Genomic DNA, 547,886 nt, shown 5'->3' with positions numbered 1-547,886 from the left:
TTCCGTCTCATCCGGGGCGGCGGGCGAGCGTGCGCCCCCGTGTGCGCGTGCGCGGCGCTGCGAGCTCGTCCGCGTGCGCCTCTCGCCCGAGACTCCCCGCCGGGAGGAACCTTCTCCGCGGCCACGCTCCTCCGGGCGGGGTTGCGGCCGGATCGGGGGCTCCCCCGCCCCCGGCTGCGCGCTGAGGTTCCGGAACATTCCCGCTCGGACTGGGCGCCGAAGGCCCCGGGGCTGCCCCGGGCGGCCTGCCGCTCACGCCCCCGTGCACAGCCTGCGTCCTCGCGCGGCCGCACGCAGCTTCCCGGGCCCGTCCCTGGCGCAGTGGGCGTAGGGCTCAGGCTGAGGGCCGCCGCGCGGTACCGGTGGGCCCACCCCGCGCCGGCCGCCTGACCTGTCTGGTCCTGCAGCAGGGGGCCGTGGAGGGCACCCACTTCCCGGGGCAGCGATGCCGGGGCGCGAGCTGATGCGCGTCCCAGGGTGAGAACCAGGCCTGCTCGTGTGCGCCCGGCTCGGCCCGCGTGTTGTTGCCAAGGGCAGGCTAACCCTTGGGCTCAGACCCGTGTTCTGTAACGCTCGGCGTTCTTGGGGGACCAGCTGGGTATTGTAAAGCCATTCCCGTCTGGATCCGAGCGTGCCCCGAAGGGAGAGGAGTCTCCTGCACTGCCCCTGCCCACCGTCCTGCTCGCAGGGCTCACCTGTCCCTCCAGCCGCAGGCATTTGTAGGAAATGCATGTCCTCTAGCTCCACCGTACAGATTGAGGCCCCTAGCACTGTCGCCCCTGCCCTGGCTCTCCTCATTGAAAGGGTGTCTAAGTGAAATGTCTGTCAACTTTAAAGTGCTTTAATGAGCATAGGTAACACGGAGCACTTACTGTGTATCAAGCACCACGCTAAAGCTTTTGCATGTATCTCATAAAATTCTCAGCAGCAGTATGAAGCAAGTAACTTCTTAACCCCACTTTAGGCATTTAGAAATATAGGCACGCAAGGGTGATGTAACTAGACCCAGGTCAAACTTAGTAGAAACAAAATATGGGCCCAGACTATATGAAGGCTGAGGCCACACTTGGTGCAGCCTCGGGGTCTCCTACCACACAGTTTATTTTTTCATCCTCACCTGAGGACATTTTTCCATTTTTTGTACAGATAGAGTGGGAGGGAGGGAGGGTGAGAGAGAGAGAGAGAGAGACATCGATGTGAAAGGGACACATCGAGTGGCTGCCACCCGCACGACCAACCAGGGCCAGGGACAAACTGCAACCGAGGTACGTGCCCTTAGCGGGAACGGAACCCGGGTCTCTCCGGACCACAGGTGGACGCTCTAACCGCTGAGCCAAACCGGCCAGGGCTTACCACACAGTTTAAAGTATTGATGTTATTGAGTGGACTTCCTTATAAAACAATAGAGTCCCCTTTGTCACCTTATCCCGAGACCTCACTATTTCTTATCTACTTTCCAGCCCCGACAAAAGGTAAGGATGGTTTGAACACAACCTTTTCTGTGATACCTGGCTTTTAATATTTTCTAACCTTAGACTTCTCCATAACCTATTCTTCCAAAAAGAAACCTCACAGGTATTAATACAAGTTACATGGTTAGTGTAGACTAATTGGACCCTTCGTTAAAAAGAGCAGCATACTAGCCCTGGCCAGTTTGGCTCAGTGATTAGAGTGTTGGCTGGCAGACCTAAGCGGTTCAGGTTCGATTTCCAGTCAAGGGCATATACATGGGTTGCAGGTTTGATCCCTGGTCCCTGTTGGAGTTGTACAGGAGGCAACCAATTCATGTGTCTCTCTCACATCAATGTTTCTATCTCTCCCTCCCTCCCTTCCACTCTATCTAAAAATCAATGGGAAAATATCCTCTGGTGAGAATTAACAACAAAAACTACTATAAATAACTAGAAGTAAGTAAGGTATTTCTGGACCATGGAAAGTGAGTTACAGGGTTTCCAAAATGGTCCCTATTTCAACTCCCTCGTGTTATCGACCATGTACTGTTTGGGAATGAGAAAATATGGACCGGGAAGTGATATGCCAAGCTGAAGACAGGACTGACATCAGCTTTTAGCATTTTCTCTTGAAGCTCCACAGTTTTTCCCTAATTCCCATGGATGAGTGAGGATCTGACTTTTCTCCCTTACTCCCTCTAACCTGACAAGTTTCATAAGGAAGTTAGCATGCTTGCAATGCCTCCACACCCCTAGGCTCCCAATCTGGTGGGTACCAGCTCATTCCATTTCTTCTGAAAGGGAGAGAGAGGGCAGCTACTCTGATTTGCCCCCTTTGACATTTCTTTATAGAGCACAGCCCCAGAATGCTGGTGGGGTCATTAAAAGTCAGTAATAAAATCACAAGGAATGCTGCTGCAAAATCAGTGTCTTCCTACTGTAACCACAAACTTAACTTCACCAAAAAGATGTTTAAATTTTATACAATGCATACTCGGCATTTAGAAATATAAAACATCACTGCAGTATTTAATGTGTTAATTTTTAAAAGTATTCTGATACTTAGGAATAAGCTAACCAAGACTTATTTTCAGTGAAAGATCTGTACACTAAAAACTGTAAAACATTGTTGAAAGATATTAAAGCAGACACAAATAAATGGAAAGATATCCCGTGTTCATGGATTAAAAGAATTAGTATTGTTAAGATACCCATACTACCCAAAAATCTACAGATCCAATGCAATTCCTATCAAAATCCCAATGGTATATTTTACATAAATGGAAAAAAGTCATAAAATTCATATGGAACCGCAAAAGACCCTGAAGCGCCAAAGCAATTTTGAGTGAGAAGAATAAAGCTGGAGGCATCACACTTCTGATTTCAAACTATATTACAAAGCCATAGTAATCAAAACAGCATGGTACTGGCATAAAAATAGACCTATAGACCAATGGAACAGAATAGAGAGCCCAGGAATAAACTCATGCATGCAAAGATCATGTCAACTGATCTTTGACAAGGTTGTCAAGAATACACAATGGATAGTCTCTTCAACAAATGGTGTTGGGAAAACTGGACAGCCACATGCAAAAGAATGAAACTGGCCCTGACTGGTTTGGCTCAGCAGTTAGAGCATCAGCCTGCAGACCAAAGGGTCTCGGGTTTGATTCCTGGTCAAGGGCACATGACTGAGTCTCTTTCACATTGATGTTTCTCACTCTCTCTCTCTCTCTCCCTCCCTTCCACTCTATCTAAAAACAACAACAACAAACTTCACTTTAGGCCCTGGCTGGGTAGCTCAGGTGGTCAGAGCATCGTCCCGATATGCTAAGGTTTCGGGTTTGATCCCTAGTCATGGCACATATAAGAATCAACCAAATAAGTGGAACAACAAATCAATGTCTCTCTCTCTCTCTCTCTCTCTCCCTCTCCCTCTCCCTCTCCCTCTCTCTCTCTCTCTCAAAATCAGTCAATTGAGAAAATAAAAATGAAACTGGACCTTTTTCTTATACCACAGAAAAAAATAAACTCAAAATGGATTAAAAACTTACACATAAGACCTGAAACCACAAAATTCCTGGGCGAGGGTGGGGAGGAGGCAGGACAGGGAATGGGAAAAGCTTCTTCACATTGGCCTGGAAAACAATGTTTTGGATATGACACCAGGAGCATAGGGCAGCAAAAGCAAAAATAGAAAAGTGGGACTGCATCAAACTCAAAATCTTCCGCACAGCAGTGGAAATAATCAACACAATGAAAAGGCAACCTACAGAATGGGAGGAAATATTTGCACACCATATATCTGATAAGGGATTAATATCCAAAATATATGAAGAACTCAAACAATTGGCTAGCTAAATAAATAAATAACCTGATTTTAAAATGGGCAAAAGAACTGGATTTCTCCAAAGAAGGTAAAGGTGCTCAACATCACTAATCATCTGGGAAACACAAATTAAACCGCAATAATATATCATCTCACACCTGTTAGGGGAGCCATTACCAAAAAGTCAAGAAATATAAGTGTTGGGGAGGATGTGAAGAAAAGGAGCCCTCGTGCATTGTTGCTGGAAATGTAAATTAGTACAACCGCAATATTTTTAATTTTTAAAAAGTTAAAAATCCAACTACCTTATGATCCAGCAATTCCACTTCTAGTTACATATCCAAAAGAGCTGGACTCCAGATCTCAAAGTGGTCATCTGCACTCCCATGTTCATTGAAGCAGTATTCATAACGGCCAAGATATGAAAGCTATGTAAATGTTCACGGGTGAATAAAGAAAATCAATTATAAAAATGTGGCACAACAGAATATTATTCAGCCTTTAAAAAGAAGGCAACCTTGCCATTTGTGACAACATGGATAAACCTGGAGGACATTGTGTAAGTGAAATGAGCCAGATACAGAAGGACACTTATATAACATACATATTATGCTTATATATGACATATATGTATATGTATGTATATACATATATCCACTTATATGAGGCGTCTCAAGTAGTCAAACTCACAGAAGCAGGAAGTAGAATGAGTGGTGGTTGGCAGGAGCTAGAGGAAGAGGAAATGGGGAGGTGTTGGTCGCAGAGTACAAAGTCTCAGTGATACGTGAAGAAAATTACTCTGTAACTTCAGCTCTCCAAAACATTCGATATGGTTATGTTTAAAATTTGATTAACCAGAAATCTGGATTCATTTTCAAGTGTCTTTTCATGAGAGGGACTAAAGAAAAAATAAGAAAGGAAGTCAAAATCGAGTCCTATTCCGGAAAAGCAACCTCAGTGTATGCCCTGGGCCGGTTGAATCACCTTTACCTTCTTATTTTATATTGTTGTACAATGAGACTTGATCTTCAGCTCGCACAAGATCCTAAATTCTCAAAGGTAGCTGTCATTTTTTTATTCCTGAACCTAATGTTTTGAGCACCCACTATGAGCCAGGAACTGTTCTAAGCGCTTTGCACGCATTGACATTCAATCCCCATGCCAAAATAGGTGTAATCCCTTCCCCCGCTTTCCCGATGAGGAAAATGAGGCTTCAGAGATCATCAGTAACTTCCCCTCAGAGCCTTGATGCCTAACCTTAATCCCACGCAGCACCCCAGTGCTTATCAGCCAGAGCAAACTGAGTCACTGTCCGTTCATCCACAAACTTGGGTGGCGGTCCTACTGTGCACTCTCTGCTTTGTGACCTCAGCGCTACACCCAGCACCCAAAGAAGTAGGCCTCCCTTGAGCAACCACACTGTGCTGTGCACGCTCTTCTGCCTTATGCATGCACAGGTCTCCTCTCCATAGAAAGAGCCTCCTTTCAGCCCCTGGGCCCTCTCCGCTCGTCGGTCTTACAGCCACGGTTCTCCAGGCATCAGATCCCACCGTATCTCCTCCCAGCCTTTGCCGTCTGTGCATAGCCGAGCCCTCTCCCTGGTCCCCTGTTCACCCACCAAGCATGATGGTCAAGGACCCCTCGGCAGTGTTGAGGGTCTCTTCTTTGACATCCATGACCCTGTATTCTTGGGGCTCTCCTTTGCCTCCTGGGTCCTTTCCCAGCTGTTTTTCCCTCCTGTCCCTGGACGTGGCTGTTCTTTAAAGCGAAGCAGAGTCCTAGCAGCAGGATTTAAGGCAGGACCTTCAGGTCGCCAAGTCCCATCCAAGTGCATTGGAGTTTGGCTCTCAAGAACTTTGAGTTGACCTTTCCTGCCAGGGTCCGGTCCACCACAAGAGGACCATGGGAAGCGTCAAGTGTATAAAGCAAGTGCTCTGTAGATATGAAATCTGATACACAAGGAAAGAAGGTAAATTATTTATCCCAGGCCGTGCACTTCTGGGCGGGCACAGCTCTGAGAAAAACACCTTTGTTTACCAGGTGCTTTGCCCTATCCATGGCTACGATGCCAGCTTTATTGTTGCTAATGAATAAATCCACCGGGAGGGAGAGCCTCCGGTATTCTAATAGGTCAGTTCTAAAGGTCACTGGGAAGAGGTAGGGTAAACACAAATGATCACTCCACTTATGTAACTTTGTGTCTGCAGGCAACCCTCAAAAAGTGAAAAAAAATGGGACTGTTTTCAATTAATGGAGAAAATGGCCCCATAGTGGAACCAAGTCACACTTTAAGCTGTGGTCATCACCGTCATCAGCCTGTCACCTCCTCCCTGGTGACAGTGAGTCTCCACCTCCTGAAGCGCACTCTGCTGAGACCTGGGATTGTTCCGTGGCGGATGGCTCCCGGTCCTGGGCCTGCAATCCTCTTTCTCCGTGTGGCCGCTCAGGAGGTATCTCTGCTTCTTAGTCCCTGACCCAGACCCAAGATACAACATTTCAAACCTATCTTGTTTTTAAATGTTTGTCCAGTAACCCCCTACAGGCACCCTTTTGGCCAGTTGATGTGCCTTTGATCCTTTTGGTCTCCTCAGTAAGCCTTAGATGCTCCCCAAGCGGATGCTCACCCAGCTCGCTGTCTGCCCGCAGGTGCTGCGGCCGTCCTGCGGGATGAGATACTGCAGGTGCCATATACTAGGTCAGGCATTTGGGGAGCTCTCTACACGTGTTCCTCTCTTTTAATCCACCGACTTCCAAATTATCTTTCTAGTTTTGATCAATTAAGAGTTTTTTTGGGGGGGGTGTAGGACTCAAATTTGGGCTCTACTTCTAAGAAAAAATAAAAAGGCCCAGGAAACTTTGCCTAATGGGGCATTCCTTACCCTCACCCCTGCCTGTTTGTAGGAGACGCTCTCCTTACACTGTATCATCTTTAGGGAAGGGATGCCTAATAGATTTTGCAACTTCATAACTTTGTGAAGACAATACTCCCTGCACCTGCACGTACGGAAGGAGTTGGTCGTTCTTTCAACATTATTATCAAGTGTCCCCATCAGCCTATTGCAGGCCCACAAGTGTTTCTGATGTTAAATGTCAATAATGCTGGAGGTATTGAAGACTTTCGTGTTTTTTCTCCACAAGGGCAAAATCCAGAAGAACACGCGTGGCGGGATTTTAGGCTCCGTGCAAGGAACAAAGGCCATTGGCTGGAGGGGGTTCGGGTGGATGAAACAGTATCTGCAGGGGGCTTCCTGGGAGGGCGCACCCCGCAGAACAAACCAGGAGGGCGCTCAAGGGGGGGCCGAGGGGTGCACCCCCAGGCCCAGATGGGTTCAAAGGGACAAGCACGCAGGCAGGGACAAGCCCTGAGGCATTGCAAAGGCCACGGACAGAATAGGGGCTAGTGGAGATCGAAGGGAAGGTTAGGAGATAGAGTCTGTAGCATTCGGTGACTGGATGGTGGACGGGCAGCCAGGGAAGCAAACGTCAGCGGCGGCTTCTAGGTTTCTTCTCAAGAAACTGAGTTTAGTTTGTTCTGCTCACACCATAGGCGGTTTTCCAGTCCAAGGGATGAGTAGGTTCATTCTCCAATGTCTCATCTCCACATGTTTTAATAGCAAGATTATAATTTTCTGGAGAAGATTGCTCTAAATAATCTCCCTATTCGGTACTTGAACCAAAAGACGGAAGGCAGAAGTCCTGAAGTGTGTGCGGAGTCCACCACCCACATGGTCTAGACACCCAAGGAAGGAATGTTGAAAGGTGAGGGTCATGATACCACTGGTCAACGCTTCCCAGTAAGGTCAGCAGACAAGACAAGTATCTCAAAGTCCAGGCCTCTGGGCGGGTTCTCCCCCTCCACGCTGCTGAGTCTCTGCCGATTCCCACTGGGAAAATGCCCTCATTATAATCAGACAGGGTTGAACAGACATTTAGTAAAAGGAGCAAAGCCCACAGGCCCTACATTACACCCAGTAGTTCCTCACCCCATTGACTCAGGGCGAGTTTGCCTTACCCAGTCGGAGTTGTGGCCTTGATCTGAACGTCATTGGACGATCCTTTCACTAGGGAAGGGATGACAGGTAGGTAAGAGAGTGTAGGAGGCAGAGGGGACTCCAATCAGAAACTACATGATCTTTTTCATGGAGACAGTCTCCCGTAGGAAACCAAACTCCTCCAAAGTAGCTATGAGGAGGATTTTATACTTTAGAATGTATCAGATCAGGACGTAATATTTTATCATTGGATAGTATCTATTTTTTCAAATGGCCCATATTTTTAAAAATAAACATAATGACAATAGCAGCTACCTATGCTGCAAGAAAGATTCCTTACATGCAATTAAAACTACAAGATAATTGGGAGCTATTAAGTTATACGCCCCACAGTAAACCTCCTTGAACTTTCAGCCTACTGAAACAGTAGGAGAATATGCAGGAAATATCTTGGGAATTTAGCTCCCAACTTGAATAAAGAAGTCCACAGCCGACCTTAACATTAAATACCTCACCACCAGGAAAGCTTTAATAACGATGTGGCCCCACGCCCCTCTATAAAACCATCGCCAATGGAACTCGTGGTTTTTGTGACAGTGAATCATTCCATGCAGTGCTATTATTCACTGATGCCTAAAAGGGTTAACTTTAGCAGCGATCAATTATTTACAGATCCTTTTGTTACCTTCTTTTCCTCTCTGCTCCAAAATGTCCTGGGCCCCCGTGAGATGGCCTTTAGACCTGAGAGTGACACTGTCTCCTCAATCCATCGGCCATGCGCCCGGCTGACACGAGAGAGCAGCCGATGGCAGAATCCCCTCCCGTTACCAAGGGCTCGGTGGTGAGAAATGACAAGCCCCCGCAGCGTGGCAGGGCAGTTTGTCTGTGGGTGAGGAAGACCGGCTTCTGACGCAGAAAGCAGAGCCGCTGACCTGGGCTCCAGCGGCAGGCCCGCGGTTAAGGGCCACAGAGGTGACATGCTGGGACCTGCGGCCTTTCCCTCCCCACCTCCTGCCGCTCACCTGGACCCCGTGATCCGCATCATCTCTCTGCGGCTGAAGGCGCTTTCTGAAGATGCAAAGCTATTCAGTCTGCCCACAGTTCCCATACATCGGCTCCGCATTGCCCTCAGGGTAAAGTCCAAAGTCCTCACGGGGATTCTGAGCACGGCCTTTCTTGTTCTGTAGGGGCCCCTGTGGGCCTCCACCCCTCCAGCCACCTCAGCACATCATGCCACCCTGTGTGCCCATCCCTGAGCTCCACACTAGATTCCCTCCTGCCCTTTGTCCTTTGCCCTCTGCCTGGAGCACACTCCACTTCCTTCGCCTAGACTACTGCTAGTTGCCCCCCAACACACTCCTGTAATTTTTAATTGATTTTTAGAAAGAGAGGAAGACGGAGAGAGAGAGAAACATCGATGTGAGATGGAAACATTGATCTGCTGCCTCCTGCCCACTCCCTACCAGGGATCGAACCCAAAACCCAGGCATATGCCCTGCCGGGGAATCGAACCTGCAACCTTTCAATGCACGGGGTGATGCCCAACCAACTGAGCCACACTGGCCAGGGTCGCACCCCTGTATTTTTGAATTATGAGATATACAGACAGAGATCGCATGAAGCATGCATGGAGAATTTAAAGACTAAATGATTTAACATGCATCCCAGAATTCCACATCCTCTTCCGGGCCTCTCCGGAGAGCCCCACCCCCTCCGCACTGTCCTTGTTTTTTCTAGTCTTTCCCCCGAGGTAGCACTGCCTAAGCAGCAGCTGCTTTCCATCTGCTTCTGGAATGTCTCGCTTTCCCTCAGCGTTGTGTCCGTGAGACCCGTCTCAGTTACTGAGTGTGGCTGCACCTCATTTATTTTATAGCTGATACTACCCCCTTGTCCAGGTAAACCACAATCCGTCTGCTCTGCTGATGAAGGTAGCTTGCTTCCTCTGTGGGTAGCTGTTACAGTAGCACTGCCGTGAAGTCCTTGTACATGTGGACCCATGCGTATGTGTACATGTGCAGAGTTCCTCGCAGGGCTGTACCTGGGGGCGGACTGCTACCTCCCAGAGTAGACGCACCTGCCACTTTCCTAGACAATCCGGGTTTCCAAAGTCCCCGTCGGCCCTTCCTTCAGCAGTGTATGGGAATTGGCTCACACCTCTTCTTCGCTCGGGTATCAGTTTTGACCACTACCCTGCAGAAAACCTACCCACCTTGAGAGTCTGCTTCCAACGCGCCTTGCTTGCACTGCTTCAGCACCTGCACTTACTCCATCACCGCACGAATTGCACCTTGTTGCACGCACATGACAGACGTGAAAGATGCTGCTCGGAGCCCCAGCTGCGGTCCCTCCGGATCCACTGCTCCATCAGTGCTGAGACCACACATCCACCAGGCTGCCCCGCTCCAGGGCTGAGCCAGTGGAGATACCCCAGACATGACCTCTGATCAATATCTCCCTCTCTGAGCCAAAACTAACTCAAAATCAATCATAGACCTACATGTAAAAACACAAAACTATAAAACGTCTAGATCTTCATGACCCTGAGTTAAATAAGGATTACTTAGTTACAAGACCAGAAGCAAAGTTTATTTAAAAAAATATTGATAGTCCTGGCCAGTTTGGCTCAGCGGTTAGAGAGTCAGCCTGCAGACCAAATAGTCTCGGGTTCAATTCTGATCAAGGGCCCGTACCTTAGTTGCGCTTAGGTCCCTGGCTCTGGTTGGGGTTGTGGGGGAGGCAACCAATCGATGTCTCTCTCACATCGATGTTTTTCTCTCTCTCCCACTCTGTCTGAAATTAAATGGAAAAGTATCCTCGGGTGAGGATTAAAAATATATATATATTGATAAATTAGACTTGATCAAAATCAAGAACTTCTACTCTTGAAAAGACACAGTTAAGAAACAGGTCACAGATCACAAGACAATGTTTACAAATCACCTGTCTGATAAAGGATTTATGTCCAGAACATATAGAGAAACTTGAAACTCAAAAGTCAGTAGCAGTTGCCACAGTCCTTAACTTCCCTCTTTGGGGACACTGAAGGTCCTCGTGTGTTACCCCTGGGGGACGGTGGGTTTCTGAGCACAGACACCTTATCCCCTTCTCCTGGTGTCTGCAGAGAGCAGCCCTGGTCTGGTACGAAGTAAGTGCTCAACCAGTTTGCCCTGTGAGTGGAAGATTTTTCTCTGAGCTTAATTTTTTCCATTTGAAAAATGAGGATATTAATAATACATGATGTTAGGGTTTCCAAGAATCTTCCTTAGAACAAAGGCTGGTCCTGCTTCCATTCATCATAATAGCAATCAGTTTTATTTACTGAACACTTAGTATATGTACCAAACACTGACCAGGCACTTTGCATATATAATCATCATCTCTTATCCCTACAGCTCTAGGAATAGGGTGAGTGTATTCCCGTTTAATAGATGCGTAAAGACTTGAAGAAACTGCCTCAGATCAACAGCAAGCAGAGCCAGGACTTGAACCGCAAGCCTATAACCCTTCCACTACCGAACTGACGTCTCTGGGGGAAGAACAGCATGGTTGTCATTAACAGGCCTCCTATGGATACCTGGCTGTGCAATTATGGTGCAAAGGTTGATCTAGAAAGTTGAGCTAGTGAAACTCAGCCTCTGATACATTGCTCGGCACATGGTAATTGCATGGTTAATATATAACTGTTGAATAAAATAATGAACTGGTCACTTAATGAAAAGCCCACAGGTGATATTAGTAATTTATGTAATAAACCAAGAGACTGCTTAAAAAAAAGAGTCAATAGTAAGAACAAAATCTAATTTTTTTAAATAGGCAAAATATATGAACAGACACTTCATCAAAGATGATGACTAATAAGCACATGAAAAGATGCTCAACATCATTAGTTATTAGGAAAATGACTAATAAGTACATGAAAAGATGCTCAACATCATTAGTTATTAGGAAAATGCAAATTAAGGTCACAATGACATGCCACTATCTACCTACTGAAGCGGCTAAAATTAAAAAGATAAGACCAAATGTTGGTGAGGAGAGGGAGCAGCTGAATCTCTCCTACATTGCTGATGGGAATATAAAATGGTGCAATTATTTTGGCAATGTCTTAAAATGTTCTAGATAGACCTACCATATGACCCAGCCATTCCACTTCTTTGCATTTCCCTAAGATAAGTGAAAACAAGTGTCCACACAAAGACTTGTGCACAATGCTCACAGCAGTTTTATTTGTAATAGGCAAGAACCGGAAACAACTCAAATGACCATTAACAGATAAATGGTAGTATGCCCATACAATGGAATACTATTCAGCAGTTAAAAGGAGTGAACTACTGCCCTGGCCACTTTGGCTTAGCAGTTGGAGCATTGGCCCGAGGACCAAAGAGTCTCAGGTTTGATTCCAGACAAGAGCATGTACCTTGGTTGCAGCTTGGTTGGGGTCATGCAGGAGGCAGCCAGTCAATGTGTCTCTCTCACGTTGATGTTTTCCTCTCTCTCCCTCCCTCCCACTCTATCTGAAGATAAATGGAAAAATATCCTCAGGTGAGAATTTAAATAAATAAATAAATAAACAAACAAATAAAAATAAAAGGAGTGAATTACTAATATATTCAACAACATAGATGAATCTCAGTAATGCTGAATGAAAAGAAAATAGACAAAAAAGACTATATACCAAATGATCCCATTTATATAAAAGTCTAGAAAATCCAAACTATAATGACAGAAATCAAATCTGTGGTTGCTTGGGTGGAAGGGAAGAAAGAGGTTACAAAGGAGTATGATGACATTTGGAGTGGGGTGCAGGCATATTTATCATCTTGGTTAGGGTAATAGTTTCATGGCTGTATACATATGTCAAAACTTAAATTGTTTACTTCAGACACGTACAATTTGAATTATACCTCAAAAAACTGTACACAATATAAATCATTTACATCATTATTATGCCCTGAGGAAAATCATATTAGGTCATTGTTCTGATATACTTATACCCTCATTGTTGCCCATTTCCCTTTCCCCAAATTTCTGGATAAGAGTTCAAGCTCGCACTCACCTCTGGTATTCAAACCAATTAAGAAAAAAAAAAGTCTATGTGGAAAGAATGTTAAGTTCTAGGAGATGAAAAGATGAGTAAGAAGTAGTCTGTGTCTTTAAGAAGTTATAATCTAGGTAGAGAGAGAAAATAAACATATGTTTAAAATATGCCTAACAGGATTTAAGTATCAATTCTAAAAACAAAGGAAAGGAAAATGTATCAAGACTGTGATTAAATGCTTAATGAAGAGTTCAGAAAACAGTTCCCGAAGAGAGCTTACTTCGGGCTGGGATGGTTTGGGGAAGTTCCATGTAGAGTGTGGGATTTGAGCTGGAATGTGAAGAATGGATAACATTTAGATAAATGGGAGGAGGAAGGAGAATAAACACAAGTTGTTTTGGTGGGGTCGAAGATTGATGACATTAAGGAACTAAGTTTGACAGGAAGAAAGTTTCTGTGAAAGAATCCCAGGATTTAACTCGAGAGAGTAGGGCCGGAGTTGGAGGGTACGGAGTGCCAGGCGGAGTGTTAGCTCCCAGCCGTGGTCTCCTCTTGGCGTGGAGATCTTGGGAGGTGGTGGGACCTATCTCTGCAGACATTCAGAAGTATACGAGCACACATGAGGAATGTGGAAAGGAGGTAACTTTCCTGAGAGGACAGATGCCTCTGAGTCGTGAGTCCTGAATCACTGGTCAGATTCACGGGCTTTGAAAGCATCGGCGGAGGTGACACTGGGTATCTGTCTGAGGGACGCCGGTTCTCCTTGGAGATGGTGCCTGACTCCCACTCCGGAGTCAACATGGGCAGATTTCCCCCTACTGCCCCCCATGTTCATTCAGGGAGTAGAAGACGATGCAGGTGTAGCCATCAGACTCTCTCCATGATTCTGAACGTGGAGCGAATGAGTCAGTGACATGAGGAATAGCTGGAGGCCATTTGTCACGTTCACCAGACCCGTCCGGCTCTGTGGCTCGGGCTCTGCTTCCTGCTCCCCCACCTTCCGGGTACGCCTGGCTCCTGGCCAGCACTCTGGTCTCTGGTCAGTTCTGTGATTCCCCACATATCATTCTAATACATTTCATTTTTGTCTGCAACATTAGAGTGTGTTTCTGTCGCTCGAAGGCAAGAATCCTGACTGAACGCTGAATCTCAGAGTTTCGGTTTCCTACATGCACCCCTGGCCTCGGGTCAGCCCCTGGGCCACGGGGAGCAAGTCGACCCCCTCTTCCACGCGAGCTCTGTGTTTCCGAAGACAGCTCTCGGGCCAGTGCTGACCCTGCCCTCCCCCAGGCTCAGTGTCCCCATGTCCTTCCGGGCTCTTCTCACAGGGGCTGGGCTGCGTCTCCAGCCTGGACACGCTTCCCATTCAGACCTCTGCAGCCCAACACGTTTTTGTTGAGTGAGTGAATCTCACCGATTGAAAGTTTGGCTTTGGGTTATACCACCTTTACTTTTTAGGAAACAGGCATTCATTTTTGTTTTTCCATACAAAGACTATGTTACGGTTCGGGTACTGGTTCAGCTCCTAAAACGAAAGTCAAAATAACGGTGACTTAATACGACAGCTCATTCCTCTACATGGAAGGTCTGGATGTAAGCAGGGCGGGCCCGGCCTCCTTCCAGCATGTGGCTCTCCACGTGCAACGCTGGCCCCTCCCCGGTGGTCCAGCACGCACGTTCCAGGTTCCAGCATCACGTTCACATCCCAGGAGCAGTAAGGAAAAAGAGGAGGAAAGTCTTGGGGCACTCCTTTTAAGGGGTGTTCTAGAAGTCGTACCCAACACCTCCACTCATTGTCCATGGATCAGAACTTAACCCCACGGCTTTGAGATGAGAAGTGCCCGAAGGAACAGGGGGGCATTGCCTTCCAGAGGGACTGGAGAACGTTGGTTTCGCCGGCAGAGGGTGGTGAACTAGCAGTATGTACAGTGCAACTCGGATATCTTCCCATAAACTACCCTCAGTGCAAGGAGATGCTACCCAAGTCACAAACGGCTACTTGGCTGTAATTCTCTTATACTCATTGGTGGGTATTTTGCAAGTGACTATCAGGCCAGAGTTACTCTACGAGTTGAGTTTTAGGTAAATTCTAGTTTATGAACTTGCCAGATGTCCACCTTGGCCCAATCCCTGTACTTGTCCAACCCATGGTAGAGGCCCGGTCCACTGTGGAAAGTTCCTCTAACTGAGACAACCAAGCACCTGTTTCTCTTGAGAACAAACCCCACACGTTTGCTTCGCACAATGAGTTTAATAGATTTGTATGCATATTAGATAGTGTTCTTTGGGTTGTAGACAATAGACACAGAGACGGTTTGTTTAGAAGAGAGGGATGAATTATTACAAGGGCCCCAGATGTCTCCCAGGGCTCCAGGCGATGTGCTGCTGACTGGGCCTCTGGAACGGACTGGAATCAGGGAGCTCCCCATCTTTAGTTTCTGTTTCTTTGCCCATCAGCTTAACTCTTCTCTCTCTGAAAGGACTCTTCTCCTCTGCTCTCCAGTCTGCCCAGTAGACAGTGGCTATTCCTGGCTCCTGGGTCTGCACATGACCCTTCTAACCACCTAGAGTCCAAGGCTCTTCTTCTACCAGCCTTGCTTGGGTTAGTGGTCCACCCTTGGGCCAATCAGCCAAATCTAAAGGGTGGGTCAAGATTTGGAGGGTTATGGGGGGTGGGGGGTCAGCAAAAGGAAAGCTAGACGGATATCCCAGCCGGCATCTCCTCCACCGTGTGCGTGTGGACATTTGTCATGTGAGGAACAGAATCTAGAAATGCAGCTGGGGGATCCATGGAACACGATGTGTTGGGTTTGGGGACAAACCTGTGACATCCAAAGGCTCTTTAGCAAGTCATTTGAGATTGTCAACATCTGAAAAGGCTTTTATGTGCAGAGGGTCACCTAGAGTCACTTGTTTTAATGAATACTCCAGGTGTTAAAGTTGTGATATTTTTTATAACTTTTTTTTTTTTTGGTATGTGCCCCTAGCAGGAACCGAACCCGGGACTCTCTGGTCCGCAGGCTGATGCTCCAACTGCTGAGCCAAACCGGCCAGGGCCAGTTGTGATATTTTTTAAAAACTTTATTTTTTAGCCCTGGCCGGTTTGGCTCAGTGGTTAGAGCGTCCGCCTGCGGTCTGGAGAGGCCCGGGTTCGGTTCCCGCTAAGGGCATGTACCTCAGTTGCAGTTTGTCCCCGGCCCTGGTTGGTCGTGCGGGTGGCAGCCACTCGATGTGTCCCTTTCACATCGATGTTTCCCTCTCTCTCTCTTCCTCTCTCTCCCTCCCACTCTGTCTGTACAAAAAGTGGAAAAATGTCCTCGGATGAGGATTAAAAAAAAAAAAACTTTATTTTTTAGAGCAGTTTGGGGGTCACTGTGGAACTGAGCAGAAAGCACAGAGATCTGCCCTTCACCCCTGCTCCCACACAGACACTGCCTCCATCACGATCGACATCCACTCTGGTGGGACATTTGTTAAAACTGATGAACCTACATTGACACGTCCTCACCCAGAGTCCAGTGTCCACTCGGGCTCATTGCTGGTGCCGTACACTCTATGGGTTTGAACAAAGGTGTGATGACATGTACCCACTGTGACAGTATCATGCAGAGTATTGTCACTTCTCTCAAAATCCTCTGCGCTCTGCCTATTTATCCTTCCCTCTTCCCAGACCCTTGGCAATCATTGGTCTTTTTACTGATTCCATAATTTTGCCTTTTCCAGAATGTCATATAATTGGAATAATACAACAGGTAGCCTACTTAGATGCAACACCAAAGGCAGAGTTTGGGAAAGAAAAAACAACCCGGTTAAAAAGTGGGCCAAAGACACACAGACTCCTCACCGTAGAAGAAACGCACACGGCAAAGCACTTGGGAAGGCGCTCCCCGGGGGTCATTAGGAACTGCGGGGTTAAAACCACAGCGAGCCCTGGCCAGTGTGCTCAGTGGTTAGAGCATCAGCCCGCAAACCAATGAGTCGTGGGTTTGATTCCGGTCAAGGGCATGTACCTCGGTTGCGGTTCGTCACCAGCCCCAGTCGGGGTCGTGCAGGAGCCAACCAGTCGATGTGTCCCTCTCATGTCGATGTCTCTCTCTCTCTCTCTCCCTCCCACTCTATCTGAGGATAAATAGAAACATATCCTCAGGTGAGGATTAAAAAAAAACACCACAGTGAGCTACAGCACACACTGCTGTCACCGTCACAGCCCAGATCTCTGCCGCCCCGAGCGCCGACCGGGGTGCAGAGCAGCAGGAGTCCTCGGTCCTCGTCCGCGGGAACGCGAAACGGAACAGCCCCTTTGAAACACACTTCGAGCCCTGGCCGGTTTGGCTCAGCGGTTAGAGCGTCGGCCTGCGGTCCTGAGAGACCCGGGGTTCGGTTCCCGCTAAGGGCACGTACCTCGGTTGCAGTTTGTCCCCGGCCCTGGTCGGTTGTGTGGGTGGCAGCCACTCGATGTGTTCCTTTCACATCGATGTTTCTCTCTCTCTCTCTCTCTTTCTCTCTCTCTCTCTCCCTCCCACTCTACCTGAACAAAAAATGGAAAAATGTCCTCGGGTGAGGATAAAAAAAAAAAAAATGAAACACAGTTCGATGGTTTCTCACAAAACTAAACATGCTCTTCCCGTCTGAGGCAGCAGTCATGGTCCTTGCTGTTTACCCGAAGGAGGTGAACACGTATGCCCAACGGGACCCTGCGCGCGGCTGTTTATGGCGGCTCCATTCACAGGTGCCAGCACGTGGAAGCAGCCAAGGTGCCCTTCAGCAGGGAACGGGGAGAAACCGACGCTCATCCACACAGCGGCACAGGACTCCGCAGCGGACACAGATGAGCCCGCGAGCCAGGAGACGTATGGAGAACATTAAATTCATGTCGCTAAGCAAAACAAGCCCATCTAAACAGTTTAGTATTTTAGCCCTGGCTGGTTTGGCTCAGCGGTTAGAGCGTCGGCCTGCGGTCCGGAGAGACCCGGGTTCGGTTCCCGCTAAGGGCACGTACCTCGGTTGCAGTTTGTCCCCAGCCCTGGTTGGGTCGTGTGGGTGGCAGCCACTCGATGTGTCGCTTTCACGTCGATGTTTCTCTCTCTCTCTCTCCCACTCACTCTATCTGAACAAAATATCGAAAAATGTCCTCGGGTGAGGATAAAAAAATAAAAATAAAAAAATAAATAAAAAGTTTAGTATTTTAAAACCCAGGTTTTTCATCAGCCTTTATGTTTAGCTCACAAGTCTTATTCTGATTTATGTCTAGTCATTTTTATAGAGAAATATTAATCGCTTTTATTTTTCCTGATTAATGTTGAATTGACTCGTTTAACATAGGAAGTCTTTCTAAATACTTAACTTTATTTAGAAACATTTAATTCCCTAAAACATTTTAAGTACATTTAAAATGAAAATATATCTGGTTCTCCAAGACACTTCAAACACCATACATGGCAAACTTACGAACCTGACAAGTGAAAGAATTCTAAGCCTTTCAGCAAGTGTTGAAATTTAATAAATCGAGTGAGTGACGTTTCTCAAGATTCATGATGGATGACTACCAACTATTTTCTAGTGTTCATTCCCCCCTTTCCCCTTAGTTCAAACCCCCGAGTTTTCGCTGGACACAGGTCCACCTGCAATAGACTGATTTTGCAGGAGCTGTGCCCTTGGGACTAAGCTTAGACCAACGGGACAGGAGCAGGCATGTGTGCTACAACCAGGTCATGGCCTTTAGGACACGGGCCCTGGACTCCCTCCCTCCCACGTTGCCTGGATGTGGTGGTGAGCCAACCTCAGCCATGCCATGCAGACAGCAGCCTCAGCCATGGCAGACCCAGGAGAGAAGACACCAGTTCCCACGGAAACCTCACACGGCACAGCTGCTCAGCACACAGCTCTGGACCACGCGCTGCTTGACTGGTACACGAGAGCGAAATGAACGTCTGTAATCTTCGGGCCACTGTATTCTGGAGTTAGATGTGTCTCAGGCCCCAATAATCAACATTCAAAGACTATCTGCAAACTTAGTTCATCATATCCTTGAACGTTTCAAATTAAAACCGAGTCTAATATGCCAGGTTCTGCTGTGTTAGGTTTTCTTCAATGTTTCACGTTCTTGAACACACAGCCTACGATGATGAAATGCCCGTTCCTAACCTTACCACAAGAGGAACGCCATATTTCATGGCATCTAAGATGTCTTTGGTTATGAGATACATTATTTTAATATCAGGAAGAAAAATACCACCATTTATAATTGTATGATGTCACTGATTGAAGAATGCATTCCAATTGCCAAGATGTTAAATTAATAAAATATAGTCCAGCTGGTGTGGCTCAGTGGTGGAGCATCGACCCATGCACTAAGAGGTCGCCGGTTTGATTCCTGATCAGGGCACATGCCCAGGTTGTGGGCCCGATCCCCAGTGGGGGGCATGCAGGAGGCGGCCAATTGATGTTCTCTCATCAATGTTTCTCTCTCTCTCTCCCTCTCATTTCCTCTCTCTCTAAAATCAATAAAGGAAAAGCCCTGGCCAGTTTGGCTCAGCGGTTGGAGCATGGGCCTATGGACCAGAGAGTCGCAGGTTCGGTTCCCACTAGGAGCACATACCAAAAAACATAAAATAAAATAAAGGAAAAAAATAATTTTTTTAATCAATAAAATATAGCAATACTCTGGTTTCGATTCATCTCATCGTCTATTCTGATCTCTATATTTTCCTGGGTGTACAGAGTCACTGACCCAACTGAGAGATGGAGACATGTGTCTCAGGCCAACTGAATCTAGTGGCCGAAGATTCAGGACCTTCTAGTAGTTACAGGTTCAAGCTCTAGGTGGAGAAGTGGCGGCTGGGCTGAAGGTGGTGCTTGGTACCCCCAGCACGATTCTGCCTGAACAGCGAGTGCAGGGATTGGAACACTAGCATTGGAAGCTGTCTGCTCGTCAAGAGAAGATTCTGTGCCCCACCTTTCACCCGTAAGTTAGTTCCGTGACATTGCGTCATGTGTTTTCTGGGCGGCTTTCAAGCTCCTCCTTTAGCCTTTTTTGATTGAAGCCTCTTTCAATGCTTTTCACCTCATTTGGGTAGGCAGACCCTGTGAATACGCGCAGTCTCACACACACACTCACACACACACACACACACACACACACACACACAGCAGGCGCCGCTCTCTCTTGGCTGGAAGATGAGGGTTCACTGAATGCTGCCTGCAATACCCTTTCCATCGCTGATATTTCCGCCTATCTCGGTGACCATCACTTTGCAACTATGACCATGATAAAGCAAGAATGGGGATGTGTTCGAGGACTCGAGGGTCCATTCTAGGTTCCGGGAACAGGATGCGTGGCCGGAGCTCCTGAGGAAATAGATGTGACATTTCTGGTTTCTCTGGGATGTCATGGAACTGCCTGTGCCCTGCTTACATAGCGTCTGACCCTGCCTCCCTGCCCCCCACCCCACCTCATGTCTCTGGAGACAAGCACTGCCCATGGTGGAAGATGCTAGCCCATAGCCCGAGTGTCCTGAGGACACGCCTGCTGGGTCCAAGGGTCACCAACACTGACCATCATCTCTGGTTTAGAGAGGGAGTCTCACCTGGGAGCCACCTTGGAAGGAGCATCCACCCCGAAGCCAAGACAGTGTGACCAGGAAGCACAAACCCTTGGCTCTCAGGGGGCAGCTGTCCAGAGAGGTGTGGCCAGGGCAGATCTCACCAAAGGCGGCGTTTCGGGGACAGTAGAGGTAGGTGGTTAAGGATGTGGCGCTAAAGCCAGACCGTCTGGATCCAAACCCAGGTCCCACTGCTTAATGGCTGTGCGGTCTTGACCAAGTCACTGAATTCTCAGGTTCCCCATCAGTAACATAATCATACCTCAGGCGTGGGGCTGTGGCCAGGATCACATGACGGTCCTGGCAAGCATGGGCAGACCGGCCTGCTGGGCGGGAGGTGCCTTGCAGCCCTTCACAGACGCAGCTCAGGAATTTGGTCTCACCTCGGGCACTAACATCGCCGCGTGTATTTACTCATGTGTGTTGATTTCTCTCTCTGAATCCGATCATCTGGTCTGGCTCTACCTACCCAGTGGACCAGCCACTCCATTGCGGTCCTGATTTGCCCTGGGACACCCCTTCTCCCTTCGGACCGAAGTGATGCATCGTATGCAGGAGACCGCACCCCTCCCGGCCGAGCGGGAGGGGGTCCATGACTGGCTCCCGGTGGAGCAGCCGCTGCTGTTCTGGCCACACTGCACCCCTTCTGCCTCTGCCAGGAGACTCGGCGGGGAGAGTCGGCGAGGCCTGGCGACTAGGTGGTCCCCGAGGCGAGGAGGAGGGGTCCACGGTGACTCCTGGGCCCTTCTCTTCACCGGGTGGACACGGGGACGTTCAGAGAGATGATGTGAGCGAAATCACAATTTTTGTTTGGGGCACAAGAAACAAAACCCCCGGGTGTGAGCTGGCATCCTGATGAAGAGTGTGGCACTCAAACCGAGCTGCCCAGGTTCTCCCACTGGGCGACGTCAGGCAAGCCCCTGTCTAAAGATGAGGGACGGTGTAGACCCCGGTCACAGGGCTGCTGTGACAATGAAACACGTCTGTACACGACAAGCATCGGGAACAGCGCCCGGCTCGGCACGTGGCCCTTGGACATAGGTGCCTGGGACGCCAGCAGAAGGCCCCGCCCTGAGCAGGGCCCGGCCCCTGACAGCTCCTGGCCGCGGGTGCTCAATAAGTACTTGTTGGCAGGACGAGGTAGGGCTTTTGTCTAGAGAGAGGGCTGCGATGTGGACCTGTGGGTCCCTGCGTGGGGGACACCTGTAGCCTTGGGCTTGGTTGAGTCCTAGGGAGAGAACAGAGGGAAAGGGGGCCTGGAAAATACACATTCTAGGGGGAATTCGGAGACAGTGCAACCCTCTGGATAAACACTTCCATCCGAGCCTGGGGGGAGAAGGCAGCATTCTCCTTTCCTGGGGCCACGTAAAACAGTGTGACATTGTAACCCCGGTGGTGCGTGTCTCCCCAGTATGTCATCCTGCAGCGTGAACTGTGACACGTGCTGGCTGTCCGTTCCGCCGCCGAGCCCCACTCTGCATGCGCCGCACCCTCCCTCTCCGCCCCCGCTCTCAGCGGCACCCCCATGGGTACTGGACACAGGCCCCTGAACTCTGGCAGGAAGGCCACCCTGCCATGGCTGGCGAGTGTCCCGGGGCCAGCCATCTGCCAGCTTGCTGCCGCTGGGTGTCCCCGAGGGGACACCCCCACAATACCATCCCCGTCTTGAATGACGTTATTCCCCTTTGGCCTGGAAGTCCTCCCCTGGCGGGCCATGCCCTGCCGAGTGGCCATGCCCTGAGCCTTCCCCAGGGCCCTGCTGACCAGGGTCAGCGGCGGCTGCGGGGACAGGCCCCGGGAGCCCTCCCACAGCTTGCTCCGCTCGGCTCGCCGTGCGCTGAGCTTCAACACCTGATTTCACCGGTTTTTGTACATTTTATTTATTTATTTTTAATCCTCACCCAAGGATATTTTTCTATTTATCTTCAGATAGAATAGGAGGGAGGGAGGGAGGGAGAGAAACATTGATGTGAGAGAGACACGCCAACTGGTTGCCTCCCGCACGATCCCGGCCAGGGCCAGGGACAAACCACAGCTGAGGCATATGCCCTTGACCAGAACTGAACCCACAACTCTTTGGTCCGCCGGCCAACACTCTAACTGCTGAGACAGACGGGCCAGGGCTATAGATTTTTGTACATTTTAAATGCCAACAACCCGGAACAGAACCCTGCCTGTCCCCCCACCCTCCAGGGAGGGGTTCCCAGTGGAGGGTCTGGCCTGCTTCAGGGTCCTCCCAGATGAACAGGAAAACCCAGGCCACAGCGGATGAGGGGAGGAAACAGAAACAGCTGCTTCTGGAAACCCTGAGAACAGAGGTCACTGTCCAATTAGGGTTCAGGGTTAAAAATGTATTAATGCATGTTCCACTGTAAGATCACTATAACCTCATTATAGAAAACTTGAGAAACAGAAAAAAAAGCTCATAATCGCACAAACCAAGCATGGCCACAGTTGATGCCTGAGAGGCATCTTTCCAGACTCCCTACATGTGTGTGTTTTTACTGACACAGTTTTCATCATACTGTGCATATCGTTTGGTGATCCCCACCCCCCACCCCCACCCCCGCTACCTAATCAGCAGAGTTTCCATGTTCTCAACGAATCTTTGTAACTATTACTAAAACCTATTGTGTTTTCTCCCACCCGAGGAAATGCCGTGGCTGACGGGATTGTTCTGGACATTTCGGTGCACATTTTTTCACTCTCCGTCCGTGTCGCCCGGAGGATCGTCTGTGCGTCGGATTTTTCTGCGTTTGGGAATGCGCCCTTGAGTTGGCCTCCCAAGCCGAACGTGGGGACTCATTCACAGCGCCTTAGGTCCGTTGGCACCGTTTTCCCAAAGGGGGCACCAGCTGTGCAGAGCAGGCCTCAGATTAGAATCAGAACGAGGGGTGGGGGGGAAACTGAGACCCAAAGAGCAAGGACTCTGTGTTCTCGGTGCTCAGGAAACTGCAACAAAGTTTCCCAGGGCCCAGGCAAGAGATCAGAGGATCTAGGAAGAAGCACGGGGGGGTGACTGGGAAGGCCTGGCTTCTGTGGGAATCGGTGCCAAAGAAAGCGTGTAATGTGTCTAGACATGTAATCACCCACGTCCAGGTGGTGTGCACCCGGCCCTCCCCCTGCCTCCCCACTCCAGACTGCTGACTGTTCAAGGGCTTGACAGCAGAGGCAGGGGGAGAGCTGCCGGGGGTGCAGGTGAAGGCCAGGACCCCAGGGCACGACATTTCACGGAGAAGCTCTCCTCTCCTGGGAGGTGGCGTGGAAAGTTACTGAAGGGCAGACACCGCCCCTCCGACGGCTCCCGGAAGCCGCCCCCCTGCACCTCGCCAGGGCATATCAAGAGGGAGTTCCACCCCCCACTGCCTGCTTGGTTCCAGGCTGCTGCTGGAGCCCGAGGCTCCCACCTCTTCTGTCCTGGACTTTATCCTTCCGACCTGCAGTCTATGGGACAGTCAGGGTCCCGTGGCTGTGACACTGCTGCCATTAACGCGGTTCTGGCTCCACCCCCTTGCTGGCCGGCGTGGGTGGCCTCTCTGCTCCGTCCTCCCACGTGCCGGGACCACTGCGGGCCACCTGGGGGGCTCCCTCCCCGTGCTCTCAGCTCATGCTCGTGGCCTCCACACCCCCCAGACGCAGCGGCATCCGTATCCTCGGTTCCTGGGTTCCAGACCTCTCTCCTGGGATCCAGGCCTACGTTGCAGCCCACTATTGGACATCTTTTCCAGAATGTTCCAATGCGGTTCAGGCTCAGGAGTGCGGCTGAACCCAGTGCGTCCCCTGTGGGTCACACCTCTTCCAGTCCCATGTCTTGTGAGCGGCACCGCCCGACACCCAGGCCTCATGCCAGAGATTGGCGGTGACACTTGACCTTACTCCGTACCTCCCATCCGGTCAGTCATCTAGTAGATCTCAAATCCACCCCTTCCTCCTGACCCACCTCGAACGGGGGCCTTAAATTCATCCCCGCAGCCTCTCCTCATTGACTTGAGTTTTCCTTGGTCTAGCCGGTGGCTCCAGACGGGGCCTTCCCAAATGTCAATCTGCCCAGGCTCCTTCCCTATTGAAAACTGGAACTAGTCCTGGAGCAAGGAATGTCGCAGGGTGACATTCCAAATGCAGTCATTCATTCACTCACTCCACCCTCCGACAGGCACGCGCACAGCGGTACCCTTGGGGAGTAGAGGACACGGTGATAGGACAGTCAGGGGGATTCCGCCATCTGGGAGCCGCTCTGTTCGTACACACCCTGCTTAACCTCCCGAGCATCCCCGCTGGCACATACCGTCATCCCACAACCTTCAGGTCCCCCAAAGCACCCTACTCCCCTGCCTTTGACAAGCCGTTACCCATTTCTTTAGATAATTATGTCCTTCCTAACTCAGCTGCGCTCCCAGCTCCTCCTAAAGGCTTTCCCCAGCACCCCACCCCACCGCGCTCAGATTTCCCTCCCGTTCTCTGTGCCACCACCCCTGTGACCTCTACAACTGTGTTTACTACAGGGTGGTGCCAATGTTTGCTTGCCAGTATTCACGCGCGCACACACACACACACGACTTATCAGCTCCTGAAATAAGAATAACTTTGATCAATCATGCCCAACAATGCATAGTACATAGTACATAGTACAACAATGCATAGGCAGCATTTGATAAATAAACTATATGAAGATGACATACATCATTCTTGGTATTGTCATATTTAATGTTAATTTATAATTCATCATAAATGCAAGTAACTATCTTGGCCACTTTGGGTGCGACGTTCAGCAAACGTGTGAGACAGCAGCGTTCAGTCCATCTGCTCAGTGCCTGCTGCACAGACTTTTGCTGAGTGCCCACTGTGTGCCAGGCATCGGTGTGGCCCTGGGGGTGTGACCGTGAGAAGTCCGAGTCCCTCTCCTCACGGAGCGTGTCTGCTAGTGGAAAGGTAGACCGTAAACACAACGGCAGACAGACGTCTTCGCGGGTGACAGACACACAAGAAAACTGGGAGAAGGCCCCGGGGGGCAGCGGACGGGAAGGGCCCTCCGGTCAGCTAGGGGGTGTGAGCAGGTCTGACTTTATCTCGGCTTCCTCCTCTGTGAGTCAGGAGCCCTGTGAGCAGCTCCAGTATTGGGATACTTGGAGAATTGCATGAGAAAACACGGATGAAGCAGTGACATTTCATAAAAAGTGTCCTATTGTAGGGCTGGAAGCCAAGGAGAGAGGCGACTCGATTCCCACTCGGACAGGAGCGCTCAGCTGCAGGTGGAGAGTGGGTTGCTCAGGGGGCGTTTGATGGAAGGATGGAGCTTCTGACTTTGTGTTTCTGGAAGCAGATGAGTCATGAGTCCTTGTGATTTCCAGACACTCACCTGGAAGGCAAGCTTGGAAGACTGTCTCCCGGGCACGAAAGCAGGTCTGTGCCTGACGGGATGTGTGAGAACATGCCTGCGCTTCATGCATCAAGTTCTTCTGAGACTCACCCTGGGGCAGTCATTCACATCCGGTTCTTCGGGTGGACATGCTTCTCCTTTCCGCTGTTCCTTGACTGTCTTTGGGGGTTTCATTTCCATCACTTGTCTATTTCATTCCTTAATGTTTCAGCAACAATGTTTCATCAGCTCCTAGAAGCTGCTCTGCCACCGTTTACTTTGAAGTTTTAAAGATTTGATGAACTAGTCTGGCTGGTGTGGCTCAGTGGTTGAGCGTTGACCCTGCACCAAGAGGCTGCCAGTCTAATTCCCAGTCAGGACACATGCCCAAGTTGTGGGCCTGATCCCCACTGGGGGCATGCAGGAGGTGGCCAACTAATGTTCTCTCATCAATGTTTCTGTCTCTCTCTCCCTCTCACTTCCTCTCTCTCTAAAAATCAATAAAAAATTATTTAAAAAAAAGATTTGATGAACTAAATAAATAAGAACACATACAATTCTTAGATTAGGTAACTAAACACTCAGAAATGGACACAGTTCTCATAAACACGATCTACCTGTCATCTATTATTGGTGAAGTTTTTGAATGTTATTAAGGTGAGATTTTCATGCTGTCATGAAATGCCCACTCGATGCTAATAATACTTTCAAAAACTCCCCAGTGTCACTGTGCATAAATCTACTTTCTTCAGAACTGCTACTCAGCATCTCAGCATGCCATAAGTTATATGTATCTCAGTGTATTTCATCATTCTGCTGTTTTCTTTTTGTAACTGTGTGTGTGTGTGTGTGTGTGAGAGAGAGAGAGAGAGAGAGAGAAAGAGGGAGAGAGAGCCCAACTACATACAGACAGAAAGAAAAAAAAAAACAAAATGTATAGCTCAATGGTTTGTCCCAAAGTGAACATCCATATAACCAGTTCAAGAAATGGAATATTACCAGTACCCTGAAGTCTCCTTTATATCTCAATCACCATCCCTCTTTGATAAAAGTAGCCACTTCCTGATTTTTATGCAAGTCACTTCCTTGATTTAAAAAATAAAGTTTTTGCCCTGGACGGTTTGGCTCAGCAGTTAGAGTGTCGGCCTGCAGTCTAGAGAGACCCGGGTTCGGTTCCCGCTAAGGGCACGTACCTCGGTTGCAGTTTGTCCCCAGCCCTGGTTGGTCGTGTGGGTGGCAGCCACTTAATGTGTCCCTTTCATGTCGATGTTTCTCTCTTTCTCTTCCTCTCTCTCCCTCCCACTCTATCTGAACAAAAAAATGAAAAAATGTCCTTGGGTGAGGATAAAAAAAAAATAAATAAGAATACAGTTTTACCACCAAAGCGTGTATCCCTAAACTCTATAGTTTAGTTTTACTTGCTTTTTGAATTTCACAGAATCTTGTAGTCTGCATTCACTTGCATTGGGTTCTTTCCTTCAACATGATATTTGTGATATCAATCCTGTTTCATGCAGCTGAAGTTCATTCGTTTTCTTTGCTTACCTTATTTTATTTTACAAATGTGTCACACTTTACTTATCCACCCTACTGCTGATGGACATTTGGGCCGTCTAAGGTTTGAGGTAGTTGGAAATTTTCCTTGGACATTCTTGCACAATCATTTCCATTGGGCATAGAAAGAGGAGTGGAATTGTAAGGTCATAATGCATGTGTATCTTCAACTTCAGTAGGTGATGCTAGGCTGGTTCTCAAAATGGCTATAGCAGTTTATGCTCTGACCAGCTGTGTGAGGGGTCCCTTTACTTTCCATCACCGACACTTGGTATCATCAGTCTTTCTGATTGCAGCCATTGTTACAGATGCGTTAGATCTAGTGGCGGTTTTAACGTGTACTTCTCCGACTTCCAGGGTTATTGGCCATTTGGATACCTCCTTTGTGAAAGGCTTGTCCTTTTTCCTACTGGGGGATCTTTTTCTTATTGGTTTGTAAGAGGGTTTTTGTTTCTGTGTTTTAATTCTGATTAGCTGCGCGCCTTTTTACTCTTTTAATGGTGTCTTTTGTGAACAACAATTGTTAATTTTAATGAAGTACAATTTACCGATCTTTATTTTAATGGTTAATATATTTTTGCCTTGTGTAAGAAGGCTTTTCTTATTCCAAAGTAGGAAAATATTGGGTACTATCAACTAGAAGCTCTATTTTACCTTTCACATTTAGGTCTATCATTTACCTGGAATTGAATTTTATGGATGGTGTGAGATACGGGCGGGGCTTTTATCTTTCCCCCCACAAGACTGCAGTATACAATTGTCCCAGCACCGTTTATTAAAGAGAACAGTGTCAAATTCCAAGGGTCCAAATATGCATGAATCTGGTTCTAGATTACTCTTTTTTTTTTTTTTTTTTTTATCATCCTCACCCGAGGACCTTCTTCCATTTTTTGTTCAGGTAGAGTGGGAGGGAGAGAGAGGAACAGAGAAAGAAAGAAACATCGATGTGAAAGGGACACATCGAGTGGTCGCCACCCACACAACCAACCAGGGCCGGGGACAAACTGCAACTGAGGTACATGCCCTTAGCGGGAACTGAACCCCAGTCTCTCCGGACCGCAGGCCGACGCTCCAACCGCTGAGCCAAATCGGCCAGGGCTAGATTACTCTTTTTTATTCCACTGAAATATTGGTCTGTCCAACCATGAATACACATGATCTTAATCACTGCATTTTTATGATAACTCAGTATATAGGGAAGCAAATTCTTCTGCCTTATTGTCTTTCTTAAGAGCGCTTTGCTCCTCTTGTCCCTTTGCATTTCTTTCTCTTTTTTTAATTTTTTTTTTTAATCCTCACCTGAGGACATGTTTCTGTTTATCTTCTGATAGAGTGGGAGAGAGGGAGGGAGAGAGAGAGAGAAACATCCATGTGAGAGAGACACATTGACTGGGTGCTTCCTGCACGACCCCAACCAGGGCTGGTGGTGAACTGCAACCGAGGTACACGCCCTTGGCCAGAACTGAACCAGCGACTCTTTGGTCCACGGGCCAACTCTAACTGCTGAGTCAAATCGGCCAGGGCCCCCTTTGCATTTCTATACCTGTAGGTTCTTTTGCATATTTTACACATACCGTGATATCGCCTATGAATAATGAGAGTTTTCTATTTTCTTTCCAATTCACATAGCTTTGATTTCCTTGCCTTGCTTTTTATCATTGGCTAACAACCTGATACAGTGTTGAATAGGAATAAGAGTGGACACGTATGTCTTATTCTCATTTTCAAAGGAAAACCCTTCCACATTTCACCAATAAATATGATGTTTGCTATAGGGTTGTTGTTGTTTTTCCTAGCTAACTTTTATGAGGTGGAAGACATTCTCTTCCCTTCCCAATGTCTAAGAACACTTTTTACGGATGATAAATTTAATAAAAAAAAAATCTTTCTGAGATCTCTTATCCTTTGAGATGACATGGAGGGACCTGGAAAGTATTATCCTAAGCGAAACAAGCCAAACAGAGAAAGACAGGTATCATACGATCTCACTTATTTGTGGAATATAATGAACATAACAGTCTGAGGAGTGGGGTAGTCCCAGAGACGTGGAAGTGGGGTACAGACTGACAATCCCCAGGACAGGGGGTGGTAGGGGAGAGATAAACCACAGAACTTATACGCATGTACGCATGAATAATGGACATGGACAACAAAGCTGGGGACAGGGCGGGGGAGCGGGGGAGGGGGGAATCAGTGGTGGGAAAAGGAGAAACATCTGTAACAAAAATAAATAAATTAATTAATTAAAGAAAAATACAGTTAGAAAACAAAATTTGCATGTGGAATCTTTGCTCTATTAATCTATATTATATAAATCATAGTATTAAAAATGTGTTAAAATTGTAAAAAAAAATCTTTCTGGGATATGACTATGGGATGTTCATAGTTTTTTATTTGTGAATGTGGCACATTATATTGATTTCTTTTCTCATGTGATTGTTAGAACAAATTTAACCTGATTATGATACTGTCTTGTATATAACGCTGGACTTGGTTGGCCAGTGTTTATTTAGGAGTTTTGCTTGTGAGTTCTAGAGTGTGATGGACATGAAGTTTCCCCTCTTGTAATGTCCTTGTCGAGTGTTGGCTTGGAGGACGTACTTTCTTCATACGACGAGTTTTGGAGAATTCCTCCTCTATTTCCTGGGCCTGTGTGTAAAGAGAGGTATTGTTCCTTCTCTAAATGTTTGTTCGGATTCACTGTTGAGGGCTTCAGTGACTAGATTTATCTTTGAGAAAAGATTTTGAATAATAGATTCCATTTTTCTCATTTTTATTCAGGTAATCTGGTTTGCCGGAGTCTATTTAGAAGCGTGAAATTTTTAGGAACGTCCCATTTCGTTTTTGGCATAAAGTTGTTTTATAAGCCCCTCTGTATTTTTGATGCCTGCAGGACGGTTGGGGTGTCCCTCTGTGACTTTCTCACTCTTTGGTCAACTTGAAATATGGTTGGGCCAGAATCTTGACTGTCACAAAAACGCCTTTTCCTCGGGTGCTTCTCTAGTTGGCAAAGCCAGATTTCACTCCTTTTTAAAATGACACTCATTTCTCAGGCCTCCATACAAATGTCACATTCACTGTGTAGAATTTGATGACTTGCTCATTCTCCACTGATGTCTTTCTTCCCTGAACATCTATATACTTTTACCTCTATATCCCAATTTGTTCTTCATTCCACACGTTGTCTGTTGTATTGTTTTGTGCCCTCTCGTCAAACTCTGTCCTGAAGATAAGGACAAAGACATTTTCAAATTCCCCATAGCGCTCAGATGGTGAGAGAGATACAGAAGGGCCCGGTTTAAAAAAAAAAAAAAACTGACTGAGAGATGACTGATCATTTCCATAATCCGTATAGACTCCACACTACAGCAATGTCGCAAAAAGGACTTAAGAAAAAGTTTTATTGATAAAGTAGTAAAGTAACCTCCTAAGACAGGGAAAATAAAAGCTCTCCTACAACTCTCCACATAGCAGCTGTCGGCTAATAAAAAGCATCAGCCTTTTCCGACGGTCTCCATTGTCATTTCCATGGTCATAAAAATGAAGGTCCGGATGCAATAAGCTTACTCATATAAGCTAAGCCACAAAGTTACAGTTCATTTAAAAAAAAAACAGAATAAGGAAATAAGGGAAATGAGACTAAAATAGGGAAGAAAACTAACTGGAACTATGAAAAGCCCCAACCTTTTACTATAAACCCTGAGGACGATTGTCCAGAAGTGATGTGGTGTGGAGCCAATGCAGGTGCTACCTACAGGGGGCGCTGTACAACCCCCGTGCACGCGGGGCCCTGGGCAGGGAAACCTAGAGCCACGGGGGAGGGAAAACTATAGAGACGCTGGAAATAGCACAGAAGACATGAGGGGCTGCCCCGGACACTCCAGTGTTCATCCCTGTCTGTCTTTTCGGGCTTGATGGTGTTTCTCTTTCTCTCGGTGATGGAGGCCGCGAAGTCCAGGGTCCAGACCCCCTCGGGGTCTGAGGGAGGCGCTCGTCCTGGGTCACAGGCCGTGGTTTCCGGCTGAGCCCTCACTGGTGGAAGGGGAAGGAAGTGCTCTGGGGTGTCTTCTGAGGATGCTAATCCGGTCCAAGGACCCGCCCTCATGGCCTCATCTCCTCCCAAAGGCTCCACCTCCGAACACCATACGTGAGGGTTAGGTTTGCATGTAGGAATTGGGGGTGGGGGGGGGGTTGGACACAAACATTCAGTCTGCAGCAATCCTCATTAATATTTGTGACGATTTTACATCCATAAAACAAGCTACTATGAAAATGGAGAAGATACATTGGAAGTTAAAAAAAAGTACATAGGTCTGGTGGGTGTGGCTCAGTGGTTGAGCATCGACCCTGCACCAAGAGGTCGCAGCTTCTATTCCCGGTCAGGACACATGCCCAGGTTGTGGGCCCGATCCCCAGTGGGGGGCATGCAGGAGGCGGCCAATTGATGTTCTCTCTCATCAGTGTTTCTCTCTCTCCGTTCCTCTTTCTCTAAAATCAATAAAGGGAAAAATAAATAAAATAAATAAAAAGTACATCAAAATAACTTCAGTGGGGATGCTGAATAGCAAAAATAATGCTTCCAAAACTCAGTACATGAATAACTTTTTAAAAAATTCTCCAAAAATGAAAACCAAAGAAATGGACATTTTAAGGCTATGATATGAAATCTGATGTAAGAGAGTCAGACACTTAAGTGAGATCCAGTACACAATAATTCACTTGGAAGAGAACCCATAATCTAATAAATAATAAAAGAAAAATTTTCTGTGCTAAAGAAAGACTTGGATCTTTCCATCAAAAGGACCCCCAAACTCTGGGCAGAAATACTAAAGACAGTTAAGTTAATCTGCCCTAATGACATTTCTTTTCCTCAGCTTTACTAAGGTGTAGTGAGCAAATAAAAATTATATGTATTTAAAGTACAATGTGATGATTTAATACATGTATATAGTGTGAAATGAGAACACAATCAAGCAAATGGACACATCCATCACCTCACCTTTCCTGTGTGTTTATTTTTGGTGAGCACACTTAAGATGTACTCTCTTAGCAAATGTCAAGTATGCAATACAGTTTCATTAACTATATTAAATGTTGTTAACCATTCTGCACCCCCAGACCTCATCCGTCTCACAACGGAAACTTTGTACCCTTTGATCAACATCTCCCCTCCCCCCACCTGCCAGCCCCTGTTAACCACTGACTCTCTGTTTCTGAGAACTCAACTTTTAAAAATTCCACATGTAAGTGAATCACACAGTGTTTGTCTCTTTGTGGCTGTCTTACTTCACTTAGCACAGCGCCCTCCAGGTCGGTCCATGTTGTCACAAAGATGAAGGGAAAACCCTACACTCCTTCCAAACAAAAATGAAGACTGTGCATTGAGGGCTGACATGAGAATTCCCATCTGCAGTTTTCAAATGCTCAGAGTGGGACAACACCGACCGAATTCTGAGCAATTCTAGAACTCTGTTCTCAGCCAAAGTACGAATCATGGGATCATAAAAAGAAGACGGCTTTGGACATACAAAGATGCAAATTACAGACCACCCCATATTCTTTCTGAAGAAGTGACTTGAAAGTCTGTAATCCAATAAAAATTGATCTGTATAAGGATAATAAGAAAGGCCAGGTTTTTGTATATACTAATTATAAAAGGTAAGATTCACTGAACTCTTACGATAGGTCAAGCATGATAATCAAGGGAAGAGGCTTTTAGAAGGCAGGAAAATAGAGCATTCTCATTGCTTTACCCCTGCTGCGAAAATTACTTAAGAATATACTCTAACCAAATAATGAAGAAGAATCAGAAATAACAAGAAGGATATCCAGAAAAAGAGCCTACTATGTAACAGTAATAATAATAGTCAATATTTACTGAAGGCTCACACTGATTCAAATACTACTCTAAACAACTTTACATGTAATATTTCATTTAACATTTCCAGTATCTCCATGGGTATGAACAATTGCGATCCCCATTGTACAGATGAAGAGACTGAACGTCAGACTAAGTTGTCTAAGGTCACACTGCCAGAGGGTGGCAGAGCTGGTCTCCAGACCCAGGAGATAGACATCGGAGCCAGGGCTCTTGCCCCTCTATCTACTTGGTGGTGAACAATACTATCCACTCAGTTATTCCAGGTGCTAGGAGACAGGAGTAAACAAAACAAAGCGCCTATCCTTATCACTTCCCCACTCTTGTGGGTACGAGGTCAACAACCCTGTGTGCCATGAAGAAATACAATGGAGAGAGAAGAGAGTGAGTGGGGGAAGGTGAGGTGGCTGGAGGGGGCCTCTGAGGAGACACTGGAGCAAAGACCCAAACGAGGCGAGTGAGTCTGTTGCGAGGACCTGTGGGGCAAGTGTTCCAAACGCCACCAAGGCAGAGGTGGTCGTGGAAAACTCTAGAAACGATGAGCAGGCAAGTGTGGCTGGGGTCAAGTGAATGGAAGGAGAATAGCAGGAGGGGGAGGGGCGAGTGGCAAGGAACCAGGTCACCTAAGGTCCGCAGACCCTGGAAGGACTTCAGATTACACCGCAGGGCGGTGGGAAGCAATGGAAAGGACCCGCTGTCTTTGCTTTGGAGACAAGACGGTAGGGAAGAAAGAGTTCGAGAAGCGAGACAGCGGAGAGTCTGTGGCGATGATCTGGAGAAATGCCATCTTGCCTTGGACCAGGAGGACATCAGCAGAGGAACTGGGCGTTTACTTTGAAGAGAGAATCCAATCGAGTTGACTGTTGGATTGAATTTGAGTCTGAGACAAAGACAGGATTCAAGTTTTGATTCTAACGTTTGTTTGACCTGAGTCTCTGGGTTCGTAGGGTGCCTTCCGCAGAGGTGGAGAACACCAGAGGAAGACCAAGTCGGGAGGCGGGGGGATGAAGAGTTAGGTTTTACACATGTTAACTTTGGGGTGCTTATTGAACATCCCAGGGAGATGTCAAATGGGCAGATGGAGATTAGGTGAGAGGTCAGGATTGGAGAGGCAGTTTGAGAATTATCTGTGGAAGGTGAGTTTGAAGACATGGGACTGGATGAGACCGCCTACAATGTAAGGTAAGTGAACACAGAAGAGGTCAGAGGACCAGTCTTGAGGCACTTCGATATTTAGGCGTGAGGACGAGGAGAGAATCAAGGGAAAGAGAGTGAGGGGGAGGGTCCAGAGGTAGCGGGGGAGTGCATGGGGCCACGGCCTCGGAAGGACAGCGGCTTTAAGAAAGCAACACAAAAATCACAGAGAGTGCAGGTATATCATCTAATTTCAAACTGCTTAAAGGAGACTTAAAATAGAAGACAAGGTTTTTTTAAAATCCCCAAACAGTCTGAGAGAGTTTGAAGGGGTAATTAAAAGCTTATAAAAAAAAAATGAGACGTGCCTGGCCGGCGTGGCTCAGTGGACTAAGCGTTGTCCCATGGCCTGAGAGGTCCCGGTTCGATTCCCGGTCAGGGCACATGCCGGGTTGTGCGCTCGATCCCCAGTGGGGGGCGTGCAGGGGCAGCTGATCCATGTTTCTCCTTCACATCGATGTTTCTCTCTCTCTCTAAAGAATCAATAAAAATATATATTGCCCTGGCTGGTTTTGCTCAGTGGTTAGAGCATCGACCCGCCGACCAGAGTCATGGGTTTAATTCCAGTCAAGGGCACGTACCTTGGTTGTGGTTTGTTCCTGGTTCTGGTCGGGGTCATGTGGGAGGCAACCAGTTGATGTGTCTCTCTCATGTAGACGTTTCTCTCTCTCTCTCTCTCTCACTCTCTCTCTCTCTCTCTTCCTTCCACTCCCTCTAAAAAGCAATGGAAAATATATCCTCAGGTGAAAATTTAAAAATAGAAAAGACTTGTTAAAGATTTAGAAACATATGATGAGGGTGTGGAGAAAAGGGAGCCCTCATGCACTGCTGTGGGAATGCAGACTGGTGCGGCCACGTGGAAAGCAGTGTGGAGTGAACGCGAACATTTAAACTGGAACTGCCTATGGCCCCGTGATTCTGCTTCTGGGAGTGCGTCTGAAGAACCCGAAACATGACGATGAAAGAACACATGCGCCCCGTGGTATTCACGGCGGCGTCATTTCCGGGAGCCGAGATTTGAAAGCAGCCCGATGCCCATCAGTAGATGAGTGGACAAAACAGCTATGGTACATTCACACAATGGAATATTACTTGGCCCTAAAAAGAAGGAAATATCACCCTTTGCCAGAGCATGGATGGACCTGGAGAGCATTATGCTAAGTGAAATAAGCCAGTCAGAGAAAGACAAGTGCCCTATGACCTCACTCATATGTGGAATCTAATGAACAAACGGAACAAACAAGCAAAATAGAGACACACTCACAGATACAGAGAGCAGGCTGACGGCTGGGGCGGGGGGGGGAGGGGAAGAGGTGCTGGGGGAAGGGATTAAGCCAAAAAGAATAAAAAGATAAAAACACTTAAAAAAAAATTAAAATTAAGAACATAGAATAAAGTTTCCCTCCCACCACTTTTTAAAAATTACTTTTTTAGTTTTTAAATTGAAATATAATTTACATACCATTAAATTCACCTTTTAAAAGTGTACAATTTAGCCCAGCCAGTGTGGCTCAGTGGATTGAGCATCGTCCCACGGACTGAGAGGTCCCGGTTTGAATCCTGGTTGGACCACCTGCCTGGGTTCAGGTTTGATCCCCAGTGGGGGGCGGTGCGGGAGGCAGCTGATCCATGTTTCTCTCTCACATCAATGTTTCTATCTCTCTCTCCCTTCCTCTCACTCTAAGAATTCAATAAAAACATATTTAAAAATAAATAAATAAAAGTGTACAGCTTAGTATGTTTTAGTACAGTCACAAAGTTGTGCCACCATTACCACTATCTTATTTTAATCACCACTAAAGAACCTCCAGACCCATTGGCAACCACATCCCACTTTTCCTCCCCTCAGCCCCTGGCAACCACAAATCTACTTTTTATCTCTATGGGTTTGTCTATTTCAGACATTTCATATTAATGGAATCACACAATTTGTGGTCTTGGATGTCCAACTTCTTTCACTTAGCCTGTTTTTAAGGTTCATCCATGTTGTAGCATGAATAAGTACTTCATTCCTTTTAACAACTGAGTAATAGTCCATTGTATGGATATACCACAGTGTGTCTATCTCTTCATCAGTTGATGGACATTTGGGATGTTTTCAGTTTCTGGATACTCTGAATACTGCTGCTATGAGCATTTCTGCACAATTCTTCTGGGAAGATTTCTCTTGAGTGTGTATCAGGGAGGGGCTTTTCTGGGTCATATGGAAACTCTATACTGTATTTGACTTTTTGAGGTACTGTTAAACTTTTCCAGAGCAACTGCACACGTTTATATTCAGTAATGTGTGTGGGGTTCAGTTTTTCCACATCCCTGTCAGGATTGGTTGTCTGTCTTTGATTCTAGGCATTCTAGAGGGTGTGAAGTAGGCCCTCGTTGTGGTTTTGATTTGCATTTTCCTAACGACTAATGATAGTCAGCATTTTATCATGTGCTTATTAGTTATTTGTATATCTTCATTGGAAAAATGTCTATTCAGTTCTTTGTCCCTTTTTAAATTGGGTTGTCTTTTATTGTTGACTTGTAATAGTTCTTTATATATTCTGGATATTAGACTTTTATCAGAAGTATGATTTCCAAATATTTTCCCCCATTCTGTGGTTTGTCTTCTTACTTTTTTGATAATGTACTTTGAAGCACAGATTTTTAAAATGTTAATGAGATCCAATTTATCTTTTTTATTTTCTTTAGTTGCTTGTGGTTTTGATGTCATCTCTAAAAAACTGTTGCCTGCTCCAAGGTTATAAAGATTTACACATATGGCTGGCCAGTGTGGCTCAGTGGTTGAGCGTCGACCCATGCACCAAGAGGTCGCTGGTTCAGTTCCCGGTCAGGGCACATGTCCAGGTTGTGGGCCAAATCCCCAGTGGGGGGCATGCAGGAGGCGGCCAATCAGTGTTCTCTCTCATCGATGTTTCCATCTCTCGCTCCCTCTCCCTTTCTCTCTCTCTCTAATTAATAAAGAAAAAAGTTTAAAAAAAAATTTACACCTATGTTTTCCTCAAAGACTCATAGTTTTAACTCTTACATGTAGGTCTTTGATCCATTTTGAGTTAAATTTTGAATATGGTGTGAGGTAGGGGTCCAACATCATTCTTCTACACACATGGATATCCAATTTCCCAGTACCATCTGTTGAAAAGATTATTTTTTTCCCATTTGAATTGTTTTTACAGTCTTCCTGAAAATCAATCGCCCACAGATGTATCGGTTTATTTCCAGATTCTCAATTCTATTCCATCGTCCATATGTCTGCCTTAGGCCAGCGTCACACAATCCTGATCACTGCAGCTGGAGCTCTGAAATTGGGAAATGTGATTCCTCCAACTATTTTTCTTCTTGAAGTTGTTTGGGCTGTTACAGCTCTCTTGCATTTCCATAGGAATTTTAGGATCAGTTTGCCAATTTCTGCAAAAGAGCAGCAGCTGGGATTTTGATAAGGATTGTGTTGAACCTGAAAATCAATTTGGGAAGTATTGCCACCTTCCAAACCACAGACACCGGATGTCTTTCCATGTGAGCAGGTCTCCTTTAGTTCTTTCACCAGTGGACAAATCTTGTACTTTTTGGTTACATTTGTTCCTAAGTATTTTATGGGTGCTATTGTCAGTGGAATTGTGTTCTTAGTTTCATTTTGTTCATTGCTGGTGTCTAGAGATACAGTTCACTTTCATATATTGGTATTGTATATGTTGGTATTGTATATTTGTGGGTTCCTTGGGATTTTCCATATGTAAGACTTTCTTCCTCTTTGTTTCTTTAGCCATGGTGTCCTTGTAGCATATTTAACATAAACCATTTACTTGGGTGAACTGGGCATCTCTGCTTCCTCTACTGACTGCTTTCCCCTCTCTATGAGGCATGCTTTTTTGTTTCTTTGCATGTCTCCTAATCGTTTGTTGAAGACTAGACATTTCAAATAATACAATGTAGCAACTCTGGAGATCAGATCCCATCCCATGTTGTTGTTGCTGCTTGTTGCTACTATATGTTTATCTGTTTGTGTATTGCCTTTTCTGAGCTAATTATGCAAAGCATATATTCTTGGTTGTATGAGGCCACTCAAGTCTCTGATCTGTTAGCTTGGTGGTCAGTGATTCAGCAGAGACTTCCTTCGATAACTGGAACCGATAAGGCTCCCAGTCTTTGCCCAGAATCTCTCCATTGTGTTTTGAGACACATCCTCACATTCAGCCAAGCACATTAAAACCTCACTGTATCCCCGGATGAGAGCCAGGGCCTTCTCAGGTCTTTCCTAGACACATACATAGCCCTGGACATGTACGCAGCCCTACGTATTTGCACAGCCTTCTCAATTCCCGGGAATGCCCTAGAGATTTCCAAAGCCTCCTATGGACGCCTGGCCCCAGCTTTTCCTTTGAGGCGTTTGGTTAGCCTATTGTTTGGCAGCTGTGGTGCTCAGTAATTGCTCCTGATTCTTTTCAGTGCACACCCTGGGCAAACATCTTTGTACTAGATGAGCCCGAATCAGATCAAATCAAGGCAGCCTTGCAAGCAGGTCTTCCCAGGAACCACCAGGCAGATCAGATAACGACAAGTCTTGAAGAACGGGGCTTTGCAGGAGCTCCGGGCTCACTCTGCCCCTCCAGTGGCCACCAAGCTGCCGCCGCTGCAGGATGTAGGGTTTCAAGGCTGCAGCGGTGCTGGGGAGGAGGGTTCGGGGATGTGGCAAGTTAAACGACACAAAGCTCATTGTTCTTACCCACGTTAGGCTATTTTTCTTGAATAAATGCTCCCCACATTGCTGCAAGCCGTTGGTTAATTTCCAGAGTTCTGAAAATGTTGATTCTGACATTCTTTTGCCAGTGTTCTTGTTGCTTTTATGGAAGAGAGAATTCGGGAGGTTTGAAAGGCCTCATTTCACTGTGTTTGTTGACATCCTAAGCTATCATTTTGAGGGGGACTTTCAAACCCCTCAAAGAGCTCTGAGTATAGCAGCCACTAGCCACGCGTGACTGTTACATCCTCAAGTGTGGCTCGTGCACATGCAGATGTGCAGAGGACGCATGATGCGTTCTGGGGTTCGAAGAACACAACAAAGAGAGAGGAAATATCTGACTGTCTTTCCCTTTGAATATATGTTGCAATGACAATAGTTTTACCATATTGGATCAAATAACATCATTAAAATGAATTTCACTTTTTTGAACTTTCTAATGTGTGTGGCAATCAGAATCTAAGAGGATCTGCAATCAGTCATGCCCCTGTGATCACTAGATTTTAAATGATTTATATGGCTCTCATTATATTTGTATTGGACAGTGCTTGTCTGGAAGGAAGACAAGTAGAAAGAAAATTATTAGTCTGGTAAAATAAAACAAAATCCACTAAAAATGAGAAGGAAACGGCAAGAAAGAAGCGTAAGCAGGAAATATCAAACAAGATGGGAGGACTAGACCATCTGTGTGTGTCAGACACAGTGTAACTCTGCAGATCTGAGGGGCATGACCCTGGACTGGCCCCTGGGAAACAGAATCCGAGGTGGCGGTCCGCGGCCAGAGTGGCCCTGGGAAAGTCCCCTGGGAAGCACCTGTGAAGGCATGCCAGCCTCTGGACCTGGCAGGCTTTCCAGGTGAAGGCTGAGCCTTAGACCCTCCACCAGCTGGCCCCTGGAACAGCTGTCCCTTTGGAGAAGGTATCGCTTTGGCCAAGGCAGTTCCTGGGGTTCACTGGGAAGCAGGATCTGGGGAGCTGTCCTCCCACCCACCAGAGAAGCTGTTGGCTGCACAGTGAGCGCAAAGGAGAAGGTTACAGGTACGAGGGTTCATATGCTAAGCATTAAAGTACAAGTTTATACACAGGCATTAGAAAGGTTAGCAAAGATACACATCCAGTCGCTAACGGCACCTCTTGGGGAGGGCACAGGGGAGGGTGGCAGGGGCTGGAGAGGAGGAAAGATGTACTTGCAGACACTTTCCTGTTTGTGACCGTGACCGTACCTTCCGTGGCAGGGGGTCCACGCTGGAACTCACCGAGCGCTTCCAGCACGCGCGAGCCTTAGGGTGATCAGCGGCCGCCCGGGACCCAATGCTCCGAAGGGGAACTGCTTTCTGAATTGGCCTTCGACGTTTCCCAAGACTCCACAAACAGACAACAGCCCTGGCAGTTCTGGTACTGGAGGGAGTGATCCCACCTCCTCTGAACTCCCGCCGGCCAGGTGCCGTCCCACAAACCTCATCTTTCTTAAGGCCGCGTGTCTGCTCATTTTATCTGGTGGAATTCCCCCAGGGCCTTTCTCAGGACCAAAACCCACCCACCCACCCACCAGCCAGCAGACACTCCTTCTGGTCCTCGTCCACGGAGTATCTTCTCCAAGCTCAGTTTTCTGTCACCTGCACAGAGACACCGTGAGGGCCCCTTTTGTCCAAAAAGAACCACGGAGACTTCCCACGAGAGTAGGCATCTCCCACACCTGTGCGGGGGGGGAGGGGGTAATTGTCCCGTCAGCAGGGGTGACTTATCTAACCAGCTGCATAGCAGCAGGTGTCGGCCAGTTAGGATGGACACAGGCCTCAGGGAGGTTAGGACATGTCCAGACCATGGTTATTGGGCACCAGCGTGAGGGTAGTTCAGTGTCTTAAAGGACCGACACGGACCTGCCGAGTAGGGGCCCTGACCACAGGTGAGGTGCACGGGGGTGGGGGATCCAACGCAGCCTAACGATCCTTCCCACTCGAGGACATGTCAGGTGGATACAAAGACACATCACAAAGTCACTCAACTCTGACTCGCCGCTTCTTTCCCATGATCCGACCCGAGTCACCAGCAGGTTGGTGGCAGCGCTTGGCTTCAGCAAAGCAGAGGAGGACAATAAAGGGCCAACAGCCTCCCCCTGATGGAAAGTCCTGTGTGCTGCCGTCTCCAAACACCGGGAGTGGGAGGCAGGAAGGGGAGGGTGGGTTTTCTATTACACTTTAAAATGCCACCGGACTTGGGGTAAATTGAAACATTGTTTTAAGGAATTGTAGGTATTTCCAGGCAGGAGAAATATGAGATCAGTTTGATCACGGTAATGTTGACTTTAATTGTAACTCGTGTTCCTTGGGCAGAAACCTAAAACCACCCGGACAAACGGATGTTCTAAACCACCTAACTGTGGGCAGAGCCCTGAAGGTCTGGGACACGCGCTGCTTCTTAAGTAAATGTGAAGGATTGTACAGGCTGTCCAGTGCCTCCCACCTTTGCCAGTAGGCCCTTTTATAGGTCAAATCAGGTGACAAGTGTCTCCAGGGTCCCACCGTCCCCCTGAGTCCTGCCCCCCCTCCCCTCTGGGACTCATCCTCCTCCCTGAGTAACCACCTCTTCCCTGGGTACCACCCCCTCTCCGGGTGTTCATCTCCCCACTGGGTTTCATTTCCTGCCAAAGACAAGTACTCATTCATGTTGCCAGAATGAATGTTGCCTCCCAACAATAATCACCGGGTCTATGTGGTCCGACAGAGACCAAGCACGACCCTTCCTAAGGCCTCCTCGGCCCTCACCACCACCCAGGGAGGAACCGAGAGTGGCATCCTCCGTTCCACAGGTGAGGAGTGGGGACTCACTCAGCAAGAGCAGACGACTCCATCCGCAGCCTCGTCTGACCATGACCCCCTGGGTTTCTGTGTTGCTGGATTTTGTTTTGTTTTGTTTTCATTTAGAAAGTCTTCTCATATCTGATGGAAAAGTACTTAATTTTAACATCTATTTTTCAGATTTTTTTCTTTTTTTCTTTTTTTTTTTTTTTTATCCTCACCCGAGGACATTTTTCCATTTTTTGTTCAGGTAGAGTGGGAGGCAGAGAGAGGAACAGAGAGAGAGAGAGAAACATCGACGTGAAAGGGACACATCGAGTGGCTGCCACCCGCACGACCGACCAGGGCCGGGGACAAACTGCAACCGAGGTACGTGCCCTTAGCGGGAACCGAACCCGGGTCTCTCTGGACCGCAGGCCGACGCTCTAACCGCTGAGCCAAACCGGCCAGGGCCAGATTTTTTTCTTAAATGGTCTCATATGTTTATTCTTCCAGGTATCTAGAAAACCAAAACCATTTAGAATCATATGGTCCAGTTGCGAGGAAGATGCCACTTACAATTTTTTATTACAAAGGTAATTTATAGTTGTAATAACAAGTCAAAAATGCAAAAGACATAAAGACCATGGTAATCAATTCTCTCTCTTTTCACCCCATTTCATCCAATGACACAGTATTGCTTAAGGTTTAGTGTGTGACTGAATACACCACTCTTTTTTTTTTTAATTCATTGATTTGAGAGAGAGGAGAAAAACATTGATATGTTATTCCACTTACTAATGCATTCATTGGTTGATTCTTGTATGTGCCCAGACCAGGGAATGAACCCACAACCCTGACGTATCAGGACAATGCTCTAACCCACTGAGCTACCTGGCCAGGGCCAAATATACATTCCTTATGCTTACATAAACACGCAAATATATACACACATTCATGGTTTTTTCTTTTCATTGTAAAAGAATGAATATTGCATCAGATAAATGACATTGCTCTGAAATTTATTTTTTTATTCAAGCGTAAATCATAGAAATCTTTCCTGATCAATAAATACAAATCCTACTCACAGCTCAGTTTTGAAAGTTAGCTCTCCCGTCTGCCACTTTCTCACGCTGTGGCTCACAGGGCTGGGCTGTCCTGGGTCTGTTACAGAAAGTTCCACTTGTTCCTCAGAGACAAGCAACCCCCTTCCATCCTTTTAGCTCCGAACAACATGTTTACATAAGCACTATTTTTCAGTTTTGAGACGTTATCTGCTTACTTCCCAGCATGGAAGACGGGGTTCACCTCCCTCACTTCCGTTCTTATCACGCTCACCTCCCCACATGCCTTCTCAATATAATTCCATCCGAATGAGGGCTGCGCACCCCTGGCCCTTTCCACACCGCTGTGCCCCGCTGCATGGGGCTCCCTGGGGTGTCGACCTCCCCACTAGGGGACAGGATGTTCGGGTGCCCACTCAGCTCGCCCATTCCATGGCCCAGGGTGCAAGTCAGGGCGCCCAGCTTGGAGAGAGATGGGAAATGCGGGTACCTGGGGAGAGTCACCCCTCGGCTTCCCCACCTACCTTCGGGGGTGAGAAGATAAAGATGCTGGAGGTCCAGCTGTGTTGTCATGGCTGGAACGACACGTCGGGTGTGGTTCAGAGTTCAGTCGAGGGCGCCCTGGGGGAGGCGCCCTGGGGGAGGCGCCCTGGGGGAGTCGTACCCACACCCTGGCGGCCCTGCCCATGCCCTGGGGGAGTCGTACCCACACCCTGGCGGCCCTGTCCATGCCCTGGGGGAGTCGTACCCACACCCTGGCGGCCCTGTCCATGCCCTGGGGGAGTCGTACCCACACCCTGGCGGCCCTGCCCATGCCCTGGGGGAGTCGTACCCACACCCTGGCGGCCCTGCCCATGCCCTGGGGGAGTCGTACCCACACCCTGGCGGCCCTGCCCATGCCCTGGGGGAGTCGTACCCACACCCTGGCGGCCCTGTCCATGCCCTGGGGGAGTCATACCCACACCCTGGCGGCCCTGTCCATGCCAAGGGGGAGATGTACCCACACCCTGGCGGCCCTGCCCATGCCCTGGGGGAGTCGTACCCACACCCTGGTGGCCCTGTCCATGCCCTGGGGGAGTCGTACCCACACCCTGGCGGCCCTGTCCATGCCAAGGGGGAGATGTACCCACACCCTGGCGGCCCTGCCCATGCCCTGGGGGAGTCGTACCCACACCCTGGCGGCCCTGCCCATGCCCTGGGGGAGTCGTACCCACACCCTGGCGGCCCTGCCCATGCCAAGGGGCGTCGCTGAGCAGCTCCACCTCCCAGTCCGCACTCCGCGGGGCCGCCCCGCGCCGCAGGCCAGGCCCCACGTGCCCGGAGGCCTGGCGTCTGTGCCCGCACGCCACCACATGCTCACTCTCGTGCCGGAGCCGCCAGGCTGCTCGGCGGGGAGAGCGTCAGCACCACCACATGCACCCCCTGGGCCTGGCAGGTGCCCCATTCAGCCACTGCCCAGGACCATCCCTGACTGGGACCAGGCATCACATGGGCCCCGCCTCACTGGTATTATTACACAAGACTCTCCTTGGCCCCCCAGGGTCACAGCGACAGGCAGGGTCTTGAGTTCCCCTCATTCTCTAAGCAGCCACAGACCACAGAAGAATACCAGGGTTTATGAGGTGTGGACTCAGCCATGCCCCGGGCTACACCAGACTGTGAGGCCGGCCCGCACGGAAGCCGTGCGCTTGGGGTCGTCACGCTGTGCAAGGTGCTCTTGCCGGGCACTCGGGATGCAGAGATGGGGCAAGTGTTTTTCACAAGCCGGTGGACCCTTTTTTAAAAAATTCATGATCTGAACAAGTTAGAGAATCTCAGGGAATAAACTAGCTGACCCCAGATTCCAGATCCTCTCTCAGGGGTCACAACTTAGCTCCCCAAGATCGCATCTGAAAAACAACCACCTCTTTGTTCTTGAACGTAACTTCAGAAGGTTCTGGAATCTTGAGGTCAGGGTTGGACGTAGCCCTTGCAAGTTTCCTTTAAGTGAAAAAACAAAAGCAAAAGTAACAATACAGTTCTTCCATCCTCCCCCCCAAAATAACCCTGCCAGATCCCCCGCCCTGGTCCCTTTTCTTTGAGTGTTTTATCAACTACAGCCAGGGCGGCACCTGGGCCACTGGTGTTTTCCTAATCAGAGGAGCCAGAAAACTGCACTGCGTGAAGGAGAAGGTGGTTGACTGCCCCACGGGAACGGCATTCGGACGTCTTGCTTTCTACATCATTCTGAGGCTTGCTCCCCAGGTTGTCCGGGCCCCGGGGTTGGGACTCACACCCACAGAGGAAGGGGAGTACGTGCTGAAGGGGAGACAGAGGATGGCCATTAGGCAGGTGGGTCACTTCTTTCCAAGAAAGGAAAAACATCAGGCATCAGTCTGTCCTGGAGCTCATGCTGAGGGCTCTGGAAGTGATCAGGGTCTGGAATAATCCAGAAGGAATCCAGGAGTTGACTCCCACCCATCCCTTAGCCTTTGGGGTGAAGGGCCCAGTCTTCTTGTTTGGTTTCTGAGGACCAGGTGTCATCCTTTGTTGGTAGACTTGTAAAATGGTACAATCCAGGGAAAACAAAGCATCTTATAAGGTTCAACACACACCTACTCTATGCCCCCAAAATTCCATTCCTAGGTACATTTACCCAAGAGCAGCAATTTTCAACCTTGCCCTGCAAGAATTTTTAAAACATGCAATACCTGACTATTTAGCCAGGGGCACTGACCTCTTTGTCCTTAGACTGTCAAATAAAAAAATGATAGTAGCCAACACAACAATAGCCATCCAGTGTGAAGAAATCAAAATTATACTTTTGTGTGTCTGATCAACAAAGAATATAATGTCTTTTGGTGAGCCCCAGAATTTTGGTCATTACTTTCTGGGTGCCATGAGATGAAACAGGTTGACATTGCTGCCCGAGAGAATGAAAACATATGTCCACAAAGACCTGTGGAAGAATGTTCCTAGCTGCTTTATTCAGAATAACCCCCAACAGTAAACAACCCAAATGCATCAAGAACTGAATGAATAACCAAACGGAGTCTATTCACACAACGGAGCTGTATCAGCTCCCTGTTTCCCCTGTCCAAATCACCTCGAACCCATTGGCTTAAAACAACACGAATCGCTTCTCTTACAGTTCTGGGGGCCAGAAGTCCGGGATCAGTGTCCCTGAGCTGACATCAGGTGTGGGCAGGGCTGGTTCCTTCGGAAATTTCCAGGAGAGAAGGTTTCCTTCCCTTTCCAGGGCCTTGTGGGCTCCGACATGCCTTTTCAAAGTGCTCGCTATCACCTGTGGTCAAGCTGCCTTCTCTGGGCAACTCCCCCTCCTCCCGCTTACCTGTGATTACATTCAGGCCCCCCCACCTGGGTAATCAAAGCTCATTTTGCCACCTCTAAATCGGATTCATAATCACACCTGCAAAGCCCACTTTGCAACATAAAATCAGATCAGTTTCCAGGGATTCAGACCTGGATGTTTTTGAGGCCGCTATTCAGTCTCCTGCAGAAATAGTCTACCTGGGAATGAAAAGGAACGAGCTGATACAGCACAGGTGAATCTTAAAAACATCAGCCGGGCGAAAGAAGCCAGAGCCCGAATAAGAACACCTGTGCGACTGCATGTCTATAGGATGCCGTCATACAGAGCACGCAAGACTCGTCCGTGCTGATACAGTGGCTGCCTGGGGACTGACCGGACACACGGGCACTTTCGGGTGGCGAAGGTGTTCTGTGCTTGATTGGAGAGTTCATTCCTGGATGTACACATCGATCAAAACTCAAGGGACTGTACACTTCACATCTGTGCATTTAATTGTATCGACATTGTTCCTCAGTGAAAGCAGAGCATCAAGGAGAGGTAGATAGCAACAAGAAATGAAGCAAGGGGGGAGGGGAGGGCAGGGAGAGAAAAACAAAGCCCAGTCTATCCCAGGACCACTTTCCTCCTCCGTTATCCCAGGACCAGCTCCCTGGCGTGGAAAGATTTGGACACTGGGGGGCGGGCCCACAATCCAACCCGCCTGAGCTCAGCTGTGCTCAGCCCTTCAGCATTTAAGGCCCCTTAAGCGTTCGGCTGCCTTTGGTGAATTCGCAAGACGAGACAGCCAGTGAGAACCCTAAATCACACCGAAGCTCTCTCCCACAGGAAGTGAGAAAGGAACCGTGGTTTGTCCATATCCCTTGTCTTCCCTTTCCCGGCTGCCCTCTAAAACCTGTGTGCTCTCAGGAGGGTGGTTGCCATGGCAGAGGGTCCTCTGTCCGCTGCCCGTTTCCATTCAACACCGTCCGCGGCCTGGTCCCGTTCGGTCGGGAGAGGCTTCCTAAGCATCCCTTCGGAGCCCTGGGTACGATTTCACCGAGGGACTGGTCCACCCCGACTCACGCGGCCTCGCTCCTCTCTCGGGACGTGTGGGCCACCCCACCTGTCCTCCTGCGGAGACGGAACCGCGCTGGCCGGCTCTGTTCTGCTGATTTCAGGAGCGGTGCTGAAATAAGACATCGGGGAGGAGGCAGCAAAGAAACCACTCGCACCGAACGCAGAGCTCCAGGGCCCTCCGGCGTCATCCGGTGACAGTGAAAACCTGCGTTTCACAGACAAGGAAACGGAGGCCAGAGCACATGAGCAGTGACCTGCCCGACGTCACGCCGCGGCCACGGCACAGGGTCGAGACTCGAACCCCGGGCTCCTGACCCAGGGCGGTGCCGTGCAACTCAGACAACATGAGCACAGGCTGCAGGGATACACCCTCTGCTTTGCCTACACCGAGCGCCGGCAGGGACACGGCTCACCTGTCTGGCCTTGGCATCCGCTGTCTCCCAGGTCACCTGTGAGAGACGGAAGTGACGGTGCGAGGGAGGTTGGCCGGAGCCTGAGCTGGCACAGCACGCGGATTTCAGCCGCCCTCTGGTTCATCTGCAGAGAGAAACACGTCACCTGGCAAGTGGAGAGAAGATGCTGTTGGCATCTGTGTGTCTGGGAGGGGCCCTGAGCCCCGGCAGCTAAAATGAAAGCGGTTGGCCCTCCGTCATCCGTCCTCATAACAGGAAACCCTGTAGCTCGGACAAAACAGAAACTCATGGAAAAATAACTTGCGAGTGCTTTTCATAATTTTCTGGCTTCGGATTCACCCTCTTAATGATGTTCAGCATAACTCCTCAGTCAGAAAGGAGGGGGGGCTGGATCTGTAAGGTGCTGGGAGGAGGAGGAGGGGGCAGGCTGTGTACAATGTGCCCCTTGTGTGCCAGGAGTAAACAAGGCACTTGACAGCTCCTCCCTCGGGGACATTTATTCCCAATACGCAGGAATCCGAGGCTCAGCTGGGTTAACTTTCCCAAGGTCACCCAATTACAGTATCAGTCAAAATTCCATTCCAGCACTCACTGAAGCTGAAACCCACGTGTTTTCAACTCCGCCAGGGAAGTCAGATCAAATTGTAGTCAACGAGTATTTGTTTATGTGCCCTCTAGGTATCAGATCCTCTTTGCTAGGTGACAAGGGTATAAACATCGACAGACGGACCACTCCTGGGTGGTGCACCGTCTGGCAGGTGAAGACAGAAGCAAATCACACACAGCGAGTTCTACACACATACGTGCTGAGTGAGGGGTTGGTGAGGAGCTCTCTCATCTGTACGGTCAGCCAGTGACGACCTGCTTAAAAAGCCCATCAGAGCCCTGGCCAGTTTGGCTCAGCGGTTAGAGTGTCGGCCCGCAGACCAGAGTGTCCCGGGTTCGGTTCCCGTTAAGGGCACGTACCTCGGTTGCAGTTCGTCCCCCGCCCCAGTTGGGGTCGTGTAGGTGGCAACCACTCCATGTGTCTCTCTCACATGGATGTTTCTCTCTCTCCCTCCCACTCTATGTGAAGAAAAATGGAATAATATCATCCTCGTGTGGGGATTAAAAAAAAGAAAGAAATCTAGAGAAAGCACAGCCTAGGGCTAATTATATGGGCTGCTTAATGATGTCATCAAGGACCCAGGTTCTTTGCATCCCCCCTTTTCGTCCTCAGCATGTCAGATTAATTGCCTCGTGGTTTCCCCATGGCTGCTGTAATCCCAGCCATCACACACTGAGGTACCAGTTTCATTCTGCCCAGGTGCCCAGAAAGACTTCATTTCCCAGCTTCCCTTGCTGTCTGTTGAGGGCGTATGGCTGGATTCAGCCATGGGGGTGTAGACCAAAGGGGTGAGCCTAGCCCCAGGCGCAGTGGTGCACCCTCTCACTTCTCCTTACAAGGAATCGATGTGGCAGCAGCATCACAACTAGAAGGAACCTGGATCCCTGGGTCAGCACTTGGGGAGAGCCACTGACTCACTGAACAAAACAGAAATGTGTGTGAGGTCAGGCCACTGAGATCCTGGGCTGGTGCGTTGCAGCAGTTGGCACTGATCACCCTAATCCCCATTCAGACTTGGTGACACCCAGCGGGAGAGAGGGGCTCAGTCATCAAGGAAAAGAGGGTGGGTGGGAGAGGCCGTCACAGGCTTGACCCCACTCCCGCCTGGCCCTTCCGTGGTGCCCAGCAACCCTGCCTTTCCCTGCAGCATCTCATCTTGCCCAGTGGCTACCTCCAGCTTGTCCTCACTCCTCCAGCCTCCGAGTGGCCCTGCCCTGCCCACCCTCCGGACCACCTTGTGCTCTGGCCCCCAGAATGCTGTTGGGCAGACACACCTGGCCTCCTGCAGCCAAACCTCCGGACCTGTCTGTGCCTGCACTTTCCGAAGCTCTGGAAGAGGGGCCTTCTACCTCTTCCAGCTTCTGGGGGCTCCAGCAACCCTCCGCTCTGGCTTGCAGCACCATCACTCCAATCTCCGCCTCCATCCTCGGTGACCTTCCCTGTGTGTCTCCGTGTACACATCTCCCTCTTGTTGAAGTCATGGCACGAGGGCCCATCCTGCAGTCTGTTAAGACCTCATCTTACCCTGATGATATCTGCAAAGACCCTACTTCCATACAAGGTCCCACTCCTGGTTCTGGAGGTTAGGGCTTCAACAGATGTTGGGGGCGGGGCACAATTCAAAGCCAGAACACGTGGATGTCTAGGCGCTCCTGCCGTCCTGGAGATGCCAGCTTCTCCTGCTCCTGGGCTCTCCAAGGTCTTTCTTATTTCCCTCTCCATCCTCTCTCCCTCTGCCCACCTCCTCTCGTGGGCATCTCTCAGCCTGACCTTATTGCAGCCCGCATGGAGAGCTCACGCGTGTCCACGGCGAGTGGTTTCCCACAGCGTTCTCTCACCCACGGCCTCACTGAGATCGGTAGGAGTTATCCTCCCCGTTCAGCCGGCGCTCACCAAGATTCAGTCTCTGGCTCCGGCCAGTCCCACCTCGGGGCTCCAGAAGCAACGTGCTTTCCAGAAAGTCCCTGCTGCCTTCTTTTTTTATTTTTATTTTTTTATCCTCACCCGAGGACATTATTATTATTATTTTTATTTTTGCATTTATCTTCAGATAGGGCGGGAGGTAGGAGGGAGGAAGAGAGGGAAACATCGACGTGAGAGAGACACATCGACTGGCTGCCACCCACACAACCCCAACCGGGGCCGGGGACAAACTGCAACCGAGGTACATGCCCTTAGCTGGAACCGAACCCGGGTCTCTCTGGACCGCAGGCTGACGCTCTAACCGCTGAGCCAAACCGGCCAGGGCCCCACTGCCTTCTTGAATCATGTTTTGAAAAACACAAACCAGCAACTTGAGTGCATTCACCGCCCTCCGACACCAAATATGAATTTGTATCATGGAAAGCCCTCTGCTCCTCCCCGCGTTCCCACAGCCCGTCGCCCAGAAGGCTCTCACCCAAGGCTGACGCCAACCTGTAAACCCGGCGCTAAACCCTCCTTAATACAGCCGCTGCCCGCTGGCCTGTGTCCTCACACTGTCCCAGAGGTCACCCCCTCTCTCCACGTACACATTTAGCAGATCCATTTGGACAACCACAGAGCGGGGGTCCCAGGGAGACAGGCAGGACAACCACAGAGCGGGGGTCCCGGGGAGACAGGCAGGACAACCACAGAGCGGGGGTCCCGGGGAGACAGGCAGGACAACCACAGAGCGGGGGTCCCGGGGAGACAGGCAGGACAACCACAGAGCGGGGGTCCCGGGGAGACAGGCAGGACAACCACAGAGCAGGGGTCCCGGAGAGACAGGCAGAACAATCACAGAGCGGGGGTCCCGGGGAGACAGGCAGGACAACCACAGAGCAGGGGTCCCGGGGAGACAGGCAGGACAACCACAGAGCAGGGGTCCCGGGGAGACAGGCAGGACAACCACAGAGCGGGGGTCCCGGGGAGACAGGCAGGACAACCACAGAGCGGGGGTCCCGGGGAGACAGGCAGGGCGTGTCTACCAGATTCCGTGACCAGGATGTCACAGGGAACCTGAAGAGAAGCTTCCCTGCAGCAGGGAGGGGTCCCAGCCCGGAGCTCACGCTGGGGCAGAGCGGAGACCCAGGACAACCTTGCAAACACTCTGACCGCAGGGAAGCTCTTGGCTCTGGCCCCGTGTGGGTTAAAGCACATGGGACACACAAAGGCTGAAGCGAATGGCCAGCAGGAGTCAGCTACAACAATTAGCATCCTCTCCCCGCGGCCTGATCCCCGCTGATAAAACTCCGCTCAATTTGGACAGGAGGAACGGAGAAGAAGGCCAGGAAAGTCACCGTCGAACAAAAATCTCCACCACGTGAGAGGGCTGGCCCGATGCGCCGCGCAGAGTCACAGGGTCGCAGGGCGGAGAAGGGCAGCTGAGCTCCTGAAGGTCAGGGAGGGGACCAAGTGCGGGCGGGGTTGGACCGGTCCTGGTAGTTTTCCACTTGCCCTCTTTGGTTCTTTGTCACTTGGCCCCATACAAACACCCACTTTGGGAACTTGAACACTGGCAGATGCCACCCACCAACCCAATGGCATGCGGGGAAGAGGGTCAGAAGTTCACATGCTTTGTCTTCTTGGGTTTCTCTCTGCGCAAGCTCCTCCGAACAGGCCAAATAGCTGCGCAGCTGGTTCCCGTCCATCTCCGGCTGGAGGGGGCGGGGGGGGGGGCTATCAGGGGGGGCGCTCTCTGGTACAGTTTGCAGGGAGAGTAGGCACGGACCACAGAAGTGAGCGTGGACGCCTTCACGTGAACTCCTTTGTGGCTGAAGAGCTGCAAAGGGTCAACACTTATCTTTGCTGGGAGAAAATGGCTTTGTCAGGAAACTGGAAAACTCCTGAGTGTGAACACGTAGGGGGAAGAGCCAAGCCCCTAATTCTAGTGTCTCCGGACCAGGGTTGGGACTGCGTGCCTTCACCTCCATCCCGGCTGCCCTCCAGGGGTGCAGCCCAAATCCTGGCCCCCTAGCTTTCGAGGAGGAAAAGTCCTGTCCCTTCCTCTCCATGAGTCTGCTTCAGATCCGTCCGGCAGCCGGACCCCTTTGCAAAAACACCTGTCGTGACAGGACCTGTGCCGAGCAGCACAGAACCCAGAGAGAAGAGAAAAACTTTGTGATAGTTTTTCCTGTGGGTTCCTGAAAGGGAGGGGCATTTTCATTTGAAAAAGCCATAAAATTGGCTCACGGTGCCCTCCCCTCCGATGAGAGAAGACGGGCACCGAACCAAATTAGATCGGGAGACGAACCACGAGGGTCCTCCACGGACTCTTCCCCGAAATGTCTTTTTCCAGAAACTTTTAAACAACCGTAAGAGCAAAATGTTTTAAATGATGAGTGGCTTTTCAGGAGGGCAGCCTTTTGCCGCGGTCATGATGGACAAGAACACATGAAAGAGAAGGAACCGAACCGGACCCCCGGAATCACCTTCGCGGCCAGCCGGAGCTTCCTCCAGAGGGCGTCGCTGAACGGGTGATGGCTTCGCTCACCCTCGGGAGGCAGGGAGGGCGCTGCGTGGGGGCCTCGGAGTTCGTGCTGGGTCCAAACCCAGACGGACTCATTCCCCGGTGTGTGCTGAGCCGCTCCTCTGCTCCTCTGCGCTGAGACGCCTCATCTGTGCAAGGGGAGTGACGATCCCGCCTCTTGCATCACGGCTGTCCAGGTCAGAGGGACACGAAACGCTGAGGTGCGCGGGCTTGGCGGGGTGCCCGCTGCCCCTGCGGCACCTGTCGAACGGGAGCGCCCGTCGTTATTTCCACGCGGAGCACCCGGAAAAACGATTCCTTGGCGGGCATTGCACGCCGTGTCCTCAAGTGTGCAGGACAGAAGCCAAAGCCAACAGCTCGAGGGGTTCCCGTCCGGGGCGTGTCTCCCGTGGACTCAAAACCCGAGTGAACAATACCTGCAAAATCACCTCGCAAACGTCCGTGGCGTCGGGTCCCACGGCGCGGGGATGGGGGGAAAGTGCTGCAGGCTGGATGTCGTCCTCCCCAAATCCATACGTTGAAGTCCTGCCCCACGGTGGGCTTGTATTTGGAGATGGGGCTTTCAGGAGGTAATGAAGGTTAAAGGGGGTCGTAAAATCGGGTCTGAATCTGATAAGATTGGTGGTCTTCCAAGAAGGAGAGAATGAGGTCTCCCCTAAGGGCGAGGTCCGTGAAAGGCCCGAGGACGCTGAGGAGGAGGCCACCTGCGAGCCAGGAAGAGGACCCTCCCCCGGAGCAGAACTGCCAGCACCTTGACCCCAATTGGACTCCCCAGACTCCGGAACTGAGAGACGAATTTCTGTTGTTTAAACTCCGGGTCCTTGCCAGGGGAGCCCAAAATGACTGAGTGGAGGGACGTCGCTTTTTTCTTCTCTCCACCAGCAAGTTGAAAATGTGCCTTAATGAACAGAAAACTCCTTTCTTGAATAGCCCTGTCCTGGTCTTGAGAGATGGCCAAGCGTGCACACAATTTATAATGGTTTTATCTGGAGTTGAAACATAAATAGATCAAGTCCCGTCTTTTAGGGAAAGGCACTTTCACCTGGGAAAGAGACGCCCCTCCCACTGGAGAGCGGGGTGTGTACTGGGGATTATATTTGGGGGCACGAGTCAGCCGGTAGCAGGGCTGAGGACGAAAGCTACTTCGGGATGTCTGGTAAGAAACCCGCAGGAAACCGGAAGGTGTGGTTTTCTCCTGACACCTTTCTGCAAATGAGTCACACGTCTAAAGACCGATGTTATCATCAGTTATTGAAATTATAGTTTCCCCAGGGGAATGGGCTGTGTCCCAAGAGAGAGAGAAATGTAGGCAGAGAACAAGTAAATCCTGAAACATTCCAGTAGTTTCTGCGGAGACCAGTCAGACGGCCTTGGTTCTGCCTCCTGGCCTCTGAGCTCTGAGCTCTAAGCCAAGTGTGCACGGCCCTCTGATCCCTAAATGGGTAGTCCAAGGTGCCGGGCTAGGATTCAGGAGATTCAGGTTCAAATCCACAAGGTCATCAACCATCCATGAAGGACCCGCTACCCCTTATGGTCAAGTAGTCAGGAGCAGAGACGAGCCGGACGCACTACCAGGGCCAGTCCTGACTACCAGGGCCAGGTGACCTTGGACAAGCGGGGCAGACCCCGATGCCTGAGTTTCCCGAGGCCGATGGGACGGCCGAGAACAGAGCCTACAGGTCATCGTGAGTCCCAGGTGTGTTCGCAGGTGTCACTCCTATACCTGGGCTGTAGGGTCTGTCTCGGGTGCTTTCACAGGGTGTGTGACCCTTCGCAAAGCACGGAACTTGCATCGCTTCGGTGGGAATAAGCGTGTAGGGCGGGTGGGAGAAATGACTGCCAGGGATTATTTTCCTACTAACGAGGGCCAGTTCCTTTTTCCTCTGACTTCCATGGCCTCCTGGCCAACCACCACTTAGTTATTCACCACGGAGAGTCCTTCTCAGCCCCGACCACTGACACACCCCGATCGCGCTTGTAGGCGAGAGAGGTCACTGCGTCCTCCCCACGTGGACTTCCTCTCTGACCCTCTGCGGTCAGGGCCTTACGCCCACAGCCGAGTGGAAACTGAAATAATGATCTGGATTGAGGTTGGCAAACATTTTCTTTGTAGGGCCAGAGAGTACATACCTTTGGCTTTGTGGACCAGCTACTGAACTCTGACAGGCTGCGAAAGTAGCCTCGGACGATCAGTAAATGAACAAACATGGCTGTGCTCCAATAAAACTTTATTAACAAACACAGGCAGAGGGCCAGAGTAGGCCTTGGGCGGTCCTTTGCTGACCCCTGGTCTAGACCACCCGTGCGCCCCGCACATGGCGAGGACGGGCCCAGGGGCTGGGGAAGTGGCCGCACGCGCAGTGGCGCCCACGCCGTGTATGTCGGGATCTGTAGGTGTCTGTGTCTCACGCCGAAGAGACCATGTGAAGACGCCACTCCACAGGAGCAAGCCTGTGTGGCACATGCTGCTGACAGTCTGAGCGAGCCAGACACTGAGAGCTGGCCTCTGTGTGTGGCAGCAGGCAGTCTCCGGGGGACGGGGGACAGGGGGACAGGGCCTGACTGGAGGGACTGCAGGAGGGACAGGAGGCAGGAGGGGCCAACAAGGGAAGCACCGAGGGGAGGTGGGACGTGGAGGGAATTCCATCGGGGGAGGGTTTTGCTGTGGTCTCCAGATGAGAACATTGGAGCATGTGTCCCAGGGCAGGATCCAGAGGGGAGGGACAGTGGACATGACGACAGGGGACAGGTGAGAAGCAGCTCTGGAGGGATGTCCTCGAGAGGCACAGGACCCCGGCCTGGTGCAGGTGAGGCCGGCCTCTGCAGGGAGCGGACGCAGCTGCCCGTAACGGGAGGAAGGCCGTGCAAAGGCACAGCGCGCCCTGAGCAGCCGTCTCAGAGGGCAGGGTGCGTGGATCAGGGGCATGGCCCCCGCTTGCCGGCAGTTCTGAGGTCCCTCGTGAGGGGTCACCAGCCAGCAGGGTTGCGTTCTCTGGCTATTGCCCTGTGGGAAGAATTTTCCACTGGGACTCTGGCTCGGCCTTTGACCAGACAACAGAGTGTGTCCCTTCAGCTTGAATGTCTACTCAGCAGTCAGCTAAGTCCGACGGGACGCCCTCGGCGGCGTGCATCCCGGCCCAGCTTTTCCGTTCACTGTCCAGCTCCTTCGGGGGCTGCACGCTGGCTGGGGCAGCTCCCCTGGAGTGACCTGTGGACAGCAACACCCAGCAGGCAGGGGGGAGTGAATGGCTCTTCCTCGGACGCCCCACTTGGCATCAGGGAACCTTGACTGCATGTGACAGCCAACCAGAAGCTGTGTAACATTCAGAGCCTGAGACACGATGCTGCCCGACATGACACTGCCCCGTCTGCAGTGGGGCAACCAGACTGTGCCATCTCTTCAGGCCTTACTGTGTGAGGCACTGTGCTAACGCACTCCAAATCATTCTTCCAGGTAGCCCCTGACACAGCCCGGTGTTGGAACTGTCGCCGGGTCCGCTTTACAGGTGAAACATCCGGATTGAGAAAGACAAGGCCATGTGTCCAAAGTCAGGTAGCAGAATATAACACTGGATCTGTGAGACCTCCAAGTCTGGACTCTACGCGAAGGCAGAAAATAGCTCTGATTCAGTTAGACTGTAAGTGACAGACGCTCCCAAAACACCAACTTCAACAGACGAGGAGGGTGTTCTTTCCCATATCGAAAAGCCTGGTGACAAGCCATTCAGGACGAGGCTCCCAACACCCTCTCGAACAGACATTTCTTCTGGCTTCTGCATCCCTGTCCCTAGCTGTGCCTTGTGCACCGTGGTCACCTCATGGTTACAAAATGGCAGCTGTGCCTCCAACATGTAATAAGCATTCCAGGCAGAAGAAAGCGAAGGACAGAGGACAGAAGCTGCATGCCAACTTATTCCTCCCACGCCACCTTTTTTTTTCCTCCCGTGTCCTCCTTCAAAGGTTTCCTGGAAGCACCGCCCCCACGGCTGCTTAAATCTCACTGGAGGAAACTGCCACAGGGCCACCTCTGGCTAAAAATGGAGAATTTGCCACCCTAAAGAAACACGATGTTTTGACTCAGAACCTCCCCCTGCCCCCTAACCTCTGACGCCCAGTGATCTGTTGACTGTTGACTCCGTAGCTTTTGTCTTTTCCAGAACGTCAGAAAGTCAGAATCACACCGAGTGTAGCCTCCACAGATGGATTCATTTTGCTTAGAAATGTCCTTCTGTGGCTCCGTGGCTCGTTTCTTTTCGTCATGGAACAATATTCCACCGTGTGGATGGAGCAGGGCTTACTTACCCATTCACCTGCTGAAGGGCGTCTTGGCTGCTCCCGCATGTTGGCCGTCATGGATGAAGCTGCTGCCAACATCCGCGTGCAGGTGTATGTGTGGGCATCAGTTTCAGCTCCTTTGGGTGACCACCGAGGAGCACGGTAGCTGGTTCATATGAGAAGAGAATGTCCGGTTTTCTAGGGAATGGTCACCGTGACCACAGCGGCTGCCCCATGCTGCAGTCCACCAGCAATGAATGAGAGTCCCTGCTTCTCCACATCCTCGCCAGCACTTGGTGGTGTCCGTTTTTAATTTAATGCTTTAGTATTTTATTTTTCTATTTTATCCTCACCCGAGGACATTTTTGCATTTATTTTCAGATAGAGCAGGAGGAAGAAAGGGAGGAAGAGGGAGAAACATCAATGTGAGAGAGACACATCGACTGGCTGCCACCCACACGACCCCAACCAGGGCCGGGGACAAACTGCAATGAATTACATGCCCTTAGCGGGAACCGAGCCTGGGACTCTCTGGTCCGTGGGCCGATGCTCTAACCCCTGAGCCAAACTGGCCAGAGCTGCTTTAGTATTTTTTAAATTCATTCATCCAATAAGCATCTGACGTGCTCCTAATTCATGTCATACACATGCGAGCTGGTTTCTTACGGGCTCAGAGTTCGGAATATCTTTAGGTTTAACCTGGAAAGTTTTGGAAAGTCCTGCACCGTTGTGATCAAGGGGCCGTGAACTTTGCTGGCATCTGAGTCACCTGGAAAGTTGTGGAAGCACAGCCTGCGGCGGGGGGGGGGGGGCTCACCTCGGGGGTGTCTGAGTCAGTAGGTCTGGGATGGGACCCAAGAATTTGCATTTCTAACAAGTTTCCTAGAGATGCTGCTGCCGCAGCTGCTGGTTCAGGGACCACGCTTTGAGAAGCACTGTTCTAGATGCTTCTCTGGTCAAAGACAAGCATCGAATGGGACAGCCGCACCCTTCATATAAGGCTCGATTGAAGGCTCCTGGGGTCCACCTCACCCACGCTTTGTCTGCTTCTACAAGGTCTCCAAGCTCCCTGAAGAGGCTCAGTTTAAGTCCTGTTTTTCTTCCACAACTGGAAACCATCTGCTAGGCACCCGGTCAGGGTCAGGGGGAACAGTTGTGGTGGGTCCCCCAACACGAGGGTCCCTTCTGGAACATCAAGCAGACGTCCCTGTCGGAGGCTGTGCTAATGCATTTGGATGAGTATGAATCCGGGGGTCCTCACCTCCCAGTGCTAGGGCCCGTGCTGAGCCGCCCAATGTCAGGGGACCACAGGACCCTGAGCATCCACCGTTTACTTCTCAAAAGCAATGATATCAGCAGGACAGACCCGACTGAGCCCAGGAGCCAGCCTGTTCCACAGCCCCGTCCCTGGCTCCGCCTTGACAACCTGGATTCATTGCAGCCTTTTCTGCTAAGAATCAACGGACACTCTGAAGACCATGCTGCCCCGAGAGGGACACCCCCACTGTCCTTCCTGTTGTGCTTGCCAGCAACTGCTGTGCCCAGCTGGGCCAGACGGCATGCCAGGCATTCCAGTATGCCTCTAAAAGTGGGTCCCAGGAGCACCCCCCATGGACAGATGAGGAAACCAAGCGTCAGCGCAGCTGCCAAAGGTGCTCCAGGTCACACAGCTAGTAGGTGGCAGAGCCAGAATGCAGCCTCAGCCCAGGCTGGCATTGCAGACCCTTCCGCGGAGGGGCGAAGAAGAGCAGAGCCACCGAGATATAGGCCTTGGCGGGGGGAGGTGACATCTAGGATCAAGAACAAAGATTCCTCTGACCGCTGTCCCCAGAGGGAAGTCCCCTTCCTCCTTCCAGCCGTCCTGGACCTCTATTCCACACCACGGGCAGCTGCCTCTCGGGTCACAGAACAATAGCATGACTTTCACCTCCTTTGTTTTGTCTGGAACAGTCTTGCCCAAGGTTGGCACTGGGAACAGGTGCATGCTTAGGAAATGGATGCTTTAGAAATGGTCGGACTGAGCACACCTAGATCTTGGTGTCTCCAACTATTCTCTAGGGTAAGGATCCAGGGTTCCTTGGAGAAACGGCGGACCCTAGGGCTGGAGCAGAGAATATACAAGAAGAACCTGGGACACAGTAGTTCCAGAAAGTAAAAGAGTGCTCCCTACCAAAAAAAAAGGGGTTGGGGGGTTGAGGGGGGATGGAGTATGTCAAAGGGTCACGGGAACCAGCGGCAAGAACTCCATCAACCAAAGCTGGAAAAAAATTTGTGCAAGAAAATATAGTATTGGGTTATAATCCAAATAATAAAATCAACATCCATGAGTTTATAATAATACAAATAGTCAAGTAAATCAGCAGAGAAAAATAGACCAGTCTCCAGTGCAGAAGACCCGTAATAACGCACGTAGAATTCCACGTGGAGGAAGTGGACCTAACGTCTCACTCCCGATGTGTGGGCTACACAGAGCAACTTCCTTCCTTCAGGATGATACGGAAAGAGAGGGACAAGGTGACTTCACAGGGGAAACACCTGACAAGTGCCGTCTCGGCCAGGTGAGTGGGGTCAACGTTGGCAGTGACAGACCCTGATGACAGTACGTATAAGACTCAGTGAAAGTAGCACTTGCCCTTGGCATGCCTCCTCCCCTAAACCCATGACCCCAGCTAATCAGGAGAAAATGCATCAGACAAACCCCAGGGACGGTCTACAAAATGGCCAACCAGTACTCCTCACATTTGTCAGTCATCAAAACCAAGGTAGCCTGTCACAGGCGAGCGTAGCCTCAAGAGGCAGGACTTTCGTGGTGTCCTGGGTGCGTTCCTGGAACAGAACACAGACATTAGGAAAAAATGAGGAAATCGGGATAAAGTATGGACTTTAATTAACAGTAACGTATCATATTGGCTTATTAATTGAAACAGTTACCACACTCATGTAAGATGTTACTATTGAAAAAATTGGGGGTGTGGTATAGAAACCACTGTCTGCAATTTTTCTGTAAATCTAAAACTATTTTAAAATTTGAGTTTATTTTTTTTACAGCCAGATCATGTCATTGAGTGAATTTCCGTATTGGTTGGTGTGTATTTGGGCAGGAGGAATCACTACAGAAAATGGAAACAAAGCTATTTTTAGTTCTCAACATGAATTGTCTTTCTGTCAAGGATGCCTTTTATAGATGGACTGTTACTCTAATAGAGTGCTATCTCTTCACCTGGCCAGTGTGGCTCAGTGTTTGAGCCTTGACCCATGCACCAAGAGGTCGCCAGTTCAATTCCTGGTCAGGGCACATGCCCAGGTTATGGGCCCAAACCCCAGTGGGGGGCATGCAGGAGGCAGCCAATCGATGTTCTGTCTCATCGATGTTTCTATCTCTCTCTTTCTCTCCCTTCCTCTCTCTCTAAAATCAATAAAGAAAAAATATTTTTTTAAAAAAGAGTGCTATATTTTCTTTACCATATTAGGTCAATAGTACGTTAGTTACAGCCACCCAAAGGCATAGACTTTTCCTTGGAAGGAATGAGTATAGCTTCATAAAGAGTCTGCATTCCAGTTTCACAAGCCCATTTCAAAGGAGACTTTCTAATAGGTGAGGTCCCCTTCTAGTGGTTCTTATGGGACTCAGTTCCATTCCTAGCAGAAATTTCTAACAGAACCACAACTCTGCCCCAGGCAGACTCAGTAGGTAGATGGCCCAGCACGGTGGTTTCTGACAAAGTCTGCATTGGCCCATTCTGTATTTTGATCATCATAGCTTATCACACTCCAGAAAATAAACACTTTGGCTGGAAAGATACCCTCCAGCAGGGGTCAAGGAGATGGGCCTGAGTTCCCATCGTTCAGTGAATTCCATATTTGCCCAAAATAAGTCATCAGTCCTACCATTTCCCAAGGGGGCATTGTGCTGGTCAAACCCATCCCTCCTCTTCCTCTGCTCTGATCACAGGGGAACCAGCCCCTGTAGACTGTGTTTCCCAGGCTTCAAGATGAGCCAAGCTAAGGAGCAGCATTGGCAGGAGATCGGGGAGAGAGAATAAGGAAGAAGGCAGGTTATCTCTCTCCTTCTCTCTCTGCCTCACGAGGTGTCTCAGAAGCCACTGTATCTCCTGCATTGCCCAGCTCCCATATGCCCCCCAGGGATGCTAGGTGACCCTGCTCCTCACTCTAGCTACACTCCTCTTCCCTTTGACTCTCTCACCAAGAGGAGTAGCGGCTTCCTGCTATAGCCGATTTCTGGATCCCTTCATTCTCCCCTTGTTTGGCTTCTCAGAGCTTTCTTCACCTGCTTAACCAATCCCCTGTAACAAATACCTTCTATTTAAAATACCTAAAGTGGATTTTGATTTCCTGATTAAACTTTAAGACCTGATGTTTTTCTTTCTCATCCTGATCAAGAAAACACACACACACACACACACACGCACACACATACATTTTGAAAGGCTTTTGCATCCTTGCACTTTTGTCCTATCATATGATGACATGCAGTGTTTGCATTCGGAACATGGGAGCTGACATGTACTGTTTATTGGAACGAGGGGGATAGAGTAAAGAGGTGGTAGAGGACCTGGGAAAATGACCGAGAAAAGCATGGCTGGACTTCATATGACCTCCTGGCTGAAAAACTCCAGCAAAAGTTATTAAATATATCTCCTCTAAAACTTACAAGCTTTTGGCTACAGTCTTTCAAGAGTCCCCATGGTCACACAGTGAAGGAAGAAACATTCTTTGTCCACTGTGAGGTCTCAGGGGGGTCATGCTGGTTTTTCTAGGTTAACTAAATGAGAGCCTCCTTGAAGACTAAAAAGATCCTATTGTTCACAGAGTACTGGGGCTTACTTTAATTTCGGTGCCTTCATGTGGTTACTAGGTACAGTGTCTTAGGGTATTTCAGAGAGTTCAAGTGCTTTTGCACGAATTAAGGACTATTTGGTTGAAGGTCCACTTGTTTTTTGGGGGGTGAGGGTATCCTTGCTGTCGAATGCAATAGACTTTGCTTAAGTTAACCAGATAGTTTCAAATTAAAAAGTTTAAAACTAAAAAGTTCACTATCCTGAACGAAGCAGTTTAGATCCCCTCACATGGATCTGAAATTGGTCAGTGCTCTCTTTGAGTCTGTGCTTCGTGGATCTGACATCAGTGTCCTTCCCATGACGAGCATCCTGCTAGGCCTGTGGATAGAGCCGATTCCGAGAGCATGGGCTTGAAGAACCAAGCATCTCGGACCGGAGTGACCACGTGTACACGACTCAGTGCAGGAATACACAGGTCCACGTGTATCCCGTCGTGTGAGATCACAAACAGTGAGTTCCACTGAATTGCTGTATCATTTAAAAACTGCTTCAGCAAAATGAGAACGTCAACAAAATAGTTTTATTGTTTTTTCTTTTGCTTTTATCAACATGTTGTAATCACGTCTATTGAAGGTCACATTCTTCCCAGAAGACACACAGAAACAACTTCTTAGAAGCATTGTTTTTGGGCAGATGATGGCCCATGGGGGCAAAAGGACAAGATAACACATATCAATCAGCAGAATCAAAGGCTTAAAGGAGCCCCTGCCTCTGGGGCTCCCAACTCTCCCTAAAACAGACGTGCAATTCACATGGCCGTAAGCCGGAGGAAACCAGTTTTATTCCCTGCTTCCACAATGGGCTGTGCTGGTCTGAACATGAAGGAAGGATTTTTTTTACAACAAATGGCTCCCAAACGTTGGGGTATCGCAGGATTGCCTGGGAGGTTGGTCCAAGGCAAGTCCTTGGCTCTGGCTCTCACATACTTGGTAGGCAATCAGGAGCCCAAAGTTTCCCATTGGAAAAGACCCCCGATTCTGATGCAGGAGGGCGGAGTCTCCAGACCACCTTTTGAGAAATGCTAGACAAGAAACGTGTCTACTCAGAAGACACAGCCCCAACCCTTGAACAGGATATATTTTTCCCTTACAGCCAGTGTCATAGGTGCCCCCAGTGCCACCTTAGCTGCTTGAGGGCAGGTACAGGGCTGGGGCAGAACATTCCTCCCGTGGGCTGTGCCTGGGGGCTCCCTGATGTGTGAGCTTCTGTGAGGCTCGTGTGGGGACACCGGACGCACCCTGAGCACCTTCCTTCCCTGGGCTCTTTTCCAAGGGAGGGAAGAAGGGTCATCTGAAGGGCAGATGGCTGGCCTTCCGGAACCAGAGTCCCTGGGGAGACCGGCAAGCATTTCTCAGAGCGTGGTGCTCTGCCCAGACCCGGAGGTGGTCTGCTCGCTGCGGCCGGCACCAGGCCGGATGGTCTGGGCCCAGTGTGGACGGGGTTTCTGGAAGGCCAAACAGGAGCACCTGTGATGGAGACTGGCCAAATCCTGCCAGGAATGTCCAGTTCCTTCCCCGGGAAGAGCGGCAGTGTTTAATGAAAAAACATAGCTCTGAACATTGAGACACTCGGTGTATTTATCTATAGTCATTCAAACTGGAACAAAGCCCCAGGAGATGCAGACACTGTCGTCAACACTTCACCCTCTTCCCGTGTTCACTTACTCTACATGCCCCCGAAGCCGCCCTCCCAGGACAGGCCACGCGGTGCCTCTGCCAGGCCACTGCGCCCTCCTTCTTGTGCAGACTGATGCCTGGCGGGGGGAGGGGTGTGGGGTGGGCAGTTCAACAAAACCTTCACACACAGCGTCCGGCTGGGACTTCCACCGCGCAGATCCCCGAGCGCGCAGATCCCCGAGCGGACGGGCCTTGTATTTTGCTACATGAAAGGGCTGGTTCATCTCGTCCCTGGATCACTTTCGAACCTGATTGCAGTGGAAACATTCTTGGGAAGAAGTCCTGTCTTGTTCGTTCGCCTTTTGTAGTGCCACTGGTCACCCCACTGGTCGGACTCGGGCCGCAATCCGCTCTCCTGCGCCGGGACCAGGCCAGCTCCCGACCACCTCGGGGAGGTGCCCACACAGGGTTTCCTGAGCTCCGGGCGACTCAGCCCTCTGCAGAGTCCGGTTCAAGGGGAGACCACAGTGCAAGCCCCTCCTGTGGATGGAAACGGCCTGTTTCCCTGGGTCCTGCAGGCAGGGAACCACCTCTCACCAAATGCACGTGTCCCGGAGGCCACAGAGTCCATCTGTCCGCGTCCCGGAGGCCGCGGGGTCCGTCGGTCCCATCCCGGAGGCCGCGGAGTCCGTCTGTCTGCATCCCGGAGGCCGCGGGGTCCGTCTGTCCGCGTCCCGGAGGCTGCGGAGTCCATCTGTCCGGTGCGGTTCTGCTGGTGAGCAGCTGGCAGGGTTTCCTCGGGAACCACGTGGAAACATGGCTCTGGGAACTGCAGGACGTGCGCTCTCACAATCAAACCCACGGTTTCCTGTTCACAAAACAGAGTCCTGAGACCCCGCAAGGCCTGGGTGCTCGCTCCCCCTTCTGACCCCTCCTGCCTGGGGGCCCCGAGGGGCAGAAGCAGACCCACCCTGGAGAGACTCGTGGATGACACCCTGCGGGACTTGGGGTAATTCAGTGAGACAAGGAAAATAAAGGGGACCGCGAGGATGCTCTTTCCTTTTTGTCTTTTTCCCACGAAGGGGGGGGGGACCGGGGGTGTGAGAGAAGAGTAGTTGTTCACTTGGTACTTGCAAAACGTGTTGGTCAGCCCGGCCGGTGTGGCTCAGCGGATGAGCGTCATCCCGGGAATGAGAGGTCCCTGTTCGATTCCCGGTCAGGGCACATGCCCAGGTGGTGGGCTCGATCCCCAGGAGGGGGCGTGCAGGAGGCGGCCCATCGATGTTCTCTCTCACATGGATGTTTCCATCTCTCTCTCCTTCCTCTCTCTAAAAACTCGATAAAAACATTTTTTTTTAAAGTGTTGGCAGTGCCAATGGTAAGGAGTCCTCCTTCCAGCCCACAACTTGGTGACATGTCTGTCACCCGAGACGTGCTCGTCTTGATCCCAGAGCACGGTTCAGAGCGGGCCTCCACACAGCCGCTCTGATGGGTGTCAGGGAGCCGTTCTCTCCGCAGACGAACATGGCATGGTGTTCCCCCAAGCGACTCACGTCACCGGAGCCTTCCTGGCATCTATTTCTAATGCAAATGGAAGGCAACCTTTGATATAGTCGTTTTAGAGTTCCATGCATGGGACCCAAGCGGTCTGCGATACTTCTGAAAGTGTGTGAGTAATTACGTGTACTGTGTACAGAGTCAAGTTTCCAAAGAGCACCCCGTAGCTAAAATTCCAAGAAAAATATCATGTGAGCCATATATGTAATGTAGGATGTTCTAGTAGCCACACTGAAAAGTAATTACTTCTAACAACATTTTATTTAACCCCCAAATTATTACTGGAACGTCTCGTTTGAAAACATTGTCATCTAATCAACATACAAAGTGTCGGTGATACAGTTTACATCCTTTCCCTCGTTTTCACTGTGTTCACATGCTAGTCTAGGTCCCACGCAGACAGCCTGCTGCAGGTGCTCACTGGCCACACGCGGCCAGTGGCTTCCGTACTGCCCATCACGTGTCTGCAGGGTTTCCGATTTTCACATCCCGTGGACAACACGCCCTCACAACATGACAGTACACAGCAAGAGAGTCTCACTGAAAACTGCGGACCCGGGTCTCGGTGGTCCCGGCAACAATGCACAGGTCTCCTGAGCTCCAAAGGGTTCTCAGATCAGCAGACCCTCACGGCCCAAAGCCAAATGGCTAGAGGTTGGGGGTTAGGAACTTGAACTGGACCTTGGGACTCCAAATCCTCGGGTCCAGCTGAGAAAGGGGTGGCTGCCTCTCTGTCATCACGCCGCCGCAACTCTCGCGTGTGCCTCCCACCCAGGATAAGGTCCAAGAGGACAGGAACCGCCAGGCGCCCTGACCCAGCACCGAACACAGCGCCCCCGCATGGAGCAGACCCAGGGCCCCACTTGGTGAAATTAAAATTCAGCTCCATCAAAAGGGTGACCCACATCAGACACCCTCCCAGTCGTCCCCCAAATCACTCCATCTTTGGGACCTTTGAGCGAAGCCAAAACCACAGAAGCTACCTACACGCCAGAGTTGCCTTGCCGATCCTTTGACACCCCTCATTTCCCAGCACACCAAATATATCCTAGGGTGTCCTTCCAGACAAGTAACCTTCACCACGGCCCCGTTAGCGTGCCCACCTCGCACTTTCTAACAGAAATTTCGTCTCTCGTGGAAAATGTACCTTGGAAGTTGGTTCAGTCTGACTTGGGATTTGGATGGCAACCTTCACCACCCAAGACCACCCGAAGGAGCCCAGGGACCACCCATGAGGCTGGTGACGCTATGGCACAAGGGAAGCACCTCTTTGCCCCTCCAGCTTGGCAGCAGCGTCGAGCTGAATCATGCAGACCCGTGAGTGGCACAATCCCTGACAAGTGATGTCAGGGGCTGCCTGGGAACCTCGCTAGAGACACAGCCCTGTTCCCAGCCCCCCGGGCGCACTCTCCAGTGGGGCCCTGGCTCTAGCTATGCCCCTGTCATCACCGCATTCCCCAGTGAAAGTCTCCTGCCTTCCTGTGTGGCAGCTGGCCTCCGGCATCTGGGTTACTGTGCCAGGGTTCCATGGGGAGCCTGGGCCAGGTGCTGAGAGCTGCTATCTCCCTGCAGGTGTTAGGATGTCGGAACAAGGCAGAGATCCAGGACAAATGCTCTCTGCCCCATGCCCTCGTCCGCCATTCCTTGCCAGCTTCCCACTGGGCACCAAAGGGAAATTTAGAGCAAGAATACAAGCAAGAGCTCATTCTGGACTTTGACGAGCTCCACAGGTCTGATTGGCGACCACGGCATAGCTCAGGACCACACATACTCCCACACATGCAAGCTGAGGTCCAGCTGACCCCCCATTGTTTCTGTCCGGTGCCTCTTGCCTTTGTAATGCTTCCCTGTGAATTTGCCCTTCTGGAGAACACCCAAAGTCATGGCCACATTTTGGTTGAAATGATCATTTTTCAAAGCTTTGTGAAATGAGCTCCATGCAGCAAAAGGTTTAGGATTCGTTCAGTTACCCACCCAGTGCCTGCTGCTCATGCCCGGCAAAGCTCTGGGCACGGAGGTGTTCCGGTGATGAGACCAGAGAGTCTCTTCAGGTTGTATGGTCTGGGGGAGGGGAGGCAGGGGAAATGAAGGGACAGAAAGCAAATCAATAAATATCATCACTCTAGTGGTCATAAATGCTATTAAAACCCCAGATGGGGCAGAGATGGGGGCAACCACTCAGAAGGGGATCCGAGAAGGTCTTTTGGCAGAGGTGACACTGAGGCTGCGCGTGGATGACCCTGAGGCTGTGCATCACAACTGAGGCTGCGCATAACTGACCCTGAGGCTGTGCGTGGCTGACACCGAGGCTGTGCGTGGCTGACCCTGAGGCTGTGCGTGGCTGACCCTGAGGCTGTGCGTGGCTGACCCTGAGGTGCGTGGCTGACAACAGGCAGCAGCAGCAGGGAGGTCTGGGGAAGAGTGTGTTGGGCAGAAGGAATGCCGAGCAGGAATGAGCTTGGAGCACTGGGAAGGGCCATGTGGCTGCAGGGTGGAGGCCACAGAGGGACTAGTGAGGAATGACGCTGGGGGTCACTCAGGACCCAAGAGGAAAGCGGAAGTCGTGGTGGCCGCCCTGCCACCGCCTCATCTCGAGCATGCGCACACACAGAATACCCAGAACTCAAGGCCAAGACAGGGCCGGTGACGAAAGGGGATTCCGGCCAAGGAGATGGGAGGGTTCCACAGAGACGCAGCGGGCCATGGCTGGGGCTCCAGGCAGAACACATCTCGAGGGGGGTCCCCAGCTCACTTGAGTTTCTCAGCTGCTGCAGATAGCTCTAGTACCAAACGACTATTCACAATGTCCCCTGCCTATGGAGGGTGCACTTAATGTCTTCTACACCTGACGCCCTGGCCATGGGGTACAAAGACACCTTTCCAGAAACGGCACATCGGCATCCATGTAGTTAACGGCGGCAGGAAGACATCCGATTTCTTTGACGCGGGAAGTTTAGAAGGTGCTGGAAACCTCGAGAGAAAGACCTTACTTCCTGGTTGGAGACTAAGAGACAGATGCTGGAAGGAGCCCACCTTGCAAAGCCTCCCGAAATCTGCAGGGACCAGAGCCGCACAGGACCTCACACACCATCCAGCCCAGCATCTCCTGGGCAGCAGCGCCGGTACCGCGGGAGCCTGCTGGGAGTGCAGTCTCCGGCCTCACGTTCTCATGGACCACAGTCTGCATTTCCACCAGGTCACCAACCGATTGGTGTGCATATTTCAGTTTGAGCGACAGAATCACCAACATAGTTTATTAAAGTACCATGCCAATGCCGGGGCCCCACCCCAGGGATTGTTGCCATTGGTCTGGGGTGAGCCCAGACAGTGTTTATATTATTGTCCTTTTCTTAAGGTCCCTGAAGAGCCCCAAAATACATACAACAAAAATAGATAGAAATACATAGGAAAACTGATCAATCCACTGTCATCGAAGGAGATATTAAGCATTAATTACTGACTGGTCTCAAGCATTGAAAGCTCAGGCAAACAAAACCAGCACCCAGTGAACCAGTCTGAGCTGTTGGCCAATACAGAATTTTGTACCCAGCAGTAGGAAAATGCTCAGCCTTCTCACAGGTGCATGAAACCTTTTTAAACTCTTCTGGTACATAATGGAGGTTTTGGTTGGGTTTCTAGACACCCAGATACCCACTTCCTGGCTTCTCTTGCCTCTTCGGTGTGGCCATGTGACTAACAGCCAGTGGGCGAGATGCGAAAGGAGGGGATTTGCACAACTCCTGGACCACGACTTTAATGAGCACCTTCTGCCTGGCCAGGAAATGGTTGCGTCATCTTAGGTCACTCAAACGGGGGTGATATCCTGGAGATGGCAAGGCCCTAGGACAGGAGCCTGGGCCCCCGGCCCGAAGGGTGGCTTAGACGGCTCATTCTCAGCTTAGTTCCTAAGAAATAAAGAACATTGTATCTCACTTAAATCTCTTCTGTGAGTCAAGTGAGTCTCTCTTAGTTTCGCCCCTCGTGACCCCAAGCACAGAGTGGGCATGAAGCTGAACACCACCCAGGCAGTGTACCCCGCATGGACCCCACAGAGAGAAGCCGAGGACAAGGAGGACGGTGGGAACCTAGACCTCTTGCAGCAAAAACCTACGACGCCAGTGGAACTCGTGAAAGAGAACTGACTCTGGTCCGAACCTCCTGCCATCGGTTCCGGGCACCGGGCACTTCGCAGTGCCTGGGGCCACAGCGAAGGGAGAGCAGAGATGAAGAGGCACCAGGGGAGGGGACACGTCCGGCTCCTGTGAAGGACACGATGGCAGCTGGGGCAGGAGGGTGGCCGTCACCTACAGGAGGCCAGCTCCCATGCAAAAGCACATTTGTTTGAATAAGGGTCGGAGGGAGCCACGCTCCTTTGTGAAGACAACTCGTTTCCGAAGGAACCGAGGACCTGGGAGGCAGGTGGCCAGCACAGGCCACGGGGAAAAGCCCTGTATCACCAGTCACTGCAGACAGGCGGACAGATGGAAGAACAGGAGACGGGAGTGACGCAGGAGCGTGTTCTGTGGGGGCCTCCGCAGATCCATGGAGCCCCGTCCCCACGGAGCCGAAGCTGAGCCGTGCCTCTGGGGAGCCCGGCAGCCCCGCAGCCATGCAGGAGGCCGCACAGGGCGGAGAAGTACCCACCTCGGGTGGCTGCTCCAAGGACTCTTTCCAGGTGTTCCCTCCGCAGGCCGCTCTGCCCCACCCCCACCAGGGAAGAGCTGGGCTGGAGACAAGCATGCTGCCAGGTCCAAGCTGGGGTTCGTGACACCCTCTCTTCTGGAAGCCTCTCCAAGCACCGAGACCATCTCCACCTTGTCCCCGTCTTCTGTGACGCAAGTCACCTAGTGCTGCCATGCTCCAAACCCTTCCAGAACATTCTTACGCCACCCTCCCCTAAGCCCCATCTCCGCACACCACGAAGGTCCGCCAGGCCCACCGCGTGTGGGGAAAGCAGTTCGCTTCGAGCCCTGAAAAGCCCAGAGTGGCTCCACCTTCCGGGGCTCATCACAGTCTCAGATGGAACCCCAGAACGCAAAGGAGCCTCCGGGCAGGGCCCCAACCGGGAAGGCATCCAGAGGCCCCGTGGAACGTGGCACGTGCGGACTTGGTATTTCCACTCCGCATCCCGGGAACGAAGGCCCAGGAACAGGGCGGGCAGGAGCCGGCTTTCTGTTGGAGGGGCCTGACCCCTGCCAGGGCTGGGAGGCCGCGTCCAAGGGATACTCGAGTTCCCAGTTCACTGCCTCACAAGGCGTAAGACGTTACAACCAGAGTAAAACTATACTGAGAACTTCGTGTTGTTTGTGTCCTGCTTGGCCACCCCCAGGTCACCCTGCCCCTCGCGCGGCCCCTGGGACGTGCGGGCTTTTCCGTTTGCAAAGAAAAGGCACAGACGAGAAGAAAGGAGAGAGGAGAGAGGGCTGAGGCCTCGAAGCCACGGGCACCTGCACCTCCGTGTCCTCCCTCCCGGGGCAGACAATAAATGGCTGTAAAGAAAGTAGCAGCTAGTACTAATGTTCTTACTGACTAGGGTGACGTTTCACCTCTTCTTGTCAACCAGAATGGGCTGTGGACAAGGGATTTCTGAGTTATTCCAGTCATCACTGCCTTAGAGTTCATTTTCCCCCAAAAAATATTTTCATTTCACTTTTATTAGTGAAGTGCGCGCTCGAATTTCTTGGCAGACCTAAACTCAATCAGTATTTTTGTTGTGCTCTCTTTTCCCCGCCTCCCAGTCGTCTAAAACCCAGCAAAGAATGGTCCTGCCTGGCAAAGACCTTAATTAGCTCCCTAATAGGCATTCCCTGCTTTAGGACATGATCCTGAACAAACACAAAGAAATCATCAACTTCGAATGTAATGTTCATCGAGTCACTTCCTGAACCTGGCTGTGGCCCCCATCAAGTCTCCGATTAAATTCAAACCAGATTCCCCATCAGTTTCTCTGCCCTCAGCCCACCCCGGCCCCAGAACCCGCTTCTGTGTCCCCTCCCCCCATGGATGTCCTCCCTTCCCTCCTCCTGCACTTTCTCCTCCCGGCACTATCTCGAGAGCTCTCTTCATCCTGAAGACGGAGCCCTGCACCCCCTTTCTCTCCAGCAAGCCCCCCACACCCTCCCTGGCAGGGTTTGCTTCTTCCCACCGGAGCTCAGACATGCTGTCCTGGAAGGTCTGCGGCTCCACACTGGGCTTCGGACTCCCAGAGCGCAGAGACGGCTTGGTCGTCTTGCACGAACCCTGCCGTGGCAGGTGGTCATTTCGTGCTGCAGTGACGGCTGGACTGAATGACTGTACTCGTGAAACAGGCCCGCTTCCCCAGCACTGCATCTCCTCGCCTTTTCTCCCCTTCCATTCTCTTGGCTGGAAGAACCCGAGACCGCAGGCCTGCGGGGTGGGCCGGGCTGGGCTGCTGTCCCTTCTGTTCGCTGCTGCATCCCCAGCACCTAGGACCCTGCCTGGATGCTCCGTGCATATCCGGGGAGCACATGGAGCTTCAAACGCGCTCCTCACACTTCACCTCCTCTACCCACTCTCTCCACCCCCCACAGGACAGTCGCCGCCGCTCCCCGCTCCGGCTTCCACATCCTGCTGCGAGACTAAGTCAAACAGGACGGAAGACACAGAGGCCTGGGTGAGTCCGTCACTACGGGAGCCAGCGAAGGTGGGTCCCAGAAGGAAAAGGCACCATCTGTGAGTCCCTATTTGTCACACCCTCCTGCCTCCAGCAGGAATGTTGGGGCAAATATACTGGTTTGGAACTTGGGCGAATTCTTCCCGATGCCGTGCACTCCAGAAATTGACCTCGCCCTTGTTTTCACCCTCGGCACAAAAAAAACAACGAAGAAGAAAATGGGGCCTGCGTGGACACTCCATGCGTAATGACCAGTATGATTATTCCTCTGGCAACTATTCGAGTAGGAGGAAGAACAGGGTATTCTGCTCTGCTCAAGACTGTGGCGGAGAGAACTGCTGTTTCCAGCACTCACCCATCCCAGGTTTCCAGGAATTAGAACACAAGGAAATGCACTTCACGGTGAGACCCTGGGCCCCGCGTCCGGCCCCTGTGATGGTCCCTGGGTCCGCGCGGCCGCAGAGGCACTGGGAGCTGCCGCGTCCTGTGTGAGGCAGAGTCGCAAGGGCGCCGTGTGCTTGGCGGGGCACACGCTGGCCTGCTCACAGGCGGGGTCAGGCTGCGCCTCCGTGCCCAGTCCAGCGACCCCTCGGGACTGGCCTGTTGTTAATAAAGCCAGCCGCGGAGCGAACCCCCGCTCCTCCGCCCCCAGCCCCAGTGGGAACACAGTTGTTGTCTTGATCTTAGTCTTTTCATTCTCTTCTCCCTCTGTGCCGTTTCCGGAAGGTTCGCGCGGCCAGGGGCTTAGGCACAACCCAACAAGCCACAGCTTTTAGGAGAAAGTACCAGAGGTCATTGCACCGTAGGGTAACACGGCAATAAACAGCGCACACTTGGGGCGCAGTCTGATCCTGATGAAGCACCCCCATTTATTTTTTATTTTTTTTATTTTATTTTTATTTTTTTAGTCCTCACCCGAGGATATTTTTCCATTTTTTGTACAGATAGAGTGGGAGGGAGAGAGAGGAAGAGAGAGAGAGAGAGAAACATCAACATGAAGGGACACATCGAGTGGCTGCCACCCGCACGACCAACCAGGGCCGGGGACAAACTGCAATCGAGGTACGTGCCCTTAGCGGGAACCGAACCCGGGTCTCTCCGGACCGCAGGCCGACGCTCTAACCGTTGAGCCAAACTGGCCAGGGCGCACCCCCATTTTGAGTGCTCTCTGAGGACACAGGTAGAAAGGCTGACCTGACCTTTGCATCCAGAGACACAGGTCAATCTGATAAGACCTCGCAGCTAGGCCTGGAGCTGTGGGAGATGCCTTACGGCTGTTGTGACATTTCCAACAGTAACAAACGATAGTGGCTAGTGGTTCATGAGGTAGGCGTTACTGTATCCATTTTACAGATACCCAAGCTGAGGCTCAGACAGGTCGTACATGGCCAGGATGGAAACACAGCTGGGCCCAGACCAGAATCAAACCACTTCATTTGTGCTCACTTTGCTTTAGCGTGTTCAATGTTAGAACTTGTTAAGTGAGGCTATATCAACATTAAATGAGGCTGTGTCAATAATACATGGAGATTAGTATCGCATTCAACACAGCAGCCACGTATTTGAAACTTGAACTTGAGAAGTGGGAGGCCCGTCAGCCAGGGAAAGCCCCTTCCAAGCTCCTCGGCTCCCCAGGACTGGGACCCAGAGGCTGGGACCCAGGGGCTGAGCGATGCCCCGAAGCTGGCTGCGGCCACAGAGACCTGGTGGACACAGGAGCAGCCCTTCTCCCTGGCCTGCCTGTCTGCGCCCCATGTGTCCCCCGCTCCCCACAGGTTACTTGGGGTCTGTGGGCTTGGACTCCAGGCTTAGGACTGAGGTCATCTTAATGCCAGCAGCTCCTTGGAACCAGTCTTCTGTCCCCTGGAGAGGCCACAGAGCAGGCCCACCACCTGTCAGTCAGCAGGCCCGCCTCTCCCTGCCCGGGCCACCTGAAAGTGCCTTTGAGTGGAAAGAGGTAAGGGCGTTGCTTTAAACTTAGTGAGACGGTGGATGTGTTCAAAACGAAGAGCGAGCTGGCCCCTGTCCCTGATGACTCGTCCTAGCTGGGCGATCACCCACTTCCAGGGGCTTCTTTCCCTTTGTTTTAAATGCAGTGCACACATCCTGTTGTCTAAGCGTGGACCAAAGGCACCATCTTTTCTCCCAGAAAAATCCCCCCTGAGAGAAGTGCAGCCCCTCCTGGACACTCTAACTCCAGCAGCACCTCAGCCCCACTCTCACCCCCACCCCACCCGTTTGCAAACCCAGCAGCCTCTGCACAGCGCGCTTCTGCACGGGCGCAGGTGTGTCCTCCCGGGAGCCCCGCCCCAGCTGCTCAGGCTGGGAAACAGACCCGGGCTGGATCCCAGAAGAGCTGCGCAGGCTCACGTGGGCTGGTGACGCAGGACCCCGGCCAAGTCACTGAGGGCTCCTCTCCCAGCTCTCGAGTGGCTATGACGGATCTGCCCGTCCTATAAGGAAGCTCTTATAAGAAACAGGCAAGATAACACAGGGGAAAGACAAAGAGACCAGGAACACTGAGCTCCTCAGGTGTTTGCAGACTCCCCACTCCCCGCCTTTCCTGCAGCCTGTGGGGTGAGGGAGCAGCGGTGGAGGCTGGGGCTGGGCTCGGCTCCCCTGCGGAAGGACCCACGACCCAGGCAGGCCAGCCCGACCCGCTGGCCTTCCCTCCCAGGGTCAGAGGGTGCAGGCAGGAACCCAGAGGGCTTTGAGCCATGGGGGAGGGAAGGGTTCCTAACAGAGCCCCCAGGGAACTAGGAGTCCGGCGTGGCACCATCCCCTGGGCTTGCTTGCGTTATTGCTACCTTCCAAGGCTGGGGCAGAATTCTGTGGAATGAGAGTTTAGAGGAGGATCCGTTCTGTTGGTCTCAGGGACTGGATTTGAGCCCCGGCAGAGAGAAAAGATAGCAAGAGTGTCTGTTTCCGAGTAGATGGGGAGAGGCCAGGGTGATGGGTGAGAACGAGTGACCCTGGGTGCCGCAGTTCGTCCAGGCCGCCACAACGGACAGGCTGGGCGCTCGGAAACAGCAGAGATTTCTTCCTCACGGTCTTGGAGGCTGTGTGCACGGCCGGTGCCAGCAGGTTGGGTGAGGGCCGTCTCCCGGGCTGCAGACTGCTCTCTGTGTTCTCTCTCGCGTGGTCAGTGGGGCAGACAGCTCTCTGGCTGTCTTAGATAAGGGCACTAATCCCATTCATAGGGGCTCCACCCTCATGACCTATGCCCTCCCACAGGCCCCACCTCCACATACCATCACACTGGGCATGAGAGTTCCAACATGTGCATTTGGGGGAGCACACGAACATTCAGACCACAGCAAGGGCGACACAGATTTGGTGATGAAACCATGTCACCCCATTCTCTACAAGGACTGTGCAGCCATGACACACCCTGGGCTCAGGCTCCCAGTTGAAAGCCCTTTGCTCATAACTGTCACCCTCAATCAGAATTTAGTCTAGGCCGGTCTCAGATTTCAGCCCAGGCCTTCCTCGGCTGACACCTCCTTCCTGAACCCTTTCTAGATCCCCCAGACGTGAACCCCCATGAACACCCCACCCCTGCATTCCTGGCCCCGCCCACTGAGAGGCCCAGCATGGAGTCTGAAGGCCCAGGTTCTGATGCCAACCAACAGCATGACTTTTGCTTAAGTTGCTTCCTTGTTTGGACACGGGACAAGAGTTCTTGCCAGACCTGTCTCTCCAGGTTGTGAGTTGTGAGGCTCCCACGGATAACAGCACAGAAATACTTTGCCAGCTACGATGCTTCAGGCGACTGTCAAGTTCTATTATGACCAGACATGTTTCTTGAGGGCTCAAGGACAACGGGTGTTTGCTTACCTTTCATTCCTCACAATACTGAGCACCTCATCTACTCAGAATCCTGGGCATCTCGTTGGGTCCCCGAGGCATGTAGTCCACAAGCCCTACGTTTTGACTCGAGTCCAAAGCCCCAGAGGGCAGTGAGCCCCAGCAGGTGGGCACCTGTATACCTGGTATTATGGGCTAAACCATGTCACCCAAATTCATGTGCTGAAGTCCTAAATCCTAGGTCTTTAGAATGTGACCTTGTTTGGAAATAGGGTCTTTGCAGATGTAGTCGGTTAAGAGGAGATCATACTGGAGTAGGGTGGACCACTAATCCAATGTGACTGGTGTCCTTATCAGCAGGAAATCTGGACACAGACATGCACACAGGGAGACACCATGTGACAATGAAGACAGAGATTTGGGTGATGCAGCTACAAGCCAAGGAGCATCGAAGACGGTCCAGACCACCAGAAGCTGGGAGAGGAATGGGCGAGAGTCCCCCTGCCAGCCTCCGAAGAAACCACCCTGCCAACACCTTGATCTCAGACATCTGGCTCAAGAACTGTGACAGTCCATTTCTGTTGCCACGCAGTGTGTGGTGCTTTGTTACATAGCCCTGGCAAACTGATACTGCTGCAAATCTTACCCAGAGTCGCCATGTGGCCAACAAGTAACAGGTGTCTGGGCAAGGGGACCCTGGGCAATACCTATCCAGGCTGTTCCTAAGGCAGTGTGAGCTCTCCTGGAGAACTCCCTCCACAGTACAGGTGTGTGTGTGTGTGTGTGTGTGAGTGTGTGTGTGTGGTCTGTGAGTGTATGTGTGTGTGGTCTGTGAGTGTGTGTGTGTGTGGTCTGTGAGTGTGTGGTGTGTGTGTGTGTGGTCTGTGAGTGTGTGTATGTGTGGTCTGCGAGTGTGTGTGTGTGTGTGGTCTGCGAGTGTGTGTGGTGTGTGTGTGGTCTGTGAGTGTGTGTGTGGTGTGTGTGGTCTGTGTGTGTGTGGCGTGTGGTCTGTGAGTGTGTATGTGTGGTCTGTGTGTGTGTATGTGTGGTCTGCAAGTGTGCGTGTGTGTGGTCTGTGAGTGTGTGTGTGGTGTGTGTGTGTGGTCTATGAGTGTGTGTGTGTGGTCTGCGAGTGTGTGTGTGAGTGTGTGTGTGGTCTGTGAGTGTGTGTGGTCTGTGTGTGTGTGGTCTGTGAATGTGTGTGTGGTGTGTGGTCTGTGAGTGTGTGTGGTCTGTGTATGTGTGGTCTGTGAGTGTGTGTGGTGTGTGTGTGGTGTGTGGTCTGTGAGTGTGTGTGTGTGAGTGTGTGTGTGGTCTGTGAGTGTGTGTGGTCTGTGTATGTGTGGTCTGTGAGTGTGTGTGTGGTGTGTGTGTGTGGTGTGTGGTCTGTGAGTGTGTGTGGTCTGTGTATGTGTGGTCTGTGAGTGTGTGTGGTCTGTGTGTGTGGTCTGTGAATGTGTGTGTGGTGTGTGTGTGGTCTGTGAGTGTGTGTGTGGTCTGAGTGTGTGTGTGGTCTGTGAGTGTGTGTGTGTGTGTGGTCTGTGAGTGTGTGTGTGGTCTGTGAGTGTGTGTGGTCTGTGTGTGTGTGTGTGGTCTGTGTGTGTGTGGCATGTGGTCTGTGAGTGTGTGTGGTGTGTGTGTGTGTGTGTGGTCTATGTGTGTGTGGCGTGTGGTCTGTGAGTGTGTGTGTGTGTGTGTGTGCGTGTGTGTTTCTGGGGTGAACAGGATCAGGAGCAGGGGAGGCCCCGCAGCCAGTCCAAGCCCATAGACTAGCGGTTCTCAACCTGGGGATCGAACGACCCTTTCACAGGGGTCACCTAAGGCCATCAGAAAACACATCTTTCCCATGGTCTTAGGAACCAAGACACGCTCCTCTGCCCAGCTCCAGGCGGGTCCGCCCACACGCAGACACGCCCACACGCAGACACGCAGATCCGCCCACACACAGACACGCCCACACGCAGACACGCCCACACGCAGACACATAGACACGCCCACACGCAGCGTGAGGACCTGTGTTGAAGGTCCCGGCAGCGGGGAGGTTGAGAACCTCTGCCCTAGACCAAAGGCTTCTCCTGAGGCCACTCCTGCCCCTTGACCCGGCTTGCAGCCCGGGCCCCATCAAACCGAACTACTTCTCTTTATGTTCTTGTCAGCCCAGAGCAGAGAACTGAGGAAAAGAAACCTGTCTTCCTGAGTTCCTCTCCTTTCTTTGTCCTCTCCTCCTGTCCCTACACGTCAGTGCCAAATGTCACCTTGAGGATCGAGGTGAGCTGACATTTTCTTAGCCAGCGGTTCAGTTCCGGGCCATGCAGAAAAAACAGACATCTGCCTTTTGTTGTTGGCTTAAAAATAAAGTTGGCAAGACAAGCCCACACAATAAAAAGTACAACCCAAGACTGTCCGGACCCTTCCACTACGATGCCCTCCCCCTCCCCAGATGACGACCTCCACACGAGACTCAGCGGAATCCCGGCCAGGTGGGAAAGGATTTCCGTGGAAACGGGGCGCACACAGGTGGGGACCTGGGTGGCCCCGGCATGACCTCTGGCTGTGGGATCCGAGCCCGGAGGCCGACTCCTGCCCAGACCCGGCTCCCAGCAGAGCTTCCCAGGAATTCCCCGGAGATTATGCAGCCACACTGCCGAGCGGGGCTGCTCGTGCACCCGCATATTTTGAGCCTCCCCTCCGCCGACAGGACTGTTCGCTGGAATGACCTGGTGCCACCGGGCCAGGGACAACTTTGTTTGTGAAAACGTCATCTCCTGTAACAGCTCGTGAAGAACTAAACAGCAAACATGGAATGCACCCAGGCGCCAGAACCCTCTGCCGCCACATTCCTCCATCCAGGACGATTCTCGGCAGACGTGACCATCTCCTCACCCTTCGCGGGGCAGGCGCCCAGCCCGGGGGTGCCCTGGACCGGCCTCCCTTCCAGGACGGATGGCACTCTTCCAAGAACGCCCACCGGGAAGGGCAGAGGGGGTTGGTCATCACGGCCACTGTGGGATAAAATGCTGCCGTGTGAGGGCCAGCGCCCGGGTATGTGCGCCCACTGACGCCCCCACGGGACCCCATGTGAGAGGGGAGCAAACGAGACTCAGGGCCCCAGGTGGCCAAGGTCACCCCACCTGACTAGGGGATCTTTGACCCCACATTCTCCATCTCTCTAGAACACAGAGAGTAAACAGTGGGTGGACGGATAACCCGGTCCAGCTGGTCGCACACAAGTGAGTTACTGTGGGTTTTGTGTGACTTATTCTGGGTTCACAGTTGTGTGTCTGAATATAAAGTGGAGCGCCTCTTCTCCCCCGAGAGACGATGGACTAGTCTTTGTCAAGAGCAGCCCGAAGGCATCGGCAGGACCACTGCAGTCACGACAGGGGTTGCCAGAGATGCGGGGTAGGAGACAGAACACCTCCCAGCGCCCCTCCTGGCCCAAGGTGCCAGGGAAGAGGCAGCGGGAGGAGGGACTGGATTCATCAGGCCCGGGACCCACAGGGACTGTCCCCAAGCTGGCCAGAGCTGTTGTCTGCCTCCATGACTGCCCCAGCAGTTCCGGTCAACTGCACCCCAGTGTCCTCACTACCAGGGTCAGCACTGCGACCCCGCGAGAGGTCACAGAGGGCATCACAGTGGACGCGTTCTGGCTGCTCTCAGGGCCTCGGGCCATCGCAGGGACGAGCAGCTGGCTGGCGCAGGCCACCCCAGGCCTGACCCAGGAAGCGTTATTGCATTTAATAAATCAAGTGTTCAAACGTTACCCAGGAGACATTGAAATTCTCATCTATTGCTCGTGGGAATGCAGCGGTGCAGCCACGCATTGTACCTGGACACACACCCACGGACTGGAGGAGGTGTTCAGACCACCCCTGACCGGGCTGCCCTGTGGTGCTGTTCTCAGCAGCCGCAAGTGGGTGTGATGACCCGAACGCCCAGCGCAAAGGAGCCGCTGAGCAGAGCCCGGCGTCGCCACACGCGGCACCGCCATTTGGCCGGGAGAAGGAGTGAAGTATGACACCTGCTGCGACACGGACGAGCCTGACAACACGCCAAGTGAAAGGACCAGACACGAAAGGCCACACGCTGTAGGGTCCCATTTCTATGAACCGTCCAGACCAGGCAGACCCCTCGTGACAGAAAGCAGATTTGTGGTTGCCAGGGGCTGGAGTTGGGGGCGCAAAATGTTCAGTTGCTGCTCGAGGGCACAGGGCTTCTGTTTGGGGTGACAAGAATTCAGGCACTAGAATGTGCTCAATGCCACTGAACAGGACACTGAGAAATGGTTGCAATTACACAGTGCATGCCATGTCGTGTGTGCATTTTACCGAAACAGAAACCGAGGAGACTGAAAAATAAAGTTATCCGGCAACTTTCTGAATCCACAAGAGTTGATTTCCTGGAGAGAAACTTGATCCACAACAGACTCCACGCGTCGCGCCCGCTTGAGTCACCCTGCGACGTCGGATCCACCATCAGGAGCAGCTCACTTCCAGGCTCCGCGCGGAGACTCTGGGGCCGGGTGAGAAGACAGTCCCTGGGAACTGCGTCTGACACATGGTCCAGGGCTCCCCTCCGCTGGCGGGGACAAGGTCCCAGACGTCCCCTCGTCCTCACATCCGCACCGCGAGAGACACGGGGCCATGGTGCTTTCCTTCTGACGAAAGAAGAAACTGAAACTCATAAGGATGCGGGTGAGTCACCCAGCCCCGGGGGCCGGGGCCTCTCGGCGGGGGTCCAGTGCTCCCCCCAAGCTGTTCCCCGCCTCTTCACACAGCATCTCAGGCCTGCGCCTGGAGTCCCTGCCAGGGAACCCAAAGGCGGGGCCAGTCAGGGACGGGAAGGACTCAGGGTCCTAAAACCAATATAGAGAAATATATATTTTCTTGTTTTCCCCCCAAGATTAGTCACTTGGCCAAGTCCGTGCCAAAAAATCTCAAGAACCCGAGCGCTCTTAGTTCGAACCGTGTGACATCTGCCTGTGCAAGTGTAGTGGGTAGAATTTTGCCCCCAAAAGAGATGCTGAAGTCCTAACCTCAGTGTGGCCAGTGAGTGTGGCCTTAGTTGGAAATAGGGTCTTCGCAGGTTGCATCAAGTTAAAATGGGGTCACACTGGATTGGGGTGGGGCCTAACCCAACGATGATGTCCTTGTAAGAAGAGGGACGTTTGGACATGGAGACACAGGGAAGAAGGCTGTGACGACAGAGGCAGAGGTCGGAGGTCCGCAGCTGTGAGCCAGGAGCCCAAGGACCGCAGCCACTGTCAGAAGCTGGAGGGGCAGGAAGGGTCCTTTCCCAAAGCCTCCGCCAGGACCCGGCCCTGCAGATGCCTCGATTCAGACTCAGGCCTTCTAGAACCCTGAGAGAACAGAGACCTGTCCGGCCGGGGTGGCTCAGTGGTTGAGCGTCGACCCTGCACCAAGAGGTCGCCAGTTCGGTTCCCGGCCAGGACACATGCCCAGGCTGTGGGCCCGATCCCCAGCGGGGGGCGTGCAGGAGGCGGCCGATTGATGTTTCTATCTCTCTCCCTCTCACTTCCTCTCTTTCTAAAGTCAATACAGGAAAAATAAATAACATTTTAAAAAGAGAATAAATGGCCATTGTTCTGCGCCACCCAGTTTGCGATGCTTGCGGCAGCCCTAGGAAATGAGTACTGCGAGGGAAGCGTGGTTGACCGCCAGCCAGGTCACCGGGGTCCATCTACCGGGCGTGAGTGCAGGTCACTGACCCTGACCGTCCGCAGGGAGCCACGCTGGCCCAGGGCGTGAGGCCAGTGTCCTGCTTGCTGGGCCCCCAACTCGGTTCCTTACGGAGCAGGTGTCATCCTGGCCCCTGGACTCCCAGGGCAGGGACCCTTGACAGGCCTGTCCCAGCCTCAGTCCCTACAACTCCCCACACACACACACTCCCCAGGCCAGGAAAGCGGCCGCCTCCCACGCACAGGCCCCTCCCACGCACAGGCCCCTCCCGCCACCCTGTGCGGCACCTTCCACCTTCCTTCCTCCCTGCGCATCCGCACGCCTGGCATCCGTGCCCATGTTTGCTGGGCCGCCGTTTCTCTCTCCGTCATGGGGACTGGCTTTGCTGCTTTGCTCGCCGCTCTGTCTCCAGCAGCCGCACACAGTAGCTGCTCCATAAATACGGTGTCTGTGGAGTGAGGGAGTGTGAGCCCACAGTGCAGTCTGGCATCAGGGGGCAAGGGAGGGCCTGCCGGGGTGTCAGGGGGCGAGGGAGGGCCCGCCGGGCGTCAGGGGGCGAGGGAGGGCCCGCCGGGGTGGTGTCAGGGGGCAAGGGAGGGCCCGCCGGGGTGTCAGGGGGCAAGGGAGGGCCCGCCGGGGTGTCAGGGGGCGAGGGAGGGCCCGCCGGGGTGGTGTCAGGGGGCAAGGGAGGGCCCGCCGGGGCATCAGGGGGCGAGGGAGGGCCCGCCGGGGCGTCAGGGGGCGAGGGAGGGCCCGCCGGGGCGTCAGATCACCCCTTATGGCTCAGTGAATCCAGCTTCCTCGCAGACAGTGGGATCTCCTCAGACGCCTCCGAGGTAGCGGGTAAGGAACGGAGTCCTATGTGAGACACCGAGCGCATGGGGAACAGACCACGGAATGTGTGCTGACTGGCACACGTGGTCTCGGTGTTTGTGGAATGAGATAAAAATCCAAACCCAAGCTGTGTTTCCATTTCCTCCAGTCACGGCAGAGCCGCTGCTCTGGGGTCAGGATGCCAGGACTCCAACAGCAAGGCCACCGGTCACCTGTTGTGTGACCTTGGGCAAGTCACGTTTCCCCTCTGGACCTCCGTTTTCTTTCTGGTCCAGTAAAGGGACGCGGGTGGTGTCCCACGGGTCCCCTGGGCCATTTCGGCAACGTTGGAAAGTTGTCCTTCATTCTCCCTGCAAGGTTCCTGAGATTTGCAGCTCATGTCAAACTGCTAATTAATCTGATTCCTCTTGATCCTTCCGTGAGCTGGCGATGCCATGACAGTAGGAAAACAATTCTGCCGAGGAGTAAAACCACGATGACTCATGACTGTTCGCCCTGAATGTGACAGGGGAGGGGACACAGAAGAGCAGGAAATTCACTGGTTCTGGGGATGCGTTTCAACCCGAGCTGCGGTGCTCGTGACGACTCCTTCACTGTGACAAGCTGCCGTGTTTTCCATGAGAGTGAAGATGTGGTTCCTCAGGCACCCAGGGGACATGGGAATAATGGAGTCCCATCCTGTCCATAGACTGGAATAAACGCCGTCTGTACAGAGCCCCAGGGTGGGTCTCAGGGGAGGGCCCAGAGGAGAAGGTGTCCTGGGAGCATTCCTGAGACTGGGACACGAAGTGCCCGGATCGCGGGGGTGTGGGGGCCTCGGGCCCGTCCCCACAAGTTCACGGCTGATTCACGGTGCACTGGAGTGAAACAGGAACAGCGCAGGCAGGTCGCTGGCACCGCAAACCAGGGTGGGAGGAGGTGGCGGGGCTCACCCAGGGCGGCTGGAGGAAAGTTACCAAGTGGAGCCTGGGGCTCGAAAGTGTCCGCGTGCTTCCCAAAGAAGAGCCTGAGGCCACTTGGACCAAAAATAGATCTGTGTGAGTGCGTGAGTGTGTGAGTGTGTGAGTGCGTGAGTGTGTGAGTGTGTGAGTGCGTGAGTGTGTGCGTGAGTGTGTGTGTGAGACTGTGTGTGAGTGTGTGAGACTGTGCATCAGTGTGTCTGTGAGTGTGTGTGAGACTGTGCATGAGTATGTGTGTCTGTGTGAGTGTGTGAGTGTGTGTGAGACTACATGAGTGTGTGTGAGACTGTGCATCAGTGTGTGTGAGACTGTGCATCAGTGTGTGTGAGTGTATGTGTGAGTACACGTGTGAGTGTGTGAGACTGTGCATCAGTGTGTCTGTGAGTGTGTGTGAGACTGTGCATGAGTATGTGTCTGTGTGAGTGTGTGAGTGTGTGTGAGACTACATGAGTGTGTGTGAGACTGTGCATGAGTGTGTGTGAGACTGCATGAGTGTGTGTGAGTGTATGTGTGAGACTACACGTGTGAGTGTGAGACTGTGCATGAGTGTGTGTGAGTGTGTGTGTGTGAGACTGTGCGTGTGAGTATGTGTGAGACTGTGCATGAGTGAGTGTGTGTGAGTGTGTGAGACTGTATGAGTGAGTATGTGTGAGTGTGTGTGAGAGAGGGAGGGAGAGGCAAAGAGGGAAAGAAAGGGGGGACAGAGAGGTGGCAGGTTCTGGTCATTTAGCAGACAACACTGAGGCTCCCTGCAATTCCAATCCTCGCGCCCCCAGTCCCACTCATGTTCTGTGTTCTTGAGTGTCTGAGCATGGTGTGACGGGAACCCCCAGAAACTAATCTGCCTGCACCAAGCAGCTCAGGGCAGCCCCTGAACAGAAGAGATGTCAGGCCCACGAGCTTGGCCACCCCGAAAAGTACAAAACTGCTATCTTCCGAAGGGAGGGCTGTTGTAGTTACAGTCCTCTCTGGTCCCTGTGACTAACATGTGTCCCCATGGACTAGAGCCAGGGAACTCCGAGTGACCGAGGGAGGCGGTGTTTGCAGCCACGATCTTACCGAGGGGCCGAGCCGCCCAGGGGCCACCCCTCAGGTCGCAGAGCCCGGGGGAGGCAGAGGGACTCGGGCCCTCGGAGACTGGCCCTGGAACACAAGGCAGGCGGCCAGTGGCCTGCAGGAGGCTCCTTCCACCGAGGGCCAAATAAGGGGGTTTCACAGTGTCTGCGGATGGCGGGGGCCTGTCTGTCTGCACGGGGTCACCGGGCGGGAGGGGAGGCCACGGCAGATCACCGGGAGCAGCGCACAGGCCGTGTCCCTGGGTCCCTGCGGTCCACCCTGTGGGCATGCCCAGAAAGAACTGGGTGGCCCTAGCCGAAGACAACCAGACATGCAGAAAAACATGGCACCGTGAGAGCCCACAGACAGAAACACAGGGATTTCAGAGTGGAGTTACTAGAGACAGATTAAAACAGTCCTGGCTGCCACATTCAAATAATCAGCCGTTTTAACATTTCAACAAGGAACTGGAAACTATAAAAAGGGTCAGAGTTGAAATAAAAAAGGAACTTGAAAGAAACTTCCAGATATGAAAAAAAAACATTAGCTAAAAGTAAGGACCCAGTAGACGGTAGTAACTCAAACACGGCCGAAAGGATTCGCACACGCAGCTGAGGCAGCAGCGACTGTCCCGAATGTACGGAGGAGGCACGTGGTGGAGAAGACGGAGAGGGCGTGACAGCGTGCACCACAGTACACCTAACACACGCTTCACTAAAGTATCAGAAGAAGTAAAAAGATAGAAAGTTACAGACAAAACATTTGAACATAATAAACTAATCAGGGCTCTCATCCACAGAACCAGGACGACCAATGAATCCCAAACAGGACAATGGACAAGAAATCCTCATTTTCAGAAAGGGAAGGAAGGAGGGAGGGAGGGAGGGAGGAAAGAAGAAGGTAAGGAAGGAGAAAAGGGAGGAAGGAAAGAAGGAAGGACGCAAGGGAGGAAGGGGGAGGGAAGGGAGGGGGGAAGGGGGAAGGGAAGGAAGAAAGGGAGGGAGAGAGGAAGGAAGGAAGGAAGGAAGGAAGGAAGGAAGGAAGGAAGGAAGGAAGGAAGGAAGGAAGAAAGGAAGGGAGGAAGGAAGGAGGAAGGAAAAGGAGGAAGGAAGGAAAGGGAGGAAGGAAGAAGGAGGAAGGAAGGAAAGAAGGGAGGGGAAGGAGAGGGAGGGAGGGGAGGGGGCGGGGAGGAAGGAAGGGAGGGAGAAGGAGGAAAGGGAGGGAGGAGGGAGGAAAGGGAGGGAGGAGGGAGGAAAGGAAGGGAGGAGGAGGAAAGGGAGGAAGGAGGGAAGGGAGGGAGGGGAAGAAAAATCTCAAAGCAGCCTGAGGGAAGAGAGACAGCCTTTAGAGACCCAAAGATACAGTCCACTGACTTCCGAAAAGCCACAGAGGAGGCCAGAGAATGTAGAAGGATGTCTCCAATTTACCGAAAGGAAATCCTAGATCCTCTACCAATGAAAAATATCCTCCAAGAATAAAGGTGGAACGCAGACGTTTGGGGACAGGGAGGGGGGCAGGGGGCGGGGGACACGCGCACTGTGATGGGCAGATCAGCACGCAAAGGGAAAGGAAGCTGCCCCAGACACGAGGAGCAGGGCTGGGACTGCGGCTGAACGAGTGGCAAGGATCTTCACGTGGAGAAGCCACTGGACCTCATCCGATCAGCCGTGCATTCGGGACTACGGAAGCTGGGGCTCCCTGGGACGGGGAGATGGACCGTGAGGAGCCCCAGGTGGACCTCAGAGAAGGGACCAGCAGCCATCCTCCAGGGCAGCTGAAGGTGATCCGAGACCCGTGTGCTGATGGCTCACGACAGGCAGGCCATAGGCAGAAAGAGCAAACTGGGTTTCCAAATACGGGCCGGAGTGACGAGTCGCAAGGACATTGGCAACTGTGGGCACCGGTCTGCCACAGAGCTTATCTGCCATGATGCTGCCCAGTGTGCCCCAGGAGAACCTCGGGTGGGCTCGTTCGACACGGGAATCCGGGAAGAGCACCACACGCAGAGCGGGGCAGTCTGGAAGGTCGCACCGGTGGAGAGGACGCGCGGATACTGGGGCTCTGGAGGAACTGGGGCTCAGCTACAAGCCAGCTGGGTGGGAAGTCCGGGGCCCCGAGATCAAGGATTGCTCAAAGATCGCACGTGAGACTTGGGGGGCCTTCTACAGCGAAGAGAAGGACACAGAAAGGAGCATGGTAAACATGTTTGGACGGGGTGGGAGAATGCAGAGCCAGGATTTCTATCTCAGACTGTTAAATTGGCGACAAGACCTCAGAGTGGAGATGGCACGGCCGTAATCGGAGCCCAGAGATGAGGTTTAGGCCACAGACATAAATGCTGAAATTACAGTTGAACCTCAAACAATGCACAGGTTAGGGGCGCTCACCCCCACAGTCAAAAATGCTTATATAATTTTGACTGCCCCAAAATTTAACTACTAACAGCCTGCTGTTGACCAGAAGCCTTACTAATAACACAGTCGATGAATATATATTTTGTATGATATATGTATTATATACTCTATTCTTATGGCAAAGTAAGCTAGAGAAAAGAAAATGTATTAAAAGGGAAAGTACATTAACTGTATTTATTTAAAAAAAAAACAACAACAACAATGCACATATGAATGGACCCACGCAGCTCAAGCCCCTGTTCAAGGGCTGTGCTAACACATGATATACGGTATTTAAAGACGCTGATATGGATGAGACCCTCTAACAAGTAACAAAGCAACGTGTAATTTTAAAATAGAGAAAATAAAAGTCATCCCTAATGTGTCGACAGGGGCCATCATTTCTAATGAGACGTTTCAGGCTTCTGGAATTTTAATTATTTACACACGCGTGTATCGGATGGCAGGATCGTGTTACAGAGAAGCAGAAGCAGGGGTCTCGCCCACAGCTGCCTGGTCCTCCTGGCCTCTCTCCCCTCGCCTCTAGGACAGCGGCTGAGACTCTGACCCCATGGCCTCGCAAAGGGAAGTGATACAAAGTATCTCTTTCTGAGATTCCAAGGGATGTGGAAAGGACCAAAGTCGTCCCCAGATAATGGGCTTGCAGAACGCCCAGCGAACAGTACCCCGGTCCAAGGGAAGTTCCCCTGGAGCGAGAGGAGGAAGAAGACCAAGGGCAAGACGCGGACTTAGACGCTGTGGGTCCCCATGAGAAGGACCCCATCCCCGCCTCAGGCCAACTGCTGGACAAGCCCCCTTATGGAATCTGATGACAGGGGTATACTGGGCCTCTTTGCCCAGGTAGCACCCAACCAGGGGGCCCAGACCCCCGGGGAAACCACCAGGTGAAGGAGCCTTGGCCCCCCCGGTGGGCAGAGTGGTGACAGGATCCTGTGGCCAGGCGGGGGCAGGACACAGAGCCAATGGGCTACATGAGCTCAGGCCTGCAAACCTTGGCAGCCTGTGGGCCAACGACGTCAGCAAGAACCGTGGGCCCCACACACATCTTGGCGTGTTAAAGCCCCTGGAATGGCCTGGAAAACAGGCTCAAAATCAGAGTTACAATAAGCTTGAGAAGGAGAAAGACACTTCTGTGGGATATGAATAAACAAGCGATTGGCAGTGGGCTTTGCAGATTCTGGCAAAAGTGGGGAAACCGTCACCTGTTACTATTCACGGCGCAGCACCTCCCCGAGTGGTGCGTCTGGGAAACTCGGAGGGGGGGTGCTGCAGGCCCACCCAGAGCTGGTACACAGAGGGCAGGCCGGGAGAGAATACCAGCCAGGCCCGCTTCACGCCCCTCAGGCACCCGGCCTTGCTCACTGTTCAGCATCCAAGAAACACGTGTGGAATGGCTGAGTGGTAGGAACACAGTATTTGTTGAATAAACACACACATTATATATATGATCTATACAGTTTATTAAGCAACATAATGTGGTTGAGGAACAAAATAGAAAACTTTTAAAATGTATCTCCATCCCACTGCTCCGGGAAAGAAAGCCTCGTATTTCCGACGCTGCCCTCCAGTCCCTGTTCTGCACAAAGGTGGAGTCCAGGCGCCAGCACATTTGGGTTCCCGGGAAGCTTCTTCCTCTTGCAAGAAGCATTTGCAAGTACAGTCACTAGCCTCCTCGGGGCAGGCGTCTGGGGCTGGTGGCCCTGTCACCAGAGAAGGGCTGGGTGGTCCCTCATCAGCACCAATGCAGAGGGGCCACCGACTCCCGCCCCGCGGCCCTGCGTGGGGACAGCCTGCGGGCACTTGCCTCGGCCCGAGCGTCAGAGAGACCCCTTCGGGTCCTGGCACTGGTGCCACGTCCCTCCGTCGGCAGCCGGGCTCCTGGCCCTCTCTGAGCAGATGATCTGGGAGATACCATTCAGCTTAAATGTTTGATGATCTGAGCTTCTTTGATGGAGGGAGCTGGCTGTCAAGGGGATTGATTCCAAAGGTGCGTCAGTACTGAAGCCGACCCGTGAGGACGCCCTGGGCGCCCAGGACGGAAAGGGCACACTGGGAAAGCTCTCCCGGTCAGTGAGCCGGGCAGCGGCCAAATCCCCACCCCCAGGCCGTCGAAAAGAGGAGAAAGTCCTGGTGGGGGACGGGGCAGGGTGAGGGGTAGGGAGAAGCCAGCACAGAGCCTCCGCCAGAGGGTGGGTTTTCCCTGGGGGCAACTTCCATGGGTGACCCCGGCCTCTGGGTCCAACAACTCTGTCTCCTCCCTTCGTCTCTGCGGCCAAGGGGTGGCTACGGCGTCCACTGTCGTTAATCTCTGGGTTGTTTGTCTATTATTTGGCTTCTTTTTCTTTTTGTATCCTCACCTGAGGACATTTTTGCATTTATCTTCAGACAGAGTGGGAAGGAGAGGGGGGGGGAGAGAGAGAGAGAGATCGACGTGAGGGAGACACATCGAGTGGTTGCCACCCGCACAACCCCGACCAGGGCTGGGGACAAACTGCAACCAAGGTACGTGCCCTTAGTGGGAACTGAACCCGGGACTCTCTGGTCCGTGGGCCGACGCTCTAACCGCTGAGCCAAACCGACCAGGGCCGTTACTTGGCTTCTAAGTTCTCCCACCAATTCCCTGCATTACGTTTCCTCCGATTTAAATACTCAGAGGCCTCGTGTTTCCCAGCTGCACTTCACTGGGCCGGGACAAAGGGCTGCTGGACAATGCAGACCAGACTCGGCCGCTCCCCACGTCCCCTCCGCTCAGGCGGGGGCGCAGTGCCCCGCTCGCCCGGTCTGCCAGCCCATACCCAGCCTTCAAACTGATACCTCACAGCCCAGGAAACCTGGGCCCTGAGCACCCTGGGCTGGCTGGTCACCCTGCACCTCAGCAGGAGGGTTCTGGGGATGTCAGACTGTCCTCAGGACAAGTGCGTCCGCTGGGAGGGCGGGCGGGCGGGCGGGCTCCGGTTCTCGGGTCGCTGCAGCTCTCCGGGCCTGGGCCTGGGCCTGGGGCTCCCCCTACCCTGGGCGTCACCAGGAGCCGAGGGAGGGAAGTCTCCAGAAGCCCCTGGGAAATCAAGGGGAGCCACACGGAGGCCTCAGACTTCCCGAGGGACCGAGGGACTATCCGTGGCACTGAGGCTGTTAAGCAAATGACGAACGCACCCGGCTCCCAGGGCGTGTGTTCTCCGGCGCAGGAGAAAAGCCCAGGGGCAGTTTCTCATCTCCGGCTGGATGGGGGCCCGGTGTTCCTGGGGAGACCCTCTCTCTGGGCCTTGCCTGCCTGGAGCTACCTTCAGAGACCAGGGCCTGTGAGCTCACCCCCCACTGCTCCATGGTGGGAATTTGGTTTAATTAACTGGCCACTGTCCCCGGGGCCGGAGGAGGGCTGCACAGCCAGGCCCCTGACGCCGTCCCAGGATGCCAGGGAGTCGTCTCACTTCCCGGGATGAGAAAACTCTCCAGGGAACAGGGAGTAGCACAGACGAATGGCCCACTGGGCACAGGACCACGCTGTCTTCATGAAAACAAGGGACATCTGCGAGTCCTCCCGTCCTGTCTACTGTCACGACTGCACGGTGCTTGCCCCATCCGCTCAGGGATGAGGAAGACAATGTTTTTGCTGTGGTTCCAAGTGCCCTGAGACTTGATGGGTCCTTGGGAACCATGACTTTAAGTGAGGCGCCATTATACCAAAACCAACTAGCCTGGCTGGCGTGGCTCAGTGGTTGAGCATCGACCCTGCACCAAGAAGTTCCGGTTCGATTCCCAGTCAGGACACATGCCCCGGTTGTGGGCCTGATCCCCAGTGGGGGGCATGCAGGAGGCGGCCAATCGATGTTCTCTCTCATCGATGTTTCTATCTCTCTCTTTCTCTCCCTTCCTCTCTCTAAAATCAATGAAGAAAAACAAACAAAAAAAAACCAACAACTTGACCAGAGGCTAATCGCTATCGACGAGAGTAAGTTCCTACGGCATCTTTCTGCTCACGAAAGCACCACCAAACCTCTAAGGACCCAAAACACTCCTGATATTAAACATCGAAATAAATGTAAGCTAAACATACATTTAGAGAAGATTCATTAAAATAATAAGAGAATGATTTTCCAACCCAGTTTAGCATCTTGGGTGGCAGGAGCCTGTCCCCGCGAGTCAGGGTGCCAGGGGGCCCAACCTGGACAGGATGCCCCTCTGTGGCAGGGCCACTCACACACACCCACGCTCCCCTAGGACCCACCCCCCGGTGCGCAGCGTTGGCATGTGGAGGAAACCGGAGTCTGGGGAAACCCAAGCAGACATGCGGCAGGGCCAGCTCCACACAGACAGCAGCCCTGACCCGGGATCCTTGTATCAACATTGTAACCAAATGACATTCAGCAAAACGATGTTATTCTTATTCGAGGATCAAGCAGTTTGTGGTCATGTGTTAGAGCAGCAACACCAAGAAGACGGTGAGTAAGCAGAGAGGGTCCCGCCCCCTGGCCTCGCCACCCAGCGGGTGAGTGGGGCTGGAACTCACTCTGCCCTGTGCACGAAGCCTCCCGTTTCCCCTGTGACTCCACGATGCTCAGACACGCAGTTCCGGGCGCCCCCCGGGAGGGAGTTAGGGACACGAGCGTGTGGGTTGCAGGAGAGAGAGGCGTGAAAAGATGCATCACTGAATCGTATTCGCTCCTCTCCACCCAGAGAAACCTCGAGAGGCACCACACCAAACCTCGACTAGGACCAGTCATTTTTAAACGATGGCATTAAACTGCATTTGGGGCCTCGGTTTTCTCTGGTCGCGTTGCAGCCGTCATGTTGCGACAGAAAACCTCGCCGCACCCACGCGCTGACCCAGACAGTGGACTCACAGAAAGGTTCGGAGGAAGACAGCGGCACTGTCCCCTGGGGTCCTGCCAAAGAGCCAGGCGAGCGGGGCGGACAGCCTGCTCCCACGGGCCTGGAGGCTCCATGTGCGCCCCTCCTAAGGAGACGCAGGTGAGCGCACCGCTCATTAGTGGACACTCGTCACAGCTGAGGCCTCGTTCACCCCACGCGTGTTGAATTTTCTCTTACCTGTAGCTCCTCCGGAAACCCCAGACCGGTAGGCTGGGAAGCTGCCTCGTTTGACTGAGCGAGGAGTCCGAGGCCCGGGGAGCCTGGCAATGGCTCAGGGCCCCTCCTTCCACATCCGACGGGTCCCCGTTCCCCGAAGGGCTGAGGGAGGCCCCCTGACATGCTCAGAGTCCTCAGGGGAAGAACTACCCACACCTGTGCCTCCGTCATCTTCTGAGCAAGTACTTTATCGTGAGCGTCTGCACGCCACTGAGCTCGCCCATGTTTTTCTACATACGAAAACTCCACTATACCCTTCTCCCTTTGATACAGAAAACTTGACCTTCCCTGCTTCTGAAAGTCTCTATGTTTAGGTATAAATACGTGTCGGGTAGATGCGTGCCGCTTGGACGTGATCCCAGAGCACGATCTGAGAGGTCACAGCTGCATCGCGTGTCCCGGGTGGAGAAGAGAAAAACACAGGCACAAGACCCCGCCGAAGGGGACAGCCTGTCAAAGCTTCGTCTCGGGCCCTCGTTCCACCTTTGGACTTAGGCAAACGCACCGCGTAGCAAACCCTGGGAAACAGACGTTGTTGGAAAGGTCCCTGTGGCTGATTCAACGCCCTCGTTCCTTTCCAAGTCTACCCCCAAAGTTCTGCCGTGGCCTTATCAGCTCCCGTGAGGAGGAAACCGGCATTCTCTCGGCCGGCTACTCCTACCTGACCTCCCTCCCTCCGCCAGCCTTCCTGTTTCTTTAACTCAGTCTCCACCCCTGGTTTAAAAGCCACGAACACCTCTGTCGTTGCCAGGAATTTTCGCCAGCTGGAACCCCACTCCACTTGTTTTAATTGGGGGGGGGGCTGTCTGAAGCCCGCGTTGGGGCCCCCCGTGCAGAATCAAGGTGGACGTTCTCTCATGCCCCAGGCAGCCATCCCCCACGACACAGGTCCTGCCAGTGCCATTGCACCGCTGGGCTCACGAAGCCACGGCGACAGGGCTTGTGCCTTCCCCTTGGCAAGTCCTCACAGATGCCCAGCGCGTGCCAGGCAGAAGGTAGGAGTTCAAACAGCAGGACAGAAACTCTGCAGCCATCCACAAACTCCAGTTCCCTGAACCAGGGAGCTCTGCTGGGGGAAACGGGCTTATTTCTTCAATGGCACCTGCTGGCAGAGAACGGGGGGCCAGGCAAGCTGCAGGAGTCCCCACAGGCAAGGGAAGTCCCCAGTTACCTGAGCACACCATGGTTTCTCGTCACCAGCGACAGCTTGATGGCATTAGACACCTTCTAAAACTACGTCCGCACCTGTGCCTTTCTGTTTCAAGCTGTTCTCTTGGTACACTGATCAAATTTTGATGAGTGAAGAGTTCACTGTCTTTTTTTAGAGAGAGAGAGAAAAACATTGATGTGAGAGAGAAACATAGATTGGCCGCCTCCTGCACGCCCCCACTGGGCATCGAGCCTGCAACCCCGGCATGTGCCCTGACCAGGAATCGAACCAGCGACCTCTCGGCCCATGGGACAACGATCAATCAGTCCACTGAGCCACACCAGCCGGGCAGAAGTACACCACCTTAAATGCAGTTTGGTGCAGAGACTCCGGGTTCGCTTGGAGGACCCCTCTGGGCTGATGCACTGTTTCAAGTGCAGCAGCTCCTCTTTCTGGTTACATTGAGCAGCTAGTGACGATGCTGTGGCCAGACTCTGCCGGCCTGGGAGGATACTGGTCGTCTCTGACCTCAGGGGGCGCCCAGTCTAGCTGGGAGGACACATTTCAACGGGAGTCACAAGAGTGATGAGCTTACGGAGTGGCTATAAATAGCACGGGGACTAAAGCTAATCTGGAGGGCCAGCTGTGGCCGCTGTTACTGCCACGCAGCAAGGGGAAGCCAGGAACCGAACCAAAGAAAATGCAGGAAATGGGCCTGAAAAAAAATAATGATGGCCTGGTGGCCACACACAATGGTCACCAAGTTTTTTTCCAAGTTCCAATGAAGCATCCATTCATTTTTATTTTGTGAGATTCGGGCAGTAATAGCTGGGTAGACAAAGAATTTCCTGTAGATTAATACGAGGCTGGAAGGAGTTGATAGAGTTCGGGCGGCGATGGGGGCTGTTAATCCAAGCCAGTCATTCATTAACCCTCAGGAAGTCTACTGTGCCAAAGTCATTATTATTATTATAAACTAAACCCCAAGACCCAGAGGGGTGTATGACTACTTTTCTCTCCAGGATGCTCTCAATCTGAGTCAGGGAGCCAGGGAGCCTGAATCGTTTGCTAAATTCCCTCTGGTTTGTGGGGAGCCTGGCTTCGTGAATGCTTCGCTGCTGTGGGAATCCAGCAAAGAGACTTTTGAGAAGGAACTCTCACAGAGTGAGTTCTGGGAGGCTGCTCATTGTCCCCCAATTTCTGTTCTCCTCCAGTGCAACATTTTAGCAGGCAACATGGCCATCTGGCTAAAGACTACTTTTCCCAGCCTGCCTTGCAGCGGGCATGGTCATGTGACTAGGTGATGTTAGCAGAAGTGATGGGAGTCACGTCTTGACGCTGCACTCAAAGAATTGAGAGTATAATTCCCTCCCCAGCCCCAGTCCCTTCCCCCCTTTCTGCTTGGAAGGAGATGACAAGAAGGGGACCGTCTCCTTGGGCACAGAGATGGAAACATATTGAGGCTACAGAGCTGACCCTACAAGCCAGAAGGGGGGACCTCTGGACTGTTACATGATAGGAAAGAGATCAAGTTCCATCTTGCTTGTCACTGTACTTTGCAGTCTCTTTGTTACAGCAGCCCAGCCTGCTTCTGCCCTGTGGCCCCATCAGGCCCCTTCCCGCCGCCTACATCACAGTCTGGCACGTGAGGACAGCAGCTTTTATTCTGAGCACATATAATGTGAGGCATGTGCCAGGCCACGGGTGTTTTTTACACAGTATCTCATTTAATTCTCCCAAGAGCCCTATGTGGTTGGTATCACTGGCACCCGCACCTTTTTAGGGGGGGAAGGGAAGTCTTGTTCGGCTGGTGCAAAGCTAGTGGGAGAGAGTAAGCCAGACAGAGAGGGAGCAGGCCCGAAAAGTGGGACCCTGAGGGACAGCGCCGCGACCACACTCCTTCTCCATCTTAAAGACGGAGCGACCGAGGCACGAATACATCAGCACACTTGCTCCAGGTCCCGCCAGCAGTGGGGACAGGATGCAGCGTGTCTTGGATTTCTTCAAGCCCATACCCGAGAGGTGGAAGTCCACCTACTCCATGCTGCCTCCAACCTAGAGATCCCATGTTCGACCTAGAGATCCCATGTTCGACCTAGAGATCCCATGTTCGACCTAGAAATGACATGTTCGACCTAGAGATCCCATGTTCGACCTAGAGATCCCATGTTCGACCTAGAAATCACATGTTCGACCTAGAAGTCACATGTTCGACCTAGAGATCCCATGTTTGACCTAGAAATGACATGTTCGACCTAGAGATCCCATGTTCGACCTAGAGATCCCATGTTCGACCTAGAAGTCACATGTTCGACCTAGAGATCCCATGTTTGACCTAGAAATGACATGTTCGACCTAGAGATCCCATGTTCGACCTAGAAGTCACATGTTCGACCTAGAAATGACATGTTTGACCTAGAAATGACATGTTTGACCTAGAGATCACATGTTCAACCTAGAAATGACATATTTGACCTAGAGATCCCATGTTCGACCTAGAGATCCCATGTTTGACCTAGAGATCCCATGTTTGACCTAGAGATCCCATGTTCGACCTAGAAATCCCATGTTCGACCTAGAAATCCCATGTTTGACCTAGAAATAATATGTTCGCAAGAACATTTCTCTGAGGCCCAGGGAAACATGTCAGACATTCGCTCCTCGTGTGTGTGTGTGTGTGTGTGTGTGTGTGTGTGTGTGTGTGTGTTGGAGGATCGGTCCCCCTCCGCAGCTCTGCCTGGTAATTCAATAGTTCAGCAGCTCCGGGCTAATTGAATCCCTCTCGCGTTCCACTGTGGACAGAGACACGGGGGGCACGGGCTCCACACCTGCAGTCCCGGGGAGAGGCCTCGAGAGGCGGTCTCTGTGCGGTGGATGGTGCCGGGATGAGACATGGGCAGGAGGCAGTGCAGCCGACTGTCCCCCCGGCTGCTGGAGGAGTAAGGGTGGCCCAGTGGGACTTGAAGGGAGAGTAAATAAAAGAACACCTGCTGAGACCCTGTGCTGGTTTGTAACACACGTTGTTTTATCTCATTCTTACCCTCCGACGAAGAGGGGCCCGATTTCATCCCCACTTTACAGGCGAGAGACGGGAGTCCCTGAGCCCAGGCCGTGACCCCGTCCCCACACTCCTCGGCAGAGGCAGGGTTTGCTCCGAGGACAAGTTCTACAACTGCTCCCCAAATAAGAAATGAATGGATCCTCAGACTGGGGGCTTTTACGTCCCTCCAATCTTTTGACTGGACAATGGAAACCAGGAGAAAGGGGTTAGTGAAAGTCTTGATAAAAAAATCTAGCCCTGGCCAGTTTGGCTCAGTGGTTAGAGCGTCGGCCTGCGGTCCTGAGAGACCTGGGTTCGGTTCCCGCTAAGGGCATGTACCTCGGTTGCAGTTTGTCCCCGGCTCTGGTTGGTTGTGCGGGTGGCAGCCACTCGATGTGTCCCTTTCACGTCGATGTTTCTCTCTCTCTCTCTCTCTCTCTCTCTCTCTCTCTCTCTCTCTCTCTCCCTCCCACTCTACCTGAACAAAAAATGGAAAAATGTCCTCGGGTGAGGATAAAAAAAAAAAAAAAAAATATCTTAATAGCCCTGGTCAGTTTGGCTCAGCGGTTAGAGCATCGGCCTGCGGTCCAGAGAGACCCGGGTTCGGTTCCTGCTAAGGGCATGTACCTTGGTTGCAGTTTGTCCCCGGCCCTGGTTGGGTCTTGCGGGTGGCAGCCACTCGATGTGTCCCTTTCATGTCAATGTTTCTCTCTCTCTCTTCCTCTCTCTCCCTCCCACTCTATCTGAAGAAAAAATGGAAAAATGTCCTCCAGTAAAGATAAAAAAAAAAAGTCTTGATAAAAGTTTTAATAAAACTGCAGCATGTGTCTGTCTCAGAGAGAAAACGTCCCCTGTTAACGGTCATGGAAACAGAAGCCAAGTTGATGGCAATTGTTGTTTCCCTTCCCTGTCTCCCAGGGGAAGTCTCCCCACCAAGACCACGTGGGTCTGGGGATCCCGATCAAAAGGCTTTGCCCCCTAAGGAGGCGGTGACATGGCCCCGGCCTGGCCAGTCACACTAACCCATCCCTCCTGCCCACCTGGAGAACCAAGGGAGGGACATGTGACCCTGATTTCACGTGTCCCCGCAGCAAGGGGGAGCTCCTGCTCCCCAGTGGGCATCAGGCAGGAGAACACAGGGGTGCAGCCCGAGCCGGCGGCAGGGGAGAGGCGAGAGTTCTGACCCCCTTCATCCCGAGCCCACCCAGGTCTTTTATAGAGACAGAGGCAATCCGTCGATCCGTCCATCAGCACAGCCCCTTTCGCCCTCAGCTGGGCTGGGTTCGGATTCCTCTGCTCGCCAACCAGAGCGTCCTAAGCACCAGGGAGGGGTAGGTGAGCGCAAACAGCCAGCGCACAGTTAATTCCAATACTTAGAGTTCTCATTTCATGTTATATGCTTGCATGGTATTGTATAGAGATTTATTATTACTCATATTTACTATACATGTAAGGTAAGTTATATGTTTATATGTTATTTATCATATTACACACTTTATATTGTTATCTATAGGACAGTCATACTTTCAAAACTTAGAGTTCTACAAATTCTGAGAAAGTCAGGCACACCCCATTTTTTAATATTTATTATTTGTATAGAATTTTGGGGGTGACATTGGTTAAAGTCTACAGGTTTCAGGTGTACAACTCCATAATACATCATCTGCATATTGTTTGTGTGTTCACCACCCCAAGTCAAATCTTCCATCACCATGTATCCCCTCGTACCCTCTTCCACCTGCCCCGCCCCCTTTCCCTCTGGTCATCACCATGATCACTTTGAGGACTGCATCTCCCCGTTGTTCATCTTCTTACCCTCTGAAACCCCACTACGGTGGGCATGTTGGGACTTGCGGTCCTGCCTTACTTGTCTCCTCAGCCTCTCTCATACTTTCCTCCTATTCTTTCCAGGCTGCCCTTCTGTGAGGCTCCCTCTGTCTGCCATCCAGTTCCCTGATTCTCCTTCAGCTTAGCCTAATCCCGCCGCTGAGTTTTTCGTTCTAATGACTACACTTTCATTTTTATTATTATTAGATGCCTTTCTAAATCCGTCTCATTTTTTAAAATAATGTCTTGTTCTCTTTATACATTTCAATGTCTTCTTTTTGGTCTTTCATCACTTTAAATGTATTTATTTTATAGCCTGGCCGGTGTGGCTCAGTGCTTGAGCATTGACGCATGCACCAAGAGGTCATTGGTTCAATTCCCAGTCAGGGCACATGCCCAGGTTGTGGGCCTGATCCCCAGTGGGGGACATGCAGGAGGCGGCCAACTGATGTTCTCTCTCATCGATGTTTCTCTCTTGCTCTCCTGCAACCTTCCTCTCTCTATAAAATCAAGAAAGAAAAAATTTCTTTAATATATATATATATTTTATTTATTTATTTATTTATTTATTTATTTATTTATTTTACAGTCTGTTTAATATTTCTGTGAGCCCACATCGCTGGGCTCTCATGTGGCAGGCACATCGTTTGCTGACTCTTGCTCATGGTGACTGGGTCATGGTATGTTCTGTAATTTTGGTTTGTGAACTCATAGTTAGTACGCCTCTGTTTGGAGCCATCTTGGGCTGCCTGGACTGAGGGTATGTCCCTCCAGGGAGGCTTTTTTTTTTATCCTCACCCAAGGACATTTTTCCAATTTTTGTTCAGATAGAGTGGGGGAGAGCGAGAGAGAGAAAGAGAGAGAGAGAGAGAGAGAAACATCTACATGAAAGGGACACATCGAGTGGCTGCCACCCACAGAACCCAACCGGGGCCGGGGACAAACTGCAACCGAGGTACATGCCCTTAGCGGGACCCGAACCTGGGTCTCTCTGGACCGCAGGCCGACGCTCTACCTGCTGAGCCAAACTGGCCAGGGTTCCAGGAAGGCTTTTTATTTGCTTCTGACAGGCATTGCAGGGACATTAGAACCACTTTCATGTTCTCGGCTTTGGAATTCCCAGAGCAAATGGCTAATGTGCATTTGAACGCTGAACCTACGTGAGGAGTTTACAGCTGCTCCCACGGTCAGGAAATACCTCGGAGTCATGTAACGGACGCGGCGCGAGCGTTCTGCCGTGTCCACAGGTTGGAAGGTTCTCACCTGTATATGGATAAACGCTGCACGATCGGACATCGCCAGAGCTTCAACATAGTCCTAACAACAATCCCAGCAGGTGAGAAGGCCCCAGACAAACTTGAGGAAGCTGGAGGACTTTCTCTACCTGATCGGAAGGCTCGTTGTAAAGCTAAGTGATGGTACGCAACGTGGCATTATCACGAGGACAAAGAGACTAGTGGAACAGAATAGAGAATCCAGAAACTGGCCGATAACACACAGTCATTTGGTTTATGGTAAAGGATGAAGGAACGAATATTCCTTTTCATTAAGTGGCATTGGATCCATTGGATTCTAGATGGGAAAAGTTAGTATCAACCTCTGAAAACTCTATATTCATAATCAATGAATTCCAGATGTAGTGTAGATCTAAATGTGAAAGAAAGAAAAAACAATAAAGCTTCTAAAAGAAGTCATAGGGAAATAGCTTTATTACCTTGGAGTAAACAGATATTTCATTTTTAGGGGGGAGGGTGATGCACCCCAACTCCACAGGATGGAGCTCCTATGCTTGGGACCCTCCCAAGCCATTTCTTAAATAGATCACATAAAGCAATGACAATAAAGAAAAGTCTGATAATTGGACTTTATTAAAATAAAGGACATCAGTTCATCAGAAAACACCACTGAGCCCTGGCTGGTTGCTCAGTGGTTAGAGCATTGGCCCAAGGATCGAAGGGTCAAGGGTTCAATTCCCCGAAAAGGTCATGTACCTGGGTTGCAGTTTCCATCCCCAGCCCTGGTCAGGGCATGTGCAGGAGACAACCAATCAACGTGTCTCTCTCACGTCAGTGTTTCTCTCTCTCTCTCTCTCTCTCCCTCCCTTCCACTTTCTCTAAAAATCCTTGGAAAATATCCTCGGGTGAGGATTAACCAAAAGAAGAAAACACCACTGAGAGAGTAAAAACGCAAGCTGCAGAACAGGGAACGTACACCGGACAAAGATGTATATTTTAGGTATATAAAAACTACAGATTAGTAAGAAAAATGAACAAAATACTTAAGTATTTCACAAAAGCCTATTCCTAACTGCCAAAGTACAAATGAAAAACTGCTCACGCTCATTTGTCATCATGAAGCACAAATCCAACCAGAGTGGCTACACTGAGGCAGAGAGAAGACAGCATCAGTTGTTGGGGGGCGGGGTGCAGAGCAACTGGAACGCTCATAGCTGGGACTTTTACAGGGCCAACCACTTTGAGAAACCGCTTAGCAGCTTCCTCCCAATCCAAGCTTATGCATAAGATCCAATCCTTTTTCTATTAGGTATTTGTCCAACAGAAATATCTTAGGTTCGACCAAAACCGATGCACTAAGGATGTTCAACGCAGCACTATTCCCAATGTCCCCAAACTGGAAACCACACAGATGTTCCTGATGAACTTTCAAATCCAAGTGCTGCCGTCGTGGGCCTGGTGCCCTGGCTTGCAGAACCCTCTTCGTTTGGCCCCTGGAGGTTTCCTTTGCTTCCCCATGAGCTCAGATCTATTCTTTTTTTTTTTTTTTTTTTTTTTTTTTTTTTAATCCTCATCTAAGGACATTTTTCCATTTTTTGTTCAGACAGAGTGGCAGGGAGAGAGAGGAAAAGAGAGAGAGAGAAATATCAATGTGAAAGGGACACATCGAGTGGCCGCCACCCGCACGACCCAACCAGGGCTGGGGACAAACTGCAACCGAGGTACGTGCCCTCAGCGGGAACCGAACCCGGGTCTCTCTGGACCGCAGGCCGACGCTCCAACCGCTGAGCCAAACCGGCCAGAGTTCGGTTCTATTCTTAAAAGACTGCACGTGACGGTTTATCCAGAACATCCGTTTCCCGGCAGAAGGGTCTCCAGGTCACCTGGTTCATGGTCTGCCCCATCACCTTTCCATGTCCCCTTGAGATGTGACCAGTTCCTGCTCTGTTCTCACAGCCTGTGGACGTTTGACAATAGGGAGCAGGAGCGAGGAGAGAGGGAAAGAGAAAAACCAACGGGCCAGGGCGCCGAGTGGAGGGAGAACCTCTCCCTGCGTTGCCCCTGCGGAGAGGCAGAGGTGGTCTGCATTCCACGTCCTGGCTGGAGACCACCAGCCTGGCTGCTCCACCGGCCCACCCCGGTCCCTCGAGGTCCACAGCCGTTCTCAAGTCTCCATCACCCCACGGAGCAGCTTGTCACCCCTGTGGGGTCCCAGGACTGTGCTGGTTTGCCTGGGATCCGGGCTGCTGACCACTGACGACAGGACTGTGGCGTGGGAGAGTCACTCCCACTCGTTGTCCCGTCCTGGGATCCCAGGGGGGTTCCCCTTCAGGGTCACACCCCTCTGATAGAAGAACCAGTTTAACCACTGGGCACAGCTGTACTTCTTATGCCCTAATTTTCAAAGAGCCCCGTGCTATACCCGGGCCACCTGAAGGAAAGACGTGGTTGGCAGGATGGGAAAACGGTGCATCTGCCCGGGGAGCTGGGCTGGGCCCTGGACGCCGCGGTGGGAGCTTTCTGCAGACGGCCCTGGTCGAGTGGGAGCGCTTTCCTTCTGCCCCACTGCCCCACCCTGACAGTGGTTCTGCGGTACTCTGGGTGCTGGGCACTGTGCCCGGGGCTGCCCATGGATTACCTCATGCCCCTTCACCACCACCTCATACTCTTATCCCCATGTTTCTGGTGGAGAAACTGAGGCTGCAAGAGGGTCTGTGACTTGCTGGAAGTGGCACAGCCTAGTGAGTCTGCTCGTGTCCTTGACCGGGGTTCTAGATGTGATCTGACCCGGACTCCCAGTCACCTCTGATGCGAGCTGGGTCCTGCCTCCGAAGGACCCTCCCCCCTGCACTGTGTGGGGCCCTGATGGCGCTTCGGGGGTGGGGTAGGAGAAGGACTCAAAGAGAGCCTCCCTGGTAGGCTCTGCCAAGACCCTTCTTGTCTATCTCCTCCTCCTGGCCACCAGCCTCCCGGGCCCTCAAAGCCGGGGTCTCCCAAATGCATTGGCCTGTTTCCTTCCACTTCACTCTGCTCATGAGTCTTCTCTCCCAACTCTAACCCAGGGCAAACCGAGACCAATCCCTTGTTCCTCCGCCCACCTGGGCCCCACGACACGGTCGCCCCGGGCTGGAGCTGAGGGCTGTCCGCGTGCCTCTGGCTCCTGGGAACACCAGCCCGGAAGCCCCCCGCCCCCCGCTCTCCTTTGGGGGCAGCGGTTTCCCCGGGAGAGAAGTGCATGGATTCTTGCGGTGGGGGAGTGTTCTCCAAACGTGTAAGATCGCCGGTGTGGTAATAACTGGGCCTTGTAGCACCGACCACCTGCAGGGGCGGTGGTTTCAAACCTAGAATTAGGAAGTCACTTTCAGCCCAGCTGGTGGGGCTCAGCAGACGGAGCATCATCCTGAGCACCAAGAAGCCACAGGTTCGAGCCCGAGTAGGGGGCGTGCAGGAGGCAGCTGATTGATGTTTCTCTCTCGAATAGTTGTTTCTTTCATCTCCCTCTCCTATCCTCTCTCTCTAAAAATTCAATAAAAACATAAGTAAAAATAACATTTTTTTATCCTCATCCAAGGACATTTTTGCATTTATCTTCAGATAGAGCGGGAGAGAGTGAGAGGGAGGGAGAGAGAGAGAGAGAAACATCGATGTGAGAGAGACACATCAAGTGGCTGCCACCCACACGACCCCAACCAGGGCCGGGGACAAACCGCAACCGAGGTACATGCCCTTAGCGGGAACCGAACCAGGGTCTCTCTGGTCCGTGGGCCAACGCTCTAACTGCTGAGCCAAACCAGCTGGCCAGGACAATAAAAATAAATTTTTAAAAAAGAACGTCGCCTTCAGGTGAGGCACCACATACTTCCTATTGAGCATCCTGGCCCTGACGGGGCCTTGAAAGTCGCCCCTGCACTGGGGTCAGAGCAGACACAGCTGTCAGGAGAGCCGGACAAAAGACCGGGGGGCGGGAGCTGAGCTTACAACCTGCCCCTGTCCCTGAGGTCGTGGCACAGCCCGTGGCTCTGATTCTCCCCTGGAAGAAGGGGGATTCAAATTCTTTGTGGGGCTGAACCAGGTGACATCGTAAATAGTCTCCCAGCTGGGGATCACTTGTGACTCGCTCTGTCTTTGTAATATCTGCCCCGTAACGGACACCGCGGGCCAGACGCGTGAATGTGTTATCGCACTCAGTCCTCCCAATGACCGCAAGGAGGTTTTCACAAACATTCTTCTCAGACATGGGGAGAGAATCGGCCGAGATGCCAGAGCCCCTTGAGGAAGAGGAAGGACTTGGATCAAGGGCTGTCTGACCCCGAAGCTGATGTTCCTTCCTGCCCATCACTCTGCCTCTGGGATCTGACCAGCTCGCTCCGCCTGCTGCCCCTCCAAAGGAAGTCAAGGCACAGACACCGGTGCCCGGGTGGAGAACCCGCCCAGAAGATGAGCCCTTTCGGAACGGAGCTGCCGCAGAACAAAACGGCCTCAGTAGCAGCTGTGAGCAGCCGAGCCCACTGTCAACCCCGGGGCCCAGGCCCACCTAGAGATAGGCTCCCTTCTGTCCCCACACAAGTAAGAACTCCATCACCCAGGAGACCACAGAACAGGGGGCGAGAGACGTACACGGACAGAACAGAGTATCCACGAGATGCGCCGTGGGCAGAGGGAGACCATGATTTCGGGTGGACACTGCGGGAGAGCTGACGCGCGGGCTTTCACAGTGCGTCTCCACTCCTGGGAGGCGTGTGCCCAGTGGGTCTGTCTTCTCAGCGACGCCACTTGCCGTTTTGCAATAAGCAAGACAGTATTTGTGTTCCATGGGTTGCACAGTGGCGTTTTAGACACAGAACCACCTGACACCGCTCCCAGCTCCAATATGCAAATTACCTTGTTTCGTGGGGGAGGGGGAGGGGGAGGGGCTGGGGGGAGGTGAGCAGGCTGCTCACAGGCCGCATTCTGGTGCTGACATTGCTGGGCTTGATGGATGCTGCCAGCGCTGTTGCTTAGCAACCCAATACCCTTCAAGAAAATCCAGCAGTGTGGCTGGCCCGCAGCAGCAAGCAGGGCTGGCTGAGCATGGCGCTAGGCATGGACAGATGATCATGGTTTTATTCCAGTTAGTAATCATCATTCTTCCTGATTTCCTGTGGAGATCAGCATACCTGGAGGGTACCCAGACCCCCGCACTAGAGGGGGGCTGGAAAAAGCCCAGGGTGTTTCAGTTACCTCCAAATCGGCCTCGGGAAGTCGTGGAATTTTACTGGCTGGTCCCATGATGCTCTGTCAATCCCAGCCCTTTTGCAACAGAGAGGCAGATCTGGGAGGCGTGACTCACCCTCATGCCTCCGGTAACTGTTTGTCAGCCTGTCATGAGTCATGCTTTTCTTTTTTCTCAACCCTGAAACGCTTGACATTTTCAAACAGGGTTGGGGGAAGGTTTTTAAAAACCTTTCCAGTCCCTCTGGCTCTGTGTGCACGTGTGGGGTATGGGAAGGGGTGAGTACCGGCTGCATGAACAGGTGAACTGGAGTGAGAGAGGTCCCCCACGTCAGGCGCCCCGAGCCCGAGCCCGAGCCCATCAGGGTGAGGATGCAGTCGCTCGTGTCCTGGAGGAACAGACATGCCCCGGGGCTACATCCTAGGACGAGCCCTGGCGTCATCCTGCCTCCACCCAGCCTCTCCCAGCAGCCTGCACCCCCAACAAAGGAGCGTGCTCCCCGGCAGTGCATGGTGAGGTTTCGCGAACATCCTGCAGGCACGAGAAGGAACAAAGAAACCTGAGACTTCAGACGGAAAAGAGAAATGCAGTTGTGACACAGAAATTGTGCCGGACCAGAGGGAAGGCAGGACCCCTGGGCGGGGCCCTGATTCTGCCGTTCGCTGGGTGCGTGGTGAACTCTGCTTGTTCTCCACGGGCCCGCGTGATTCTCACCCTCTCCACGAAGCCCTTGAACCCTCAGATTTATTCTATGGGGGCTAAAAAACCTTAATACTTTTTCTCCCACCTTCCAAGTTCTCTGGCAGGGCTGATCATTGAATTCAGAGGACCAACTAACAGGAGAAAATCAAGTTGTTGACACATGGGCCCGGAAAATTCACATGAGCACGAAAATTCCAAGGACTATGAGGCCACATTGGGTGTATAAGACTTTTTGGACAAAAGAAAAAGGGGAGTGGGGGCAGGTGTTAGACTTCAGGAGTGAGAGTGGGCGATTTCCAGGGAGCTGAAGACTGGAGCCCACAGGGCAGGAACATTCTTACCAGGTGACTCAGAATCTCTGGGCCTGGGTGTCCAGCCGACAGGTCCTGTTCAAAGGCCTCTTATTGGCACACTTAATGCAAATTAGGTTAAGGCAAGGTCCTCGACTCTCCTTCCTGAAGCAGCTTTTCCTCGGTTTGAATCTCTTGGGCAGGAAAGGGACGAGGCCCTGCCCGTCCTATACCTCCAACCCTGGAATGTTGCGAACAGGGCAAGCCAACCTTTGGCCTGAGCCGAAGCAACCTTGTTTCCAAGGAACTGTTGCAAGGACAACAAGAAAGCGGTTACAATGAGCCCTGGAGGGAAGGCTGCGGGCTGCAAAGCAAAAACATTGTTTAGAATCAGCGTCACTGTGCTACCTTATCTGCGAGAATAGAAACGCCCCCCTCTGTGGATGTCATCATCGTGGTTCCCCTGCCCCGTCTCAAAAACACCCCTGGCCTTTGTTTGGGCTCTTGCCTGAATCACTGCCTCCCGATCAGCTGTTCTTATTGATCTCCATAAACGCTTGTTGCGTCTCATTTTGAAAGGCCTTTTATTTTAGGTTAGCGTTATCAAGCATTGCTGAAATACAATAAAATAATATAATATAATATAATAAAAACACAATACAATACAATACAATAAAATGTAGTGATTATCAAAAGTGTCCCCAAAGTCAGGGATCAAGACCAATTCTAGTCCAGCCAGTGTGGCTCAGTGGTTGAGTGTTGACCCTGCACCAGGAGGTCGCCGGTTCGATGCCCGGCCAGGGCACATGCCCAGGTTGTGGGCCCGATCCCCAGTGGGCGGCATGCAGGAGGCGGCCAGTTGATGTTCTCTCTCATCGATGTTTCTACCTCTCTCTCCCTCTCCCTTCCTCTCTCTCTAAATTTCAATAAAGAAAAAAACTTTTTCTTTTTTAAAAAGACCAATTCTACACATAGGTCAACTAGGGAAGGAGAAAATTTGAGCAGATGCAAAATACTTTCCCTATCAGGTTGGGGTAATGCCTAAATTTCCAAAACCTGTGATTCTTTGGATTAAGACGCTGAAGATCCTCACTAAAAAATGTCAGTGCAGCAACCACCATTCTCAACCCTGAGCGCTTCAGTTACACTTATTAAATCACTTACTAAATCCACTTACAGAGTGGCAGGGACATGAGACAGGTAATTACTTTTCACTCTTTATTATGAAAACGTTTGAACATCCAAAACCAGAGGCGACCGAATAACAGCCCCGATGTGCGCGCCGACCCGTTTCAACAATGACCACCCTGAGCCCATGATGCTTCGTCGACCGCCTCTCCAAACTGGCTCGTTTTGAAGTAAATCCAGAACCTCCTAGTATTTTATAGTACATGGCACTAAAATATAAACTTTTTAAAAACATTTCCATAATATCAGTATCATACCTAAAGTAAAAAATAAAGACAGAAACCCAGGAATTCCATAATATCATCAACTATCTGGTTGATGGTGTTCAAACGGCCCTGGAAGAACCGCCCGGTGTGGTGGAGTCACCTGAGACAGAATCCTGCAGGGGCTGGTTCAGAGCTGTCCCACCCGGGGGAAGATGGGGTTGTCATGGGAATTCCACCCCTCTCAGTTTTGTTTTCCAGGTTCACGACAGCCAAGAGCAATTCGCACACGGGAACGACCATGAACGTAAAAGCCAAAATAGGAATTGCCCTTCCTATCGCCCAATGACACTCACCAGCTTCCCAGCTTTCCGGAAACAACCGGTTTCCTTCTCCCGACCGAGGCGGGCCGTGGTCGGCCCCGCCAGCAGCCTCGCCGGGTCGCAGATAAGCCGGAGGCACCTGTCTGGGCTCCGCTTCGTGTGCAGCGGACGCAGTCGCAGGACCTACCCGTCAGGCTCCGAGGAGAACTAAGGAGATAACTAACGGCGTGAAGCACTTGGAAGCTCTTGGCACAGGAAACCCATGATGAACATGAACTGCGTGTTGCTGTCCCCAGTCTCCTTGGAAACCAAGGCGTGGGCAAGCCCGTGCTTGGTCTCCTAATGGCCTTGCCCTGGCCAGCTCCTCTGCTTGACAAAATACTAAATCTCAAATATGTTCAGCTAGAGGTCCTCAGAGTGTGCTTTGCAGACCACCTGCACCACAGTCCCCTCGAATGAGTCTTTACAATGGGGAGTGCTGAGCTCCAGCAAGTCTTAGGAACACTGACGTTTGAGAACTGCTGCCTACATGGTTGTGGAGGGACCTTCCCAGCCAAAGAGAAAACGGGGTGTCTGAGATAATGAAACAGTGAGGTGCCGTCGCAGAGGGACCCAGGACCTGAAATCAGAGGCCAGATCGGAACCTGGCCATCCATCACCTGTGAACGGAACTGGTAAATCTCCCCAGTGGGGCCACAGAAAGAACCAAATGGGAAAGAGGATGGGAAAATATTCCCCATCAGTCAATGAATACACAATGTTACTTAATTATATTTTTATCCCCATTCCAAGTACCTAAATATAGAATTCCTATTTGGTGCTTCCTGAAAAGCCCCTGTGATTTAACGATGTCCATGAGAAAGGACATCATTGATGAGCGTCTCATCCGTTCATTCATTAACAAGCATTCGCTGAACGTCAGCTCTTTGCCAGGTACTGTGCTGGCATAAACCAGGGGGAAAGCAGTCACACTCTCTGCCTTCCTGAGCACGTAGAAGGCTCTGAAATATCCAAGGACAAAGACGGGACAGGAGAAACTTCAGACCAAGATCACAAAATTCTGGAGCTAAAAAAGGACCTGACTAGATGCCTTCTGGGTCCCCGCAGAGCACAGGTGAGAAGACAGAGACCCAGAAGGGCGAAGCAGCTCCCCACGCCCGCCCCGTGAGGGGGCAGCTGGAAAGGCCCGTGTTCCTTGTTCTCAGAAATCTTCCCACCCGTCTCGTTCACCCTTTCCTGCACCGAGAAAAGCAAAGAAGCAAAACAAATCTTTGCTCTTTCCCCCGTCATCAGAATGAGTCATTCCAGCGATGGCAACAAAATTCTTCCCACTCAACGAAGTGCTATTAAGTTTTCATTTTGCAGTTAATTTGAAAGCAGGTTACAAAACAGCATGCAGTTTTATAAACAGTACCTTGGTGTGGAATACGTGTGCAGAGAAAAATGGCTGTGCAAGCAAAGATTATCTATAGGTGTTCCCTAGGGCAACGATTATGAGATTGTGGGTACTTTCTCTTTTCTTATGTTCCAGGAACTTCCTCAGAATTTTGTGAATCTTCTACAATGAACCCGAATTACTTCGGTAATACATAAAACGTTTACTTCAAAAGTAATGTTCAAGTCTCTGTTTTTAAGTGAGTGTTGCCTGTTTTGTTTTTCTAGTTTTATTGAGAAATAATTGATATACATCACTGTGTATGTTTAAGACAGACACCGTGACAGTTTGATTTGCATATAATGTGACATGATTGTCACAATTGGTGCAGCTGACATCCATCACCTCATATAGATACAAGAAAAAGAAAAGAAAGAAAAATGTTTCTCCTTGTGATGGGCACTCGGGGTGTACCCTCTCGACGGCTTTCCTGTACCACACAGCAGTGTCGCTCTGGTCGTCTAGTGCATCACACCCCCAGTTCCCATTTATCTCAGAACAGGAAGTCTCTGCCTTCGGACCACCTTCCTCCAAGAGTTTTCCCTTTTTGAGATTAAATCTAATCTCATGAGAGGTTTCTAGAATTTTTTTGGTCCAGACTACACCCCAAATTTAACTCAGTCTTTGTCTTCAATAGAAGAGATGAGGCAAGTCACCTGTTGCCACAACTCCGATGCCCTTTGGATTCATCCAGGCAAAGACTAGCTATTGTCTTGAATGGAATCAACTGGTCTACAAATATTTCCTGAGCCCGATCAAGTTCAAGGAACTGCACTGTGCCCTGTGCCCCAAGGTCAAAGATGCAGAAGACATAGCTTCAGAATCCAGGAAACTCAGGGTTTAGCCGAGGAGTGAAGGCACACACACACACAAAGCTGGGTAACGAAATGTGCACAAGGGCATGGTATTGTCAAGTACACGGTGTGCCGGGCCGGCAAGGACAGCTCATTTTGGGAGCCGGGGCAGATAGGAGACAGAGGGCGCGGGGGAGCTACTGAAGGTTTTTAGCTGGGAGTTGACGCAGAATCTGCTTCAGAAAGGCTCAGATCTGTGGACGGTCCCGTCGTATTTGAGCAGGGAGAGTCGGAGGAGAGGGGGAGGAGTGGTCGCTGGAGATGTCAGGTGGAGACGCTGGCTTTCAGGCAACTTGGAACATATCACTTCTACCGGGACTCGGCTCCTCGCCTGACAAATGACAGGGTCGGACCGGAATCTCTAAGGTCTGCTCCGGCTGTCAAATCCCTCAGTGCCACGGATCCAGGCGAGATGACGGAGGTCAGGCAGGGCACGTGGCCTTGGGGAGGACAGGGATGGTTTGACTCCAGCCAGCGCTGGCGGACGGAGTTGCCGAATCGTCTCCACTTCCAGCACGATTCCCTGGCACTCTTATTCTAACCCCCTGGAGGCTTGGCAGCAAACCTTTTTTATTTTTTTTTAACCAAAATAGTACTGATGTACCATAAAATCCACTCTTTTAAAGTATGTAATGTAGTGGGTCTGAGCATATTCTCAAAGTTGTGCAACCATCACTACTATCTAATTTCAGAATATTTCATCACCCCCAAAAAGACACCCTGTACCCATTATTGGTCACTCCCTACTTCCCCTCCCTCAGCCCTTGGCAACCACTAATCTGCTTTCTGGCTCTATGGATTTGCCTCTTAGTGGACATTTTGTTTTGCTTTTAAGTACACTCTCTCTCCTTCCTTTGAGCAGCTTCACACCGATCACCGGAGGAGGCGGGAGGAGGCCCAGTGGCTCCAGGGGCCTAGAGAAGCACCGGTCTCTTGCCTGCGTACAGTGAATTTTCAGCGAGTTGGCTCCGTCCCCTGTGGTGCCTGTCCTCCTCCACTGGGGCAGCTCCAGGACGATTTGGCCCATGTTCTCATTAGTCTCCACGTACTCATGGGCTCTTGGAGAGCTCTGTCCAGAACCGGCAGGGGACGCGGGGGCCCTCAAGGAGAAGAGGGAAGAATTTGTTCTGAGAAAGCCTTCACCAGCGTCTGCTTGTACTTTTTGTCTCTAGATCTCAGCAGACTGGTGATCAGACTTCCTCCTTTAAAAGGTAGCTTTGAAGCCCAGCCAGTATGGCTCAGTGGTTGAGCACTGACCCCTGCACCAAGAGGTCATTGGTCCGATTCCCAGTCAGGGCACATGCCCAGGCTGTGGGCCGGATCCCCAGTGGGGAGCGTGCAGGAGGCGGCCAATCTATGTTCTCTCTCATCGATGTTTCTATCTCTCTCCCTCTTCCTTTCTCTCTCTCTAAAATCAATAAAGAAACAATACTCTAAAAGGTAGCTTTGAAAACAGAGGCCCACGGCCGTCAGCCCCACAGAGAACCACGCCCACAGAGAGCGCAGCGACCACGGGGCCAGGCGCTGACAGCTCCCCCCGGGGGGGGGAACCTCCTGGGCAGTCGAGGGTACAGTGGACTCCAGCGCCTTTGGAGGCTTTCTCCGTTGCTTTGGAAAAGTCTTCTTCTTTGTCATTGAGCCTGGCAGCTGCTCCGAGTGTTTCTGCCACACGAAGCTGTGCCCACCCCCCTTGATCCACATGGATTAGCACTGTTTCTGGCCTGAACATTTCCTGCTCAGGGCCGGGCCCCTCAGCTGCTCCAGGCGACAGGCCAGGTCCTTCCAACCCTCGGGTCCTTGTCTGGGACTACCTGCAGCCACGCGTTGACCTGTTGGCTGGACTCTCAAGGACATGTCATATAAGTGGAATATGCGATCTGAGGCCTTTGTGACTGTCTTCTTTCGCCCAGCATACTGTTGTCAAGGTCCGTCCAGGTTGTAGCATGGACACCTACTTCATTCCTGTTTACGGCTGAGTAATAGTCCATCGTGTGGATACACTACGCGTTGTTTTCTGTTCGTCCACTGAGAGGCATTTGGGTTGTGTCCACTTTTCAGCTGTGCTCTGTGTCTTAGACTCTCATTTCCCGGAGAACAAGCTGCCCATGGACAACCACTGTTTGAATGTTAGAAGACGTGGAACTAGGGGGTGGGGAGAGCGTGGTCTTGGGAACAGCGGCGACACTGTCTTCATCGGCCGTGACCACTGTGGGGGTGCACACTGATACGTTTTTCCATAGACACTGCAGCAGTAACCAAAATATTTGTATCTCTAAAGAGCGTGGGACGGCAAGTGAAGAATTTTGAGCTTCAAAGCCCAGCCGTGGATTAAGAATGCCGAAGGCTTAGGGGATTATCCTGGGCTTTCAAGTCCTGCCAGTGAGCGGAACCGGGTCTGCAGACTCCCAGGCACAGTGGCAGCCACGTCGGAGCCCACGGGGGACCCGCCTTTCACTCTGTAAACAACCAGCTCGGACCCACGCATGCGGAGCCCCACAGCGTGCCTCCTTTTCCCACAGTCCAGGCCACTCGTGTGCTCACTGTCTCCTCATGCGGTGGGAAAACACGAACCACCGCTGCACTGTCAACCTCCATGTTGCGGTGGCAGGCCCAGGATGTCCCTGTCCTCCCCGAAAACAAGCTGAATCAGAAACAAGGCTGACGGCCCTGGCCGGTTTGGCTCAGCGGTGAGCACGTCAGCCCTCAGACCGGAGGCTCTCGGGTTCGATTCCTGGTCAAGGGCAGGTACCTGGGTTGCAGGTTTGATCCCTACCCTGGTCGGGGTTGTTTAGGAGGCAACCAATTGATCTCTCTGCCTTCCTCCCTCCCTCCCTCCCTCCCTTTCACTCTGTCTGAAAATCAATGGAAAAATATCCCCAGGTGAGGATTAACCAAAAAAATAAAATAAAAATAAGGTCAATAAAACATTTATCTGGCTGACGTGACGCGTCTGAGTCCGGGTCTTCCTAGAAGGGAGGGAAGGGGGGAAGCTCAGCTTCAGGTGCTCTCTTCCAGCCCTTCAATATGATCGTTAAATCATCAGACTGACCAGGAAAGAGTGGGAGACTCTTAGGCCGAGACTTTTATCACCAAGACAGATCACGCACTGAGCACCTACTTGGTGCCAGGAGGAGCGATGAGTCTCCTGGGCTCTCAGAATTTCACTGGAGAGAAAAAGACATGACCATTAAAAGCACCACAACCTGCCTGGGCTGAGGGAGGAGGAGTGAGGAGAGGCTGCTAGTGGCTGTGGAGACGTATTGGCCTGATGAGAATGTTCTGGAATGAGATAGTGGTGACAGGCGTGAATATAGGAAAGTGTATCTTTTCAAGGGGGACATGAATTCTAGGGTATATGAACTGTATCTCGATACAATTGTAAACAATGAAAATAATAACAGATCAGAGTGAAAAAAAAAATATGCCTGGGACTGGGTAGAGGATAGGTTTGATAGGTGTTCTTTCTTTCTTTTTTTTATCCTCATCCGAGGACATTTTTTTGATATTTTGTTCAGATAGAGTGAGAGGGAGAGAGAGAGAGAGAAACATCGACGTGAAAGGGACACATCGAGCGGCAACCAGGGCCGGGGACAAACTGCAACCGAGGTTCGAGCCCTTAGCGGGAACCGAACCCGGGTCTCTCCAGACCGCAGGCCAACGCTCTAACCGCTGAGCCAAACCAGCCAGGGTTAGGTTTTCTTTCAAAGGTGAGTTTTGCTACAGAGCATACACTGTAGTCAATTTCCCTGCATCCCTGTCACCAGCCAGACTGGCCGATGGCCTCTCTGTTCCCGCCATTCCCCCTGCCGGGCCTGGCTTTCTGGATCCCCAGGTCCCTGGTGCAGCAGACAGCAAAGGCCGGGCTCAGGGGAAGCTCTGTAACTGCCCTGCCCCAAGGGTGTGTGTTTCAGGAGGACGTGCCGGCTTACAGCGTGATTTGGAACTAGCTGCTGGCTGTGTCTTACGCATTTTATCAAGTGTTTTTAACTTTGTAACTAGCAGCACCATGAAGGGCACAGTTTTAAAAGGTTGAAGTTAAATAATAATTGCACATCAGGAAACATTCTGTGAAAAAAATTTGTGGATGTAAATGCTCTTGAATAAAATGCATACTATACCACTTTCGAAAGAAAGAAAGAAAGAAAGAAAGAAAGAAAGAAAGAAAGAAAGAGAGAGAGAGAGAGAGAGAGAGAGAGAGAGAGAGAAAGAAAGAAAGAAAGAAAGAAAGAAAGAAAGAAAGAAAGAAAGAAAGAAAGAAAGAAAGAAAGAAAGAAAGAAAGAAAGAAAGAAAGAAAGAAAGAAAGAAAGAAGAGCCCTGGCCGGTTTGGCTCAGCGGTTAGAGCATCGGCCCACAGACCAGAGAGTCCTGGGTTCAGTTCCCGCTAAGGGCACGTGCCTTGGCTGCAGTTTGTCCCCGGCCCCAGCTGGGGTCATGTGGGTGGCAGCCACTTGATGTGTCTCTCTCACATAGATGTTTCTCTCTCTCTTCCTCCCTCTCTCCCTTCCACTCTATCTGAAGATAAATGTAAAAAATAAATAAATAAAAATGTCCTCAGGTGAGGATTAAAAAAATAAAAATTTTAAAAAAGGAAGAAAAGGAAACATTGAACTGGCTGCCAAGTAGCAAGCTGCCGGGCATGGCCAGTGCTCTCGAGCCCCAGAAGCAGCTCCACACCTTCCAAATTTGTGCGACGGCCACCGGTGGAGTGTGGTGCTGGGTAACATAGGAGGTGAGCTCAGGGGCTTTGGGAACAAGCAACTGACTGGACATGTAGTCATGGGCATGTCAAACCTGTTTCCTCATCTGCAAACTGGGGATGATTTTGTCTATGGGTAAACCTATGGAGTTTGAGAGGGTTAAACAAATGAATGAATATAAAGTCCTTACATGAGAGCCAGGGGCACACTAACCACTCACTAAGTGATGGCTGCTGTCACCACTACATCCCCGCTGGTGCGGGTGCTCTCTGGCTGCCCTTAAGGAAGAAGGTGTTTGCACATGTCAGGACCTTCAAAGATGCTGGCAACCTGGCTGGGTATATTTTGACTGTCATTCCAATTAGACCTGTCACATTCTGAAATGAGACAGTGTAGCTAAGGATCATGGATCCAGGGACATCCTGGGGGACTTAGTAGAGATTCTACCGTGGGATCGACAAACCAGGTTTTCACATTCCGTCGTTTTTCATCATCTTTAGACTTGAAGCTATTAAGTTCAAGAGTCTACTCCCCACAGGTTCTCAAAGGGTGGTACCAAGTAGTCTGTGTCAGAACCACAGAGGAACGCTTGTCTGAAACAGGAAGTCCTCGGGCCCCACCCAGAACTACTCCACGGAGCCTCCAGGGAGGGCTCTGCATTTCCACAAGCCCCTCGAGGCCTCCTTTGCATCTGGAGAACCTCACAATGGACCCCAAAGACTGAGCTTCCGCAGCCCAAGAGCCGACAGCTGGCAGCGCCAGGCACACAGCGGGGGTTTAAGACATTTTCTCTTTTCTTTTAATTTTTTAAAATTTATTGATTGATTTGAGAGAGAGCACGAGGGAGGGAGAGAGGGAGAGACAGAGAGACAGAGAGACAGAGAGAGACCGATTTGTTATTCCACTTATTCATGCATTCATTGGTTGCTTCTTGTTTGTGCCCTGACCGGGATCGAACCTGAAACTTTGGTGTATCAGAATGATGCTCTAAACAACTGAGCAGGACATTTTTCTTAATAAATAGGGAAAAAAGACCAAATACTATTGATGGGAAACATTTAAAGCTAAACAAAAATCATGGATAGATGAGTGCTTGGATGGATGGATGGATGGATGGATGGATGGATGGATGGATGGATGGATGGATGGATGAGTGGATGGATGAGTGGATGGATGAGTGGATGGATGGATGAGTGGATGGATGGGTGGATGAGTGGATGAATGGATGGATGGATGGATGGATGGATGGATGGATGGATGGATGAGTGGATGGATGAGTGAATGGGTGGATGGATGGATGAGTGGATGAATGAGTGGATGGATGGATGAGTGGATGGATGAATGGATGGATGAGTGGAAGGATGAGTGGATGGATAGATGAGTGGATGGATGGATGGATGACTGGATGGATGGATGGGTGGATGAGTGGATGGATGGATGAGTGAATGGATGAGTGGATGAGTGGATGGATGGATAGATGGATGGATGAGTGGATGGATGGATGGATGGATGGATGAGTGGATGGATGGATGAGTGGATGGATGGATGGATGGATGGATGGATGAGTGGATGGATGAGTGAATGGGTGGATGGATGGATGAGTGGATGAATGAGTGGATGGATGGATGAGTGGATGGATGAATGGATGGATGAGTGGAAGGATGAGTGGATGGATAGATGAGTGGATGGATGGATGGATGAGTGGATGGATGGATGGGTGGATGAGTGGATGGATGGATGAGTGAATGGATGAGTGGATGAGTGGATGGATGGATAGATGGATGGATGAGTGGATGGATGGATGGATGGATGAGTGGATGGATGGATGAGTGGATGGATGGATGAGTGGATGGATGGATGGATGGGTGAGTGAGTGGATGGATGGATGAGTGGATGGATGGATGGATGGATGGATGGATGGATGGATGGATGGGTGGATGGATGGATGGATGGATGGATAGGTAAAGCAGTCATGTGTATCTGGTCTCCTTGCTCCTCCTCATTACGTTGCCCCTGAAAGGGATATTTAATAGTAACATTTATGGAGGAATTTTCCTCAGTATAAAAGCAGTATATGATTGATGCTTAAAACTTTAGAAAACACAGAAAAGCACCAAGGAAATACAAACAAAAATCACCTCTCAGAGGTCAACATTGTTGACATGATTGCACAGTTTCTTCCAGCCTTTTGTATGAAGTGTACAAATATGAGATATTTAACAAAACTATCATCATATTATAGACTGAATACTCTTTCGAGCCAGACTTTACATTTTTTTTCTTATTGACTTTAGAGAGAGAGGAAGGGAGAGGGAGAGATAAAAACATCGATGAGAGAGAACATTGATTAGCCATCTCCTGCATGCCCCCCAACTGGGGAACAGGCCCACAACCTGGGCATGTGCCCTGACCAGGAATTAAACCGGCAACCTCTTGGCGCCTGGGTCCACACTCAACCGCTGAGCCATACCGGCCAGGCATCAAGCTGGCTTTTTTAAACTTGGGAAATAAATTACAACTATTTTTCTCAGCTTAGCAAAGTGTTCCTTGCCATAATTTAAAATGGCAGCGTGGTATTTCCTCATCAATATGCTGTAATTTATTTAATCCCCATCCAGTCGTTAAGCATTCGAGCTCATGCAGATTTGAATTCACGTGTCTAGGGTGGACAGCTATAGTTCTTAAGTTCCACATTTGATTGCAACCAGTAGCCAGGATTGATGGCTACTACCCCTGAAAGACTACTTCTAGAATGTTCTCAGAAAACCTTTGGAGCAGGAACACAAATAAGAAAAATGTTTGTGTCTCAAGAACATCAGCAAGCCTGGGTTACATGGACTGAGGCACACAGCGCTGTCACCAAGCATGAGAGGAGAGAACACTGGGCCAATCTGAACCAGTGACACCTGGCGGCCCCGACGTCATTCCTGATGGACAACCACTTTGAGGACCACACAGTGATGCTCTGATCACTGCTGCAATGATTTCTTTTTTAAAAAAAATATGGTTTTATTGACTTTTTAGAGAGAGAGAAAGGGAGAGAGAAAGAGAAAGACATCAATCGGCTGCCTTCTGCACGCCCCCTATTGGGGATCAAGCCCCCAACCAGAAGATGTGCCCTGACTGGGAATCAAACTGGGACCTCTCAGTCCATGGGACGACGCTCAGTCCACTGAGCCACACTGGCTGGGCGGGAATGATTTCTTTTTATCATTTATTTCCCTTTCATTGTTGCAATCAGTTGCCAAGATAGGATGGGAGGAGCATACTCTCTTTGGGGCTCAGCTATAAAAGGAACTCCTACAAATTTATAGATTTAAAGATTAAAGGAAGCTCAGAGTTCATAGAACTATGTGCAATTTGGTTCATTTCATTTTTTTTAGACGAACACTCATGCATACCAATAGTCTCCTTGAATAGAGCAAAGGAAAGATTTTTTAAAGTTGAAGTTAAAAATTGATTCAGAGGCCCTGCCGGTTTGGCTCAGCGGTTGGAGCGTCGGCCTGCGGTCCAGAGAGACCCGGGTTCGGTTCCTACTAAGGGCACGTACCTCAGTTGTAATTTGTCCTCAGCCCTGGTTGGGTCGTGCGGGTGGCAGCCACTCTATGTGTCCCTTTCACGTCGATGTTTCTCTCTCTCTCTATCTCTATCTCTACCTCTAACTCTATCTCTATCTCTCCCTCCCACTCTATCTGAACAACAAAAAAAGGAAAAGTGTCCTCGGGTAAGGATAAAAAAAAAACAACTGATTCAGAGGAAATTTGGCAACAGCTCCTTGAAGACAGAGTCCGTTTTGCGGGGGCTCGGTCCCTGCAGCATCTATCATGTGTCTAGCGCACAGTGAGTGGGTTCAATGGGTTCGTGCCCGAGTGAATGACTTTGCGGATGGTCATCTACCCCATTTCAAGCCATACAAGGTAGAGGCTCTAGACTATTCTGTTTTCCTGCAGACTTGGCCTCAGTCTCCAAAAAACCACTAATAATGTCCTCACCGCTGAAAACTGAAAATAGCGTTTTCATCCAGCCTTGCGATCGTACGTAGGGAACATGTCGCAGCCTGATCCCCGGGGCGGGGGGCGGGGGGCGCTCAGCAAACCGAAAGGCTCAGTATTCCTTACCACTTCCTGTCGCCAGGGCCCTCTCCAAGGTCACACTGATTCGTTTGCTACAGAAACTGTGGCTGCCTTTAAACTCGGGCGTGGGAAAAGCCTCCTTCATCCCGACGTCACCTTGCCTGCTCTGTTCCAGCCTCTCTGCTCTGCTGGGCGGCCTGTGCCCGCCGGCTCCCCGTTGGCCTCGTCCATCTGCCCTGTACGAACCTGCAGCCCCCAAACAGCCCAGCCCGAGTGACAGGGGCCGCAAAGCCAGTGTTGCTCTCTGTGCTCCTTCACTGATAAAACACCGGAATGATGGCTCGGCCCCCAGACTCTCTCCCCGGTTTCTTGGTAGTGTACCCCACTGTGGGGTCCATCGCTCTGCTGGGCTTTGCTTTACCACCTCCAGCGAAATAAATAACTGTGTAGAGGAGAAAAATGCATCCTTTCCTTCTCTTTTTTTCCCTTTTTCTCACCAAATGTCTGTAATGCCTCTACTGTGCTCCCATTTTTATTTCTGTAATTTTTTCAGTGAACAGGGTTCAAGGCTGGCTGTCTACGGGTACATCCGGAGCGCTGGTTGTCCTGACATCACCAGCCTGCCTTCTCCGGTCAAGCCCCAGGTGACGCCACCCACGCCTGGCTCTGCCCCTGCAGCGAGCACCGGGAAAGGGGCTGGTTTAGACCCGACGCCCTTCCCAGTCCTCAGAGGATCAGCTGGAGCTCCGAGCCACCGCTGGGAAGGAGATTAAGCCAGAATCAAACGCCCACCAGGAGAATGACCCAGGCTTGCGCTCGCCTCGGCTCTTGTGGAGGAACCCCCGTCCTGAGTTGGAGAGACCGCTGGAGCTCATGCTGCTGGCTGGTGCCAGCACCCAGCTGACAGCCCTGCAGGCATCACCTCCCACCATCCCTACCCTCCCTAGCGCCATGCTCGGGGAGGAACCGGACACAGAGGTTAGGGGACTCGCCCAAGCCACACAGCTGGTGGGTGGCAGGGGCTGCAGAGCCCCGCTCATCTCTTCAGAGAAGACAGCCAGTGACCAGACCCCAGCCACGGAGGCCCGGTCACCAGGGCCACCAAGTAGAAGCCCTCCATCACACCGGAAAGGCTCCAGGCCACCCAGCACTGTGTGCACTGTTCTCAGGTTACAGTCAACACGTGTGTCTCCTCTGCAGGCAGAACAGGGCTCTGCACTTACATCTGCCCGGTCCCCCCCGCACAGGGCCCCGTGTACCGGCGTAGCGTTCCCCTGACCTGTCCCAAACCCAAACAGGGACTCAGATAAGGAAATCTGAGGTCGGCTCCGACCCAGGAGTCCTTTCCCACGGAGCCTGGGAGGCAGTGGCCAAAATGTGGTCCGTGGTCGTCCTGACCCAAACCTGGGTCGCCGCAGGAAGGGTGGGGGCTGAGGGAGTCAGCTGGGGGTTGAGTCTGTGTGACGACAACATACTCTACCTGTGGGCCCCGAAATTCCAGGAGCCGGACTGGAGCATGTCACAGAGAGCATCTGTTTGTCCATCACACAATATTCTCCCTGGCTTGTACGAACACGGAGGTTTGAACGGAGAAAGCTCTAGAAAGAAATGCGTCGGAGGCCCCGGCTGGGTTTACAACATGAGGCGATGGCTCCCCCTGGTGTCGAGATAATCCTTCAGAATGAGCTCAGGCAATGACCTTGGGCGCTGAGGAGGTGACCGCTTCAAGGTGAGCACGACCGCAGGCCTGGAGAAGGGGAGAGGCCAGTGCCGGGGAGAGGCCAGTGCCGCGGTGACCAGTTCCCACGGTGCCAGGTCCCTGCTGGCACCTTCGATGCTGTGGCCCCTCCCAAGGCAGCTTTCAGAACCTAAGGGTAAACAGTGGAAAGTCACGGAGTCCCCTTGCCCATTTGCTTCAACACTTTTTCTTGTTCAAAGCTCCATCCGTCCCAGTGCAGGGGGCCTCTGCTGATCGGCAGACCCGCCCCCAAACCCCTCAGCCAGGGAAATGCCACAAAGACCCGTGGGGAACGCTGCCGACGTCATCGCCCTGCTCTCAAGGTTAAATAGAAAAATAAACTACGTGTGAAGTTTTAAATTGGGGCCGCCAGCCTGTGGCCCAGGACAGGAAGTGGCTCTGGTCCCTTAGAGAGGATCGCAGGAGCGAACAGAACATCGGTGCAGAATGCATTGGAGATAAATGAATGCATGGATAATGCAAATTTCCCAGGTCCTTTCAGGTAACAGAGTGTAGGGAAAGGCTTGTTGCCACCCTCTAGCATCTGTAGTATGTATTCTGCAAAGTCAAATCAAACATCCTCTGGGAATGTGGGGAGGAATGTAAACTGGTACAGCTGCTATAGAAAGCAGCATGGAGGTGCCTAAAAAATTAAGAATACAGTTATCAGCCCTGCCAGTGTGGCCCAGTTGGTTGAGCATCATCCCATGCACCCAAGGTCACCCGTTCACTTCCCAGTCAGGGCACATGCCGGGGTTGCAGGCTCCCTCCTAGCTATGGGGTGCACAGGAGGCAGCCCATCAATGTCCGCTCTCACATCAATGTTTCTCTCCCTCTCCCTTCTCTGTCTAAAAATCGTTTTTTAAAAACAGTGTTAAAAAACTGAGACAAGCCCTGGCCGGTTTGGCTTAGTGGTTAGAGCGTCGTCCCACAGACCAGAGAGTCCCGGGTTTGGTTCCCGCTAAGGGCACATACCTTGGTTGCGGTTTGTTCCTGGCCCCAGTTGGGGTCGCGTGGGTGGCAGCTACTCTATGTGTCTCTCTGACATCGATGTTTCTCTCTCTCTTTCCCCCTCTCTCCCTCCCACTCTATCTGAAGATAAATGCAAAAATGTCCTCGGGTGAGGATTAAAAAAAACAAAAACTGAGACAAAGGCATAAAAAAGAAAGAAAGAAAAAAGGACAATGTCCTCCAGGCTGGTGGAAGCTGATCTTGGATGGACACTCGGAGGTCCTCATGGCACCAGTCAGCCCGAAACAGGTGCCCTTCATGTCAGACACCAGAGCGACGGGTCCCTCCTCTACGGGCGCAGGGGACCTGACAGCATCGGGGCATCCGTTTTCTCCTTACGTTTCTAACTGTGGCAGCAGCACATGTTCACTGTACACAGACACAGAGAGTAATCTGTAGTCTTCCTTCAGTGTCCTTAAGTATGTTTCTATGTCATTAAGCACGTGTTGCGATGCTCATTGCAATGGCTCCACAACGTGCCATTTTAAAACCCATTTTCTTACCCTCAAGCATTTGTTCTCAATTTTCCGCAGTTTCAGAGTGAGCGCAGCGAACATTTTGCACGTTGGCCTTCTCCCAGATCTCCGAGTTTTAGAAGGGTCCCTTCGGGGTCCAAAGGAAAGCCACGCTGCTTTTTAAAACGCGCCCTTGAGGGACCCCGACACCAGGCTCTGTTTGCCGCGCGGCTCCTCAGCAGAGACGGGAGGACAGCGAGAAATATTGTTTTGACTTGAAAGTCAGCCTAGAAGAGCGACGTCGAGATTCGACGCCCGGGTCTCGCTACAGCTGTGGCCTGGCCCGGGGCCTTGGGCAAGTCCCTTTGCCTCCGTCGGCCTTGGCTGTTAAAACAGCTCATTTTTAAACAATTTAAGTTTGTACCGAGGGAAGGCGCTATAAAACCAGAGTGCTGAGTCTTTTCCCTTCTTCTATGGGACAAAATTCTTTTCTTTCCCAATTCTTTATTTTTCCAAACGCTCTGTCCTGCCAGCTCACGGAGTCCGCGCCTGGGCCCCAGCTGTCGCGCGCGCGGTCCCTGCAGTGAGAGCCCCGCAGACACCCCAGATCTGAGCAGGTGGAAGAGATTTGACTCTTGTGTGCTCCTCTGACCGTCCAAATCACCAACATCACTGGCATCGAACTCCCGTGCCCAAACACTCACCCTGGGACTCAGAACTGTCATATCCTAGGTGAGCTCCCCTAAGACGATCTGAGGAGTTTCGCCACCTGGAAACTGGGGGCCAGACCGTCTACATCTTAGACTTATCCTGGGACTCAAAGGAAAACGCAACCAGATGTGCAACCAGCCAATAAACCCGAGAACTCAAACAGCCACAAACTCCTCTTCAGGCGATGTGCAAGGGGCTGGACTGGGGCAGGGTGAACGCAAAGGAGACACAGCGCATCGCCCTGCTGCTCTGCGACTGTGTTACCGAACCGAAGGGGTCGGTTCGCCCGCGGGATTCAGAGCACAGCCAAAGGCCAACAGGAGTTTGCAGCAGAGAAAGTAGAGGTTTATTCCCTGAGAAGACGGGCCACGCGGGAGTTACAGGCGAGCTGGTGCTCAAAGACCTGGCTCCCTGCCGGCTTCCAGGCGATGGGTTATAAGGGGGAAATCAATAATTATGGGGAGTCAGCGTCGTGTTCTCCACTGACTGGTCAGCACTGGGGTAGGGGGTAAAAGTTCATTTCATCTGGTCCCGACATCAGCCATGGCGCTGTCTGGTTTCCTGAGGATTTGGTGGGTGGGGTGGTTCCACCTCTCTGGGCCTGAAGCTGCAGCACAACTGAGGCCTAGATGTGATCGCTAGTTTGACCAAGACTCTGTCTCTGCGGTCAAGGGACCAGAGGCTTTGCTCCTAAGATCATCTGATGCTGACTAGAACCTCGTTGTCCTGAGTGCTTAATGATTCAGGGAGTGGGTGTGCAAGGGAGAGGGAGGTAGGTGAGGCAGGGTGCTCCTAGACTGGACAAGGCCAGTTTGAATCGAAAGGAAAGAAGGAGAAAAGGTCAGATTAAAGAAATGCAGTTTCTGTACCATTACAGTCAAACAGTTTACTTACAATTAATGATCAATGAAATAAAGAGTCTAGAGTTTTCCAAGTGTGCTTGGCCCAGAACTGTCGGTTTGCATCTGTGAACATGCACACATTTGGAATCACGGGTTGGGATCTGGTTTTACATAGAATATAAGGTCGGTGAAGGCACACACTTTGTCCGGCACCCTGATGTACCTTCAGGGCATAAAACAGCTGCCTCCACATAATAGGTGCTCAATAAAATGTGTTGCATGACGAATAATATACTTTCTGTTAGGCTCATTTGAACCCAGCCTCTGAAAAGTAGTTTGCAGAGTGGAGTGAAACATGGCTTTTTATGCACTGCTAGTGAAAATGTAAATTTGTTAAAACTTTTGAATAGCAGAATGGATCACAGACTTTTTAAATGCTCATACCCTGTCACCAAGTTGTGCCGGTTCTGGAAATCTATTTGGAAGTTATCAAGTATAAAGGGGGGGAAAAGTTGTGCCTAAAGATGCTCAGAAGATGCAGTATTGTTTAAAATGGCCAAAAACCAAAAACGAAACAGAAACCATCTGAATTATGTTCAAAAATCGTTGACTACAGTTACAGACTATCTACTTGATGGATTATTCTGCAGCCATTGAAACAATATTGTCAAACTCAGAAAGAGTTCAGCAGGCTTTGCTAGAAATAAATGATAGCAATTTAGTCAAGAGTCTTAGAAACAATTGGGCAAAAACCCAGAAGTGTTCCAAAGAAGAGGGAAACATTAAATATTCTTTAAAAAGCACATTCTTGAGAATTATCAGTCCTGCATTCTTAGCCCTAGGATGGTTACCAGTCAGATGGCAGGCAGGATGATGGATGCCAGGTGGCCCAGAGGATGGGCACCATGAGGTCTGGTCACATCCAGTGGTCTGGATAATAGATGTCAGGTGGGTGCATATGTGATCTGTTAGAGGTTAATTAGAGTATTGTCTGGAGGTCTGCTATATGTCCAGATGAATATCGAGGCACTGACACAAGACTGGAAAGTTCAAAACATTTAAGTTCCCAGGCTAATTAGAACAAGAATGGGGTCCTCCTCAGGCCTTAAACTTCATCGTGTTAGCAATTTTAGCAGCTTAGTTAAAGCAACTCCATTGGATATATTCCCTATTTTGATATATTTCCTCAGTGTTTATGAAAATTATATGCTCGTGTTGTAAGCATGTATTCACAAATCATATATAATTTAGTATCCTTTTTTCTCGTGTATTAAGGGAAAAGGCAAGATACTAAATTATATACAAATTGTGAATCTGTATATATAATAAAACAAATACAAAATAAAAAACGAATGTTACTGAGTGCCACTGTGTCAAGCAAATGTTCTAAATATTTTACATATATATATATTAACCTTTTTATTCTTCCTAATAACCTACATGGCAGGTGCTACTATATCTTATAGATAAGAAAACCAAATCATAGAGAAGTTATATAACTGGACCAAGGTCACCAAAAGGACTGGGATTCATGCCTGGCAGTTCAGGCTACTGCCTAAAAAAATACTAGGAGACAACACACCAAAATATTGACAATAGTTGCCTCTGGGTGGTGGGAAAGAGAGCAATTACATTCCTTCTACCTTTTTGCATTTTTACAAGTGTTTTTGTAGTGATGAGAAAATCCACACTTTAAAAGGATAAGTTAATGAATTAATCTGTGTTCCTATAATAGATCTGAGCGGAAAAAGACCTTTGAAGTGATCACAGGACCCCACTATTACAGCCAGGTAATTCCAATCCCGCACTCTGTGGGCCATTCTATTCTGTACAGAAGAGCACAGTAGAGTAAGCTCCATTTATGGGGCAATAGATTGAACATAGGTTGTTTCTATGAGGGTTAGTGTTGGGTCCTCGGTTTCAATGCCACACTTGCTCAAACCCCAGTTCTCCTATGTTGGGTCCGATTCTCGGATAATCACTCTGTCCTACCCAGAATCCAGAATCTAGCTCAGTCTCACACACCCACAGATCGTTCCTGTGCTCAGGTGGGATGGGGCGGTGGGGTGGGGGTGGTGATGAAGGGGCAGTCACGTCCCAGGTACCGGGCACGCAGTGTCTGCTTCTGGGGCTGTAAAGTTCGTTTCCTGTAGTGCATGTTTTAAAATACAGCGTGAGGAACTGCGCTTGAAACACACTTTGGCTGATTGGAAGAAGGGATAAATATTCTTTGATGCCGGTGATGAATGCAACCACTGCACCGGGTGTATCGAAGTGGAAAATGTAAAGCTTGGGACAATAAATCCATCCTACAGTAAGGGCCACTTGGTTACGCAAGGATTTCATTTCCAGATGCTCTCCCAGCCTGCCACCCCACCCCCAGCCCTGTAATTTACCGCCCACTTCTAAGGACTACAACTCCCAGCCCGAGCGAGATCCCTGCGCATGCGGCCTGACGACCGACGCCTACATTTCCCAGCGGGCCGAGCGGCTACGCTGACGCACGCATGCGCCCTCGCGTCTCTCTCCCAACTCGGGTTTGACCTACAGCCGCCCGGGAGAACATGGCCTCCCCCGCTGTGTCCGGGCTCTCCCGGCAGGTGAGCCCGACGTGCTGAGAGCCAGTGGGAGGGGTGGCTGTGCCAGACCCCTAGAGCCACGGCGCCAGGCCGCAGCTGGGGGAGCATGGCCGCCGTTCGGGGTGGTGGGGGCGACGCAGGGCGGCTCGTGCGGCCCCGCAGCCGCGCCCCAGGCGGCGCGGGCCGGGGGCGCGGGCCTGGCCTCGGCGTCCGCTGAGCACGGCTGCGGGGAGCAGCAGGCTTGAAGGCCCCAGGAGCTGGGCGCCGGGCTTCCCCGGATCGCGAGCCAGGACCCCCCCCCCCCCCCCGACTCTGTGTCCTTAGGATCAGACCTGTCGGGGGTCCTGGCGACGCTAAGGGATCTTTGCCAAGCACGTCTCAGGTTTTTATAAGGAAAACGCGACAGAAACGTTTCGGTGACCCGCGCTGGGATGCTCGGCCAGGAAGGGGTCGAGCTGAGATCCGAACCCACGGGGTCACACGGAGGACGGAGAACATTCCTGCTCGTTGCACCCCTGTAGGCGCATGATGTGCGTGTCAGGACCTCTGACAGCTCAGTAACTTCCAGGCGTGCTGCAAGGTTTTTCATCCTCACAGCCAGCTGTGTGGTAGAACACTCAGGAGCTGGGGCTACTGGAAGGTGACCTGTGCCCGGGCAGGTGGCTCTTAAAGACCGGGTGCCAACACCGCCCCTCCACAGACGAGACACCACCTCCCAGAACAGAGCCTGTTCTCCTCCTGGACTCTGCTGCCTACTCAAGGGCCAGTCCTTATTTTCAGAGAGTGTTTGGGTTCTGAGAAGGTACAGCTCTTGCAGATCATGGCTGGAATCCTGCTCAAGGGTGGTAACATAAATGCTAAAAATCTTTACATTTTTTTGAAACTTGTATTTCATCAAAATGAGTGTTTTGTCTATACACCGGAGTGCCAGACAAAGTGTGTCTTAGCAGAAGGGAAGGCAGTTTCCCAAGAAACTTGGGATGGTTCTCAGCAGGGAAATTTACAGCTCATCTCATGTAATCTATGTGATGATACAAAGACACAAGAAACTAACCACGTAAAAGTCGTATTTAAAATTACTTATTGGCTTCGATGCAGAAATTCCTCGAGTCACCTCGATTTGACCTGCTTTCTTTTGTTTTAAAGGTGCGATGCTTCAGCACGTCTGTGGCCAGGCCATTTGCCAAGCTGGTTCGGGTAGGTCAGCTTATTCTTGGTCATTCTGGGGCATTCTCGGGCAGAGACCAGCAGCAGTACCATTAGGGTGTGGACTTTCGCGTAGTTCCTGCCTGAACCTTTCCGCACGACTGTGGTTCCCAGAACATGCTGTGTGCATGGGACTAGGGAATGAATAAAGTTAAATGCCCATACATAAGCTTTAAAGAGGAGAATTCCTTAAACCTCAGAACAGTGATGGGAAGTAGCTGGTCTTCCCATCTCACAAAAGAGGAAACAGACTCTGGGAAGACTTGTCACAGGTTGTTCAGCTTGGTCCTGGAGCCGCACTGGAACTAAACCTCATTCAGAGCCTGAGCTTTTCCGCCACAGCCACAGTGCCACTGGGATCTGTAGTCCACACTGAGGGCAGTGTGCAGGAAACGCCAGTGGTTGATTCGCTTATTGTGAAAAGCAAGTCAAGCTTCAGGCACGTAGTAAATGGCTACAGGGTCCCACTGAAGTGAACTCTGATGGGGAGGCTCTGTAAGAGACATCCATAGTAGTACTGTGACATGTATGAAGTATGCTAGCATATGTTTCATAATCATCTGTTTTCATGACTCTAACATGGTCAAAACTGCCTCCTATCAGTGTATAAAAAACCCATACTTGAAACAGAATAGTATTGCATTCAGAGGAAGCAGAACTCATCTCAAAATGAACAGAGTTGATTCTAGATGGTTAAGCTGACAGGCACGTTAGATACGGTGTTTCCCAAGGCCCTCGTTACAGGGTGAGGAACTGGGACTCAAAGACCGAGCCACCTGGCCAAGGAAACACTGCTGATGTGTCTGAGTTCAGGATGGCTCTCTGGCAACACAGTTAAACTGTTTTATGCTACAAAGGATGTCTTTTTAAAATAGTCACTGTTTAATTCTGCTATTGACGGTATAATTTATCTGAACTGACTTGCCTTTTCCTTTCCTCCCCTGCCCCACCTTCCTTTAAAGCCACCTGTTCAGGTGTATGGTGTCGAAGGTCGCTATGCCACTGCCCTTTATTCTGCTGCATCTAAACAGAATAAACTGGAGCAGGTGGAAAAGGAATTGCTGAGAGTAGCAGTAAGTAGCTTTCCTGTTCATTGCTAAGTTCCCGTTGTATATTTCTTCCTCTAATTGTCTCATTATATGTCCCAATGAGGTGTAGCCTCAGAGAAGAACTGCAAAAGAACTATTTTCTGTAATCATGTTGATAGTAATAGTACTGGGTATTATTGTTCTCAGTCTATTGTGTAATAGGTACAAACAGACACATACAAGGATATTAATATTAGAAACCAAGATTTAAGCTAAGAGAAGAAATAGAAATATGAGCTGGTAATATAAGAAAAAAATTGCCATTTCAAAAGACATCTTTGAAAATCTGTGCTTTTATTCCCGGTATTTCCAAAGTAGTCTTTAGAATATATTATGATTTTGATTTACTGGGAATTTGTTTTCCTTATGAAGCCTTTTCTTGGTTTTAATTACTAATTTATTCCCAAAATGTGAGAGGACATGACTGAGAGAACACGCTGGGCAGCAGAATTGGTAAAGTGTGAGCTCCGCACAGATGCCAGGGAAAGGGCTTCCTTTTACTTTAACATGAAGAGAAGAGGAAATGAGCTGAGCTAGCGGAAGCCCGCCCTGTGCCTTAGCTGGGACTCCGCTGCGCTGCCCACTGCGCGGTCGCAGGTCTCCTTGCTTCCCGCCTTGGCCGCTGCAGCTGCCTCTGCCAGTGAGTCTGCTCGGGGACAGGGGGACACAGCCGGGTCCTCTCCGCAGACAGTCATGCTCTTTTTACATTTGTTTTACAAATGTTTTACAATTTTTAATCCACAGGTTTCTAAAGGTTGGTTTTTTTTTTAATCTCACTGTTTGGGGGAAGAAACCTCACAAGCTAGTTGTGTGGGTCATGCTGACGGTCTGGGTTGTGTGGTCAGCGCTCACGGCCCTCACAGCCACAGCCTGACTCGGAGCCACGCGGGGGAATGGTAGCAAGAGCCCACAGGTGGCACACAGGCATTTTTGGAGGTGACGAGTGTTGCCACTACTTGTCGTCAGTTCCCGTTCCAAACCTGAGCAGTGGTGTTCACAGCAGGGAGAACGACCTGGGTTGTGGGCCTCGGTGGCGTTTGACTAAGACTGGAAGTCAGTGACGCCTGGGGATGTCGGAAGGAGTCCGTGACCTAAGACTCTTTGTAAGTGAAAATGAGAGGAGAGTGTGATGCCACAGGTGTCACAAACTGTCCGTTGGACCACCCAGATTCCACGATGCTTTTCGCGTAGGTGAGCCAGCAGTTTTTCTGGGAGGATGGTGTTTGCCTGGGGCCACTCAGCCTGCCATTTCCCATCGATGGCAGCGGGTCCGAGACAGCGCTCAGGCCTGCGAGAGGTGCTGACAGTAACCGAGCGGCAGGCAGCGGCTTGTAATCAAAGATGGAAGCAGCCGGCGGTCACTGGATCCAGACATCTGTGCTTTAACAGAGTGGACACAGGGGCCGCTCTCATGGCGCCTGCACTCCTGGTTCTTGTCTGCTCTCCACCCAGACTGCTAGAGGCTGCTCCGCAAACCAGCGGCCCCTCGGGCTGAGGTGGTTCTCCGGAGCTCTGAGAGGTCGCACAGTCAGGAGTGGCCTGAGATAGAGGGGCCCCTCCAGGGTTGGGGGCACTTTTTAGGTCTGCACTTGAGTGTTGACATTGCTGGTGTCCTCTTAGTACATGAAAAACTGGGGTATTACCCATGTTAAATACATTAAAATATGCAATGAATCGGATCTTTGGGCTGCTTACTTTTTTTATATAGTCTCTCAAAAGGCAAAAATTAATTTTACGAAATGTCTTAAAGCCTACATTTTTTTTTTTTTCAAGAAATACTGTGTCCTGTGTAGAATCCTGGTGTGTATTCTGAACGGCAGAGAAATTATTTGATTGTAAACTTCTTTGTGCTTTGAGAGTGCTGATTTAATTCATGAAATACATGTTTCATAAGAAAGATGTGTATGGTGGCTAAGATCATTTATACTCTAAAGAGTTTAAGAAGTTATTTTTTGGAATTTTTAGCAAATCTTGAAGGAACCGAAAATGGCTGCTTCGATCCTGAACCCCTTTACAAAGCGTTCGATTAAAGTGAAAAGCCTGCACGACATGACCACGAAGGAGAAGTTCTCGCCCCTCACCTCCAACCTGATCAGTGAGTATCGGGCCTTTCTCACCAGGACTGTCCACAGCCAGGGCTGTGAGCATCAGCTGCCCTTGCAGCGAGACCCTCGGGCCTCACCCGGCCTGCACCTTCCCAGCTCCCAGCTGGGCTGTCTGCACGGAAGTTTGAGGAGCACTGTCTAAAGGTACTAAGATGTAAGGGTGTCTGATCTCATAGTATTTTAACCCATGGAGCCACCAGTGGGATCCACACCAACAGAATGCTTTGTAGCCTGGCTGTCCCTATGCCCTTAAGACATTTGCATTCTTTTGTTTATCAGGTTGCTTTTCAAACCCCATGGTCAATTCAGAATACAAGCTCCAAAGAAAGTGTATTCATGTTTTTATTTTTTAATATAGACTGTTAATTTGAAGATTTGTAGCCAAACGTTAAAATCTTTTACATAAATATGAAAATTAGATTGCACACTGTGATCAAAATATCAACTATTCAGAGAAGAACTAACACCTATCCTTCTCAAACTATTCCAACAAATTCAAGAGGAGTGAACACCCCAAGCTCATTTTATGAGGCCAGCATTATCCTTATTCCAAAACAAGATGGACACTACAGACAAAGAAAATTAGAGGCCAATATCCCTGAAGAACATAGATGTTAAAATCCTCAACAAAATATTAGCAAAGCAGATCCAGCAATACATTAAAAAGATCTTATACCATGACCAAGTGGGATTTATTCCAGGGATACAAGACTAGTACAATATTTGCAAATCAAACTCGGTATACCATATAAACAAAATGGAGGATCAAAACCACATGATCATATCAGTAGATGCAGAAGAGGCATTTGATAAAATCTAGCACCCATTTATGATAAAAACTCTCAGCAAAGTGAGAATAGAGGGAATATACCTCAACATAACAAAGGCCATAAGTGACAAGCCCACAGCCAACATTGTACCCAAAGGACAAAAACTGCAAGTGTTGCCCTGGCCGGTTTGGCTCAGCGGTTAGAGCGTCGGCCTGCGGTCCAGAGAGTCCCTGGTTTGGTTCCCGCTAAGGGCATGTACCTCAGTTGCAGTTTGTCCCCGGCCTTGGTTGGTCGTGCGGGTGGCGGCCACTCTATGTGTCCCTTTCGCGTCAATGTTTCTCTCTCACTCTCCCTCCCACTCTATCTGAACAGAAATGGAAAAACGTCCTCAGGTGAGGATAAAAAAAACAAACTGCAAGTATTTCCCTTAAGATCAGGAACCGCACAGAGACACTCACGTCACCTCTCTTACTCAGTGGAGTACAAGTCCTAGCCGTAGCAGTCAGAAAAGAAGGAAAAATAAAAAGTACCCAAATTGGAAAGGAAGAAGTAAAACTCACCATAAGTATGATATTGTATGCAGAGAACCCTGAAGACTCCACCAAAAAGCTATTAAGAACTGGTAAACAAGTGTAGAGAAGTAGCAGGATTCAAAGTATTTACCCAGAAATCAGTTGCATTTCTATACACCAATAATGAACTATCAGAAAGGGAAACTGAGAAAATAATTCCATTTACAGTTGCATTAAGAAAAATAAATATCTAGGAAAAAATTTAACCAAGGATGTAAAACACCTGTACTTAGAAAATTATAAGACGCCAAAGAAAGAAATTGAAGAAGATAACAAAAAGTGGAAGCATATACCACGTTCATGGATAAGAAGAATTAACATCATTAAAATGTTCATGCTACCCAAAGTAATCTATAGATTCAACACGATTCCTATCAAGATAACAATGGTATATTTCACAGAACTAGAACAAATATTCCAAAAATCTATATGGAACCACAAAGACAGACCCCAAATAATTAAAACAGCATGGTACTGGCATAAAACAGACACATAGATAAGTGGAACATAATAGAGAGCCCAGAAATAAACCCATGTCTTTATGGTCAATTAATATTTGACAAAAGAGACAAGAACATACAATGGGGCAAAGATAGTCTATTCAATAAATGGTGTTGGGAAAACTGGACAGCTACAAGCAAAAAAAATGAAACTAGACCACCTTACACCATACACAAGAATAAACTCAAATGGATTAAGACTTACATGTTAGACTCGAAACCGTAAATATCCTAGAAGAAAACACAGGCAGTAAAATCTCAGACATTTCTCATAGCCATATTTTTTTCTGATATATTTTCTCGGGCAAGGGAAATAAGAAATAAATGGGACTACATCAACATAAGACTTTGCACATCAAGGAGACCATCAACAAAATGAAAAGACAACCCACTGGATGGGAGAACATATTCACCAATGATAAAGGGTTAATATCCAAAATTTATAAAGAACTTACATAACCCCCCAAAAAATCAATTAAATGGGCAAAGGACCTGAATAGATACTCTTTCAAAGAGGACATACAAATGGCCAATAGACATGACAAGATGCTCAGTGTCACTAATCATCAGAGAGATGCAAATTAAAACCACAATGATATACTAACTCACACCTGTCAGAATGGCTGCCATCAGTAAATAAGTGTTGGTGAGGATGTGGAGAAAAGGGAGCCCTCATGCACTGTTGGTGGGAATGCAGACTGGTGCAGCCACTGTGGAAATCAGCATGGAGTTAACTCAAAAAATTTAAAATGGAACTGTTTTATGACCCAGCAATTCCACTTCTAAGAACATGTTTAAAGAAACCCGAAACACTAATTCAAAAGAAAATACGCAACCGTGCGTTCATAGCAGTATTATTTACAATAGCCAAGCTATGGAAGCAGACCAAGTGCCCATCAGTTGATAAGTGGACAAAAAGCTGTGGTACATTTACACTGTGGAATACAATGCAGCTGTAAAAAAAAAGAAGGAAATCTTACCTTTTGTGATGGCACGAATGGACCTGGCGATTATGCTAAGTGAAATAAGCCAGTCAGATAAAAACAAGTACCACACGATTTCACTTGTATGTGGAATCTAATGAACAAAGTAAGCTAGCAAACAAAATAATAGACTCAGACAGAGAACAGACAGACAGTGACAGCTGTCAGGGGAGGGGGTTTGGGGGTCTGCGTGAAAGGAGTGATGGGATTAAGCAAAAAAAGACACAACCACGTACATGTTGCAAATCGGTGTAAGACACACCCTTACTAATTTAAATGCATGTTGGTGCAGTCTTTAAAAAACAACATTGAATAACAATTACATCTTCTCCATTCACATTCTTAAAGAACATTAAATATATTGTAAGGCCACACATTTTGCTTTGGAGGTGAGTGTAATGCCTCAAGGATAACCCACTTTAAGTGAGTTCCTTCACTTTCCCAGATTTGCTCGCTGAGAATGGTCGCTTGACCAGTACCCCTGCTGTCATCTCTGCCTTTTCTACCATGATGAGCGTCCACCGTGGAGAAGTCCCATGCACAGTGACCACTGCGTCTGTAAGTGAGGGGCTGTGGCTGCTGCATTTCCCTTGGCATTTCATGCATCACATTTTGCAGAAAAAGTTAAAGGCTCAAATTGAGAAACTGGGACGGTGACTCGTTACGTGGGCGATTTGCCTTGTTCACCAGCTCCTGTGAGCCTCCGCTTGGAGGGTCCCGGTGTGTCCCGAGGGCCTCCGCAGCATTCGTGGGGACTGAGCTCGGGTAAAAGGGGTTGGGCAGTACTGGTTTATGCTCCACTACAGGTCTGAGTTATTTTGTTAGTTCACGGAAACTCATTTCCAGTCTGAGGGTGGTGAATGAGAAGGGGCAGCGAATGGGGAGGGGTGGTGAATGCGAAAGAGGGGTGGACAGGCCCTGATCTTGCTTACTTGCTGGAATGGGCTGTAGCAGTAGCCACCAGTTACTGAGACCTACCATGTGCTGGGTGCTTTCGTATTTTATTAATGTCAAAGGTCCACGCACAGTGGAAGCATAATTATCTCTCTGTTACAGGGAAAGTAAGTTGTCCTGGTCACAGTCAAGCCAGGATTTGAACACATCCTCTCTCAGCACCCCATGTTCCTTCAGCTCCACTCTCTCCCCAGCGTTCTTTTTCTCTGTCTTAAATGTGTGTTTTCCTGCTGTAGTTCCATATAGGAAAACTGTCTGGGGACCTCATTTATCAATAGAGCCTGGCAGATTTACTCAGAATCTGCAGCACTTGACCTCAAGATGAGCATTTCTAGTGTCTAAACGTTATTCTACATCTCCCAAAAAGCAGTTTCAGGGACATTTTATTGTATTAAATGATTTTAGAGAGAGAGAGAGAGACATCAACTTGTTGTTCCACTTGTCTATGCATTCATTGGTTAATTCTTGTATGTGCCCTGACGGAGGATTGAACCCACAACGTTGGCATATCGGGACGATGCTCTAACCTGGCCAGTTTCAGGGCATTTTAGCACTCGCCCACCCGAGAGTCATCAGAGCGCGATGGCCACGCTGTCCCCACGGCCAGGCACCAGTGCAGGCTGCTGTGCAGTGATCACCACCACGTGATTTTTAAGAAGTCCTTATTTTTATTTTTTATTATTATTTTTAATCCTCACCCAAGGATATTTTTCTTTTATCTTTAGAGAGAGTGGGAGGGAGGGAGAGAGAGAGAGAAAAACATCGACGCGAGAAGGACACATCGACTGGTTGCCTCTCACACAGCCCTGACCAGGGCCGGGCATGAACCACAGCCGAGGTACGTGCCCTGGACTGGAATCAAACCCATGACTGCTTGGTCCACAGGCCGACACTAACCACTGAGCCAAACAGGCCAGGGCAGGAGTGCTTATTTTTATAAAAGTTTTTTAGAGCCAACTAATACTAATGTTCTTGATGTAGAAACTCCTTGGTAAATGAGTTTCCATTCTTTAAAAAGAACATACACCTTGATTAGTGACCAAGGGCATAGACCAGAACAGACTGCTCTCGAATGCTGGCCACGTCCTCCCTTTCTGGTGGGCCTTGGGTTTCTTCACCACGCTGCACCTCAGTTCTTGCGCACTAAGTGGGAGTAACAGCTGCTGGCCTCCCGAGGTGCCAAGTAAAGGCATGGTGTACGGAAGGCTGGCACAGACGGTGCCGGGCCCTCAGTACCTGTCCACATGGGAGATGGGCATCTGGGCCCTCTGTCCTTAGAGTCTCAGCAAGTGATGCTTTGACTGAACACAGATAGATTTCACCACCCCACCCCCCAAACGATACTGATAGAGTTTGCAAAGATAAAAAGGGGTTTTGCTTCCAATGAACTCTTGGAAGAATGGGTGAGATTTGTAACAGGTGAACTATTCCATGCTCACCTAACTAGGAGTAAGAGTGGGCAAGAGGAGTGCGGATGTCGGGCTGCCTGCCCTGTGTGACAGCACAGAGTGTGCTGACTGCAGAGCCAGCCCCTGTCCAGGCTGCCCAGGGAGGCGTCCCGGCAGTGGGGAGGCGTCCCGGGCAGCAGGGAGGCGTCCCGGGCAGCAGGGAGGCGTCCCGGGGCAGCGGGGAGGCGTCCCGGGGCAGCGGGGAGGCGTCCCGGGCACGGGGAGGTGTGCCAGAGCGCTCGCCCGGCCTCAGCGATCATTAGGCTGCTGGATCATTGGGCTGCTCCTCTCCAAGGAAGCGGAAGCTCAGCCGTGCCCATAGCGCCGCCCAGAGGAGGCCTGCGCACTGCAGCATCACACCCCTCGGGTGGTTCCCCTGTCGTTTCTCAGTTGCACTGCTAGTACCGTGAGCGCTGGGAGGCGGGGTCTCCACATGCTCCCTCAGCCCGCACAGAGGGTCCAGATGGGCACAGGCCCGTGTTGGTGATGCCTGCCAGGTGTTCTTCCCTTGACGACAGGACTGTGCTGTTTTGCTTTATCTACATGTAAAAGATGGTTTTGTTCTTTTGTAGCCTTTAGATGACGCCAGTCTTTCTGAATTGAAAACGGTCCTGAATAGCTTCCTGAGTAAAGGCCAGGTGTTGAAACTGGAAGTTAAGGTGGGTTTTAACTATGTGGTGCGTTTCCTCGGGTTAATCTGACACTTAACATGGAAGTCAGCTGAGTGTCTGCCGCTTTGCCTGCAGTGGGGACTTCACGTTCCAGTCGCACGTCAGGCATCCGTGCAGTGTCCCTCGGCCCTTTACCTGGTGGGATCACGTCTACGTGACGTAGCACAGACTTCTCGGCGCACTGTTTGTCTTTCCATCTGATTAGTGAAATGTCGTGTTTTCACGTCTCCAATCTGTTTTCTTTCCTAGACCGACCCGTCCATCATGGGTGGAATGATTGTCCGTATTGGAGAGAAGTATGTCGACATGTCTGCAAAGACCAAGATTCAGAAGCTGAGCAAGGCCATGCGGGAGGTTTTCTGAAAGTGCCGATTTTCTGTCAGGGAAATTCTTAAACTTGGAGCAACAGTAAAATGCTTCCTGGACAGGACATGCTGTGTCTACTGCTTTTTCCAGGGTGATCCAGGGGGCCGGGTGTTTATATCGCCCTTTCAGGGTCTCCCTGGTGAAGGTCAGGGCCCCTTGGCTAGGGAATCCACTCTGTGTAGGTTCTTCTTAGGAGTTTATGGAGCCGTGTCCATTGGGAACAATAGTTGCCCTGTATTGAGGCCTCACGAAATGCCAGGCACTGCGGGCCCTTCATGCGTCACCTGTTTACTTGGCCTCGGCCCAGAGCCAAGGGGGGTGCGGTGCCAGCAACCAGGCCACTGTGGTCCTGGAGTTCTTGATGCGGGTCCCCATCTGCAGTCAAGGGTCCCGGAGGTGGTCTGTGGGCCCAGAACAGGCTGGCCAGCTGCCCGCACTCTGCTGCCCGTGATCCTTGGTGCCGCGCGGTGCCCCGTGGTCCGAGCCTGCGGGGGGGGAACTCCTGCAGCGCTGGGCCCCGTGGTCCGAGCCAGCGGGGGGGGGGCTCCTGCAGCGCTGGGCCCCGTGGTCCGAGCGAGCGGGTGGGGGGGGCTCCTGCAGCGCTGGGCCCCGTGGTCCGAGCCAGCGGGGGGGGGGGGGGGGGGCTCCTGCAGCGCTGGGCCCTGTGGTCCGAGCCAGCGGGGGGGGGCTCCTGCAGCGCTGGGCCCCGTGGTCCGAGCCAGCGGGTGGGGGGGCTCCTGCAGCGCTGGGCCCCGTGGTCCGAGCCAGCGCGGGGGGGGGGCTCCTGCAGCGCTGGGCCCCGTGGTCCGAGCCAGCGGGGGGGGGGGGCTCCTGCAGCACTGGGCCCCGTGGTCCGAGCCAGCGGGGGGGGGGGGGCTCCTGCAGCACTGGGCCCCGTGGTCCGAGCCAGCGGGGGGGGGGGGCTCCTGCAGCGCTGGGCCCCGTGGTCCGAGCCAGCGGGGGGGGGGGGGGCTCCTGCAGCGCTGGGCCCCGTGGTCCGAGCCAGCGGGGGGGGGGGCTCCTGCAGCGCTGGGCCCCGTGGTCCGAGCCAGCGAGAAGGGCCTCCTGCAGCGCTGGGCACTGCTGGGCGCTCATCCGATTACCGCAAGTGCTCATCACTGGGTTTGAGCCCCAAGTGGTTTGCCCTGAGTCTTGCCCTCCTAGCATCCTAGTGAGTATGGAGGCAGCAATGTTTTCTGTGAGGGGTTTTGTCGAGATTCCGGCCGAAAGGATGTCTCCATTCTGGAATCTAGAGTCTGAAAGCAGTTGTGCTGACCAGCTGCGGGTGGTGGCAGGGGGCAGAGCCGAGCCGTGCACCTGGCAAGAGGAGGGGCAGAACGGGCTCTGGCCTGTGTCCCCAGGAGCAGCTGCCCCAGGGAAGGGCCCGGTCGCCAGAAGTCGCTGCTCCGGCCAGAGCGCCCGTCGGGCCGCCAGTCAAGGCCTCTGACGATTAGTTCCCTGGGATTGCCTGGGAACAGCGACCTTCAACCAGAGTGCTGCAAGAAGTTTTAGAACATACAATACCTGGCTTGAGTCAGCAGCACTGACCTCTTTTCCCTTAGATTGTCAAATTTTTAAAAGGACAACGGCCAACACAATAGCCATCCGGGGTGAATAAATCGAAATTATTCCTCTATTTTTTGTCAGATCGGCAGAAAGTAGTTTTTGGCGTGCTGCCGAGTCTTAGCGATGAGCCTGCGCCGAGCGATGGGCAAGGCTGCCGCTGCCTGAGGAGTCTGCGCGGTGTGGCCACGGCGCTGGGACCCAGCCGGAGACCCCGCTCCCCGCCCAGGAGCCCCTCCCAGGCTGGCGACCTGGGGAGGGGGACCCTCCACAAACCGACACATCTCCAGTCCGATCATGAGCCCACCCTGCATCTCCTATCTCCAGAAAGTTCTGTCATCGGAGGTGTGACACCCCGAGGGAGCCCCATGAAGCAGGCTCAGCAGCTGTGCTTGGAGGGGACAAGGCCGTGCGAGGCGGTGTAGGCCGCGCCTCGACGCCACCCAGAGGGACGTGTAAGCCCGGCGGCTCCGACGGCCAAGCACCTCACCGCAAGCCTGGGGCTCCGACCGGGTCCGGGGAGTGGCAGTGCCCACCTGCGGGTGGGTGGGGGAGCGAGTCCGGAGCTTTGACCCGGGCTTCAGACAGGTCAGGTGTGCGTCAGTGGTGGTCCTACGGCTCGCTGGGCCGTCTGACCCCAAGGATGGATGGAGTGAACAGCATGTGACAGGCAGTGGCCACTCAACCAAGTCCAGCCAGTCTTGCCTGCAAAGTCTTCCTTCAAGGGCTTGTGCACAGCTGGCCCCTGGTAGCTCATGAGGGCGACTTGCCCCCCCCCCCAGCCCTCCAGGGAAGCTTCTCCCTGGTAAAATGCCCTCGGCCCTGGCGGACACCCTCGTCGCGGGGTCCTCTGCAGCTCACCATGTCTCAAGCTTCTGCCAGCCTGTGATACAGGTGGGCAGTCACCAGCCACGTGGTGGATGAGGAGGCCCGGATCTGCGCAGGGCCTCATGCTTGGACTGCTGGGGGGTCAGCGGGTGGTCAGCCAGGTCTTTCATTCCCCTCATTGTGCTTGTGACACCGTGTCACTGACCCACCTAGCACCTCACTGGAGCCAACAGGCGAAGCCAATCTCTGGTGAGTCCCCGCACCTCCTCCCACTTGCCCCTAGATGCTCCCAATTCACCCATCAACCCAGCTCAGCTCTTCCCTACGACTTCCCTCCTGTTGGCCTGGGGAAAATAAAAATAGAGTCTCCAGACAGCAGCTGTCTCAGGCACTGCTCGGTCACCCTCCAGGTATGTGACAGCAAACCTCCTTCCAGAGACCCCTGCCGCTCAGGCGTTCTGCAGGGCCCGGGGCACTCCCTGTCCTAGTGCTGCGACCGTGTGCCTTCCGTCCGCACCATGTCGCCTCCTCGCCGTCACGTTGGCTGAAACACTGGCTTCCTCCTCGCAAACCAGCCCCACAATCACCTAACAGAACAACTGAGACAGAGACACCACTTTGGGGCCTCTGGTACTCTCCTGGGAGCCAGGAGTGCCTAGCGGGCTACCTGGCCCCAAGCCGGTCACTAACGTGTAGCAAACATGGGGCCACCCGTAGAGAGCCCCTGTCCCAGCCCCCTCGCAGTGCCGATCACAGGCTAAGTCCCAGCTGACAGGGGAGGAGAGGGGCGTGGCCTCCCGGACTGACCTCCAGGACCCCGTCCTCTTCCTGGGGCCTTGCCCTCTGGCTGGATGCGGGAGGTGGCAGGAGCTGGGGCAGCCGCGTGCCAAGGTAAAAGCCGAGCGAGCTGGAGGCAGAGCCGCCCTGCCAGCCCTGGCTCTGGGCTGTTCACACGCGGGGGAAGTAACCCTCCGGCCGCCGGAGCCGCGGGATGTTGGCCGTAAGTCTTGGCAGCTGCGTCTGTTACCTGCCAACACTCGGTTCCCGCACTCACCTGCCTTCCTCGCTCGCCTCCTACTGTGCTCCCCTCGGGCGGGTGCACACGGTGAGCCCCCAAACCAGCAGCTCCGAAGATGTGGGGTGGGGGCCGACAGGCTCACCATCTTCGGGGAACCCTCTTACTTGTGGTACTTACCGCCCAAGCCTTCAGACTCAAGCTCAACACGCCTCCTGTTGCTTCAGCACATGGAACTGGGGGAAATGAGCCCGCAAACAGCGCCCCCCGGGGCATCGGAGGTGAATGCAGGGACCCGCACAGGGCTGCTCTTCACAGCGCTTCTGGCCACGGGGACCGCTCAAAGGCCTGAACATGTAAGCAGTCGGACTCGCTTAGATAATTACGGTAAACTAGGGTGCATTCGGACAGCGGGTACTCCGCGGTCCTTAAGTATGTACAGCTATGTTCTTCACAGCATGTAGCTATTCTTCCACAGCTGATTTTCTATGCATACACTGAGAGAGAGAGATCTGATTAAACAATGAAAATGTTAGAGATGATTTATATAAATTACGTGATTGAACGGTGCCTTCACCTGAGAAATGCTCGCGCGTATCAGCGGTTCAGTAACGGGAGCCCCGACGTGTGCACAGACACACGTGCAGAAAAGCGACAGGAATGATGTCGTCAAAGGTTCGCATTTAGTTTCGTGTGGAAGAACATCTCCGTTAAGTGGTTTTATTCTATTTGTGTTTCTCTGTGCTCGCTGAATTTTCTGCACTGTCGTCAGAGGGGAATAAATACTCTAGAATAAACCAGTGCCTTGAGTGCAGGGGCTACTAATCTGGGGTCAGGAGGTATCTTCGCAGGTTTTACCCCAGGGGCTCCTCCCACCCACTGAGCCGCCAGGGGAGCCTCCTCGGTCTGCGACAAGACTAGGTCTAGTTTGCAAAAGTGATTTATTATTTTCTTTTTGTCTAATGACATTTAACTTACTTTTTTAAGCTTCAAATAACAGCCAAGAAAAGGGCGTAAGATTTTTATGTTTGTCAAAAATAGGGCCTACTGGTTTAAAAAAGGCAAAGATATACTGTTTTAGGGTCAGTTTTTTAAACAATTCAACTAGTGTCCAAGCCAACGGAGAGTTTCAAGAACTTGACCCTATTTCGATAAAGTGGGGATGAAATCAGAGGAATTACCTGAAACCCAGAAGAACATGCTGTCGCGTACCCATGAAAACCGAGGGGATGATGCGTGTGGGGTTGCTAACGGAGCCCAGGCTCAAGGGAAGGTCTGACTGTGCGGAGCTGCGTGGTGGACAGCCAGACGGCCCTTCTGAGTGTCCGTGAGACATCCCGGCCCCTGGCTCCCCGCCCCCACGCCCCCCACGCCCCCGCATTTCCCAGGCAACCGGCAGGCAAGTCCTCCTGTTCTCGGTACCTGGACCAGGGACTCGATTACTGCTTCATGCTAACACTGGTCTGAGAGGGCAAGGGACAGTTACAGGGTCGCAGGTTTGCTTTCTAACGTCCAGTTTTGCATAACTGTCCTTCCACCACCGCGGCCTCGTGTGTGGGGCAGGAAGGAGGCAGGGGAGAAAGAACCAATACATACGCTGTCACAGGGCTGGCTTTTCTCTTTTTATTCGTGAGCCGTGTGACTTTAAACCGCACAGGTCGCGAAGACCGGTGCTTTGGAAGAGACTGTTCTCTTTAGTTTACGATACACAGGACGAGCAAGTTGTACCGATGTCCCTACTGGTTTAAAGAAAGAAAGGAGAAAAACGTGGTTACCGTCATCTGGACCGGTGAAGTTTCACATTTCATACATAATAAGGTGCCAAAGAAACACTCAAACAGCAAAACTAACCACAGCTTCTTTTAAACAAACAAAAGAAGAAGCCTAATGTTTGGGCCCCGCTTCATCCAATGTTAGACAAATACATAATTCTACAATTCATAATAGTGTCTAGTCATTTTCAGAATTCCATTGACATGACATATCAGACAATATAGTCTCCCTTTTATGGAAAATTAAACAGTACCATTATTTGGCAACAGAAGTATATTACAATCCACAGGACATCCCTCGGGGTCTGCTGATGCTACCCCTGGGCAGGGCTGTGAGGGGACACCTCGCCCCCAGCCCCGTGACCCGTCTGTCACTGGAACACAAGGGACTCACATCAGGATTGATACATTCTTCTCCCCATTCTGCTGGCTTGGCTTGTCCCCAGGCCTTTGGGAACAACCAGGGCACAGGGGGCAGTTGACTGACTGGCTAACTGATCCCATTGGCAGCCCTGTTGCTGTCCCCGCCAGGAGGGCACAGGGCTCAGGAAGACCGGCCTGGACCTGTTCTGGCGGAGGGATCAAAGCGCAGCCATCCTGGTGGCCAGCCTGAGGTGGCCTTCCCACGAGACACTTAATCAAGAAGCTCTCCAAATGGCTTCGTCTTTGGGAATAGAATCAGCTACACCCACATGGACAGCACTTCAGGGCGACTCGCAGATTGTTTATGTGACAGCAGACTCCAGGAAGCTTCTGGAGATCCCAGCCCCCCAGCCCCCTCAGGTCCAGGAAGCCCCTCGGACTCCAGCATTCACCAGTTTCAGCCCAGTACAAAGCCACTTCCTCTGCTGGTTGGCAGCATCAAGAAGCATGTAACTTGTGGAAAGACATGTTGAAAATGTGACGCTGTATGTCCTTTCAAGCCGTTGGCCCTAAACTTTCCACGAACAGTGGTCCGTACACAACGCCCCCACCTCACCAGAGCTGGCTGTCCTCCCGACGCGTCCTTTCCCACCTGCTAGCAGAGGCTCGGCCCCCAGGTCGCCGCCTCCTGAGATGATTCCCGAATGTGTCTCTCAAGGGTTTAGACATCGCGTTTCATGGGGTTTGCGTTCCCTTCCTCCCAGGTGGCCTGCAGGACATCCCAATGGCCAAGTAGAGGAGGTCTGTGCCCCAGAAACAGTCAGGAATGCTAACCCTTTCCTGGGAAGGGGGAGGAGGCCTCTCTGCCCTGAGGTCGCCATCAGGGACACAGGCACCAGGGGGCTGCTCTGGGATGCTGGGTTGGCAGGCCCGGGCACAGCTTCACCCAGAAACCCAAGCTTCACCGTTCAACTCAGCGGGCTGTGCAACAGGGGAGACAGGGAAGGTGCTGGGACGTTTCTCGGACAGTGCAGACACTGACAGGATGTCCTGCTCCGTCCAGATAGGGGACAGTGCAGAGTGACCGAGAAGTCAGGTCACCCAAGTAATCTGATCACGCATTTTCTACCCCTGCAATAGGTTTTAGGTTTTTTTCTATAGCTTTATGCACTTAAATTAGATACCTAAAATACTCTCATATACATACAGAAAAATAATCTCTCAATGAAAAAGCACACGTTACAATAACAAGTTAAATATTTTTGACTACAGAATCTGTTAGCTTTTGCCACATTTGACAGAGTCTCTTCCACACCATATGTACACCCCGTCATGGACAGTCCGCACACACACAGCAGCCAGAGCGTGGGACACCGTGTGCAGAGCAGCACTTCACGCTGTGGAGTGGAATTCTGCACGTGTCTTTGCTGGAGACTCAACAAGACCAGGAAACCAGGAGCGGAGGGCTGAGGATCAGACACAGGACGTTTCTGTGTCCAGTCTCTCGTCTGCATACACGTATTTACACAAATGGTGGCCACCTACCTATACATGTGAGGCTCCAAAGCCCACGTAGCTAAGGCAACACCCCATGAATCACATGAGTGCCAGCTCCCCTGTCTACGCAGGGCTGTGAAGGGGGCGGGGAGGGGCCAGCCAGGGACAGACCTCAGCTGGCCGGGGCTTCAGAGCACAAGATCTGAAGCTGGTTTCACAGTCCAAAGACACTTGGGCTATTGGCAATGTGTGTTTTAAATGCACATGTAAAAATAAATATCATTACAAAGATCTGGCTAGAATGTCTGCTCTCTAACAGGGAACATTTAGCAGATGACGCTAAGGATGTTGCTTGGGGCAACATTCATCGAAATGCCCATCACAGAACGAATGTGGATGCAGTGCTCTTTAAACGCCTCTGGGAACACGTTCTGAATTCTCAGGAGCTTGGAAGGTTGCGTAGAGACAAAGCTATATGTTGCTACTTTGTTTGAAGTGACGCAAATCCATGAGATGAATCTGCAATTTCTGTTGCACTTTGTCAACTTTTTTACTAGTGAATGAACTTTATGACCCCGGACAGAAAAGAGAAACAGAGGAAGGGTTATTGCTGTGTGTGTATAGAACTGAGACGGATTCGCAAAGAGCAAGCAGGGTTTTCAAAGGTTCTGGAGCGTCCAGCGCATGGAGTAGCTTGTGAAAGCAACAAGCCAGGGCAGCAGGATCAACGCCACAGTCCTCCGCCTCCGGGCGCTGTGGTCTTCCAGAACGTGAGGCGCCCCACGCAGTGGGCTCGCTCCTGTCTCCTGTCGCTGCCCTACTCAAACGCCATCGATGGGGTCCTGTGGGGAGAGCCCAGCTGGGACGTCAGAAGCAGGTGCCCCCACCCGTCATCTGTGGTCCATTTGGCCCAGCAGGGCAGGAGGTAGCTGGCTCCATGCACTGTCTCTCTCCAGGGAGCGGAGATGGAGGAGCCAGCATCAGGTCCCTGGGGAAGGGGTGCTGAGCACACCCCCACCCTCCCGTTACCCAGATGGTCAGTTTGAAGGCAGAGGTCTGTCCTACCTGGAAAGGGGGGAAAAGCCCCTGGTGGATGACTAAAGACCAAAAGGAAGAGTTTTATTTCAAACTAGTGGGTTTAATAGTCACAGCTCAAAGGCCTCATGCGCCTTGTGGTACGCCCTGGCCCGGGAGCCCAGGCAGACGGCTCGCTCTCCGGGCTCCGCGAGCATCTGTCAGCCAGGGGCCTGTCTGGTCCCTTCGGACTAGCTCAGACCATTTGCGCTTTTATGAGATAAAAGCAAAGTCTATCAGCCCAGTTCTCCACAACCTGCCAGGGAGACTTTACAAAGTCAGAAGACATCCCATGAAGCCCCACCCACTTCAAGAACCAATTGACACAGTGTGACCAAGGCTGGCCTCATGGGCGTGTGACCGGCGCCGTCACGGGGGGCCCTTGTGCAGAAGGGCCCGCACTTGGTTTAATTCTCTGCTGTCACCACCTTGAAATTCTTGATAATTGTGAACAAGGAACCTCGCGTTTTCATTTTGCGCTTGGCCTGTAAATTACATAGCAGGTCCTAAGCGTGACTGCAGGAGGGTCGGACCAACCTGCTTCCCTGCTCAAGACGCGTACACATTCCTTTCCCCCGGTGCCCGTGCACACACACACGTGCGCACACACATTCCACGGGAGCCTCTGCACCCCCAACAGTTCTGCACGTCAAAGCCTCTGAGCAGACTGTTATCCAGTCCACATAGAGGGGTCTTTCTTGGAGAGAGGGGGCCAGCCCTAGCCAGCCAGCTAGCCTGGAGGTCAGCCCAGCAGTGGCCGACACCTCCAGTGTACACAGGCCCTACAGCTGGATCTCAGGGGCTCCCAGCAAGTCAGATGCAGAGGTGGGGGAAGGCTAAGGACCCCGTACAGCTCCAAATCCAACAGCAGGGAAAGGCTAAGTATCACTAGGTACCCCCCAGGAGTGCTGGGTTCGAGTCCTACACCCAACCCTAACTTCCTGCCCTCTCCCTCCATCAGCCTCAGATGGCCAGCAAGTCCCCCCTGTGATTCACACAAGAGCAATGTCTTGGAGCTACGGTAGGTGGAACCAGCACCTTGCCATCCCTCAGCGGGACCCACAAGCTTCCAAAGGGAGGCCGCCCCCTAGTGGCGGCGGCAGGTAGAAGGCTGCTGCTGATTCTCACCCTTTGGTTCCTGCGTCACCCTCTTTGCCCCGAGCCCCCCTTCTGTTTAGATACAGAAACAGGAGGAAACGAGGGGTTTGGGCACAAGAGGAGAAATGCAAAGGAACACAGTTTTAGAAACAGCTGCACAGGAATGTTTTGTTTTGTTTTTTAAATGATAAAAGTACAAAACCAGGGCTCCTAGGAGAAAAACACGCATTTCTACCACCGCATAAAAAGAAACCCTGGTTATTGGTCAGTGCTCAGCAGATGTCGGGGAAACTCTCCGGGCTACCCAAATAAGCCCCTCTGAGCACGATTTTACTTGGTGGGCTCTGAACACTAAAATATTCCCACTGTTTAGGTGGTAGTGATGAGATAGGCTGGTATAGACACTGGAACAGAATCTTGTTAAAAACAGTTCACAAAACACCCAGACATACAGTCGGGGCAAATTTACCCTGAAATACGGCGACCACACAGAGCATCGAAAACCGTTGTGTCGGAAGTGTCGTCTGGTTTTCCAAGGCCAGAGAAAAGGTGGGGGGGGGGGCGGCCTGGACCTGCTGCCGCTGAGATGGTTCCTTGGAGGCGGAGATGAGATCGGACAAACCATCGGGGTTATTAACACGACTTCAAATTCGATCCACAACTAGGCTGTGAACACCCCAAAGGCTGGCCCCTCCCCACCACCTCCCTGCCCCTGGGACGGCGGTGGGCCCGGGACAGCAGGTGGCTCCGCTGGCACCAGGTCTGAGTGCTCCAGAGGGGGCCCGCCCCGTGCTTCCTGTTCCCAGAGCGGGAGCCTCCTCTGCTCGTCAGGAATGGGTTCTGGCGCCGGAGGACACCAGGCTCCGCGCCTTAGTGACCCGGATCGGATGCAACGCAGGGGAGGAAACGGGTGTTCTAGAACTTTCCTCTACTTACTAAGGAAGGGCCCCATGGAACATGGCTGGGGTTGAGTTTGGACGGCTGACCCGAGCCGTTCTTGTCAATGAGGAGAAGCCCCGCAGACCCCTCAGCACCCCAGGGAGCAAAGAGAAGGGGGTGTCGCTTTGACCAGATCCCTCTCGGGCCCTGGGCCCGGCTAACCCTGCGGCGCCTGCAGGCAGAACGAGGACCCAGCTGGTCTGTGCTCACAGCCTCACGCTGGGTGGGAGGCTCCAAACCCGGAAACCAAGTGCCTCCAAAGTGAGCGGACCCTCGGCTCAGCTCACCCCATCGAGGCTGAGCGACCCGGCCACCTCTGTGCACCCGGGTCCCTTTCAAAGTGACCGTGTTGCCCTAAAGCTCATTCCAACCCTGAAGAGAAGGGAGCTGGAAATAGTATAAAATAGAAAAGAATAAGAAAGAAAAGAAAACCTGAAAAACCTTCTTGCTGTTCCCAATGGGAATTCCTAAAATTACTAACACGCAAAACAAATATTCTTATGAATCGGAAAGGCCCGACCGACCAGAACAAAGGTTTGCAGGAGAGAAGAGACGTCTCCTCCTCCTCACACTCGGAGTTGTAAGCTCTCAGGAGACCCGGGGTCTCCACTGCCCCCCGAGAACCGGAGCCGTATCCCCGCTTGCTCTCCAGCCCTTCAGATCCTCCAGCGCTCTGCTCCGCGTGGGCAGTGGCTTCTGCTCGCCCAGCACCTCCTGGACAGACGGACAGACGACCTGCTGTCCCTTCCTGGTGGCTCCAGCCCGACATTGTCCTGACCTCACTCCTACCTGAGCTTTGGGGACCAGGTCACCAAGACGAGACACAGCGGAAGTGGTCCACTTACCCAGTTCTGATGGGTAGACCAGAAATTAAATTCAGCGCCGCTCAACCAGAGGAAGTCGGTTACTCGCGTGCACACAGGTCATGCTCAGGTTGTCCGAAAAGCAAAGACGGAAAACGTGCCCTTTTGAACATCCGTGTCCTCTGGGAGCACAGCTGTCCCCTCTGCCATCAGTGCGCAGGACGGGCCATCCAAGCCGCCTCACAGGAAGCCTGGCCCCTCCCCGCGTCGGGCCTGTCCTGGGCTGGACGGACTACATCCCCAGGCGGTCGTGTCACGGCAGTCCTGGCCACCTCCTGCGTGCCAGGACACAGTGTCCACCAGAGATCCTGCCCTGGAGGGACCAGGGTGATGTCCCTGCTAGTCTCGGAAACCTCCGCCCCGGGCGCCTGTCCTCCGGGCCCAGCCCTGTGAGCAGAAGAGCCCCGCTGGGTGGAGGAGGCCAGGGCGGCCCGGAGGAGAGGGCAGCTGGAGCGGGTGCCAGAGGGTCGGGAGGCCAGGACGCAGAGGCCTAGGGAAACCCTGTCTCGAGAAAGCGAAGGGCTAGGTGATGGGCTGCTTATTGGCAAAGGACATTTCATCTCTGTGAAATCTCACCCAGGCAGCCAAAACGGACAAGGGAAGAAATAAAGGTCAGAGAGTTGGAGGCTCCACGCGTCCTCCACCTGCCTTACGCCCGACACACAACTCTAATCACGGCTGGGTCTGTGAGCCACCCCGCGAGGGCGACGAGCAGTCACAGCGCAGACCCCACCACCCAGCAAAGGACACCACCCAGAGGCCAGCGCGGGGATGCTCAGGATAGTCACCTGGGGAAAAAGACACGTATTGCTTTCATGCTACATTGATTCTGATGATGGGACTCCGCGAGCAGGTGACCTCATGGACCTCAAAGGGCGACAAGACGTTTGTCATTGTCACACCACACCCTACCTACCCGGACAGGGATGCATGACCTTGACACGCACAGGACATCAACAGAGAAGAGGAAGAACAGAAAGGACTGGAATGGTGGGCCAGGGCTACCCACGTACACACTGAATGCTCTTCCTGCCACAGTAACGTGTCCTTCATAGACACACTGAACAACTCATATTGGTTCTAGAGACAGAAAAGCGTGAGTTATACACCTATTTGAGTATTTAATTCACAACTGTTTCTTAACACCACAAAATAGAAACCTGACAGACGTGAGCCACGGCGTCTGCTATGGAATGATAAACCAGTGCACGGGAGCTGCACAGGGGAACTGCACGGGGCAGCTCTACAGGGAGCTGCATGGAGGAGCTGCACGCGGGAACTGCACAGGGAGCTGCATGGAGGAGCTGCACGCGGGAACTGCACAGGGAGCTGCATGGAGGAGCTGCACGCGGGAGCTGCACGCGGGAACTGCACGGGGGAGCTCTACAGGGAGCTGCATGGAGGAGCTGCACGCGGGAGCTGCACGCGGGAGATGCACGTGGGAACTGCACGCGGGAACTGCACGGGGGAGCTCTACAGGGAGCTGCACGGAGGAACTGCTCGGGGGAGCTCTACAGGGAGCTGCATGGGGAGCGAACTGCACAGGGAGCTGCATGGAGGAGCTGCACGCAGGAACTGCACGCGGGAGCTGCACGGGGGAGCTCTACAGGGAGCTGCACGGAGGAACTGCTCGGGGGAGCTCTACAGGGAGCTGCATGGGGAGCTGCACGCGGGAACTGCACAGGGAGCTGCATGGAGGAGCTGCACACGGGAACTGCACGCGGGAGCTGCACGTGGGAGCTGCACTATGTTCAAGTGGGACGTTTCTAACGAAACGGTACATCTGTTTGTTTCAAAAAATACTTATGTCTGTTGTTACAAAATTCTACACTATGTTCAATAAATAAATAATAAAGTGGTTTTTTAAAAGTATGAAATGTAAACTTTGTTGCCCTTCCCAGCACGCACGGTTTCAAAGTTGCTCGGGCTGTGCCAGGGCTCTGGGGAGTGCATCCAGTCCCCAGCAGGGGGCCCGCCACCACGTCCGTCGCTGTGTTGCTGAAAAGGCGCTTCTACACCCTAACAGGATCCCAGGACCTGCCGTCGGGGGGATACCACCTGATGGGGAAAGCTCGACTCCAGGGCCAAGGGGACAGGCCGGGGACAGGCCAGGGACACGTCGTGACCGCAACAAACCGGGATTCTGATAACATGAACATGAGAATGAAATGTGACCCACGCGTTCCCTTAGCAAGTCATGTTATTGTCTCGTCAACCAGCCTCTGTCCTGGCACTCGGGGGTCACAGAACTCGAGCCACTCGGCAGGTGGCCCTGCGCCCTGACTGGCAATGAGCAGTGCGTCCCCCTCCGAGAGGCTGGCTGTGTGCCGTGGGGCTCGGGGCGGTGTCCGGTCTTCCTCCTGGACGTGGGGCCGCGTGCTCCCAGGGTCTGGCCCCACCACGCGATGGATTCCCTGCACCTCTCTCCGCCCACTTCCAGATTGTCGCCTTCTCTTTTCAGGCCGTGGGGATGCCTTGTTTGGGGAACATACCAAAGACAGCTCCTGAAATTTCCCGTGACAGTCAGGACTCGGCACGTTCAAGGAGGAAGAGACTCAGCTGCTCACTAGCAACGACTGTGATGACGCGTCATGGGACCTCCGAGCCCAAAGAGTCTCCCAGCGGGGCGGCACCCAGGACCCACGGGGCGCGCTGCGGCCTTTCAGACGACGGCGTCGATATGGGCCCGCAGGTGACCTCGGGCAACAGGCTTCCGTCGCCGTCTTCCAGGCTGGTGGATATCTGAGCTGAATCGCCTGCTCGTAGCCAGAGATAGTTTTCATTGACATCTACCAATACAAGCCCTGGAGGGCGCTGGAAGTTTCCATGAACACTCGCTGGAATCTCCACGGACCGGCTCTTCGAAGGGTGGCCCAGGGTCTGAGCAGGAGACCACCTCCCTGCGTGATCAGATCCAGGGCAGCGTTCGAAGGTGCCCCGCGTGGGGAAGTGGGGTTCCAAAGCAGTGATGGGCCCTTCGTAATTTTTTCTAAACACACCAAGGGCTACTAGGTCCGGGGCCTCCTGGGGGCTGGTAGAGGTAAGAAATAGGAGGGTTACATGAGTTCTCCAAAAATACAGACATTGCATGTATAAAGGATTGTACAGTGACCAGGGCCACGCCTCCGGCCAGGGATGGGCCGACTCCCAACCGCGTCCCGCTGGGAGCTCACGGAAGCCATGATGAGACCTGCGGTGAGGACAGAGGGAAACAGCTTTGTCTGAGAAATCGGGAAATTGTTCGGGGAAGGATTGTCGAGAAGCGCTCCCAGAACCATGGAGGGCCTGTTTCTCCGCCCGCGGCTCTGTGGCAGATCCGCAAGGGGGCTCCGCAAAGCAGCTCCGTGTGCAGGCGGCGTCTGCTGGCCCGGCGGAGCTCTGAGCAGCCCTGGGCCGCTCCCTACGGCTCGTCGAACAGCTGAAGGTCCAAGCGGACCACGATCTCTCCCGTGGGGACTTCGTGCAGCAGGAGACACTTGGTCACCGGGCCCTTGGAACCCTGGTCCTTCTTGATGTCGGCCACGCGGATCTCCGTCCGGCCCAGAAAATCTGAAAGGAGAACAGACAGACCCAGCTCAGAGCGAGGACCCCTCCCTGCACACGGGGTCTGGCACGGTCACTCTGCCCCCTTCGAAAGGGGTTGGGTGCGTTCTCAGGAATCCACCACCTGCGTGACCAGCGGAGCAAAAGGGAAAGGACACAGAGCGGGCAGAGGAGTCCAGAGGAGGCGCTCAAACGCGGACCAGGCTCGCCCACACCCGGGGACCGAGCGCAGCCAGCTGCCCGGGAGGCGGTGCCCAACCAGGAGTCCTGGCGCCGCACAATCTGCCGTGTACGTGAAACTTCAAGAAATCCCGGAAGAAAGACGACGACAGCTGGGACAAAAGCAGGACGGTCCTTCCTCCCCGGGGCTGTCACAGCAGCACGCCCCGTGATGCCGCAGCACCTCGTCGCGTGTCGAGCGTCCGCGCGAGAACGGGTGCGAGCCCGCCTGCAGGTGTCCCCGCTGACGGTGTTCAGGCCACCGACCCTGCGTCCACTCATTCGACAAGGATGCTTGGCGACACGCTCTGACCCAGCTGCTCTGCACAGGAAGTGGCCTTCGAGCGAGGCTCCCGTTTGAAACCCGGGACAGACACGGGTCCATTCGGCCCAGGGTGCGTGCCGTGGGAATGATCTCCAAGGCAAGAACAGCACACGGGTTTTCAACGTACACCCTAGTGAGTCGTCACTGTGTCTGGTATTTCCCTGTTTAGAGAGAAACCCAATTTAGCCCTGGCCAGTCGGGCTCGGTGGGGAGGGCGTCGGCCCGCAGACTGAAGGGTCTCAGGTTCGATTCCCAGCCAGGGGCATGTACCTGGGCTGCAGGTTCAATCCCAGGCCCCGGCTGGGGTTGTACAGGAGGCAACCAATTGATCTCTCTCTCACAGTGATGTTTCTCTTCTCTCTCTCTCTCCCTCCCTTCCACTCTCTCTAAGAAAAGCAATGTAGCGCCGCAGGTGAGGCTCAGTGGATTGAGCATCATCCCAGGGACTGAGAGGTCCTGGTTTGATTCCTGGTCAGGACACATGCCCGGGTTGCCGGCTCGATCCCTGGTGGGGGGCGTGCAGGGGGCAGCTGATTGATGTTTCTCTCTCTCTCCCCCTTCCTTTCTCTCTAAAATAATCAGTAAAAATATATAATTTTAAAAAGCACTGGAAAAATATCCTCAGGCGAGGATTAAAAAAGAAAGAAACCCAGGTTGACCTCAAACCTTCACCCGTCAGAATGAACGGAGACAGTGAGGCAGGCAGTGGTGAGAGGCCCAGATGGAGCCAGAGTCCTGTCCCGCTCCGATGTCCAGCCAGCTGCTGTCCTTGGGCAACAACCCGTAGCATCCAACCGACACTGAGAAAATTTCTATAAAAGTCCTAAAACAGCAGCTGAAGCCTTTGTATAGATCATGTCGACATCAGACCCTCACGCCTAGCCCGTAATTACCCTCCTTTGAATATCATGAAATTGAGACTGCAACCTGCAGACTTACCTTCTGGTGTTTATTGGCTTGAGGAAGACAGATTGCTTCTTAGAATCATTGGCCAAACCCTTTCTTTCCCAGGCTCAGGGCAGAAACAGAAAACTGGCTGCAGGAACAAGGCAGCCAGCACAATCCTATCCCCTCGACTGACCAGACGTGGCCGCAGGGCACCGACTGACCCTGCCACCTGTTGGGGCTGACCTTCTTCTCAGCTGGCTAGTTTTATCCATTGTCGCCGTGGCTTTGGGCCAAGGACTAATGGCCTGGGCGGAGACTTTGGGTACCCCTACTTACAGTCACCTGCTTTGGGGAAGCACAGGACACGGTGTTTGTCTAGGGGGGCTGGCCCCCTTGAGACTCAGCATGTGTTGTCACCAGCGCGGGGGTGCCCGGCAGAGGTGCAGCCTCTTTCTCAGGGAGGCTCTGGTCCTGTCCCATCTCCTCGGGGGGGGGGGGGGCACGGGCCATCGTGTGCAGCGTGGCAGCGTGTTTCCAGGTCAGAGGCGCTCACCCAGGAGAGCGCGTGGCGGGGAGGGAAGGACTCACCATCTGGAGAGAACTGGTCCCTCTCGAACACAGTGATGCACAGCACCTCCTGCTCCAGGTCTCTGATGAAGAACTGGCAGTTGGAATTCCACTTGGGGTTCAGTGTGTCCTGCATGGTCTTGGTGATGTGGCACTGGGAGCCCATGGTCACCTCGCAGTACGGGTTGCTCTTCCCTGCAGTGGACAGACCTGCTCGACTCCTGCCGGGGCGGGCTCTCCAGGGCGCGAGCGCGGGGTGACCCCCCTGCCACGGCCACAGGTGATCAGTGGCATAGGATGGGGAATCCGGGAGAAACTGCCACAACTCAGCACCGCGCTGAAACTAGGAACAAGCCATCGGACGAGTGGCCTGGCCTCCCCTCGCTCCCTCCGTAGATCGCGGCACGGCTGCCGGGAGACGGCAGCCCCTCGGACCCCTCGAAGAGCAGAGCAGTGGGAAGGATTTAAGGAAAGAACAAAAAACTCGCCCTGGCCAGTGTGGCTCAGTGGTTGGAGCACCAGCCTAGGGACCGAAGGGTCACGGGTTCAAGTCTGGTCAAGGGCATGTACCTGGGTTGTAGGTTTGATCCCTGGCCCTGGTCAGGGTCATGCGGGAATCACCCAATCAGTGTGTCTCTCTCACATCCATGTTGCTCTCTCTCGCCCTCCCTCCACTCTCTCGAACAAGCAGTTCTGGAAGGAACGTGGGGGGATGGGAATTCCCCACTGATCCAGGGCTGGGGGCCCAGCGCGCTGGAGGCTCCCTGGGTCCTTACCGTGGGACCGGCAGGGCTTCAGCTCGATGCCTTCAACAACGTTCACCATCAGCCTTCCGATCCCCGTCGCCCTTTGGGAACGGACTGCAGCAGCAGAAAGCACACGGAACGCCCGTGTTAACGCTGGACACCCGCCCACCCGTTGGCCCTGCACCGCGTCATGTACCTGCCCCACTGAAGGACACCCCCCCTTATACTCCTGCTTCTTGGCTACTGTGTGCCCTGCCCCCATCCTGCACCCCATCCCCCCACTGTCTCGGGCCTGTCCCCCAGGCCCCCTTCAACTGTAAGGACCCCGCGCCCCACTGGCTCTCTGCAGACCCCAGGAGGCGGCCGCCCGCCGGGCAGCGTCCGTACCCAGGTACGCCTTCTCCCGCTTCTTCTTCTCCGTCTCTATGTAGAGCTCGGAAGCGGCTTTGATCTTCTGCACCCAGGTGGTCCTGGCAAAGCAAAGGAGAGCGAGGTCAGACAGAGCTCGGACAGGCTCCGCGTCTGCGCCGAGCTCCCAGGACTCTGACAACAGAGGCTCGGGAAGGGAAGCCCTGTCTTAGCTCCCGTGATGCGAACAGTTGTTCCTCCCGCTAATAAAAAGGCAGGCGTGACCTTGTTGTTGAGGATCCCGAGACCTCCTCGGTGTCCCCGTGGAAGAAAACTGAGAGGCGATGAGGGCACCTCTCACTCCCTTCCTGGGAAGCATCCCGTTACCGGCCAACCCAGCACGGCCAGAGGCTCTCGCTTACGAAGCCATCGGAGGGAAGAAGGAAGAGCAGTCCCAGGCCAGGCCCGCTTCCACGGAGCACACAGCTGGCAAGCGCCTCACTGTGACACCCCCGCCGTCCTCCGGGGACCACATGAGCCCCACTGCAGCCAGGTTCCTCGCTGGGCACCCATGCTGTCAGCCTGTACCAAGCTCACCCTCAGGAAAGGATGTTTCCCGGGCTCCAGGGCAGAGCCTTGAAGACATGATGGAGGAAAATGTCCAGGCTCTAGGCTCCAGAACGTCTGTCCACGTGAGCGGCTGAGGAGAGCGGGTTTGGGTATCCTGTTAACCCCCAAGTCGCTTTCCTCTTGCTTTCTGCCACCTGGGAAACCTGAGATGCTCCATGTATCTCAAAGACTGCTGAATATTTCCACCCCCCTCCATTCTCAAGAAAAATCCGTTTCCATTCCTTTTAGTTTGAAATATTCAGGCCACGTGTCTGACTTTCGCAAGGTTCTAGAAGGAAGTATTAAGACCTCCCCGTCCTCTCCAGCCAGAGATCATGGCATTGCAGCTGGGGAAATGTTGGGGCCTGCTGACCAATTGTATGTCCCACCTGGTCCTGCACCTGGCGGAACCCAGGTCCCAGTGCCAGGGGGTGGCAGGTCTTACCTTTCGTTTATGCTTTCTGCTCGGAGGGTGTAGACGCGGTCGATGTGGGAGATGTGGAAGATGGGTTCATCCCCAGATGGGTCGGTGGGTAATTTTACTAGAACCTCATTTAGGAAAATAGGCTGAAAAACAATGTACAGGCGTTATAAAACCAGCTGGGTGTCTGTGTGTTCCAGTTAACTCTGTGTGCACATGTGTGTGATCCAGTAAACTCTGTGTGCGCATGTGTGTGATCCAGTAAACTCTGTGTGTGCATGTGTGTGTGTGTGGTCCAGGAAACTGTGTGTGTGTGTGTGTGTGTTCCAGGAAAATCAGTGTGTGTGCATGTGTGTGTGATCCAGGAAACTCTGTGTGTGTGATCCAGTAAACTCTGTGTGTGTGTGCACGCGCACGTGTGTGTGATCCAGGAAACTCAGTGTGAGTGCATGTGTGTGTGATCCACTGTGTGTGTACGTGCATGTGTGTGTGTGATCCAGGAAACTCTGTGTGCGCATGTGTGTGTGTGATCTAGGAAACTCAGTTCATGTGCGTGTGCATGTGTGTGCATGTGATATGTGTGTTCTGGGACACTATTGGAATCATGATTTTGTGTTAATACCAACTTTCACATGTAGTAAAGTATAAATATGAATCCCCCATTTTGCAGGTATTTTAAGTCCTTAGGAGCAAGCACTGGCCTGCTCCTCCTGCAGCTACCCTACTCAGCTGACAGCCTCCGCCTCACCTCCACGCAACTCCCACCAGAGTTTCATACACGGTTGCTGGTGACAATCTACATACGTACATCGTTCTTTTTTCTAAAATACGGCTAACCTTTGCTTCAGAGAAAATTCATCTGTCAGAACACTCCACCAGAGACAAGCTTAGAAAAACAATATCCCCTGACAAGAAGACACACAAGCTCTGGCCAGTGTGACTCAGTGGTTAGAGCGCCGGTCCACGCACTGAAGGGTCACAGGTTCGATCGCATGTTCCTGGGTTGCAGGTTCGAGCCGGGGCCACAACCAGGGCACATGCAGGAGGCAACCAATCCATGGAGGAGGAGGAGGAGGGGGAGGAGGCGGCACACAAACCCAGCAGTGCACACAGGAGCAGACTGAAAATAACTTAGGGAACTCCACGCTGGGACTGTATAGATTGGCTGGGAAAGGTGGGGGACAGAAATGTCTCCAGCTACCCTGAGAAGTCTGTAGGGGACCTGGGAATGCTCGGGAGGTGAGTACCTTTCCCACGCCTGCCTCATCTGCACACCTGACCGGAGCCCCCGGGCAGGGTGTGCCTTCCTCACGCCTGGGAGATGGGCAGCAGCTGTTAGGCAACTAACAGATGTTCATCAACCAAACTGAGTGGAGTCCCTTCCTGGCAACACAGGCCCTCGGAGATGCTGCGGGTTTGGTCCCAGACCACTACAATGAAGTGTTTTGTTTCTCTTTTATTCCTCACTAGAGGAATTTTTTCCATTTATCATCAGATAGACAGAAACAGACAGAAACATCGATGTGCTAGAGCCACATTGACTGGTTGCCTCCCACACGACCCGACCAGGGCCGGGGACAAACCACCACCGAGGTACATGCCCTTAACTAGAATCGAACCCACGACTCATTGGTCCGAGGGCCGACGCTCTAGCCGCTGAGCCAAATCGGCCAGGGCCCCCCGCAATAAAGTTGTCATCTTTTTGCTGGTGGAGGTTCTTGCCTTCAGTTTGTAAAAAACACAATTTCTGCAGAGCCCAACAAAACGAAGCTCAGGGAAGCGAGGCGAGCCTGCACTGGAAGCGACCCTGGCCTCCTTCTCCGCGCCCGGCCCAGCCCCGCCGGCGCTGACTGCTCCTGGAAACGCCCCCAGCAGCCGGTGCGAGGCCGCCTCACCGTCTTGTACATTCTGTACTGCAGGTTGGACTTGGGGCTGAAGACCTTGTCGGAGCCGGAGGAGCCCAGCGGCTTCAGGACCTGGGTGAGCAGCAGGAAGTCGTTGAGCAGGAAGCCGTACAGCTCCTTGTTGCTCTTGGCCTTGTACAGCTTCCCGCTGTGCAGGAACTTGCGCGGCCCCAGGCAGTTGGTCACCGAGTTGAACACAAGTTGCTGAGAGAGGAAAACAAAACCCACAGAAGACATGACGGAGCTGGTGGGGTTTAGGCTCCGGGTTTCCCGCAGCTGCAGGCTCGGCTGCCTCCGAATCCGCAGCGGGGCCTCGGGGGCTCTGCAGCCCCGGCTCAACCCAAGGACCTTGAGGTTACCACGCCGAGCGAACCAAGTCGGAGGGAGTCAAGATCCGTGCGATTTCACTCGGCTGGGATATGAAGCCAAAAGCAACAAATAAACAAGACAAACAAAAACTCATAGACACAGACGCCAGTCCATGGCGGTGACCAGAGGGAAGGGGGGTGGGGTAGGACAGGGTAAAGGGGGTCAAATATGTGGTGACAGAAGAAGACTTGACTTTGGGTGGTGGGCACACAGTGCGATGTACAGATGATGTGTCATAAAATTGTACACTTGAAACCTATATAATCTTATTAACCAATATCACCCCAATGACTTTAATTTAAAAAAACGTTTAGCCCTGGCCAGTGTGGCTCAACAGTTAGAGTGTCGGCCCATGCACCAGAGGGTCATGGGTCCGATTCCCAGCCAAAGGCCTGTACCCGGGTTGCAGGTTCAATTCCTGCCCCGCATGCAAGAGGAATCAATGTCTTTTTGTCACATCATGTTTCTCTCCCTCTCTCCCCACACCCCCAACCACCCTTCCTCCATCCCTCCCTTCCACTCTCCCTAAAAATCAATGGGGAAAGAAAATACCCTTGGGTGAAGATTAACAACAAAAAACGTTTTAAAGTCCTGTTTGAAGGCCTTAAGCAGCAAACTCACTGGTGCTGAGTGACGCCTCAAAGCCAAGCAGAACGAACACTGTGTTGGTGCAAACTAACCTCGTCCGACACACTGGTCCTGAACATGAGAAGGGCAATGCTCCCCGGCCACTTCCAAACCTTAGAGATGGCCCTGAGGGCTAAAGCACAGCTCCGTCACCCCACTGGGCTCTGTCACCTCATGCTCTATCTTTCCCAACCCAGCTCCATCCTCTCACGCTCAATCATCCCACTGGGCTTGATCCTCTCATGCTCTATCCCCCTCCCCATTCTATCACCCACTGGTTCTATCATCTTGTGCTCTATCACCCCCCTGGGCTCTATACTCTGGCGCTCTATCACCCTACCAGGCCCTATCATCTCATGCTCGATCACACCCCGGCTCTATCATACCACTGGCTCTATCTCAGGTTCTGTATCACACCCCAGCTCTATAATCCCACTGGCTCTATCATCTTGTGCTCTATCACCCCCCCTGGGCTCCATACTCTGGCGCTCTATCACCCCACCAGGCCCTATCATCTCATGCTCTATCACACCCCCCAGCTCTATCATCCCACCGGCTCTATTATCTCGTGCTCTGTATCACACTCTGGCTCTATCATCCTGCTGGCTCTATCACCTTGTGCTCTATATCACACCCTGGCTCTATCCTCTCGTGCTCTATCATACCCCCTGGGATCTATCATCTCAGGTGAGCAGGTTCTGAAGGAGCAGAGGAAGACTAAGGCAGAAATAACCTCACGAAGGCCCCCTTTTTTGACAGCAGGGGGAGACTGAGGAAGAGAAAGGTCGCAGCTGTGCCCAGGCAGCAATATGGTCCAGGCAGGTGCCACAGTCCCCAGTGCTCACATTTGGGCTCACATTTGGGCCCGTGGGAGATGCTCCACACAGCAGCCTTCAAGGCCGAGGCTCTCTCCAGAACTACCAGCCATACAGACTCCCGAGGAGAGTACTGGTGAAGAGGTAATAGGTTTGCAACATGCACCCCAAGACAGGCGGGGGCCGCCCACTGCCTCTGCTGCGGGAGAAAGAATCAGCGGTGCCCTTGTGACCAGAGACCGACAGGCATCTGGAAGAGTGGCCGCTCCACCTCCCTCCCAGGTGCAAGGAGCAAGGGGGCCGCCAACCGCCACGAGGCTCCGAGCCCAGGCTCAGGCGGCCCCTCGGCTGGAGCCGTCAAAGGCTATTCTCCACCCTCCACAGAAGAACGGGGCCTGAGACCACTCCAGCCCTTGTTCTTGCCAAGAGCGAGGCCGAGTCGCCTGGGGACAACGGTCAAGAGAAGGCAACTTATCACGTAAGTGTGGTGCCACTGGTCGCCCTCCAAGGGCGGGGCCTCCACTGGCCGGGCTGACACCCAGCATGTATGAACTGGGAACAGACAAGAGTGTCCAAGGCAGCATCTAACTGAAACGGAGGCACTGGTGTGTGCCCGGAACAGGGGCAGGAGACAGAAGCCGCGTGACTGAGCACGTGTGGACAGAGCAGTAGCTGTGGCAATAGTGAGGAAAGACCGGTCACTGCAGGACAGTGGCCTATTTCAAAGAGGGTCTATGGGCCACAGAAATCAAATGACAGCGTTTATTTTATTTTTAATTTTTTTTTTCTTTATGATTTCAGAAAGAGGAAGGGAGAGGGAGAGAGAGAGAAACATCGATGAGAGAGAACAGCGATTGACCGCCTCCTGCACGCCCCCCACTGGGGATCGGGCCCACAACCTGGGCATATGCCTTGACCGGGAATCAAACCGGCGACCTCTTGGTACATGGGTCGATGCTCAACCACTGAGCCACACCAGCCATGCTATTCTTTTTTTTTTATCCTCTCCCGAGGACATTATTTTGTTGTTGTAGTTCAGATAGAGTGGGAGGAAGAGAGAGAGAAACATCAATGTGAAAGGGACACATCGAGTGGCTGCCACCCACACGACCAACCAGGGCCGGGGACAGACTGCAACCGAGGTACGTGCCCTTAGCGGGAACCGAACCCGGGTCTCTCTGGACCGCAGGCCGACGCTCTAACCGCTGAGCCAAACCGGCCAGGGCCGGCCATGCTGTTCTTAAAGCTTTAAGGTGAAGAGCCTCACTGGAGGCTGCAGGGGGCGGACTGCAGCCACGAGGCAGGGAGGGGCCTTTCTAGCGCACGTGGGCTGCGGCGGCCCTTCTGCCAGGCAGACCGAGGAGCTGGTCGGGTCCACTGTCTTCAGGATCCGGCAAACGCTGCTCGGATGAGACCTGGGCCTTCCTCACCCTGGTGGCAACTGGCCTCAAAGCCTTGCCACCCATCGCGCTCCGGGCCCCGCCGTCCTGCTCAGGCTGTGCCCTCCCCCGAAATGCCCTCCCCAGACTCTTTCCGAGACAGACAGCTTCATCCTTCAACACCCAGCCAAGTGTCACCTCCGACGCTTCCCTGAGTCCCTCCACGACTGTCCCCTCCTCCCGGAGTGTGTTCCCACAGCACTGGGCACTTAGGTCTGCGTGGTACCCCTCTAATTTTGCTGTGAATATTGGTTTGACCCTCAACTTCCTCCAGAACTGCAGGCTTCTTGAGAGGGCCGAGGTCACATCGTATTGACTTCCACGTCCTCGGTGTTTAGGGCTGAGCGGGCACATGGCAGGTGCTCAGTGCTTATTGAATGATGGAGGAATGAAGGAATGAACGAGGAATGAATGAATGAATGAACGAGGAATGAATGAGAAATGAATGAATGAATGAGGAATGAATGAATGAACGAGGAATGAATGAACGAACAAACGAATGAGTGAGCCAACCAAACGGTGAAAGCCCCTGACTGCATATCAGCACAGAATTCCAGCTCGGGATCCCGGTCCATCACCTTGGTGTCCACCGGCCTGTCTCCACACTTGCATCCCCACCCCACACTGAAGGGGGACAGGAGGGGGCAGGGAGGGGATCCCGGTCCATCACCTTGGAGTCCACCGGCCTGTCTCCACACTTGCATCCCCACCCCACACTGAAGGTGGACAGGAGGGGGCAGGGAGGGGATCCCGGTCCATCACCTTGGTGTCCACCGGCCTGTCTCCACACTTGCATCCCCACCCCACACTGAAGGTGGACAGGAGGGGGCAGGGAGGGGATCCCGGTCCATCACCTTGGTGTCCACCGGCCTGTCTCCACACTCGCATCCCCACCCACACTGAAGGTGGACAGGAGGGGGCAGGGAGGGGATCCCGGTCCATCACCTTGGTGTCCACCGGCCTGTCTCCACACTCGCATCCCCACCCCACACTGAAGGTGGACAGGAGGGGGCAGGGAGGGGATCCCGGTCCATCACCTTGGAGTCCACCGGCCTGTCTCCACACTCGCATCCCCACCCCACACTGAAGGTGGACGGGAGGGGGCAGGGAGGGGATCCCGGTCCATCACCTTGGTGTCCACCGGCCTGTCTCCACACTCGCATCCCCACCCACACTGAAGGTGGACAGGAGGGGGCAGGGAGGGGATCCCGGTCCATCACCTTGGAGTCCACCGGCCTGTCTCCACACTCGCATCCCCACCCACACTGAAGGTGGACAGGAGGGGGCAGGGAGGGGATCCCGGTCCATCACCTTGGTGTCCACCGGCCTGTCTCCACACTCGCATCCCCACCCCACACTGAAGGTGGACAGGAGGGGGCAGGGAGGGGATCCCGGTCCATCACCTTGGAGTCCACCGGCCTGTCTCCACACTCGCATCCCCACCCCACACTGAAGGTGGACAGGAGGGGGCAGGGAGGGGATCCCGGTCCATCACCTTGGAGTCCACCGGCCTGTCTCCACACTCGCATCCCCACCCCACACTGAAGGTGGACAGGAGGGGGCAGGGAGGGGATCCCGGTCCATCACCTTGGTGTCCACCGGCCTGTCTCCACACTCGCATCCCCACCCACACTGAAGGTAGACAGGAGGGGGCAGGGAGGGGATCCTGGTCCATCACCTTGGAGTCCACCGGCCTGTCTCCACACTCGCATCCCCACCCCACACTGAAGGTGGACAGGAGGGGGCAGGGAGGGGATCCCGGTCCATCACCTTGGTGTCCACCGGCCTGTCTCCACACTCGCATCCCCACCCACACTGAAGGTGGACAGGAGGGGGCAGGGAGGGGATCCCGGTCCATCACCTTGGTGTCCACCGGCCTGTCTCCACACTCGCATTCCCACCCCACACTGAAGGTGGACAGGAGGGGGCAGGGAGGGGATCCCGGTCTATCACCTTGGAGTCCACCGGCCTGTCTCCACACTCGCATCCCCACCCCACACTGAAGGTGGACAGGAGGGGGCAGGGAGGGGATCCCGGTCCATCACCTTGGTGTCCACCGGCCTGTCTCCACACTCGCATCCCCACCCACACTGAAGGTGGACAGGAGGGGGCAGGGAGGGGATCCCGGTCCATCACCTTGGAGTCCACCGGCCTGTCTCCACACTCGCATCCCCACCCCACACTGAAGGTGGACGGGAGGGGGCAGGGAGGGGATCCCGGTCCATCACCTTGGAGTCCACCGGCCTGTCTCCACACTCGCATCCCCACCCCACACTGAAGGGGGATGGGAGGGGGCAGGGAGGGGATCCCGGTCCATCACCTTGGAGTCCACAGGCCTGTCTCCACACTCGCATCCCCACCCCAGACTGAAGGTGGACGGGAGGGGCAGGGAGGGGATCCCGGTCCATCACCTTGGAGTCCACAGGCCTGTCTCCACACTCGCATCCCCACCCCACACTGAAGGTGGACGGGAGGGGCAGGGAGGGGATCCTGGTCCATCACCTTGGAGTCCACCGGCCTGTCTCCACACTCGCATCCCCACCCCACACTGAAGGTGGACGGGAGGGGCAGGGAGGGGATCCCGGTCCATCACCTTGGAGTCCACCGGCCTGTCTCCACACTCGCATCCCCACCCCACACTGAAGGGGGACGGGAGGGGCAGGGAGGGGATCCCGGTCCATCACCTTGGAGTCCACAGGCCTGTCTCCACACTCGCATCCCCACCCCACACTGAAGGGGGACGGGAGGGGCAGGGAGGGACTGGTGGTGCCGTCCTCAGGCAGTGACAGCCTTTGAAGCCCCAGGAAAGCGGGTGAGGGAGGCACACTCGGCCGGGGCACTTTGGTGAACCCTAGTGAGTGGTGTGCACATGTGGGTATGTGTGTGCGTGTACGTGCGTGCGTGTGCGTGCGTGTACATGTGTACACGCATGTGTGTACATGCGTGCATGACTAACACTGAAGGGAGGTGAGGGACAGGAGAAAGTGAAGTACTAGGGGAGAGACGTCTGCTTCTGGGAGTATGGGAGACTAGATACTCTGACCACCCAGTGAAAGATTTTAAAACCGAGTGAAATATAAAAGTACACTTTTTAGCCCTGACCAGTTTGACTCAGCGGTTAGAGCGTCAGCCCTCAGACTGAGGGTCATGAGTTCTACTTCCAGTCAAGGGCACGAACCTGGGTTGCAAGTTCGATCCCCGGCCCCGGTTGGGGTTGTGCCGAGGCAGCCAATCGATGCCCCCCCTCCCCTGACTATATCTAAAAATCAATGGGAAAATATCCTCAGGTGAGGATTAACAAGAACAAAAATGCGCTTTTTAAATGTAAGCAAGGTGGTAAAATAAAGATAAGACATTTTCAGGGACCAAACACAGAAAGAAAATGCAGACTGTGGATGATAAACAAGCCCTAGGCCGGCTCTGCCCTGCGAGTCTGGGGTCTTGGACCCGGCGTGGGCAGTGGCCACGTGGGCTGCGGGCAGGTGCCGATCCAGGGCCCGTGTGACGGGGAGCTAACGGGAACTCGCGCAAGGGGGCCCAGAGGAGGGACGCAAACGCAAGCACAGCGCGGACGAGCACGGAGACGGGATGTTGTGGACCCCAATGAGGGTGGACGGAAAGGGTCCTAAGGACGTAGCTCTCACACAGGGTGAAACCACACTTCACACACAGCTAGTGTGGCCCCCAAACCCTCTCTACTTAAATTAGGGTGATCCTCATCGCAATCCTCTCGGAAGGAGTGCCACTTCGGACCGAGGAACACTGAGCTCACACCCAAAGGTCACGGGGAGAGAAGCCGCCTGTGTGCCGGCCGGGAGAGAGCACTCAGCGCCTGAGATCGAAGGCCGCTGCCGGAGCCGTCAGACGGGAAACACACGGTCATGTTTGAGAGGTGTCAGGACTTCAGTGAGAAGCATTCCCACTGGCGCCGGGGTGAGACCCCAGAGAGACACCAGCAGGTCAGGGAAGGTAAGTAGAATTTCTAGAAATGGGGGGAATTTGAAAGTTTAAAACCCAGTGGACGAGCTAACTAGACAATTAGCAGCCAGAGAGAGCAGCAAGCTGTGGGCTGCAGGGGCCGGTCCACGCTCTGTCCCCTCAGGGCCGGCTCGGGCGCCGGGTCCCACCCCGCCCCAGGCAGCTCACCTCGGACAGGCCTTCACACTGCACGTGGGCCTGGATCCACTCCAGGCGGTCGGAGTTCTCCTTCTCCCGCACCCCCTCGTTCACCTGGGAGCACAGCTCCTCCGCCTTCTCCAGGGCGTGCTTCAGGTGGCTGTGGTCGGGGTGGTTGTCCGGAGTGTTCTCCAGGATCTACAGGGCAGACCAAAGGCAGCAACCTTGGGGTGGGCCTGGGGCTGGCTGTCCTGGAGGGCCAGGCCCGGCAGAGGTAGCGCACGGCTCAGACCCCCCGGACAGTGCACACGTGAGCCCTGCAGCTCTGGGCACACACAGCGGCAATGACCTGCAGGTCCCCTTGGGGGGCAGGGGGTGCCACGTTACTTGTCCTCGGGGTATGAGGAGGGCAGTGCTGCAGCAAGGTGACCATGCACCCCGCCCGGATTGCTCCCGGGAGAACGGCTGTGTCCCGGGTCCGAGCACTGCAGCAGGCGTCGGGCACCTCTGGACCTGGGCGCAAATGGGCGTTTCCGGGAGACACTCCTCCAAGCCCGAGGCCGTGGGAGCCAGTCCTGCCGCTAGACCTCGGCGTGGAAACCCCTGCACTGGCCTCGCGCAGCGGTGCTCCGGGGCCGTCGTGCAGGTTCGAGCCTGTTTCCTCACGTGGGGAACGGAGGCGCCAACAGCGCTCCTTGCAAAGCTGTTGGGAGGACGGGAGCACTTGACACGAGCGAAGCACTTTGCAAAGCACCTGGGCTTTAGAAGGTGCTCAGTACGAGAGCAAGTGCTGTCCTGGAGAGCAGGCGCCGCCGCCGTTCAGGGGAGAGGCCCCGGGAACGAGGCACGGCCCAGGTGCCCCCGGACAGTGCCCGGAGCACGCTGAGGGCGCACCTGCCCGGGCCTTGTCCACATGCAAACAACATTCCTCGTGTTACTGTTCTGTGTGTTTTTACACCTGGAAGGTTGTGGGAACCCCGGCTCGAGCAAGTCTATTGGCAGCATTTTTCCAAGAGGCTCAAATGATGGTTGGCATTTTTTAGCAATACAGTATTTTTTTTTAATCCTCACCCAAGTATATTTTTCCATTTAGCTTCAGATAGAGTGGGAGGGAGAGGGAGAGAGAGAAACATCGATGTGAGAAACATTGACTGGCTGCCTCCTGCATGACCCCGACCAGAGTCGGGGACTGAACTGCAACCTAGGTACATGCCCTTGACCGGAATCGAACCCGAGACTCTTTGGTCTGTGGGCCGACGCTATAACCACTGAGCCACACTGGCCGGGGCACAATCAGTATTTTTCATGAAGGCATGCACACTGCCTTTCAGACACGATGCTATTGCACACTTACTGGCGTGCAGTATCGAGTAAACACAGCTTTTACACGCGCTGGGAAGCCAACAGTTTCTTGGCCTCACTGTAGGGTGACAGTCGCCTCGCGGTGGTCTGGACCCCAACCGCAGCCCCTGCAGGTGTGCCTGGCAGACCGTTCAGATGGGCCTCACTCTGGACACTGTCTCGTCGCAAAAGGATACTTGGGTTTAAAGTCCTAAGCAGACACACAAACTGAGAAAAATGCACGTTGGAATCTCTGAAAAATCTCAAAGCCTCATCCAAGGCCGTATCAGAAGCCTGGGGCCGGGACTCAGGGAAAGGAAATTTCCAGAGCTGGGAGGGGGGTGCTGACCGCAGCTGGTGAGGCCACTGCCCCGGGCTGCCGCCCCCCAGCGGGGTCGCATGAACTCATGTTTTGTCTTGTTCCCTTTTTTTAATGTTTTAAGTTTTTATTGTTGAAAGTGTTACAGATGTTCCCCCACTTTTCCCCCAGTGACCCCCCCTCCCTATTCCTACCTCTCTCCTGCCTTCCCCACACTATTTTTTTTTTAAGAGACAGAGGAAGGGAGAGAGAGAGGCAGAAACATCGATGAGAGAGAACATCAACTGGCCGCCTCCTGCACGCCCCCCACTGGGGATCAGCCCACAACCTGGGCCTGTGCCCTGACCGGGAATCGAACCGGTGACCTCTTGGTGCAGGGTCGACGCTCAGCCACTGAGCCACACCGGCGGGCTCCCCACACTGTTGTCTGTGTTCTTGGTTGTGCATATATGCATCTGAGTTCTTTGGTGTATTTCTCCCCACCCCCACCCCCTTCCCTCTGAGGTTTGTCAGTCTGTTCCCTGCTTCCATGACTCTGTGTTTTGTTTTGTTTTAACATGACAATAGGTTTACTAATTTTTCTAATTGTAAGATTGTGCAATGTACAATATTCAGTTATTGAAAAAGAACCCAAAAGTCACCCATAATCTCCATATTTAGAGATGACCTTTGTCTGTATATTTAACATACTCTGTTTATATCCATATAAACATGATTAAAAAAAAATAAAAATTGGATCAGACGGCCAGGTCATTCTGTCCCACTTCCTACATCACTTCCGCCCCGTTTGGTGACATGTCCTCACAGTCCATCATCGTGAAGGCTCTGTGACATGTCGTCGGAGGATGGACCACAGTGTGCTTCCGCTTCCCTTCCCATAAAACGTCATGCTGTTCCCAGGGTTTGGAGATTCCTCTGATGATTTCCTTTTTTAAAAATACATTTGTATTGATTTTTTTTAGAGAGAGAGAGAGAGAAAGATGGATGTGAGAGAGAAACTTGGATTGGCTGCCTCCTGCACGCCCCCTACTGGGGATCAAGCTGCAACCCGGGCATGTGCCCCAACCGGGAATCGAACCAGGACCTCTCAGTCCCTGGGATGACACTCAGTCCACTGAGTCACACTGGCCGGGTTGACTATTATTATTTTTTTAAATCCTCACCTGAGGATATTTTTCCATTTATCTTCAGATAGAGTGAAGGGGGAGAGAGGGAGAAAGAGGAACATCCATGTGAGAGCGACACATCAATTGGTTGCCTCCTGCACGACCCCAACCAGAACTGGGGACCAAACCGCAACCAAGGTACATGCCTTGGACAGGAATCAAACCCATGACTCTTTAGGCCACAGGCCGATGCTCTAACCACTGAGCACCCACCAGGCGGATATTTCTTTAGGGTGCTCTCCCAGAGGCAGACGTCTGAGCCCCGGAGGCCCTGCGGTTGGTCTGCACAGTCTCCCTTCCACCGGCACCCTCGCCGCACCGGGGCCTACGGTCTCCCCAATCCATGCCCGTCTGAGAGCCCAAAACAAAGCGTATCCTGTATAGCTATGACTTCTTTCACTACCAGCGAATCTGAACTTTTTGAACATTCAGCACGTAAGTGACAAAGCTTACGTTGATACTGCTTCGTATGATCCAGACACTTGACACATATTAACTCGGTTAATTCCCACAAGGCTATGTGCTAGGTACTGTTAGGGTCCCTGTTCTACAGATAAGGAAACTGAGGCCCAGAGAGGCTAACAGCTGGCCCAAGGAGACACAGCAGTAGGACCGAGATCCAAGCCAGACGGGGGAGCTCCTGACTGTGTTCTTTACTGATCATGAACATTGCCTCTCCGAAATGTCTGGTTGTGCATTTGGTTAATAGCTTCTTTCAAAAACGAATTCTTGCTCTGACTGGTGTGCTATGTGGTTAGAACATGAGCCTGTGGACCGAGGGGTCACGGGTTCGATTCCTGGGCACGTACCTGGGTTGCAGGTTTGATCCCTGGACCTGGTCAGGATGCGTGAGAGAGGCAACCAATCCATGTGTCTCTCTCTCATGGATGGTTTTCTTTCTCTCTCTCTTCCCCCCTCTCTCCCTCCCTCCCTTCCTCTCTCTAAAAATCAGTGCAGGAAATACCCTCGGGGGAGGATTAACCACAGAACCAAGTCTTTAACTAAGGAGCCAGTGCGGCCACAGGGCATTTGGTGGGTGGGGCTGCTTGGACTGAGGAGACCACTTACGGGAGGGAGACCTGTGGCGGGACTGAGCACGCTGACAACACACGGAGGGTAGGAGAGCCAGGACTCGCACGGGGAAGGAGGTTCGGGGTACACGTGAAGAGGGCAGGAGCCCAGAGCCGGCTCTGTGGCCTCGACGAGAACAGGCTTGGTGTGCACTTGTGTGTTTAGTACACGTTATTACACACACAGACTGATCGTGAAATGGAAACATGTGTGCACACTTATGTGTATGGAAATATGTGTGTTTGTGCGCACGCACACACGTGTTCAGACTCTGCCCTGAGACCCCGCGGCAGTGAACACACAGGTCCACGCCCGGGCCGCGAACTCTCCACGCAGAGGAGGCAGGACTGAAGCCTCCCAGGGGCTGGGCCCCTTTGGCCGCATAACCCCGGGCTCAGGGACACCTCAGTCTTTTCGTTCATTTTAGACGGGGACTCTGAAGTGCTAACTGCTTTTCCGCTTGCTCGTGGGACAGGACAGTAACACGGAGAGGCACACAGGCTCACAGGGGCTTCCCTTAGGCGGCTGGCGGGACCTCGATGTCTCTTTCTCTGCTGAGCTCAAGGCTGGGAGGCACTGTGCCTGCGCCAGGGAAAGAATGGACGTCTGAGCTCTCACTTCCCAACCCACAGGGCAGCGGCCACCTGATCGCGCAGCTGGGGGTCGCGTGTCACTAGCTTTTCCCGGGATCAGCAGCGCCCCCCTCTGTGTTCCCCACATCTGCCTCCAGCGCCCAGAGGCTGGTGGGGAGCTCGCTGGCTCCCTGGAGGCTGAGAAAGCAGCCCTGCCCTTGGAGAGGCGGGGCAGGACTCACGTTTTTGATGAGCAGAGGGTATCTTGTCACCCGCTGCATGGGCTTCAGGATGAAGCTGGAGAGCGGCATCCCTTTACACCGCGGGTCCATCGCCAATCTCTGAAACGAGAGGCTTCTTTTACCGTGTGTGAGGAATGTGCAAAACCCAGTAGGGACGTCGGCACCGACGTCGCGTAGGACAGCGGCACTGATGTCATCACCGATGTCGTGTAGGACAGCAGCACCGACGTCACGTAGGACGGCAGCGCCGACGTCACGTAGGACGGCAGCACTGTGTAAGGCAGGACGCCCCACCCTCGCCGCATCTCCTGTGTCGGAACGGCCGCTGGGGGCATGGAGCGGGAAGGGCCTGGTCAGTTACCCTGACCCAGGACAGGGCTCTCCAGGCGCAGAACCAGAGACCTGCAGGTGTGACTCCGCACCACGGTGAAGCCCTGCTCTCCAGGTCCCTTCCATGGGACTCACGGTTCCTTACAGAAATGAGACTAGAGACTATTTCTGCTGGACATCTGCAAGAACTTCATAACATTCCCAGGAACGAGGACGATCACAGGACTCCAGGGTCAGAATATAAAGGCCCCTTATGTGCCGAGATGCTGGAGGGCTAAATGTCATTGACTGTCAGATGGAGCCCGCCCCCCGGGTGGAGCCTGCCCCCGCCCCGGGGAGCCCCAGGCAGGGCAGGGGCAGTGGAGCTCGGACAGGGGGTCAGGACCCTGGTTTCTGCAGACTGTCTCCTCTCCGGCCTCTTTCTGCCTCCACTTTTGCCAGTTCTATCCATTTATCTGGAGGACAAGAGTCCTTCTGTCCCCAAAAGGCAATCACATCGCTGTCACTGGGCCCTGGGAACTGTCAGCGCCTACCCCGGCCCAGCCGTGGCCTAGGTCACTCCAGGAACACACAAAGTTGGCAACGGCTGTCAGACTCCGCAGGGATGAGGGGGGAAGAGCTGATGAGGGGAGAGGGAGTGGGGGAGGCAAGGGGGGGCAACAAGCCCCCTCCCTGGGCTGGTGTTAGCGTTTCCCTGAAGTCCAAGGGCACCAGCGATGAACTCACCAGCCTGCGCCCCAGGAAGACCCGCCCCCTGGCCGCAGCCCCAGGGGGTCCATGGCACCCCGCAGCCCAGCATCTGCCTCCAGTCCGCATCCCCCGCCCACCCCAGACCGACTTCTTAGCAATATCTGTCCCCTGAGGACGACTTCAGGACGCCCCATTCACTGTTGAGAAACACAGGGGGGGAGGAACAGAGCAAATGCGCGTGATGCTGTGGGCTGGAAGAGACCCCAGCCCCAGGGAGGGTTCCACAAACCTGCCGCGGAGGAGGGAAGGCTGCCCCAGAGGCCTCGGGACGAAGACAAGCCTGCCATCATGATTACTACTTTCTGTCTGTCCATCAAAACGTACTTGTTTAACAGAGCTGCCTTGCTCTCTCTTCTTTCTTTCCCTCTGAGAGAGACTGTGTGGGCTCCCCTGCCCAGCAGGAACCCACCTGGGCCGCCAGCAGCACCCCCAATGTCCCCTCGTGGGCACACGGGTCTCCAGACCCCTGTCACCCCCCGAGGCGGAGCTCCTGGCCCGTCACACTCACCCGCCCCCCACGAGCTGCCTGGAGTCCATCAGAACCAACTGGGGAGAGAACAGAGGGTCCATGGGGAGCGCTGGCCACTCCCTCCACAGGTGTGGGCAGAGGCCAGCAAAGAACAGGGCGCTCAGATGGACCAGCATAGGAACCCGAGCCCGCCAGCCCTCCTGGGAACCCAAGCCTCCGCCCGAACGACAGCGCTCGCACCTGGACCACAGCTCCAAGCCCCTCTGGCCACAACCACACCTGTCAGCCAGGGCCCCGGCCTGTAGGCCCAGAAATACGCACGCACACATCTGCACGCACACATCTGCACGGGCCCCGACACCCCGGCGGCCTCAGGACAGCCCTTGCAGGGCCCCTCGGCCCGGCTGCTCACTTTGACGAAGTCCTTGAAGTCGGGGGCCTCGTCTGTCTTCTGCTGGATGAGGGCGGCCCCGTTGAGCTGGCAGCTGCAGAAGCGGATGTAGGGCTGCATGTGCGGCAGCTGGGCCGTCAGGATGTCCCCAACCATCTTCACCGGCATCTTCTCCCCGGACATCTTCTTGCGGACTCTCAGCGCTCTGCGCGGGACACAGCGAGTGAGACCCCACCTTCCGCCCGCACGGTCCGCCGCACGGAGACAGGGTGCGCATGGGGGCCCCCGAGGCCGCGACAGGTCCGTGTGGGGGCAGGGACAGGAGAGGAACAAGGCTAGCGCTGCGCAGGGGCGTCATCGCGGCCTTTCGGCAAACACGGAATCGTTTGCTCGGTTACGCAGAGGGTCCCTGTGCCAACATGTCACCACAGGTTATCTGGGTGAAGGACCCAGCTGGTGTGGCCCCCGTGCCGAGCCTGTTTCTGGACCAATCCCGCCCCAGGGAAAATGCGGTTGGCAGGGGACACGCAGGCTCGTTTCAGACTAAGTGAAACATAACTAAGTGGTAAGTCAGCTTCCACAGAAACACAGTCCTATGAGTTCGCCACAGCCGAGTACACAGGATGGTCTGGACCATGCGCCCTGTTCGCTGCTTCCTGGCCGTGGCTGACCCGAAGTTAACTTGACAGAGAGGAGTTCTGAAGAGAGAAGCCTATGGCTATGATAGCAGACCAACAGAGCCACACAGTTGTGTCCTGGAAGCCAAGAAGGGACTGGAGGGTTGGGAGGTGTCTGTTCTGGGATCCAGCTGCAGCCTGAGTGTTCAGGGCCATGGTCGCCATGGCTGTGCGTCCCACCCTTCCAACACCGGACTCTAGAAAGGGGCCCTGAGCTCCTACACAGCAAGGACAGCAATGCTCTGTGAGGACAGGATGGCAACAGATGAGGCCATGGATTTGTTCTGCCTACTCTAGTGATCATGGTGGAGGGAGGGAGGGATGGATGGGGGGATGGATGGATGGATAGATGGATAAATGGGGGGATAGATGGATGGATGGATGGATGACTGGATGGGGGATGGATGGATGGATGACTAGATGGATGGATGGATGGATGGATGGATAAATAAATGGGGGGAAGGATGGATGGATAGATCGATAAATGGGGGGGATGGATGGATGGATAAATAAATGGGGGGATGGATGGATGGATAGATGGATAAATGGGGGATGGATGGATGGATGGATGACTGGATGGGGGATGGATGGATGGATGGATGGATGACTGGATGGGGGATGGATGGATGGATGGATGGATGACTGGATGGATGGATGGATGGATGGACGGACGGAACAGAATGTTATGCTACATGATTTTAACATAAGGGTGGGAAGATGTCACTATGAATTCCTTGGCTACCTTGTGGCCATGGTAAGGCTATACAATTCCAAGGAGGCTCTGCAATATTAGTGTTAGGCTTAAAAAACCTCTGGTCAGCCCTGGCTGGTTTGGCTCCGTGGTTAGAGCATTGGCCTGCGGACCAGAGTCCCAGGTTCGGTTCCCACTAAGGGCACGTACCTCGGTTGCGGTTTGTCCCCTGCCCTGGTTGGGGTCGTGTGGGTGGCAGCCACTCGATGTGTCTCTCTCACATCGATGTTTCTCTCTCTCTCTTCCTCCCTCTCTCCTTCCCGCTCTATCTGAAGATAAATGCAGAAATGTCCTCAGGTGAGGATTAAAAAAAACAAATTCAGGTCACTTTTTTTTTCTTCTACATTTTTAGTTAAAGAAAAAAATCCTTGACTGGGCGAGCAAGCCAAGGAGAGAAACGAGGGACAATGCATTTCAGGTCTGAGCGATCAGCAGATGCTTTGTGAGGAGACGTCGCGTTGGCGGCCTGGGCACCGAGAGCGGCAGCTGGGTGCCCGCAGGAAGGCCGGCGGCCACTGCGGAACTGGTGTGGAATAGCACCGGTCTGGGGGACGGGAGCCCCACAGGGGCAGAAACAGGAAGAAATTCCATCATTCCGTTCTTTCCCTCTGAGCAAAACATCCTCTCTGCAAGTACGTCCACACACCCCTCCTTTAAATGATGGGGAGAGAGGAAGAAAGGCCACGAGCAGACTGTCAGCCTGCGCCCCGCCCTCCTGTGCCCGGTCACCCGCCAGGGTCACTGTGGGTCTCCTGGGATGTTCCACGGCACAGACCTGTGAGCACGGGCCGAATGGCTCGGACAGACGGCTGTGAATGACGGTGGTGCAGCGCAGCTCCACCCTTGGGTGAGCCGATCTGTGGTCTCAGATGAAGGCTCCCAGCCCCGGCTGGGGTGGCTCAGTTGGCTGGGCATTGTCCTGTGCACCGAGGGGTTACCGGTCAGGGCCCGGTTGCTGGCGTGATCCCTGGTGGGGGTCCTGCAGGAGGCAGCCCATCCACGTGTCTCTCTCTCTTTCTAAAAATCAATTTTTAAAAAATAAATAAAGGCTTGCAGATCCGAGGCCCTGGACTGCCACAGTAATCAACCAGCCAGAATATTTCCGAGTGTTCGTCTGTCTGCAGACCAAGTGCCCGGACAAGAGAGCTGGCACTTCATCAACCTGCCCCGGGTGGCAATACTCTTTGACTCTATTATTTATGACCCCGGTGACTGTTGGGGAAACCGAGGCATGAGAATGGAATGATGCAACCGCAGTCACACAGCTAACAGGTGACAGGCAGCCCTTGAACCCAGGTGACCTGACTCCGGAGCCCGAGGTCTGTGAGCCCTGTGGGTGGACAGTAGGCACAGCCCCAGAGCCCGCACAGCTGCTCGGGGCGCTGCCCTGTCCTCCCCAGAAGCAGCTGTGTCCACCTCCGCGGGCACCACCCCCCAGCTGACCCTTACCCTCCCCTCCCCCACTCCCAACCCCGGTCCGTTTTCTCTTCCCCATCCTGTCTTTACCCCCAAGATACGTTATCTCTTTTTCCTTTTTTCTGCTTAAAATTGTGTCTACTCTTAAGTTAAAAAGAAGGTGAGCGGAACACTTTATAATTAAGAAAAACACTTTTTGAGAAGCTCTTTCTTTTTTTTCCCACTGGAGGAGGCGGGAAGGGGTCTTGATGTGGACAGTCCCCAGCACCTGGGTTTGTGGGCCCTGCCCTACTTCCGCCTCACCCCTCCAGCCGCCCCGAGGGGCCTGCACCTGGATCTTTTTTAAAATATGCTTTTATTGATTTTTTTAAAAAGAGAGAGAGGAAGGGGGAGAGAGAAACATCGGCTGCCTCCTGCACGCCCCCCACTGGGAATCGAGCCCGAAACCCAGGCACGTGGCCTGACCAGGAATCGAACGGGGACCTCTCAGTCCATGGACAACACTCGGTCCACTGAGCCACGCCGGCCGGGCTGCACCTGGATCTTAACATAAAAAGTTTCTAGATCTTTCTGCCCCACTCTGCTCAGAAAAGAACAGGTAGAAGGCGCTGGAGCGCGTACAGAAACTGGGGGTGCCTGCATCCTGGTTCTGCTCTTTCCGTCGGGGAGGTGGGGTCAGAACCTCTGGTGGGTCCTGGGCGCCCCGCACTGAGCGGCTGGGCACGAGCTCGCACCTGTGACCGTGTGCCGGCTGTCACAGCGTTGCCGGCTCTGCCCGCGGCCCCGCCCCAGCACAGCTGCCCCCCAGGCAGAAGCCGGCAGGAGGACCAGGCCTGGGGAGCAACTCCAGCCGCAGGTACACGGCCTCCTGCAGGCCAGCCGCCTCGGGACACAGCTGCCCCTCCGTCCCCCAGCAGAGCTGCCCAAGCCCAAGGCTCTTCCGCCTGTAGGTATATTTTCCAAAGGAAACCTCGGTGTCTGCTTTAAAAGAACTCGTTCCTCTGCCCTGGTTGGTTTGGCTCAACGGTTGGAGCGTTGGCCCACAGACCAAAGAGTCGCGGGTTCGATTCCAGTCAAGGGCACGTACCTTGGTTGCGACTCTGTCTCCGGCCCTGGTCAGGTCATGCAGGAGGCAACCAGTTGACGTTTCTCTCTCTCTCTCTCCCCCTCCCTCCCTCCCACTCTATCTGAAGATAAATGGAAAAATATCCTCAGATGAGGATTTTTAAAAAATAAAATAAAATAGAAGAACTCGCCTCCAACACAGTAGGTTCAGTACTCATAGGTCCAGGGGCCTCCTCGGCCCCTGCCCCAGGTGACAAGGCAGCTCTCTCCGAGTGGGTAGGTGCCAGCAGGCCCCCGGGGCTCAAGCCCAGGCCTCACTGTGGACCCGGCGCCCTCATCAGAGCCCTGAGCGGTAAGTGCCACTTCCGCCCCCTGTCACAGACGAGGGTGCTGGAGCCCAGGGGACATCAGTGACTTGCTGAAAGACACACAGCCAGTGGCAATGGCTGTCTGTGAGCCCATGTGACCCAGACCCCGCTCAGAACCTCCTCCAGCCTCCTGCTCAGGGGGGGATCATAAAAATATTTCTCTAAAGCCCCTGGGGTCCTCGCCGATCATTTGTCTTCAAGAGCAGCAGCGACTGTCATCTCCTGGCCTAGACTCTGCGGCATAACAACAACTATGTGTGTGTGTGTGTGCGTGCATGTGTGTGTGCATGTGTGCATGTGTGTGCACGCATGTGTGCGTGTGTATGCATGTGTGTGCACGCGTGTGTGTATGTATATATTTTTTTCCCCATCTGCAAGAAAGAGGCGCACAGGCACGTTTGATTCGGTCACACCGGCCGGCTGTGGCTGTGCGGGCTGTCAAGTGTCTGTGACAATGTGAGGGAAAGGGTGTCAGTGCCCAATGACCAGGAGGTGTCTCGTGTTTAGCAGTTCTCGTAGCTACCGCCTGGAAGTCACTGCCTGGAACAGAGGCAGAGGCTGTACAATCCCCTCACGTCGCTCTGAGCCCCCCTCCACCCCGTCCCAAACACACACTCAAGGAAGCAGGGACCTGAACTTGTGAGGACAACGCAGGGACCACGTTTAGGAAAAGCCACTCCCGAGGAAGTGACCGCGGAGGTCAGGGAGGGACCAAGGTCCTGGGCTGCGTCCCTCTGGCCCAGGGAGTGCCAGGCCTCCCTCCCGGCTGGCTGAGCCAGGCTGCACCGCCTCTGGGTTCTAGCTGCGCGTCACAGGGAGGGCCTGGAAGGGACCCTGGTGTTGGTGCAGCCCCATCCTCTCGCGGTACACAGCTAGGGAAACTGAGGCTCGGAGAGGAAGGCAGCAAGCCGGGCTTCACCGCCGGTCTCTACCCTGGCCCTGCAGCTGCTCCCAGAACCAACGTAGGAATAAATGCCAACGACGCACAGGGCGGCTTCTCAGAGAGTCACCCTGGGGAACGGCCAAGGACGAAAGCCCCCGTTTCCACCTGCGGGGGCCAAGACCGTCTCAGGAGAGCAATAGTCGCTGTGGGCCCCGGCCAGGCGAGTGGGGGCTGCCCCACGCGGGGATGGAGCCAGCCAGCGATCGGAGCCTGTGGCCTGGCTCTGGAAATTCTAGAACCACAGTCAAAGCAGAACCTGGGAGCCGGGACAAATCAGGGGTGCGTCTGGGAAAGGGGTGCGCGACGGTGCTCGCGAGTGGGAGTGAGCAGAGGCAGGAGGACATAGGGCGCGTGCGTGGCGGGGACACGGAGGCGCGCGGGGGCGCAGCGAGGCTGGGTTAGAGGGAGTCAGGGGGAGCTTACTTCAGCAGCTTGATGTTACACATGATCAGCTCCTTCCAGTTAACAAAAATCATAGCCCCCTCTTTCTCCGTCAGCAGCTCAGACTCCATCAGGGGTTTCTGAAAGACCTGCAGGTGCAGAAACCGGGGTTCAGAAAGCAGACAGCGCACAACTCGCGGGCGCGCGGATCCGCTCAGAGCCGCCGGAGGGCTGGTCTTGGGGAGGCACTTTCCGAAGCAGACACCCCTCCTCTGCCTGGGGGCCCAGGGGTCCCCATCAGGTCTGCCCTGATTTGCACAGGGGGCGGGGGGTGTCCCTGCAGTATGGAGGACCAGCCTTCAAGCCACCAGGACAAAGCCAGAGCCTCCCACCGGCTGCCCTGCTGCCCTGAGGCCCTGGGCACAGGGGGCAAAGTGGGGACTTGAAGATGCACCTGGCACATGCCCTGGGCACTCTGAGGAGAGCAGCCTCCTGGCAGCCGGGCCTCCAACAGCAGCCCCAGTGACAGACCGCACTACCGGGGTGTCAGCCACGTAATGGGCCGGCCCAAGATCTCAGCCCACCGACCATGTGGTGAGCCCCTGCCCACAAACAGGTCACACCGGCCGCCGCAGGCCCGCTCTCCCGAAGGCCTGGGGTGGGGACAGTCTGTCTTTACGTGAACCTGCCGGAGCCCTGCTACCTAAGCCAATGTTGAGCCTGCGTATACCAGGCCTTGCACCAAGGTGCCACACCCAAGGGTGACACGCATGCCCTAGACTATATATTTAGTGACAGTCAAGTCCCTTGACAAAGGGGCACCGTTGTTTCATTTGCACCGACGCTTCCCGTGTGTTCACAGTGGCTTCGTGGGCCAGCAACCCACCCTGCTTCCTGTCCTCCCCAACACCGAGGCCCGTCTCTCCCGGCTGTTCAGGGAGAAGGGGCTGCTGGGGGGCAGAGGTATATGAACCATTGCTGTACTTTCCCAACTGTGGATCGACCCTGGCGGCCAGCTCTGCACACCTCTGTCCCGCCGGCACCGTCCCCGGTGTGTGGACAAGGGCTCCCTCCTCTGCATCTCCCACCGTCAGGACGGAGTGGCCAAGGCCGGCCCTTCAGGGGTTACCCGGGGAGGAAAGAAAATGAGGGTTCATCTGGGACTGGGGTGCATGGGGATTTGGAAGGAAGCAGGTTCTTCTCAAGGGCAAGATGCAGTCCTGGGAATGGCTCGAGGTAGCAGCCAGAGGGCTGCCATGTCCAGAGGCCAGCCCGGAGGGCCAGGGGTGGCCAGGCCAACCGGCTCCGATCGCTGGCTGGCTCCATCCCGCGTGGGGCAGCCCCCACTCGCCTGCCCATGAGACCCCACACGAGCCCACTGCCCCTTGGCCTGAGTGGTCTAGGCCCCTCTGTGGGGAGGACTCAGAGTTGGCCGCAGGTGAGAATTTAACCCCCTTCTCTGGCGTAAGACTGTCCTGCGTGGCTGACTGTCCAGATGCTCCCCAAACACCTGAAAGTGTCTCCGTCTCCGAATCGGGACCCAGCCTCTCAGCAGGGCCCCCCTGTCTGCACCGCGGCCAGTGCCCCCCAAGCCCGGCACCTACAGCTGCTTTACCTCCGTGACCAGCTGCAGGTCGTTCACGTAATTCTCCTCCGTGACAACGAGCTCGTGGATGTAGCCTTGCCGCTTCCTTTCCGTGGGGGTCAGCATGTCCAGGAGATGAAGGTCCGAGCACCCTGGAAAACACAGCCATCGGGACGGGTTAGCGCAGGTCTGGGGGCGCCCGCGCAGCCGCCGGTGAGGACCCCCGGGCCGTGCTCTCACTTCCGGGCAGGGTTGCGGGTTGACTTGTGTCCCGTGCCCCCGAGACATGTTCGAGTCCTACCCCTGGTACTTATGACTGTGACCTGATTTGGAAACAGGGTTTCTGCGGATGTCATCACATTAAGATGGTGTCACACTCAGTTACTGTGGCCCCAAACCTTAGAAGAAGCTGAGACAGACAGACAGAATGAACGCCGCGTGCCAACAGGGACAAGGACGAGCCTGCCGCCTCTATAAGCCCGGAGCTCCAGGGACAGGAGCGGAGAAGGGCCTGGGGCAAAGCCTGGCCTGGAGCCTCCCACCCCTGACTGTGCATTTCTCTTGTCCGAAACTGAGAAATTCCTTCGGCGGCCTCGGGCCACCCAGCCTGTGGCCACTCGCCACAGCGGCTCGGCAGACGGATGCAGGCTCACTGCGGCCTCACTGGAGCTGCTGAGATGGGTTGAGCGAGAAGACTTCGGCACCGTCGCCATCTCCCGAGGGCCCACGCGTGCCAGGCCCGTGCCGGCTCTGACATCAGTGGCTGTGTCAGTGCCCACGGAGAGACGGCGGCGATCTCCGATTTGCAGGCCAGGAGGCTGAGGCTCAGGGAGGTGGACTCACGAAGGTCTCTCAGCTGGTGGTGGAGCAGCCAAGAGCCAGTCGCTGACGTGTTGGCTCTGGACGCCGGGCCCCGCCTGCCCTAGGACACTGGCGTCGGGTCCGAGCTACAGGCAGGAATTCGGTAAACCTGTGTTGAGGCTCCTGATGGGCCTGTCCCATCAGTGCTGGGTAAACTCTCCCAGACCAGGCTGCTGCCCACGCCTGTGGAAGCCGGGCCGTCAGCCTGCCGGAGAGGGGAGCCCCTGCAGCTGCAAACAGATGCCCAAGGCGCCCCGACGTGGCTGAGGTGGCGCCCACCTTGCCTCTGCTCCTTAGCTGGTTATTGGAGGTTTGGGTGATTGGCAGAGGCTGCCCTGTGACGGTGACATGCACACTGGAATCGGGGGCGGGGTGCTCCATTCAGGAGAACCTCTTCCAGGCCTTTTATCAGGGAGGGTCACCCCTCCCTATTATAATTTTTGTATTTAATCCCAGAAATCAGATTTGTAAAATAGACTGGGAGGTGTCTGTCCTGTGGGGTGATGGGGACAGGCACACTGGGTCCCATTCACTTGTTCTCATCCTTTCTCCCCACAAGGGGGCGCAATGAAACACAGTGTGCAAGCCCCTGCGGGACCAGGGACCAGGCAGCATCAGCGTCACCTGGGAGCCTGTTAGAAATGCAGGTGCCCCAGCCCCTGATGACTAGACTCTCTGGACTTGGGTCCTGAACCCTGTGATGTCACACGTTCTCCAGGTGATTATTTTAGGCACACTGAAGTCGGTGAGGCCTGCTCCGGACTGTCGGGGGTTCTTCCAAGTTTCCGTCTTCCCCCGAGGGAGTTGTCTGGGCTCCTGACTGATCTGATCTGTATGCTGGAAGCTTCTGCAAATAGAACGAGCCCTCGGGGCGAGAGATATCATAGACTTCTTGGTGAATGCTCCACCATGCTGGAGATGACCTCTGGCTGCCAGCCCTCGGTGTGTCCCCACCCTGGCCAAATGCCCCTCCTGGGATGCTGTAGCTTCTCATCCCGAGACAGGACAATCCCAGGACAGGCAGGCGGACGCCAGGAAAGCTGCAAGGCTGAGCATCCCTTCGTTAACACCTTCCACACCCATCCGTCCACGACCTTTCAAGGTCTCTGCAGCCCCTCCACAGCCGCGAGCCGATGCGGGGAGCCTCCTGGCATCCGGACGCCTCTGCTCAGCCGCCAGCTGGGCGCAGCTGCTCCCCTCGCCCCGGGGCGTTGGTTGTGCTTAATTAAAACAGTGGCATCAGCACTGCACCCGGCTACGGAGCTCTGGAGGATGGGACGCTGAGCCCTGTCACCAACCTCTCTGCTCTCCTTAGGAAAGCCACCCAGGAAATATGCCTCTCGTGCGTGCCTGCGTCCTCACCAAACATTCCTGTTGTGAGTCAATGGGCCCAGGGCGAAGGCCATTTCCTGTTCAAGGGCAGCCCTTCCGTTCCAGGGCCTGGTGAGAACCCCCTGGGACTTTCAGGACCCTCTGTCCCGCGGGGGTGTCAGCACATCCGTGGAGCTGCGGATCTAACCCCACCTCGCAGGCAGTGAGCCGAGATGTTTGCAGGGACACAAACACCAGGCTGGACGGGACCCTGGCCTACCAGTCCTCCCAGCGTCCCTGCGGGTCACAGGAGCTGATGGACACTACACTCTGCCCCAGAAAACATGCGTGCATGACGCACACCACATGCACATTTCGCGCACAATTTTAGGGGGTTCACAGGTCCTCTTCAAGCTTGTTCATGGATCTCATTCATTCGTTCATTCGACAGATATTTACTGATGTCCTGCCGTGACTCTGGCACTAACTGTGCTGGGCGCTGCGGGTTGCTGATGCAGGAGGTGCCTGCCCTGCAGAGTACAGCTAAGAACCTCGGGTCCGGTGGCCCACGACCCCCCCAGGATGAAGATGTGCTGCCCTCCGCAGGATGGCCATGGTGCTGCGCCCTCCCTCAAGCCGGGGCTGAGAAGGACTCCTGGTGGTTGGTCATGATGACTGGGGCTGGAATTCGGTGGGCGGACCGACCGCCAGGTGGCCCACAGTGCACAGGTTGGAGGACTGCCCACCCCAGGTGCCAGCAGCATCCCATGGCGAAACCAGCACATGACCAGAAGGTGACAACGCCACCAGACCAGGATCACACTCTGCAGAAGGAGGCTGAGAGTGAGCAGGCAAGGAGCCAGGGGGGACCAGGAACAAGGGCCCATGGGGGGACCAGGAACAAGGGCCCGCAAGGAAGGGTGACAGGAGCCGGCTTGCTCTGGGTTTCAGAAGTTCTGCTCTTCAAGTTTTACACGGTGTGGTTCTGAAGCTCAGAGTCCAGGCTGGATTCGGGCCCCTGGTGCAAGAATCTGCAGTGCCGGGGCCGGTGCCGGGGCCAGTGCGGGGCGGACTGGAGGTCTGCTGCCCACGGCGGTCAGGGGCACGAGGAGGCTGCGTGGTCATCCACCCAGGGGGCCCAAGTCAGAGCTGACGGAGCGAGGGGTGCCGGCGGGCTGGGTGAGCATGGCAGTTTGCCCCAACAAATTCCACCCCATCACACCCCCTACCAGTCAGCTGGAGTCCGGGGGTCACCCCAGAGGGCCTCTCCAAGCCCAGAACACAGTAAAAAGCAGAGATTTTCTGGGGAGATGGTCTCGGCGTTAGGCACCAACGATGCTGGCTGGGAATCGTCTTTCCAGCGACTGAGCTGACCCACAGAAGCTGTTTTTAAAATTCTTGCTGGTAAATGCCAGACCATTAAAGACTTAAAATAGGCACTTTGAACTTAAAAAAAAAAAATCCTCCCTCTGAAAATTGAATATTTAGAAAAACAAGAGAGTTTAAAAGCTCCATTATTCAGAGCAGCGTAAATGGAAAAGTCATTTCAAATAGAAGAGTTTTCTTTAGGGGTGGGGGGCTGTGGTCCTTCCCCCCTCGGGACCCAGGATAAACGAGGTCTGCCGGCTCCTTTCCGGTGGAAGAGAGAGGGCGAAGCAGGTGAGTTCTCACGGGCGCCGCGGTGCGCAGGGATTCTCCCGATGAACTGCGGCCCACTCACAGCTGAGATAATACTGCCACGACTCCGGGAGGTTCACAATGATCCCCAATTATGGCCCCCACAGAATTCCTAACCCATGTGCTGTCCCTTACAATTCCGTACAGTCAGACACATTTGCAAAAGGGACAGGGCCGCCCCTCTGAAAGGATCTGAGTGTGGGGCACTGGAGAAAAGTATGGGAAACTCTCACCCCAAAGGCCAGTTTGTCCCCGTGGTGAGACAGTGTTCATCTGAACAGCATAATCTGAACAAAGCGATGTATTACAAAAAGTATGTGAATGCCTGCTTCTTGTCCACAGCTCAAAGGCTGCAGAAGTACTGAGGGTACAAAGCGAGTGTCGCCCCTCTCCGACCGCCCCCCCGCCCCCATCATTCCACTTTCCCCAGAAGGACCATAATTTTGCAAACCAGGCCGGCCCCACAGTGAGCTGGCCGCTGGGCAGAGCAAACAAACCGGCTGCTTTCCTGTTACCAAAAGGGCCAAAATATACAGTAAGTCGGTCAATAAATATTTATCAAGTTCCTATGAAGTCCAAGAGTCACAGAAGTAAGCAAGATAATGTCCTTGTCCTCAAGGGCACTCTCAGCCCTGGGGAGACTCAACGGGAAAATGAAATTTAAAATAGCAGTGGACCGAGCTGCACGGGGCGGGGTGGGGGGGGCTCAGAGCAGAGGCTCCTGGTCCCGGGGCCCAGCTTGTGCTGGGTCTGTGTGGCCAGGTGGACAGGCCGGGACACCAGGGGTGCGGGGCCAGCGTGCAGGTCAGTGCAGAGCCGCGGAGGGACCAGGGCACCAACCAGCAAGACGGGAGCTCAGCGATGGTTCTTCTTCTCCAAGGGAGAGGATGTACCAGCATTTCTGGGAACATCCAGCCCCTATCCTCTGACTGAATGACTGGGTCAGCAGGACACCAGTTCCTGGGGTTCCGTCTATACTGAGGGCTTCTCCAGGGTCGGCCTGACTGAGGAAATGGGCCTTGGGGCCCTGGTGCACCCACATCCCCAAGGGCTGGCCCAGACCCCCTGGGAAATGAATCTAATGGTGCCGCCCTCAGGCCCTGGGCAGACTGGCACACAGGGGCCTGTCATGAAGGCAAGTAGGTGAGGCCCACAGGGGAGGCTGCGAGGACGGTTCTGTGGTCACAGCACTTCGTCCTCACCCTGTGACAGGTCTGAAGACCCCAGGCTCTGGGCGGTGTCCCTGCCGTGCGGTGCCGGGGCCTGGGCTGAGATGCGGTGCCCACGGAAGCAGGCTGGGGCCCTGCTCTTCCGGAGCCTTGGTCTGCGGGGCTCGGACACGCATTCCACCCTGGTGAGTCTTGGACACTTTGTGGTCCGTCCTTGAAACCCTAAGCCTGGATCTTTATGGGGGTTTCGAGAAGCTGGGTGGGCCCAGAGGCCTGTGGGATGTGCCGATGAGCCGGGCGGCTCCGTCCTGTCCTGGGGCTCACCGGCCCGAGGCTGGCGCTGCCACTCAGCTGCTCTGGGTCAGGACCTGGAAGCTCAACGTGCCACCGTGGCCCCAGACCAGCTCCCTTCTCCCAGGAAGGAGAGCCCGGTCCACGTGGGCGGCCAGGCCTTAACGAGTGAGACGTGGTGAAAATGCCATGACTCGGGATGAGTCATCCCTTTATTTCCCATAAACACGAACGTCAGTCGTTTGTTTCAATACAGGCATAATGGTCACGGCTCTGGAACGGGCCCTGTGGTTTGTGGCATCCAGGGCCCGAAGGCGTGATCTGGGGAGCACGTTCCTGGCCCCGCATATGCCACCCTGGCTCTCTTTTCCCCTGCGTCTCTGCTTGCAGGGTGTGCCGGCTGCGGGGTGTACAGGCCTGTGGGGTGTGCCGGCCTGCAGGGTGTGTGCCGGCCTACGGGGTGTGTGCCGGCCTGCGGGGTGTGCTGGCCTGCGGGGTGTACAGATCTGTGGGGTGTGCTGGCCTGCAGGGTGTGTGCCGGCCTGCGGGGTGTGCCGGCCTGTGGGGTGTACAGATCTGTGGGGTGTGCTGGCCTGCAGGGTGTGTGCCAGCCTGCGGTGTGTGCAGGCCTGCAGTGTGTACAGGCCTGCGGGGTGTACAGACCTGTGGGGTGTGCCGGCCTGCGGGGTGTGTGCCGGCCTGCGGTGTGCGCTGACCTGCGGGGTGCGCCAGCCTGCGGGGTGTGCACTGGCCTGCGGGGTGTGCACTGGCCTGCGGGGTGTGCCGGCCTGCGGTGTGCGTTGACCTGCGGGGTGCGCCAGCCTGCGGGGTGTGCACTGGCCTGCGGGGTGTGCCGGCCTGCGGTGTGCACCGGCATGCAGGGTGTGCGCCGGCCTGCGGGGTGTGTGCCGGCCTGTGGAGTGTGTGCCGGCCTGCGGGGTGTGCCGGCCTGCGGGTTGTGCCAGCCTGCGGGGTGTGCACTGGCCTGCGGTGTGTACTGGCCTGCGGCATTTCAAGCATCCTTGCTGTGGTCATAAGTTAACCCTGTGGGGACATGGGGCAGACTGGGGTTTAGAAGCACAGACGTTTTGGTTGGACTATGAGGGGGGCAGGAGTGTTGACGAGAAGGTCTGGGAATATCCTCCAGAGCTAGAAGAATCTGAGCTGGATTTCCAGAGGCGAAGGTCAGGCTGGGTGGGTGGTGGTGAGGGGCCGAGCAGAGGGAGTGAGAGAGGGGTGCCTGGAGCCCAGAAACAGGTGGGAAGAGGGAAGCAGATGCTGGGGTAACAGGTGTGTCATAGTCATAAATTCCTAACTGGGCAGTCGCACCGCTGTACCTTCTTTAGTGAAAGGTTTGAAGCCAACCCTGCCCACAGTTCTGGTGTCTGTGGTGAGCGCACCTTCGAGAGGCCAGAAGTAACAGTCCTCAAGGCTTAACCACCCGAGGGACCACGCCATCTCATCAACTCCTGCAGTCCAAACCCGCCTCGCTTGTCCCCCCCATGCGCTCCTCCTCCGGCCCTCCTTAATTCCACGTGCAGAAAAGAGACGCAAAACCTTCTCCACATTGAGATCTTTGTCCTGCAACTGTCGCCACTTCTGGCTTCAATAGACTCATACAAATCCCCTGCAGGTGTGGACGCTCCTTCCAGCGACACAGGGAGCAAGGAGCATTCACACCGAGCTGCTGTGAGCCCCCCCCCCCCCGCCGTGCCAGTGCCACACCCGCACGAACTCAGAGTCCTCACGGAGGATCGCTGCGTGGCAGTGACCATCCTCCTTCCCCACGGAGAAGCTAGGAACTTGCCAAAGTCTCAGTTAGCACACGGCAGCGGGATCGGCCCCGAGTCCCCGCTCTGGCCTGGCCGGAGAGGCGATGGACCAGTCCGCTCGGGCTGCCGTGCCAAGTGCCACATTCGGGCGGCGTGGACAACGGAGACGTCTCGTCTGCCGTCTGGAGGCTGGACGTCAAGATCCAGGTGCCGGCAGGTCTGGTTTCCTCCGAGGCCTCGCTCCTGGGCTGGCAGACGCCCCTCTGGGTGCTCATGGCCTTCCCTCTGCGCCGATGGTCCCTGGTGACTGCTCAGACCTCCTCTTCTTAGGACGCGAGTAGACAGGACTGAACCCAGTCTAATGGCCTCAGCTTAGTGACCTCCTTGAAGGCTACATCTCCAAACACAGTCCCGTTCTGAGAGCCGAGGGTAAGGGCTTCAGCCCATGAATCTGGGGACAGGGCAATTCGCCCAAAGGCGTGTGCAGCCGAGGAGGCCGTGAACACGGGGTGGGCGGCTGTGTTTCGGAGGGTCGCCACGGCAGCTGCGGGAAGGTGGACCACGGCTGTGGCCCTCGAGTTTGGCTGCCTGTCAGAATCACCAAAGGAGCTTTTGAAAGCCCAGTGTCCCTACTGTACCCCAGATCAATGAAGTTGACTGGCCAGGATGCAACCAGATGTCCGCAGCGGTGACCCTTCCAGGTGGTTCCGCTGGGCGGCCGAGCGAGGGCCACACCCTCAGAGGGAAGACCCCCTGGAAGTCAAGGCGCCGGACCGGGATGTAGATTCGGAAATGACACCTGTCCGGGCACCATAGCTGCTGAACCCAGAGGCAGGCCGCTCGGGCCACTGCTCAGAGGGGCCTGACCCTCAGTGCTGGGGCCAGGGTGGAAAAGGTCACTCCGCTCGACGCCTCCACTGGATGGATGGGACAGTAGAGTCCAGAGATGGATGGTGACTCTGCCATCAGAAATAAAACCTTGCTCGTGACATCTTAGGACATGAAGAGAGCCCCAGCTTCTCCCAGAGTGGGTGTCGGGGGGCGCTTCTCTCCAGGTACATTCCTGCAAGACCTGGCTCAGAGGATGCCCCTGTCCTCAGAGCCCCGCCTGTCAGGGGCTTCCAGCCCGGTCACCTCTAAAAAGGACCCTGGCTGACCAGTCCCGAGAGGCCCCAGCCCACAGGAAGCTCTGGGTGGTCCAGAGCGGCAGGCGTACTTCTCATCCCAACGGGACTTTCTTCACGGGGTCTGAGAACCGCCTGGTCCCTGGGTGCTCCTGAAGCGGCCAACTGACCCCACGGGGACGCGCCGCCGCTCGCTTCCAGCCGCAGCACAGACGCGCTCAGATCCGGCCTTCACGGACCTCCTCCAGCAGGAGACAGGACACCAGGTGCACACCTGAGCACATCACGCCTAGGGAGGTTCTGAGGGCGATGGACCCCGTTCTGACGATGAACACGCTCATTTCCTGTCCTGGGGTCTTCTCGTGTGAATTTATCTTTTAATCGATGGTGCCTTCCCCCTGAAGGTGTGTGCAGGGGTCTCGGCCACAGGCAGGGGTCGGGGGGTGACCTCTGTGAGGTGTCCTTTCCTCAAGCCCCGTGGGGGAGGAAGGAGTGAGCCTGTGGGATGAGAAGGCCACACAGGACTGTCCACCACGCGCTTTCTGAGCAGCCCCGGGCGGCAGGCGGGCTCTGCCTTCCCGTCTGTGATCTACTGGGGAGCCTGGGGGCGTGTGATGATGAACCACAAGGGGAGGCGTTTATTTGTGCTGTTACTGCGTAGGTCTCAATGGGATGTGGCCCTGTCCCCAAGGAGCTCAGTCTCAGGGCGATGAGAGTATCTGTGTGTCAGGTTTACGGGACCAGTCGCCAGGATGTCACCAAAGCGCTGCGGTCAAGGGAGCTGGCCAGGCGGCATGGGGGGGGGGGGGGTGAGGGGTGGGGAGGGCGGGAGGAGGGAGGAAGACAGAGGGCACTTCCACCCACCAGTGGTTTCAGCTCGACACAAGAACCCTGGGGACAGAGGGGCGGTCTGGCTGGCACTGACCCAACAGGGAGGTGGGGCTGGAGGGTGAAATTCCAGGGCCCCGAGCCCACGCACCACCTCCCGTTGGGTGTGCCCGCCCACGGAGCCCTGGAGGACGAGATTCTGGGGCTGAGTCACAGAACTGGCTCCACATCCATGCGGTGTGCTCACCCCTCCGTCCTCCCAGTGCGGCAAGTGGCCCTTCCCATCGGGTGGTCCCGAGGTCAGAGGAGACCGTCTCAAAAGGGGCCACAGAAGCCTGGACTTTGCTGAGAGCTATCACAGAGACTCAGAAGTTGGCCACGAAGCTGGAGACCAGCTCCTTAAGGGGCCCGGCCTGGGGCTCCCCTTGGTCAAGCACCAGCGTCCCCTCCCATGGCCCCTGAACCTGTAGCACAGTCTGGTGCTGGAAACTGGAAAGGTTTCTAGATGACAGTGGCCACCTAGGGTGGTCGGTCACCCACTCGGGAAGGAAGCCTCCCTGAGGAAGGGACCGCTGAGCACAGATTGGTGTCAACGAGGGGGAGGGGCTGCGGAGGGGCAGGTGCAGTCTAGCGGGCCTTGCAGACGACGAGATCTGTCTTAACCCGGGAGGCTGGGAACCCCTGGGCGGCCCTAAGCAGAGACCTGGTGTTGAAGACGGACCTCTGCCCGCGGAAGGGCTGGAAGACAGAGCCTGGAGCAGAGACCATCGGGAGAGAGGGCGTCCTTATGGGAGGGGCCAAGAAGCCCGTCCACCTCGGGGTTAGAACCCTCTTCCCCGTGGTCTCTGCACCCCGACTCCTCTGTGGTCAGCTCTCCAGAGGCCTTCCGGGGCCATGCACCTGCCCTGCGCTGACGCTGTCACGCTCTGTGGTTTCCTCCAGCACCAGCAGCCAGGACTGTGCTCCGCCCGCCCTGGTGCCCTCCTGGCCCGTGAGCTCTGGCCACCACTCTCAGGGACAGCAGCTGCTGCTGGAACACAGGCAGGCGGTGCCCCTCCGGGCCTCCTGGTGCCGTCCAAGCCTTTGACACGGTGTGCACGGTGTGGGAGGGGGCGAGACTGGGGTGTGGGGGGGTTCCTACTGGAGACCACGTCAGAGGAGGGCTGGTACTGAGGATTCGGACCGTGGGGACCTCCCCACAAGGGCCCCAGAACCCCCAGGTGACGCTGCAGACAGGAGCTGGGCACCCTGGCTTTGTCTCCTCTGCTGGGGCTGACTGTGGGGCTCATGCTCTTCGGGGGGCCCGGCCAACAGAGCAGAGGTGTCCAAGGCCCAAGGCTCTGGAACCTGAGGGGCACGTCAGGGTGGGCCCGTGGGGCAGGAGGGAAGGAGCCGCCTGTCCACGCTGGGGGCGGCTGCTGGGGAGACTGCCTTGGGAAGCCCCCTCCTGGGACACGCATGGCTGCTCTGAACACGAATCAGAGGCGAGCTCTGGCATGCTCGGGGCCGAGCATCCCGGTTTCTGCTGGCACGAGAACACAGGCCACGGAGCGCGGTGATGGGAACTGAGGGGCCACTGCGCCCACGTGCCGTGACAGGTCTGCTGTGGCGCATCGCACGGGCCTGCCAACCCGCTGCAGACACGCGGCTTGAAGCCTGGCGCGTCCGTTGCTCCGTGGGCCTGCCCGCCGCCTGCCTCTCCCGCCGGTGGACGGCCTGCAGACGGAGGCCCCGGTGCGCGTGTGCGGGGCGAGCGGCTGCTGGTCCCACTCAGCTGGGCCCGGAGTCGCGCCGGAGCGTCCAGAACCCCCTCCGCAAAGGCACGTTTTCTGAAAGGTCCAGAGAAGCACAGGGCCCGCGAAGCCGGTGACCTGGCGCCAAGCTGCTCCCTCACCAGACACGAAAGCCTTCCTTCGGGCACAAGGCTGGCGGTGGGGGCGCGGTGGGGGCGCGGTGGGGCGCACTGTCTGCTCCCTGTTGTTTCTGCATATGCAGATGAGGCCGGTGGAGTGACCGCCCCCACCACGGGGCTTGAGGTCCTGCTCCCAACCTTCACCTGGAGTCGCTGCCTAGTCTCTGGTCCGGGAGACATTCACCACGCCACTCCCACCCCAGGCTGCGGCCCCTGGGAAAGCAGGGTGTCCCAAGTTTGTCAGAGAAAGTTGAGCACCACGGACGTGCAGATGGGCCGTTACTGGGCGTGGCTCCGTCTTCCTGGCAGAGGCGGGGAGGAGCGTCCAGGACAGCGGCACGTCCTCAGGCTGGCACTGAGCAGGACAAGCTCTGCCCACTGTCGGGGCGAGAAGGATGGAAGACTGGGGGTGCCCGCTATGCCAGGGGCTTGGGCATTGAGGAGGTACAGCGAGGTGCTGGGAGGAGCCCCACGAGGGCTGCAGCCACGGATCCTGGCACAGCGTGGCCCCGAGGCTGTTCTGAAACAGGACAAGAAGGTCCGGCCAGGGAGTCCGGGGGCTGCCTTGAGACGCCACTCGCTCCCAGACCCTCCACATTCTCGGCTCCAAAGCACAGGGCTGTTCCCCCAGATCCCAGCTTCATCCAGGGCCCTGCGGGCACCTCCGCGTGCTCCCTCCCCTTCGGGCCTTCCTGCTTCCTAGCGCGGCCTGCAATGCAGCCGGGTGCTGGGGAGCAGTGACGGGAACCCGTGAGGGGATCCAGGGGCCCGGGCAGCACAGGACGGGACGGGGGGTGGCGTTGTGCCACGCCGAGCGAAACCACTTCCTGCATGACACACGGCAGATGAATGTGGCTTTCTGCCACCCGGGTCAGTCGGGAGGAGCTGGTCCAGAGATCTGCCCACTTTAAAACCACGACGGGCTGAGTCGAAGGAAGAGGTGCTTCCTCTCGGGCTTGCGACATCCCAGATGTGGAAGCAGCAGCTGTGGCCTCTGCCAGAACCTTGCAGTGACTCCTGCCTGCCTGCCGGCTGCACCGTGACCTCCCCCTGCAGGGTCACCACGCTCCGGACACAGGCGGCACCTGTAAATCGCCGTGTCCGTCTCTTCCTCACATCAAACGGCAGCTGACGGCTGCCGCTCACTTTCTACAAACTAACCTGACGTTCTGGGGGCTCGAGGTCTAGCGTTTGCAGGGACCTGGACCGTTTTCCATTTAAGAGCAGATCCTTCCCGGGAGGCCACGCAGACCTTCCGTGTGGTGACCACACTCCAGGAACCTTCCAGAAGCCCGGTTTTAGGTGTCGGGACCCTTCTAGCAGAGAACTCCGCTGAAGCGTGATACTCCGATGGCCTGGGCCTCACTGTGTGTCCTTACCCTGCCGGTCCCCAGATCACACACTTTGAGGAAGGGGCTATTGTGTCTGTGCATTTTGGGGGGACTCCTGGCATTCAATGTAGTTTCCATAAAAATTCTCTTGGGAATGTTTGGAACTAAAAGAAATAACTAGGACTGACTCATCATTTTTGCTGGAAGAAAAAAGTGAATTTTCCCCTTCTCTCAGAATGACTTCCACTCTGCCAGGTCGCAGGGCTGTGATTTGTTAGGCCCATTCCCCAAGTGACATCGGGGCTGGTGGGGGGGGTGCTTCGGCAACCCGTGCTGGAGGGGAGACCTGCTCAGACCGTGGCGAGGCCCTGGCATCCTGGGCCCAGGTGAGGGGGAGGCTCCAGGGGCAGTCCTGCCCAGCGCACACTGCTCTCGGGAAGCCCACGTTGGAAGGGAAGAGGGAAGAGCGGAGACGGGGTCTCCTCTCCACGGGTGATGTATGTGCTAAGCGCCAAGCCCCAGAACCTGTGCTCTGTCCCGTCGTCGGCCCCTCGACCTCCCTCCACAGGCATCGCGGCACCGACCTGCGGGCCAGGCTGCCACAGGTACCAGTATGAACAGCACGGACCTGGTTTCATAGTAAGAAACAGGAATGTGGGCCATTTCCAAGGGCCGCCCCAGCGGCTCCGAGGTCTTCCCTAAGCTGGTGTCGCTAGGTGTTCCCCCTGCCATCTCAGGGGCGTGGAGAGGCCAGGCCCCACTGGCTGCGGGAGTCGGGGTCTCTGGTCCCCTTCGGAAGCAGCCTGGAGGCTAGTTTCTGTTGCACCTGTAGAGGTGTGACACTAACTCGACAAGGACGGTCCCTGGCTCGGCCCACTCCCGCCTGCCCTGTGGGGCTCTGCTCTGCAGGGCAGACAGCGCCCAGAGCCGCTCGGGCCTGCAAGGAGGGCACCCTCACGCCCTCTTCCTGTCTGTGTGCCCTGGAGCAAGGCCACCCGGCACCCATGGCCACTGCGCCCCAGACCGACCACACCAAGTATGAGAGTCATTGATTTAATGACCAATTAGTTGCTAAACATAGAGCTAAAAATAAACACACTGGTCTTGTCCTGGCCCGTTTGGCTCAGCGGTTGGAGCACTGGTCCGCGGACCAGAGTCTCGGGTTTGATTCCGGCCAAGGGCACGTACCTCGGTTATGGTTCAGTCCCCGGCCCTGGTTGGGGTCCTGCAGGAGGAAACCAGTCGATGGGTCTCTCTCACATTGGTTTCTCTCCCCCCCGCCCCCGCCTCCCACCCTATCTGATAATAAATGAAAAATGTCCTTGGGTGAGGATTAAAATATATAAATAAAAACACTGACCTCTTCAGCCCTGGCTGGCCTTGCTCAGTGGTCAGAGCATCGGCCCGCAGACCAATGAGCTGCAGGTTCCATTCCACTCAAGGGCACGTACCTCAGTTGCGGTTCATCCCCAGCCCTGGTCGGGTCGTACAGGAGGCAGCCAATCGGTGTGTCTCTCTCACATCAATGTTTCTCTCTCTCCCCCCTTCCCTCCTACTCTGATAATAAACGGAAAAATGTCCTCGGGTGAGGATTTAAAAAACAAAACAAAACACCGACATCTTTAAACTCTCGGGCCAGCCCTGGCTGGTGTGGCTCAGTTGGCTAAGCATAGTCCAAAGGTCACTGGTTCGATTCCCCAGTGGGGGGCATGCAGGAGACAGCTGATCGGTTTCTCTCTCACACTGATGTTTCTCTCTCTCAAAAAATCAATAAAAAGAAAACATATTTAAAAAAAAAATTTTTTGAAAAAATAAAAATAATAAACAAAATAAACGCTGGAGCCAAAGGAGAGACCCAGTATCCCTTCACTAATTTAATTAGAAGATGCTTCCTCTCCCTTTTATTCAACTTTTGTCAGATTCTCTGATGACATGACTAAAGCTGTTTAACTAGGCCAAATTGCAAAGTACGAAGAATACGACCAAGTTAAAAATATAAAGCTAAGGTTCTGGGACATGTCCATGCTGTAGGTGACGCTACGCACGTATGAATGGTTAGGTTCCCTCGGTGGAGTGGCTGAACAACCCCAGTGGCCGCCAACAGGCCACCTTCCTGGCCATGAGCAGCACGGTGAACCTTCACCACGGCGGCTGGGGAGGCCAGGGTTCCTCGGCCTGCACAGTGGTGACGTCTGGGGCCACAGGAGTGTGTGTGGAGGGGACTGTCCCGAGTACTGCGGTGGAGCATCCCCTCAGGTCCCTCCCAGCAGATGCCTGCGGCCTTCCTGTCTGGTGAGAGGCCCTGGCTCCACGGACACCCTAGTCCCACGTGAGGGGAACCAGGAGAGGGGAAGGGCTGTTTCTTGGGGACCTGTGGTCGCTTCACAAAGCCAGGCCTAGCGGAATGGCCCCGAGGGCATCATTAGGCATTGAATGGAGCATTAGAGTTGTACCCACCTTGACAACTGTACCCTTTCCAGCCAAACTCAAGGCTGGAGGACATGCTGGCTCAGACAGGTGAAGGAGTCCTGGGCACGAGTAGGGGCTAGGGCCTCGATCAGCCTGCACGAGGGGTGGGGTGGGGGCCGGGCTCGCGCTCTGTCCACCTCTGGGCCTCTGCGTGACCTCTATCCAGAACAGTCACCTCCCTGCCCAGCTTCACAGGCTCCTGCTCACCCTGCGGGTCTCAGCTTCACTATCCCCTTCTCCGGGCCGCTCTCTGCCGCCTCCCTGCCCCCGCCCCCGCGCTGGACAGCCACTCTGCTGCCTGGCATCCACTGCTCCTCGCTAAGGACGGGCTCCTTACCTCCCATGCACACCAGACACGCTGGTCCACACTGGGTGTCCTGCTGGGTCCTCACCAGAACATGACCTCCGTGAGGACAGGGACCCTCTCTACTGACTGAGCAGCACGCCCACCCCGGACCCGACGGGGCGCCCACACCTGTGGATCGCCCGAATGTTTGCTGTGTTGAAGGAAGTCACGCTTCCACTGAGTGGCAGGGGGGCCAGTAAGCGAGGTGCACGAACGGAGTCAAGCCACAGGCACAGCAGCCAGCAGCGTCACGGACGTGGGCGCCGGCTTCTCTCTGCAAAGGCGACGAGACTGGAGTGTGCGAGGCGGAGACCATGGTGCGCGACACTATGGAAGGGGGAGTGCCCATCTTCACCCACGTATTTTTGGGGTATGCAACAGACCCTTATTATGATGCATCTTTCGGAGAAATGTTTGTACCCTGAGTCCAAGCACACACCTGTCAGTGGATCGGTAACATAGCAAAAGCCCGCTGAGACAGTTGAACACTAAGCTGGGTGGCAGTCCTGTTGTTCAGAACGAGGATGCTAAGGGGCCACAGTTTACATATTGACCAGGGAGGGCAGGGAGCGGGTGGGGAGGGCCGTCCAAAGACTCAGTGAGGGCCTCAGGGGTCTGCGTTGCAGAGAGCACGCCCCGTCTGTTTGGGTCCCTGTCACCACTGCCAGGTTCCAACATCAAGAACACAGAGACATTCCATCTAACTTTTATATGAAGAATTTAATCATCTATACATGGAACTAATCCAAAAATTGAATTACATTGTTAAAGCCGCAGGTTTGTATATTTATATATTTTACATTCGTATCCATTAAAATACTGAAGCACTGATGGACACGGAGGAGCAGTCCCCTCGGCGCCACGCGAGTGGGGCAGGGTCTCGGGGGGAGACGTGAAAACGGGTTTCCGGGCTATCGGCAACGGCGTTTCTATTGACAGATTCCAACTAGGGTTTGAAAGACACACCTGGCTTCGGCTACACCTCTAACACATACATGGACCATGAGCTCCGTTTCACATGAATCTGTAAAATTCCACAGTCTAGTTAAAAAATGTAAACATTGGAAATTAATTGCAGGGAGACTTCTATACATTCTTTCTTGTCAAGAAAATTACTTGTTCAAAATATGTCATTCCATGAAAAGTAACTGGAAGAAAACTCCATGTAACAGAGACGAAGAAAAGATTGTATATATGTTGTTGCTCATAAAAACCTCGATGGTATTGTCTACTGATTTATGGTATGAAACACGCAAGGTTTAAAACCCAAAACAGAAACACCAACTCAACCAGATAAATCTGAGACCGAGCAAAAACACAGGTGCTCTCCCATGTGGCTACAAGGTCGCTGTGCAAAATACAATTAATGCAATGTGATTAGCACGTCATACAAGGTAATAACTTCTGCCGTGGGAGGAACTCATTTCTTAGGTACAGGATGTATTATTACATGCTCACAAGGTACATCTGAAACACACAGACAAGCACAACCCCTTCTGTTTAATCGGGCTACACGTCTTGAAGCAGACAGACTGAGCTCCCCTGTACTGCTACATTAGCGGAAAACCCAAACTACACAATTGAGCTGCTAACACTGGGCAAAATGAAAAATACATCAAGTCTCAGATTTACGGACATTTGGAACATTTTTAATAGCACATGCAGCATTCCTTGATAGTGGGTCTTTTTGCAAAACCAAAATAGCAAAGAAGTAATTTATTATCTATTTTATTAAAAGGCTAAAATATATCTTTAAAAATATTTTTAAAACTATTGAAAGCACCTGTGCAAAGGTGGGGGCAGTCAAATTGAATCAGTAGGAAAGCCACAAAAGGACCCACTACCCTGTGTTGTTGTTTTTTTTTGTAATTTTTGCTTCTATCTCTGCAAGTAATAACTCAACATTGCCGTCACATGCAACTAAGGTAAAATGAGGTAAACTGCTCTGCAGTGAGTTCTTCTACTCAGAAGGCAGTAGGTGATCATGCTGGAAGTCACATGATCAAGGCTGCATCTCCCATCATCCCTCTGGGCAGTGATATGGGATAGTGGGTCTCTTTGAGGACTTTCAAGCCTGAGGGGGGGATGGACAACATATGATTCCTAGAAAAAGGAGGAAAACAACACATAAGCAAAACAAAACAATGAGCAAAATTCAAGCTAGGAAAATGAGGCATGTAAACAGCATGGTGCCAAAATGATTTAAAAAAAAGGAAAAGGGGGTGGGGAAGGGGGCGGGGAGGGAGGAACATGCTACAGAAGGAATGAAATAAACAAAAACAAAAACAACCCCACGAGATACGGTCTTGCACTACAGAAGGTCTTCAAAGAGACTGTGAAGGCAGCGGGGTCCAGCTGCGCGCTGAACAAAGCTCGCAGAGTCAGAGCAATGCTGCATGTTCACCGAGACACCAGGGGGCCGCGGAGCCGCCGGCACTTACATTGCTGGCTGGGGTCCGTGTCTGTGGTCAGCTTCACGTAATTGGATGGAAAGAGCCCCACTTGTCCGTTGACCTCTCCTTTCCACCAGTCGGGGTCCTCCTTGTTGAGGACGTTGATGATCTGGCCCTTGCCGAAGGCCAGCTCGTCGTCGTTCTGGGCGGTGTAATCGTACATCCCGATCACCTGGCACACTGCGGGGGACGGGCGGGTGAGCGCCGTGCTGTGCACGGCACACGGAACGGCAACTGGGGGCCCAGATACTCTCACATTATTTCTGTCCTTCCCGAAGACGGTAAGTTAAGCAGAGGCACTCTGATGGGCTTTGTGCAGTGTCAGGGTGATAAAGGAAGAGGAAGGTTCGAAACCAAGACACAGGCAAACACCTCACACTAACACTTGGTGTTTGTAACGCCCTCCTCTCCCCGTGCTCGTCGGCAGAGCAGCGGCAGCGATGGCCCGAGCTCGCGGGTCACTTCTACTGGAGCAGCGGCCGGCCTTTCACAGGCCGACCTGACGGCCTGGCCCGCCGCAGGGTCAGCGGTGTCTCATGGGCCCCGCTGCCGCTCTTTTCGGGTTTTGTTTGTTTAGGGTGGAAGGTGGTGATCATTTGACCTCCCCAAATTCCAAATCTTAGTGTAAAGAAAAATCAAGTGTTCTATTCTGCTGTATCTTTGTGTCTCAAAATTTTGTCTTGAAAGAAATTTCCACATTCAAGACTAAGTTTTCTTGTCTCGTTTCTAGAGGTTACTGTTTTCATTCTCCGGCATTTTTACACTTCGGGCTAGTCTGCATAGCTAGGTGGTACCCCAATTAATCTTTCATCACCAACTTGTATGTAGGTTTAGGTTTTTCAACCAAGCTGATGAAGGGGCCAGGCCAGGCCTCCCCAGGAAGAGGGCACCCAGCTGGCACCTCTCTGCCCACACAAAGCCACAGCTCAAGAGGCCCAGCTGGGGTCGGGAATCAGTCACATTTGCCAACCCTTCATTCCTTGCACAGGCTACCAAGTTCTCATCTTGTTTACTGCGGATACATAGCACACACTTAACCACAGGTGCTGGAATGACAATTCTGCATTTTCCACAAATGCCCCCTAAGAATTGGTGGCTTAAAGACCTAAAGCAGGATTTTGCTCACCTCACTCATCTCAAATGTTACTAAAGCACCTACTTTGGTCTCTTCAATCAGAAAACAGCCCACCGCTCAGCTGCAGCCCTCTGTCCTTCTAGTCCTTTGGGGGAGTGTGCAACATCCTGCCCAGTGAGCAAAGCTCTGTTCACAGGGAGTATCCCTGGGAGTTATTTTAGTCTCAGCGGCCAGCACGCCACAACCAGCACCCCGAGGCCTCTGGCTCAATCTCCGGATGCATGCAGACCCCAGCCACTTATTTTTAGAAGTCCCCTCGCCTCCCTGCCCATACCCAAATGTAAACAGCTGGAAGATAACCAGGAAAAGAATCTGGCCAGGACGCCATGGCGTCACAACCCTGCTGGGGAGACCGTTCCAACAAGGGCCTGTTGTACCCAGCGCGGCGAAGCTGCTCAGATATTCAGTGCTTCTAAAAAACATACTCCACATCACATCAGTTGGGTACAAGAAGCCCCAACAGCCAACGTGAACAACAGCCTGAGCTACTTCACCAGAAGACGGAGTGGAAAATCTAGCATGACACGCAGGCTGTTCTGCAAGTAAGGACAGCGGACCACTCACCTGCCGGGAATGCCGTGGGCTTAGGTGGCTCTGTTGGAGTGATTTTGCTTGTCCCAGGGCTTAAAAGTTTTACATAATTCGCAGGGAACCAGCCTATCTGGCGCTTTTTCCCACGTGCCTAATAAAAAAATAAAATAACTGCATCAAAATGTGCAAAAGGTTCGCGTTCCTTCATGACACAGTCTGCTCGGTAATGGGGCACTTACACCATGTCTCCATTAACAGTACAACCCACAGGTCACCATACTGCAAACCAAAAACACAAGCAAAATTCCAACTGTGGTAGCAAGCCCCTGGGCAGCAGAGCCTGAGAAGTCCGTGCACGGGCCGGACAGCCTGGGTCACATTCGGAGGACAAAGTAGTGCACACAGGATACAAAACCGCTCGCGTCACATCCGTTCGCAGCTGTCACTATTGCACGAGTATGGCTGAGCCCTGGCCGGGTAGCTCAGTCTGTTACAGCGTTGTCCCGCTACGCCCAGGTTGCAGGTTTGATCCCAGGTCAGGGCACATGTAACATTCAACCAATGAATGCATAGACAAATGGAACAACAAATCTATACTTCTCTCTCGCTCTCTCCTTTCCTCTCTCTCAAATCAATAAATTAGAAAGAAAAATCTTTAAAAAATAAATTATAAAAAGATATGGCTACTGTCAACATTATATGTGGATTTTAGGAGTAATAATAATAGCACTAACACTTATTGGGCGCTTTTATAAGCTAGGGCCGTGCCGAGCACCTTAAATGCACTTGTATCTGCACCACAAATCCAGAAGGATAACAGTGACTGTCCCCACTCCCCACACAGTGAAGCTCAGAAGGGAACCGGCAGTCCCAAGCTTACAGGCTGGCTAATGGGAAGCCAAGACTCACACTCACATTTGCACCCTTCTTATGGACAAGAGACAACATAAATACAAGACACTTACACGAAGTATGCATAAGGAGTCAACTTGACATTGTTTTAAAAGACCAGCAGGCCTACGTGGTGGCCACAGCCACACTTTTCAAGGCCATTCCTTTTCCTTCACTTCCATCTAATTCAACGGCAGACCCGGCTGCGAGTGTTTACAAGTGCTATTTGGAAAGGGAGAGCATGTGGCCCGGAGGAATTTACAATGAAGTTGGTGAGCCAAGATCTGCGATCCTGACACTTTTCTAGGAGATGAAGAGACTAGTTGGGGATCGGGGAAGTGCTCTGATTGCCCTTCTGCATTCCGCCAGAAACAGAGACTAAAAGAATTCGCGTACGCACGCGTGCACACACACACATGCACGCATGTACACACGCATGCACGCACACACACGCATGCATGCACGCACACACACATGCACACACACACACACATGCACACACAGGGACTAAAACTCCTATGAGGTACAGATGTGGCTTTGAAGACACAGAACCCTGCCCTTGGACCTTGTAACACCACCGACAGAAAGCTCCGCTTCTAAAATGCCAGGACCCCTAAGGATGACTCCATGCAGGGGTCCCTCATGGTGAATTCTCACAGTTTCAACACTCGCTATCTGACGCAGGAGTCCAGTAGATTTGGACACATTATCAGGAGAACCCTTAACTTTCAAAGCTCTGCTACTGGCTGTCGGACACCAGGAACCAACAGGTTCAGATAATACAGAATCTGTCTCACTATCCAAACACAGGATTAGTTTGCAATATAAGTGTCCCTTTCTGATTTTGCATATTCAAATCTGGACAGAGGATTCCCAACAAAAGAAAAGATGCTCACCTGCAGCTCGCCTTCCCACCATCCACCTGGGTTCTTTTTTCGGATCAAAATCAGCTGGCCAGGGGCCAGGGTAAGCTGCTCTGGACCGGTGGCCGTGTAGGAGGCAATAACCTGGGCGATTTCTGAAAAACAAGATGGCAATCGTGGTGTCCTGTTACAGTAGGAGACACAGCCACCTCCCAGGCTCACAGGTTCACACCATCAAAGCCAATCTACAGGGCTTGTTTTCTACTAAATGAGGACGGCTCAGTCAGTCACCCCCATTCCACAACATCACAAATGCAGCATCCAAGGCCCCAGCCTGCTCTCGGGCCTCACCTCTCAGAACTTACCAACTTCCCTCCGCCGACTGCCCCCCATTACCACACCTTCTGCCCCGCCCCTCCCCCACTGCACCAATGCCAACAGCTGGGCCTCATTCATCCCCACCTGCCCTCTGCCCCCGCGTGCTCAGCACAGCCCACTCACGGACAGTTAAGTGAGTAAAGGAACACATGTGAAGCTCCCACCCACCAACGCAGGAGGCAGAGCAATTCTGCTTCCTTCAGAAGCCACGGGCCAGGACACCTGCTCAGTTACATTGCAGCTTTAGACTCTCACCCCACCCACGAGGCCCGTCTCTGTGCAGCTCACATTTTGAGGGTGATCCCTGAATATTAGGCAGGAATCCTATCAAGGCAAGTTTACTACTTTTTATTTTGAGTTAAAGGAGAAACCTGGAGTAAAGGTGGGAATTTTATGCAAAAACAATTCAGCACAGAAAACACGTAAATAAATAGTCCTGTACTTTTCCTCAATGAGAAAATGTCATGGGAAGAATCCCAGCAGCACCACAGACGGGGCTCCACTAAGACAGGCCAAGCAGGAGGAGACAAAACCCTTCCCTGGCTGAATTTTGGTGCATCTACAACTGTGTTCTGAGCTTCTAGAAGCTACACAGGACGTACTGTTCTAACCCTCTACGCTCACTCCCTGGCCATCATAACCCAGGAAGGGAGGAGGGAGGAAGGGGTCAAGAAAGAGAAGAGGTGCAAAGGCCCCGACCTGTGACAGTTCTCTCCGCCTCTAGAGGCACACAGCAGTCTGTGACTCTGGTCTGCAGGCAGCTGGCCACCACGCCAGGAGCGCCAGGCTGTTGGGGTGCAGGCCTGGCCCCTCCAGAAGCTTCGGGGAGCTCAGGGGAAGTGGGAGAGAGCTCAGCTTACACACACGCTAGCTCGGCCAGCGCCCTAGCTGGAGATCTGTGCTGGCCGTGCAAATTCCCCCGAGCACACCAAGGGCAGGCTCTAGAATCCAAGTTTCCGGTCTGAACAAAGTCAGGTCAGCAACCCACTCGGCCTCGGATGTCCCTGCTCCTCAAAGGGTCTGCACAGCAGCAACCTGCCTCAACCTTCCTTTCTGTCTTTTGTGTCCCTGAGCAGCTCACTGGTTTCAGTGCAAAGTGAAGCCCATCTGGACCCCGTGGAATGACAACTCAAAATGCAGACTATTCCAGTTAAAGCAGAGATCTGAGCCAGGGCTCCAATACCCGAGTCTGACGGAAGCCCTACAACAGCCTGAACCCTGCTCTTCCTCGCCAGTGAAGCCCTTCGAGCTGAGCACCACACAGACACACAGACCCTCTCTTGGCACAGCGGGGACCCTTCAACCTGGAACCCTCAGGGTGAGAGCGCGAAGTGCTCCAGTGACCTAGATGAGGACGACGGGCCATACACATCACAAGATTTCACGTCTCCTTCCTCCTCCTCTCACTCATGCGTCTATGAACAGAACGTGTGATTCTGCTGAAATAAACCAGAACGCTTTAAATTCGGAGGGATGACTATAGTATGCCTGAGGAACACCAGCCAGTGGCCTCTAAATTAACGGGATCTACGTTCTGATCAGACTTGTTCCTTTTCTGCTCCCCACCATTTGTGGCCGGGGACCGAGGGTGCCGCCAGGAAAGGGCTTCCTGACCCCCACAAGAGGGTGACCACGCAGCAGCTGGCCCCGAGGCTCACAGCTGCCCACCATCTTGCCGGAACCCTGCTTCTCGACCAGGAGAACAAGCTGTCTGGTGACGTGCCGTCCCCACGTGGGAAGCGACAGCCACATTCCATAGCCCTGACTAGTGGATTCCAAGGAAAGGAACAGCTCCGACCACTCCTAGGAAAGATTCGTGTGTCTTTCTTTTTAGGCTCCTGGCCCTAATAAAAAAAATTGGGAGCAACTATAAATCACATTCAAAACATTTAAAAAGAAGCATCAGGGTTTGTAACTTACCAGGTTTTTTTCCTAAACTCCCTGTTTTCCCAGCAGTTCCAGAGCCCTTAAAACAGAGCAAAAGGTCTCATTTGCATACTGCAGAGTTTTGGTCATGCAACTTACAAAACGATTAATGGTGACACAAACCCCTGAGCCCCTGCCCCCCTTCCCTCCTGGGAAACACAGTAGCCCTGGATCTCCTGATGGGAGGACGTGCATCGGGAGAACACGGGACAAGGCAGCACTTCCAAACACACAGCTTCACCCTCTTCTCTGAGAAAAAGGAGCAAAGCAGGTGGCCCAGTGGGATCGAATCCCAGGGGCTCAGGAGGACAGTGTGCACAGGCACGGCCTGTCCCCGGCCACCTCAAGCGGGCACACTAGGAACACTGCTGGTCCACGTGCTCCACACTACGCTCGTGTTTCCGTTCACACGGCCAACTCTGAAAGATCTCACACGTGAAAGACACAGACGTCCATGAGCCCGACGCCCAGATTTAATACCTGAAAATATTCATATATTGCTACATTTCCTTTAGAGTTTTCTCTAAAAACCAAAGCACTACAGTGGCAAGCCAACTGCCCATCCCATCCACCTCGTTGCAAGAGCCAGCCCTCAGTCCCGTGCCTCCCCCGCATCTCACGCCGTCTGAAGCTGGAGCTCTCTACTGGTGCTGGGCGCACAGGCCACGAGAGCAGCACATGTTTCTTCCAGCTGGGAAGTATCCCGAGTGTCCCGGGATGGATTCCTCCTTGAACACGCATGGAATTTTAAACCAGCCGCGCCAGCCAACAGACCTCGAGTCAGGCCAGGGGCCAGGCTGTCATGTGTACAAAGTGCTCCAGTCTGAATCCTCGCCCTCAGTCCCTGTCTTCGTGGTAAATTAAGCATTCCAATGAACACCAAGGCTTAATGACCTGAATGAGTTGCTGTGAGAATAAAAATACGTAACTTATCTACAAAGGAATACAGCTTGTCATAGTCCCTTTACTTTGGCTACTGAAATTGAATAACCATTTCCAAGGGAAGTCTGAGTTAAAACTCTTACCGACTGCCTTTCTGTAATAACACAATTATGCATACCAACCTCTCTCGCTACGGGACAGGCTGCGTATCAAAACAAAGGGATGTGAAGAGACCTATCCCAGATGACCAGTTCCTGTCCCAGGACAGAAACAGAACGCAGCACCGGCAGGACGCAGTGACAGAGTCCAGGAGCTTCAGTGCGCTGTCGGGGTCACGGCCAGCACGCCTGCGACGCCCTGGAGGCCGGGTTCTGCCCTGGCACTCCTCCAGGGGAAAGGCAGGCTGTGCGCACGCTCTGCTCGGACAGGGCGGGAGGCCTGACAGCACAGCCCCGCCCGCGCCCAGGGGCAAGTCTGGAGCTGGAGGCTGGGCCTGGTCTTCACCTCTGGCAGGACATTTTCCTTCTACACTGAACTCTGTGCCCGAGTGGGATGAATGAGCTGGCTTTTGAGACTTTTTTATTATGAAATCACGTAGCTCAATGTCCCAGGTCTTTGGCCCGGCTGGTTCTTCGGGGCCCCTACTTTAAGACTGTGCTTAGGAAGCACCTCCTCACAGCTCAGCTTATCTTTAAAAACGTTACAGTCTATTTTTACTTACTGTCTTGAGATGGGGTTTTTTTTTTAATAGAAAACTGTAATTTATTCAAATGTAAGTAGTGGCTTTTGTGTTTTAATTGATCCAAAAGGTGAAGTCACTTTAAAACTTGTCACGCATAGTAACATAAAGTGAGTTCAGTTTTTAGTGTCCCCCGCCCCTAAATGTCATCTGTGTGACCCTCGTCGCATCCACTGGCTGATAGGCTGTCCTGCAGGGAAGGTGCTTCCTTCCTGACTCTTTGCACTCTCCAGCCTCTGCAAACCCTCAGGGAAATCAGTGAGCTGTTCTCAAGACCACACAAGGGAAAATGAAAAAACAAAAACATAAAGACCATCCCTAAGAAAACCGCTGAAGAAAACCAGATGAAGCTATTCCTGGACCTGCAGGGCTGAGAAAGCTGGTGGGGGGATGGCAGCTCGTCCGCAGGCCCAGCCGGGCACCAAGAGCAGCCTGGGCTGTGGAGGAACCCAGGGTGCACCCTGCCCTTGGCATCAGGAGACAGAGACCGTCCGTGGCTCACCCCGGGAGGCGGCCCTCTCCGTGCCCAGGAGGTCTGAGGAGGAGGAGAGCGTGCCTGAGCTGCCTGCCCGTTCCTGCCATGCATGCGCACTGCGGTCAGATGTGACAGTCATGGCCTTACACCCTCACACTGACTTGAAACTGGCCCCTTGGAGATGGGCTCCCCCACCATTTCATTCAACCTGCACTACCTCAGACCACAGCTCATGCCACTGAATTCTTAGAGCCCCATGTGACAACAAGGGGGCCAGTTCAATGTTCCAACTATGGCAGCGTTTAAAATAAGTTCAGACCTTCATCAACGGAGGTACTAAGGCCGAAAGTGTAACAGTCTCTTGGATCTTGTGTCTTCCTACTGCATAGGCAGAAATACACATTTTAGAACACTCTACTGACAATATTCTGGGGCAGTATCAACAAAATCCTTTCCTTTACGTGGGCCCAACACTGCTGTGTACCTTCCTTGGGGTGGCCCACGTCAGTGCCCAGGAAGACCTAATTAAGAACGTTTACTCCAAGCCCTAAGTCAGTTACAGGCAGGCAGGGAGAGGACACTGAACATCACGTCCCAGCTGCCGCAGACCGCCTCGTTATTGCAGCCTCCATTAGCCCAGGGCGTCCTTCCGCTGGTGGGAAGCCGAGGCTTACCCTGCAGCACCAAATGACAAGTTCAAAATTACAGGTCACACTGCATCGGCCGCCATGTTCCAGATCTTAGCACAACCCAACCAAGTGTCCCACCATCGAACGTCCGGGACTCCCCACGAAGAGAGTCACTGTGCGGAAAGGAGAGGAAACAGTTAAGGTGCGTTTACCTCTGAATCTTTAAGCCTCACATAGTTAGAAGGGAAGACTCCGGACTTGTCGCCCACTGTTCCTGTCCACCAGTCACCATCTTTCTTGGTAACCACAATCACATCCCCTTGCTGAAAGGTTAAATCGCCTTGCTCAGAGCTCTCGTAAGTGTACATGGCGATAAATTCTGGTGGGGAGAAACATTGAGATACGGAGAGAGCTTGGTTGTTTACAGAAATCCCAGACAGCTTTGCAAAAGAAAGTTTATGAATCAGGAAGTTAGGAGAGGTGCACTCAAGAGAAAGGCTAGTCACAGACAAACACAGAGTTCAAGAACACCTGGGTACAGTCCCCAGCTGCACTTAAACTCAGTCACTGCAGGGCTGCGACACCCACTGCATGTCTGCCGACACTGAGAACCAAGAGGGAGGACCATGTAACGCCATGGCTTCTTTCTGAAACTGAAATGACCGTCACCTTTACTTTAACTAATGGTTACTGAGTACTCATGTGCCGAGCACTGGGCTCCCTGGAGTGACACATAGGCTCCTGGTGCGCACGTCCAATATCTGTGTTCAGTTTTAAGGGTACCGAGTCCGAATCTTAGAGAACTTTTTGATACAGTAGTATAGCCTTTATGCAAATCAAATAAGGCACGTTTTCCATTAGTCAAGTGCCTGAATGAAAACTTATGTCCCACTGTGCCATCCAGACAGATGGCAGGAAGCTGTTAGAACACAAAATGCATTACTTTGTCAGAAAATGGGAATCTACTTGTCATTCAAGTGCATAAACAGGTAGAATGGGCTGATGATAAAGCAGTGTATAGCCAATCCCCAAAATAATCAAGTCTTTTTTGAACAAGTTGAAAAGATAAATCAGTTCCTTACATTTTATTATTTATGCAATTTAGTCTTAAGAATAAGAACTACTGTTCTGTACAGTCTTGAATGCGAAGGGTGTGCATTCCAGAGGAAATTCTCCTTTTTAATTATAAACAGCTGATTTTACTAAGGCTTAGAAATGAAGTCACACGCTCAGAAAGATAACTAGACACCAAATTCTAAACACTACGCTGGGTACAGGAGAAAAGATTTATTTTTCTGCTTTTTCTCCATTTATCCTAAGCCTGCGTATATTTTTTAATCAATTTAACAAAAGGTCACGCTTTGCCCATCATTTTTATGACGGGTGCTGTGTTCCCTGCTGGAACTTCAGGTGACAGTCCTCAGCCGCAGAGCGTGGCCGTCAGTGGGCAGGAGCATGGTGTGGAGGGTCCTGGGCCCGGGGCGAGCCTCTGCAGGAGGCGCTGCTGGAACTGACCCTCATACCCAGCCCAGCGCCAGGCTCATGCGGGCAGCGCTGGCCCGCAGGCGCCGGGGCAGACACCAGGTCCCCCCGGTGGGCGGGGAGAACAGAGGGCCCCTGTCTTTGCCCCAGTGCTGGTGCCACACACTTCCACAGTGAAAGCTGGAGAAATCACTTCCCACCAAGGAGCCCGAGTGTGGCAGCTTCAATAAGGACGTTCTTTCCCATTAATGTCCTCTTCCGCTTTCTCGATATCCTGACCCTTCCCTTTCCATTTTGCTCAGTTCCTTGTTCCTTAGCTCCTGTTTGGCTGCCTAAGATAGGGTCCTTGGCAGTCGATACTTTTCGCAGTGATTCCTGCACTTAAAAGTCACTTTCTTAAAAATGGATCCAAATTCTGAAGTAAGTCTCAAAATGCTTCAGAACCGTCGAGTGTGAACTCTGGCGGTGCTCAGCAGCGCAGCGGGGCTAAGTCCCCAGGGACCTGGGAGGAAAGTGGCTTTCCTCGTCCCGCCGCGCACACAGGGAGCTGTGGGGGACGCGAGGGTGACACACAGTGGCGCCCACCACTGAGACCCTCCCCTGGACATTAACACAGGGCCACTGGCTGTTCCCAAGTTGCTATTTTAAGAGCTACCCAAACAGACAACCTATTTAATCCGGCCTATGGTTTATTTTAAATTTGACTACGGCTAAAGCAGTACTAGTAAGCAGCTCATTAATAGTTGTAAGTAGCTTTTCTCAGCTTAGATGCAGTGCCCTCCCACAGCCCTCCAGGGGCCAGACTGCCCTAGGACCTCTCCTACGTGAGTCATTTCAAAATGGCTGCAACGAAGGGCACCAACATGACAACTGCAGTCTCTGTGCTTTACTGTGTGTGGTTCATCGGGGCCCGTTTACTGAGGCCTCCGGTGTCCAGGCCTCGGCAAGTTTCAAAATCGACTCTCCCACTGCGCTGCTTGAAGCAGCTCCGGCAATGATCCGGGAATGAAGCAAAAAGGACCGGAAAGTAGCAGACGTTTATTGACTTTTATTCTAAAACCTTTACACATATTATCTCATAATCCTTGTAAAATTTCCTAACTCCAAGGGTGGTTATCACACCCACAGTTACAGCGGAGGAAGGCAGGGCGTGGCCAAAATGATAAGGTTACTAGGTGCGAGTCATTTAACCGTGGTGCTGGGTTGGGACTTCACTGGATAGACACTGAGTTGGGGGAAGGGGTGTTGAAAGAGCTCTTTACTTTGTTCTTCTAACAGCATAAAATCACGAGGATGACAAGAATGTATGAAAAGAACTATGCTGATGATTGTTTTGGTGGTAAAAGCAATAAAACTCTGGGCTCGATTAGTGATGATGAGGTTTTGTAACTATACGTATAAATTTTTTAAATTTTACCTCTAAAATTCCTCTTGAAAAAGTAACTTTGTTACTGTGAGTCTGAAATATCATTAAACCTGAATCCTTGCTGTCTCCATGGGAACAATTGTTTTAATAATTCTATTTTTCAGAAGGCAAGGCTTCTAAGGAACACAACAATCTCATAATGGTACACAAACTATATAACACATTCTATCCTCATGTAGTTTATTCAAGGACCCCAAGAACAAGTACTAGACAACCGGTAGACATGTGTCAGCTACAACATTGTTCAGACGCTGACGGGGAAAGCCTGACTCAGGGAGCATTCTTCAAGGGGTACAGCGACAATGGCTATTTGAATATAGAAAAGACATGAGATTTCTACCATTGGAGTCTAAATAATGTAGGTTTTGTTTATTTTTAAACCTGTATCATATATTGGCATATACAATCCTTAGGATTAGGTCATGAAGCAAAGACCAGGAAATAAAGCGATCAATGGTGTAATAAACACTCAAAATGAAATGTTTGAGTCCAAATAACCTGGTGCAGTTACTTCCATGGCGTGTAGAGACTGCACTTCTGCTCCATCTGGGGCGGTGCAGGTGACACTGGTGTCGCTGGGACAGCTTTACTGGACTGTGAGCTATGGTTTCAAAACAACACCTTGTCCAAGTAGAGAATAGCCATGTCTACAATTTAGCTATCGAGATGCTCAGAAAACTTGACCCTCCGTGACCTTGACAGATCTCTTTCAAAAGTCAAAGGGCTCATAATCAAACGTAATGAGAAAATTCAGGTTTTAGGATCACTGTATCTGATAGTATTTTGACAATCTCTGTAAAGGGCTTTGATTTTGTAAAGAACTACACTTTCAATTTACCTTAGAGGTTAAGATACTGAACATAAATTAACATAGTCTATTTTACAGTGAAATCCAGTCTCGTTGCAAACATTTGCCATTTGTAGTATCATTTCCTCGACCCTTCCAAAGAACAGAACTAGCCGGTTCTCACCTTCTCCGGAAACGGCTGGCTTGGCCGCTGGGGAAGCTACTCTCTTTAGACTGGCAGGGCTTTCTGAAGAACCAGAATCCATGCTGAGGAGGAACGGGAAAAGTGTTTTATTTGTTATCTTCAGATAAAAAATAGTACAAATGACATTGATTTTTAAAAAAACCCACACTGTTTAACATTTAAAACTCTGAACATCTACAGAGGAAAGACAGGCGCCTGGTCGAGACCCCCGGCGAGGCGCCGGGTCGGGCCTGACGCTGAGGCACACGTCCCTGTTTCTCCACACTCTGGGTGCTGGGCACACGGCGCATGTCCCTGTTTCTCCGCACTCTGGGTGCTGGGCACACGGCGCACGTCCCTGTTTCTCCGCACTCTGGGTGCTGGGCACACGGCGCACGTCTGTTTCTCAGCACTCTGGGTGCTGGGCACACGGCGCACGTCCCTGTTTCTCAGCACTCTGGGTGCTGGGCACACGGCACTGCTCTCAGCTACTTCAGAGCAGGACCCATCGAGGCTCAGCCAACATTTCTGCAGTTTTTCTCCTCTTAAATCTCCTCATTTGTTTTGAACATCTATATGGCTGGAACAATTAGACAACAATGTTGCTAAGGTTCCTCGAGATAAGGATCCCAGTGAAAATGATCACTCATTCTTCCAGTTCCTTCCCCAGGGCTTTGGCCTCTAGTGTTCACCCACACGCGGGCCAGCACTGGGCGAAGCCGAAGAGGAGGCACAGACACCCACCAGCCCGCAAGCCCGTTCCAGCTCTGAGTGGAGCCCCTCAGGCACGAGTCAATGGAACAAGATTTACCGGCTGCCCCACGGGAAGGAAAAACGAGCCCTCATCTGTAAGAGGCTGCCTTCTCCTCCACACATGCCCCAACTGTTACAGAAGACCCCGAGCTATGCAAACAATAACTGAATGTCTAACATTGTTTTCATCTAACAGAAGCACATAAACACAAAAATACCTTGTAGATTTCCTTATGGGCCCTGAAATGAGTTTCACGTAAGACTTGGGGAACCAACCCTTCTGACCTTGAACTTCTCCAAACCACCACATGTCTTGCTGTTCCAGGACGGTGATGACATCGTTCTTGTTAAAGTTCAGATGGTTGTCTTTCTTGGCTCTCCAGGGGTACAGGGCTTGTGCCTGCAGCCCCTCCACCTTCTCACCCTGGTGTGGGATGACACGAAGGGAGGCTCGTTACCTTGCGGTCGGCTGTACTCGGACGACAGGAACGGGCACCTCCTCTCCGCAAGCACCCGGCCTGCTCCCAGCAGCATGGCCACGAGGCTTCACTGCTTCTCAGGAAGCTCCTTCCCAGGTGGTGGCGAAGCCAGCGGCCTAGTCACTGAGCCATGTCCGGCCATCTAGAACTCTCAGTGTAACAAGCCAGGCCATGGTGACTCTGTTGCACCTGGCCATGTGCCTTTCATTTTGGTTCTATTTGAACTCTCAAGTTACCTGGGCACCCCCACCTCAGTTCCAATCTGCCATGGCTGGTTAGTGGAAGGTTAACGCCGGAGCATAAATCTTAAGAAATCCTAAAGGCTGCGTAACTGGCACCTTCCTTCAGGGCCCTGCACTGGACCCCGGGCTTCAGCTCCTTCTCAGAGCAGAGGTTTGGTGAGCCTGAACCCATGTGACCACCACTAGGCGTCCAGACGCAAGATGTTAAGGGGTTACAAACATAGAGAATGCCAACACTGCTTCCCCAAAATAAGTCGGGGCAAACTCTTCCTTAACTGTAAAGCACGATGAGAAGGGGCAGTGGAGTATTATCAGTGAAGAACTCACAACGAATGGGGAAGAGAGGTGCACACACTGTGAACACCACCGGGCAGAGGAGCTGCGCTCCAGCGGTCCCGCTGGTCACTGTGGGACAGAGAGGAGGGACGGACAGGCCTGGGGCAGCAGGGACAGTTCACAGGGTTGGGAGCCAGGCTTGAGGCACAAGGATCTGACAGCTAGGGTTTCTGCGGAGGGCGCTCCCGGCCGAGCAGGGCAGGGCCGAGGCCCCGAGGTGTGCTCTGCAGGGTCCCGGCAGAGGAACACAGCCCGGGGGGTATAGCCTAGTTTCACAGAGGGGTGTAGGAGATGAGGCTGGAAAGGCAGGGTGAGGCATTCATTATCTTTTAAAAAAAACTGTAATACAGAACCAGTAGGATGTCTTAAAGCATAACTAAAAATGACCATGTTAGTTTTGAATGACATACTATGTAAACGGACCGGAACGGGATCATGCCCATAGACAGCTCGTTCAGAACCAGGCTGTACTTGCCTCCAAAGGTATTTCCTATCGACGTTTCATTACGGTCAGACCGTCTGCATCCGTGGGGATCGTCCGCGTCCCGGTCTTCGCGGGCTCTCACCTTCTTAAACCTGCTTCCACCCCAACTGCACACTCCTGTAGTCCTCAGAACCGGCGCTTTCTCCGAACCCCACCACCCCAGAAGCACCTATTCTCTCCCTCTTGCCTCCCACACCTGCCGGGACCTGGTGCCCTCACCGCCACGGCTCTCCCAGCTCTGCAGTCGGCCCCTCCGGCCCTTCCGTTCCGTCACTGCAGGAACAGACCTGAGCCGGCAGCTCAGCGGCGCCCTGGTGCTACTGCAGTCTCACCCCCTGACAGGTCTGCCCTGGGCCTGCCCTGTCCGGCTTTCTACACGGATCCACCCAAGGAACCCAGCCAGGGGTTGGGTAGAAATGGACTCAATTTAAACTCCAGTACGTCACTTACTAATTTGTGACCATGGCAATTATTTAATCTGTCTAGGCCTCAGTTTCCACACCTATAAAACACAGATACGTTCTTATTTTTATTTTTTTTATCCTCACCTGAGGACATTTTTCCATTTTTTGCTCAGACAGAGTGGGAGGGAGAGAGAGGAAGAGAGAGAGAGAGACATCAACGTGAAAGGGACACATCGAGTGGCCGCCACCCGCATGACCAACCAGGGCCGGGGACAAACTGTAATCGAGGCACGCGCCCCTAGCGGGAACCAAACACAGGTCTCTCTGGACTGCAAGCCGACACTCCAACCACTGAGCCAAACTGGCAAGGGCTATTTATTTTTTAAATCCTCGTCCGAGGATATTTTTCCATTTATCTTCAGACAGAGTGGGAGGGAGAGGGAGAGACAAAAAAAACATCGATGTGAGAGAGACACATCAACTGGTTGCCTCCTGCATGACCCCAACCAGGGCCGGGGACAAACGGCAACTGAGGTATGTGCCCTTGCCCAAAATCGAACCCGTGACTCATTGGTCTGCAGACCAACACTCTAACTGCTGAGCCAAACTGGCCAGGGCCAAGACACTTTCTTTAAAAGGTTGTCAAGAAAGCCTGGCCAGTGTGGCTGAGTGGACTGAGCGTCGTCCCATGGACTACAAGGTCCGGGTTTGATTCCTGGTCAGGGCACATGCCCAGGTTGTGGGCTCAATCCCCAATAGGGGGCGTGCAGGAGGCAGTCAATCGATGTTTCTCTCTCCCTAAAAAATCAGTAAGAATATACTTGAAAAAAAAAGTAAAGGCTGTCGAGAAAGCCGAATATGATTTTCTGCCCCAGTGACGCTAGGATGGTGATAATTATACCGCCAGCAGCGCACTGCTACTGCTTCTAGCCCCCAGCTGTGAAGTATCACTGCAGACAAGCTAAACGATGTGCAGTGACCACGCAGGTTCAGGTTCAACTCTGCCTGGCAATTCTTCACTCCTCTTCGCTGAGCTTCTGCTGCGTGTCCCCTGCCCACAGCGCGACCTCCCCTTCTTCCTCTCCTGCGTCCTTCTCCGGCCTCTCTCCACCCTCCCTCTCTCTAAGGAAAAAGAATCCTGCCTCCTGTCTGTGTGTCAATGTGTTTCCACCTCGCCCAATTCATTCTCCTTCCCCATACTGAGGTTCCACTTTCTCACAAACCGCTCTGTCTTCACCCCTCTGTGAGCTGGTCACCCTGCTCCATTCCAGACACATCCTCCTGCTGTGCCGAATGGACTCTTTGTTTTTTTTTCTTTTATCCTCACCCGAGGACATTTTTTTTTTTTATCCTCACCAGAGGACATTTTTTCCATTTTTTGTTCAGATAGAGCGGGAGGGAGAGAGAGGAAGAGAGAGAGAGAGAAACATCGATGTGAAGGGACACATCGAGTGGCTGCCACCCGCACGACCAACCAGGGCCGGGGACAAACTGCAACCGAGGTACATGCCCTTAGCAGGAACTGAACCCGGGTCTCTCTGTACCGCAGGCCGACGCTCCAACCGCTGAGCAAAACCGGCCAGGGCCATTTTTTTTTTTTTTTTTTTTGACATTTTGTTCAGATAGAGTGGGAGGGAGAGAGAGAGAAACATCGACGTGAAAGGGACACATCGAGTGGCTGCCTCCCACACGGCCCAACCAGGGCCGGGGACAAACTGCAACCAAGTTATGCGCCCTTAGCGGGAACCGAACCCGGGTCTCTCCAGACCGCAGGCCGATGCTCTAACCGCTGAGCCAAACCGGCCAGGGATCAAATGGCCTCTTCTTTGCCCTGACCATAACCTTCACCAATGTGATCACCACCACCCCTTTCTGGAAACAGCCTCCCCCCACCCAGGTCACCACCACTGAGCATGAGACACATGTGCTCACTGCACAGTGCGGCAGACAAAGGACAGGAGCACCGTTAGGGGCCCTCCTCCCGCGCACAGGGCGCGCGTGCTCTGTGTTTCCTCCCTCCCTACTTCCTCTCTCCTGAGGATCTCACGCGTGTCCTCAGATCTGGTCTACGCTCCAAACAGGACTGCCCGATGCCCTACCTTCAGCTCACACTGACTGCATCTAACACCCAAGTCCTCCCCAGCAATCAGCGTCTCTTCCTGCTGTCCCGGTTCCTCGACAAGGACGAATCTCTCTCTCAACCCCAGGCCTTTCCTTTCCCCTCTGCTCCCCTGGCGCTGTGACTCCGTCCCCTTCACAGGGGGTGGTGTTCCGATGTCCACAGGCTCTGCCAGAGCCCACGTGCAAGCTGGCTGCTCCCGGATCAGAAACTGCCCCGAGCCCCAGGTGCCTGCCAGATGGCCATCTGCTCGTTTGGTTTCACTGACTGACTACAGAAGTTTATTCCTCTATCTTTGCTGTATTAAGTAAAAACAGAAATATTCAGAAAAGCCACCGTAACCCTTACTGAAATTACTCTTTAACAGTAGGGCATGTAAGAGCTGCCTAGGAACCTGTCATCAGTCTGGCTGTGATCCACACTCAGCAGTCCAGCCCAATGGACTGACCCATGATTCTCCCTAAACACACTCTGATTTCCAACCCCAAAGCCTCTCCTCGGGGTCTTTTCTGTCTGGTATGTCAGCCTCTCCACTTCCTGGTAAGATCTCACCCACTGCTCAAGAGGCGGTACCAACGCCTCTTCCTGCTGACACGCCCCTGCCCAAGCCAGGCCGGGGAGGTTCACCCTCCCTCTCCATCCACAGCACATGCCAGGCTCCTGCCAGGCGAAGAGACGGGACGACGGGAACTGGATGCCAGCTGACCCAGCACCATTCAATGAGGCTCACTTCTAAATGCTGCAGCCCACAGCATCTGCCGAATTGGTGGGTACCCACCGCATGCTGGGTCTTCACACTCCCACCGACCGCGTTACCTGGCCTAAAACAGGGGACGGAGAGGAGCCGGTGGCCGTGGCGGGAGTGAAAGCGGACCTCTGCCTTAGCTGGCCGGCGCTCGGAACGGTGAGAGAGGGCTGGGCTGCCCAGGCGTCCCAGTTATCGGTCTCCGGCTTCTCAGTGGTGCTGGTGGGCCACCTGGAAGGAGCAGCATGCCACCGTGATTAGCAGGTACTCCCTAAAGCACCCCCCCACAGTAAACACGAACCCGGGGCGGGGACGGAGCTTTCTAAAGCTCAAGAATAAGGAGAGGAAGAAAAAGCATTGGACTGTGGGTTTCAGTCTGAGCTTTGCAAATCAGCAACAAATCTCAGTGATTCTGGTAATTTCTCTGAACCTTGACTTCCTTACTGATAACATGGGAACATTATTCTGCCACTTTGGTTAGTTGAGAGGGTGAGAGAAATAACTCTACAGCACCAGAGAAACATCCTCACCTGATCAGTATTGTCATTTGTAACAATTGCGAAATCAGCAAACAAAATAAGTTATGCACCATGCGTGAAACATGCCAGTTGGTAGCTGGTGCTCCTTAACACTGTTTCTCTGTCCCATTCCTCGCTCCGCAAGCCCCTGGACACAAGCTCGGACACCACTGTCCTGGATCTCCGGGGCACTTCGAGTTCGTAACGTCATAATTTTAAATAAACACATCTGTGTGAGCGTAGATCTACGTGCAATTTACTTTTCACATCTTGATAAGACATAAATGCAGCTGAAAATCAAGATAATTCCTTTGTTGGACTGCATGTCCTGACTTGGGGCTGGAAAATAAGATGCTGTAATTACAGCAGGAGACTGCGCAGCAACATTCAATGAGGAAGAGTCACAGTGCCTGGATCCACAGGAAAACATGGATCTTTACCTACAATTTTAACCTGCACCTTAGTTTACAAAGTCAGCACTCCTCAATCCAGATAAGAAAGGAAGGGGGAGTTTCGACTTGGACTCATGCCAACAGAAGGTTCCTTTTTAGCAGAGATCAGACAGGGCAGACCTTGTTTAGCACACTCAACCTCTTATCTGAAAATGTAGTGGGAAACACTTGCTATTCCTCACACCCTTCCCTGCACTTCCTCCTGCCCTTGGTCATCAACCCCCTGCTCCCTCTACGTGAGCGGTCTGATCTTTCTCCAGTATTTGACTCCTTGTCTTCGATCCGTTTCCTCTGCAAGTTGGTAAGACTTGGAAAAACATCTGAAACACTTCTGAATGGTGCCTGAGTGCTGGTGCGGGGCACTGTCAGATGACCGCACGCCTTGACCACAGCCCTGTAACTGGATGTGTGGACAGTGGTGTCGGCTGTCATTTCCCACCTCTGCTGACACCTGTTCTTCAGGCCACTTCCTGGAGATCAAGGGCACGCCCTTCGCCTTCTACATCTGTACCGCTTTCTAGCTGACTCAGAACCACGTGACTGAAGTGGATTTGTTTCTGTCCAGCTCAAAAGTGCTCCTTCCATGCAGGAAAGACTGAATGTTTGCTGACTGAGTGGACGTGGAAGGGACTGTTAGGAAACCACACTTCTCCACTTCTCCCACAAGAGTGAAAGCTCCAGACAGAGGCTGCCAGGAACAGAGCGGCCTGACTCTGGACCAGGGCCCGTCATGCTGGGCAATGACAGGCTTAAATCCAGGTCCAAGAACGGAACCCAACACTTGCCCACAGACCAGCCAGAGCGTGTAAAGGAAGTGAGCCAGCTCCTTTCTGTGCGGTGCAGCTCCAAACTATGACAACACCTAGAGAAAAAAGGTCACTAAGTGGGGACTTCAAAAGTCATCAGCAGTAGCAGGGCTGCACATACGTGGAGCTGAAGTCGGCCCAGTTGTTGGGGGTGGGGGAGGGCTCAGCCGCAGTCACTGCCGGAGGAGCGGGCGTCTCCCGCACGGCCAGCTTGGGTGCGGATGTGGAGGTCGGGTCTGTCACTGGTTTGATTGGGGCAGGAACCTCGTTTTCTGGGATTTTCTCTGCGTAGTTTGCAGGAAACCACCCCGTCTTTCCTTTCAGTTCTCCTCCAAGCCATCCCGGTTCTCCAGTCTGGCTCTCATCCACCTGCAGGGGAGTCACAGGGTTGAATGGAGTGGACTCGGTCAGCCCCCAGAGACACCAGCCACGCTGCAGAACAAAGCCCCAGGCCTGACAGACCGACACCCGCACGGGGCTCTGCACCCGACCCATGGCCTGGAGTCTGCAAAAGTGGTCTCTGAACAAACAGGAAGTGCTAGCATCCAGGTTCTTACCCTTGGTGCTTTTTAAGCTTTTTTTCCTTTTTCTAATCCTGGCAGTTCAGACAAAGTGCCCGAAGTCCTAAGGCCCACAGTTTACATTTTTGGAGCTATTTTGAATCAGAAAGTGATCTGACGTTCATCACTCAGGAAGTCGGCTAATTATCATGAATAATATGACAGGTTGATTAGTTTAAGTTGAAAGCAAAGGATGCAATCAATATAAATTTGGTACTCGAAAAGTCTGTAGTAGCTAAGGAGTTCTTCAGCGTGGGGACAGAAAGATGCAAACGCAGCCGTGGATGGTTTCCACGGGAGCAGAGCTGACTGTTCCGCCATTTAGAAGCTTCACAGGTGCATGATGAGAAAACTATGGAAATAATTATTTATAGCAACCATCAAGTTGTATTAAGGTCCCATAGTTTTCTTTTGCACAAATCAAACTTTAATATTCATGAAGTGTGAAATTCTGCTGTGAAAGATTGCGGAGGCTATTTATTACACCAAGGGCTTCTAATGTTTGCATTGTACTTCAATTCTGACTCAAAAGCATTATGCAAAATCAGCAGAATTATTCTGCTTCTCTTTACAAGTTACCCTATGATTTTATGAGCAACAGAAGAGCAATTCTGGAGGACAATTACATTCACTGTTAGGAAATTATGTTGATTACTACATGTCAAATAAGGGTCTATCAGAGACGTCGTCTTATTTTGAATGCTTTAACATACTACTGCTTAAGGAGACAAACCATTTAACACTTCACTGGACATTACTGTTACTTTTCAGAAATCACACAATGAGAAGGTAGGGTCTTAACAATGATTTGGAAAAACTGACAAAAATACCAGTTTTCTAACCCATTCAAATATTCAGTCAACAAACAAACAGAAGCAAAAAAACAAAAAACAAAAACAAAAACCTATGGAACCAAACATCTATCTGTATTCCATGTAGAGTAGGTAATAGGGTGTAACAGTCACTTGCTTACTTGAATTAAAAAGATGCTTGCGATGGGGTGGAGAAAGTGGATTACTCAGCTCACTACTTACTTCTTCTATGCGTTACTGTATTTACAGAATACTCAGTATGGAGGGAACGCTCGCTTCCCGCCCCACCTTAGGGAACCGTATGGTCGTGGGTAAAAGCAATGTTTAAAGCTGAGCATTCCCCCAACAGCAGTTCCCTGAGATCAAGTGCAGAAGTGCTTTGGAGGTTGTCTGTTTTGCTTTGCAGTCGTTACTCTCGCTAACACTGAGTCGGATGCAAACACATTGGCCGATTTTCATTCAACGCCCCCGCACTGTTCTGTTCTGACTTCCATTCTGCAGCCCCCACTGTTTCCCGAGTGAGGCTTTTAGATGACGTTTTTCCTCCTTGGGTCTTATTTTATACCAAACTCAAATGGTACATGCCTATCCTTCCTCATTTATATTTATTGGGGATATTATGACACATTTTAACTTTGCAGCTGCTTTGCCCTGGAAACAGAGCTGTTTGTAGGCCGACTTCCGCAGGGCCTCCCCAACTTCTCAGGAGGTTCACCAGTCACGTTCCGGCCCCCTCCACTCATTCTAGCACCAAAGGTGATGTTAGCTAGGAGGGAGTCAGGAGCTGGAGCCTGCAGTCACAGCCCCAAAACTACGAGGGGGGACGATGGAGGGTGGGGCCCAGCAATTCCACTGCCCCAACCTAACACCAGTTCTCCAGTTCGTTAACTGGTGACCTTGGGCAAGTCTGCTCTCCCGCTGCCTCAGCCTCCCCATCTGTCCACCGGGGATACGACTGCTGCTTGTCTGTGGTGGCTGTGAGGACTGGTGACCAGCCAGAGCTCCGCCTGCCCTGTGCCTGCTCAACAGATTTTCTGAAGCCCGCTCCCCTGCTGTCCGGCCGCCTCTGCACCGCAGTCTTCTGCAGGCTTCCGCTCGCTCTGAAAGCCTAGTGCCCACCGGCCCTCCCTCTAGGTGAAGTCTCTGCTCTCCCCTGTGAGAGTTCCCTGCTCCTGAGACCTAACAGCTAAGCGTGCTGTAGGGGCTGAAATTTGATCCCTGAGTATGGCCTCTTTGGAATTCCTGCTGCTTTGGACAATGGACTTTCTGGAATGTCAGCTGCTTGACTCAGATCCCAAGATCCCCTGAAACATAGAGCCTTCTCTGGGGAAGACTTCCCTCTGCCCTGTGACTGGATCTGAGGCCCCCAGGAATGTCCTACACTTCAGGCAGGTCCAGCTCCCCCCTGGTTAAGTGATCAGCCCCGCCCTGGCCGCTCCATGATAGGGTGCGCCCCACAGAAAGGTGCTGTGCACACTGAGAAGGGGAAGGGCTGCCCCTCATCTGTGCAAGCAGTTACCCCGCCCTTCAGGGCAGTTCACTGTTAACCAAGGAAATTCAGTCAACTCAGACCAAACAACACCCTCAACCAGTCTGATTTATTCTTACAGGAATCCACTAATTTTTATGATTAATTAAATTTTAGTTTTAAGGTTCAGAGACTAGAATAAAAATTCACTCTTCACATTAAATTAAATGAACCATGCAGAGAAAGCACAGAAATTCTCAGATGAAATGAGAAACATTTCTTCCTGGCTTTGGGAAACCTGACCCAAAATCCAATCCAACTGTGAAAAAGTAGTAAGAGCAAGACAGAGCAAGAAAAGTGTGACTTCTCGGTACCGAGCTGGCTGTGATGTGGACTCTCACGGACACCTGCTGATGGCTGGACATCGGGGGCTGCAAAGACGAGCAGCACTGCTCTCAGAACGGTCCCTCTGCCCAGCCCCTGTGCGGCCTCCAATCATCTGAGGTTATTACAGTGGGACGGCAGCCAAGCGGGAAGTGCAAACCCCAGATGTTACCTATGTGTCTGGGTATGTGCTGCAGATCTACAAAGTGTTCGTGATCACACTCCGCACACCGGAGTCCACACGTGCCAACAGTCAGAGGCACACGGCAGCTATCGGTTCAAGTCCACATGCCTGAAGCCCCCGCTCTTCTGTCGCGTCTCAATGCGTAAATGCCTCGTGGCTGCTATCTCCATGAGTAAGCAGCATCAACATCTTGAAAGCCCCCGACTTGGTCACCAGAAAGGGAACAGAAACGCCTCTCCCTCGTGAGCACGACAAAGGGTCTGAAGCGGGCTGGCCTCACGCGCCCAGCCGGGAGGTGCCAGGGAGCCAGAGCGGCCGTGTTCCGGGCACCTGCCGGCTGGAAGTGTGTGGCTTCCCTCGAAACTCCCAGGAGGAAGTTTACGTTGTTCCCTAGAGCTCGAATCTGGAGGTTGGCAAAACTTTCTCTGAACTGTCGCAGCTCCTCAACGCTGCCACCGCAGCACAGACGGCTGCAGGCAGGACGTCATGAGTGGGCCTGGCCACGTACGCTCCATGACACAACAGGCACCGACTGAGCAGGTCCGGCCAGCCGAGACCGCACGTGTGCGCTGGCCCCCAGGCAGCCACGACACTGCGACTCATTATCGCTGAACAAGCTGCGCTCAGATATTAAGCTTATGAAAATCTAAGGACGGCAGGAAAGAAGAGGGAGTGAGACTACATTTTAAGAAAAGCTCTCCATCAAGAGAAGGCAAAAATGAGTTTAGACTGTTACGAGAGAAATGCTAAATTAAAAGACATTTTTCAGAACGCTGATAGCTGACAACTGCTGAAGACTTCTTTTCTGGGTATTTCAAGAATATGTTGTCCAAAAATAAGCTAGGACTAGTCCTGACAAGAGAAAGAGATTAGGTTTTATCGGAGGTTAGACAGGGAGTTCCCAAAACAAACTCCCTAACAGAACCACCTGGAGAAGGTTCTAGCCCTGTGTTTGGACTCGGAGTTCCCCGAGCCCTGGGGATGAGCCCTGGATGGCTCTCTCCAAGCTCCCTGAGCAGTTCTGACAGGCTGGTCCTGCGCCGTCTGACCCCACCGAAGATGATCGGCCCGTGTTAAGATAAACCTCAACAAAACAGTAATGAGAGGTCTTCTAATTTCTTACGCTATTCCAACACATTATAGATGTCAAATTTAATTTATTCACCTTCCAAGTGTTGGGACACCCAGATTAGAAGATAGGCCACAGATTTTCTAAGGATCTAAGTTTGGCTGTCAAGATCAAACTCAACTAAGTAGCTTCCACTCAGAAGTCTGAGCACAACATCAGTTCACTGACTCCTGATCCTCTGTGAAATTCCTGGCAGAATTAGTGAGCGTTCACCAAAAACCTCCTCATTCACTGGCTTTTCTGTGGGTTTTTGTAAAAAGATTTCAAAATGAATGGCAGACATCATCTTGTATTTCTTTGCATTATCAATACTTAGAGTAGGACTATGTACAAGATAGAACTTTAATTTATGTTAGCCACAAAAAAAAAAAATCATTTTGGGGAAAACTGGGCTGATAGTCAAGTTTTTTCAAAAGCAAAGAATTTTTCTAAAGTATCTCCAAGACTGCCTACATTAAAAAAGGAGATATTGTTTGATTTCTAAACTCTAACAGGTATACTTGGCTATTTTTCAAAGAGGTTTAAGCTACCGGAGAATCTAATGATGCCTGTGCCCACAAAAGGAAGTGAACTCCTGATCATTTAACGGAGAGGTTGAGAGTAATGTTCTAACCACCTATTTTTCATGTTCCTGTTTCTTCTTAACTGCAAACTTCATGAAACAAAATATCGTTACTATTAAATGTCAATTTCCTTTTCTTTTTTGGGGCACTGATTGTTAACCTCACAAAGGTAATAAAGCTGAATGTCCCTGGGGGGAGGGTCATGCTCCATTTTGTAATACAAAATGAAGACACTGCTCCTGTCCCTAGCAGGCCAGTAACTCACGCCTGGCAGCACAACGCATATTTCTGTGCGTATTTGGAATGTCGAAGACGGAGCAAACACACTCCAGTCCCGGGTGGGCATTCTGTTACACCTGTCAAAGCTGGGTTTGCTTTTAGTGTTTTACTAAAGAGTAAAAATGTTGATAGACATTTATAAATATGAAAATAATACATATATAAGTACATAAAATTAAACACAAAAGCCTCTTTACGGCTCAGTGGTAGCCACCATTAACAGTTTGATGTCTGCATTTCAAGACTGCTAGCTAAACACACAGAAACATTCACACACACACACACACGGCTTTTTATTTAACCAAAACTCAATTATACTGTCTGTACAGTTTCTTGTTTTTTACCGGAAAGCTTATTTGTATGCATAGATCTACATAATGTTTTAAACAGCTTCATTGTATATATTGTTTAGCTGTTTTGAAATTTACTCAAACCATTTCCCTCCTGATAGACAACACTGGGTTGGCCCTTGTTTTGTTTTTACCAAGAACGCTTCAATGAACATCCACGTACACATATATGTGGACATATGCCAAAAAACAGCCTAGAGGAGGGAGAATAACAGAATTTTTGAGAATTCTGAATTTGAATAGGTAATGCCAAATGACTCAGCCAATTCATACAACCATACTAACAATGTATATTATATCTACTTTCCTATATTCTTGACAAAGCTGGATAGTATCAAACTTTTAAATTTGCTCAGTTGAGAGATGAAAAATGCTGTCTCTTTTTTTTTTAACTTGCATTTTCCTGATCACCAATGAAATGAAGCATCTTTTCATTGATTTTTATACTCATTTATTTTCTTCATCTGTAATTGTCTCTTCATAACCTCTGCCAACCTTTCTAAGTTGTGGGTTTCTTTCATATTAATGTTTTGGAACCTTTCTGTAATATGGATGTTAACGTTTTGTCTCTTATGTATTTAGTAATAGACATGTTTTAATTTTTTATATTGTCAAATCTGTCCATTTTTGTCATTTATGGCTTCTGGTTTTAACTTACAAAGGCACTGCTTAGCCATAAAATATTCACCTTTAAAAAATATTTTTAGAAGTTTACCTTTTAGGTTTAAGCTAATTGGAGCTTCTTTTTGTCCATAGCCTGAGAGAGAGACTGATCTGACAACTTGCCCAATACAGAGCTTTCCAGTGAGACCTTCCATGGCACCTGGCAAAGGGATGCCCGGTCCACAGACCTGCGCACACCTGTCTCCTTCCTTTCTTTTGTGAGCACAACATACTACACAGACTCAGAACACACTTTTTCTATCATGACGACACTCAAAGATGTGTGCTGACACAGAAAGTGATTTCGAGGGACACACATGCACTGAGACGCGGCTCCCTGGGTCACGGCACTTACCCATTCCCCTTTAACCTCCACCGGGAAAGCAACATTCGAAAGCAAGGCAAACAGATGTTTAATGAGATGTTTTACTCGCACAGTATATCTAAACTCTATTCATTTAGTCAGGTTGGGGGTTAACTAGTCAATTTAAGGAAAGTGATTCAACATCATTGTAAAAACTTGTTTTAAAAAAAACATAGCAGTATTTTTTCATACAACACAGGTCACCTGCAACATTTCCTCAGCGTCACGTTTGTAACATTCCCTCATCTCAAGAAGAGAACATTACCTTTCTGCACCTTGTGTTGCAACAAAATCCAATTTCAAAAACATTAGGCTTGTTTTTTAAAACACTGTAATAAGCCAACTTTGTAATGAGGTCCTCTCTGAGGTCGCATTGTACTTTCATAATTTTCAGATTCCTGCTACTGCATGGTATTTATATCTTTTACAATTAATCTGCTTTAAGAGGCATGCCATTCACAGCTGAGGCAGTGTGAGGGAGGCAGGAGGGGGTGGAGAAGCTGTGCCCTGGCTCCTGGCAACACCACTTGGGTCCAGAGAGGTGCCCACTATGCAGGGAAACCAGTTCTTTCTGTGAAGAATGAGAGAGGCTGGCTCTCAGCACGCCCAGGCATTCCAAATCCGTCTGCCAAAAGGCTGGAATGCATCTGAAGATCTACTCAATTCTGAAGTCTCAATGAGATTCGAGAACTTTGGCCTTGGCTCCCCTATTTCCAGCCTACAATTCGAGAAAAGGCTATCCAAAAAAATAATGGGAGAAAGAATTGATTTCTCTGTTCTTTCTTTATATTTTGGCCCATTAAAGATCATATGTTCTACACGAAGATCAGAGGCACCCAAAATGCAGGAGTAACAGTTAAGGCCTCACACTGCAAGGACATGGAGTCCCGGTCTGAGAAACATGTTTGTCTCAATTCTTAAACTGGTTACTATAGTTTTAGTTCTATTCATAACATTATATTTAATTAAGTAAGCAGATTAACTATATTTAAGTCATTACTCTTCACACAATTTAAAGTTTACACAATCAAAAAGGAGAAAAAAATATGCATTGGACCCAAAGACACAGAAGTTATCATTTAGCAATTATGAAAATTATGCTAGAGTATTTTGCATTTAAAACGATTCCTTAAAGACTACTCCTAGTATGTAAGTAGTAATCTCAACTCTGAAATCACCAGATCTTTACAGATTTAAAAATATGCTAGGGTGTGACACAAACCCATTTTCTTTCGCAGCTCAATTTTAAAGTGATGTTACATTTTAAATGACTTCTTCCATTCTCACAGAAAAGGAGGAAGACTGAGCCTATACTTTGAAACCCAGATGCTGGATTATCGCTTTCACACCCACTGGCAATTTCACAGCTATCCAATCAGGTCCAGGGAAAGGCCAATGTAACCATGAACGGGACTCACAGCTCACGAGTCGTCCTTACCATGACTATGTCTCCCGGCTGGATGGTGATCTCATCATGGCTTCTGGACTCAAAGGGATACAGTGCCCGGTAATATACCACTTTCACATTCTCCTGGGCAGAAATTGTAAGTGGGCCTTTTTCTGTTAACAAAAAAGGCGGGGGGCATGGGCGGCAGCGAGGAGAGGAGGTGGAAAAAATAAAACGTTACAAATGCATGACAAGCCAAGTAACCAACGTTTCCTCTACCGCCTACCTCAACGCCCAAACAATTCGCCCATCCCTGGGCTTTCCGAAACACGTGGAATGCCAAAAGGGGCAAATCTGCTGTCGGCACCCAGACCCACCAGAGAGCGTCACTGAACCTCTAAGCAAAGGTCACCCCAATGCCAAGTGCAGCGAGGCCAAAGCCTGTTGTCCGCTTCCTGGGGAGGCTCCAGCGCCTCGGCCCTGCCCTAGGGTGTCCAGTCCGGGGGCAGTTCCAGTGCGCCGCAGTCTAGACAAGCCACCAGGAAAGCGTTCGGGAGCGGGCACAGAAGCACAGCTCTCCACCCTGAAGCACGTGGAGACGTCGATTCAGGCCCCGAATGTAATCCCAGCAAGCACAAGTGCCGACTTCCCCAAGAACAGTTACTACCGACAGCCCCTGGTGAAGCAAGGGGATGAGCCTAAGGGTGGACCTGGACGAAATTCATTTACATTTTCAATGAAATGAACATTGCACAACGTGTGCGAGCAGAGGGCGCGTGGAGGCTGACCCTGACCGCCACAGCCCCCGCGCGGGCCACTCCTGACGTGGGACAGCCCGGCCGCACGGGGAAGACACTGTCTCAGCCTGAAGGCGGGCGGCGGCAGGATTTCCCCACCAGCCAGAGGAAACAGGTCCTTATCCGGGAGGAGACAGAGGAACTGAAACTAATTGCCTAAGAACAAATCATGAAACGCTTTCGTAAGAAAGCAGCATGAAGATCTCCTCGGCGCCCTGCGGAGCCGCACGCCTGTGTGGACTGATGCTTTCTTCCTGATGGGGCGCCTCAGGGCGGGGAGGTGGCAGACCCAGCTCAGGACCCTCACTCTCATCCTGCCCGTGGTCCCACAGGCAACAGTGTGATTCTCTCTTTTCTTTCTGTATACCAGTAGAAAGCACACTGGTGATCAAACAAATAAAATCACTGTATTTACCATACAAGAAAGAGGCAGTCACTGTGTTCAGCTGAGTGTCATCTACAAAGTGGTACAATATCATACAGCCACACACAGATGTTAAACTATGTCCTAGCTGACATCTGTTATGAGGGATGCTTTCTAGCTATTTCAAAGTTTTCCACTTATCATTACTTAACAGATAATTTATGTTCAAAGGGCAAAAAACAGTCAGACTCTGCCCTGGCCGGTGTGGTTCGGCAGTTAGAGCATCGACCCAAGCACCAAAGGGTCAAGGGCATGTACCTGGGGTACAGGTTCAATTCTAGCCCTGGTTTGGGTCATTTGGGAGGCAACCATTCGATATGTCTCCCTCCCCCGTCCTCCCTTCCACTTTCTCTAAAAATTATTGGAAAAAATGTCCTCAGGTGAGGATTAACAAAAAAAAACAACCAATCACATTCTTCAAAAGGTAAAGAACATAGTTCTACACAGGGCACAGGGCAGACTGGAGACAGTGAATGTCACGTCAGGACAGGCAAGGGGAAGGGGTACCACCTCCTGCTCCTGAAACAGCCCAGAAATTCCCAGAGGAAATAACTGAAGAACTGAAGAGGCAGCGAGCGGGCAAGGTTATGGCCTCTACTGGGAACTTCGATGTCAGAACGAGGCTTGGTAATGAAACTTATGCCACTGTTGTCTGCAAAAGGCTTCTGATGCCAGGGTAAGGGCAACCTCAGGTTGCATGGTGGTGGCAGAATTAAACAAACCCTAATGACCCTATAGAATGACCAGCTGTACTGTCCCAAAAAGGAGTCTAACACTGTCACCTCTATTAATATAGCCAGGAGAAGGCCTGATTAGATACGGACATTTCTCAGGAGGATGGACATTTTGGGAGAGAAGAGGACTTATTTTCTGGGACATTTTGGCCCCTAATACCTGCGGTGGACCAGGGTGAGTGGACAGCTGACTTAGCTGGTTCTTGATATTGCGGGAAAAGCCGGCCCTGCTTGTCCTGCACGTCGTGTTTGCCTCTGTCCTCGCCGTCCTTCTTTCTGGTGCTCTCTGCCCGTCTCAGTCTCTCCTCCTCATGGGGTTTCCTTGGCCGCTGATGCTCCTCGTCCTGCTGCGCCTGCTCCAAGCACTGCTTGTCCCTCTCCTGAGCTCGTCTGTCAACAAGATGCTTGATTACAGCAAGGCAGCAACTGTGGCTCAGCACAAAAACAGCTCCACCCAGCAGAGGATGCTAACGCCCTTCCCGTAGGTGCTGGAATTAATGGAGAAAAAGCTCTCGGGGCCCCCATTCTGGGTGAGATGAAACCCCAACTTAGAGAAACACAGAAACAGAAATTCTGATGTAGCTTATGAAGTGATTAGAACAATTACAAAAATACTTAATTTTAAAATTGGTATGTATCTACAAAAAACAAAACAAAGCCATAAGACACACGATGACATAACCTGCATGAACAGAAAGTACACCCAACAATGCAAATGAAAGACTGCTTCAATAAGTCCATGAGCAAAGATCACCAAGAGCACACCACACTTAACGCGGACAACAGCTCCCCAAACGGATGCTGAAAGCAGTAGGTCATCTTGAGCCCTTGAAGTAGGAACCATCCATCACTAGCAACAATCCCTGAACACGTCACTGAATTTCACTGTTTTGTTTTTCAAAGAGGCTGATACAGAGATCATTTCAATTAAATGCAGGCCTTGAAAATAGTAAGGCCTCAACCTGAAACTCATAGGAAAAGACAGGGAGTGATTTTCCTCTTGTTCTATAGTATTTTATAAAATCAGAAAATACTTTCAATGATCACACTTTAAATGAAATTAGCATGCATTAATAAATGATACAATGTTAATGATAACACACTTATTAACTACTTTTACCCTCACACTGGGTAGGTAGGTCCCAGTATCATCACCCACATTTCATGAAGGAGGAAATGAAGCAAGGACACTAAGTGACTTGTCCAAGGTCACACAGCCACACCCGCCCAGGGCTGAGCCCAGGCTGGCTGGCCCGAGTTCACAACAGACCCACTCCCCTGGGACACAGCCAAGGCAGGTCACCTCCTGGAACTAGGAAACGGCTAAGGGAACGCAACATAAACAAATAACTTTCACCCTCCACTGAAAAATCATTCTATTTCTACTCTGTATGAGTGAAAATTTAGTGCAGCCCTGGCCGGTTTGGCTCAGCAGTTGGAGCGTCGACCTGCGGACTAGAGAGTCCGGGGTTCGGTTCCCGCTAGAGGTACGTACCAAAAACAAAACAAAACTAAACAACAACAACAACAACAACAAATATATATATATATATATCGGAGGGGGAGGGGGGAATCAGTGGGGGAAAAAGGAGAAACATCTGTAACAAAAATAAAATAATTAAAAATAAATAAGAAAATTTAGTGCAGCCAAATTCTTTTTAACTTAAACATTTTACTTTCAATTTTTAAAAAAATAAAATAACTTGAGTTTTTTAAATTTTTATTTATTGATTCAAAAGAGAGGAACACTAATTTGTTGTTCTAGTTATTTACGCATTCATTGGTTGGCTCTTGTATGTGCCCTGACCGGGGATCAGACCTGTGACCCTGGCTGTCAGGACAGTGCTCTAACCAACTGAGCCAGGGCTTCCTCTTAATGTTTAAAACATCTTCTAAGAAAGCGGAAGCGCTCGCCAGTGTTGCTCGGTGATTAGAGCACTGGCACCCCTCCTGAAGGGTCTCAGGTTCGACTCACAGTCAAGGGCATGTACCTGGGTTGCAGGTTTGATCCCTGGCCCCAGTCGGCATGCAGGAGGCAGCCAATGCACGAGTCTCTCTCACTTCGATATTTCTCCCTCCCTCCTCCCTCCCTTCCACTCTCTCTAAAAAAATCAATGGAAAAATATCCTCAAGTAAGGATTAACCAAAAAAAAAGTCTACAATTTACTGGAGGAAGCTACAAAATAAAAACCACAAACACAAATATTCAAACAAAAATGTGTCTGTCTCCTTAGCAGCAGTTGCAGACACTGTCCCCTGGGCCCAGTTCACTGCACCGGGGGAGGGGGGGGGGGATAGCTGCTGTCAGCCCTGCCAGCGGAAGCCTGGGGCGGCCAGCCCGGCACTCCAGCCGCCCGTCACTCAAAGGCTGTGACCTGGAAAAGTGTTTGGGTCACTGGCATGTAAATGAGCACACCCAGTGTCCCAATTTCCTTGTATAAATCTGTTCATCTGCATAGCAGTAACTGGGGAGAGTTCTGGGAACCAACCAAAAACTTCGGGGGTGCTTATATATGCAAAGATTTATACACACACACACACCAAAAGCTCGCTCTGGCGAGGGGAGCCTTGGTGAACACTCTGGTTCCTTCCACATGGGTCCACAGCCCACTGCAAACACTCACCTTTGGGTTTCTTCCTTTTGTTTTTCTAGTTCAATGACCCTTCGCTCTTGTTCCTTCTGTTTCAGTCGTTCAGCCTCTATGGACTTCTGTTTCTGGAGCTGCTGCTTACTATGTATTTCTCTTAGTTCCTATAAACCATCGAGAAACAGGTAACACATGAGTGACGGGCACCGCCACTGTCCATGAGCATGCGACATCGCACAGTGGAGAAGCCCAGGCACTTAAGAGGTAACATTTAAGAGATAAAAAACGTTAACTTGGAAAACTGCCATCACGCTCCATTTTTTTTTTTCTTTTTTTTTTATCCTCACCCGAGGACATTTTTCCAATTTTTGTACAGATAGAGTAGGAGGGAGGGAGGGAGGGAGAGAGAGAGAGAGAGAGAAACATCGATGTGAAAGGGACACATCGAGTGGCTGCCACCCGCACGACCAACCAGGGCCGGGGACAAACTGCAACCGAAGTACGTGCCCGTAGCGGGAACCGAACCCGGGTCTCTCCAGACCGCAGGCCGATGCTCCAACCGCTGAGCCAAACCGGCCAGGGCCATCACGCTCCATTTTTAAGGACTGATCTCCAGAAGCTGACGAGGCTATTGTAGTGAGCCATCCACAGGTGCCCGAGGAACTTCATTGGTGTCACGACATGGTGACGATCATGACGGAAAAACCTGAGATCTTTCGGATAATGAGTCAACACACCTCCACTGCCTGTGAAAATGCACACACCTTCTCGCACACTATCCCATAAAAACCTCACCTCCTCCTCACGCTACGCTGCCTTCGAACAAATGGACACCCCTCTGCTCCACAGCCTCCACCCACGCCCAGGGGCTGTCTGTCTGTCTTCAGATCACCTTTCAGAGCATCTCCTCTTGCCAAAGCCATGAGTGAAGTTGTCAGCTGCCTGGACTCAACCAGCAGTACGGTGGAACAGAAAAGCCTAATTTCATGATCACCACCTGAGATCCCACGTCCCCACCTGATTCTAGCCCCCAAGAATAATAGGAATTTCCTTCACAGGCTACTGAAAATACAATACATTTTATGATATTTAAAATATTCAAGTCAGAACTTTAAACACCCAAAAGTATGAAGAACGAAGAAATGCCAGTTGAGGGGGAAACCCTCAGATTGCACAGGACCAAACGGTCACTCTGAGGCTTGGTCACAGAACTCCTGTCACTGCGCCGGCAACAATCCGGTGAGCCCAAGCACCCAGCAGAGTCAACAGGAGATCTGCAGTGGACTCGGTCCGGCTAACGAGGGCCAGTCCCACGGTGGACAGCCCAGGGTCTCCACGGGGAGATTTAAAAACTCAGGCTGCCCATCTGCTCTCGCTCTGCTCACTGGCAAGTCCACGTGGGGGAGGGGTTCTCCTTGCCTAGAGATCTACCTGTAGGTTCATTCTGAGGTTGAACCAGAGGGCAGGGGAGTATCTGTGGAAGGTCAGTGTTAAAATGCACTTATTCCTAAGCAACGGCCCTGAGTGTTAGACTAGCCTTTTCCTATTGACTAGACAGTTCTTAGGAGAACGTCAGGACACTTGTACAAGCAGTGTATACACTATGAGTGACTGTGAGAGGTCCTAAAAGGGAACTACAAGAAAAAGTTTAACCGGAGATCAGGAGGTGAGGGGGAGACAGGTCCTGGGAAGTAGGGGAAGGGGGTGTGAGTGGGCAACCCCGCAGATGAGACCCGGAACGTCCAGGAGGGCGCAGCAGGAGAGGTGACGCGGTGAGGCGCACGCTGGTGGACTCTTCCCTCAGGCAGCAGCCCGGGTACGACTTGCGTAGTATGAAGGGTGCCTGGGGCAGGAGTTTCACTGGGGAGGGGCAGGAGAGGGTAAGAATGGAGACTGGACAGTAATGAGAGAGCCTCACTCTCACTCTGCCTGTCTAACGTTGTAAGTAAGAGAAGAAAATAAACACCAGGAAAGAGAATTCCACTTCTCATTGTCCTTCTCACTTCACACCATGGGATATAAAACTTCAATGTTTACAAAACTCAGCGGGAGCCCTGGCGGGCGGCTCAGTTGGTTGGAGCATCTTCCTGTATACCAAAAGGTTGTGGGTTCGATTCCCTGTCAAGGCACATACCTAGGCTGCAGGTTTGACAGGATGCTTATGGGAGGCAATTGAGTGATGGTTCTCTTTGACATTGACGTTTATATTTCTCTCTCTCCCAACTTCCTCTCTCTCTCTGGAAAATCAATAAAAACATATCCTGAGGTGAGGATTAAAAAAAACTTTAAAAAAATTCAGTGGAGTTGCTTCTTACAATAATTTGGATTCAAGCATAGTGTTCTCTAATAAATAAATAAATAAAATGTTACCTGGCCAGTGTGGCTCAGGGGTTGAGCGCTGACCCATGCACCAAGAGGTCACGGGTTCGATTCCCGGTCAGGGCACATGCCCAGCTTGTCAGCCCAATCCCCAGTGGGGGACGTGCAGGAGGCGGCCAAACCATGTTCTCTTTCATCGATGTTTCTCTCTCTCTCCCCCCTCCCTTCCTTTTTCTCTAAAATCAATAAAAAAAATTAATAAAAAAAATTGTAAATGTGATTAATATTTTGAATTTGGTATCTCAGAGACAAACAGATAAAATGGGCCAATCCCTGTTGCTGGCGTCACCTGCACGCTGGCTGGATGAGTAAACGGGGGAGGAGGGGCGGTGGAGGGACCAGCCCGGGAAGCCTCGGAGAGGCCCCTGAGCCAGCACCTGCAAGGCGGCCGGCTGCGCCACAGCCGGGAGCAACGCCTTTTGGAAGGAAGGGCAAGAAGCGATGGAAAGATTTCCTTTATTTCCTATTTGAAAGTTCCATCTTCAACTGCAGAAGAGTCTTGCACAGGAAGGCTAATGTACAGAGACGGAGTACAATTAGGAGGCTGGGCCCGCGAACACAGAAACCGCCCGAGCCGGGTTCCAGCGGCCAGGCGGCACCCCGCAGCCGGCCGCGGCTTCCTTCCAGCTCCGAGGCCGGTCCTCAGGCGACGTTTCATTACAAACTGTTCTTTATTTCAGTGTCTCTTTCAGCTAAGGTTTTATTCTTATTTTGGGAATAAGCCAAAAAGGTGTAACCAGTAAGCAAAGTAACTCTGAGCTGTGAAATTCAATACACAGCAGCAGGAAACAACAGGACAAAAGTAACATTTTAGTTTGAGGTTCCAAAATCCGATTATGTATTTAAAAAGAAAAGATTACGTATTTATCCAGGAAAAGTGTATTTATACGTCAAGTGATAGTCCAAATGTTTAAGCATAAACACTGGCCAATCAGAATGGACACGGGCCGAGGTGTCCGACACTCCGGGGAGACCAAGGGCGCGAACGCGGACTTTTCACGTTAGCACAGGGGTACGCTGCACATTTCCTTTCTGTACTGGCCTCTAGAAACCGGTGCTGACTGATAATGACGAGAGACAGGGTCAAGCCATTTGGAAGTAAAGCTAGTAACGTATTAGGAGGCACTATAAAATGAAAAGCAGTAAGTGAATTTAAAGAATCTACAGGAAAAAAAGTATGCTAATGATAGTTTTAAAAAACAATTTTAAATGTATCAAATACATGAAGGAAGAGATTTTGAAGCCTTAAAGCGCATTTGTTTCAGCGGAGCGGTGGCACAGGAGGCGACCCTATCTTTGGAACTGTGTAAGTAAGTGGCAGCTTCAAGCACCTCCAAGGAAACGGAGCTCAGAGGAGCCATAAAATAATAGATGTCAAATACAGTAACAGACGGCTCTGGCATCTTACGATCCAGATTTGAAGGCTGCGACACTTTTCTATGGTCTCCTTCATCCAACCTGCTGAGCTCCATGGTCTTCCTCTCTTTTCTTGGACTTCAAAGTTTAAGATGACGTGAACCAAAATATGCAGAAAACTTCTGATTCTTAAGCTGACAACTCTTTTACAGGTTGAACTTCTAGAAGGCAATCTCCAGGACGAAGGAGTAAGAACTGAGAACGAGCTGCTGCCTTGCTTCCCGTGCCTGCCGGGACCGGGGGCTCAGTGCTCTCGCAGCAGAGCAAGGGCGGCCCGGCCTTCCAGTCTTTCCACTGCTGTTTAAAGACTCAAGTACAACGACAGCTACTTAAAAGTGCCCTTTTATTTCCTTCCGGGAAAACACTTTTAAGGTGACAAACTTGGCGTCATTAAATTATTTACTTAAGAAATGAGAAGAGTGACCTGGCCGGTTTGGCTCAGCGGTTAGAGCGTCAGCCCGCGGTCCGAGAGACCCGGGTGTGGTTCCCGCTAAGGGCACGTGCCTCGGTTGCAGTTTGTCCAGGGCCCTAGATGGGTCGTGCGGGCGGCAGCCACTTGATGTGTCCCTTTCACATCGATGTTTCTTTCTCTCTCTCCCTCTCACTCTATCTGAACAAAAAAAAAAAAAAAAAGAAAAAATGTCCTCGAATGAGGATAAAAAATAAATAAATAAAAGAAATTAGAGAATTATGGGGAGAAGTGGCTCAGAAAAACACAAATTCTATCAACTGTTCCTGGTAGTCACCCTCATTAAAGTGAGCCTACAAATTCTATTAAATCTTGTCACAATTATTTCTCTATTATACTGTAGATAAAAACAGAACCAATAAGAAATTACTAAGAATCAAAACTCAGTATCTCACTTATGGTTCTTCCTAACACTAACAACTTACTTCTTGGTTGGATATTTCTCTAAGGTATTAAATGTATAACTTTGATTTTTCTTTTTTAATCCTTACCTGAGGATATTTTTCTATTTATCATCAGATAAAGTGGGAGAGAGGAAGGGAGGGGGAGGGGGCAGGAGCGGGGAGAGAGAGAGAGAGAAAGAAACTTCTATGGGAAAGGGTCACATCGACTGGTTGCCTCCCACATGACCCCAACCAGGACCGGGGATTAACCGCAACCGAGGTACGTACTCTTGACCGGAATCAAACCCAAGACTCATTGGTCCACGGGCCAACACTCTAACTGCTGAGCTAAACTGGCCAGGGCTGACTTTTCTTCTATGAGTTCTATACTAGGATATGATATGTTTTACACTAGCTATAATATATAATAATTTAATATTATCCCCTAATAAAGTATAATACTGTTTTTTTTCTTGGTTAATCGTCACCGAGGATATTTTTTTCCCATTGATTTTGAGAGAGTGGAAGAGAGAGAGGGAAGGATGGAGAGAGGAAGGGGGAGGGAGGCAGGGGGAGAGAGAAGGGGAGAGAGAGAGAGAGAGAGAGAGAGAGAGAGAGAGAGAGAGAGAGAAACATTGATGTGAGAGAGATGTCAATTGGTTGCCTACCTAATGCACCCCAACTGGGGCCAGAGATTGAACCTGCAACCCAGGTGTGTGCCCTTGACTGGAAATTGAACCTTCAACCCTTGGGTAAAAGGTTGGCACTCTAACCACTGAGCAACACTGGCCAGGGCAGTATAATACCATTCTTTTTTTTTTTTTTTTTTTGGTGGTACGTGCCCCTAGAGGGAACTGAACCCAGGACTCTCTGGTCTGCAGGCCAACGCTCAACTGCTGAGCCAAACTGGCCAGGGCTAATACCATTCTTAATAAGAAATTATTAAATACGCATTCAAGAATTTTTAACTACATGTTACTAACAAATACATGTGAAAAATACAACTCCTATAAAATGTGTAGTACATATAATTGAAACATGACTTTTATCACCAATAATGTCTACAGAATTCTAAGGTACAGCAGAGTTTCTCAACCAAAGTCTATGAATAAACTTTGGCTCCTTGAACACTCCTGAAATGCATGCAAAATGAGGTACATGGGGATTTTCCTGCAGAGAAGGCTTTGACTCTCAAAGGGTCTTTGATCAAACACAGATTATAAACCACAGTAAGAAAATGACTGGCAAATAAAGGTCTGTCTTGTAGTAAGCTCAATGAAAATCAGCTTGCTTTTAACGTTATTCCTTCAACCAAGGAGGAAAAGTCACTTCCCCTAAAGAATTAAGATATTATCGCCATAAAACATCTTTGGACACCTATGGCATACAGCCAAAGTATTTCTACAGCAATACGCTTGACAAATTAAATACTCAAGAAGATCCAACTTTCTGCCAGAGAGCATGGCTCACTTTCAAGTTTCCTAAAGACAGCTGTTCGGTGGCTGTGCAAGGGGCATAGAATGACTTGATTTATTATTCCCCCTCCCCTTTATTGATTTTAGAGAGAGGAAGTGAGAGGGAGAGAGAAACAGAAACATTGATGAGAGAGAACGATGATAGGCTGCCTCCTGCATGCCCCCCACAATCTGGGCATGTGTCCCGACCAGGAATCGAACCGGCGACCTCTTGGTGCATGGGTAGACGCTCAACCACTGAGCCACGCCAGCCGGACTAGAATGACTTGATTTAAAAACCACCGTTTCTCCTTCCTCTGGTTTTAGAAACACTCACAAACAGATATATCGTGCGAAGTGGTGTTGAGATATAAAGAAGTACCCACTGGAACGATATGGAAGTCCTTGTCACAAACATTACTTTGCATAAATGCTCGTGAAGAGAGGGAAAAAATAACTAGCAGTAAGGAGCCTATAAAAGAGGAGCAGTTAATGGAAATTTATTGCTAATTTGGTTGTGTAACTTTTTTGACGGATTGTTCTGCTTCTAGTTTTTGCCTCAGGCTCTCTTGGAAATAAGAGACAAAAACAAATATACCTTAATTACTTGAAATTCATGAACTTAACACTACAAATCAAAATATGAACACATCTTTTATAATAGTCTTAGTGTGGACATTAAACTGACCTCTTGGAAAACTGACCCAGGGATCATCATCATAAACACTGGGTGTTGGTTTGTCTACACCTAATACCTAAAGCGAAGAGCTTTCATATAAATAAACGTCACTGATTTCTCACCCAGGAATATTACGTAGCACAAAATATAAGAAAAAAATTTTTTTTAAATCCTCACCCGAGAAAGTGGAAGGTAGAGACAGAGAAACATCAGTGTGAGAGAGACACATCCATCAGTTGCCTCCCGCACAACCACAACCATGACCAGAGATTGAACCTGCAACGCAGGTACATGTCCTTGACCAGGAATCGAATGCGACACTCTTTGGTCCGCAGGCCAACGCTCTAACTGCTGAGCCAAACCAGCCAGGGCCATATAATATAAGAGTTTTTAAAAGGCCTTTGGAGTCATAAATTACAGTAACTATCCCAATGAAGCTGGAAAAACAGCCAATCATCAAACCCAATGATGACAGAAAAATCTGTGTGGAAAAATCTGAAAAATAACTATTTCAAAACAGAGAAATTGTACTGAAATTGATATTCCATTTTTCACAAAGCTATAAAATGTATTCATTCCTGATACATTAAAAGTAGGAGTGTAAAAACATACTGATCACTTACCTAAATTCTAAGAAGAGATACACTGATATTTATTTATATTTAAAAAATTTTTTTTCTTTATTGATTTTAGAGAGCGAGCAAGGGAGAGAGAGAGAAACATCGATGAGAGAGAACATCAATTGGCCACCTCCTGCATGCTCCCCACTGGGGATCTGACCCACAATCTGGGCATGTGCCTTGATCGGGAATAAACCAGTGACCTCTTGGTCCATGGGTCAACGCTCAACCACTGAGCCACACCGGCCAGGCGGGGTACACTAACATTTAAAGACACATTTAAATATTACTTCTAAATCTGAAGTCTATACTCAACCAGAGAGAAGTCCAATTCCCCATAGCACAGCCTGGCAGCCAGTGCATCCTGAGTGCTAGGGAGGGTACAGGAGGGCACTGGTGTGTGCACGTATGATGTGAGGAGGTCAGAACACAGGTGGACAGAGAGGGCAAAGAGGTAGAAGATCCCGTCCTCTCAGCAATAGAAAGGCTAACTAAGCATCTTCTCTCACGTCTCCTTTATATCACCAGAGAGAAAATTGACTCATTTTGTCCTGAAAAGTCTGAGTTTTCCCAAAATGTCTTAGCTTTATTTACAAAGCAATATCCCATTATTTTAAATGCATATCAGTCTAAAGGATACAATTTTCAGAGGTTTGGCTAAATAAGAGAATCAATAAAAAAAACAAAAAACATGTTTTCCAAAAGGTTGAGTTTTGCCCTGCCCAGGTGGCTTAGTTGGTTGAGCGTCATCCCACACATCAAAAGGTTGTGGGTTTGATTCCCAGTCAGGGCACATTCCTAGGATTTGGGTTTGATCCCTGGTCAGGGTGCATACAGGAGGCAATCGATCAATATTTCTCACATCGACATTTCTCGCTCTCTCTAAAATCAAGCATATCTTCAGGTGAAGATTTAAACAAAAAAAGACTGAGCTTTGCTTTTTCTCTTTTCCAAATCATCTTTTGTTAAATACTTTTTAAAATCTAAAAAACAAAACAAAACCCAACTCACACTACAACTAAAAAACTCAACCCAACCAACCACAGAAGCCCACTGTGTGGCAAAGAACCTAACATGCAACATCCGTTAGCTATTTTGAGTCTTGGGAGTGTTCCGATCACTTCTCTACATTCATGGAATTTGTGTCGAGTTTCTACAATCACAAGAGAATTTTATTACTTCTGTACAGGAGAGATCTTTTCAAAACAAACATACAGGTAAAAATAAAATTCAGTCTTGAACAAAATAAGACAGCAAACCATGAAACAGCCAAACACTCCACTAGTCTGAAGAAGCAACGCTGTTATTTGAATTAACAGTAACTTCTCTGCTGTCTCTGCATCTCCTCTTTCTGCTTCTTTTCCTTTCCTTCACTGTTTCCCGTCGCCCACCTTCTCCCCGACTTCTCCTGTCCTGAGTGCTCTCCGCTCTGTTCCACCCGGCCGCGGCCCACGGGCTCTCACCGCCTTCACAATGAATGAGCCTGCCACGAAAGCGCGTGTCGGAACCGAGCGCGTGAAAGCCTCCGTTTCTTAAACCAAGACCCGTATTCACCACCACTGCCGTTCTCATGTCAACAACTCAGTCTCTAGGAGCGATTTCTGGGACAGATACAATTACAGGCACAGTTTATGTTTCTAGTAGCCTCTTGCGTCTAATTTAAGAAGCCTGGATTTCCCTATTAAGGAATATAATTCTGAATTCATCCTGAATATTCAAACTTTGCTGAGAAATAAAACACTGTACTTTGCAACAGCACGCTGACTGTAACAGTTTCCCGTACGCTGGAAACATGCAGATGGACAACCGACACTGTTGATCAGATGAAATATTCTCCAATTTCCGAGCCACGTGCAAACGCAATGATCCCCCACGCTGTCTGTGAAGACGAGGCTGCAGTGCGCAGCACCGTACCCAGCTTGCGAGGAGGAGCCTCCCCCATCACACAGGTTCCTCAAGAGGAAAGGCTCACTCATACACGACGATCAGTAATGATGAACATTACTAACTGCTACAAGGAAGCCTAGCAGTCCAGTGAGCGCTCTCCCAGGCTGAGCACCCGTCTGTGAGGGGAAACAAGACGGCCAGATGGCTCACCACTCTCTGCTTGAGAAAGAGGTGACTGCCGGAGAAGGGCATGGAGACCTTGAGAAAGAAGTCTAAGTGGGTGGCGCGGCCCAGGAGGACTGCCAGGCACTGTGGCACCGCCGCCTCCATGCCACTGACAGACAGAAATGCACAGCTGGGAACGCCACCGCCACCAGGACTGGTCCAGCACAGCGACCAGACAGGTCCTGGTGAGAACTCAACTTTACAACAGGAAACACAACAGCTCATCTGTGTGATGGGTCCTCCCGATCTGGCGTCCAGTTCAATGAGAAAGCTGTAAGCTACACTTTATGTCGCTGCCCTGTGCAGTTACGATATTAAAATTCAGAACCTCGGGCCAGTGCCGAGGAAAACTGTCACAGAAACTAGGAACACTGCCAAGGGCAAGGTGAAGTCAGGTGCGACTTCCAAAGGTCCCCACTGGTAATGCTATTTGATACTGGTTAGAATCATACCTTTATACCTGTAGATAAGCACTGTATGTTAGAAAAACAATTATCAAAATCACTGCGCGCTTTAGACACACAGATTCTCCTAAATACAAATACGCTGAGTTTGGATTTTCCTGTAGAATCAGGTAAAAAGAGAAAGTCATAGATAATTTTAAATTGATGTGTCTAAACATATGAGAATACCACTGATTTTGGGGCATAAAATATTTGCTGCATATAGAATACATTTTAAAAGCAGAAAATTATGGTAAAGACATTCAATCTATTGAATTAAAACTACTTTAAAAAGTATTAATCCGTGCACTGGCCGGTTTTGCTCAGTGGTTAGAGCATCAGCTGGTGGAGCAGAGTCCTGGGTTCAGTTCCCATTAAGAGCACATACCTCAGTTGCACTTTGTCCCCGGCCCCAATTGGGGTCATGTGGGTGGCAACCAGTCAATGTGTGTCTCTAAGGTCGATGTTTGGCCCTCTCCCTCCCTCCCGCTCTATCTAAAGACAAATGCAAAAATGTCCTCGAATGAGGATTAAAAAAAGAAGTATGAATTCGTGCTGGTAATAATTACTAACAAAATCAATTATATCACTGGTTGAATATTTCATCCGATCATCAAAAAAGCTAAGATTTACTGTTCGTAGAAAAGGCAGCATAGTCCTAGCTGGTTTGGCTCAGCATTTGAAGCGTCGGCCTGTGGTACAGAGAGACCCGGGTTCGGTTCCTGCTAAGGCACGTACCTCGGTTGCAGTTTGTCCCTGGCCTTGGTTGGGTCGTGCGGGTGGCAGCCACTCGATGTGTCCCTTTCACGTCGATGTTTCTCTCTCTCTACCTCCCACTCTATCTGAACAAAAAATGAAAAAATGTCCTCAGGTGAGGATAGAAAAAAAAAAAAAGAAAAGAAAAGGCAGCATAAATACAAAGGCTCCTACTCAGGGAGTGTCTAACATGAGTTGCAGCATCTCACGGGGCTGCCATTTCTCCCTCCACCTGTCCCTGTTCAGCAGACTTACAAAAGCAAAGTTTATTTGCTACAGTAAGATTCCTGTTTCCTTTCTCAAGTAATTCTTGATTTGGGTGATGAATTGGAAAAACAAAGGCATGCATGTCTTGGGATCATTTTTGAAATATAAAATCATCACATCTATAATGTAGATGTCTATTAAGATGTACAAAGAATAGCCTTTTCTGAAAGAATGAGCCCTAAATTTCTCTGAGAGCAGATAGAAAAGTAAAGGTCCAACACTCTAGAGACTTTACATTCCATATCCCTGAATCTGGAGCCAATTAACAACAATTGACCATAACTGCAAATATGCTTTATATTTCTAGTATGTTGCTACCTATATGAAACAAATATCTATTAACCTGACTACAAAATAAGTTTTTTCCTCTTTAATTAACAACTTGAGAATTTCCACCACTGGCCATTGATCTTGGATGAGGAGGAAGGAGTATAATTCGTCCTGAACTGAAGAAAAAGGGAGAGACCTTCAAAAGCAGAATAAATTTGAACAAGGCATCTAGTAGAAAGGACTAAATCAGAGTGCATGTATTTTTTGTTGTTTGTTAATCCTCACATGAGGGTATATTTCCACTGACGTTTAGAGAGTGGGAGAAAGGAAAGAGGAGGAGAGGGAGGGAGAAAGAAACATCGATGTACACGTGGGTTGGTTGCCCCCAAGGGATCAAGTCTGTAGCCCAGCTACATGCCCTTGACCGGGATCAAACCCAGGGCCCTTGGGTTCAGGCCTCGCTCTAAACACCCAGCCATGGTGGCTGGGCAATTTGTTTGAAGAAGACAATGGTAGGATGCACTACTGCATGACTTCGATTGTGCATTGAACTAAGTAGATGGCTCACTGCAAATAGTTTTATACAGAAGAAACTCAGGAATGGGCTTTTGCATGGTTTAATCTTTATTCATGAGCAGCCACTGAACATAGTTTAATATTCTGGTCAACTAATTTCAAATGTTTCACTGCATAAGGTATTTCTCCAGTGCTACCATATGAGCTGACAATGAGTGAACCACATTTTTCCCCTAGGTGAACCATCTCCATGAACATAAAATAAAACTGCTAGGTCCTCATATCTTATCTGCACTTTCCATCTGGTTCCCTTTTGGAAGGGGAAGGTTCAGGCCATTTGCCACCATCGAATCAGACACGGGGCATGAGAGGCCCACTGCCCATGCGCGCTCCCCGAAGGCAGAGGAAGAGTCATGGTTGGTCTGGAGGCCGGGCGGCCCTGCTGCGGTAGAAGAGGCGAGGAGAAGTCCCAGGGGCCAGGACATGGCTCTCCAGCTCCATCTCCTCGTACAGCAAAGTGCCGCTGCACATGAACCATGCCCTAAAGTCAGACCCAATATGCTCCGTTGTCCAATGTGGCTAGGACAAAGAAAAGTAGGTAGGAGATACTCAAGAGACCAAATCTTAAATTTGTCTCTGAGTAGTTTCAAATTATAAATCTTTTGATTCCAAACTCATTTTTACATTTTAAAAGAGAAAAATGCAATTTAGATTATACAATGTCTGTCTATAAATGTGAACGCTTTCACAAGGGTGGACCTACCAGCATACTACATTTTTCTGCCTGGGATTAAATATCACTTGATCACCTGGCCTGTCAGGAAAACGAGAAAGGAGGACACACATGTCAGAACACAAGGAACAATTACCTTAAGTTGGTTATTGAAAATATCAATCTCTTGTAGTTTTGATCGAGTTTCTTTCTCCACCTCATCCAGTTGGTCTCGGAGCTGCTGGCGAGCTAGTTCTTTTGCTTCTAAGGCTCTTTTGAGTGTAAGAAGAGAATCTCCTGTTTTAGAAAAACATCGCAAGGTAAGAAAAACAAAGTGGCAGTGAGGAAAAACGGTTTTTAATATTCTTTCAGGTAAGGAAATTCTTGCCAGTGAAGAACAGAAGCACAGAAACTTAAAAAATATAAACACCTACTGTGCAGACTGTTTTGCTGAACTTGTTTTAACTGATCGCTGAGTATCTGCTTTTCTGGAATAAGTCTTCCGAGCATCTGCTGAGACTCCTGGGAGAGGAGGAGGAAAACAACAATGAATGCTGGGGAAAGCGTCCATGTGCAGAGGGAACATCCAGACAGACAGAAGTCAGTTTTCTGCTCCGCCAAGACCCATCCCACCTCACTGGAGACCGACACGTACTTGCTGTGCAGGGCGGCGCCTGCTTTCTTCCCAGGAGTTGACTGTCTGCCAATGCTTTCCACGGAAATAAGTTGAAAGTCATAGCTCCCTTGATGTGTCTTACATTTTTATTGACTTACTGCCTATTTATACGCTTTAAAAAATGTACTCAGTGGAGAAAATAAAGTAATGGTTGCTCAGCTGCACTGGGATCCGGTGTGAACGCGGTGACCCTGCAGTGTGTAAACTGCCTCAGTAGTGTGACGGAACCTGAACTCTCGTCTGAACCTGAACATTAATAGGGCGGAACTGAGGTTACCGTTCACCTGAAGTTGGAAACACAAATCAGAGAGATTTTAACAACTGGAGTCTTAGCTGCCACAGGTGTTCCCACCACTCAGGATGGAGCTACACTGTTAGAAGGTACACAAAAAAGTCTTTAAACAACTATGTTTTAACTGACATAAGAAAAAAACCAAATCACACGGTACAAGGCCTTTTGGAGTTTTCATGGGTGACTTGTCAAGCACAGCATGTCTTAAGTTCAGCTGAAAGGATCCTGCACAGTCGCTTTACATAAAACGACAGCCTTTCCAATGTATAATAAGGAATATTTAACTTCTATTTTTATCTTGAATTTTAACAAAGATCTCTATACTCTGACTTTTGGTTTGAATAACAGAAGCACCTTAAAATTTTTTCATCAAGGTCAAGAAACAATCACCTTTAAAGATGGAACAATCATCTTTAGGTAGCAATGGGCTTGTGTGTTAAATCTTTTGTACCACGTGTCTCAACAGCAGCTTTATTAGCTTAACAGGGAGGATTCGGAAGCATTCTCTCATGTAAATAATACACACACACCACCCCCAAATCTGGACAAACCAGGATACACAACACAGATCATTTCCCAAAAAAAGCCATGAGCTTCTCTGATCCTCCCTAGCATAAGGCAAGGCCTCTTACCCACTACCAAGTTTCTTCCCTGAACCAAGACAAACAATTAAGTATCAAGGTGAGCCCTGGCCAGTTTGGCTCAGCAGTACAGCCGTCAGCCAGTGGACCAATGAGTTGCGGGTTCGATTCTGGCCAAGGACACATACCTCAGTTGCCGTTTGTCCCTGGCCCTGGTCGAGGTCGTACGGGAGGCAATGTCCCTCTCATGTTGATGTTTCTCTCTCTCTCCCTTTCTCTCCTTCCCACTCTGAGAATAAATGGAAAAATATCCTCGGGTGAGGATTAAACAAAAAAGTATCAAGATGACCCTTGGCTCAAATCACTCATATCGTTTTACTTATATAAATATCATAATCCAAGTTTCTAAAATAAGTCAAACCAATATGAAGGGCTCCCTTACTCCTGTGTATAGTGAGTATCCACTAATTCCAGTGAGGACAGGGAACCAATATCTCATTGTCTACCATGTACCTGCATTTCTTCAAACCATGTATTCTTCACTTCACCACTTTTTCAGGAACCCTGACTTGTGTTTTTTAGATTTTTATTAATTTACTTTTGTTACAGATGTTTCTCCTTTTTTCCCCACTGACAGCCTCCTCCCCATCCCTCCCACCCCATACCTGACTTTGTTGTCCGTGTCCATCTTTCATATATGGCCTTTATTATTCCCACATTGCTGAGCATTTTTATCAGAAATGTGTGGTGGATTGTCAAATGCTTTTTCAGAATCTATTAATATGATCATGCGGTTTTTATTCTTCATTTTGTTTATGTGTGGTGTATCACATTTATTGATTTGCAAATATTATACCAGCCTTGCATCCCTGGGATGAATCCCACTTGGTCATGGTGAATAATTTTTTTGATGTATTGCTGGATTTGATTTGCTAGTATTTTGTTCAGGATTTTGGCATCTATGTTCATCAGAAATACTGGCCTGTAGTTTTCTTTCTTTGTAGTGTCTTTTTCTGGTTTTGGAGTTAGAATTATGCTGGCCTCATAAAACAAGTTTGGCAATCTTCCTTCTTCTTGAATTTTTTGAAATAGTTTGAGGAGAATGGGTGTTAGTTCTTCTTTGAATGTTCGGTAAAACTCCCCCATGAAACTGTCCGGGCCTGGGCTTTTGTTTGCTGGGAAAGTCTTGATTACCTCTTCAATTTCCTTAGTTGTTATTGGTCTGTTCAAGTTTTCTCTCTCTTCCTGGTCCAGTTTTGGGAGACTATGTGTTTCTAGAAATTTGTTCATTTTGTTTAGATTGTCGAATTTATTGCCGTATAATTGTTCATAGTATTTATTAACGATTCTTTGTATTTCTATGGTGTCAGTTGTTACTTCTTTTATTTCTGATTTTGTGTATTTGGGTTCTCTCTCTGTTTCTTGGTGAGTCTAGCTAAGGATCCATCAGTCTTGTTTATCTTTTCGAAAAAACAGCTCTTTGTTTCATTGATCCTTTGAATTGTTTTTTTGGTCTCCATGTCATTTATTTCTGCTCTGATCTTTAGTATTTCCTTCCTTCTACTTGCTCTGGGGTTTTATTTTTGTTTGTTCTCTAGTTCTTTAAGTTGTGAGGTTATATGTGTATTAGAAATTTTTCTTGTTTCTTGAGGTAGGCCTGTAGTGCTATGAACTTCCCTCTCAGAACTGCTTTTGCTGCCTCCCATAGATTTTGTGGTGTTGTGTGTTCATTTTCATTGGTTTCCAGGAAATTTTTAATTTCTTCCTTGATCTCCATGGTCACTCATTCATTGTCTAATAACATGCTATTTAGCCTCCATGTATTCCAATATCTTTGCATGTTCTTGTTGCAATTGATTTCTAGTTTCATTTCATTGTGATCTGAGAAGATGCTTGATATGATTTCAATCTTCTTGAACTTGTAGAGACTTAGTCTGTGTCCTAATATATGGTCTATCTTTGAGAATGTCCCATGTGCACTTGAGAAGAACGTGAATTCTCTAGTTTGGGGGTGTAATTCTCTGTAGATATCTATTAAATCCATTTGGTCTAGTGCTTTATTTAGAGTCTCTATTTCCTTGCTAATTTTTTGTCTAGAGGATCTATCCAGTGATGTTACCGGGGTGTTGAAGTCCCCTGCTATAATTGTATTGCTGTCGATTTCTTCTGTGAAGTCCTCCAGAAGATTTTTAATATATTTTGGTGCTCCTATATTGGGTGCATATATGTTTACCAAGGTTTTACCTTCCTGTTGGATAGATCCTTTAATATTATGCAGTGGCCCTGTCTCTAGTTATGGCCTTCATTTTGAAATCTATTTTATCAGATATGAGTATTGCTACCCCAGCTTTTTTTCCCTTTCCATTTGCTTGGAAGATTTTTTTTCTATCCAATCAGCTACTCTGTGTCTTTTTATCGGAGCATTCAATCCATTTACGTTGAAAGTGATTACTGATATGTACTTATTTACTGCCATTTTTTGTGCAGTGTGGTTATATTTTTCTTCCTATTTATTCTACTAATTACATTTCTTGCAGTGCTGGTTTGGTGCTAATATATTCCTTTAGCCTTTTTTTGTCTGGAAAGCTCTTTATTTGACCTTCTATTTTAAGTGACAGCCTTGCTGGGTAGAGTAGTCTTAGATTCAGATCCTTGTTTTTCATGACCCTGATTACCTCATGCCATTCCCTTCTGGATTGTAATGTTTCTGTTGAGAAGTCAGCTGAGAGCCTAATGGGGGGTTCCTTTGTAGGTAACCTGTTGCTTCTCTCTTGTTGCCTTTGGGGTTCTCTCTTTGTCTTTAATTTTTGGCATTTTAATTACTATGTGTCTTGGTGTGGGCCTGTTTGGGTTCTTATTACTTGGGGCTCTTTGTGCTTCTTGAACTTGAATGCCTTCTTCCTTTACCAAGTTAGGTACGTTTTCTGTCACTATTTCTTCAAATATATTCTCTAACCTTTGCTCACTTTCTTCTTCGGGGACTCCTATGATGCAATTATTATTACATTTCTAATTGTCCCACAATTCTCTTAAGCTGTCGTCCTGTTTTTTAATTGTTTTTTCCTTTTGGTTTTCTGACTGGTTGATTTTTTTCTACCGTCTTCTAATTCACTGATCCGGTCCTTAGTTTCCTCTATTCTGCTGTTTAATCCTTCCGATGTATTCTTGATTTCTGCTATGTCATTCTTCATTTTTCTTGGTGGCTTTTAATTTCCAACGGGTTGATTTTCAATGTTTCTGTGTCTTTACTCATGGTGCTGATGTCCTTACTCATGCTGTTGAGCTTCCTCAAGATCATGGCTCTGAATTCTAGCTCTGTTAACTTGCTTAACTGTATTTCATTTATCTCATCTTCGGTAGAGGTCTCTTGTTCTTTCATTTGGGATTTTTCTTTGTTTCACCATTTTGGCTATCTCAGTGGGTTTTGGAGCCTGCCAAATTTTCCCTGTAGGTATTGGTGTTCTGCTGTTTGTGACTCCCTCTCCTGGGTTTGGATGAGTGAGGGAGGACCCATGTTAAAAACCACTGTCAAGTCTTACTTTCCTGGGTAGAGTTGCAAGCCCAGGAAAGGTTCAGTTATCCTCTAGCTTTTTGCCTGGAGGCTATTAGTAGCAGTTACTTGAAGAGCTTTGGGTTCTCAGTTGATTGAGAAACTCCCTAGGGTATTCAGTATAGGGATTTCCCAAGGGTGGGGCAGATTCTGGTTGTTAATGAGCCTCAATTTGCATTTCAGTGGCCCCCGGGGGAGGGGGAGTTGAATCTCTGAGGGAGGGGCTGCTGCTTCTCCCCAGAGCCCTGGGAAGGAATAAGATGGCCACCATTCTGCGTGGCTGCAATTCAGCAAAAGCTCTGAGCGCCCTCCACATCCCGAGTGTCCCTACACAGTTCCAGTCCAGTCCACCCTCCCTCTGCTGGAACCTAAGGTGAGTGGCTGTGGCTATTTTAGCGTCTGTCCTGGCTCAGCGCTGTGGAGCCACTTGGGAGTGTAACCCTGAGGGCACTGCTCACAGCTAAGGCAGTTGCTATCGTGGGCTCCCAGCAACCCTCTCGTGCCTCTGCAATCCTACCAGGATCGAGTCAGTGTCCCTGGTTATATGGTCCTCGCAAGCTGCTTTTCTGTTGCTTCCCCCCCCCGCCCCCCCAATGATTTGCCTTTATTTTAGTTGTAATTCCAGTTTGGTCCTGGGAGACGGTCTGTGTAGCCTCCATTCACTCCGTCGCCGTTTTGGAATCCTCATTGAATCATTTCAACTGTGCTTTGAGGAAAGTAATTCTCTAAGAACCCGAGGCTCAAACCTACAGTGGACTAGATGGGACAAGAACCCTGTATAGCTGCTGTTCCTCATATTGCTCTGTGCAAAGATTCATCTTCACTGGAAAGAGAACTGATTTGTATTTTATCATCAATAAGTGCACATAAGTGTCAATCTTAAATCATAAAAGTGTGTTTGACCCCAGAGCATTCAGTGCAATAATAAATAAGCACATGACCTTCACTCCTAAAATTTCCAAAGGGATATATATATATATTTTTTTAATTTTTGGTACGTGCCCCTAGAGGGAACCGAACCCAGGACTCTCATGTCCGCAGGCCACAGCTCCAACCGCTGAGCCAAACCGGCAGGGCACAAGGGAATATTTCATGAAACTTCGTATAAAGAGTTAATGAAAGACATATAAAGAGAGCTAGAATATAGAAGCATGTACTAAAAGGATGTGTGCAATTTTTAAATATCTTCAAGCAATTTGTGGCAGTGAACATCTGATGCTGTTTACGTTGTGTCATATGCTACTATCTCCAATTAAGACCACCAAGTATGTGAGACAACAACTGACAGAACTGAAAGAGAAACAGAGTTAGAGAAATGGTAGATATCAACACTCTCGGCAGCTGAAAGCAGTCACAAAATCACAAAGAATGTAGAAGACACAACATGAATCAACTTGATCTGGCTGATGTTTATGGGACTCTCCACCCAACTACAGCAGAGTGCATGCACATTCCTTACAGGTGACAAGAAATATTCAGCAAGACAGAGTGTGTGCTGAGCCATAAAGTAAGGCCCAATAAACTTAAAAGGATGAGAAAGGATTGAAATTATACAGAGTAAGCTCACAGATTATAACATAAATAAATCAGTAATCAGAAAGACATCTGGAAAAAAATCCAAATATTTGGAAACCAAACAGCATAAGTCTAAATAACTCATTAAAGAAAAAATGACAAAGAAAATAAAAGATTTATAATTGAATATGAAAACATAACTTATTAAAAATTTGTGTAATAATGACTACAACAATGCTTAGAGGGAAATTTATAGCTTAAAAATATTTATATCAGAAATGAAGAAAAGATCCACAGTCAATAATGTAAGCTTCCACCTTATGAAACTAAAAATAAGCAAATTAAACCCAAAGTGGATAGAAGGAAATAGTAAAAAACCTCAATAAATAAATAGAAAATGAACATACCACAGAGAAAAATCAGTAAAAATAAAGGCTTATTTTTAAAAAATCGATAAAACCAATAAACTTCTAGCTAGATTGATGGAGAAAAGAAAAAGGAGGAAGGGAAGAGAGGATTAAGAGAAGGAAGAGGGGAAGGGAGAACATGAGGAATAGAAAGAGATGGAGAGGGAGAGAGACAATACAAATTTTCAATATCAGGAATAAGATGCGACATCACTACAGATACTACAGACTTCTAAAGAATAATTACAGAATATTGTAAACAACTTTATACGAATAAATTTGATTTATTAGATGAAACTGATGAAATCATTGTAAGAGAAATTATCAAGACCAAAAAAAAAATACAGAAAATATGAGTAGACATGCATGTGTTGAATAAAATTGCAATGAAAAGCTCTACCACACAGAGAGCTCCTGGTACAGAAGGCTTCCCTGGTGAATGCTACCTAATGTTCAAAGAAGAAATACCATTTCAACACAAACATTTTTAGAAAATAGAAAATAATACTCTCCAAGTTATTTTTGTATTTATTACCCTGATACCAAAACTAGGCAAGGACATTACAAAACAACAGTAAGCTAATATTTCTCATGCATTTAAATGAAAACATCCTTAGCAAGAGAAAACTGAATGAATCTAGTAAAATATTTTTTAAATGGTAATACATCATGACCAAGTGTGTTTTACCCCAGAAATGGAAGGTTCGTTTAACATTCAAATTTCAACCAAAGTAAATTATTATACAGAGTGGGGCAAAAGTAGTAGTAAGTATGCAAAACAGAGTTTATTCTTGTATTATTAGTTATTAATTATTGTATTATTTTCCATTCAAACAACTATAAACCTACTTTTGCCCCACCCTGTATTAACAAAATAAAGGGGAAAAAACATGTAAACATCTCAATAAATGCAGGAAAAAAAATGACCCAATTGGATACTTGTTAATGATAATAACTCTCAGCAAAAAAGGAACAGCAGGGCAGTCCCTCCACCCGATCCAGTGCACCTACCAGAAACCCTACAGTTAACATCACACTTAATGGTGAGAAACTGCATCCTTTTCTCCCTAAGATCAAGAACAAGACTCTCACCATTTCTACTCAAAATAGTTCTGGAGGCTATGGTCAATGCAGTTAAGACTAAATAAACAAATAAATAAAAGGTATATAAATAGGAAAGTAAGAAATAAAGCTGTCTTTATACACAAACAAGCTTATGTACACAGAAACTCTAAGGAAGACAGGAAAAAGCTATTAGAATAAATAGGTTAAGCAATATCATAGCTATAAGGGTCAATATATAAGAATAAATTATATTTCATAAACTGGCATCAAATACTTAGAAATTAAAATAACATCAAAAACCAGGAAATACTTGGGGATAAACTTTACAAAATATGTACAAGATTCACACACTGAAAACTACAAAACAGTGTTGAGAAATTTATAACAACCAAAATAAAATTGAGAAATATACCATAAGACTCAATACTGTCAAGATGCTGATTCTTCCTAAATGGATTTATGAAGTCAATGAAACACCAATCAAAATTCTAAGTGTCTTTGTAAAAACAAGCTGATTGAAAAAACAAGCTTTGTAAAAACTTATGTGGAAATGTCAAATACATAAAATAGCCAAGATAATTAAATAAAAAAGAATACTGAAGATCTCTCAGAAATTGATTTCAAAAATTATTATAAAGCTAGTTATCAACAGAGTGAGGTACTGGTGAAAGAACAGACACAGATCCATGGAACAGAACAGAGTCTTTACAAATATGGTCAACTGATTTACAACAAGCTACCATGGTAATTCCTTGGGAAAATGAGAGTATTTTCAATAAATGTTGTTAAAACAACTAGGTATTGGTATGGGAAAAAATGAACCTAACCCCTTACGTTCTACTTGTATAAAAATCAACTTGAAATGGATCATAAACCTAAACATGTAAATAAAACTACAAAACTCCTGGAAGAAAACAGAAAAGAAAATATTTTCAATCTTAGGATAACCAAAGATATTTGTTAGACAGAATACAAAAACCAAGAACCATAAAAGAAAAATTAAACTGTATTAAAATTTAAAACTTCTACCACTTATTTATTTATTATTTTTTTAAATCCTCACCCGAGGACATTTTTGCCTTTATTTTCAGACAGAGTGGGAGGGAGAGAGGGAGGAAGAGAGAGAGAGAAACATCGATGTGAGAGAGACACATTGAGTGGCTGCCACCCACAGGACCCCAATCGGGACCGGGGACGAACTGCAACCGAGGCACGTGCCCTTAGCCAGAACTGAACCCAGGACTCTCTGGTCCGCGGGCCGATGCTCCAACCACTGAGCTAATCCGTCCAGGGCAAAACTTCTGCCCTTTAAGGAACACTATTACAACCACAAAAGGCAAACCACAGTCTGGGTAAAAATATTTGCAAAGCACGTATCTGACAAAAGAATTATTATAAGAATAAAAAATTCACAAGATAAACAGCCCAATAAAAAATTGGGCAAAAGATTTGTTCACAAAAGACGTATACAAGATGATACATGCCAATACACACATGAAGTGATGTCAACAGCATTAGCCTTCGGGGAAACGCAGACTAAAGCCACCGTCAGATACTGTTCCACACCAAGCAGAAATGTTAAAACTACCAATGATAATGCCAAATCTTGGCAAGGAGGAGGAACTGAAGCATTCATACACTGCTGGTGAGAATGCAAAATGATACAACCTTTTGGAAACAGTCTGAGAGTTTTTTATAGGGTTGAGCATACACTTCTATGACTAGAAATTCCACTCCTAAAATTTAACCAACAGAAACAAAACCTATTTCCACCTAAAGACCTGTAAATAAATGATCACTGCAGTTTTGTTCATAAAACTCCAGAACTGGAAAGAATCTAAATGTCAATCAACAAGTGAATGGATAAATAAGGAATACAACAAAATGGATAAACGTCAAAATCATCATGTTGAGAAAAAAGAGGCTGAGATAAAAGTCACAAAGTTCAAAAATGATGATATGCAGAACAGTATCCATAGGAATTGATGCTCCCACAACATCCAAAACCAGACCAGGTGATGTGACAACTTGGTGGTCAACTTTGCAAAGGTAATGAAACAGAAGTAGAACTCTATTGTGTTCCCAACTATTCTCTATATGTATAGCTCTCAAACTCCCCCTAAAATACTTAAACTGCACCTTCTTCATTGTCATTATCATGATACTGCCGGAGTCCTACGATGGACTGCAGGTCCCATATGATCCAGCCCTTACCAGCTACAGCCTCGGACTTTCTCACTGCTGTTTCCCTACCCGGGGCTGGCTCTGCCAGACAGACATCCACACTGCCTAGCCGCTCACCTCTTAACCTCTGCTGAGATGGAACCCTCACAGAGAGGCCTGACCTGCCCAGCCCCAAGACTGTCTCTTCCCTTCTCACTCTGGGGAGCACTTTTCATCATCGAACAGAGGGCACACCTGACTTGTTTGCTTAGTGTCTGTCTGCCCTGCAAACAGAAGGTTAGCTCCACGAAGGCAAGGGCCTGACCTCTGCTCACTGCTGGGCCCTCTGCCTACGAGAGTGCCTGGCCTGGCACACAGCAGTGCTCAGCAAACACGTATCGAGTTCGCTTGCTTGACAGCCTATTTTCAGGCAAGGACCTTATCTACTTCATCATGACTCCCAGAGCCTCGTGTATGGTAAATGCTTGGTGCTAGTTTAGCTTTTTTTAAAAATTGATTTAGTGAAAAAGAGGGGGTGTGGGGCAGGAAGGAGAGAGATAGAGAGAGAGAGAGAAACACTGACTTGTTGTTCCACTTATTTATGCATTCATTGGTTGCTTCCTGTATGTGCCGACTGGGGACTGAACCCCAAACCTTGGCGTGTCGGGATGATGCTCTAACCGACTGAGCCACCCGGCCAGGGCGGTGCTGTCTGAGCTGCCAGGGGACGCGCTGCCTCACCTGTAGCTGCTGCTGCAGGTGGGTGATCTCGGCGATCCTCAGCTCCCGGGATCTGTTTGCGCTCTCAGTTTCTTGCCTTTGGGTGGTCAGTCGACATCTGATATCTTGCAGTTTTCCTTCAAGTTGATGTTTTTTATCATTCTATAATAAATGAAAAATAATAAGAATTATTATCATTTTCATTGTTTGATGTTAATATATTCCCAAAGCATAATCAAACTGCACTCACTAGAGCTTCTAATTCAAATTCCAAAGTCTTCTTCTTTGCTTTCAGTACAACTATGTCTTCTTGTTCTTTGTTTCTTTGGTTTAAGAGTTCTTGTCTTCGATTTCGTTCCCATTCAAGTTGCCGTTGCCTTTCAAGTTCTCGTTTTGCAGCCTGGGACACAGAAACAGAAGATTTATTCATTTTTCAGTTCTTATGCTATACAATGTCCCTTAATAGACGTTAACAACTAATAAGTCTTTTCTTTTAGAGATAAAATAGTATTAAACGTTATAAGAAATTCTATTACAAAACAGCAAAACAAAACTTACACAAATACAGTATGCCTTCTAAGGGAAAACAAGAATATTCAGAAAGGCTATTGTATTTACGTAAGATAAAAACAGACAGGCTTATTTGACCATTAGAATTCAACTGTTTATGCCTTCAAGAATGCTCGATGTGCTAAATAAAATTGTTCTTCTTTATTTACTAAATCACAAAGAGCAAAGAAAATGTCTTAAATCTAGTAAAAGCAAGCCAAAACCCCCAGAACAGAAAACTTTCTTCCATCAAATGAGATATTACTTCCAGTCTCTCCCTCTTCATGTCGTTTCACTTTTAGAAAAGGCCACATTCATGCCTGTTTTACTAACTGAAAGAAATCTGAGAGGATTTTCGCTTTTATCAAAAAGGCAAAAAATGAAAATAGCCTTCAGCTATTTTTGTTCTGCAAAGAACCTGGCAGAGGTAGCGCCCCCGAGCAGCCAGTGGCCCGCAGAGCTCCCTCCCCAGGAAGCACACTCAGCATCTCAGCAGCCAGCCAGAGCTTTGAGCTGTGTCTGTGAGCATCTGGGCTTTCTCTCCATGTGCTCTGTGCACCCTTTAGCAAGATGTGTCTGTCCTCAGGTATCAGAAAGCCTAGGGGAGATCGGTAAGTAACAGTGTTACGCTTAGTTAAAACTGGACAAACCTAAGCATACTTGGTATGATTTCGTGTGTTATTTTTGGGGTCTGGGAACACTCAGAAATTTTCCCTATAAATTAATAGTAATTGCTTCCACACTACGCCTTTTAAGTTTACATGCAATTTCAAAGGAACGCTCTTGGGGCAGACCTGTATTTAGCTCAGGTTTTAAAAGACTGTGACCTCCATCGCCCTGATCTTTCGGTTCCTTTTTCCCACAGCAGGTTCTGTGATTGTTCTGGCAATGCCAGCTCTCCTCAACGCTGACTTAGGCAGGGAATCTGTCAAAGCCCCCGACATTCCACATTGTACTTGCTTCTTGTACCTGTCCTCCAATTACCCTTGTGGGTCTGGAGGACAGGTGGGGTGCCTCTTCACTGCCATTCCTCCCAGGATTATCAATGCCTGGCACATGGTAAATGCCTATTAAATAATACTAAATAAATACTCTAAAATTTCCTCTTTGTTCCTTTTTACATTGAAGAAGAAAAGGTTATCTAGAGGCTGCCCATTCTGGACATCAAAATCCTGTTAGTATCTGTGTGTCTGCCTGAATAAAAGGGTACGTATGCCCACAAATTTCCTAAAGAAATCATCAGAAGTTGAAACCTAAGTAGTAATTTTTTTTTAATTCTCCATCTTTAGTCTGGCCAGTGTGGCTCAGTGGTGGAGCATCAACCCCTGCACCAAGAGGTCGCTGGTTCAATTCCTAGTCAGGGCACATGCCCAGGCTGTGGGCCCAATCCCCAGTAGGGGGCGTGCAGGAGGTGGCCAATCGATGTCTCTCTCATCCATGTTTCTATCTCTCTCTCCCTCTCACTTCCTCTCTCTCTAAAATCAATAAAGGAAAAAAAAATCACCCATCTTTAGCCCTGACCAGTGGCTCAGTTGGTTAGAGTGTCATCCTGCACACCAAAAGGTTGCAGGTTTGATCCCAGGTCGGGGGACGTTTGGGAGGCAGTGATCGACGTTTCTTTCTCACAGTGATGCTTCTCTCTCTCTCTCTAAAAATCCTCAGGTGAGGATTTATAAAAGAAAAAACAAATTCCTCATCTTTAAAACAGACTTCATTCACACAAGAGAATCAGGGTTTTGCTGCTGCAGCAATATACTAAAACTGAAAGGACAGACAAGAGATTAGCTTGGCCCCATCCAGGTGTGGTACCAAATTTAGGAACCCTTCCATACAAAACAGTGAAGATTTCCTAGACATATTTTTGAAAATGGGGGAGAAAAAGGTGCAGAATAATATTAGCATGATTTGGTTAAAACAATTACAGCCCTGGTCGATGTGACTCGGTGGTTACAGCATCTCCTGCACACTGAAGGGTTGTAGGTTTGATTCCCGGTCCAGGGCACATACCTGGGCTGCAGGCTCCAGCCCCAGCCTGTCCACCACATGAACCTTCATATTTCTATATATGTGTATAAATGCAGAGAAAAAAGGTCTGGAAAAATACTTAACTGATATCAGTGTTTTGTTGTAAGACTGTCTTATCAAAAACTTGTACATGAATGTTCATAGCAAAATTACTCATAATAGCCAAAAAGTAGCAACAACCCATCTATGATGAACAGATACCTAAACCTGGTACATCCATTAACGGGACACATCCAGCCATAGCAAGGAATGCAGTGCTGATTCATGCTCTAACGTGGATGAACTGGAAACAGCATGTAAGTGAGAGTGGACACAAGAGGCCATATTCTGTCACGATTCCACTTACGTGGAATGGCCAGACAGGCAGCCTCTAGAGACAGAAGGTAAACTAGTGGGGGTTAAGGGCTGAGGGGGGAGAGGGAGGGGGCACTGCTTAGTGGGTAAGGAGTTTCTCTTTGGGATGACAACGCTCTGAAATGAGCAGCGATGATAGTTCCCAGCACCTGCAGCACCAAAACCCCTGAAGAGGAGGAAGAAAAGGAAGCCGGAAGAGCCGGCGGGAAGGGCTCAGGCAGGAAGGGCTCAGGCGGGAAGGGCTCAGGCGGGAAGGGCTCACCGCGGGAAGGGCTCAGGCGGGAAGGGCTCAGGCGGGAAGGGCTCACCGCGGGAAGGGCTCAGGCGGGAAGGGCTCAGGCGGGAAGGGCTCACCGCGGGAAGGGCTCAGGCGGGAAGGGCTCAGGCGGGAAGGGCTCACGCGCGGGAAGGGCTTCAGGCGGGAAGGGCTCAGGCGGGAAGGGCTCCCGCGGGAAGGGCTCACCGCGGGAAGGGCTCAGGCGGGAAGGGCTCAGGCGGGAAGGGCTCAGGCGGGAAGGGCTCACCGCGGGAAGGGCTCAGGCGGGAAGGGCTCACCGCGGGAAGGGCTCAGGCGGGAAGGGCTCAGGCGGGAAGGGCTCAGGCGGGAAGGGCTCACCGCGGGAAGGGCTCAGGCGGGAAGGGCTCACCGCGGGAAGGGCTCAGGCGGGAAGGGCTCACCGCGGGAAGGGCTCAGGCGGGAAGGGCTCACCGCGGGAAGGGCTCACCGCGGGAAGGGCTCAGGCGGGAAGGGCTCACCGCGGGAAGGGCTCAGGCGGGAAGGGCTCACCGCGGGAAGGGCTCAGGCGGGAAGGGCTCACCGCGGGAAGGGCTCACCGCGGGAAGGGCTCAGGCGAGAAGGGCTCACCGCGGGAAGGGGCTTCATGCCGGGAGGGCTCACCGCTGGAAGGGCTAAGGCGGGAAGGGCTCAGGCAGGGGGAAGGGGCCTCAGGCGGGAAGGGCTCACGCGGGAAGGGCTCAGGCGAGGAAGGGCTCACCGCGGGAAGGGCTCAGGCGGGGAAGGGCCTCAGGCGGGAAGGGCTCAGGGGGAAGGGCTCACCGCGGAAGGGCTCAGGCGGGACAGGGCTGCACCGCGGGAAGGGCTACAGGCTGGAAGGGCTCAGGCGGGAAGGGCTCACCGCGGGAAGGGCTTCAGGCGGGAAGGGCTCCACCGCCGGGAAGAAGGGCTCAGGCGGGAAGGGCTCACCGCGGGAAGGGCTCAGGCGGGAAGGGCTCACCGCGGGAAGGGCTCACCGCGGGAAGGGCTCAGGCGGGAAGGGCTCAGGCGGGAAGGGCTCACCTCGCGCCGCTCGATCTCCTTCCTGCGCTCCTCCTCGCGCTGCCGCTCCAGCTCCCGCTGCTTCTCCAGCTGCTTCTCCAGCTCCAGCTGCCGCTTGCGCTCCTGCTCCTGGCGCTCGCGCTCCTTGCGCTCCTGCTCCTGGCGCTCCAGCTGGGCCAGGCGCTCCTGCTCCTTCCGCTGCTGCTCCAGCAGCGCCTGCCTGCGTTTCTCCAGCTCCAGGTTGCCGCGCTCAAAGTTCTCCCGCTTCTTATCTTCAAAGGTCACTTTGAAACAAGAGACAATTACGGAAAGTCCTAGTCGGCATGGCCACCGTGGAAGGAAACCCAGCGGCACACTGAACTTGCAGTATAGACAAACCCGCCAGAACTCCCTCAGCTCCTCTGCGGCTCCGTATAAGCCCTGCCGGTGCCCTTCGCCTGGAGTCCTGCCCACACTGCCCTCCGCCCCGAAGGCCAGCTCAGGGTGTTCAAAACACCCAACACCGTTTCCAGATGAATCTTTTCGTTTTGTTTTTATTAATTTTTTAAGACAAAGAGAGGAAAAGAGAGGGAGAGATAGAAACACTGATGATGAACCCGGCTGGTGTGACTCAGTGGATTGAGCATCATCCCATGGACTGAGAAGTCCCAGTTTGATTCCCGGTCAGGGCACATGCCCAGGTTGTGGGCTCGATCCCCAGTGAGGGGCCTGCAGGAGGTGGCTGACTGATGTTTCTCTCTCACATCGATGTTTCTATCTCTCTAAAAAATCAATACAAACATATTAAGGAAAAAAAAAAGAAGAAACATCAATGATGAGAAACATGGATCAGCTGCCTCCTGTACACCCTCTACTGGAGATCAAGCCCAAAACCTGGGCATGTGCCCTGACCTGGAATCAAACCAGCCACCTCTTGGTTGACACGCAACCAGAAGACTCTTTCTGTAGCAATTCTGTGTTATCTTCAGCAATCTCCTCTCCTTGGTTAATTTATCTCTTTCTCCGTGTCCTTGATTTAGCAATTAACCCCTAGCTCGTCTGTACCACGAATGTCTTCCTTTCTACCCTTAGTGTATGGCAACACAGGTGTGTCTAGTATAACAATAAGACCATTTTGGAAAGCAGAGGTGGAAGGTAAGTATCCTGTGTTTCACACTCAAGAACAAGCTGTGCCCTAATCATTATGCAGATCACATTCTATAAATCATTTTTCCTAATCATTATTCACTTTCTTTCTTTAGGAATACCAATTATGAATTTTAGGCTATTCTCAAGTCAGTCATTCTTTTCTCTAATCCTTGCTAACACTTTACTTACATCCATTTTATTTTACAATCCCATCCTCCACGCCCCTTACTATGTGTTCAGCAGTGTCTAGTTCATTTTTTTTGCTCATGTGCTTGTCCTGGGCGCAGCCCCAGGCGAGGGGAGCACTCACTGCCAGCCAGTGTGGCAGGCTCTCCCAAGGCTCCCAACCCATTTACAGAACTGTCACTTCACACTCTGTCCTGAGACCTGCAGCTGTGAGCGTTCTTTTGTGGAGTCTCCCCACATTCCCGTCGCTGTCACTGCTTTGGACGTACTTGCCCTGCACACTGTGGTTGGCCCTTAGAAACCAAGGATGGCAAGCACTTTCCTGTCTTTTTGTTCTTCTTACTCCTTTAGTGATTTCAGGGAAGGGAAACAGCCCTTTCACTCAGTTGCCTTAAAACTCAAAGTCCCCTCAGCCTCAGAAAGGAATGAAGCCCTGACACAAGCTATATAACGTGGCTGACATTCAAAAATATTAAACTCAGTAAAAGAAGCCAGACATAAAACGTTATCCACCGTATCATATTCTTTTTTTTTTTATCCTTACCTGAGGACATTTTTGCATTTATCTTCGAAAGGGTGGGAGGGAAAGAGGGAGGAAGAAAGAGAGAGAAACATCGATGTGAGAGAGACACATCAAGTGGTTGCCACTCACATGACCCCAGCCGGGGCCAAACTGTAACCGAGGTGCGTGCCCTCAGCGAACCAAACCCAGGACTCTTGGGTCCGCGGGCCGACACTCTAACCACTGAGCAAAACCGGCCAGGGCTGTATCATACTCTTTATATGAAATATCTGAAATAGGCAAGTCCAAAGAGACTTAGAATGCAGACCGGTGGCTGCCAGGGGCTGGGGAGAAAGGAGAATGGGGAGCGCTTGGGTACCGGGTTTTCTTTTGGGTGATAAAAATATTTCAGCCCTGGCTGGTTTGACTCAGTGTTTAGAGCATCGGCCTGTGGTCCAGAGAGACCTGGGTTCGGTTCCCGATAAGGGCATGTACCTCGGCTGCAGTTTGTCCCCAGCCCTGGCTGGGTCGTGCAGGTGGCAACCACTCGATGCGTCCCTTTCACATCGATGTTTCTCTCTCTCTCTCCCCCTCCCACTCTATCTGAACAAAATATCGAAAAATGTCCTCGAGTGAGGATAAAAAAAAAATAGTTCAGAACTAGATAGGGTGTTGGCTGCACAGTATTGTAAATGCACTAACTGCCACTGTTATGGGCTGAGTGTGTTCCCCAACATTCATACGTTGGAGCTCTAACCCCTAATGTGATGGTATTTGGAGATGGGGCCTTTATGATTAGGTTAAAGACAAGGTCAGGAGGTTGGGGCCCTCATGGTAACATTAGTGGCCTTACAAGAGGAAGAGAGAGTTTTCTCTTTCCCTAGGCACACAATGAGGAAGGCCATGTGAGGTCAGAGGAGACAGCAACAGAGTAGCCATCTGCAAGCCGAGAGGGGCCCTTCCCAGGCACCGAACGGGACGGCACCCTGACCCTGGACTGCCTGGCCCCCAGAGCTGCGAGAAACAGACTTCCGCTGTGCAAGCGCCCGCATGAGGGCGTTCTATTACGGCGGCCCGAGCTGACTGCAACAGCCACTGAACTGCGCACCTCTAACCCATCAGTGTTATGTCATGTGCATCTTCCTTCAAAAAAAAAAAATACCCTGAAAGCCCTATACATCTTTTAAATTCCATATTTCTGGTATAGAAGGCACATAATAAATGGTTATTGAAAGAAAAATACACAAACAAAAAACTCTGACGATGCCATGCCCATTCAAAACTTGAAGTCTATCAGCAACAGCTAAAGCCAATTCCAAACTCTTAGGGTTCCTGCCCTTATTTGCCTTTGAGTCCTTATTCCTATTACTATCCACCTGAAAGGTTCCTCCATTCCACGGGCAACAACCTCATTCACTATTCAGTCTGAATTTACCAGTGTCCTCTTCCACAGAGACTGAATCCCTGTGTCCTTCCCAGTCCATGACAGCCAGCCACAAGTAAGCCGTGCCGAGCATGTGTGACACTGCCTTCAGGAACTGATCACGCACACACTGCCGTGATGATTGTTTCTATGGATGTCTTAAACCCTCAGTTATACTATAACCTTCTAGAGGGTATGGACCAGGTATTATCAACATTCAGATTCTTCACTGTGTTCAATACACTTGCATGAAGAACATTTTCACCAAGTGGCTTATCAGTGAATAAACAGTAATTTAGTGTAAAGAGAAAACTAGAAGAACTAGTATCCTGAGCACGTCAATTAACCACCAAGCACTTTAAATTCAGCAAAACAACACTGACAAAGTATTTGACACAAAGAGACTCCGTAATAAATTTCACTTACTTCTTAGTATCAACTATCATCATATCATCAATAATTCACAGCCACCTAGAATGTTTTAATAGTATGGTGGGGTTATCGTTGTAAATGAGGATTACTTAAAACAGGTTCATATGACATTTAAAATAGCCTCTAGTTATTAGGTAGTTTACAGTTCACTCAAACAACACGAGAAAATAACAGAAGTGATTTAAGCGATCTCCTTAAAGACGTATTAACTTGAGTGCTATATAGATAACATTTTTAAGTTTTTTATTTAGTAGTAAATAACCCAATTTCCATGCAAAAGCTAGAACAAGGGTGTATTCTCATTTCTATACAAATATGCAAATTCAAAAGCATATTAAAAGTGTCCCCTTTCTAAGGTCAGTTAAAGGAACACAGTAAGAATGTCAGACGGCAGATTTATTTCTACCTCTATCTTTGCCTTAGAGACAAAAAGCTCTGATAGATAGAACTCAAATATAAAGATTGCCTTACCAGGTAATTTTTTTTCTAGTTGCTCATCTTCTAAAACCGGTTCCTCTGGCAACCTCTGATCTACCGAAGCTGAGCTTCCGACGGACATGCCGCTGCTGGCTCGGACTCTCCTGCAATGGTGGAGAAGAAGAAAGTCCACGTAAAGCTGCCCAGGTGGGACTGCGCGGATCAGGACAGCATTCTAAGAGATTCTGCACATATCGTGGTGTAGGGAGAGGACAAAAAAAGATCTGATCCTCACTATTGACAGAGTTTTTTAAAAATGAGTATCTGAATCATCAGAACGTCATCAGAATGAATGCTAAGCATGTTCGAATGTTCAGAACCACCACCAAAGCTAGGGCAAGTCCAAAGAGATGACTCAGTGGATAGTCACACAGTGGCGAGAACAGGGCCAGGACACAGTGAGTGTCCTGCTATGACCATCCCCCTTTCAGGGAAAGTTGAATTCCGCCAGGGATCAGCAGACCAGCTAACTGAAAACATCTCTTTTCCTTTATAAAATCCCTGTTTTATCTCTTCACAAACACATGAAATGCCTACTTTCTTTTTTTTTTTCCGTTAATCCTCACCTGAGGACATTTTTGCATTTATCTTCAGCTAGAGCGGGAGGGAGAGATGGGGGAAGAGAAAGAAACATTGATGCAAGAGAGACACATCGACTGGCTGCCACCCACACGACCCCAACCAGGCCCGGGGATGAACCACAACCGAGGTACATGCCCTTAGCGGGAACCGAACCCGGGACTCTGTTCCATAGGCCAGTGCTCTAACCGCTGAGCCAGACTGGCCAGGGCTGAAATGTCCTTAAAACAAAGCACTTAGTTTACTGACAGGTTTCACCTTGTCAACCTTGCGTTTTTGAACTGACACCCACCTGTTGTCAATGGTTTTTCAGCCTCCAGCCTGGCTCAGAGTGCCCCTGCCCGGGGTCTCCCAGACAAACTGCTGGCTTCAGTCAGGGGCTCAGCCTGCCCTGGGCCCTGTCCGAGCCACAGCCCCGGCTCCGTTTCCCTTCCTGTCGTGGAGACTGTTTTCTGCAGTCTTTCTTGATGTCCGAGGAATTAGCACAGAAACTCCTCTTTCTCTCACTCTTCTTTGTGTTTAAGATCTCGCATTTGTCCTTCGAGGGAGCTGTCTGGGAGCGGGTGTGGGCGTGTGTGTAGGTGGGGACGCGGTCACGGCAGCCTCCCAGCTGGACCCTGGCCCACGCTCGGGTCCCCACTGACACTGTGCTTCACACCAGGAAAACTTTCCAATTACCTTCCCGATTGTGATTCCTACACTGCCAGCATTTCTGTCTGGTCAAACGTGTAGAATTCACGGGCAGAACCTCCTTGCTTTCTTTTCCATGTGCAGGCTGACAGTTCCACTTAGCTAAAATTTCTGGTGAGCTTCAATTATACAGATTGGTACAAAAGTCACCAATCTTTTGATGTTTGCTAACAAGGCAGAACTCATTTCACTGTGCTTCGCGGTCGTTTACAGATAATGCATTTGTTACAAACTGAAGAAGGAAAGACTCTCCACCAGCAAAGATTACACCTTGCTTTACTGGGCTACCCGCTCTCCTGTGATGGTCTGGGACCGAACCCACAATCTCCGACGTCTGCCTAGACACTCGAAGTACTTGAGGAACATACCCAAGATTAACACAGAACCTAGATAAGAAGACTTTCTTGAATTGATGGTAATTTGATTAACTTGCCAGGAATAAAAATGACTGTGAGATAGCCCACAAAGCCAAGTCTGACATGTACACAGTCAGCACACAGCCTCGTAAGAGCTGCATATTCCTTACCTAAAGGAAGGTGGAATGTATTCTGGAGGCAGGACAGGTGGCAGCGGCTGGCCAGACATAGCTACGTCAATGAGGTGCATAGCCAGGATAAACTCTTCTGCTGTGAGCTTTCCATCTTGATCAATGTCAGAAAGATTCCTATTCAAGAAAAAGTTAACTGTAATCTAGTTGCATGAAAATGCATGCTTGTTACTATTCATGCATAAGTAATTTAAATGTTTTATTTCTCTGTGCCTCAGTTTATAAAAATAGTACCTGTTTCATACTACTGTTGCAAAGATAAAATGAGACAATCCATATAGTTGATGTTTAACATGGTGTTTTGCAATCCCTGCAAGCCCATTTAAAATGTATCATACTTACATTCTCTGTGTATTTAAATACTATGCTCAGCAAAATAGTGGGTCAGATCATTAATATTTAAGCTTTGCAGGACACAGTCTCTATCACACCGAATTCTGCCCTAGTATCAGGAAAGCAAAGCAGCCATGGATGATATATAAACAAATGGGTGGGGTTGTTCTTACAATAAAAGTTCATTTACAGAAGCACGTGCAAGGGCACTGGGTTTAGCCGCCTGCCCAGGGCCTATGAGCGGATCTGCACTGCCTCCAGCCCCAGCTAAGGTGTTGTCTGTTTTCACTCTCGGGATTCAGTCCCCACAACTCTTCACAATCCATTTGCCCAAGTAGCTTTTATTAGAGTAAAAAGATCTTTCTAACAAGTCCAAGAATGTGGCTGTACTTAAATTCTGGATTCGGAGGATGCAGGACAACAGAGCTGTCCATGACAACGTCACAGGACAGAGGCCACGGCGGGAAACTGGCTTGGCTGATGCCTTAAATCAAGAAACTCCTCTGAGGTCTGAAATCTCCTCAGGTGGCATAAACTCTTTTCTTGCAGAGATGGAGAATGTCTGGCCTGAGGGCCGTATAAAGGTCCATGAAATCAATACCAGCTCACATCACACGCCTCACCAAATTAGCCTGACCAAATAGAGCAGGCGAATTTTTAAGTTGATAATTTTTTATGGCCTTCAATGATGTTATAAATATCCAAGTGGCCCTTGGCAGAGAAAAGGTTCTCCACCCCTGCTTAAAGGTGTAACATTTCCACCCGGGAACAGCCACCCTTTCTAGAGCACAGTTCCACATGTTCCGACAAACACCGTCCGTTGTGTAACTACCACGACATACAGTTCCATCACCACCCAAAGTCCTGGAGTCCATGTGGCCGACCCCTTCCTCTGGCCCAGGCCCTGGTTACCACTGATCTCCTTCGCGTCCCTCTAGCTTGGCCTTTCCCAGACGCCACACTCCGTCCTTAACCAGCCCAGAGGCAGCAGTGAAATCCCAACCTGGCTGCCTCATCCTCTCCCCCTCTCCCCCCCTCCCCCCCTCCCCACTAGCCACTCCTAGGTAAACCCAATTAGAAGGCAGTGCAATTCTTTATTTGCTTTCCCCCCATACTTGCCTAAATAATTATTTGGATCCTCACTATATTAAATATCTTTTTATTGTGTAGAAGGAGGGGGAGCGGGCGAGGAGTGAAGAACAAGACAAGGGGGAGTTTGTAAGTTAAATCAGACCTAAAAGATGTATCAAGCAGTTTTTGCAAAATATATTTATTTTAGTCAACCATAAAAAAATTATGAAACAATCCAAGGAAGTTGAACACTATCTGATTAAGAATTACTATTAAAAATTTGGATGGACTACAGGTATTACAGTCATGTTGGAAAAAAATTCATCTCTCTGGGAGATATGATCTGAAATATTAGCAGACGAAAATACTAGCAGATGATATAATAACTGAGATTTGGCTTTAAATAATCAGGAGAGAGGAGGGGTGAACCAGGACTGGCCATTAGTTGAGACTTATTTTAGCTGTGTTATGAGTTTTTGAGAATTCATTGTATTAATCTCTCTGCTTTTGCATTTTTCAAAATCAAATGAGAAAATGTTAAGACAGGTAATCATTACAAGTCGCTGAAAATTAAATATATTCCATATTCCTCCCTATAAACAATGGTATTAATCTAAAGACTGATGAAGCCGTACCTATTTAGGAAATAGTTTCCGAAGAACTTCCCATGCCTTACCATATTGAAGCCAGCTGCGCCTGTGGTAAACTTGATTGCATAAGAATAGTTCTTGCCTGGGGACCTACACAGAAGCCAGGAGGAAAGTGCGAGATGAACCAGCAATCGTCACTGTCCAGAAGAGCAGTGTTCCAAGCACATCTGCTATGCAATCTCCTGCAATCACAGGGCTTCAGACTTTTGCTCTTACTCAAGAGGCTTTTTAAAAAGGAAATTAAACCCCAATGGCAAAGGGAAGAAACACACAGTTCAGCAACTACACAAACGGACAAGGAATGAAGAGTGAGCATGGAGAAGACTAGATTTTCCAACTAGAACCTGCCCTTTGGCCATACTGCCATCTCTGTTAGAAGTAGGCTTTTATTTACAAAGCTGAAATGTATGCTCTTTTTTTTTCCCTTTTTCTTTCTTTCTTTTTTTTTGGTATGTGCCCCTAGCGGGAACCAAACCCAGGACTCTCTGGTCCGAAGGCCGACGCTCCAACCACTGAGCCAAACCGGCCAGGGCGAAATGTATCCTCTTTACATTCAGCGTACTCTGCCACTAGCTGCTGCCTCCACCATGACTACTGTCAGACTGATTCAAAGAAGCGTCAGAGAATTTGAGAGGAGTAAGGGACCCCAGCGAGGACTCTTCTAACAAAACAAGGTGACTTGCTCAAGGTTGCACAAATGGCTAATATCACAGCAATTAAAAAGAATTCCTGGAATTTCAACTCCTCTCAAAATTAGCTCTCAGGTCTTAAACACGTGGGACCATCCTCCCTTCTGGAATGGCACACACCCCGGGGATCCACGGCTGCCGGGCAGTCTGATGTTTCACTAGGGAGGGCCAAGTGTCTGGCTGCTGGCCCGGCCTCAGGAGGTGTGGTCCAGGATGCCTGTGGGACCAGGGCCTGGAAGGCTGTAGCCATCACGTGGGACATTCCTTGTGCCGGCTTGTGCTTTCAGCTCCTTCACTTTCACATAGCAGCCCGTGAGACACCCAGAAGGGGCCGTTTCCATCGCAAGCAGCAGCGCGAGACTCCAGCACCGGGAAGGTCAGAAACAGCGCTGGCGGCCTGGAGGCAGGGCGCGGGCTGGCCATCCTCACTTGGTGGACCCTAGTGTTCTCCTCGAAGAAGTCCTATTCAGATTGCCAAGTCTAGGACCCACCACATGAGGAATCAGAACGAACCAGAACGCGGAGTTTAGCACAATGCTAGCACATAAGAAGCACTCAGAGCGTCGGCCTGCGGTCCTGAGAGACCCGGGTTCGGTTCCCGCTAAGGGCGCGTACCTCGGTTGCAGTTTGTCCCCGGCCCTGGTCGGTCGTGCGGGTGGCAGCCACTCGATGTGTTCCTTTCATATCGATGTTTCTCTCTCTCTCTCTCTGTTCCTCTCTCTCCCTCCCACTCTACCTGAACAAAAAAATGGGAAAATGTCCTCGGGTGAGGATTAAAAAAAAAAAGCACTCAGTAAGTCCGGCCCATGTGGCTCAGTGGCTGAGTGTCAACCCATGCACCAAGAGGTGGCTGGTTCAATTCCCAGTCAGGACACGTGCCCAGGTTGTGGGCCCGATCCCCAGTGTGCATGCAGGAGACAGCCAATCAATGTTCTCTCTCATTAATGTTTCTCTCTCGCCCTCTCCCTTCCTCTCTCTCTAAAATCAATAAAGGGGAAAAAAAAAGTGCTCAATAAACGGTACTTAATATTACTGACAGTATTCCCCATTTACATGTAAAAGCACACATGAATATATACCTATGTATTTTCACATGTGCACATGTATGCAACTTAATTAATTTCCAGGCTGGAAATGGTCATGTAAACAGCATCATGAAGCAGCACCCCAAAAGCCCCTTCGGCTGCCCCTCCCCCTGCAGCCTAACCTCTCGCAGCACAGTGTGCCGATGGCAAGCCTGGCTCGCTCTGCTCGACATAACGCCGTATGTTGCGGTAGCATCACCCTAACTGCCACAATGTCACAGTCTCAAGCTGCTGTGCACAGTGAGCTCTCAGCTTTGTTAGCACATATGCATTCCTGTTGTGTACACAGGGAACACCGAAGAAGAATAAAAAACCTTTACAAATAAATGTGAATGTTCTTAAAGATTCTGCGATATATTGGAATGAAAAAACTTCACTGATCATTTTAGTCTCTAACACTGTATTGAGAATTGGCAATATTTAAGTTGAATTAGCAAAACTTTAGTGAATACTTTAATTTATACTTGTAATAATTCTCCCCACTTCAGAACTATATTTTTTAAAAAGTTAGTATTTCACCTCCTCCCAATAAAAAGTAAAACAACAATGAAAAGAACTAACCCTGGACCTGGGTATCACAAGACAGGGCCCCCAGTCCTGGTCTTCCCACTCCCTAATGAGACACCGACAAGATGACTTGCGCTCTCTAAGGGGAAGTTCCTTCACCTCAAAGGAAATGAGCTACAACAACAACTGGAGAACCACTTGTTTTTGTAAATGTCATAGGTCTCTATTTTCTGTTATTAAAATTAGGCTTTTCTTTGTAGTGCTCTGATCAATTTTAAGTGTTTAATCCCTCATCAGAAAGGTCTCTGGACAGTATCCTCAAATCCATTCTACCCTTTTGATGTAGATTACAGAATCGTTTTTAAAAATTATCCACCGTGCCCTGGCCAGTTTTCTCAGTGGTTAGAGCACTGACCCAAGGACTAAAGTGTCTCAGGTTCGATTCCCGGTCAAGGGAACATACCTGGGTTGCGGGTTTGGTCCCTGGCCCTAGTTGGGGCACATTCGGGAGGCAACCAAATAATGTGTCTCTCTCACATCAGTGTTCCTCTCCCACCCTCTCTCCCTCCCTCACTCCCTTCCACACTCTCTGAAAATCAATGAAAAAATATCCTCAGGATAGGATTAACAATAACAAAGAAAAAAACATATATATATCTACATATCTCCATTGAGATCATATAACTGAACTCTGGCCTCTTGCACATGAAGAAATCAGATCCAAACAGGTAAAGTGACCTCCACCTTGTTAGCAGCAGAGCCAAGTTCCAAGCTCCGCAGCCAGCTGCCTTCCCTCCTCCCTGCCAGGAACACTGTCTGTGCGGGGGCCGTTTCTGGTTCATCTACAAAGCTGGGCTTCAGAACCTGAACAGTTCTGCTCGCAGCGTGTCTCTGCTAGTGCTGTGACCTGCACACTAGTGGCATTCATACAGGAGGGTCCATGGTCTCTGTTCCATTCACCAAGAAGCTGTGGGGCAAAAGTCTGAGGCACTAAGGATACAGTAACTGTGGCTTTATCAGTTGACGGGAACTCAGGAGAGGAACCACAATGAAAACCCTGTTCAAAAAGAGCAAGTAGAGGAAGATGTTCGGAAACTATCTTTGGCCCAACATCTAGAAACAAGTTGTATTTAGAACAAAGATCCTGTTTCACTAAGTTAATTTTTCTTTGTAAATACCTGTTAAGTGTCCACTCATAGTTTTGTCGTGACTATTGAACAGCTGTCTGTACTTCAGCCTGGACGACTGGGGGACAGCCCATTCTGCCAGCGGAGGGGCACTGGGGAGACAGGAAGGAGAGGGGAGGGGTAAACAGTCAGGAGCAGCCTACTGAGGTTCTTCAAACAGTCAAGCAAGAACTTCTCTAGAAAACCAGCTTCAACCTTCTATTCATTTTTGAGCCGCACTTTCGGAATGTTCTGTAATGAGTATGTCCGTTTTCTAAGGTTATAAATATCCCTTTCCAAAGAGATACAAGTAAGCGTATGGCCTTTCCAGAGTCAAGCGTTAGCGTGACAGGCTGAGCAGCTGTTTCAGGCTCCACACACAATAATTTAAAGGGTCTAAACTTCTAGAATGGTTCTCTTCTGGTTTAAAAAGCAATGCTGATAGTAGACAAATAACTCCCTTCATGGGTATTAATTCTTCAAAATGTTTAACCTTCTACACACCAAAACACAGACTGCAATTCTCAATGAAAGGGAATTATTCCACGCTGGAAGCTTCAACTCCCACACTTGGAGACTTTCCCAGGAAGGGGAGAACGTGCAGTCACGGGGAGCAAGCCCGGCCAGGCAGTTGGGGGCCAGCCTCGGATCAGCTCCTCCAAGCAACTGCCCCCAAGTCTCCCAGGGCACCCGGGGCTTAAGAGCCGCATAATGAAACATGATGACAGTAAAAGTGGATTCCATTTCCACGGCAGACTACACCTCATGCCCCATTTGCCATTTCCTTTCATTTCAACAAAAACATACTTCTCACATGTAACAGCAACATTCGAATCAGAAACTGGAGCTCTAAGTCATCATTTACATGCTATCTGTGCATTTAACTTATTACACACACTTCATAAGTATAGGAAATGGCTCCCAATCACCTGAAAGAACCTGGACACGTTCACCTTTTCCATTTGTATAAACGTCTTAATGAAAACCACTTACCAACATCTACTCTGCTGTGGGCACCTCTGCAACAACTCCCTCATTTTAAACTAATGCTCTGCCGGTTCCAACCCTGCCCGCTTGTCCGGAAGCCAGCTATCTTTCCTCTGCACGCAGGGGCAGAGTTCCACACAGACGTGGCCCCAGATTACCCTTATCAAGGCAGTCTTCTGCCAACTTCCTGAGAATTTAAATGAACTAAAAATATTTAAGAGGTAACCAAAGCTAGATACCACATTACAAGAATTTGCTAGAAAATTAAATTATTGAAAAGATGACTATCTAAAAACAGTGTCAAAACAGCATTAGTGTTGGGTAATACTGATTACTTGTGCATTCCAATGTCATAAATCAACTTTAAGACAGATTTCAAAGTCGCCAGTGGAGAGAGCGGGACAAGGCAACCCTTCGGCGTGGCCTGGAGAAGGCGCAGAACCTGGAACTCAGGGTCAGAGGGCCTGGGCTGCCAGCGCGGCTCTGCCACCAGCAAGCTGCGAGCCTGGGTGCGGAACGCAGCCCCTCGGGTTCATCTTCTTGTTCTCAACTCCGAGACGACGCTCACTGCACAGCGGGTGTGGGGCTTGGGTAGGACTAATAAGGTCTCTGGTGAGCAGATGCTCACACAGGTTCCAGGGTCTTAGGAAGGACCTTAACCAGGGGAACACGGATATCTGTGCACCACACTCACTGCTGGTTTGGAGCAAACTCCCAGGGGCAAGAACACATGTCTCAGAACCGAAAGAACTCAGCTCAGTTCTGAGCCCTCTATCACTGAAGAGTTATGTTACTTTGAGCAAGTCACTTAATGTCTGAGCTGCTTCCTCATCTATCACAGGGACAGTAAGAGTCATTTTGTGGAGAAAGTGGGCATTAAATGAGTTACTGGACACAGAGCATTTGGTACAGTGCTTTTCAGTTTATAGATTTTCTTTAAACCATTTTTTTAAAAGGTGATACATTTCTAAATTGTATCCAACACACTTTTATCTTTGAAGTGGAAAAATAACTTGATTCACTTAGGAAAGATTTCTAAAGAGAACTGAAACAAAAAAAGATGGAATCGTCTTCCTTTACATTCCATAAGTTTTGAGATGGCTTCCAAAGAAAGCTTAAGTTTTCTTCTTAGTGCAGTGACATGCAAGGCGGAAAACAGAGGTAAAAGAACATAAGAATGTGAAAGATGATATGAAACCAAGATTGGCCAAAGAATAAACAATGAAACCACATCAGCTTTGCCAAAACTGAGCCACACATTTGGTTAACAACAACTGTCCACTAATCTGAATAATTCATTTCATAAAAATTGACCTTGAATAAGGGTTTACTAATAATTCACACAGACTACAGAAGATTTTCTGAGCTGGAATTTAAAATAAGCCCAATTATGGCTCTAATCTTCATATAAAACATTTATAAACTTTTAATGAGTAACACAAAATAGTTAACTTGCTTTCTCCCCTTATACCGAGAGTTCTATTCGATTTGTTTAAATCTTCACTACCTACACTCTTCAAAAACAACCTTTAAAGAAAATGTCACGCCCTTGATTCTGTCATCTCCACAACAAATAAATGGTGAAACCTAGTAACATTATCCTGAGTTGAGAAATTGTTTGCCATTCTACAAAACAGAAAATCATGAAGAACATGGCTCATTCATTTTCACGTTTGAGTTTATCAGATAATGACTTTAACCAAACTGCCCAATTAAAAACAAGCAAACTTACCTAGCCACATCAAATGATTGTGCCTTCTGTAATTTAGTGTTTAGTTGTGACCCTGGACCAGACCTACTAAAAGAAGAACTCTTTGGCAATGTGGCTGCTGTAAAAATAAATAAATGTTGAATAATTTTAATTCTACAACGATAAGAAACTTTTCCTTATTTACAAAAATTAAAATGCATAGTCATCAAGTCTGAGGCAGAAATTATTCCTCCTTCTTTCCCCATCCTGGACTCAAAAAGTTATTCCCGCCTTGCTGCCCACCCTCTTGCCAAAAATGTTTCTAGACTGACTTGTTCCCATTGAAAGTCACTTTATTAAGTAGTAATGTTTACAGTCATAAAATCTTACTTCTCATTAAACATTTAATATCCTATTTTATAGGGTATGTCAACAGTTAGAGAAGGACCAGCCTAAATATATGGGTGGCATGTTCCTGACTGTGCTGAAGGAGATGCAGTGTGAGTTCCAGATGTCAGAGCTGAAGTCTCAGACCTGCGTGCTTGGCCAGATAACGCGAGGCTAGGGAGGGCCAGCTTTGCGGGCGATCCTCCTAGAGGCTGCTTAGCTGTGCATCTGGGGAGAGCTCGGAGCCTGGCCACATTCCCCTCATCCTTGCCTAATGTCTTGCAGCGTTTGCCATTAGCCACAAACAAAAACAAGATCTGCACGGACTCACTGATATCACTGCAAAAACCGTCACGAGCATTTTCTTGGCTGCTAGCACATCTGCCATCATGGGCACACGTGAAAGGTGAGCTACATGTGACAAGAAAATCTTTTTCGAAAAGAGGGACATTACACTCTGTGGCTGTAACTAAAAGACACATCCTGACAGATGTAATAAATCCAGGGGGCTAGGCACAGAAATAATGATTCAAACATAAGCCCAGCAGCTGTGGTTCAGTGGCTGAGCATTGTCCCTGCATGGAGAGGTCACTGGTTCGATTTGCCCATCAGGGCACATGCCTGGGTTTTGGCTCAATCCCCAGTAGGGGGCATGCGGGAGACAGCAGATGAATGTTTGTTTCTCTCTCCCTCTCCCTTCCTCTCTAAAATCAATAAAAACAAGTTTTTTAAAAAACAAAACAAATATAATGCTAAATCCTACACTGTCATCGCCACTGAATTTACTCAAACATATCCAAAATGCTTAAAAATATATACTTTCCATCCGGCCGGTGTGGCTCAGTGGACTGACTGAGAGGAACTGGTTTGATTCCAGGTTAGGGCACATGCCTAGGTTGCAGGCTTGATCCCCAATAGGGGGATCCCCAATAGGGAGTGTGCAGGAGGCAGCCAATCGATGTATCTCTCTCACATCGATGTTTCTATTTCTCTCTCCCTTCCTCTCGCTCTAAAAAAAAAAAAAAAATCAATGAAAACATATTTAAAATGTGTGTGTGTGTGTGTATACGTATTTTCCATAGGAATTCAGCAAGATTTGTTAGACAAGTCTATCTATATTTATACTTGATGCTTTCTTTTAATTAAAGGGAAAAAGACTGAATAAAATCTCGAAATTAAACCAGGAATTTTTAAATCCTTTTCTTCAATTAAGCAAATATATATACCTTCATCTACTTAGTCATTTAATAGAATTTGTTCCTCTGTCTGCCTGGTTCACTCAACCTCTTCAACAATAACAACAAAAGCAATGTTCTCCCTCCCTCTTGCCCAATAATTCTACTCTGAAGGGACTGGCTCATTATTAGCAAGTCAGAGCAGTTGAAGAAAAGTAGTAACTGACACATGGAAATACAAAATGTTCACACACTGTTCAAACTTTATTTGCTGGTGTCAAGCCCTTGAAGGGAAATGATGCTCCTGGTTTCAGCTGCTGAGCTCACCTTTGCAGACAGTGGTACCCAGAACTCCCTAACTCCATTCTCCTTCCCCTCTCTCTAGCCTTGCACGTCCCAGTTGGTATGTTGAAAAGAATGAGAAATTAAATGAAAAAAGAAAAAAAGAAGATATTTTCCTCTGGAATAAAAATACCACTTAAATATCATCAGAAAATGAAGACAGAAGATTTATCGAGAATGCAAGTGGTAAAATCAGGCCATGGGTTCATCAGGTCACATACCGGGATGAGCAAATGCAGTCAGAGGCTGTATAACAGGGGGGGCCCCGTTGGCCAGGGGAGGCACTGCTGCTGGAGGAACGGAAGATACTAGGGGTGGGGACATCCCGACAACTGGGATGGTTCCCATTGGCACTGGAGCAACAGTCGGGAGCGGTGGCATGCTGGCGATGCCTCCTATACCTACAAAGGAAGAGATGCCAACACATTCACATGGAGTCACATTTCAACAGTTAATGACAATTAGCCCAGGACTGCTTAAAGATGAAAATCACTTTCCATTTGTAATATATTCCCATTTAAAATATGAATTCAGGTTAATCATTTTGAAGAGTACCAAAGACTATGTCAAGGATCAAGATCCAATCTGAAGAGGGATCTACTAGTCAAAGTTAAGCGTCAATCAAAACAATAACTGCAATGGACTGAAAGCCACCAAAGAGAATTAACTTCAGGAATTCATAATGGCATTTAAAACAACACACTGAAAAATCCCAATTGGTCACCATAGGTAATCAATTTATTTTGAAAACTAGTAAATAAAGGGGGAAAAAAAATCAAATATTCTTCCTGCCTCTCCTTTACATATCAAACATTTGATGGGGAAGTTTCTCCTTATAGAAGTATTCCAAACAAAAAAAATGAAGAAATGATAAAACTGAAACGAATGCTTCCTTCCTTTTTCTGTTTTTGTCTCAACTCGTGATACTGTGATGGGTACGAGTCGTGTGTCTGGTCTTCGTCCAGTTGCTGGCTCCTGCTGGAGCCCCGCAGCCCCTGCTCATTTCCTGCCTGACGGAGCATCCTCTGCAGAGCTTCCCGCTGTGAACACGTGCACGTGCTGGGAGTGGCGCCCTGACTTCACAATGCTCAGGACCCACCCTGTGCCCTTCTGGCACACGGGGTGCTGCCACAAGAACGGCTGAAATAGCCTGATCCCCTCTCCCGTGAGCCATGAGCTGGCTTCTTCGACGTGCGCAAAGCGCTGTGTCACTAGAACACATCTAGCATCACTGACCTCAGGCACACGCTGCACTGTCCCCAATGCAGCTCCAGGCCTTTCACTGCAGGGAAGTCGCCCGGAACTGGCTGTGGCATGTGCTCCGCTTCTTCTGTGGTTTCTTCTTCGGGGACTCCAACTAACCACACGTTCAACTTCCTCTGCCTTCACTATCTGTCACTTCTCCACCGACCCTTTCTTTATTCATTTTTGAAATCTTCCTCTTTTTACCTCCTGTTCCTCTTCCGACAGTATGTCTTGCCTGGCTTCTAGTTTAGACTTCATTCCTGAAATGGCTTTTATTTCTCCCTCTTTCCTGGGTGTTGTCACCTTCGTTCTGAAGTCTTCACACTCTGACTGCCGCTGGTCTTTCATGACTCGTGCCACTTTCTTAGCATCGTTGAGCTCGTTTTGAAACAGGAGGTCACTCGAGTGCTGGCATTGCCCACGGGGCTTTTATTTGCCTCTTTATTCCCTTTCTTCTAATTATAACTCTGTGTGGGCTTCGACCTTGCCGACACCACCTGTCACTCAGTCTCACAGGAGCCTGGCTCCCGGGGCCTTCGGTCTTGGCTCTCCTCCCGCCCTTTGGTCTGGACCTTCTCTTTGTCTGCATGTCCCTCTTGCCCTGGACAACCCCGTCTGTCCCGCTCACTCTGACTGCACTCCCAGTCGTCTCTCCTGAAAGGCAGCCTTGCCGGGTGGGACTTGAGAGTTCGCAGGACCCAGACTGCTCCACGTCTCCCAGCCACATTCTTGGCCCCTACTCTCTGACATCCCAGTGTTCCCATTTTAAGTGACTTGCTCAGCTTTTCAGTAGCCAATGCAAAGGCTGTCCTTTTACCAACTGACTGGCTACCGTTTCTGAATGAATATTCTGTATATTTCTAAATACACACCCCCTGCAGCTGAGTGCTGGGAGCCATCCCTCCTGACTGCTAAGTCTTCGTTCTCTGTTACCGTGCACGGGCCACCGCACAGATCTGGTGACTTCCAACTGCGGCAGGAACCGAGTTCTGATGTGAGTGACCGCCTAGTCGCACAGCACACCTAACAAATGCCACCAGTGCCAGCAGTCACGTGCTAAGTCCTCCCTGAAAATCCCTCCTCAGTCACGGAGTCCCCTCGACCTCCCCTGGCAGGCACTTCCCACCCCAAACACACACCTTCAGCAATCCGCTCCTCCGGCTGCAGCTCCCACAGTTCAACTCTCCCCTCTTCCAAGCCCCCAACCACGCTTTAGCCCCCACAGCCCCCATGAAACTGCTTGTCAAGGTCACCCGCAAAGTCCTCTTGTCAAACCCAACACCTTTCCGTCCTATTCCTACTCTCTCGGCAGCAACCGGACAACGGAGCACGCCCTCCTCCGTGGAGCGCCGTCCGCCCACCCGACCTCCAGTGGCGATCCTGCCAGGGCACGCCCCGAGGCCTCTGCCCACGAGCCCCGCTTTCTCCGTAGCTGTCCCGTCTGGTCCCGAGGCCCGCGATGCCACCCACACGCACACTCTCCCGGAGCTGATGGGTCCCTCCTGAGCTCCAGGCCTGTGGACTCATCTGCCTCCTCAACACCTCAACTTGGAGCTCTAGGCCCCTCAAACTGAACACAGACAAAACCTGATTTCCTTTTCCTCCAGAACCCGAGATATGAAGACCCGAACCTCTTCCATCTCCTGCTGTGGTTTTCAGCACCCAGACGGAATCGCCACCGTCTCGGGCCCCGGCAGTCGGTCTTCAGACAGCACAGGCGGCACGTGCGAGTCACTCTCCGACTTCCAAGGCCCCTGGAGCTTTCAAAGGCGCTTGGAAAAGAAAGCCCGGGTCCTCGTGACTTTACCAGGCCCTACACCAGCAGCTCCTGCCTAAGTCCCCGACCGTCAGCCCACCGATGCTTCAGCCCCACCACTCCGTCTGCTTCCCACAGCTAGTTTTGTCGTAAGACCTTTGCGGTCTGCTCTTCCTTTTGCCGGGAGGCCTTATCCGCTGTCTGCGCCTGGCTCTCACCTCTAAGTCAGCTCCTCAGAGGATGCTCCCCTGACCACCCTGACCACTGGTCCCTATCGGGACCCTTGTTTATTAGCTACTTGCTTGCTTCTCCTAACTTGACAAGAAGCTTCAGAGCAGCAGGAACCACGATGTCCTTCTCATCACCATGTTCCCAGCGACCAGGACTCACAGTTGGGGATTAAAAATGTTGGTTTACTTCAGCCTGGCAGGTGTGGCTCAGTGGATGAGCGTCGACCCTGCACCAAGAGGTTGCCGGTTTGATTCCCGGTCAGGGCACATGCCCAGGTTGTGGGCCAAATCTCCAGTGGGGGGCATGCAGGAGGCGGCCAATCGATGTTCTCTCTCATCCATATTTCTCTCTCTCTCTCCTCACTTCCTCTCTCTCTAAAATCAATAAAGAAAAAAAAAAACATATGTATAGGTTTACTTCAATAGAACCATGGACTCTGGCTGAAAATATATAAATACAATTTTCTTAAAGAATCAAACAAGAAGCCCTGGCCGGTTTGGCTCAGCAGTTAAGAGCGCTGGCCTGTGGACCAGAGAGCTGCAGGTTCAATTCTAGTCAAGGGCACTTACCATAGTTGAGGTTCCGTCCCCGGCCTTGGTCGGGGTCGTGTGGGAGGCAACCAATTAATATGTCTCTCTTACACCGATGTGTCTCTCTCCCTCCCTCCATCCCTCCCTCCCTCTCACTCTATCTGAAGATAAATGGAATAATATCTTCAGGTGAGGATTAAAAAAAGAGAGAGAGAGAAGAATCATCAAACAAAAGAAAATTAACTTCTCTAGAAACAGTTGGGTCCAGAGTAAAAGAAGAACTGCTGTGTGCAAACCGCTGAAGGAAGAAGGACTGGGCATGCGCAGAGCCTTTCCTGGAATGCAGCTGGGCACCCTCAGGCAAGTCACAGTGTCTCTGCACACCCCTGTCCTCCTCTTAACGTAGGGGAGCTGAACAAAATGATTGCTGGCTTCAACCCCACAGCAGTCAATGTTTGCACTAACGCACACACGGCCCTAGAAGACTAATGCCCCCTGTCACCCGGATGGTCTGGTAATAATAAAGGTGGGGAGAGAAGGGTAAAATAAGGAAAGTGAGAGCTTTAGGAAAACTGTATTTGGACAAGCTCTACCTCCCTTTGTAGAAATGTGATCTTAATTAAGCATACTATTCAAGTTCTTAGAATCTCAGTTCTCTCATTTATATAACAGGGCTATACTTTAGAGTTATTGTATACCAAATACACTATTCTGTATGTGAAAGCTCACTGTGTAAGGACTAGGAAATGCCTGGCCAGATAATGTTTCATATTATTAGAAAATAATGATAATAGTAATAAAATATTTTGTTTTTAAGTAGCCAGGAGTGTAAGAAAAAAAATTACCCGGGGTTGAGCTGAGACATGGAACTAAAAATACACAGGCCAGATCTCTGAATACGCCTGGGCAAACTTGATGAGGACCGTGTCCTTTCAACTTGTCTTAGGTTCTGAACGTCCTCGTGCCTTACCCTCTTGAAAACAGTCTGCTGAGAATGCTGATGCAATGTGAATGGGGTGAAAGGTGGCGGGGGACCAAGGGAAGAGCTACAGACGCCTGGCAGGACGTCAGATCACAAAGCCCAGGGACCTGCACAGGCAGGTCACTCAGTGACTGAAAAGCCCTCTGAGTAGAGAGGCCACCACCTCCTGGAAATAAATCAGCAGTATCTCTAGAGTTGAAATTTTGATAGCAGAATGTGAATAAGAGAAGGCATATTAAATGTCAAAGGAGAGATTACTGACAGGGGTTTGAGAGAAAAAGAGGAAATGGGATGCCTCTGGTTATCTGACCCTTTCTCCACTGAGGTTTCTTCTTGCAGCTCTGGAAGGGAAGCCGTTCTGAGCTGGTTAACAAAGGGTTAGACCCTGTGAGCACACGATGGGCAGGGCCTGGCCCCTGGGCACCCACTGCGTTGCTCACTGCGGCTCTGCCTGCCTCGGCCCGTGCATGACTGACTTTCCCTTCTCTTGGGCCACTGTCCCACTTGCCTACCTCAGATCCCGTACCTTTCCCCTTATAAAAACCAGGCATGTGGCCAAATCTCACCAAAGAAAGGCCATGTACAGGTTGTCTTTAATAGGAAACCTATCAAGTAAAACAAAAGCATTTACTTATCTCAGCTTATCATAAGCTGCACCAAGACAAACTGAGTCACCACTGCCAGACTCTCTCAAATCTACTTCACTTTATCACCTGTGTGGGGATCTCAGGGAGAACTTTCCTATAAATCACACATTCCATCTGACTGCTGCAATCTTTCAACCAACCTAAACGATCAAAGTCTGGGCTGAGAACAAGGAGAAATCAGAACAGGTGGTAAACAATCACTAATTGATTTTTAAGAAAACTATCTGGCGAAAAGATTGTATTTTAAAGAACTATGTTTACGATTGGGATAACACTTTATTTTTTTACTGCTTCATTTTGTCCTAAAAGAATTTCATGTGGCCAACTGCCTCAATACTGTGAATTCAGACATATATCTTGAGACACCATAGTCCAAAGGAGCTGTTTACACACACGAGAAATGAAGATGCAGGGCACAGGAAAAGGAAGCCTGTGACACGGGGGTGGAGAAGCAGCCCAGCAGGAGCCAGGCGCGGACGCAGGTGCAGGCCCCCTCTCACCCACGCCTGCCCTCTGTTCTGCCCTCTGCTCTGCCCTCTGCTCCATGCGGACGCGACGCTCAGAGGGGGGAGGGCCTGCGCCTTCCCCAGCGCTGCCTTCCTTCCCAGGCCCATCGAGCTCGGACAGAAGCACCTCCTGGAACTTCGCAGTGCTAGGAACTGAGCGGGCACAAAGGGAAACATTTCTTTGTAAGCTACACAGTGAAATACAGGGACCAGGTCCTTTTCAAACTCACCGAAAGCTGGTGCGCTGGGAAGGGCTACGGGCTGCTGCTTCATGACAGCGGGGAGCGCGGATGGGAGCGGATACCCTTGGAGCTTCAGTTTGATGAGCTTCATAGCAATGGAAAACTCCACTTGATCCATTCTGCCGTCGTTATTCATGTCAGCTAGGGCCCTGCAGACCGACAGCACGGTTCAGAAGACCACAGCCACCCCCAGCTCCACAAACACGTAACACCAGACAAAATGGATTTACCAAGCTACAGGGAGTAGGCTGGAAATACTGACGGTTTCACATAAATATAAAACACTTTTTATCGTGGTGTCATTTACTTATATGATACATGAGGTGATTTTCCGTCTGAATGTCAGGATATGGACTTTAGATATCAAACAGGTAACTTTTTGGAGTGATGAAAATGTGCTAAAACTGGATAGTGGTGATGGGTGTAGAACTCTCAACAGACTAAACACCAAGGAATTGTACACTTAAAAAGGGTGAATTTTATGTAAATTATGTCACAATCAAAGTGCTAGAAAAAAGTACTCAGGAACACAAAGTATATTACTTGAGATAAATGACTAGACTGTACTCAACTCCGTGGGTTCTCCCAACCTCACCATGGGGCCACGCCATGCTATGACATGCTATGCTCCTATTGGACTTAAAGCTGTGAATATTAATTAACTGAAGTTACAAGTGTGTTTATTATTTGAAAACAGCGCTCAGACATAAATGGTCAAGTGCAACTTGCAATGAGCTTTTATGTAAAGGACATTCTCTGCACTTGCAACTGGAAACTCCGATGCAAAGCACTGTGTGTGTTCATGACTCGACCTCTGCTACGTGAAAATGTTCATTCAGATTTCATTTCTTTTAGTCTAGATGTTAAAGGAGTGAGGATTTGTTCTTTAAACCAATGTTAAGAAAATTTTATCTGAAACATCAAATGATAAGACCAGCTTCTCCAATCAAAATGCCATGACTAGCAATCTTTTAAATGAGCCACATCTAGGGAGTATCCAAAAAAGAAAATTAAGTTTCATAGAAAGTGATTCTATAATAATCAATAAGTAATAACAGTATTGCTAGAATTAACTCAAAGAGAGAATATATGAAACAATTTAAAACCATGACATATAACAAAGATGAAAAATCTCTAAACATGTTAAAAAGTATAAAAGTCAACAATTTTGGAAAATAAAAAAAGGTCACAAAGCAGGAAACGGAACCCCGCAGCGACAGGAAGGTTCTGCCTCGGACAGAACCGCCCCTGGCCTCCTGCAGCCATCAGGGACCCTGAAGTCCGCTCGCCACTACGGAGCCCGGGCACTGCTTCCATGTCTCCTGGTCATTTGGGTTCATACATGAATTACTCATTCACATCCTTTGCCAAGTTTTCTGATAGACTGCATGTCTTTTTCTAGTCCGTTTATAAGAACTTATTGTATATTATATATGAACTGTTTATTGGTCAGCTGCTGAAAGATTTTTAAAAACTTATTTGTTCATATTGTGTACAGTATCTTTTTTGTAAGAAAGTCTACATTTTTACATATACTTTTTATCACACGGCTTGTAGATTTCTAGTCCTTTATTCTCTAAGATTATTTTATTACATTTCAATCTTTAAACCGACTGTGACTGCGTGCGTATGTGTGGTCCGTTATCCCAGCCTCGGGCTTCTTTCCTCCAGACAGATACCTGGCCTTCCCAGCAATTTTAGTAACTAGCCCATCCTCTTCTTACTGAACTAAATGTTCACTGTTTCTGGATTATCTATGCTGGTTGGACAGTTCCATCAACATGTCAGTGATCTGATCACACTTGCTTTATGGTACATTCTGATACCTGGCAAGCCTTTTAAAAAAAGAAAAGAAAACTTTGTTAGGTTACTCATAGACGTCTCTTTTTCCCTATGAATTCAGAGATAATTTATCAATTCTATAAACAACTCTATTGGAATCTAAGCTGAAACTGCATTAAACATATTTATTAACTTTTGGAGAAATAACTTATTTATGATCATCTGTCCACCAAATGAAACAGAATGTTCATTTCTACTAACACTTCCTTCAATAAAATTTTATCACTTTCTTCATATAATTACTTTTCTGTTACATGTATTATTAGAAATTTTATTACTTTTGTAAATATTTTATTTGTTTTATTTTTTTATTTTTTTTCTTTTTTGTTCAGATAGAGTGAGAGTGAGAGAGAGAGAGAAACATCGACATGGAAGGGACACATCGAGTGGCTGCCACCCACACGACCAACCAGAGCCGGGGACAAACTGCAACCGAAGTACGTGCCCTTAGCGGGAACCGAACCCGGGTCTCTCTGGACCACAGGTCAACGCTCTAACCGCTGAGCCAAACCGGCCAGGGCACTTTTGTAACTATTTTAAATGGAACATTTCCATTTCAAAATTTAGGTGCTTATTTCAAAGTACAGAGAAAAATTCTGTTTTAATAACCATTCAGGCTATTTTCAGCTATCCTGCCAGCCTTCTATGAATCTTATTAATGTTTTTAAACTAAAATCTCTTGGGATTGGTAAGTATAAAGTCACATAACTAGCCAAAAAGAGAGTTAACTTTCTATTCCAATCTTTATACCATGCCTCTTCTTTCTTGCCTCCAAGACCAATAAAGAGACGTGGTGTCAGCCTGACCGGTGTGGCTCAGTGTTAGAGCGTTGACCAATGCACCAAGAGGCCCAATCCCCAGTAGGGGGCATGCAGGAGGTGGCCAATCAATGTTCTCTCTCATCGATGTTTCTATTTCTCTTTCCCTCTCCCTTCCTCTTTCTCTAAAATCAATAAAGAGCCCTGGCCGGTTTGGGTCAGTGGTTAGAGTGTCAGCCCGTGGACCAATGAGTTGCGGGTTTGATCCCGGTCAAGGGCATGTACCTCAGTTGTGGTTTGTCCCCAGCTCTGGTCAAGTCGTGCAGGAGGCAGCCACTCGATGTGGCTCTGTCACATCAATGTTTTTCTCTCTCTCTCTCTCCCTCCCTTTCACTTTATCTGATAATAAGTGGAAAAATGTCCTCGAGTGAGGAATAAAAAAATAAAACAAACAAATAAATAAATAAATAAAATAAAATCAATAAAGAAAAAAAAAATTAAAAAAAAGAAAAGAGCCTGGCTGGTTTGGCTCAGCAGTTGGTGTCGGTCTGTGGACCAGAGAGTCCTGGATTTGGTTCCACTAGGGGCACGCACCAAAAAATAAACAAATAAATAATTAAATGAATAGTAGTAAAGTATACAATCCAACATTAAAAAAAAAAAAAGAGCCCTGGCTAGTTTGGCTCAGTTGTTAGAGCATCGGCCTGTGGTCCAGAGAGACCCAGGTTCGGTTCCCGCTAAGGGCACGTACCTCAGTTGCAGTTTGTCCCCAGACCTGGTTGGGTCGTGTGGGTGGCAACTACTTGATGTGTCCCTTTCACATCGATGTTTCTCTCTCTCTTCCTCTCTCTCTATCTGAACAAAAAATGGAAAAATGTCCTCGGGTGAGGATAAAAACAACAAAAAAAGAGGAACAGTATTAAATGTGTGAGCATCCCTGCTTAGCTGTGAGTTTAAATGAAATGGCTGTAGCATTGCATGGTTTCGAGTATTTAGGAGTGATTTTTAGAAGCATCTGACATACTGTAGCAGTTCCCTTTTCTACTTAGTAGAAATGGTTACTACGCTTTTTATCAAATGCCCAATCAGCATCTGCTGCTCTGATCACGCGTTTTCTTTTTCCTTTCAGCTGCTAATATAATCCTGCTGAGAGAATGTCTCCATTCTGAACCAACCTTGCGCACCCCTGGCATAAACTCAAGTTGGTCATAGTTTTCATACATTGTGAAATTCCATCTGTTAAGGTTTGTTTTGATGTTTTACATCTATATTCATAACTGAGATATCTCTGGTTGCTTTATTCTGTACTATCTTTCAGGTTTTATAAAGGAAGTTAAATAAAATGAAATGGTGAACTTTCCTTCTTTTGTGCAACATTTGTAAAAAGTTATTTAGCTATTTCAAATGGTTTCGGGGTGGGGGAGGAGTTCCTTCCATCAATCAACATCAACGTGCATACTTAAAAAATAAAATAACCAGGCAGGTAGATTTCTACTTCCCATCCCCACACCACTGCCCCCAAAATGCGTCTTCTAGTGAGAAACAAAAATGTCCAGTGTGGGATAATGAGCAGGGCAGGGGAGAGAAGACTTCCTGGTTCCGGCTTAGCGAGAAAAATCGAGTTTCCACCACCTTTCCACGACCAGGCCAGTGGACGGGAGAGGAAACGTGGGCGCGGGTTCCAGGTGCCAAACCCACCATATCTCCAAAGTATTTCTTGAGAATTCTGTGTGGTCTTTTCTAAATTTTTTTTCTCAACTAATAAACATAACTGCAGGACTTCTTGGGAGTGAAACCTGAAAGGACTCCCCGGGAGCTGCTCCGCCCCGATCGGCCCGCCCGTGCTCAGAAGGGAGCTGGGCCCCACTCTCAAGGCCTCTCTGCAGAAAGGCCGTCAGCTCTCCCACCCCATCTCCGCAGCTAGCGATTCCTCAGTGCTCGTTCCCAGTACCTCCCCAAAGCTTATCTGACAGTCGGAAAATGCTGAAATCAGATTCACAAAACTCCCAAAGTAAAACAAAGTATGCTAACAACCAAGCAGTTTGAAAAGTATAAATCAACCAATCGCTGCTTATGAGAAACTAATCTTGAATACAATGTGTAGTCTGATATTAAAATCTAGTCCTGGCCGGTTTGCCTCAGCGGGTAGAGCATCAGCCTGCAGACCAAAGAGTCGAGGGTTCAATTCCAATCAAAGTTATGGTTCAGTCCCCAGCCCTGGTCAGGGTTGTGCAGGAGGCAACCAATCAATGTCTCTCTCTCTTTCTCTACCCCCCCCCATCCCTCACACTCTATCTGAAGATAAATGGAAAAATATCCTCGGGTGAGGATTAAAAAAAAGAAAAATCTGTACATAAGGACAGGCAGGGTTGAGATGAGAAAGGGACCACAGGTGTGCAGGACACTAAGGTCGTCTTCTGTTTCACTCGTACAAATAAACCACACGTCGTCACTCTTACACACTGTAAGCGGAGAAACTGCTCCAACTCTAAATGGAGGGAAACTGGGCAAAATCTGCAGAACTACAAATGCATGTACTCAGCAATTCACTTCCAAGAATTTACCCTGAAGATGGACCTCTGACAAAAACAAAACTGCACACACTGTATGTAGCCCATCCACTACCGCATTAGGTGCAACTGCAAACTACTAAAAATAACCTGAATGTACACACACAGGAGAATGGTTGAATAAACTGTAGTCTACCTACCACCATGAGTACTATGTAACTGTAAAAAGAAAATGAGAAAAATTTCTATGGGATAAGCTGAGTGATTTGTAGGATATGTTGCTAAGTGAAAAAAACAAAGAACTTTTAGAGATTACCTTGAAAGGAAGAAGGAAGAAGAAATAATTTAAATATCAATATGCATACATAATATATTATGAACCTGCTTTTTTACTCCACAAAAATAAACAAAGGAAGGGTAATAAGAAACTAATAAAATGGGTGGAATGGGAATGAAGGGCTGGGGGAGGGGGATGACACTTCTCTGAGTTTACTTTCCTGTACAGTTTGGGTTTCTGGAACCTTGTTAATGTGATATATAAAGATGAGAGGAGATCCCTAAACTGAATGAAAAACAAAAACAAATCCATTAGCATTTTAAATAAGCAACATATCCACATAGGAGGAGGGAAGAAAACAAATCCAAGTAACTTCTGAACAGAGTTAGTCTGTAAACACAAGAACTAGGAAGTGACCTTGTATTTCAGTACAGACACTAAACAAGAAAACCAATCAGCTTACTCCACATGACGGGAAGTGTGACTGGGGAATGAAACAGGTGACGGGAAGAGGAGACAGTGGGCGGGCAGGCACATGTGACAGAGGGACCGCTGAGGACTACTGGTCAGGAAGCACGTCTCGGGGGAGATGAGACACAAACTGAAACCCGAAAGGCGATGAGCCAGCCACGTAAGAATCTAGAGAAACCGCATGCCTGATCGAAGAAGCCTGGCCCATGCAAGGGACAGAAAGAAGGTTCATGAGACCAGAGTGCACAAAATAAGGAAGACGATGGTGACGAAGGAGAGGGAAAAATCAAGAGCCAGAATGTACTGGGCCTTGTGGCCTTGGCAATGATGTTGGATTTTTTTCTCACTGGAGAGTTTAAATAGATTTACCTTTCAAAAAGAAGGTATGGATGCGGTCTGGAGACTGGAGTCTACAGGGGCAAGAGTAGAAGAGACTCCGTCGGACATTCAAACTGTGGCAGTGGCAGTGGAGGCAGAAGGAACCGGCCAAATTGGGAATCAGGTCTAAAACCGGAATCAGTGTGTGCCGATGGGCTGGCTGTGTAGGGCAAGGAAACGAAGCGGGGAGTCGAGCGTGCCCAGCTGAGTGGGTGCTCACTGCTGTGGACTGAGATGAAGTCTCAGGGTCAAGGGGTGCAGGGAAAGGAACACAAGTCCAGGGTGACTTGACTTTGGCACACTAATCCTGGGGGAGGCTGAAGGCCACCCCGAGGTATCCTGAGATCAGACATTTTCTACAGCTGTTTGCCCTGTGCCCCGAAGCACCAAGCTGATCTAATTTTTGCTTTCATGTCTCTGGCTCCCTCCTTCCCTCTGAGGACCCATTTCTAAGTGGTGCTTCTGCCCTCTTCTCTCCTTAGAAGCCTTTAATCTCCATGTCTGTGGCCCCTAACTGCAAAGCCCTCATTTCAAAATCTTCTACTTCCCTGGACCTTCACGACTCTTGTTCATGCCCTTGCCTCCTGCTCCTCCCTCTCCCAACCAGGCCCAGGCTGGGACACATGTAAGCATTTGGGTTGCCAAAAGGATACAGGATGTGTGCCAGTTTCCTTCCAGCTCCTTGTTAGTGAGACCGATTCTAGGAAGGTGTACCATCTTTGGCATTGCACACACTGACTCGACTCTACCCTCCAAGAAGCCAAGTTTCCTCATATTCTTACCTGGAAATTGGATTGGATAGAGAAGTAGCCCTAAAGTTTTAGTAGGTTACAGTTCAAAAGTCATAAATTAGTGCCAGGAATGTAGGTTCTCAAAAATTATAAGGGTTTCTAACACACCCTCTGCAGCAGTCCACAGCACTGACATATTTGAACTGAGGTTCAGAGCAAAGAAAATCAGGCCCAGAGAAATAGGCTAGAAATCGTTCCTCATTACAATCCAAAGTTTTCTTCTTGCCCAGGTGACTGGCACAGGGAGTGACAGAAACCTTGGACTCAATCCCATTTCTCTGTCACCAAGAGGCATGGGCCTTCCCTGGGGCCCTGCTGGAAAAACCACAGGAGAACACAGGACCAGCATGAGAGGAAAAAAGCAAAACCATCCCATTAGGCCAGCTGCTATTATTAAACATTTCTGATCCTGAATTTGAAGAAGTCGAGTACTGCTCAGGGCTACAAAGCGAGTAAGGAGCAGAGCTCCGCGGGAGGCCCGCCCCACACCCACACCGCAGCAGTGCCTCGTCCTAGTGGGACCGCCATTCGGGAAACACAGTTACTTCCAAAGATTTCGTTTGCGAAAGATATGTAAGAGCGAATTTCCCCATCCCATAACAGCAGTTCTTGATAAAAGTAAAAAAATAAATTCTTGATCAAAAAAATATACCATCACAAAATGTAACAAAAAAATTAAAGCCAAAGGACATTTCTGGCTGCCAACCCATTATCAGTATTGTTAATAAAAAAATTTCACTATAAACATAAGTTGGAAAATTGACTTTGATTCACTAAGCCTAAGACAGTTTGAAAAACCACTTAACTGAAAAGAAATTTCCCAGATAATACGTATTCTTCTCCATTACACTCATTGCCACGTGACAATTTTTTTTAATCCTCACCCGATGACATTTTTCCATTTATTTTCAGACAGAGTCAGAGGGAGAGAAAGAGAGAGAAAAATATCGATGTGAGAGACACATCGATTGGTTGCCTCCCACACAACCAGGACCAGGGACCATACCAAAACTGAGGTACATGCCCTTGACCAGAATCGAACCGAGACTCTTTGGTCCGAGGGCCAACACTCTAACTGCTGAGCCAAACCAGCAGGGCCTGTGTGACAATTTTTACTGCTATTAACTATCTCCTTCCACTAGAATGCAATTCCTATAAAAGCATGCATTTTGTCTACTTGGTTCACACCCCTATCCCCAGCACCTACAATATTCACTGACCACAGTGGACATTGATAAAGATCTTTCCACTGTTGAATGAATACACGTGAAGTAAGGTTTTCTTACAGCAGAGTATTCATCCTAAGTCGGCTTCTTCACTGAATCTTCTTACACACAGAATACAGCATAAAAACAGAGCTCAATGGAGGAAATTAAGCTTGGGAAAGGAAGATTCTAGACTGATCTTGACTGATGTTGGAAAACACAATCAAACACCAGCACACAAAGTGAAACAGCACCAAAGGTCTCTTGCATTGAATTAAACTCAGGCGCTCCTCTAACAGGTTCTTTCTTTTCCTCTCCCTTCCTCTCTCCCTGTCTGCCTTCTACTTTATTTTCAAAGTAATTTCCAGCCCTGGCCGGTTTGGCTCAGCGGTTAGAGTGTCGACCTGCGGTCTAGAGAGACCCGGGTTTGGTTCCCTCTAAGGGCACGTGCCTCTGTCGCAGTTTGTCCCCGGCCCTGGTTGGTCGTGTGGGTGGCAGCCACTCGATGTGTCCCTTTCACGTCGATGTTTCTCTCTCTCTCTTCCTCTCTCTCCCTCCCATTCTACCTGAACAAAAAATGGAAAAGTGTCCTCGGGTAAGGATAAAAAAAATAATAAATAAAAATAAAAGTAATTTCCAAAAACCTGGTTATTTGATTTTCCAAGCTCAAAGTAGATCAGCGGTTCGAACCAGGAGGCTCCCTAGTTGAAAGAGACAGTCTGGCGGTCCATATGCTAACAACCAGGAAAAAGAAAAGAAAACAGACACCAAAAAAGCACAGGAATGTGGTATCATGCAGTTTCAAATTGAATATATTCATACGCAAATACATCTAAATTTCCCAAGAAAGTTTTGCTATTTCAAAACGCAATAAATGATTTTCATACTGATAACACTTATAATCAAAGCTCAGACTATGTTCTGCTTGAAGGCAATAAGGAATTATGTCAATCTTTACTATTTCCATAAAATTACGAATAAAAGAGGTTGATCATTTAAGGAACAAGCAACTGGCTGGACAACTACTAAGTGATGTGGTCCACCCAGTCCCCATTGGCGACAGCAGCTACCTTTTTTTGCTTTTGTTTTGAGCGCCCATTAAGCACCAGGCCCCACACTAAGCGCTTTATATAAGGTTCTCTCCTAATCCTCTTAGCCCTATAAGAAAAATATGTCTTCCCATTTTCTAGAGCAGAAAACTGAGATTACAGAGGATAAAGACAGAGTAGTACAGCTGGGCTTCAAACGCAGGCTTGTGCCTACAAACTGCTTTTTCAACAGCAAGCTACGTCCACAACACCCAGGGAACGGAGCACGGTAAGAACCAGACGCTGGGGAAGCTGTGGCATATGGATAACAGAATTCAGCGTGACTCCCCCAAATTGCATTTGCCATTCATTTTCTTTCCTGAGCTTTCAAAAGACTCAGTACTTACTTGTGATCACCAAGAAATCCACTCTGTACTATATTATAATAAATACACTATTTCACTACTAACCCTCAAATATATTTTTTTACCTTTTATTCAATGAGAGATACAGAGCCATTCCATAACAAAGCAAGAAAAGTGGGACATTCAGATGAGGATGGGTGAAGCTAAAACAAATTAGTGAGAAAATAAAAATACCAAAATGTAGATTTCTCGCCCTGGCTGGTTTGGCTCAGCAGTTAGGGCATTGGCCTGCGGTCCAGAGAGACCCGGGTTCGGTTCCCGCTAAGGGCACGTACCTCAGTTGCAGTTTGTCCCCGGCCCTGGTTGGGGTTGTGCAGGAGGCAACCACTCAATGTGTCCCTTTCATGTCGATGTCTCTCTCTCTCTCTTTCTCTTCCTCCCACTCTATCTGAACAAAAAAAAGAAAAAATGTCCTCCAGTGAGTATTAAAAAAAAAAGATTTCGCAACTGGAAGTTCAAATTTTGACAGTATTGTCTGGCCAGGGTCACCACTTTTCTTTTTCAGTTCCACAGGAGAAGTAAACTGTTCCAAGTCCTTCTCTGGTGAGACGCAGCAGAGTGTTCCACACTGGAGGTGTATGGTCTTCTTCTATGACTTAAGAAATTATACTACTGGAATCTTTTATTTTATCTTTGGCTCATATGAAGTTCCAACTTACCATATCTGTGCTAAAACAGGCTGAGGTAACCCGGATTGAAAAAAAAAGTTTCTAGCTTGATCACCTGTAAATTAAGTGGGAAAAGTTTCAGAATAAAACAACAGCTGAACAACAATAGACATATTCTTACAATAAAATTTCAAAAATAAGAGAGGCCAGTGATCCTGCAAATACTGAATTGAATACACGATAAAAGCCAATGGCAAGTCCCTGAGCAGCACTGCAACGCAGCCATCAGTACTGACCAGAGAACGTAACACTTTACAACTCACGGCCAACGGCCGACCATGGGCGACCGGTACACTGGGTCCCTGAACTAACCTGCTATTGACTAAGGTGGTAACGGCCAGGCACAGGACAAAGCATGTGACGAGATCCTCAAGAAAGTGAAAATGAGGACCATACCTCTACATCTTAAAAAAGGTTGTTGCCATTCCCAATATCTACACTTCAAATTTTTTGTACTTCTAATATATTTATAGAAAATAAGTAACAATGATTTTTAAAAATCACACCAGCGATTAAGAATGAATAAAAAGAACTATGAGACAAAAGAACACACAAAAACCAGTCCCTGGGAAATCTAGATCTCATTCTTCCATAAACCAACTCCTAAAGAGTAACCAAACAGGACAGATGACAGAAAAGGCAAAGTTCAAAAGGAACTTTAGGGGCACAGGAATAAGAGAATGCTCCTTTTTTAAATGCTCAGAATCTGTTCATTTATGTATGTTTCGCAAACCAGGTCAAGATTAGAATTAAGCAAGTGTTTAGCCCAAGGACCATAGCCCAGTGCTACCCTCCTCCAAGAAGGTGGCCCCCTTTGATCTTAACCAATTCCCATCAACAATCTGCGAGGAACAAGGACTTGACATCCATTAAGACTGCAAACAAGGCTTGAATGTATTATTGGAAAAGCAATTGTAAAAATACAGGCTCTGGGATAAAGCAAGTGGGTAAATGTCCCCTCAGTCACATGTAAGCCCACTTTAGCTTGCATAATATTCTCCAAAGATACATGCACTACTAAGGAGTAAAAATGTAAAATAATGACTCCAATTACCAGTAATGAATCCAGATATTGGCTTTAAACTATGGAACTGTTGATCATGCTTCGCTCTTTCCTCTACAGTTATGGCCCAGATATCCAGGCTGCCTACAATCCAAAGAAAAGACAAACGAATTATTGAATGAGAAAAAAGCAACAAGGCACTCATGTAACTATTTCCGTAGAACTTTAAGAGTCTGTCAATATGTTATGAATGATGTGATAAACAAACACCTATTTGTCCTTGAAAGTTGTGCACACAAAGTTAAAAAATTAAGAGAAAAGCAGCCCCACCTGCCCCAAAAGGAAACTGGCACAAATTCTTTTTATAAAAACTCTCCTGCCTGGCCGGTGTGGCTCAGTGAATAGAGCGTCGTCCCACGGACTGAGAGGGACGGTCAGGGCTCATGCCCAGGTTGCGGGCTCGATCCCCAGTGGGGGCATGTGGGAGGCAGCCAATGAATGTTTCTCTCTCACATCGAAGTTTATACCTCTCTCCCCCTTCCCCTCTCTCTAAAAAACATATTTAAAAAAAACTCTACCGTATTTCTATAGCTAGCAGGACCATATGAAGATATAGTAAGTTAATCATTGTTTATTCACATGAACTTAAGCACAGTCTAATTTAAAACCGCCTTTTCAGACATCTTAAATGCCACAAGCGAAAGTTACGAAAGAAGTTGAGCTTCAGTTAGTATCCTATGTAATTTCATGAAAATCACCTGGGGGTGATAAAAATTCTCAAATGTTGAATTTATTAATGGTTGCACAATTCTCTAAATTTACAAAAAAAAAAAACCACTGAAGTTGTACAGTAAAAACCAGTGAATTTTATAGCAAGTAAATTATAGCTCACTACGGCTGTTTTGAAAAACCTCAGCCAAGCAGAGAGGGATTTGGGTTCTGTCAGGTCGCCTCAGGCCGAGCGGGAGCCCTTCACCAAAGAGATCTTGCTCACTTCAGTCCTGGTCTCCACAAACGAATCCACCACAACTATCTTAGATGACAGAGGCAGAAGGGTTTCAAAACCTTGGACACCTCCCAAAAGGTGGGAACAGACAATGTATGTATGTTTCATACAAAATGTGAAGCGGCCAGCACAAAGGCCAATGTCCAACACTGCAGCTGACCTCTCTGTGGAGCTAAGACAGCGACAGGCAGGGCGCGACTCATGCGGTCACTGGAAACGCCTTTGGTGAACATATCCATGTTCACTGTTCCACACCAGGGACAACGTGTGGACAGACACAGACCTGCTCCCTTCGCTCACAGGCCTTCCTTCCCTCACAAGATAACACCACGGCCCGGACCTGTCTGGCTCAGTAGTTAGAGTGTCATTCCTCAGACTGAAGGGTCTCAGGTGCGCTTCCTGGTCAAGGGCACTACCTGGGTTGTAGGTTCAATCCCTGCTTGGGTTGGAGTCACGCAGGAGACAACCAATTGATGTGTCTCTCTCAAATCAATGTCTCTCTCTCTTTCTCTCTCTCTCTCTCCTTCCCTCCATCCCTTCTACTCTATCTAAAACTCAATGGAAAAATATCCTCTGGTGAGGATTAAGAAAAACAGTAAAAAGAACATCACCGATGGTTTTGAAAACCTTCCAGACTTCTGTACTAGAGTCTCACAGGGACCCCAGCGATGGAGCTTTGAGCCTCCATAGTCTCGTGACAACAGCATCAGACTGTGAGTAACCCATTCATGTGACACTCTTCTGAAAAGAAAACACTTAGCCAGTAAGCAAAAACAATTACTTAACACTTTCCTCATAATGCTAGAAAAAATTAACCAAAAAAACCCCACACATTTTATGCAGATTGATATATTTTAAGCAGATAAGCTAAAGCAAAACAAAGAAAAATGTCACACTTCAAAGCCAGACTTCAGAAAAAGTATAGGATAAATGACCCAGTCACTTCAACAAATAAATTGCAAAGAAAAAACAGGGATGGAAGGGAGCTTACTCATGACAAGACTCAGGAAACAAGCGAACTAACTGCAATGTGTGCACTTGTTTGGATCTCGATTTGAACCAGCCGTCACCAAAATGGCTAAATCAGGGAAACGCTACCACTGATACTAAGGAATTACTATAAATTCTTTAGACATGATAACGGCATTGTAATTACACCTTTAAAAGTGTTATCTTTCACCCTGGCCGGTTTGGCTCAACGGTTAGAGCGTTGGCCCACGGTCCAGAGAGACCAGGGTTCAGTTCCCACTAAGGGCACGCACCTCAGTTTCCGTTTGTCCCTGGCCCTGGTTGGGTTGTGCAAGAGGCAGCCACTCATGTCCCTTTCATATCGATGTTTCTCTCTCTCTCCCTCCCACTCTATCTGAACAAAAATAGAAAAATGTCCTCAGGTGGGGATAAAAAAAGATTTAAAAAAATAAAATAAAATAAAAGTGTTACCTTTCGCCCTGGCCAGTTTGGCTCAGCGGTTAGAGCGTTGGCCTGCGGTCCGGAGAGACCCGGGTTCGGTTCCCGCTAAGGGCACGTGCTTCGGTTGCAGTTTGTCCCCGGCCCTGGTTGGTCGTGCGGGTGGCAGCCACTCGATGTGTCCCTTCACGTCGATGTTTCTCTCTCTCTCTCCTTCCTCTCTCTCCCTCCCACTCTATCTGTACAAAAAATGGAAAATGTCCTTGGGTGAGGATAAAAAATAAAATAAAATAAAAAGTGTTACCTTTCAAAAATGTGTACTAAAACAATTGTGAATGCAATGATTGATGCCTGAGAGTTGCTTTAGAAGAATCCAAATGAAACCATGTTGGCCAGGGTTGATAGTCACTGAAGCTCTGTGCTGGGTATATATAAGATGGGTTAATTATATTCTTCCCCCTACTTATGTGTATATTTGAAATTTGCTACGATACTAAGTTATTAATATATGGTTCCAAAGTACATGTGAAAAGGAAAATCTTTGAACACTTACCACCAAAAGGTGCTGGAAACTGAGCCATGGTTCTGTTACTTTTACCTTGCTAATCGACGCCTGTAATTGAAATAAAACATTTAAGTTTATGCAAACTTCTCTCCTATATACTTATAAACACACTAACACGCTGTGTCTTTAATGATCAGAAGGCTGATACCAGAGCTAGGGTATAGCACTATAAATGAAAGTTACAATTAAGGAGCTCATTCATTCATTCTCCACACGGTTTCTGAGAGCCAATGGGCGCTGGGAAATGTTGAGAAAAGACACTGTGGCCACAAGAAGCTTTCAGTCTGGTGAGTGGCACCATTACCCAGCACTGCCTATTACATCACCAGTACTGCATTTACTACTACTTTTAAATTTCATCACCACCTTCATACACTAGTCCATCTGTTTGGTGGCTGTAACGGCAGCTCTCTTTAAGGAGCACTGAGAACATGCTGCCACCGTAGCAGGGATTGGGAGGTCTTAGCGCTTTTCACGGTCATCACAGCCCTGTACGGTAGGTACTGTAGTTACCATCCCCACTTTACCAATGAGGAGGACGAGAATCATAGAGGTGACGCGATTAGAGAAACACGCCACACATCTGGTGACCAAGATGGATTTGAGCAGGGGCAGCAAACTCCACGGCCTGCGTTCCACCCGTGAAAACACTGTCTGTCCAAATGCAGCCCGTGAACAATGCATGTCACTCTAATGTCTGCCCAGAACACTGAACACAAACCCAGGTAGACTTCCCACCAGGCATTCGTCATCCATGTACAGCCGACATGGAACCAGCCCGTCCTTGTCCTAATCTAACAACCCACACTTGGCAAGTATCCTTCCTTACACTCAACACAGTAAACACTCCTCAATTTCATCTTCCAATCTATCCATGGAATTAGTTCCCAACTATGATATTTTGCAATTTCCAAAAGCTCTTTCTTGTTCTCTACTCTTTGTTCCTAATACCCCCCCCCTCACTTTTTTAACAGACAGAATGTCTTTTACTCTTCAGATCCCCCATTTTGCTCTTTACTTCCCCTCTGCTGCCGGATCACCAGCTCCCTCTGTCTGTTCGCTGGGTTCTAGGTCTCAGTTCTGAGGCCTTCCTCTTGCATCTGGCGATCCCTGGGCGCTTCTTCGTACTTAACATGAGGCACCAAACAAGTGCTCAGAAGCTGAGCGTGGCAGCACATGTGACCGGCAGGCTGCTCCACACAGTGCCCAGGGATGGCCTGTCACCTGTTCAATTGAGACTCCAAATATCAGGATGCAGAGGGTTTGTCACGGAAGCCGGTCAGCTTTGCCAGAGAGAAAGAACTGGAGAGCAGGGTGAAGAGGGAACAGCCACGCAGCTGCCGGCTTCTGGGAGGGGTGAAGGGGAAGAAGGTGACAGATACAGTGATACCTCGGTTCTCGAACATAATTCGTTCCAGGAGGACGGTCGAGAACCGAATTGTTCGAGAACCGAAGCAATGAAACCCAATAGGAAAGCGTGACTCCACAAAGTGTGACTCTCTCTCTGCACTCACACTGATGACGCAAGCAAGGCGCGCTGGGCCGAATGAACGCCATTCGGCTCAACTCGGCTCATCTCGGAAGTTCGAGTTCCAAATATTTGTTCGGATTCCGAGACAAAAGTTTCTCGAATCCCGATTTGGTCGAAAACCGAGGCGTTCAAGAACCGAGGTATCACTGTACTACCAAAAAGCATACGGTATAAAGACCCGAAAAAAGATCAATGCACAATCCTTCAGTTTTAAAAGGTTAAAAATGGAATCTCAATAATATATAAAAAGGATAACAAGGCACTAACGAGTAGTGTTTATCCCAGAAGTGCAAGTTGAACACATGAAAATCAATTAATGTAATTTACCACATTAACAGAGCAAAGCAGAAAACCCATCTGATCGGTTCAATAAATGTGGAAAAAAGCTTTTGACAAAAACTCTGCACCCAGTAGTAATAAAAACTCTCAGAAAACTAGGACTCGTAGGACTCTTCCTCAAACAGAAACCTCCTCAAACACGAAATTCTCCAATGCTGAGATAATTGGGGGGGGCGGAGTTTATTTCCTTTCAAGCCTACGCATTGGTGTATTTAATATGTCCTAGTCTTCTCATTTATGGTCAGATTACCAATTACATTTGAGCTCACTTGAAAACAAGCTTTTATGCCACTCCGAGTCCCTCCCTCTCTCCCAAGCCCTAGCATCCACTCAGGGACAGTTTCATTCCCGCGGACAGCACAACGCTATACGGATCCAACATATGAGGAACAGGCTGTGTCCTCATTAAAGCATCTGAAGATTGTCTCAAAAGAGCTGATTTCTAAGTCCTTATCTTATTCAAATGACATCTATTTTTTAGTTTCATAGGCATTTAATAGTGTACCAATTGGTACAAAAAGATTTTTTATTATGCTGAAAAGATGAATAAATTTGTTTCACACAGTCTGAGAGCAACAAATCTTACTGTAAATCACAAAGCAATATTACATACATTCCTTTACTGATTTTTTAAAAATGCGTTGATATCTTCAGCTAACCCGTACAATCTGGAAACTTTCTTCCAATCACCACCTCAGCACATTCGTAGGAAACCAATGCTTGCCTTCAGGTCAGTGTTTGAATCAACTTCTAAGTGGAAGGTTTTGTGTTTGTTTCTGTCATCTTCAAAGTGAGCTTTAAGGGTGCCGAAGGGTGGACAGGACAAGAAAGCAGCTACGTCCATATACAGTGGAAAGACAGAAAGGCCAGTGCAGTCCCACTGATTTTATCAATTCAGCTTGCCTTCCCTCCATCCCACTTGGAAAACAAAAAAACTTTTCCACTCATTTTGTATATGTTGCTTCTCTACCAGGAGATACTTCTTTGTATCATCTAGATAAATTAACAGATTGCACTTATGTGCAGCTGGACAGAAAGACCAACCATTTTAAGCACCCTATGCTTCAATTCAACAATTTTAATTTCAGTTGCTTAAGGATTATCAAGCCACCACTGTCAACAAAACACAATGGTCTTTACTTTTATAACTACTTTTTCTTTAAATAAAAAAATTTTACATTATTCAATGAGTAGTATTACCTGGACTCAAATGACATCTTAAAGCTCTACTTCCCAGAACCAGAGATAATGGTCTACAGCGTGCCAAAATTACAGTTGGCTTCAGTGCTACTGGCATTACCCTTGCTATGAAGGGGTTTACAATGAACTCATAGAACTCAACAGCAAAAAAACAAGTAACATAATTGGCCCAGCCAGTGTGGCTCAGTGGATTGAGCATCATCCCATGGACTGAGAGGTCCCAGTTTGAATCCTGGTCAAGGCACATGCCTGTGTTGTGGGCTCGATCCCCAATAGGGGGCGTGCAGGAGGTAGCCAATCAATGTTTCTATCTCTCCCTTCCTCTCTCTCTAAAAAAATCAATAAAAACATATTTTTTATAAAATGAGCTGAGGTCTGGCCGGTGTGGCTCAGTGGTTGAGTGTCGACCCACGCACCAAGAGGCCACCGGTTAGATTCCTGGTCAGGGCACATGGCCAGGTTTTGGTCCAAATCCCCAATGGGGGCATGCAGAAGGCAGCCAATCGATGTTTTCTCTCATCTATGTTTCTATCTCTTCTTCTCCCTCCTCTCTGTCTAAAATCAATAAAGAAGAGAAAAATAATGAGCTGAGGACCTGAAAAGATTTTATTTCAAATAAAATATGTAAGTGGTCAACAGGCACATGAAAAAAGGTTGGACGTCACTAATGCAAACCCACAGTGAAATATCGCCTCACTCCTGTTAGGATAGCTATTATCAAAAAGACAAGAGATAACAAAAATGCAAGAATGTGGAAAAAGGAAACCCTTGTGCACTTGATGGGAATGTAAACTGGTACAACCACAATGGAAAACAGTATGAAGGTTCCTCAAAAAATGAAAACAGACAGCATGTTTCCTAGGGCTGTGGCTGGCTGTGGCATGGGAGGTCCAACTGCATGCACGAGCGACCTGCAGACTCTGGCAGCCCAGGTCAGCACAGCTGCAGCCGCAGGCGCCTTGCCTCTAATATGTATTATATAATATGGTCCTATAACATAGAATAAGCATATTTCCTATAATACAGACATAATTTACATATATAAAAGAAAACAGAACTACCATACTATCCAGCAATGTCACTTCTGAGTACACATCCAAAGGAAGCAAACCACTGTCTCGAAGAGATGCATACCCTCCCATGCCCACTGCAGCATTATTCACAAGAGCCAAGATATGGAAACAACCTAAGTGTCTGTCAACAGATAAAGAAAATGTGGTATCATACACACTGCAGTATTATCCAGCCATTAAAAAAGGAGGAAATCCTGCCATTTTCAACATGGATGAAACTGGAGGACATTTTGCTAAGTGAAATAAGCCAGACACAGAAAGACAAACACTATATAATTTCACTTAATATATGGGATCTAAAAAAGTCGAATTTGTAGAACCAGCAAGTAAAACGGCACTTGCCGGGAGCTGGAGGGTGGAGGGAATGAGATGTTGATCAAATGACACAAACTCCCGCCCTGGCCAGTTTGGCTCAGCGGTTAGAGCGTCGGCCTGTGGTCCGGAGAGACCCGGGTTTGGTTCCCGCTAAGGGCACGTACTTCGGTTGCAGTTTGTCCCCGGCCCTGGTTGGTCGTGCGGGTGGCAGCCACTCGATGTGTCCCTTCACGTCGATGTTTCTCACTCTCTCTCCCTCCCACTCTATCTAAACAAAAATTAAAAAAAAAAAAAAAATGACACAAACTCCCAGTTAGAAGATGAGTTCTGGGAATGTAATCTGCAGCATGGAACGACAGTTAATACAGTCGTGTACACCTGGCATTTTCTAAGAGAAGAGGTCTTAAGTGGTCTCACCACACAGACATACATACATAAAATAGTGACCATGTGCGGTGTGGATGTGTGAACTAGATCGATTGTGGTCATCATTTCCAAATGTATACATATATTAAATCATCACGTTGTACACCCTAAATATATAGTTTTATTTTTTTTTTAAGTTTTTTTTTTTGTTTGTTTTTTTTTCATCCTCACCCAAGGACATTTTTCCATTTTTTGTTCAGATAGAGCGGGAGGAAGAGAGAGGAAGAGAGAGAGAGAGAAACATCGACATGAAAGGGACACATCGAGTGGTCGCCACCCGCACGACCAACCAGGGCCGGGGACAAACTGCAACCGAGGTACGTGCCCTTAGCGGGAACCGAACCCGGGTCCCTCCGGACCGCAGGCCGATGCTCTAACCACTGAGCCAAACCGGCCAGGGCAATATATACAGTTTTAATTTGACAATTATGCCTCAATGAAGCTGAGGAGGAAAGGAGTTAACAATTAAATGGGGTATAGAAATACACATCAAAGAACCTGTATGTGTGTGTGTGTGTGTGTGTGTGTACACAGAATGAGCCATTAGCAGCAATGTAAACATGTAAACAAATAAGCATTATTAAATGCTTTCTAATACGTTTGAGCTATGTTAGCAATCCAATTCTATTAACAGCCCGTGAGCTACACACTATGCCTCTCCCACCATGCAGATGTGGAGCGAAGGCAGCAGTGCACACAATTATTAGGTGGTAGAAGGGGAGTCAGTCTTTCGGGAGTAAGAAATTCAAGGGACACTCACGAAGTAGTCAGCCTAGTACCAACTAGGGTGAAGCTGCGGATGGGGAGTGAGAGGGTACTATTCCAAGCAATAAAAGCACTGGAAAACAAAAAAGGGAAACAGAGAAACTAGGTTTGTCTGTTTGTTTCAAGTGTCATAGCAGACCACAGAGGAAATTGAATGGGGGAAATAGTTGAAGCATTTTGCCATGTAAGTCCAAAGAGCTTTTGCTTCTTATACAAAAAAGCAAAACTTCCTTAAGTGTAAGTAAGCATTTATTAAAGGGAAGTTGGAAGCCATATATATGTATCTGACATCTAACAGAAGGCCCAGAGAAGGCAGAAATTCCACCCATATGATAGGACTGCAACAGGATAAGGTAGGTCGCCCACACTAAAAACAAACAGAAACACAGGAAGGGCACTCTCGGGTCCCTGGCCTTACTGCCGGGAAGAAGCAGGGAGGCAGGACAGTGGCCCCAGAAGGAGGGTGGCGAGATCAGCAGCAATGAGCTGATACAATGTGGGGGGAGGGGAGAAGTTTGGAGCTTTTACAGGCAGAGGCGGCAGCCATCCACTAGCAGCTCTTTCCCCTGTGAGTATACAACTGTTTCCCTCTTTTGCACACTTTACGTAAGTTATAATGCATACTTTCCCCAAGTTCTTAAAACCTTTTATAAACATTAATTTTTAGAGTAAGGCAAACACTCCTATACTTACATATAAAAAATAGAAAAACAGAGTAAATATTCAGCAGTCAAGAGACAGGTAAATAGTAGTACTTTTTATAAATCAAGCCAAAGGCTAGAGTATGTTTGAGAAGTCTTTAATCTTCCTTAATTTCAGCTTCAGAAAGGAGTGCTAATTATAGAAAGCTAAAGGAATGATTTCCTTCATTTCAGTATTTGCATTAAAATCCCAAATGTTGATATATTTAAAGAAGACCTCTAAAAATGTGTATTTATAGCCCAGCCAGTATGGCTCAGTGGTTGAGTGTTGACCCATGCACCAAGAGGTTGCCGGTTCGATTCCCGGTCAGGGCACATGCCCAGGTCGTGGGCCCGATCCCCATTGGGGGGCCTGCAGGAGGCGGCCAATGGCTGTTCTCTCTCATTGATGTTTCCATCTCTCTCCCTTTCTCCCTTCTTCTGTCTAAAATCAATAAAGAAAAAAAAATTTTTTTAATAAATAAATAATGTGTATTTATAAAACAACTATGTGAAATGAAATGAAGGAATTCAGATATATAATCATTCACAGAAAAAGGAATCCTCACAATTATGTATTTCAGATAATTAGCAGGTTTCTAATATGCCGAAACAGGGTTAGTTTAGGATTAATGCCCTAAAGACCAAGAGGAGATTATGAACATACATTATCTGTTTTTCACTTAATTATTGGCCATTCACTCTCTCACAGAAACCCTGTACCCCTCTTACATAAGTCAGAGACAAGCAAAGGTTACAGGAGGAGACAGGCCCCAGCTGGGCTGGAGACACTCCCTGACCTAGGCTGCTGCTGTACCCAGAGAACATTTGGTCTCAACATGAAGAATGGACTCTGGGTAGAGAATGTATTTTGTCTATTCCCAGATCAGAGTGTCCTTTCCCAATATTCAGGCTAATTTGTTTATTTGAAATATATTTTCACGGTATTAAGGAAATAAACTTTAAATTAATTTCTTATAAAGAAATGTTTTTTGTTTGTTTGTTTGTTTGTTTTGGTACATGCCCCTAGTGGGAACCGAACCCAGGACTCTCTGGTCCACAGGCCGACGCTCCAACTGCTGAACCAAACCGGCCAGGGCGAAATGTTTTGTTTTTTATTTTAAAGTTGTTCAATAGGTTTAGTTTTTTAGGTTAAAGGACCTACAGGATAGGAGGTACAGACTAGAAAATTTAAATGTCTAGAAATCTGGCATCAATAAAACATTGAGGGAAAAGAAAGAAATAGAAATGTGGAAATGTGAGAGAAAAATAAAAATACATGGATATTTTAAATATCCTAAAGGATAGAAAAATATCCTCAGGAACACTAAAATAAAGCACACTAGTCATGTCATGATACTTCGTGGTATTTCAGTTATGAGAGTCTGAATTTAAGTACTACTTTATCCATATTTACCAATGATCTAGAATAAAAATTAAAAGGAATCACACACACACACACACACACACACACACACACCACTATTGTCCCATATCTTTTCTTTTTGGAGGCCTTAATATCTCTAAAAATTCAAAATTTGAAAACCTTAAAGAGAAATGGGAGGAAATGTCTCTTATTTCAGAAAACGTCTGGAAGGCACAGAACAACTAGCAGAGCCTGCAGCCTGCATCAGACCCTTCCACGCCTGGGCGGCTGCACAAAAGGGCAGGATGTACACAAAGCTCTTTTGAAACACAGAGAAAAGGTACTGAGAGCCAAGCAATAAATGGACAAAGGAACTGACAAATCCAAACATATAGCCAACCTGTTCAATGCCCAACTGTCAGGTCAGAAGCCAAGGGCCTCCAATGTGGCTTCCACATGTGCTGTTAGAAGCAGAGTAAGACCTGTGAGGGATGCATAGCTTGTTCACAAGTGAGATTTTTAAACTGCACGAAGGATACAGAACCCAATAAAAAATAAAAAAAAAGAACCTTATGACTAAGTTCAAAGAGAAGTTGTCAACATTCTGCACGAAAAACTACAGTGAACATTCAAGTTGTCCTCTAAAAAGAGACAGGGCGTTCCTCCCAGATTTGGGGGGGGGGCAGAGGTGAGAGGGGCAGGTCAGGAATGACCAGTGGCGAGCAATCACTGTCAGGCGCAGCTGTCGGCACACCACTTGGCAACACTCACTGGCATTGCAGATGACTTACCGTTCACTCCTACTTTTCACAGAGAAACGCCAGGATATCTACCTATACAGCTCAGTAAGTAGAGTTTACTTTCAGTTTTGCTAAATCATCCTCACTTTAATATTTGCAATAGGAGAGACAATGCCTCAGTAAAACCAAAACATAGCCACAATGTTAAAAAATCAGGCACAGAAAACAAAAAGACAGAGAGAGAAATTCCTGCTTCAAGAGATCAATGGGAATTAACCCGCCCCTCTGAAGCTTATTTCTACCTCTCCACCACTGCAAAGTTAACACCTGAAAAGTAAGTCACTACCTACAGTCCGTCCAATTTATTTAAGAAATCAGATGCTCCCACACTACCGCTGCCGGTGAAAAGCTCACTCAGAAGGCTTCAATAAAATAAATGAGGGACTTTATTTCTTCTGAAAAGTTTCCATTTTCAAGAGGGTCATTAAGAATAAAGCATTATTAGCTCAAGGTACTGAAAACCAAAAAGTAATTCCTGAAAAAAAGCAGATAACCCCAAACCAAATAACAAACAATAAGTTTAAGAATCACTGAGTGGGAAAAGAGCATTTCAGATCAAAATTTTATTTTAAATATCAAACTCATGCAATCTCAAGATTATCAGCTTAATAATGAGATCGTATAAATGTAACCTACTTCAACTCACTAACTTTCAGTACCTTCTCAAATAAAGTTTTAAGTGATCAAAAAATTAAAATTTCACAGGTAATTGAAAACACTTATTTTATCACATGAAATATGTAATAAACTAGGTAATGGGAGAACAAATATTATCATCTGTGTAATGTGGATTTACATGGTCACTGAGAAAAGAGATGATCTGAAGGTTTTCCTCCAAGTAGAAACTGAATTTTCAACACATGACAAGGCACACACACACCTAAAGACAAACGTCCAAACCACAGCCTAAGAACTGATATGACACTGCATCTCAAGTCCACAGTGTGCTCTTTACTGCCGTCATCTTCATCTTTAGGTAACTAACTTGTACCCCTCTAAATACAGCCAGCAACCAGGCCTGGCATTATCAGTTCACCAAAGGAGCAGTAGTCAAGGCTGGGCAGAGGGAAGTTTTACACAAAGCCTTTAGCTTTAGAAAAGAAGTCAAGAAACTACCCAGAAAGCCCCAATTGTGCAAAATAGAGCTGCAACGCTGAAAAGAGCAGGAAAGCAGGGAGTCTTCCTGCCAGATGTTTAAGCCTGCTTCAACCAAAACAGCGCAACAGCTGCAAGTGGATAAATTAAATGAGTCTATAGATCGTAGTAGAGATGAAATGTAAGCATCTGTATGAAAGACAACCATGTGCTAGTACTTATAAAATGCTCTCCATTCGAATATATCCATCAAAACAGATCTGCTACATGTGAGCCCTGATAACCAAACGACAACTGAGAACCCAGCAACATTTCACATCTTTGACACCCTCACAGATTCAGCATCACAATGGACAGCATTGGCGTTAGGCCCTCCTGTCCGATACAGCCAACTCCCAATGCCAGCAAGCGAAAAATTCAAGGGAAATTTTTTTTTAATCTCTTAGGTTCTTTGCTTAGGACTGTTAAGTGTTTGCCTGATCAGGAGATAAGGGAGATCTACATAGCCACATATTGATAACCTGACCCAGCATGGATGCTGGCTGTGTCTGGCTCCCCTGAAGACCATTCACCGACTGCAAAGAACGGAGGCAGTCCGACGGGAGAGCCTTGCTGCTATCAATGAAAAGTCACAGTGTTGTGAATGAGAGCAGAGACAATGCAGTCATTAACAAAGGCCAACTGCACCCTGCTAGGTGACCTAGAGGACTTCTATGCAGGACAATATTTACCACCACTAGAAGTTGTAGGACTAAAAAAACTGTTCAATAACATTAGCATCACTAAAACACCAAGTAGACTCCAGCCAACAGAAAATAAGACCGTTTTAGTAGGCTGATTCAAATCATTAGTTTCAATTCACTTGACTGAGATACACTGAAATATACCTAAACCTGAGGGAAAAAAGAGAAAAGCTGAAAAGAATCCCGGTCATCATTTACTGAGGATTTTGCTCAATTTCTTTAAGTAGATTCCGCTGTACCATTAAAATACAGAATGAAAGCTTAGAAGTTTCTGTTAAAAATCATGAATATGCTGTGATATGGAATAAAAATTGAAAAAGAAAGAAATCCCAGATTTTCTCACTTTTGTATTTTCTTTAAAAAGGGTCAACTTCTCATAATAAAAAAAACTTTGTAGAAGCCCATTTTTATACTCAAAATGTGGATTTAATCATTTGTCTAGAACACCGGTTCAGGCGCGTTTGCACACGGGGAGGCGGCTGCGGTGGATTTCAGTGCTGTCGAGTCCAGCAGCTATGAGTTTTAGTTCCCAAACCATTCAACTCTTTCTGAAAAGATAGCTACTGTTGCTGAAGGAAAGGAAAAGCCAATTCTTTCAATATGTAGTAGCTCACTGATTAATATGCATCTAGATGTGGACATTATAAAACTAACCTTTTATTCCCTCTTGGACAAAGCTTTTCTTATTTCCTTTATACCCCAATTTTTGAAATAAATCTTATAAAGTTTTTGACAAAGGGAAATTTTACTTGGGAATTTGAACCAATTTACTTAAGGTCAACCCAACTTGGAAAGCTCACCACAAAGGAATGAAATAAGACCTCAAAATAAATAAGTTTATTATTGCAGATTTCCAATATTATAACAAAGAAAGCCCTCTCTCACACTGCTGATGGGAGGGCAAACTATTAAACTCCTCTGGAGAGGACTGCGACAAGATATATACAAAGATTTGGAAAAATTTTCTGTACCCACATGCCTAATAATTCAACTCCTAGAATCCACCCCCAAAAAATAATCCTCAATTCTAACATATGTGTCCAGAGATGCTCACTGTGACTTCATTTTTAATAATTAAAAACTCAAATAATCTTAAATGTTCAATATGCTAGGAACAGTTAGGTAAATTATGTTATATCCATATAATGAGGTATGTAACAATTAAAAATGCTTCTCAAAAGTATAGAACTTTATATAAAATATTATGTCTACCATTTTGTGTTTAAATACAATCCTGGCTCAGTTGGTTGGCGTTTCACCCTGTACACCAAAGGTTTCAGGCTTGATCGCCAGCTGGGATGCATATAGGAGGCAACCAATAGATGTTTCTTTCTCACATTGATGTTTCTTCTCTCTCTCTCCCTTCCTCTCCCTCTAAAAATCGATAAAAATATATCCTCAGGTGAGGATTAAAAAAAAAATTTTTTTTAAGTACACTGAAAGAAAATATACCAAAACATTAAAACTTGTATATAAAGTGTTGCAAACAGTATCAACATTTAAACTGTGTACAACGATTCATAGTTACTACTTTTATATACATTGTATCAGATGAGATAACTTTGCAATCTTCCACAGGGACTGTAGAAGTCTGGAGAAAAAACACTAGCAACCTGAGTGAGAGAACAAGCCACTCTGATAACTAGCAGTGACTGTAATTTAAATTAGGAGCTGTATATAACTACACAGGGAACAGCATTCTAGACTAAAGAACAGCATGAAGGGCATGAATAAAACGTCATATAACAGTACAAAATGCATCCAAGAAGTCAGTAATTCTTAATGGCAGGAATATAAAAAGGATGAGAAAAGAAATGCTATATAAGAGACCAGAATCCAGGAGTGGAGGGCAACCTCCAAAATGTCGTGTGATCTAAAGAACCTAACCTTCGTGCCAAAGTGGTCCTTCTCTTAATACAGACCTTGGAAACAGCCACTATACAAGCTACTTAATTTTTATTTTTCTTGGACAACTGGTTAAAATGACACAAAAATGGACATATTTTACTTACATTTTAGAAAACAGCCAATTCAGAAAGCTTATATGATAACTCACCCATATTTGAAGTGTTTTACATAGAAATAGATTATTGGTTAATGTTTAAAATCATCTTTTATGTTCAGAATATCAGAAATCCTAATTTTTTTTATTTTCTTCCTTCTGTGGCCCTATTTCAATAGGTAAGCTGCAGAAATCTAACAAATGCTGTTGTGCTGAATACATAGCAAATTTAGAACTGTTTATGGCTAAACAGTCACACCGACTACTTGCAGTTCTAATAAAGCTGCTGACATTTACATGTCAGTGTACGGCAGCCTGAGCATGCTGCTCCCGTGGAAATCACGGGCTTTGAAGCAGCACTGTTTGCAGCGAGACCTCGAGTCATTCAGAAATAGGGGCAAGCTTCTATTGATTCTCATCGTCGGTTAGCAAAAATTGAACCATTGCACACTGGGCACACAGTCCAGAAGATAATTAAGTTTCAAGTCATCAGATGGAAAGCGTCCAGCAAGCACCCAGCTCTGTCACTTAACTGGCTATGGGCCTCCTGTGAGTTGCTCAGACTATGTCTAAGCTTGAGATTCTTTATCTATCAAATGCAGGTCATAATTGTATGTAACTTTAATAGCTTAAATGACAAAGATTCTCTCCATGACCAAACTTTGGTCAGGCTCTGAACCCTCTTCTCAATGAGTTTTCAGCCTTGGCCCCAGTTCTGTCTTCAGCCTGCCTAGCCCAGTTTTAGCAAGAATCCTAAGTCATTTTAGGGAGAAACCACATGACTCTGAAATCTAATCATACTCAGTATCTGATCAAGTTCCTCATCCCCAACCTTTGATATTTACACCCAAAACCCTGTTAGGTCAGTTTAGCAAGAATACGTCTATCCCTGATGTCTCCTCTTAGTAATATTCCATCCGCTGACCTCTTCGCCCTGCTCCTTGCCTATACATTCCCACTTCTTATATTCAGAGTTGAGCTAGATCTCTCCTCTATTGAACAGTCTTGAATAAAGTCTTCCTTGCCACTTTAACAAATGTCAGAATAGTTTTTTTCCTTAACAAGAATTCAATGAGTTTTACTGTATGTAAAACACATGGAACAGTGCCTTGCGGATTTCCTCTATTGTTCCCTTTGCACATTTGAAGCTTAGAACCACTGGAAACTGCTTGTTTACTCTGTTTCTTGGACAAGACCATGGTCCCTTAAGAGCAAGGACTTGTTTTTGAATGCCCAGCATCTGTTACATGGTTCGGCCCATTACAAACAATGTGTGCTGAATGAACAGGTTTTAGAAGGAACCAACTAAGTACGCACTGAGAATTTCATGTGACCCCCCTTCCACCTTCCCGGGCCACCTGCATAATTTGAGAACTAAGCAGGGAGTCTTTTCCCAGACAGAGTGCAGCCATTGTATAGTCCTACAAATGTACAGGAACCAATTTCAATTCTGCAAAGCAGCAAACAACAAGTTATGATTTTAAAAGTTGATTATGGCCCCCCAAATATTCCAAGGAATACAACAGAAATAAACTAGTTCCCCAAACCTCACAGAATTGTATTAGCCATGAAATATGCAAATCAATCATCTGGATTTCTGACAGAAATACATATAACACAGTCCAACTAAGGAAGCCGAAGAGTAAACATAAGCCTTTTCAAGAAAAAAAGCTGCGAATTAAAACAAGTAATCACATTCCAGAAATGTGCTCTTTTGGAAACAACCATCAAAATGCTTACCAGGTTCCTCTTTATCTGCACACAGCACAAGTTTTGCTTAGAAACAGACTTCATTTAGTTGGCCTTAAAATCAAACAAACTCAGATTAACATCAGAGGTTTTCTTGTTTATTTTATTTACTCAGTACCGTGTTATTACGGTTTCTTAACCTGTTAACCGGGGAATTCCCTTTTTACTGTATGCAACGTTTGACATATTTATACGTCCCGCTCGGTTAACAGGATACAGACCTTTTAAAAGCAAGACAGATATCACAGGATGCCTATTCAAGTTGTATGACAGCAAACATTCCATAATCCACTGACGACTGTCCCTACCTATATATCTGGAATGCTGTCCTGATCAAGTCACCTCATTTGTCCTTAAAAGCTAATTCATTTCCAAATGTAACAGAAGCCAACCCTTCGAGTAGGTCAACATAATAATGTAACAAAGAAGACCACCTTGAGAGAAAGAGTCCTGTTCCCTGAAAAAAAATACTACCCCAAACCAGCAGGCCCCAAGTTCTATAAATTAGAAACATCAAGACTTAAACATGTCATAGATCATCTCATTATGTGAAAAGCTCATGCCTCTAAATATCCTAATGAGGCTGGAAAATTCTTTAACTACTAAGCTTATGTAGCTAAGTGAAAGTTTGGGAAATAGTGTTACGAATAAAAGAAAATGAATATTCTACAAAATATACATGATGCATGCCCTAATTTTTTTTCCTAACAATCAAACCCAAACCTGATAAAGAAAACAACTGCACCCATAAACATACAGTGGGAGCCCAGAAAAACTGGGGAGCCTACTGGCCCAGCTCTAGTCTCAGTGCTCACTCTAAGCCCTGCCGCACGGTGGGACGGATCTCACTGTGACTGGATTAGACAGCACTGATCTTCCCCACAGCACTTAGCCCTGTAGATCATCCACCCCGATATTTAAGACATAAAATATCGGGGGCAGAAATGAGACAAATGGAGTTCACGACAATCAGGCAACCAGCAAACTGCTTCAGACTAGCCAGTAACGGACAGTGAAACGAGCCGCTGTGAACAGTAACTGAAGCCTGAACGTGGAGAGGCCAGAAGGATCCACAGCGAGCACTCAGCACACTTCAATTCCTTCATCATAACTCAGCCACTATCCAGACTCAACACTGAGTACCAAAAACAGGGCACAAGAATGCTTTCATAGTGTCCCAGCTACCCAAACCTTAAGAGAACAAATTCAAAACATGTATCAGAAACTGTACCAGGAAAAGACAAAAAGCAAAACATTCACAGATCAAGAAAAATGAGACATTAATAATACCTTACTATTATTATTATTTTTTAAATTGATTTTTAGAGAAAGAGAAATATTGATTGAGAGTAAAACATCAATTGGTTGCCTCCAGTATGTGCCCTGACCGGGGACTGAACTGCGACCCTTCGGTGCACAGGGCAATGCTCCAACCAACTGAGCCACACTGGCCAGGGCAATAAAATCTTGTTTTTAAGTAGCACCAACCTGTGCAGCAGCTCAAATATTTTTGGAAATTAAAAAAAAAAAAATCTAACAGTACTTCTAACTACCCCTGTGTGAAATAGGTAGAATATTATATATATGATTCTGTTTAGCTACTGAAGAAAAATAGACACATATCACACTGCAAATCAGATTCTTAGTTTAATTCAATCCAGCACTCAGCATCCCATACATAGTCAAGTCACCAATTACCCTATAAATTGTAACAAAGTAGAACATAAAAGTGGACCCCAGTTTTTAAGAACTAAACTCTAAGAATTAACAATTAAGTTAAATTGCCTTTAGTTTCAGAAGGAAAACACTTCATTCTATTTAATTTGTTGAATCTACTTTTTAAAGCAGTAAATCAAGAAACTGTTATGATTATTATTAAAGCCACTTGAAATTTACAAATCATAGAGAAAAGTGAAAATTCTAATTCTCACACTGACCAATATTAGCTGACAGCTTTATGCCTCCTTCGAAGGACAAAAGGAATTCAGTTTAAAGTGCAAGGTCAAAGTATACAAAAAGACACATGGCCTGGGAAACCAATAGGTTTAACAACAAAGGATGAGTCAACCAATACTTGTAGATCCCAAGTACTTGAAAGAAATTTTTATTTTGACTCAAAATAGGAATTAAATTGTCCCACTGATGGCCAGGGAAAAAGATCACCTTTAAGTGTTTTATTTGTGCTTTGTAAGAGCTATTTCAATGAGGCACCTTTAAAAGCTAGTATATTATTACAGCATTAAGGAGCGCTTCCTAAATATACCCAATATATCTAACTTCCTCTCAATGCCAACTCTCAGTGAAATCATTCCTTCTTGCCTTCAATACTATTTCGATAAGGCAGAGCCAAAGCAGTTACAGGATGACTAAACCAGAACTTGCTACAGGAATTTCCAAACAGATAAGAACTTAAAAACTTTGCAAATACGCCCTTATTTGAAAGACAAGAGAAACTTGAAGAAAGTATCCAGTGAAAATATGAGCTCCTTTCTTAAAAGGTAAGCTCTTCAATGCAGAGTCTGTCTCCTTATAAATTCTATTCAGTCCTTAGCTTCTGTGCTAATGCCAAGAGGGAAAATGGCTTCTACTGCTGCAATCAAAAGCAACCCACTTGAATGAAATGATAAGATCATTAGAATTTGCTTCCAAATAACCCAGAGCTGGGGGTGGAGGAAGAGATGGAACAAGATTGCCAAGAGTTAACAGTTACTGAAGTTGGGAAATGGATCTGGTTCTAGGAGTTTACTATGATGCCCCCCCCCCTTCTGTTGAAATTTTTCTAAATAAAAGGTTAAATAGAGAAAAAGAAGAAGGCTAGTTTTAGAAAGTAAGTGACTCTCAATTAGCCTATTTCTATGGGCTACCAACTCAGAAAAGAGTTTCTTAACTGAGAATTAAAAAGGAATATAGCAAGAATTTTACAAATTCTTTATAGTTAGAAAACAATTAGTATGATCCCACAGCAGTAAAAGCCTGAATTTAAAAATTACCTGTCTTTAAATTAATATGATTTCTCCTTTATATGTAATTGCAATTAAGCCTAATTTAAAAGAATGGCTATCCCTTCTTTTCCTGGTAACAGATCCTCTTTCTGAAATAATTAAAGGAAATTATGGGATACCCTAGGGAAGCTGTTTCTACCAAAAAACCCAGCCCTTAAACAAAGCTGAGCAAATTTTAAACTATCTTTTACATCAGCTACTAAGGGCTTTAGATTGAACTAAATTAAGCTAATTTTTAACAATTGCATTAGTATATTAATAAATATTCCCATAAATCGTGCTATTCCATTTTCGAAAAATTTCATTCCTTTGGCTCGTGCTAAGAACTGCAGCAAAAAGAGACTGAAGCCCTGGCTGTCTTTTACTCAACAGAAGCAGTGCTCTGATGAGGCCCATCAAGATCACTGCAGTCCGTGAATGATCTGAGCCACCTGACAATCTAGATGAATGCGGACCTGTGAGTTGGCCTTGCTTTAAGTGGACACTTTCTTAAAAGAGACAGATAGATTAGATAAGTAGTCACATGGAAAGTTATTAAGAAGCACATTTCTCTAAGAAGTTATAGCACTCTGCTAATACAGAATTAATCAAAATGCTTTAATAGAACAGGAAAATTAAAACAAAATCTAGGCTGGGAAATGAAACATAACTCGCTGGGCTCACAGGAGTCTCTAACAGATGTTACTGTGGGCTCCTTCTCTTCCTTTTCCCCTTTCCCTTTTTCATTCGGTAGCTGACTCAGAGGCATCTGTTCCCACAGCAAACACGCACATTATTTGAGCTGTCATTCTGCACACATTCCTAACCTATTTGGCAGGGTGGACATTTCTAAAAGGGATAGCAACTACAAAAAATTCATCAAAACTCAAACTGGTCACTGCATCCTGTGTCAACATTGGGTATTTCCAACTGTTTGAAAATTACACTGAGAAGTTGCTCAAAAGAGTTTAATCAACAGGGTTGGCTAATCATGTCATCTTTATGGTAACTTGTACAGCCTTGATCAGATCTCTTTGTGAAATGAACACAAAAGGTACCTTTTAGTAACACATAAGGAATTCAATCTGTGCCTTACAGGAGATAAACCAGTTCTCAGATCTATCCGGAGACAGACAACAAATACTCATGCATTTACCGCAGCAGGGTGGCTCTGTGAACGGCCAGGTTTCCAAAGCTTCGAGGGAAGATGATTAATGATACAAAAGAATACGGCACGGTGGACTTATACAATGGGCTGCTTACAGAAGATCTGCTGCTAACAAAAAAATGCTTCCACCTTAGACAAAGAGGGTACTCAATGCAGGTTCAAGCAGGAGCCAGGCCAAGTGTATCAGTCACAAAAGTAATAGGACTAAAATCAACTTACCAAATACTTGACGTTGAGATTAGTCAAAAAATTGTAAACTCCAAGATACAAAAAAAAAGTCTTGAGTGAAAGAAGAAAAAGACCAAAAAAAAACACCCGAGTTTGATTCTCTAGAGGCTGATGATCTAGTCTGACAATCACCTCGACCCCTTACTTTTCAGGCCTGCGGTCTGCCTCCCAGCATTCCTCTCTCGGTCCCAACTTGTCATGGCGAAGGAGGGAATGAGAACCGAGTGTAACCTGGGTGAACAGACTGAGTGAATAGTTCAGATGAAGTTGAGTGGTGAAGAGAGGAGAACAAGAGAAAGTTAAATTTAACCTTATAATATTCATCTGTGTCCTACATGACCCTTTTTTTTTTATCCTCACCCGAGGACATTTTTTTAAATATTTTTGTTCAGATAGTGTGGGAGGGAGAGAGAGAGAGAGAAACATCGACGTGAAAGGGACACATCGAGTAGTTGCCACCCGCACGACCCAACCAGGGCCGGGGACAAACTGCGACCGAGGTACATGCCCTCAGCGGGAACCGAACCTGGGTCTCTCAGGACCGCAGGCTGACGCTCTAACCGCTGAGCCAAACCGGCCAGGGCCTATATGACTCTTTTAATGTCTGACTCACAACCTAGTAAGTTAAGCAAGAGAAACTGCAAAAGGAAGAAAAAGAAATGGTTACAATATAGCTATAAACACTCACAACATTCAAAACTACATGGAGGAAAAAAGCAAGAGGAATGCGGTAGGATAGACAAGAACATTATCACTAGTGGCCCCGACGAGCCAGACAGAAGACGATCTGGTCTTTGCTTGTATTTAACGCACATTTGTCAAATTTTCAATAACGAGTATGTAAGTTGTTAAGAAAAACAACCTTTGTACAGCAGAAATGACCAAAAAAGTATTTTCATTTTATGTATAAAGGTGGAAGTGTATAAAACTGTTTCAAACCAAGCTGCAGAAGACACTAATAATAACGAAAAGAATTGCTTTCTTCCTATTGTTAGTTTTGTCCATTAGTCCAACAAACATTTATTAAGCAGCTATCATGTACTGTCTACCAAGATCCCTAAAACAGTAAAGACATCAGTAAATTCTCATCATTAAGGTGCTTGAGAACATAGCTATAAATAAATCTTCCTGGCTCCACCTCCAACTTTACCCCTCAAAGAACCTAAGAAATCTTTCTGTAAGGTCACTACATTAAAAAATATACTGCAGATAAAGAGTATTATTGTGAAAATATTTGCTGTCCTTCTCTTACCAGATCCTTCTCTACTTGCCCATCCCTGCAGATCATACGTCTTGCCCACTGAGGCCCTGCTGGCCCAGGGGACTTGCTTTGGCCAATGAAGTATGCGCAGCAACGGCGTATGTTACCTAGCAGAGCAGAAGGAGCTTCCAGAGCCACTGGGAGATTCTGCCATGGCTCTTTTCACTCTTCTATTCTGGGGCCTGGAACGAAGCCCACAAAGGGCATTAATGTGAGAAATAAACTTTTGTTGTGAATGATGGAGATTTGTGGATTGTTACTGCAGCATAATTTAGCAAACGATGACTAATTCATATACCCTTGATTAAACTTCGATACAGTAAAGAACAACACTCACCGACGGCCAGGAGGTAGAAATAAGTAACCTCCTCCCTAGCTGTGCGCACTCTACAGATTACAACTTACCCTTGTAAGAGGTACGTGATGACAGTTTGGGCCCCAAACCATGCAGTCACTAGCCCAGTTCTTGTTTGGTTTTGCTTTGTTTTCGGGGCAGGCCAATTTGCTGCACCTCAGGCACCTGGAGCAGTCCTCGCTCTACCCTTACAAAGGTAGTAAATTCCCTCCTGGGGGAAACTGTGGGAGTGGCACCAGTGAAAATACTCCATGGGGCCGTGGTCAGTTTGGCTCAGCAGTTAGAGCATCAGCCCACGGACCAGTGAGTCACGGGTTGGATTCCGGTCAGGGGCCTATTCCTCAGTGGCGGTCCATTTCCAGCCCTGGTCAGGTCATGCAGGAGGCACTCAGTTGATGTGGCTCTATCACATGGATGGTTCTGTCTGTCTCTCTGTCTCTCCCTCCCTCCCATTCTATACGATGATAAATAGAAAAGTATCCTCGGATGAGGAATAAAAAAAAAGAAAAGAAAAAGAACATACTCCACAGGACACAAGAGAACAAGAAACGTCCAGAAGAATGAAATCTACCACTTACCTTTGAAATAAATTAACTGTAACAATCGTTATGCTGTACTGCTGAAACTAATATGATGTTATATGTCAATTATGTCTTGGTTTTAAAAAATTATGTTACATTTTAAATCAGAAGGTATTATTCAGGGAGGAGGGAGTCAATGGGGGGAAAAAGGAGAGGCATCTGTAATACTTTCAATAATAAAAATAAATTGTATTAATAAATAATAAGGTATTTGCTTCAGAAACAGTAAAATGCAAAAAAAATATTATATCTTTTAAATAATAGGCTGCTGAGCCTTGGCCAGGTGGCCCATTTGGCTGGAGCATCGTCCCGTACACCGAAAAGTTGTGGGTAGGATTCCCAGTCAGTGCACATACCTAGGCTGGAGGTCTGATCCCCAGTCAGGGTGCATATGGGAGGCAACTGATCAATGTTTCTCTCACATCAAAGTTTCTCCCCCAACCTCTCTCTAAAATCAATAAACATATCCTTGGGTGAGGATTAAAAAAGAAAAAAGCAATAAGAAGAAGGAAAAGACCTGCACAAGGAATAGAAAGAGGCCAGTCAGCCGGTGCAAAGTAAACCAGGGACGTACAGGAGGAGAGGAAACTGGCGAGGCAGAAGAGGCCAAGAGCACAGGATCTCTTCAAGTGAGCCTTGGATTTTGAGTGTAATGGGAAGTCTGAAAGGTTCTAAGCAAGGGAATAACATGATCTGATTCACACTATGGAAGCTACGTGTGGAAGATTCCAGGCAGGCAGAATGGAATACAGAAACCAGCAGGAAACCATGGCAGACATGCACTCACGTGAGACAGTGGCAGCCTGGACTAAATGATGAGATGCAGAGTTGAGATATATTTTGGACAGAAAGCCTACAGAACTCAACAGTAGAGTTCATACACAAGGGGTAAAAAAGAGAAGGGATCCAGGACAGCTATAAAGTTTGTGGCCTGTGCAATGGTGGCTAATGGCACCATTTACTAAGATGGAAAGGTCTGGGGTGTGCAGCTGGAAGTAGGGATGGCATTAAGCATCTGTTCTGACCATATTCATTTGGAACAGAAGATTATTGGGTGCCCGAGAAGATCTGTCTAGTAGGTGCCCAGCTGACCATCTAAGTCTGTAGTTCTTGGGAGAAGGTGGAGCTGAAAACATGGTATACTTGCCCAGTTCTGCCTTCCTTCCCCCTTATTCACATGGCAAACCCCTGAAAGCTTCTCAGAATTCCCAGTGCTCCTCAGAGCAGTGTGAAACTTCATGATTATCTCCAACTTGCCACCTAAATGTGCCTAATGTTTGCATGTGACCAAATAATTACATTTTAAGAAAATGAAAATAGTATTTGCTCATGCTAGAATACATTTATTTGCTCATACCAAAATAAATTACAGATAATTTCAAGAACTTAGTGAAAAAATGAAACAACAAAAGTATGCTACAAGAAAATGCGGGTTGATATTTAGAAAGTCTTGAAGAGAGGAATTTCTCATTGTACATCATGGGCAGAAACCCTTAAAAATGACAAATAATAGTGGATGGGGGCCCTGGCCGGTTTGGCTCAGCGGTTAGAGCATCAGCCTGCGGTTGGGAGAGACCCGGGTTCGGTTCCCACTAAGGGCACGTACCTCGGTTGCAGTTTGTTCCCAGCCCTGGTTGGTCATGCGGGTGGCAGCTACTCGATGTGTCTCTTTCACATCAATGTTTCTCTCTCTCTCTCTCCCTCCAACTCTGTCTAAACAAAAAATGTCCTTGGGTAAGGATAAAAAAAAAAAAATAGTGGATGGGGAAAGGGGGAGGCCTTAAATAATTCTATAAAACATACAGCCTGGCTGGTTTGGCTCAGCGGTTAGAGCCTCGGCCCGAGGACCAAAGAGTCACAGGTTCAATTCCTGGTCAAGGGGATGTACCTGGGTTGCAGGTTCATTCACATCGATGTTTCTCTCTCTCCCCCCTCCCTCCCTTTCATTCTCTCTTTAAGAATAAATAAATAAAAGAAAGATACAAGTAATTTATTTTTTAATCCTCACCCAAGGACATTTTTCCATTTTTGTTCAGATAGAGTGGGAAGAAGAGAGAGAGAAATATCGATGTGAAAGGGACATATCGAGTGGCTGCCTCCTGCACGACCCCAACTGGGGCTGGGGACAAACTGCAACGGAGGTAAGTGCCCTTAGCAAGAACCGAACCTGCGTCTCTCAGGACCGCAGGTCGACGCTCTAACCGCTGAGCCAAACTGGCCAGGGCAAGATACAACTAATATTTAAAAGACAATGAAAAGTTGGGAATACATTTCTGAAGTTTATGACATAAGATATTAAGATCCCTAAATGCAAGCTCACATAAATTGAGAAAAAAGAAAACTGACAAGGATAAGAGCAGAAATTCAAAGAAATATAAATGAGCAATTAACACATGAAAAGAAGTGCTAAGCTTCTAATCAGCAAAAGAACTGAATTAAAACAAGGAGATACTATTTTTCACCTACCAAGCTAGCAAATATTAAAATGGCAATGATCATAGAGTTGGAGCCTGGGCAGCAATTACTAAGCCCTTTCTGGAGACACTTGGATAAAATATATTAATAGCCTTAGATTTTACATGTTCTCTGTCCTACCAAGTCTACTTCAGAGAATTCATCCTAAGGGTGGGGGAATCATGGGTTTTTGGGAAAGATTCAGGTACAAACAATGTTTTTTAGATTAGGATACTCTGTACCTTAAAAAGGTGCTTCAGAATTACATCTAATGACATGAAAAGATATTGCATATACAATCAGATTACATACAGCCTGCTGGTTTGGCTTAGTGGATTGAGCGTCCTCCCATGGACTGGGAGGTCCTGGTCAGGGCACATGCCTGGGTTGCGGGCTCAATCCCCAGTCGGGGGTGTGCAGAAAGCACAATGTTTCGATGTTTCTATCTTCTCTCTCTCTTTCTTCCTCTAAAAAAAAAAAAGCCCTGGTCAGTTTGGCTCAGAGGTTGGAGCGTCGGCCTGAGGTCCAGAGAGACCGGGTTCGGTTCCCGCTAAGGGCACATACCTCAATTGCACTTTGCCCCCAGCCCTGGTTGGTCGTGCGGGTGGCAGCCACTCAATGTGTCCCTTTCACGTTGATGTTTCTCTCTCTCTCTCTCTCTCTCTCTCTCTCTCTCTCTCTCCCCCCTCCCTCCCTCCCTCCCTCCGACTCTATCTGAACAAAATATGGAAAAATGTCCTCGGGTGAGGATTTAAAAAAAAAAAAATCAATAAAAACATATTTTTTAGCCCTGGCTGGTTTGGCTCAGCGGTTAGAGCGTTGGCCTGCAGTCCAGAGAGACCCGGGTTCGGTTCCCGCTAAGGGCATGTACCTCGGTTGCAGTTTGTCCCCGGAACCCTGGTTGGGTTGTGCGGGTGGCAGGCACTCGATGTGTCCCTTTCACGTCGATGTTTCTCTCTCTTTCCCTTCCTCTCTCTCCCTCCCACTCTTTCTGAACAAAAAATGGAAAAATGTCCTCAGGTGAGGATAAAACAAAAACAAAAACATTTTTTAAAAAATCAGATTACAAAACCACATACATGGTCAGGATAATATATGTCAATAGGTATATTCACATAAAGAGATAAAGTGCAAGGAAGTTAACAGCAGTTGAGTTTGGAGAGAGAGTGTCTTTTATGATCTTTTTCTTTCATTCTACTGGGCCTACATTGCTTGATAATAAAAACTTCACGGGGGGGGGGGGGGGGGGGTTCCTATGCATAAAAGACATTCTAAATGAAAAGTACCAAAAATTTAACAAACAATATCTCCAAGTGGTAAAATACAATTCGGGAAAATTTTTCCTGTCTTCTGGAATATAAAAATTTCTGTATTTAAGACACTTTCCATTATAGATATGCATTACTCTTAGTTTTAAAAAGGTAAAATAAACTTTTTAAAATTAACTATCTCCAGTTCTCTTTTGTTATCTTAATTCTAATGACTACTGCCAGGATCACCCAGTACTTTCAAAGTTTATGCCTTTTTTCCTTCTCTTCACTTGTAACACTAGTTTTTTTCCTAATTCTAATGTCTTGGGGAAGCACAAAGGGATTCTCCTGAAACAGGCTGGGTCCCAGATTGATTCTAGGACCTGCAGCACCATATAATCAGGGAGCTTTGTCAGAAATGCAAAATGTGGGCCCCTCCCCCCCAGCCCTAGCTAATGAGGGGTGAGAGAGGTCCTACAAATAATGTTTTACCATAATCCTCTAGGCAATTCTGAGGCATGCTCAAGTTTGAGAACCCCTCTTTCAGCCTATGCTCTAGGCTTTCGGAATCCAAAACTCCTAAAAACAGTCAAATCATTTTTCAAACTATATTTTTCAAAATTCCCACCGGAACACATTAAATCGTTCAAGGAGACTGAGCAACTAAATCTCGAATCTTAACAGCTGAACACAAAATTGGGATAGAGAAAAACAAGGATCAACATTGAAAGAAAACCAAACCTGCACAGATGTCTTAAAGGTGTCAGTGAGTCCTCCAGACATCACTTCAAGACTTCCAGACTTTGAGGTAAACAGACCTGGCTTCCGCAAGGAAAACACTAAAGGCAAGCCTACTTCATCACACACGTCAAAGGCAAGGCTGCACAAGCAATCCCTCAGACTCCTGAGTACTTGCAATATTCAAGCCATATCTGGACATAATACAACAATCAAATGTGCTAAAAAGCATCAGAAGTATATTTCAACTAACAAATGATCCTATTTGGGGCAAGATATATTGAAGTTTGATGCTATAATTAATCGTATTTATCTGTGATGAAGGCATAACCATGATAGTAGTGAAATTAAGTTTACTCACAGTCCAACACAAGAAAACATCCCAGTCATTTAATGGATTGATGATCAAGCTAGAGCCAGGAGTCTAAGACACCCTTCCTCCCCCAGACACCTGCGGCCCACCTGGAGATGAGCAGAGGCCGGGTAGGGCTCTCCCTCCGCCCCAGGGCAGAAGCTAGACAGACATTATCTCTAGTGCTTGATAGAGACAAGAAAACTGAGGGTGACCACTTGTTCTGGGCTACTAGCTCTCCCCACCCCATATCAGGTTCTTTCCTCATATTAACACCACTTTTAATGTTAAAAGGAGACATGAGTACACATTTCTTTACATGTAACATGAGACTGTGCTAATTTTACAATCGGATGAAGAATAAAAATGATTTTGTGATGACAAAAAAAAAAAAGAGAGATGTGAATTAGGTAAAATCAAGTAGAATCAAGCCAGGTAAAACAAGTAGTTTATAAATGATCCCTTTTTTTTTTTATGGGAAAAATTATCTACAAGAGAAAAGTGACAAAAAAGGCAAGATAAACATAAAATATCAGTACTGTTTATATTGGATGTAGAGATTACAGGCGATTCTTCTTCTGTTTTGAAATTTTTATTATGTAAGTTTTTTTTTTAATCCTCACCCAAGGATATTTTTCTATTTATCTTCAGATATAGTGGTAGGAAGGGAGGGAGGGAAAGGAGGAGGGAGAGAGAAAGAGAGAGAAACATCAATGTGAGAGAGACACATTGATTGGTTGCCTCCCACACGACCCAGACCAGGGCCAGGGTCCAAACCGCAACCAAGGTATGTGCCCTTGACCAGCATTGAACCTGAGACTCTTTGGTCTGCAGGCCGACGCTCTAACCACTGAGCAAACTGGCCAGGGCAACATTGTTTTGAATTTTACTAAAATGTGTTCCCACGATGGAGAAACTGGTGTCACTCGCTGCGACATCCTTGTTGCTGCCACTCCCCATCTGTCTGCATTGCATCCACTGCATCTGCAGTGAGCACCTCACTCTGTCTCCTGCTGTCCTCAAGACCCAGCTCCAACATACAAATAGTTTGATTTCTTCTCTATAAAAAAAAGTGAGATCACTCCAGCGATCTTTTTGAAATGACTGATGAATTTAATCCCACGAGAACACAGGGCACTCCAACCAGGGAGCGCCGGGTCTCCCAGGCGGAGCTGTGTGAGGAGGACACGGGCACGGGCACGGACACGGGCACAGCCCCGGACACAGCCCGACAGCAGGCTGCCCTGCAAGAGACCTGCCTAAATGCAAAACAGCGCCATGTGCCTCACCGCAAGTCTGTGTTTGGACAGTTCTTCTCATTCAAAAGCTATGCGACCTTCTGAGTTTATAACTCATTTTTCATGAATTAATAAAAAGTTTAAAATAAGTAATTTCTCAGTTTTAATTTTAATATGGTAATATCAATAAAGAACCTACATATACAAAAAGCTCGTTGGGGGGTCCTCAATAAATTTTAAGTGTACGGAGGTGTCCTAAGATAAAAAAGTGTGAAAACCGCTGCGCTAGTAGAAAAATATATGGAAGGAGGGCAACTGGCTGGCGAGCCTGCAGCAGGAGCTGAGCAGAGGGAGGGAACTTTGAGAACTAACCCAGATCAATAGAGCCTGATTACAAGTGGGTGAAAGGGAGCGGAAGGAATCCAGGGTAAGTTACAAGCTTTTGACTTGGGCAGCTGAGTAAATAAAAAGCCATTCAGAGAGATTTTAATATTATAAACATGTTATTTTGCATAATAAAAATGTAAGTAGAAAATAAACCCACAAATATAAAAGCTTAAAAAAAAAATACTGGCACAAATAGCCCCTTTCCATGCAGACACGATAATAGTTTCAGATGCCGTCTTCTCTCCCTGCTTCTGATACATGTAAACAAGCCAGAATGTTCGGACAAGGGTCGGGAACACTGGATTCCTTGCCGGGCCACGGGGGCTGGAAAGGAGCTCACGGGAAGGGAGGGGGTAAGAGTACCTTACTCCTTTGCCCCCTGCAAGGCCCCCTTCAGTCAGCATTTTGAGGATGCCACACTATTTTTCTAAGGATTCCGTTTCACAAACCTTTTAAATCAGAGGCATTCACAGGAGCAAGACAGAGGGACCACCTGCTGCTCTGTCACACGTTTCTGCTGGGACTCCAGGCAGCCTCTGCACTCTCCTGCGCCACTGGGAGGGGCTGGGCCTGCCCCCTGCAGCCCAGCACAGGACAGATACAGCCACGCAGCAAAGAAAATCCCTGGAGGGAAAAGCTTTCACTGACAGTACAGATGGAAAAGTACTGTAATGCCCAATTTGAACACCAGTAGAGCCTCGGCTTCACACCAATTCCGTGGACATCCCTGGGCCACATCCCTGCTTTCCACTTTACCTCGAGTGGACCTTGTAGAAAGGGACGGACCTGGGGAAGCAAGACTGACAGTAGGAAGAGGAATCTGGAGGGAGAAGGGCACATGCTTTAGCAGGTCTCTTGGCAACCTCCATCCTGACCCCCCCCCTCCAGCCAAGCTGGCTTACTCCTCCTGGCAAAGCCCACACCAAGGCAAAGTGACCTTCTTAGAAAGGCTGGTGTCTTTTATTTGATTATTTTAATCCAAAGACCCCCATCACCATTATCTGCACTGACAAGAACACCATGGCTCCCAATCTAATAACCTCTGGGCAGTAAAGACATAAAATGACCCCCAAACATCATTTGGCTTATAATTTATTTTTCCTCTACTTTCAAAAATATGTAATACAGGCAAGTCATACCTTTTTTTATTATTATGAGCACATAACACTTTCACTAAAACATTGGTTTTCTAACATTCTGGCCTCAAAACTCTTCTATACTAAAAAATTACTGAGGACCCAAAAGAGTTTACCTTAGAAAATTCTTAAAAAACAGATAAATACAAGCACATAAACCATTAGCCATCAACAGGATGTCACCAAGTGTCATGTAGCCACTAGAAAACTACACTGTAACTTACAGAGAATGAGAGTAAAAGAGAGGCCCTGGCTGTTTTGCTCAGTGGTTAGAGCGTTGGCTGATGGACCAGAGTCTCGAGTTTGATTCCAGTCAAGGGCATGTACCTTGGCTGCGATCATGTGGGATGCAACCAATCAGTGTCTCTCTCTCACATGGATGTTTCACTCTCCCTCCCTCCCATTCTGTCTGAATATAAATGGAAAAATACCCCTGAGTGAGGATTTAAAAAAAGAGAAATAACAATCTGAACTTGAAGACTCTTTGAAGGGTCGCAATGACCCACAGAGGCTCCTAACCACATTTTGAGAACCTCTGCACTACAGACAGAACAGGTATAAAGACTCCATGGCTTTCATTTTATACCTTTTCTAGATCTATGAGAGAAGAACTGTGATCCATTTTATTCAAGCAGTGGCATCTCATACTTTTGATTGCCATTTCTCTGATGCCTAAATACACTGAACATCTTTTTCAGGTGCTTACTGGACATTTGTAAGTCTTCTCCAGAGAAATGCCTATTCATGTCTTTGGCTCATTGTTTTTAATTGGGTTCTTTACTTTTATTGTCGGATGTACAATTATTTTTATAAGTGGATGGAATTTAAACCTAGCATGAATCCAGTCCTCCCCTCGCTACCAAGTTTAAAGATAAATGCTAACCTTCCAGATGATGGAAATAGCGACTGAGAAGTGAGAGATCATGGAATCAATGGCAACAAGACTATATAATACCACATTCATTTTTGTCTTAAATTATAAATGCAGAATTAGATCAGTCAATGATAAAGTAATTTCTTATCAAATGCATACCATTTAGTGAAACACTGTGCTAGGTGCCTCAACATCCTCACAGCAACCCTACCAGGGAAGAACTGTAATCCACCTCATTTTACAGCTGAGGAAACAGAGGTACAAGAAAGTTCATGAGGTGGCTTGTGGCTACACAACCAGCAGCTGAGCAGTCTGGCTCCAGAATTTGTGCTCTCAATCCCTTGGCTATAATGCCTCTCAATCATGAAATAATAAGAAACCTTGAGCCCTGGCAGGGTGGCTCAGGTGAATGGAGCGTCATCCTGTGCAACGAAAGGTTACGAGTCCGATTCCCAGTTAGGGCACATACCTTAGGTTTCAGGTTCGGGCACATACAGTAGACAACCAATCGATGTTTCTCTCTCACATCAATGTTTCTCTCTCTCTCTCAAATAAATAAAAATATATCCTCAGGATAAAACGATAGTATTAATAATAATAAACTTTGGCCTGGCCATTGTGGCTCAGTGGTTGAGCATTGACCCATGCACCAAGGGGTTGCCACTTCGATTCCTGGTCAGGGCACATGCACAGGTTGTGGACCCAATCCCCAGTGGGAGGCATGCAGGAGGCAGCCAATCAATGTTCTCTCTCTCGCTCTCCTTTCCTCTCTTTCTAAAATCAATAAAGAAAAATAATTTTAAGAATAAACTTAGCCTGGTTGCCTAACTGAGGACTTTTTAGAAAATGCTCATAGCTACATTTTGTTATGTCACTTTCAAGTTCCAACCCCCACTGTCTGCACAAATCTTTTAAGTAATTCTTGATTCTGGAACTTGCCTCTCTAATCGGGTTTAGGAATGTCAAAAACAAGTAAGCCCAAAACCAGATGGGTGTCATTTTATCATTCCAATTTAGATCTTTGCTAAGATTTTTGAATCTGACCAAAAAATCCTGAGTTCAGGATATTCTGACTCAGCAGTTCATTTCCAAGAGCATCTGGGTTGCATACTGACTGCAATAATAAGAGCTTACAGTTACCACCAAAGCCAGGGCCTGAAGGCCCATCTAACTCAAACCCATAATTTACAGTAACTTATATATTGGTTGATGGCTTTGTAAACTGAATCACAAACTTGAGAAAAAATCTAAAAGGTAATATATTTCATAATAAAACCAATATGAACAATATTATTTCCGAGCACTAATTACAGGCATAACTGCCGAATGTAATGGCCCAGATTCATGGGACCTCAGAATCTGAAGAAACTTCAGGCCATCTCTAGAAGTCTTTTACAAACAATTCCTGATTCTTCCAGAATCAAAAGGTAGACTAAAGCCCTGAAATGTGCCTACCTAATAAATGCTCATTTTTGCCAGATGTCGTTTTATGTTATGGTGTTCCAATTTCCTTTGTGGTAACGCAACAACTGTTTTTATTTACGTTCAGCTACCCACTACGCCATTGGCAATGCTTTCATTACTACACGTGTAGAAGTATGAGGGGCTGTCTTCTCGTCTGTAACACAGGGCATTTCCCACCTGTCTCAGACTTGTGGAAAACAAACTATAGATGGGGTACGTGAAAGAGCCTCACACAAGTACTCCACTCCAACATTCCTGTGCCAGTGCAGGGTGATTGAGGGGTGTGGACCCAATAACACCAGAAGTCACTCTGAAGCACACTTGACATAAACTAAGCACAACTTCCCTAATGGTCACTAATCTGATGAACAGCTTCAGATAATCCAGAAGCCAGACAATACAAGGAGAGTTCTGACTAGGAAAATGGGTATCATTCATATAGTAATGAAGGGAAATCAGTTGATTCCTTGGACTAGACCGAACTATAACGCCATTTCTGTTTGAGCAGAAGGCTCCCAAATCTAGCCCCCTACCTAACTGTTCAAACGTTTCCATTACTCAGGCTAAAAAGTTTCAACACACAAAACACCAGCATGAGTCAGTTTAAGTCACAAGAGGGCTGTAAAACACGTTCCTGCTATGGCAGGATTATGACAATAAGAATTATAGATCAGAGAGACCTAGTAAATAGATGGGCAGAGTCAAAAGCTTGAGAGGGAGGTTGAAATCCAGAGAAAGTGACTAATAGCCAAGGCAGGAGCTTCTGCCTCAGTGACATCAGTCTGGCTTAGAAGAGGAAGACACATTGGGGAGGCAGAGGAAGAGGGTGAAGGAACATCTAGGCTGAGGGCAATGAAACATGAAGGTTAAGTGCATGAGACAAAAGGACCACTTTCTGAGGTGCAGGTGACTGGAGTCGGGAAAGGTGAGATAGAGATGGAAGAGGACGAAACTAGACAGACTGGGATAGCACACAAAGCAGTCTTTACACTGCATAACAATTTCGATTTTAACCTGCAAGGCAGCAATTCTCAGTGTGACCTTTGGACCCCCAGAGTTCCCAAGACTCTTTCAGGGGGTCTGGAAGGTCAAAATTATTATCAAAGTCATATTCAGACATCATTTTCCCTTTCATTGTGTTTATATTGGCACTGATACAAAAACAAGGGCGGGTAAAACTGCTGCCACCTTAGCAGTGGCACTGAACTGTACAGGTGGGCACTGGATTCTTCACTGCCACATACTCATTAAAAAAAAGTTTCACTTCAGAATGTCCTTGATGAGTCATCAAAAAGTATGACTTCACTAAATCTCAGCTCTTGAGTACATGTGCTTACTGTCTGTGACTAAAGGGAAGTAGTCATGAGCACTGCCATGGTACACCGACAATGACTGACGTCTCCAGGAAACACGTGTGTAAATGGGCTGCACGCTGAACTCGCTGCTTCGTTCACAGAACACAATTTTTATTTGGCAGAACAGCATCTGAAAAACTATGGTTATTCAGACTTGAGTTTATAAATGAAGCGAACCTGCTGCGTCAAGAAAAACAACTCATGCCCTGGCCAGTTTGGCTCAGCGGTTAGAGCGTCAGCCTGTGGTCCAGAGAGACCTGGGGTTCAATTCCCGCTAAAGGCACGTGCCTCGGTTGCAGTTTGTCCCCGGCCCTGGTCGGTCATGCGGGTGGCAGCCACTCGATGTGTTCCTTTCATATTGATGTTTCTCTCTCTCTCTGTTCCTCTCTCTCCCTCCCATTCTACCTGAACAAAAAATGGAAAAATGTCCTCGGGTGAGGATAAAAAAAGAAAAGAAAAAAGAAAAACAACTCATAGTATTGGATCATAATGATAAAGTTTGAGCTATTAAATAAAAATTAGAAATTTGGAAACGTTATAACAGCCATTGTGAGCTATAGAGCTTCCCAATATTCAAGAATTTTCTTTTATAATTGATTTTTAAAGAGAGAGGAAGGCATAGGGAGAGAGAGATAGAAACATCGATGTGAGAGACACACTGATCGGCTGCTTCCTGCATGTCTCCAACTGGGGATCGAGCCCACAACCTGGGCATGTGTCCTGACCAGGAATCGAACTGGAGACCTCTTGGTCCATGGGTCAATGCTCAACCACTGAGCAACACTGGCTGCGCTCAAAAATTTTCTAATAAGATAGGTGGCGGTATTAACAAATATGATTTTGTGACATTGTTTAATCAAATGTATCAATATTTGGAAGATCTACATAACTCAGCGAACCATTATTTTCCCAATAACCAACCAATACATGTTAAAAACACATGGGATAAAATAGCCATTCAAATTGCAAACTGGTTTAATAGATTTTTATCGTAACAGACCAGGAAAAGTTCACTAATGTGATTTCAGACTCCACATTGTAAGTAACCCTTAAGAAAACACCAGTTCAAATTATCATATACTATCAAAGAATAACCACGATTTTCTGAAAATGCTACTAAAAGACTCCTGCTTCCTTCATCGTACAGCGAAGGGTCTCGGGTTCCATTCCTGGTCAAGGGCACATCCCCGGGTTGGAGGTTTGATCCCCAGCCCTGGTCGGCACCCAACCTGTTCAGCACCTTTCCAGCCGGGCACGTGCAGGAAGCAACCAACTGACGTGTCTCTTTCATATAGATGCTCTCTCTCTCTCCCTCCCTCCCTTCCACCCTCTCTAAAAATCAATGGAAAAATATCCTCCAGTGAGGGTTAACAAAACAAACAAACATATTCTCAAAATAAAAATAAAAATAAATAACCCTGGCCGGTTTGGCTCAGCTCAGCGGTTAGAGCGTCGGCCTGCGGTCCTGAGAGACCCGGGTTCGGTTCCCGCTAAGGGCACGTACCTCGGTTGCAGTTTGTCCCCGGCCCTGGTTGGTCATGCAGGTGGCAGCCACTCGATGTGTCCCTTCACATCGATGTTTCTCTCTCTCTCTCTCTCTGTTCCTCTCTCTCCCTTCCGCTCTACCTGAACAAAAAATGGAAAAATGTCCTCAGGTGAGGATTAAAAAAAAAAAAGGAAAGATATTTCAGAGGCAGAACTGACAGAATACAGCAACCGTTCCAGAACTGGAGAGAGCCCAGGCCAGCATGGCTAGGCTGGCACTGCCTGTCCACCTGTCTGGCTTATGGATGGAGACTGAGTCCATCCTATACAGTCATGGCCGCTGACCACGGGCTCCGTCCTGAGAAACGGTCGCTCGGCGAGCCCCCGTCGTGCAAACATCACAGGGTGACTTCCACACACCTGGATGGCACAGCCCACGACACCTCGGCGGGACGGTTAGTCTACGGCTTCCAGGCCACAGGCTGCACAGCACGTGACTGTACGAACGTGAGACTCGATGAAGCACAAGACACCACGCGCTGTCGAGACGCGTGACCACGAGAGGGTGGAGGCTGGGCCCGGGCAACACGGCTTCTGTTCACAGCAAACTCGTGTTTTCACGGAGCGGAGAGTCCACGCTGACGATAACGGACAGTGAGCACCCACCCAGTAGCCGCCGTTCAGTCCTCGTCCAGCGGCGGTTCTGTGGGTCTGTGCGTGCTGTGCTGTCACACAGCCCACGGCAGCGCACGGGGTCCTGACAGCAGCATGGCCACACACGGCACTGGGCACGCCGTCACCAGGCGACGGCAACGTCTAGCTGTTGTACATGTGGTCCGTCATAGACCACATACAGATATCTAGTCCACAGTCAGAGTGTGAGCTCTGGCAACAGTTCTCTGATGCCAACCAGTGACACTAACTACCTGGAGTTAATGCAGACTCCAGATAGGAAGGTCGCAGTCCCACCTGATGTCAGCCACAAGTCCTGAGTATCCCCAAGGTACCAGCACTTCTGCCAGGCAGACTACAAATTGGAGGCATCCCACAACCGCCCCCCCAGGTTCAATAATTCATTAGAAGTAACTCAGAACTCAGGAAAGTGCTACACTAGTGATAACAGTTTTATTATAAAGGATACAACTTGGGAACAACCAAACGAAAGAGACTCACAGGGCAACGTATGGGAGAGGAAAGGTTCAGCGCTCTGGCCTTGCGTCTCCCGAAGAATATTGGTGCCACCTTTCCATATATCTAAATGGCCGCCAAACCAGAAGCTCTCCAAACCTCACTGTCCTAGGATTTTTAAAATTTATTTATTTTTTAATCCTCACCTGAGGATATATTTTATTCATCTTCAGAAAGAGTAGGAGGGAGGGAGAGAGACAGAAACATCGACTTGAGAGGGTCACATTGTCTGGCTGCTTCCTGCACGACCTCGACCAGGTATGGGGACGAACTGCAACCCAGGTACACGCCCTTGACCGGAATCGAGCTAGAGACTCTTTGGTCTGTGGGCTGACACTCTAACCACTGAGCAAAACCGGCCAGAACTATTCTAGGATTTTTCTATGGAGTTTCATCAGGTAGGCATGATTGAGTAAATCATTAGCCATGTGACTGAACTCAGTGTCCAGTCCCTCTTCCCAGGTGGTGGTGAGTTGGGGGAGGGAGGTAAAAGTCACTTCATCAGCCTTATTAAACTTAGAAAAGGTCTAAAGGGGTTCAAATGAATAACAAAGACACTCCTACTACTCAGGAAATTCCAAAGCATTTAGGGGCTCTGTGTCAGAAACCAGAGACAAAAAACAAACTATATATATACATATATATACATATTTTAATATGTTTTTATAGATTTTTTAAGGGAGAGAGAGAGAGAGAAAGAGAGAGAGAGCTGCCCCCTGCACACCCCCACCGAGGATCAAGCCGCAACCCGGGCATGTGCCCTGACCGGGAATCAAACTGGGACCTCTCAGTCCATGGGACGAAACTCAATCCACTGAGCCTGGGCCCAGCTATGTATCTTTTTAATTAAACCTCAGAGCATCTAACATAATTACTGATATATAGTAGGTATTCAATAAATAACTGCTGAAAGAATAAACAAAAGGGTAGATAACACAATCATTCGCCAAAATGGAAATGCAGGCAGAGAGGCTGGTTTAGAAGAACGGTGGTAGGTGAGCTACGTTTTAGACACACCGGCTCTGAAGAGCCCAAGGAATATAGCAGGTACTTAGATAACAGGTTAGAACTCAGGAGAAGGACAGCACGTCAGGTATGCGAAGACAATAGGATTCATTCATGGTAGCTAGAACTCTGAGTGGAGATGACTGTCCTGGAAGACAGTGTGGGGTCAAAAGAAGGCACAAAAAACAGCTCTAGGGACTGCAACACTTAAGAAGCCGGATTCCTCCATGGAGACTGAGAAGTCCTAAATATAAGAGCGGAGAAGATACAAAAGTATAAGGCACAGAAAGCCAACAAAGTCAAGTGTTTCTAAAGAAGAATGTGCTGAATGTCACAAAAAGGTCAAGAAACAAATGTGTGGATTTGTGTATAGGAATCAATGGAGGGGCAGACACAGAACTGTTACCAGAGATGTCAGCTCTTGGTTCTTGAGTTCAGCAAAGAAAGAATTCAGAGCCAAGAACTCTAGCGCAAGAGAAAGTTGATTTAGCATACAAGGCAAAAGTATACTCAAAGAGAAGAATCGAGCAGGCTGCTCAGTGAGCTGCCTTGTTCTTTTGGAAACAGTCACAGAGGCAGAAGTGAACCAGCTAGGCTGCATGGACTTAGAAACAAGTTACAAAGGCAATAGAAGGGCCCTTGGAGACAGGTTCAGGGCATGAGCCTGGGACAAGCTGCCGCTGCCCGCTGCTCCCCTGGTTGCAAGTGTTGTACAGAACCTTAGAGCTTAGCAGAAAGAAAGCAAAGACAAACCTGAAGAAAGAAGGTTTGGGTGTGCTCTAGAGAGCAAGCATGCACTGGGTCCTTTGTCTTAGGGTTTTTATCTGTGTTCTAAAGGTGGGAATTTTAGGGGAGGTCTCAGGGGGAGGATCTCAATAGAATAATTATCAGCTTTCCAGGTGTGTCCTTTAATATGCTGATGAATCACAATGACCATACAGGTCATTCTTTGGTCAGTTTCACCTTCAAAGAATGTCACTGTGGGTCTGCCTCAGCGGGTCTGCCCAGCCCAGTCTGGAATGTGTAAGGTAAGACCTTGAGATTTATGATCTGGCTGTAAATTGCTTGACCACTTTATTCAGCTATCTGTTTCAGTTTCCCCATGCCACTGGCCAAGGAATTTTCCTAGCTTCTTACTATCCTGCCTCCGAACTAGACTGCCACAGGTAACAGGAGCAGACAGCCACACAGGCTGCTCTTTCAAAAAACAGCTATTAGAGGAAGAGGTGAGGTGCCAACAGTTCAAGGGAGCACAGTGTCAAGTGAGACAAACATGAGCGAATGTGAAGGAAGGAGCAGAGGACAAGAGGACACAGAAGACACGGAGGACCGAGAATGAGCATACTTCATATTGGGGCTTTTAGATGAACCCAAACCATTTCTTACATGCCTACAAGGCTCTGCATGGCCTGAATTTACCTCCCTCTCTAATTTCCTCATGGCAGCCACAGTGGCTTTCTTCTCAAATATGCCCCAGGCCCTGCTTGAATGCCGGCCCCTCAGCCTAGAAAACTTCTTTCCCTTCCTTGATTAACTCCTATCCATACTTCAGAATCCAAGTAAATGTCACACCTTCCCTGGACTCTAGAACTAGATTAGGTTCTCTTGACTGATTTCTTCATAGCACTTAAAACAGCTGGGATCTTTAGTTATGTGATGGGGCAGGAGTACATATCTGTCCCAGTAAAATCTAAAGTGAGGACAGGGACCTCACTACTGTCTTTGTTCCTACTGCACACAGCAGTCAAGCAGGATATAGCTGTGACACAGCTGAAGGGACAGAGCCGAAGAGAATGGCAATCAAGTCTCAGGGGACACAGAAAAGGATAGTACCTAGAACCAGGGGAAGAGGACACATCTCTTCCTTTTCCTCTTATCTCAAGAAGCAAAGGGTAAGTAAGAATAAGACACTTACAAGCACCACCTGGGAAGTGAGCAGCAGCCCCAACAGGAGGCAGACACTCCCGAGAGCCACGGTCCGGATGCCTCTGACTGTGGGAGGTTTGAGGAGTGGGGCAAATTTCGTTCAATGTCTGGGAGGGAGGGAAAGAAAGCTGAGGAGGGCTGGGCCGGTATGGCTCAGTGCACTGAGCGTCATCCCATGGACTAAGAGGTCTGGGTTCAATTCCAGGTAAGGGCACATGCCAGAGTTGCAGGCTCAATCCTCAGTAAGGGGCGTGTAGGAGGCAGCCAAAGGATGTTTTGTTTCTCTCTCACATGGAGGTTTCTATCTCTCTCTCCCTTCCTCTCTCTCTAAAAAAATTAATAAAAAAAAAAAGAAAACTGAAGAGGAATATGTAACACAACCCAACTAAATAGCTAAGGATAAAAGTCCACGTTTGCATGGTTTTCTTCAGTTGTTAGCAGCACAAACATAGGACACAGAACGCAGACAGCTGAGCTGGTGCAGCGAAGGAGGCCCGCAGGGTAGAAACGACAGGACAGCAGAACAAGGAAAGAGCTGACCATCTCTGAGGTCCCAGCTGCAGATGGGAGGAAATGAACTAGGAGGAAACTGACAATGTGAGATAAAAGGAAGAAGATCCAGGAACTAGAGTTTCTGGAGGGAACTGTTGTAATCAGAATGTGTGAAATAAATTGCGCCACAGATACATAATTTAAGAAATCAGTCCAGCCGGTGTGGCTCAGGGGTTGAGCATCGACCCTGCACCAAGAAGTCGCTGGTTTGGTTCCCAGTCAGGGCACATGCCCAGGTTGTGGGCCTGATCCCCAGCAGGGGGCATGCAGGAGGCGGCCCATCGATGTTCTCTTTCATCTATGTTTCTCTCTCTCTCTCTCTCTCTCTCTCTCTCTCTCTCACTTCCTCTCTCTGTAAAATCGATAATAAAAAAAATTTTTTTTTTTAAATCAGGACAAGACATTCTTCAAGATATCATAAGCTCTCCCAGCTTTCCAGGTGTGTCCTCTTAGACCAAAAATTTTAAAAATAGGCCAATGCACCCTGGCCAGTTTGGCTCAGTGGTTACAGCATCAGCCAGCGGGCCAAAGAGTCTCAGGTTCGATTCCAGTCAGGGGCATGTACCTTGGTTGCGGTTTATCCCCAGCCCTGGTCAGGGTCTTGTATGAGGCAACCAATCAATGTTTCTCTGTTTCTCTCCCTCTCTCTCCCTCCCTCCCTCTCCCTCCCTCCCTGTCTGAAAATCAATGGAAAAATATTCTCAGGTGAGGATTTAAAAAAAAATTTTTTTAAATAAACTTCACTGAGGAGAAACTTCATAGTTTTTGGTTGCTTCGGTATCTTTGTATTGTTTTATTAAAGGATGTCATTTGTAAAAAGAGGTCACTATCAGCCCCTACCCATACGAGCAGTGGGCATGAGGAGTGTGCTGGACATGTGTTTTGCCTGCCAGAATTCTTCCTTCTTGTAATCGATCCCACTTTCCTTCTCTTAATTCCAGGAATTTAGGTCCTGCCCTCAGCAACTGATCAAAAGGTGGACCCAAAGGCCAGGACAGCCAAGAAGAGTTCGGCAATCCCATGGTCAGGGGGGCTGGTGCAGGCATGTGATCAAGCCAGGCCAACCAGAACCCCTGGACTTCACAGGTATGTGAGTGAACACATTTCCACTTTCCTGAAGACAAGCTGTGCTTCCCCACGTGCAATGGAGAGTTCAGACAAACAGCAGGAGCGCGGGAGGCCGTGGCACTGGGCCCTGTCCTCCTCGCGCTGCAGCCCTGCCTCCCCTCCCTCTCACCTTCGTCCTCACCCCGCCCCACCCGAGTCCTGAGGATAGCAGACCACTCAAACTCAGCACTGACGTTTTCTGACGCTGCCATGAGACAAAAAACTAATCCGAGAAGAAGCCTAGCCCCAGGTAAACCATACTGCAATTCAATTTCTTGATATTTAGAAACTCAAGTTAAAAGTCTGGTGTCAGCTGCTTGAACAGGGCACACTTGAATGAACCTCACATTCACCCCACACAAGACGCACACAACACTGTACACTGTAAATGCCTTTGGTATCATTTTTTATAAGACGTCAAAATATTTTATTTATGTGAAGGGAAATACCACTAAAATTCTAGGACATTTGTAAGTAAATTCACAGTCTCTTCCTTCCTGTTTGTCCTCAGCTAGAGATCTAAACTGTATAAGCGAGGTCAGGGGCGGCACCCACATCTGCAAAATGCCTTTCCAAGAAAACTGTGATTACCTAAATTAGATTAAATTGTGTGCCTCTGTGCTTCTGCCTATCCACTGCTGGTGCTGTTGTTATGTGGAGAAAATAATGATAAATTCACAACTTCCTCAGACAATCATCAAGAAATAAGAGAGACAAGGTAGCATGACAGAAAGAATAGAATGCTGAGAATGAGAACACAGATCACAACAGAAACCAGCCTCCGTGGAAAACACAAGGAAGGAAGGAGTGATGTGAAGAATATAGGAGTGTTTCACAGGACCCAGTAGAAATGCAGCCTGCCCAAGAAAGGACCGAAGAGAAGGTTTAAGCTATTAGAGGCCCAGGTAGTGTTCCCTCTGCTTCTCTATGGAGACTCACTTCATTCTCTCCATCTATAAACCGCCTTTCTCTGTCCCCACTACACATGGGAACCAATCCATGTGTCTCCCTCACAGTAATGTTTCTCCCCCTCTCTCTCTTCTTCCCTCCCTTCCACTCTATCTAAAAATTAATAGAAAAGTATCCTTGCCCTGGCAGGTTTGGCTCAGCGGTTAGAGCGTCGGCCCACGGACCAGAGAGTCCCGGGTTCGGTTCCCACTAAGGGAACCTCGGTTACAGTTTGTCCCCGGACCTGCTTGGGGTCGTGTGGGTGGCAGCTACTCAATGTGTCTTTCTCACATTGATGTTTCTCTCTCTCTCTTCCTTTTGAGATGGTTTTACCCAATACTAATAAGGGCACAGGAGATAGGTACACACGACCAGAGGAACACAGGAGGGCAGCGTGCAATTAGAACTTGTAAAGATATTAACTATATCAAATGAAAAAGGCTACAAAAACTGTACCTGAGGCTATAAACTGGCAAGACAGTAGAGACTGACTTCACTCCTCAGGTGCACTTTGGCCCCCAGTGTGTTTATAAAAATTGTGACCCACAGAAATTGAGAGTGTTCCTATTAAATCCTTACTTCTAGATTTTCAGCTTCTTTTGAAGAACTAGAAAGTACAGTAAGACTAGGATGCATCTTCCCAGAGCCACAAATGTCTGGGCTGACTGGCCTGGCCCACCCATGGGACCATCTTAGGTGCCCAGAGCCCCAGACTTGCCTTCATGTCTCCCAGACTCAGCACCTTCACATCCCTAACTTTTGGGGTCATTTAAGCAGGATGACCCCTCAGAGGGTGTGAACAGTCCTTATCGCTAACCAGTGAGATTCTGGGTATGCTTTTGTCCTTTCCTTATCTATATTTTCAATTTTTTTTCTTCAGTAAACATGCATTACGTTTGTAGTAAGATATTTTTAAATTACCAAATCACAACCGAAATGTCATTCCATCTAATGAGATCAAAACAACTAACACTGACAGATGATAACTGGTTTAAAACTAATTGAACTAAGGAAGTAATTTAAGGTGACAATTATTGCAGTACTTCCTCCCTGGACACTAATTAAAACACCAGATTGAACAGACAAGAGCAGCATTTTACAAATTAGATCTTTCTCCAAGTGAATATCTTTTATAGACCCTCAATTCATAAAACAGCCAAAATTCATTGCTATATATTTAATGTTACATTCACCAAGAAATGTAAACAAGAAATCTCTCCTATTCATAACCTCAACTAATTTAATGTTTAAAAAGTTAAATTCATCATCTTTATTTTACATTGTTTTATTTTTTTTAAATATGTTTTTATTTATTTCAGGGAGAGGAAGGGAGAAGGGGAGAGAGAAGCATCAATGAAGAGAGAAACATCAATCAGCTGCCTCCTGCAGGCTCCCTACAGGGGATCAAGCACAAAACCTGGGCATGTGCCCTGACCAGGAATCCAACCGTGACCTCTTGGTGTAGGGACAACACCCAGCCAACTGAGCCACATCAGCCAGCTATACTGTTTTACTTTATTTGATAAATAATAATAATTTATGGGGTTTTCTTTTCCTTAAAAACTCAAAACATTTATACAAATCACCATTCATCTCACCCCATCTCTGAGACCTCAAAGAGGAGGTCATATTATCCTCGACGTAAAGAAAAAGTGTAAGGCTCTGTAGAAATATTAACGTCCACAGATATCTGAAAGTGATGTCAGTTCAACATTTCTCTCTGGTTCTCCCCCAATCCACTCCCACATGGCCTCCAGAGTGATCTTTCTAAACAAAAGCAAATCATGGCCATGGCTGGTCTGGCTCAGAGATTAGAGCATCGGCCCATGGACCAAAGAGTCACAGGTTCGATTCCAGTCAAGGCCATGTGCCTCAGTTGCGGTTCAGTCCCCTGGTCCTGCTTGGGGTTGTGCGGGAGGCAACCAGTCAATGTGTCTCTCTCACATCAGTGTTTCTCTCTTTCTCTCTCTCCTCCTCCCACTTTGTCTGAAAATAAATGGAAAAATATCCTCAGGTGAGGACTTAAAAAAAAAGCAAATCACAGACTGCCCTGCTTAAAACTCATATTAGCTTCCTGATTCCACTCAGTAAAATCCACCAGGCCGCCTCCTTGATTCCTCACTGTTTATCCCGTGTTCACTGCACTTGCGTGACTCTGGCCTCCAGACAATCAAGTCCTCAAACACTAATTTATTCAACCTGCCAACACATGACAGCTGAGTATCCACTGTGCACTCGTCTGGTCCTAGTCCTGGGGAAAAGGCGGGAACAAAGAGACAAACTCCCTGCCCTCATGGAGCTTACATCCCAGGCACCTCTCCTGACTCTCCCCCTCCAGTTCTCTCTCACTTAAAGAATGTGGAAACAGCCCTGGCCGGTTTGGCTCAGCGGTTAGAGCTCGGCCTGCGGTCCTGAGAGACCTGGGTTCGGTTCCCGCTAAGGGCATGTACCTCGGTTGCAGTTTGTCCCCGGCCCTGGTCGGTTGTGCAGGTGTCAGCCGCTCGATGTGTTCCTTTCACATCGATGTTTCTCTCTCTCTCTCTCTGTTCCTCTCTCTCCCTCCCACTCTACCTGAACAAAAAATGGAAAAACGTCCTCGGTGAGGATAAAAAATTTAAAAAAAAGAATGTGGAAACAATGGCCGTGACTACATATGAGTGCCTGAAAATAAGCAGTACTACCTAAGAAAATGTATTGTCATTTACTGAATTTATGCAACCTTAATTATAGTTAATACCACTTATAATTATTATTTATAAGTGAGAGGGGAGAAATAAAGGAAAGGGTCTTCTGCTCACTGAAACTTGGTTAATTTTGCAAGGTTTCTCTCATTGCTAGCTTTATAGCTTTTATGTCAATGACCAAAATGTTACACTCCAGTCCTGCAAGAATGGAGCTGTTGAGCCCAGCCATTGTGGCTCAGTGGTTGAGCATCGACCCATGCACCAAAAGGTCTCCGGTTCAATTCTCGGTTCAATTCCTGGTCAGGGTACACACCCAGGTTGTGGGACCTATCCCCAGTGGGGGGCATGCAGGAGGCAGCCAACAGATGTTCTCTCTCATGGATGTTTCTATCTCTCTCTCATTCTAAAATCAACAAAGAAAAAAAATTAAAAAAAAAAAAAAAAAGAATGGAGCAGTTGAGTTTCCAATCATTCCAAACACTGAAAGATTACTTGTTTTTAAAATCAATCATTTCAAGTTTACAGCAGAAATGAGTTGACTTTTATAAAACACTGGATCCACCATGAACAGACTCATATATAATGCACAGGAATGAGGGGGTTGTGTTTATAAAATGGCTTATAATACAACACACGGCTCTTGTCAGAACAATAAAACTACTCAGGAAATCCGTCATGGAAAGAAGTAATTAGCCCTATACCTACAAATGCACACGCATGCACAAAATGAATGGCTCTTGTGGCACCTTGTTTCTATGCTTTTATCATAAAAATCACTGTCTAGCATGAATGGACCTGGAGACTAATATGCTAAGCAAAATAAGAGTTAGAAAAAAGACAAATATCACATGATCTCACTTATAGGTGGAATCTAAAGAACAAAACAAAAACTGACAAACAAGCTAGGTCCAGAGGTATGGATGCATGGACCGGAATAACAGATCTGGGAAGGGGGCTGGGGTGGGGGTGGGGGGGGGACAGGCAGAGATTAACCAAAGAACAGATAGGCATATATGCATAACCCATGGACACAGACAATAGCATGGGGAAGGCCTGGGGTGGGGGAGGGCAAAAAGGGAGAAAATGGGAGACACCTGTAATACTGTCAACAATAAAATAAAATTAAAAACAAACAAACAGCCCTGGCCGGTTTGGCTCAGCGGTTGGAGCGTCCGCCTGCGGTCTGGAGAGACTCGGGTTCGGTTCCCGCTAAGGGCACGTACCTCGGTTGCAGTTTGTCCCCGGCCCTGGTTGGTCGTGTGGGTGGCAGCCACTCGATGTGTCCCTTTCACATTGATGTTTCCCTCTCTCTTCCTCTCTCTCCCTCCCACTCTATCTGTACAAAAAATGGAAAAAAGTCCTCGGGTGAGGAAAAAAAATAAAAAATAAAAATAAATAAATAAAAACAAACAAACAAACAAACATGAATCAGTTCTCCTTAACCAGGTTGGGTAAAGCATGGCACTAAAAGCCAGGTGACTTCCTTCATCCCATGAGCTGTATCCACCCACGTCTTGCAAGCGCGCCTCTACACACAAGGACTTGCAGACAAAATGCAAAGATAAACAAAACCATCACTGACAGAAATGCGTGTCCAAATGCTCACCAAAGCAACAGGGGATCAAAGGCACTGCTTTCCTGTATGAAGGAGAGGCTGTTTAATTTTAGACACCAAGGATTAAAAAAAACAACCTGTGACCAACTGCTATGACCTTGTAATTTTCACAAACTCAGCTGAATCCCAAACTCCCTCACATCCCTCAGCCGGACTCCTGGCTCCCCACTCTGTTAGGACTGAAACACACTCAGCACCTAGCCCTGCCTCACTAGGCATCCAGACCAACTCAGGCCAGAGAGCTGAAGCCAAAACAGTCTCATCAATGCTCTCTCTGGGCAAAGGCTAGTAAGGTAAACTGCCAATGATTAATTCTAGCAGAAAATGGCCAGAAGAGCATTGGTGAATTCATATAGATGAACTTGCTTAAAATGCACCTTGCCAAAGGACTACAGACATTAGTAACAAAACTTTAATGCTATTCAAACATCATTTATTAATAGAATTTTTAAATGATCTATTATTAATAAACAACTATTTAATACCAAGTCTTTTTAGTATTATCTCCCAGTGGTTCCATACATATCTCTACAGTGAGGCCTTGGAATTCCTGAAGTGAACTTCTACAGCCCACTTTAAATCTCCAAACTGGGGAACGTAGAAATGTTTGACAGCCTCCCTCTCTCTCCCTAATCACACTTCTGTATGTAGTCTTGTGTTTCCAAGGCAAGTCCATACCACCAGCAGACTGCCTTTCACATTTCACTAGTCTTCCCTATGACTCTAATCCTGTTTCCACCCAAGGGCACTTCAGGAAAACCACGACAGTAACAAGCTGCTCTGAGAGTTGGATGCTAAACAATAGGAGAGGCTGATTTGTAAGCTAACTTATGAAACTAACTCCTCAAACAAGAGGGATACAAATTTGTACCCTACCTAATTTATAAATTAATACTTACCAGGGAACCTCTAGGTTATTCGAGAACAGACATCAGGAATGTAAAAAGTACCCCATCCCTACAAAGCATGCCCAGGAAACAGGCAGCCCGGCACTGTGGCCAAGAGTTTCGGGCCCTAGAGTTACACATCTGGGTGGCTACCTGCTGGCTCTCTAAGTGACCTCACTGCTGGCACCTAGTCTCCAAGGTATGTTCATCTAAAGCGTGAGAGTTTTATGAAGACTAAGTGAGTTCACTGCCAAAAGACTTGATAAATGTTAGCTGCCACTTTTACAGGTGTATGAATTTTCTGACTTTCCACATCACACTACTAAACAGGTTACATTAACAGCCCATTCTTCTTCCTAAAAATAAAACTAATTCACTAGGTTTGTCACTGGCTAAATCATTCTGAGAAAAAGAGGGGGTAGAGAAACCAAATTCTCATATATCACTGTAAGAGTATAAACTGCTACAACCTTTCTAAATGGTAAACTGAAAATATGTATCAAAACCCTTAAAACTTAGCATGTTTTTGTGTGTGTGTGTGTGGTTGTTAATTCTCACCCAAGGATATTTTTCCACTGATTTTTTAGAGAGTGAAAGGGAGGGGAGGGAGGGAAACATCTATGTGAGAGAGGCACATCAGCCCTGGCCGTTTGGCTCAGTGGTTTGAGCGTCGGCCTTTGGTCCAGAGAGACTTGGACCAAAGGTTCCCGCCAAGGGCATGTACCTTGGTTGCAGTTTGTTCCCGGCCCTGGTTGAGTTGTGTAGGTGGCAATCACTTGATGTGTCCCTTTCATGTCTATGTTTCTCTCTCTCTCCCCCTCCCACTCTAGCTGAACAAAATATCGAAAAATGTCCTCGGGTGAGGATAAATAAAAAAAAAAAAAAGAGAGAGGCACATCAATTGGTTGCCTCCCGCACAAGCCCAGTCAGGGCCAGGGAAACATGCAACCCACGTACGTGCCCTTGACCGGAATCAAATCTGAGACCCTTCAGTCTACAGGCCCATGCTCTAACCACTGGGCTAAACCGGCTTGGGCCCTTAGCATTTTGAGCATGCAAATCCACTTCTAGAAACTTCTCTAAAGAGAAGTATCTCACAAGTGTATGCAGGGCAGAGATGTATGCAGGCAGGTAGTCACTGCAGAGTTGTTGATAATAATGGGGGTGGGAGAAACTAATGACTAATAAAAATAAATTGGTCAAATTATCATAGATCCATAAACGGAATATGCAGTTACTAAACTATTATCACTGACAACACAGACACAGAAATACTCATAAGATGCCAAGCAAGCCTGGCTGGTGTGGCTCAATGGATTGAGCCTTGCCCCATGGACTGAGAGGTCCTGGTTGGATTCCCAGTCAGGACATATGCCCGGGTTTCGGGCTCGATCCCCAGTAGGAGGGCATGCAGGAGGCAGCTGATTCATGTTTCTCTCTCACATCAATGTTTCTCTCTCTCTCCCTCCCTTCCCACTTTATATGAAAATCAATGAAAAAGTGTCCTTGGGTGAGGATTTAAAAAAAGCCCAGCTGGTGTAGCTCAGTGGATTGAGTCTTGTCCCATGGACTGAGAAGTCCCAGTTCGATTCCTGGTCAGGGCACATGCCCAGGTTGCAGGCTCGATCCCCAGTGAGGGTCGTGCCGGAGGAAGCCGATAGATGTTTCTCTCTCACATTCAATGTCTCTCTCCCTCTCCCTTCCTCTCTCTAAAAAAACAAAAACAAAACACTTTCTTTAAAAATTGGAAAATGTACCAAATTTCTATATTTGTTATAAACTTATCTTTATTATTGAATGTATTACAGATGGCTCTTGTTTTCCCGCCTTGACCTCCTCCTCCCCGAACCCACCCCCCTCCTGATTTCCCCACACTACTGTGTCTAGTGGTTATACATATATGCATGTAAGTTCTTTAATTTCTCTCTTCCCACTCCACCTCCCCTCCTTCCCTTTGAGGTTCATCAGTCTAACAATCAATTTGTACTTCCTAATCCCCTCATCTTTTTCACCCAACTCCCCTCCCATCTGGCAACCAACAAAAAGTTCTCTGTATCTGTGACTCTGTTTCTGTTCTGCTTGCTCATTATATTTGTAGATTCAATTGTTGATATGTATTTATTGCCATTTTATTGTTCATATTTTTTCATCTTCTTCTTCAAGAAGATCCGTCAACATCTCATATAATACTGTTTTGGTGGTGATGAACTCCTTTAGCTTTTTCTTGTCTGTGAAACTTTTTATATGTCCATCGATTCTAAATGATAGCTTTGCAGGATGGAGTAATCTTGGTTGTAGGTCCTTGCTTTTCATCACTCTGAATATTTCTTGCCACTCCCTCTTGGCCTGCAAAGTTTCTTTTGAGAAATCTACTGACAGCCTTATGGGGGTTCCGTTGTATGTAACTAACTGCTTTTCTCTGGTTGCTTTTAAGATTCTCTTTGTCTTTAACCTTTTGCATTTTGATGATGATGATGTGTCTTAGTGTGGACCTCTTTGGGTTCATCTTGTTTGAGACTCTCTGCTTCCTGGACTTGTATGTCTGTTTCCTTCGCCAAGTTAGGGAAGTTTTCTGTTATTATTTTTTCAAGTAGATTTTCAATTTCTTGCCCTCTCTCTTCTCCTTCTGGTACTCCATGATGTGAATGTTGGTATGCTTGAAGTTGTCCCTCAGGCTCCTTATACTATCCTCATTTTTTTGGATTCTGTTTTCTTTTTGCTGTTTTGATTGCGTGTTTTTTGCTTCCTTATATTCCAAATCGATGGTTTGCTTCTTGGCTTCACCTACTCTACTATTGATTCCCTGTAAATTATTCTTTATTTCAATTAGTGCATTCTTCATTTCTGACTGGTCCTTTATTATGCTCCTGAGGCCTTCACAAAGTTCACTGAGCATCCTTATAAGCAGTGTTTTGAACTCTGCATCTGTTAGACTGCTTATCTCCATTTCATTTAGTTCTTTTCCTAGAGTTTTCTTCTGTTTTTTAATTTGGGACCTGTTTCTTTGTCTCCTCATTTTAGCTGCCTCCCTGTGTTTGTTTCTGTGTATTAGGTAGAGTTGCTATGTCTCCTAGGCTTCCAGGGTGGCCTGTTGTAGTAGGTGTCCTGTAGGGTCCAGTGGCACAGCCTCCCTGATCACCCAGCTAGGTCCTTGAGGTGCACCCCTTGTGTGGACTTTACATCCTTCTGTTGTAACTGAGTCTTGATTGCTGTTGGCACGTCAATGGGAAGGTTTTACTCAGGCTGATTAGCTGCAAGGACTGGCTGTGCCCACTGCCCACTGACCTCTGACTACCTTGGATGATCAGCTATGCAGGGGCCACCACACAGAGCAAGACTTACTTCAGCAGTGCTTTGGTACCCCCTGAGTCCATTCCTTGAGTGTGTCATTTGTGGAGGTGGTTGGGTGATATTGTTTCGACGTGATCTGAAGCTATCTCCTGGGTATACTGGCTCTGGAGCAAAGTCAGCCACTGCCTGTGTTCTACCCGGTGCCACCAGGCATGAGCTACAAAGTGATCTGCTGATGGCTGCTTCTTGTTCTGGGCTTGGAGGTGCCCAGGCAAAACCAAGCTGTGAACCAAGGCTGGTTGCTTCTAGTGCCAAGCCTGGGGCCACTTAACAAGAGGTATGGGGTTTGCTGTGGCCAGATGCTCTTTATTTGAGAGAATTTAGAAAAATCTGAAGCAGGAGCCAAAACAGGCCAATCCTATGGTAAAGCCAATGGAAACAGCTTGGGTGGGCCCAAAAGTTGGGTGGGGCGGGGCCTCAGGGAATCACCAGGACAGGGCAAACTGTGAGCCAGGTTGCTAGAGTCCCCGCTAGGGCTCCTGTTTGCTGCCTCCGGGAAGGGCTCACCAAAGAAACGATCTCCAACATCTCCATCATCTCATCTGTTTGGGAGTAAGCTGCCTCTCCAGTCCTCGCTCCAATGCCAAACAACTTAGTTCTTCCCCGCACGTCTCAAGTGCCTTTTAAGCTGCCTCCCCTCCTTGCTGGAGCCAGGAAGTAGCTTAGAGGGAGAGAGTCCGAGTAAGTCCGTGCCCGGGCCCTTTAAGAGGAGCTGCCTGGGGCTCCAGCCGCCTCAGCCTCCCTGAGCCTGTTTCTACTGGCTTTACAACTAGAAGTGATGGGGATTCTCTTCCTGGCACTGGGACCCTGAGCGGGCGCCTGGTATGGGATGGGGACCCCTCAGTCCTCAGGGAGGATCTTCCCAGCCGAGGTGTCCTCCTGATTTTTATCCGCCACACGTGGGTGAGGGACCAGACCGTCCCCTCCACCCTCCAACCTCCAACCAGTCTCCATGTGGCTGCCGCTTTAATTTCAGGCAGTTCGGAAGGATATTTGTTCTGTAGTTTAGTTGTAACTTTGATGTGACGCGATACCGCATTTACCTACCCGCCATCCTAACCGGAAGTCCCAATTTTCTATATTTTTGGAAACCGACTTTTATAGCATTATGTTGAGCTTATCATAGCTTATAAAATGGTATTTTGATAAAGTGATAACAGAGTAATTTACCACTATACTGTGACTTAAATTTACATTTTGAGTCTCTAAGCAAGTCTTTGGCTAGGAGCCTCGTTTCCAGCTTGCGGCCTTTCCAGTCTATCTTTGGGAAAGGCTGTCTCCTTTCAGAGCCAATCAGCTTTACAGAAATGACTGGGGTAGAGTACTTGTGGCTCTTATTTCTACAGTCAGTGGCTACTAAGTGATAAAAATAACTTTACAAGTAAAGGTTTTTGTTTTGTTTTGTTTTTAATCCTCACCAGAGGATATTTTTCCATTTATCTTTAGACAGAGTAGGAGAGAGGAAGAGAGAAAAAGAGAGAGACAGAGAGAGAGAAAGATTGATGTGTCAAATTGACTGGCTGCCTCCTGCACAACCCAGACCAGAGCCGGGACTAACCACAACTGAGGTACCTGTCCTTGGCCAGAATCGAACCTGGGTCTCATTGGTCCACGGGCCGACACTCTAACCACTGAGCCAAACTGGCCAGGGCTACAAGTAAAGATTTTAAAGTGTGGTCTCACTGCAATGTAGTTCACTCATAAATGTTTAATCAAGTTCCTCCAGACACTATTTTAGGCACTCTGGATACAATGATGAGACCAAGTTTCTGCCCTACTGAAAGGTTTATTACAGGTACGTAACACATTTGAAGGTCATCGTCAGTTTTTATTAGCAATATAAGGTATAAAACACCGTCACTTGAAAAACTTGCTATATCCATTTCAAGAGATGGTCCTAGGAGATAGTAAGGAGGAAGCATAACACCTGCGGTTGGTTCGCCACTGAGTCTGATTCTGACAGCAGATGACAAAAACCTGTCTTTTTAACAAGAACCTCAATTAATGCTGCTATAAGTGATATGAGGTCTGAACTTAAGAGAAACCCACCAGTAACTGGAGCCATTCAGAAGGGAATAATCATTTGGAATAGAAAAGCTCTACAGTGGTGGAATTTGAGCTGAGTAATAAACCCACCCCTCATGTAATTAATTAGTCCTCTGTAATTCACAAATCTAGCAAATTAAAAAGATGAGTTAAGAGTACAGGAATTTACCAACACCATCTCCTTATCGTCTTAGAGGAGACTGAAATTTGCCTCAATCTAGGCACTTGGTGAAAAGATGAACTGGAATTCTACTCCCAATATTAGAGATAAGCACTGAGAAAAAGGATATCGCTAGTCAACTTCCAAAAAAAAAAAAAATGCTAAGCAGGAGGAACATTTCAGGGAACCAACTTGCTACCACTCATTTTATGCCCTATTTCACAATGCTTAGTATCTGAACAATCCACAGGGTTCCAAAGTACATCAAAAATTTGTTCATTTCCTCTCCTACTCAGGCAGAATAATAATAGAGTTTTGTGGAGGTACCATGTGCCTCAGCAATTTCAATAAATACATTTTTAGATTTAAAAATACCTTTTAAAAAAAGCCAATCAGAAACTCCTCACTGGAGCTAATTAAAGGAGTTTTAAGTAGTTGTAATGCCATCGCTGGTGTCCCTTATTTCTCAGTTTAGATTACTTACAAGTTCCTGGGTTTTTTACAACCCTCCCACAGAAAAAAATTCAATTTTAAATACATATATATATTTATTTAAGTTACAAGCAAACACACATCAAAACAATATACATGTTTCAACTACTACAAGGAATTAAGAGATAAAACAGTTCTCAGAGACAGGTAGAAACCATTAACTTTGGGGGGGGGGGTTAAGCTTCCGCACCTTAAGTCATCTCCTAACAAAGGCATCCCAACAAACGCACGCCTATTCGAGAGGCTGCGAGTAGCACTGAACAAACCAGCTGGCCAGCTGGGTCCTGCCCCAGTTCCTGCCCTCAGATCCCGTCCACCACGGAATCCGGGAGGTCTCTGAGCCAGTCCCTCGTCTGTCCAAAGGGATTAGTAAAACGGCCTCCCCTTTGACAGCACTGAAATTTCCCAGATGCATTTATTTGCACGGTATTTGTTTTTATTGCCTACACTTTTTATTTATTGTGCTTGTTTTTATGATCTGAACGCTTCGACCACGTAACACGAGCAGGATGCCCGCAGACAAGCACAAAGACACGCATCTGTCTGGAGTGGGCATCCAGTTAGCACGTCAGGCTGGGGCTGCCTTCGGAACGGCACAGCTGAGGGCAAAGTCCTAACGGGAACTTTGTATCGAGAGGCCATGGAAAATCTGCAGACTCCAACCCAGCGGGGCCGCCGCTCATCCGCCCCTTCGAAAGCAAAGCCTCCCCGAGTGTGCATCGCAACAAAAGATGCCCGCAGGAGATGTAACCGACGAAGTTGTTCGCGCGTCCACGGGCAAACACGAGGAAAGGAAAGTGCCGCCCGCTCCTCGGCGGTTTCCCTTTCCCGGGGGTTCTGGTTGCAGTGCCCGTTCAGGCGAGCGGAGCCCTGCGGCCGGCGCCGTGCAGCAGCGCGGAGCGTGCAGAGCCGAGGAGCGGCGGACGCCGCGGACGCGCGCCGGCGGCCGGAGGTGCCATCAGTCCGCCCGGCGGCGCGATGGACCCACGGCATTGACTGCCCTTCACGGACCAGGCTGGGCCGGCACGCGAGGGAAAGGCAGAAGAGCCGGGACTCGAGGCCGGGCGCAGGCGGGCCGCGCGCTGCCGCTCCCCGCGAGCTCGGGGTCCCCGGGAGGCGGGCGGGGAGGCGAGGCTTGGCCGGCGCGCCGCGCTCCGGCGGCCGAGGGCAGCGAGGTCAGCCCAGGAGGACCGACCGCCCCCACGGCCCCCTGGGGAGGGAGGAACCCGGCTCGGCCGGCCAGGGCTGCGGGCGCCCATTCAACCCGAAGCCCGTCCGCGGCCGCCGCCCGCTCGGCCCGCCGCGGCCCCCCGGCCTCCCAGCCCCGCCAGCCGGCCGCCCCCGGGAGGATGGAGAAGGACGAGGCGAGGGGCCGCCGTGGCCGCGCCTCCCAGGCGCGCGGCAGAGGCTGAAGGGCGGCCCTCCGGACGGGAGCCCCGGGCGGCCATCGCGCCGACCCCCGCGCGGACCCCCGCCCCGCCGCCTCCGGGCTCAGGCCGCCGCCGTGCAGCCCGCTCCTCACCTCATCTCCAGGCGGGTCCGCGCTGCCGCCCCAGGGACAAATCAGTGCAGCTCACTCTCCGCGGGAAGGGACGCAGGGGCCGCAGCCCCGCACAACATCCCCGCCCGCCCGCCTCTCCGTGCGCCCCGGAGTCCGCTCGGGGCTCTCCCTCGCGAGCCGCCGTACTACGGAGCAACCAAGCTGCGCTCCCTCCCCTGTCCTCCGCTCTTCTCTACCTCCTTCGCTCCCTCCCTCGTTCCCTCGCTCCCGCCTATCTCCTCATCTCGCTCCGCGGCCGGCCCCGCCCCTATCTCCCGTCAGTCTCCGCCCACAGGTGGGTGGGACAAACAGCCTGCCAATCGCAAGAAGGGGCCCGCACCTCCTCACTGCCCCCCGCCTCTAGCACCGCCCACCTTGGGAACCAATGAAGGGGGAACCAATAAGCATGAAGAGGACGGAGTGGCAGCTCAATAAACCAATCGGCAAACCTACAAGGGGGGGCGGGCGTAAGAGTCTCCTTCCCCACCTCCCTTCCAGAAGGCGTAATCATAGGCTTCTTGTCTGGATTTCCCTGACAGGGCTTATGGAGAGTCTGCTCCACGCTTTCAGTGCATCTGTCCTTTGCCATGAGAGACACTAGTTAGGCAGCATTCACTAATCTAGTTAAGGAAGATTTTAAAGAACACCATAAAGTGGAGGCGAACAGGGAGACGGGGACTGTCCAAGGAAGGTGGGAGGGCAAAACGGTGGAATGAAAAATGGTGTGCTCTTTAACTGAAATTTGCATAAAACGCGTCCCACCCAGGTCACCACAACTTCACCCGCTTATTGGTCGCCCCGTGCGGCGCCTCGCCTCTCCTCCCGGCAGAGCATGCCGGGAGATGTAGTTCCGAGTTCGGTTGCTATGGCCTCCTCGACAGCCTCCGGGAGTCCGGGAGTGACGAGTGGCAAGACCAATGGGAGCAGCGCCTGAGCCCACGGGGGCGGGCTCTCTGCAGAAGGACTCGAAGGTGGCAGTGGCGGAGGGGCAGGCCGTTAGAGCCTCTCGAAGGCAGGTGAGTCCTGGTTAGTGTGTCGTGTGTCTTGGCAAACGCGGCTTTTGACGAAAGATGGAGAGACGTCCCGCGTAACTCTCCAGCGGTGGGGCGGACGGTGGTTCGCGCCGCACCCCAGCCTCAGATGCCTGGGGCCCGGGCCTAGCTCCCGTAGCGGAGCCGTTGAGGGGCGGGGAAGACTGGGTTTGTCTGGCGATTTCCCGGTCCTTACAGGTTTGCTCTCGGTTTGCATCTCGCTCCACATCTAAGGGAGGCAAAAGTCTGGAAGTTCCCTTCCACTGAATCTCCCAGGTTGGCTTTCCTCCACCTACCTCTTTTTGTTCCCATAATTGGGAGTTTCTTTTTCTTTCTCCCTTACTCCTTGTCGGCCACCGCTTTCTACTTCCCTTTCCTTTTTGGGAGCAGTTACCGAAATAAAGCAAGGGTGTCCGCATTTGTGGTCCTCTTGGGCTCAGCAGCGGATCCTCTGGAGCACGTGTAAGAACCACCTCCCAACACGTTGAAGTGCAGAGGCTGGTTCTGTAGGTTGGGCGGGGCCTGAGAATCTGCGTTTCTGCCGAGCCCCCAGGTGCTGCCAGAGACATTAGTCTGTCCAAATACAAAGCGAGCCACTTAACGTAATTTTAAATTTTGTGGTAGCCATATCAAAAAGCACGAAAAGGCCCAGCCAGTGTGGCTCAGTGGTTGAGCGTGGACCCTGCACCAGAAGGTCTCTGGTTCATTCCTGGTCAGGGCACATACCCAGGTTGTGGGCCCGAGCCCCAGTCGGGGGCATGGAGGAGGTGGCCAGTTGATGTTCTCGCTCATGGATGTTTCTATCTCTCTCCTTTTCCCTTCCTCTCTCTCTCAAATCAATAAAGAAAAAAAATTTTTTTGCACACCAAAAGTAACACCCAAAATTAATTTTAATGTTTTGTTTAATCCAATATATCCAAAATATTATTTTAACACATAAATATTTTAAAATTGAGATACTATGCATTCTTTTTTTCTTATTGTCTTTGAAATTTGAAAAAACGTGTGTGTGTGTGTGTGTGTGTGTGTGTGTGTGTTGGTTCATTCTCACCTGATGATATTTTTCCATTGATTCTTAGAGTGGAAGGTGAGAGAGACACATGGATTGGTTGCCTCCCACGCGCAGGGCTGGGGCTAGGGATGGAACCTGCAACCCAGGAACGTGCATTCAACCAGAAATCGAACCCAAAACCCTTCTTGGGGCTGAGGCTCTAACTGCTGAGCCAAACTGGCCAGGGCTGAAATTTGATGTATATTTCACACTTGCAGCACATCTTATTTCCAACTAGACACAGTTCAGGTGCTCCTTAGCCACCTGTGGCTAGTGGCCACCCTTACTGTATAGGGCAGATCCAGAGGATATGATTGCTCGCTGCAGAAACTAAAAAGGTGCTCAAGTTCCAGTTGCATGTGACCGTACCCTTTGAGATGAGCTTCTGATCAACTTTAGAGGTTCTCAGCTCAACTTACAGAAATAATAGTAAAAACATCCAACACTAGCCCAGCCAGTGTGGCTCAGTGGTTGAACGTTGACCCACGCACCAAGAGGTCACCAGTGCAGTTCCCAGTCAGGACACATGCCCAGTCTGTGGGCCCAATTCCCAGTGGGGGCATGCAGGAGGTGGCCAGTTGATATTCTCACTCATCGATGTTTCTATCTCTCCTTCTCCCTTCCTCTCTCTCTAAAAAATCAATTAAACAAAAATAGCCAACACTTATTGAATGCTTATTTTGTGGAGTGCTTTGCATGTATTATGTAATTCTTACAGCAGCCTTTTGTCATAACTACTACTATTATCTCTGTTTTATAGATGTGAAGGTTAAAATTAAATAGCCCAAAGTCAACTAGCTAGCAAGTAGGAGAACCAGGATCCAAACTCGGGTCAGTTATGATTTCTAAACCCTGTCAACCACTGAAATGTATAATTATTACCTATTATCACTACTTTCATTTCATTGATGCCTCTGCTGCAGTTTATTGGTGGCAATGAGATGTTCATATTTGAAACAGAAAGGGTTCCCTGTACAAGGTGAAGTTGCCTGTCAGTTGCAGTGAAATATTTTGGTAGTTTTACAACTCTCAGTGCTGTGCATTCAAAATCAAAGTTCTGGATTAAAGGAAAGTGTTAAAAACATTGAGATATTTAGGCCTCTGGACAAGTACTCTATCTTGGGTGGCAGTACTGTGTCTTTATTTATTTGTATACCTCCCTAAAGATGGGGAAACTTGGAGATTCTTAAAATGTATCACTGTGGAATCATGATGTTTTTTGGTTTTAGTGAAATCACTTTTTTTAGTTGATAAAAATGAATGTTTTCTTGCTCTGGTGAGCGTCACATAGAATATTTCACTTTATTTGTGATTTTTCTAGACCCACAGAACAAGTAGTACATGAAACTAAGGAGAAATTTTGTGAGTAGACTGAAAATACATATATACCCACATGCTAAAATGGGGTATTTTATAAAATAATTATCTTCTAATTTTATAAGTTATAATAAATATGACATTTTGTAAATTTATTGGTAGATATTTAGTCAAAATTAAAATTTCTATCTTGCATCTGAAGCAAGAAATGGTTTCTTTATGTGGCCCTGGTCAGGTAGCTCAGTTGGTTAGAGCTGTCGTCCTGATACACCAAGTTTGCAGGTTCAGTTTCTGGTCAGGGCACATACAAAAATCAACCAGTGAATGAATGCATAAATAAGTGGAACAACAAATCAATGTTTCTCTTTCCCTCCCTCCCTTCCTCTCTCTCTGATATCAATAAATCTTTTTTTTTTAAGATGCTGTAGTGAATTGGAAAATTAAATAGGCATTTAGAAACTGCAGTAAAGATATCAGTGGAGAAGGCTGTTGAGTCCACTGGAGAGGAGGGAAAGTGCAGTAGAGACTTGAGGATCCCTCAGTTGCTGATATCCCTCATCACCTGCATTGTCCCTGGGTCACAGGAGCCAGCATAAAGAGAAGACCGTCATTCATCACACCGTTGGCGCCATTGTTCCCATCATACACTGGGGAAAATAGAATGCTAATTAGAAATATAAATGTAAGTTATGTTTCTGTTGTTCTGGATCTTACTATATTAAATGACCCTACATTGAACAGTAACTGGACCAAAGATTTCCCATCTTTAAAATAATGATCATCCCACCCCCCCAACCCACCCACTACTCACCCCCAAGAGGTGCTGGCAGGGAAATCCTCCAGTAAGAATCCTACGTGTAAATCAGCAACTAATAAGAGGTAAGCTCTCTTGCAAGCAGGAGAGTTCATGAAAATGTTTTTGAGATTCAGAAGAAGTCATTGTTGGGAGCCACTATTCTAGACAGAAGCATGTCAGAACCACTTGGCGCATGTATAGGCAGCAATCTGACATCGCCGAGCAAAGCTTTTCTCTTTCTTTTTTTTCTTCTGCCTAAAGCCTATATCAAAGAGAAAAATTTCCCTTTTTTAATTCTTCATCTAACTTCAGATATCAGGTTGTGTGAGATGTAAAGATTATGCCACACATGTATAAATTCAGTTGAGTATGTCTTGACAATGTTCATGGAAATCTAGATTGTCATAATTAGAAGAGGATTTAATATTGTCACCTCAGCCCACTTTCCCCCTCAACTGATGCTTGAATCCCTTGATCACGCCACTGTAAGTGTGTATCCGCCTGTTTAAACCCTCCAGTGATGCGGACCTTGCAACTTCGTGCATTTTCCTAAGTGTAAATTATTTACCTAAAATGTGCAAGTAAAGGTTCTTATAACATATTATCAGCTACAAATGCTTCCTAGGTTGCGGTTTATCCCTGGCCCCGGTTGGGGTCATGTGAGTGGCAGCCAGTGTCTCTCTCTCTCTCTCTCTCTCCCCCTCTCTCCCTTCCCCCTCCCCCTCTCCCTCTCCACTCTCTCTCTCTCCCCCTCCCGCTCTATCTGAAGATAAATGGAAAAATATCCTCCGGTGAGGATTTATTTATTTATTTATTTATTTTTTATCCTCACCCGAGGACATTTTTCCATTTTTTGTACAGATAGAGTGGGAGGGAGAGAGAGGAAGAGAGAGAGAGGGAAACATCGATGTGAAAGGGACACATCGAGTGGCTGCCACCCGCACGACCAACCAGGGCCAGGGACAAACTGCAACCGAGGAACATGCCCTTAGTGGGAAGCAAACCCGGGTCTCTCCGGACCGCAGGCCGACACTCCAACCGCTGAGCCAAACCGGCCAGGGCTCTGGTGAGGATTTAAAAAGAAGGAAACTTAATATTGCCCTGGCTGGATAGCACAGTTAGTTATAGTGTTGTCCTGATAATGCCATGGTTGCAGTTTGATCCCTGGTCAGGGCACATACAAAAAGCAACCAATGGCCCTGGCTGGTTTGGCTCAGCAATTAGAGTGTCGGCCCGCGGACCAGAGAGTCCTAGGTTCGGTTCCTGCTAAGGGCACATAACCTTGGTTGCGGTTTGTCCCCAGCCCCGGTTGGGGTCCTGTGAGTAGCAGCTACTCAATGTGCCTCTCTCATATCGATGTTTCTCTCTCTCTTCCTCCCTCTCATCCTCCTGCTCTGTCTGAAGATAAATGCAAAAATGTCCTCGGGTGAGGATAAAATAAAAAAAAAGCAACCAATGAATGCATAAATGAGTGGAACAACAGATTGATGTTTCTCGCACGCGCACTTTTCTCTCTCAAATCAATAAATAAAAAAATAAAATAAAAAGCACATAAAAACATTAATATCTAGTCACCTCTTTAATATACCTGAGGATTTCTTCCTAACCATCCAGCTAGTGTATTGCAATGCACCAGTCCTGGCCTAATGATGAGCATATGGGCTGTATTTGAAAATTGACTTACCTGTTTTTCTGTAGCCTAGCTACTTGACAACATCTATGCTTTCCATAAAACAAAAATGAGGGTGGGTTAGAAATACTATAACTGAATCTTGAACCAGCAGTAGCCACCGTATTGTCGAGTTTGTGTTGGGGAACGATAGAAATTTGAGTGTATAAAAAGAGTTTGGCCCTGGCTGGTTTGGTTCAGTGGTTAGAGCGTCGACCCACAGACCAATGAGTCGTGGGTTCAATTCCAGTCAAGGTCACATACCTCGGTTGTAGTTCATCCCTGGCCCTGGTCAGGTCATTCAGGGGCAACCAGTCAATGTGTCTCTCTCATGTCAATACTTCTCTCCCTCTCTCCCCCCTCCCTCTCATTTATCTGATGATATCCTCCGGTGAGGATTAAAAAATAAATAAATAAAAAGAATTTGGACTTTTCAGGAATTAAGTTGTCCACAGAGTAAAAAAATGGATTGGATGAGAGAAAGAAAGGAAGTCATTGAGCAGCCTATGGCAAAAGCCCAGGCCTGAGGCATTACGATTTAGTACCTCACTTGTGCTAACACCCAAACAAAACAAAAAATGAGCAGGTGATCCAGGACATCAAAAGAAACAGGAAACATATGGTCAGTAACTTAATAGAGGAAGGAATTGTTGTAGACTTGAAGATATCCTTGATGACTCAATATGGGTACAGCAAAATCTTATTTTGGAGAAAGATGAGTCCAGTTTTATGTCTCTTGAATTGGAGGTTAATCTGATACTCAGAACACTTTTGGTCTGAAAGTGTTGATAAGGAATGATCTCTGGAGGTTTTATTTACAATTATTAATAGATGAGCTCCTTGGGATTAAGTGTAGCAAGAGAGCAAGTAGAGTTCATGTTGCTGTTATAACTGAGGTGAAGCCATTGGAAATGTCTTCCCATTGATTCTTTGTAGAATTCCTGAAAAGATCAGTACATTAACCCAGTCAGTGTGGCTCAGTGGTTGAGCATCGACCCATACCCCAAGAGGTCGCCAGTTTGATTCCTGGTCAGGGCACATGCCCAGGTTGTGGGCTAAATCCCCAGGGGAGAGGGAACATGCAGGAGGCAGTCATTCGATGTTCTCTCTCATCGATGTTTCTATCTTTCTCACTCTCTCCCTTATTCTCTCTCTAACATTCATAAAGAAAAAGTATTTAATAATAAAAAAAAAAAAGATCAATTCTGGCCAGTTTGGCTCAGCAGTTGGAGTGTCAGCCTGTGACCAGAGAGTCCTGGGTTCAGTTCCCACTAGGGGCACGTACCAAAAAATAAAATAAAAAAAGATCAGTACTTTTATTTTTAAGATTTTTAAATTGACTTTTTGAGAGAGAGGAAGGGCGAGGGAGACAGAGAAACATCAGTAGGCTGCTACCCACACACCCTTCACCCTGGGTCGAGCCTGAAACCCCGAGTATGTGCCCGGACTGGGAATCGAACCGGCAACCTTCTGGTGCACAGGATGGCGCCCAACCAACTGAGCCACACCAGTACTTGTTTTTTTAATCCTTACCCAAGGATATTTTTCCATTGATTTTCAGATCGAGTGGGAGGGAGTTGGGGGGATTGGTTGCCTCCCATGGGGCCCCAACCAGGGTCTGGAATCGAACTGCAACCAAGGTATGTGCCCTTGCCCTTGACCAGAACTGAAACCGCAACTCTGGTCCCAGGGCCAACACTCTAAACACTGAGCCAAACCGGCCAGGGCTAAACGATCAGTACTTTTTTAACTACTTTCTTCAGGTGTTGCTTGTAGCAAATTTTTAATTTATTCAAAGCCCTCTGCTTTGTACCAGAAATTATTTAAAATTGGTCTTAATTTTTGTTTTTCCTACATTTTAATAGGATTAATCTGGGCCGTTATAAAAATTAAAGTATTACAAACATAATCCTCAGTTTGTAGACTTATGTCATATTTATTTATTTTTTGTTTGTTTTTATTGATTTTAGAGAGAGAGGAAAGGGAGAGGGGGAGAGAGAGTAACATTGATGACAGAGAAATATTAACATTGATTAATGCTTCCTGCACACACCCTGCTGGGGACTGAGCCCAAAATCCAGGCATATTCCCTGACCAGGAATTGAACCGGCAACCTATTGGTGCATGGGTCAACACTCAACTATTGAGCCACACTGTCTGGGCTGTCAAATATATTTAAAATGTTATGTAGCCTGGCTAGTTTGGCTCAGTAGTTAGACCGTAGGCTCCAGAATCAAAGGGTCACAGGTTTGATTTCCAGTCAGAGGCACATACCCGGGTTGTAGGTTCAATCCTCTGTCCCAGTCAGGGTTGTACAGGAGGCAACCAATCGCCCTGGCTGGTTTGGCTCAGCGGTTAGAGCGTCGGCCTGCGGTACAGAGAGACCCGGGTTCGGTTCCCGCTAAGGGCGTGTACCTCGGTTGCACTTTGTCCCCGGCCCTGGTTGGTCGTGCGGGTGGCAGCCACTCGATGTGTCCCTTCACATCGATGTTTCTCTCTCTCTCTTCCTCTCTCCCTTCCGCTCTATCTGAACAAAAAATGGAAAAATGTCCTCGGGTGAGGATAAAAAAAAAAAAAAAAAAAAAAAGGAGGCAACCAATCAGTGTGTCTCTCTCACATCTATGTTTCTCTCTCCCTCCCTCCTTTCCTTCCACTCTATCTAAAAAAATCAATGGACAAATATCCTTGGGTGAGGATAAATAAAGTGTAATATAAAAAAATAAATAAAGTGTAATATACCTGGAAAAATTCACCTGTTTAAAAATGGTCGGCCGGCGGACCAATGAGTCTCGAGTTCAGTTCCAGTCAAGGGCACATACCTTGGTTGCGGTTTATCCCTAGCTCTGCTCGGGGTTGTGTGGGAGGCAACCAGTCGATGTGTCTCTTTCACATCATTGTCTCTCTCTTTCTCTCTCTTTCTCCTTGTCCCCCTCTCTCTCCCTCTCTCCCTCCCTCCCACTCTATCTGAAAAATAATAATGATAATAAAATTTAAAAAAGAAAAAACTTTAAAAGTTTTAAAAAATATGTTTTTATTAATTTTATAGAGAGACAGAAAGAGAAAGAAAGAAACATGGATGAGAAACATCCATTGGCTGCCTCCTGCACATCCCCTACTGAGGATCAAGCCCGAAACCTGGACATGTGCTCTGGGGAATTGAACCTGCAGCCTCACAGTGCACAGGATGATGCTCAGCTAACTGAGCCACACCTGCCAGGGCCATTTAAAACTTCTAAGTAGCACTTCTTTGATAAAGGAAAGTTTAGAGTAGAGCATATACTTTTGAAGTTACATGACATTCATTCTTGGAAATGGCGTAAGTGCTGCGCGCGTGTGTGTGTTTAAATCCTCACTTGAGGACACTTTTTCACCCATCATCAGACAGAGTGGGAGGGAGAGAGAGAGAGAAAGAGAAAAACATCGACACGAGAGAGAGAGACACATTGACTGGTCACCTCCTGCACTACCCGACCAGGGCCAGGAATGAACCGCCACAGAGGTAATTGCCACTGACCTGACTCGAACCTTCGACTCTGGTCTGTGGGCCAGTGCTCCAACCCCTGAGCCAAACCGGCCGGGGCAGTGCTATATATTTTCATTTATATTTTTATTTTATAAGCTGTTCAGTTATTTTATTTCCTGTGTGCAAATATCTTTACATGCAATACATTTTTTTTTAAATAATGACCAAGTTCCATTTCATCTGGGCCAAGGCCTGGGAGATTACATGGGCCTTGAATACTATCCATTTTACCATTTTCTTAGTGTCAGGAACTAAGTATTCCTTTTTTGAGTTTGCAAAACAAATGTTTCCTCAATTTTCTTGCCTCTTTTGTAAAAACACTTCTCTTTCTTGACTCTGTAATTTTGAGGATATTTCTGTTCTCACGTGGCTCTTTATTGGACCAAATAAACATTCCTTTTTCCTACCAGCCAGGCCAATTGCAACCTAAAGTTTGGAGGAAGGATTTAGAATAATCTGACTAAAAATACTGGCATGGTTGTGTGAATAATGTTTGCTTCAGTGCCATTATCTTCCCAGGTCTTAGAAGCTGAGGTGTGGTATGCGGTTTCTCCGACAGCTGGTCTGGGAAACAGCCCATGATTTAAGATGCAGTCACTTCCAGAATTACAAAAGGAAATGTTTTGAAGTCAAGGTGTTGCTGTGTAAATGTTCCATTTCTCAAAAAGGCAACTCCTGTAGCACCAGACTGAGCAGGGGCAGAGATTTCATTATTGAGTGAATGGATATTGATTCTCAAGCAATAGCTGGGAAAACCCACTCGTGAGTAAGTGAATAAGGCAAGGTTTTGTTAGTATGTAATGCAGTCTAGAAGCAGGGATCAGGTGGGGTAGATGGAGTGGCACTGGGGGAGAGTCGGAGGGAAGAGGGTTGAGTTTTGTTTACTTCGCAGAGTCCGTAAAGTACAGCACGGTCTCGGAACAAGCTCTGCCTGGAAGCCCTGACAGGGCCGACCACATGGTGTGAAGTCACAGTGACGAGTTCAGACGGCGTGTGCATTGGGATAGCGGGGAGTGAGGTAGACTAGGGACAGCGAGTAGTGCACTTTAGACAGCCTTGAAGCTAGGCAGAAGAGGGTAGTTTTAATGTCGTAGGGAATATGGAGCTGCTGTGTCTGTGCCTAGCTTTCTCTGTCCCCTGCACACATGCCCACAAACACACTGACATGCACACTCCTTAACCAGAGTGTTAGAACTCATTTAATCATCTAACTGAGCTCACCCTGTTTTCATATACTGTGTTGTACATGCCACATACAGAATTATATATGTCTTAAATGTGTATTCATGTCTTTTATTTCCATAATTTGATTATCATATGCTAGAAAGCAGTAATGATTCCAAACTACTCAGTAAAAACCTATTAGATGGCTCCATTAGACCCTGTAAGATTTCCATGCAGGCTGGGTTCATGGGCTGGGACCTCACGCTCAGAGGGACCTTATGTGTTTAATACTCTACTGTCCCCATCTTGAAATTTTACTAATTTCGGGCAAGGTTCCCCACATTTTCATTTTGCATTGGGCTTTGCAAATTATGTGGCCAGTTTTATCAACAACTACTTAATAACTGTCAATCCTGAACTAAAGGTTATAGGATTCTAGTTTTAAGTGAAAAATCTAATGTTAGCAGCTCAATAGAAAAACATGAAGTAGCCCTGGCCAGTTTGGGTCAGCAGTTAGAGCATTAGACCTTAGACAGAAGGGTTGTGGGTTTGATTTCCAGTCAAGGGCATGTACCTGGGTTGAAGGTTCAATCCACGGCCCTGGCCCTGGTCGGGGTCGTGTGGGAGGCAACCAGCTGATGTATCTCTCTCTCTCTCCTTCTCCTCCACACCCCCCATCCCTTCTACTCTATTTAAAAAAACAGAAAAAGAAAAACATTAAGTATAATGGTTAAGAGAAATTACTTTGGAGTCGGTGGAACCTGGTTTGTCCCAGCTCTGGCCCAGCTGGTGCTACAAGACCCTAAGTATGGGCCTTAACCTCTGTAAGACTCAGTCTCTTCATTCATAAAATAAATATAATAATAGTACTGCACAAAGAAGTATGTACAAAAATGTACTTAACGGGATAATTTGTAAAAGCCCCAAACTGAAAACAATAAAATGTCTATAGTGGAATTAATAAATAACCATGAGCCCTGGCCTGTTTGGCTCAGCGGTTAGAACGTCGGCCCACGGACCAGAGAGTCCTAGGTTCGGTTCCCACTAAGGCACGTAGTTCGGTTTCAGTTTGTCCCTAGCCCTGGTTGGGGTCGTGTGGGTGGCAACCAGTTGATGTATCTCTCTCACATCGATGTTTCTCTCTCTTTCTTCTCACCTCTCTCCCTCCCGCTCTATCTGAAGATAAAAGCAAAAAAAAGTGTCCTCAGGTGAGGATAAAAAAATAAAATAAAAAATAAATAAATAACAATGAATTAAAAAACAATGGAATACTTTATGGCAGTGAGAAGGAATGAACTATAAATACCAACAACAACATGGGTGAAATAAACAATGTTGAGAAAAACAAAGGGGACATAAAGGAATATACTTTCATTTATATAAAGCCAAACAGACCAAACTATCTGTGCTTTTAAAACGATATTGAGTACTCTCAGGAGGGGGCAGTGGTGACTAGAAGGGAACAAAAGCTGGGGTTCTAGTGCTGTGTTTGCTGCTGTGACTGTCACGTTCACTTTGCAAAGGTCAGCAAACTGTACAATGTGGGACCTGTGCCCTTTTCCACATGGATTATAGTCTAAATTTACATGTAAGAAGATAGTCTTGCCTTACAATTACCATGAAAATTAAACAACTGGTCTGGCCGGTGTGGCTCAGTGGTTGAGTGTTGACCCATGCACCAAGAGGTTGCTGGTTTGATTCCTGGTCAGGACACATGCCTAGGTTGTGGGTCCGATCCCTGGTGGGGGGCATGCAGGAGGCAGCCAGTCACTATTCTCTCTCATTGATGTTTCTGTCTCTCTCTCTCCCTCTTACTTCCTCTCTCTCTAAAATCAATAAAGGAAAAAAAAAAGAAAAGAAAATTAAACAACTATAGGATTCTTGGATATGTTTCAAGAAGTCCACACACTACAAGTTAAAATACTTCCAGGAGTGTCGGGCACAGTTTTGATGAGTGTCTGATGGCCATTTTCTCCTTTTTTAATCCTCACTAGAGGATATTTTTCCATTATTTTTGGGTAGAGTAGGAGAGAGAGAAACATCGATGCGATTGGTTGCCTCCCGCATGACCCTGACCAGGGCGGAGGATCGAACTGCAACTGAGGTAAGTGCCCTTGACCGGAATTGAACCCACAACTCTTTGGTCCAAGGGCTGACACTCTAACTACTGAGCGAAACTGCCCAGGGCAGTTTCTTTTTAATCCTTACCTGAGAGTATGTTTTCATTGAATTTAGAGAGGGAGGAAGGGAGGGGGGAGGGGAGAGAAAGAGCAACATCTATGTGGGAGAGAAACATCAATCGCAACTGTATGAGCCTGGACCAGGGACTGAGCCCACCACCTAGGTACGTGCCCTGACTAGAATCAAACCGCAACCTTTTGGTGTAGGGGAGGACACTCTGACCAACTGAGCCATCCAGCCAGGGCCCACTTTTTCCCTTTTAATGGTCTTTTTTAAGACTTTGAACACCATTTATTTATTTATTTATTTATCTATCTGTTTATTTATTTAATCCTCACCTGAGGACATTTTTGCATTTTTATCTTCAGATGGAGCAGGAGGGAGAGAGGAAGGAAGGAAGAGAAATGACGTGAGAGAGACACATCCAGTGGCTGCCACCCACACCACCCCAACTGGGGCTGGGGACAAACTGCAACCGAGGTTCATGCCCTTAGTGGGAACCGAACCTGGGACTCTCTGGTCCGCAGGTTGACACTCTAACTGCTGAGCCAAACCGGCCAGGGCTTTGAATACCTTTTAAATGACACTTTTGGTAATTACAATTGAGCTCAATGGCCCTCTTAGGTTTGTTTTTGTTTTAATTTTTTTTTCCTTTATTGATTTTAGAGAGAGGAAGTGAGAAGAGAGAGAGAGAAACATCGATGAGAGAGAACATTGACTGGCCATTTTCTACATGCCCCCAAATGGGGATCAGGCCACAACCTGGGCATGTGTCCTGACTGAGAATCGAACTGGCCACCTCTTGGTGCATGGGTCCATGCTCATCCACTGAGCACACCAGCTGCACCCTCTTAAGTTTTTTTTGTTCCCAAGTATGTAATAGTTTTTATTGAATAACAAAGAAAAATTGAGCACATGCTCAACTTTATGTGAAAAGTTGAACTGTAAACCCATTCCCTGTTAAGATGTATACCCAGAGACTATGGCATAGTCTAGTATGTGATCACTTTCAAGGTCTGTTATCTAAATGTATTTGTTTGAAACTATATTTATAGTTGTGATTTTATCATTTGTCAGCACTATTTTTTAATTTTTGCTTCCATTTGGTCTGGAAAATATTTTGTTGGTTTTATTTTGTGTATATTTTTCTTCTTTTTATTTTTCATTTTAGGTGACTATGAAAGGTTTATATTTTCAACAGAGTTCTACAAATGAAGAAATAACATTTATATTTCAAGAAAGGGTAAGAAAAATTGTTAATCATTAAACAAAATAAGATAAGTACGTTTACCCATGTTTAAATGATCTGTTAGTGGAGCTTAAATGAAACCTTACTTTCCTTTCATCTTATGTTATAGTGGTGTTCCCTATTGTAGTATAATTGTATTTTTTAAAGAGTTGCTACAAAAGACTTTTTAGTACCTTGGGGTGGTGGTATACAAAATATCAAGAAAACAGAACAACCTTAATAGTCTTATATGTTACTAAATTAACTCATTCTGAATACTGCAATAAAGTGAATGTCCAGGTTGTAGCCATATTTCAGAAAATAAATTCTCTCAAATTGTGAAATGAAAGATGTGGAAAACATTGCTTTACACATTAGTTTCTGAGCTTTGCAAAGGGTTACTCTATTCTGTAAGCTTTAAATGGTTTCTAGTTGGTTTGTTTTTTTGTTTGTTTGTTTGTTTGTGTGTTTGTCACCACTGTAAGCATAGATAGTAGATTTTCATACATTGGTGATTGTTTGAAAGGTTTGTGGCCAGAATCATTTCAGTGGTAGAAGCCAAGCTGTCTGAGATTTTGACTCCAGACCTAAACGATTTCCGAGTTAGTGAAAGATAACAGAGAAAAACTGGATTGTGTTTATGATCCAGAAATTCTTATTATATTGTGAAATATATAACTATGACATACAAGTAGCACTTAGTTTTCCCCCATAAAGTTAGCTATAAGATTTGGGGTCCTTTTAATTTTGTTCAATTTTGTATGTAAATTTTCACAATATGAAGGCGTGGTCTCAAAGGGATGTGTAATATTTTGTTGTCATTTGGTTCTAGGAAAACCTTCCTGTTACGGAGGAAAACTATGTGAAACTTCAGGTTAAAGCTTGTGCTCTGAGCCACATAAACACAGAGGTACTGGTGCTTTCATGTGGGCCAAAGTTCAGTGAGAGTTTCATAGTATATTTAGTTTACAAATATAATGATAACTGAATTTCTGAGTGCCAAGAAATTGTTATCATCGTTAGAAGAATACAATAGCTAGGGAAAAAGTTTAATGTGAACTTGTATATTTCCATATTAAATTATTAGTCTAATTGAAGTCATGAATTTTATATTATTATAGGAAAATAACTTATAAGCTCCTTTACATTGTGAAAGGCTGAGCATGTATAATTAGTAAGGCCTATATAATCAAGGAAGAATTTCTATTTTATAAATATAGAAATCGCCCTGGCCAGTGTGTTCCGTGGTTAGTGTCACCCATGCACTGAAGGGTCAAGGGTTTAAATACCTGTCAAGGTTTAATTCCTGGTCAAGGGTACATATCTGGGTTGCAGGTTCAATCCCCAGCCCTGGCTGGGACATGTGGGAGGCAACCAATCCATGTCTTTCTCTCTCTCCCCACCACTCCTCTTCCTCTCCCTCCTTCCCACTGTCTCTGGAAATCAGTGGCTGAAATATCCTCGAGTAAGGGTTAACAGAAAAAAAAGGAAATCTAATCAACTATTTTATTAGCTGCCTAGTCTATAGATATTTCTAGTTAATTTCTTTAGAGTTTATATTCCTCTTATTTCTCTGTCTTTCTCTGTCTCATGCATACACATCCTCAGCCTCTCACTGCCCCACAGTAATTTTCCATTATTGACCATGAAATACATGGGGAGTTTTAAATGGTAAACTGTGGTTAAATGTGCTATGATAAATATAGCAGGTCCATTTACTCAGTTTTGTACAACTTAATACCACAGTTCTATTGGACACTTAAGTTATTGGATTATAATGTCACCATAATTTCTAGGAATCTAAGTTTTCTGCAATAAAGTCACATTTAGGGAAATTACAGAACAAAGTTACAGCCATCCATTGGGCAGCTGTAATATGGGCATGACTTGAGAAGTGAACTAGTGAGATGCTCTACAGTCCTTTCAGCAGGAATTATAGTACTGTTCTCTGTCTGCAGGCTTCTGTGTTCAGCCCTTCCTAGGTGTTCTTTTGAAAACTGTGAAAAATTCAATAAAATCCCAGTCTAGGGAAAAAATATGAAGACAAACAGGGCTTCTTTCACAACCCCTACTTAACATTGTTGGGTATACTGGAGGTCCTAGATGGTGCAATAAAGCAATAAAAATAAATAAAAGATAAAGCAGTTAGAAAAGAGAAAAAAATTTCAGTCTAGGAAATTATCTTATGTCTACTAGAAAGAAATAGTAAATTCAATGAAATATTGCACAGCTGTTGAACATAATGGTTATGAAAGCTAGAGGGATATAAGAAAATGTTCACGGTAAGTAAAGGAGGCAAGATGCAATTGCTATAACCATGATACAGCTCTGTAAAAGTGTGCATAAAAGAAATAATGTCTCCCAGCCCGTGTGGCTTAGTGGATTAAGCATCACACCTTGGACTGAGAGGTCCTGGTTCAATTCCTAGTCAGGGCACATGCCTAGGTCTCATGCAAGGGGCATGCAGGAGGCAGCAGATGGATGTTTCTCTCTCACATTGATGTTTCTGTCTGTCTCTCCCTTCCTCACCCTCTAAAAAAATCAATAAAAACATCTTTAAAAAAAAAAAGAATGTAAAACATCCAGCATTTTTGTCAGTGTGTCATGCTATCTATCATCTTAACAAAAGTACAAAGTTCTACATTGAAAAAGATTTTTCTAGCAATCATATATATAGGAGATTTTATATAGGAGATCTGTATATTGAAATATAAAAAATTTATACAAGATAATTATTTCAATTTATTTTTACTTGCTGTTTCTAAAATACTATGATACCTACAAATATGTTGCACGGCTCTGGTATTATTATAAAAGTATATAAATGGCAGGAACTTAAACTACAGGCTTCTCTGTATATACTCTGTCACTTCACAGTGCTTAATCTGACCAAAATATAACAAAACACTAATCTCTCAAACAAACAATTTATTCTTTAAGAAATTCCAATTTGAAATTACATGCAATTTTCTTATGTATATCCATCACCTCTTCCCACCTGCTTCTCTTTTCTTTTTATCCTCGCCCGAGGACATGTTTCCTTTTTTTTTTAATCCTCACCCGAGGACATTTTTGATATTTTGTTCAGATAGAGTGGGAGGGAGAGAGAGAGAAACATCGACGTGAAAGGGACACATCGAGTGGCTGCCACCCACATGACCCAACCAGGGCCGGGGACAAACTGCAACCTAGGTACATGCTCTTAGCGGGAACCGAACCCGGGTCTCTCAGGACCGCAGGCCGACGCTCTAACCGCTGAGCCAAACCGGCTAGTGCCCAACCTGCTTCTTAACCCAAGACTTGTGAGAAACACTCAGATGATTGTAAAGGGTGTGGGAACTGAGAGCCTTTGTTCTCATTAGCCCTACCCATGTTCAACAGCATCCTCCCCAAACTCCCCTCCCCCCATCTAATGAGTAGACTGGTAAATTTGGGCCATAATTTCCCTTCATAGTTGGCAGAGGAAAATGTTAAACAAAGTATATTAATGTTGATTTGAATAATAATACTCATACCTAAGTTCTACATAACAACTAAATTCTTCAGCAACCTCTCTGTTTCTTACTTTATAGAGAAACCTATCTTGCAAAGTTATTTGCTTTGTCTTTATTCTAAAAAGTGAGTCATATCTGTTTTTTTGTGTGTGTGGTTTGATTTGTGCTCTTGCTTTCCTCTGGTATAAGAAGCCGGGATTTCTTTTTGACAGTAAATAGCCTTTGTCATGATTTAGCTTCTGGCAGAAATGAAGATGGAGAAGGATTTCTTTCCTGTCGGGAGAGAGATTGCTGGGACTGTGTTAGAGGGTAAGTTTTCAGATGTAAGTATCTATACATTTCTTCTAAGGTAAAAGAATTACATGGTGGTTAACTGGTTCTGGCACAGAAAATCATACACACTTCTTCAAATAGGGCATTTAATTATACAGAAATGTTTTTCTTTTTTAAATTGAAAAGAAAAACAGAACTTAACTAGTGTTTTATAATCAAAGAGCTTATTATATTTTACTAAATATTTAGTGGTTGAGCATATTTAGTAAATATATTCAATAAATATATTGAAAATTAGTATTTCAATCTATGAGTAATCACATTGACTAGAATGACCAATGTTGTTTACATACCAGCATAAATTACTTTTGTACATTGGCTTTGGGCCCAAATTTACATAATAGTAACTACATTCACATTAAATTTTAAAGTTTGCGTAGAATTGAGCATTTAAAAGTTAAGCAGTTTGCTCATTTAAAAGTGGGTTCTGGGGCAAAATAACGAGTAAGATTTTATGATTGCTTTAAATAAAAAAATTTTTAAGTTTTATTTAGTAAATAATGGTCTTAACATGTAGGACAGTAAGCTGAGTACTTGAAATAATTTATTTCTAAATAGACCAACTGTTCACATGCTCTGCTGATAGGTAGTTTATGATCAGTGAGTATGTGGTGCTTGTTTTGCATATATGAATGAGTGGATGAGCATGTGATATACTGGGTTAGACTATTAAATTTGCCTGTAATTTTAACCCATAATATATTTATTACTCTTTCTCAATGTAATCTTCGAACATAGCTAAATCATAATTTCATTCCCTCTTCTTTCTTCTACTCATACTATAGGAAAATAAAAATAAAAATGATAATGGGCCCTGGCCAGTTTGGGTCAGCGGTTAGAGTGTTGGCCCACAGATCAATGAGTCGTGGGTTCAATTCCTGTCAAGGGCACGTACCTTGGTTGTGGTTTGTCCCGGCCCTAGTTGGGTTCATGCGGGAGACAGCCACTCAATGTGTCCCTTTCACATTGATGTTTCTCTCTCTCTCTCTTCCTATCTCTCCCTCCCACTCTATCTAAACAAAAAAATGGAAAAGTGTCCTCAGGTGAGGATTAAAAAAAAAAAAAAAGAATGATATAATGGTCAGAAGATGAGTAATCATTTGTTTATTCATTTATTCCATATTTAATGAGCACTTGCTAAGTGCTTGGTATATGAAGATAAATAAGATAGCCTGGCCACTGTGGCTCAGTGGATTGAGCGTCGTCCCATGGACTCAAAGGTCCCTGTTCGATTCCCAGTCAGAGCACATGCCCAGGTTTCAGGTTCGATTACCAGTAGGGGGCATGCAGGAGGCAACTAATGGATGTTTCTCACATCAATGTTTCTATCTCTCACCATCCTCTCTCTCTAAAAAAAAAATCAATGAATACATATAAAAATAAATAAATAAATAAAGTCCCTGGCCTCAAAGTGTTCACAATGTAAGGGATAGGCAGATAACACACGTGTGAGTGGATTACTGTGAAAGCTCTGTGGACAGGTGCCCAACCCCGCCAGAGTGAACAGGAAGGGCTTCTTGAGACTGGCTGGAAAGTACGGTGAGCAGAAAAATGATGCTCAGCTGAGAGGGTGTCATGAGCAAAGGCACAGAAGCAAGTATTGTGATATAATTAAGAATTTAAGAAAAAAGAATTACAGAATTTGGTGTTGGGGGTAAGATACTTGGCACAGAGAAACATTTTGTCAAGAAAATTCTCCTTCAAACATAAAATAAGCCCTGGCCGGTTTGGCTCAGCGGTTGGAGCATCAACCTGGGTTGGGTTCCCGCTAGGGGCACATACTAAAAAAAAATAATAATAATAACATAAAACAAAAGATTATAAAACAAATACTTTAATGATGATATAGACACTGATTCCTTTTCCCAAAAAAATGAGATAGGTTCTGACCAGGTGGTTCAGTTGGTTGGAGCATTATCCCATACACCCAAAGGTACTGGGTACAATTCCCGGTCAGGGCACATACCTAGATTTAGGGTTTGAGTTCCTGTTGGGGTGCGTATAGGAGGCAACCAGTGGATGTTTCTCTCTCACATTGATGTTCCCTCTCTCTCTCTTTCTTCTCCTCTCTCTCTAAAAATTGAAACATATCCTTGGTCCAGCCAGTGTGGTTCAGTGGTTAAGCACTGACCCACGTACCAAGAGGTCACCAGTTCAATTCCCAGTCAGGGCACATCCCCAGGTTGTGGGCCAAATCTCCAGTGGGGGCATGCAGGAGGTGGCCAATGGGTGTTTCTCTCTCTCTCTTCCTCTCTCTCTAAAATCAATCAATAAAAATTATTTTAAATAAAAAACATATTCTTGGTGAGGATTAAAAAAAACATAAAATAAAATGAGACAGGAGGGTAGGCAAGGGCCAGACCCATGATGAGCCTCATATGTTGAAGGGAAATTATAAGAGTAGCCATATTGAGGCAAACCAGGCTGTAAGTAGTAGGACTGGTTGGGTTGTAGACACCAATAGCCAAGAGACAACAGAGTCCATAACTAGGCATTGGTGGCATAGGTGAAGAAGATATACGTGTGCAAGAAATATTGAGGAAGTAAAGTCAGCATGGCTTAACAATTGACTGGAACAGGGGAATTAAAAACAGGTAAGAATCAGGAGTGACTAACAGAATTCTGGCTAAGGTATCAGTTGGTACCACCAGTTGATAAGGGTTGCAAATTTGATCAGGAGGAAGACGGGGAGTTTAGATTTATGATTGTTAAGCTCAAGGTACCTAATAATACCCCACTGGAGATATCTAGTAAGCAGTATTGGGAGTTTAAGCTCAAAGGAGAGAGATTGTTCTGGAAATCTATACAAATGTCAGCATGTAGGTTGTATTTGAAATAATAGAGTTGATGAGCTCACCCAGGGAGGTGGTAGAAATGGAGGAGAGACATGAATATCATGGAACCCTTGGGAATGCCACTGTTCAAGGGTCAATCAAAAGGAGTATGAGCCCTGGCCTCAGTATGAGTTTGGCTCAGCGGTTAGAGCGTCGGCCTGTGGTCTGGAGAGACCCGGGTTCGGTTCCCGCTAAGGGCACGTACCTCAGTTGCAGTTTGTCCCCGGCCCTGGTTGGTCGTGCGGGTGGCAGCCACTCGATGTGTCCCTTTCACGTCGATGTTTCCCTCTCTCTCCCTCCCACTCTATCTGAACAAAATATTGAAAAATGTCCTCGGGTGAGGATTAAAAAAAAAAAAAGAGTATGACACAAGCCAAGAAAAATGGACCCGAGTTAACCCAGGAGGAGGAGGGTGGCAGGTACAAGGCACCAGCAGTCACAAGTACTGAAGGAGGGTGGCCAGCAGGGGTCCGAGAGCCGCACAGTGGCCTGGACTGGGAGCAGGAGTACGGACCTAGAGTTCCTGTTGAGCACCAAGAGATGAGCCCGCTGCAGGCCTCAGGCTTCCGCCCTCCCTCGCCGCCTCAGCTGTTCTCGCCTGTGAAACGGCGGTAACGCCTACCGCGTGTGCCCGGAGGATTGAATGTGGAGCGCATGGAAATGCGGGGCATGAGCGGGTATTTGGCATCACGTGTGCTGTTTTCCTCCCCTTTCCTCTTGTAACTCTTTGAAAACATTCTAAAGAACTGACTGATAGTAGAGGCTTTCTCTCTGTGTGTGCAGAGAAAATGTAACTGTCATTTCTATATAGTTCCAAACAATTTCTTGGCACCACTCTGAATTTATTTCCACAATTCCAAATCAAAGTAATTTTATATGGGACTCTTACCAGAATTTCCTGTTTATGTATCTGAGATTCTGCAACTAAAATAATTATAGAGCCCTGGTTGGTTTTGCTTAGTGGTTAGAGCATCGGCCCACAGACCAGTGAGTCCTGGGTTTGATTCTGGCCAAGGGCACATAGCTCGGCTGTGGTTCGTCCCTGGCCCTGATCAGGGTCGTGTAGGAGGCAACCTATTGACGTGGCTCTATCACATCGATGTTTCTCTCTCCCTCCCTCCCTTGCTCCCTCCCTCCTACTCAATCTGAAGATAAATAGAAAAGTACCCTCCGGTGAGGATAAAAAATAAAATAAAATAATAGAAAATTGAGCTAGCCACACGAGGGGTGGAAGCAGCGTAACCGTCATAGCTGTGGAGTGGACTCTTCTCCTTTATTCTCTTATCCTTAGCTAAGTAGAGAGAGTTCTCTGTGCTGTCAACAGCCACATGGCCCCGATTTTATAGAAATATTGTAAAAAATAATTTTCAAAACTTTTTATTTATTGATTTTAGAGAGACAGAAACATCAATTTGTTCTACTTATTCATGCATTCATTGGTTGATTCTTGTATGTTCCCTGACCAGGGATTGAACCCGCAACCTTGGTGTATCACGACTATGCTCTAACCAACTGAGCCACCCAGCCAGGGTGAGAGTCCAAATTTGAAGTGTTCCATCCAGCAGTCCTTATAGACTATCAAAATGTCCTTCAAGTTCTTGGCCTTTTCTGAGTTAGTAACTTTTTATAAACCCATGGATCTTTTTATTTATTTTAATAGTAAATAAGAATTATATTTAATAACCTCAAAATACTAATTATTAATTTTCTCTACTCCTTAGTTGGAAGCAAAGTATCATTCTTCCAACCAGATGATGAAGTAGTTGGTAAGTTGTTTATTTTACTATCATCTCTTCTTTTTCCTATACAATTATTAATATTTATTGTGACCTTGCTTCATATACAAGTACTTTCCTGATTTGGGGGGTTTGCTCTCAAATGTCTGTTGATGAAGAGAGTTGGGAGTTTGATCCCAATTGTTTTTGGCTGGAGAACCACATCAGAGATAAAAAGAAGACCTTGGTTGTTACTGTGCTTGGCGCAGCCCTTGGCTGACGGGACTTCAGTCTATGGCTAGACCAAAGACTCTAGAGAAAGGTCAGAGGTCACTGCTCGACCCACCTGGCTCTATAGAAGCTCTCTCTGCACCTCAACTTGAATTTTACAGTACTTCTCCCTTACTTCTCTTGTAAAGCTAGAATTACTGGAAACATTTCGTTTTTTTAAATCCATAGTTAATACTAATTAAGTACCCTTAATATCCTAGACTGTCACACAACGTACAAAGTATGTCTTTAGTACTAGTCTTTAAAATTACCATTTTCCACAGAAAATATTCATAGGAAAATATTCATGTAAACTTAGAATATGTTAAATTTTATGGCATGCTTGAGGCTGTTAAAAATAGATTCCTCAGGCTCTGGCTGGTGTGGCTAAATGGTTAGAGCGTCGGCCCGTGGACCAGAGTCTCGGTTTTGATCCAGCCAAGGCCATGTACCAAGGTTGCAGTTCGATCCCTGGCTCTGACTGGAGTCATGTGGGAGGCAAACCAATCAATGTCTCTCACATCGATGTTTTTCTCTCTCTCTCTCCCTCTCTCCCTCCCTCCCTCCCACTCTATCTTCAGGTGAGGATTAAAAAAAAAAAATAGATTTTTTAGAATATTTTCAATAGCTTCTTACCATATTGCCTTTGACTTGTGTATTTTCTTGAAGAATTTTTTTTTCTGTCTTTCTTTTTTATCTGGCCAAGAGGTCAGGGACACTGTATTACTCAAGATTCTTTTTGTAAGAGATCAAAAATAAATTACGAAAGTGGGATTTTATCAGGAACGCGCTGAAGTATCTTATAGACCCAACTGTGAACGGTGGCTGTGCGCTGGGCACAGTTCTGCTGAGGAGCCTAGGCGCCCAAGATGGACTGTCCACCGTCACCTACGGGGTCAAGGAAAAGGGAGCAAAGGAAAGAAAAGATCGCACAGAAAATTAAATGATCCACTTCCCTTTCATGTTGTGAAGTCTCTCTCTCCCTGCACTAGCAACACTGGAATCTTCCCGGAATCCCACTGAACGAAAGGCAGACTAATGCTGGCTCCTCACTAGTACTGAATTCATCCCTTGCAAGCGGCATCCTCCAGTGTCTTTTCTACTTGCAGGGATTTTGCCCCTGGACTCTGAAGACCCTGGACTCTGTGAAGCAGTTCGCGTGCACGAGCATTACTTAGGTACGTGGAGGTCCCGCTGCACGAGGGCAAGGTGTCATTCTGTGTCTCCTGTGACTTCCATAGCAGGTCACGGTTGGCTGGTCAGGTTGGACCTCTAGCGTACGTATAATTCAGTATCATAAAATTCATACTCATACTAAACAGTTTAGAGACCTTTAAGTTTCATTGACACAGCTCATGGGAAGAGGTTCAAAAAGAAGTTTCTTTCTCTAAAATTATATTCCTAATCAGGATTTCTTATTTCTTATTCTTGGTTTTTAATCGAAATTGGAAATGTTCATTTTTAATTTTTTTTAACCCTGGCTGGGTAACTCAGTTGGTTAGAGCGTTGTCCCAATACGCCAAGGTTGCAGGTTCGACCTGCAGTCAGGGCACATACAAGAATCAACCAATGAGTGCATAAATAGGTGGAATAACAAATCTCTCTCTCAAAAATCAATCAATAAAAAAATCTTAATTTTTGTATTTAAAAAATCTAGAAAATACATGTAGAATCTGAGACAGAAAAAGAATCAAGAACACTTGTCTTTGGTTTCTATTGCTAATATCTTTTGACAAGTGTTCAGTTTAACTAAAGTGTTCTTTTAAATTTAATTTACTTGAATATTTAAATTAAAATAAATACACACACACTCTTCATGAAGCCATCATGAAACGTTGCTGCATCTCCTTAGTAATCATGGAAAAGGAAATTAAAGTCACTTAGAGGTTTCATTGTGCACCCACAAGACTGACAAGGTTATAAAGCCTGACCATTCCTAGGGTTGGAAGGGACGTGGAGCAACGGGAACTTTTGTGCACCAGGAGTGTAAATTGGTACATATGCATTAGAAAATAAGTTATCGCCCTGGCCGGTTTGGCTCAGCGGCTGGAGCGTCAGCCTGCTGACCAGAGTCCCAGATTTGTTTCCGCTAGGGGCATGTACCAAAAAAAAAAAAAAAGAAAGAAAATAAGTTAGCATTATGTAACAATGCCCTTTCAGAGCCTTTGCCATCTTAAATGCAGTTTTATTGCTATTAGCATTTTTTAAGGACCACTTGTTTGATCTTTTATTAAAAATGGTAGTCCCAATTCTTATGATGTAACATGTCCCCAGAAAAGTTCCTGTAAGTAAATTGTATGTAAATTGAGCGGGCAGTATTAGAGTAGATGGGCTTTAGAGTCAGACATTCAAACTTATTAGCTACATGGCCTCAGACAAATCAGTTGTAGTCATGCACCACTTAACGATGGGGTTACGACCTGAGAAATGAGTCATTGGTGAGTTTGTTGTCATTTGAACATCATAGAGTAACTTACACAAAGCTAGATGGGACAGCCTACTACACACCTAGGCTGTATGGTACAGCCATTGCTCCTGGGCTACAAGCCTATATAGTGCATTCCTGTATAAAAATGAGATTAAATCATGCCCAAGATAAAATGATGTGATCAAGAGACATGGCAAACGAGGCAGATGAGGCTGCTGCAGGTGTAACACTGCTACTGCTTCACAGTAAACTTTTTTTCTTAAGTTTTTTTTTGTTTTTGTTTTTGTTTTGTTTTTTTTGTGGTACGTGCCCCTAGCGGGAACTGAACCCAGGACTCTCTGGTCCACAGGTCAACGCTCAACCGCTGAGCCAAACTGGCCAGGGCTAAACTTTTTTTTTAGTAGAAAAAGTACACTTATTATACATATAGTAAATACATAAACCAGTAACATCATTGTTTAGTATTAGTATCCAGTGTGATGTGATGTGCTTAACTGTATGTGCTGTAATTTTCTGTAACTGGCAGTTCAGTAGCTGTGTTTGCACCAACGTCACCACAAACATGAGGAATGGGTTTTATGAGAGGTCACTAGGCAATGGGATTTTTTCAACTCCATTATAATATTCTGGGATTATATATGATCCGACCATCATATATATGATCCATTGATGACAAACATCGTTATGTATCCCATGACTAATTACCCTGCTTAGTCTGTTTTGCTATTGTAATGCCTTGCTTCCTTGCTTGTCTGTTGTAAGATTTTCAACATGTGTGCTCAGATGCTCGAATTCCCCACTAGATGGCACTAGTTGTTGGTAAAAGCAATGCTGACTGTTGCTAGTAGAGGAAAAATATTTGAAAAAGTTAGTAAAGGTTATGAAAAGTGTTATAAAATGGATTTTTAGGTTATGTGAGAAAAGATTGCTTGTATTGTGAAAAGATCATATTCAGTGTTCAACATAAAAATAAAAATTAATTAAACATAAGGAGCAGATTGATGGTCACATCAATAAAGCTCTTTAAACTATAAGGAGTTTGCATTTTGTTTCAAGTGCATTGGAAAGCCATTGATGACTTTATTTTGTTAATCCTCACACAAGGATATTTTTTCCATTGATATTTAGAGAGTGGAAGGGAGGAGGAAGAGAAAGAGAAAGACAGAGAGAGAGAGAGAGAGAAGGAGGGAGAGAGAGAGGGAGTGACAGAGAGGGAGAGAGAGAGAGAGGGAAACATCAGTGTGAGAGAGACGTCCATTGGTTGCCTCCCACACAACCTGGGCGAGGGCTGGGGAGTGAACCAACAGCCCAGGTACATGCCCTTGACTGGAAATCAAACCTGTGACTCTCCGGTTCTTGGGCTGATGCTGTCACACTGAGTACACTGGCCAGGGCCATTGATGACTTTTAAGCAGGGAAGTGTTAGGATATTATTTATGTTTTTTAAAAAATCATTCTGATACGTTTCTACTTTTCAAAGACACTGTTAAAAAGATTGAAAAGAGAAAGTTGAAAATAATATAACACATAAATAATTTGTTTAGAATACACAAAAAATTCCTATAATCAATAAGAAAAATGATGCCCTGCCCAGTTTGGATCAGCGGTTGAACGTCGGCCTGCAGACCAGAGCGTCCCGGGTTCGGTTACCACTAGGGGCACGTACCTCACACACACACACACACACACACACACAAAGGTAACACAATAGAAAAACTGTAAAACACTTGAACAGTTGGCCAAGAAACTTGGAAATATGCTCAACTTCATAAATAGTGAGGGAAAAGCAAATTACAATCCCAGGAAGAAACCCCTCGACGTGCACTTAATTGAAACTGTGTAACAACAGCAGGGCTGGCAGGCCCTTGGCAGGACAGGAGCTCTGAGGCACTGCTGTGGGAGAGGGGCCTGCACCAGCACTCTGGGCCTGTGTGATGGGGCCCAGGTAACTCCCTGGGGCCTGAGGTGTCCCGTCCTAAGTAAACATCCTGGAGGACATTGGGCAGCAGTGTCTTCCACAGAGCATTCTTAGCAGCATTGTTATAGCTGTGAAAACCACACAGATGTTCCTCAGCTGGAGAATGGGTACCAAATTAGGTGTCTTCACATAGTGGAGCGCCGTAGAACAACAGAAATGAAAGCACCATGTGTACAGAAAAGGAAGTGTCTTAAAAACAATGTCAAGCATAAAAAGCAAGACAGAAAAGAATGTATATGGGTATGATTCCACTTAGATAAAGTCCAAAAACAGGCAAAACTAAAGTATATTGTTTAGAGATGAATACTTGAGTACTAAACTATGGAAGCAAATAAGAAATTAACTTAGGCCTGGCCGGTGCGGCTCAGTGGTTGAGCATTGACCCATGCACCAAGAGGTTGCCGGTTCAATTCCTGGTCAGGGCATATGCCCAGATTGTGGGCCAAATCCCCAGTGGGGGGCATGCAGGAAGCGGCCAGTCGATGTTCTCTCTCATCAATGTTTCTATCTCTCTCTCCCTCTCCCTTCCTCTCTCTCTCTACTAATATCAATAAAGGAAAAAGAAATTAAGTTAGAATGGTAGTGACCTCAGATATCAATTATATCTCAATTCAGGAAAAAAAAAATAGTGGTGACCTGTGGTGGGAAATGAGACTATTGGGTTTAGTGGCTCATACAGGGGCAAGAATGGAGGCCCGGAAAAGTCATAGGAGTAGAGGCTAGGACCAGGGCCATGGTGGGAGAGGTGACGGAGGGGAATGGACAGATCCAGGAGGCAAAACCAGCGGGACTTGCTAACGGATTGTTTCCTGTTGTTCTTTGTGACAGTTCACAAGCCAGAGAAAGTTACGTGGACAGAAGCTGCTGGAACCATTCGGGATGGAGTACGAGCCTATACAGCTCTGCATTTTCTTTCTCATCTCTCTCCAGGAAAGTCGGTGCTGATAATGGACGGAGCAAGTGTAGGTGCTAATAGTTTTGTTCAAAAACAGACCAAAGCACAGCAACCTTAGGGAACAGGCCATCCTTTTACTAATATGTCTTTGTCTGTACCTTATTCACTAATTATTTTTTTTACCAAACTCCTATTTTGTTAAAATAAGCAGCTTTTACCAATAAGACATAAAAGTTAGATTTTGTGTATTTAGTTTCATTTTACTTTGAATCTGCTAGTACATTAAAAAAGCAAACCATATTTTTAAGCCTGTTACACAAAGCCTGAAATAGCTCAAAGTCTTTGAAGCCATACCTCAGAACTGCCTACCAATTTCCTATCCTATCCCTCACACTTACACTTATGTTAATGTGACGTTGCATTTATAGATGGATCGCACAAGATAAAAAATGTACTAATTTAAACATCTTACACGTATCATCGAAAAAATAATTTTACATTAAAAGTAAATACAGCCCAGCCAATGTAGTTCAGTGGTTGAGCCTTGACCCATGCACCAAGAGGTTGCTGGTTCGATTCCCGGTCAGGGCACATGCCCAGGTCGTGGGCCCGATACCCAGTGGGAGATGGCCAATCAATGTTCTCTCTCACTGATGTTTTTCTCTCTCTCTAAAAATCAATAAAGAAAAAAATAAAAATCAAAGTAAATACATAAAAATATATTATAATCAGCCCTAGTCAAATGGCTCAGTTGGTTAGAACATCATTCCAAACACCAAAATGTTGTGGGTTCAATTCCCACTCAGAGCACATTACCTGTGTTTTGGGTTTGATCCCCAGTCAGGGCACGTACATGAGACAACCAAGGCAACCAGTTGATGTTTCCGTCTCACGTCAATGTTTCTCTCTTTCCCTTTCTCTCTCTATCCCTCCGTCTCTCCCTTCTTCTCACTCTAAAATCAATAAAAACATATTCTCAGGTGAGTATTTAAATATATATATAACTGGCCAGTTTGGCTAAGCAGTTAGAGCATCGGCTTGTGGACCAAAGGATCTTGGGTTCAGTTCCTGGTCAAGGGCACATGCCTGGATTGCAGGTTCAATCCCCAGCCCCGGTCCAGGTTATGAGGGAGGCAACCAATCAATGTGTCTCTCTCACATCCATGCCCCCCCCTTTCTCCTTCCTTCCCTCTCTCTCCCTCCCTCCCTCCCTTCTACTCTGAAAAATCAGTGGAAAAAATATCCTCAGTGAGGATTAACAACAACAAAAAATACTGAAGTAGCACTAAAGTATTACACTTTATTAAACAGCCTATAAAATAAATCAGAGGTGGCCTCTGCCCTATGTCTGTGAACCTACGGTGTATTTTTCCCACACAGGCACAGGGGACTATAGCTATTCAGTTAGCACAGCACCGAGGAGCCAAAGTGATATCGACAGCATGCAGCCTGGAAGACAAGCAGTACCTTGAAAGACTGAGGCCTTCTCTAGGTGGGTGCTACTACTCAACACAGACTTGAAAACTACATTTTGAAGGGGCAGCACCTTAGGAATTATACTTATAAAACAAAGCACAGAATCCCATATGAAAGTCACTTTTAAAATGCACTTAGTATCTGTACTAAGTCTAAATTTACTTCAGTGATAGTTTTAATTATTTTATTTTTTTGAACCTACATTTTTCAATGTTGTTTCTTCTTTGCCCCATTGTTATCAACTTAGCCAAGGTTGAATGGGGTGAACTTTGAAACAGTGTAGAAATACCTGGTGCTTCTTTGGATTTAGTCAATAAATCTATATGTTTTTGCATCACTTTGTATGTTTCTCAACCTGTTTTCCCCAGTGATGTACCTCTACCGTTGTCCATTTTCTGTGAGATGCTAGGGAGGAGATGGCCACTTACAGAATCACAGATCAGATATAGTTTATGATGAATAGGACATGGTGGAGACTCAGGAGCCCTTGGAAAGATTGAACCTATCTAAACAGCAACAAGTGAGAAAGGAATAGATTGAAAACGGAAGGGGGAAAGATGGGAATGGAATTGAATGGATTGGAGTTACAGAATTAACGTGCGAGCCCACAGATGGAGAGAGCAGAGGATGGGCAGAGTGGAACTGACAGGCAGGCAGGAAAGCAGTGTGCTGAGTGTTAGTATGAATGACATCGCTGTGAGTCCTTGACACCCCTGTGGCTGACTGGGAAACGGCATCTCGGAGAATTTAACTAGCCTGTCCTGGGATGGACAGAGAAAGAGCTGGACCGGGGTTTGAACCCAGGCCTGTCCAGCATTCAAGCCATGTTGTTTCCATTGTTACACTGTGCTTCCGGCAGAAATGATCAAGAAATGGAGGAAAGGTTAAGGCAGGGGCTGGAGAAGGAGGAAAAAAAAAAGGAAAAAGAAGAGATTTTTTTTTTTTTTTTATCCTCACCGAGGACATTTTTCCATTTTTTTTTGTTCAGGTAGAGTGGGAGGGAGAGAGAGGAACAGAGAGAGAGAGAGAGAGAAACATCGATATGAAGGGACACATCGAGTGGCTGCCACCCGCACAACCGACCAGGGCCGGGGACAAACTGCAACCGAGGTACGTGCCCTTAGCGGAAACCGAACCCGGGTCTCTCAGGACCGCAGGCCGACACTCTAACCGCTGAGCCAAACCGGCCAGGGCAAAAGAAGAGATTTTAAAAAGAGAAAAAAGCATGAATGATATTATTGAAGGGAAAGGGATCCTTATTTTTTTTCTATTGTTGCCACTATGTCCCATTACCTCTCCTGCCCCGCTTTGCCCCCCTCCACCCAGTCCCCGGGAAAGGTTTCATATTAGTTAATCCTGCCCTTTCTAGGTGCTTCAGGTTCTCTTTGCTGTGTCCTCGCCACCCCTGCCTCCATTCCCTCAGTCTTAGATCTCTATTGGACGACAATCCCAAGCAACTGTAAGAGGAAGTCCCTTTTAACACATTTTTGACTGCTCACGAGTTAACTCGTGTTTTCCTGCCCAAACGTTGCGGACCGCGCACGAGGTAACTCGGGTTTGCACATGCATTAGCTATTTCAGTTTTTGAAGCTCAGGGTAATATAGGATTATTGTATTTGTGACTCTTCGCCCTGAGGGTCCAAGTTCAAAAAACAGCACACCGTTCTATAGTCTTGAAGAAGTAGCTAGGGAATGGGTATCTGCTGGTTCAAATGAGTGCAGCTCAGAACCTAACGTGCAGTTTGCCCAAAAACGTGCGGTCCCTGGCGTATGTCTTAGAGATTTCTATGCGGTACGCAATGTGTTAAGGAAAAGGTGTTAAAAGACACAAAAATGATAAATGTGTCTTCATTTGCCAGTTCCAATTCTGAAAGTTTTATTTTCATTCTCCCATTGGCTTGTTCTATTAAAGTAACCAGCTAAAATTAGTTTAATTTTCACTGACTGTACTAAAAATAATAATGTTTTTTCCTTACCTGCAAGATCTTTCTTTGTTTTGGTGAGTGAGTAGCGGAGATACAGGGCATGTCTACGACTGAGAAAGAATAAGAGCTTCTAACAGAGAAGTATCATGTTGCACAAATAACATTTTTGTACTTTTTGTACATTTTTGTACTCTAAACTCTATTAAATCTGAACATACTTAAAAAGTTATTTAATCTTTCAGTCCATGTCTTAATGTATATAGACCTCTGTGGTTTATAGATTCTCAGTTCTGGCAATATATTCTCAGCTATAGAGAACAGTCTCCTGTGTAAATAGAGGAGTCTTGGAACACATTATCCACAAATTGCTTGTATTTTATTTTATTAAATATACCAGTCCCTTCATTTAAATTGATCCTTACCAGTATTTGGTTAGATGAGAAAAAAGTATAATTTGGATTCAGTAATTGTTTGAACCACTTAATTGATTCCAGAGAAGAGATGTTTATTTGCTTTTTCTTTTGCTCTGAGTTGTTTGTGTTGATCACATAGAGAACAGTACAGTTGCCTGACTTCCTGTCCCTTACAGCCCGAGTGATCGATGTGTCTACTGGGAAAGCCCATGTTGCTGAAAGCTGTTTAGAAGAAACAGGTGGCCTGGGAGTAGATATTGTCCTAGATGCTGGAGGTAGGTACTTAACTAAATCAGCAGTCTGTGTGATTTTAGTGTGATGGCTGTATTGGGAACAACAACAACAAAAATTATATATATATATATATATATTTTTTTTTTTTTTTTTTTTTTCTCCAGAAAATGATTTTTAACATATTTATTAAATTGAAGTTATCGCTGTTTAGTTTTGGATATTATTTTAACTTTTATTTTTCCTTTATTGATTTTAGAGAGAGAGGAAGTGAGAGGGAGAGAGAACATTGATTGCCGCTTACTGCATGCCCCCCACTGGGGATTTGGCCCACAATCTGGGCATGTGTCCTGACCGGGAATCAAACTAGCAACTTCTTGGTGCAGGGGTCGACAGTCAACCACTGAGCCACACCAGCTGGACAATTAACTTTTATATTTAAATTGGCACTTCTTCATTTTATCCCCATTATAAACTCTGTCTAGAAGAGGGAACATGCTTGCCTTTTAAAGTATAGGCCTTGGATTTTATGTATCCCTACAAGAATCTACAAACATGATCTCTTCCATGGTTCCCATATGATACACATTAGCTGAAGTCTCAACCAGATTCTTATTCAGTTAGTTTTGCTATACACAGCCTTCTATTGGGTGGTTGACTTCTGCAGTCTCTCTTTGGAAACCTCACAGAATTTTGTTCGATTTTTCACCTGCCTTGAACAAAATCTTAGTTTAACAAATATCTGTTTAACACCTACTTTGTATACACTCAGGTAGCGCCGTCTCACCTGAAGGAGCTGCTTGTTTACACTTTGTTAGCATGTACCCTCTATCTTAACGCTCATTGGTGGCTACAGCTACATGTGGCCATCGGATGTGTTTCTTTTTACCAGTATTTTCAAGACTTGAAATTAACTCACAGAAATCTTTCAGTGGAAGGGAATGTATACTTCATTAACTTTTCAAGTGGACATTTTACTAATTATGTCCAGTATGACTATCTTGAGTCTACGAGTTCCTTAATCAGAAGTCAACTTTTCCCAAAGTATTAAGCAATTGATGTTATGGTTCAAACTATCAGACTTAGTTATACGTTGTATTACTTTCCCTGGTTTTCAAATGAAAAGACTTTTTATCTTTGGTTATTTCACTTATCATTAAATCTGGAGTAAATTTGATGACCAGTTTTAATGCAAAAAGCATATTTTAAGGTGTCTGAATACATTATGTTGACTTTTTCTAAGAAAAATGCTTCCTCATTCCTACATTAAAAAGCAGAGAGAACTTGTTTGAAAAATAAGTGTTTATCAGATGACTAAAATGTTCATTTCTTCTCTCTCTTCTTTTAAATTATTCCCTTGTAAGTGAGATTATACAGTAAAGATGATGAACCAGCTGGAAAGTTACCACTATTACCACATAAACATGATATCCTCACGCTTCTTGGTGTCGGAGGCCATTGGGTAACAACAGAAGAAAACCTGCAGGTATGACCAGAAACAGTAAAGCATTATTCCACCAAAAGAGTACAATTAACAAGAATAATGCCTGAGTCTTTTGGGGTAAGATGTGTCTAAATTAGTGTAAATTCTGTATTATGCCCTATTTATTAAAGAAATGTAGGTTTTTGTTTTGTTTTGTTTTATCCTCACCCGAGGACATTTTTCCATTTTTTGTTCAGGCAGAGTGGGAGGGAGAGAGAGGAACAGAGAGAGAGAGAGAAACATCGATGTGAAAGGAACACATCGAGTGGCTGCCACCCGCACAACCAACCAGGGCCAGGGACAAACTGCAACCGAGGTACATGCCCTTAGCGGGAACCGAACCCGGGTCTCTCAGGACCGCAGGCCGACGCTCTAACCGCTGAGCCAAACCGGCCAGGGCAAAATGTAGGGTTTTTTTTAACTGTAGCTACATGTTGGCCAAAATGTGAAAATAATGCCAATAGAGGAGTTCATTTAACTTTTATTTAGTGGTTTCCATATATTGACTTCTGAATTTAATAGTACTTCCAAGAGGATTTTTTTTCTTTTTAATTATCCTCACCCAAGGACATTTTTGCATTTATCTTCAGGTAGAGAGAGAGGAAGAGAGAGAAAGAGAAGCATTGACATGAGAGAAACACATTAACTGGCTGCCACCCACACGACCCCAACAGAGGCCAGGGATAAACTACAACCAAGGTACATGCCCTTAGTGGGAACCGAACCCAGAACTCTCCTGTGGGCCGATACTCTAACCACTGAGCCAAACTGGCCAGGGCCAAATAGGCTTTTTTTTAAAATTATTTTTTCTTTATTGATTTGAGAAAGAGAGGAGGGGAGAGGGAGAGAGAGACAGAAACATCGATGAAAGAAAACATTAATTGGCTACCTCCTGCATACCCCCCACTGGGGATCGGGCCCACAACCTGGTCATGTGCCCTGACCGAGAATCAAACCGGCGACCTCTTGATGCATGGGTCGACGCTCAACCACTGAGCCACACCAGCCAGGCCAAATAGGATTTTTTAAATCCTCACCCGAGGATATCTTTTTTATTGATTTGAGAGAGAGGAAGAGGGGGAGAGAGAGAAAGAAACATGGATGTGAGAAACATCAATTGGTTGCCTTTTGTACATGCCCCCACCAGGGATCAAACCTGCAGCCTACGTATGTGCCCTGACCAGGAATCGGACCCATAACCTTTTGGTGTAAGGGTCAATGTTCCAACCAACCAAGCCACCTGGCCAATGCAAGGATTTTTCCTTAGGAACAAACACTGACATATACTTAGCAAAATATTTCTATATAAGATTATCACAATTTCCTAATTAGTCACATTGGAATATACTATATATGTGTACATGCATGCTGTCTCCCAAAATTACATTGAAATTAAATATTTTTATCATGATTGATATGCAAATACCCTAATTCTCATATACTGGTCTTCATGATTTGCCAACATCCTCATGAAAATGACTGGTAAGTGGCAGCCAGAAATCTTTCTCTAACACACATACATGCACACACTACTCCACCATCAGGATTCTAGTTTGGACTTGCATCTCACCTGGCTGTTTCATCATTTTGGACAATGAAATGCAAAAGAAAACATGTTATTGAAGTTTGTGTGCTGCTTATTTATGATTTGGGCATCATGCAATTTGTGTGGAAGTGTTTCTGGCTCCAGATGCCGTCATCTGTGTTGTCATACTCAGCACTGATCAGTCTCTGTGCTCTGCCAAGCTGGACCCTCCAGACAGCCGTTGCCTCTTCCTCAAAGGAGCGACAGTGGCTTTCCTCAACGACGAAATCTGGAATTTGTCGAATGTACAACAAGGAAAATATCTTTATATCCTTTTTTCTACTGACTTGAGTTTCTGGCTTGAAATTTACCTTGTATTCTCATTATTAATTAATAATGGTAATAATAAATAATAGCAGCTGACTTTCATTGATATGTCAATGTTCTAAGTGCTATGTAGGTCTTCATTTATTTAAACATTAAAACCACCCTATGAGGTGCAAGTACGATCATTATCATCATCCCCCTTTCACAGGGGAAGGAACTGAAGCACAGAATGGGTAGCACGTGCCCAGGGATGCAGCTAGCGGGGCAGGACAGGCATCTCCCAGGCAGTCTCGCTCGTTTCTGAACGGGAGAGAAGCCATAGTGACAGGAAAGAATTTGTTTCAGTTCGGACCTGGCGTTATGGTGATTCCACGTCACCTTGAGAGGTGGCATTCTTACTGCTGTGACGGTACAATGTGCAGAACCTTTCAGAATACTCATCTCAGTTAAAGAGCTTGTGGGGCATTTGTAAGATTATCAATGCTAGGAAATCTTTATCAACTAAAGGTGAGTTTGATTTTTTTAAATGGAAGGTCTTCGGGGACAAAGGAAGCCAGATCATTCTAGTTTTGGAAAAGTAGTGAAAAGTTTTCTAGAGAATATGAAAGCTGTTCCAAAAGAAAGGTCCAAACCTCTTTAGAGGAAGGTCAACTTGTAAACAAACCTTTTATTTCTAAGATGAGTGTCCTAAAGGCAGATACAGTTTGTAAAATTTTTAACAAATTGGATAAAAAATAAGTTCTCGTAACTTAATAGAGAGTGCTGTGTGGGCAGAAAGAATCTTCCCTTTCCCTGCTGAGTCGCCTACTCCTATGGTTCAGTGGAAGTTATAGGTGATGCATATAAAGGGCAGCCTCCTCTAGGAGCAACGACGGAGTATGCGGAGCCTTCAAGTAGGGTTTTGTTAGTACATTGTACATATTGAGTTTTAAAGAGTGCATTTCAAAACCTGAAAATCCCCTTACTGTAGCCAGTATGAGATTACAGTATTTCTGGTTAAATATTTGCCAATCAAATCTAAAAAATAAACTTAATTTTTAACTTTATAGAAGAATTATCTGTTTGAATTTCAATTGAAAGCAACTTAAACATCCAATAACATAATAATCAAGAATACCATATGATGTATTAACAATAGAGAACATCGTGTATTAAAAGTAACAGCATGGCCCTGGCCGGTTTGACTCAGCAGTTGGAGCATTGGCCTGCGGACCAGAGAGTCCTGGGTTCAGTTCCTGCTAGGGGCATGTACCAAAAAAAAAAAAAAGTAACGGCATGTTTTGAATCTTACATGTCAGAAAATAGGCTGGCTGCCTTGCCTGTTATGTAATTCTCTCAACTGCCCTCCTTTCCCCACCAGAGATGATTTTAACCTACTTAACAAACCCAAGGACCATGTTGAAACATGATATGTTTAAGCAAAATGATGTTAAATTTTTAAAAATTATAAATACGTATGCGTGATGCACACTCTTACATGTACTGTTGGCAATTCCATTAACAGAAGTAGAAAGAGAATTTATAGTATAAGTGAATCTGTATTCTTTAGGTCCTTTAAAAAAAATCTTTAAAATGTCTTATGTTCATATTTTCTAATTTACATTTTTCTCAAGTCCTGAATCAGCCTTGAGTCTTGCTTATGCAAGACCCTGCCTCAGACGATTCACACATGAGCCAGTTGCTGTTTGTGATTTAACATAGAGTTCTCCTTCCAATTGTCTGATGATAAATAGCTCTCCAGTACCAGCAGTTACATAGACTCTCAATTCTAGTATTAGAATGTCAATTAAGTGACTAGATTTTTTTTAAATGTTAGTTTTCTGACTCTCTTAGTGACATATATCATAGACACAGTTTATTAACTTTCCTGTGCACAAATTTTGAGTCTATAGTCATTTTGTAAATAAATGTGCACCCAGAGTAAGAGGTATAAATGCTAAAATTGTTTTTAACTAAAAGTAGGATATGTGGTGCTAAAGTGAAACCCTGACACCATTCCCTTACTATCCACTTGGGAGAGCACTACTGGTTCCTTAGGACAGGCATTCAGACTGCTCCTTTGATCACTTGTTCTTAGAAGCTTAGGCTCTGTTACGTTACTACCTTTCTCATATCAGGTCACCATTTCCCTTTTTTTAGAGACAAACTTGACAACCTAGAGAATTTCTGCAGTTTAAATTCTGATTTTCTGAGTGCTAAAATTAAAGGGGAAAAAAGTGACCTGCCTAGCATCTGCTGATTGAATGGTTGTATTTAATCCTGTCTCTTACATTGCCACCTTAACAATCCTTCCAGCTACGTATCTTAAAAGATGTAATGGAGAAGTTATCAAATGGTGTTTTTAGGTAGGCTGAATTTCTAACCCCTTGGTCTTACTTATTTTTCTATTCTCAAGGAGATAAGGCTGGCATTTCCATTTTTGTTTCAGCTTTCACAGCACACCCATTGCCTCCATATTTTATTATTTGTTTAAATAGCTGCTCCTTAACATTTCCCAAAGTGTATGTTGTGATACACCCATAAGTGTTCCCAAAAACAAGTGGCTCCCGAGTTTTCCTTACTCCATTCCACACCTACCTCATCACCCCTCCCGGAGCAACCTGAAACAACCCCATCGCTTGAGAAGAGGGAAAAGTACAATTTTTGGATCTGTTAATCAAAAAGGAGTGGGTAAAGTAGGTGTTTTTCCTCTTCAAAACGTAACAACTTTTGCCCTGGCCAGGGTGGCTTAGTTGGTTGGGCATTGGCCCATGCACCAAGGGGTCTGAGTTTGATATCTGGTCAGGGCACATGCCAGGGTTGGGGGAAGAGATCCCCAGCAGGGGGCATACAGGAGGCAGCCAATCCATGTTTCTCACATAGCTGTTTCTCTCTCTCTTCCTCTCTAAAATTAATTAAAATTTTTTTTTAATTTTTTTTTTTAATCCTCACCCGAGGACATTTTTGCATTTATCTTCAGACAGAGCGGGAGGGGGAGAGGGAGGAAGAGAGAGAGAAACATCGATGTGAGAGAGACACATCGACTGGCTGCCACCCATATGACTTCAGTCTGGGCCAGGGACAAACTGCAACCGAGGTACGTGCCCTTAGTGGGAACTGAATCCAGGTCTCTCAGGTCCACGAGCCGATCCTCTAACCACTGAGCAAAACTGGTCAGGTCAATAAGCTATTTTTTAAAAAATTTTAACCACTTTGCCCTAGCCAGTTTGGCTCAGCGGTAGAGTGTCAGCCCATAGACCAAAGAGTTTTGGGTTCGATTCCAGTCAAGGGCATGTACCTCAGTTGCAGTTTGGTCCCCAGCCCTGGTCACGGGTGTGGGAAGCAACCAATCCAAGTCTCTCTCTTATGTCAATGTTTCTCTCTCTCTCTCTCCCACTCTATCTGAAGATAAAAATGAAAAAAAGTATCCTCCAGTGTGGATTAAAAAAAAATTTAACCATTTTATTTAAGATTTTTCTATTGAGAGAGAAGAGGAAGACACAGAGAAAGAAACATGGATGTAGGAGCAAAACAGATCAGCCTCCTCTCGCATGCTCCCTACTGGGGGTTGAGCCTGAAACCTGGGCATGTACCCTGACAGGTATGGAACCCACAACCTCTGGGTGCACAGAGGACACGCAATCAGCTACACCGATCAGGGCTGAACCACTTCTAACGGTGGAAATACTAATGGACAAGTTTGTATGAAAGTAATACAACTGAGGTCTAGCAGTTGTCAAATACTATCCTAAGTGCTGTACTCATCTGATCATTTCATTCTTCCTCAGGCCCCGTGTGGATGAACCCATTCCATTATATGAGGCTAAAGGTTCCATGGAAGTTGTTCAGAAAAATCAAGGAAGAAAAAAGCAAGTCGTTCAGTTTTAATTTTGTTCTTTCCCAGATCTCGGTTGAATGAACCCATTCCAGTATTTGAAGCCAGTTTCCTTGCAAATTGTTCAGAAAGGTCAAGGAAGATAAAAGCAAGTTGTTCCATTTTCAGGCATGTTTTCGTGCTGAGTCAAGATGGTCATTTAATCTCAAATATCTGAAAAGTATTTGAAACATTAATGTACAAACAGCCAAGACTAGTCTATAATTAACACCCTGAGGGAATATTCTGGAAGCCTTCTTAGTTCCGTTTTTATATGTTTGCCTCCGTTGTAAAATTCTTTCCACGAAGAAAAGTGGTTTGAGCAGAAGCCAGGCCGCCGTGCTCAGGGAGCCGGCAGTGGGCTCTGTCCAGCAGCGCGGCGCGTCCTCCCGCCGGAGGCCGCCTGCGAGGCTCCCAGGGTCTAGCCCGCAGACGCCGGCCGCGCGCAGACCTCCGCTCACGGGAGGGTTTCCTCGGGACCCGCCGGCGCCTGGCAGCGGCTGGGCGGGGCTGCGCCTGTCGGGGGAGGGGAGACCCAGGCCCGCGCGCCAGCTCCGGCCGCCCGCGCCCTCAGCTGATCGCAGCAGCTCTTCCAGTGCGATGTGTCCTTTCCATCCAGGCGCCATGCCAGGCTCATCACACCTCCGCGGTCCAACAAGGCAGGGCAGCCCGGTGCCCCGCACCGCGGCCTCCCAGCCACTCAGCACCCGGCGACCCGCCAAGGTCCAAGGTCCGAGCAGCAGAGCCAGGGCGGCGTCCGGGCACCAGCGGCCCTAGAAACAGCCCGCGTCGCGCGAACACAGCCGGGGTGGGGCCTGAGGCGCACGCGCCGTGCCTCGGGGGCGGGGCCTGAGGCGTACGCGCCGTGCCTCGGGGCCGGGCGCACGTCGGGGGCGGGGCCGGCGCGCGCGGGAAGCGCCTGTGGGGTGGCCGGCGAGCTGCTCTCCCGCCACGGCGCGTCATGGCCTTTTCGGTGCCCGGCTACTCGCCCAGTTTCAAAAAGCCGCCCGAGACCTTGCGGCTGCGGCGGAAAAGGGTCCGGAGCCTTGGGGCCGACCTCTCACGCGGGGAGCGGCCCGAGCCGGCGCCCCGCCGCGCCGCGCTGGCGGCTGGTCTGCCCCTGCGCCCCTACCCGGCGGCAGGCAGAGGCGGCGGCCCGGGCCCGGCCGGGAGAAACCCCTTCGCCCGCCTGGACAACCGGCCGCGGGCCGCCCCGGAGCCTCACGGCGTGCCGTCCCGCGGCCAGCAGCAGGCGCCGGGCCCGGTGAGTGTGGGCCCGAGGGCGCCGGCCGCCGGGGCTGGGCGCGGGCTGCGGGGAGGGCGGTGCGCGCTCCGGGGTGTGCGGCCGAGCGCCGCGCTCGGACCAGAGGCCGGACGCGCCGGCGTCTGGACGGCCGCGGCCCGGGGCCGAGAGCGAGGCCCGCCCTGGCTCCCGGCGGCGCGCAGAGCCTGTGCAGCTGGCCGCGGAGGGCGCGCGGGCGGGCCGCGGGCTGGGTGCGCGAGCCCTGCGGGGAGGCTCGGCTGCGGGGCCCGCCCGGGCCAGGGCGAAGCCCAGCGTCGCTGACCACCTGCGAAGGTCACTTCTGTGCCTCAGCTTTCAGATCCCAATCAAGAAAATGGCCTGCCCTGGGAAGAGAAGTTTCCCGAAAGAACAGCCGCTGCCGAGTTGCCGCAGGTAACGCTTTGTGGAACGTTAGCGTGTACGTTCCGGTGACCTAAGATGGGGCTCAGGCGGCTCCAGGGAGCCCCGAGTGCGCCGCCTCCCGGGCTGCACGGGGCCGGGCCCCGCCGTGGAGACCGCACGACCTGCGGCGGCGCGGCGCGGAGAGGCGGTGGCTCCCTCCCGCGGTGCGCGGGGCTGCTCTCCGCAGCCGTCCTCGGAGCCTCAGTCGGGTCCAGACCCCGCCGACACACGCAGGCTCCGTTCCCGCGGCTTCCGTCCTGAGGCAGCGGGGCAGTTGTCCTGACGGCAGCAGGCTGCTCCCCAGGACCGGTCTCCCTCCCAGTGGCTTTCCGCAGGCTCCACTGGGAATGGTCCCCTCTCCCTGATCCTTTTCTCTGTGTGTGATGTCACCCGAAGAAAATCGTTGTAATTTGGAGAAATTGTTAAATATGTTCGCAATAGCCCTACCTAAGTTACCCCCAGGAGCAGCTTAGCCCTGGTTTCCGAGTTTCCGTGTTTTTAAAATACTTGGAAGATTTCTGCTTTGATAGCAACATCAGTAGTAGTTTTTATTTCTTTGATTATGATCATAAAAATAGCACATGCCTCTTGTGACTGAACTATATAGAACTCATATACCTAAAAAGTAATCTGCATCTGCCACCACCACCTCCAGAAAATGTCTACTTCCCAGAGAGAACTATGTTAACACTTAATGTAGCTCACTTTCCAGACGTTTTCATGGTGTGTAGTATATTTTCTATGTTATTTCTTTACTACAGATTTTCTGAAATTTTGATATTTCAATGATTGTATATGTTAATGAAATCTGTAAATTGAAGGGATTTTTTTCTTGCTACTTTACTAATTTTTGTGTTCTTTGTTTTCTAAAAGACTTCACACAGATCATTCTCTGAATCTGATATTCCATCCTCAGAAAGTACAGAGTTACCTGTGGACTGGAGCATTAAAACTCGACTCCTTTTCACCTCTTCTCAACCCTTTACCTGGGCAGATCATCTGAAAGCACAGGAAGAGGCTCAGGGTGTCATCCAGCACTGCAGAGCAGCAGCAGTTACTCTGCCTCGGAGTATACAGGTACTTCTGGAAGAAAATAGTTTATTTTAAAGTGTAAAATGTACTTCTCTGCAAAATATCAGAGGTATTTCCTTCCATTAAGTTTTTCTTTTGACAGTTAAAGATACAAAGACTTGGAAATTTTGTATTTCCAAAATGATGCTTTAATATAGTTTTTATTCAGATTTAGTAACTGTTAAGTTTAGAGACCTGTCCTAAGAAGTAGTCACTGTTGCAGGGAGGCATTATGTGAACTAAACCAGTCTTTTTTAAGGCTTTTTGAGAAAGAAAATATTAAGGAAAATAAATGAAAAGCAGTTGAGGAGTAGGGTTGCAGAGGAAGATTGGTTATTTTACTGATTTTCTCACATAATGTATGCTCTCTTTTTTATTTATTTATTTATTTTTATTTTTTTAATGCTCACCTGAGGACATTTTTCCACTTTTTGTTCAGATAGAGTGGGAGGGAGAGAGAGGAAGAGAGAGAAACATCGACGTGAAAGGGACACATCGAGTGGCCGCCACCCACACAACCAACTAGGGCCGGGGACAAACCACAACCGAGGTACATGCCCTTAGTGGGAACCGAACCCGGGTCTCTCTGGACCGCAGGCCAACGCTCTAACCGCTGAGTCAAACTGGCCAGAGCTATGCTCTCTTTTTTAAATGCACTAATTCTTGCTACTTGAATAATGGTGTGTTATAAACTTTCTAGAGTTAATGAGTTCTAGAATGTTTTCAGAGAAATGCAGTAGCATTACTTTCAAGCAGCTCATCACTCAAACTTGGTTAAAGGGATTACTAACAGAGACATTGGTATGTCTTTTCAGTAAATCAGTCAGGATGATTTGGTATTCATCGGTTTTTACTGGCTACATTTCAAACTGTGTTGTAAGGGGAGAGAGGGTTGAACATTTTGAATGTTGTGTTAAACACACCAACCCCACCTCACCCCGACCCCCCCACACACACACCCCTGCTCCCCTGATTTAAAAAAAAGAGTCATTGCCCTTGCTGGTGTGGTTCAGTGGTTAGAACATTACCCGTGGCCCAAAGGGTCTCGAGTTTGATTCCCTATCAAGGGCACATACCAGTCCTGGTCGGAGTGCATGTGGGAGGCAACCAATCCATGTGTCTCTCACATCCATGTTTCTTTCTCTCTCTCTCTCTTTCTCTCTCTCCCTCCCTCCCCCTCCCCCTCCCTCTTTCCCTCTCCCGTTTCTTCTCCTCCCTCCCTTTCACTCTCTCTAAAAATTAATGGAAAAATAGCCTCAGCTGAGGATTTTTTTTTTTAAGTCATTGTTCTCACCTGGCTGGTGTGGCTCAGTGGTTGAGTGTTGACCCCTGCACCAAGAGGTCACAGGCTCGGTTCCCAGTCAGGGCACATGCCCAAGTTGTGGGCCTGATCCCCAGTGAGGGGCATGCAGGAGGTGGCCAGTCGATGTTCTCTCTCATCGATGTTTCTATTTCATCGATGTTTCTATCTCTCTCTTCCTCCCTCTCTCTAAAATCAATAAAGAAAAACCATTTAAAATAAATAAATGAATAAAGTCACTGTTCTCAAGGATGGTAGAGACAGGAGAATGTTCCCATCTATGTGTAAGTGCTCCTTCTGATATATGGTTTAACAGACTGTAATTGCTGAAGATAAACTACATTTTAGCCCCTATAACAGTTATTAACACTTTACTATAGAAAACAGTAAAGGTAAGTGTTTGGTATATTCAGGGTCTTTTTAATAGTTTATACTTCTAATGGGCAAACCTGTACAATATCTGGATTTCAGGACCCCAAGCTCTGCACTGAGCTTCGATGTGCTTTCCAGCAGAGCCTTATCTACTGGCTCCACCCCGCCTTTCCCTGGCTGTCACTGTTCCCTCGGATTGGAGCTGACCGGAAACTGTCTGCAAAGACAAGCCCGTGGTTGAATGATGAAACTCTGCAGCACATGTTAATGAGTGACTGGTAAGATTTGGAAAAACTATTGCGACCCAATAGTGAATTTTCAGATTAGGTGTATTCTCTCCTTGTTTTATTTATGATGTGGAAATGTTTAGTGGTAGAAGGATCTCTGTGTCCTCCTGAATGATTTTATTGGAACTGTTAATAACCAACATTTATATTGTTTACTTTTTAGATCTTATTTACACTTTATGCAATTTAAGGGTTTGATAAATACACATAAACATAATTCTTTAAGAATCTTGTCAGTGGCTGCTTCCTTTCTCAGCAGAAGTTGCTCAAAGAAAGTTATTGACAAGTTACTAATTAAATTTTATTTAAAGAAAAAACGGTTAGTGTTTAAGTGGTAAACACTGTTCAAGTATTTTATTTTATTTTTTTCTTTATTGATTTGAGAGAGAGAGAGAAAAACATTGTTGAGAGAGAACATTGATTGGCTGCCTCGTGCATGCTCCCCACCAGGGATCAGGCCCATAACCTGGGCATGTGCCCTGACCGGGAATTGAACCAGCAACCTCATGGTGCATGGATCGATGCTCAACCACTGAGCCACACCGGCCGGGCCACACTGTTCAAGTATTTAGAGGTGATCAGCGAGCCCGTAATCAGTTTCAGTTCTTTAAAAGCCAAGTTGTGTGTAACAGCAAAAATTAAAGCCATTATGTAGAATATTTGTGTTGTGTTTTAAATCAGGGTGAATACAAAACTGAATTATACACTGAAATTTTGAGATGTGGAGGTAAATGTTTAATTACCTAAAGAAAATTTTTTGCTTCATAGGTCTGTGAGCTTCACTTCTCTATATAATCTTCTGAAGACAAAACTTTGCCCCTACTTCTATGTTTGTACCTATCAGTTTACTATCCTGTTTCGTGCAGCAGGATTAGCAGGACATGATGTAATCACGGCTCTCATGTCTCCTACAACTAGAGGTATAAGAGAAGCTATGAAAAATGAAGGTAAAATTATAGATTAAAATGAGAATACCATATTTTCTATTAACCACTTTTCTTGAAAGCTAAAAATATATTTTATCAGTTGAACTTTCTTTTACTTGTTTTACCCATATTATTTTAAGAAATGTTTTATTTCCTATTCTTTTTATAGCAATTATTTAAGCTGTTCCTTATACATGGCCTTAATTTAATGGTGTTCCCTTCACTGATCTCTAGACACATATTGGGTTGGAAAGACCCTATCTGAATATACTACTATAGAAATTCCTTTATGGTATAAATTACCTACTCCTTTTAATAACAGTTTTCAAACTGGGTCAACTCATAAGTGGATCATAGAATATAATTAGTGTGTTCAGTCAGCACTTTTTCAAAAAACGAAATGGAGTAAAATATACTTTATGAAAAAATACTACATGTAGTGAGAATGTATTGTTTCCTGAAGCTTTTGTTTCAAGAAGATATGGCCATGTATAGGTGTGTCTTGGACTGCTGATACAATATAATATTGAATGTAAACTGTAATTGAAAAATAGAAAATAAAATAAAGCTTAAAAGCTACTGCCTTAATACATTAAGTATGAAGACTCACATTTTCAAATTTCGTACCTTCTAAAAGTGTTGAATTCTTTTAAATTATAGTAAAGAAAACTCAGTTACATTTTTCTTTTCTCATGTAGGTATTGAGTTTTCTCTCCCTTTAATAAGAGAAAATGGCCATGAGAAGAAGAAAGCATCTGGAACACGCTTGGGACATGGAGAGTATGTGATGAAAATAATCTTTTACATCATCTAGTGAATTATCGACTCAGTGAAGTAGTTTTGTAGAGGAAACAGCTTTATGAAATGGGATCTCTTTAACTATAGCAATTTTTTAGGGAGCAAGCAATCAGTGATGATGATGAAGAAGAAAGTTTTTCCTGGCTGGAAGAAATGGGTGTGCAAGATAAAATTAAGAAACCAGACACACTCTCTATCAAGCTGTATCCTTTCATTTGCTGTTAACTAGAATTGATTTTCATTGAATTAAGTTATAGGACAGTATAATATTGAATGACAGTGTTATCTTAAGATCATATTAAAATTAATTCTCCATCATGACATTAAATAACAAACCCCTAAGTAACAGTAAACTATGAACAGTTATGAAGCTGTATTTAAACTAGTGAAAACATGCAATTTGGTTAAGTTTGTGAGGAGAACAGGACATACTTCTTTTTTTAATTCTCACTCAAGGACATTTTTCTATGTTTTGTTCAGATAGATTGGGAGAGAGCGAGAGAGAGAAACATCGACATGAAAGGGACACGTGGAGTGGTTGCCACGTGCACAACCCAACCAGGGCCGGGGACAGACTGCAACCCAGCTACATGCCCTTAGCGGGAACCGAACCCAGGTGTCTCTGATCTGCAGGCCGACGCTCTAATCGCTGAGCCAAACCGGCCAGGGCTCAGGACATATTTCTGACTAGAGAAGAAAGTTTTGTTAGGTGTCAACTTTAGCAAATTTAGATGAAAGAAAAGTCACTTTGATTATGCCTTACAGTTGCAGTAAAGTTGGAGTAGTGAGAGCATTTGCAATTTAGAATGGGGAAAGGTCCCAGCAGATTCAGAATCAAGAGAGCTGCTTTTCCCATTGGCATTTGCAATTTCCTTGATTGTCATCTTCAGGCGTAAAGAGAAACATGAAGTACAAATGGATCACAGACCTGAGTCTGTTGTGTTGGTGAAGGGAACAAACACCTTTACATTGTTAAATTTTTTGATCAACTGTAAGAGTATAATTGCAACTTCAGGTCCACAGGCAGGACTTCCACCAACCCTTTTATCCCCAATAGCTTTCCGAGGTGCCACAATGCAAATGCTTAAGGTAATAAAGTGGGGAGGGGTCTACACTAATTTTTATAACCTAGTTTTTTTTCCTTTTGTTTTTCAATTCAGGTTGACATACAATATTATACTAGTGTCAGCTGTACAACACAGTGATTAGACGTTTATAGAACTTAGGAGGTGATCACCCCAATAAGTCTAGTACCCATCTGACACAATACAGTTATTACAGTATTATTGACTGTATCCCCTGTACTGTACTTTACATCCCAGTGACTGTAACTGGCGAATTTGTACATCTTAATCCCTTCACCTCTTTTACCCGTCCCCCTAACCTCTCTCCCATCTAGCAACTGTCAGTGTGTTCTCTGTATTTATGAGTTTGTTTCTCTTTTGTTCACTTTGTTGGGTTTTTTTGGGGGGGGGGTGGTTTGTGTGGTTTTTTTTTTTAGATTCCGCATATAAATTAAATCAGATGGTATTTGTCTTCCTCTGTCTCATTTTATTAGTGTAATACCCTCTAAGTCCATCCATGTTGTTGCAAATGGCAAGATTTCACTATTATTTCATATTGCTACTCCAGCTTTGTTTTTTGTTTTTCATTTCTATTTGCATGAAATATCTTTTTTATCCCTTTACTTTCAGTCTGTGTGTCTTTCGACCTGAAGTGGCTCTCTTACAGGCAGCATATGTATCAGTTTTGTTTATTATCCATTCAGCCAGCCTTGGCTTTGGATTGGAGCATTTAATTCATTTATTTACATTTAAAGTATTATTGATGCCTGTCCAGTGTGGCTCAGTGTATTGAGAGTCATCGCATGGACTGAGAAGTCCCAATTCAGTTCCTAGTCAGGCACATGCCCGGGTTCCGCGCTTGATCTCCAGTAGGGAGTACACACGCAGGAGGCATTCGATCAATGTGTCTCTCACATGGATGTTTTTCCCTTCCTGTGTTAAAAATCAATAAAAACACATTTAAAGTATTAATGCTAGGTATAGTTATTGCCATTTTATTCATATTTTTTCTTAAAAGATTTCTTTAATACATCTTGTAATACTGGTTTGGTGATGATGAATTCCTTTAGCTGTTTCTTGTCTGGGAAGCTCTTTATCTGTTCTTCAATTCTAAATGAGCTGGTAAAGTAGTCTTGGTTGTAAATCCTTGTTTGTTTTTTTTAATCCTCACCCGAGGACATTTTTCCTTTTTTTTTCCAAATAGAGTGGGAGGGAGAGAGAGAAAGAGAAAGAGAAACATCAGTATGAAAGGGACAACATCACACATCAAGTGGCTGCCACCCGCAGGACCCAACCAGGGCCGGGGACAAACTGCAACCGAGGTATGTGACCTTAGCGGGGACCAAACCCGGGTCTCTCTCGACCACAGGCTGACACTCTAACTGCTGAGCCAAACCAGCCAGGGCAATATGTCTCTGTTTTTCATGCCAATTCCTTCTGGCCTGCAAAGTTTCTGCTGACAAGTCAGCTGACAGCATTATGAGAGCTCCATTGTAGGTAACTGCTTTTCTCTTGCTGTTTTAAGATTCTCTGTCTTTACACTTTGGCATTTTAATTATGATAAGTCTAGGTATGGGCCTCTTTGGATTCATCTTGTTTGGGATTCTCCATCCTACCTGGACGTGTATGTCTATTTTCTTCACCACATTAGGGAAGTTTTTTGTCATCATGTTTTCAAATAAGTTGGGTTTTTTTTGTTTTGGTACGTGCCCCTAGCAGACACTGAACCCGGGACTCTCTGGTCCGCAGGCCAATGCTCCACCACTGAGCCAAACCGGCCAGGGCTCAAATAAGTTTTGTATTCCTTGCTTTCTCTCTTCTGGTAGCTCTATGCTTTGAATGTCAGTATGCTTGAAGTTGTCCCAGAGGCTCCTGAAACTATCCTTATTTTTCTTTTTTAATTCTTTTTGTTGTTGTTGTTGTTCTGATTGGGTGTCTTCCAAATTGTTCATTTGATCCTTTGCTTCATTTACTCTACTATTGATTTCCTCTAATGTATTTTTTTATTCAGTTAATTGTATTCTTCATTTCTGACTGGTTCTTTCTTGTTTTCTGTTTCCATTTTTACATTAAAGTTCTCACTGAGTTCATCTACTTCGCCCCTAAGTTTATTGAGCATCCTTATGACCAGTAGATTGCTTGTCTCCATTTTGTTTAGTTCTTTTTCTGAAGTTTTGTTTTTACATTTGGGACATGTTTCTGTGTCTCCTTATTTTTGGTGCCTCTGTGTTTCTATGTATTAGGTGGAGCTGCTGTGTCTCCCATTCTTGCTAGAGTGGCCTCATATATTGTGTCCTGTGTGGCTCAGTGTCCCTACAAACCTGAGCTGTTGCCATGTCCCCCTCCCCAAGTGGGGTGTATACACCTCCCTTCTTGTAGTGGAGCCTTGATTGCTGTTGGCACAGCAGTGGGAGGGATTGACCCTCAGGCTGATTGGCTGTGAGGCGTGGCCTTGAGTAGAGCAGAGGAGCTGCTGTGCAGGGGCTGGACCCTGGAGCATTGGCTTTAATGAGTCTGCCCTGTGGGTGTATTGTTTATGGAGGGCTTTGGATGGTGCTTGGGTGTGGTTTGAAGTTACCCACCTAGTGTGTTAGTTCTTGGGAGGGGCCCTGGTGCCATAAGCTATAAAGTGGTCTGCAGATGGTAGCCACATGTGCTGGGTTTGGAGGTGCCAAGGAGAGACCAAGCTGTGAACCAAGGCTGGGCTGCTACTAGTCCTGAGCCTGGGGCCACTTAGCTAGAGGTATAGGGTATGCTGAGGCCAGACACTGCTTATATGAAGTGTGTGATTCTTTTGAGAAATTTTTAGGATAGTTTGCAGTGATAACTGAAACGGTTTATTCGTATGGGAAAACTTTTGGAAGGGCCTTGGGTGGACCCAAAGGTTGGGTGTGGTGGGGGTCTCGGAATCACCAGGGTGAGGGAACAGTGATAGGCAGTTGATGGCAGGCTCTGTGGGGAGGGCTCTGCAAAGAAGCAGTGGCCTCTGCCAGCACATCTGTCCGCGAGAAAGCTGCCCCTCCAGCCCTCGGCCTGAAGTAACACAGTTCACGTCCTCCCCATTTTGTCCCTGGCGACTTTTGAGCTGCTACCCAGTGCTGGAGCTCAGAACAAGAGAGTATGTCAGCAAGTAAATATGTGTGGGCCCTTTAACAACAACACCTGGGCCCTGGCCGGCCTGGCTCAGCGGTTAGAGCATTGGCCTGTGGACCAGAGTCCTGGATTCTGTTCCCACTAAGGGCACATACCTCGGTTGCATTTTGTCCCCGGTCCCAGTTGGGGTCATGTGGGTGGCAGCCACTCGGTGTGTCTCTCACATCAATGTTTCTCTCTCTCCCTCCCTCCCTCCCTCTCTACTTGAAGATGTCCTCAGGTGAGGATAAAAAGAAGAACACCTGGGACTTGAGAAATTCTCCATCTCACTCAGCTACAATTTGTGCTGGTTTTCACAGCCAGAAGTTATGGGGACTTTTTTCCTGGCACTGGAACCCCTCGCTCCTCGGGGACATGTGTGGCCAAGATATTCCTCCTGATTTTTTTTTTTTTTAATCCTTACCTGAGAATATTCCATTTATTTTCAGTCAGAGTGGAAGGGAGAGAGAGAGAAACATCAATGCAAGAGGAATACATTGATTGGTTGCCTCCCACAGGACCCTGACCAGGGCCTGGACTGAATCGCAACTGAGGTACATGCCCTTGACCGGAATCAAACCCTCCACTCTGGTCCCCAGGCTGACGTTCTGACCACTGAGCCAAGCGGGCCAGGGCTCCCTCCTGATTTTTATCTGCCACACATGGGTTGGGTCCAGCCTGTTTTGCATCTCTAGTCCTCCTACCAGTCTCCATGTGGTGGTGTCCTTATATCCTTAGTTGTAGGACTTCTGTTCAGCTAGATTTCAGGTGGTTCTGAATGGTGGTGGTTCTGTAGATTAGTTGTAATTTTGATGTATTTTGGGGAGGAGGTGAGCACAGCACTCACCTACCCTGCTTTCTTGACTGGAAGTAACCTAGCTTTTTCTTAAAGAATAATTTATTGATTTTGAGAGAGAGAGAGAGAGCTGCCTTCTGCCTGCCCCCTACCGGGGATTGAGCCCACAGCCCAGGCATGTGCCCTTGACTGGGAATCGAACCAGCAATATCCTGGTGCAAAGGAAGATACCCAGTCAACAGCCACACTGGCCAGCGTGTAACCTAGCTTCTTAAAAAGGACTTTTCCACCCAGCCAGTGAGGCTCGGTGGGTTGAGCATCGTCCCATGGACTGAGAGGTCCCAGTTCAACTCCTGGTTAGGGTACGTGCCTGGGTTGTGGGCTCAATCCCCAGTAGGCTGTGGGCTCAATCCCCAGTAGGCGGGGCATGCAAGAGGCTGCTGATCAATGTTTCTCACATCAGTGTTTCTGTCTCTCTAGAAAACCAATAAAAACATTTTTTTAAAAGTACTTTCCCTTTTTGCCCTGGCCGGTTTTGCTCAGCGGTTAGAGCGTTGGCCTGCGGTCCGGAGAGACCCAGGTTCGGTTCCCGCTAAGGGCATGTACCTCGGTTGCAGTTTGTCCCCGGCCCTGGTTGGTCGTGCGGGTGGCAGCCACTCGATGTGTCCCTTTCACATCGATGTTTCCTCTCTCTCTCTTCCCCTCTCTCCCTCCTACTCTATCTGTACAAAAAATGGAAAAATGTCCTCGGATGAGGATTAAAAAAAAAAAAAGAACGAAGCTGGCAGTATCATGCTACCTGGCTTCAAATTAAAAGTACTTTCCCTTTTTAATTGTTAATCTTCACCTGAGGATATTTTTCCTTTTTTTTTTTTTTAAATATATTTTTATTGACTTTTTTTTTTTTAGAGAAAGAAGGGAGAGATAGAAACATCAATGTGAGAGAGGAACATTGCTTGGCTGCCTCCTGCACACCCCCTACTGGGGATCGAGCCTGCCACCCAGGTGTGTGCCCTGACTGGGAATCAACCGAGACCTCAGTCTATGGGACGATGGTCAGTCCACTGAGCCACACCAGCTGAGCTCCACTGAATTTTTTTTTCAAATGTGTTTTTATTAATTTTTTTTTTTTTTTAGGGAGAGAGAGAGAAACATCAGTCGGCTGCCTCCTGCACATCCCCTAGTGGAGATCAGGCCTGAAACTCCGGGTATATGCTTTGACCTGGAATCAAACCAGGACCTCTCAGTCCATGGGACGACGCTCAATCTACTGAGCCACACAGGCCAGGCTGATATTTTTTTTGAGAGAGAGAGTGGAAGGGAGTGAGAAACATTGATGTGAGAGAGACAAACCTTGTCTGGGGCAGGGGATCTAACCTGCAACCCAGATATGTGCCCCTGACCAAAACTGAACCCATGACCCTTAATATCTGGAGGCTTAGACTCTAACCACTGAACCACACTAGTCAGGGTACTTTACCTTTTTTGATGGGATAAATTCTTGAAATTTGTTTTAATAACTCTTAGCATTTTTACAGGGTTCTTTGTTTTTCCTTTTTTTCCAGTGAAAAAATTCTGTGATTTAAAGTTATGTTAAAGGAATTACATGAAAAATATATGAATTATATGAAAATAATTTTTTCTTAAGTATAATTGACAATAAAAGCATTTTGATTTTGTCCTTTTTTGCCATATGGAAAAGTTTCTTGTCTCATTACTTTTTTTATTTTTCTTTAGAAACATTGATGTAAGAGAAAAACATCAATTGGTTGCCCCCTATAGGTGACCCAACTGAGGATTGAACCTGCCACCTGGGTATGTGCTCTGACTGGGAATTGAACCCATCACCTTTTGGTGTATAGAATTGTGCTCCAACCAAGCTACATCAGCCAGGGTGCTTGTCTTATTTATTAACCAGTAAACGAACATGGCCAAGCCCAGCCAGTGTGGCTCAGTGGTTGAGCATTGACCTATGCACCAAGAGGTCACAGGTTTGATTCCAGGTCAGTGCACACACTTGATTCCCCAGTGGGGGCATGCATGCAGCTGATAGATGTTTCTCTCTCTCACCCTCACTCTCTAAAAATCAACAAAGCATACTTTAAAAAAAAAAAGAACATAGCCAAGAATATTGAATTATAGATCTCAAAAACTAGATCATGGATAAGTGAAACGAACTGTACACGTAAACCTCATTCGAGTGCATTTCACAGGTGTTACGTTTTTTTACAAATTGAAGGCAAGACTCCACCAGCAAAAAGATTGCAACTCACTTTCATGTGTGTCTACTTTATTGCAGTGATCTGGAACCAAACAGTATCTGCAAGGTGTGCTTGTATTAGCCATATTGTTGAAAAAAATTACACATATAAATACATATACTGAATGTTAATAGTAATAGAAGATGTTGTCTTCTCAATATTCTCTATTGAAAGTGTACTAAATCAAAGTGAATACCCTATGAAAAAGAAATTGTCCAGAATCCTTAAACTGACAATCTCATAATTTGGAAAGGATGCTGGACAGAATTTACTTAACATTTTTATTCATATAACATTCCTTTGATGTCCCATGAACTGCTTTTGCTCCATAACTCAGAGAGAGGGAGACCCAAAGAAAAGTTAGTGAACACATTTTTATCTAGCAACAAAAGCTTCAGAGATGATGACCATAATTTTTCTTAAATTTTTTGGAAGGCACGAAGTGTAAATGTGAAGACACAAGCTGTTTCTGGATACAAAGATCAATTTAGTTTGGAGATTACAGGTCCTGTCATGCCTCATTTTCTACATTCTGTGACCATGCTACTCAGATCTTCTCAGAGTGGGTCGTTTGCTGCAGGACTGTATACACATGAGCCAACTGCTGTGTTTAATGTCTGCCCCCCACTGGATCGAATACTGGATAAGGTAAGTGGACAGCTACAGACAGACTTGATTCCAGCTAGTTTCCTCAAAGTAGGTGGAGGAAGTGATTTATGATGAGCCAAACTTTGTTTCAAGTTATTTCCTATTATAATTACTAAGAGGAAGGGATAACATGTCTGTGTAGGTAGTTTTGGTGAGATGAATTTTATGAATCCAGGCTGTTGTACTTAGCAGTTAAGTACCCCCCAACCCCTCACCCAAAAGAAAAATTATTCTCATTACCCTCTTACATCCAGAATTTAATAGTGCCCGATTCCCTTATTAAAGGTTAGTATGGGTGTTTAACCATATTGGCCTTTAATTTTGGACGTTTTGAGGCTTTATTTAGAAGTTTCATTAAAACTATGCAAAAATTGTTTAGGTCAATTTCTGTTGATAAACAGGACCAAGGCATTGGTATCAAAGTTCCCATGGTAATTATTAACAACTTGAGTGTTCAGAAAGGCTGATGTGCTTTTTACTGACTGGCATACAAATTCCCACAGGAGACTGTGTGTGAGGAGCTAACTAATTGTGGGTTGCACCCTAAGACTCTGGACCAACTTCGCCAAACACCAGTGCTGGGGAAATCATCCTTACGGAATGTGGAAATGAGTGACTACATTTATAACTGGAGATCCTGAACACCAAAGTAAGCCTAAAAGGAATCTTTGAGGAAAAAAAGCCTCTGGCAAGGAAATTCAAGATTTTTATACCTTTGGCTTTAAACTTCATTTTGGAAGTAAAAAAAAAAGATAACTTTAAAATATTCAAGTGTTTATAAACATTACTCTTTTTATTACGTGCATTAAGCAATAGGGTTAATATTTTAAACCAACATTGTTTTTACTAGAATTTCAGATATGGAAACTCAGGACTTTTTTAAAACCTCAAATAACTTGAATGAGAACTCTAGAATCTCTTACAATCTAACTATAAACTGAAGACAGAATTGAATCAATGTCAGTGTTTCCTTTCAAGTGGGAAATGGAGGCTTAGTATCAACTCGTGGCATCCAGGCAAAACTGCATTCCACCATTTACCTAGCATTATGAATGAACAGGTTCTAGCTTGCACAGGTAGAAACCAAATGGACAGTACTAAGCTGATCCTTGATGTTTCTAGCTTTGTTGCTTTTACTTACTGATCTACAATCCTCTTCTCAAATACATATTTTAATGCATGTTCGTTCAGATAGGGTATTTTGTATTCCGTATAGAATAGTGTTAAGAGTTGTAAAGTATGCTGTGCTTTTAGGTAGAGGTGTGTGTGTAGTTCAAACTTTCTTTAATAAAAGCGCTTAGAAATCAAAAGCGTTGGGTAAAGAAACAATAGTACTTAGTGAATATGTGTTCAACTTTATAATCCAGAAAATAAAACACCACATTTATTCCAGAGAAGTTTATATTTTGGGCCTTAAGCTTTTGAAAATAAAGTTTAAGAGACATAGCATATGAATACCACTGTAATACACATGAAATATTCTATCATCAGACTCTAAACATTAACATAAACTTAAACTCTCTCAGTCAACAAAATAGTGGCTGGGTGCCGATTTTATTAGATAAGTTGGTTACAGCATTGTCATCATTTTACGTCTATCTAGGTGTAGCTGAAATTCAAAATGCACATCAAAGTAAAACTATATCACAACTCAATGCCATACTAAATGGACTTGGCCTCTGCAGTAGAATTCTAGTCTGACTTCATTTTGACTCCTTTCTCATGGCCCAAGTGGCTTTGACGGGAACACAGGACTTAGTGCCGATCATCACACAACAAACCACTTTCTTTTTATAACTTCTACAAAATGTTACGGGGAGATGGTGGCTTCAGCCCTGTGGAACAGATCTTGCTTGATTACCTCAGTAACACTGGCCCCAGTATCTGTCCAGCAGAACCCATTGTGAACTAGTACAAGGTGCACAGCCCTTCACTGATTATAGGCAAGTGTTACAGCAGCCTAGCCATAGGAAGGGGAGTTACATCATAGTACAAAATACAGTATAAAAGCGTCATTTAACATTCCACACTGAAGATTACGGATGCCTTCAAACAATCGTTTGGATGTTAGCCACTTAAACAAATACATCACTAAGGTAAACAATATAAACATACCAAAACCCTGTATGGTTAAATACAATTTCCATGGTACAAAAATCAAAGCCTGGAGATGTTTGTACAGATTGCTTTTTACACAATGTCTTAAATTGCCAAATATTTACAACATTAAAGAGGAAATACATTTTGATGCAGAGTAAAATTATCTGAAATGATTAATATAAAACCTCAATCTATCTACGTGAGGCACTCCTGAAGCAAGTGGCATTAGCCATGAGGTCCTTTGGTAAAAGGCCCATTGCTTGAAGAACCACAGTAGCTGCTGTGGCTTTAGCATGCTTCTTATTAGGGCTGGCAAAGCTGGGCTGGTAAGCGCTTCCATTTATCAATACCTATTCAAGAAAAACATACAATTGGGCTGGTAAGGGCTTCCATTTCTCAATACCTATTCAAGAAAAACATACAATAAGAACAGCATCAAACTTTAATATCTATTAGTTTTTATATTTTCACTAAATGCTAGAAAAGTAATTTAAAATATAAAACCCATACTAAGTCAAACTAATCTCAACCCAGAAGCAGCAAATCAATTTGGGAAAAGGGACTGCAAATTAAAAGCAGGTCTCCAAATTGAAACAAGCCTGATAAAACTACTAAATTAATTCCCCATGTTCTAATAGAAGATGGCAATACGTTATCAACAAGATTTTGCCCACATCTTTCAACAGTTTTTTAAAAATAGAGTTTAAAAAGTCCTATTAAAAAGTATACTTAAATGTTTAAAAACCCCACCACACTCTACCCACAAATATATTCACTCCCAGCCCACAAATAATGTATCGATCCTGTGATTATATCCTATCCCTCACCCTCTAACACTGTCATAAAATTAATAAATATACAATTAATGCAGAAATGCATATTTACCCTAAAGAGAAAATGTTTGCGATGATCAGGGCCACTGTCATGGACCAAGAGAAATTCAGGTGGTTGCCACCTTCTTTTATTACAAATTTCCATCAAGGCAGACACAGGATGTTTGCCTGCAGAGAAAAAATAACCAGTTATTAATTATTTGCACTATTGTGACAAACAATTACAAATTGAAGGTGTGGGTGGGCAAGAAGAATTCCAATGTCCCCTCACCTGACAGATCTTTCATTGCAGCAGAGAAGTTCCCAGACCTCTTCTGTGCTCTTTCTCCTACAGCAACAAGACCTTTTGAGAGAAAAAAAAAGGTCAATGTTTACTAGATAAATTTCAAAGAGTATAAACTATAATACAACAAAACAATTCCCTCTATAGGAAGAACAATCCATGCCTTCAAAGGAAATATTTCAACATCAATCTGGACTTCAGATCTATTTCTAAGTTTAAAAAGTAGTGGCTACTCAAGTGATTTCTAAAGGTTGCCCATTCCTTAAAAAATGGTGCTCAGTTAAAAAGTATGTTGCTGCCCTGGCAGGTTTGGCTCAGCGGTTCGAGCGTCGGACCGGAGAGTCCCGGGTTCTGTTCCCACTAACGGCATGTACCTTGGTTGCAGTTTGTCCCCAGCCCCGGCTGGGGTTGTGTGGGTGGTGACCAGTCGATGTGTCTCTCACATTGATGTTTCTCCCCCCACCCCCCACTCCCTCCTGCTCTATCTGAAAATAAAAACAACAAAAAAAGTGTCCTCGGGTGAGGATTAAAAAAAAAAAAAAAAGTATGTTCCTCAAAAGGTGAGGATTTGAGGTCACACACAAATAAAGAGGTGAGAAACCACGGCCTATCAATAAATAGGCTCATTTACCACTCCACCCCCTGACAACAAAACCCTTTCTGACTTATCAAATGTAACATATACTCAAAAGAGAAGCACAACATAACTGCATAACTTCCCTTTCCAAAGTGGTTTAGCTATGTGGCTATCCAATACCAATGTTTTCCCGATTTCTAATTCTGCTACTATGCTTTCCCAAACCCAGCCCATGGTACAATTCCAGAAAATGCTCCCTGGAATTATGCCATGCACCCACAGATGTTTTCTTCCAATAAACCTTTTATGACAAGTTATTCAACTTGTACAAGCAATACTAATGTGATAAAACTAGCTCAATATCCTTTCCTGACTTATTCTAAACCTTGAATTAATGCTACATCACAGGATGACTCTCATGTTATTTCCAGGCTGTTTTTGAGTATCATTATTACAATATATTCCCACCAATTTGAAATAAAATGGCAACACAGTATTCTATACTAATGACAATGTAGAAATTCTGATGCAATACAATTTTTTAAAAAACAATTTGGAGCTATTCAGTTCCCATAGTCATTAAGAAAGAATAAGTGTTCATTTCAACTGAACTTTCTATTTGATTACAAAGGAAAATAAATTTGAGTTTTAAAACTCAGGCTTAAATAAGCTTTAATCACAATGAGCTGGCCTTTCCCATGCATTTACACACTTGGGACATTATTCTAAAGGGAAAAAATATATACATACATATTTTTTAAAATCTCACCTGAGGACATTTTTGCATTTATCTTCAGATAGAGTGGGAGGGAGGGAGAGAGGGAGAGAAACATCGACGTGAGAGAGACACATCGAGTGCCACCCACACAACCACAACTGGGGCCAGGGACAAACTGCAACCGAGATAACATGCCCTTAGCAGTAACTGAACCCGGAACAGTGGTCCACGGGCTGACGCTCTAACCGCTGAGCCAAACCGGGAAAAAAGTATTTAAGTGTACAAATTGGCTGTTGTCTATGTTATTTCAAATGTAGTTTTAATACTTAGGAACTACATGCAGGCTATATAATAGACGCAAGGTATCTGAGGACAGCAGCAAACAGACAAAAGAAAAGTCCCAAGGTGCCCCAAACACAGGGCAATATGAAAATGTAGCACTACTTATAGGCAGCTGGTCTGCTATTCCCCAACCCAAAAGAACTCAATTACTGAGCTGAAAAAAAGGGTTTACAGGGGTGGGGAACCATTTTTCTGCCAAAAGCCATTTGGATATTTAAAACATCATTCGTGAGCCATACAAAGTTATCAACTTAAAAATTTTGCCTGCTCTGTTTGGCTTAATTTGGTGAGGCGAGTGATGTTGGCTGCTATGGGCCACAGGCCCGACTCCCCAACCCTGAAAGGTGGAGATAAAACAGCACTCTAATAAGAAATAAAGACACAATGTGGAATAAAAGTATCTGAGAAAGAAAAAACAAACCACATCCTAGAAATAAAGATAAGAATATAATCCTGTGTCAAGATAAAACAAAATGGCCACTTTCTAAATGTGAACTCATTAAAATTTTAACCATATAGTCACAGTTCCATAATTAGCAACATAACACAGACTGCCTTTTTAAAGCTAAGAATAGTGTTTCCACCTATATTTATATAAGCTGCTGAAAATGGGTTAAACTCACACACACACACCCCTCATCTGTAAACAGCTGGAGAGCAGAATGCTTCCACTTCAGGAGTACAGATGTCCGAAGAATGTATGAAGGAAATAAAACCCCAAATGTTAAAGGAGGTATAATAAACTTTCCCCAAAAAACGTGTTACCTTTTCGGTCAGTCTTAAAATCAACTAGGATAGGTTCTTTATTTCCTTCTTTGTTTTTTCCTAATCCTTCTCCTTCTCTCCAGCCCATTTTTCTCATCAAAACGGCTCCCATTCCTCCAGTTACCGGGGCTGCTCTTAAGAACTGATCCTATCCAAAGAAAAAAAGGTACAATGTCCCCATTTTACAGTTAGAATTCGACTCGAAAATCAGTGTAACTTAAAAAGAAATCTTATTTTACTTCTAGATCTGTTATAATTATTAGCGCAATTAAATTTAAATGCTGCTTATACATACTGTAGCGTGTATGTTCTATTTTTTCACATTAACATAATAGTATTTTGAAAATCACATAAGGCAAATAAATAGCATTTTTAAAACAGTGGCCCTCGTGCCCCCTCCAAAAAAAAAAAAAAATTAGAACACTCCTGTTTTCGTCCACTATTTAGGTTCACTGGTATCTCTTCTTAGCTTGCAAAATAAAAAGAAGGCAGTGTTAAAACAGTCATGAATTGTCCCAGGTGTACCTAGTTAATCAATAAAGCCCAAAAATCATTTTATAAATAGTTTGGACACTGAAGAAGCATACTGTTATAACCCAGTTTTCTTCCCCATTCTACCATAAAGCAAGTATATTTATTTTACTTAGAAATTCCCTATGAAGCAAAAAGACAGCTCTTTAAAATCAATTTACACAGTAAGAAATGGAAGACAATCACATAAAATACCCTGTTATTATACCAAACTGAATTTGAATGCCTTTAAAACCTAGCTTTGATGTTAAAAGACTTTTAAAAAACTCCTTAAACGTTTACATACCTAGGCCTCGGTAGCAGCAGTGTTGTGAATAGTAGGGCTGGCACTGACCGGGGCAAGAAGACAGCTACAAGGATTTGGCCCTGAAACAAGTTTCCATACAGAGGGGTGAAAGTTCACAGGTTATTCTGTGAACAGTCATCTCTCTTGTATCCAACCCACTGAACCATAATTTCCATCAAAGCAGCAAAGCACTTAATGTCATAAGATGCACAAGTATATACATTAGCACAGTCGATTATTCTCACACATTAAGAAACATGTGATGCCTCTAAGGGCGCCCATGTACATGTAACAAACTACTACTATCTACTGTTGGTCTTTATGGATATTTAAAGAAAATTTTATGACACATCTCTAAATCATTCTTTATTTCCCCGTGTTATTAAATTTTAAATTTACATTCTCCAACAAATATACATAAGTCATTAACTTATCAACAGAGGGGAAGGGATCAAAATTTTTACTAAATCTAGAAATAGTGTATACATTAATCATTTTCCTGTATTGATAAGTTAATACCTAATTTCTTAAATCTTGTTTTTTCACAGTATTTAAACTGTATATTATTCTCCCCCAGCCTCTTAATTATATGCTAGGGAAAAAACATGCCAATGATTTGTGTGACTAGACATTAAGTTCAACAAGGTGCTCTGATGGAAGGAGGCAGCTGTGGAGGTAAAAACATACCCCTGGTTCAGTTCCTTATTTGGTGCAGGCCATGCAGTGTTGATGTATTGAGAGAAAAGTTAGCTGATGCTTGGATATCAACTGCCTTGTTGCTACACACCTAGAATGACTTTACTTACTTCCAGGTTCATCGGCCCCTCTTTTCCAGGATACACTCCTAAAAAAAAGGGCAACTGTGCAGAATATAATGCAAATCCCCAAATAACCCAGGTTTCCAATTTTGTTTCCATTCTCTATATTTTCATCTGTTTCCTTACCCCAGTGTGTACATAAGTTCACCAAATAGCTGCTTAATGAGACTACAATAGTAAACAATATTCATCAGGTCATGTCTAAATCATTTCATTAAAAAAAAAAGTTTTTCTCATCAATAACAATTTTTAAGTGTTTTACTTAAAAAAAAAAAAAAAAAAAGATAAACTCTCCTTTTCCATCTAAGAATATACTATAACAAACTAAAAAAATAAGGGGAATGTTGGGCATTCCAAGAGGGTAAAAGCCAAAGATCATTTGAAAAAGTTTTCTAAACACGAGTAGACAGTTTTATGACATTTGACAGTGAAGATAAATATTAAATTTTTTGTTGCCTAATTATCACATGTTCTACATGTTCCTTCCTTGGTATTAGGAGCAAATATTCTTCAAGTAACATACAAAAAGTTTTCCAGAAAGCATTGCTTTCTTCAGTAATTATTTAAAAATTTGGTCAGATGAACACAGTTTTACCTCATAATTTATCAAAATGGTTTACATTTAAATTGATATTATTTAAAAATCTGTCAACTGCCTACAAAACTGGAAAATTTTCTTTAAACTAAGGGAAAGATAACAGGAAACCAATGGAATCTGTAAAAGACCCATTTTTTTTAGAAATTCACGATTATGTTTAGAAGCATGTTTATAGTATTATTGGTCAGCTCTTCATTACACACAAATTTAGACGAAAATTTTGCAATGGAATCATATTAAAAAGTTTCTAACTAAATGTACACTAGTAATTATTATGTACCTAAACCCTCATGTAAGTTTGAAGTTTCAACTCCTGAAGTACTGAGTATTCAGCTTCAATATTAAATAGTATTAAATAGTTTTAAAGAATTAAAACTGTTAAATAGATGTACATTTGTAATTCTTTCCAATGAGATAAAAGCCATTTTTCAAATACCACACAAATCACTTTTATATTTGAAATAATGTAATATACTTAGTCCAAAATTTATTCAAACTTATAAATATTTTCCTGGATTCTCGTCTTTTCCCAATACCAACGCCTTAGTAAACTACCCAAGTTTTAATTTTTAAATGAATCTGTATACTCAATATACACAATATTAAGAGTGCATACCCCCCCCCAAATGGCAGGCAAAGTGAGACTGTGTTTTATATTAATTTGTTAATAAGAGGATCACCAGAGATAATGCTATCAAAACTGAAACAAATGTTATAAGATTAAGAGTTCCAAAACAACCAAAATCCTCCCCTCCCCCGCCCCCCCGAAGTCAGCTCAGTCGACACTGGCGCTCATGGCGATTCTGCACAGGCACCCATCGCATTGCTGACTGCCAACCACCCTGGGAGGCAGGCATGAGAACTAGTCTTCCTTCACGTGACCAAGACTTGCAGACTGAATTCCATGTAATTACTTGCCCAAGATCACAAAAGGAGTCAGGAGTACAGCAGGATAAAGAAAACTTCCCAATCCATTAGACCTCGCAGCCTCCCAGTTTCAGCACCGCTATGCTGCCTGTACTCCTGAAACAAATCACCACCCTCCACCAAGCAAGCCACATCCCTTCACCAGAACACACTTCTCCAGAAAGCCCCTCTTAACCACCTAAGACTCCCCCAACAATGAGGCAGCCGTAGGTGGAGTTCACAGGTCTCATTGCAGGAATCTGAAACCAGGAGCACCTACATCTTCACAGCACGAGGCGTCCGTCCTCTCCCTTGAATTTAGGTCTCTTAAGTCCTGTTTTTTTCATGAGATCAGTGGTTCTCAAATTGAGCCTGTGGACCACCAAAGGCCACCAGGGCCTAAATGGTGGTCCACAGATAGTATTCACCATCCCCATCCCACCCCATTCACCCTTCAGCAATGCCCACCCCACGCTCCAGCCATCCTCCCCCCAGCCTTCCAGTCCCATGGCAAAATCACCACATGCAGTGCTAACACTGGGGCCTCCCAACCACTTGCTGTAACCAAGAGCTGACAACCACAGGGACCTGGGCCTGAAGATCATAAGAGGGGTGAGGAGGAATAGGGACCAAGGGAGCTTACAGGAGGGTGCAGGCACTAAGGAAGGGGAAAAGGGAAGAGGAATAAAGGAATGGAAAATGAGGGTGGTAGAGGGCTCTTGGGGGCAGTGATCCACCAAAAATAAACCTGTAATAAAGTATCCCATGATGAGAAAACACTTGAGAACCACTGCTTTGAAATCATAAGATTAGTCGTCCAACAGGAACTGTGGCAAATTCTGAACAGCACCTGAGACATATTGTGAGCATTCAAACACAGTTTACAAAGACCACCCCCCAAAAGACCAGTAGCAGCAAGAATATATGTAACCTCAGGATATAAACTGAGTGGCTCTTGAGCCATATTTATACACTGGTCACTGTCTCATGAATCTGGTCCATCTTCAGTGTCCATCCTGGAGTATATACATTCAGCAAATTTACTCAGGAACTTCGGTGAGAGTCACTGGCCTCTTCGTGCATTTTTAATAAAACACTTTCTAAAAAATTTTAACTTTCTAGTTGAACACTTTCATATATGCATTATGTACCTTTTTAATCCAGGCTTGGGCACCAGTATTGGCCAACTGTTCTTGTGTAAGGACCTGTACTCCCGTACTTCCTGTGAACTGGCCAGGAATAGAGTTCAGCTGAGCCCAGGCATCGATCTGAAGAAAAGAAGATGACTCAATTAACTAAGTAAAACTACTCATCTAGTAAAATGCCACTGGTATTAACAATTTAATTCACTAAATGAAATAGTTTATTTAGTCTCTGAAAGGCTGTATAACAGGCTTATTCAATTTTTAAGACCATATGCTAATTTTATATATACTTTTGTTTTCCTAAACATTTCAAAGAAGCAGTTTAATAACTTTCAATGAATCCCATTAATAACATGATTTGAGATGGTATCAAACAAAAGGCATAATTATCACACAGATACATGAAAAATATAGAAAAAGGCTTCATCCCTGCCATCCTGCTTATGTATCTCATATAAATGCATTCTAATAAATGTCATGACACAGAGTTTTTAATTACTTTCTTTGAAGTATTACAAATCCAAATAAATTCAACATAAATGATTTGAGAAATACAGAAAATTGTTCCAACACATAAAATGGCTTTCTTTAAAAAAGCATGCACTAGGTTAATCAACATTTATTGTGACAGTTAAAGAATGAGTTGTCATTCAAAGTGCGTTTACTGAACACCTAACACTGTCAAGCAATGAATTTCCTATCTGTATGAACATATACTTGTTTCTAGATAGATCTAGCATAGAAAGATAGATGGAAAAAAGCTGTCCATTGTTAAAATCATGTGACTCTGAACCCAGGATGACTGGGGGTTTGAATCCCATCTCCCGCTCTATTTTTGTGACCGTGGGCATTACTTAACCACTAGTTAACCTCAGTTGCCTTCCCTAGAAAGCAGGAACTCATAGTACATCTCACAGACCTATTATGGGCAATTAGCTATTTTAATACACCAAATTATAAACTCAGTGAGGGCAGGAAATCTTTACTACTTTATTTTCTCAAGAAAAAGTTTCTATCACATAGTACACAGACATTTACTGAATGAAAGATAAGGCCCCAAATCACTCTCATTTAAAAGAAGCTAATCCGATTATTTTCCCCTTTGATTTTTAAGATACGAACCTACATTTCAACAGCATGCCACAGATTTTGCTTACGTCACAACAATCTAATTAGTGAAAATCTCATTTAGACATTAAAACTGCTACATACCCGTTCCTGAGCTCGATTTAACATGCTCATGGCTTCAAGGTCAAATGCATTCTCACTGAGTCTTTTCTGAGCAAGTGCCCGCTCACTCATTGCTGTAGAGATGTCCACAGGCTGAGAAAGAAAACAGATAATTATCTCAAATTACCATAGGACCCCTAAATTCTGAGAAGTGCTCATATCTTTAGTTGCTAAATGTCAAAAACAAAATAATAGTCTTATATATATTAATAATCTCAAAAAGTAGGTAGCAGACTCAAAACGGTAAAGTAACCTTGGGAAGTAGATAAGGTAAGTAACAACGTATTGAGGGAAGCAAAATCTAATTTCTTATTTTCTATCTTATCAAATTACAATCATAGAAAATGCCATGAAAAAAAATTGAAAATCTCCAGCCTTCACTAACAAAAGTCTTTTGCAGTAAACTGAGAATTTTCCGAACTATTTTTGAAGTATTAACTTCATACTCTTTAGCAGTATTCATTTCACCCTACTTGTCAGCATAACCTTCAGAAGCAATAAGCAAGGTTCTTGGAAAAGCAGCAGCAAAGCACATGCTTTCTGCCAGGGAGCTCTCCTGTATTCCTCTGCAGGTCTTTTCCTCGGGCAGGTTTTCATCAAAGAACATAATCTCTATGTAAATAAATGAATATTTTTTCCACTTTATGTACATTTATGACCAGTTAAAATGTTTTCTGTGGGGTAGGGGTACATATAAAACCCTTAGTGAGACATGTTTGAAACATCTTAGGTCCTTCTTTTCAAAGTTCATTTTCTACCTGTAAAAACCTTATGTTAAGCTGGTGATTTAATGATTTAACTTTTAAAAATGTTTCATAATGTCCGGAAATATTCTTCAAGGTGACCTTTAGAGTAAATTCCCAATTTGTCATGTTTGTTAAAGGCTCAACCATGGAAGGAAAAACCCATCAAGTGAGTATCTGATGTTTTTTGTTCTAACATTAAGAGGTCAGGTTGATATGTATCAACTCAACAATTCTTAATAGTTGTTCTTCTTCTAACATAATATAACCCATTAATATTTTCTTGTTATTTCACCCAAGAAAATTCATTTTTTGGAAAATTGCTCATCTGACATGAAAAAGGTTTCCCTATATTCATGTACAAAGAATTAGTAAGTACTGCATGGGTATGACAGCAAAAGAAGTTAACAGCTAAGGATTTACTTAAGAAGCTAAGTAAAGGCTACCTGTAATTTGATTATATAGTGTATAAAAGACTTCTTTTCAAAACAAGACCCGTAAATTTTAGAGAAAGGTGTATGACTATGAGATAGTAATTCTCTTATGCATAAGGGTACTAACTTTTCTTTTCCTAACTTCAGAATCCCTTCATCACTCCATCATTCCTAGTTGTTTCACTGAATCACCTATTATTCCTTTAACAAAATTAAAATTTTTTCTTACAAAGTACCACGAAGTACAGATACTTTTTTATATATATATATATATATACTTAAAATGAAAGTAAAATTAAACTGAATTCATTCTGTATTGTTTATTAAACTATGTATAGATCTCATGAATGCATATCTTAATTTCTTGGTCAACTTTATAGATTATCCATACTAATAAGAATATTTCTGGGGCCTATAAGAAAGTCAAACTAACACACTTTTCATTTCTCTTATAATTCTGACTGCTGGGACTTCCTGGTAGAATTCATATTCCTTTGCCCTACCTTAGATGTTTCTAACCCTCAGGAAGGATTATTGATGTAATTTTTAAAAGCCCACCAGATGCATCTTAAGTACTGTTCATTAACCTTGCCAGAATTACTTTGGATCTCATAGCTGCCTATTTATCTGTTATGGTGTTTAGGTATAAGTAAAAGGTTTTTATTCTAAAACCCTAAGTTCAGGAGATAGTGAGGAAAATGTATCTACCAACCATTCCCAAACCCTGATCCCCAATTTCCAACTATAAATTAGCCACAAAATAATAGTTAAGATGGCTCTGCAAACTAACTTTTCTAGAATAAAATTAATTCTTCCCAACTGGAAAGCAAATGAATATACCTATCTGTGAATTCATCCTCTGAAGACATTTTATATCTTCATACTTTTTTCTCTAAGCCTTTATTATGAAAGCAGGTAACCTAATGTTTCATCATTTATCCCCAGATTGAAACTTATTTCAAATCTCAGTAATATTTTATGTTAAACTCACATCTCACTCTGAAAAGAACTTTAATATAGCAACCTTGATGCTTAATACAAATTTGCATTAGATAAAATCACAACTGTTTTCCTGAGGTAATACAATTTCATTTATTCAACAGGCTTACCAAGTGAGCTTCAAGTTCATGTCAAAACTTTATTAACCAATAACTTGACTATTAATTTCGTATTTTTTAAAATGTGAAGAAATATACTCAGAACAAATCAGGATTATCTTAACCTCTTAAGGACCCTTTAAGAATTTGCATCAAACAGCACATTTCTCCGTTTTCAAGGTAACTCAGGGTATATAGTAATGCATAAAAAGCCAACTATATAAATCCCCAAAGCATTAATATTCAAGGACTTAGGCCAAACATTATGTATTAATATAAAATCCCAGCTACCCTTTACATTAGCACTGTCCAGTGGAACTTTCTACATGGACAGCTAACAAGCACTTGATTAAGTACTTGAAATACAGCCAGTTCAATCAAGAAACTTATTTTCCAGTGCTGATGACTATATTACAGTACCTGCATATATACAGTATACAGCTGACTATACTATATACTAATGCGTTAGAGCCTTAACCATCTTTTAATGCTGCTCAGAAACAGGAATGTGTGAAAGGCACCAAAATGATGCTAAAAAGCCCTTCTAAAAACTAGGGGAAAAAACTCCCAATTCTATAGAATACTTTATTGAGTTGTCATCAACAATCCTTGTTTCAGTTGATACACTATAGGCTTTCTACCTAATGTATAAAGTATGATTATCTAAAGTATAGGTATGATTGTGTAATAATATTTTGGGTAGTATAATGGGGGACTTGTTCTAAAATATGAAATCTACATAAGAGTGTCATAATTACAGTTTTCACATAAATAAAACCCTGTCCAAGTTTTATCATCTTTCTACTTCATCAACACAACAGATATAACCTAAAAAGGGGTCAGTTTGTAAAACACATAATTATCAGCATGTAACATGTATTTCAGGGCCTTAAATTATAATCATGTATATTCTTTATCTTCCTATTTAAAATTCCTTCTAAGTCAATTTACTTCCCCCTTTTGTTAATCCAACTGTTTACATAGATAGAACAAGTATTATAAGTATTTCTTGAAAAGACAATGAAAGGATATAAAATGAAAATTATTTTTTACACAGATAATTGCAGGTATCTCAAATTAAGACAGTATAAAAGAAAAATTTTTGTAGTGGAACTACAAAAAAAACATGACCTACATATAAAACATGATTTAAAAATATTTAGCAAAAATACAAAGGTTAATATAGAAAATACAAAAACAAAAGCTGCACTAAATATAGACTGTCTCAGTTGTTATGTTTGGTTTCAAAAAGTGAATTATGAATCCTTTTATCAAATAATCTAGTGCAACTTTTAGGTTTGACTTACACATTTAACCTAAATAAATTATTACAGAAAAGCAAACAGGTAACATCTATTAAACATCCTAAGGAAATCCGGTGTGAATCACGTCTAAGGAGAGGATGATAAGGCTATACTTACATTCTAGTATGCTAGGAACTATGTGTTCAATTTCCAAATGAAATTTTCATCTTGCCCCAAGAATTTAGCTAAAAATTTTATAAATGTAGAGCTTCTAAACATTGAGATTTTTAGCTCCATTGAGATGTGGAAATATTCTTCAGTAATAAAAACCAATCACACAGCCTAAGACAAAAATTATCTTCACGTGTAAGTAATCGCTAGACCTTAATGGGGAGCCACTTCTGGACCTCTGAAATATGTTTGATAGCAAACCCAAGGAAGTTTTGTCAAAGACTATATTTAAATATACCCAATAATCCTTTTCTAACTTTATTATCAAGAACTAATGCCCCCAAGGACAATTTTTTAAATTAGTTTTCCAACATTTTTTTTATTTCATTGCTTATCAATCAAATTCACACAAATAAGGGCAAAATTCCGTAGTCACTTCTTACTGCGGATGATGCTGGCTGGTACTTCCTATGATGCTGCTTTGGCATCAGAGCACACAATCTGATGAGTTGATTATCCACAAGAAATGGATTTGTTGATCCATCCACATCTATCCACTCACACTTATGTCAAAGAGCACTCATGTGCAAGACAGTTCAGGTGGGATTAAGGATTATAGCAAAACTGAGATCAAATCTGTGACCTTTGCTAAGTGTTTTATGCTGAAAATTAAAGAACCACAAAATCCACTTATATTTATTGAAATGAACAAGATCAATAGGTTAAAAAAAGTTTAAAATACTATTCAGTTAAAATATTGACTTTAAAAGACTTTATACCTCTGAAAGGAAATCAAAAGGGTCAATGTTCTCATAAAATGTCACACAGTATTCCACAAACACTGGCATATAGAACATTAATCTTAAAAACAGTATATTTGTAAGACACAGCTAAATAACTAGAACTAAACATTTTATGTGAACATTTCCTCTAGGTGTTTAATACTGCTACATAAAAGTACAGACCTGAGGCAAAACAAAGTCCTGTCCCTTTTCCTCCTAAAACTTTGGAATTGTTTTGCTTAAAATTAAAGTTTACCTATATATTATTTGGACCTAATCTCCTAAAAAACTAGCTTAGAGTTCTGATATCAAAGAGTTGTGTTCATCCTCCCAAAGGAAAAATTGGCTCCATTCATGTGGCTTTATGGACAGAAGCTTTTCCCCTCTTGCGTTAATAAAACACAACTTATGAAATCTGAATATGCACCTCTCCCCCCTGGGATTTCTTTGAAATAATTCTTCTCAACTTTTAAACTCTGACAACCACTTTTGATAACAAGACCAAGACAACCACCCCCCACCCCCCCGTCAGTGTTAAGACTAAAATTGGCTGAGTACTAAATTTCAAATAAAAATATATAAATAAATACACATATAAACTCTCAGTCTAAAAGAAACGGTCATCAGTATTCACTAGGCACTTGAAAAAATTGTGGTCACTATCTTCTCAGGAAAACTCCTTGGAATTTTGTAAATTAAAGGGCTGCATTCCATTGGAAAACATTTGTCACATAATCTCCCTACAAAGTTTTGTTCAACTTGTTAAATGCGTAATCTGCAAGAAACTACTAAAAACATCGGAATTTCTAAGTCTCTTAGCTCTCCTATCATGGTTTTTATTCAGCTACTCTAAGATTTAAGTTTGTTGCAAACATTGGTTTCCCTTCCTGTTCAGATGTGCATGTAGCCAGATTTGGGGATTAGCAACTGAGCTCCTCAGCTGGTTTCACAAAAATACTGTCTAAACCAGTGCTCCCCACCTCACTGGTGATGGCATAACTTGCTTCAACTCTCGAACCCTACGCAACACTGTGATCACTGGTGACTGTAAGTTGCACTGGCTAGTTATCATGTCCAGCCACTGAATACAACTCGTTAACTTAAAAATGCTACAGGTCCAAAAAAAAAAACCACACACACAGTGAAAATGTCACCTGTGAATAGCTCGGGGGGAAAATACTTTCAAAAGGTTTCTGATTTGGGTTCTGTTCACTTTCTGATTTATCTGTAATATTGGATGTGTTTAGTAGAAGATGGCCAATAAAGGGAACCTGAAGGTGAAAAGCACAGGTCTCACTGACCTACATATCCCAGAACTGCAAGGAAGTGGGGGAGAAGTCCCACACTGTAAGGGCATCAGATATCTAGTCCTTGAACAAACATCTGGGCTTTGGAAACGAAGGGCAAGAGGTGATGACTAGTCTATGTTATATTTTAAACTCCCACCCCCCCCCTATTAAGTCTCCACCCTCCCATATCCCCCAAGCGTGATTTTGCACAACAAGTTAAATAAAAGTAAACTGTTTATTAAAAGATACAGCAAAGGTACAGATACAGAGATACATACAAAGATACATATATATATATATTTACATATATATACAGTCTTGCTGTTTTCATGTGCACTATATTTAGCAGCACATTATTTAATCAGGTGGCATTTTAATGGGGTTGTTTTGACACTTGGCGTTATTACTACGTCATGACAAGATACAACTATAGCCTTGTGAAAATTTCAAGGTGTGAATTCCACTTCTCCAATTTTCAATAGTAGCAAAGAGAGAAAGGAGAAGGGAAATGGAGTACACCAAGGCTGAGCATTAGGTTAAACACAAGAATTCAAAAGGGCCAAGGTAGTACAAATAAGGAAAAATGATCAAAATTAAAGACTATCTGACAAACAACCCAGAGAAACAGTTAAGAAACCATTATTTAAGGGCAATAGGCTATGTATCCAAGATGTTCACATCAGCCTACAAGGACCTTTTCCAATCCACTTCTTGTGTTGAACCTGAGGATCTGCCTCTCTCTGCGCAATCCCTCCGCCCAGGAAATTTGCTACCACCAAAATCTAGAGCTATAAAGCCTTGAAGCAAAACGGGAAGCTAAATAGTTGTACCTTGGGCTACCTTCCCACAAGTGCAAGGAGGGCCCAATGTTGGGTAGGGATGTGACAACACTGTTCTCTGCAATTCGATGCTTTTCACTTTGTGGCTTGGTTCCACAAAGTGAATTGCATCGAGTTACTGTCAAATGAGAAGCTGCGGGTTGTTTCATCTGTCGTTTAACCCGGCCCTGCCGTTTACCCCGGCCCTAAGAAGAGTGAAACAGAATCCAAATCAGATATAAAATAACAATAAAATGGCAGATTCAGGTATAAAAAAGGAAAAATACATAATATTCCTGTTACTTACCTCAGAGGGCAGATTGCTGCTGAAAACATTATCGTCGTCTTTGTTTTCTTCACCATTTTTCTCCACTGGAACCCACTCTCCATAAACACTATCTGCCTCTTTTTTTCGATGTTGAGATCCAGAAGACACAGGAAATTCTTTTGTTAATGTGACCTGGCTTTTTGGAGGCGTTGGCTTTGCTGCAGCAATCTTAAAAAATTAAAGTTTCTTTATTAATTTTCAACAGTCTGAAAATGATTTTGTTCATTATTTCTCAGTATTTATTTAAAAACTAAATGAGTCTTATGTAAATAGTAAACAGTTCCATAGTTGTGCTGTTTTATCAATCCATAAACACTGATACTCACATTCAGGTTGAAAAAAATGGGTTTGGGTTCACTGAGTTTAAAGGGATGATGATAAAAAGGAGGTTCTTCTTCCTCTTCATCCGAAACATGAGGCTTATTCACTATTACATCATCATCTTCTTTACTCTGAGCAATCTGTTTGCATTTCTTAAAAAGTAAAAACAAACAAGATAAATCTTACACTTTAGGTAAAATATAGTATGTAATTTCTTAAAAGAATGAACACCACGTAAAATCAACTTTCAAAACTAAAACAAGATTAATGATAGGTTACATATAGGTAACTTATGTAGCTTATTAGCTATTATTTAAACACACTCTAGCTGGTCAGTCAGTCAACAACATTTATTGAGCACCTACTATGTGCAGAGCACTGTACTGGGCACTGTCCAGGGTATACAAAAAAACATGGTCCCTGCTCCCAAGGAGCTTACAATCTAGTTTGAGACAGAATACATACACATGAAATAATTGAAGAACGCTTTTACAGAGCAACACAAGGAACAGTGCAAACTGATATAATACAAACTGAGTACATAAGTGCTGAGAGAACAAAAGCTTGTGAGAGAATAGAATCAGGCAGATTTTGATCATCAAGGGATAGTCCTTGAAGAGTTCTAAACCAGATTTTCATAGCTGAGAACAAGAATTAGCAGAGAAAAGAAAGTGATCCTAGTCAGGTGGTGGTAAAAAAGTGAGAAGAAACTTATTAGAAGGGACAAGAGGGCTAGCGATGAGAATAGACACATACAGGAAAACACTAAGTGTTCATTGGTTTTGGATAAGGAGTTTGGGTTTGATAAGCAAGCAATAAAAGCCTTTACTAGGTCCTTAAATTAAAAAAGAAAGCTGTAATTCATATTGTAATAAACCTAAGTCATGAAACAGTTTAAGAAACTTTATGATCCCCAAAGGTATAGCAAAATAAAAGATATGAAACATTGCAATTGGGTTACATAGTAACTTCTCTCCATGTCTTGTAGGTTGAGTCTCTAAAGGAATAGAACTCAAGAATGGAAAATAAAGCATGATGGAGAGGGTGTAACTGATGAGGTCTGACACATAAAGCAAAGTCAATTCCTTCCTGAGAAGCAAAGGAACAGACTCCATTACCTGGCTTTATAAAAAGGTCAGAGTAAATTTTGGTGGACTTGTCTCTTTACAAGCATAATTTGTCACATCCATTATCAATTGAAAATATTACAATAGGATAAAAAGCTCATTTAGCCAAAAACACAGAGTATACTAAGCTTGTAACCAAGGGGAACAGAATATATTGACAGTGGCAGGCTGGCATAAGGCTAGCCAATAGCAAGTTTCAATATATGAAACAGTGTGGTATTTCTGGATCCTAGCAGCAATATTTCAGCATCCCCCCCCCCAAAACAAACAAAATAATATTAATAAAACAAAGCCAAAAACAAGCCTCACTTGAAAAGATCAAATTCTTAAGAACAAAAATAAGTGTGTTTAAAATATATGTTACTGCCAAAACCCGAACCGCAAGGAAGAACTGATAATGGCCGGCCATTATCACCAATGGCTGGTACCAAACAGCCAAAACCCGAAATGATGATGCGAAAGAAGTTCCTTTCAGGCAATGGCCAGCTATTCTCATTAATTTCCAAGCTCCGGTGGCAAAAGATCATTTCTGAAGATTGTCTGTGTCTTTGCGTATATGCAGTACACTCGTGGCGATCAGTGAACACGTCGTGAATGGAAACGAAACTGTAGGCGAGCTTCTGCGTGTTGCTCACTCAACACCTCCTCCATTCAAACGAACCGTCCCACTCCTCAGTCAGTTTGGCTTCTAAAACTGGAAAGCAAAAGTAATGGGAAGTAACTTTTAGCTAGCGGAGCTTAGCCATCCCGGATAATGGCCTGCTAAACAGAGCTTCTGCCGCTGCCACACCTGTATTTCGGGTTTTGGCCACTCGGTGCCAGCCATTATCAGTTCAGCCCACAATTCGGGTTTTGGCACGCTCCAGAGTCAACATCACTGGAATAATCCATTTAAGAATGGAAACAAATTCTGTCTAGCTTACCTCAGTTAGTTCTTCTATAGTAGCTCCTCCTGACTTTTTAGCAACTTTCTCTTCTATTGTAGGTGGAGGTGCAGGCTTTAGGTTTGGCGGCAAAGGAACACCAGCCTTAGCACACATGGCAGCTGCATTAGCTTTGGCTATTTCAAGTAATTGAGCCTTATCTGTAAGAGGAAAGATAGAAGAAGCAGTTCTCCTGAAAGGCTGTATGTTTTGTATTATCTAAAGTTTTATATCTAACAAAATTGAAGACATCAATTTTCTGCCCCTTACAGTTGTGATCAAATCACTCAAGTTAAAGTTTTTCAGAGAATGCCCCCTATTTAAAGAATTAGGCCACTTTTAGCTTCCTATTCAAATACTATAGAAAATTCAACTATAATGATCACCTTGCCAAACTCTTAAGATACTATCAGCCAAAGCCTACTTTAATTTGCAAAATTGTCATGCCCTTAAATTACTTTCCTTCTAACCCTGGCTCAGCTGGGTGGGCATCATCCCATACACCAGAGGTTTTCAACCTGGGGGTCGAATGACACTTTCACAGGGGTCGCCTAAGACCATTGGAAAACACATTATTTCCGATGGTCTTAGGAACCCTGACACCGCTCCTCTATCCATCTCCAGGCAGGTCCGCCCACATACAACATGAAGAACTGTATTAAAGAGTCACAGCATTAGGAAGGTTGAGAACCACAACCATACACCATAAAGTTGCCAGTTAGATTCCAAGTCAGGGCACATGCCTGGGTTGCAGGCTCAATACCCAGTAGGGGGAGTGCAGGAGGCAGCCAATAAATGGTTTGCTCTCACACTGATGTTTCTCCCCCAACCCCTCCTTTCTCCCTTAAAAAAAAAAAACTTAAAAATATATGTTCTCTTTTAAATCTGACATTTTAAACTATTTTTGAGCCCCACAGCAATCATAACATGCTGCTCTTTTTGGCAGTTTTACTATCTGGCAAAAGATATATGTGATTTTATCCATGTCTCCTCTACTAACTTGTAATCACTTCAGGAATTACATACTGTTCCTCCACTTTGAATGAAAACAAGAACTCAAGCTCTGCGGTTAGAGCATCAGCCTGTGGACCAAAGAGTTGTGGGCATGTACCTGGGTTCCAGGTTCAATCCCTGGTCTTTGTCAGGGCCATGCAGGAGGCAGATGTATCTCTATCACATCTATGTTTCACACTCTCTCCCCTATTCCCTTCCACTCTATCTTTAAAAAACTCAAAAACCTTTGGTTGAACTGAATGGACTCTCTTATTCTGTTAGGGTCTTTTTCCTTTAGACAACACTGACTTGAATATGTCCAACTACTGGGACAATAAAAACTCATCCATTATTTGTGTAGGTAATCACGCATTATCCAAACAAGCTTTAAACATCTCTGTGCACTTCTTAAAACCAGGGGAAATTAGAGCACTGCATTAAAAAAAAAAAGCAGATTTTGCAATTGGAGTGTCAGCCCTCGGACCAGAGTCGAGGGTTCGATTCCAATCGAGGGCACATTCCTCAGTTGTGGTTCGGTCCCCAGCCCTAGTCAGGGTTGTGTGGGAGGCAACCAACAGATGTCTTTCTCACATTGATGTTTCTCTCTTTCTCTCTCCTTCCCTCCCTTTCTATCAGAAGATAAATGGAAAAATATCCCCGGGTGAGAATTAAATAAAATCCTCAGGTGAGGATTTAAGGAAAATAAAATAATAAAATAAAAAGGCAAATTATTAAAATCACTTTAATAAATTTCACTTTATTTTGCTAGTATCACCTACCCAGGCAAATTAACCGCCCACATACAAAATTCCCTACTCACCTTCCATTACCCACTAGACCAATTAGAATTTCCTTCACAAACATTTAACAGTCCTATATCACCATTTTAAGGCATGTTAATGTACTTAAAAATAAACACTGTAATTTTAGACTTATTTGCAAAGATTTATGTTGGAATACATACAATAACAATCTGAGGATATACTAGGACTTCTACTTGCCGTTTTTGGTTATGAAGTAAAATAAAACATTTAAGTATGGGACCACCTTGATTCTACTATGCTCCAAAGTAGGTCTTTTTAACTCAAATCACAAATGTACTTATCCCTATATTTTATAAACACAAGCTAAGCTAATCATAAACGTTTAGAGTTATTTATCCTAAACCAATAACCCAAAATTTCCCACTTGACTTAACAGCAGGAAAAACTCAGATTTAAGTCACCCTCTATTATACTACCATTAGATTTTAAAATAACTTACTCAAATCTGTCAGACGTTTAGGTGACCTGCCTCTTTCCGAAGACCGGGATCGTTTGCGGCGGAGGGGAGATCTGCTAAATCTTCTTCTCAAGGGTGTTCGTGATCGCCTTAACCTGACTGGTGATATACTGAAGCTTCGTCTTCTTACCACAGACCTTGATCTTCTCCGTCGGCTTGGGGTGCGGCTCCGTCGGCTCGGGGTGCGGCTCCGTCGGCTCGGGGTGCGACTCCGTCGGCTCGGGGTGCGACTCCGTCGGCTCGGAGTGCGGCTCCGTCGGCTCGGGGTACGACTCCGTCGGCTCGGGGTGCGACTCCGTCGGCTCGGGGAAATGCTAAAGCTCCGTCTCCCCACAGATCTAGATCTTCTTCTTCGACTCGGAGTGTGACTCCGACTCCGCCGACTTGGGGTACGACTTCGAGCTCTAACAGTTTTCCGATTATCCCTGGAGCTTGATCTTTTCCTTTTTCTTTCCCTGGACTTGGACCTGTGCTTTGGAGATCTTTTGCGCTTCTCTTTTGATATAGATCGCCTTCCTCTAGACTTTGATCTTGACCTGCTGCTCCTCCTTCTGCGTCTTGAACGTGACCGTGAACGTGTCTGAGAGCGACGTGACTTGGACTTAGATGATCTCTTCCTTGCCCTAGAACGAGATTCACTGGTACGCTTGCGTGATTTGTGTTCCGAAGACTTGGACCGCTTACTTCGAGATCTTAATGAAGAGTCTCTCTTCTTCTCTTTCTCACCTTTATCACGGTTCTTATTTTTCTTGCTTTTTTCATGTGTGTCCTTAACTTTTACAAAAATTTCATAATCATCTTTTTCTTCTGAAGACGACTCTGAAGCTCTTTCTGTTACACCAATTACAACTGGACTGGCAGCAGATTTGTCACGTTCAACTTCGCTTGCAAGTAAAGGTCCTTCAATACCAGCCCTGAGGCTTGTAAGACGTTCCATGTCCTTAGGAAGTAGTGGTCTCACTAAATCTGCCTCGTTAATATCCTCAATACTGGCAGAAAATCCAGATTCAGACAATGTCTCTTTAGTAGAGAGAGGTACTTCTTTATCTTCACTACTTTCTTTAGGGCTGAGAGCAACTGCTAAAGTCTGGTCACTCTCTTTTATAGGTAATGGTCCTTCTGCATCATTACTAATAAAGTTATTAAATGATAAGTCAAGATGAATGTCTTTAGCAGGCAAAGGTCCCTCTATGTCAGCCTCACTACCACCACTGGGGCTGGTGGAAATTACCATGTCATGTTCAGTATCTTGAGTAGTTAAAGATACTTCAACATCATATTTACTAACTGAACTGAGAGCAGATGCTGTGGCAAATTCAATACCCTGACTCGTTCCCAATGTATCAGGTTCAACAGCAAAGGGACCAGAAGATAGAGTTCCTCCTACTTCAGCTTCACTAACACTAGGGCAGGTATCCAATACTGTGCATTGTTTAGCTGCACTGATGGGTAAAATTTTCTCACCAATTTCACCAACAGCACCAGTGCTGGCAGAGGACACTGTGCTGTGTTCCATCTCTTTAGCAATTAAATGATTATTTATATCAAGGTTTCTATTTATACCAAGTTCAGATTCATAAGAGTGATTTTTCAGGTGTCTTTTAGCATGTGGCTCTTCATCTGAATGTATGGGAACCTCCTGCATTCCAACCTCTGAAGCAAGATTTTGATCACCAGATATTAAATCCATTCCTTTTACAACACTAGACTTAAGCATCACTGGTGCAGACTCTAAAACCATCTCAGTTGATATTATTTGAGTCTGCTCTGAGACAGTGACAACAGGCTCTAAGACTGTCACTGTGGATTCTTGGACAGAAACAGACAGTTCTGAAATAATCATGTTAGGTTGAAGGACTGACACTGCTGGTTCCAGGACAGGCACAGCAGGCTCTGGGGCAGAAACTGGCACAGGAATGGTAACATGCTCTGGCTCGGCAAGGGACTCTGGGACAGCCTCAACCGATGGCCCCAGTACAGCCACAGCCATTGGCCCAGGAATTATCGCAGGCAGGGGCTCCATGACAACCTCAGCTGAGGGCTCCATGACAGCCTCGGCTGGGGGCTCCGGGACAGCCTCGGCTGGGGGCTCCGGGACAGCCTCGGCTGGGAACTCCGGGACAGCCTCAGCTGGGGACTCCGGGACAGCCTCAGCTGGGGACTCCGGGACAGCCACAGAGGGTAGCTCTGAGACGGCCATGGCTGACAGTTCTAGAGTACTCTGTGGTGGCTCTGGAATAGTTGCTCCAGGCTCCAGGAGGGACACAGATACCTCTGAGGCAACATGTCCTGGAGCTCTCATGGAATCAGTTTCTGCTGTCTCTGACATAATAGAAGGCTCTGATGTTAACATAGTCGGTTCAGCTGACATTACAGGAGTTTCAGATACCACATAAGTCACTGGTCTCTCTAGAACAGCTTCATGCTCTTCTGCTATTGCAGCAGACTCCATAGGTGTTGATGTAACCGAAGACTCTGGCTCCAGTGGTGGCTCTGGAACAGTCACGGCAGCCTCTGATACTAACATTGAAGGCTCTGATGCTGACACTGAATAATCAGCTGGCACTACCGAAGGCTCTGAAATCTCACTTTGACTCACAGGAGGTTCAGGCAGGGATACAGATTCTTCAGGAGGTAATGCTGGCATCTCAGCAGGCCAAGTATTTTCAGCTGTTAATGCTGACTGCTCAGTGGGTAATGCTGGGCCCTCCGGTGGTTCCTCAGGAGGCAAAGGTGGTGTCATGGGTGGCTCTTCAGGTGGCAATGGTGGCATTGTTGGAGGCTCTTCAGGGGGCAAAGGTGGCACCATATATGCCTCTGTATATGTATCAGTGTAAGAATCGGTGTAAGAATCAGCTGCCATAGACATCATTGAACGATCAGCAGTGTAAGATGACATCATAGTTCGGTCAGCTGCAGAGTACGATGACATCATAGACCGGTCAGCAGCAGAATACGATGACATCATAGACCGGTCGGCACCCATGGACATCATTGATCGGTCAGCCATTGGGGACATCATGGAGCGCTCGTAAGCTGACATCATAGAGCGCTCATAAGCTGACATCATGGAGCGCTCAGCCATAGGGGACATCATTGAGCGTTCATAGGCTGACATCATAGAGCGCTCATAGGCTGACATCATAGAGCGCTCAGCCATAGGGGACATCATAGACCGCTCGTAAGACATCATAGAGCGTTCATAAGATGACATCATGGAACGTTCTGCAGCATAGGACATCATCATAGACCGTCTAGATGCTAACATCAGGGGCCTAGGTGCTAATCTATATGGCCTGGGGGCTACCCTATAGGATCTAGGTGCTATCCTGTAAGGTCTAGGTGACATCCTATAGGGATCAGGAGTTAGTCTGTAGGGATCATGCCCTAATCTATATGGGTCTTGCCCTAACCTGTAGGCATCATGACCTAGCCTATAAGGATCATGACCTAACCTATAGGGATCCTGAGCTAACCTGTAAGGATCCTGAGCTAATCTATATGGATCAGGAGATTTTGAACCCAACATAGAAGAATCTTGGGTACTAGACGCTAACATCTGGGCATCCATGGTACCAGACGCTAACATCTGGGCATCCATGGTGCCGGAAGCTAACATCTGGGAGTCCATAGTGCCGGAAGCTAACATCTGGGAGTCCATGGAGCTGGACGCTAACATCTGGGAGTCCATGGAGCTGGACGCTAACATCTGGGAGTCCATGGAGCTGGACGCTAACATCTGGGAGTCCATGGAGCTGGACGCTAGCATCTGGGAGTCCATGGAGCTGGACGCTAGCATCTGGGAGTCCATGGAGCTGGACGCTAGCATCTGGGAGTCCATGGAGCTGGACGCTAGCATCTGGGAGTCCATGGAGCTGGACGCTAGCATCTGGGAGTCCATGGAGCTGGACGCTAGCATCTGGGAGTCCATGGAGCTGGACGCTAGCATCTGGGAGTCCATGGAGCTGGACGCTAGCATCTGGGAGTCCATGGAGCTGGACGCTAGCATCTGGGAGTCCATGGTGTTGGACGCTAGCATCTGGGAGTCCATGGTGTTGGACGCTAGCATCTGGGAGTCCATGGTGTTGGACGCTAACATATGGGTCTCCATGGTGTTAGAAGCTAACATATGGGATTCCTGGGCCATCAAGGGATCCACTCCTACTGTTATAGAAGTCTCCCCCACTAATGTAGTAGGCAGCTCCTGTGCTACCGTATTATAGGATTCCAGCGCTGTCGTCGAGGGCACCTCCAGGGACTGCGACACGGTCATCGTTGACAGCTCCGTTGTCACCACAGACTGAACAGAGATCTCCAGCGCCACAGTTGCCACAGGCTGCCCAGGCAACTCTGGCGCCCCAGGCTGCCCTGGCAACTCCAGAACCCCTGTTGCCAGAGGTTGCCCCAAAAGCTCCAGTGCTCCAGCTGCCCCAGACTGCCCCGCGAACTCCAGTGCCCCAGTTGCCATGAGCTGCCCAGGCAACTCCAGTGCCCCAGTTGCCACAGGCTGCCCAGACAACTCCAGTGCCCTAGTTGCCGAAGGCAGCCCTGGCAACTCTGGCACCCCAGTCACCGAAGGCTGCCCCGGCAACTCCAGCGCTGTCGTTGCCACTGGCTGCCCTGGCAACTCCAGCACCATCGCTGCTTCAGACTGCCCCAGCAACGTTGTTGCCGTTGTCACCTCAGGCTGCCCAGGATGTTCCACCGATGTCACCCCCACAGGCTGCTCCAACTCTGTCGTCGTCGCAGGTTGCTCGGTCAACTCCATTGCTACTGTTACCGCAGGCTGCCCTGGCAACTCCTGTGCCATCACAGGTGGCTCTGGTACCTCCTGTGGTGGCTCCAACCCCATGGATGGTGCTGGAAGCCCTGGCAATTCCTGTGACAACTGTGACACTGATGTCACTGAGGGCCCCGGCAACTCAGGCACTGCTGTCGCGGGGGGCCCTAGCAACTCAGGCACTGGGGTAGAAAGGGGCCCTGGCAACTCTGGCACCGGGGTAGCAGAGGGCCCAGGTAACTCCAGCCCTGGAGTCACAGGGGGCCCCTGCAACTCCGGCATGGAAGTCGCAGGTGGCCCCGGCAACTCCATCGCTGAGGCCACCGACGACTCCGGCAGCTCCAGTGCTGTGGGCTTGGGCAGCTCCAGGAACTCCTGTGATCTTGTCATGGATGAATCTGCCGTTTCCGATGATACTTCTACAGGCTTCTCTGGCAATCTTAGGTCTTCAGTTGCAGAAGACTCTGGAATATCCACTGCTGTTGATGCACTTGGCTCAGGGTATAACTCAGTAGGTGTCTGTGATGATACCGTAAGGGTTTCTGATGTCTCTACCACTTTAGCTACTGGAGGCTCCAACATGATCGTTGATGACTCTGAATAAGTGCTCTCCAAAGACTTCAGCACAGACTTCATCTGATACCCCATTGACATTGTTACAGTGGGCTCAGATGACTTCAGCACTACTGCTGTAGTAGGCACCGGAGCTGTTGAAAAGGAATCCAGAATCGTTGTCATGGGTGTTTCCAGCGTCACTGCCACAGACTGCTCTGACTGCACAGAGATTACTGATGTAGATACAGCGGACAGTTCTGCAGTCTTTGTAGCTGGCTTCAGAGTCTCTGAGGTGTGTGGCTGTGATGCCTCCAGTGACACCAGAGGAGGCTCCGGCACTACTGCAGGAGCTTCACTGGTCTCAGATAGCCCAAATGCTCCCAGAGGGTGCTCCAGGGCCATCGCTGCAGGCTCAGAGTCCAACTTCAAAAAGGAATCCGATTCTAAATCCATGTTCTCTTCATGATGTGATTTCAGCTTTGATTCAGATTCTTCTGGCTGTCTTTTATACTTTTTTTCCTTTTCTTTCTTCTTTTTCTTCTTTTTATTTTTGTGCTTTTTATGCTTCTTTGACTTCTTGCTGGGAACTTCATCAGTAGGATCTGTTTGTACAGACACACATCTACTTTTTCTGGAGGCCTCCTTCAAGTCTAAAATTAAGAAAAATTAATTCTAATTTGTCAAACATTCCTCAAAGTAGGTTTAGATAAATCGCATAAGCCAAGATTTACATTTCATGTTAAGACACCACAGTACAACACTTCCTGTTAAGTAAAAAGTTGCCAAGTAAATTATTTTTCATAAACCAGTTATCTGAAGACTGCCACTTTTCCAATACTTCTACAACTAAAGCCTCAGTTAAAAATAAGGTCTTAGTTTATGCCCTGGCCGGGTGGCTCAATTGGTTGGAGCATCATCCCCTACACCAAAAGGTTACGGGTTCAATTCCCAGTCAGGGCACATACCTAGGTTGTGGGTTCAATCCCCGGTCAGGGCACATATGGGAGGCAACCAACAGATGTTTCTCTCTCCCTTGCTCTTCCTCTGTCTCTGAAATCAATAAAAATATACCCTTGGAAGAGGATTAAAAAAAACAACACACACACACACAAAACATTAAAAACAAGTTCTTAGCCCTGGCCGGTTTGGCTCAGCGGTTGGAGCGTCGGCCTGCGGTACAGAGAGGCCCGGGTTCAGTTCCCGCTAAGGGCACGTACCTCGGTTGCAGTTTGTCCCCGGCCCTGGTTGGTCGTGCGGGTGGCAGCCACTCGATGTGTCCCTTCACATCGATGTTTCTCTCTTTCTCTCTCTTCCTCTCTCTCCCTCCCGCTCTATCTAAACAAAAAATGGAAAAATGTCCTCGGGTGAGGATAAAAAATAAAAATAATAATAAAAACAAGTTCTTAGTTTATAACAAAAGTATTCAGAATTACATTAAAATGTGTTTCACCTAAATTCATTTAAAACAATTATTTCCTGAGGCTCTCAAATCATAACAAATTACTTTTAAACTACACTTACAGATGAATCTTTCATATTATCGATTGTTAGAATTCCTATAAAAAACACCCATGTGGAATGTTCATGCTTATGCAAATTTTCCATTGGTTTGCACTAAAAATTTTCTCCTTATAAAAAAACAACAACCACCACCTATGTTAAATAATTGTTTTTATAACTGCCTATTTATAAAGATGGCAACATGGCACTGCATCTGGAACAAGCTGTCTGCTTTCGGATCCTGAATCAATCCATCACACACTAGATGAATGGACTGGGCCAAATTACTGACACACTGTCACCTAGAGTTAAAGTATGAGGTGAGTTGAAACATACAAAGTATACTGAACCATGCCTGGTGCATAGTAAGTAAGCCCTTAGTAAATGCTAGTGATTATTTTTATATACAGAGATCTCAACAACAAATGTAAAGCATGAATATGGAACCTGAATCTATCTTACCATACCCATGTTACAGCCTAATAAAAATAACATGCTTTCCCACAATAATCCTCTAAAATTACTAAGAAACAATTTTAATGTTTCTACTAAGAAAAAATAATAATAAAGTCATTTTGGGAAGAAATTTCTTACAGCTCTTAACATGTAACTTAAAAACATTTCAATTCATATCTGAAGAGAAAGTGGTTTATATTTCACTTTATATAATCAGATGGGACTTACTCTAATGCCAGCTTCAAATTAGATAAATAAGCCTTAGTGATTCCAGAAAATGCTAATCAGAAACCTAGGCCATTAAGGTTATAGAAAAAATTAATCAACATATTAACAAGACCTATTCCAAAACAAAATTAATCATTTTCTATCACTAATCTAAAATGCACCAAATAGTTAGCTAGCTAAGTTAAACTTCAATAGTTTCTAGAACCATGAATATAAGTATAGCTAAAGTCTGTTTTTTTTAACCATTCTCTATACCAAAAATAATAAAAGTTTTCATTTTAAAAAGTTTAAAATGAAAAACTGCATCACACATTTCCTAAAACTAGGTGAAGATATTGTCATTTTTGTGGTTGATCATAACTTTAATTTCTAAGCATCAATTATTTAATCAATTTCAAAAATGCTACATATCCAAACAATGATTCCTTTGCATTCACTGCACTTTTAAGAGGGGTGGATGCAAAAACAAGGCAATCTCTACACGTTGAGTTTTAAAATAAAAACTCCCAGGGTTTTAAAGTCATTACAAATGTGGTCTAGGCTCCTGAATCTTCCAAAATGGACATTTACATAATTGTTCAATGAAAACCTGCTTTCAAAATCCTGGCACTAAGGCACAAGACTAAAGCAAGTCATATTCTACCATCAAAGCAATAAGTGCATCATTCCTCTTATTTCAAAGTCAAACAAAGCCTTTGATAAACCAATTAAACTAAAATTTACTGAAGTACTAGATCTACTAAACATTTTAAATACCATGCAGTCAAAAAATTTAAAAATCTTCAAGTTTTTGAGACAGTTGATTATCTCCAACTTACCTGGCTTATATCGTAGTTCTGTATCTAAGACCCCAGAAAGTACCTCCTCTATCTTCTGAACTATTTCTTCATTTGGTAGGCTCCTGGCAGAAGCAGCTGCATCACCTGCCTGGTTTCCTTCAATAGGTGCATTTGTTTCACCATTGAGCTGGCCTTCACTCCTTCCACTTGACAAGAAAAGTCAAAATTCATTAATATTTCTTACCACATTCATACGATAAACTAACATTTGTAACTCAATTATTAAAATAATCTTATCACATTTCACCATTCTTGTACCTCTTTCAGATGATATTTCCTATCAGTAGTGCTTTCTTAACACTACTTATAGTTGGTACATTTTTATTTTTATACTATTAAAGCTTTCAGAACTGTGCAAGAAAAAAAATCTTTAAAACAGGTTTCTAAGTTCATGTTTTTTAAAAATACAATATTCCTAGAAATATAAATTGAATTAGATTTACCTGCGTATTTTTATCTCAGAAGTTATTAAGATCACAGTAAAAAAAATACCCCCAAAAATATGTGACTTTACATTATAATAGAAGCTATAGACATCATAAAGCCACACCTGTCCATGGATCACAAGCATCAACAGTATCAAGGAACATAAAAGTTAGCCAGAGAAACAGCAAGTAAAACAGGCAACACATAGCCTCGGATCAGTTAATAAAATGCCATAAAGTTTTAAAAGAAAATATACTGACATAATTTTTACTCAATTATCAAAAATCCTAGTATTAAACTTCTAGAGATAAAAAAAACTTCATGTAAAACAAATGACAATTCATTTATACCACCAGTAAATGAATGGGTATATATATTTTCAATTCACAGGGCCGGAATTTTTTTTTTTTTTTAGGTAAAATTATAAAATATATAGAACTTTCAGGTGCACAGCATTATAATTCAACATCTGTATTCTCTATAAAATGACCACCAACGAAATTCTAACTACCATCCAAGGCCATACAATCAACTCCCTTCACAGGTTCCTCCCTCCCTCCTACCCTCTTCTGAACCACCAATCTGCCCTCTGTAGTTCAGTTTGTTTTTGTTTTATTTGTTCATTTGTTTTGGTGTGGGTTTTTTTCCCCATAGAAAAATCGTAATAGACATAGGACATGTAATTTACCCAGTCATTTTTACTACTTTTGTGTAGATTTGCAAAATTGTTTTTGAAAAGTAATTTCAACAACACGTTTAACTTAATCTATACTTAAATTTCAGCTAACAAAACAGTTCAATTATGCTCCACTACCTGAAAAAAGTCTGAACGGCCAAGAAAAAAAAATCATTAGTTAACTAAATGTTAAGAATATTTGGTTTTCTAATACAATGAATCACATAATAATTAATGTTTGTTGACTATTAACTAGTGTCACAAGGTTCTAGATTTTCAAAACTCATTTAATCCTAACAAAACTCTGAGATCAGCACTATTATTCTGATTTTATAAATGAGGAACATGAGGCACAGAGAAGACAAGACACCTAGCTGAAGGTTACACAGCTATGGATAGGGGAAGCAGGTATTCAAAGCCAGACCTCATACTCTTAAATCAATACCCATACAAAATAAATAACTTATTTTAACTTTACCTAAATCAGTCTCCTTACCAAAACTGACAAACAGATGGGGAAAATGGGATATAAATCTCCCTTAAATGGCAAATAATCAAAATCTGTTTTCAGACCAATAATGTATTACACATTACTTGAGAAGCTGAATATTCCTCTAGTAATAAAATGTTTTATCTAATATTCTTTTTAGACTTTCCTTCAAGAGCTATTTATTTTGCACTTTTCATAAGCACTTACACATAATTGCCTCACTAAATGAGCAAGTTATAAAAATCAGAAAAGTAAAACTAAAAAAAAAAAGTCTGAGAAAGCTATCATTGCAATGCTGTAAGAATACTTATCCTAAATACTGGAAAGAGATGAAAACTTCAAACCACCTAAATATCCATCAATACAACAAAATTCTACAGAACCATAAAATATATCCCAAAAGACTACTGCGACTGTGATAAAAGAAACTTGTTCACAATGTATTAGGTGAAAAAACAACATTAAACAAAATGATTACGTTTCACAAAACATGTATGTGTACGCACAGAAAAAAAAAAAAAAAACCACTAAGAACATTAATGACTACGTAATGGTTAATTTCCTTTTTTTATTTTTCTGTTTTTTACAACCCAACTTACTTCCCAATATAAAAACCGATTTTTAAAAAGGTATAAAAAACATTACAATAAGCAAACGCACCTCCTTATTCCATGCAACTATTAGTTTTCAAAAAATACATATTCCCTGATCTCAGGTCTTTTCTCATTATCTAAAAACACGAGCATGCAACAAGATTTTTAAAAGCAACGAATTGAGTGAGTATATATATATATATATCCCACTTAAAAACAACATATCCTGTAAAAATAACCCCAACAATTATATACGTGTGTGTATGTACAGATGTACATATATATGTAATTGTCCCAATAACTCTGTTAACTTCCGCACTTAATTTACAACTGCGTCTTCGGCTGATTTTCAAATTCACGTATTGCTCTTCCTCTAAACTCTTAAAATACAGCTAGCAAAAACATCTGAACTCGGAACGAATGTTTACGTTATACAAAGCAAAAACCAACCAAGACAACCAGTGAACAACATGACCCACGCTAGTTTCCTTTCTGAGCAAACAACTATGTCCTTGGAAATCTCTTCCCCTTTAAATTTAAAGATAAAGTCTACCAGCAATGGTAAAAGTAATGTGTTGTCAGCTATGTCCACTGGGGCAAGGGTGACAAATAAAAATTTATATCTACACACAACGCCCACCCTTCCACTTGCTGAATTAAGAAACGACTCGGAATTCAAAGTTCCCTTCCACCCTCACTAGCTTGTCAGAGCAGCTAAGACGAATTCGAGCTGTTTTCATTTGAATTTCGAATCGACTAAAACGCTGCCCGGTGGAAGGTACAAACAACACTCTAAGGCCCAAACAAGCTAATACGAGGATCCCGACCCCGAGATGGTCTAAAGCTTGCAGAACAAAGAGGATTGAAGTTGACTCCAGAAACGGCCGGTAAAGACCCTTTCCGGTCGCAGGCACCGGCCGGCGAGATCCGCGGAGGCTGGGAGGGGGAGGGGAAACCCGGCGGCGGAGGAGGAGCCGAAGAGGAACTAGGCCGTCTCCGGCGCACGACCAGGCCCGCAGCGAGAGGGTCGGGGACGGCCAAACCCGAGAGGAGCGAGCGTCTCCGCTCGCTTCCAGGAAAGGGGGTCGGGGTTACCGCGGAAAGGGCGAAGTTCCGCGCTGGAAAGGGAGCGGATGGGGGGAGGGGGGAGTAGGGCGGAAAATGGATCCCAGGCCCAGGCGGGGCCGTAGCGGGGCCCTAGGCGGGGAACGACGGCGTCTCTGAAAAAAGGTACCATGGAGAGCTACGCGGGGCCCTATAGGTCCCTTGGGAGCAGGGGAGACTGAGAAGCGCCTACCTGGAAAGCTCCTGTTGAATTTCCCGGAATTTACTGACCACGAAAGACCTAAAAATCTGCTCGATGTTGGTCGCCATGGCGTCCGCTCCGTTCTCTCAACTCCTCCTCGCTAGTCCTCCAGGCTCCCAGAATGCTTTGGGAGGAGGCGCAGCGGCCAATTCCGTGTGTCGCCGTCCTGATTGGCCTCTGTGGGAACGTCCGGATCCGCACGCTCCGCCCTTGGACCAATCAGAGAGCGCGGCCCGGCTCTCCTCCGCTGTCTCTGAGCCGCTGGGGTAGAGCTGCTGACGTTTGCGCCGCGCACAACTGTGTCCGCCATGTTAGTGACTGACGCAGGCGCCATTACAGGAGAAGCCTCTCGAGGCGGCTTGATCGGCTTGTCAGTCTCCAACGGCGTGTGGGGCTTAAGAGGCTTTGGCGACTAGACGCCCGAGGTTAAATGGCACGAGGACAGGGATTAAGAAGGGCAACAGTGTCCGCCAGGGGCCTCCACATTCCCAGTGTTTGTGCAGGGAGCTGTATCCGGGGCAGCCTTTAGCGGCGCCCGCCCCCACCGTGATGCAACACGAAGAACACGGCTTTCCCCGTCTCTCCCATGACATCCTAACTCGGGTTTGGGGGTTTTTGTTCGTGTTAAGCGACAGGCCGGAGGTTTCGGGCGGCCTGCGTTCGAAGCCTGGTGCATTCTGGTCAGGAGACAGGCGCGTCACGAGACGTCTCCCTGTCCCTGCTGCGTGCTCGCTCGTTCCCACACCCCAGGAGCTGGGGTCCCGCGCCCAGGGCGCGCCCCTCCTCGCGGCTGGGGCCTTCGCGGAGGAAGGGAGACGCCGGGTGGCACGGGGTGCCCAGCGTTACGTTGTCAACGCGCACGCAGCGTGGCGGCCGAGCCGGGGAGCCGCGGCCGCGCCCGCGAGCGGCAGGGAATCGCCCTCCATCGCTCGCAGCCGGGCCTCGGGCGCGCTGGCCAATGGGGCGGCGAGGGCCCGGCGGGGGGCGGGGGGCGGGGCCCGGGCTGGCGCGCGCCGCGGTCCCACTCGGCCCACTTCCGGCGCGGCGCCCGGGGAGCGCGTGGGTGCCGCGGCCGGGTCGCCGGTGTCCGCCGTTCGGCGCGTGAGCCCTCTCCACCGCCAAGTGAAGTACGTCTCGGTGCGGGGACGTCGTGCCAGGGACCGAGTGAGGCTGGAGGGGCGGGTTTGGCTGCAGGACTGTTCGCCTCGTTTGTAAACGCCGTGGGCAGGGGGTGGCCATGTGCCTTTTCCTTTTAGCGGAGGTTTGCATTGGATCTGTCCCTTGTCCTCGCTAAGATTCAGGCCTCTTTTTTTGTATTTTCATGCTACTTTACGTCATAAACCCATATTGCACTTTTTTTTTTTTTGGTTATGCACCCTTTGTCTCTAGCAGGTCAGGGTCCTTTTGCCACTGCTCTCTACTTGATGTTTTCCGCCAGGTCCACTGAAATCCGGGGGCTGTCTGGCTCTTAGCTCGCTATGGTCCTCATTTAGGTCAGTGAGGCCCAGAAGGTTCATTAAGTCCCTTAAGGTGTCCAGCTAATGAGGGACAGAGCTTCAACCCAAACCAAGGCACTGGACCCAGGCCTCCTAACCGCTCCCGGTGTGGATTCTTCAGGCTGAATCTTCTCTTCCCCTGTCATTCAAACGAAGCTTTTTTTTTTTTTTTTTCTTTATTGATTTTAAAGAGCTAGAGAGGGAGAGGGAGAGAGAGAAACCTCGATGAGAGAGAACAGTGATTGGCCGCCTGCTGCACGCCCCCCACTGGGGATCAGGCCCACAACCTGGGCAGGTGCCCTGACCGAGGATCGAACTGGTGACCTCTGGGTGCAGGGTCCACGCTCAACCACTGAGTCACATCTGATGGGCTTCAAACTAAACTTAAAGCTATGTTTATTTCAGATATTTCAATTCACATGGCAAATCCGTGATTGTCATTACACTGGGATAACTTTTCCCTTTCTGAGACGATAATTTAGTAATTTCTCTTTCTCAGATTTTCAGTGATTACCATCTCAATTGTTACAGTACTTTAAGGAAAATAGTTTGTGTTGCAATTCAGGCTCCACTCCCTCTGAACTCTGTGACCTCTAGCAAATTGCCTAGCCTAATACCAAACTTTTTTAGCTGTAAAGTGAGAATAGTATCTACCTCAAAGAATTGTGAAGACAAGCGGGGTAATTCATGATAAGCGTTTGGAATATAACATCTGACACAAAGTAATCGGTCAAAAAGTGTTAATTTTTAATATCAGCTTAGAGTTTTATTTAAATGTGTGATCCTAGCATCTCACAAGAAGTTGAAGATTACAGTTTTCTTTTTCCTGTTATCATTTTGTCTTCTACATCATTAAATGTGTTCTAATAATTAGTAAATTAATGTGAAAAATTATTTGTTTCTTTGGCTTTTTGTTGTTGTTGTTGTTGTTAGAACTTCTTTCTATCCCTGAAGTATCCATTTAGATAAAAGTACATGAGGAAATATAACAAGGTAGCATTTAGTACTGCTCAATATCAGAAATTGTATTGTTTATATAAATGTTATTTCAGTTCACCCCTACATATCTTTGTAAGGCAAATTTTCTTCCATCTTTTAAGATGTGAAGAAAAATCTAATTACAAATAGAGCTTACCCAAGGTCTCACAGCTGGCTTCTAACACATTGCACTAACTTCTTAAATGGGGGTCCAGCAAACTGTGGCCCTTGTGTCCATCCTTCCTGCCACCTGTTTTTGTACAGTAAGAGCAGTTTTTTTCTTTGTTTGTTTGTTTTTTAATCCTCACCCACGGATGTTTTTTCTTTTTATCTTCAGATCGAGTGGGAGGGAGAGAAACATCGATGTGAGAAGTCCTAATTTTTCACAAATGAATCAACTGGTTGCCTCCCACACGACCCTGACCAGGGCTGGGGATAAACCGAAACCAAGGTACTTGCCCTTGGCTGGAGTTGAGCCAGTGACTCATTGGTCTGCGGGCCAACACTACCACTGAGGCAACCGGCCAGGGCAAATAATAGTTTTTACAGAATTAAGTGGTTGAAAAAAATTGAAGAATAATGTTTTAACAACACATGAAAAGTATACAATTCAAATTGTAATGTCCATAGATAAGGTTACTGAAACACAGCCATGGTTATTCTTTACAAACCTTCCATTGGTTTCTAGCTCAGAGCAGAGACAGGCGATCTGAGACCTATAGCCCACTGCCTGTTTTTGTAAGTTTTACTGGACATGGCCACGTTCATTTACTTTTGTATGGTTGCTGGCTACGTTCACGCTGCAGCGGCTGAGGTCAGTAGCTGTGACAGACTATGACCCTCAATGTCTAGTATATATCTATAAGGCCTCAAGGTTTAAAAACAGTTACTTTTGAATTCTGGTCTAGATTTCAGATATCAGGATTCATTTTTAACTGAGGTTTGATGATTGTTCTAGCTTCTAAATGTGAAGCCTACAGCCCTGGCTGGTTTGGCTCATCGGTTAGAGCGTCGGCCCATGGACCCATGAGTTGCGGGTTCAATTCCCATCAGGGGCACATACCATGGTTGTGGTTGAACCCTGGCCCTGGTTGGGGTCGCGTGGGAGGCAGCCACTCGCTGTGTCCCGTTCATGTCAGTGTTTCTGTCTCTCCCTCCCTCTCTATCTGAACAAAAATGGGAAAATGTCCTCTGGTGAGGATAAAAATAAATGTGAAGCCTACAGAAGGGTTTTTCATGGGAGTGTTTGGTTTGTTTTGTTAATCTCACCCAAGGATATTTTTTTCCCATAGATTTTATTTATTTATTTATTTATTTTTAGAAAGAGTGGAAGGGAGAGAGAGACACATTGGTTGGGTGCCTTCTGCAGGCACCCAGACCAGGTCCTAGGATTAAACATGCAACCTAGGTACGTGCCCTTGGCCAGAAATCAAACTTGGGCTGATGCTCTATAACTACTGAGCAACACTGGCCAGGGCTGTTCATAGGATTTTTGTTTTTAACCAAAGAAGGAGGTAAGTCATTATTTCACTCCTTCACTTAGCTCTCTTCACCAGTCGGCCTCATTTTCAAAAGCCTCCCTATACCTTAGGAATGCAGTCCTATTTCTCAAATTACGAGTCCTAATTTTTCACAAATGAACCATTGGTATGCAGCATATGTAGAACTTGTGCTTTCTGAAGTGTGTGCCTTCTGGAATAATCCCCTGTGGTTTTCTCCCCACAGCTCTCCTTTTTCCTTTGGGATTCCCGTCTGCAGATAGCATGGCGGCCCGGGTGCTCGTGCTTGGCGGTGGGGGCAGAGAGCACGCGCTGGCCTGGAAACTCGCGCAGTCCAGCCACGTCCAGCAGGTGTTGGTCGCGCCCGGAAACGCAGGCACTGCCTGCTCTGCGAAGATCTCAAATGCTGGTAACGTGTTTTCAAGTGGGGAGTGCTAACTAGCAATTACCCATGGTCAGCTACAGCTGTTCTCTGTAGGGTGCTTTCTGTTCACATTCCAGTGCTTTCTTAACCTTAAAACTCACGTGGTAATTTGAATGCTTGTCGTATATTGTAAATTTAAGGTATACTGTTGTTCAGAGTATAGCGTTTTCTTCTCTTAAATTGTTTTTAGACCTCATAAAATATATCCATTAAAGTCACAAGGGCCTAATATAGGTTAAAGGCATTTTTTTAAAAAACAAAAACGTTTTTATTCCTTTGAGAGACAGAGAAATGGAGAGGGAGATAGAAACATCCATGAGAGAAACATCAACATCCATCAGCTGCCTCCTGCACGCCTCTTGGTGCTTGGGTCGGCACTCAACCACTGAGCCACACTGCAAGGCAAAGGCTTTTGTGTGTGTGTGTGTGTGTGTGTGTGTGTGTATGCGCACATATACTCACCCAAGGATATTTTTTCCATTGATTTGTAGAGAGAGTGGAAGGGTGAGAGGGGGAGAGAGAGAGAAAGAGAAACATCAATGTGAGAGAGACATAATCAATTGGTTGCCTTCTGCAGGGGCTTCAACAAGGGCCATAGATCAAACCTACAACCCAGGTATGTGCCCTTGACTAGGAATCGAACCCATGACTCTTTGGTCCAGAGGCCGACACTTCATGCTATTAAATGTAAGTTCTGGCCATTCTAACTCCATAATAGATCTCAAGCTTTATGTCTTCAACTGGTAAAAAATGACCAGTTGTTATGTTACATTAAACTCCTCAGTGACTTGCCATAGTACTTAGAATAAAACTCAACCTCCTTTCATGTGCCTAACAAAGCCTTTTGTGATCTAGCCTCTGCCTGCCTTCCTATCTGATCTTTTATTTCCACTGTTTTCTTCTCGATACTCTATCCATGCAGTCCTGCAGTCTCTCAAACAGAGTTGCCTTGGACTTGGTATTTATTCCCAACCCTAGCGTGACTGACTCCACATCATTCAAGTCTCAACTTACATGTTACCTCTCAAAGAGGTCTTTTTTCCTAAAGTTTCTAAATAAAACATGTCCACCCCACTTTATTTGTTTTCAATTATGAACCATTGTCTGTATTTACTTTTCTGTTGTCTGTCTCCTATCTTCATTTCCTTCCTAGAACATAAGGCCTTGAATGTAAGCTACCTGAGGGCAAGGAACTCACCTGTCTTTCTTTGGTACGTGCCCCTTGCAGGAACCGAACCCTGGTCTCTCTGGACCACAGGCCGACGCTCTACCACTGAGCCAAACCGACCAGGACGGAACTCACCTGTCTTATTTTGCACTGTGTGCACCATGCCTGGTACCCTGTGTGGCACATGATATGTATGGAAAGAAAAACGTGACCCAACAAGCCACAAGCTGGGAGAAGATCATTGCATGCACAGGACCAAAAATAATAAGCTCGGCCAGTGTGGCTCAGTGGTTGAGTGTCAACCCATGCACCAAGAGGTCACCGGTTCAATTCACTCTCAGAACACATGCCCAGGAGGTGGCCAATTGATATTCTCTCTCATCGATGTTTTTATCTCTATCTCCCTCTCCTCTCTCTTTAAAATCAATAAAGAAAAGAAAGTATCTGCTTCCCTGGGATCTTAGGTTTGGGGTATTGTATCTGTTTGTTGAAGAACTAACACGTTTCATTTAGAAGCAATTGAGGTCATGCAGGCTAGCCCACAAGTCTCCTAGGACTGTCATGAGGCTGCGGCCACTTGCAGAAACAGGTTAGGTGTATCCTGTTCCTTCTGCCCCTCTGCTGTGCTGAGGTAGTTGCCTCTACTCATCCCAGTTGTGTTTGCAGCTACTACCCGCGAGTGCATGATACTTCATCCTTGTCCCCTGCACCTCACAGACATCATTGTGTGGGCTATTTGGAGACTGCAGTTAATTAAGAGTCTTGATCCACCCCTGGCTGGTTTGCTAAGTGGTTAGTGCATCAGCCTGCATCCCAGAGAGTCCCTGGTTCGGTTCCCGCTAAGGGCACATACCTTGGTTACAGTTTGTCCAGGCCCCTGTTGGGGTCATGTGAGTGGCAACCAGTCAATATGTCTTTCTCACATCATGTTTCTCTCTCTCCCTCCCTCTCTTTCTCCCCCTTTATCTGAAGATAAATGTAAAAATGTCCTCTGGTGAGGATTAAAAAAAAAAAAAGTTGTGGTCTACACACAGGGAAGCAAGAGAGCACCTGTAGAAGCAGCCTGTGCTCAGCCCGTGGTTGATCTTGCTGCTCATTCCTTAGCACTCCATCAGGATAGGTTCCCTGTTTGGTGACGGGAGAAGTGAGCAGGGTCTTTTGTTGGTTGTTGTGATGTTAATCCTCCCCTTGAGGACATTTTCCCATTGACTTGTTTTTTTTAGAGAGTGGAAGGGAGGGAGGCAGAGGGAGATGAGAAACATCAATGTGAGAGACACATTGTTAGGTACCCTGCGGGGCTGGCCATCAAGCCTGCTTCCCAGGTAAGTACCTTTGAGCAGGAGTCAAACCCAAGACCCTTTGGTGTGTGGGCCAGCTCGCTAACCACCGAGCTACACTGGCCAGGGTGTGAACACAGTCTGGAAATATTTAGTTCTTACTTTAAATATCTCTTTATAAGGAAACCCTTCCTGAAATAGCCACCTAATTTACCTCCTATCAAATTTGCCAAATTTATTCAGAGTTGTGTGTTTTTTCCTTAGACATTTTTTACCCAGCATTCCCACAGTGAAATATAAGCATCCTAAGTGTATGGACCCTGTTTGTGTTAACATCTTCACCCAGTGACTAGGACCACATAGTGGTTCTTGCTATGTCTTGAATGAGTGACATTCAAAGACTAGTTTCTGAGTATATTCTCTGACACCTGTTTGTTTACTATACAGCCAACACTAGCTATGTGAACACCATAGTCGAGAAGGTACTTTATAGCTCTTTGGGACTCTTCCTGGTATTTTCACCTAACTGGCTGCAGCGATAGCAGAGCATGGCTTTGTTGGTGAGCCTAACACACTCTTCTTGGACTGTCCTGTGGGGAAACTCAGCTGCACCAGTAACAAAGTATAGCACTTGATTTTCAGTATGACAGTTAAGAATGTTTGGTAAGTGAAATGGGTTTCTTTCTCTCTTCTGTTCACAGCCATCTCCTCCAGCGATCACAGTGCCCTGGCTCAGTTCTGCAAAGATCAGAACATTGAATTCGTAGTTGTTGGACCAGAGGCACCTCTGGCTGCTGGTAAAGTTCATCATTTCTGCTTATTGTCCAGTATGTCCAGGGTCAGAGGAGCTTGGAGATAATCTAATCCAATTCATGTTAGAGATGAGGATTACTAATGATGTTACATTGGAAATGTTCACCCTCTAGAGATTTATGGATTTTCGATTTTCCTCAAGCATCAGATATGGAATGAATGAAAAATCAAATTTGCAGCCATGGGAAACATGTTTTTAGGCTGGTGCCCATTTAATAATTCATATATTTGACTATAAGAGACAACTTCTGCTGCATTTGAATGACATTAATAGCATTTTTGTTCATAGTCTTTGGACAACATGCAAATCTCACCAGCATCATCGGATTTATTTCAGCGTAGATGTAGTCTAATCCAAACTCCTGAGAAAGGAGAGGCTGCGTAGAGGCACTGGCTCACCAGAGGCCACTCCTTTCCCTCCACAGGGATTGTGGGGAACCTGGCAGCTGCAGGAGTGCGATGCTTTGGCCCCTCGGCACAAGCGGCTCAGTTAGAGTCCAGCAAAAGGTTTGCCAAAGAGTTTATGGACCGACATGGAATCCCAACGGCACGGTGGAGAGCGTTCACCGAACCTGAGGAGGCCTGCAGCTTCATCATGAGGTAGAGAGCGCTGAGGGCAGCTGTTTCCTTGTGACAGTTGCCTGTCTGGGTCACGTTTATGTCACCCGTCTATTGTAAGGTGATTGTGAGGAGGAGACTCATTCTATTTTGGTTGCCTTTTTCCAACATCAAAAGAAAATGGGATTCTGTGCATGTACGGTACAATGTCGTGCCCCTGCAGAAATAGGAATTTTTAAATATTACTGAATAGTTTCTAGGGGGAGAGATACACTTGATTTCACAGCCAAATTGACATACACGGTGGCAACTTACAAAGTAAAGGATATTGAATTTTTTATAAATAATTAGCCAGAGTGAGGCGTCATCCCTTGGTGGCCTTGTGCCACCACTACTCAACACTCGGTCATAAAAGTAGACATCCTTGTTCATGAATGTTGACAGGCATGTAACTTTGCCCTTTTTTATTGATACCTCTTCCTGTGACCTAATGTAGTTGAATCAGTTTTATTATTTATGCATTCTAAGTCCTACAGAGTCTTTTAAACACTGAATATTATTTCCTAGTAGCCCGGTGCTTTGGGTAAGGACGGACTTTGTTACCTAGTGTCTGTTCACCTCTCCAGTCTCACTCAACAGAAGAAACTACCACAGCACTTTAAGTGCACTTGGAGAAATGGTTCATGTGCCCATATTTACATTGTTCTTACAAAGCCACAGCTGCTATTGAATGAGAGTATGAGTCACTGTTTCATATAAAAGAGATGATTTCATATCCACAGTATAACTGCTTTATTCTTCCAAATATTTTTGCCAATATGATCTTAATAAGTGGAGGGGTTGGGGAAATTGTATATGCTGTGTGATCACAACCATAAAGGAATATGTAGGGGAAAAAATCCTGGTGGGAAGTACAAAATGGCGTTGGTATGATCAGTGATTGTTTTCTTTCTGCTTTCCTCTTGTTGCTATATAGCATGTCATTGCAAAGTCCAAAGCGTATGAAATCTCTAAGTTGTAAGGGTTTACTGGACATTGACGGTGACTCTCTCCACAGCGCAGACGTCCCTGCTTTGGTTGTGAAGGCCAGCGGTCTTGCGGCCGGGAAGGGGGTGATTGTGGCAGGCAGCAGAGAAGAGGCCTGCAGAGCTGTGCAGGAGATCATGCAGGTAGGTTGCTTCCTCTGAAAAACATTTATCAGGCTCTACTCTGAAGTTTACAGAATGTGCCGCAAGAGAAGGAAAATGTACCCAGCAAACACACAGGTAAGTTATTTTTCATCAGACGTTGTATGGCAGTCCATTTCTGTAAAAAGAGGTATGGCAGATCTAAACTGATGGCTAAACCACAGTTCTCTTCTTTGGAAATAAGTAAATTCTCAAACATGGACGAGGACTAAATTTTTGTCCTTTGTGTCCTATATCTCAGAGAAGTGAAGCAGTGAATTGATATATTTTGCTTTTCTTTTTTATCATCACCCAAGGACATCTTTTCACTTTTGTTCAGATAGAGTGGGAGGGAGGAAGACACAGAGAGAGAGAAGCATCGATGTGAAAGGGACACGTCACGGGCCTGCCTCCCGCACAACCCCAGCCAGGGCTGGGGACAAATCACAACCGAGGTACCTGTGCTTGCTGGAATTGAACCTGCAACCCATTGGTCCGTGAGCCGACACTCTAACCACTGAGCAACACCAGCCAGGGCTTTGCTTTTCTTTTATGCTCCATCTTGGTTGCTGTAGGTTCCCCTCCTTGTAGAAATCTACTTTCAAAGACATTCTTTAATATAATTACTGTAGCCAAACAGATATAATTGTAATCAGAAATAAAATTAAATGGTGATGGTGGAAAAATCTCTTTTTCCATTACCTTTCATCATACCTGTGCTAGCTCTATGTTATTGCCACTTTAAAAATAGGAAACATTTGCCTGGCCAGTGTGGCTGAGTGGATTGAGTGTCATCCCACAGACTGTGAGAGGTCCTGGTTCGATTTCCGGTCAGGGCACATGCCCGGGTTTTGTGCTTGATCCCCAGTAGGGGGCATGCAGGAGGCAGCCGATCCCAATCGATGTTTCTCTCTCACATCAGTGTTTCTCTCTCTCTAAAAAAATATCAATGCCCTGGCCGGTTTGGCACAGCGGTTGGAACGTTGGCCTGCGGACCAGAGTCCCGGGTTTGGTTCCTGTTAGGGGCACATACCAAAAAAAAAAAATCAATAAAAACATAGTTTTTAAAAATATAGGAAATATTCATATATTCCCCTGAGGCTTTCAGAAAGGGAAATTACAGTACTCTAGTGTATTGGTTCATCACACAAATGTAGAAAATAGCAGCAGCCAATTAGGTAGATGTTAAAAGCTTACAATCCACATTTTTATTCTTTAAATAAGGATAAAACCTTTGGAGCAGCTGGAGAAACAGTTGTCATTGAAGAACTTCTTGAAGGAGAAGAGGTTTCTGTAAGTATGTTCCTCTTCTAGGCCTTTATGGAGTATAGGGAGCTGTATTGTCTGACCCTTGAGCCCCCAAACACTTGATTTACTCCAGTTTCATCTGAAAGCACACACCCAGCAGGTTCAAGGGAGTGTGTATATGTTTAGTGTTTTGGGTGCAAAGGAAAAAAAGAATTTATCCTCTTAATCATCCCCAGTGTCTCAATAAGAGACTTGGACTTATGTCAAACATTTGAAGGGGGCAAAGATTGAAGTATTTACTTTGAGAGTAGCTTGACTTTTTACCTAATCTGATTCTTGATGTAAGTAGCTTAGGGTTACTTACGTTTTAACTCATTTTACTTTTAAAAAAGAAAACTTCTTTTAAGAGGAGTTAGGGTATGTGTTCCACTTATTAATTAACTTGTGTAATTTTTGGCGTGTAAGGTAAGTAGACTATTTTGGTTTCTATACAGTGTCTGTGCTTCACTGATGGGAGAACTGTGGCTCCCATGCCCCCAGCCCAGGACCATAAGCGACTGCTGGACGGGGATCGCGGCCCCAACACAGGGGGGATGGGGGCCTACTGTCCGGCACCTCAGGTATGTCCCAGAGGCTCAGCTGAAGTTCATAGGAATTGCTTGGTCTCCTCAAAGAGCTGGTAGGCAGTGCTTTTCTTTTTATGGTAATTGAATTCTCAGGGATTGTTTCTCCTATTTTATAAGAAAGCTAGCCCAGCCCATGTGGCTCAGTGTATTGAGCATCGTCCCATGGACTGAGAGGTCCCAGTTCAATTCCTGGTCAGGACACAATTCCTGGTCCGGGTTGTAGGCTTAATCCCCAGTAGGGGTCATGCAGGGGGCAGCCGATCGATGTTCTCTCACTGATGTTTCTATCTCTCTCCCTTCCTCTCTAAAAAAAAAAAAAAATCAATAAAAACATTGTTTTTAAAAAAGAATAAAGCTAAATATCTACTTGGTAGGGCCAGTACAAGGACTTTAACAGTTTATGAATTTAAAGTGCTCTCCTCATCTCAGGTGCTAAATAAATGATAGTTCTAGTCCCCTTTCTTTGTCCCATGTACTGTTTACAAGATGATTCTTTCTTTTTAATACGTTACTTTACATACTTCTGTTGTTTCCCAGGTTTCTAAGGATTTGTTGCAAAGGATTACAAACACCATTCTCCAGAGGACGGTGGATGGCATGCAGCAGGAGGGCACGCCGTACACAGGTGAGCACGTTGATGTTCTGTGGACTTACTCATAGAGTGACTGCACAGCTTTGACAGACTGTCTCATTTTCTTCACCACCTTTTAATTGATCCCTATCATAACGTTTGTTATTGTTATTCTTTACCTTCGTGCACTAGAAGTTTATGTTCTAAATTTCAGCCGCAATACAGTGTCTTCTTTATAGATTTCTTTTCCTTTTGAATGAAGGTATTCTCTATGCTGGTATAATGCTGACCAAGGATGGCCCAAAAGTTCTGGAGTTTAATTGCCGTTTCGGTGATCCAGAGTGTCAAGTGGGTAACAATTTAAGATAATATAAAGTATTACTTTGTAGAAGATGTGTGTTGTTTTAACCTCAGGGTTTATGAGCCTTGAAATAACTACCTTTGAGTAACACAGTTGAGCCCAGCCAGTGTGGCTCAGTAGATTGAGCATAGTCCCATGGACTAAGGTCCTGGTTCGATTCCCAGTCAAGGCACATGCCCAGGTTGTGGGCTCGATCCCTGGTAGTGGGTGTGCAGGGGGCCGCCGATTAATGTTTCTCTCTCACATTGATGTTTCTATCTCTCTCTCCCTTCTCTTTCTCTAAAAAAATCAATAAAAACATTTTTTTAAAAAGAAACACAGTTGACCCAGAACAACACAGATTGGAACCATGTGAGTCCACTTATTTGCAGATTTTTAGAAATAAATACACAGCCCTCCCAATTCTGGGTTTTGAAACCTCAGATCAAAAGCAGTATTTTCAGTTCATGGTTGGGAATCCACAGATGTGGAAGTCTGACTGTGTACATTGATCTTGGCCATCTTATGTAAGGGACTTGAGCACCCACAGATTTTACAATCTGTAGTGGGATCCTGGAACCAATATGCTGTGGTTGGCTGTAGTTAAGAGAGGGATGACTGTAGTTAAGAGAGGGATGACTGTAGTTAAGTTTTAACTACAGTCTAGAAGTCATAAGTTACATGTGGATTTGTGACGGTGTGGGGGTCAGGGCCCCTAGCTCCTGAGTTGTTCATAAGTCAACTGGATATGCAGGTTTTGCTGGTCTCCAGGAATAAAATGTCCAAGAACTACAACTTCTCTCCACTGTGTTTTTCCAGGTAATCCTCCCACTTCTTAAAAGTGATCTTTATGAAGTGATTCAGTCCACCTTAGATGGCCTGCTGTGCGCATCTCCGCCTGTGTGGCTTGGAAACTGTACAGCTGTAACTGTTGTCATGGCAAGTCACGGTTATCCAGGAGACTACACCAAGGGTGTGGAGATAACAGGTGAATGCTGAAGAATAAGAAGTTCAGCCCTGGCCGGTTTGGCTCAGCGGTTGGAGCGTCGGCCTGCGGTCCTGAGAGACCCGGGTTCGGTTCCCGCTAAGGGCACGTACCTCGGTTGCAGTTTGTCCCCAGCCCTGGTTGGTCGTGCGGGTGGCAGCCACTCGATGTGTCCCTTCACGTCGATGTTTCTCACTCTCTCTCTTCCTCTCTCTCCCTCCTGCTCTATCTGAACAAAAAATGGAAAAATGTCCTCGGGTGAGGATAAAAAAAAGAAAAAGAAGTTCATTTCAGTGTGACAGGTGACTAGTGCCACAGCAGGTCACCCTCCCATGCTGCTCTGCTCTTCTTTTAAATTTGCTCTGTTCTTAAGAGTGTGAGGCCATCAGAAACTTTTCAGGGGTTCTTCACATACTCAGGTTGTTTGTTGGATATGGGTGTTCAAATACCCAAAACTACTATATCCATTTCCGTTTCTGGACAAGAAAGACTGAGATGGCCCTAGCTAAGAGCTGGGGAGATAATGGGACTCGAATTGTTAGAAAAACATTAGTCTGAACTACGTCAATGAGATCAATTTCAGATGTATGATGTCAAAATGATCACAAATGGACCCCTGTTTTCAGTGCACCCCGTAGTCACCTGGATGGCAGAATACAAACACTTTCAGAAGTATAACCTTCACTTCTGTTTACAGCAGGTGAGGAACTAGTTAAATGATGTAAATAGAACAGTGTTTTAAAATGCCGAGTAAGCCCTGGCTAGTTTGGCTTAGTGGTTAAAGAGTCAGCCTGCGGTCCAGAGAGACCCGGGTTCGGTTCCCGCTAAGGGTACATACCTCGGTTACAGTTTGTCCCTGGCCCTGGTTGGGTTGTGCGGGTGGCAATCACTCAATGTGTCCCTTTCACATTGATGTTTCTCTCTCTCTCTCTCTCTCTCTTTCTCTTCCCTCCCTCCCCCCTCCCACTCTATCTGAACAAAAAATGGAAAAATGTCCTCGGGTGAGGATAAAAAAAATAAAATGCCGAGTAAGTTCCAGTGCCCTACTTCAAAGGCAGACCTCTGTGACCCCTGTCAGGCGTGGCCTCCCTAGTACCTCAATAGTGTGTTTGATTCAGACACCTTCTTGCCCAGGCAAGAAGGCCGTTGCCCTTCGAATCCTCCTCATGGCAACTGGGCAATTAGGAATTCATTGCCTTTTAAAATGAACAGGAAAAGAGAAGGGATAGAACCAAGACCCCTTGTATTGGTGAAATTTCCCCAAGATTAAGATGACGCAGTGGTATTGCGTATTACCTATACTGGCAGGTATTTGGGTAACTATGACCGAATGCTCCTGTATTATAAAAACACTTAGGGAAGGCATAGATTAACAAACTACCAAATAAGATGCTAAAATAAAAATGAAAATGGCAAAAGGACAACTTGGGGTTTAGAAATGTTTTTGTTTGTTTGTTTGTTTTAAGAGATTATATCTTTGTATAAACTGCCTACGTTTGTCATTTCAGAATTTAGAAAATAAAAACCTAATAATATTTAAGTGTAAAATTATATATTAGAACTTTAAAAATAATTCAAAAAAAAAATGAAACCAGGGATTTTAGACTGTACCTGAAAACTAATTTAAATGAAATTTGTCTTGCCCTGGCCAGTTTTGCTCAGCGGTTAGAGTGACAGCCCGAGAACCAAAGTGTCTTGGGTTCAATTCTGGTCAGGGGCACGTACCTCAGCTACAGCTCGGTCCCCAGTCCTGGTTGGGGTCATGCAGGAGGCAGCCAGTCGATGTGTCTCTCTCACATAAATGTTTCTCTCTTCCTCCTACTCTATCTGAAGATAAATGGAAAAGTATCCTCAGATGAGGATTCTTAAAAATGTGTCTTGCCCTGGCCGGTTTGGCTCAGCAGTTGGAGTGTTGGCCTGCGGACTAGAGTGTCCCAGGTTCAGTTCTCGCTAAGGGCATGTACCTTGGTTGCTGTTTATCCCCAGCCCCGGTTGGGGTTGTGTGGGTGGCAACCAGTCGATGTGTCTCTCTCACATTGATGTTTCTCTCTCTCTTTTCCCCCTCTCTCCCTCCCGCTCTATCTGAAGATAAATGCAAAAAAAAAAAAAAAAATGTCCTCGGGTGAGGATAAAAAAAAAAATGTCTTAAAATTTTACAGTTGCTATATTGGGGAAAAGATTAATACTATGTTTTGCATTGTAGTGATCATATTGGTTATGGATGGCTATGATAATAAATTCTTTCACTTTTAAAGTAAAATGTGATCAAATCCAGGATTATTCATTGATAGTTAGGTGTTTTTTTTTTTACCTTGGGGAATAAATAAATTTCTGCTTTTAACTCTTAAACTTCTTAGGGCTTATCTTTTTATTTTCTCCCTCATTGAAGCAGTAGTTCTTGCATGACAATTATGATCGCACAAGGTTTGAGGAATTTAGCTATCACTGTAGAGCAGAATAGACTGTTCTTAGGAGAAGATACTTGTTTGCTGTTATATTGCAAATGTTTTATTTTAAAGAAAACTTCTGGAAATTACAAACCAGTTCACCAGTGCAGAGTATTGTCATTGCAGATAATAAGTCAAATGTGCTTTCTTCCAGGGGTTGCCGAGGCTCAGGCGTTAGGGCTGGAGGTGTTCCAAGCTGGTACGGCCCTGAAAGATGGCAAAGTGGTGACTAATGGAGGTCGAGTCCTCACGGTAACAGCCATCCGGGAAGATCTCATCGCGGCCCTTGAAGGAGCCAAGAAAGGACTGGCTGCTATCAAGTTTGAGGGAGCCGTTTACAGGAAGGACATTGGCTATCGAGCCATAGCCTTCCTCAAGCAGCCCAGGTAAGTTTCTCACCAGGAGATTAGAGCACCACTTCAAAACCAGTCTATGCAGAAAATCCCATTAACACTGTATAACTCATCTATATTCTTTTCTCCCTGTGGGTCTGATCTGATTTTGATTTACATTTAGTTTCAGTCAAAATGATTTACAACAATATTCAAATGATGGCAAAAAAAACTCCATGGTAGCTCGTTCCGTTTGAAAAGTTTAATAAAATCACTCCATCGGTGTGGCTCAGTGGTTGAGCATCGACCCATGCACCAAGAGGTCGCTGGTGCGATTCCTGGTCAGGGCATATGCCCAGATTGTGGGCCACATCCCCAGTGGGGGCATGTAGGAGGCGGCCAGTCAGTGTTCTCTCTCATTGATGTTTCTCTCTCTCTCTCCCTTTTTCTTCCTCTCTCTCTAAAATCAATAAAGAAAAAAGAAAAGTTTAGTAAAAATACAGGAGTGTTAAGGATTTTTTCATATTGTATGCTTTTTAAAACTTGGGTGAGGTTTTTTTGGGGGGTTTTTTTCTTTTGTTTTTAATTTTTTTCTTTATTGATTTTAGAGAGAGAGGAAATGAGAGGGAGAGAGATAAAAACATCGATGAGAGAACATCGACTGGCCATCTCCTGCATGTCCCCCATTGGGGATTTGTCCCACAACCTGGGCATGTGTACTGACTGGGAATCGAACCGGTGACCTCCTGGTGCGTGGATCGACGCTCAACCACTGAACCACACGGGCTACAATTTTTTTTATTTTAATCCTTACCAAGGACATTTTTCTATTTATCTTCAGACAGAGTGGGAAGGAGGGAGGGAATGGGAGAGAAAGGAAGAAAGAGAGAAACATCGACATGAGAGGGACACATCGACTAGTTGCCTCCCGCATGACCCAACCAGGGCCGGGGACGAACTGAAACCATGGTACATGCCCTTGGCCGGAATCGAACCTGCGACTCATTGCTCCGCAGGTCAACACTCTACTGCTGATCCAAACCATCCAGGGTTCACATTGAACACTTTAAATATACACAGTCATTTGTTAGTCATCAGTTAAGATAGGGAAAGGAATTTTTATTTCTTGAGTTATATATTTAAATATTACTGTTTATTTATACCTTAATTCCTGGTTTTGTCAAAGAATTCAAAATGAAAAAATTGGCCATCCACTTCTGTAGCTCAATTGGATGGTGCTGTGCACTTGGCAGACTTCTTTGTCATTGTTTGTGTCTAACACTGACATGGACTTCTCACCCCTTATTGATTGATTTATTGATGTGTACAACTGTTCCTTTGTAAAAATCAATCAACTTTTCTTTGGAAATGGTGGTTTGCTTTCTGAACTATTATCATAGGCACTATTCTTTGTTGGGTTTATTGATGAGAAATAAGTAAGTCTTAGGACAAAATAAGGAATTTTAGTAATTTAATTTAAGCTATATTACTACCGATAGGCAAGTTTTAAATTTTTTTAAGCTTTCTCTTTTTTTTTTTTTAGAAGTAACATTAAAATACCATGCTAAAATTGTTTTTTTTTTAAATTGGTTTTTAGAAAGAGAAAGTAAGGGAGAGGGAGAGAGAGAGAAACATCGATGAGAGAGAACATCAATTGGCTGCTTCCTGCATGCTCCCCACTGGGGATCGGGCCCACAACCAGGGATATGCCCTGACCAGGAATCAAACCGGTGACCTCTTGGTGCATGTCGACGCTCAGCCTCTGAGACACACAAGACGGGTGCTTGCTAAAATTTTTATTTTATTTTAAAATGACTAGATTCGATTGAAACGACCTATTTCAAGGGACTGCAATCTTAATACTAGTCTGAGTTCTTTAAATTAAAGATGAAAGGGTTTTTACACCAGTATAACCAAGTATATATGTACCCTGGCACCCTGCTTTTAACAAGACTTCACATGTTTCTTCCTACTAGGTCAAAGTTGTTTTTGTAAGGCGGGGCTCTTGCACCCACAGTGCAGCTCACAAACCTGATCACTAAGTGACCCACTCCCACGCCCGCCCGATGTGGAGTTGGTGCCCCAACACCATTATCACATGCTTTTCTCATAGTCTCTGTCTGTTTCCCGACTATCCTCAGCTACAAGGACACTGTTACAATTTTCCATTATTACAGTAAGAATTCAGTTTCATTACTTATGGATTTCTCTGTTGTGTTCTCAGAATCCTAACTTTTACCTTTTTTTGGCTTAGTTTTGACATTCCTTTCCTTCCCATACCAAAATTGAACAGAGAAAGGTATGGCACACTGCCAGTGTCTTCAGTGACCAGTGAGAAGTGCTTATGGAAGAATTCAGAGGAGTCGTTCTCGACAGTGATGACACAACCTTCTCACCTGGGGAGATTGTTTACACATTTCCATTTCCAGGGCCAGCCAAGACCAGTTACAGCAGTCCGTGGAGGGGGCCCAGCTCATTAGGGGGTATGAAAATCACGAGATGTCTTCTGCTTTGCGTAACAGTTTAAGATGTACAGTAGTTTTCCCTGACATTTAGGGAATGTCCTTGGTTTTATTTTGGTTTTTTTAATTTATTTTTTAAAATTATTTAGGGGCCTGACTTACAAGGACTCTGGAGTAGACATTGCAGCTGGAAATCTGCTGGTCGAGAAAATTAAACCTTTAGCAAAAGCAACCTCCAGACCAGGTGAGTCAGATCCTATCCTTTGCTCTTTCATTAACTTCAGTGAACACTGGACTGACTTGGGCTTTGTAGTTTACAGAGGAAAATGTTCCAAATTAATGCCAGGTTCTTTAAGTGTTGTCCAATAAGCCAGACATACCCATAATCTTCTGCTTTCTTGTATCTGTTATTAAGAAAAGCATTTCTTATTTATGATGTTAAACTCAAAAGGCTGTGTCTGCCCCTTTAATATTTAATTACTTTCTCCGTCAATGCTTTAAGCATTCGGCACTCTCCCATTCTCAGAAAAGGCATCATGAAGAAGTGCTCTGTATACTCATGTTCACCTGATCTGTAGAAAGGCATCAAGTAATGAATTTCCTCTCCTACAGGCTGTAACGTTGATCTTGGAGGTTTTGCTGGTCTCTTTGATTTGAAAGCAGCCGGTTTCAAAGATCCTCTCCTGGTCTCTGGAACAGACGGCGTTGGAACAAAACTGAAGGTGATGACACACCTTTGTGAATATAGCGCTGTGTGAAAGAGAATTTACTGTATGTCAAGTACATCTTTTTACCCATTTGACATATAAGCACTAAAGAGAACCATCCCAAATAACGATAAAATGTGACTAAAATATCTACATGATTCTAACAACACAATATTGTTGAAGCTGTATCTGCCTGCAAGGGTTATTTTGGGGACAAAAGGGGATGCTTTGGACCAAGTAACTTATCAGAATTTATGTTCTTTTGTCTTCAGGTGTTCAGAGCAGCTAGCCAGAAGTTGATAGTATTTGTCAGTCTCCTCTGCTAAATTGACAAGTTGTAATTTGGAGCTGAATCTCACGTGGATGTTTCTGTTGTTCTGTAGGTTGCCCAGCAGTGCAATAAACATGATACCATTGGTCAAGATTTGGTTGCAATGTGTGTGAATGATATCCTGGCACAAGGAGCAGAGCCCCTCTTCTTCCTTGATTACTTCTCCTGTGGCAAACTGGACCTCGGTACAGCCGCAGCTGTTGTTGCTGGAATCGCCAAAGCCTGTGGGAAAGCGGGCTGCGCGCTCCTCGGTATGGTCGCCGCTTGTACCATGTGTCCTCTTCCGGTGTTTTAGCCTGTGTGTAAGTGTGCTCAGTACCGACACAGTGAGCGAGAGAGACCGTGTATCTCCAGATGAAGTAAATGAAATAGAGATCACACGACCTGCACAGAACCTAGACCTTGGTGTCCTGAGACGCCCCCTCAAGGGTTTGATCCCCAGGCTCACACTTCTGCACTGTCCACCAGACCTCACCTGTCTCCCTGAACTCTCCACCCCTGCTTTCGCAGGCGCCTCATGGTCAGATGGTGTGGCCCTGCAGCAAGGCAGATGGGTTCTTGGCATTCTGAGTCTTACGTTTTCTTCTCCCACAGAAGGGACACAAAATACAACGTTCCCAAGGTTGCCCTGACTGGTTTGGTTCAGCTGTTAGAGCATTGGCCCTCGTTTCAAAGGGTCACAGGTTTGATTCCCAGTAAAGGGCACATACCTGGGTTGCAGGTTTGATCCCCGGCCCTGGTTGGGGTCATGAGGGTGGCAGCCAGTCGATGGGTCTCTCTCTGTTGCTCTGTGTCTCTCCTCCTCCTCCCTCCCTCTTCCTCTCCTTCCCTCCCTCCCACTCTCTCTAAAAATCAATGGAAAAATATACTTCAGTGAGGATTAGCAGCAACAACAACAACAAAAATTGTTCCAAGGTTTATAGAAACATTTCTTAAATATAGATGAGAATTTTGAGCAGAATGAATCAGTAGGTTGACTAGGGCGGGAAACTACTTTCATATGGGCAGTCTGCTCCTGAAGACAGTGTTGCCTTCTCAGCCGTTTTCTCGTTTCTTTAATCCTTCCCCAAGGATGAGTTTTCTACTGATTTTAGAGCGGGAGGAAGGGGGAGAAATGTCAATCAGTTGCCTCCTGCATGCGCCCCACCTGGGGATAGAACCCCCAGCCTTTTAGTGTACAAGATGATGTTCCAACCAACTGAGCCACCTGGCCAGAGCTTTTGCCATTTTTTAGAACAATTTCTTATTTGGAGTCTCTGTGCCTAGACCCTGTCTTTACACGATATTGTCATGAAGCGAACCATGGGGTGCTTTTTAGGCCAGGGCATTGGAGTTAGGCGGGCCAACCCCTTCCCGCCATTCCATCATCAAGAATTCTGGATTCCGGAACATAGTGATTGTGACGGTCAAATACAGGTGAGAGCATTTCTGAACCTAAACTGTCATCGAAATGAGTTGTATTCAGCTGAGTGTTCATCTCATGAAATTAAGGTGTTTGGAGGCTGCGCTCACCCTTTTCCGAAATTAGTGCTATTTCCCCTGAAGTCATACTTGATTAAAAATTCTATTAGGCAGCCAATAGAGTACATTTTATTGAATGTTTGGGACTTAGCCATGTGTTTAATTGTAGCTGGTATCACTACTTCCTAAGTATGTGTATAAATATTGTGTTCTCTGTTCTTGTTTTGTCTTCTGGCCAGGAGGTGAAACAGCAGAGATGCCAGACATGTACCCTCCTGGGGACTATGACCTGGCCGGGTTTGCCGTGGGAGCGGTGGAGCGGGGTCAGAAACTCCCCGTCCTGGATGCGATTGCTGAAGGGGATGTTGTAGTTGGGATCGCTTCATCTGGTCTTCACAGCAATGGATTCAGCCTCGTGAGGAAAATTGTAGCGAAATCTTCCCTTCAGTACTCTTCTCCGGCACCTGATAACTGTGGCGACCAGACCTTAGGTTAGTGCAGCTTCGTCTTAAACTCTCCTGCTTGGAAATGTCTGAGCGACCACTTAGTGGGCTTGGTCCCTCATTACTTAAAAGTGGAATGAATGACATTAGCCTATGGTCTTGTTTGGACATTATTACAGAGCTGGTGTGTGTGTTCAAGGTCACATCATCCTCTACCCCTAGTTCCTTGTTTTTTACGTGCTTTGGTGTTATGTTCATCAACTAAGGTTTAGTCTTCTCTCTCCAATGTACAGGGGACTTACTTCTGACTCCAACCAGAATCTACAGCCAGTCCCTGTTACCTGTCTTACATTCAGGACACGTCAAGGCCTTTGCCCACATCACTGGTGGAGGGCTACTAGAGAACATCCCCAGAGTCCTCCCTTCAAAATGTGGGGTGGATTTAGGTGAGCTCGCTAAAGGAACTTTCACTCAGAAAACCATTAGGAGAAAAAAATGCATGGGGGTGGGGGGTTGGAACTCTGGGCAGTTAGTACACATGTGGTCATGCATGGAAAATTCTTACCATTAGGGTGTGTTGGGGAAAGAATAGAGCTGACCCATTCCTACCTTGTTTTTTACTTTATTTGCCATGTTTATGAAGCATAAAAGCTGCTCGTGTCATTGCCTTATAGAAGGTGAAGTGCTGTAAGACTCTCTAAGGGGAGGTGATCTCAGGCTCTGTTGGGAGGGAACCAGGAACATGCCAGGAAGGACAGAGGCAGCTCTGAAGTAGGGAAATGGTCCACTGCAGGAGGTGAAGACCCAGCCATGGCATGCAGAAGGGTCAGGTTTGAGAATCACCCTGTGCTTAGAAGGCAAAAGAAGTCCCAAGTTTTTAGTTAGCAGGTGTGTGGATGGCAATATCCATAACAGGAAGAAGAGTAGCTGTGGGACAGGAAGTGAAAATCCATGTTTTAAATCTTCAGTGTGTTTATTGCAAGGAGTCTGAACAGAAGTTGAGATCAGATTGAATATAAGCTGGGTGCTCAGGTACAGATAGTTATAGCAAAGCTAAGGGAGTGAAGGGGACCAAAAGGTTGTTCCACAGTGTTCTGTCCATCATGGCAGAGGTAGAATTACTGAGAAAGAGCAGTTGGAGCAGCGTAAGCCATGTAAAAGGATCATCAGCTTCAAGCCAAGATTTGAACATGAAGCTGGTCAGCAGTGTCAGGTGCAGCATCGATCTGGGATGAGGACCAGAGATAGACCAGTGTATGTCAGAGTGAGGTCAAATAGCAGCTTGGTGAGGGTACATACTACCCACCCCTTCCCAATTATTGTGTGTGGGAGGGGGAAGTTGGTAATAGGTGGCAGAGATGCAGAGACAATGAATGGAGAATGCTGCTTAAGACAACCAGTGTGGCTCAGTTGGTTGGGAGTTGTCCCATGTACCAGGAGGTTGCTGGTTTAATTCCCAGCTAGGGCACATGCCTGAGTTTCAGGCTTGATCCCTGATAGGGGGCATGCAGGAGGCAGTCAGGAGATGTTTGCACTCTCACATCACTGTTTCTCTTCCTCTCCCTTCCTCTCTCTCTAAGAACAAAAAATATCAATAAACTAGTCTTTAAAAAAAAAAAAGGCCCTACCCAGTTTGGCTCAACACTTAGAGCGTTGGCTTGCCAACCAGCAGGTCTCGGGTTCAATTCTTAGTCAAAGGCATATACCTGGGTTGCAGGTTTGATCCCCATGAGGCAGCCAGTCAGAATGTCTCTCTCACATTGATACTTCTCTCCCTCCCCCCCTCCCCCCTTCCTTTCTGTCTAAAAATCAAAAAAGAAAGAAAGGAAGAAAGAAAGAAATTGATCAGTTAAAGGAAAGGGGGAATAATAACTATGCTCATGGCAAAAATGAAGGACAGTATTTTCTCTCCCTGTGTTTATAGTGTAAAGAGACAAAGGCAGAGAAACCATTCAAGTTGTCACAATCAGCTAATACACATTTGTTTGGGCGACTAGAAACTGAAGAAGTTCACAGAGAGTAATGCCTTCTCCCAGTGAAGATGGACTTAGTGAGATGAGCTCACCAGGAGTGGGGGCTGGAGGGAGGAATAAATACTAAAGCAGCGGTCAAGGTCAGAAACTGGAACGAGACAGCAAGCAGTACTGAAGGTGCAGTTGAAGCTGGTTGTGTAATTTTGTCTCCCAAAGTAAGAGCATGCATATCCTTGAAGTAGGAACAGAAAAACCTTAAGCAATTGGGTCAATCCAATTGGGCTGAGCAGGTGGAGTCGGTCATGGGGAGAAGCAGCTGCCGTGCAGTCGAGTGGAGCAGCTGAGCTGACCCAAGCTCAGAAAGTGCAAAGCTAGGAGGGGCCTGGAGTCAGAAAGGGGTGGCTGTGAAAGGGAGCGGACAGGCAGGGTGAGCTGAGAGTGGCCGAATGGGACTGCAGCCTCTCCAGGGAAGCGGAGGAGGCAAGCTGGGCTGCCTGGGACCCTTCGGTAGCACAGTGCAGTTGAAGGGTCCATGAGAGGGTTAAATTAGTGCTTGAAGACATTCCTGGATAGAAATGCCTTCCAGTGAGCAGAAACCAAACCTTAAAGAAGTATTCATCTTCTTCCGTTGTTTTTTTATTTTAATCCACACCCAAGAACATGCTTAGACAGAAAAACATCCATCGGTTGCCTCTATACGTGCCCCAACCGAGAATCGAACTTGCAAACCAGGTGTAAGCCCTGACCAGGAATCAAACCAGCTACCTGATAGGAGAGAAAATTCATAGACATGTGATGCCTCTTAAAAAATTGTATCAACTCGCTCAGCTGCTGTGGCTCAGTGGTTGAGCATTGACCCATGCACCAAGAGGTCGCTGGTTTGATTCCCTATCAGGACACATTCCCAGGTTGTGGGCCAAATCTCCAGTGTGAAGGATGCAGGAGGCAGCCAATCAATGTTATCTCTCATCGATGTTTTTGTCTCTTTCACACCTTTCCTCTGTCTGAAAAAAAAAAAATTGTATCAACTCTAGCCCTGGTCAGGTAACTCAGTTGGTTAGAGCGTTGTTCTGATATGCCAAAATTGCAGGTTTGATCTTTGGCCAGTACACATATAAGAAGCAACCAATGAATGCACAAATCAGTAGGACAACAAATCAATATTTCTCTCCTATGCATCTTCCTCTCTAAAAAAACAAAAATCAATAAACATTGTATCAACTCTAGAGCATTAAAAAAACTAATTATCCTTGGCTGGGTAACTCAGTTGGTTAGAGCATCATCCCAATACGCCAAAGTTGCAGATTTGATTTCCGGTCAGGATACATACAAGAATCAACCAATGACTGCATAAATAAGTGGAACAATAAATCAATCTTTCTAAAATCAATAAATAAAAAGTCCTTTTATTTTTTATTTTTTCATCCTCACCCGAGGACATTTTTTCCATTTTTTGTTCAGATAGAGTGGGAGGGAGAGAGAGGAAGAGAGAAAGAGAGAGAAACATCAATGTGAAAGGGACACATCAAGTGGCCGCCACCCACACGACCAACCAGGGCTGGGGACAAACTGCAACCTAGGCACGCGCCCCCCAGTGGAAACCGAACCCGGGTATCTCTGGACCGCCGGCCGACACTCCAACCGCTGAGCCAAACTGGCCAGGGCTAAAAAGTCTTTTTAAAACTGATTGTCCAAATCCCATAACTGCAGATTCCAAAGAAATTTTTGTTGTTGTATTGTTCAAGATAATAGAGGTTATATCCTTAAAATAGACCTAAGTCTAAATTTTTAAAAACAAATAGAGAGGGATAGGGTGTCAGTGTTCTCCGGTGAAGATAAGAAAAAAATCCAAGTTCACAGTGACTTTCTTTTCTTAGGAGCATCATAATGAAATACTTAATTTAGTATAGTTTCTGGTTCTTTTTGTTGTTATTTATGTATATATATATCTATACACACACACGTATATATATCAATTTTAATTTTTTTCTTTATTGGTTTTAGAGAGTGAGGAAGGGAGAGGGAGAGAAAGAGAGAGAAATATCAATGAGAGAGAACATTGATTGGCCACCTCCTGCATGCCCCCCACTAGGGATCAGACCCACAATCTATGCATGTGCTCTGACTGGAAATTGAACTAATGACCTCTTGGTGCATGGGTTGACACTCAACCACTGAGCAACACCTGCTGGGCAATTCTGTGTAGTTTTTATAAATCAAATCCCCTAACTGTAGATTCCAAAGAAATTTTTGTTGTATTGTTCGGGATAATAGAGACTATATCCTTAAAATAGACCTAAGTCTAAATTTTTAAAAATAAATAGAGAGGGGCCCTGGCAGGTTTTTCCCAGTGGTTAGAGCATTGGCCCACGGACCAGAGAGTCCCGGTTCGGTTCCCGCTAAGGGCACGTACCTCGGTTGCAGTTTGTCCCCGGCCTTCGTTGGGGTTGTTTGGGTGGAAGCCTGTCAATGTGTCTCTCCCTCCCGCTTTATCTGAGGATAAATGCAAAAAATGTCCTCGGGTGAAGATTAAAAAATAATAATAAAATAAATAGAGAGGGATAGGGTATTTGATCTTAAACCTCTTCTATAACATAACTTTCCTTCAGTAGTTATGCATTTCTTTTAGACCTGCATATAAGCCGCCTAGTTTTGCTTTGTACCTACAGTGCATTTTGGTCCTCAATGAGACCCAGCTAAACCTTCTCAAAAGGGTAGCACGTCTGAACTGGAGGGTTTCTAGAATGTGGTTAATACAGCACGAAACCTCAGCTGAGAGTGCTGGCCAACGGTGTAAACAAAAATGCTCTTGATGTCCAAGGTACGAATGTTTACAAGGCAGCTTACAGTGCATTTTTACCCTGTCTAAATAGTAACGCTGTGGGATTTCCCTAGCTCTGTGTGTGTGCATGCCTTTATACTTTGTGTAAGACAGGAGGCTCATCAGACAACTCATGCCTGTTTTCAGATGCTCAGACCTGGAGGATCCCTAAAATCTTCTCGTGGTTACAGCAGGAAGGACAGCTCTCTGAAGAAGAGATGGCCAGAACATTTAACTGTGGGATCGGGGCTGCCCTGGTGGTATCCAAGGACCTGACGGAGCAGGTTCTGAGGGACATTCAGCAGCACCAGGAAGAAGCCTGGGTGATTGGCAGAGTGGTGGCCTGCCCTGAAGGTAATTGCTCCTTATTAAGTTGCTGTCGGCATGCAACCCTAAATGTAACTGTCCTGCCTCCCACGCTCTCTGTCCACCTCTTGTTCCAGCCGTCGCTGTGACACAGCTCTGACACCACATATCTTCCCTCTGCCTCAGGGCTGAGACCTCTCTGTGACGGTCATAGGCACTGCACCCCGCAGGACGAGCCTTGTCCAGTGGGGTGAGAGTTAGTGAGTAATGACCCACATCGGAGACAGAAGAAGGGCACAGTTCTGAGGCACAGTCTGCAGCCATCCTCTGAGGGTCCCGGGGGGATCGAGCCCCAGTTGCCCGCTGTGGAAACCAGTTTAATAACATGCTGCTATATTGGCTCCCATATACCACTCTTCCTGAGCCTTACACGTGTCCCTGGGATCACTTCCCCACCATCTTGTCTCGGGTTCTGTTTTGTGATTCAGCTCGGATCCAGGAGTAGTGAGTGAGCACCCTGATACCTACTATGAATTTCTCAGGGACTCTGAGAAGTACTAGAAGTTGGCAGAGTGGCAGAAAACCACTCAAAATTAGCTAACAGACATCCGGGCTTGGTTTTGTTTTATCTGCTTCTCATTCCTTTATTGTGTAGATTTCATTTTCAGGCAGGTTCTCCAAAGACCGGAAAAATATCTTGAACCCACATCCTTTGACTCACATTGCAATAAGAAGAGGCCCTCTCTTTCCCAACGTCCTGTGTCAGATCTTTGAATGGCTTTGCTGGGGTTCCATGCCCACCCTTGAGGCCAGGAGCTAACAGCACCATCATGGATAGGCGATATGGAGGGGTGGGGACAGCCTGGCAGGCAAGAATACATCCACTGCGGGCTTAGGTACAGTCATGTGCTGCAGCTTGTAGTGGAAGCAGGTAATATGTTCACCTTAAGGAAGGTCTTATGAATGAGTAATAATAAGTAATACAAACTGTTATTTTAGTCCATGCATATCAGAATAAAATACAGTATTCTAAAGTTTTCATAAAACACTTTCTGTCATCACTGTTAATTCATGGTTGTTCTTTACCTCTTTATTGGGCGTGTTTGGAATGAAGGTTCCCCTCGTGTGAGAGTCAGGCACCTGGTTCAAGCCATGCGGATAAATGGGTCAGTGTTGGAGAATGGCACCATGAAAAGTCACTTTTCTGCCCAACCAAAAAAGGCAAGAGTAGCTGTCTTAATATCTGGAACAGGTGAGATGTGGCTTCCTTTTTACTACAGTGCTGTGGAAATGCTCTCCCCCCCACCTCATCCTTTCCTCCCCACCAAAAAACCCTTCCAATTGTGAGAACACCCAGCAGAGTGGAGCGGGAGTCACGGAGGAGCATCGTCTTCCTGCAGCCTCCGACTTTGCACTTTCTCAGGCATTTGGGATGGTTCCGAAAGGAAGAGAGAAGGGTGTCCGAAAGATGGTTGAAGAAAGAGAAACTAGCGAAAAACAGAGGGGATGGAAATTCCAACTTTTTTTGCATCATGGCTTTGTAGTTGAAAGTCTTACAATAGTAGAAGAGTATTTTTAGTTGTTAATGACAAGAAGAAGAATATGAAATGTATGTTTGACTCTTAGGGATAAATCAATAAATAATAGCAGTGTCATATTCTCTTGGATGAATATGGCCTGATTGTTCCCACTGCTGTAAGTGACATTGCTGCGAGTTCCCGTGACGTGCGTTGAACGCATGCTGATGACTGCTGTGAGGTACATCCCCAGAGGGGCTGCCTCACAAGTCCATTCACAATTTCAGTATGTCTTAGGCCCAAGTTGATGGTGAAGCAAAGAACCTGTTGTAGGGGCCATTTGGTTGGTTGGTTTCTTTATTTCTGCATGTTTAAATGAATGCATGCCTACTTCCTCAGGCTGTAGTACAACTCACGGAGACATTGCAATACTTCCTTATTTGCCATCAAATTTAAAAGAGAGCAAACAAATATTACAGTATTTAGTATTTCCTAATGAAAAACGTAACATTTTGTTAATTATGTAAAAACTAATTGTATTTGGCCACCAGACCAGGGAGTCTCGGGTTCAATTCCAGTCAAGGGTGTGTACCTCGGTTGTGGTTTGGTCCCCGGCGCTGGTCGGTGGTCATGCAGGAAGCAGCCGATAGATGTGTCTGTCTCACATTGATGTTTTTCTTTCTTTCTCTCTCTCTGCCCCCCTCCCACTCTATCTGAAGATAACATGGAAAAATATCCTCGGGTGAGGATTTAAAAAAAAAAAAAGGAATTGTATCCCTTTACAGAAATAGACATAGAGCCCTGGCCGGTTTGGCTCAGCGGTTAGAGCGTCGGCCTGCGGTACAGAGAGACCCGGGTTCGGTTCCCGCTAAGGGCATGTACCTCGGTTGCAGTTTGTCCCCGGCCCTGGTTGGTCGTGCGGGTGGCAACCACTCGATGTGTCCCTTCACATCGATGTTTCTCTCTCTCTCTCTCTCTTCCTCTCTCTCCCTCCCGCTCTGTCTGAACAAAAAAAACTGCAAAAATGTCCTCGGGTGAGGATAAAAATAAAAAAAAAGAAAAGAAATAGACATAGATAGTACATTGCCTTTTTTAATGTATTTATTTTCCTTTTTTTCTTATCCTCACCCAAGGACATTTTTGCACTAATATTCAGATAGAGGGGGAGGGAGAGAGGTAGGAAGAGAGAAACATTGACGTCAGAGATGCATCAACTGGCTGCCACCCACACAACTCCCACCAGGGCTGAAGACAAACTTCAGCCAAGGTCGTGCCTTTAGCAGGAACTGAACCCAGGTCTCTCTGGTCCGCAGGCCAGTTCTCTAACCACTGAGCCAAACCAGCCAGGGCTTTAATATATATTTTTGTTGATTTTTTTAGAAAGAGAGGAAGGGACCCTGGCCAGTTTGGCTCAGCAGTTGGAGCGTCGGCCTGAGGACCAAAGAGTCCAGGGTTTGGTTCCCGCTAGAGGCACGTACAAAAAAAAAAGAGAGAAAGAGGGGAAGGGAAAGAGAGAGAGAAACATAGATGTGAGAAAGAAGCATTGATCGGCCACCTCCTGCACGCCCCCTACAGGGGATCAAGCTCGCAGCCCTGGCATGTACACTGACTGGGAATCAAAACCAGTGACCTCTTGGTGCATAGGTAGACGCTCAACCACTGAGCCACACCAGCCAGGCAGTACGTTATCTTTACGTCTTAAATGTTCATTATGCTGAGTGACAATTTTTTTTTTAGAGGAAAATATCCAAAGAATTATGTGTCTCTAAATGTTACGGGGTCTGAGTGACTGCAGACGTACTGTAGAGAGGGATGTGTTGGAGCTGGGATGCAGTGTCCTACACAGTGTTGGAGGCCTGGCTCTGGGTGGTGTAGTCAGAGCTCACAGTGAATTCCTCCCACTAGAGGGGGCTTGTGCAGTGGGCCTAAAGCAGCAACCTGTCTGGCACACTGCTGGGGGCAGGCGCACAGACTGGGGCCATCTGGCATGCTCGGAGAAGATTCTGTAATGAAGATATGTCAGTAAGAGTTGTTAATTATCCCAAGGCCTTGCTCAGTTTACAAAGACTATATCCCGCAAGCCCTGTCCCTCATCCGAGGTACTTCCCTATTAAGGGTGCAAATATTTCCCCCATGCTTCTTGTCCTCCTGGTCACCCCCACTTTAGCCCCTTTCCTGTTTGCACAGACCTGGCAGTCAGGGACAGAGAGAGCCTTGTATTTCAAAGTTGGGTTCACAGAGCTGGAATATGAGTCCCCGCAAGCAGCCCCCACAAGGAAACCGCTCAGCGTGGGTCTGAGTGACTTACATTTTTCCTTCCCTGAATTAGCTGGTGATTGCATGTGGGCAGGCTTAGCCAGAAATGGTTTAAAAGATCCATTAGAAGGCAAAAGGGAGTTCCTTTCTTTAAAGGTCTGGAGTCCCGCCCTGGCCGGTTTGGCTCAGCAGTTAGAGCGTCGGCCTGCGGTCCTGAGAGACCCGGGTTCGGTTCCCGCTAAAGGCATGTACCTCGGTTGCAGTTTGTCCCCAGCCCTGGTTGGTTGTGCGGGTGGCAGCCACTCTATGTGTTCCTTTCACATCGATGTTTCTCTCTCTCTCTCTGTTCCTCTCTCTCCCTCCCACTCTACCTGAACAAAAAATGGAAAATGTCCTCGGGTGAGGATAAAAAAATAATAATAATAAATAAATAAATAAATAAATAAAGGTCTGGAGTCCCTGTTGAAGAGCCCTGCTTCCTAAGCCATCCTCATGTGGGCCTGCACCCCGCTCTCTGTGATGCTGGAGTACATAGTGCATTTGCCCTAAAGATAACGAATTGAGTACAGATCAGTAGTTACAAAGTAGTCTTGAGATGTCAAGTACAGCGTAGGGACTCTGGTCAGCAATAGTGCAGTAACTATGTATGGTGCCAGGCGGCTGCTAGACTTCTCTGCAAGGGGATCACTTCGTGAGTTATATAAATATCTAACCACTGAACACCGGAAACTAATAGAATATTGAATGTCAACTGCAATTGAAAAATTAAAGTTTTTTAAGTGTCACATATCTCTCTTTAAGAAGTGTGAGCTTACTTGTATTTCTCTTTTTCAGGATCGAACCTCCAAGCTCTCATAGACAGTACTCAGGAGCCAAGTAGTGCTGCACACATCGCTGTTGTTATCTCCAACAAACCCGAGGTGGCCGGGCTAGATAAAGCAGCGAGAGCAGGCATTCCCACCAGAGTAAGTTACATAAAAGGTATTTTTCCCGTACAATGTATTTAAACTTATCTTCTGGCCCAGCTGGTGTGGCTCAGTGGTTGAATATCTGTCTGCATCAAGAGGTTACTGGTTTGATTCCCAGTCAGTGTACGTCGCCAGGTTGCAGGCTCGATCCCTGGCAGGAAGCAGCCAATTGATGTTGATACTTCTTTCTCCCATTGATGTTTCTATCTCTCTCTCCCTCTCTCTCTCAAAAAATCAATTAAAAACATTTGTAAAAATAAACTTATCACCCTGGTCGGTTTGGCTCAGTGGTTACAGCGTCGGCCTGTGGTCCAGAGAGACCCAGGTTCGGTTCCCACTAGGGGCACGTACATCAATTGCAGTTTGTCCCCGGCCCTGGTTGGTCGTGCGGGTGGCAGCCACTCAATGTGTCCCTTTCATGCCAATGTTTCTCTCTCTCTCTCTTTCCTCTCTCTCCCTCCCATTCTATCTGAAAAATAAATAGATAAATAAATAAACTTATCTTCTGGCCCACCCGGTATGGCTCAGTGGAATGAGGAATGAGTATTGTCCCAGGGACTGAGAGGTCCCAGTTCGATTCCCAGTCAGAGCACATGCCCAGGTTTCGGGCTCAATCCCCAGTAGAGGGTGTGCAGGAGGCAGCCAGTTGATGTATCTCTTTCACATCAATGTTTCTATCTCTCTCTTCTAAAAAAAAAATCAATAAACTTATCTTGTGGATTTGGGGTGGGTGCTGGGCTTGCCTTTCTGCTTCATGCTACCCATTCCTTAACTCTCTATCAGTGTGTAGAAGGAAGTGAACTGTTGTCTGTGTAAAGGTTGAGCCACCAGTGTGGCTCAGGGGTTGAGCATCAACCCATGCACCAAGAGGTCACTGGTTTGATCCCTGGTCAGGGCACATGCCCAGGTTGTGGGCCTGATCCCCAGTGGGGGTCATGCAGGAGGCGGCCAATTGGTGTTCTCTCTTGTTCATGTTTCTATCTCTCTGACTCTCCCTTCCTCTCTCTTTGAAATCAATAAAGAAAAAAATTTTAATAATAAATTATTTTTGGTAATTCATTGAAATAGATTATGCTTCTCTTTTTCTATTCCAGGTAATTAATCATAAGTTATATAAAAGTCGTGTAGAATTTGACACTGCAGTCAACCAAGTCCTTGAAGAGTTCTTCATAGACATAGTCTGTCTTGCAGGATTCATGAGAATTTTATCTGGTCCCTTTGTCAGAAAATGGAATGGTAAGCAAAAACCGTTTGACACCACATTGAGACACCGAGTGAAAATGGACTGCGGGAGGGTCACCTGCCAAACAATTCCAATGAAATATTTACTGCGACATTTGTTCTGTGCCACAGGTCATAATGCAGTTTCCTTTTCCTTAGCCCAGAGAATTCCCGGTGGTGATTTATTTTCCTGCTTTTCACTAGTTTTCTTTGGCCTGCTCTAATTAGTCACCTTTTCTAATATAGCTTAAGTACTTCATCTTCTGAGTAAATATTCAGAAGAGTTGTGTTTACTTGTTGGGAAGCAAGCGAAAGTGAGTCGCTGTATCCCACCCTCTCCTCGGAAAGCGCAGTCTGCTACCGGAGATGGTGAGAAGGACGCTCTGGCCAGAAAACGGTGCCTGGTGTCACTGCCTCTTCCCACAGAAGTTCCAACTGCATCCTATTGTGTTTTTTTGCACACATTTGGGCAAACACTGCATTTTCTCTCCGAAGAGTTTGTCTCCCTGAGAGAATGCAGCAAGAGCAGCAGTGGGAAAATATTAAACAGGCCTCTGGTGACGGAGTCTGGCTGGTGTTCATGCACGTGGACACTATGTGAGGGCTTCATGTACCTAATAGTATGCACCAGCGACCAGCTGGATTTTCTTCAATAGCCCTAGGATCCACGTTTGACATCTGCACCCACCCTGTCCCTGTCCAACTTCTGTCACTGCAGGGACCTGTCCAGGTCCCTTGGTGTGTCTTCAGCTGTGCAAGGCAGGAATTTGCTGCCCTAGGGCCTCCTTGGATGAGCCTGCATGTCCCTGTCCTCCCTTTCTGTCTCTGGAAAGGGAAACACATATCCCAGAGCAGTCTTGCTCCTCTTGACTCCTGCTTCTGGACAGGAGAGCACATCTTCCTTGAATAGAATACGCAGGATGTTTTCATTCTGACCACTGTGCTTTTACTTTCCAGGGAAAATGCTCAACATCCATCCATCCTTGCTCCCTTCTTTTAGGGGTTCAAATGCCCACGAGCAAGCCCTGGGCGCCGGCGTCACAGTGACTGGGTGCACTGTGCACTTTGTAGCTGTGAGTATGTCCCTTTCTGCTCCATGTCACTGGTGTTTGGATGTGAGTTGTACCAGCTAGAAAGTCACGTTCAAAATTTTGCTTCCTTTTCCAGGAAGAAGTGGATGCTGGACAGATTATTTTACAAGAAGCTGTTCCAGTGAAGAGGGGTGATACTGTTGCCACTCTGTCTGAAAGAGTGAAACTGGCAGAACATAAAATCTTTCCCACAGCCCTGCAGCTGGTGGCCAGTGGGGCTGTCCGGCTCGGTGAGGACGGCAGGCTCTGTTGTGTCCAGGATGAGTGAGGCTGCGGATTGAGGAAAGAAGTCTGGCTGTTTACCTGGTGGCTTTTATCATGTGCTCATCTCAGAAGAAACATTGCCAAAAAAGAAAAAAGAGGACCTCACCCTTACCTCTGGCCATTTTTTTTAATGAGCAGAGATTCATTGCGAGCAAGACTGGTGCAGTACATACATTCCGTGCGTGCATTGCCTCCAGGGGTCTTCCAGTTCTCCCTGTTTACAACCTTCTTCTTCAGAAGTAAGCTAGTCATTCAGAATTCCTTTCACTCTTAGCCAAACAAGATTCCAAAACTCTTAATGTTTCTTACCCTCTTTTTCTGGCCAGCGTCACCTGTGGTGCTGGTCCCCCGGGCCTGGGCAGCCGGCCAACAACACTACTCCCTCGCGTAGACTGGTCAGCAGCTGCCATCGGGTAAACCAGAGAGTCGGGGGCTTCTCTCCACACAGGTCCCTGTGCTGTAGAAACAGTCGGCTCTGCTTCTGCAGAGTTCACGCAACATTGTTGGGCACCTATTACACGTGCCCAACACTGTCCTGTGAAGTTTATAGAAAGTTAAGAAATCTAAAGAAAAATGTTGTTGGTTGATAAAATCACATGCTTTAAAAGTACAGGCCTGCCCTGGCCGGTTTGACTCAGCGCTTAGAGCGATGGCCTGCAGACTGGAGTCATGGGTTCAACTCTGGTCAAGGGCACGTATGTACCTTGTTTTCAGGTCAATCCCCAGCCCTGGTCAGGGTTATGCAGGAGGCATGTGTATCTCTCACATCGATGTTTTTCTCTCTCTCAATTTTTTTTTTTTTTGGATTTTTAGAGAGGAATGGAGAGGGAGAGAGGGATAGAAACATCAATGAAACAGGACATCGATTGGCCGCCTCCTGCATGCCCCCAACTGGGGATCGGGCCCACAACCTGGGCAGGTGCCGTAACCAGGAATCGAACCTCCGACTTCTTGGTGCATGGGTCAACACTCAACCACTGAGCCACACCAGCCAGGCTCTCACTCTCTCTATCTCTATCTCTTAAGATAAAAAAAAGTAGAGGCTAGTGCCAAGATGTAAGTTAGACAAACCAATGTAAGTTTATGACTTCAGAAATAAAACTTCCCAGCCCTTAGGTTGATACTAACCTCCACTGAAAGGACCCTGGACTCCATGTAAGACAGCTGATTCCATATCTTGGGATAGGAAGAACCAAAATGTGTGTGAATACCTGGTTTCCAGAAACTTCTCAGTTTCACACTAGAAAATGGCAGGGTGACACCGGCAGACAGCAGGGCTTCGGCGGTGCCCCACTGTCCGGTTTGTGACGAGTTCATTGTTACGTGGGCATGTTGGATGTGTTTAGTGATACTCATTTAAGCTAAGAAAAATCATAATACGATGAAGGGTGAAAACACATCAATATTTTTTTGATGTAAGAAACACGGCCCTTTTTTTTTTTTTTTAATCCTCACCCAAGGATATTTTTCCCGTTGAGTTTTAGAGGGGGAGGGAGGGGGTTGAGAGAGAAACAGGGCCAGGGATCCAACCTTTAATCCAGGTATTTGCCCTTGACCAGGAATCAAACCTGAAACCCTTTGGTTTGTAGGATGGCACTCTAACCACTTAGCATGGTAGCCAGGGCACATGTGGGCATTTTTATTATAGATGTCTTTGTTTTCGTTTGTGTAAGCAGAAATAGAACAAATCAGCCCCTTGACCACACTGTGTTCAGGTAGAAAGACCCGAGGGCGGGGGGGTGGGGTTCCCACTGTTAATAAGCCCTGCTGGATGCATAGCAATCAGAGAAAAGGATTCAGGTGTGGGTTCCAAATGTTCTAAAGAGGAAAACGTTAACTTTTTTTTTAATCTTAACCCAAGGATATGTTTTTATTGATTTGAGAGGGAAACATCGATTGGTTGCCTCTCATATGCACCCCAACCAGGGCTTGATCCTGCAACCTAGGCATGTGCCCTGACGAGGAATCAGACCCACAGCCTTTCATTGTACAGGACGACGCTCCAACCCACTGAGCAACCCAGTCAGAGCTTTTTTTTTTTTACTGTTTTTAACCGCTATACAAACTTTTAAGTAATTCAAGTATAATATATAATTATACTGTTTGACAGTGTGCTGCTAGTCACTTGTTTCTTTCTTTCTTGGCATTTTTCTCCCGTGCTAAGCAGCCAGAAACAGCCCAGACCGTGCCCCAGGGAGAGGCTGGCAAGGGTGCCACTTGGCACTCGGTGTGTGGCTGTCCGCAAGCAAGCACACGCTGGTGTATCTCTGCGTAGATCACGCAGGCTTAAAGTCCAGGCGGGGTGATCTCACTGGCCAAGTTTAGATCACCCCACCTGCTTAGCCGGGGTCAGAGGGTCAAACTGCCTCTCACAACAGTGGGCACCATGCTCGGCATCCCCAGAACAAGGTCCAGCCCACAGTTGAAGAAACTCAAGAAGATTCATAAAACCCCAGGTTCTTTTTAAAGTCAGCTTCTCATCACCTTGGGCTGCTTTTGACCAGTTATTCAGTACAGTGTGGCCTCCACCACTGTCTATAAGATCGTCTCTGGTAGCTGTTCTTTCCCAAGCCCTTGAGTTTGCCACAGCACAGGCCGTTCTCCTCTATCTGGAGCTTGTTGTAAATGAACATTTAAACATTTGTAAGCAGAAACAGTCCAGACTGCACAGTTGATAACAAAATCTGGTCTAGCTGTGCAATGGAGTATTTGGTTATAAAAAGGGATGAAGTACAGACACTGCAACATGAACCTTGAAATGTTACACTGAGTGAAAGAATCCAGTCCCATGTGAGTTGATTCACTGACATGAAATTCCCAGAGGGGCAAATTCAGAGAGAGTGGATTAGTATTTACCCAGGGCTGTGGGGATAGAGGTAGTTGGGGGTGATGACTAAAGGGTGCAGGGTTTCTTTTTGGGTCATGAGAATGTTCTAAAATTGATTGTGCTGATAGTTCCATCAGCCCATGATTTTACCTAAAGCCACTGAACTGAACCGTGCCCTGTAAGTACGTGAGGGGTGTGGCACGTGACTTCTGTCTCAGTAGAACTTCCTCCAAAAAGAGGTAACAGCTGCTCTGTCACTGAAAAAACTCAGCTTTTACAATACATCAGAACTACATTTAATCTTACGTTATAAAATGCATTAAACTTACATTATAATATTTCACACTCAGCATGTAAAGTCACTTAACACATTGCTGACCCGCAATTTTATGCAGAAGTTATCTCACGTCCCGGCTGTTTTCGTAATTGCGTATGAAAGTGAAACAATCCAAATAAACTTCAGGATACTTTTTTATACATAATAAATTTAAATGAAACTTTGTACATATCTGCTATGTATTTTATACATATACATTTTAGTAATTTTTTTGGTGTGGTATACTGTATAGCAATCACCTTTTGAAACACACACTTTACATGTTCTAGTTGGATTTGTTTTATACCGGTGACTATTTTTCTTAAAACATGGTCTTTTAGTTGCCCTGAGAGCCTAAAAGGTGAATCAACATAAGGAGCTTTTAGAAGGACCGGAAGTGTTAGGTTCTGAGCTGCACTCATTTGAACCAGCAGATACCCATTCCCCAGCTACTTCAGGTAGAAATTTTTTGTATCGTATTTTTATTTTGTCTATTGTAATTACAGTAAATTTTTAGTGCATTGAATAAAGGGCCACCCTGAGTTTCACAAATTGAAATAGCTAATGCAAGTGCAAACAACGTGTGAGCGGTCAACAGTATGTTGAGTGAACACAGATAAGACATCCGCGCTGTGTGCCAGAAAGCATACTGTGTGTGCCTTAGTCCTCAGATCCTCCTCAGCTGACCTGGTAACTCTCCGGGATAAGCTTATTAAAAAGGCTAGCTCCAGCCCTGGCCGGTTTGGCTCAGCGGTTAGAGCGTCGGCCTGCGATCCAGAGAGACCCGGGTTCGGTTCCCGCTAAGGGCACGTACCTCGGTTGCAGTTTGTCCCCGGCCCTGGTCGGTTGTGCAGGTGGCAGCCACTCGATGTGTCCCTTTCACGTTGCTGTTTCTCTCTCTCTCTGTTCCTCTCTCTCCCTTCCACTCTACCTGAACAAAAAATGGAAAAATGTCCTCAGGTGAGGATAAAAAAAAAAACTTTTAAAAATGCTAGCTCCTGAGCCCAACCTGCACTCAGCACTGCAATAAAAGTATGGAGATTCTAATATTCTGAATCTTTCCATTTTACAAAAAAAAAGAAGAAAGGTTCATGAATTGAAATATTTGTGGACACAAAGTCAGACTGCATCAAAGCGCAGCTTTGTTCTGGCACTGCCCCTGGTCCCTCTGCTTCGGTAGCAATCAGAAACAAAGCAAGCTCGTCATCGAAATCATCTGAGTTAGATGCTTGGCTGACAAGTTTGTCAGGTCTTCCTTCAGTTTTGTTGAAAGCTAGTATAGGAGACGCTCCAGTTTTAGGAAGGATTTCTCTCTCAGCAGTCACAGCAAGTCAACCTTTCCATTGTGCCTTCGGTGTCCTGAGGGTGTTTACAGAACACTAGTAAGATTCCGGATAAGTGAAAGGTGTGCCTTTCTTTTGCAAAGTGAGGGAGGAATGGTGTTCAAAGAGCAGGTGGGACTTGCATACATTCAGGGATTTGTATACTGAATACCTTCGTACCACCCCAGGGCCATCGTTAGCTTAGATGCAGCGTAGGCCCTGGAACTGAGCAGGTTGGTGAGTGCAGATGATGCCAGTGATCACAGTGAGCAGATGCAGAGCATCACAGCACTAGAACCCTGAGTCACCAAGTTAGAGAGGAGGAGGCAGCCCTGGGAAGGATGGGCAGCTCAGAGGGGGCCCAGGAGAGGGATGCCACCAGGTCAGGGGGAAGGGTGTTTAAAGGAGCAGGAGCGGACTTCTTTCCCTTAGAGACCAAGTGGAGTAAGGAGAGACATCTTGATCTTGTATGTGGAGGCTCGAGCCTCCCCAGTGTGGTGCGATGGCCCTGATGGAGCAGCAACCCAAAGCTGGATCAGCCGGACAGGGGGTGAGAAAATAATCAAAGGGGCCACTTTTATCTTTGTTTTTTTTTTTTCAGTCCTCACCCGAGGATATTTCTACATTTATCCTCAGACGGAGTGGGAGGGAGAGAGAGAAACATCAGTGTGAGAGACATGTCTACTGATTGCCACCTGCATGACCCCAACCCGGGCCGGGCCACTTTAAAAAAGAGCTGATTTGGCGAGAGTTGGCCTGTGGACCAAAGAGTTTCTGGATCAATTCCGGTCAAGGGCATGTACCTGGGTCGCAGGTTTGATCCACAGCCCCAGTAGCGGTTGTGCAGGAGGCAACCAATTGATGTGTCTCTCACATTGATGTTTCTCCCTTCCCCTCTATCTGAAAATCAATGGAGAAATGTCCTCTGCTGAGGATTAACGAAAAAGTAAATAAAATGAAATGGAGCTGGAGCTGCCACCCCAGAGGAACCGCCTTGCATGTCTCATGCTTCAAACCTTAGAATGTCAAAACAGGGCCAGGTAACCTTTGCACTGGGCCTAACGTAACATTGTGTCCCAAAGAACCATTTGCAAGGATAACAAAGCAGATACCTACAGCAGTGATGACTAGTGAACTGAAAATTAAATACATTGTTTAGAATTAGTGTTACTATGCTAGCTTATCTGAACCCACAGAAATGCCTTCTGTGGATGTAATTGTTCCCCTTCCCTTTCTCCTCACTACCCCTGGCCTTTGTCTCCGAAATCTGGGTACTCTTTGGGGTTTTGCCAGATAGTGATTCTTTTTTATCTCAAATGCTTATTGCCCCTCACTTGGAAAAGGACTTTTATTTCTAGATTACCAAGGGAATGTCCAGCAAGGAGGAACTGAGGAGGCTAAAGTTTCTACTTACTCTTAGAGTTTTCCATCTCAGGGGAAACAGTTTGGATAGTACAAATTTGTGGAGTACACTGAAGAAACGTATGATGCTCAGAGACCTGTTGTATTAGTTTGCTAGGGCTGCTATCAAAATAGCCCGGAATGGGTTGCTTCAACAACGGTCCCTGAACCTCAGCATTCAATACCAACATTCTGGGCCAGAGCATTCATTGTTGTGGGGAGTCCTGTGCTGTGCATTGTAGGATTTTCAGCAGCATCCCTGGTCTCTACCTGCTAGATGCCAGTAACAATGAAAAATGTCTCCATTTTACATCCTCACCAATTGTGCAGTTTCCAGTGTCTGCACAGTGTCATCATCACTTGTTATTTTCTGATTTTTCATAGTAACTATCCTAATGGGTGTGATGTGGTTATCTCATTATGGTTTTGATTTGCATTTCTCTAATGATTAGTGATGTTGTCCATCTTTTCATATACTTGTCAGCCATCTGTCTATTTTCCTTGGAGAAATGTCTATTCAAGTCCTTTGCCCATTTTTTAATCCACTGTTTTTTTTACTGTCTCTATGGTTTTATCTTTTCCAGTCATATGGTTGGAATTATATAACATGCAGCCTTTTCACATTGGCCTCTTTCACTGTGCAATGCGCATTTAAGGTTCCTTCATGTCTGTTCATGGCTCGATGATTCAATTATTATTTTTATTATTGTATAGATGTACCACAATTTATTCACCTATTGAAAGACATCTTGGTTGCTTCCAGTTTGGGGCAATTATGAATACATTCTTGTTAAGAAATCAAGAATGGCCCTGGCCGGTTTGGCTCAGCAGTTAGAGCGTCGACCTGCAGTCCATAGAGACCCGGGTTCGGTTCCCGCTAAGGGCACGTACCTCGGTTGCAGTTTGTCCCCAGCCCTGGTTGGTCGTGCGGGTGGCCGCCACTCGATGTGTCCCTTTCATGTCGATGTTTCTCTCTTCCTCTCTCTCCCTCCCACTCTATCTGAACAAAATATTGAAAAATGTCCTCGGATGAGGATAAAAAATAAATTAAAAAAGAAATCAAGAATGGCACACTGAAAAGTTGCAAGAATAATATAAAAGCCTTCCAAAAAGCCTTTACCCAGATTTCCCAATTACCATTTCCCTCCATGTGGTTTGGTGTTTGCTCGCTTCCAGCCCTTTGCTGTATGCATGCATTTATTTCAAGTCACTAGAGCAATCCGCAGGCTTCATGTCCCTTTACCCATAAATACTTCAATGTGTATTTCCTAAGAACTCGGACAGAGCCAAGTGCTCACTGTAGATCTCCCCAGAGCAGATCCTTAACCCTGAGCTGTCAAGAATGGAAATCAAGTGATTCTTTAACATCGTTTCATACAAAAAGTATTATTGAATCAAGAATGGCCTCTTCAAAAAGGAGCTTGGGGAACAAACTGGATTTATGGGCTCGTTTTCATGCTTTTCTATTGAGAACAGCGTGGGCCACATATCCAGTGTCACCTAGAGCTTGAGGTGTCTCTGGACAAGCGGTGCCCTGCAAATTCGTCCCCGGCCATCCCTAATGGCGGGCTCTCTGAACGGAAGCGCCGTAACATCTCATTCCAAAGCTGTCTTTGGAGTCAGCTTTAAAACCAATCTCTCAAGCATCTTGGTCCTGCAGCAAAGAGCATTCTGTGCCAGCTTCGTGGATTCAGACTTATGTTGCTGACATCGACAGCTGGGGAGCTGTGAGAAAAAGGGGCACACCCTCCTCGTCCGGGTCTTTAACTTGCAAAACCTTTGTGTGACTATAGCCGACCCTATTGCATTGTGCACTTGGGAATGTAAGAGGGTAGATTGTGTCTTCACCGAAAGAGAAGATGGTAACTACATGAATACGTTGATTAGCTTTATTGTCGTGATTATGTCACATTGTATACATATATCAAGTTTTCAAGTAGTACGCCTTAAATACATAGGATTTTATTTGTCAGTCGCTCCTCGTGAAGCTGGGAGCCGGTTCTGAAGGCTGAGGAGGCCCTTGAGCAGTGACCTCAGTAGACACGCCGGGTGAAGGCAATGGCTGGAAACAGTTCGCATCTGGAGCCCCAGGAGCCGGCGTGCACCGTTCTCCCTGCGCGTGGCCTGTAATTAGCGGGAGCACATACATTATTCATCATTTCAAGGAACAGCTCCAGTCAAATGCAGAGAAGTCAGGCTCAACCATAAATCATCACATTGATTCAATGCCCAAAGTGAGAATCGGACGCCCTGCCTGGGAAGGGCAGTTCACCATTAGCCAAGATGCCCAGATCCTGTGTGTGGCCCTTCCTGACCACCTTAGGATAGTTCAGTAACTGCTTAACCTGGCTGGGGAGCGGGGCAACACCCAAATGAATGTGACTCTTCTCCTTTCCCGGACACCCTCCCCTTAGAGTTCAGACTGCTGGTGAGCTACATAAACCTACCTTCTTTCTCCTCAAGCTGACACTATGTCAAAATCGTCCTTGGTTTGCCCTGGCCCGTGTGGCTCAGTTGGCTGAGCATTGTCCTGTGCACCGAGAGGTCGCCAATTTGATTCCTGGTCACACATGCCAGGGTTTCGGGCTCAATTCCCAATAGATGGCATGCAGGAGGTAGCTGATCAAAGCTTCGCTCTCACATCAGTATTTCTCCCTCTCCCTTCCTCTCTAAAAAATCGATAAAAAATATTTTTTAAAAAATCTTCCTTGGTCAGACAGTAAGAAATTAACGAAGATGTTATTCAGAGAGGAAAGCATATTCATGGTGGTTCTAAAAATGGCAGCTCCAGAAGATACCATCTGCAAACGACACTGGACAATGTTCAGTTTTAGCATCCAGATTGAACCATCAATCTTCAGGGAAGTGTGGTTTGGGTTACTGTGGCACCACACCTCATTGGAAACAAAAAGGCTTCTTTGCGTTTACCACAGAACCAGCAAATAAAAGAAAACAAAAACAAAACACAACCCCCACTTGCTTTGGTCAAAGTGTGAAATTACAGCTGGTACAATTCCCGTACCACGCTTCGTGCAGTGGCTCAGTACACATGTACTGTAACCATCAAGTCAGGACATTTGTTTTTTAGTAACTTTCTAAAATATCATCCATCTTCCACCCACCCAGCAACGCAATTAGTAAAGGTTTTGATGTGCTGACTAAATTCTTGCCAACTGTCTACTCTCCCGTTTATGGAAAAATTTGATTCAACATGCTCAACTATACCGTGAGAGCACAGACGTATGAAAAAGATGCTCTAAACTGAAAATGGCACATCTAACCCAGGGATTTTCAACCTTTTGCATCGCTTGGCACACACAAACTACTAAAATTCTGCGGCACAAGAAAAATATATCCTTTGCCTATCTGACAAGAAACATAGGTATAATTTTGATTCATTCATACTAGACGGCTATTGTGTTGGCTGTTGTCGTTTTTTGACTTGACATTCTAAGGGAAAAGAGGTCAGTTCCTCAACTAAACAGACAGGTATGGCATGTCTTAAAACTTGTGGCTCACCAGTTGAAAATTGCTGATCTAACCCAACATACTTGCATTTAAAAGTAGTGCTGCCCGGCTGGTGTGGCTCAGTGGTTGAGCATCCACCCATGCACCAAGAGGTTGCTGGTTCGATTCCTGGTCAGCGCACATGCCCAGGTTTCTGGCTCAGTCCCCAGTGGGGGGCATGCAGGAGGCGGCCAATCGATGTTTCTCTCACTGATGTTTCTGTTGCTCCCTCTCCCTTCCTCAAAAAATCAACAAGAACATATAAAATAAATAAATAATTTTTTTTTTTTTTAATCCTCACCGGAGGACATTTTTCCATTTTTCAGGTAGAGTGGGAGAGAGAGAGAGAGAGAGAGAAACATCGATGTGAAAGGAACACATCGAGTGGCTGCCACCTGCACAACCGACCAGGGCCAGGGACAAATTGCAACCGAGGTCCGCGCCCTTAGCAGACACCGAACCCGGGTCTCTCAGGACCGCAGGCCGACGCTCTAACCGCTGAGCCAAACCGGCCAGGGCTAAATAAATAAAATTTAAAAATAGATAAAAGTAGTCCTGCCCTGGCTGGTGTGGCTCAGTTGGTTGAGCATTGTTCAAGCACTGAAAGTTATTACCAGTTTGATTCCTGGTCTGGGCACATGCCCAGGTTTGGGGTTTGGTCCCCAGCGGTCAGGGTGTGTACAGGAGGCAACCTCAATGTTTCTCACATTGATGCTTCTCTCTCTCCCCCTTCCTCTCTAAAATCAATAATAAAAAAACAACAGTCCTGCCCTGGCCGATTTGGCTCAGTGGTTAGAGCGTCGGCCTGTGGTCCGGAGAGGCCCGGGTTCGGTTCCCGCTAAGGGCACGTACCTCAGTTGCAGTTTGTCCCCGGCCCTGGTTGGCTGTGCGGGTGGCAGCCACTCGATGTGTCCCTTTCACGTCGATGTTTCTCTCTCTCTCTCTCTCTGTTCCTTTCTCTCCCTCCCACTCTACCTGAACAAAAAATGAAAAATGTCCTCGTGTGAGGATAAAAAAAACAAAACAAAACAAAAAAACAGTCCTGTCTGGCCAGTGTGGCTCAGTGGTTAAGCGTTGACCCATGCACCAAGAGGTCGCCAATTTGATTCCTGGTCAGGACACATGCCCAGGTTGTGGGCCTAATCCCTGGTGGGGGGCATGCAGAAGGTAGTCAATTGATATTCTCTCTCATCGATGTTTCTATCTCTTCCTCTCCCTTCCTCTCTCTAAAATCAATAAAGGAAAAAAAATTTAAAAAACAACAGTCCTTATGTGTAAGATTATCTAACTTTTTTTTTTTTTTTTTCATTTATCTTGAGATAAAGCAGGAGGGAGACAGGGAGGAAGAGAGAGAGAGAAACATCAATGTGAGAGAGACACATCAAGTGGTTGCCACCCACCGGCCAGGGTTATCCAACATTTTTAAAAGAGCCAAGAGTTTAATTAAGCAAGGTAACATGATCACATTAAGAATACTACTCAAGCCCTGGCCAGTTTGGCTCAGCAGTTAGAGTGTCGGCCCACGGACCAGGGAAAGTCCCGGATTCAGTTCCCACTAAGGGCATGTACCTCGGTTGTAGTTTGTCCCCGGCCCCGGTTGGGGTCGTGTGGGTGGCAGCCAGTCAATATGTCTCTCTCATGTCGGTCGGTGTTTCTCTCTCTTCCTCCCTCTCTCCCTCCTGCTCTATCTGAAGATGAATGCAAAAATGTCCTTGGGTGAGGATGAAAAAAAAAAAAATACTAGTCAGCCTGTGTGTTTTCTGACTCTAAATTTGATCTTATAACCACATCCTAATCACTAGGCCTGCTGACTGCAGAGTGTGTAGCCACCTTTTTAAAAGACAATTATTTTTTTTTCAAGCTGAAGTTTTATTTCAAATGTAGAAGAAAGGGTTCTTGAAAATGCTGATGGATAAAGCAAAAGGATACAGTGCTCTCTTCCTACGCGTCAGCAGCCTGTGCAAGTGCAGGACAATACACAGTACATAAGAGCTGGTCGAATTTCAGTCGTTTTGTGTTAGATTATCTGTGCCTAGATCATGGAGAGATTCTCAGTGTGTGATCTTGGTTCTGGGTTTACACCTTTACTGAGCATGAACAAGAGCTCCTGCTCCCTGGCCAGAGCCAAATCCTTTGGGTCCAAAGTTCTTTGCATAGCACCCTTTACAACAGAGTTCACTTCCTTCCTCGGTCAGAGTTGTTGATCCAAGACTCTTTCGACACTTGGCACAGGGGAAGCCGCTTTTGTACCAGGACTTTCCTGCTCCTATGACTCTCAGCAGCATACATGGAACCCCCACATCTGGAACACTGCTCGGCTCCTCTGCATTTCTGAGTAAATTATGTTTTTTTCTTTATTGATTTTAGAGCGAGGGAGAGGGAGATGGAAACATCGGAGAGGACATTGATTGGCCACCGCCTGCATGCCCCCCACAGGGATTTGGCTTTGCCCTGACCGGGAATTGAACTGGCGACCTCTTGGTGCATGGGTCGTTGCTCAGCCACTGAGCCACATCAGCCAGGCTCTCTGAGCAAACTTCGAAGTGTCTGGATTTGTTGCAGGCCTGTGAGGTTGAACTCTGCCTGGCTTGACGCCCAGCCTCCCGCCCTGGTCCATGTTAAGCATGCCAGCACCCAGGCCGGAACCGCAGCCTTGTGGCCGCCACGTCTTTCCATAGCGGGTTCGAGTGCATCTCTTCACCACGTGTTGCCCGTTGTGCGGAATCTTTCCTGCAAACCACGCACAGAAAGCAGCGGCAGTGGAAGGTTCTCCCAGCACACTGCACCTCTGCGACACGCGGCACGGTCCTCCGACGGCCTCCACTTTCTCCCACCTCCCCGATGACATTTCAAGTCGGAGGCAGGACCACCACCACCAGGCAGAGCTAGGGAAGCTGAGTCGGGGGGGTGCACAGGAATCCGGGAGCCATTATTTTAAGGTGGTGTTCTTTCTGCCGTAACTAAACTGAACAAGAATGCTGTGGGTTATCATTCCCGGGGCCTGCTGACTGCAAAGCCTGTGTGTTTCTCTGAAGGTCAGCCTTAGGACACCTGGTGAATCTGGAACAAAACACCCTGCATTAAATAACATCGTATCGTTACACCTGCCGAATTTGGTGTGATGGTGATGTAAGAGAATGTCCTTGTTTTGAGGAAATACTGAAGTACTTTTATTTATTTTTAAAAATGTTTTTATTGATTATTTTTAGAGAGGGAGAGATAGAAAATTGGTGTGAGAGAAACATCGATCAGCTGCCTCCTGCATGCCCCCTACTAGGGATCGAACCCACAACCCGGGCATGTGCCCTGACTGGGAATTGAACCAGGATATCTCAGTTGGTGGGACCACGCTCAGTCCACGGAGCCACACCCAAGGGCTATTGAAGTATTTTTTAAAATACTTTTTCTTTATTGATTTTAGAGAGAGAGCAAGGGAGAGGGAGAGATAGAAACATCGATGAGAGAGAACATCAACTGACCGCCTGCTGCATGCCCCCCACTGGGGATCAGACCCACAACCTGGGCATGTGCCCTGACCAGGAATCAAACTGGTGACCTCTTGGTGTATGGGTCAGTGCTCAACCACTGAGCCACATCTGGCTGGTACTGAAGTATTTTTTGTTGTTGTTCAAATAGAGTGGGAAGGAGAGAGTGAGAGAGAGAGAGAGAGAAACATTGACGTGAAAGGGACACATTGAGTGGTTGCCTCCTGCACGACCCAACCAGGGCCAGGTACAATTGCAACCGAGGTACGTGACCTTAGTGGGAACCGAACCTGGGTCTCTCTGGACCGCAGGTCGATGCTCTGACCGCTGAGCCAAACCAGCCAGGGCTGCAGTATTTTTAAATGACTGCAGGAGGGGTGCCGGTAGGGTGGGGGGATGAAAGAACCTATATAGATAAAGAGAGACTGATAAAGCAAATGTGGCAACTCTCTAGCACAGACAACACCAGAAACTGCCCAGATCCAGATTTGTTGTTGTTAATCCTCACCCAGGGATATTTCTCCATTGATTTTTAGATAGAGGAGTGGAAGGGAGGGAGGGGGAGAGAGAAAGACACATCCATTGGTTGCCTCCCTCATGACACGGAGGGCCAGGAATGGAACCTGCAACCCAGGTATGTGCTCTTGACTGGGAATTGAACTCTCCACCCTTCCGTCTGAAGGCCAAGCTCCAACCACTGAGCCAAACCGGCCAGGGCAGAATCACAGTTCTTTTATGTTCACTGTTTGCTTGTAAGAAAATCTCTCTGAATCGGAATTTAAAGCTTTTTTCTGTGCACCTACAGAAAAGGTAAAGTATTATACAGCCTACAACTCAGGAGGAATAGAACAGTAGAAGAGCTAGTACCTATTTCTGGCTCTTTTTAGGAGACATAATAAAAAAACTGCGGCCCTGGCCGGTTTGGCTCAGCGGTTGGAGCGTCGGCCTGCGGTACAGAGAGACCCGGGTTCGGTTCCCGCTAAGGGCACGTACCTCAGTTGCAGTTTGTCCCCGGCCCTGGTTGGTCGTGCGGGTGGCAGCCACTCGATGTGTCCCTTTCACATCGATGTTTCCCTCTCTCTTCCTCTCTCTCCCTCCTGCTCTATCTGAACAAAAAATGGAAAAATGTCCTCGGGTGACGATAAAAAATAAAAAAAATAAAAAAAAAAAACAAAAAAAACTGCGTAACGTGCCAGGCACGGTGCCAAGTGGTTTACATACACTGTGTAACTCACAAAAACTCAGCGAGTCTGATGTAATCGTTTCATATGTAAAATGGGGGAAACAGCATTTCACTCCAAGGGCTGTTGTAAGGGTTACGAAACTATACTTAAAGGCATTTGGCACAGTGTCTGGCAAAAAGTAAGTGCTCAACACACGTTTCCGGTCATTGGTCTTCTCACCTTTCAGGTAAACAGATGCAGAGAAAAGCAAATGAAAGAAACAGGATTTTCAACCCCGGTCTGACCCCCAAGTTTCTTTTTCGAAACGACCTGCTCGTAGTAAGTCCCCGTGACGGTGACTGAGCTTAAAGCCAAGGGACCCCAGATGTGACCCTGTCCTCGCCTGTCCTCAGCCCGCACCGCCGGCCGGCCCGGCAGCTGCTCTCTGAGTCCTTGCGGAGCCGACGCGGGGCTGGGCGTCCAGCCCGGGTCGGCGGCACCTTTCCGGGCAGGTGGCCTCTGCGCAGGTGTCCCCGTCTGCGCTGGGAAGAGGATGCTCAGGGGAACGGACTCGTCTCCCCACCTCCCAAAAACGCTACGGAGGGCCGTCGCCGTCCGAACCACTACGACTTCAAGGGCTCGCCACTCTGCCACGAGCCCTACACGCCTGGGTCCCGGTCTCACGACATTTCTGCAGCGCCCTGCTCGCCCCTCCTCCCCCGCGGCAGGCGCAGGCGCGGGCGCATGCGCACGGCGGATCCCGCAGCGCGTCGCACTTCCCGGTGAACTACATCTCCCACAATCCCAATCGACCGGACCACCTCCCGCTCGAGGTGGAGGTGGGGGCGGGGGCGGGCCGGGTCCCCCGGGGGCGGGGCCTCCCAAAATGTCCTGCCTGTGTCCTCTTGGGTAGAACTCGCTTTGAGGGAGCCTGGGGTTCCCCGGTAAGGTAGGACACCTGTCCCGATTGGGTACGATTCTGCCCTCCGCCGTCTCTCAGGACCCTCAGGGTAAACCGGCCCTTGGTCTCGTCCGGAGGAGACCCGGCCGCCGGCCGCGGTGGAGCCCCCGGGCCGTGAAGGGCGGCCGGCGCACGCATGCGCAGAGGCGCAGCATGGGGGCGGGAGCCGCTGCACCCCTTCCCCGCGTCTGTAACGGTGAGTGGGGGGCCGGGCGGGGCGTGTTCCTCGTTAGGACTGACCACTCTCCGCAACGACCACCATTGGCACCACCTCCACCTCCCAGCCGACCCCACAAGCCGTTGACCCCAACTGTCCAGAAAATTGGGGTCCCCAGGAGCTCAGATTTAACGTTCACACGTCAGATAACTCGTGCAGTTAAACCACTTCCATCTGTTCATTGCCATTGCCTGTGTGCACGTCTTTGTCCTCCATGTGCCATATGTTTTCCAAATAGCAGCCGACCTGCCTTGGTTCCCGGCCTGCAGCCAAGAGCTCCTTCCAGCTGGGTACTTACTTCTATTCGAGTTAGTGTCAGACTAGCTACAGACCTTGTCACGGCCTCTGTGTCATGTGAGTGAGAGGTCTCCTTGAGCCCATGGAGACAGTGATGCTGATGAAGCTGATAATCAGCTGGGGATGCAGACAAACATCTTGTTGTGCCCTTGCCCTAACCCTAACCATCCTGCACACCGTGCTGTGTGACTCGCTTGTGCTGCCTCACCTTCAGGGCTGACGTTTTCTTTCCAGATGAGAAGATTGGATGAGCTGCTCTCTAAGAACTTGCCTGCTCTAAAATTCTGTGGTTGGTTATGGAATCCATGTTATATCACAACATGTTAATGCTAGACATCATCAACTTCCATTTCTCTGCTAACATAAGTAAAATACAGTAAAACCTTGATATAATGGACTAATGTAGGCGAGAGGGTGTCCATTAAAGCCAAAAGTCCATTATATAATAAAGTAGGCTTTCCAAATGCACGTGTTAAAAAATCGACAAATTAGTTTACCTGTTTTTTACTTACGTTGACACATTTGTGTAGTTAAAATTAAGTATGTATGAAAAGCTTACTTTCACAGAAAAGTTTTCTATATATATTACTGTAATTTTAAATTTATATTGAATAGGTCTAATGTGCATTCACCAGTCACTGAGAGTAAACAGGTGCACAGGGCTGGGGCGTGGCCTTGTGCACTTGGGAACATCCCCTGTTACAGAAAGTCAGGCCTCATGACAACCAGTGATCATGCACGATGCAGTGTGATCATGTGCTAATCATTCACTGAACAGTGTTTACCAGTGGTGACTCTTGGATTTAAATATGTAGCCTATAGTTGTAGATATGTAATATTTTATTTATTTATTTTTTTATTTTTTTATTTTTTTATCCTCACCCCAGGACATTTTCGCATTTATCCTCAGACAGAGCAGGAGGGAGAGAGGGAGAAAGAGAGAGAAACATCAGTGTGAGAGAGATACATCAAGTGGTTGCACCCACACGACCCCAACCAGGGCTGAGGACAAACTGCAACCGAGGTACATGCCCTTACGGGAACCGAACCCTGGACTCTCTGGTCCACGGACCCACGCTTTAACCGCTGAGGCAAACCAGCCAGGGCTGTAATATTTATTTATATTGGTGAAATTACTACAGTGTTTTTCCAACATATGGCATGTTTGCTAAAATTTGTTTAGAATAACGAATGGCTGGTGTGGCTCAGTTGGTTGGGCATTGTCCCATGCACCAAAAGGTTGCCAGTTCAATTCCTGGTAAGGGCACATGCCCAGGTTTTGGGTTTGATCTCTGGTGAGGGGGCATGCTGGAGGCAACAGATAGATGTATTACTCTCACATCAATGTTTCTCTCTCATTCCCTCTCCCTTTCTCTTTCTCTAAAAATCAATTTGAAAAAAATCTTAAAAAACAATAAATAACAGTGAATTAATAAAAAAATTATAATTAATTTAATTATAAGCAAATCTTGGTTAAAAGTATTTTAAAATTAACAGGTGTTAATTTTCACATATGACATACAAACTGGAAATTTTGTCCCTTAAATCTGAAGTCCATTAAATCAAGGTCCGCCAAATCAAGGGTTTACTATATAGCTATAAGAATTTTGGCAGCCACCTTAGAAAGAACTGCCCCCTGTTGTACTTGTCATTTCTTCCTTTTTGCTGAGAACATGAAATTAGCAGGTAATACAACTTTCTTCACCCTGTCTTTGTTGTCATTTTATAGATCGTTTCTAGGAAGAAGAACGAGTACAGTAATGAACACCTTGTATGTGATGATGGCTCAAATCTTAAGATCTCGCCTGATAAAGGCTGCACTGATTTCTCACCAAATGAAAATGCTTCCATATCTTGGAGTCATTAGAAACAGGATGATGTCAACTCATAAGTCAAAAAAGAAGATGAGAGAATACTATAGGCTGCTGAATCTGGATGAAGGATGCTCTCCAGATGATGTCAGGGAATCTTTTCGTAAGCTCGCCAAGCAGTACCATCCGGATGGCGGCTCTTCTACTGCTGATTCTGCAACATTTATAAAGATCGAAGAAGCTTATAGGAAGGTGCTTTCCCACGTGATGGAACAAACAAATGCCAGACAGCAAAATGTTGAAGAAGCAGACGAAGACGAAAAATTAAAATATAAAACACCCCAACACCGGCATTACTTGAGTTTCGAAGGTATTGGATTTGGGACTCCTAGTCAACGAGAGAAGCAGTATCGGCAATTTAGAGCAGACCGTGCAGCTGAGCAAGTGATGGAGTATCAGAAGCAGAAACTACATAGCCAGTATTTTGCTGATAGTTTAACTGTTAAAGATGTGAGGCAGACTAAAGAACAAAAGATAACCCAGGCAATAGAGCGTTTAGTGGAGGATCTCATCCAGGAATCAATGGCAAAAGGAGATTTTGACAATCTCAGTGGGAAAGGAAAACCTCTAAAAAAATTTTCTGGCTGTTCATATATTGATCCTATGACTCACAACCTGAACAGAATATTGATAGATAATGGATACCAACCGGAATGGATCCTAATGCAAAAGGAAATAAAGGATACTATTGATCAACTCAGAGAGGCAATTTTAGTGTCCAGGAAAAAACTTGGGAATCCCATGACACCCACTGAACAGAAACAGTGGGACCACATTTGTGAGGAATTTCAAGAAGACATCAGGAAATTAAACAAGCGAATTAACGATTTTAATTTAGTTGTTCCCCTCCTAACCAGGCAAAAAGTCCATTTTGATGCACAGAAAGAAATTGCCAGAGCCCAGGAAATATATGAGACCCTTATAAAAACAAAAGAAGTCACAGATAAAAACCGAAATAACATTGATCAGGGAGAAGGGGAGAAAACACCTGGAGTCAAGACAGGTTTTTTCAACTGGATGAATATGTGGAAATTCATTAAAGTCTGACCATCTCAGTGTTCACAGTACTGCCCCAAATCATTTTCAGTTGTACTGACATCACACGTAGAAGCTGGGACTTAGGGCTGTGACCCAGGAGTCTGCGAACTGTGTGCCTCAGGATGTGTCACAGAACTCATGACATCTTCGGTGATGTGTACGGGAGAAAGCTGTAAGAAACTGCATCACAGAAATGTCCAAGCAGCTTTGCTCTGGGAATAGAGCAAGGAAAGAAGCAGCTCTGGGAACACAACTGAATCCGGTTCATTGTCGGTCGTCAGGGACTGGGGCGGAGTCACAGAGGGGATTCCAGGTGTCTCAGTGCAGTCTTAAACTCCGACAATCGAAAACCAGTTGCTTTTGCCATCTTCAAACACAGGCACTTAAACGTAATCAGAATGTTTATGTATATTATCAAAAGTCATAAAACGAATCAACTATGGAGTGTAGGCAAGTAAACCTCCAAATGATGCATGTTTTTTGCAAGTTTGCTGCACTTATACATCTGACGTTATTACAGCTCTAACTATGGTAAGACTCTTGGGACACTACATGGGTGGAAATGTTGAGATGAAGAAATTGACCTATGGAGTTACTGCACTCTCCTCTTTTTATAAAGGTCTTCTCTTGTGGGTACCTAATTAAAAAATATATATCTGGATTGTACGTTTTCCTGACTAACTTTATGGTCCATTGGCTGCAGAAATCAGTCAGCCAAGCTGGTTGATTTAGCTAGTCTAGAAAAAGACTCTTGTGTCCACTAGTAAAGAGTTTTGAGTGCATTTTCTGACCTTCTCTTGTGGGTACCTAATTAAAAAATATATATCTGGATTGTACGTTTTCCTGACTAACTTTATGGTCCATTGGCTGCAGAAATCAGTCAGCCAAGCTGGTTGATTTAGCTAGTCTAGAAAAAGACTCTTGTGTCCACTAGTAAAGAGTTTTGAGTGCATTTTCTGACCTTTCAGGAGTGAAAACTTCTCAGCTCAATGGCTTCATCTCTACTCAGAGATTAAAATATTAGATTTATAAAAACCTACCTGAGGTCTCTCTGTGTCATGTATGGGACACCCCAGAGCGTCTTTTAGCCACGTGAAAATGTCAAGTTACTGTCTTAGGGATCTAATTTCCTGTCTTAGGAATCCTTTAATAAACAAAGACAAGATGTCTGAATTTTGCACCAATTTGCACTTTTGGCAAATGACAAGAGTTTGGCGTTCATGAAATGATTGTGTCGCATCCATTTTCAGTAAATCTGCCTTTGGTCGTGGAGCCAGAGTGCTGGAGGGGGACGCGGTGCTGAAGTGTGGCACATGCGCTCTCGTGTTTGAAGAACAGCTATTTTGTTAAAAGTGTGTGATAGTTCAAACTACATCTTGAGCCCTGGCCGGTTTGGCTCAGCGGTTAGAGCTTCGGCCTGCAGTCCAGAGAGACCCGGGTTCCGCATCCTCCTGGTACATGGGTTGACGCTCAACCACTGAGCCACACCAGCCAGGCGGAAACCATTTTCAATAAGGGAAGATAGAATGATCAGAAAACTTTAGTCCTTAATTTCAGCACAGCACACTTTATGTTTGTAAACGTCCATATTAATAAAGTTAATGTTAATGATTATCCTGGTTCCATTGTATAAACAGCTAGTAGTAGCAACCATATTTTTGGCTGACCACCTACATGTTTTTCAGTCTTTTAGACGGATGGTCTCAGAACTGACCGGGACGTAGTCATTCTGGTTGAGGTGATCCAGTTAAGTGAAAACAGATTTCCTCGTTTGAGTAACGGAGCCCGGGTGGGGAGATGTGGCCCGTTTACTGGAGCTGGCGAACCGGAACCCGGCACACCTCGCGGGGCAGCACTGGCCTTTTCCTCCTGGGTTTTCGGCTCCTGACTTGCCAGCTCCTCGGGGCTGGTAGTAACGCACTGAGATTTATGAACTGTCAGTGGGCCCACGTCAAACTGCCGGTTCCCCGCCCCTTCCTCAGCCTGTAGGCCCAGGATGCCGGCCCTGAGCATGGACAGAGCCTCCGTCTTGGCGGCCTGTCCCCAGCTGCCCGGCTCGGCCTCAGTGGGGTGGGACCTGCAGACGACGGCTCTTTGGTACAGCGACTGCGTTACTGCTCTTCGGCCCTCTGCCAGGGCGTCGCCCCGCTTCGGGGGCCTCCCAAGGATAAGTCCCCGCAACCTTGCCTGTGTGGCGAGGGCCTATTACTCCCTGACACGCGGCCCTGCCACCCACTGCCTGGGCCCCCACCCCGGGCCTCGGCCGCCTCCGGGGACCGTCGCAGTGCTCCTCGGACACACTGGTGGTGGCTCGCCTGTCCCCAGAAGCAGCGCATCTCCTTTCGACAGTGTTCCCTTCGTCCAGCATCCACGCAGTGAAGACCTGGAAAGGGATCCACCTTCCCCCGTCTGGATTCTCAGAAACCAGCAACTGAGGGGGCCCCAAAGATGACCCTCAGATACGCTCTCTCTGGTGTGACTGCTGCCACCCCCACTCCAGCGCCAGGTCGGGGACACAGGGCTCCCTTTCCTCTGGCCCAAGGGCAGACCCACAAGTGTGGCTGTAATAGCTCTTACCTGACTGAGACCAGTCTAGAACATCAAAATAGAACTTTCCTCAAGGCTCAGGGATGACAAGGGGAAGGGAAGACAGTCCCTAGGATGGATCATCTGGCCAGTGGCCCTCTCCAGTCTGCCTCTGAGCCCAGTATTTTTCTACTCTGGGAGAGCCCTCGAGCGCCGGACACAGACAAGACTGCAAAGTGGAGGGAAGCTAGTGAAAGTAAGTGTCCATGTCGTACAAATGAGGGAGGTGGCCTTTACTTACATATACACACCATTCTGGTCTAAAACTCAGCGGAGGCTGGAGCAGCAGTGAGCACGTCACCGTCTCCTGTCCCTCCCACGTTGCCCACAGCCTGAGGGAGGCCTGCAGGGTCCTTCCCTCTCTGTCAAACACCCACGCAGAGGTGTCCTGAGATGCCACAGCTCCTGGCCTGCCAGGCACGTGCGTCCGGGAGCGGGCAGAGGGAGGAAGAGGCCGTGCGTGCCCTTGGGCTCCACGCTTAGGGACGTGAGTATCTCGAGAGGTGGGGAGATGCCTGTGTAGCCCTAACCATTCACAGCGCCTGCCGTGGGTCGAGGGCAGCAGCTACACCAGCTGCCAGTGCGCTGTTGCAGAATACAGCCAGGCAAGGCTCTCTGTTTGGGGGGAAATGATTACGAAATTCACATGGAATAGTAAAAAAGTCAAGCAGTGCACAAGGATAGGCAGTGAACAAATGAGTCCCCCCCCCCCCCCGATGCAGACCCCCTGAGCCCACATGCCACCCGTAACCTCTGGCATGTCTGTATTCGTTTCTATTGCTGCTGCACACGTGATTACAAACCTAGTGGCTCAAATGACACGTGTTTCCCTGACAGTTCTGGAGACCTGAAGTCCAAAGTGATCTCACTGGGCTCAAATCAAGGTTCGGGCAGGGCTGCTTTCCTGCTGGGGGCTCCGGGGCAGGATGGGACCCTGCCTTTCCCGGCCTCCAGAGGCTGCCTGCATCCCTGGGTGTGGCCTTCCCTCCGCAACACCAGCCGGCGGGCAGGGCCTGCTCCTGTCACGTGGCTCCGACTCTCCCACTTTTCTTTTTACGCCATTTGACAAGAACACAAGAGAACAAATCCACTTTATTTACTTTTCAATAACTTTAAATCCTTGCGGGGTACAGCATTACACGGGTTCTGTGTCCAGCGGCCTTAGCGGGAAGGTTGCTTTGGAATGTGCACGAACAATGCCACCATTTCCACGAGCTCGAGTTACCTTTCCCCGATGACTGGTTTTGTGTGGTTTGCCACCAGGAGTCACTGTGCTGTTCTTTGCTCTGTACACAGAAGCACATCTCTTGCCCAGAGAGAATTCAGTATCATCTCGAGTAACAGGCAGAAACGCCTTGGACCACAGCCTTCCAGACTTATCTGTCCTGATAGAATTCCTGTCCCAGCAGCCTCCACAGGGTCCAAGATAGCAGAAAAAGCCCCTCTTCCGCTTTTTAAAAAATATGTTTTTATTTACTTTTTAGAGAGAGAAGAAGGGAGAGAGAGATAGAAACATCATGTGAGAGAGAAACATTGATTGGCTGCCTCCTGCACACCTCCCACTGGGGATCGAGCCCACAACCCGGGCATGTGCCCTGACCGGGAATCAAACTGGGACCTCTCAGTCCATGGGACAATGCTCAATCCACTGAGCCACACCGGCTGGGCTCTCCTTCTGCCACCCTCCCCCCTTTATTGATTTTAGAGAGAGAAGAAGAGAGAGAGAAACATCAATGAGAGAGAACATTGAGTGGCCGCCTCCTGCATGCCCCCTACTGGGGATCGGGCCCACAACCTGGGCATGTGCCCTGGCCCGGAATTGAACTGGCGACCTCTTGCTGCATGGGTCGACGCTCAACCACTGAGCCACACTGGCCAGACTCCCTCTGCCACTTTTTAAGACCCTTGTGGTTACATCAGACCCACCAGAAAATTCAGCATAATCTCCCTATTTTAAGATCAGTTGATTAGCAACCTTTATTTCCTTTTGCTATATAACATAACATAGTCACAAATTCTGGGGATTAGGATATAACTGGGGGACCATCATCCTGCTAATATTCTTCCAGAAATGTATATAATTTATACACACACTGTCTCACACACACACACACACACACACACACACACAATTGTGAACGCACTAGACACACTGATCTATACTTTTTTCTTCATCTGCCTATTAATATATCTTCAAGGTCTTCCCAAATCAACACATTACTTGTGAACCCTGCATGAGATCGTTGTATGATCTCATGGAAAACAGAACGCATCAATGCTGAGCAAATGCAAGTTCACACACAGAGAGACTGTGAGGCCCAGGAGGGCAAACGCGAGCTGACGTCGTCCTGAATCCGAAATGAGATGCGGCGTAGTAATGAGACACAAGGTATGGGGTACAAGAAGGTGACAGCAGCTCCTGCTTGTTGAACACTTGCCTTGCATGAACTGATTTAATCTTCACAACAGCCCTAGGACACAGGTGTACTGCTGACTCTTTTTGAGAGATGAAGAAACTAAGGCACAGAGAGGCTAAGCAACTTGCCTTGGGTCATACAGCTGGGAAGAGGCAGAGCGGGGATCTGAACACAGGCTGTCTGTGGTCGGTGTGGTCCCCGCGGTACCCACACCCTGTGCTGCGGTGCTGGCAGAGAGGAGGCTGGAGCAGGTCACATCAATGACAGCTTCTGAACTGAAGATTCAAGAACCTCATACACTGGCCTTCCAGGGCTGCCTTGGGTTCAGTCTGTTTTATACTTGGACTATCATTCTTGTCCTTTATTTGCCTGAGGTCCCTTCCTTCCTGACTACTCGCAATACCACCGAGCTGCAGGCAAGGCGAGGCAGCGGAATGGAAGTGGGCTTTGGAGCCCAGGAGATTTGCATTTAGATCCAGGGTTTGCCATTCACTAGCTCTGTGAGCTGCCTGAACGTCCCTGTCCTCTTCTGGCAAATGAGTACAATCAGACCCAGCCTGCAGGACTCTGTCATCCTGAAAGGTGTTGAACAGGGAGGCTGGGTGCAGGGTGGGGTCTTGCTGGTTCTCAGCAGAGGGGTACTGCCCTCTAGAGGACACTTGGGAAATCTTGGGGGTGGATCTTCAGTTGACAAAATGATTAGAGGGGTAGAGCATCTATTTAGCCCATCTGGACCATTACATTGTGCTGACTGGCCTCTATTCTGATTGGTTTAAGTCCATGCCATCCTAGCTGTTCACAGGCAGTTAGTAGGTGAGGCCAGGGAGACTGGGTGTTTCATAATGTGCAGGACAGTCCACCAAAAGGAGGAATTTCCCCATGTCCTGCCTACTTTCAAACGTCCCCACAGGGTGTGGGTACGACAGGGACCACACCAACCACAGACATTCATGTGGGTGGAAAGTCTGCTTATATTCACCTAAGCCTAGAATGGGATTACATTTACATATAAACACAACATACTTTTTGCCTGATTTTATTTTATTTTATTTTTGCATTTATCTTCAGATAGAGCAGGAGGGAGAGAGACAGGAATATATATAGAGAAACATCGACGTGAGAGAGACACATGGACTGGCTGCCACACAACCCCAGCTGGGGCCAGGGACAAACTGCCACCCAGGTATGCGTCCTTAGTGGGAATTGAAGCCGGGTCTCTCTGGTCCGCGGGCCGACGCTCCAACCGCTGAGCCAAACCAGCCAGAGCTGCCTGATTTTAAATTTACTAATATTTCTGCCCAGCCAGCATGGCTCAGTGGATTGAGTGTCATCCCATGTACTGAGATTCCCAGTCAGGGCACATGCCCAGGTTGTGGGCTCGATCCCCTGTGGAGGGCGGGCAGGAGGCAGCTGATTGATATTTCTCCCTCACATTGATTTTTTTTTCCTTTATTGATTTTAGAGAGAGAGGAAGAGAGAGATACAAACATCCATGAGAGAGAACATCGACTGGCTGTCTCCTGCACGCCCCACACTAGGGTTGGGGCCCACAACCTGGGCATGTGCCCTGACCAGGAATCGAACTGGCATCCTCCTGGTACATGGGCCGACGCTTAACCACTGAGCCACACTGGCTGGGCCCTCACATTGATGTTTCCATCTCTCTCTCCCTTCTTCTCTGTCTAAAAAATCAACAAAAACATATTTTCAAAAATAATAAATAAATGAATACTATGTTTTCCCCACAGATGTAACTACTATGAGAATTACACTTAATTTTCTTGGGAATGTTACCAAGAATTGGACCCCACTTTAGAGCACAGACGGGTGTCTGGTGGCCCCCGGCGCCGGAGCACGCGGTGCACATTCGCACGTGGAATGCAAACACGTACCAGGGGAGAGGAAAACCAGTTCAATTCAGAGCCGATATTACTAGTTACTGGTGGTGCAGCCAGCATCCGAGCTGGCCCCCAACCCCCTTTCTTTTTTTATCCTCACCCGAGGACATTTTTCCATTTTTTGTTCAGATAGAGCGGGAGGGAGAGAGAGAGAGAGAGAGAGAAAGAGAGAGAAACATCGACGTGAAGGGACACATCGAGTGGCTGCCACCCGCACGACCAACCAGGGCCGGGGACAAACTGCAACCGAGGTACGTGCCCTTAGTGGGAACCGAACCCGGGTCTCTCTGTACCGCAGGCCTACGCTCCAACCGCTGAGCCAAACCGGCCAGGGCCCAACCCCCTTTCTGATATTGTGCCGTGCCCTCCTCTGTATCGGAGATGGTCTGTGTGACCCACAGAACGTGGCAGAAGTGATGCAGGTCTCTTCTGAGGCTAGACGCTTCCTGCCCTCTTTCCCTGGGACCCCTCAGTCCGGGTGAAGCCAGCTGCCGTGTCAGAGGCGGCCTTGTGGAGAGGCACACGTGTCCCGCAACTGGGGCCTCCAGCCAACAGCCAGGTGAGCGGGCTGGGTGGGAAGGAGCCCCGCTCACGCCTTCAGATGCCTGCAGCCCCCGCTGACGGTCTAACTGCACACTCGTGATAATCCTGAGCCGGAATAACTCCGCTGAGCTGCTCCCAGCATCCTGACCCTTAGAAACTGTGCAAAGGCAGGAATGCATGTCTGATATTTTAAGTTGCTAAATTTAGGGGTAATTTGCTATATTGCAATAGATAATTAATGTAACAGACATATCTGAAACTCGATTTCATCAATAGGCACTGTTTGAAACATTTCACATGTGCTACCCTTCAAGTGTAATTACGCTCTATCTATATCGTAAAAGTTGCATGTTGGATGGTTTATTGCTTTCAGGGTCACCTATTGTGCTTCTGTTTAATAGGGTCCCCAAAGGCCCTCTACCTAACTTCCCTATGGCTTCCAGTGCTACTATATGACTGTACCTTTTTCTTTCTTTTTTAATGCTCACCCGAGGATATTTTTCCATTTTTTGTTCAGATAGAGTGGGAGGAAGGGAGAGAGAAAAATATCAAAGTGAGAGGGACACATCGACTGGTTGCCTCCCGCACAACCCCAACCTGCCCTTGACCGGAATGGAACCTGTGACTCATTGGTCCACAGGCTGATGCTCTGACCACTTAGCCAAATAGGCCAGGGCTGACTGTGTCTTCTTCGGACTCATCTTCTGTACCCTCTCACCCACTGAAGAATTTGTCTCCATTGCAGTCTTTCAAACACTGGTGTGTGAACACATCCCTGACACGCACTGCTTGTGAAATTCATCATCACCTTTTCCTGCACCGCAACATAGGTGATTATTGAACATGACACTTAGTAAAAGCCCTGACTCATCTGTGAAAGCACCATGCTCCTCACGTTCTCCACATATATTTCTATTTCAACCAAGCTAGTTCTCCCTCTCCCTCTCCCTCCCCCTCCCTCCCCCTCCCTCCCCCTCCCTCCCCCTCCCTCCCCCTCCCCCTCTCCCCTCCCCCTCCCCCTCTCTGAACAAGTCAGTCATGTCGCTACTATCCCGGATCTAGGTTTCACTAGTTTCCACTTCCATTTCTCTCGCACTTCTTTTTTTTTTTTTTTTTTATCCCCACCTGAGGACATGTTTCCATATTTTGTTCAGTTAGAGTGGGAGGGGGAGAGAGAGAGAGAAACATCGATGTGAAAGAGACACATCGAGTGGCTGCCACCCACACAACCCAACCTGGGCCGGGGACAAACTGCAACTGAGGTACGTGCCCTTAGCGGGAACTGAACCTGGGTCTCTCAGGACCGCAGGCCGATGCTCTAACCGCTGAGCCAAACCGGCCAGGGCTCTCTCGCACTTCTTGATCAGAATGCCTTCTCACTTCTCACTTCCCTTAAAGCCAAACATATATCAGTGGATGCAAGCATCTGACTGCTTCATTCTGCCCTCTAGTGTAGTTCTGCTTGATCATTTACACATTGAAACATCATTAAAAGGATAAACTACATCTTTTCTATTTCTCTTATAGTTAGGGCATTTACTGACAGTTTTAAGACCACAGGCATGGGTAGGTTCCATTTTCCAGGAATTCCATTTTAAGACAATTAAGGAGCATTATAAGATAGTGGAAGGGTATTCACATTGGACCTCAGAGAAGTTGTCCCAGCAATTGGTTCAGGTAACTTGGCTTAAACCAATCACTGCCTGGCAGTTTGCAGGGTTCAGGGATCAGTTTAGTCCTTCAGAGAAAAGTTCTTTGCTAGATTCGACAATATCGTTGAGCCAGCGGGTCCCCCTGCCTCGACCCCCACCATAACACTCCTCTTCCAGTTCTGTGAGCCACTGAGCCCTCCAGTCAGGTGAGATGCTTTTTCTGAGGGAAACCCACTGATAAACAGATCCAGCGTGTTCAGTGTGGACTGCAGCAAGAAATCCTCCTGACAGAATCAAGTCAGCGTTCCAGCGTTTTGGTTTCCTGCTTCTCATCGAAAGACCAGTGTTTCCCCCAAATATTGACACTGAGTATCCATCCTTTCGGGAGAGGGCCACTTCAGACCCACAGGAGTGCGACCTTCAGTCTTAGGCCACCCACGTCCAAATGCAACAGTTCTCACCGACCCACTCACACTGCGTCTTTGTTACCAAAACCCCGTGAGCTCGTGGAGAAAGACAATACTCTTGGAAGCACCTGTTGACAACATGCGTTAGTCTTTCGGCTGGTTTCTGTGGTAACATCGGGGTAAACTCCCAAGCACATGGACAGTGGATGCCACTCCAGCAGGGTGAGTTCACGGGACAGCCCGAGAAAGTGAGAGCAAACCAAGCCCCGAGGGACGGCGTGTGAAGGACAGCCTGCTTGCTCCTTTCTCTTGGAGCGCTTGCGCCGACGGGGCTGGCTTCCACCTGCCCAGCTTTAGGTGAAGCAGGCCTTCTGGAACCTGTTCCGGCCCACCCCTGAAAGTGGTCCATGGAGTCACAAAGACTCCAGGATCTAGGAGAGCCCCTCCGAGGTGCTCAGGTAATTTAATAAAACATATACTTAGATAACTACACATGGAACACCAGTAGAATCAGAGCACCTGGGGAGTCTTTTTCAGCCTGATTTGCAATTTTACTAAAGCCTCAAATCAGTTCATTTGAAATGTTGAGATCAGCAACTTAATCCCAGTATCTTTCCAGCGCCCACATTTCCAGTGCATAGCTATACACGTTTGATTCGCTTTGTGAAATACTTCTAGAACGGGAGAAAAGCCAGCTACACTCGTGTTAGTTGCTACTCCCTTCTGGAAAAGCAACTCAAAGCGTGTGCACCCCAATGGCAGGTCAGCAGTAACATCTTCCTTCAAACGTGGAGGTAAGCATTTTCTTACAGGTATTCTGAAAAAAGCTTTAACGAATGTTGGGGAATCTTATAATACTTAATACTTTAAAAGGTGATGAGATTGGAGACTATGGTAGAAACTCCTACTTGTCCCCCAATGTCCATTCTTCCTTCCTTCTGTAACAAAACACTATTTTTTAGCCTTCCTTGCAGTTTAGTGTAGCGAAGTGACCAGGTTTTTGCCAGCACAGTGAAAGCAGAAAAAGTATATGCAACCTTTTGGAAAAGTTCTTAAAGAGAGGAGAGTTCCCTTTTCTGTCTTCTCTTCTGCTGGTTGGAAGGCAGGCACAATGGCTGGAGCTTCTGCAACTCCCTTAGACCATGAGGTGATAGAGGGAATGGAACCTGGTATCTTCCAAATGCCCATATTTTTAAAAGCATAAATGCATATATGTGTGATTCCATTGGCTGGAGCAAGGAGGCTGAATCTGTCTCCATGATGTGCCAGATGAGCCTCAGACTAACTTTGTAATTCTTTCAGTCCATGGGACGACACTCAATCTACTGAGCCACACTGGCCAGGCATAACTTTGTACTTCTTAAACATAAAAGGGAAATACCAATATTTTGCTTAAGTCACTGTTACTTTGTGGTTGTTTTTCCCTGCAACTCTCAGCCAAACTTAATACTAATACAATAATTAAAACAGAAGCAAGATTTTCTTTTAATATATTTTAATTGATTTTTTAGAGAGAGAGGAAGGGAGAGAGGTAGAAACATCAATGTGAGAGAGAGATGTGGATCAGCTGCCTCCTGCATGACTCCTTCAGGGGTTGGACCCTGCAACCTGGCATGACCAAATGGGGAATCCAATCAGGACCGCTAAGTCCATGGGCAGACGCTCAAACCACTGAGCCACACTGGCCGGGCCAGAAGCAAAATGTTAAAACTTATTTTTAAAAAGCCAACATTTAGCCCTGGTCAGTATGGCTCAGCAGTTGGACTGTTGGCCTGCGGACCAGAGAGTCCTGGGTTCGGTTCCCGCTAGGGGCACATACCAAAAAAAAAAGAAAATTAAATAAAAATCCAACATTTATAGGTCAGTAATTTAACCTTTTTTTTACCCTCACCTAAGGACATTTTTGCATTCATCTTCAGATAGAGCGGGAGGGAGAGAAGGAGGACGTGAGAGAGAGAAACATCAATGTGAGAGACACATTGAGTGGTTGCCACCCACACGACCCCAACTGGGGCCGGGGACATACTGCAACCGAGGTACATGCCCTTAGCGGGAACTGAACCCAGGACTCTCTGGTCCACAGGCCGAAGCTCTAACCGGCCAGGGCTAACCTTTTTTTAAATCCTCACCTGAGGATATTTTTTTTCATTTTTGTTCAGGTAGAGTTGGAGGAAGAGAGAGAGAGAAAGAAACATCGACATGAGAGGGACACATCGACTGGTTGCTTCCACTCGACCCCATCCAGGGCTGGGGACTAACCACAAATCAGGTACGTGCCCTTGACCAGAGTAGAACTTAAGACTCATTGGCCTGTGGGTCGACGCTGTAACCCCTGAGCCAAACCGGCCAATGCAGTAATTTAACCTTTCAGGTTGCACATACTTCAAAAGTAATTTATTAAACAAATATTTATTGAGCACCTAGATCATAGCACATGCATCAAGATGATGGATAATGTAACTATAAATGAATTACCTGACAATTGACATAATAATAGTAACCATGCAAAAGAACTGAGGGAGAGTGGAAAATTACTAAAAGTACATGAATACTAAGATCTACGGGAATAACAGGAGTATAAGAGGATGGCATTTGTGAAACAAAACCTTTTATTTCATCAGCTAAAAACGTTTTATTTATTTAAAAAATTTTAAATAGACTTTTAGAAAGAGAGGAAGAAAGAGGGAGAAAGAGATAGAGACATAGATGAGAAAGAACATTGATTGGCTGCCTCCTGCATGCCCCATTGGGGATTTGGCCCACAACCTGGGCATGTGCCCAGACCAGGACCAGACCAAAATCAAACTGGTGAACTGTTGGTTCGTCAGTCTATGGACAACCACTGAGCCACACCAGCAGCGCCCTCAGCTTAAAAACTTTTGGATTCCCATTGATAATACCTGGATTTACACAATGTGTTTTCCTCAAACAACTAAATGGTGTTTAATACTCTAGAAAATATAGATAGGGCTTTCAAAGGCTGTTGATGTTAGGCTGAACATTCAAGATGCCGTTTCTTTAAGGAGACAGTAGGAAGAGACCTGGGTGGACGGCCAGGAATTGCATCAGGACAGTTGTCTTGTGTCGGACACCTTGGGTTACAGAACTGGTTAGTAGCCTTGGACCAGTAACTTCACCTGCCTAGGCCCCCATTTCTGAATGGCAAGGGCTGGCAAGGGCATCTGTGCAGACCTTGAGTTCCTGAGAACCCTCCAGGAGCACTTGCCCTACGCTGGGCAGGTCAACTGGGCAAAGGCAATGAGAGCCCCTGCCTTCTGGCATTGGGCTCCCCCTGCACGCGACCTCACCGAGGCTGCACCCGAAGTCCGCGAGCAGAAACGCGGCGCTGACGGCCCAGCCGCGGCGGCCCAAAGGACCGCACCAGGTGCCAGGTCTCAGCGCCTGCCAGCCGCGCTGCGCGGAGTCTGGCCCGTGACCGCAGAGCTGCGGCGCGCTCGCCCCGCCCCCTAGAGTCTCGCCCCGCCCCCAATCCCCGCCCCGCCTCCAGCAGGCCACTTGCTGCGTGACGATTGGTCGCTGGGGTGCGCACGGCGCCGCGCCCCGCCCCGCCGGCCCTCTGCCCTCGCTCCGCCCTCCGCTCGCGGCTCCCGGGCCGAGTGGAGCGGCGCCCGCCGGCCGGCCGCGGAGCAGCACCCTCCCCTCTGCGCGCCCCGGGGGTCGGCGTGGGCGTCGGGGAAGCCGGTGAGTGCGGTCCGCGGGTCGCCGGGCGTGTGCGCGCGGGGAGGCGCCCTGACCGCCCGGCCGGGCCTGCGGAGCGCGGCGGTGCCCGGCCGAGCGGGCCTGCGGGACGGGGGCCTCCACCGCCCCCTCGGCCCAGCCGTGTCCCCTCGGGCCGGCCGTGCCCGTGCAGCGCCCTGCCCCGCGCTGGGCCGGGCCGCGCCTCCGCGTCCCCTCGCCGTCGGACGGCTGCCCCGCGAGGTCGGGGGGTGTGCGCGTCGAGCCGGGCACGGTGCGCTCCCGCCTGGGGCGTCCGGCGGCTCCGGGCTCCGTCGCCCCTCCCGCTTGCTCTGAACCTGCGCTGCAGCTTGTCCGTGTGGCGGGACTTCCCGACTCCGTCCGTGCGGGAGTCGGGAGAGGCCCCGCGTCGGCCTTCTCTGGACACGCATCGCACCGCGCGTGGCGCGTCTTTCGGGTCCGTAGCAGCAGGGGGTGGCCCGGAGGGCTGTGGTGCTGGGGGCGCCGTCGGGTGTCCCACCCATCAGTGGGCTCCCGAGTCCTAAGCCGAGTGCGTGTGTAGGGGCGTCCGAGCCTCCCATCCGAACGAATGTGTCATCGGCACTCCGCTCTCCAAGACGTGACCCCCTTTCCCGAGCGTCCACCTCTTTTCTCAGACTCACCCACCTGCACCCAGGCCCCGTTCGTGACCGTCCCGGGGCGCGTACCCCCAGGCGCGCACCTGCTCCCCAGCGTCCGCAGTCGCTTCTGAGTCGTCTTCTCTCCCAAGCCTGCGTAGCTTCCAGGCGTAGAACAAACGTTAAACATTCTTACCGGTGACCGAGTTGCAAGGCTACTGTTTCTTTCTTATTTTTCCATTACAGTTTACGTTCAGTGTTATTTGTGTTCGTTTCAGGTGTACAGCCTAGTGGCTCTTCCTTCTTAAAATGAAAACCAAAATTTATTTTGACTATTGATGCCGCCGAAAAAGCAGGTTTAATGGGAGCAGGGGGGGAGGGTGTAGTTTTCCTCTGCCGGAGACACGCCCTCCCCACCCCCATCCTCTGCCCTCTGGGATTATGGCAGGTTTAACTGGCTGGTCTTCCTGAATTCACTTCTGGATCCTGGTAAAGAATTTATCTTACCATTTTACCCTTATTTCCTCTTTTTAATTGATTACGGTATTCAGGTTGTAAATGTCTTTTAACATCACAGAAGAATATCAAGTAAAAAATTCATACAGCATAGAAATATATCAAGTAAAAAGTTAGACTTCCTTATTTCTTCACTTTGCATCCTTTAAATACCGAATTCCCCTCCCTGGAAGGGGATCATATTGTAAAACTGTTGGGCACCTGGCTTAATATAAGGGCACATTTTTTGTATCAGTACTGTGGACCTACCTCATTTTTAAAATGCTATTTTTTCTGTAGAGACTCTAATGTATTTATCAGTTCCTTATTGATGGACATTTTGATTGTTTCTGAGTGTTAACCATTAAAAGCCTTGCTGTATAAAAATCCTTTTGGCATTGTAGGATAAAGTTCAACTAGATAGTTTATTATTTTTTATCTTGATTGATTTCAGAGAGAGAGGAAGGGAGAGGGAGAGAGAGAGAGAGAAACATCTGAGAGAGAACATTGATTGGCCGCCTCCTGCATGCCTCCCACTGGGGATTTGGCCCACAATCTGGGCATGTGCCCTGACCGGGAATCAAACCGGCAACCTCGTTGTACATGGGTTGATGCTTAACCATCGAGCCACACCAACTGGTCTCAAGTAGATAATTTAAACAGATCAGTATAAATGTAGTGTCCTTTTCACCAGGAATCTTTTTATAACCTAAAAGGATTTTATCATTTAAAGGCAGGAGATAATTGTATTTGATTTGAATGTATTTTTTTAGAAGCTGTGTGTCATTTTATATTTAGAGGTTGGATCAAGAAAAAGTTTTTGAGCACCAGGTTAAATAATGGTGAATTTATTAACTATGTTACCACTTAGTGATCTTGACTTTAAGGTTATATTGACTCATTTGATTGGCTTGGCAAGATTAGAGAGAGCCTTCAGGAAGAAAAATGTGAACTGACATATTTTGCGTAATAACGTCTGGTGGTAAACTCTTTGAATGTCCAGCAGTAAGAGAACTTCCTGTTCTCTTAAAAAAATATTTTTTAAATTAATTTTAGAGGGGAAGGGAGAGAGAGAGACACAGACAGAGATGTCGATTTGTTGTTCTACTTATTTATGCATTCATTGGTTGAATCTTGTGTGTGCCCTGACTGGGGATTGAACCCACAACCTTGGCATATTGGGATGATACTCTAACTGACTCAGCTACCCGGCCAGGGCTCTTGTTCTCTTTCTATTGTTATTAATTTTGGGGGGGAAAGAGATAGAAGCACCAATGTGAGAGAGAAACATTGATTGGCTGTCTCCTGCATACCCTACTAGGGATCGAGCCCACAACCTGGGCGTGTACCTTGACCAGGACCTCTTAGTTCATGGGAGGACACTCAATCTACAGAGCCGGGCTCTTGTTCTCTCTCTCTCTCTGTTTTTTTAATCATTCTTACTGGAAGGCATTCTTCCATTGATTTTCAGGTAGAATGGGAGGGAGGAAGAGAAAAACATTGACGTGAGAGAGACACATTGATTGTTTGCCTCCTGCACAACCCCGACCAGGGCTGGGGACCGAGCCACAACCGAGGTACATCCCCTTGATCCCCTTGATCGGAATTGAACCTGTGACTCTTTGGTCCACAGTCCAATGCTCTAATCACTGAACCAAACCAGCCAGGGCTCTTGTTCTCTCTCTCTCTTTTTTATATAATATGTTTTTTATTGATTTTTTTAGAGAGAGAGATAGAAACATCGATCAGCTGCCTGCTGCAAGCCCCCTACTGGGGATCAAGCCTAAAACCAAGGCATGTGCTCTGACCAGTAACCAAACCAGGACCCCTCAGTCCTTGGGATAATGCTCAATCCACTGAGCCACACCGGCCTGACCTTTTGTTCTCTTTTTAAATAAGTTTCTTTTACCGCAAAATGTATCTCAGGTACAAAAACATGTGTAAAATAGATATATATATATTTAATTTAAAAAATTTTTTATTGATTTTTAGAGAGGAAGGGAGAGGGAGAGAAAGATAGAAACATCGATGAGAGAGAACATCAATTGGCCGCCTCCGAACCGGCGACCTCTGGGTGCATGGGTTGATGCTCAACCACTGAGCCACACTGGCCGGGTTGTATATTTAATTGTAAAAATAGTCCAGCTGGTGTGACTCAGTGGTGGAGTGTTGACCCATGCACCCAGAGGTCGCCGGTTCCATTCCTGGCCAGGACACATGCCCAGGTTCTGGGCCAGATCCCCAGTTGGGGGCGTGCAGGAGGTGGCCAGTCAGTGTTCTCTCTCATCGATGTTTCTGTCTCTCTCTTCTTCTCACTTCCTCTGTCTCTAAAATCAATAAAGGAAAAAAAAATTATTGTGATGATCGTCACTGTATCTACCACCAGATTAAGAAACAAAACATTTACATCTTTCTTCCAGAAGTAGCCTCTATCCTGATTTTTTGTGTGAATCGTTCCCTTGCTTTTTATATTTATTTATTTATTATTATTATTTTTATCCTCACCTGAGGACATTTTTGTATTTATCTTCAGATAGAGCAGGAGGGAAAGAGGGGGGAAGAGAGAGAGAGAGAAACATCGGTGTGAGAGAGACACATCCACTGGTTGCCACCTACAGGGGCCGGGTACAAACTGCAATTGAGGTATGTACCCTTAGCAGGAGCTGAACTGGGCCTCTCTGGTTCATGGGCTGACGCTCTAACTGCTGAGCCAAACCGGCCAGGGCTTTCTCTTGCTTTTTAAAATAAGCTTGATAGCCCTGGCCGAGTGGATCAGTTTGTTGGAGTGTTGTCTTGTACACCTAAAGGTTCTTGGTTTGATTCCAGGCCAGAGCACATGCCTAGGTTTTGTGTTTGATCCCCAGCAGGGCTTGTATGGGAGGCTAAGAGAGATGTTTCTCTCTCTCTCCCCCTTCTTCACCCTACCAAAATCTAAAATCAGTGAAAACATGTCCTTGGGTGAGGATTAAAAAAAGTAGGTTTTGCACATTAATGTGTAAATACACACATATACATACATATTTACACGTATGTACATAAATGTGCATGCATATGTGCACACACACACAAAACATCCTAAATAACATATTTGTTCTGAATGAGTGGTGTTAAAAACAAAATTTTCGTGCAAGTGGATAGCATGTCTCGTTTTCCACCGTTACTGAGCGTGCCCAAAGAACTGGTTGTAAGAGGATTTAAGGGTTAGGTACTTATGTAGTACACAGGGAAAGAAATGTCTCAGTAACCTTGCTGAGTTACATATAATTGCTTCCAAAGAGCAACACAGTCTTACCTTGGGGATTAATTTTTTTCTACCAGGCTATAACATTACAACACCATATTAATTTTCACAGTTAAATTCAAACTTTATAGGACTGGAACTGCCTTTATTAACAGTGGATGTTTCATTAAATAACTGTGATAATAGTTCTTCCCGCCGGAGCGCAGATGAGATCCAGATATGTCGAACAGAACGTGCTGGAGCTTCCTGTGTGAGGTCACAGTTGTTTCACAGCTGTGAGCACAGACCTGGCTGTCAGGAGAAGACAGCACGGTCACCAGGAGCAGCAGGTGGGCTGTCAGGAGAGGACAGCACGGTCACCAGCAGCAGCAGGTGGGCTGTCAGGAGAGGACAGCACTGTCACCAGCAGCAACAGGTGGGCTGTCAGGAGAGGACAGCACTGTCACCAGCAGCAGCAGGTGGGCTGTCAGGAGAGGACAGCACTGTCACCAGCAGCAGCAGGTGGGCTGTCAGGAGAGGACAGCACTGTCACCAGCAGCAGCAGGTGGGCTGTCAGGAGAGGACAGCACTGTCACCAGCAGCAGCAGGTGGGCTTCCAGGAGAGGACAGCACTGTCACCAGCAGGTGGGCTGTCAGGAGAGGACAGCACTGTCACCAGCAGCAGCAGGTGGGCTGTCAGGAGAGGGCAGCACTGTCACCAGCAGCAGCAGGTGGGCTGTCAGGAGAGGGCAGCACTGTCACCAGCAGGTGGGCTGTCAGGAGAGGACAGCACTGTCACCAGCAGGTGGGCTTCCAGGAGAGGACAGCACTGTCACCAGCAGCAGCAGGTGGGCTGTCAGGAGAGGGCAGCACTGTCACCAGCAGCAGCAGGTGGGCTGTCAGGAGAGGGCAGCACTGTCACCACCAGGTGGGCTGTCAGGAGAAGACAGCACTGTCACCAGGAGCAGCAGGTGGGCTGTCAGGAGAGGGCAGCACTGTCACCAGCAGCAGCAGGTGGGCTTCCAGGAGAGGACAGCACTGTCACCAGGAGCAGCAGGTGGGCTGTCAGGAGAGGACAGCACTGTCACCAGGAGCAGCAGGTGGGCTGTCAGGAGAGGACAGCACTGTCACCAGGAGCAGCAGGTGGGCTGTCAGGAGAGGACAGCACTGTCACCACCAGGTGGGCTGTCAGGAGAGGGCAGCACTGTCACCACCAGGTGGGCTGTCAGGAGAGGACAGCACTGTCACCAGGAGCAGCAGGTGGGCTGTCAGGAGAGGGCAGCATTGTCACCAGCAGGTGGGCTGTCAGGAGAGGGCAGCACTGTCACCACCAGGTGGGCTGTCAGGAGAGGACAGCACTGTCACCAGGAGCAGCAGGTGGGCTCCCAGGAGAGGGTGCGTGGAACCCAATGGCTCAGGTTTCCCCGCCTGTTTACAGACGCCCTTTCTGAGTGAGTCAGTGGGCAGTGATGGAAGGGAGCCCCAGGAAACGGGGTTCACCACTGTCAGGCATCTGGAGGGCTCCAGTGTGGACCAAGCACTGCAAGGAGAGCAGAAATAGGGTCTGGGGAGTAGGGTCTGAGGGAGTGGGCTGCTCGTTTCTGCCGCTCGCTGGCTCACCGTGCCTGTCCTGTTACCAGGGCAGGTCAAAGCAGAACCCTTCTGTGCAGCAAGTGACGGTCCCCTGCGAGGCGGGCTGCAGGGCTGGAAGGAGAGAGGGAACTGCATCAGCATGTGGCCAAGGTCAAGCCCAGCCCGGCTGAGTGCCCAGCTGGGAATGTGGCCCAGGTTCAGGGGCCCTCAGTCCTCTAGCGAGAAGGCTGCCGGAGCAGCTGCCACAGGTGTGTCTGAAGCTGCACGCTGCGGTCCTGCCTGCTCACCCGCCTCATCCGGAACACAGCTGGCTCTCCCTAGCGCTCCCGGGTGCGTCTTCCCTGTGTCCCCTGTACTGATCTGGGGGCACTCAAACTCCAGCAGCCCCTGACGAGGAGAGGAACATTTTTTGGAGACTTTGCCCGTCCGAATATGTTTGATTCTGCCATCGTACTTGACTGATATTTGACTGGTAATAGAATTTTACTTGGAAATAATTTCCCTTCAGAACTGTGAAGTTACTGCTCTGTTGTCTTCTTAACTCCAGTGTTGCTGTCTGTTGAGAATTCGAAGCTATTACGATTCTTGGTCCTTGGCAGGGGCCTGTTTTTTGTCTCCCTGCAGACTTATAGAACCTACACTTTGACTCCAGTGTTTACTTTTTAGTTTGTTAAAAATTTTTTTTTCCTTTATTGATTTTAGAGAGAGGAAGAGAAAGGGAGAGAGGTAGGAACATCAATTGGCCGCCTCCTACATGCCCCCCACTGGGGTTTGGCCCACAACCTGGGCATGTGCCCTGACCGGGTTTCAACCAGTGACCTCTTGGTGCAGGGTTGATGCTCAACCACTGAGCCACACCGGCCAGGCAACCCCAGTGTTTTAAATTTTTGAATGATGGCTCAGTGGTTAGAGTGTCGGCCTGTGGACCAATGAGTCGCGGGTCCAATTCCAGGGCACGTACCTCAGTTGCGGTTTGTCCCCGGCCCTGGTTGGGTCATGTGGGAGGCAACTAGTCAATGTGATGCTCTGTCTCGCTCTCTCCCTCCCTCTCACTCTATTAAAAGTAAATTAAAATAAAATAAAATTTTAAGTGACATGTCTTTGTGTGGGTCTATTTTCATCCATTGGGCTGAGTATTTGATGGGCCCTTTAAAACTTATGTTCTTGGGAAATTTCCTTGAATTATTTTATTTTCTCCCTTCTGTTTTCTCTGTAGTCTCTCTTCTGAAACACATGATATTTAGATGTAAACCTTTTTTTAAAAATGATTTTTCTTTATTGATTTTAGAGAGTGAGGGAGAGGGAGAGAGAGAGAGAAACATTGATGAGAGAGAATATCAATCGGCTGCATGCCCACCACTGGGGATTGGACCCACAACCTGGGCATGTGTCCTGACTGGGAATCGAACCATGCAACCTCTTGGTGCATGGGTCAGTACTCAACCACCGAGCCACACCGACTGGGCTAGATGTAAACTTTTTTTTTTATCCTCACCTGAGGACATTCTTTGCATTTATCTTCAGATAGAGCAGGAAGGAGAGAGGGAGGAAAGGAGAGAGAGAAACATCGATGTGAGAAAGACACATCGACTGGTTGCCACCCACATGACCCCTACAGGGGCCAGGGACAAACTGCAACCAAGGTACGCATCCTTAGCAGGAACTGAACCCGGGACTCTCTGGTCCGCGGGGCGATGCTCTAACCGCTGAGCCAAACCGGCCAGGGCTGGATGTAAACCTTTCAAAGGTCTTCTGATTTTCTTGTTTTCCACCTAGCTACTTAATGCTAGTTTTTAACTTTTATTTCCCAACCCATGTATTTGGATTTTTTAAAAAAATTCCCACGATTAGCCCTGGCCAGCATGACTCAGTGGTCAGAGCATCGGCCCACACACCAAAGGGTCACAGATTGATTCCTGGTCAAGGACACACACCTGGGTTGCAGGTTCGATCCCCATGTGAGAGGCAACCACTTTCTAACATGGCATATCATTTACTTTTTTATTTCTAATCCTCACCTGAGGATTTTCTTTTTAGAGAGAGGAAGGGAGAGAGAGAAACATCGATCAGTTGCTTCCTGTATGTGCCCCTGACCGGGGGTGGAACCCACAGCCTTTGGCATATGGGAGGGACAGTGCTCCAACCCGCTGAGCCACCCTGCCAGGGCAGTGTCTCATCTACTTTTCAGTCACATTACTGTCTCTCCTCCCGTCCCCACCGAGGCTCCACACAGCCAGTGCTCTGTGTCTGTTCGCCGTCTCTTAGTGTCTGCAACAGTGCTGAGCGAAGGCCGGGGAGGCTGACGTTGGAATTGAAAGGGACACTCCGCTGACATCTGGCAGTAGGAATTGGAGTTAACCAGGTGAGCTGGGGTGGGAAGGTGTCAGATGGAGCGTGTGCGGATTTTCCATAGTTGATGTAGCAAGTATGAGGCACTAAAAGAGCCCAGGATGACCAGAGGGAAGAGACAAGAACATGTTCTAAGAGGAGGCTGGGGCATGTGTCCTGACCAGGAATCGAACCGGCGACCTCTTGGTGCATGGGTCGATGCTAAACCAACTGAGCCACACCGGCCAGCCAGGCAAGGCAGGCAAAGGTTTTAAGCAAGAGGGAGATACTAGCTTTGTGCCTTTTATAAAATAGTAATTCCAGCTTTGGTGTGAGAACACGTAGCTGGGGCAGGAGTGGGGTGGCTAGATCATGGGAGGCTATTATAATGGGACAGGTGAGACGGTAGGTAGATCATGGGAGGCTATTATAATGGGACAGGTGAGACGGTAGGTAGATCATGGGAGGCTATTATAATGGGACAGGTGAGACGGTAGGTAGATCATGGGAGGCTATTATAATGGGACAGGTGAGACGGTAGGTAGTGCTCAGGTCTCAGGCGTGGGAGACTGAGAGCAGTTAGACCTGAGAGATGTTTCAGAGGTGCGATCAGGTGATAGGTTGGATGTGAGACAGAAAGAAGTAACCAGGACGACACCTTTTTCTGGTTTGTGTAACTGATGAATGGTGATTCATTCGTTGTAGGGAGTCCCCAAACAGGATCAGGTTTGGAGGAAGAGACGGTGGATTCGTGTCAGGACATGTTGATTTTGAGGTGACTTTGCTTGCAGGTAGTTGGATGTATGGATCTGGGACTGGATATTTAAATCTGTGAGTCAATTTTATAGAGAAGCAGTAGAGGGAGAATTTACCAAATAACCTACATTTTGAATAATTGAAAGTTGTGCCCTGGCCAGTTTGGCTCAGCAGTTAGAGCGTCAGCCTGCGGACCAGAAAGTCCCGGGTTCGGTTCCCGCTAAGGGCACGTACCTCGGTTGCAGTTTGTCCCCGCCCTGGTTGGGGTCATGTGGGTGGCGGCTACTCGATGTGTCTCTCTCACGTCGATGTTTCTCTCTCGCTCTCTTCCCCTCTCCTTCCTGCTCTGTCTCCCCTCTCCTTCCCGCTCTGTCTGAAGATAAATGCAAAAATGTCCTTGGGTGAGGATAAAAAAAAAAAAGTTGTTAAGGATATTACTGAGGGAAGTTATATAGTTCTAAAATTAGAGTCTTTAAAAATCTGTACTCGCTATTTCTTACTTTAGTTTTCAGATTTAAATCTACCAAAATTGGTGGTACGTAAGTGATTTTTATTCTTGTTATATGTGACTTACAAGTCAGACGGCAAATAAGCGTTCCCATCCCTGAGATGGGGCATGGAAATGTCTCGTCCAAAGTGTGCAGATGTCTGGATACGCCAGGCTGTGGGATCTCAGCCTGTAAGTACGCGGGCTCATAGCAGCCCGGGAAGGGGAGCTACTCTGCAGACTCGCTCGGCCAGACTGGGGCAGCAGTCACCACAGTCAGTGTCGGCCTCCTGGGCCTCCAGCCTCTATTATTTCCCATTGACACTGTCTTCCTCCAGACGGGGCTGTTTCTCTTCTGTCTGTTCAGCCTGCTCTCCCCGCAGGAGGTGGCGCAGTAACCATCCCATCCTGAGACACACTGTGAAGCTGTCTGCTGCGGGGCGGAGGTCCGCGTGGTGATGGCCGGGAGCACAGTCTGCAGTGAGACACACACACCGTCAGCGTAGTGATGGCCGGAGCACAGTCTGCAGTGAGACACACACACCGTCAGCGTAGTGATGGCCGTGAGCACAGTCTGCAGTGAGACACACACACCGTCAGCGTAGTGATGGCCGTGAGCACAGTCTGCAGTGACACACACACCGTCAGCGTAGTGATGGCCGTGAGCACAGTCTGCAGTGAGACACACACACCGTCAGCGTAGTGATGGCCGTGAGCACAGTCTGCAGTGAGACACACACACCGTCAGCGTAGTGATGGCCGTGAGCACAGTCTGCAGTGACACACACACCGTCAGCGTAGTGATGGCCGTGAGCACAGTCTGCAGTGACACACACACACCGTCAGCGTAGTGATGGCCGTGAGCACAGTCTGCAGTGAGACACACACACCGTCAGTGTAGTGATGGCCGTGAGCACAGTCTGCAGTGAGACACACACCCCGTCAGCGTAGTGATGGCCGTGAGCACAGTCTGCAGTGACACACACACACCGTCAGCGTAGTGATGGCCGTGAGCACAGTCTGCAGTGAGACACACACCCCGTCAGCGTAGTGATGGCCGTGAGCACAGTCTGCAGTGAGACACACACACCGTCAGCGTAATGATGGCCGTGAGCACAGTCTGCAGTGACACACACCGTCAGCGTAGTGATGGCCGTGAGCACAGTCTGCAGTGAGACACACACACCGTCAGCGTAGTGATGGCCGTGAGCACAGTCTGCAGTGAGACACACACATCGTCAGCGTAGTGATGGCCGTGAGCACAGTCTGCAGTGAGACACACACCGTCAGCGTAGTGATGGCCGTGAGCACAGTCTGCAGTGACACACACACACCGTCAGTGTAGTGATGGCCGTGAGCACAGTCTGCAGTGAGACACACACACCGTCAGCGTAGTGATGGCCGTGAGCACAGTCTGCAGTGACACACACACCGTCAGCGTAGTGATGGCCGTGAGCACCGTCTGCAGTGAGACACACACCCCGTCAGCGTAGTGATGGCCGGAGCACAGTCTGCAGTGAGACACACACACCGTCAACGTAGTGATGGCCGTGAGCACAGTCTGCAGTGACACACACACCCCGTCAGCGCAGTGATGGCCGTGAGCACAGTCTGCAGTGACACACACACACCGTCAGCGTAGTGATGGCCGTGAGCACAGTCTGCAGTGAGACACACACCCCGTCAACGTAGTGATGGCCGTGAGCACAGTCTGCAGTGACACACACACCGTCAGCGTAGTGATGGCCGTGAGCACCGTCTGCAGTGAGACACACACCCCGTCAGCGTAGTGATGGCCGGAGCACAGTCTGCAGTGAGACACACACACCGTCAACGTAGTGATGGCCGTGAGCACAGTCTGCAGTGACACACACACACACCATCAGCGTAGTGATGGCCGTGAACACAGTCTGCAGTGAGACACACACACCGTCAGCGTAGTGATGGCCGTGAGCACAGTCTGCAGTGACACACACACACACACCATCAGCGTAGTGATGGCTGTGAACACAGTCTGCAGTGAGACACACACACCGTCAGCGTAGTGATGGCCGTGAGCACAGTCTGCAGTGACACACACACACACACACCATCAGCGTAGTGATGGCCGTGAACACAGTCTGCAGTGAGACACACACACCGTCAGCGTAGTGATGGCCGTGAGCACAGTCTGCAGTGAGACACACACACCGTCAGCGTAGTGATGGCCGTGAGCACAGTCTGCAGTGACACACACACCATCAGCGTAGTGATGGCCGTGAGCACAGCCTCTGGAATCAGACCAGAGCTTCAGCGGAAACCTTGGCTCTCCTCCTTGCTAGCTGAGTGACCTTGGCCAAGTTAACTGTTCTCTAAACCTCTTCAGTACTCTGAGATGATCGCAGTAACTGCTCGCAGTGTTCGAGAGGGTTCAGTGGGAGAGTCCATGGAGGCTGCCTCCATGGAAGGAGGTGTCCAGGGTGGGACGGAGTGGTCTGTGATCTAGAAGCACCCGTAGCTGGTAATAGCAGCAATGGTGCGGAGGGTGTAGGTTTTATTCCTGTGTCATTGGAGGTAACTTCTTTTGCTCTGGCTCTGTAGAGCTAGTATCTGGAATGATAATTATATTTTGTTAGTCTCCAGATCTTTGTAACAGGTTTTTCTAATGATAAAAATTATAATTTAATTTTAAGTAGTGGTAACTGATTTCTCTGCTGGTTCGTTAACCCCCTGATGACGAGGCTGAGTTTGATCCATGTTACTTTCCCCACAGTGCCTTGCTCATAGGAGATGATCTGTGCATATCCAGTACCTGCTCTGAAAGGTAGTTGTGTGCTGATTATTCTGCGTGTAGGTCTGTCTAGTGCCTGGCGCAGTTGACTCAAGGAAGAAAGGAGGCGAGTCAGAGACGAACCCTGAGTCAGTCTTCGGTCATCTTCCACACCTTCTCCCTGTGATATGGTAGCTGCCCCACGATCCAGTTACCACGTAGTACTGCGAACCTCTCATCTGTATGTCTTTCTTAAACTGCTCTTCCAGTTTCTGTCCATCTGTCCTGTGCACACCTCCGCCTGACGTCCTTCGGTCATATCAGATGTCACGCTGACACTCTCCTGTTCTCCCGTTTCTGTGTTGGTCCCTGGTGTCTCACCGGCCACTGGGCGCCCCAGTAGCCATGCTTAGCTCCTCCCTGCCTCTTGAATACTGCTTAAATATTTCTTAAATACAAGTTTTTCTTTAGCTTGTGCCAGTATGTCCCAGCTCACACCGCTGCTCTCTTCCTGTCCGGAACATCCCTCGCCCTCTGCGGGTCTGTCCTTCCCCCCCGGCTGAGAGCAGGGACTCAGACGTGCCCCGAGCACCTCTGCCGCTTCTGTAAGTCACGTCTGCTCCACGGAGCACAGCGTGCTCGAGCGCGCCCGTACTGCCGTGGGTGCTTTTATGCTACGGCCAGAGTTGAGTGGTTGTGACAGGGCCATTGGTCTGCAAAACCAAAAATGTACACTACGTGGTTATATTTCCGTTTTATTTGTTTAGAGAGGAGGAAGGGAGAAAGAGAGAAATATCGATGTGAGGCAGGCACATCAATCAGTTGCCTCCTGTACATGCCCCGACTGGGGATCGAACCCGCAACCTAGATTATGTGCCCTGACCGGGGATCGAACCCGCAACCTAGGTTATGTGCCCTGACCGGGGATCGAACACGCAACCTAGGTTATGTGCCCTGACCGGAGATCGAACACGCAACCTAGGTTATGTGCCCTGACCGGGGATCGAACCCGCAACCTAGGTTATGTGCCCTGACCGGAGATCGAACACGCCACCTAGGTTATGTGCCCTGACTGGGGATTGAACCCGCAACCTAGGTTATGTGCCCCGACCGGGGATCGAACCCGCAACCTAGGTTATGTGCCCTGACCGGGGATCGAACCTGTGGCAGGACTACACTCCAGCCAACTGAGCCTCACCAGGCAGGGCTACTGTGTGGCTCTTCACAGGAAGCTTACTGACCCCTGCTTAGAGCATAGAGTTCTCTACTGGTTTTCACAGCCAGAAGTTTGGGGACTTCTCTTCCTGGCCCTGTGACCCTGGGCTGGGGCACCCAGTGTGGGGCCGGGACCCCTCGATCCTATATAGCCGAGATATCCCTTCCGATTTTTATCCTCCACACATGGGTGTGGGCTCAGCCCGTTCTGCATCTCCACCCCTCCTACCGGTCTCCATGCGGCTCTTTGACTCCGTAGTTGTAGGACTTCCATTCAGCCAGATGTCAGGCAGTTCTGAATGATGGTGGTTCTGTAGTTTACTTGTAATTTTTAAAAAAATGTTTTTATTGATTTTTTAGTTGTAATTTTAATGTGGTTGTGGGAGGCGAGTATCATGTTTACCTACCCATTTCAAGTCTTTTTAAAAAGTTTTTTGCAAACTTTACATTGCTTGTGTTTTGTTCATCTTTTTATTAATGTTTAGAATTTCTTTCTATATTGTGGACACAAGTCCTTTGTCAGATATTTGTTTTGTAAATATAATCTCCCAGTCTATGTTTCCAGTGTTTGGACCGTCTGTAAAATATTTATTTATTTTTAGATTAACAATTGGATCCATTAATTTAAATTTAAAGGCATTTTGCATGAATTCATATTTAAGCATATTGTTTGAAAATGTAGTCAATGTACCAGAGAGACCCGGGTTCGGTTCCTGCTAAGGGCACGTACATCGGCTGTGGTTTGTCCCCGACCCCGGTTGGGGTGGTGTGGGTGGCAACCACTCGATGTGTCTCTCTCACGTCCATGTTTCTCGTCCATGTTTCTCGCTCTCTCCTCTTCCCTCTCTCCCTCCTGCTCTGTCTGAAGATAAATGCAAAAATTTCCTCATGTGAGAATTAAAAAAAAAAGAAGATGTAGCCAATGTACTATTTAGAAATAAGGTTATCTCTGTGGATAAACATCCTTTGCAATGTTATACTTTTTGCTTTAAATAGTTGTCTTTTATTTATTTATTTTAAATAATCTTTTGGTATTTTATTTATTAATGTTTTTAATCCTCAACTGAGGATATTTTTCCATTTATCTTCAGATAGAGTGGGAGGGACCGAGGGAGGGAGAGAGAGAGAGAGACATCGATTGATTGCCTCCTGCATGACCCCAACTAGGGCCAGGGACCGAACTGCAACTGAGGTACATGCCCTTGACTGGACTCGAACCCTCAACTCTTTGGTCTGCGGGCTGATGCTTAAACTGCTGAGCCAAACGGCCAGGGCAAATAGTTGTCTTTTAAATAAAGAGAAGAAAATAAAAGATAGTAATTTATATTTACCCCATACAGCTCCCTTTTTTTCCCCTGGCTTCTGAGAATGTCTAGTAATTTTTAAATATATATTAGATATTGTGGGTGATGCATTATAGACATTCTGGATTCAGTTGTCTTCATCTGAAGAGTGTTACTTTTTGTTCTAACAGGCAGTTAAAATACTGACTGATGACCATGAAATTGTGAAGACTTGGTTTTATATTTTGTTAAGAGTATGTCTGGAGCCCTGGCCGGTTTGGCTCAGCGGCTAGAGCGTCAGCCTGCGGTCCTGAGAGACCCGGGTTCGGTTCCCGCTAAGGGCGCGTACCTCGGTTGCAGTTGGTCCCCGGCCCTGGTCGGTTGTGCGGGTGGCAGCCACTCGATGTGTCCCTTTCACATCGATGTTTCTCTCTCTCTCTCTGTTCCTCTCTCTCCCTCCCACTCTACCTGAACAAAAAATGGAAAAATGTCCTCGGGTGAGGATAAAAAAATAAAGAGTATGTCTGGAAGTTCCAAGGTGTTTTTACTAATCTCTGATTTGGTGGAATGCAAACTTTCAAATGTCTTGCAGTGGGCGAAGTCTGCTTACTTGTTGGCCGTCCAGGTGTTTCCTTCTGCTGAGTCCTTCGCGTCTCCTTCATGCATGTGCTCTTGGGAGGTTAGCCTTTAGGTCTCCAAAGAGAGTTACTGTTAGAGTGTTCGGGGCCCCTTCCTGTGCCTCACCCCTTTCCAAGATCTCCCTCTTCAGTTTCTGGTGGCTCTGGTCATCCTGAACTCTGCCCTCTGCGACCGCACGCCAAAGACGCCGGCTTTTTGCTCAGGTTTTAGCTCTTCTGCACCACAGGGGCTCCCCCTGGCTGCGGTGGGAGGTGAAGGGGTGTTTCTGGGGAAGCTCCGTAACAGAGTAGCTTACTCACTGGGTTCGCCTTCACGGTCGGACCACTCCAGTTTCTGCCTGCTTTTCAGCACTCTTCAGTGCTTTCAGGGAGTTTTTTTCTTTCTTTCTGAAATTTAAGGTGTCCCCGAATCACCTTATCTGAATGGATGCGCTGTTTCAAAAATTCCCACAGCGTTCTGTACCCTTACAGTTCTGTATGCACAAGATTTTCCTCCTGGTTCTCTATTGCTGCATTACAGAGAACTTCAAAACTCCGTCGTTTGAAACCGCCATTATATCATGCTTGTGGTTTCTTCGGGTCCGGAATGTGTAAGGGCCCAGCCAGGTGACGTGTCTCTGCCCCATACATCTGGGCCTCATGCTGTGGCTGGAATAGAATCAGCTGGCAGCATCTGTTCACACATCTGGCAGGTGATGCCAGCAGTTGGCTGTACCTTACCTGCAGTGGGACCAGGACCCCGTACATGTCCTCAGCATTGTGGCCTTGGGTTTTTACATAGCAACTCAGGACTCGAGTGTTAGTGTCGCAGAGAACCGGCTACCAACTGAATTGCCGCTGAAGATCGAGTCTCAGAGTCGTGTGCAGAAGTTACAGGGCAACACTGCCCCTCTGTAGTTCAGCCGTCTTCATTGTGGGTCACGTTCAAGGAGAAGGACGTGGGCCCCTCTCAATGGGAGACGTGTCAGAATTTGCACACATGTGAAACCACCATGCTCATTTAGCAAGTGATAAGTCCCCGTTGGTCCGGGCACAGCCCTGCGTACGTTTCCATAGGTATTCCTTGAAGTATTGAACTTTTATTCTTCACTGTAGTAGAATTAGACCTAAAGTACATTTGTGTTCAAGCTTTATTTATTTATATTTTGTTAATCCTCACTTGAGGGTATTTTTCCATTGACTTTTAGATAGAGTGGAACAGAGGAAGGGAGGGAGGGGGAGAGAGAGAGAGACACATTGATTGGTTACTGCCTGCAGGACCCCCGCTGGGGCTGGGAATCGAACCTGCAACCCAGCCATGTGCCCTTGACTGGAAATAAAACCCGAGACCCTTCGGGCGGCAGGCCGATGCTCTGACTGCTGAGCCACACCGGCCAGGGCTGTGTTAAAGCTTTAAAGGAGGAGTAAGGCCTTTCACGTCTTGAAGATACCTTTCCTGTCCTCTCCTTTGCAGAGACGTGCCGGGTGAGGATGGCAGGCTTCCTGGACCACTTCCGCTGGCCGGACTGCGAGTGCGTGGACTGGGGCGAGCGGAGGAATGCCCTGGCCTCCGTGGCCGCCGGCGTCCTGGTGAGTGGGGCCCGATCGGTCCGGTTCTGCCTTCCTCAGCCCTGAAAAGTAGTGCTGACCCCTTGAGCTGTGAACGCCCTTCAGCACTGTTGAGCTCGCTGTTGTTTGTGTAAATAGTTATCGCAGTCCAGGTGGTCCTGAACAGATGCGGTAGGTCCTGGGTTCCCCTGACCTCGTGAATTGGCTGGACTTCAAGCCGTCCCTTCGGTTTCAGAGCTAAGACCGTGGTAGGCAGCGCGGTGTCAAGTTGACGTGTGAGCCCTTTAAGGCCCAGAAGCTGCGCAGCCCAGTGTCCCCGTCGAGGCGCTTGGCATTCAGCACGGACCTCAGGCTGCGTGGACCTCAGGCTGCGTGGGGCGAGGCTCCGTGTGGCAGGGGCCACAGCAGGGGCCCTGAGACAGACAGCGGCTGCATTTGCTGCCGGCATTTTTTTATGCTCACCCGAGGACATTTTTCCATTTTTTGTTCAGAGAGAGTGGGAGGAAGAGAGAGAGAGAAACATCAACGTGAAAGGGACACATCGAGTGGCTGCCACTCACACGACCAACCAGGGCCGGGGATAAACTGCAACCGAGGTACATGCCCTTAGCAGGAACCGAACCCAGGTCTCTCTGGACCTCAGGATGTCGCTCTAACTGCTGAGCAAAACCGGCCAGGGCTATTTTTTTTTAACTTTTTATTATTGAAAATGTCAAGTGTACCAACAGAAAGGGAGAGGGTAATAAAGAGCCCCCTCCTCTCTCACTCTGTTGACTTATCATCCAGCTTCATAAAATAAAATAAAATCACGATCAGCTTTTCTGTAGCATCCTATCAACCACTCCTTGCCCCAACTGCATTAAAAAAGTTTTTTTTTCTTTATTGATTTTTAGAAAGAGAGGAAGGGAGAGAGAGATAGAGATAGAAACATCGATGAGAGAGAACATCGGTCTGCTGCCTCCCACATAACCCCCATGGGGATCGGGCCCACAACCTGGGCCTGTGCCCTGACCAGGAATCGAACTGGCGACCTCTTGGTGCAGGGTCCATGCTCAACCACTGGGCCACACCGGCCGGGCTAAAAGGTTCCTCTCAGTGTATAGTTCCGTACCTGAAGGCCTTAGAAGCAGTAAGCACAGTGCGGCAGGAACTGAGGAGCCAGAAGCAACCTGCGTGGGAATTCTGTCAGGTGCTTCTACCAGCTTCCTGCTCGTCAGGGTCATCTCGCCTGCGGTTCATTGGTCTATGAAGTTCATTAGCAACTTGTCTAATTTAAGTCCATCCAGCTTAGTCTGCATAGAAACATTATATTTTACAAACTTCTGTTTCGTTAAACAGTATTTAATCAGATTGCATAATTAACCCCGAACTAGGCTTCAGTAGTTTTGGACGGTGACAGCTGACAGCTCTTGTGGAAGCAGAGGTACGGGGCATGTCTGACACGAAGCTTCTCAGACAGTGTGAAACATGTCGTGCGGCCAGGACGCTGGCTCGTTGGAGGCTGGTTAACAGAGCTTTGGTTGCAAGTAATGATGGATGAAAGAACAGGGAATTCATTCCCAAGTATAAGTTTTTCATCTTGCTTTGAGGGCAGAACTTCAGAATCTTAACCAGATGTCACTAGTTAGGTTCACCTTATATGCTGTAAGGAATAAGTAAACAAGGATTCTTATTTTTTATACGTCAACATCCAAAACTCAGGGTGGAGTGTACTTCATTTGTGTGGTCTGTAGAGAAAGAACGTTAAGGAGCAGGTGTGAGGCGGAGCCGGAGTGTCCGTGTGGTTGCAGACACTCACGGGGCTCTTCTCAAGTTTTTCACAGGCTGGTGGGTGATGATCGACGCAGCGGTGGTGTACCCCAAGCCCGAGCAGCTGAACCACGCCTTTCACACGTGCGGTGTGTTCTCCACGCTGGCTTTCTTCATGTAAGTATGCAGGTAATCTCAACCCAAGATGGTCTTTCTGAAAATAGTGTTTCCTTAAAGTGTAATGCGATCTGGAATAACTTTTAAATTTAATTGATGGATTCATTTTTTTCATCTTTATTGTTGAAAGTATTACAGATGTCCACTCCCTCCTTTTTTCCCCCACTAACCCCCCTCACTCCCACCCCCCTCCTGCTTTCCCCAGATGGATTCTTCTTTAAATAAATAAATACATTCCCATTTTATTAAGATTTTTAAAAATAAAGAATGAGTGCTGAATTTATTCAGATATTTTAGCTTCTGTAAAGATTGTCAGTGTGATTTTTTTCCCCCCTATACATATATTTTTGAAATTTTTTTTATTGTTTAGAGACAGAGGAAGGGAGAGGGAGAAAGAGAAACATCGATGAAAGAGAAACATTGATTGGCTGCCTCCTGCACACCCTCCCATCGGGGATCAAGTCTGTAACCCCAGCATGTGCCTTTACTGGGAATCACCTCCTGGTGAATGGGACAGTACTCAGCCAACTGAGCCGTGCCGGCCAGGGCTCCTTATGTTTGTTAAACTGGTTATTTACTATATTTTAGTAGTCCAAAGATTATTTTTTTATATTTTAATATCTCTGAATTTCAGGGTGCTTTTTAGAGTCAGTGATATCTTATAATTACAGTTGATAATTTTTTTTTTTCTTTTTTGGCCATTTAAAAAGTAATGGTGAGCCCTGGCCGGTTTTGCTCAGTGGTTAGAGCGTCGGCCTGCGGTCCCGAGAGACCCGGGTTCGGTTCCCGCTAAGGGCATGTACCTCGGTTGCAGTTTGTCCCCGGCCCTGGTCGGTCGTGCGGGTGGCAGCCACTCGATGTGTTCCTTTCACATCGATGTTTCTCTCTCTCTCTCTGTTCCTCTCTCTCCCTCCCACTCTACCTGAACAAAAAATGGAAAAATGTCCTCGGGTGAGGATAAAAAAAAAATAAAATAAAATAAAAATAAATAAATAAAAAGTAATGGTGAGCCTTGGCCGGTTTTGCTCAGCGGTTAGAGCGTCGGCCTGCAGTCCGGAGAGACCCGGGTTCGGTTCCCGCTAAGGGCACGTACTTCAGTTGCAGTTTGTCCCCGGCCCTGGTTGGGTTGTGCGGGAGGCAGCCACTCGATGTGTCCCTTTCACGTCGATGTTTCTCTCTCTCTCTCTCTCTCTCTCTCTCTTTTCCTCTCTCTCCCTCCCATTCTATCTGAACGAAAAAATGGAAAAATGTCCTCAGGTCAGGATAAAAAAAAAAAAAAGTAATGGTGAATTTTATTTTTTATTTTTTAAAATCCTCACCCAAGGATACTTTGCCATTTATCGCCAGGCAGAGTGGGAGGGCGGGAGGGACAGAGAGAGAGAGAAACATCGATGTAAGAGAGACACATCAACTGGTTGCCTCCTGCACGACCCCAACCAGGGGTGGGGACTGAACTGCAACTGAGGTATATGCCCTTGACTGGAATCAAACCCACGACCCTTTGGTCCTGGGGCCAACACTCTACCCCTGAGCCAAACCAGCCAGGGCACGTAATGGTGAATTTTAAAAAGCAGTGGCATCTTAGGGTTAATGGAATGTTACATTTCTAGATTTCTCAGTAGTGACTCATCCTTGAGTGTTGTCATATACTCAGCTTTCGCCTGGAGGATTACTTTTTAAAATGGGTTGCTTGACTCTTTGCCAGTATTTGGGGCAGTGGGGGCAGGGCAGGATTGGTCTCAAATGAGAAGCAAATGGCTTTTCTTTCTTTCCTTTTTTTAATTTTTTTTTTTTATCCTCACCTGAGGACATTTTTGCATTTATCTTCAGATAGAGCGGGAGGGAGAGAGAGAAACATCAATGTGAGAGAGAGAGACATCGAGTGGCTGCCACCCACACGACCCCAACCGGGGCCGGGGACAAACTGCAGCCAAGGTACGTGCCCTTAGCGGGAACCGAACCCGGCACTCTCTGGTCCGTGGGCCAGTGCTCCAACCGCTGAGCAAAACAGACCAGGGCACGGCTTTTCTTTTTCATTAAATCATTTTCAGGTTTATCCATTATCTCACTTCATTAAAGAGTTTGAAAGATTTTCATGGATGTCTTTTTTTTTTAATTTTTAAAGAATTTTCTTTTTCTTTTCTTTTTTATTTATTAATTTGTTTTTGTTACAGATGTTTTTCATTTTTCCCCCATTGACACCCTCCTCCTCTCCCCCCCCACCTCATCCCTAGCTTTGTTGTCTATGTCCATTGGTCATGCATACATGCATGTACGTTCTGTGGTTTCTCTCTTTCCTCCAACTCCCCTCCTCTGAGGCTTTTCAGTCTGTACCCCACCTCTATGTCTCTGGGTTAATTTTGTTCAGTTTGTTTAGTTCATTATATTCCACAAATCAGTGAGATCATGTGATATTTGTCTTTCTCTGCTTGGCTTGTTTCACTTAGCATAATACTCTCCAGGTCCCTCCATATTGTCTCAAAGGACAAGAGATCTTTCTTCCTTACAGCTGCATAGTATTCTATTGTGTACATGTACCACAGCTTTTTTTCTTTCTTTTTTTTTTTTATCCTCACCCGAGGACATTTTTTTTGTTGTTGTTCAGATAGAGTGGGAGGGAGAGAGAGAGAGAGAGAAACATCGACGTGAAAGGGACTCATCGAGTGGCTGCCATCCACACAACCCAACCAGGGCCGGGGACAAACTGCAACCAAGGTACATGCCCTTAGCGGGAACCGAAACCGGGTCTCTCTGGACCATAGGCCAATGTTCTAACCGCTGAGCCAAACCGGCCAGGGCTTTTTTTTTTTTTACCACAGCTTTTTAATCCACTCATCTACTGATGGACACTTGGGTTGTTTCAGAGTTTTTTCTTTAACTTGAAAGTTTGACCACTAGATAACCACATCAAAATTACAACTAAACTATAGAACAACCATCATTCAAAACTGCCTGAAATCGAGCTGAATGGAAGTCCTACAACTGTGAAATTAAAGAAGCCACATCAAAACTGCAATCAAGACTCAGTTACAGCCCTGGCTGGTTTTTCTCAGTGGTTAGAGCGTCGGCCCACTAAGGGCACCTACCTCAGTTGCAGTTTGTCCTCGGACCCCAAGGCGTTGTGTGGGTGGCAGCCAGTCAATGTCTCTCTCTTCCTCCCGCTCTACATCCCGCTCTATCTGAAAATAAATGCAAAACTGTCCTTGGGTGAGGATAAAAAAAAACAAAACTCAATTACAACAGAAGGGTGGACACTCCACACGGGGTGCACCTTGAGGGCCTGGCTGGGGTGACCAGGGAGGCTGTGCCACTGGACCCTACAGGACACCTACTACAGTAGGCCACCCGAGGAAACCTAGAAGACATAGTAACTGTACCTAACACGTAGAAACAAACACAGGGAGGCAGCCATAATGAGGAGACAAAGAAACAGGTCCCAAATGAAAGAACAGAATAAAACTCCAGGAAAAGAATGAACAAAATGGAGATAAGCCATCTAACAGATGCAGAGTTCAAAACACTGGTATGAGGATGCTCAAGGAACTTACTGAGAACATCGAGGAACTTAGTGAGGACCTCAAGAGCATAAAAAAGGACCAGTCAGAAATGAAGAAAGCACTAACTGAAATAAAGAATAATTTACAGGGAATTCATAGTACAGTAGGTGAAGCCAAGAAGCAAATCATTGATTTGGAATATAAGGAAGCAAAAAACACCCAATCAGAACAAAGAATCCAAAAAAATGAGGATAGTATAGGGAGCCTCTGGGAAAACTTCAAGCGTGCCAACATTCACATCATGGGAATTTTAGAAGGAAAAGAGAGAGAGCAAGACATTGAAAACCTATTTGAAAAATCAGTGACAGAAAATTTCCCTAACTTGGTGAAGAAAATAGACTTACAAGTCCAGGAAGCACAGACAGTCCCATACAAGATGAATCCAAAGAAGCCCACACCAAGGCATGCCATCATCAAAATGCAAAAGGTTAAAGACAGAGAATTTTTTTTTTTTATCCTCACCCGAGGACATTTTTGCATTTATCTTCAGGTACAATGGGAGGGAGAGGGGGGAGTGACAAGAGATATTCAAAATGATGAAAAGCAAGAACCTACAGCCAAGATTACTCTGTCCTGCAGAGCTGTCATTTAGAATCCATGGCCATATCAAGAGTTTCCCAGACAAGAAAAGGCTAAAGGAGTTCATCACCACCAAACCAGTATCATATGAAATGTTGACGAATGTTCTTAAAGAAGAACAGCAAAAATTTGAACAATAAAATGGCAATTAATACATATCTATCAACAATTTAATCTACAAACAAGATGAGCAAGCAGAACAGAAACAGAATCGTAGATACAGAGAACTTTTTGTTGCTTGGCAGATGGGAGGGGCCTTGGGGGGATGGGTGAAAAGGTGAAGGGATTAAGAGATACAACTTGGTTGTTATACTGAGGAACCTCAAAGGGAAGGAGGGAGGGAGGGCAGGAAGAGATAAACCAGAGAACTTCTATGCTTATATGCACAACCACTGGACACAGACAGTAGTGTGGGGAAGGCAGGAGGGGCTGGGAGTAAATGATAACTTTGCAGGATAGAGTAATCTTGGGGTCATTGGGGGAAAAATGGGGCACGTCTGTAGTACATTCAACAATAAAGATAAGTTTTTTTAAAAAAGTTGGCCTGGCCAGTGTGGCTCACTGGTTGAGTGTCGACCCTGCACCAAGAGGTCACCATTTCGATTCCTGGTCAGGGCACATGCCCAGGTTGTGGACCTGATCCCCAGTGGGGGGCATGCAGGAGGCAGCCAGTCGATGTTCTTCTCTCTCATTGATGTTTCTGTCTCTCCCTCTGCCTTCCTCTCTCTCTCTAAAATCAATAAAGAAAAAATGTTTTGAAAAAATTTTTAAAAAAAAGTTGGACCCTGGTCAGTTTTGCTCAGCGGTTAGAGTGTCAACCTGTGGACCAATGAGTTGTGGGTTTGATTCCGGTCAAGGGCACGTACCTCAGTCACGGTTCTGTCCCGGCCCTGGTTGGGTCATGCAGGAGGCAACCAGTCCATATGTTTCTCTCACATCAATGTTTCTCTCTCTCTCTCTCCCCCTCCCACTCTGTGTGATGATAAATGGAAACGTGTCCTCAGGTGAGGATGAAAAAAAAAAAGTTTGGACCACTATAGACTGGTCACTTTGTCACACCTGATTTATAAATAATAGTTCAGCCCAGTTGGTCTGGCTCATTGGTTGAACATCAACCCCTGCACCAAGAGGTCACTGGTTTGATTCCGGTCAGGGCACATGCCCAGGTTATGGGCCCAATCCCCAGTGGGGGGCATGCAGGAGGCAGCCAGTCGATGTTTTCTCTCACTGATGTTTCTATCTGTCTCTTCCTCTCCCTTCCTTTCTCTCTAAAGTCAATAAGGAAAAAAAAAATTCATCCATTTGATGGTAAGAATTTGGTACCCTGACTGGGAATCGAACCTGAGACCCTTCGGTACATGGAATGACACTCTAACCACTGAGCAACATTGACCAGGGTATGGAGGTCTGTTTGTTTTAAATCCTCACCAGAGGATATTTTTTCATTGTTTTTTTTTTTTTAGATGGGGGGGGGGGGGAGAGAAACATCGATATGAGGGAGACACATCAATTGGTTGCCTCCCACATGATCCCTACTGGGGCCAAGGATCAAACCCACAACTCTTTGCTCTGAGGGCTGATGTTCTAACTGCTGAGCCAAACCAGCCAGGGCTGGATGTCTTTTTTTTTTATCCTCACCCAAGGACATTTTTGCATTTATCTTCAGATAGAGTGTGTGTGGGGGGCATCAACGTGAGAGAGACACATTCGAGTGGTTGCCACCCATACGACCCCAATTGGGTCCAGGGACAAACTGCAACCCAGGTACGTGCCCTTAGCGGGAACCAAACCTGAGACTCTCTGGTCTGTGGGCCGACACTCTAACCCAGCTGTTCTCACCCTGTGGGTCACGGCCTCTTGGGGGGTCGAACGACCCTTTCATAGGGGTCGCCTAAGACCATCAGAAAACACATCTTTCCCACCCTGGCCGGTATGGCCCAGCAGTTGGAGCGTCAGCCTGCGGTCCTGAGAGACCCGGGTTCGGTTCCCGCTAAGGGCACGTACCTCGGTTGCAGTTTGTCCCCGGCTCTGGTCGGTCGTGCGGGTGGCAGCCACTCGATGTGTCCCTTTCACGTCGATGTTTCTCTCTCTCTTCCTCTCCCTCCCACTCTACCTGAACAAAAAATGGAAAAATGTCCTCGGGTGAGGATAAAAAAAATAAATAAATACTTTTAAAAAAAGAAAACACATCTTTCCCATGGTCGTAGGAACCAAGACACCGCTCCTCTGCCTGGCTCCAGGTGGGTCCGCCCACACGCAGACACGCCCACACGCAGACACGCCCATGTGCAGATCTGCCCACACACAGCAAGAGGACCTGTATTAAAGGGTCGCGGCATTAGGAAGGTTGAGAACCACTGCTAACTGCTGAGCCAAACTGGCCAGGGCTGGATGTCTTTTTAAAACAATTATTATTAAATTTATTGGGGTGACATTAATAGGATAATATAGGTTTTGAGTATAGATTTCTATGATACAAGGTCTGTGGATGACATTGTGTGCCCACCACCCAAAGTCAGATATTCTTCCATCACCATATATTAGGCCCCCTTCACCCCAGTGAGTGGCTTTTAATAATTAAGAAATAGGTTAAACATTGAGATTAGAAGGTTTTCTTCCACTGTCAGGAACATTTAAAAGTTGAAGTTGTAGAAGATGGAAGCACTTACGTTCATTCAGAATGCTAAGAAGAAGCCATTTCTGCTGCAGAATCCTCCACCCAAATCACAACTCATGGGCCTGTTGGTCGCCCACAGACCGCATGTTCTCTGAGGGCGAGAAGGCATCAGGGTAGCCACTCAGTACAAAGAGAAACCTTTAAACTCTTATCTTCTCTTTGTATTTTATTTCTTTTGTTTCTGTCACCATTTATCCCCCCTGTAATCCCCCTCCACCTCTACCGACCCCCCTCCCTCCCACACTGATACCTTTAAACTCTCGATTGTAATAAGAATCTTACAATGGGATGACGCACACTGAGCATCCATGTATAAATGTAAACTAGGCAGAGAAATCAGAAAAATGACCCTCTTTCATGATCTCTGGAAACAAATAATAGTAATCTCTTAAAATTAAGAGTGTTTTCTGAGTGTACTTTAGGAAAATGAGACTAATACAACATTTGTATCCGCTAGTATACAGTATTAAGTTAAAAGGCATGTTCAGTTGTTCAGATATCGACTCTAGTTAGGAAATGTTTTCCTTCTAAATGATAAGTACTATCTGAATGTGTCAGCATCATGAAAGCTGACTAGACGGTTCTGTGTTGTTCTAGGATAAACGCCGTGTCCAATGCTCAGGTGAGAGGCGACAGCTACGAGAGCGGCTGTTTAGGAAGAACAGGTAAAGACGGAAGAGGGATTTCTCAGCAGAAAAAACAAAGCCTCTAGTGAGTCTTTATGTAGGAATGATCGTGTGGAATTTGTAAAACGTAACTTTTAAAAAAGTTTTAGTGTTATTTAAATCCTTAAGAAATGTCAAGTTACTGCCAGAAGTTACTATTTTTGTCATGTTATACTGCCAATAGTTTATAAACAAACTGTTACTATTCAAAACCAGTGGATGTTGGACTCCAGGTTACTCTTCCCAGACTAATGATGGATTATTCTGCCCCCAAATTTCGACCGGTAATATTGCCCACGAGATGCTGACTGCAGAGTGTGGTGGTTGGGAAATCAGATCTAGGACCACAGTGTTTCCATGTTCCACTCTGAGTACTTGAGTAGCCACCCACGCACCGCAACATTGTCTCAAAGAATGTGCTGTTTGTCTACATAGAAAAGGTGGTTTTGGAGTTTGAATCCTTTTGAATTGTCACCCAATAGTGTGTTTCTTTCTTTTTTTTTTTTAATCCTCACCTGAGGATATATTTTTTAAAATTTATCAGTGGAGTGGGAGAGAGAGAGACACATTGACTGGTTGCTTCCTGCACCACCCTGACCAGGGCTGGGGACTAAACCGCAACCTAGGTACATGCCCTTGACCGGAATTGAACCCACAAATCTTTGGTCCACGGGCCGACACTCTAACTGCTGAGCCAAACCGACCAGGGCCTGTGTGATTCTTTTATTTGGGCTGTAACACATTCTGTTGGAACCCAGGAGCCTGTTTTCAGCGGAATCTCCATGCTTTATGGAGAAGGCACAGGGCCAGAAGTTCTGTCTCCAGCTTCTAAGGACTCGGAAGAGGGATTTGTGGTGATGGCTGGAAGTTTGGAGTAGGTGGGCATTTTGAAAGATGATCAAGAATATTAGGAAACAGACCTGGCCGGTTTGGCTCAGCGGTTGGAGCGTCGGCCTGCAGTACAGAGAGACCCGAGAGAGACCCGGGTTCGGTTTCCGCTAAGGGCATGTACCTCGGTTGCATTTTGTCCCCGGCCCTGGTTGGTCGTGCGGGTGGCAGCCACTCGATGTGTCCCTTTCACGTCGATGTTTCTCTCTCTCTCTCCCTCCTGCTCTATCTGAAAGTGAATGCAAAAATGTCCTCAGGTGAGGGTAAAAAAAATTGTTTTTGGTGCTAAGAACATTTCACATGCGATCTATTCTTTCAACAAATGTTAAGTGCCCAGTACGCGTTGCTGCCTCTGGGCACGATGTTGTATGGCAGATCTCGAGAACGCACATGTTCTTCTGAGGGGAGGGTGACAAGTGGCAGAGAAGCCTAAGTTAAAAGTGCAGTGTGTGTGTGTGTGTGTGTCACACGCATGTCTTGTGTCCCAGCCTCAGCAGGTAATGTCAGCAATAAGGGAGAATAAAGAATAAGAAAGTGTGTATTAGCAAGTGAAATGTTGTGCATAGAGCACAGGATACTTTGTTTGATTATGTTTCTTCACACACTAATCCACAGACACTGCTGTGGATTATGTTACTATTCACTATTTTCTGGAGAAGATTTCATTGTAACGTACCCAAACTTTTCAGCTTAACGTAGGACTTGTGTTTGCTTTGGGTCTCTCAGGATCCAGCGTTCATACTTTTACCCTTACTAAGTCATTCCATTTTATTCTGTGGCTGTCCGCACGCAGCTGAATGTACCGTGTGGCTTACACGTGTTTCTGTGTGGTGCACCCGGTGCTGGGAGGGCTTCGGGAGTGAAGGTGGCCGTTCGGTAGGCTCACCCATGCGCCGCCCTGGACCGAGCAAGTGACGGTGTGGCTTGGACATCGTCCTCACTCGTTTGCAGTCTCATTCCTTCGTGGTGTGGCTAGCTGAAGGACATTTGCCACTTCTAATAGAGCAGTTACTTTGCTAGTATATACAAAGGTAAATTTTCAGTTGGGGTTTAATTAGCCAACTTAGTCAAATGATTACTTATGCAGCTTGCCTAGTTTAGTTTATTTATCCAGCTATTCGTTTCTCTAGCCAACAGAAAGGTGACTTTGGCGTTTAGTTTTTTAGACTCTCCATTCAGGTGACTGTTACAGTAGGTGTATATAAACATGAGACGTCTTTGTATGCATGACGTGTATTAGGTTGACATGTTGCTAGTGATGTTTTCTAAGACACAGAGCTGCCGAAAGGAGCAAAGTCATGATGCCTGTTCTTCATGCAGGTGCTCGGGTCTGGCTCTTCATCGGTTTCATGTTGATGTTCGGGTCGCTCATTGCTTCCATGTGGATTCTCTTTGGCGCATATGTTACCCAAAGTGAGTATTTATTCCTCCTTTATGTCATAGGAGACATTCAGCTACGTCTTTTATGTTTGGCTTAGTCTGTTTCTCCACTTGGAGTAAATTTCGTTTAATCACTCAGTCCGCTTGAAGCTGTGAGTCTGCGAAGGCACGTACGTCGCAGGGTCGTTGAGCGCAGTGGGAGGGCCTGGCTGGGACACAGCCCGGCAGCACCAGGACCGCTCGACGTCATCTCCAGAGTTTCTGCTTTTCTCCCGTACCATTCTTTTTTTTTATTCTCACCCGAGGACATTTTTTCATTTTTTGTTCAGATAGAGTGGGAGGGAGAGAAAGGAAGAGAGAGAGAGAAACATTGACGTGAAAGGGACACATTGAGTGGTTGCCACCTGCACGACCCAACCAGGGCCAGGAACAAATTTGCAACGGAGGTACGTGACCTTAGCGGGAACCGAACCCGGGTCTCTCTGGACCACAGGCCGATGCTCTAACCACTGAGCCAAACCTGCCAGGGCCGTACCATTCTTAAATCTGAAAAATTCTGAATTCCCAAACGTACCCGTCCCAAGGATCTCAGATAAGGGGTTGTGGACCCTGATGTCTTTCTACCAATACCTCCTCTCCCTAACCCAGCCTGCAAGTTTCCAGTCATAGGTGCAAGGGGGAGGTTGTTTTGTTGTTGTTTTTGTTAATCTTCACCTGAGGATATTTTTTCCATTGAGTTTTAGAGAGTGGAAGGAAGGGAGGGAGAGAGAGAAACACTGATGTGAGAGAGGTACATTGATTGGTTGCCTCCTGCACACGCCCCGACCAGGGCCAGGGACAAACTTGCAACCCAGGTACGTGCCCTTGCTCGGGAATCAAACCCATGACTCTGGTGCGTGGGGCTCTAACCACTGACCCTCACCGGCCAGGCACAGGGGAGGTTTTGAGGCCGCGTGTAGTCTTCATGCAGAAACTGCTGGTGCAGCAGAGCGAGCTCTCGGCCCAGCCATCACCTGAGCTCCGCAGCTGCGCCAGGCACCAGAGCCTGTCACCCAGGGTGGGTATCTGCACGTGGCTCCGGAGGCTCCGGAGGGACCTGTTTTCACCGCCTCTCCTTTCACTCCAAAGGCAGGTGGCAGCTTGTTCATCTCTGACCCTCGACCTCTGAAATGTCACTGTCCCTCTGCTTGACTGTCACAGCTCCTGTCCTGACCCTCGGCTGACCTCTTAATATCCTGAAGGATCCCAGAAGTCTCATACTTTTCTCAGAATAAGATCTTTGAAATACATGTGTCTTTCACTTGGCACAAAGTCAATCAGTGCGAGAGGACAGTGGTGACCAGTGTCCAAATAATACTGCTCACCGGATATATCTGAAATGTGTCATTTTGGTTAATGCGAAACACTGTGGAACACAGTTCTAGGGTGCAGCTCACTTGAAGGCGAGTGCATTTTTAAAGCAGCCTTATCGAGGTGAAGCGCATGCTGTGTGATTAAAGTGTATACTTCCATGTTTCTGAAGCCCAGAGTGTGTGACCATCAGCACAGCTCAGTTTCAGAGCTTTGTGACCCCACAGAGAAACCCTGCCCGCTCGGAGTCCCTCCCATCACCCTCCTCCACCAGCCCCAGGCGGCCAGCCGTGTGCTTCCGGTCCGCTTCCCAGGACCGGGTCGTCCAGGACGGGCGGCCGCCAGTGCTCGTCTCGCTGGGGAGCCGCACAGTGACCGGAGCAGCACGGGAAACGTCCCAGTTTCTGTTCTGGAACGGGCATCAGTTACCATTCCTGAAAGGTGTGGGAAGGCACTCCGTTTGTAAAGGTTGTGCACTCGCTGGTTGTATCTTTTTGTTGTTTTTTAAAAATAGTTTTAATCGATTTTTTTATTTTATTTTTTATTTTTATTTTTTTTATCCTCACCCGAGGACATTTTTCCATTTTTTTTGTACAGATAGAGTGGGAGGGAGAGAGAGGAAGAGATAGAGAGAGAAACATCGATGTGAAAGGGACGCATCGAGTGGCTGCCACCCACACGACCAACCAGGGCCGGGGACAAACTGCAACCGAGGTACGTGCCCTTAGCGGGAACCGAACCCGGGTCTCTCCGGACCGCAGGCCGACGCTTGAACCGCTGAGCCAAACCAGCCAGGGCTTTAATCGATTTTTTTAGAGAGAAAGAAATAGAATATCAGTGTGAGAGATACATTGATTGGCTGCCTCCTGTGCATGGGAATGAGCCCACAGTCTCAGGCATGTGCCCTGACCCAGAGTGGAACTGGAACTCTCAGTCCCTGGGATGACACTCAGTCCACCGGGCCCCACCGGCCATCAGTCCACTGGGCCACCCCGGCCTTCAGTCCACTGGGCCACCCCGGCCTTCAGTCCACCGGGCCACCCTGGCCATCAGTCCACCGGGCCGCCCCGGCCATCAGTCCACCGAGCCGCCCCGGCCATCAGTCCACTGGGCCGCCCCGGCCATCAGTCCACTGGGCCACCCCGGCCTTCAGTCCACTGGGCCCCACCAACCATCAGTCCACTGGGCCCCACCAGCCGGATCCCTGGCTGTATCTTAGTCTGTAAAGAGCTTGTTCGTATCCAGCAATTTCTTGACTGTGGCCTCACCTTTGTGTTTCCCCAGCATTGCCCATTGAATATGTTTTCTCTTTGTGAACGAAATATGCTTTTACTTCAGAGAGCATTTAACACATTTTTTTTTTTTTTTTTTTAATCCTCACCCGAGGACACCTTTCCATTTTTTTTTGTTCAGGTAGAGTGGGAGGGAGAGAGAGGAACAGAGAGAGAGAGAGAGAGAAACATCGACGTGAAAGGGACACATCGAGTGGCTGCCACCCGCACGACCGACCAGAGCCGGGGACAAACTGCAACCGAGGCACGCGCCCCTTAGCAGGAACCGAACCTGGGTCTCTCAGGACCACAGGCCGACACTTTAACCGCTGAGCCAATCCGGCCAGGGCCATTTAACACATTTTAAGTCTCTTGCTGCGCAGATTGTCCCAGACTCTGCTAGTTGTCGCCGAGCTGCCGTCTGCGTGGCCCTTCGTGGCGCTGCTGCTCGGAGCGCTCTGCACTGCCCCACCTTCTCAGCTCCGGGCCGCGCCGGCACGCCGCCCGTGTCACCACTAGGTTACATCATTTGTTCGTGGTCACGCATTTAGTCAGTGGCAGAATTAGGGCCCCAGGGGTCTGGCTGAAGCGTGGAGCCCTTGGCCGCGCCGGGTGCCGTCTGACAGCGGGTCAGCGCTGCTGGTCGACGCCTGCAGTTCCACAGCCGCGGGAGCGGGAGCAGTTCCGGTTCCCTTTCCCTCCCCGTGGGGCACCTGGAAACTGTCCCCGGGGGGGCAGTGACCCCTCTTCCACCTGCCCGATCTGCACAGAACTCCAGGGTTCCGAAGGAAAACGGAGAACAGACCAGTAGGGAACCCGTCTGTGTCTCTCACGCTTTGGGTTCCTGTGTTGGCCGGAGGAATAGAGGGGCGACGGAGCTGGACCCTAGCAGCCACTTCGGACAGAGGAAACCTGATGCGCTCATTGCCTCTATCCAGAGGGAGGGCAGTCCTTTGTTCTGGGCGAATGAGATTAGCATCTTCTTGTTTGGCCCTCGTTGTCGACCTGCTAGAGTGGAGGAGGACGGGCAGCGTGTGACAGGCCGAGCTGGCCGTGTGCGTGGCGCGCACGCTGTCCCTGCCGTTGCTTTGCTGATCTCCTGTGTACTTTGTGTGTGCAGATGCTGATGTTTATCCAGGGCTAGCTGTGTTTTTTCAAAATGCACTTATATTTTTAAGGTAAGTTGCTAAATTTCTTAACCATACTTAGAACATTTGCAGAAATGTCATCTTTGTTGTAAGAGCAGCATGTACAATGGAACCATATAAATCCCTTAGTTACAGTGTACACAACTTCTTTGACTGTTGTAGAAGGGCGTACACGGGCCATCTAGTTAGGGCACTGCTGTGTGCCAAGACCTCAGCTGGCTGCTGAGCTTTTTTTATCCTCACCCGAGGACATTTTTGCATTTATCTTCAGATCGAGTGTGAGAGAGAGAGGGAGGAAGAGAGAGAGAGAAACATCAATTCAAGAGAGACACATCGACTGGTTGCCACCAACACAACCTCAACCGGGGCGGGACAAACTGCAACCGAGGTGCGTTCTCTTAGTGGGAACCAAACCCGGGCCTCTCCGGTCCGCTGGCCAGGGCGTGTGTGAGCATTTTTATTCCCATTTCATTATCTTACTGGATAAAGCAGGTGGTGGTTGCATGTACTAGGTGAGGACAGAAGGCCCAGAGTTGACTTAGGGTCACCCGCTAGGAAATGTGGGGCTGGTGTTTGAACCCAGGCTGCTGCTTCCATAACCTCTGTTTTGTTAAAACAAACAAGTATCAGGTGTCTTTATTTTAAAAAGAAAGAAAAGAGAATTACTACATACTAAGTATATTATATACAAAACCTGGTTTTTAAGATAACTTAAAGTATTAAAACAAAAGAATACTAAAAGTATATTTTAGGGACTATTTTCTAAAAAGCCCCCCCCCCCCAATGAAGTCCATATCCTATACTTTTCAGAATGAATGTCTCTTAGTGTAAAGACTAATGTTTAAATAATACTGCTCACCAAATACACCTAGAATGTGTTATTTCAGTTCACACACAGGTATAGTATGCAGCTCATTTGAGGGAAAGTGCTTTTTAAATACAGCATTCACTTATGAAATTACATCTCCCCCCAAAATCATTAAGATTTAAGTCTTTTTTTTTAAGATCTAAGTTTTGAAGAACTCTGTTTTTAAGAATTTGATGACACTGATAGTTTTCCCCGTATTTCTCCTGCTTGCGGTTCATTGGGTTTCACAGGTCTGTGGGCCAACAGCTTTCATCAGCCATTATTCGTTCGGATACTTTTTCTGCCCCCCCGCCCCCGCAGGCGTCCAGCACATGTGTGTTTAGCTGTCCGAAGCCCCCCCGGCCCGCAGTGCTGGTGGGCGCTCGTTTGGGCCGGGACCCTCCCCATCGCGGTCTCCACGCTCACTCCTCACTCCTCGCGCGGTCCAGTCTCCCGCCCGGCGCCCTCACCTCTGCCCGGGCGACGCGTGTCTCACCCATTCCCACGCCTCCCCTTGCCGTGCTCGTTCTCCGCTGCCTGAACGCGCGAAGTCTGCTCATAACTACTGCCGTGTCCTCGTGGAGCTGTGTCAGTTCTGAGCCCGTTCCTGTCAGTTATTTCTGCGTTCCCTTCATCTCGGGTCTCTTCCCCTGTTCGCTTCCTTTTCTTTGTTTGTGTTGTTGGCGGCTGTGCTTTTTGGTTTCTTTAAACATGTTTGAGCTTTGTTCTTGATGCAGCGAGGTCACGGGGCAGGTTGATCCTTTTGGGTTTTGCTCTTCGGCCTTGTCAGGTAGGACCGGAGCAGGAGTCCGCGCCCAGTCTGTCCCCTGCTGAGGCAGCAGACTCCGGGGACCCTTCCTGGTGCTCCGCGCGCTCCGAGCTTTCTCACCCGAGCCCGAGATTATGGAGCCTCGCAGCCCGGGGGCTCGGAACCGTTCTGTGGGGTCTTTCCCTGTCCTGGGCTGTTTTCTTCACCTGCGTCTACTGGTGGACACTCAGCTGACACCGGGGAACCCCTGCCCGTCTCCCGGACACCTCTCCGCGGGGCCGTCTGCCCTCTGCCCTGGCAGCAGCCACTCCTGCCTCCCTGGGCTCTCAGCTCCGTTTCCTCAGCTGGGCTCTGCCCTGGTCCCTGGTACCACACTGTGGCCCGGACACGTGTGGTTTTGAAAGGCATTTGACAGCTTCTGCTATCTTGTGATTATATTTCTTGACGTGTGACCAACAGCCTTGTTTCCATGGAGTCATCTTAGGCACCGTTTAGAGAGAAAACCTACATCCGCCTTCAGCCCTTTGCAGTAGTAGGAGAGCCCCGTCCATGACGGGGATACGCAGACCCTGCGCTCACGTGGACAGTGTGTGCTGCGTGGCTGTGCTCGGCCCAGAGGCGGTGGGGAACCTGGCCTGGCGGTGTGTCCTCTGTGCACGGGGTGCGGCTCTTCCGGCCACTCTGCTTCTGCCAGCCCGTCCTCCACCCTGGCTCCGTGCTGGGCATGCGCCTCTGTCCTCGCCTTGGTTCTCTCCGGAGGAGCTCCTTCTGCCCGCCTGCTGGCAGGGCACAGACGCCTACTCTACCCGTCCAGACCCCTGCTGTCCCCTCCTGGTGGCTGACACTTCAAATCCTTAGCCACCTCCTGGTCCCAGGGCCCCGTCTGCTCCTCCCCCTCTTTGCCTGCTCTCGCTGGAGAGCTCAGGTCAGCCAGCGCTTGCCCGGGAAAGCCTTGTCCCCCCCAGGCCAGACCTGTCGGCGCTCTCGTGCCAGGGACCTCGCCGCCACAGCCTTGTTTCTCTGTCGCTGGGGTGATGGTCCCCCCCGCAGGCTCTTCGCGCCACAGTGAGCACTCGTGTCTCGTCTTGACTCAGCGCGTCCCTAGCGCTTAGCCAGTGCCCACCACGTGGCGAAGGGACAGACTGCAGCGTGGTCGCTTCACGGTGCGTCTGTCGCTCTGGGCTGCGCTGGGAGAACTGGCCCCTCCTTACACCTCCTGTCCGATAGCCCGCCAGGCTGTGAGGAAGGTGTTTAATCACGCTCAGCCCCAAGGCCAGCCGGCTGCTGGACAAAGCAAGGGAGACCCCGTCTTTGCTTTGGGAGCTGATGCAAAGGCAAAGTGAGTGTCTGTCGAAGCAGGTTTAGGAAGTGAGTTTTCTGTTGCTTGTTCCACGTGTTTTTTCCTCACGATTTATTTTAATATCTTTATAGCACTCTGATCTACAAATTTGGAAGAACTGAAGAGCTGTGGACCTGAGATCACGTCTTAAATCCCATTTTCCTTTGTTGTACTCTGTCTGCAGATAAGTTTCTGTCTTTTAATATAGTTTACACATTGCCAAATGGAATAGACTGTACATTAAATGTCTCTTTACACTTTTGTGTTCCGAGTTTTGAAGCAGTTTTGAGTTTTCTTTTTCAATGACTGGGTTGTTAATGTGTATATAAGACTCTACAGATGGATTCTGAGTGCCAGTCGCTTGTTCCTGGCGAGGCTCGGTCTGTCTCCTGAGCCAGGGTCGTATCATCTTGTCATTTTAGAGTCAGCTGCTTGGTTCCAGTATCAGTTCTGAAGACGCACAAGCAAACAGCTCGGAGTAGCTGAGATAAGCGATGAGCCATGAAGAAGGGCGTTGCAGCACGTTGTAATTTACTTTGTCTTAAAAATGAGATTTTAAAAAGGAAACATGTTTGTTCTTATGTGATCAAGAAGTGGACTTTTATATGAAGATTTTTTAAATGCTGAAGGACTAGTTTGAAAGCCTTTCCAACAATGATTCCTTTAATATCGCCTCTGTTCGAGGAGGGACGGCCCAGTCTGTGTCACCCGGAAAAGACCAAGGCAGCCAGCAGCGTGCTTCTTACACAAGCACCTTAGACGGTCCACCTGCTGGGTTCTCGACAGCCTGCATTACCTACATCACACAATTCCGCGTCAGGGAGTCGCAGACCACTGCTCTTCCAAAGCCTGCGCCTGCGGCAGAAAGCGAACAGCTGGTGTGGAGATGAGCGCTCCTCCCGCAGGGAATCGCTGGGCCCAGCGAACAGTAGGCGCCCCCGTCGGTACCTGCCAGCCTCTGCCCCAGCTTCTGCCCCAGCTTCCCGCAAACCTCTGCGAGGCGGAGCTGCCGTCTGAACCTTCCCTCCCGCTCCAAGCGCCGTTGCTCCGGGCGTCCCCGTGGGGATGCGGCGGGCACGGGGCGTTGCTTTCCCGTCCCGCAGGGTTTGCGCACGTTTCCCCAGGGACTGCAGAGCCTGCCGCTGGACGCAGCAGAGTAGCGTGGTACCCGCCTGGGCAGCTCCGCCTGCGGCCTCCCGGGGTTCGCCTTCCTTCCGCCCGCCCCAGGGTGCGAGGGCGCCGTGCAGCGGGAGCGGCGGCGGCCTCGGCCTGGACCGGCCCAAGTGCTTGCTCGCTGTTGCCCCTCAGGATGTCGGAACGCGCCTCCCCGCGCACTAAGCCGAGCCATTGTTTCCATTCTCTGTAACCTGTTGCAATAAACAGCTACTGCTCACACATTCTAATACTGTTAAATCTGTTGGAGAAAACGAACCAAAAAATTGGTTTGCCGGTCATTTTTCAGTTATTCAAGTGGACCCAATCAAAGAAGCACTTTGTCTTTTTTTTAATACATTTTTATTGACCTTTTATTATTTTATTTATTTATTTATTTTTTATCCTCACCCGAGGACATTTTTTCATTTTTTGTTCAGATAGAGTGGGAGGGAGAGAGAGGAAGAGAGACAGAGAGAAACATCGACGTGAAGGGACACATCGAGTGGCTGCCACCCGCACGACCAACCAGGGCCGGGGACAAACTGCAACCGAGGTACGTGCCCCCAGCGGGAACTGAACCCGGGTCTCTCTGTACCGCAGGCCGACGCTCCAACCGCTGAGCCAAACCGGCCAGGGCTTTTTTTATTTTTTTATTTTTTATTTATTGACCTTTTAGAGAGAGAGGGGGAGAGAGAGAGAGAGAAACATTCATAAAAGAGAAACATGGATGGGCTGCCTCCTGCACACCCCCCACTGGGGATGGAGCCCGGAACCCGGGCATGTGGCCAGGACCTCAGTCCCTGGGTTGACGCTCAGTCCACTGAGCCACACCAGCCAGGCAAGAAGCACTTTATCTTTATGAAACATGGACTGTGGAGGAGACTGTTCACGACCTGACCACTGTTCACGACCTGACCACTGCCTGTCCCTCGAGCTGGACCGAGCCAGATGGGACTGCTTGCAGCTACCCCCTTGGAGACTGTCTGTCTGAAATCGATGTTGATTCTGACAGTCAGCACCTCCCCTGCCTCCTGCGTTGTGTGCTTCCTGGAGCAGGCTTGTCCTGCCCGGTGACGCCCGCGGAGGAATCTCCCACATCCCTGGTAGGGCTCATGAACGAGGGCCGTGAGTGCCCCCTGCAGACTCTAATTCACTGGCACCTGCCAAGCTGCATGGGGTCCATTTTGTCCTGCAGCTGAGACATGCCTCACATGTAAGTTTCCCTTACTCACCAGACTGCAGTGGCACCTCTTCCTTCGGTCTTGTCTTGCACGCTGCTTTCAGAGGTAGATTCAGACTCCGGGCTTTCCCCTGGGTCTCGGTTCCTACGGTGGCGAGCCAGCCGGGAGACTGAAGTGGCCCTGCCAGAGGCATCCATGGGAGACCCGGGCTGTCCACCTCCCTTGTGGGGAGTGGTGGTCCTCACCTTAGATGTGAGTGGGCTGTCCTGTAAGTATGGGGACCCCCCAAAACGCAGGCGGGCCCCCTGCACTGTTTGACACCTGCACATAAGGCAGCGGCAGGGAGGGAAGGGCCCGCCCCAGGCAGAAGCCAGCGCTGCGCCCAGCCGCCCGAGCCCCAGTGCTGGGAGAACCTGACCCGGCTCAGTTCCCGGCAGGGATGAGAGCAGAGTCTGTGACTGGAGCATGGTGGGGGCTGCTTATTTCCATCCAAGCCCTGGTGCGGGCAGGTCATCCTGCGGGCGGGCCATCCATCGCGGGTCTGAGGGAGACCAGCCGGTCCCCAGAGGCCTCTGGGCCAGAGGAGAGGCCTGGAGCCCCACAGAGGGAAGGAGGGGGGTCAACGCAACGGAAAGAAAGCCCGTGAAGAGCACCCGAAAGCCAAGGTGGCATGATCTGGTTGCTACAGGCACCCTGAGAGAAGAGACCGATCCGGCCTGACGCAGCCCTGGGGGTTCCGGGGTCACGGGAGGCCATCGGCGGCCCCAGGGAGTTCGGGGAGGCTGTGGGGTCCTGGGAGGCTGTCAAGCCAGCGGCAGTTTCACGACAGCATCAGCCTCCTCAGCCAACATTCCCCAGAGCAGGAGAAGCCTCTGGGATGTCACCCGCCTCTGGGTGCCTCCCACCCCCAGGGACAGGATGAAGGCCACGGCTGTCCTCAGGTGAGGGCCCTGGGGACCCGAGGCCTGTGGAGCTCACCACCCGTTGGTCCCTCAGACATAGATAGCTGCTTTGGTGGACAAGGTGCCGAGTGTGCCCTAAGATGTCATCCTAAATGTTTTCCGGTTCCCTCGGTGCTGCAGACGGTCTGGAGGCCAGACTAATGGTTTGAAAATTGTCCCCCCTCCGCCCTGAGAACGAGGTCTGCATCCCCCTGGTCCCGGAGAACACTCGGGCATCAGCAGCTTATAAACTCCAAACCTCTGTTGGAGAACTCCACCCTCAGGCTCCAGTAAGCCGGGACTGAGAGGCAATGCCAGCTGGGAGCTGGTTCATTCACCTCCCCCTTGGAGATGGGTGTCAGTTACCAGGACAAGGAAAGGGGGGATGGTGCAGGAGCGCCATCGTGTGGGTGCTGCGTGCCCTGCACCCACAGCCTCGAGCAGTCCAGTGTGCCCTGTGAGAAAGCCTAGAGCTAAGGAGGATGGTGCCTCCTATCCATGCAGCTGGGCCTCAGCCGCTTCGGATCCCTTGGCTACGGCCCTGGGCACCCACCCGCCGCACTGGACCTGGCTTTAGTATGCTGTCAAGTCCCCAGGTCCTGTGCCTTCACCTGAGAGGGACAACAGTAGCCCTTTCTCGGGCTCCACAAGGTTACTGGCCCCACTCCTATGTCATGGGATGGTGGCTCGGGACTTGCCACTGTTTTCTTCCCGACTCCTGAAAAATGGGCCCATCACACTGATGACATGGTGCTGACCTGTGAGGTTTGCCTCTGCCGCAGGGAACCTACCGGCTTTGCTGGACCACCTTCGACTGAGAGGGTGGGCACTGAGCCGCAGAGAGTCCAGGCCCAGGCACCGCGGGGGACCTCCGCTACCCCAGGCTGTGGGAGTTACCGGCCAGTTCTTCCCGTTCGGGTCCCATCTCATAACGTCCTTTTCCAGCTCGACTGATAGCTGACGCTCACCGAGAACTCTCTAGGCCCCAGGTATCGTGGGTCCCATCCTCTTCTCACAGTTTGGAGGCGAGGACCTTGCCCCTGGCGGGGGTGGTGGCTTAGGCCCCTTCTCCCCGATGGGCAGCCTGCTCTGCCTCGGCCAGATTTCCCGGGCGCTCCAGCCCCGCGTTCCCCTGGTCAAGGAGCTGGGAACCCCGCGCCGAATGAGGTTAAAACTTTATGCTATAAAGAAGTCTTTTGCGGAGCTTCCTATAAAGTGCGTCATCTGCTCTGAGGAGGGAGGTCTCAGTGATACAGTGTTTTCCATGCTTGAGACTTGGGGATTGACCCCGGAAGGAACACTGAGAGGGCTTCGCAAGAACAGGCAGAACGCGGGAGCCAGCGGAAGGGCGCTTGGGCGCTGCCGGCCTTGGGGAAGGCCAGGGCCAGCCGACGGGAAGGAGCGGGGCGAGGGCGGCGGGCAGGGGGTCGGTACCGACGTCCCTGCTTTCGGAGCTGGGATTCTTGGGGCGCTGCACTTATGTTTAGGTGGTTTGCTCTTCCCTAAATTTGGCACTGCCCTCACTAGCCGCGGGACCTGGGGCTGTTCGCCTGTTTGTGCCCTTCGAACGAACGGCCTGTGACCCGCGGATGGAGCCTCCTTTCCACTGGTGGCTGGAGGGCTGTGGCTTTCCTGGGGGATGGTGTTTGCCTTTTGTCACAGTTGAGGCGCCTCCTTAAAAAAGGGAGGGTTGTTTTTTGTTGCCGTTTGGGCCCTTCCAGGCTTCCTGTCTCGCAGCAGCTTTAACACGGCTTAAATCACAGGGGACACAGGGGTGCAGACAGCAGTGCAGGCCTGTCGCTGTCTCAGCTGTGGCAGAGGGGCTCTTACATCCCCACGAGCGGGTGTGGCAGGGCAGGCCCCCCAGACCTGCGTGAGAGCACCCATCTCTGACCCAGGCATCTCAGCCTTCCCCCGAGGCCTAGGGAGGACCAGAGGGCTCTCAGATGGAACGAGGGCCCGCTCCCCGCTCTAACCACGTGCCGAACACAGTTCCCGATGATGTGTCTTCCCTCCTGTGATGGAAGCTGTGAATTTAGAGATGAACTCTTTTCTTCGAAATAACTCCAGACTCGCAGGAAGGTTACAAAGGTAGTTCAGCCCGGCCGGTGTGGCTCAGTGGTTGAGCGTCGACCCTGCACCAGGAGGTCACCGGTTTGATTCCCAGTCAGGACACATGCCCAGGTTGTGGGCCTGATCCCCAGTGGGGAGCACGCAGGAGGCGGCCAATCGATGTTCTCTCTCATCTATGTTTCTCTCTCTCCCTCTCCCTTCCTCTCTCTAAAATCAGTAAAGAAAAGGAAAAAACAAAGGTAGTTCAGAGAATCCCACATAACCTCGAGATTCCCCAAATGTTACCGTTTTGCACTAGCTATAGTCGATTTTTCCTGAGATGTGTGACAGTCTGCTCAGAGGTGATGTCTCTCGACCCTTGAATACGTCTGTTTATTTCCACAAGTCAGATCCCAAAAGCAAGTTGACACCAGCACAGTGCCAAGCACTTCATTCGATTTTTGCCAATTGCCATACGCATGTGCTTTATAGAAAATAAAAATAGGTCTTTTCTACCCTGGCTGGTTTGGCTTAGCGGGAGTGTCAGCCCTGGAACCGAAGAGTCTCGGGTTTGATTTCCAGTCAAGGGCACATACCTCGGTTTCGGGTTTGACCCCCCAGCCCAGGTCGAGGTCATGCAGGAGGCAACCAATCAATGTGTGTCTCTCTCATCAATGTCTCTTTCTCTCTCCCTCCCTCCCTCCCTCCTTTCCCCTCTATCTGCAAAAAATCAATGGAAAAATATCCTTGGGTGACAGGTCTTTTCTGGTCCCGAATGCAGTCCATGACCACACCGTGTGCTTAGCCACTGCCTCCCTTCAGTGGCTGATAATGTTGGGACAGTTTTCCAGCCTTTGTCTTTCATGACCGGGTATTTTTGAGGAACACAGACCGGCTGTTTTATAGAATGCTCCTCATTGGGGTTTGTCTGATGTTCCCCCCTGATTGCATTCAGGTTGTGCATCGGGGGCAGGGGTACCAGGAAAGCGACTTTGTTATGCCCTCAGTACAGCGCCCATGCAGACGACTTAAACACTGGACAGAGGCAAGTAGTTGTCCGTGAAATGGAGTCACCAAAGGGGCCGCTGCCCCAGCACCTCTAGGAGTTGCTGGGTGGGGAGGCGGCAGTGGTTTCTCCAGTTATCTGTCAGACACAGAGAAAAGTCTCCTCTCTGTGCCCCTCCCCCGCCTCCAGCTCCCCAGCTGCTGCCCGCTCCACCCCTCCCCTGCAGGGGGCGTCAGCTCCCCGGGCCTCAGCACCTTCCGGGGTCACCAGATCCACCTGCAGCGACCTGGCCCAGGGCTCCGCGGTCCCGCCAGGGGGCGCTGTGCACAGCGCAGGCAGAGGTCTGCACGGGTGCTGAAGGAAATCCGGGGCACTAGAGATCAGTGTCGGGAAAGGGGCGCTTTTATCTAATTCCCAAAAGGCTCCTATGGCCTGGCAGGGGCCTTGATGCACTAGCCCGTCATCTCCGGGGCCCTCGTCCTGGTGCAAGGCCTGCTTCCTCCATTTCCTGTGTTCCCATGTGTTCACAGGACACAGGCGAGGATCAGATACCCCTCCTCCCCTGCAACCTCAGACCCCCAAGTTAGCTCAGCACAGAGTCACGGGGGTCTTGACCTTCAGGAGGGGAGTGGGTGTTTCTCCTACAACAAGGAGCACTTCGGGGTTCAGCAAAGTTTCTCTTGTAGCAAATATTTTAGGCTTCGTAGGCACACGATGTCCCAACTACTCTGCTCTGTCCCCCGCGGGACAGCGGCCACAGACGACACAGACACGAATAAGCCGCTGGCTTCCAACCCACGTTTACTCACGGACACTGGCACGTAAGGTCCATATACTTTCGATTCCCACCCCCCACCATTTAAAGATGTAAAAACGGTTACTAGCTTAGAGGCCCTATCAAAACCGAGCAGGCTGGACTGGACGCCTGGCGTGCTCCATCGCCGATGACTAAGGTTCTGCGGGCTGGAGGGCAGTACTGGCCAGGGCTTTCCTGGCCAGGAGGATGCGTTTGGGGGATAAAAGGTTGCAGTCCGGCCTGCAGACACAGCGGCGCTCACGCAGCTGCAGGCAGGAGGCGAGGTACACAGACAGGAAGAAGGGAGCTAGGGGAGGCAGTGAGGACCATGGAGTGCTACTGTCGGCGTCTCCCCAACAGTGAGAGCGCGCCTCCCAAAGCTCTGGCTCCTCCCACAGATGCTCTGGACTGTTCATAAAAATTTTTTTTTTCTTTATTCATTTTAGAGAGAAAGGAAGTGAGAGGAAGAGAGAGAGAAAGAGGGAGAGAGAGATGGAAACATCAATGAGAGAGAACATTGATCAGCTGCCTCCTGCAGGCCCCCCACGGGGGATCCGGCCCACAACCTGGGCCTGTGTCCTGACCGGGAATCGAACCGGCGGTGACCTTTCAGTGCACAGTTGCTGCGCAACCACAGAGCCACAGCAGCTGGTTAGGACTATGTTTATTTATAAAGTCCCAGTCCTTTTTTTTTTTTTTTTTAATCCTCACCCGAGGATACTTTTCCATCTACCTTTGGATAGAGTGGGAGAGAGAGAAACATCAACTTGAGAGAGACACACTGGCTGCCTCCTGCACGACCCTGACCAGGGCTGGGGACTGAACCGCAACCGAGTCACGTGCCCTTGACTGGAATCAAACCTGCGACTCTTTGGTCCTTGGGCCGATGTTCTAACTGCTGAGTGAAACCAGCCAAGGCTAAAGTCCAAATCTTTATCATTTTCAACTCAAACATATGATGATTTTGTACTTAGCCTGACTAAAATGAAGTCCCAAATTAGTACAAGTATCAATCCCACGGATTAGGAATTTGTTTTATAGTGTTTTTGGAAAATACTCTAAAGAAGAAGAACTCGACCTGGCCAGTTTGGCTCAGTGGTTAGAGCGTCGACCTGCGGTCCGGAGAGACCCGGGTTCGGTTCCCGCTAAGGGCGCGTACCTCGGTTGCAGTTGGTCCCCGGCCCTGGTTGGTCGTGCGGGTGGCAGCCACTCGATGTGTCCCTTCACGTCGATGTTTCTCTCTCTCTCTCCCTTCCTCTCTCTCCCTCCCACTCTATCTGTACAAAAAAATGGAAAAATATCCTCGGGTGAGGATAAAAAAAAAAAAAGAAGAAGAACTCAAAAGCTCTTGTCCTCTCCCCTGCTGTTTAACAGGCCAGCCCACACCTTCTTGGGATGGCGAGTCACGGGCTTGGGGTGGTCTGCAGCGGGCAGCACACTGCAGGCTCGGGGACCCCAGTGTGGGGTGGGTGTCTGCCCTCCCCTGCAAGGCTGACACCTTGTGAGTCTGGCCCTGGAGAGGTCCCTGGACTGAGTGCTGGTCCTGGGCTTGGGCTCTGAGTCTGTCCCCAACTTAAGCTGCTGCCTTTGACTAAGGGCCTTTCTGGGCTGAACCACAGCGACCCGCTGGCCCAGGACACTAGCTCGGTTCCATCCCGTACCCAGGTCAGCCTTATCAGAACCAGGTCCTCAGAGCCAGCCCGCCTGCCCCTAACTAGCTGCACCCCCGTTTACTCAGGGTGGCGCCATGAGCTGACCGAAGCATAACTTCTAACTTTCTGACAGAATCGCTCTGTCCCCTTCAGCCGGGCTCGAACTCAGAACCTGGTCTTCCTGCTGCCTACGTGTCCTCTCCCCACAGGCTTCATCCGCAGCCCAGGGGGCGCTCCCCTGCCTTGGCGTGCCCATCCCAGGCAGGTGCTTACAATTTCCGCCTGCTGACTTCCTCTAACCCTGCCCCAACTCAAGGCGCACCCAACAGATAAAGCGGATGACTCACAAGAGGGCTTCGGGGTGCAGGCAGTGGGTGGGGTCCTTTGAGCTCTTGTCACCCGGACGGCAGGGTGGCAGGCAGGGTGCGCAGGCAGCGCTCGGCCAGAAAGTTGCCCCAGGGGCCAACTGGGCGGCAGCAGCATAGACCTCTGGTGGTGCCGGAAGCTTCCCGCCCCTGTCTCTTCCCAGTCAAGGTTAGGCTGCCAGTAGGGGCTTCTTTTGAAAGCAGACTTTACAGCAACTTTGCGTGTGTGTCCGTTTGCGCGCCGTGTGCTGTGCATGTGTGTGCATGTGTGCCGTGTGTGTGCCGTGTGCGCACTGCGTGTGCATGCTGTGTGCTGTGTTGTGTGCTGTATGTGTTGTGTGTGCTGTGTGCTGTATGTGCTGTTTGTGTGTGCTGTATGTGTTGTGTGTGCTATGTGTTGTTTGTGTGTGCTGTGTTGTGTGCTGTATGTGCTGTTTGTGTGTGCTGTATGTATAGTGTGCTGTGTTTGTGTGTGCTGTGTTGTATGTGCTCTTTGTGTGTGCTGTATGTGTCGTGTGTGCTATGTGTGTTGTGTTTATGTGTGCTGTGTTGTTTGTGTGTGCTGTGTGTCGGTGTGTTCGTGCACGCTGTACGGGGTGGGTGAAGGTACACATCCGTTTCCTAACTGTGAAGAGTCATATACATTGAGTTTGAACCCATGTCCTTGATACAAAAGAGCCCATCAGTCCTCCCAGTCAGAGGACTGCTGCCTGGCTGGGATCCCTGCTGTCACCAGCTGATTCTCTTTACTGCCTACAAGCCCCTGCCTTGGTCCACCCCCGTGACCCCACATGGAACGAAGCGCTGGTGCAGCTTCTGAAAATCCCCGTTACACCTTTTCTTTCTTTCTTTTTCTAATCCTTACCTGAGGATATTTCTCCATTTATCTTCAGATAGAATGGGAGGGAGGGAGGAAGGGAGAGAAACATGACGTGGGAGAGAGACATCCATTGGCCACCTCCCACATGATCCTGACAGGGGCCGGGGACGAACTGCAGTTGGAGGTATTGCCCTTGGCTGGAATCGAACCTGCGACTGTGGTCTGTGCTCCAACCACTGAGCCAAACTGGCCAGGGCCCCTTTACACTTCTTCAAGGAATCAAGCAACCCATGTAGGAAGCTCTTGCTGAGTGACCACAAGGCCTCAGTAGCTCTATGGAATGTTATTTAAGAAAACAAAAGTTTAAATATATTAATTTTAAAAACACGAAACTTTGCAGAATATAAGCCAAAATAAGAAGACAAAGTGGAGAAGAAAAACCTCAGATACCCTTTTTAAAAAGTTAGTCTTTTATTTCCAGTCTGAAAAAAAACCTGTTAAGTTACTAGGAAAATATTTACAGCATTAATCACGTTTTTGGCAGGGAGACTGAATGTGAAGGGTTGCTCAGTGTCCCTGGTGGGGACAGGCAGGGACAGGCCACGTGGCCTGCCCAAGGGGCCTCGGCTCCCTTGTCAGAGTCACAGAGGGGACCCTGGATGAACACAACCAGGTGTGCTGGAGCCTTCTGCTAACAGGTAATTATATGCCCTTTTAGTGTTTAAGAAAAACCATCCTTTTTCAGGGATAAGTCTGTAGGATCATTCTTGAAATCATGTAATTAGAAAGTTCGTAAAGAAAGAAGCTTGTCTCCCCCACGAAGCCCGCCTCTCCCCAGGCACGGCGGCCCTGTCCGCAGTGGGAACACGGAGCCGCTCCGAAGTCCGGACGGGACAGCGGCGTCGCCGCTCCAAGTCCTGCCCCGCAGGCTGGAGACAGGCCAGTGCTTTGGTTCCAAGTGCTTTGAAGAGCATCGCCTACTCCTTCTCTGGACACAAAATGACGGACACGGAGTCCCAGGGGTCTTCCTTTGGCGAGCTGTCGTCCAGGGCCTCCAAGATGGGCTGAGCCGGGTCCTTCAAATACTTGGACAGGTGGAAAAGCAACACCGTGATTAGCTTCCGTTCCAAGTACCAGCCTCGGACTCGGTTTTAGCCGGCACCATCACGTTCTATTCAGGTACAACTTCCCCTTGTGCCCACCAAGGACACGACCTCTGCGACCTGCCCACCGCCCGGCCTGCCGCCTCACTGACATGCGCCAAGGCCCAGCCACGGCCACACGCGGACGGTGACAGAGGGGCCCTGCCCTGCGGAAATGGGCGCAGGCTTGTGATCACTCGTCCTAAGAGGCTCCAGTTCTAGCGCTCAGCGGAGGGGTAGGGGACCTCTCGGTCAGTGCCAAGGGGGACAGAGAGCAAACTCGCTGGCTGCCAGCCGGGGGTTGGTGGGGCCATGAGGAGAGCCACGGTTCTCAATGTAAAGTGACACCTGTCAGCAGCAAACTGTCCCTTCCCCGCCTGCCTCTGCTTCAGGCTCGGCCTCGCGTCCACCGAGTTACCGGGAAGCCAGTGCCTGGCTGTGGGACACGGGCACTATAGCCACCGACTGGAGGGAAGGGCTGGTGACCCCGGGCACCTCAGAAACGTCAGTGAGACAGGACTGGTTACATTCATGTGACCTCGGTGGCCTCTGATCGATGCTTCTCACTCTCCCGGGAACGTGAACCTAAAGACTTTGGGTTTTAGCTCCCAGCCCGAGGAGCCTGCAGTGCGCTCCCTGACCAGGTGGGGCGCTGTGGGAGGGGTGTGAGCACAATCCCACTCTGAGACCCTCAGGAGCCCTTATTTGTGGCAGCATCAACCATGGAAGATTTTTTTTAAATATATTTTTTTAATTTTTTTTTTTTTTTTTTTTTTAGTGATTTTGGAGAGAGAGAGGAAGGGAGAGGTAGAGAGAGAAACATCATCTATGGGCCGCCTCCTGCACACCCGTTCTGGGGACTGAGCCCCAAACCCAGGCACGTGCCCTGACTGGGAATGGAACCAGCAACCTCCTGGTGCCGGGATGATGCTCAAGCACTGAGCCCACCAGCCAGGCTCCGCCAGGAAGTTTTGAGGGCTCACTGCTGTTTGTGTCTGTGGTAAGAACACAATGTGAGTTCTACCCTCCTAACAAGACTGAAGTGTGCAGTACTCACTACACTCATGCTGCACGGAGGTCTGGAGCTCACTCATCCTCCAGACCCCAACGGCAGCTGCCCGCTCCCCTCCCGGCCCCTGGCAACCGCCATTCTCCTCTCCACTTCCGTGAGTTTGACTCTCAGACCTCTCGCTGAGAGGCTGGGTCGGGACCGGCATGTGCAGTCTGGCTGAGGCCGGGCACCTGGAACACTCAGGACGGGGAGGGACCACGTGAGCGCAGCTCCTGGGGGCCGGGCTGCAGCACAGCCTCGGGCCTTATGGAGCGTCCGTTCGTTCCAGATATAACAGGCTGAGACCAGATAACAGAGTGAGACTGTTTCCCAGGAAACGGGGCATCAACTTCACCCCCACTTTACCGAAGAATAATAACTGTCCGGAAGCAAAGACTTCCCTCTGAGCCCTGGTGTGCAAAGCCTCGCATTCGAGTTCTGGCTGCACCGACTCTAGAAGACTCCGGAGCGCACGGTCCGCCCCAAGGCGCACGCGCTTGCCTTCTGGCCCTGCTGCCTCCGCATCTCCCGCCGGGCTCACCCTCACGTTCTCCAAAAGGCACAGGACCGCCGTGCTGCCCGGACAGAGACCCTCCTGCTGCCAGCCTCTTGGCCAGATCGCCGTTTTGGCCAACCTCGTGCCATTAAAAAATATTTTTTAGCCCTGCTGGTGTGGCTTGGTTGGTTGAGCACAGTCCCAAGGGGTCGCCAGTGTGATTCCCCAGTGCACATGCCTGGGTTTTGGGCTCAATCCCCAGCAGGAAGCGTGCAGGAGGCGGCCAATCGATGTTCTCTCTCTCATCGATGTTTCTCTCTCTCTCCCTCCCCCTTCCTCTCTCTCTGAAAATCAATAAAAATATATTTTAAAAAAATTTAAATTGTGCTAATATACACTAACATAAAAGTGATCACTGTAGCCATTTTAAGCATCTAGTTGACAGTGTAAAGTATACTGTTATTGTTGTCCAACCCCTGCTAGCCTCTGCCTCCAGAACTTTCATTCTGTAAAAGTGAAACCCTGTCCCCATTAACAGCTAACTCCCCAGGTCCCTCCTCCAGACCTGGCAACCTCCCTTCTCCACGGTCTCTACCAGCCGGACACTCGAAGTACCTCCTGTTGGCAGAGTCACCTGGTTTTTGTCTTTTTGTGACTGGCTTATCTCACCTAGCACAGTGTCCTCAAGGTTTAACCCACGCTCTAGTAGGTGTGAGACTCTCCTTCCTTTTCAAGGCTGAGTAATATTCCATCACACGCATGTGTACATCACATTTTTTGTCCGCTTATCCTCCGGCAGACACTGGGCTGCCGCAGTCTTTCGGCTGTCGTGAATAAGGCTGCCACGCACATGATGTATAGAGAACCCCACACCTTTGAAACTCAAATATCTGTCCCTGGCTTTGCCCACTGCCGTCCCTCGAGGTGCTCCAAGGGCTGTGGACAGGCCGCCCACTCCGATATGCGCACACATACCTCTTCTATTTGCACTGGGATGCCTGGGGGCGTGTGAAACCAGTGCTTAATCAGGCCTCTGTACTTCAGGATCACGAAGAGGCAGCTCCCTGCCACCCCTGCCAGGGACAGAAAGGTCGCCACAGCGATCAGGATGCCTTGTTGGAACCTGGTGGAGGCTAAAGAGAAGACATCAAGTGAGCCACAGGGCCAGACCTGCATGACACAAACACTGGGGCATTTTCTTCTGCCGGCTGCTTCAACAGGGTTCCTGTCCCAGTGAAAAGGACAGATTCGGGCCCCCTGCAGCCCCAGATGCTCCATCAGGGGTAGTGAGGCGACCCGGCAGGTACAAAGCCAGCGCCCCTGCGTGGCAGCTCTGGCTGCTGGAGAGGCCAGCACAGCTCTGCTCGCACCTTCCCTCTGGGTCTCCCCACTCCTGTCCCCGTTCACCTAGTAGGTGTTCCCACGTTCACTGTCTTAGGGGTACTCTCTTCCCAGCTCAGAAAGGGCACAAGAAGAAGAAATGTCTTACCGTCCGCTTCTGTTTTGTGACAAGTTTCGTTGCTTAAATGCCCGGGTCTAGCGATGTTCTGTAATTTCCAAAACAGTTCTGCCCTGACTTGTAAACAGTACACTGTTAAGGGTTTTAAATCCTTCAACACAATCAAGTTGCTATGGATGGGGCCTTTGACCTACGTAGAAAACACAAACGGCCACATGTAAATGACCCCGCAGATCCGGGCACCCCTTCCCCCTTTTCAGTGTTTCCCCAACTTCACAGTGAGCACGACAGCAGAGCCAGGAGGTGCTGTCACCAGGGGCCCTGGCCCAGCGGATGCACTGTGCCGGCCGCACGGGCTGTGCCCTGGCTGCGAGGGCCCCTCGAACCCCTCGAACCCCACTGCAGCAGCGGACGGTCCGAAGCTGGGCGCCGAGCCATCTCTACCAGGACTTTTTCTCTTTAACACTTTGTTTTCCTTATTGACTTTAGAGCGAGAGGAAGGGAGA

General features: G+C 47.9%; 9 protein-coding genes, 1 long non-coding RNA gene, 1 other non-coding gene and 2 pseudogenes across 28 annotated transcripts in view; 8 read left to right on the top strand and 5 right to left on the bottom strand.

Annotated features, from left to right (window-relative positions):
* The first annotated feature begins 125,114 nt into the window (after positions 1–125,114).
* ATP5PO (ATP synthase peripheral stalk subunit OSCP) lies at positions 125,115–135,898 on the top strand. The gene is made up of 7 exons (XM_036243102.1): positions 125,115–125,192; positions 126,318–126,368; positions 127,340–127,450; positions 129,431–129,560; positions 132,841–132,953; positions 135,370–135,456; positions 135,718–135,898. The coding sequence occupies exons 1-7, from the start codon at positions 125,157–125,159 to the stop codon at positions 135,829–135,831; spliced, it is 642 nt and encodes a 213-aa protein (XP_036098995.1). The 5' UTR covers positions 125,115–125,156; the 3' UTR covers positions 135,832–135,898.
* Positions 135,899–150,239: 14,341 nt separating this feature from the next.
* ITSN1 (intersectin 1) lies at positions 150,240–344,822 on the bottom strand. 4 transcript variants are annotated; one of them, XM_036242922.1, is made up of 39 exons: positions 344,558–344,822; positions 291,672–291,731; positions 288,757–288,849; positions 287,694–287,757; positions 277,338–277,498; positions 271,432–271,611; positions 269,349–269,445; positions 266,642–266,742; positions 263,209–263,272; positions 261,108–261,245; positions 259,307–259,416; positions 255,186–255,448; positions 251,211–251,360; positions 250,982–251,122; positions 240,426–240,513; positions 240,149–240,288; positions 227,552–227,679; positions 225,088–225,317; positions 223,024–223,145; positions 214,951–215,198; positions 213,125–213,284; positions 208,463–208,668; positions 207,492–207,574; positions 203,825–203,991; positions 200,882–200,927; positions 198,617–198,738; positions 196,863–196,980; positions 195,152–195,343; positions 177,650–177,771; positions 176,077–176,183; positions 170,455–170,638; positions 168,494–168,592; positions 163,813–163,980; positions 156,408–156,620; positions 154,537–154,658; positions 153,522–153,604; positions 153,165–153,248; positions 152,410–152,583; positions 150,240–150,395 (listed from the first exon to the last, which is right to left on the bottom strand). In XM_036242922.1, exons 2-39 carry the CDS (start codon positions 291,697–291,699, stop codon positions 150,247–150,249), a joined length of 5,145 nt encoding a protein of 1,714 aa, XP_036098815.1. In that variant the 5' UTR covers positions 291,700–291,731; positions 344,558–344,822; the 3' UTR covers positions 150,240–150,246. The 4 variants fall into 4 exon arrangements, with proteins under 4 accessions (XP_036098815.1, XP_036098816.1, XP_036098817.1 ...); XM_036242923.1 differs by lacking the exons at positions 150,240–150,395; positions 152,410–152,583; positions 153,165–153,248; ... (6 more) ...; positions 176,077–176,183; positions 177,650–177,771 and adding an exon at positions 193,481–193,734; XM_036242924.1 differs by lacking the exons at positions 150,240–150,395; positions 152,410–152,583; positions 153,165–153,248; ... (6 more) ...; positions 176,077–176,183; positions 177,650–177,771 and adding an exon at positions 194,343–194,813.
* On the bottom strand, positions 273,389–273,508 carry LOC118618028. The gene has a single exon (XR_004956969.1).
* Positions 295,601–295,724, top strand: LOC118618007 (annotated as a pseudogene).
* Positions 308,215–311,636, top strand: LOC118617199. Its single transcript, XR_004956808.1, has 3 exons — positions 308,215–308,265; positions 309,142–309,226; positions 311,428–311,636. It is a non-coding gene; the product is annotated as an uncharacterized LOC118617199 (long non-coding RNA).
* Positions 344,823–345,537: 715 nt separating the features above from the next.
* CRYZL1 (crystallin zeta like 1) lies at positions 345,538–383,940 on the top strand. Its single transcript, XM_036242921.1, has 13 exons — positions 345,538–345,591; positions 358,479–358,550; positions 359,368–359,445; positions 362,266–362,338; positions 366,918–366,962; positions 368,291–368,359; positions 372,416–372,549; positions 373,863–373,974; positions 376,473–376,571; positions 377,892–378,013; positions 379,757–379,862; positions 382,162–382,207; positions 383,630–383,940. The coding sequence occupies exons 2-13, from the start codon at positions 358,485–358,487 to the stop codon at positions 383,727–383,729; spliced, it is 1,050 nt and encodes a 349-aa protein (XP_036098814.1). The 5' UTR covers positions 345,538–345,591; positions 358,479–358,484; the 3' UTR covers positions 383,730–383,940.
* A 700-nt stretch (positions 383,941–384,640) lies between these two features.
* On the top strand, positions 384,641–410,099 carry DONSON (DNA replication fork stabilization factor DONSON). The gene is made up of 11 exons (XM_036242920.1): positions 384,641–384,979; positions 385,310–385,390; positions 386,273–386,476; positions 388,242–388,420; positions 389,198–389,376; positions 390,054–390,135; positions 390,252–390,356; positions 391,044–391,242; positions 397,842–398,054; positions 398,558–398,703; positions 410,070–410,099. The coding sequence occupies exons 1-10, from the start codon at positions 384,677–384,679 to the stop codon at positions 398,693–398,695; spliced, it is 1,683 nt and encodes a 560-aa protein (XP_036098813.1). The 5' UTR covers positions 384,641–384,676; the 3' UTR covers positions 398,696–398,703; positions 410,070–410,099.
* Positions 399,577–433,048, bottom strand: SON (SON DNA and RNA binding protein). 8 transcript variants are annotated; one of them, XM_036242912.1, is made up of 12 exons: positions 432,578–433,048; positions 429,075–429,241; positions 420,720–426,722; positions 418,464–418,624; positions 416,419–416,565; positions 416,072–416,260; positions 409,169–409,279; positions 407,963–408,079; positions 403,673–403,820; positions 401,259–401,330; positions 401,040–401,155; positions 399,577–400,504 (listed from the first exon to the last, which is right to left on the bottom strand). In XM_036242912.1, the coding sequence occupies exons 1-12, from the start codon at positions 432,652–432,654 to the stop codon at positions 400,346–400,348; spliced, it is 7,467 nt and encodes a 2,488-aa protein (XP_036098805.1). In that variant the 5' UTR covers positions 432,655–433,048; the 3' UTR covers positions 399,577–400,345. The 8 variants fall into 8 exon arrangements, 7 of the variants coding, with proteins under 7 accessions (XP_036098805.1, XP_036098806.1, XP_036098807.1 ...); XM_036242913.1 differs by having other exon boundaries at positions 400,393–400,557; XM_036242914.1 differs by lacking the exons at positions 399,577–400,504; positions 401,040–401,155; positions 401,259–401,330 and adding an exon at positions 404,490–404,569 and having other exon boundaries at positions 403,714–403,820.
* A 604-nt stretch (positions 433,049–433,652) lies between these two features.
* On the top strand, positions 433,653–466,369 carry GART (phosphoribosylglycinamide formyltransferase, phosphoribosylglycinamide synthetase, phosphoribosylaminoimidazole synthetase). Of its 3 annotated transcripts, none has more exons than XM_036242611.1 (22): positions 433,653–433,713; positions 436,786–436,968; positions 440,130–440,225; positions 440,667–440,841; positions 441,857–441,968; positions 443,190–443,258; positions 443,708–443,833; positions 444,377–444,464; positions 444,673–444,758; positions 445,570–445,738; positions 448,337–448,568; positions 451,126–451,220; positions 451,589–451,698; positions 452,067–452,265; positions 453,715–453,966; positions 454,212–454,364; positions 458,860–459,066; positions 460,133–460,270; positions 463,626–463,756; positions 464,854–464,995; positions 465,938–466,053; positions 466,148–466,369. In XM_036242611.1, exons 2-22 carry the CDS (start codon positions 436,824–436,826, stop codon positions 466,337–466,339), a joined length of 3,033 nt encoding a protein of 1,010 aa, XP_036098504.1. In that variant the 5' UTR covers positions 433,653–433,713; positions 436,786–436,823; the 3' UTR covers positions 466,340–466,369. The 3 variants fall into 3 exon arrangements, with proteins under 3 accessions (XP_036098504.1, XP_036098506.1, XP_036098505.1); XM_036242612.1 differs by lacking the exon at positions 433,653–433,713 and adding an exon at positions 434,008–434,079; XM_036242613.1 differs by lacking the exon at positions 443,708–443,833.
* On the top strand, positions 466,368–484,800 carry DNAJC28 (DnaJ heat shock protein family (Hsp40) member C28). Of its 2 annotated transcripts, none has more exons than XM_036242614.1 (2): positions 466,368–466,574; positions 483,561–484,800. In XM_036242614.1, exons 1-2 carry the CDS (start codon positions 466,390–466,392, stop codon positions 484,747–484,749), a joined length of 1,374 nt encoding a protein of 457 aa, XP_036098507.1. In that variant the 5' UTR covers positions 466,368–466,389; the 3' UTR covers positions 484,750–484,800. The 2 variants fall into 2 exon arrangements, with proteins under 2 accessions (XP_036098507.1, XP_036098508.1); XM_036242615.1 differs by lacking the exon at positions 466,368–466,574 and adding an exon at positions 481,244–481,513.
* LOC118617542 lies at positions 477,793–481,579 on the bottom strand (annotated as a pseudogene).
* Positions 484,801–497,880: 13,080 nt separating the features above from the next.
* On the top strand, positions 497,881–534,654 carry TMEM50B (transmembrane protein 50B). Of its 4 annotated transcripts, none has more exons than XM_036243089.1 (7): positions 497,881–497,945; positions 514,774–514,889; positions 516,682–516,794; positions 524,205–524,272; positions 526,481–526,573; positions 530,282–530,339; positions 533,687–534,654. In XM_036243089.1, the coding sequence occupies exons 2-7, from the start codon at positions 514,791–514,793 to the stop codon at positions 533,748–533,750; spliced, it is 495 nt and encodes a 164-aa protein (XP_036098982.1). In that variant the 5' UTR covers positions 497,881–497,945; positions 514,774–514,790; the 3' UTR covers positions 533,751–534,654. The 4 variants fall into 4 exon arrangements, with proteins under 4 accessions (XP_036098982.1, XP_036098984.1, XP_036098985.1 ...); XM_036243091.1 differs by having other exon boundaries at positions 533,357–533,745; XM_036243090.1 differs by lacking the exon at positions 497,881–497,945 and adding an exon at positions 499,020–499,045.
* A 9,034-nt stretch (positions 534,655–543,688) lies between these two features.
* The window catches only part of IFNGR2 (interferon gamma receptor 2), a 20,896-nt gene continuing 16,698 nt past the window's right edge, over positions 543,689–547,886 (bottom strand). For both annotated transcript variants that reach the window (XM_036242796.1, XM_036242795.1), the window contains exons 5-7: positions 547,411–547,570; positions 546,897–547,054; positions 543,689–544,317 (exon numbers count right to left, since the gene is read on the bottom strand). In XM_036242796.1, coding sequence (XP_036098689.1) covers positions 544,210–544,317; positions 546,897–547,054; positions 547,411–547,570 — 426 coding nt within the window. In that variant the 3' untranslated portion in view covers positions 543,689–544,209. The remainder of the gene's footprint in view (positions 544,318–546,896; positions 547,055–547,410; positions 547,571–547,886) is intronic.

Source organism: Molossus molossus, unplaced genomic scaffold (genome assembly GCF_014108415.1).
Source record: "Molossus molossus isolate mMolMol1 unplaced genomic scaffold, mMolMol1.p scaffold_m16_p_5, whole genome shotgun sequence".
In the NCBI taxonomy this organism is placed as follows: Eukaryota; Metazoa; Chordata; class Mammalia; order Chiroptera; family Molossidae; genus Molossus; species Molossus molossus.
This window is presented reverse-complemented; position numbering and strand designations above follow the sequence as displayed.

Coding starts and splice junctions, on each gene's coding strand:
- ATP5PO (XM_036243102.1), top strand. CDS start 125,157: ATGGCCTCCCCCGCTGTGTCCGGGCTCTCCCGGCAG. Junction 125,193..126,317: donor TGTCCGGGCTCTCCCGGCAG/GTGAGCCCGACG, acceptor TTTGTTTTAAAG/GTGCGATGCTTCAGCACGTC. Junction 126,369..127,339: donor CATTTGCCAAGCTGGTTCGG/GTAGGTCAGCTT, acceptor CTTCCTTTAAAG/CCACCTGTTCAGGTGTATGG.
- ITSN1 (XM_036242922.1), bottom strand. CDS start 291,699: ATGGCTCAGTTTCCAGCACCTTTTGGTG. Junction 215,199..223,023: donor AGCCGGGAGACATAGTCATG/GTAAGGACGACT, acceptor ACTCCCCTGCAG/GTGGATGAGAGCCAGACTGG. Junction 213,285..214,950: donor TGGGCCGACTTCAGCTCCAC/GTATGTGCAGCC, acceptor TGCTCCTTCCAG/GTGGCCCACCAGCACCACTG.
- CRYZL1 (XM_036242921.1), top strand. CDS start 358,485: ATGAAAGGTTTATATTTTCAACAGAGTTCTACAAATGAAGAAATAACA. Junction 373,975..376,472: donor AAGACTGAGGCCTTCTCTAG/GTGGGTGCTACT, acceptor TGTCCCTTACAG/CCCGAGTGATCGATGTGTCT. Junction 376,572..377,891: donor TATTGTCCTAGATGCTGGAG/GTAGGTACTTAA, acceptor TTCCCTTGTAAG/TGAGATTATACAGTAAAGAT.
- DONSON (XM_036242920.1), top strand. CDS start 384,677: ATGGCCTTTTCGGTGCCCGGCTACTCGCCCAGTTTCAAAAAGCCGCCC. Junction 384,980..385,309: donor AGCAGCAGGCGCCGGGCCCG/GTGAGTGTGGGC, acceptor TCTGTGCCTCAG/CTTTCAGATCCCAATCAAGA. Junction 391,243..397,841: donor CCACAATGCAAATGCTTAAG/GTAATAAAGTGG, acceptor ATTTTTTGGAAG/GCACGAAGTGTAAATGTGAA.
- SON (XM_036242912.1), bottom strand. CDS start 432,654: ATGGCGACCAACATCGAGCAGATTTTTAGGTCTTTCGTGGTCAGTAAA. Junction 416,566..418,463: donor CTATAGAAGAACTAACTGAG/GTAAGCTAGACA, acceptor TTACTTTTTAAG/AAATGCAAACAGATTGCTCA. Junction 403,821..407,962: donor CCCAAGCCTGGATTAAAAAG/GTACATAATGCA, acceptor TTCTTTGGATAG/GATCAGTTCTTAAGAGCAGC.
- GART (XM_036242611.1), top strand. CDS start 436,824: ATGGCGGCCCGGGTGCTCGTGCTTGGCGGTGGGGGCAGAGAGCACGCG. Junction 441,969..443,189: donor CTGTGCAGGAGATCATGCAG/GTAGGTTGCTTC, acceptor TCTTTAAATAAG/GATAAAACCTTTGGAGCAGC. Junction 464,996..465,937: donor CTTTGTCAGAAAATGGAATG/GTAAGCAAAAAC, acceptor TTTACTTTCCAG/GGAAAATGCTCAACATCCAT.
- DNAJC28 (XM_036242614.1), top strand. CDS start 466,390: ATGTGCTCATCTCAGAAGAAACATTGCCAAAAAAGAAAAAAGAGGACC. Junction 466,575..483,560: donor TACAACCTTCTTCTTCAGAA/GTAAGCTAGTCA, acceptor GTCATTTTATAG/ATCGTTTCTAGGAAGAAGAA.
- TMEM50B (XM_036243089.1), top strand. CDS start 514,791: ATGGCAGGCTTCCTGGACCACTTCCGCTGGCCGGACTGCGAGTGCGTG. Junction 514,890..516,681: donor CCGTGGCCGCCGGCGTCCTG/GTGAGTGGGGCC, acceptor GCTCTTCTCAAG/TTTTTCACAGGCTGGTGGGT. Junction 524,273..526,480: donor CGGCTGTTTAGGAAGAACAG/GTAAAGACGGAA, acceptor TTCTTCATGCAG/GTGCTCGGGTCTGGCTCTTC.